The following is a 541,526-nucleotide window of genomic DNA, read 5'->3' on the forward strand; positions in this document are numbered from 1 at the left end:
CCTTTCCTTTCCTTTCCTTTCCTTTCCTTTCCTTTCCTTTCCTTTCCTTTCCTTTCCTTTCCTTTCCTTTCCTTTCCTTTCCTTTCCCTTCCCTTCTCTTCCTTTAACTTTCCTTTCCTTTCCTTTCCTTTCCTTTCCTTTCCTTTCCTTTCCTTTCCTTTCCTTTCCTTTCCTTTCCTTTCCTTTCCTTTCCTTTCCTTTCCTTTCCTTTCCTTTCCTTTCCCTTCCCTTCTCTTCCTTTAACTTTCCTTTCCTTTCCTTTCCTTTCCTTTCCTTTCCTTTCCTTTCCTTTACTTTCCTTTCCTTTCCTTTCCTTTCCTTTCCTTTCCTTTCCTTCCCTCCCTCCCTTCCTTCCTTCCACATATTTTATCATGAATTGTCTTCTCTTTTTAATCAAACTTGATTTAGTGGAATAGAAAGAATATGACAAACTCCTCTTTTCAGCTGTCATGGAAGGGAAAAAAAAACCCAAAGAATCAAATCCCTTTTCAGCAGTTTGGTTGCTGTTTACCTGCTCTTTCCAACAGCCATCCAGAAATGTCCAAGATATGAGACTGAAGGAAAAATAAAATCTGTCTCAACCACTTGAGCAACTAGATGACGCATAAATATGGCAAATGTTTCCCAGACTTATACTGCTAAGTAGACAGAATTTTTTATGAGCCAGCTTAGTCTTCTCACTTCATTGGAAAAGTCTATTTCCTCCCTTGTTGATAACAGCAATGGTTGGTTTTATACAATCCCATAAAACTGCCCTGAGACCCCTGTGTCTTATCTGTATGGGACTCAGATAATAATAGCAATCATAAATAATACTTTGGGCAGTTAGGCTCCCTTTTTCACCCCCAACAACATAACTTGGCCAATTTAAGTCAAAAGGAAAGAGACAGAAATGCATAGAATAATTTTCCCAAGAAATATGTGGCACAGCAGCAGTACAGACTGAACCAACATTTGCAAGTCTTCAAAATATAGTAATTTGAACAATTACTATATTTCTCGAATGCCGTAAAACAACAATCAGCAAACATACCATAATAGTCAAATCCCAAATGACGTTGCATTATCATGTTTCAAATCTTTATTGCATGTCAATGATTAAAAGATAAGATCAAACAATGAAACTCAGCTGTAGAGTCACAGAAGATGGAACAAAATCAGCCTTTAAATATTTCTCCTGAAAAATTGGGGTAAAATTTCAGCTAAGTTTAGATGCTTGTTTTCTGCATGCAGACGTTTTCTGTGTTAAGATTCAAATATGTACTGTGGGTCAGCAAAGGTTTTTTGCACTTTAAAAAAATTCACATTGGCATTCAATATCTTATAATACTATTCTACTACTCCTGATAACATGTTTAATTTCATGTTATCCATTGCATGGAATTTGTCTTTTGCAGTCTATAAAAGTTATTTAATGCTGTATATCACCTGGAGATGCTTCACGCATGCACGCACACACACATAAACCAAATCAACCAAAAGAGATTTCAATCAATTCCTATCCTGAGCCACAGATATTTCAAAGAAACTAAGGAAACGGGTATACCAGCAAACATCAAACACATTGAGTGACTGTTAAGTTGAGGCAAACAGCTTCTTGTTGAGTCACATTTTTGCACATCACTTAAAGCAAATATGAAACTGAGTCTGACAAAGCGCGGATGAGAATCTGAAGGAGGCAGCTGGATGAGAGCCAGAAATCTTAAGAGGAATCTAAGGCAAATTCTGAAAAATCTTCCGACTTGGTAGAATAAGAGTTGGAAGGGATCTCTGAGGGCTTTTAATCCAACCCTCTGCTCAAGAGGAGACCCTATATGATTTTAGACTAATGGTTGTCCAATCTCTTCTTAAAAACCTCCAATGATGGAGCACCCAAACCACTGAAGGCAAGCCTTTCCTCTGATCATTTGTTCTTCCAGTCAGGAAATTTCTCCTTACTTCTAGGTTGGCTCACTTCTTGATTAGTTTCTATCCATTGCTTCTTGGATATGACTATGTACTGTAAAGCAGTGGTCCCCAACCTTTTTGGCAGTAGGGATTGGTTTCGTAGAAGACAAGTTTTCCGTGGACTGGGAGGGGGGGAACACTCAACCTAGATCCTGCACATGTGCAATTTTTCTCGCCTGCTGCTCATCTCCAGTTGTGGTACCGGTCCACAGCCCCGGGTGTTTGGGACCCCTGCTGCAAAAGACCCAAGCCCCTAGATAGCAGTGTGTTAATATGAACTCCTTTACAGAAGCCCCCAAATAAAACCAGAAATGCCTTGGCATACTATACCAAAATGCCAAACTTTCACCAAGCCTTGCCTTTTGGTTCCAGAGGTTATTGTTTGTGTACCTAAAATCCTTCTTCTAAGGATCTTTCTCACAGACAAGAAAAAAATAGGCCATCATCTTCATCCCTCACCCACAAATGACCAGAAATAATCCTGTCCCAACTTGATCTTTTGGGGAGATTTATCAGATTGATACAAATGGAATTAGTGTGATCCTAACCTATGGAGTTCTTGGGATGTACACTTTTTAGACAGAGACCTGCCCTTTGGAAGAATTGAAAATGCTCCCTACATACCAATGAAAGGGAACAAGGGTTATCACGTCGCCTTTGCATACATACCAAGGCATCTATAAATCCCATGAAACATATGGGACATCCTTGTAAATGGTCTCTGATAAAGCTGATCTGTCAGTGTACAGGTAATCTTTGACTTACAACCATCTGTTTAGTGACCGTTCAACAGCAGTGAAAAAAAGTGACGACCAGTTTTTTACACTTATGACCATTGTAGCATCCCCATGGTGATGTGATCAAAATTCCAGCACTTGGCAACTAGCTTGTATTTATGATGGTTGCACTGTCCTAGGTCATGTGTAATCTTCCCAGGTGGCTTCTGACAAGCAAACCTCAATGGCGGAAGCCAGATTCACCTCACGACTGCATGATTCATTTAACAATTGCAGCAATTTGCTTAACAACTGTGGCAAAAATGATCATTAAAATGGGGCAAAACTCAATTAACAACTGCCTTGGTTAGCAATGGAAATTTGGGGTTCAGTTGTGGTTGAACATCAAGGAGTACCTACCGTATATTCCTAAGAGTCCGGTGGGAGAGGATGGCAAGTTCCAGATTTTATTTCAAAGAAAACAATGTGACATTACTTTTACAGGAATCTAAAATACCTCCTTGAGGGTCTGGCATTCAAGATTAAAAGCTTTGTTGTTAAGAGTTTGGGGAGGTTGTTTATGCTGTCTGTTGTCACGTACTGGGGTATGAATCATGGAGAATGGCCTGACATTTGCTTATTTTATCAAGTTCATTGTCAAGCTACAAGGGAATGAATCAGTAAAATGTGGGATATGGTAATCTCAGAAAATCCTGTTTAATGACATGTTTGATATTTGGCATCCCAGAAGCACAATGTACAATGCAAGTTTGGATGCTGTTTTTCCCCTCACTTTTTTTTCCATAGGGTAAACAACAGGGTTGGTCCGTCCATGCATGTATGAATCATGTATTTTTATTTTTATTAAAAAATTTGATTATGATAGTAAGAAAACTAATTCAAATTAGACTTAGAAAAAAAAGAGAATAGGAAAAAAAACAAAAGTGTAAGAAAAAAGAAAAGAAAGCATATAGTAATAAAGAAAAAGTAAAGAAATATATAAAGTGACTCTCGATCACAAATGAACCTCCCATGGCCTATCAGTTGTCTTTAAGGCCATAAGGACAAGCTGGTCATATTCCTCAGTTCATTGCTGTTATGCTAGCAATAGGAATACAGGCGCTATTGATTTGGACATTTTCTCATCCTCCTTGAATCTATCTAATCCTTTTTTAAAAAACCATCCAAGTGGGTGGCTATCACTACACTTTGTGGTAACAAACTTTGTCATTTGTGCGTGCTGTGAGAAGAAATACTCCTTTAGTCACTCACCATTCCACCACACTGGAAGTCTTTGGATTCTAGCATTATCATAGAGAGGTAAAATCCTAGGTAGGCCATACCTATTACTTTTATTACACATGGTTGCCCTCTTTGAGCGTCTTCTGCTAAATTTCCTAGGAGCTACTGAAAAACATTCTGCAGGTGACAGGACATGATTTAATTTGTCTGGATTCAGAAGCTAAGCTGAGTTGCCTCCCCCCCCCCCGATCTTGTTCATGTCAGAGGCACTGTTTAAGGCACTTCCGGGTTGAAAGGATTAGCTGGTGACATCCCCGTTGCCCAGGAGATGCCCAGGGGGGCTCCTTTCATGTCCCTGTCAAGGAGCTGGATTGAATGATGGGAACTCACCCTGCCATACAGGAGCACTCGGGTCTCAAATGTTAAGCTGGGTTGAGCCTTGGAAAAGAACCCCAGTGAATCCAGGGATGTAGGCTAGAGTGAGAACTTTAAAAAAAATCCTGAAAGAAAGAAAGCTATAGTATACCACTTCTGCACTGTTGCCAGGAAAAAATACATAAATTTCTAGGAGTCAAGCTTAAATTTAGGCATTTGAGTTTTCTCAGGTTAAATGACAATAGCTGCCCATGACTGTTCTAAAAAGCTAACCTGGGTCAGGCCATATTAATATGTGGATGGGAGTCCACCACAAAATATTGATGCTGTAGGCCAGTGCTTCCCAAACTTTTCCTTCATTACCCCAAACCTCTTATCAGAAGCTTTTTAGCTAATGTAGGTCAAACATAGAACATAGAATAATAGGGTTGAAAGGGATCTTGGAGATCTTCTAGTTCAACCCCCTACCCATGAAGATCCTATACTATTCTGGCCAAATGGCTCTCCAGTCTCTTCTTGCAAACCTCCAGTGATGGTGTACCCACAACTTCCCAAGACAAGCCATTCCACTGATTAATTGTTCTCACTGTCAAGAAAAGTTCTACTTAGATCTTGGTTGGATCATTCTTTAATGATCTTTTACCCATTACTTCCTGTCCTGCTTTGGAAAATAAGTTGATTCCTTCTTCTCTGTGATAGCCCCTCAAGTACTGGAAGACTGCTATCATATCACCCCTAGTCCTTCTCTTTGTTAGACTAGACATACCTAATTCCCTCAATTGTTCCACATATGGTTTAGCTTCCAGATCTCCTATCATCATTGTTGTTCTTCTCTTTCTAGAGTCTCCACATCCTATCATGGTGACCAGAATTGAATGCAGTATTCCAAGTGTGATCTCCCTGGTATACTATAAAATGGTACTATCACTTCATGTGATCTTGAAGCTATCCCTCTGTTGATGCCACCCAGGACTACATTAGCCTTTTTGGCAGCTGCAGCACATACTTAAGTGGTGGTCTACTAGGAAGCCAAATATCTCTCACAGTTGTTACTATTGAGCCAGGTACCACTTATTCTATATCTGTTCATTTGGTTTTTCTTACCTAAGTATAGGACCTTTCTTTTCTCACTAATGAACTGCATTTTGTTGGATGGGGCCCAATATTCAAGTCTGTCAAGGTTCTTCTGAATCTTGAGTCTATCAGCTATTGTGCTAGCTATTCTACCCAGCTTGGTGTCATCTGCAAATTTGAGGAGTTCCCCTTTTATCCCCCCCCATCTACATCATTTATGAAGAAGTTGAAAATTACTGGGCCTAAGATAGAAACTTAAGGTATCCCACTGCATACTTCCCTCCATTAGTTCCATTGAGGACTATGAGTACGGATGGTCAGCCAATTGCAAATCCATCAGATGGGGGTGCTATCTATCTCACATTGTTCTATCTTATCAAGAAGTAGACTATGGTCTATTTTGTCAAATGCCTTACTGAAGTCTAAGTAAACTATGTCCAAAGCATTTTTCTTATCCACTAATTTAGTCATTTTGTCAAAGAAGGAAATAAGGTTTGTCTGGCATGATCTGTTTTTAATAAACCCATGCTGGCTTCTATTAACTGTCTTGTTCATTTCTAGATGCTCACAAATGCGCTGCTTGATTATCTTTTCCAGGATCTTCCCAGGTATTGATATCAGGCTGATTGCTCAGTAGTTTCTTGGATCCACTCCCCCCCTCCTTTTTTTGCACTTTGGAATAATAACTGCTCTTTTCCAGTAGTTTCCCAGTGTTCCAGGATCTCTGAAAGATTATGTTCAGTGGTTGTCGTTATTTCTGTTTTCAGGTATACTTTACGTGAGCAATAATTTCATATAGACTTGGTGTGTTTTTTTAATTTAAAAAAATGGTTTCAAAACAATATTCAATTCCTAACAACTCCTTAAAGGCCTCTCTCCAATATGGTGGCTTTGAAGAGGCCTATTTGAAATTCTTTTCTGCCCCTCTGTGGTGGAATCCACAAAGTTCACCAGAAGTTGACCTAATTGACCAGAGAACTGTTTGGTTAAATAAACATTGACATTTCAACCAATTTACTTTAATTATACTCCAGTTCTTAGGAGAAAGACTAAGATGTGACTGCATAATGTTAAGAAGATAAAGAGGCTTTATTTTGTAGCCCTTTTTTTCCTTCAGAAGACTGAACACACGCTTGATTTGTCAGATCAGACTGAGGCACATCCTTGAGGGACAGTTTCTGCTTTAGCCCAAGGCGTTCTAAAATCTGGGCCTTGTTCAAGAAATAGATGTATTACAAATATTTTCAGGTTTGCATTGTAAAGATGGAAATGTTTTCATCCATTAGAGCTAGTTTCTGTGAGCCAAACTACAAGGGACACTTGGCAGTGTCTTTTATTATAATATTATTGGGGCACAGATAAGGAAAGGTTAAGTTTTTGCTGAGATTGTAATGTGCAGGAAAGCTTACTTTTTCTTTCCTAAAATACACTCCTCACCTACTGCCAGTAGAATCATTTTAAATTAAGGACTGTCTTTGTGGATTTTGAAAAAGTGAAACACAATTAGACTAGTTAGCACTTGGATAGGAGACCAACAGGAAATGCTGGAAGTATAGATTAGAGCAGGACATGATCAAGCATAGGTTCTCTATACCTACATTTCATTGTTTTAAAGTAATTCCTTAGAATTGACTGATGGGTTTCTAGCATTATATATGGCTTGCCCCTTTATTACAGTCAACATGTGCCAGCTACTTTAAGTGATCATAGTTGCTAATAATGGCCTGATCCATGCTGTAGATTGAAATGGAGACTGACTGGATTTCATAACCATGTGGATAGTAGAGACACAGCAAAATCATTCAGTCTGAGTACCAAAATGAATTGCCACATGCAAAGGGCCAGGAATAATATGGAATACTAGATGAAGGAATTAAAAAGTTGATGAAGACGTCTTAAGATGGCACCTTTCATTGAACATGATGACTGGGCCCTTGGAATTGTCCATTCTGATGGCCATCTTAGGGTCTCATCACGATGAAGGTCTTTGGGTTATTTTTTGAGCATCTGCAGCAAAGACTCTGCTGCAAAGCATGCGGCAGAAAAATAATCCCAAATGAGGGGATAGTGATCAAGACCCTTGCACGCTCACACTCAGCATACGCAAAACAGATGGGGATGTGCAGACATCTACTGCAGAGGTAAGTGCTGAATTTGGTCTGGGTATCCTATGGGCATCTTAGGAAGCTGCCATGAGAGATTTGATGGGAAACAATGGTAGTCTATGTGGGAGGGAAGGAAGTAAAGTAAAGCCCCCTTGTAGTAAAACAGAAACATACTGGTGCAAGGTTGGAAAAAACCAGGAGATGCACAGAAAGGCACTTGATGAAACAGCTCCTCATTCACTTACTGGTTTGGGGGAGCCGACTTTCATACATAGTGGATGTTTTTATTGCCAAAGAATGCTAGAACTGAAAAAAACCCTCTTCTTCTTCTCCTCTTCCTCCTGCTGTCTTCTCCTGCTGTCTTCTCCTCTTCCTCCCCCTCCTCCAGATATGGAAGAATCTTAAGGTGACACCCTGAGGAGGCTGAATCTGTGGAAGTGATGGGAAGCGATGGGAGGTTGACAATGGCAGCAGGTGGTCTCGCAAGTACCCCGGGCCTAAACCATGTAGGGCTTTAAAGGTTATTACCAGCACCTTGAATCGCACTCGGAGGGTAACCGGAAGCCAATGCAGCTCACGCAGGAGTGGTGTAACATGGGAGTACCGAGATACTCCCATAAGCACCTGCGTGGCTGCATTTTGCACCAGTTGAAGCCTCAATGTTCAGGGGTCCATTCTCAAAGGGGCAGAGTCAGGTATTGGTCAAAGTCCTAAAATAAGAAAAGTCCTAAAATAAGTTGATTCCTTAATAAGCCTTAATACTGAAGACAAGCGCCCAGTGTTTAGGTTTGGCTTATCCCATGGAGGATGTTGTGCCTGGGACCTCTCCCCAACCCACAAAAGTATCTGTGGTGCTGATGCTCAAAGGCATCTTGCTTTTCCTGCTTCTTTATCACTAAAACCAATGAGCAATTCAGACCATTCCCCTTTCCTTTTTTGTGCCTCATATCATCTGAGACTAAACCAGGATCACAGGAGGGCGTCTTTCTATAGCAGCAGATCCTATGTAACATTCTAAAAATAACTTTACTAGAAGAATGAGTCAGAATGAGGTCATGAGATAAACCTACAGCCCAACACCATTCACAACCAGACCACCTTCGCACGAGATTCCATAAATATCAGTGAGGCAGTTTGCACATACTCAGTGACTTCCAGGAATTGGATCTAATTCTACTTCAGGGCAGAAATAAATAAGTTTTTGCAATACTATGCAGACCTGAAAAGGTGTGAGTGAGTCCACAGCAATATTGTTTGAGAGAGGACAAATGAATCAATACTGCCTGCCTACATCAATACTTGCCTACATTCTTTTTATTTTATTTATTAATTTATCACGTTTTTGAATCACCCATCTCCTCCACAGAGGGATTCTGGACAGCATACAAAAAACATAAAAACAGTGTATGAAAGTGAAATGTAAAAACAGACAAGGATGATTAAAACCAAGCTTAACATTTAATTGATTAATTTAGCTAATTAAAAGATGAGAGGAGGGCTTTCAGGATGCTAATCAGCTCTACGACTGCCTTCTCTTCTGTGCTGCCCAAGTGAGGCCACCAAGCCTTGTTTTCACATTTTTCCGGAAGGTTCTTCTTTGCTTTAATTTCAGGCTGCCATTCCTTATTCCACAACACTCCCACAAAGAGCACTGAGGAATGAACATAAAGATGAAGTTCAGGCGGACATCTTATGCAAGGAGGCTTGGTATCCCTTTGATCCTTTTTGTCCCAGTGCAGATTTTGAAGGCTTGCAGGAAACTGGAGGGGGATATTAATTTTAATAAGAAATAACCCCACAAAAGGGCTTGATGAATCAAAAGTTGGAATTAAGATTGCCGAAGAAATATCAACAACCTAAGATATGCAGATGATACCACTCGAATGGCAGAAAGTGAAGAAGAACTAAAGAGCCTCTTGTTGCAGGTGAGTGCAAAACTTGGGTTGAAACTTAGCATTAAGAAAACCAAGATCATGGCATCCGGCCCTCTCAATTCCTGGCAAATAGATGGGGAAGAAGTGACAGATTTTATTTTCCTGGGCTCCAAAATCACTGCAGATGGGGACTGTAGCCAAGAAATTAAAAGATGCTTGCTCTTGGGGAGGAAAGCCATGGCAAATCTAGACAGCACACTAAAAAACAGAGACATCACCCTGCCAACAAACGTGTGTATAGTCAAGGCTATGGTCTTCCCAGTTGCAATGTATGGCAATCAAAGTTGGACCATAAAAAAGGCTGAGCGCCAAAGAATTGAGGCCTTTGAACTCTGGTGCTGGAGAAGACTCCTGCGAGTCCCTTGGACTGCAAGGCGATCAAACCGGTCAGTCCTAGAGGAGATCAACCCTGACTGCTCTTTAGAAGGCCAGATCCTGAAGCTAAAACTCAAATACTTTGGACACCTAATGAGAAGGAAGGACTCACTGGAGAAGAGCCTAATGCTGGGAAATATTGAGGGCAAGAGAAGAAGGGGACGACAGAGAATGAGGTGGCTGGATGGAGTCACTGAAGCAGTAGGCGTGAGTTTAAATGAACTCCAGAAGATGGTAGAGGACAGGAAGGCCTGGAGCAGTGGCGTAGCGTGGGGGGTGCAGGGGGGCCGGCCGCACCGGGCGCAACATCTGGGGGGGCGCGCTCGGCGATGAATTCCTAATTTGCATTTAGAGGTGCAGATTGGCACACGCAACTTTCCTTTTCAATCTGGATCCTAGTTTTTGGTCTTGGGGCTTTGCATGAAGGGTGACGGTCCTTTGCTGTTCCCGCTTGGAGCACTTTAGCATTGCTCGGCGGCGCCCCAGTCGCCCCCTCCCCGCAGCGCTTCAGCGGAGGAGTTAAGCGCAGAGTTTTTGCGCCTAGAGAGGAGAAAGGGGGGCTGGGAATGCAGCTTCCTGCCCCTCCATCTCCCCTTCCTGGTCTCTCGACGCCTCTTACGCCAGGGCTGCGGAGGTTCCCCTGGCGGAGGAGGGGCGCCAGGTGGGCAAGGAGGCTCCGAGAGGGGGAGGGCAATCAGGAGGGGGGAATCCCCGGGGGGAGGGGAGGAAGGATTCCTGTGGTGGGGGAGGGGCGCCAGGTGGGCAAGGACGCCGCGAGAGGGGGAGGGAATAGGAGGGGCGGGAAGGGGAGGAGGGATTCCTGGGAGAGCCAGGTGGGTTTCCCCCAGTTGCCCCCTCCCCTTCCGAGTCTCCGCCTTTCCTCGCGAGTTTTTCTGCTCCGTGGGAAGCGCTGCGCCTTCGCTTCTCCTCCTCCTGGGTTGCGGCTTCCACGAACGGCTCTCCGATCCCCTTCAGATCCTTCCCCCAATACCCCCTCCTGCCCCGCAGCCCCACCTCTTGGCGCAGCCCGGCTCCCCGCCTGGGAGATCCTGGTGTTTCCCGGAAGGTTGGGCACCCCCGTTCCTATGTTCAGAGGAAATAAAATAATTTTAGGTCAAGTGACAGGTCTGGGAGCTCTAATTGCCTCCACTTCTCTGAGATTGTTTTCAAAACAACTCAAATGCAACTGATTGATGTTGAAAGGACAGTGGGAGATCCAGGGAAGAAAGGAGGAATTTGTTTTATGACTTTTACAAGCAAAATGTTAGAACTGGATTTCCCACTTCTGTACCCACATGGCTTTTCAGTACCGTATTCTCTTGGAGGAAAAAATAAACCCAGGAGTTTCTCTTGTTGACTATCAGAGTGGGGCAGTTGACAGATACAGAAATGAGCAGGCACTGTGTAACTTACTGTAAATAAGAAGCTGTTTGAGGCTTTATAGAAGTAAAATAGAATATAGATTATTAACAAAGTGCTTTGACATTTTAACTTTGCTGTTGGTTCACCTGTTAACTACTTTGCCTCTCTATCTACCAAGTAGATTAAGGTCAAATTGGTTGTAAATAGAAGTAGAACTTCATAAATTTTGGGCCTACTTCGTAAGGGAAGGAAAGTAATATTGCTCCAATATATTTATGAATATTCAAGTGGAGGAGAATAATATATGTAAATCTGGTTTTGTCTTATTGATGCACATATTTTCCTTCTATTTGAATGTTCTGTATATCCTCCGCTGCGCCACCCGCCTCCTGGCACGGCCTCGGGTCCCGGCGCTTCTGCCGCACGTGAGGGAGGGGATGCCGGACCTTCCCCCTTTTCCCGGGGGAGGCGTGGGCGGGGGGTGCGGCGGACGCCCAGGATGCGGGGCTCCCTGCGGCAGACTCGAGTGCTAAAATCCACGGGTTAGGGGGCGCAAATTACTTGCCTTGGCCCGGGTGCTGACAACCCACGCTACGCCACTGGCCTGGAGGAACATTGTCCATAGGGTCGCAATGGGTCGGACATGACTTCGCAGCTAACAACAACAACAACCCCACAAAGTTGGGTTAAAATAGACTTAACCTGTGGACAATTCTTACTTAGAACTATTGTAGGGCAGTAAGACCATCCCAGCATTCCTTGTACTTTTGGTTAGCATTTTCCCTCTCTAATTTTAACATCACTTTAGCAAACAGAAAAATTAGCAGATAGATTAGTAGTTCAGACTTCTCTGATGTTGGCCACCTCCTGTTATCATGCACACACTGTGCTTGTTTTGTAATTCATGGTATGGGTTTAAAAGAAGTACAAATATTTGAGCAGGGACCTGTTTAATTAAGTCGTTGCATAGTTGCAATGTATTTTGATTATGGGGCAATTAAAACTTAATTGTTTTGGGGCAGGGGCCTATTTAAAAATTTAAATATGTGAGATTGGGGAAAAGATCAATGATCTAACTACATGTGATTGCCATTTGTGACCTTCCCAGCCAGCTTCCAACAAACCAAGTCAATGGGGGAAGCCTGATTCATTTAATAACCATGTGATTCATTTACCAACCTGCAATGGTTAGCTTAAAAACCATGGCAAAAAGGTCATAAAAATGGACATGTCTCACTTAACAATTACTTTGCTTAGCAATGGAAATTCTGGTCCCAGAATTTGTGGTCGTAAGTTTTGCATTCATAACCTCTCAAAATTCATTCATGCTTATAGACTTGCCAGAAAAAAAATTCTTGATGAAAAGCGTTCCATGGTGCCTTTTTTGTGAAAGCTTCCATCTGGAATTCGGCCATTGAGAGGAAGTGTTTTAGCTCCAAAATGGAAAGAAAACTTAGGAGTTTTCCCGCTATCCCAACCCCACACCCTATCCCTTCATTTTCCTCCCCACCCTTATAAAAATCAATAAAAGTTACATTAAAAAAGTTCAGATGTTCTGGTTCTGGATGCTTGAGCGTCATAAATTGTGCCCAGGTTGTTCACCTGAAATGTTGACATTATTACAGCAGCCTTTCCTAGCCTGCTTTCTTCTCCCTTGAAGGTGGTACTTAGATATCAACATACCATTTAGAGAATTAGCAAGTAATTTTCACCATCCAATGACTAAGCAAGACCTCCTTATATACATGGAGTCTGCTAGTCACCCAATAATGTATCTAATATTGTCCAATAAAGGTAATTAGGAATGTACAAATTATTTGGGACTGGGGGAGGAGGTGAAGGGAAGAGTCCTGGCTATATAAATCAGTTCTTTCATCAGGCACATTCCTGAGCATGTGCCAAGATATTCTTTGACAAGTCTCAAATGAAAGCTCGTGCTCACCAAAATAACAATGCAATCTTACACAGATATGCAGTGTAAATAGAAGTAATTCACAGGCTGTGTTCATATAATCCACTGAATTGCAAAACTTACTTTAACCCAGTGTGTTCTGCAAACATAGTTGGCATGTTCTGCAGACATAGCCGGCAAACATAGCAAGTGCAGAAAATTGAGTTAATTCATTAAAGATCCTCTGGGCTAATGTCTTGTGCCAACACACCCTCAGGGAGTTTTAATAAGCTTACACTCAGGTAATGTGGTTCAGTGGGTTAGGATGCTGAGCTTGTCGATCAGAAGGTCGGCAGTTTGGCGGGTCGAATCCCGAGTGCCGCATAACAGAGTGAGTGCCTGTTACTCGTCCCAGCTTCTGCCCACCTAGCAGTTCGAAAGCACGTAAAAAATGCAAGTAGAAAAATAGGGACCACTACGGTGGGAAGGTAACAGCGTTCCGTGCGCCTTTGGCGTCTAGTCATGCCGGCCACATGACCACGGAGACGTCCTCGGACAAGCGCTGGCTCTTCGGCTTTGAAACGGAGATGAGCACCGGCCCCTAGAGTCGGAAACGACTAGCACGCATGTGCGGGGGAACCTTTACCTTTACTTTACCTTAGGAAAGCCAATCTTCCAAGTGTTCTGGACTTTAATTCACAGTTTGCAAGGGATTATGGGAATTATAGCACAAAATACCTAGATGGCGCATGTTGGAGTTATTGGAAATAACGCATGTACAACAGTTTACAAAAGAAGTAAGGAGTGTTATCACAAATGCCAGAACTCCAAGTGATGATACAGTACTAGCAAGGCTTTCCTCTAAATCAGACATGTCAAACACAAGGCCCGGGGGCCAGATCCAGCCCGCGAAGTGGTTTCATGTGGCCCGCGAAGCCATCCTGGAAACAGTGAGGGAACGGCCCCCACTGCCTTGGCCCTGGCCCAGAGACCCTCCTTCTGCCAGAGACCCCCAGATCTGTCCCACTCCTGCCCAGGCCCCCATAGGCACCCTTGATGCCAATGATGTAGAGCTGGCCATGCCCACCCAAGTAGGCCATACGCACTCCAGCTGTGCCCACCCAGTAAGCCACGCCCACCCTGGCCATACCCACCCAGCCCCCCCCCCCCGAGGGCAACCACAATGCTGATGTGGCCCTCAATGAAATTGAGTTTGACACCCCTGCTCTAAATCATTGTTTCTCAAGCTTGGCAACTTTAAGACATGTGGATTTCAACTCTCAGAATTTTGCAGCAAGCCAATTTTGGGAGTCTTGATTTGGAACTGAAAGTTGAAGTGCACACGTCTTAAAGAGGTTGAGGTTGAGAAACAGTGCTCTAAATGTTTCATCGAAAAGGCACCAGGTGTGCAAACCTCTTATTGCAACAGCTGGCTTAGATGAGCTGCGTTATCCCAACTCACTGTAACTCCCCTTCTAAAGATCAGTGGATTTCATTGGGGTCAACTCTTTATGCTCAAGTCCTTAAACTACTGCTCCAGTTTCTGAGTAAAACCATAGCATACAGTGATGCTGCTTGGCATCTTCATCAATGAGAGAGAAATCTTCCCTAAGTGAAGTAATTCAAGCCTAAATCATCATTTGACGGCAATTTCCACTGAGTTAATCAGAATTTGCCAGTTGTGTCATGTTAAAATGGACAGGAGGAAAACAATCAGATGAAAACAGATGGAGCATGCTGGGTGTTTGCCATACAGTATTGGTTGGGTTTACAACTCAGTTTCTCAAAAGAAAGCCACAAGTTATCACTACGTTTTATGCTCTTTGACTGGATTACAGCAGATGCTTCCAACGCTGTGGTTTTGCCCTTCTAGATTTTTAATCCTTGTATCATTATAACTACTGAATTATTATAAATTTAAATGTATTGGTTTCCCAGTTCCTGCAGCCACCTAACGTTACAGCCAATAGTTTCACACTCTCTCTGGCCAAGTCATTTGATGCAATTGCTCTGAAATAGCCATGAAAATGTCAGTGTTCCAAATGTACTTCAAAATGTAAAAAAATAAAATAAAAAAATAAATAAAAAAGAGCTCACATATCCTCAGGCTCTTAGTTTTTAGTTCTTAACATGTTTTTGCTATACTTGTGTGAGGCTAGTCATTGCTAAAAAAAAGGGGGGAGAAAGTTCCCACAGGCCATTTTGTTAGCACCTTACAAGTGTGTGACTTCCTTTTCTCCCCTATTAAATTACAAAGCCAAAGTGAGGTTTTTTCCCCCCACTTCTAATCTCAGAAACTCAGCTCAGTTGGAATTACTTACAGATCTTTCAGAAGACCAGGTGGGTGGGGGAACCAGGTTCCCGTTTTGAGGAATGCCTTGCAAACGTCACCACTTGGACTTCCAAGTATTTTCGATGACACCCAGCCTTGTTCAGGGATTTGGTTTACAGCTGAGCAAAAGAAGCTGCTTTAGTTTGTTTCCTACTAAGCAAATGGTAATTCTGAGTCCCTGCGGCATAGCTGAACAATAACAGATCAGACTATCAAGACTTAAATGTTCTGTGTATTCCCCTGGATCACTTGCTGAGGGTGCTTCTTGCATGCAAGGAGGTCTTAAAACGAAGGTGACACAAATTCAGAGGAAAGGGCATTCACCTTCACCTGGCATGCACCTTCACCTTTCTCAATAACCTTTATTTTTGTTCTTGCCTTCTTCCCTAGTTCTGGCCAATCAGGAAGATACATTATTGCCTGCTTTTTTAATTCGTAAAGAAAAAGAAGAAAGTAAGATTTTTTTTCCTGTGCAAGAGGCTACTTAAATGCATGCACCATCCTGGAATATATTTAGGTTTTGGTGACCACTACATCTTCAGAATGGATGGTTTCATGGTGTTAGAATACCCTTATTCTGCCTACCTGCTTGTCTGTCATCTATCTATCTGTCTGTCTATATCTATCTATCTATCTATCTGTCTGTCTGTCTGTCTATCTATCTATCTATCATCTATCTATATCTCTATCATTTATTTATCTAATTTATACCTGCCACAATCAAACAAGAGTCTTGGTGCTGCACAGTAATTAAAAGTGTAAGTACAATTTCTGTTAAAACATGCACAGCAAGAACTAAAACAAATCCATAAAACCATAATAAAGCATCCATCAATCAGAATGTCCCATTACTCATCATAAAACAGTTCAGGCTTCCATCATTTCCACAAAGTGAACAATGGAGAAGCCAGCCTGATTGCTGAGGGCAGGCTACTCCATAATATAGGTGTGGCCACTATAAAACACTATGAATTTCAGCTCCTTGTACTTCTTGGAAATGAGGGATCACCAGCAGCTTCTTCCCTGAACACATGATTCAAGACAGGTCAGCACTAGTACAACTGACCCATAGTAAGATGACAATTATATTCCTCATCTAAAGTAAGAGCTTTTCATACATTAAAATAAATAGGATGTTTGTCAGGGTAAGAAAAAGTCTACATTTTTCTCCTGAAGTAAAAAAAAAATAGCAATGTGTGCTCATAGCTATGAACATTAATGTAAGCCCATGTAAGAATAGAAGCAGTACATAGACTTCTGTATTGACTAGCATGGCAAGAAGAGAAGAATATAAATGATCCCAATTAACCCCAATGAAAGAAGGACACCTTAAAGACGGGGTAGTCTTTGAGAAGTTGGGGGCTACAGCTCAAGCATTTGAACTTCTGGAAGCCATTATATCACTGGGAAGAAGTATAGTCCTCTGCCAGATGTTTAAAGATAAAAGTAGATGCAGAAAACTTTGGGGACACAAATCAATGTGACTAAAGATAAAAAGGCAAGAAATCTTGACACCAAAATTTGATAGCAAAATGGTTAAACTTCAGTGTCCCAGCTAGCATGCCCAGTTTAATGATAATTAATCTACCACCAAATTCTAGTTTACTTAATACCTTACATTTGCACTCCTAAGCTCATTTTAAAGTGTCAACTTTATTGAACTCAGTAAGTTTATCTCAGAAGATCTAAGGAGAAATTTCAGAGCAAACATTGTCTAACTTCTGCTTTACTGGGAAGACCAGTAAAAGTGACATCATTGTACTGTTCTGTACTCCCCACCTCAAATTATTGAATATCAAAGGCAGGGAAATTTCACAGTAGTAATGTCATTACATTTTGCATTTAAAAAGAAAAAGAAAAAAGGAAGCCACAACTGGAAAGAGAAAAAAGAATTTTTAGAATGGTGAATATTTCCTATCTCGATGTTATCTAATTACAGATCCGAAAAGGTTTCGATGATGCCCAGAGGCAATAACTAATCTTGGGCTGAGACCTATCTCAGATGATTAAACTGCAGTTGAGTAGTTTGCAACTAGAAACACTAGTAAATATGTGGCGCTTACTGTATGTAATTGTTCACAGAGGTCAAAGCAAGGGGATGTGATGCAAGCAGGCAAATAAATATTTTTTTTCTTTAGAACTGCAAAACAAATCAGGAAAACACATATGTTCTAACACAGACATGTCAAACACAAGGCCCGGGGGCCGGATCCGGCCCACGAAGTGGTTTCATGTGGCCCACGAAGCCATCCTGGAAACAGTGAGGGAACGGCCCCCACTGCCTTGGCCCTGGCCCAGAGACCCTCCTTCTGCCAGAGACCCCCAGATCTGTCCCACTCCTGCCCAGGCCCCCATAGGCACCCTTGATGCGAACGATGTAGAGCTGGCCACGCCCACCCAGTAGGCCATAGGCACTCTAGCCACGCCCACCCAGTAGGCCACGCCCACCCGGCCCCCTGAGGGCAACCGCAATGCTGATGCGGCCCTCAATGAAATTGAGTTTGACACCCCTGTTCTAACAGATAGGCCCCAGAGAAACCTGGTAGGGGAGACAGGCTTGAATAGAACACAGAACCGGAAAGGTGTTGCATGTTCAAAAGAAACAGAGCCAGCAAAATAGGATTATACTTAATGAAGTCATATTCCAGTGAAGACATCTGTGCTCCTGAATATGCAAATTCTATTGAAAGCATCTAGATAAGATTAAAATTAAATTTAGGTAAGATTAGAAACAACAGCAATAACACTGTGGGGGGTTTCCTATAGGTCCCTCATCTAAGGAGGTGAGGACAATGCCTATCTGCATTAACCCCCCAAATTCTCAAAAGAGCAAGTTGCAGTGGTAATGGGAGACCTGCCCTACCCTGATATCAGCTAGGAGTGTGGAGGTCCAACAGATTAATGACTTCTGTTTCTGAAGGTCGCGGTTTGTGGGGAAGTAAAGTAATAATCAATGGTGGCCACTATTCTGCATTTAATGCTGGCAGAGAGGGATTTGCTAATGAACCGAAGGTGTTAGGCAGATAGAGGAAAGTGATCATATCTTGGGGAGCAAAACTAGAGAGAAATCAGTCATGTATGAAGAGTTTGAGCTCAAAGTGGGCAGCATATTATGGGATTGAAATGCTGCAGATACATGAATTAAGAGGGATGGAAGAATCCAAAGCACAAACTGCTCAAATCACAGGTATAAACAACCCCGGCAAGAAGGAAAAAATGGAGACAGTTGTAAGAGTGGTGTATGAATTCATGGAAGCAGAGCTAAAAGAGAACTTCACACTAGCGCGTACTCAGCCCTCTTGGAACTGAGTTGGGAAAGCTAAACTCAGAACGAGGTGAGGAGTACAAATGCAATTAAGCAGGATCCCCACTAATGACTAATAGCATCTTCTCCAGCAGTTTATTTATGTTTTTATTTATTTTATTTTAATTCCATTTATATCCCGCCCTTCTCCGAAGACTCAGGGCGGCTTACAAGCTTAGCAGTAGCCTTCATTCTATGTATATGCCTGCTTATTAGGGATGATGTAACGTATATTGCTTTATATAAATGGTCACATGGCATTTCCTTCACCTCATCCCCAGCACATTACTGGAGTGGAAAGAGCTTAAGCCAACATTATCCCATCACAGTTTCCAAGGTGTATAGAATCTTTCAACACTTTATCACCCAATAATTTGGAAGGAAGTTTAGATGACAATATGGGTGTGATCAGGGTGTGTTTGGGGACTGAAGGCATGCTCCCTTCACTCTGGAGACTACCTCGGTGATTTCTTTCCCTGTGTTTCTGTTAATACTTTGTTTCCTATGTTTCTTTCATCTGTGACCAATGTTCTTCTCCTTCCTGTTTTTTACACCCACTTTCCCCCCCCCCCAAGCTTTTAACAAGAAAGGTAAAAGGGAAGTAAAGACTTTAGACTTCTGATTTTAGAATCAATTTATTGTCTAATAAATAATACTTATATGTTTAATCAGCATACATTAAAAAGAAATTTCATTGCATACAGCTCTCAAAGGGTTACCAACTCCAATATACACTACATAAATAGGACAGAAAAAAATTGCGTACATACCCACATCTATTCTATGACACAGAGAAACAACACAGTCTAGTTTGGATGTATGCATGTACTGTACATGGTGAGAAAAACTAATCTTGTGAGTTTACCAGACGGATGGCATAGGAAACAAAGCTGCTGCAGAACCTGGTAGTCCTGCTGGAAAGTATTTTTTGGGGGAAGGGAGATAAGTTATATTAGTGCTATTCCCCCTTAAAAGTATCCTGAAATGTATTTTCATCTTTAGATGCAGCAGCCCAGCTTTTACACTCTGCAGTTCCCAGGAATAATGAAGGGTTAGGATGGGCTAGAGTTTATTCCTGTTTTAATCAGTTTCTCTCTTTTCTCTTCGTGAAATTAGAAAGGTAGTTGCACAAGCTCGTTTTGCAGTCATGATAAAAGTTTCCTTCTCCCAGGAGGTATTTCTGCCCAGGAGTTTTTCCCTTTATTTCATGTTGCCTTAAGTTGGGAAGTGTCCATTATGGTACGGAATGAGGTCCATGCCTACCATTCTAGAGAAGGTCAGGCAGCATCCTGATGGGTGAATATTTTCACAGCTGGCTGGTAATATTCTGAAAAGGAAGGGAGCCAATTCAGAAGAGAAAGCCAATTTTCCTGCCTAAAATGAATGGCACCCATAAAAATCAGGACAACACTGGACAACAGAGGAAGGATAGGAATTAACAATGAAAACAGCACATTTTATGCTGGGCTTCTTTGTGCCCACACTAGGATGGATAGAGAACATTTGACAGGAGTAAAGAAAGTCCCAGAGAAGAAGTTTTAATTGTCCAAATTTAAGCTTACAGCATGAGGCTTTTCTTCTTTCTCACATTAATGAATGCCAGTGGGAAACTTGCCCTCCTGGGTTATCTTGTAATTGACATATTTGATTGCCTCTTATATTTTAGAAGCCATTACGGCTATTACTTTGAAAAAAATATAGGATTCCCAGTCCTTTTATATTAGCTGTCAGAGAGGTGTGTAAAAAGCATGCCAGGCTCTGGTTTCATTCTTACAAGCAGACCAAGTTAATATTCTGGGGGAATCCACACTTGAAAATAACAGGGCAATCCTTTTGTTGGAAAAATGTGGGTGGAGTACCATTAAATCAATTAAAAGGATTAGAGGATGAATTTATATTCTTAGAGAAGTTGCAACATGACTATCATCTGCAAAAAATGCTGAGTAATAGTCTTTGAGCCAGCAACTCAAAATGCTTCAGAATTCTGTAGAGTACCATACGATGTCATTTACAAAATAAATTAAACTTGTATTAATTCTTTATAACCAGAGTCCACTGAAGTTGGGCAGCCAACACATTTAAGTAAACAAATAAAAGTTAGCATGTACTAAATGTATTGCTTAAGAGTTACAGGGAATTACAGAAAAAGAAAATAAAGTGTTCAGTTCATGAATGCATTGATGGAAGGTATTTTGATCAGTTACATTTCTATCAACGTAATACTAAAATATATATTATTTTATATCTCCTGTACACTTATGAGCCTTTTCAGGAAAAGAAATGACGGGAAATTTGTGCTGATCTTTTTGTTCTTCTTTTTGTTTTGAGACTTATGAGTCAATGGAAATCATCATATTTCCTGTTGTTACAATATTGGGAGGACACCTGTCACTTGTACAACAGTCCAAAGAAACTTTCTTTCTTTTTATATTTGAACCAGCAGTGTACTGTTAGAAGACACAATTGAAGAACTGTTGAAAAATTTTGATTGCACAGGCTAATGTGTATGTAATCTTTTTTCTAATTTTTCCTGAATTGAAAATACCGAATTGAGGTTTGTTAGAAGGAGGGTTCCAAGCATTACCAATTTAAAAAAATTATGCCATTGTTCCACATTTTCTCTCTTAATGGAATGTCTCAGAAAAGTAAAATGAATAGGTGGAATTGGGGTGGGAAAATATAGGGAATAATAAGTTGGCAATTACCTCCATGCAATTGCTTAAACAAGGCAGGACATTATACTGTAGATTTTCTTTAGAAAATCTTTTGATGTTCTCCAGTACCTGGTTCTCTCTCTTGCCATGATTATGTAGCACTGCCATCTTGTGGCTATTTCACAGGTTAAAAAAATAGAAGAAATTTATTTTATTCATATTAAATAGGGGTGCTACATGGCAAGTGGTCACTTTAAATCTCAAGAAAAGGTGGCTTCAAAATCAGGAAATCAGCATGACTTTAAAAAAAATCAGGACCTCTCTTATACCAAAAATCACATCTGATGGCAGCAAATTCCATTTGCCCTTTTTAAAAAATTGAACATTAGAGAAAATATGTAAACAAATATAGAAAGAAGACAAGAAGGGAGGACAAACAGTAAATACAAATAAACAAGAAACATCATGAAGTTCATAATTTTCCATTAGAACATAGATATTGTAATTAACAGAATATATCCTATCACCAAAAACCATCATTAAATTCTAAAGTAAGAATTCATATTGAGAACTGTGTCAACAGAGTATACATCACCAAACAAGATTACAAGTTACAAAAAAATTCAATCCATATTAATAAACATCTATTCAGTTTTTCATACCCTGTCAAATTAAAATATAGAATCTATACATAGAGAAACCCAAATGTTGGGTGTGATATAAATCCATGTATTAAATTGCCATCTTGGAAAGTCTTCCAGTTTGAATTGTATTCTGTGTCAGATTTGCACTTAAGATATGAGGTTATTTTACACAGTGAAGCCCACTTCTACAATTTGGTTAACCATTCTTTTATTGAGAGGATCAAACAATATTTCCAGCAAAAAGCATGTAACGTTGGCTGCATATAATGTTGGCTGCAAATTCCATATTTTCATGAAGAATAACATCTAGATCAGGAGTCTCCAACCTTGGCAACTTGACAATTTGTGGACTTCAACTCCCAGAATTGCTGGCTGAGGAATTCTGGGAGTTGAAGTCCACAAGTCATCAAATTGCCAAGATTGGAGACCCCTGATCTAGATAGACAGCACTAGGTTGTCTATTACTCAAATGAAGATAGAGGATCAGATGGTTGTTTGTTCAGTTTTTTTTACTCAAATAACATTGGTATCTACAGAGAAAAATGAGGGTAGACATTGACACCTCGATCATAATGTCACAATACAACTTAGATTGATACAACATGATGATTTATGGATCTGAAGATTAAGAAAGATGTAGATTAAATGAGAGGCTGAAAGACTTATAAGGGGAAGTGTCAAGTCCCCAAACCCTTATTGTTTTCCTTGCATATGTGCTCTTGTTTGGGGCCTGCCATTCTGCTGGTGGGGGGAAATTTGCTTTCACTTGGGATAACTTTCGCTTTTCGCTTTTCCTCTCCTGCCTCTATCCACTTGAGAAAAGACTGTGTCTCCCTTATCAGGAAGACAGCTACAGAGACACAGAGATGACCTTGAGATGTGTGCCAACTGTGCCAGTTACCCAAACATCGTACCACCTATGGATTGGCTGGATTTGAAATGGACACTATTGTTATGTATTGGGCTCAATTGTAATACCATGTGGTTAGCTGGAGCAGCTAACGGCTCTCCAGCTACCCAGACTCCAGGTCTCCAGTGCTGCTATTGGCTGTCCCTAGGTGACAATGGTTACTTTAAACCTATTGGCTGCCACCTAGGGGCTAGGCTATAAATTGCTGTTAGTTGCAACCCAATACTCAGTTCAGATCCTGCAAGCAATAAACCATGAGCTTTGTTGAATTCACTTGCCTCGTCTCCTTTCCTGCGCGAAGAACCCACTACTTAACAACTATGACTTTGGTGGGAGGAGGAAGTTTGCTAGTTTAACTATACTGTTTAAGTGGACTTTTTGCCAGACCTCGCCTTGACTTCCCTACTGTCATTAAGCCCCTAATAAAAGTTCCTTTTTAGACAATGCTTGTTTCAAGAGTTCTGCTTTCTTGGGTGGTTAGCTGAGGTGGGTTCGTACAGGAAGAGGGACACTATAACTAAAATTTTTAGTTGAAGGGAAGGTCAGAAGTCTTATATATTTCTTAATCTTAGTTTCTTTTTTCCTTCTTGCATTATTTTCATTCTTTTATTTGATTTTTATTTGTTTTTCATTCTATGGGAAAAAATAATAGATTTTTTTTAAAAAAAGGTATATTGTGTCATTACATTATGGCGATACAAGTGACAGCCTTTACCTGATGAGGTCATAACAGATGAGTTGTCATTTTGACATCCTCATAGCTTGTTATGAATATGCCAGATAGATTTTGAAGAATCCAGCTAAGTTGAGTCAGTTCACTAGATTGTAAAGTGACAAGATTCTGCTTATGGGTCAATACTGTAGTTCATCACACAGCGTGGCTGCCTATAGTTCCAATAATTTTAGGAAAAACCTATCTGCTCCATTGGCATCATCTATATAAGTCCTGGGACTTTTGATCTTGCCCAAATTGAAATCGTAATGAAGGGCAGTAGAAAGGGAAAGTAAAAATTGGCTACCTAGGCAAATGAGCATTAGTTCTTGGAGCAAAGAGCTTGTCTATAGTTTCTGAAACAATGATATTTTGATTGCATACATTATTATATTTTATTAATAGTAGTGGCCAAGATTTATAACACTTATGCTCAGGGGACCTATATATAGTTTTTTTTAAAATTCACCAGCACATGCTTCTAGACTGAAATTTGTGCATTTTCTTGTGCATATTAATAGAAAACGAATGCTTCCATTTCCATAACATTTTAAATAATGATATTTTAATAAATTGAGCAGCAACATTATTCTTGAAATTAGCTTTTCTCCCAGCAACTTCCTATGAATGAAATAAAATGCTAAAGAATGTATCACAGTTTTTTTACCACATCAGTACTGCCATCTGTTAGTGACTTATAATATTGGAGGCCTTTGAACATTTGAAAAACATCAGAAAACTAGATGCAAGCCAAGACTTGTTAGGAAGCATGAACCTAAAGCAGGAATGAGGAAATTGCAACCTCCAGGCACTCGTAAGCTGCAAGTTTAGCATCCCCTCCTAAGGTACCAGGAAAAGTTTCATCTGCTAAATATCTGCTCTGTTTTCTTAAAATGATGCTCTGTTTCCTAATGGACAATTTTCATCCCAAGTTGCTATTTAGGTTTCTACCTGAACTTTTCATTTAAAACTCATTTTAGGATGTACCTTAAACAGTTATGTGTTAACTGGAACAATATATGTGTATATTATTTTTCTTTAAAAAATCTGGAACAATGTTGATTGTGTTAAACCTGATCCATTAGGAGGCAGCAGCCGCAGTGCCATTACATACTTGCATAGCAAGACTGTTTCTGTCAAAAAGAAAGTAACCTTTGGAAATCAAGGTAAGAAAGTGAATCCTTTGGCACATGCAGTCATTTCCAAAGCTCTTCTGAAGAGGCTACCCAGGAGCTCAGCTCATATGTTGCTAATTCATTGGGACAAAAATAACTCCTACATCTGGACAAAAGCAATCTTAGATTTCTGTAGAGCTCTAAGAGAGAGAGAAAGCATATGAAATGTTCCCCAGTACATGACATATATTCAGAGAAATGGGCTGTGACTGAATTTAGTTGTTAACATCTGGCTGACCTGGAAATGACCCTCTAGTTAGCACTGGGATTTCAGTGCTGCAAACCCACCTGGGAACTGGAAACAAGCTATTGAGGAAGCAGATTGCCACAAGACCATGCGGCAAGACAGAACAATCATGCCTAGAACAATTATAGGCTTGTTCTTCCATGTCCACCCTCTAGGTTACTTTAGGAAAAATAGGAAGTCCCCCTCTGTAGCCCATGTTGCTTAGTACTGTTGATTCAGAACTTCAACCTGGAACCTGAATTTTCTGCTCTGTTTGGAGATGTTGAATTTGGGACCTTCCACAGACAATTGAGCCATAAGACTCTGGTCTGCTCATCCCCATCCTCTCTCTATCAAGGGTGCAAGTCTCTCATTCCTTGACCAAAGAGGAAGTCATCTTTCCTGTTGGGGAAATCTGCAGCAGTTACTAATACAACAAATGAGCAAGAAATAGGAGAATCCTATGAAGTAAACACAAAAATGTATATTTGGGAAAGAACCGGCCTTTTCTTCCAGTAAACTCTTATTTACTCAAGGTTTTGTAGATGAAGAGTAAAATTGCTTTGAGTAAGTGGAAACCTTCTGGAAACCTTTTATTCCCTTTAAAGGATAGTGTAAATAATTGGAGTAATTTAACAGTGGTGTGTGCTCTTGCTTAGACTCTGTCAACTACATCTATCATGGCATTAATCAGAGAGAATAGGAACGGCACTCCAATAATCTCTTGAGTATCACTGACCTCCTAGCATTGTAACAAAAAATGCCTGGGGTAAGATGGATTCACTTTTCCACTTGTGTTTTCTTTTCTGACCTGACTTTGGGCAGAGATACACTGACAAAACAAAAAACATGTCGTGATGCAAGTTTCATATGTACTTTGATATTGGATATCACTGCACAAGTGTAATTTTTTTTTGTTATCCTGACTTAGAGAAGACACCTTTGCCTGGACACAACATATGAATACATTTGATTCTAAGGAATAGGTAGCACAAACTTTTCTAAGCATCTTGAAACTTCAGAACCTTTTGTGCAGGCAAATTAGGTGGATGTTCTGGGAATTTGTACTTGTTCTACACCCCTGCTCCTCCATGTTTCTGAAACAATGCGAGTGAACAATGCTTTCAGTTCTCTGACTTACCCACCGTATTTTTCTCAGAGGATTTATCTTGTTTAAATATACTACTTTGAGAAAGTTTGAATCTCTGAGATATCTATCATTGAGAGTCCCACGTTCAGCTTGGCATCTTCTATGGCCTTTAGTCAACTTGGCACTCTGCAACTGAATTTTATAACAATACCCTCATTCCCAGGCAGCATAACCATCAGATGAGGGATGTCATAATCTTATATATCTACAGAGCCCCAACATGAGGAAAGTCCCTCAAGTTTTTTGTTCTGTTAAGTTAGAATTGTTTTCTAATCTCTCCAACATTTCAGCAAACCTCTTGGCTTCCTGTCTATGGAGATTCTCAGTCATCCAAATCATTGTTATCCCAAAGTTGCTTTTTCAGCTGAAGAAGATTCTTGGATGAGAAACGAAACGTCTTCAAAGAAAAACAAGATAGTCCAGTTGCCTCATGAAAAAGAACCTTTGTGATTCTTGGCTACCTCTTTTTTTAAGCATAATATTGAAATACTTCGTCTTCCCCACTAGATGGCAGATTATGATAATAGCTCAATACTTAGATTTAGAAATGTGGGGATAGAATGAATAAAATAGTTCCATGAATATAGAGATTCAAGATGTTAAAAAGAAGTTTCAAGTACAAATAAGTAAACTATCCAGCTATAAATTAAAGGAAAATTTAATGGTTGAACCTAAGTATCCAACCTAACTGAAAAAGTATATTATTTTGAGGTTCAGCTAAGGCAATAGCAATGCTCTGGGATTTGCAGGGAAATGGCAAAAGGCTTGTTGTCTGTTATTGATTTAAAACTGAGCAAGGAATAGAGAAAAAGAAATAGGCTGAACAACAGTGAAGAACACTTTACTTTTTCTTAAATCCACACATTAGTAATGCTCACACAACAGCCTAGAAGAGCCTTGGCTGATCTGAAAATCTCAGCCCTGGGTAGCACTTGCATGATAGACCACCAGAACTGTCTAGAGCAGGGGTGTCAAACTCACAAAATCACGTGTCGTGATGTGTCGTGACTTTTTTGTCATTGCCGGCAATGGGATGGGCATGGTTTCGCTATGATGCATCCGGCCCACGGGCTGGCAGTTTGACACCCCTGATCTAGATTGAAAAAGAACCATTTAAAATGGTAGAAGGCAGTTTAAAAGTATCTCTTAAGATTGCAAAACCTGCTGATGTTGTGGTTAGTTCATAATTTGTTGTTATTTATTTATAATAAATAGGTAGTATTAAATAGAATAAATGTAGGAGCATGGTTAATCCAAGTCACTTGGAGTAGCCTAACTTTGAGCATAGCTTGGATTTGAAGACCTTGAAGAACCCCCTTCAAAGTCTGTTCATTCCATGGTTGACACCTCAAGTATCAGTTCAGACTAGCTAGGTTTTTTTAATGTTTTATTAATTTTTAAGAATTACAATCTTTAGTGCTTAGTAAACAACATGGTGCCTGAGTTCACATATTTAACATTAACTTCTTCGATATAAATCTATTCAGTACTGCACAATCCAGTATTTTTCCCCTGATTCTCCTTTCTTCCCCATATTTTTTTCCCTTTTCCCCTCATTACACAGTTACAATTCTTGGTAATGTTGATGTATACAAAGTTAGATATAAACATCTTCATCATATTTTACTAATATTATACAAATAACAATAATATCAATTCCTAGATCAATCTCCTGTTTTTCGTGCTCTTGTCAAAGTTTGATTTCACATCAGTATTTGAAATATTTGTCAGTTATGATTTTCTCAGTATTAATTACATTTATATTGCTAAAAGTTTTATTCATTCCAATCCTCCCCTTATTTTCATATTTCTCATATCAAAAAAAGAAAAAAATGCTATTTTAATTCTAAATCATATCTTTCATTATAAAAGTCTAATATCTAAGGATCATCCATTCTTTTAATCATATTCAAACAAGTAGTTAAACGTATAATGCCCCCTCTAATAGGTCAAATCTTGTATTTTTTAGATCTAACTCTCACTTTCTTTCTTTGCCAACTAGCTTTCCAAGCCAAGGCAATTGAAACCCAGGAATTTTCCTTCTATTTTTGTGAAAATTGCTTGGAATGAGGAAGACAATTTAGGTAGGGTATTTTTTTTGGGGGGGGGAATTCCATACATTTATATTCCTTAAGCAACTCCCATTTTCCTTCTTCCTCAGTTTCTCTTTTCATTTTTTGACTCCCAAGTTGTAACATTTCCCCTGACAACTCTATGTCGTCTTTTTAAAAATCTTCCTTGTCATCAGGTATATTTTGCAGACTTAAGGGGTAAAAGTTTTTTTTGCATTTTCATTGTTATGGGCAAGTCTTGCAGTATTTTATTTGTATATGGTAGTTTATATTTCCCTTCTTTTGTCTCTTCCATCTCTAGGTCCATTTCCTCTGCTTCATCTTCTGATTTCTGGTTTATTTGTTCATACTTTGTGTTTGTTGTCTGGGAACTTTCTAGTTGTAGATTTAATTTGGAGATTTGTCATTTATATTATCTAGATTATTTTTAATCTCATTATGATTTCTTTTTATGTCCTCTTTGTATGTAACAATTGTTTGATGAATTAGTTGTAGCATAGAATATATTTCCTTCTTAAAGGTGTTTGTTTTTTCTTGAGGCATCATTCCTGGAGATTCTCTAATATCACCAGTCTCAGTAAGAGTAGAACAAAATTTCCTCTAGTTTTCTGGTCTTTATATGTAGCCTTTGTAATCCAAACGGTTCCAGAATACAGGTCCGGTCCCAAAAGCAATATTTTATAGTAATCCTTTGTCTCAGGCATCCAAAAATTATCAGTCAGGCATGGTTGTAATCAATATTCTCACCCAGTTCCATTCTGTTCGGAGGGGAGAGCTTTTGTGATTGCTTGAACTGTCTGCAGGATGCCCTCCCCCCGGTGGCTGTACTGGAGTGGGCCCCTCCCCATACCAGAAAGCAATTACAAAGCTTTTTAGGCTTTGCGAACTTTTACTGGCAGTTCATTCCCTCATTTGCACAAATTGCACTCCCTATTACAAATCTATTAAAGGCTAAGGGTGGAAAGAAGCCAGAGCCCAGCCAGCCGCTGAAATGGACAGGAGAGTGTCAAGCCACATTTGAAAAACTAAAGAGGCCTTTCTCTGTGGAGCTGATTTTAAAGCACCCGGATCCAGAGAAAGCTTTTGTCATTCAAGCTGATGCTAGTGATGTGGCTATAGGAGCAGTCCTAGTCCAGAGGAACGAAGAGGGCCAATTGCAACCAGGTGCATATACTTCTAAAAACCTCTGAAACTGAACAGCAGTGGGTAGCCTGGGAGAAGGAAGCCTACGCTGTGTGATGGGTGCTCCTAACCTGGAGGCATTTCCTAGAGGGGAGCAAAATACTGTTCCAAGTATGGACCGATCATAAGAACCTTGAAGCAATGATAATACCTAGGAAGTTGTCTCCCAAACAACCATGGTGGTCCCAACATTCCCACCAATTTAACTTTACAATCCATTACCTCCCTGGGGGAGGAATTTTCTAGCAGATGCCCTATCTAGAATGCCACAATATAATAGAGCAAAATCTGAAGTAGTTAAACCGTTTATGACTCCTAAACAATTTGCAGCACCTGTCACTACCCGAGCACAAAGCAAAGCCTTGATGCCAATAGACAAGCTAGCATGCCAGGAGTTCAAAAAAGCACTGGAAACTGATGAGTGGTTCCAGAGAACCTAAGAATCTGTGTTTAATTAAAGATGACCTGGCTTGGGTTGGAGAGAAAATATACATTCCAGCAACTCTAAGACTGAGAATAATGCAAGCTGGACATGATTCAAAGATTGCTGGACATTTTGGATTCGTCAAACCCTACATCTTTTAAAAAGGCAATTTTAGTAGTCCTCTTTGAAAAAGGACATAGAAAGCTATGTAGTGAGCTGTCACACTTGTGCTGCAGGTAAGCGGAGGCAAGGGAAGACGCCAGGACTTTTACAGCCATTGGCGAGCCCTTCAGCACCCTGGAGAGAGATCTCTATGGACTTTATTGTGGAGCTTCCTGAAAGTGCTGGAAATACAGTTATTTGGGTGGTCACAGACTTGTTTTCTAGACAAGCCCACTTCATCCCGTGCCCAAAGATCCTGACCACTAAAACATTGGCTAAACTATTTGTGCAACACATCTACCAATTCCATGGGACCCCACAATGCATCATTTTGGACAGGGGGGTTCAATTCACTTCTATGTTCTGGAAGGCTTTTCTGGATCTCTTGGGTTCTAGTCAGGGACTACCATCTAGTTATCATCCTCAAATGAATGGGGGGGGGGGGCAGAGAGACTGAACTCAGTTCTAGAACAGTATCTTAGATGCTTTATCAACTACCAGCAAGATAATTGGACTGATCTATTGCCTTTTGCAGAATTTTCATATAATAATGCTGTACATTCAAGTACTGGTTATACCCCATTTCAGTTTGGCAATGGCCAGACATTTGTCCCCATTCTAAAATTGCCTATTAAAGAACCAGACATTCCGTCTTTGCAAGAATGGATCAAACAGTTACAAAATACCTACCAGTACTATGTAAACACTAGATGAAGCCAGAGACGCCTATAAGGCCCAAGCTGATAAAAAGAGGGTAGAGTAGAAACCTTTCAAGATTGGAGACAAAGTTTATCTCTCTACAAAATATTTGTAATCCTTGCAACCCTCTAAGAAGTTAGCTCCTAAGTTTGTAGGACCTTTTCCCATTAAATGCATTATTAACCCAGTAACTGTGGAACTAGAGCTTCCTAAAAGCCTATGACAGATCCATCTTGTCTTTCATTGTAGTTTGCTCAAACCTGAAATTACATCTACCTTTAGGCTCCTGGCCCCTCATGTGCCTATACCAGTATGGGTGGAAGGGGAGCAACACTTTGAAGTACGTGACATCCTCAATTCCCATAGACACCATGTTTCCATCCAATATTTAGTAGCTTGGAAAAACTTTCCCTCTGCTCATAATGAATGGGTATATAAGAAACAGGTTAGCGCTCCCAAGTTACAAAAGCGTTTTCTCTCTAAGTATCCTGATAAACCTAATTAATGTGGTTGCTTTCTCTGCTTTCATTCCATTCCTTTGTTATGTCTTCACAGGTGGATAACCAATTTTTCTGGTGGGGGGGTATATATGTCAGGTCCCCAAAGAAATGTATTTTAACCCTATGCCTATTTTCCCTTTTCTGAAGCTTTTCTTTATGGTCTGCCATTCTGTTGGGAGAGGGGAGCTTTGGGGATTGCTTGCACTGTCTGCAGGAGGCCCTTCCCCCAGGGGATGGAATGTCTCTCCCTTATCCAATAGACGGTTTGTGTTTGGAGCCAGGAGAAATCAAAAGTGAGAAAGACCTTGAGGAGCCCACCAAAATGACCAGTTACCAAAACATGATGCCACTTGTGGATTGGCTGGGAGACTCTGGGGGGAGGAGTATTGAATGTTGCTTTTAATATATTGCTTCGCCTTGATTCCCTACTGTCAATAGCCCCTAATAAAATTTCCTCTTGAGACAATGTCTGTTCCAAGAGTTCTGCTTTCTTGGGAGGCTTAGCTGAGATAGGTCCTTACAATTATTCTGCTTCAGGATCTGCAGTCAACATACCGAGAGAAGTCTAAAATGATGTGTTCCGTGTTAATGAATATTGAGACTCCAGTTGGTTTCCCAATTCCCTGTGGGACTGCATCCTCCCATATGGTCCCTGAGCTCTTTATCCCTAAATTTTCTTTTTGCTGCAAAGGCAACCAGACTCCCAGTAGCCACACCCACATTTCCTTTAATGAAAAAGGAACTTTTCTGGACTTTTATTCTAAATTATATGCTAAGGAGAAGATTAATGAAAAAGATATTGATGTATATTTGGAGAATGCTAGCATCCCGGTTCTTACGCAAGCACAAAAAGAGGAGATTAACCAATTGATAACAGAAGAAGAAATTCTTACAGCAATTAAGGAATTGAAGTTGGATAAAGCACCAGGTACGGATGGTTTGACTGCGGTTTATTACAAAAATTTACAAATGGAGTTGATAAAGCCGTTAAAGGAACTGTTCCAGATAATTCAGAGAGGGGGAAAGGTGCCTCCGTCTTGGAGAACTGCTTTTATCTCTTTGATTCAGAAGGAAGATCAAGATGCTACTCAAGTAAAAAATTATAGACCGATATCACTTTTAAATACAGATTATAAGATATTTGCTAAGGTGTTGGCTAATAGACAGATGAGGGTTCTGCAACAGGTGATTCATGGGGATCAAACGGGGTTTATTAGTGGTAGGCAAATGAAAAATAATGTGAGGCATATAGTTGATGTGTTAGAGTTTTTGGAAAGGAACAACCAGATCTCTGCGGCGCTAATCTTTTTAGATGCTGAAAAAGCTTTTGATCAATTGAATTGGCAATTTTTGATGAAAGTTTTAGATAAAATGAATTTTGGGGATAAATTTTTGCAACCAATTAGGGCATTATATCAAAAACAAACTGCCCGAATAATAGTTAACAATAGTTTGACTGAAGCTTGTAATATTGAGAAGGGCACAAGGCAAGGGTGTCCGTTATCGCCTTTGTTATTTGTCTTAACATTGGAGATATTATTGGTAAAAATACGGAATTCAGAAAGAATTAAGGGTATACAAATTAGAGATCAGGATTATAGATTGAGAGCGTTCGCAGATGATCTGGTTGTTACGGTGACCCAGCCGGAGAACTCTGTTGTGGACCTGATGGAGATAATAATGCAATATGGGAAGGTTTCTGGATTTAAAGTTAATGCACAAAAAACTAAAACTCTGGCCAAAAATATGACAGTATCACAAAGGGCTCTTTTAGAAGGATTAACTGGATTTGAGATTGTCAAGAGGGTCAAATACTTGGGGGTGTTTTTGTCACCCTCTAATACAAAGTTATATAAAAATAACTATGAAAGATTATGGGGAAAAATTCAAAAGGAGAGCTGGGAAAAATTGCAATTGTCTTTGTTGGGACGAATCGCAGCAGTGAAAATGAATGTCCTGTCTAAATTTTTATTCTTATTTCAAATGATACCGGTTCTTAAGAAAGATTCTAATCTGGAAGAATGGCAGCGAGGTATCAATAAATTTGTCTGGGCAGGGAAAAGGCGACGAGTTAAACTTAAGATTATGCAGGATACTCGTGAAAGAGGTGGTCTTAAAATGCCCAATCTTAAATTATATTATGAAACTGCTGCGTTAGCAGGAATAAGTGATTGGATTAATTTGACACAAGAGAGATTATTAAATCTTGAGGGCCATGACTTGTTATTTGGCTGGCATGCATATTTGTTGTATGATAAGAAGGTAGATAATGTGTTTAAAGTGCATATTTTAAGACAGGCATTGCTGAGAGTTTGGAAGAAGTATAGACATAAGTTAGACTGTAAGATACCATTGTGGGCAATCCCAAAACACGCAATAGAAAATATAAATGTTGGTTTTAAACATGATGTGACTACGTATAAGGAGATTTTAAGTCTGGAAAGAAATGTCTGGTGTCTGAAACCGTACAACCTCTTGCGAGATGAGAAGATTGTTCAAACTTGGTTTCAATATATTCAGCTACGGGCCAGGTGGAAAGAAGATCAGAAAACTGGTTTTACAATGACTGATGAAAACCTGATAAAGCAAATTAGAAATCAGGGTCCAGCACATATCAAACGGATATATCTTGCATTGATAGAAATTGACTCAGAAACAGAACTTGTTAAAGATTGTATGATAAAATGGGCCCAAAACATCCAAGAAGTTATTACAATGGACACGTGGGAAAAGATCTGGGTGAGGAACGTAAAATTTACACAAGCTCAAAATTTAAGAGAGAACTTTTATAAAATGTTTTATAGATGGCATTTAGATCCTAAAAAGCTTGCGAGTATGTATCCGAATTATCAGCCCAAATGCTGGAGGTGTGGTGACGAAGATGCAACATATTTTCACATATGGTGGACTTGTAAAAAGGTTAAGGCTTTTTGGATAAAAATTTGGTGGAATATGCAGAAGATTTTCAAGCAAAGGATAAAGTTTTGTCCGCAACTTTTTTTGTTGGGTATAATTACAGATGCTACGGTTGTGGACACTAAGTTGATGTTGAACTTAATTACAGCAGCAAGACTCTTAATAGGTCAATATTGGAAGAAGGAGAAACTGCCGACTATAGAAGAATGGACTTTAAAGGTTTCTGACCTGGCAGAGATGGCAAAGATCTCGGCTTATTTGAAAGATCACTCGCAAGAACGTTATATTATAGAGTGGAAAAATGGATTGATTATATCCAGAACAAATATAGGACTAAAAAGTTTCACTTAGCATTTGAATAAGTCTTCCTTTCTTTTTTCTTTTTTCTTTTTTTTATATTTAATATTAATAGTGCTTGTAGTTATCTTATATGAGCTAGAGAGTGATAGATTTAAGAGTTTATTGTTGTTAGCATATGGATGTTCATGATTGTTTTTTGTTTTTATACCCTGTACTTAGCTCTGGGAAGTGGGGGGGAGGGGGGGAGGGGTAGGGAGGGATGGGTAGGGGAGGGGGAGGGGGATTGTTAAAGATAAAATGTATGTTAAAACTTTTCAATAAAAAAAAGGTCATTGGTCAGTCAGATTACTACTCTCTTGAAAAACACTGGAGTTTGAAGGATACTGAGCCTGCAGCATGTGATCGATGGCTTCACGTGCACTGGTTTTCTTTGGCCATCAATCACAGCTCTTGGACTGGGGCACAACAAAGCTGAGTGGACAGCAGGACACAGAAGACCTGCTTAGCCTTCACCACAACAGCAGGCTCTGGAAGAAGGCTGATTTAAGGCATCAAGATTTCTCAGTAACAAAGACATGGGATGAAAGCGGGGCTAGCTAGCTGTGTAAATTTGCCACATATCAGGACTGGCAACAAGAATCTGCAACTTGAAACTTTCCAGAGATGCTGGCCTATAAAACTGTAATTAGTTATGGGTGATAAGAATTGCTTATTTAATAAAATATTTCTAATTGGCTATATAGTTGAGGATATATCCCGTAAGAAAAAATAAATAAGACAATAGAGAATAATGTATCTGAGGAGAACAGGTGGAGAAGACCAATTCATATTTGTGTTAGAACCTGTAGGAAGTATGTAATTCCTCTAGCAAGACCATATTTTCCCACGTCTGATGTTCACTATCATGTGCCTTTTAGCTCTGTAGTTAATTGGCAGTGATTTATCATCACTGCTGTGACAAGGTAGAATTCCTCTCCCCTTCTGACGTCTGTATAATGAATTTAACAGTTTGCAAGGATGCTAATTAGAACCTCTTTAGAACTTAATTGATCTCCGCTGCTATTAATATGCTATGGGAGCTGCAACAAACAAACTTCTTGAAAGATGCTTCATCACCGACGACCACCTTTGCCCAATGGAAACTCTTGTGTCTGATTTGGGAAGCTCAGAGATTCATGTCTGGTTCTGATGTGAATTGTCTGTGAAAGATGTACAATAAATGCAGATCTTTTTTCCTTAAATAAATAAAAATCTACTTCTTATCATGCCTTCTTTGTAAAAAAAAAGTGATTTGCAAAGAAGAGGACAGTTCCCTAAATAGTCACATAAGAAGAAAGTAGAGGAAAAAATGATTACTGTTTAGACTTAACTTCTTTTTTTTTTATTGAAAAGTTTTAACATACAATTTTCCTTTAAAAATCCCCCCTTCCCCCTCCCTCCTCCCCCCTCTACCTCCCCCCCTCCCCCCGACTTCCCAGAGCTAAATACAAGGTATATATATAAAAAGCAATCATAAACAATCATATACTAACAACTATAAACTCTAAAATCCATCACTCTCTAGCTTATATAGGATAAAACAAGCCTTAGTAATATTGAATATGTATAAAAAGAAACTAAAATAAGAAAAGAAAAAAAACGAAAGAAGACTTATTCAAATGCTACATAAAACTTCTTAACCCTATACTTGTTCTGGATAAACTCAATCCATTTTCTCCATTCCATAATATAGCGTTCTTGCGAATGATCTTTCAAATAGGCCGAAATCTTCGCCATCTCTGCCAGGTCGGAAACCTTTAAAGTCCACTCTTCTATGGTCGGCAGTTCCTCTTTCTTCCAATATTGGCCTATCAAAAGTCTTGCTGCCGTAATTAAGTTCAACATCAACTTGGTGTCCACAACTGTAGCGTCTGCAATTATTCCCAACAAAAAAAGTTGCGGACAAAACTTTATCCTCTGTTTAAAAATCTTTTGCATATTCCACCAGACTTTTATCCAAAAAGCCTTAACCTTCTTACATGTCCACCATATGTGAAAATATGTTGCATCTTCATCACCGCACCTCCAACATTTAGGCTGATAATTCGGATACATACTTGCAAGCTTTTTAGGATCTAAATGCCATCTATAAAACATTTTGTAAAAGTTCTCTCTTAGATTTTGAGCTTGAGTAAATTTTATGTTCCTCACCCAAATCTTTTCCCACGTGTCCATTGTGATAACTTCCTGGATGTTTTGGGCCCATTTTATCATACAATCCTTAACAAGCTCTGTTTCTGAGTCAATCTCTATCAATGCAAGATATATCCGTTTGATATGTGCTGGTCCCTGATTTCTAACTTGCTTTATCAAATTTTCATCAGTCATTGTAAAACCATTTTTCTGGTCTTCTTTCCACCTGGCCCGTAGCTGAGTATATTGAAACCAGTTTTGAACAACCTTCTCTTCTCGCAAGAGGCTATATGACTTCAAACACCAGACATTTCTTTCCAAACTTAGGATCTCCTTGTACGTAGTCACATCATGTTTGAAGCCAGCATGTATATTTTCTATTGCGTGTTTTGGAATTGCCCACAATGGTATCTTACAACTCAACTTATGTCTATACTTCTTCCAAACTTATGTCTATACTTCTTCTTCTCAGCAATGCCTGTCTTAAAATATGCACCCTAAACACATTGTCTACCTTCTTATCATACAACAAATATGCATGCCAGCCAAACAACAAATCATGGCCCTCAAGATTTAATAACCTCCCTTGCGTCAAATTAATCCAATCACTTATTCCTACTAATGCAGCAGCTTCATAATATAATTTAAAATTAGGCAATTTAAGGCCATCTCTCTCACGAGTATCCTGCATAATCTTAAGCTTAACTCGTGGCTTTTTCCCTGTCCACACAAATTTATTGATACCTCGCTGCCATTCCTCCAAATTAGAATCTTTCTTAAGAATCGGTATCATTTGAAATAAAAATAAAAATTTAGGCAGGACATTCATTTTTACTGCTGCAATCTGTCCCAACAAAGACAATTGCAATTTTTCCCAACTCTCCAATTCTTTTTGAATTTTCCCCCATAGTTTTTCATAATTATTTTTATATAGCTTTGTATTAGAGGGCGACAAAATCACCCCCAAATATTTAACCCTTTTAACAATCTCAAATCCAGTTAATCCTTCTAAGAGAGCCTTTTGAGAAACTGTCATATTTCTGGCCAAAATTTTGGTTTTCTGTGTATTAACTTTAAATCCAGAAACCTTCCCATATTGTGTTATTATCTCCATCAGGTCCACAACAGAGTTCTCTGGCTGGGTCACTGTAACAACCAGATCATCTGCGAATGCTCTCAATCTGTAATCCTGATCTCCAATTTGTATCCCCTTAATTTTTTCCGAATTCCGAATTTTAACCAATAATATCTCTAATGTTAACACAAATAACAAGGGCGATAACGGACACCCTTGCCTTGTGCCCTTCTCAATATTACATGCTTCTGTCAAGCTATTATTAACTATAATTCGGGCAGTTTGTTTTTGATATAATGCCCTAATCGGTTGTAAAAATTTTTCCCCAAAATCCATTTTGTCTAAAACTTTCAACAAAAATTTCCAATTCAATTGATCAAAAGCTTTTTCAGCATCTAAAAAAATTAGCACCGCAGCGATCTGGTTGTTCCTTTCCAAAAACTCTAACACATCAACTATATGCCTCACATTATTTTTCATTTGCCTACCACTAATAAACCCCGTTTGATCCCCATGAATCACCTGTTGCAGAACCCTCATCAGTCTATTAGCCAAAACCTTAGCAAATATCTTATAATCTGTATTTAAAAGCGATATCGGTCTATAATTTTTAACTTGAGTAGCATCTTGGTCTTCCTTCGGAATCAAAGAAATAAAAGCTGTTCTCCAAGACGGTGGCACCTTTCCCCCCCTCTGGATTGTCTGGAACAGTTCCTTTAACGGTTTTATCATCTCTAATTGTAAATTTTTGTAATAGGCCGCAGTCAAGCCATCCGTACCTGGTGCTTTATCCACCTTCAATTCCTTAATTGCTGTGAAAATTTCTTCTTCTGTAATCAGTTGATTAATCCCCTCTTTTTGTACTTGCGTAAGAACCGGGATGCTAGCATTCTCCAAATATATATCAATGTCTTTTTCATTAATTTCCTCTTTAGCATATAATTTCGAATAGAAATCCACAAAAGCATCCTTAAAAAGGTTCTGTTGAAACACAACCCTTCCTTTATACTCAATCTTATCTATATTAGAAGCCCTTTGTTTTTTCCTCAATCTATAAGCTAACCATCTGCCTGGTTTATTAGCGTTGCAAAAAGTATTATGCCTAGCAAACCACAGATTGGTTGCCACTTGATCAGCCATTAATTTATCAAATTGTCCTCTTAACAGTCTAATAGCCTCCTTGGTCTTCACATCCTCTGAGTTCAAAATCAAAGCCTTTTCTTTTTCCTTTATTTCATTCTCCAGTTCTTTCCTTCTAGTTTCCACTGCACGTCTATGTTTATTATTCATATATATCAACACCCCTCTCATATAGGCCTTGCTAGCATCCCAAACCATATCCATAGAGGTACCCTTATTCATATTAATCTCAAAAAAATCTTTCATCCGCTGTTTGCATTCTTCCACATTTCTCTGATTTCTAAACAAATTCTCATTTACGCGCCACGAGCGCCTGTCTCTTTTCTCCTTATCAATCTCTAACCAAACTGGACTGTGATCAGAGATAGTTCTTGCACAAATCTTCACATTTTTAGTCCTCAAAAAAAATCATTAGTCAACAAAATAAAATCAATCCTCGAAAAAGATTGATGTCTATCAGAATAAAAAGTATAATCCTTCTCCTGCAAATGTCTCTCACGCCAAATATCTCGCAATTCCAGGTCATCCTAACCAAATCAATCCTCGAAAAAGATTGATGTCTATCAGAATAAAAAGTATAATCCTTCTCCTGCAAATGTCTCTCACGCCAAATATCTCGCAATTCCAGGTCATCCTTCATTTCAAAAAAAGATTTAGGCAATCTAGCGTGACTTGGAATGCGCTTAAAAACTCCAGCCTTGTCCAACTGTACATCCAAAACACCATTCCAATCCCCCATAAAAATAAAAGATTTATAATCCAACTGGGTAAGCTTTGTGTGAAGTAAACTAAAAAAGTCAGCTTGTTGTTGATTAGGTGCATATAATCCAACTAAAAGCGTCTTTTTACCTTCTAACAGCAGCTCAATCATAACATATCTTCCATGCTTATCTGCTTCAATTAAGTCTGCTGTTAAGGCACTTTTAACATAAACAACCACTCCATTTTTCTTGTTCTCTGCAGAAGCAACAAATTGCGTACCCAACCTAGAGTTCGATAAATACTTTTGATCCAAAACTCTAATATGCGTTTCTTGCAAACATATAACATCTATCTTAAATTGTTTTAAATATTGAAAAACTTTCTTCCTCTTCTGTGGTGAATTTAGTCCATTAACGTTCCAGGTTAAGAATTTAATTGCCATGCATATCCTCCCAAAGCTCTTGGAGCACTGCTTTGATAGGACTATCTTCTTTAGGCCGTGCTCCTCCCACTCCTTGGCTGTAAGTACATTGTGAAAGTTCCGAAGACTTTTGCTGATCTTGTTCTTTTATTTTCTTTGCTCGTTTTAAAGCAGCACGCGTTACCCTTTGCTCTCTAGGATCATCCAAAGAAGTTATAGCTTGATCTCCTCCAGCACCATTTTCCTCTGTTTCATCCTCTTGATGTTCTCCTTCTCCAGATCCCTTTGCAGCTTCCAGAAGTGTTAATGGAGTTGCTTTTAAAACGTTATTGTAGAAATCACGCGCTTGCTTCACAGTAATCAGCCGATACCTTTTACCTTCATACATCACCATCAGCCCGTCTGGAATCTCCCATCTGAACCTTATATCTCGTTGCTTGAGCTCTTGCACAAGAAATGTAAAGTCCTTCCTTCTCCTTAAAATCTTTGGAGGGATTTCTTTTAAAACCAAGACTTCTTGATCAGCAATCACAACTTTAGCATCATAGGCAGCTTGTATAACTTCATCTCTAATTTCTCTTTTTGCAAAGTAAACCACCACATCTCTAGGCAACTTTCTCTGTCTGGCAATCCATGAATTCACACGGAACACTTTATCCATAGCTGCTCTTATTTCAGATGCTGGCTGGTTCAATACCACTTCGAGAGCCTCAGAAACCAGCTGCTTTAAATCTTCCTTAATATTCTCTTTTAAACCTCTGATTCTAACAGCAAACTGCATCTGGTAATATTGGGCAAGGCTTAACTCCCTTTCCATTTTGTCTCTTAAATTTTCATTCTCCCGTACTTTTGCTTCTAATATTGCATTCTTTTGAGTCAAATCATCCACTTTTTCATCCAAATCTTCCACACATTCCGCCACTTTATGCACTGAAGACAAAATGTCTACCTTCATCACGCTGAACTTCTGTTCCATCCTCTCTTCCATTCTCTCCTCCAGTTTCTCCAATTTCTCCTCCATCTGTGCAAATTTATCACCAATTGATTGATTAATTGATTCCAAAAGTACCTGGGCATGTTTATCCAGAGCATCTCATAAGTCCTTCGGTGTCAATACATCAGGAGGGTGCAACGCCTGTAATGATGATTGTTGCACCGGAGAAGATCCACCACTCCGAAGAGTTTTAGGGGGAGGTTTAGCTGCCATCTTTTACTTTCAATTGTGACGCACTTTCACTTAAAGTTTAAAAAGTCCATCAAGCTCGAGAGTATAATAAAATAATCCTCTTCACCTTTTCCTCTTGTACCGCTCTGCCTGCTCCTTTAATCCATAGTCCTTTCTTCAGGCAGGGGTGGTCGCAGACGCCTGGCTCTGCTCCAAGAAATCCGGAGCAGAGACGCTGGCCAGCTGGGAGCAACCCAGGCTTCGGGGGAGTTCAATCCTTCAGCCGCCCAAGCTCCAAGCTCAGGCGGCCCCGGAGAACTCGACCCCTACCTGGGTCCTCACCCCCTCCTCTTCTCCCGAGGAGGGGGCTTCAAATTCGCCCGAACAGCTGATCGGCGCTGTTTCGGGCGAAAAAACACACAGCTGAGCCGCGGGCAGCCCGGGAAGGCTGTCTCCGGCGCCGCGCAGCCACCGGAAGTCCTAGACTTAACTTCTATTTTGAAGATATAAGGACTCTGCCAAGGCTGAGGATGGGCCAAGGATGGGCCAAGAGATTTTGCTGAGACAGAGTAGCAAAGGGCATCCTCCCTATGCAATTCATTGTGTTTAATCTCTGAAACTAAGTGCCAAGCAATGGCATATTGAGGGCTGGGGGGAGCACTGTGCCCCAGTTACAGGTCCTTGCTGGTCCAAGGTCACCTAGCTGGCTTTGTGGCTAGGGCAGGACTAGAGCTAGTCTGATGCTGAAACCACTACACCAAATTGATTGTGATTGTGTGTTATAAACTGATCTGCTGCAGGTGTTAAATATGCTAGCTATGCCATTGTTGCTGGGTGTTGTGCACCCCGAGGCCAATTATCCCCAATGCATCTCTCATAACATTGATTCTATGACAGGAAATAATGCATTGGTAATATCTTTAAATAACTAAAAATGTATTACCTATTGACTACTGCTATAAATCTCCTGCCTGAGGTGGCCATTTTATTTAACTGAATAAAAGGGATTGGTTCCAGAGCCAAGAATATGTCAGGTCCAAAGCACAAATCAGAAGTTGGGATTTAAGAACAGGCCACGTCTATAGAGCAAGAGCAAAATAACAAAGTTTGGGTAGTCCTTGTTTAAGCAAAGTACCAGGGAGCCCAGAAGACATGTTATGCTCTTTCCTGACCAATAGCATTCATACAACCTGATCAGGCTTGACGCAGGAGAAGACCGGCTGAGCCTGAGGGAGGGGTCAAACATCCTCTGTTGGGAGTCCCTTCACACACAGAAGAGACCTAAGTCCAGCCCCCCTTGAATTCCATTGACTCTTCCCTACAGCCAAGTTGCCTTGATCATTAGTAGTTCAGATTCTTGTTTACGGATAGCCTCGAATAAACTTGAACTCCTTTGAACAATCCTAGTTCCTGAGTTCTTGCAGCTGCTACTTCTCAAACAAAGATTCATTGGGGCTCTGTGAAACTGCCCTTGAAGCTCAACTGATCCAGAATGTGATGGTGTGGACAGTGATGGTCTTGCTTTCACTCACCATTGTGACACCTCTGCTCCATGAGCTCCACTGGTTGCTTGGGTTCTTGCATCAGCCCAGCTAGTTTCAGGACCAGTTTTGGCACAGGTTCAATAAATAAAACTAGAGTCCACTATCTATGATTTCTTCACATTAATCAGGCAACCAACTGCACCTTATATTACATGATAATGTTTGATGCAGCCAATTGTTTATTTTTATTCTCTCTCTCTCTCTCTCCTGTATGTATGTGTGTGTGTTTGTGTGTATACACGTACACACAGAAATACACATACATATGTACATACCTACACATGACCTATCTCCTTCACAGAGTGACTCTAGTGAAAGCAACTCTGGACAATGCTTTTTTTAGTAAATAAAACTCCCCCCCCCACAAAAAAAACCATCCATGTCATCAAAGTGGGGCAAAGAGGAAAGTAAAGGTAACAAAAGAATTAAGACAAAAATAATCACCAAGTAATCCGGATTAAATTTATTATTATCAGTCAGTCAAAAGAAGAAAAAAACACAAGAATCCAAAGGGGTATGTGGGTGTAATAGCATCTCCCAATGATACTTTTGCTACAGACCTAAGAAATCCATTAAGCGCATTGCTCTTAAAAAGTTTGGGTAGTCCTTGGAGCAATGAATTGGGAGGAGTCCAGATTGAGGGGCTGGATTTTAATTGTGCCACAAGTTAATCATTTAGCTATCAAATTAAACCTTAACAAATAAACAAATATATCAATGGAATGAAAGTTTATATATATATATTTGGTCATTCGGGTTTTTTCCCATGTAGAATTGAAGGTATAAGAGCAACGTTTCGACGAAATCTCATCCGTCATCCTCAGGCTGGTGGCTTCAGCTGAATATATATATATATATATATATATATATATATATATATATATATATATATATATATATATGTATGTATGTATGTACATAATTTTTTTTGGCTTGCTAACAAAGAATAAAGGGAGACCGATATGATCATTTCAAATGATCATATCGGTCTCCCTTTATTCTTTGTTAGCAAGCAAAAAAAAAAAATACACAAATATGAGCTGCCACTGCTGTGGCTACTGCCTGTAGATGGCCTTGGGCTAGGCTGATACAGGAAATAAGATTTGTCCCGTGTCTGGGACCAAGCAAGTGTAGTCTGAATGCTTAACAAACATTTAAAACATATATGTGTGTGTGTGTGTATTCCATTATATATTTTCTCAATCTTTTTTTTTATTTTTTTTATTTTTTATTGAAAAATTTTAAAATACATTTTTAATAAAATAAACTCCCTCCCTCCCCCTCCCCTCTCCCTTGCCCTCCCTAACCCTTCCCCCCGACTTCCCAGAGCTGAATAGAGGGCATTAACTTTACAAACTTAAGCTAAAATATGCTACCTAACTAAAAAAAATATTAAATTCTATCGCGCTTTAACTCCCCTTAAACATAACTAAATTACTAACCAATAATGAATAACTGATAATACATCTTATAAAACTAATACTTATTCAAATGCTAAATGAAACTTTTTAGTATATTTTCTCAATCTTGTTGAATAATGTCACATAGTTCTATAGTGGCAGATGATCCACCCTACAGAGAAAGAAGATGATTTCCCAGAGGAGGTGAGATACACAGTCGAGATGCAATCCCATCATAAAGCAGTTACTGAACAGCATTCTTGTAACACCAAAAGCCATTTGCTGGGACCTCTTCCCTAAAATAGACGTAAGCATTTATTTAAAGCAGGGTTGTGGCCCCTGGGTCCCCTTTCTGCAGTGATTGGAGAGCACTTCTAAGCTCACCCTCCACAACTTGGAAAAGGGGGTTTTTGTCTCTCTGCCTGTATATATACAAATTCTGCCCATGTTTCCTATGGTCCCCAGCCATTAAGTAGATATCTACCCTGCTTTAGAGCTGGACCTCACCTCACAGTAATAGAGATCCCTGCATTTTCACAGAGCCTCCTATAAGCATACAGTCTCTTTGGCACTGATGAAATCCCATGCCATCATTAGAACTGGACATCAGACAATCCTGGCTTCCAAGTGCATAATTGGGAATGGAGGAAGGAAATATATTGGCCATTTGAAGTGAAGTCATTCAGATTACTATTGGAAATACAAAGAAGAGAGGGCAAATATACGTGTCCCTGGATAATGTTGCAGGATCCAATCTGGATCAGTCATCGAGACCAGAGGCTTAGTCATGAGGTTTGAGTGCAGTACTGCAGGCTACTTCTGCTGCCTGCTGGCTGCCCACAGTTTGGTGGTTCAATTCTGACTGGCTCAAGGTTGACTCAGCCTTCCATCCTTCCAAGGTTGGTAAAATAAAGACCCAGATTGTTGGGGAGCAATATGCTGACTCTGTAAACCGCTTAGTACTGTGAAATAGCATATAAGTCTAAGTGCTATTGGTATTGCTTCCAAGCTTTCGGACACGTGCTGGAGCCTATTTTCAGGGAACTTGTCTCTACCAGAATGTTTCAATAGAGAGAAGTTCTCCAAGGATGGGCATCAGCCTGAGTCCGAAAGCTTGGAAGACTGACCTCTGGTCCCAGTGACCGACCCAGATTGGATCCTGAAACAAAGAAGAGAGCCTAATAACACCATCAAATATAAAAATCAAAGCACAGCCCTAGCTATAAAGAAGCATGGATTTGTGAAATATTAGGTACACACATTCCAAACACTATCTTTCCATTTTTGGACAATAACCCCAAAGGTCACCTGCTGATGGAAAAATTGATACCCATAAAAGGAACTCCAGAAATTACCTGACATCTCAATTGCATCTTCCTAGGTCACACAGAAATGAGGGATGGCTTCTTTGCAACATAATAATTCATTAGATAATGACCTAGCTGTGTTCCACTGTGTATTGGTGCCGAAATCTATCTATCTATCTATCTATCTATTTTGTACAGAGTAACAAATAAGAACAATTGTGTATGAAGAGCAAAGGAACATAAATCCTGAAGTACACCAGAGAATTCCCAGGTAGTGACAGAATCAATCTATAAACAATATAACCAATCTGGAATATATTACATATGACTGAAAACATGATTTATCTCCTTGACAGAGGTAAGATGGTGAAGAGGGTGAGGTATATTCAGGGTTAAAACACCTAGAAGGCATGAGTCTTTTTTTTTAAAAAATTAAACTGGCATCAATATTTATTCATCCAAGGAGTATTGGGGGGGGAGGAATTCACAGTACTAGGGTTGGAAACAAGACCCATAAATTCAGAATGTACTCTTTTCTCTGTGTTAGCCTTTAGTGAAAACCAACTTAGAACCACAGTTCCTGGAGGCCTTAAGGACACTGCTATCTTTGTGTTGTGCATTTCCTTCACTGCCTACAAGACCACAGTAATATTTACAATTGTTGTGATAATATAAATGCTGCAAAGGTAATCATAATCATAATAGTAAAGTTGGAAAATTTATAGCCTAGCCCCTAGGTGGCAGCCAATAGGTTTGAGGCAACCCATTGCTGCCTAGGGGCAGCCAATAGCTGTACTGGAGACAGGGAGTCTGGGTTGCTGGAGAGCGGTTAGCTGCTCCAGCTTACCACATGGTGTTACAACTGAGCCCAATACATAACAACTCACAAGAGCAGCCCTGTGCCAATTGAACCCATGATGAATAGGAGAAGATCCCTAACTGCCATGTGTAGATTAAAGGTAGAGAATTTCAAAGTTAAGAAATGTTATCACAAACCTACTGATTTCTGCCAACTTGTAATAACTATCTCTGCTCCCTTCCCCCCCGCCCCCCCCAGGCTTTCCCTGTTCTATCATTTTTGTCTAAATTTCCACTACTAATATCCCTGCTGCAAATGTACTTTAAGTACATTAGAACCCGTCCCCTCTTAGAACAGACAACATCATAGCAACAATTGGCAAACAATACAAGTTACAAGACTTAACATCATAGCAACTATTAACAACAATACAAGATTTAACATCATCAGTTAGCATCATTTAGCCAAGTTACACAATTTTAAGACCAGAATGAATAGGCTTCCATTAACAGCACATTAGACAGTTAACATCATTATTGTTTCAGTACAGCAACAAGTCAACCGTACAGACAACATTATAGTTCTTTTATTTTACAACATAATCAGCTAGATAAATAGGAGGCTTGCGTGCTCTTGTGGAACGCCTCAGTGTTCCAGTCACTTTCTGTTCTACCAGCTTACCCATCGGGCCAGGCAGACCAGTGTCCCTTGATGTACTTGAGTCAAAGGAATTAGATGCTCTCTGACTGGCCTGTCCTGGTTGGCCCACCCCAGAGTCAGATTGATCAGCACAGCTAGCACAGCAGTTGTTAAAATCCAGTTGGCTTGCTCCGTCAGGGGATCCATGTTGCAATTCTGGACTCCCCTCCTCTACACCCAATTCCTCATTGCTTATGAAGGAAGAGTTTTGAGAGTCCATGTATGGGCTGGCTTGGCTGCAAGTTTGGGGACTTTGGGAGAGACTTATGATGCAGTCCTCGCTTAGTGGCCATTCTGGAAACCATTTTCTGAGTTGATCAATGTGGCGTCTGATGACTCGCCCTCCCTCCAGCCCCACTTCATAAGAAAGGGGACCAGATGATTTGGTAATTTTACCAGGAACCCACAGATTCCCATGTTCTGGCCCATACCCAATTGCCCACTTGTAGCCCCCTTGGGGGTTTTGGTCAAGAGGCTTCTGCTGCCACTCTATCTGGATGCAACCTGTCCAATTTAGTGATCAGTTGCCTCCCCCAACGAAGTTCTGCAGGACTTTTGCCTGTAGCAGTGCAGGGCATAGAATGCTGGCAAAGTAAAAAATCTGCCAGTCTGTGATGCCAGTCCCCTGTAACTATGTGTTTAAGTGATTCCTTCATGGTCCTCACCATACGTTCAGCTTCACCATTAGAGGACAGGTGAAAAGGGGCAGACCTTTCCATGTCTGATGAGGTTTGCTCTTAGGAAGGCAGAAATTTAGCAGCAGTGAATTGGGCCCCATTGTCTGAAACTAAGACATCTGGCAACCAATGTGTGGCAAAGAGTTTTCTCAGCACCTGGATGGTCTTAGCAGTAGTCATGTTTGCAACTGGGATTACTTCAAGCCATTTGGAGTGGCTGTCCACCACTATGACGAAGAGCTGTCCCTGAAAGGGCCCAGTGTAGTCTATGTGAATTCTAGACCAGGGAGTGTGCGTTTCCTCCCACCTGTGAACTGGAGCTTGTGGCATTTCAGGCCTTGATTGCTGGCATGTATAACATCCATGTACCATGTCCTTGTCTAGACCAGGCCACCAAAGGTAGCTTTTAGCTAAAGCTTTCATTCTGACAATGCCTGGATGGCCTTCATGTAGTGACTGTAAAACTCTATCTCTCAGTGAAGAGGGAATTATGACTCTGTTCCCGCATAGGATGCACCCCTTGTGAGGGGTGATAGCTCATGTCTTCTAACAAAATAACTCTGGAACTCAGAGCCTGGGCTTTTATCTAATCACCCCATGTGTACCCATGAAAGCACTCTACTAAGTGTTTTATCTGTAGCTGTTTCTACAGCTATGTCCCCAGTGTGGAGGGGAAATTCTGGCAGGTCCTGAATGGACAGAATTCTGGCTGCAGGGGCTGGGTCTGGTTCTGTTAGTGGCAGTGGGAGTCTGCACAGGCCATCAGCATGGCCCATTTCTTTGCCAGGTTTGTGAACCAGCTTAAATGTGTATGCAAAAAGGAAAATAGACCATCTCAACATTCTTGGGGAAAGTATGTGGGGAGTTTGTTTGTCTGTTGTGAAGAGTCCCAACAGTGGTTTGTGGTCTGTGAAGACCGTGAAGTCCCTGCCATATAAATAGTCATGGAATTTTTTTATTCCTGCTACAATGGCTATGGCCTCTTTGTCAATTTGAGCGTAGTTACGCTCAGCAGAGGACAGTGTCCTTGAATAAAATGCAATAGGGACTTGTATTCCATTCTTTTCTAAATGACTCAAGACTGCCCCCACCCCATAAGGAGATGCATCACGTGCTAAACAGACTGGTTTAGACTCCCTAAAATGAGTTACAGTAGATTTAACTGACAATAGTGCCTTTAGGTCCTGGAAACTTTTCTCATGAATGCTGGTCCATTTTCATGGAGCTTTCTTATCTAAGAGCCTGTGAAGAGGCTATGCCAATGGGGCCTTGTTAGGCAGAAACGCATGGTAGAAGTTGAGGAGGCCCAAGAATGCTTGTAGATTTAGGACTAGGAGCCAATTGAATGGCCTTCACTTTGGATTCAGCAGGGTGAATGCCGTTAGCATCAATTCAAAATCCCAGGAATTCAGTTGAAGAAACCCCAATACTACATTTACTTTTTTTTTTAATTTGAGGCCTGCTTTGCAAAGCCTCTGTAAGACAGCCCTGAGCCTGTTGGCTAACACCTCTGTAGATTCCCCAGCAATAAGTACATCGTCAAAATAAGGGCATACACCCTGAATGCCTTTAAGTGTGCGTTCCATGATTCGCTGAAAAATGCCTGGAGCAATGCTAACTCCAAATTGTAAACGCTTCACTTTGAAAGCCCCCCTGTGAGTCATGATCGTCTGATCTGTGGCTGTGGCCTCATTGACCGGCAATTGCTGATAGGCATGTGCCAAATCTAACTCTGCAAAAATAATGCCCCCTTGCAAAGAAGCTAAAATGTGGTTCACCACTGGGACAGGTATGCATGTTGCTTAAGGGCTTTGTTAATAGTACATTTATAGTCTGCACAAATTCTAATTTCTCCATTGGCCTTAAGTGGTGTGACTATAGGAGTTTCCCACTCCCCACCATCAACTAGTTGTAAAACGCCCTGTTCTACAAGCTTGTCTATTTCTTTGTCAATTTTATGTTTGAGTGCAAAGGGAACCCTTCGAGGCTTAATCCTAATGGGGACCACGTTGGGATCTAGCTTGAATGAGATAGGCAGGCCTGTGTATGTTCCTAGGGCTGAATCAAATACGTCTGCAAAGTCCTCGCAAACTGACGTTAGATTTGCAGCTTGTGTCCGGTTGATACCAGTTACTTGAATGCCTAAAGCATCAAACCAATTGAGTCCTATTAGACTCATTCTCTGGCCCCCTACTACTATGACATCCAGGTGCCCATAAAACCCTTTAAATTTTTCAGCCAAGGTGGCTTCCCCCTTAACTTTGACTTGAGCGTATTGAAAATCAGTTAAAATTATGTCGGAGGGCCTTAGCTTGGCCCATTTTCTACTGTGACTGCACACAAAATTAAACGTGTCCAGGGAAATAATGGAGACAGCAGAGCCTGTGTCCAACTCCATTTTACAGGGGATGCCTTGTAGCTCCACCTGCAGTTTAAATTTTGGTTTGAGGGGGCGCTGGGCACCAGTGTGGTATACACTTCTGCGGCTTGTACAAAAGCCCACACTAAATGGTCCCTGGGCCCTGGTACCTCTCCTGGTCAGATCTTCTGACTGGTGTTTTGGTGGCCGGTCCCTCTGGCGAGCTTTGCAAACTGCTGTGATATGGCCTGTTTTGCCGCAGGCCCTGCACATGGCTGACCGGAATCTGCAATCAGCGTGTTGGTGGCTGCCGCCACAACCTTTACATCTAGGTAAGAGAACTGCTTTGTAATGTGTCTATTGCTGTTTGCTGCTGCGGTGCTGTGTGTCGGGTTGCTTATGAAGCTTGTTGACTTCAGGGTCTTCTTCCTCTGAAGATTCCTCTGAGCGTTTGGCGTCCTTGTGGTGGACCGTTTCTTCGTGTTTCGTCATTTTGGTGGGCTGGACTGTTTGGACTGCACCCCTGGTGGCTTCGTCTGCCATGACTTCATCCTGGGCTTCAATGAAGGTTAAATTTGGTCTGGCAAAAAATCTTTGCTGGAGCGTTTGGTTCCATAGGCTGCAGATGAGCTGGTCTTGCAGTCGCTCTTCAACGTCTGAAAATTTACACAGGTGTGCGGCCTGCCTCAAGGCCGCAATGTATTCTGACGCTGTCTCACCAGGCTGCTGCAATTGCTGTTCGAATGCGTAATGCCAAGCAATCACCGACATCTTCGGCTGGAATTGTTCTCCTAGCTTCTTCTTAAGCTCAGCGTAGGAGACTGACTCCAGCAGCATTGGGGTGAAGAGATTTTTGGCCAGGTCGAATGTGGCTGGGCCGCACACACAGAGCAGTGTGGCGGCCTTCAGTCCGTCTTCTGTGACCTGGTTTGTCTGCAGGTAGTTTTCTACCTGGGACAAGTAGGATAGCCATCCCTCTGGATGCTTGACATCAAACTTGCGCAGCCTTCCGACCTTCGGCATTCTTCTGGTCTTCTCGGCTGGTTCCTGTGTCTTCTGATCCTGCTTCTCCAAGGCCCAGGGATTGATCCGCTGAGCACATGGTCACTAGCATGTCTGGCTAGCCGACCATAGGGAGGGGGAAATGCCTTTTCTCACCAGGTGTGCACTGCCTCTCCCCTAGTGAACTTCAGCTCTTCCGGAGAAGCAGGATCCCACCTTCGTCGCCAGTGTTGTGTAGTGAGTTCGTTGCACAGGAAAGGAGATGAGGCAAGTGAGTTCAGCAAAGCTCATGGTTTATTGCTTGCAGGATCTGAACTGAGAATTGGGCTGCAGCCTGCAGCAATTTATAGCCTGGCCCCTAGGTGGCAGCCAATAGGTTTGAAGCAACCCATTGCCGCCTAGGGGCAGCCAATAGCCGTACTGGAGACAGGGAGTCTGGGTTGCTGGAGAGCCGTTAGCTGCTTCAGCTTACTACGTGGTGTTACAACTGAGCCCAATACATAACAACTCACAAGAGCAGCCCTGTGCCAATTGAACCCATGATGAATAGGAGAAGATCCCTAACTGCCATGTGTAGATTAAAGGTAGAGAATTTCAAAGTTAAGAAATGTTATCACAAACCTACTGATTTCTGCCAACTTGTAATAACTATCTCTGCTCCCTTCCCCCCCCCCCGGCTTTCCCTGTTCTATCATTTTTGTCTAAACTTCCACTACTAATATCCCTGCTGCAAATGTACTTTAAGTCCTCTTTCCAAAATAAGATTATTTAGAACTTCTTGAAGCAGCCTTCTTTTCTTTCTTTTACATACTAGTAAAATATACAAGGACAAAAGAAAGAAAAAGAAGGTAAGTTTCCATCAAGCTGAACGTACGTAGCTGCTGATTTCATGGAAACAAGAAAGTGGTTTGACTCTAACTTCTTTCATGATGTTTTTTTTTTTACTTCCTAATCTAGTCTCTGGCCTCTGTATTTCCTAGTGATCTCCCAATGAAGAACCAAGGAGGGGAGGTCTTGCTTAGTCTTTCCTGATCTTTACTTGGCACTACCATGTGGCGGGGCAAAATGTAGTATTCTAGAAGTTTTCAAAAATTCTGTCCCATGCGACAGGGGATACCATCAAGCAGAATGGAAGGTCTGCAATCCATCAATCTCTCTGTTTCTCTCTCTTCCTAACTTAAGGAACAGAGTTTTACCATCTTAGCAATTGCGATATATTGTCTCATGCTGTTTCTAGTTTTTAGTATTATTTCAATGTGAACCCCAGAAGAGTGGCAATGTATAATTAACCATTGAGTGGGTAAAAAGACATATGCTAACTTTTAAACATTTCAGAATGATAAATAGTCACTTAGTAATTCTGGATAATGGGATACATTTTTTAAAGATGATTGCTTAACTGTAGGAAGGGCAGGTTTAAAGGTTTGAAAAAGGAAATTTAGGTGGGAAAACATTCTAGAAATTGCAGAGTTAAAAAAAAAGTATTTAAAAAGCTCGGAGATAAACAAGAAGACTAAAAGAGCTCCAAGAAACCATCCATCTATCAGGGATATTCAGAATATGAACTATGGTTTCTTCCGGGTAAGTTACAGTCTTTTTTTTTTTGTTTATTTTAACTCGTTTAAAAAGGAGCTTTGCTTCTTCCCTTTACTCCCTCAAGATCATGCTGCAAAAACAAACAAACACCAACCACTTTGAAAAAGCAAAACAATTTCCCACTGATGTTTAGCAGGAAAGAAAAATGGCCTGTTAGGTTTTGAATAGGTTTAACATACATAAAGCAAAACTAGCACTTACCCTAATTAATTAAAAACAAAACAAAATCCAAACCTGTACTGAAAATCTCTCACTCCCTTTCTCATTATGTCATGATGTCATTGCTCCTTCTCACTGCAACCTTTGGCCATGGGAAAAAGGCTAGAGTTTTGCAACACACACGCACGCGTGTGTGCACCCACACACACACACACACAGGTTTGTGTCTTGCAAGCAACTTTCCTATTCCTTTTTATAGCTCTTGTCTAATTGACATGTTTTTATCCTAGTAGACAAGGAGGCCTAGAGTGTTCATCTGTCTTGCAGAATCAGAATAATCAAATTTATTACTCTCATTAAATAAAATGAAACTGCATATATATTTCCATTTTGAGAAAGTCAAATCAGGATAGTACAAGATGGAGAAGTTCCCCATCTTTGTGACAAACATGAGTGAACTGTTGAAATTATTATATCAGATTTGCTTTCTTTCTTTTTGTAATTGTTTGAGGGATGAAATAATAGATCTTTGAGATCTTTCAGACAAAGACAACAGGATGAGAAGAGACCTACTCCAGCATATAATATGAGGGCAATTCGGAAATAAATCTCTGTTTGGTTATCAATGACAGACACTCGCATATACAGAACTTTTATTATACACGTTAGAAAACTACATTACATTATTTTTTGACATAATCGCCATTCAAATTGAGGCACTTGTCATAAGGCCTTACAAGGTTTGAAATTCTTTAGTAATTGTTGCTCAGCGCCAAATCTGGGCTATAAAGGGGGTGATCAAAAATATCCTAATGGAACTGCTTCAAAAGTTCTTGGGTGCATTAGCAGTGTGTGGGCAAGCATTATCGTGAACCAACACCACACCGGAAGTGGTACCATAGAAAATCCCACCAAATGTGAAGATGCCAAAGGATTATTGCTAGTGAAGTTCAGGGAGTGTGGTTTGACCATCAATTCAGAAATCAACTGTGAAACGTTACGAAAACTCAGACGAACCATCCATAACAAGCATGGGGGCATGCTGACTTCCGGTGTGGTGTTGGTTCACGATAATGCTTGCCCGCACACCGTTAGACACACCCAAGCATCCGTTCGGATGCTTTTGATCACCCCACCCCATAGCCCAGATTTGGTGCCGAGTGACTACTGCTAAGGAATTTCAAACCTTGTAAGGCCTTACGACAAGTGCCTCAATTTGAATGGCGATTATGTCAAAAAGTAATGTAATGTAGTTTTCTAACGTGTATAATAAAAGTTCTGTATCTGTGAGTGCCTGTCATTGATAACCAAAAGGAGGTTTATTTCTGAATCGCCCTCATATAACTGGGAGCTTGTAATTGCCAGCAACATTAATGTTACCCCATGGCAGTAATCCATGGACAAGAAAATGCCATTTGAAGGCAGAGAACACCACTATTGAAGAAGAAACACTGGTGGCCTGGCCTGAAGGGGCCTTCTGTGCTCCATTGGAGAAGACTCTTCAGCTCCTGGCATCCTGTCATACCTGCCTGTTGAATTCCTTAGGAAGCGAATGATCAGCACACAGTTTTAAGTGTTGCTAGCTTTCATGAGTGGGAAGAGTTTGCAGGGGTTAATTTATAGAGGGTATTTTTTATGTTTAGCATTTCAATTTTCTTCACATAGCTTTATCTCAAATAGCTTCCTGCATTTTATTGCAAATCAAATCTGTTCATCAAAGCAAGCATAAAAAAAGGGGGCAGCTTCTCCTGTTTGCAAAGTAAGGAAAGGATTCCTCTCCTCTTTCCTTCCCTTCCACTTAGACTTTAAAAGGCATTGGACAAGACAGCCAGGTTTGGGCCAGCTTAAGAAGACATAAAATAAACACTAATGGACTGGCAGGTAATACATTTAGCTGGCCATTAGGGGAGCCATACTCAGCTATTGACCAGATTGGCTTGTAGTTCTCTGTTAGCTGCAACATTATAAACATGACTCTGTTTACTGGATTATGAGATCAGAATAGATCTGCAAACAGTCAAGTTGGTTCAGATCAACTTGGAGGTGTGATCTAAATTAGATTGAAAAAGGTTGGAAGTTGGAAAGGGTGAATATAAAGAAGAGCTTCTCCCTTTCCTTCCGTTGTTATAATCCTTTCTTCCTTGCACACACTGTATGCAATATTTTCAGAATGCCATCCATTGAATCCCAAACATTGAATTTGGTGGTTTTTATGACTGGCTGTTCCATTTTCTTTCCATCTCTACAATGAAAGAAGAGAGCAGAGATAAAATGTTTTCTAGGAAATAAATATTTACCTCAGCACATTTATTTAACATTTATTTAAGATGATCAGGGAATTGGAGGCTAAAACATATGAAGAATGGTTGCTGGAATTGGGTATGTTTCGTTTAGAGAAGAAGAGAAGGGTGAGGGGTGACATGATAGCAGTGTTCCAATATCTCAGGGGTTGCCACAAAGGAGAGGGAGTCAAGCTATTCTCCAAAGCATCTGAAGGAAGGACAAGAAGCAATGGATGGAAACTAATCAAGGAGAGAAGCAACCTAGAAATAAGAAGAAATTTCCTGACAGTTAGAACAATTAACCAGTGGAACAACTTTCCTCCAGAAGTTGCAGAAGTTGTGAATGTTCCAACACTGAAAGTTTTTAAGAAGAGGCTGGGCAGCCATTTCTCTGAAATGGTATAGGGTTTCCTGCATGAGCAGGGGGTTGGATTAGAAGACCTCCAAAGTCCCTTCCAACTCCACTATTCTGTTCTGTTCCGTTCTACTCTACTCTACTCTACTCTACTCTACTCTACTCTACTCTACTCTACTCTACTCTACTCTACTCTATTCTATTCTATTCCATCAGTCTGCACAATAAATGAAGATAGAAACAATCTACATCATCCTTCCCCTTCTAAGGCTTCTTTCTCTTGTGGTCTACTAAAGTAAAGTCTTATTCTCCTTAAGTTAATATACTTTATTAACATCTCTATGTAGGGTTTTTCAGAAACAATACAAAATTGGTTTGGCCACTGCCCTCTTCCAGAGTATCTTCTTGGCTTTCCAGCTAGTCAATATACTGATAACGTCATACTGCTTGGATGAGGGCTGGACTGGAGAGTCAAAAAGACCTTCTGGGGATAATCTATCTAGGTGTGACTCTGTTTAAACTGTCTGAGATTGGTTAGGTGATTCTAGCCAAGAACTATTTGTTTTGATAAGTTCAAAGGAATCAGGAAGGAAAATGCATCTGCTCTAGCCTCTCTCTATAGCTGGAGCGAAAGACCAAATGCTAAAAGTGGTAGGAAAAAAAAAGAAAAATAGAATAGAAAGCAAAAAGATACAAAGAACTGGATTCCAATTTTCTTTATAGCAGTTATAAGTACAATTATATAAAGTTACTCTTTTTCTAAAGTTACAGCGTGACTCTCTTCTTTCTATAATCTATCCTGTGTCTAATCATCAAAACCACACATCATAAGTTCAGTTTTTCTGTTCTATGAAAAAGTTCAGGAGGGATTTTCAATCAGTAATAAATATAGATATTGTCCTGTGTCTGATCAAAGAAGTCAATTAATCCATCTCAGCAACTTCCATCATCTTCGCCACCCATTCCTCCAGTTTGGTCATCTTCACTTAACAACTGGTCACTTAATAATCATTAGTAGTTACGACAGATTTTTAAAAAAGTTACCTACAACCCATCCTCAAAGTTGTGACTGCCGCATATACCCCCACAGTCACATGATCACATTCCAGGCACTTGGCAATTGGCTCGCATTTATGACCAGTTGTGGCATCCTGCAGTCAACATTTGCCAGTTTCTGCTAAAAAAAATCCCCATTCAAGAGAATAGATTTGCTTAATGACCATGTGATTCACTTAATAACCATGTGATTCGCTTAATGACTTCAATACTTGTTTTATAACTGTCATAAAAATGGTCGTATAACTGATGCAGGTCACATGGTGACTCACTTAATGACTGCAATGACTTACAACCAAAATGCTGGGCCTCATTGTGGTCATGAAGTAAGAACTACCTGTAGGCTGAATCTTTCTATTTTTCTGCAGTTATATACAAAAACAAAGTTGCAATATTTTTTTCAAACTATTCATCCATCAATCTCAAAAGAAAGATCTCTGGTCTCAAATTTATATTAATCTTTAAAATTCTGTGAATTAGTGTATATCCTTGAATCCAACATTTTCCTTTTTTTTACATCCACCAAGCTTGATAAAATGTTTGCTCCGATTGCCACATTTCCAACGTAAGCCTTAAGGATCATTATACATTTCAGATAACTTCTCCGGTATCATATATCTGCAATCCATCATTTTATAAAAAATATTTTAAGATTATAACATTAATTTTAATCTTTTCAACCACATATTTCCCCATAGTTCCATCTAAATACTATAACCAAAATTTTTAGCCCACTGTATCATACATTCTTTCACTTTGTCTTTTTCTGTTTCAAATCTCAATAAAAGTGTATATGGCTTTAGCAATTACATGTTCATCATTTGTACATACTTCCATTTCACATTCAGCCTCACAGTGTTTAAAACCATGAACTTTTTTTATCTACTTTACATATTTCTAATAACTTTAAATAAGAAACTTATTAGCAGCTGGATCTCTCTGCCACCAGTTCTTCACTTGACTTTATGTTGTATTCTCCTTGACAATATCTCATGGTAAGTTAGCCATTTGTATTTTCCCATTAATTCTCATCTATAAAATGCTTCTTCTGCATGTCCCAAAACAACGGTGTTTTGGGACAAAACCAGGGTTTGCATCTATTCCATGTTCTCAACATGGCATATCTAATATAACGATTTCTAAAATCCATATTAACCTTGTCTTTATCATAGCATAGATACCCATACCATCTCAAGCCATGTCTTTCTAATTCCAAAAGCTTTCTCTTTCTCAGCATCTCCCTCTCTTTTATCCAAACCAAACTGGAAGCTTCAAAATACAATTTCAAATCAGGTAAACCCAATCCTTGTCTTTCCCTTGCATCTTGTAATACCTTTTATTTAACTTGTGTTTTTTCCCCTGCCACACAAACTTAGATATATCTTTTTAAATGGGGCTTCAGTTGTCAAAACAGGTATGTCTAAGGCAGTCTACTTTCCAGTCTGGGTTTAAGGAGTTTACTTTGGAGTATTAAACAGTTTTGGATACCCTGAAAAATGGATTCTAAAGGGGAATGGAAGGTTTAAATGGATGTCTTGTACAATGCAGAAGATTGAATGAGATGATTCTTGTGGTCACCTCCAACTTTACCACTGTCTGTTTTCATGAATCATAATATTTAGAACTTAATCAATCATAGATTCCTTTTATGAATCAACTGAATCAACCCTAAATTCCTTTTATATCTATGATCTCTGCAGCATTTTAGTAATGTTTTTCTGGAACATTTGTCTAGTTCAATGTTTGAAGGAGTAATTGGTTACGGTGTTTATGATGGTTCAGTTCTCCTTGGCAAAAGATGATGTTGAAGGATTATTGTTCAACCGTTTATCCCCAAACTTCTAAATAACTGTCAAGATATTCCTGAGACATGTTATCTAGAGTCCAGGGACCAACACCCATTAGTAGGTCAATTTCCCTATTAGAAATTGCCAGGAAAGGTCTAGAACAAAAGTCTATAAATGTAGTCTGAAAGACTTACGCAAACCTCCATTCCCCCAGACAAGCTTTGGTTGCAGCCTACCAAACCCCCAAAGTTCTTTCCAAATTCTAATTTTTATTGTAATAAAAGGGGGAAATTATTAAATTTATGACTGGAAATTAATCATACTCATTCTGTTTAAGTTTAATTAAATGTAAATTAAACTAAAATCAGTTCCACTACTTTGGAAAATGTGGCCTCAAGGGACAGTTACAGCACTTCACCTCCCAAAATATTAAGTGCTCTTCTGCAGGAAGACCTAACCACTCCCTGGATTTAGTAAATGACTGTTAGTTTCCAAGACAAGACAGAGTAATCCCTGACTGGTAGACAGATACGTTACCCATTGGAAGTAAAGCTTGTGCCATGAGGGCAAGAGAATGCAAATTGTACCACAATGGGAGGAGTAGACAAATCTGCAGGACCCTAAGTCTCCATTCACACATCCCTGATGATGTACAACCTTCGTGTTCTTGAGATAGGAGGAGACTCTGTTGAATAAGAGCCACCGCCATCACAGTAGTCCTCTTACTACATAACAACAAGGCTGGTAGATTTGCTGCCCTCCAACAGAGTGGTAATTAATCGGTCTTCCTTTATTGCTGTCTGCCTCTGTCTCCCAGCCAGGACAAGTGAAGCTCTTTTACTTTTCCTGATCTGTTCACTGTCCCTTCCCTTTCTGTATCTCCATGTTCTCTGGAGAGCACCACAGCTGGCTCCATAATCATCATCATCATCACCACCACCACCACAATCATCATCAGCAGCAGCAGCAGCAGCAGGTCATGGCTGCACCTGGGCCAAGCAGGGATCCTTCCAAGAACGGCAGTAAACTGCAGCTGTTGCTATTGGGATGGACAGTTGTGCTCTCCAGCAAGGGCAGAGAGAAAGAAAGGGCAATGACAGAGAGAGGAGCAGAGAAGAAAGGTCCCCCTTCTCTGATCTTCACTTGGTCCAGCTGCCTGATGATGGGGAGAGGGGACAGGCAGGCAGGAGATGAATGAGGTGGATAAGGAAAGAGAGGCTGAGACCACACTTAGAATACCTCATCCGGTGTTGCTCCCCATGTTATAAAAAAAGATGTTGATGCTCTGGGAAGAGTGCAGAAAAGAGCAAAAAAAAATGATTAGAAGGCTGGAGGCTAAAACACATGAAGAGTGGTGGCAGGAATTGGGTATGTCTAGTGAAAAGAAGGACTATGACATGATATCAGTGTTCCACAAAGAAGAGGGGGAGGGGGGTGTCAACCTATTTTCCAAAGCACTAGAAGGCAAGACCAAAAAAAAATGGATGGAAATTAATCAAGGAAAGAAATAACCTAGAATGAGAACTTTCCTAACAGTGAGAAGAATTAACCAATGGAACTACTTGTCTCCAGAGGTTGTGGGTGCTCCTTCACTGGAGGCTTTAAGAAGAGACTGGATAGCCACTTGTCTGAAATGGTATAGGATCTCCTGCCTGAGCATGGGGTTGGACCTTCCAAGTCGGTTATTCTGTTATTAGCATAGAGGAAGGTGACAGTAGGCTGCAAAGGGGTATTTCACAGGGTCAATGTTTTTCTGAGTGAAAGAGAAAAGAGAAAAAATTTGGTCACCAGGCAAAGTACAAACCTCTGGCACTAAAGCAGTAATAGCCATGCACTGGAGCTGGAGTAGAGAGGAAGGACCTGCAGTGACCCAATCAGAGCTCTTCAATTTGTCAATCTGCCTCAGGTTCCGTCTCCAGCAACTAAGAAAGTTTTCATAGCAGGCTTTCTTCTATTTTCCAATGGAAAGCATCACTCTCCTGGTGGATCACTTTAATTTGCCTCTAGTCTGCAATGGATTGGCATGTAGATGGAATCTGTGCTGTGAGGATGTGCCTTCCATAAAAATATAAGAAGGACATCCCAGAGCCAGGACAAAGTGGTTGTTGGGGTGAGCCTCAAGTATCTGAGGGCTACTTTAAAGAATCAGGTTTGTAGCATGGGAAAGGATGGTCAGGGAGCAGCTGTGATCATCACATAGAGCAATGAATCAGGTGTGTCTGAATCAGATCTGCCCAATTAGAGTACTCCAATGTTCCTAATAAGGATTTTGAGATCGTTCAGAAACTGCAACTGATGCAAAATACTGTACGTGGAACAAATCCTTTCCTAAGTGACAGTATTATTGTCATACTGATCCAATTTGTTTGTTTGTAGATCTAGTAGTGAAGAGTCAAGAAAGTCAAAAGATGGCTCATATGAGAAGGTTGCTCTTGTAAAATGCCTTCCTTTCTATCTCTTCAACTAATGGAGTTTATCTATGACAGCAGCCAGGAGATCAGATTAGTTTCATTCTGACCCTTTTTAAGGGATGAGTTAAAATTTCATTGGTTGTGCGGTCCTTAAACTGTTGAATTGAACTGAGCAAACCCCAAGTTTACCTGAATACAGGTTGACTACAAGATAAAGTCACTCAGATTTCTGGAATAAAATAAAGAGAAACCCTAATTTTACTTCCTACAACTCTCTCTCTCTCAAAAAGTTATATATGTACTATACATGCAATGAATGAATGAACAAATAATTAACATGATGCTGAAGCTTTAATTCTTCTTATTTTCATATTTATATTTAATTCATTTTCATTTTGTTTGTTCATATACTGAATGCAACTATTGTCTAGCCTTTCAAAGAGGCATAAAATGGCTTAAAAGCAATAAAGGTCTTGGATGTAACCACATATAAACGTACAAAAGCAGCATAATCAAAACTGAATTAATATGAGGTTGTTTAGGCTAGAAGGTACTTATCAATGTCCTAGGATGGCCAATTTAAACAAATACATTTTTACAGCTTTCAGCCACAAGCCAAAGGTCAATAATCTGAAATTATTGTCCGCTCATATAAATTCAGACATTCCATCTGTAGTTTCCTCCTCTCAAAACAAACTGTAAAGATGATACAGTGCAAGTCTAAATTACAGAATGTAATCCTTACTTTTTTTCATCTATTCCGATTTCCCTTTCTGTTGCTTCTTTGCTCACCTTATGTATGGATTGACTGAACGACACAGTATACAAGGTAGCCCTGATTTACAGCCAGTGACTATTTGAAGTTACAGTAGATCCACCCTGGAGTCTAGTTATGACCTGGATTCAATGTTAAGACAGTTGCCCCTTCCATTCACATGACTGAATTTCAGGCAGTTGGCAATATGGCCAAATTTACAGCCATTTGCAGCATCCTGCAATCACATGAACACATTTTACAATGGTATTGCCAAAAACCAGCACTTCTGTTTTTTGGCAAAACTATGCCCATAGCAAAATATTGGTTCACTTAACCACAGTGTCTCCATAATGACTGTAGTGGCTGCTTTATGACTGTCATTCTTGCTTAATGACCACCACAAAAGCGGTTGTAAAAATGGGTCATAAAATCAAGCATTATGTCTGTAAGTCAAAGACTACCTGTAAAACAAGGTTCCTAATGCTGCTTGTTCAAATAACCAATACTGAAAATTAGCTTTAATTTCAGAATAACAGAGTTAGAAGGACTTCTAGTCCAACCCCCTGCTCAGGCAGGAAACCCTATACCAGACATGTCAAACTTGCGATGTCACGTGACGTTGCACGACATATCGGAACTTTTTCCCCACTGCCGGCAATGGGGTGGGCGTGGTTACCTCGTGACACATGATGCGTGAAGCCCGTGGGCCGGCAGTTTGACACCCCTGCCCTATACCATTTCAGACAAATGTCTGTCCAGTCTCTTTTTAAAAGCTTCTAGTGTTGGACCACCTGGAGGCAGGTTGTTCACTGATTAATTGTTCTTAAGTGTCAGTAAATTTCTCCTTAGTTCTAGGTTGCTTCTCTCCTTGATTAGTTTCTATCCATTGCTTCTTGTCTTGCTTTCAGGTACTTTGGAGAATAGTTTGACTTCCTCTTCTTTGTGGCAGCCCCTGAGATATTGGAACACTGCTATCATGTCACCCCTTACCCTTCTCTTCATTAAACTAGACATACCCAATTCCTGCAACCCATCTTCTCCCAATAGTAATTTAAAATTACTATTTTCAACATGATAACAAAACATATTTAAACACTCCTCTGCTCATTCTCCCAGTTATAAATTACAATTTAACTTTATAGCTAGGTAAAAGTAATATCCCTGCCTCATTCACAGCAGCACAACAAACCATGGGAGGGAATGACTATCAACAGCCATTTTAAATGAAAAATGTATGCAACACTTATGTGGCCTGCAACTTGATGATTCATCAAAGCATCTAGAAGAACAAAACGTAATAGATATTTATTATGAAGTGGCTACAGCACTTACATTTAAAAGTAAGCAGAGCGCTGAATGTCATGTTTTCTGTGAGGCCTCTACTTAGTCATTGACCCAAGGAGCTCCTTGGATTACTATGTAGCTGAGGGAAATATTGTAATGGTAGCAAAACACCAGAAGTGGGCACGACTAAGCCCTGGCAAGAATACGTGATTAATCTCCATAGTGGTATTAAAAACAGCAAAGTATCAATTCTTTTCCATATTGTTCAAAATGGCCTGATCCTTTTAGGGAAACACACCACCTCTGGGTACAACAGATGAATCTGTGGGTTTCTTTGTCACTAAAGTGGCTGGGGTAGACACCAGTTGAGCATAGTCCACTGTGGTGAATGAGATATTTTGTTTTAATCTGAGGCTTTTCAGAGATTATGGAATTGAGGTAGGAGATGGACATCTTTGTAGGTTGGTTTCTGCTGTCTACGGGTTTGAGGTATTTTCTGGCTCCTTTGGATGTATAAGTGGGGCAAGAGTGAGTGGATCCAGGAGATAGTCAATATTTCTTTGTCAGAAGAGAGAAGGGTAAAATCCTGTTGGCGCAGTGGTTAAAGTGCAGTATTGCAGGCAAACTCTGCCCACAGCCTGGAAGCTGATCTGAGGACAGTAAAATGAGGATCCAGATTGTTGGGGAAAATATACTGACATTATAAACCACTCAGAGAGAGCTGTAAAGCATTATGTGATGGTGTATAAGTGTAAGTGCTGTTGCTACTACTATATTATTAATGTTGCCTATCTTGAAGAAGTCTTCTCTGGATCTAGCTGCTTTGATAACTTTTGCCCAGGGTCCAGCTTTTCCAGTCATGGGAGAGAAATGGCACTTTTGCTCCAATGGATTATCTTTGTTGGGACCTAGACAAGAGGCATGCGTTCTTCTTGGTCCTGTTACACCTCTCTAATATATAATCATTGTATCCTTCCGGATTACATGAGGCAGTTGGGACTTGGGACACCGTACATAGACAAATGCAGAGATAGCACTGAAGAAGGAATTCGACAGTCATTAGGTAAACATGAGATTAGCCCTGGAAGGCAGGAGGGATTGAGAAAGGAAAAATCAACCTTGATTTTCTTTGGTATAAGAGAGTGGAGAGAGAATCTTTGTCAGGTTTTATACAGTCTGATTCCTGATCTGGCCCAACCTGAAAAACTGATACTGTTCTATGGTGGTTCTTCTACTAATAATGATCCAGGAGGAAGTGCTCAAGACCATGGGTACTCCATTGTGGGGTGTCAAGAGCTCAGTGCTTTCTCCTGTGTTGTTCAATATCTGCATGAAATTGATGAAACAGAGTAGAGTAGAGTAGAATAAAATAACAGAGTTGGAAGGGACCTTGGAGGTCTTCTAGTCCCACCCTCTGCTTAGGCAGGAAACCCTACACCATTTCAGACAAACGGCTGTCCAGTCTCTTCTTAAAGACATCCAGTATTGGAGCATTCACAACTTCTGGAGGCAGGTTGTTCCACTGATTAATTGTACTTAACTGTCAGGAAATTTCTCCTTAGTTTTAGGTTGCTTCTCTCTTTGATTAGTTTCCATCTGTTGCTTCTTGTCTTGCCTTCAAGTGCTTCGGAGAATAGCTTGACTCCCTCCTCTTTGTGGCAACTACTGATATATTGGAACACTGCTATCATGTCACCCCTCATCCTTCTCTTTATTAAACTAGACAAGGGGTAGGGAACCTTGGCTTTTTCATGACTTGTGGACTTCAATACCCAGAATTCCTGAACCAGCCATGCTGACTCAGGAATTCTGAGTGTTGAAGTCCACAAATCATAAAAGAGCCAAGGTTGCCTACCCCTGAACTAGACATACCCAAAGGTGCTTTTTTCTGGCAATGAGAAGGCAATGAGAAGCAAAACATCTTCAAGAGAAACACAAGAAAGTCCAGTTGCCTCTGGAAGAAAGCACCTTTGGGACAACCATAACTGGATGACTGAGAATCACCATAGACATAAAACTAGACATACCCAGTTCCAGCAACCGCTCTTTATATGTTTTAGCCTCCAGTCTCCTGATCATCTTTGTTGCACTTCCCTGCACTCTTTCTAGAGTCTTACATCATTTTTTTAACTTGGTGCTCTGTAGTTCACTGCCCAGAATTCATAAGGATTGGGGCAGTCTTCAAATAATATTAAATAACTAAATAAAGTTCTAAAATAAGACATCTTGGGGTCTTTAACTTGCTTGAAAACAATAGCTCATGACCTTTCATTTAATCTCAGATATTTGGAGGCTGGTTTGATCACACAATGACTCTGTATTGCACCCCAATTCAAATGAGGTGACTAAGGGGTAGAGGAAATATGTTTGCCTAGTCATTCATCTTTGGATGGATTCAGATGAAGTCAGGCATGTGGCACTGATGAGGCACAATCATGTACTAGAATTTACAGTTTAGTTTTTTGATTCCCCATCATACTTCCAAATAATTCTATACATTCACATTATCTATTCGGAATATACTCTTCAAGATTTATAATGTCTTGGTCCACATTTGAATCTCAGCCTAGAACCCTACCTAAGTAAGCAGATACAGATGCATAAAATTTGACAGAGGTTTATGCTGGAACAATTGAACATGCTGGTAACAAATGCATGTGCACTGCTTGGCCATTTCTACATTGGTTAATCATATCTATATTTCCAAACAAGGTTAGCCTGTTTGGACATCCCTCAGAGCAGCCTTCTCCTTTCATACATTCTCCACAATTTTTCCAACTGTAGCATGGTTTTTATTATATATTCCAGGATTTCAGCAAGCTTATGGGAGATGTTGTCAAAGCCCATCCTTTTTGAGAAATGAGAAGTTGGAGGCCAATGGATCTAGAAGAAAAGGTTAATCTAATGTTTATGTCAGTTGCAGTAATTGTACTTTCTTACTGTTTCCCCTTTTCATCTAAGAGTGATGAATCAGCTTACGTGTTTGGCCACCACACGGCTTCGGTATTCTTAAATTGGCTGCCACATGAGCTGGTTTTTGGTTATATAAACAGTCAAGCCAGAACACTGTTTCAGGGGAAAGCAGTGATGACAGAAGAAAGCAATGCTCAATAGTTGGAAGGACACCCACCCTCCATCAGTTATGTAACAGTGTGAAGAACTTCCCTTACTTTTCTATCTTTGGGCAAGCACTGCACCATGGAAAGCCCCAATGAAGAATTATTGAGATACTTGGATAGCACATACTAACGGAGATGTTTAATTTCACATTGTTTCCTCTGTTTAGTAATGGTGAAGACTTGCTTTTGTTGAGAATGTTTCCTGGCAATCACAGAAAAGGGTTTTGCCATTGCCTTCTTTCAGGATGTGTTTCCAGCTTCCCAATCTAGCTGCAGCCTTAGGATTTCCTGATCTTCTTCCAACCAAATCCTAATGGGATCCAATCCTGCTTGGCATTATTTAATTATTTAAAACATTTATTTAGCTGCCTATTTTATATCAAACTCTGGGCAGTTCTGAATCAAGAACTGAAGGAATAGGGTAGGGTAGGATAGGATAGGATAGGATAGGAAAGGATAGGATAGGATAGGACAGGACAGGACAGGACAGCTTTATTTGGCCAAGCGTGATTAGACACACAAGGAATTTGTTTCCTGTACAGATGCTCTCAGTGTACATGCAAAGCAACAGAGTAATCATCACCATCACAATAATACTAACAAGAGGGGGCAGTAAAGAAGATAAGAAGGATAATAATGTTACAGGCATACAATATGGGTAAATGTACATAGACATTAGGCAGTACTGTGAACATTAGGTGTTCAGCAAAGTGATGGCTTGAGTGAAGAAACTGTCCCTGTGTCTAGTGGTGTCTCAAGGGGAGGAGTTGAAACAGTTTATGTCCAGGATGTGAGGGGTCTGTAGATTTTTTTTCATTTCTCCATATGACTCATGCAACACACAGGTCTTCTGTGGAAGGCAGGTTGGTTGCAATTGTTTTTTTCTGCAGTCCTAACTATCTGTTGGAGTCCATACCTGTCCTGTTCGGTTGCTATTCCAAACCAGACAGTTATAGAAGTACAAATGACAGACTCAGTAATTCCTCCTGTAAAAACTGTATTAACAGCAGTCTGAACTTCCTGAGATGACTCAAGAAGAACATACGTTGTTGTGCCTTTTTAATGATGATTCTGTTAGGTGTCCATTTCAAATCCTGGAAGATTAAAGAACCCCAAAACTTGAAGGATACTACTGCTGATGCTGTGCTGTCAAATATAGTAAGAGGTGATAAAATAGAAGGGCTCCTCCTAAAATCCACTCTCATCTCTACATTAAGCATGTTCAGCTCCAGATGATTCCGGCTACACTACAGGGTTTGTTGTTCAACCTCCTGTCTATATCAGACTCATCACCATCTCAAATGAGACCAATGACTGCAAACTTCAGTACTTTAACAAAGGGATCCCTAGAGATGTAGTCATGGAGAGAGCCCTTAGGGGCACCTGTGCTAATTGCCCATGTATTAGATATAATTTAAGTAAACTCAGGGATGCGGTGGCTCAGTGGGTTAGGACGCTGAGCTTGTCGATCAGAAGGTTGGCAGTTTGGCGGGTTGAATCCTGAGTGCTGTGTAACAGAGTGAGCGCCTTTTACTCGTCCCAGCTTCTGCCAACCTAGCAGTTCGAAAGCACGTAAAAATGCAAGTAGAAAAATAGGGACCACTATGGTGGGAAGGTAACAGTGTTCCGTGCGCCTTTGGTCATGCCGGCCACATGACCACGGAGACGTCCTCGGACAAGCGCTGGCTCTTCGGCTTTGAAATGGATATGAGCACTGGTCCCTAGAGTTGGAAACAACTAGCACGCATGTGCGGGGGAACCTTTACCTTTACCTTAAGTAAACTCAAGCATTATCAATAATAAAACAACATAAAAACCTTATTAAAACCAGAAACATTAAAAAGAAAAAAGCTCACACCAAGTTGTTGACATGCAGTCATCTTAGCCTATACTAGCTTGGGGGAAAAGCCAAATCTTCAGTGCTTTTCAGAAGAGGGTAGAGGCCTACTGATCTAGGGGCTGCTGGAATGCTTCCTAGCTCCCATAAGGTGGCAATGTGTAAGGGAAGGGACTAGGATCATGCCCATCCTATCTAATTTGGGAGGGATAGATGTTCTTAGAGAAAGATGATCCTATAGATAACCTGGCCCTGTGCCATATAAGGGTTTAAAGGTAATACCCAGCACCTTGAATTATACCCAGAAGGAAACTAGAAGGCAGTGCAGATAGAAGGTAAACCTAGGGGCACCTATCATGCACACTTGGCTGCACTCTGGATCAGTTGTGGCTTCTGAGTAGACTTTAAGAGCAGCCCCAGGTAGAGTTCACTGCAGTAATCCAAACAGGAGGAGACCAAGCCATAAGTGATATGAACAAGACCTCCTGGTCCAGGAGAGTTGCAACTGGCATGCCAGACAAACGTGTAGAAAGCCTCTCCCTTAGAGATGGTTGCCACCAGCTCCTTGAATAGCAACCTTAAGTCTAAGCTGGATCTCTAGATTATGTACCTTTAAGGGCGTCCCAAGGGGAGGAGTTGAAACAGTGTATGTCCAGAATGTGAGGGGTCTGTAGATATTTTCAGTCCTTCGTATGACTCATGCAACACACACACACACACACACACACACACACACACACAGAGAGAGAGAGAGAGAGAGAGAGAGAGAGAGAGAGAGAGAGAGAGGACTATTGCCCTGGCTGGCGGGGGTGCGGGGGGGGGGAGGCAAAAGCCCACAGCACTCCTCTTGCCAAGGTTGAGTCAAAGCAGGTTCCTGCCCATCTAGATTCTTACAGCTTCCAGGCACTTAGCCAGCACTGCCACCCCATCGTTTCTCTGGCTAGGGATGGAGAGATATCATTGGGTATCATAGGTTGATACCAGACCCCATACTGGATGGTTTCATGTTGTAGAAGTTAAAAGAGAGGCCTTGAGGTACCCCGCATTGCAATGGCCTAGGGTTCAACCAGTCCTCTTCTACCAACCAGCTTCAGAGAAGTCCAGGAGGGCCCAAATGGTTGCTTCACCTCCATCAAGAAACCCTCCAAAGGTCACTGACCAGTGCGACCAATGCTGCTTCACTGATGTGCCCTGGCTTGACCCTAGACTGACAAGGAACAGGATAATCTACTTATTGTTAAGTCAACTGATTTAAATATTAATAATTCAATTGTATAATGAGACAGAAATCTATATTGATTGATGTATTTGTACTTATTAACTTGACACATTGTCAACTGCATTTGGACCCATGGCAGTTGACAAGACTGAAACATCTGCTAGGGGGGGGGGGGTGGAGACAATTTTTTTGATCTGTAGGTGAAAGTTCTGAGTGTCAACTTTTCCTATTAATTCCTCCCATTAAATTCTTTCCCTCTTGCACGCCGGCCAAAATAAAAGGCACACCAGACTCTCTGAGGAGGGCATCAACCAAGGCAACTCTTTAAGAAAAGAAGCGGCCACCAAGATATCATATATCCCAACCACGGCCACTCTCTCCCCAGCCACGCAAGCAAAAAAAAAGGTGAGAATCGGGAGATGGGAACCTAAGCACGTCCCAAAGAACTTCTCGGGCGGCTTCCAACTCAGGAACATTATTTCGCTCGCCCGGCTGACCACGTGACCTGCGCTTTGGCCAAAGTTTGCGCGCGCCCGCGCGTACGAGAAAAAGAGAGAGAGAGAGAGAGAGAGAGAGCAGCTTCCGAGGAGAATCTTCTTGTTCTTCGAAGCGCAATTTGAGCTGCTTCATTCCCGCTGCGCCGGCTCCTTTTTCCGCCTCTCCCTCCCTCCCCCGCCGCCCCGCCACTGGCGGCACCTCCTTTCCCCTCCGGTATGCGAGGAAGGCCGGCCTCTCTGGAAGAGCTAATGGTGCAGTTGACTTCAGGGCGGGGAGGAGGAGGAGGAGGAGGAGAGGAGGAGGAGGAGCACCCGCCGCGGATTAGAATGAAAACAGATCAGTCAATGGATTTGGGTTCCGGAGATCATCTGACTTGAGTTAACCAAACCCCAACTGGGTTTCCAAAGTTGGGAGAGAGAGAGAGAGAGAGAGAGAGAGAGAGAGAAAGAGAGTTTCTTTTCTCCTCCCCTTCGGTTCGCCCGCCCCCCCCTTTTTTTTTCTTTTTTGAACTTTCCTCAATTGGCGGTGGGCGAGAGCAGAGCTCTCTCTCTCTCTCTCTCCTCCTCCTCCTCCTCCCCGTCTGCCTTAATTTCCCCCCCCCCCCCCCGAGCTGCGCGTATTGATGTCCTACGCGGAGATGATGGATGGCAGAAAGGCAGAAATACGCCAGCAGCAGGGGCGCTCGACACTTTTTTAAACTCTCCCGGCCCCCTTATCCTCTCCCCCCCCCCGGGCGATCATCAATGAGCCTCGGAGCGGGAGAGAGAGAAGGGGAAAGAATCCGCGCGAGGGTCGGGAAGGGCTGGCGGCGGCAGCGGCGGCAGCAGCAGCGGAGACTTGGCCTTTCTTTCAAAGGGGGGGCAGAGCGACGGAGCACGAAAAGGAAGCCCGGTCAGCGAAGCCCACTCGTTCTTCCGCGCCCCTGAAGCGGACGATGGGGAGCTGGGCTGGCCGCCCTGCTCTGGAGCCGGAACAGCCGCTGGCCGCGTGAAAACTTCTCCGAGGGTAAAGTCGCGGCTCCCGTGACTTTTTTTCCTCCCCCTCTCTCTCCCTCCCTCCCTCCCTCCCCATCGCGGCGTCTGGGAATTCTCCTGGGGAGGGGCTGGAGGGGACGCGGCTTCAAACGAGCGGCGATTTCTCCGCTCCCTCCAGAGAGATCAGGGACGGGGGAGAAACACGCATTTTTCCCGCCTCCTCCTCCTCCTCCTCTTCTTCCTCTCGGGTGGGTGTGACGGGCCATAGGAGAAAAGAAAAAAGAAAAAAAAAGTTGGGGCAAGGAGGTCGCCCCCCCCAGCAAGGAAAGGTTGCAGCGCGGTTGCCAGGACGGAGGAGAGGAGAGAAAGAAGCGGATCCAAAAACTTAGCGGCCGCGCCCCGGCTGCCCCGCTGCAACCGAAGAGAGCGACCTAGCCCGGGCCGAGTGGGACAGAAGGGTGGGTGGGTGGGTGGTTGGGTGGGTGGAATTGGCTAGGCCCGATCCGGCCGTAAGGTGAAGCCGAGCGAAGGGAGAAACCGACCTCCTGTCCCGCCGGCCTTCTGCAGTGGGGCGGGGGAGTGGGGAGAGGGCTTGGCGGGTAGGTCGCCTTGAAACCCCCCCCCCTCTCTCAGGTAGAGAGTCTGCTGGTCCGTTCGGCGACCAGCCGCTCGATTGGGCTCCGTCTGCTCCCCCTCTCCACGTTTGCCCAATTTTGCAAGGATTCAAAGCGGACGCTGCGTTGGTGGGGGTGTTGGTGGGGGGGGGGTGTCGTCCCGTACACTTGCGGACACTTTGGACCGAGTTGTAGGATGCGTGTGTGACTGTGCTGCTGCTGCTGCTGCTGCTGGGATGCTTCTCTGTGCGTGCGGCGATCTAAGGCGGCAACCTCGTGGCGCTGTGATGTAACAGCCTGACAGTCGCTCCTTTGCAACGCAAGGTTTATTTTTGTATCTTTCCAGAGACAGAACGTGGCCGAAGTTCCTGTAGGCTTATTTCCTGGGTGTGGGTTGGGAAGTGGGGGTTGGGGTGGGGAGAGACAGACAGACAGACAGACACCTCTGGATGCGAGTGAAGTTCGCGCATTCGCCTCCCAGCCACGATGTTTTCTCCCCCCTTCCCGCCACCCCATCCTTCCCCGGTCCCCGAAGCGATCTTTCAGCAAGCATATTTGCGAAGGAATTTCAACCATGCACCTCTGCAACTTGATCCGCGTGTGTCGGGGAGCGAACTGGGCGCCAATCCTATTAAAGGGTTTGAAGAGCAAAGGGGATTCTCTCTCTTCCACCTCAGGGCTGAAAACAATTGCAAAGAGAAGGAGCTCAGTTCGTCAGGGATGCTTTATTAACTCCAGTATCTTCGTCTCGCCGCAAAACTCACCCGCACTCGATTTCCATCGTTTGCTGGGGTTTCCCTGTTAGAAATGTCCCGGCAGAACTGCAGACTTTTTGCCTTCAAGAGTTGCTCGAGGCGCTGTTAGGCTTGGGCTTCATTTAACTAGAAGTCGGCCGAGATTGCAAACTCTTAGCGGTCAGCACTCCGTAAAAGAATATGGTGAATAATAGCCAGGGGCCTCTTGTACCTTTCTTTCTCTAGGGAGTTGAGGTTTGGAGGCAGCTGTGGGGTTGTAAAGTTGTGTGAGGAGATGCTGAGAAGTTTTGGATTGGTTTAAGCCAGGAACAACTGGCAACGTAAGAGTTTAGTTTCTCATTAAATTTATCTCATCTACACATAGGGCAGGCAATGAAAACAACTTTTTAACACCATTGGCCACCTTTCATCATAAAGGCCACAAAACTAATAAGCTACATAACAGAGGAAATAAAAAACAACCAGAGTTTAAGAAGTGGGAAGATCTTTATGCACTTGAATGGGAAGTCTAACTTTTTCTATGCATAGTATATGTGACCAACAATATTCTACCCGTCATCACTGATTGTATGTAAGTTTACTCATCAGTAAGTTCAGCATTTTTTCCCCCAAATGAGCGTTTCTTTCTAACAGCAACGTGGTAACAATTCAGAATGTGTTTAACATAATTAAACCAGCTGAGTTCAGGAAAATTTTGGGAGTACATTTATTAAAGGATGGAGAAATGAATCCCCAGCATAGATTGAAATCTTTTAAATTGAAGTCTTTTAAATTCTTAATACACTTAATTTATGTTGGTTTATTTTATTTTATACAGTTTCTAAAATACTGTGTCTGGGTACACTTTTGCAGCTCTGGGTTTTGAAGTTCATGTTCTATTGACTGCTACCATTAAAAAGAGCAGTTGTAAAAATCACTCTCTTATTTTTTGTGTGGAATTGGGTCTCAGGGGATGGCCAAGAATTCGAAAGTAAACGTGTCTCTTGCCTGCTGCATAAAATAGCATTTAAACAAATATTGTATTGGCATGTCCCTTGGACCTTGTGCCAAAAGGATAGAGTAAATAAACGATAAAATCCAAAATATACAGAAAGGGGAAAAACTGATTTCTTACAAAGCTGCATGGATCTCATCTGTTTGTTCTAGTTCCCTTAGATTTAAGTGAATCCCTTTTTTGTGATTTTCTGTGTACCAGGCTGAAGGTAAAGCAAATTTACTTACATTTGTGTGTGTGTGTGTGTGTGTGTGTGTAAAGCAAAGCAAGTTATTTTCCTTCACTTGGAAAATAAATTTTTACAGATATCAGAGGTTTTCCTAGCTGCAAATGTTTATTGCACATAGTTCACACACCAATGTCTACTCTATGTTTGTGTGTGTTCCTGTGGTTGTTAAAGTTCCATTTTACCCTGTGTGCTAGGAAGTGGTGACACCTGCCTTTGACTTGCCCTCAAAATAAATGACAGATACAGTATGATATCTCATCCAGTATGGTTTTTTCTCTCATGCTGTCTCTCAAGCAAATTACTCTCAGTGGAACTTTTTGTGGGACAATTAAATGTAAGGCAACTTTCCAAAAATCATGCCAAGAAAATTGCAGAAGTGTAATCTTTCTAAAGGCTGCCCATAATTTTTAGAAGATAGAACTGTTTCTTCTGTCTGATAATCGCTGTTTTCTCTGTAGTGGCTTTTTTCATTCTGTGGTGTGCTTTTCCAAAAGAGATAATCTTGAAAATGCGGGTGTGGTGAAAGAGTAATTTGATCCTGAATCCTCTTGTAGACTTAAATGTATCACTTTGAAATGCCCAGAAATGTTAACTGCTCTGCAAAAGAAAATATGTTTCCATGAATATGAGTTCTAGCTTCCTTTTAATATCCTTCTTTCTTAACATCAAGGAGGAGATATGGGTGGAGGTATCTCAGTACGTATAAGTGATGTTTGCAATGCAGTTACGTTCATTTAAGAAATAAGGCGAAATATTCAGGCCATTTCTTTTGGTTGTTTTTCTCTTTTCTCCTGTTAGGTTTTTTTTTAGGTTAGGGTGATTAATTGATGCATGATACATCTAACATTGCTAGTCTATATGCAGTTTTTTCCCCCTGAAGTATCATCTGTTGATCTTAACCTCTTATTGCATTCTGAGCAAGTGCGAATGAGTTGGCCACTTTAGCACTCATTCCTATTTACTTTCCCATAAGGTAAAAACTTTGTTGACTACATGGACAATCCTCATCACATTGCATCTAAAGAAATACATCTATGCAAAATGTAATGCACTTTTATTTTTAAATTACTTGATTGGGGTATAAGTTGCTATAGTGGCTCCTCTATAGGACAAGGGAGGAGTCTGGAGGTGACGGTTAATTACAAAACCTCCTTAATCAGATTAACATATCAAAGAGTTTTCAGTTTTATTTAGCGCATAATATCTTGGCTTTTGAGGAAAAGAGCCTGGAACATATACTTTTTAAGGGGCAACTCCTTCTACCAGAGCAGTCTTTTCTAGAGACCCCCAAACCATTTATAGAAGCTGAATAAATGTTGCTAAGCTTGCTCGCTCAACTTCTGGTGGCCTACTGTAAGCCAGTTGTTTGCACTGTGTCCTGAAAGATACACAAATCCTTCAAGCTTTTTGTATTCTCAGAAGTGCCTTGTTCACAACAGAGTTTCCAGGACAGATTAGCAAAGAAAGCAAATGCAAGCAAGCAGCTTTCCAAAACTCTCTCTGTGTATTTGTGTAGCAAATACCCAACCATTGCTTTCCTTAGAGTGAGCACACTTCACCATCTTACCAAAAGATTTTTGAAGTAGTAGGTTAAAAAAGAGCTTATTTTGAATGCCCCTTCTTTTAAAATGTGGTTATTATCTAATTATGGCTTCAAGCCTTCTCTGACACTTACTGGGGCTGTGAATGTTTGCTTGTAAGCTGCGGTTCGGCTATCTGAATTTTTGTGAATGAAGTAGATTGATTTGTGCTAATTTGCTTGAAAAGTGTTTGACATATACTCAACATTAGGGTGATTACGGAAAAGAATTGGACTTTATTTGTTAACATTTTGAAGGTAAACCCTGTAGGGTCAATTACTTCTTTAACACACAATGACAAAATGACGACAATATTCTTATTTAAAAATGGCTAAATTTTATCATAGTTGTATCTACTTACTGGATACTTACTATGTGATACTTGCACTTAAAAATAAAATGCAGAAGGAGATAAGTAATTTGGAATATTCCACAAAGTGAGTCACTCTAAGGATAGGGTAGCAACAGCAATGACTCTCAATATTGTACTTGAAGATTATATATTTTATCCAGGAGTTTTATGGAGGCACAACTGAGTAAAGCCATTTATTTAAACCCTGAAGAATGTTTATGAAATTTAGATTTTGGTTACCCTGGTTATCCAGAGTAACAGGGCCAGAACTCACAGAAGATTTATAGAAACACAGAGTAGAGTTTCCCTTTTAAACCAATTATAAAGTATTGTTGTTCTTGTTGTTATTATTATTACTGTTATTTAGTTCCCTTCAGTGTTGAATGAAATAAGACAGGCTAAAATTCTAGATGCTGATTTTCTGTTTCTTCCTTTTCATTTCTCTCATCTTGAAAGGCTTTTAAAAGAAACCTTACCCTGATTGAAGACTTTTTCTCCCTCTTTGCTGCTAAAAAGAGTAGGTGGGAACAGAACCCACATTAAATTTGTGCATGGGGGGGGAGGTTAAGCTTTAAGCAGGCTCTGAAGTTTTGGGTTAACTTGAATAGGTTAATGTATTTTTTTTTATAAAAAAAAGAGGAGAAAAAAAAGAACACACATTGGTGGGAAGTGTGTTTTAACTCTGAGTGCCCGATCCCATCCATTAGCATAAGAAAACCAGTTTTAGTGCATTTACTATTGTATTGACTGAAGAGTTCCAACAGTCAGGAGGAGAAAGAAAGTGAAAAGCTGTAAAGAAATGATGGCCTATTCAAATTCTTCAGCAGCCCCAAAGCTCTGGTCATCTGGCTCTGAAATCAGGATCTCCCTTTTATCTCCCCTTTGCCTTTCTCTAGCCTTTTTCACACGTTCGCTTTTGTCAGGGTTTATTGATCATGTTTTCTTCTCTGCAAATCTGTGGAAAATTTAATGAACCAAAAACAACAGTGAAATCAAAGGAACTTTTAGCACTAAGTTGAATTCTGCATTCCCCTTCGGTGCCCCTTCCCACCTTTTAGCCCCGGAGAAACCCCCTCTTGCATTGTGTCTCTACTGTAAGACATACAGTAGAAAGTGCAGGAAACAGCGGTGCCTTCTAACGGTTCAGAGGGAGAAAGTTTGTGTAATGTGTGCGACTGGACAGAAAGCCCAATTATAAATGCTTTTCTCTTCCTTTTCATACCTTTGTGAGGGTCAGATGCAAGGCTCTTGGCTGCTCACAGGGTAGCTTATGATAAAGTATTTCCTTTCAGTTGAACGAAGCCCATTAATTGCCTGGCATTTAAACCCGAGTTGCAATGATTGCTGATTACCCATTCTTATTTACAGCCCCAATTGTTTTAGTGCCCTGATCTTTGCACATTCCACATCTGCCTTGCCTGGCTGCTGCCTTGGCGTGTTTTATGATGCAAATGTTTTTGTCAACTTGCAAATAGTTTCAGTATCTGGATGATCTCAGGTGGTGCGGTTGAAATGCAGTTCCTTTCCTCCCGGTTGGACTCGAACCCTGTAATTAAATGGGGCTTCCAGACCAATTATGCTTCTAGGTTTTCTTTCAAGCAACTTATGTCAGGGGGGGCGGGCAGGGGGGGGAATCATTTGAACTGTTCCCTCTTTATGATTCAGTCATATTTGATTTCTAAGACACTGAACAGTAGTTATTCTTAAGTCTCCTGTTTTATTTCTTTTGTGTGCCTGTCTGGCAGGATAGTGGAAAACTGAATTTAGCACATGTAAGATGCTTATCTTCTATTAGCTTCAGATAATGTCTCTCAAATAACCACATTTTCTCATTGGTCTGTGGATATCTTTGTAGGACAAAGTATGTTACAAACAAAATCTTTTACTTGATCCCCAATAACTTGTGGCTGCTTGTTAAATTGTTATTATTCTCAGCCAAATTTGCTGACTATCCTAAAGAAAGCTGATGAATTATGAAAATGGATGCATGTTGTGTGTGTGTGTGTGCGTGCACGTGCGCGCGCGCGCGCGCACACACACACACGCTTATAGCAACCTGGTGGATGGTGATGGTCACGTTTGCTGCCTATTTCTTACACCCTATCCGCAGCATTTGTATGGGATTTTTACATTCACATGCCATCAAGTCTTTAACATGATTGTAACAATAGTTTTATTCTTTTTTTTAAATGGAAATGTAAGGCTGCCTATTAGCTGAAAATGCAATCAAGAAATAGCTTATCCTCAATTATCATTTTCTGGAGATACATGAAAGGATATGTCTAAGGCAGCATGAAGTTTGTTTGCTTGATATTTTAAAAAATTCTCTGAGGAAGTTAAGGAAAATTTTTGATGAGCGTGACTCGCCAGATACAGTACTCAGAAAAGAAAAAGATGTATGTGTTCTCTTTGCTGAAATTTCTGGATTAATCTCTTGCAGGTCCATTAAATGGAATTCTGAAAACAGATATCACAGATAACTGATATTAGTCAGAGAAGTTCCAGTGTATACAACATTCACCAAATCAGAAGTAAAAAAATTGTCCTTTTAGTTGTTGTCTGGTGACAATGCCGACAAGTCCGTGCAGCTGTACTGGGCATCATCTTCTTGAACATTTTTTGAAGCTTCTCAGACTAGTACACTATCTTAGTATTTTCTGGTTGTCTCACACCCAAAGATAGTAAACAAATAATCATCAGAATTACTTTGTCACAGTGGGTTTTGCGTACAGCATCAGAGATGCTTGTTGACTTTTTAATGTATTCCTAGACTACCATAAAATTCTGTCAAAGCTTCCCCCCCCCCCAGCTTTTTCATTTATGATGCATTAATACATGCCAGGTAGAAAGAAAAGAGAGTAGGCCATTATATGTCAGTAAAGGAATGTACATCCTTAGATTTTACAGGTAGGTATCAGAGTGCCCCTGTAGGTGCAACCTAACAGTCTTTGTATAAGACAGTTTTCCTCTGAATGCCAAGGCCCATTTTTATTTCTATCAGAATGAATATTTGAATAGTTCCCCCATCAAATAATTATCTACCTCCGTCATGTATCTGTTTGAAATGGGTCTTCATTCAGAGTTGTAGTCAGGAACTTTGGCTACCTTATGCATTTGTTTGACACACCACAAACCTGTAAGTCAGTCTTCTGCAGCTTGGGGTCCTCCAAACAGACTGGTCCCACAGCAGGCAGAAATCTCAAAAAAGCACAGCATATCTGCCCCCAAACCCCCAAAACAAAACAGAGTGCTCTTTCAGTCACCCGATTGGGGAAAGCTGACAGAATCTTCAGAGTGTGGTGCTTAGTTGTGGCACACCAAAATCATGGGACTTGGAGATCAGTTGCTTGGATGGTTTATTTCTAAAGTTCAAGGCTACTTAAGAAGGCTGGTCAGCCAGTCATCCGTCCAAGTGCTGGCCAATTTGAAACCCATTTTGCTTAACATTTAGATTGTTTCATGAAGTGACCTTCCCATGTTCCATCCATTACTTTACTTACTGAATACAGAGCAGGGAACAAGGCTTGGAGCCATTATCCAGTTGATGGTGGGCCTGCGTTTGGCCACATTATAGGGTGGTAACTATCTGGAATATTATAGGCATAGCTGGGTGGGGAACCTTGGTTCTTTTATGCTGGCTCAGGAATTCTGGGAGTTGAAGTCCACAAGTCATAAAAGAACCAAGGTTCCCCACCCCTGGATGCAGTTCCATTGCACATTCAGCCTTCATTGAAACCAAGAGGATTTGAAATGAGCAATAGCAACAGACCCAGCATCAGAACTGAGCTCTCTGTGCTGAAAAGGAATGAGGTATACAGGGAGTTGTCAAATTGCAACCATTTATTTATGCTGGAATTGAAAAAAGGGTTGACTGATTGTCGCACTTACAACTCTTGTAGCATCCCTGATCAAAATTCAGATGTTTGGCAACCGCCATGTATTTACAACTGTTCCAATGCCCTGTGTTCACATAATCATCATTTGTGACCTTCCCAGCTGGCTTCCATCAAGCAAGGTCATTGGGGAAAACCAGATTCATGTAATGGTTGTGTGATTCACTTTATAACTGGAGCAAAAAAGTTTGCAAAACTGGGCTCTACTGACTTAATGACTTTGTCACTTAGCAAGAAAAGTTTCGGTCCCAATTGCAGTCATAAGTTGAGGACTGCCTTTACCTTTTTTCCAAATTAAATATTCCTCACCTTCCTCCTGTCTCCAAGAGGTGAAAGGAAAACTTCTTCATTACGGTAATGTTCATATATATTTTTCTTGCTTCATACTGACTTGCTGAGGTTATAATAGAGCTCTCTCCCATTTTTTTATTCATTGGTAGAGAAAGGGTATGTGGGATCTGTTGATTAAGGAGAGATCTGTTAAAAGAACATCAGGTCCATAAGATTTAAGATTCTTTTTCAGAGGCATCCTTAGCAAGGGCCCTTTTGTGACTAGAGGACAATGCAATAAGTCAGGCAGGAGCTTCTGAGCTGCATGTGGAAAGGGCCCTGAAGTACACTTGTGTTAAGTTGAATTGATTGAGATTTAATAGCTGTTAGTGGCTCTGAATGGTAATGATTTTCTTGAGTATCTTCACTACAGTTTGACATTAATAACCATTGGACGTGTGAACGTGAATCAAACATGTGATTTACTTCCAGAGAAGCATTTGCCCACCCTCCTTTTTAATAATTTAGTTATTTTGATGCTTAAAAACAAGCAAGCAAACAAACAAAAAAAACCCTTTGGGTTTGAGAAGCACATATATCTTGCAAGTTTAATTTTGTTCTCCAGAGGTTGTGGGTTTTTTTTCTTTTCAGTATAAATCAAACCATTATATTGCTGGGTATGATGAATTTGTTTTAGATGCCATTATGAATTAGGGTTATGCTAATAGCAGTTATATAAGTATCATAATTTATTTAATAATAGATTTCAGTATTTGAGCCCGTTTCCTGTATTAATGATTGTGTACATGCATGATGATGATGATGATTGGCTATTTGCTATTTGATCACATCTTGATTGTTGTAAATTGAGACATTTCAGTGAATTTTCCAGTTTGGGGATGTAAGGAGTGAGAAAAAAAAATCCGGGATTATTTCAAGTAATATTATCAGCAAACTTGCCTTGTTTACCATTTCAAACTTCTTTTTTTATGTAAGCTATGTGGATATCAAATTCATATCATTTATACAGGTACATGTAGGCAAACAAAAATAAATTTTTCCAAACCAAGTTTTTTGGGAAAAATGGAAGAAGTAATAGATTAAGGAATGCATCATAGAAGAAAATATTTGTAGCCCAGGGTTAAAATGGTCCTTGGTGCTCTCTGAGCTTGGTAGTTTTCTTGCAGACGTTTCATTACCAAACTAGGCAACATCATCAGTGCACAAAGCAGATGAAAACCACCAAGTTCAGAAAGCACCAAAATCCCCACAATGCATCATAGAATGCATGATTTAAATGGACATTGCCATATTGGGGGTGGTGGTGGTGGCTCAAACTCTAATATAGATTGCTGCTAAATGCTTGTTTGTCATGTTGGGACTGTCAGGGAAATGGAAGGCAATGTTTACTCAGCAGAAAGATTAATGGTTTATAGGGAATTTGTTGGTTGTACTATGTGAAAAATTAATTCCTTTCCTTCATTTTGTATGATGTTCAGACTGTCACTTGCTAGGTGGAAAAAAAGAAGCACTATGCATGAGTGCAGAGGTTTTGGGGCTATTTTGTTTTGGGCTAATACAGAAAAAAGTGTAATAAATGTACACATAATTTGTGGATTCCTGCTCATTGGTGAATGTCTGTATTAATCATACCTATAGCTTTTTGCTTGTTTTTACTCAAAGGTTAAAGAAAGTGAAGGACAAATGACACATAAATATAGCCCAAATTGCTGAATATGAGGGTAGATTTTAGCTTTGCTTTCAGAAATGGAAGTTTGTGAATCAGATACTTGACAGCCCTTCAGTCTGTCATTTTTTTCTCCTCAAATATTGAAACAAAGCACCCTGGTTTGATATATTGGTTATGGTTGGGCTTATGATCATCAATTTTGCCTTTGATAGCTCAGTGACCTAAGGATCAAGGTTTGGAGTCTAGTTTTTATTACCCAAAATGCTGTGTCTCTTATGAAATACATTCTGACTATTAAAAAACTTGTGCTAAAGTTAAGAGTCTAAGGAAATCAAAGATAGACTTCAAGCAGGAGAAAAGCACAAACTCATCAAAAAAATAATCTGTGAAGTGAATCTTGTATATCATAGGATTGATATGTATGAAGAATTTGCACAGAAGTAACTCCTTTGATTCACACATGCTGTAAACAGACCAGAATATGGTATATGGGATTATGAATCATAAATATATCCACATTGTTGGATTTGGAAGAGGCAGCACTGATGGAATGTAGGTAATACAGGACTTATAGGGCAGAATAGGATTACCTCTCATGAGGTATGCAAGTTACACCAACATATCCTTAATACTAGATGCAAAAGATAAAAAAATACCATATACACATGAGGAAGTGGTATTACATTATTGGAAGTTGGCCATAGTGTGTGATTATGCACAATATTTGGAAAAACTGGCCAAGTATAAATAGGACAAATTTTGCTTATTTGACCATGATTGACCTGAATGCCTCTTTGCTTTTTATGATCATGCAGCACTATAAATCTCTGGTTCATGAAACCCGCTGTTTTACAGATTTTATTATAGCTGACAAATGTCATGTTCTCCCCACACCAATCATCCCTCAAGATATTGGGGCTTTTGACTTCTACCCTTCACCTGAAGAGACGACTTCATAGGATAGATATAAACTGTTATCTTGCAGAATTAAAAGGTGGGCCTCCTGTATCTTATCAGCACACTAAAATTGCCCATCGGTCAGAACATTTCCTGTATGTCACTTTTGCTCTATCCAGACCAGAGTTTCTCAGTTCTAGGTGCAAAAATTCAAACAACGTGCAGTGCTCAAGGTAGGGCTTTCATTGACCACTTTACTTTTTATGCTCTTTGTTCCCCTTTACCATTAGTAGCATAAAATATAACAGGATCTACAGAAGCTCAAATATTCTGTGCTATCTGGCAGATTTGCCTGGCAGTTATTCTCTTTTAGGATCCCAGTGCTGTTGATAGCTTGCACAGCATCCTCCATCTTTTTGTCAGCTATTCACATGACTATGGCCTTTATCCCCACTGAATTCCTTCTCTAAAATCCTGTTTTTGTTTTTTTCTGGTTGGGAAAAGAATCTTAAAAAGCTCCCACTCTAAGAAATGTAAATATGTTTCCTTGCCTAAAAGGAGATTGCAGTTTTCAGAACTGAAGTGTGCCATGGGTTCAGCTGAGGATAGCTTCTTCATAGATCCAGTGATCCCACTGAGACCTCTGTCCAAGTAAGGCACAATCCCATTGGTATGGCTTTTGACTTCTGGGGCAACTTGATGTCTGTCTGCCTATGAAATAACCATTTTCAGTCTTTGAGCCTTTTCTCCCTTGTGGACCCAAAATATAATATAAAATATCTCAATGAGTTTAATCATTATATACCGTTAATAATGTTTGAGTTTAATATGATATGTTAATATCATATTATTATTATTATTATTATTATTATTATTATTATTATTATTATTATTATTATTATTATTAATTAAATTTTTATACCGCCCTTCTCCCGAAGGACTCAGGACGGTGTACAGGGCAATAAATATCAAAATGTAAATACAAAAGTTAAAAAAGAGTGAAAAAGAATTAAATAATTATGCCCAATATAATACAATAATAAAAGTGTGTTAAAACTAAATCCAACCCCAAACCCATCAGACCAGGCCAGATTGTTCAAATAAATAGGTTTTTAAATCGCGCCAGAAGGAGCGAAGGTCGGGGGCCATCCGGAGCTCAACCGGCAAGCGGTTCCACAGGTCTGGCGCGCCCACAGAGAACGCCCTCCCCCTGGGGGCCACCAATCGACATTCTCTGATTCTCTGAGGCACCCTGAGGAGGCCCACTCTGTGGGAGCGCACTGGACGGAGGGAAGTTGATGCCGGCAGTAGGTGCTGCCGTAGGTAATCCGGACCCATGCCATGTAGGGCTTTGTAGGTCATAACCAGCACCTTGAATCTCACCCGGAGGGCAACTGGCAGCCAATGCAGTTCACGGAGCAGAGGTGTAACATGGGAGTATCAGGAGACCCCCAACACAACTCGTGCGGCTGCATTCTGCACCAGTTGAAGCCTCCGAGTGGTCCTCAAGGGCAGCCCCATGTAGAGAGCATTGCAGTAGTCCAAACGAGAGGTCACGAGTGCATGAGTGACTGTACACAAGGCATCCCGGTCTAGATAGGGCTGCAACTGGCGCACCAGGCGAACCTGGGCGAAGGCCCCCCTAGTCACAGCTCCTATATGATCTTCTAAGGAGAGCTGTGAATCTAGAAGGACCCCCAAGTTGCGAGCCCTATCTACAGGGGGTAATAGCTCACCCCCCATAGAAAGAGATGGAATATTCTGAATATCCTGAGATGCCGGCACGCACAGCCACTCAGTCTTGTCAGGGTTGAGTCGAAGCCTGTTCCTCCCCATCCAGACCCGAACCACCTCCAGGCAACAGGACATCACGTCGAGGGCATCACTGGGGTGGTTTGGGGTTGAAATAAAAAGCTGGGTATCATCAGCGTACTGATGATAACCAACTCCAAAACCACGAATGATCTCACCCAGAGGCTTCAAGTAGATGTTGAACAGGAGAGGCGAGAGGACCAATCCCTGAGGAACTCCACAAACAAGGGGCCTCAAGGTCGACCTCTGCCCTCCTGCCAACACCGACTGTGAACGCCCCAGAAGGTAGGAGGAGAACCACTGAAGAACTGTGCCTCCCACTCACAACCCCCTGAGGCGCCGCAGCAGGATACCATGGTCGATGGTATCGAAAGCCGCTGAGAGGTCTAATAGGACTAGGACAGAGGAACAGCCCCTGTCCCGAGCCCGCCAGAGATCATTCACCAGCGTGACCAATGCCGTCTCCGTGCTGTACCCGGTCCTGAAGCCCGATTGGTACGGGTCTAGATAATCAGCTTCCTCCAAGAACAGAGGGAGCTGATGCACCATCACGCTCTCAACAAGCTTCGCAAGAAAGCGAAGGTTGGAGACCGGACGAAAGTTATTTAATACAGCTGGGTCCAGGGCAGGCTTCTTGAGGAGGGGTCTCACCACCGCCTCCTTCAATATAATGTGGAACATGTGTGGTCATGCACATTGCACCTGCCAGGAACACCTTAACACAGTGTGTCTTTTCCAAGATCTGCCATAGGAACCCAAGGAAAAATGTGGCTGCTTTAAGGTGTTCTGAACAAGTGCTATGTACATCACTATATATGTTCTGAATCACAGTTGCTCTTTGAACTTAGCTTTGATAAATATAGTCCAGTGATTATCCCAAGACTTACCCAGTATAGGTATTAAAGAAATATATAAGACCATAGCTGGGCCAATAATGAGGAAGCAGCACTATTGTCTTTGGGCTGCAAAAAATCTGGACAACCACCAGATGGCATCAAAACAGGGTGGATAACAATCGATAATTTAAAAAAAATAAAATAAGAAAATCAGATTTTTTTTATTTAAATCATATTTTAATAAAATGCTTTTGGAGTAAAAATCTATCTAAAATAGTTTTCTATTTAAGATACATTAATAATTTAGTTTATTCAGCATGAAATGGAGCTTAGCTATGTAGCATGAGACTGTATGTTCTGAAGTATTTACATTTTTGGTAAACATTCAAAGAATCCAAGCTCTGCAAGCTGAGATAACATGCACTGCATTGATACATTCACACAATTTTACAGTAATCATGAGATAAATCATAAATCATAAAAGTTCAGGAATATTCCTTTATCCCATTGTTTTGCAAATCTATGTACACTACACGCTGTATGATTGTTTGAAGAGAAATGCATCTGTACCAGGCTCTAAGTGTTTTAATCAAATAAAAGAATTTGAGTAGTTTTCCAACTATGTGTGATTAACCTATTAACCTAAAATCGCTTCTGATATTGCTGTTTTACTAACTTGATAGCTTATTATTCTAAATAGGAAACTTTCATTTTGTTTGCAAATAATAATATTAAGGATTCTAACTACCAGCAAGAATGAGTCCTTACATTTAAAGAGCACCTGTCATTTCAGATCCATCATGGCAGCGTCTGTTAGCGGGTCTCCGCTCACCTTCTGCCCGCCATGTCCCTCATCTTGTTGTGTCACTGCTGCATCACCAGCCGTCCCATTAAAGTGAATTGGACTGTTGGTGAGTCAACAGCGGATCAGAGGAGAAGCTGCTGCAGGACAGACATGACAATTGCTCTTTAAAAATTATGATTTGAATTGAGTTGATTTAAATCAAGCCTTTTTACTAGTGATTTAAATCGTGATTTAAATCGACTTGATTTAAATCAAATCCACCCTGCATCAAAGAGATGTAAAAAACTACTTCTGTGCTGCTGTCTCATATTGGTACTCTAGATCTGGAAGTGCTAATGAGCTTTCAAAGTATAATTGAATAACTAATTTGCCTCAGTGTGCCTTTATTTTGTAGGAGAACCAGTAAGGTGATGCAGTTCCCTGTATTTTTCATGTGTGCTATTGGAAAAAAAGTCTTTATTTGGTGAAATACACATTAGTGCACCTCATATCAGAGGAGAAAGCAGATTAGAATATTCTAAGAGATAACTTCATGATTTGTAGTAGAATTCCACTCATAATTAGAGCATATGCTGCACAGACATTAGACTGCTGAAACTTAGATGTTTCAGAATGAAGAAAGAATGGGTTTTTGAGCGATAGAACTTAACAGTTTTGCTTCTGATATATACCTTACTGCCTCAATATGACTGTTATTTATGCATCTCATTCCTTTTTCCAACTGAGTGTTGTACCCCTGATTTGAGCCAGTCTTTTTTCTATTGGGTTTCAAGCTGATTAATATAGAAGTATCGTAGAGCCTATATAGTTGAAGTTGTTCCACTCTGGACCAGAGTCTTTCCTCTTTTTCCCCAACATTTTTCTTGACACACTGGTTGTGAGAACTTGGCTCTAAGGCCCAAAGCCGAACATAAGCACAATACAGTTCCTATATATGATGTCCCCTGGCAACTGATACATTTTTTCTTCTTCTGTTTAATTGATTCTTGGAGAGACCTGGACAAGTAGTTGCTATTTTGTTGGAAAGATTTCAGAAGTGGTTTGCCATTGCCTCCTTCCTAGGGCTGAGAGAAAGTGACTGGCCCAAGGTCACCCAGCTGCTTTTTGTGTCTAATGTGGAACTAGAACTCATTCTCCCAGTTTTTAGCCTGATGCCATAACCATGCACAAATCTTAACTCTCCAACTGATACATACAGCCAATTCATTAGAAGATCTGCATTCTTCTTTATCCTACTGGCAACTGATGAGACAGAAGTCATGCGTTTTCAGGATATTTTTGATTAACTGCTCAGAATAGTTTATTGAGGAATGCCAAAGTTTCCAATTCTTAGAGGTACTGTATGGTATTATATATATATTATATGTGAGACACTGAAAATGACTTGGGCTTCTACAGAAAGAGAAAACTGTGCTGAAGCTATATGTTATATAAGGTTGAAGTTTAAGGGACTACTGGAGAAGCTTTCAGCTACACAAAGGGATTATAGCATCCCTTTTTACCACTGGAGCCCAACTTACTTTGGAGCAATTTTAGGAATGACTTCCAAAATACTGCAAGAAGTTGGAAATGGGGAGATATCTTATTTATAGGTGGAAATACATGCAGATGTATTAGAATTCCATGGATTTGTGTCAAACAGGTATCACGAGGAGAGAACCAACCTGGATACATTTCCCATCATATACAGAGTAGTAGGATGTTGTTTCATTACAGTAGATCAGACATGTCAAACACAAGGCCCGGGGGCCAGATCCGGCCCGCAAAGTGGTTTCATGTGGCCCGCGAAGCCATCCTGGAAACAGTGAGGGAACGGCCCCCACTGCCTTGGCCCTGGACCAGAGACCCTCCTTCTGCCAGAGACCCTCAGATCTGTCCCACTCCTGCCCAGGCCCCCATAGGCACCCTTGATGCGAATGATGTAGAACTGGCCACGCCCACCCTGTAGGCCATATGCACTCTAGCCACGCCCACCCAGTAGGCCACGCCCACCCTGGCCATACCCACCTGGCCCCTTGAGGGCAACCGCAATGCTGATGTGGCCCTCAATGAAATTGAGTTTGACACCCCTGCAGTAGATGTTTGGTAACTCCCATCCTTGTTTGCACCAGGAGTTTGTTAAAGTAGGAGAGCAACTGTATCTTGCCTCAATCCAGCTTTCTTAGAGTGACAGATACTTTGTGATAAAGCCATTGGATTAACATGCCTTTGGAGATTCCAGGCAGAGTTCCATGTTGATACTTGCAGACTCCAGAAGTATCCAAGATTCTTTCTTTACTTGTCTTCTCAAATAAAGAATTAATCTCAGAGATTAAGCAGCTTTGTTGCCAAAAGATTCTTACAGCAAGATCTAACATAGTACCAATTTTTTTTCCTCCTCCTCCTTCAGGGATCCATTCAATATCTAATTATATAAAGAAAGAATTGGAACATAAGCTCCAAGAAGAACAATGTCTAGTTTCATGTATGGTATATAAACTAGGATTTTATAGCCCTTCCCTTCAAATGTTATTTAGAGCTTTTCAGCTTTAGTGTTTGTGATGATTTCTGAAATCAAAACCAGAAATCCAAACTTTTGCCAGACCACAGGCTCCTTAGTGCCAGACTTGGGAGACAAGCGCCACATGTTTTGGTATAATTTGAAAGCACAACATATGTTATTTTTAACCCTTTTCTTTCTCTACCCTTTGCAACTATCTAATCCCTTCCTTTACTAATCCAACAGATTACCTGTAGTAAAGGTTTGGGTGACTATTTCTTAACAGTCGCTCCAAAGCTGCAGTGGCAAAGCAGCCCAAGAACCTGGACATGGGCAGTTGTTTCTTTTATACAGATAGTCTTCGACTTATGACCGCAATTGAGCCCTAATTCTATGTTGCTAAGTGAGTCATTTGTTAAATGAGTTTTGCCCCATTTTACAATCTTTCTTGCCACAGTTGTTAAGTGAATCACTGCTGTAACTCGATTATTAAGTGAATCTGGCTTTCCCATTGACTTTGCTTGTCAGAATTTTGCAAAAGGGGATCGCTTGACCCTGGGACGTTGCAACCATCATAAATGTGAGTCAGTTGTCAACCATCCGAATGTAAATCATGTGACCATGGGGATTCTGCAATGGTCATAAGTGTGAAAAATGGTCATAAGTCACTATTCTCAGTGCCATTGTAACCTTGAGCAGTCGAGAACTACCTGTAGTGCCACCGTTTGATATTGTAACATCTTTATCAGGTAAAAAAAAAACCAACCCCGGGCATCCAGAGATGTGAATCTTTGCTTAGAAGAATTTGGCTCTTCTGCTTTTAATCAGAATGGCATCAGTTTCATGTGGGATCTCCTACTGTAAGTTAAGATCAAGAACTCCCAAGGATCTAAACAAACGCTCCAGTTTCTTTCTCATTGTGGAAAGTAATTTGTTTCAGTTTATCATTAGATCTGTTATAGCATTGTTTCCAATGCCCTAGAGAAACATTGCATTTGGACTGACTGTTTCAACTTTATAATCCCTTTGGTTTTAATCCTATATGTAATTACCAAGAAGCAGGCCCCATTGAACCTAAGGGGAATCATTTTGAGTAAACTTTGCATTGTGATTCCCACCCGATTTCAATGATGTTTATACAAGCATTACATTTCTTTATAAATATTGGTAATAAAATATATGTATAACTTTATTGAGCTCCCTCCCTCTCTTTCATTTATTTTATAATCGTTATAACTTGCCCCAATCTTACATGGGCTCTGAAGAGTATAAAAATATCCCAGATGTTTCTTGACTTATTCATCTTTTCTCTGTTTTGTTTTGCATTGTATCGTGTTATAATTTCAAAACTATACCAAAATACTAAAATGTCCTAATAATCTATTCATGAGAAGTGATATGGTTGCAAAATTGTATTTGCCAGGCATGTTATTGTATAACCTGCAAAAAGCTGAAAAATCTGTAGTTCATGCCAACTTTAAAACTGCTGGACATTATTCAATTTTAGTTTTAGGATATAAATGATCAACATGAATCTTTGGAAAGAAACAAAACTATCGGAGTATCCATTTTTCTCATAGCTCATTCTCCTTTGTTTTTGAAACTCTGCGAGAGTAATTTCACCCTGTTAGTCAGGATGACATCACAATGCTACCTAATCATTTAGGTTTAAATCTGCAAAGATGTTATGGTTACTAAATAAAGCCAACTCAAAACAGGGCCAAGTAAATGAGATTTATTTTATTTTATTTTATTTTTAGAAAAGAGTCCAAGGAAAATGTTTTGAGGCATTCTCATGAATGTCCCAAAACATTTGATCTTTCAGTCTCAGCTTTAACTTGTGATTTTGTTTAAATCCCATCTTTCTCTCAGCCTTAGAAAGTAGACAGTGGACAACCACTTGTGACTGTATTCAATTTTTTATTTTATTTTATTTAAAAAAATACAAAATACAAATACAAGACTTCAATTTTTTTCTCATGAATGTTCCAAAACATTTGATCTCCCAGTCTCAGCTTTGACTAGTGATTTGTTTCAATCTCATCTCATACGTATCAGACTATGAGCAGCAGTTCACATGATCTACCTACTTAGTATTATTAAACAGACAACGGGATTGTAGAAGCCAAGCATTCCTCAGAATATGTGGGTGATCCTAAATTTCAAAGGGATCAAGAGTGTCTAGGATGTATCATCTAAAGAAAATGTCAGTAAGATGAGAATAATCTGCCAGTGGGGAAAAATATTTTATAATTAAAATGGAGGATCTAACAGAAGATTCCAGTGGTGGATTCTGTTGGTAAAAACTTCATATTGTTCATCTGGGTGAACCTGCTATGGAGCAAGGACAACTGTTCTCATTCCCTAGCATTTTCAGTCTGGTATAACCACAGTTATACATTAGGGCAATTGTTTCAATTGTGGCTTCTCAACTCAAGCTATTTTAAGAACCATCTTGCAAATATATTTGCTCAAGTTACTTAATTAAAGTTAACATATTGTAGGACTTTCACATGATGGAAAGAACATCTAGAGATTTATGTAAGGCAGGTGTTGGATATATTCCATAATAGGTTATGGGCTCACATTTGGAAATGTTCTTTTTTGTTTTATATAGCTCTCAAAAATTACTTAATAAGCAAGTTAAGTAATGGACTGTGCATATAGCTAAACCTGCATTTGAGATTGTGTGATGCTCTTAAATCCAGGTTACATATTTATGATATTAGTCATGGAAATTTTCCTTGCAGGAAAATAGTACTGAAATGGCTCAGGAAGTTGTAGTCCTGAGGTAGAGTGAGTTAATTGACTCCGAAAGCCTTTAAACACAACAGAGAGCCAGTTTAGTCTAATTGTTAAGGCGCTAGACTAGAAACTGAGGAGTGGTGACTTCAAATCTCACCTTAAGACACAAAGCCAGCTGGGTGACCTTGGATCTCTCAAGAGGCTTTAGAAAGCATATAGATAGATTTCACCAATAGACTATGACGGTTCTTCTTCTTCTTCTTCTTCTTCTTCTTCTTCTTTTTTCCAGCATGATTCACTTTCTTGGGATCAGGCCAAAAAAATTATGAACGCGTGACAATGAAAAATAGACTCATTATAAAGTTAACAAGGCTAGTTTAAGGAACAAACTTAACTTTTTTTTTAAAAAAAGTAATTTTTTTATTTAAATTGCTGTTTCTGGAGGACTCTTGAAAGACCAAGTATCTGGTTACAGATAGTTTGGAGCCATTTCTTATTAATAACTGTAAAGACATCATCGCTGTAATTAATAAGATGAGACATGTAACATGACAACACCCTAGAATATGAAAAAAGTTCAAGAAACTGGATTAATTTACAAACATAAATAAGATTCTTCTTTTCTTTGTGCTTGCTGAAAACGAGATGGCACATGTATGATCAGAAATCCACTTTAACAGTATCATTTAACTTCAGGGACTTTGTTTACAATCCAAGATTATTTTTCCTGTCAGAAGTCTGTTCTTCAAGACTTCAGAGTTACGTTTTTGGCTAAAAATGAACACATTACCTGTACTAGCAAAGTATGAGATGTTGAAACTTATACCCCAATCACAACATGGTGTGACTTCTAGAAGAATGACAGGGTTTTTTGGTATGAAAACCATTGGAATTCAAACCCAACCTTTCCAACCTGTATAAATAATAGCCAACAACATCTGGAGACTAACCACTGGGAAATTATGACCTGGTTCATTACTTTGATCTCCACAGAAACCAATTAGGATTGTGCAGTCCTAGAGTTCTTAGAGAAATCCTGCCATGATCTAACGGAATTCTTGAGAAACTACTAGTAAGCTATTACTATGACAACATAAAGCTCCAGAGCTTTAAGATTTGATATAATCTCCAAATATTTAATCATTACTATTTAGGCATCTTACCCTTTGCTGAAAAACCTGCCCAATCACTTGGTTTCCAATCATTTGATTTGCTAGTAATTGCAATATTTTTTCTTCAATATCCAACCTGCCTCTCCTTTTTATATGAACTCATTGAACTGTACTCTTTATAGCTTAGTCTCAACATTTACTCTTTCCTCTTCTTTCTCTGTCCTATGGCTGTGATTTTTTCTCTCTCCCTGGTACTAGATTTTCCTTCCACTTTTGGGTCATTCCCTTCAACCCAGTTCTGGTTAGCTCTTAGCTTCTGTTGACTTGTGAGTGCGCCAAACATATTGGGGGTCAAAATGATCAGAAGGGTGTTTTATGGTCAACACATTTTAGGAGAATTGGATTGGGGAAAACTGCTTCAGACAATAGATATATGTATCTTTTTCTAGAAAGTGATAGAATAGCATTTGGAGTGACCTCCAAAGAATACATAATATGCAATTCAGGATCTGATGTGGCAGTATGTGTGGTAGCAAAGCATTGAAGTATGCAGCATATTTAAAACCAATTATGGAAGACAGTTTTAGCTTGGATCTAATTTGTGATCTAAGCCAACCAACACTTTCATGTTGCTGTTGTCCCCCTCTTTTTCATGGAAGAACTGAGTTACTGGTATAGATGTTAAGAGCTATGGCTGTATTTGTTTCTCTAATTACATGGATCTCCACCATCCAGCTCGTGCGGAAGATAAACTACCATTTTACTGGAGATGCTGCAGCTTGATTTAGAGGCCTGTTTTGCCTAATTTTCCAGTTGAGCTTTTCAAGATAAGGAAAAGGTGCAGCCTAAGAGACACATTTTAGGCTTGCAAGAATCAGAAAATCTGCTCTTCCCTTGGCTAGCAACAAAAAATATTTTTAAAATGTAGACAAGATAGGAATGTGGCTGGAATGTGATTGTTTAACTTTTGTTTAAATGTCAAATGGCAGTTTTGGGGATATAAGCCAGAATACAGTGTGATATATTAAAGCAAAATGCTTGTTTTCCTTTTTCCCTGAAAGAAATAAAAAGATTATTTGGTCCACATAAGAATCCAAAAGGCTTAGTATAATTTCTCTTGTTTCAAAGGTAGTCACAACATTCATAATGGTAGCAGTAACAAAAAGACATCATTTCCAAAAATGGGCCAGAAATATAAATTGTGCATTTGTGTGTTCATAAATGTAAAGAAGAGGAAGAGACAATTCTAATGTATGTGTCATTCCTTTCTTTACTCTTTTTGCTAATACTGCCAGCAGCATTCTCAAGGTAGGGTAAAAAAAAAACAAATCAAAAGAATAAAGCATGTGTGCATTACATGGACATATGTTCAATGGGGTAAGCTTATGGTAACCTATCATGACTGCCATATTGCCTTTGTTTGACCATTCCATGAAGGATGCCACCGAATACCATTATGGCATTGTATTTTTTTTCAAGAGTGAATTTGATTATGACTGGTCAGTTGCAGATTAAAAAAACACTAAATTTATACCAAGGATAGGCTTACAGACACACTTCCTTTGCAACCAGCATACTCCCTTCTTCACTGTAAGTTATTTACTTTTAGATTACTTGAATGAAAAATTGTAATAGAAGAAAACCCAGCATTTTCTTGATACATTTAAGGGTAGTTTGGGGCCCCATAACTATTCCAAGACAACAAAAATAACAAAGCAGTTACAGCTCAGTGCTTTTCCCCTAAGCTGACAAAGATGTGTTCCTAACCTGCTCAGAAATGAAAAGTAAAAAAGGGAAGATAAGGAAGTAAAGGATATGTTTGGTGTAGAAAATAAGGATAGCATCGTTGCCTCTCACACTGAGATTTGATGATCTGGTCATATCCATGACAGCCGCCATTTAGGAGAGGTGCATCTATACTGTAATGTATTTTCAACTTTCTAAACGAAAGAATACGCTGGTTTCCTCCTCTCCCTCCCCCCCGCAGCCACCCACCCCAGAATTGGCCAGCCCTAGTTTAAACAAAGACATATATTTTCTTTCTTTCCCCATCCTGGACATTGTAATACAGGATAACTTGAAAACTATAGGTAAACTATGAGGATGTTTGATCATTGGAATGATAGATACATAAAACAGTTGCCCCAGAACTGTTAGCTGGAGTGACCCAGTGGGACTACTGGGAGAAATAAATGAATGAAAAGTTCTTACTTTGTCTCCTTTCAGTCATTTTCCTCAAAAAGTAGGCAATACTATTGCATCCCTGCAGCAGAAATTATTGAACTGTCCAATCATATGGCTACAAAAACAGGTCAAATGTAACCTATTCTTAGGTGAGACTACCCACGGCCTCTGTCCTAAGTGTACACTTCGGCCATGCCTCTCTTTCCAATTTGAATTCAGAACAATAGCATAGCTCCTATGTTTAGGAAAGTGTGGGGTGGGTTTGAATCTCGTCTTCTGGGAGTTTCAGAGCAGCAGCTGGATAAGCATCTGACTCCTAGGGGTGGGGACATGTACAGCCTTCAGGCCAAATTCAATTGCCAGTGAAAGAGCTTTATCTGATTGGTACTGTCCATAGGTATTAATCAAGAAAGGAACTATAGAACTTGTGAGAGACTGCTCAAGGTTCCGTTGTATGACTTTTATATACAAGTCATGGGACTGTATTCAGAAAACTTTAAAAAATAAAAGTTGCCTTTCTTCTGAAGGGGTGCATTATGCTGCCAAGTTTACTTCAGACCCTGGATTGTTCTTTGGATAACAGGGTGATAATGTTATATAAATGAATAATTTCATTATCTCTCTGTGTTTTTTTTTGTATCTAGGATGAGCTATCCAATTCCTTTCTCATATAGATTGGGCTATAATAACCATTGGGTTAAAACAACTTTCTCAGTCAGTCAACTTACTTTGCAAAGCTTGTCATCAAAAAGGAAAGCTGATAGAAAGAGAGCTGAGAGTTTGCATGCAGAGTGTCCCAGGTTCAGTCCTTGGCATCAAAAGGTGGAGCTGAGAAACTTTTGTCAGTCATAATCAACAACAGTGATGAAAAATGATGTTTTGGGGACAGGATCCACACATTACTTTAAGTATACATGAGTGTGACACTAAGGACACACGACATTACATCCGTACACTACATTAAACAAGGACACACTGAGTAAACTCTAATGTGGTTAACATAGCATACTATGTGAACTGAGCCAGTGAGGCTTGTAAACCAAGGCTTTTAATATGTGTGAACTCAGCAGATTGTGATTTATTCTCTAAATCATAAACAAATAATGGCTTAGTGTATGTCATCCCAGCGTTTTATTTTCTTTAATCTGTTACAGCCTTGTCATGGCTATCCAAGATTTGAAACTTTAACTTTCTTTTCTTTTTTTATTTTTTTATTTATTTTATTATTGCTTTTATATATATATACCTTGTATTTAGCTCTGGGAAGTCCGGGGGGGGGAGGGGGGTGGGGGGGAGGTAGGGGAGGGAAGAGGGAGGGGGGAAGGGGAGAGGTAAGGGGGGAGGGAAGATGGAGGGGGGAGGTAGGGAGGTGAGGGTGGAGGGGGATGGGGTTTTTAATGGAAAATTGTATTATAAAACTTTTCAATAAAAAAAAAAAGAAACTTTAACTTTCTTTTAAGCATCTAATAAAATAGCCTCAATAAGCTACTTGAGCATAAAACATGCTCAAGTTACAACTGAGATGGCCACAAGGGTTTCTAGTTTTGTGCAGTAGCACAGCAGCTGAGAGATCGTGTGGCTCTGTACCCTATGGCCAATTTTTTTCTGTTTGGGGACCCTAAATGGGCCTAAACTCGCACCTGAGAGAAAGCAAAGAAGGAGCAGTGCCCCGCTGATTGTGGAGGACAGCGGTTGATCCAGTCATCCAGGGAAAGCCCTCCAGAAACCAGCAGAAGAAAGGCTAGCTTCACTCCAGAGTCTATCCCAAGCTACAAGCAGCCAAAGCCAAAAAGCACTAATTTAAGCTTGATCATAAACAATGTGTTTGGACCTGGGTAAGAATACCGATTCTCTCTCTTTTACTTGATAATTGATTTCCTGGGGAAAAAACCCCAAGAAGGAAAAATCCTCCAAAAGTGAGGAGGGGGACTCTTGCTCCACCCTTCCACAGATGGAAGTGGCAAATTAAACTTTTATGGGGGACAGAAATACATTGAAATGAAATGAATATAAGACTTAAATCTGGATAAGTTTGAAATTGGTGGAATTAGTTAAGATTTTCTTTTCAAAGGATTATTGATGAAAACAGAAGAGAGTAATTGCTTGTTCTGAAAACTGAAAAACGAACTGGTGCTGACATGTAGTGGTGGATGAAAATATACAACCATAATTGCTCTAATCCAGGTATTGGCAGAAAGATCAGAAAAAGATAACTTGTTTTTGTGACCTTCAATGTCTTAACTAAACTCAGAACAGGTGCAACAAAGAAAAGAAAACATTTTGGGCTACCTACAAAGTGAGAACTATATCCCTTAGGGAAAAAAATGACGTTCCTGAATTATAAATAGTTATTGAACTGTGACTCTAAAGCTGTTTGCAGAGAAAGGAAATCTTTGATTTTTGGTTATCACGGAACATCAGAGATCTGCAGAAAAAACATATCAAGAAACAACAAATATTTTCCAGGAGGAAATGTATGCTATGTTGCAACTAATTCAAACGACAATGATTTCAAACCACGAGGAAATTAAAAACAACTTTGAAGATATAAATGAACACATCTTCAATTTAACCTTAAAACAAAAAAACCTCTCAGAAAATAGAAATAGAGAATGATCAACTGAAAGAGATTTAAAGATCGAACCCAACAATGGAAGGAATTATGACTTAACTGAGGCGAAGAAAAACTTGCAGGAAATATTGGACATGTAAAAGATAACCTACACTTCAAGATTGCAAAATAAGTCTGAGGGCAAGAAAAAATATTCAACAAAATGGATTATACAGTAGAACTGTCAGGAGAACTACGAGAACTTGAGAGACAAAAAATGATAAGAGAAATTAAAAGAGAAAGAAAGAAAATTTTTTTTAATGCATACGAAGGGGCAAAACCCTCCCACAAAAATATCTTACTGGATTTGTCTCTTGTACTTACAACAACTTCTACAAGACTATGGGAAGACTTTTTGGTCCAGCAGGAGCACACAGATTAGGAAAGATGTTTGGCAAAAAAAAAAAAGAGGCTAAAATTAGAATTAAGAAATTAGATAATGGGGTTTATCAGATGGAATATCTAAAGATTAAACACCTGTTTGAATATGGTTAAAAAATAGAAAAATTCTATTTCATTTAAGAGGAATGGGCCCCTCAAGTAACATAGTATTTTTTTGAATGATATGAGAAATATAAACATGTTGGGATGGTTTATATGAGGGAAATGTTTTGGATATTTAAGTGTAATTGATCTTGAGAAAATCTCAATTGATAAGAATATTTTGAATAGATTTAAAAGATTAGATGATTGGATTTATTAGATGGAATATTTAAAGATTAAACATTTGTTTGAATATGGTTAAAAAGAATAGAAAAATTCTGGATATAAATGTATTTTAGTTTAAGAGGGACATATTTCTCAAGTAGTATACTATTTCCTTCTTTTTTCCTTCTCTTTTTTGTTTTTGTTTTAAGATATGAGAAATGTAAAATTGTTGGGATGGCTTGTATGAAGAAAAAAATGTAAATACTTAAGTGTAATTAACTTTGAGGAAATCTTAACTGGTAAGAATGTTTTGAACATTCCGGGGAAAACATCTAAATAAGAACTTTGAAAATAGGATTTATGACAAGGTAATTAAGATGATCAATTAGAAAAGCTTTATATTGATGTGGTTGTTACTTGTAGAAATACTAGAAAAATGTTTTTATTCAATTGTTATAAAAATACTAAGAAATGTACTAACTCAAGGTTGATAAAAGAGAATATTGGAAGAAGAGAAAATCAAGGAAAGCTGCTATGTGGATTATGGAATTATAGAAATTAATTGTTATTGATTATTTTTAAACAACAGACAACACTCTGTTTACCAAATATTAAGGTGATTATATTAAAAAATTAAAAAAATATATTAATAAAATAAAAATAAAATACCTTTAATAAGCTACTTGGGCATAAAACATGCTCAAGTTATAACTGCGATGGCCACAGTTTTGGAAGACTGTGTGTTTGTTGTAGGCAAACTAGCTCAAAACCCAGATAAGTTGTTCCCCAAAGTAACTTAGGTGTTTAGTTCAGGGGTGAGAAACAAACAAGCCTCCAAAGGTTAATGAATTTCCTGGCAATTGCAGTCACCTAAGGATGAGTGATGTGACCTTGGGGATGGTGCAAGAGCTGTTCATGTGAGTACAGGTTGGAAGTCAGTTTTTCCAACTTTGAACTGTCATTACATGAATGGTCATAAGTTGAGGATTATCTGTAATGAAGGGTCACAGAATCTCAAGCCTTGATATACAGTAGTCTTGACTTACAACAATTCATTTAGTGATAGTTAAAAAAAAACTAGCACTGAAAAAAGTGACTTAGGACCATTTTTCACACACATGTTGTAGCATTCCCATGGTCGTGTGATCAAAATTCAAATACTTGGCAAGTGACACATATTTATAAGAGTTGCAGTGTCCCAGGGTCTTGTGATACACCTTTTGCAACCTTCTGACAAGCAAAGTCAATGGGGAAGCCGGATTCATTTAACAATCTTGTTATTAACTTAACAGCTGCAGTGATTCACTTAACAACTGTGGCAAAAAAGGTTGTAAAATGGAGCAAAACTCACTTAAGAACTGTCTTGCTTAGCAACAGAAATTTTGGGCTCAGTTGTGATCATATGTCGAGGACTACCTGTGCAGGATAAGTTATTTTAAACCCACAACCCTTTCTCATTCTATAAGTAAAGAAAACCTGTATTTGAGTGTAACGTGAGGAAAAAAAATATCTCTAGGTGAAGTTTGCTAGTTGTAATGGATTCCTTTATCATATGCTGGAATACGGATATAAAATCAGTGCTGCAAATGAATACCAGTAATTGGTGGAAGATCAGAATAAAAATTCAGTAGCCATATCAGATGTTGCTGCTGGTGAACTGATTTAGGAAATCATGATCTTGCATTCAAAGTGGAGAGAAAGACTTACTTCCCTCTTCGTAACAGACTAGGTTGCTTATAATATTTATGAGAGATACAACATGCCAACTAGCTATTTAGTGATTAAGTAGCACAGAAATCTATTAAGGTTTCAGTTATTTATTGAATTGAGTGAGATGTAGTTCTAGCTACCCCTTTCAGCTAGGTCAAAGCTTGTATCAATAGTTCAAATAGCTTCATGCCAAAATGTTTCTTGAGATGTCTTGGGATGTACAATGCTGAAGAATTTAATATAGGTTCCAAATTGTGGTTCACATCAGATTTTTATCTCTCTTCTCCAGTCTTTATACCTTATTTGGCAGTGTTATTCCTATCAGTAAATACTGCCTGCCCCTGAGTCAGAACTTTGTGAAACTGTTCAGATGTCCAAGTATGATGTGTCCCCGAGCCTCCCTTGTAGTGATTTTTTTTCCTTTTCCTTTTCTTTTTTGGCTGTCTAAGGTTTAGAAGTCATTGTGGCCTAAAAGCAGTTTAAGCCAAACTTCTTGATGTGAAAATGAGGGAAGGGGAAGTTGCAAGCTGCAGTTTATCAAAACAAAAACTTGCCTTCCAAAACAGGGCTACAATTTGGCAGGATCTGAAAAAAAATTGTTTCTATCCTGTTGATAGCACCACAAAATGAAAACATGATTTCTTGACGTGATGGTGGGGAGAGGGAGGGTTTGGTCAGTTCTGACATGTTCCCTTTAACAGCTGGAATCAGCTTCTTGTCATTTCCTCTTTTGTAAGGGTGAATCACAGCTGTAGAAGCTAATCAGTTATCACACAGGATTCTTCAGCACTTTATAAAGCTTTTGTATCTTGGCAAAAAATGTTGGGTTCAGATAAAGGACTATATAGCTCTCCCAAATAGCTGTTTGATTAGGCTGTGATTGTCCTTTACATCATGGTGGCCAACCCTGAATGTTCCAGAGACACACGAATTAGCTATTCAAGATGATTCATCTGGGAAAGGGTTCAATGTTAAAAGCTCTATTCTTCATACTTTGGCTTTCTTTTCGAAAATAAAAAAGAATATATATACAAAGCTCTCATGATTTCAAGAATTTATCTATGGTCATGAAAACTGCAATCATACTTGATCTTACTTAATGTTTTATGTATCTTGAGCCAATCATCTGAGATTTAGAGCCAAAGAAGCTCAAGGAAATTCAACTCCTACAGTAAAAGTAAATCATTCCCATGAAAAAAACAATATTTTTTTTAAAAAAATAATATTTTGCTTCTGAGAATATTTGCTTTTTTGCAACAGCTATTGAATTGAAAAAGGAAGGATGTTTAGATACTGGAAAATGTAATAATAATAATAATAATAGTTATGAAAATAGGACACATTTTTGAGTATGGGAAACCAGACAGATGGGCAACATCAAATTTTTGAACAATAGTGAGATCTTTCCTAAATCTTCTCATCTTCTAAGACAGCTTCTTAAACCTGATGTCTATGGAGTTTTTCTGTCATCCTGGTCATGGTTGTCCCAAAGGTTCTTTCTTTCAAAAGGCAACTGGACTTTCTTGTTTTGCTTGAAGATACTTGGCTTCTCATCCAAGAGGCTTCTTCAGTTCATGAAGAACTGGGCTCAACTGAAGAAGATTCTTGAAGCAAAATGTCTTCAAAGAAAACAAGAAAGTTCAATTGTTTTTTTTGAAAGAAAGCATCTTTGGAACAGTCACAATCCCAAGGTTCTCCTTATACATTCTGCCAGAAGTTCCATAATTCCCAAAATGCAAAATACAAATGAATTCATTCTCACTGAGATACCGTAATTTCTTGTTAATTTCTAATTTACTTCTAAAGATAATAAGCCAGCAGTATAAATATGAGTCATCTGTATGATGTAGCTTCAAAAACAGGCACCATTTTAGGCTTCATTAAGAAAAGTTTCATTTCCAAATCATGGGAGTAATATTGCCATTTTTGCATTGATTCCAATTTGAATATATGTTCAATTCAGGGCACATTTTAAGGATTCCAACAAACGTGGACAGATTGAAAGAAAGTCAAAAAAGATCAGGGAATAAGACACAAAGCCCTATGAAGAAAGCTTGAAGAAATTGGATATGTTTAGATTGAAAAGTTTGAGGGATGATGTGAGATCAGTCTTCAAAATACCTGAGAGAGTATCAGATAGAAAATGATAAAGACCTCTGCTATTCCAAAGTGCAGGACTACAAAATAGTCAAGTGGAGTCACACAAAGGCAGATTGTCATAAAATAGTAGAGACTTTCTATAAATTAGAGCTTTTCACAATGGAAAAAATTACCAAATCACCCAGAGAGGTGCTGAGTCATGGCAATTAGACTTATTTTCTTGTTAGTTTGAGATGTTTTTCTGCTCATCCAAGCAGCTTCATAAGTCATAGCAAGTTAGTTATGCAGATAGTCATTGGAATGTACCAACTCCTCCTGCAACAACCTCAGGGTTGTCTTCCCCAAAGTGTATTGCAGTATATTGATGAAGATTCTCAGTCATCCAGGTGAAGTTGTCTGAAGCTTGAGTCATGATAACTGGGCTTACATTCTTAACTGACTAACTTGCTCTGACTGATGAAGCTGCTTGGATGAGCAGCAAAATATCTCAAGCTAGCAAGAAAATAAGTCTAGTTGCTATGACTCAACCTTCAGTCAACTTTACCTGGATGACTGAGAATCTATCCACATACCCAGAGAGGCATTGATCCATTCTCTGAATGTGTTCAAGCAAAAGCTGGATAGCTCAAATAATGCTTTGTGTAGAGTTGAATTCAGTGGCCTAAACAACCCATTTCACTACCTGAGGAACCTACATTCTAGGGTTATAACTGCTCCAACTGAAAATTAGACAATCACGATATGGTCAACTCTCTCTCGAATTTGTAATTAAGGGTAAAGGAAGCTGTTGGCTTCACCTATTGTGGCAGTTGAGGGACAGAATGTCAGCGATCATATGTGTGAGTTTTGTGAAATAATAACAATGGCACAAGGCTGGTAATGAAGAAATGGAAGGCTGCTGTGTAGGGGTAATGTTAAGATTTGTGGTTCACACTGTGCATGCTTTCTGACACATACTACCCCAGTTCCGACTAACTTTGCTTCTATATCACTAGTGCTAGTTTTACAAGAAATCAATACATTTCCACTTGTGCCCTTTTAGATATGTTTAAATATTTTACAGCCTAGCAGAAAAAGTCTATTGTGCATTTAGAGAAAGTAAAGGCAGATCAGCTGTCATCAGAGCCCTCTGTTATTAAACATTTCACTGGGATCCAAACAAAACATGCTATGTTGTGCATAGGGCTAGATTACAAAAAGTGTTTGTATGTGTGGGTGGGGTGGGGTGGGGAGACTGCTAGTGGATAACCTTCATAGGTAAAATTAGTTCTGTGGTTCTTTTTAACTTTTCCTACTACTGAGAGGATTCAGAAGGTCATTACGTTTGAGCAGTGGGGGGAAAGGGGACACGTCTGGTCTAACATGTTTATTTATCCTGCTAATGATAATGTCTGGAGCAGAATAACCTCCCATGAACTTGTATCCTGTAGCCCAGCTGCAGCTCTTCAAGAAAGACATCATTAAATCCAGAAAACAGAAGAGGGAGGTGCTTAACCATTATCTCTTTTCTACTAGATTTGAGGAGATGGGGCTTCTCCTTATAAAACACCTGCAAAGAAGTGGTGGCGATGTGCTTGGTAATGGTCACAGTTTGCCCACACAACTTCTAGAAACCAAATTTCTTCCATTTAGGCTATTTTGGACCCTCCCCAATTTCTTGCTGTTCCTGTGCTTAAAAGTGCATCCTTTCACCTTGGGAGCTTCTTTCGGTCTCCAATGCTCCTGGAGAATTTGCTATGCTCTGTCTTCCTCAGAGGTCTTATTGTGCTTATCTGATAAGAAAAGCTAATCAACAGTCCTTTCATATTTGCAAGGTGACTTGTTCTTTCCACCACTAAACTCCCTTGCAAACCTGTTTTACACCTGGTTTCTCTCCTTGCTTGATCTTGAGAAACATCTCTTCTGCTGCATTTATTTTAGCTTCTCATGGTGAGGCTTTCTCAGCTGGTGTCTTGAACAGGGAATAATAATATACAATAAAGATATATTTCCATTGCGTTTGTTTAAATGGATGCTGACCTAGTACAGGTTTATATTTTAAACAGAGGAAGCAGGGGAATCTGAGTCATTTTTACTTCTTCCTTTGCACGGTTCTTATTGTTTCTATGCTTTTGCCAAGAAAACAACATGGATGTATCCATATGGTCACCAGAAATTGAGCTCACTTTGAGGAAGAGTATACTTTTAATTTGTGTTATGTCTAGAGAATGCTGATTATATACATTTAAAATCTAATAATGGTACCACTGAATAGGAATAGGAAGAGGCATCATACAGTTCCAGCTGTCTAGTATTCCCTCAATCTTGCTTTAAAGCAAGATGCATCATAGAGCCAGACCATTTTTAGCATACAGTATATGTTAGGAGACAATCTCAGAGTCATCTGGATATGGAATGGCCATTGACCCATTCTTGTTTAATCCATGGCTTCTCTCACTTATGGTTCCTAAACATAAAATCCATTCTTCCCCTCTCAAAAGGAAGGAATGTCATTATTGGCCACTGTGGATCTCTTAGGGTATATTGCCCCTGAAAGTTATTCCTCAGTTTCCAGATCAGGCAATAGAGGCTTTGGTTCATGATGTCCATCTGCTAAATCAGATAAATGTGTTTGTGCTGGAAGATGAAAACTGGGTTACATTTCTCACTTGCTTCAGGTTAACCCTCTTATTGGGTTAACAAATCAGGAACCTGAATTAGTTTGGAAGCTGCTATTCCAGGATAACTGAACATGTAAATATTTTTCTTGCTTTTCTCTGTATCTATTGATGTTCTCCTGCTTGAAGGCATCTATAGAAGACAAAACATAATCAGTTTGCTTTGACCGATCATGTTGCAATTTATTTTTAATTGGGATACATACTCTTGAATGGATGCAAGACAGCTCAACTCAAACTAATGAATTGACTTCAAAAAGTGAATTTAATATCTTCCATGTCACTTACATTAGGAATACAAGGTTTAACTCTGGAAATTATTTTAATGAGGCATTAGCTGTGAAAGAGGTGTGCAGTAGTGATTAGCTAGGAGAGTAGCAGAATATTATAATTTATTTGGAATTACAGCAGTCAGAAGAAAATCTAGCATTCTACAAGCACAGATTTTTTTTCTTGAGATAGATGCAAAATTCCTTTTCTTAGCAAATAATAAACTTGCATTTCCCTGCTTTTTAATTTAATTGTTTAATTGTTTTTTTTGTTCCTTATCTGGCCAGCTATCCTAGAGATACCATTTGTAAGTTCAAAATCACAAACAGGTGGATGTCTGAGCAGCCTTACTCAATGCCAAGACATATCTTTGCTCTCACAAAGGTTCCCAGTTCAGGTCTTTAGTTTGTCCTACTAAGAATAGTGCAGGCTTCTGTCTAAAACTTGAGAAAAGGCCATTTAAATTGTTAGGACATTAAATCACGAGGAAAGCCAATTGTATAAGTATGTTTGCTTTTTTAGTTCAAAGACATATGATGGAACCAAGTAAAAAAATAAATGATGTGGGGGAAAAGTGAATAGAGCAGTTTATTCTCTTACTCTCTTAGAGTGCCTTGCCCTGAGCTCATCATCCATTGGACATAAATGCGTGGAGACCTGGAAGCAATGAAAAGAAACACTTCTTTACACAACACATAATCAAGCTATAGAATTCATTCTAATGGCATGTAGTGATGATCTACACTTTTAAGTGGAATTAAAAGGGTAGAGGACAAATGCATAGCGGACCAATCTTTTAGTGGCTACTGGTCTTGAGGATTATAGATTACCTCTTGAGAACCAGGCAGCATGTCTTCTGCAATTGGTACAAAAATACAACAATGGAAAAGCCATATCACTTTCCTGTCATAGCTTGTGAGCTTCTCAAGCATATAAAGCTGGTTAACAGTTGCCCAGACAGTTGAATGAACAAAGCTGTGGCCTCAGTTAATATTTATATTCTTCTGTGTTGAATAAACCATAGGTGTACTCAGTATGTACTCAAAATGATTTCCTACACCACTTCCTTTATGAGAGCTTGTTTTTCTTATTTACAGAGGCAACCATAAGACTGTTAGTGGCACACACACATGTGCTAAAGACCAGAACATCCATCATTTGTAAAATGATGGGACTATTTTCTGTCTTCACTTTGTGAGTTAATAATTTAAAGCAATGCTTCGAAACCGTTGAGCTTTCTCATTTATTCACTAAGTTCAAACAGTCACAACTGCAACACTTCTTGATAACAAAGAAGAGTCTAGGCCAGCCTTACACAATCTGAGTCTCCTCAGATGTGTTTGGAGGACAGTGTCTTAATGCCCAGCTGCTGTCAAGGAATTCTGGGAATTTTACAACTAGTCCTCATTTACCCACAGAAATTAGGATTGAGTACTCTGTTCCTAAGTGACACGGTCATAAGGCACAATGCCACATGATCATGTTGGCTTATTAGAGCAGTTCCGGAAGTCCCAGTTACCATCATTAGATGACTTCTATACAGTTGCAATCCATGATCACATGCTTACCATTTGCAGCCTCCTGCCAGCTTCCCCATGGACTTTGCTTTGTTAGAAGTTGTGAGTGAATGCCACAATTGGTGATCACATGATCACAGGATACTGTAATGTGACAGTGAGCTGGTTGCTACATGCCTAAATCATAATCGTAACCACAAGGACGCTGTAATGGCCACAACTACGAGGACCGAAATGATGGTCCAAAACCATAAGCAGTTTCAAAGCAGGTATCTTGCTTCCCAGTGAAAGCATATGCTAACCACATATGGTAATTCATTTGGTGCTTCTGTAAGCCTCTTTGTTTTGCTGGCTACTTAGGAGAACAGAGAAGAATATGTGTGAACGTTTCATCACATAATTAGAAGTCTGCATTTGGCTTAGTGGATCAGAGACAATATGCAAGATTTTATATCTGTCCAAATTAATTTCCTATTCAAAAACATGCAACCAGCAGTAAATGTGTGGTGCATCTGGATCCTTGCTCTGGCTAGAGGTTTGGACTAGATGATTCTCAAGACCTTTCCCAGCTCTTCCATTTTATTGTTCTAAGATCTCCACAGTGTGCTAAACTACAGTCTTTTGCCATTTGTATCTACTCACTGGTTATAAAATACAGGATGAAAAGTCTCACATGCCAAAGCTTCCTAGATATTTTGCAGTCTGAAGTAAACGGAGGGCTAAATGACAAAAACGCCTAGTTTGCAATATTATTATAATGACATAGAATCAAATGCCAAATGGCATCTAGCCAACTTTGCTTTAAGTTGGAAAAAAACGCCCTCCAGGTCTGTTATTCTGGATTTTTGTTTGAGCAAGGGTGCTAGGGGTGTAATGGAAATACTGACAGCATGCTTCACCTCAGAGCATAAAACAAGTGAAATGAACAGATCCAATTACACTGTGGGATGATGGAGATGATGGGGAGATGTATCGGGCCCAGAGTTCTTTCACAGGAGTAAATGAATCTTTCTTTCTTTCTTTCTTTCTTTCTTTCTTTCTTTCTTTCTTTCTTTCTTTCTTTCTTTCTTTCTTCTCTCTCTCTCTCTCTCTCTCTCTCTCTCTCTCTTTCTTTCTTTCTTTCTTTCTTTCTCTTTGTGTTGCTTTTTGAATATTTATGTGGAAAATAAGCTTTTTAAAAGGAAAACAATCGTGGCATGATCTACATCCCTATTTCTCCCATTGACTGGTAAATCCTACAATATCTTCTTCCTTTTCCCCTTTTCTTTAGGTTTTGAATGAGGGGTGTCCAACCTTGGCAACTTTAAAACTTGTGGACTTCAACTCCCAGAATTCCCCAACCAGCCATGTTGAAGGTCACAAGTGTTAAAGTTGCCAAGGTTGGACACCCCTCTTTTTAAAACTTATCTCCTAGCGAGAATCAATGTCCAGATTTCCATTCTGTCTGTGCTACTTCTGTTATTTTGGAATACTTTTTTCCAGTGCTTTTTTTGTAAAAGAAAAAGGTGCCGGAACTCACACATGTCATACAACCCGCCTTGCCTACCCTACAAGGTTTCATCCAAAAAAGGTGCCAGAACTCCATTCTGAGCATTCTATGACAAAAAAAGCCCTGCTTTTTTCCTAAGCAACTAGCAAGCAATCCATGCACATAAAGGCTTTCATCAATCTCTTCATCCAGTCCAGATTTCTTAAGTGCTTCAGAAATGCAGAACCCTGAGTGGGATGAAGGGTGGTGGTGTGCTAAATGTGTGAAAGTTATTTGCAAGAATATCCTTGGGGGGGGGGAAATGGCCTCATCTCATCATTTATCTAAATCCCAAGAGCAAGGAAATATTTTGGCTTTCTTTAGGCCAAGTAGAAATCTTGGGACTTCAGTACCTAGAATTCACCAGCATGACCAGCTGAGAATTCTAGGAGTAAAAGTCCACACCTCTGGAGATTGCCAAAGTTGGAAAACATTCTGGTAGGCATTCAGAAGGAGTGAAACTGCTGCTGATAACATGGTTAACAGCAACATGCCAGCATCTTTGATTTATCATTTCAGATGCCAGGGAGTGTTCTTGGACAACACTCTCTTGTATCTTTTCATGGCATCTTGACCTTGGTTCTGAGGAATGTACAGCTACCTTGACTGTATCTGCTCTGACAGTTCTTCTCATTAAAATTATGTTGTAGGAGAGGGAGAATTTTTGATGATAAAAGCATGACTTTGAAAGCATAAATATAACTTTCTTTGTTCAAATGCAAGATGCCTATATCCCATGACCTTTCCACCTATTTCTGAGGGGGGAGAGGAACTAGAAACAGAGAGAAAATGTGGTTCCCCACGCTCATTCCTCACCATTAATTGTTCATATTTTAGTGTGGACTTGTACATTCAGGCTTGCACGGTGTTATATGTAGAGGTTTAGAAGTTGAATTGCCATAAGTTAAATCACTATGACTATCACTTAGCAATCATTAGAAATTATGACCGACCCAAAAGTTAGAAGTTATGACCTGGATTCAAAGTTCCGACAGTTAGACCCCCCCCCCACATGGTCACATGACTGAACTTCAGGCACTCAGTAACATAGCCACATTTATGGCAGTTTGCAGTGTCACGTGATCACATTTTATGATGATTTTGCCAAACACTCACTTCTGGTTTTTGACAAAACTGTATCCATTGAAAACTATTGATTCTCTTAACAACCACAGTGTTTGCTTTACGATTGCCACATTCATTTAATAACTGCCACAAAAATATGTAAAGTTGGATTGGTCATGTGACTGACCCATTTTATCAACACAGCATATGGCTGCAATTGGCAGGCTCCATTACTATCTATATTTCTTGGAAAGATGCTGAGCGACTTGATTTAAAATCTTACGTTACTGATATATGCTTATTTTCTACCTATGAATCTGTTTCATATTGATGTAGACAAAATGAACTAAAATCTTTTGGAATGGTCATGGTTTAAATTGGTATGTAAAACTCTTCTTATTTATGTGATTTGTGTGTATGTGGGTGTGAATTCTTATAACTTTATTTTTTTTTGCTACATCTTAGTTGTACTTCTGACTTTTTATTTTATGTACGCTAAAGGCAGTAAAATTATTTCTAAAAATAATTTCAATTTTCCTCTTTAAATGAGCTTTTCAAAGCAGCTAACAATAAAACACAATTTAAAACTAAGAAAAATAGTAAAATAAAAATAATTACAGAAACTGGATAAAAGAAAAACAAAATCAGAGGAGCCCTGAAAGCAGTAAAAGACCCAGCAAAAGAGTGAAGTCATTATTCCCTATAGATCCTATATAGCCAACTGCCTATCTTTAAATTAAGCTCAATTCAGTTTGGTGACAGAGAGCCTTAGCTTAACCCTGGGGATCCGTGGTCTTGCATCTTTTCAACACTTCTCTGGAGTGACAGAAGATAAAGATTGCAAGCTTGAAGTTCTGGTTTAGATTAAGCATAATTTAGTTTGATATTTAAACCTTGTGTAACACTGAATTGTAAATATGTTTGATGAAAGCAAGCCAGATTCCTAAACTAAGGATTGAATCTGGTTTGCTTCAAATAACCATAGTTAAGACTAGCCAGATTAGGGCACAACAAAAAGCTGTGATAAATTTTCATGACCCACATAAAAGCACCTCTTCAAAATAAGAAAGAGTCCGATGTCAAATCTTGCTGTCATTAGGTCTTGCAATGCTATATAAAGTTTTAGTGTTTTGCACAAATGCAGCCAGGCTTCTATACTGGAGGACATTGATAGTAATGTGTAGAGAAAAAATACATTTCTTTAAAATTGGCACTTAGCAGAAGCTGGTAAGAGAAGTAAATTGGGAAAGGCCTGTTTTGGTGTAATGTGTCAAATCAGATTTGTGTTAAGTTTGCTAGGATAGTGTGCAGTACAGTAAGAGATGAAGATATGAGTTTGGCACCAGTACAAGATCTTAAGAGTTGCAAATATGTATATACAAAGTTACAAATATGTGTGTGTGTGTGTGTGTGTAATATATATATATATACAGATTTCACCCATATTTGGGCCGACGAGGTACTAAAAAACAAACAAACACTCAACACACACACACACATATACATACATACATATATATATATACACACACACACACATATATGTGTTTGTGTGTTTGTGTGTATGTGTGTGTGTATATGTGTATATATGTATATATGTATATGTATATGTACATGTATATATGTATACACACAAACAAACAAACAAACAAACAAATAAGCATGCCACTGTGTTGAGTCAGTAATAAAACATTTGGCTCAAACTTTGTTTTATACAAAGGAAGCCAGCCATAAATGATAGAATTAAAAAAATGAAAATAAAGAGTTTGCCTTCGCGGAAAGTGGTAACTTATCACTATTTACCCATATGCTAGCTTTTAAAAAAATCAAAATTGGATTAAATTATATTTTGAATCAAGAATATAGTTCTGTCTTGAAAAAGGGTAAGCTAACCTAAGATATTTAATCATTTCCATATTTCATATGAAAAGGTGAATATAATTCTCTCTACATTTTTTATCTTTGTGACTGTAACTTGATGAATTACTTCCTAATTTAAATTTAATCTATGTTTATTTTTAAATACTAAGCACTGCCAACTGCTTCCTACAGACCAAGACAAAAAACTTCCTTTTTCTTTAAAATAGAGCTGGATCAACTAAAGGATTATTTGGCCCAGTTAATTTTTTTTTCCATGGTGCCAAACAATTTGCCTGTGAGAAGCCTACAAACAGGAGGCAAACGCATTAGTATCATTCCAGTTATGTTCTTCAGTGCTCAAAATAACTATCTCTGTGTTGCTTGGTTGAGCCTGTAGGGTAAAAGATTTGGAAGTCTCCAACCTCCTCTTTCAGAACTGTTGATCTACACAATCTGGCTACACCTTTCTGCTTTGGTAGAGCTGCTTGGTATAGTTCCCTCACTTTTAGGGGGATGCCTTTATCTTCCATCCTGCCCTTAACTATGGCGGATGAGATGGATAAGCCATCAAATTGAATAAAATAAATAAATTCCACACTTTTGTGTGACAGGGAGGGGAGGGAAGAAGGGAGGAAGGAGGAAGATATTATACACTACTTCTTGGGTCTGTAGTATTGGCATGTGTGACTGGGAAAATGTGTCCTTCCTCCTTTGGGAAATAGAGTAATCTCACAAGATACAGACAAAATTGACTTTTTCTAAAAGGTAAAAATCCTTACAACTTTTTAACCGTCAATGGTGGAGAAAGTAAAATTAGAGAACTGTGAGAACCGCCAGTAGTATCTCAAGAGAATTTCCAGTGGAAAAAAAAATACACAAGAAAAGTTAAGACTCTCAGCAGACCATACAATAGTATTTGTCTGTTACTTATAACACACAATCACTGAGCTTACAGAGAGAAAATATACATCAGAGACAACGTATATCAAAGACCATAAAGCCTAAGTAACTCCACACATTTCAAGATAAAAGTAATCTTACTTGGTTTTTCTAGCGCAGACTTGTTACTTATTCCTTAGAGATGAATGGATCATTGGAACAAAGCTTCTTCCTTGCTCCTCAGATCTTCCATATTCTTATATATTTCAATCTTTAATCAGACGTTCAGGAGTGTGTACTGTATATTGGAGCCTTTTCCTAGCCTCATCTAATACTTCACACTAGGATTTTTTAAATGGCAAAAATCCTTTTCCTCTACAGAAGGGAAGAGGCTAGGGGACCTCCATTTGCTCCCTACTAAGATAAGCATCCTTCTTCAAGAAGATCATGTTTGAGACAGAGAAGATAGTGATAAAAATATCTGCGGTGTAGGTCACAGAGAGCTGACAGTTTGAAATCCTGTGAAGGTCGGTTGGTTTCACATCACTGATGCTGGAAGTAACACATAACTTTCCTGATTAATAGCCAATCATTCCATTCCATTCATTTCTTTTTCTTTATTTGATGCACCAATTTTATAGTAGCAACTTCCGTAGTTTACATGCGCTAGGCAAAGAATCACATCCTTTCCCCTGTCATGCATTTCCACTATTCAAGCCATCAAGTGACCCTGGGGTTATAGTACCATGAATGTCCACTTTCATTACTTACTGTTATATATTTTGTTCTTCCCCATTGTTTTGCTCACCTCTTGTCTATTGTAAAGTACTGGCATGTAGTATTTCTTCATAGGGATTAATTGTAGTCCTCTGATTATTTCACTTGCTCTTTTCAGGAAATGAGAAATGGGAAGGGAATGCTTCAACAAGGAGCTGATTCCCAATCCTCCTCTAGAGTCTAGAGTTTTCTTGGCTGATTCCCAATCCTCCACTAGGATCAAGAAGTTTGAGGAATGCAGCTTCCAGAATTCCCGATCAACATGTTACAAGCATAACACTGAGATCAATCTATAGGAGAAAGAGGTCTCAACTAAAGGCTTTAATAGGGCCAAAGTCAAGCAATGTGTTTTGTGTAACACTTCTGTTAAGTATTGTTGATGTCACCCAGCCTTGAAGATGTATTTAACCCACTGGAATCTGCAGGATGTGTTATTGTGAATTTGGTTTCTGATGTTCCATATGTGCAGTTATACGTATGGGTGGAAAATGGCATAGGGCTCAACAGAGTCTTTTCTTTTTTTCTTTCTCCCTTCCCTTTCTCCCTTCTGTAAATGTAATTATATAGGTTGGACCAGATAAATTATATTGCACATTTTTAGTTTCATGAAACAACTGGTTAAGGGGAAAAGAAGGAAATTTCAGGTTTGTTACTGGTAAAACTGTCACTCTAACATTGTCCAAATATACCTAGATTGAGTGTGTCTCATGTATGTTGAGTGTGTTAGACCAGAGCACATTCCAGCAACAAACATTTTTTTCAGACAAATGCATATACTGCTCACCTTTTAAAATAGTTTTGCCTCCTGAAATAGTCAATATGCTTCAGTCCTCAGACAGCCAATTTGATCATTACAGGCATACCAAGATTAAAGGTAAAGGTAAAGGTTCCCCCACACATGCATGCTAGTCGTTTCCAACTCTAGGGGCCGGTGCTCATCTCCATTTCAAAGCCAAAGAGCCAGTGCTTGTCCCAGGACTTCTCCGTGGTCATGTGGCCGGCATGACTAGACACCAAAGGCGCACGGAACGCTGTTACCTTCCCACCGTAGTGGTCCCTATTTTTCTACTTGCATTTTTAATGTGCTTTCAAACTGCTAGGTTGGCAGAAGCTGGGACGAGTAACAGGCACTCACTCACTCTGTTACGCAGCACTTGGGATTCAACCCGCCAAACTGCCGACCTTCTGATTGACAAGCTCAGCGTCCAAACCCACTGAGTCACCGTCTCCCTTCTATACCAAGATTACTACACTTTAAAAAGTGCTTTTCCACAGTTTGTTGGTTTATTTAGGTCCCATTGGGGTAGATTTCTTTCAGTATATGTAATGCAGCTGTTAAAATACCAGAATCATCCGGGGCAAAATCATACAGCAGTTTCCTTACTGAGATCCTGGGCATTTCTGAACATGTTAACATCACTGTGGAATATTTCAGTTCCAAAACACAATATTCGCACTTTCTGCCTGCAGAGAAAGTCATACAGATGAACAGGCTGGGTAATGGAACCAAGATTTCTTATTTTGAGTTATGACTGGAGGGAAAGTTCAGATGTTCATTTATTATATAATTATTGAATAGGTAAGATTTCCATTTGGATTTTTCAGTGCCAAATGTTTTTCTCCTACAATCAATCTGTTGCTGAGCTTATAAATTGCATTTGGCACAAGGCCATGGAAAAACTGTGCACATAAAAATCAGTGGACAGACTTGTATGTTAAAGAGATACTGTTGTCCATATGACAAAAAGTAGCTACTTAATAACAAGGCATTACAAACTTAAGGTTAGGATGTTAGACAAAGATGAATACCGTATTATGAAAAGTGAGAACTAAAAACTTCTTGACAAGTGTACTTTATGTTTACAAGCATGAAGCAAGCAAGATACAGATGTCTTATCACAGATTTTTATTTGCCAGCAGAGGGAGGAGAAGGGGATATTCTCATGGTCACTGTAGGGGGAAAACCTGGCCAGTCTTGACTGATCTTGAGAAAAGCTAACCATGGTAATTTCTTAGAAGGGAGATCTTCAGGAATACCAGGTTTTTAGACTAGATTGGAACATAGTTTAACTTTCCATGACATTAGAAAAAAGTCATGGAAAGTCCACTTCTACATTGTTTGCCAGGAGAATTACATATCCATGTCCACCATGTTGTCATTGGAAGTTAAGCTTGACTCAGTCGAGGCTGGCTTCACATAAGCATGTGAAAAATATCATTTTCTTCTCTTCTCTTTTTTTAAAAGTAAAGTAACAATTCAGTGTCCAGTTTTATAAGAATAAACCAAGTTTGTCAACCAGGCTGGCAAGGTGACTTTTTTATAGGTGTCTTATCTGTAGCATCAGGAAAGCCTCAAGCATGCAGTAAAGCTAGTATCATTGAGCAGCATTATATGCCTAGCTCAGGTCTGGAGTATCCAGTCATTCCTTCAGATGCCTGAAAGTCCTGGCAAGAATTGTTTAAATTGGCTTAACTACCACAGAGTTGTTTTTTTCCTGGTAGACATTTAGATTATGATAACTTCCTTGCTTAAGTTTATATGCTGGTTTTTTTCCTCATCTGTTGAAGAAGAGAGCATAGAGGCTTTGGACCATAGTGGCTATCATTCATAGCAGTAAAGCACATGCATTGCTTACCAGCACTTCTAATTTTTGTCCCCAATAAGATTGGAGAATTGAAACCCCAAACATAGAGGTATTTTAATCAGTGGGGCTATATGGAGGGATAATTTGGTTCAGTTTAAGGCTGCTACATACATTGAAAGAGTCTCCACAATCAACAAGAGCAGCAAAAATGCTTGATGCCAAAATGACACCCACATCAAGCAAATGGCACCTTTATATACTTGTGTCCGAATATTTAACACTGGTGAGTGTTTTAGCCCAGGGTTCAACTGTGGAGCTCTTGATAATCTCTGACTTTGCTTGCAGATGTTTCATTACCCAAGCAAGTAACTTCATCAGTGCCATAAAACTGAATTCATAGGTTGTATCCAGTCCTGCTACCCTAATGTATGGGAAGAATCCATTCAAATTCTTGACACTTCCCTGGATGCTGTTTTTATGTGCTGTTACTATGTTCCTGGTATCCCTAAGCTGGAAAGCATATCATATAGCTATATCTGCACAACAATCAAAACCACTTCCTCTATATCTAACTGCAGTCCACATCAAGCTCATTTCTTGGTTTTACCTGCATTCTTTATAGTTGTTCTACTTAGGAGTAGTTCTAAGTGCTGGAGGCCAAGACGTTTCTTTTTCCTTAATAAGCCAACTCTTGATGAATCAGCTGGTACAGACTTTATGCTTCACATCCAGGTTCCACCTTCAGAACTTGGGAAGGCTCCTGGGAAAAATGGTTACAAGGTCTTGCTAAACCAGTTCCTGTGTCATAGATGTGAAGACAGGCAAAAATAAAAAAAAGGTTCCTAAGACTATAACTAAACGCATTCAGTCAGTCCCACACACAAACACACACACAAACAAATATTTTGAGGTAGAAGAGTATTTCAAATCCAACCTGTAAATTAGTTGTTTTGGTATAGTACTATATTTGAAGGGGTTATGTCAAAACTATGGTTAAGAAGCCCCAACAGTCAAATCAAAGTTAATGTTTCTGAATGCAGGAAATGGCCATGTATGTTGTTTCTGGTGAGCTGCCTGCTGTCCATGTGTGTCTTCTTTATGAATTTTCTCCTGGGCTCAGCTGGTACTTGTTAGCTTTCAGCTGGTACTCATCTATTCTTGCCCAGGCTCAACACTCCTGCAATGCTCAGTAAACTGTGCCACCATATGGTAGCACTGAGGCTACTTAGAGTCAGTGGAACCTATTCAGAATCTGAAGACTAAGAAGGGATGGGATCCAATTTCAGCTCCAGAGCAGATGCTGAGCCTTGAGTCACTAGGGGGTTTTGTGAACTTTCAACCCCTCTTTCATACTACTACTACTACTACTACTACTACTACTACTACTACTACTAATAATAATAATAATAATAATAATAATATAATATAGTGGTGGTGGTGGAAAGGATCTTGGAGGTCATCTAGTCCAACCCTCTGCTCAGGTAGGAAATCCTGTACTATTTCAGACAAATGGCTGTCCAGTGTCTTCTTACAAACTTCCAGTGTTGGAGCATTTACAGCTTCTGGAGGCAGGCACTGATTAATTGTTCTAACTGTCAGGAAATTTCTCCTTAGTTCTAGGTTGCTTCTCTCTTTGACTAGTTTCCATCCATTGCTTCTTGTCCTGCCTTCAGGTGCTTTGGAGAATAGCTTGACTCCCTCTTCTTTGTGGCAGCTTCTGAGATATTGGAACACAACTTTCATGTCACCCCTAGTCTTTCTCTTCATTAAACTAGACATACCCAATTCCAGCAACCATTCCTTATATGTTTTAGCCTCCAGTCCCCTAATCATATTTGTTGCTCTTCTCTGTACTTTTTCTAGACTCTCAACATCTTTTTTTTACATCATGGTGACCAAAACTGGATGCAGTATTCCAAGTGTGGCCTTACCAAGGCATTGTAAAGTGGTATTAACAGTTCACATGATCTTGATTCTATCCTTCTGTTAATGCAGCCCAGCATTATGTTGGCTTTTTTGGCAGCTGCAGCACACTGCTGGCTCATATTTAAGTGATTGTCCACTAGGACTCCAAGATCCCTCTCACAGTTGCTACTATTGAGCAAGGTACCACGTATACTATACCTGTGCATTTGGTTTTCTTCTGGTTGGCATTTGAGCTAGAGATAGCATCACCTTTCTATTGAATTTTCTTTTGTATTAATTTTATTGAGGTATTATTTTTGAAACATAGGTAGCAGACATGGGCAGAATATTTTGGGGTGCAAATTACATTTTAAAGCAAATGATATATATTATAAAATGGAGGGGGGAGAGATACTTGAGGGTAACAAAATAACTTGGTTTGCCCTAGATTTGTATGTTCCTTTATCTAAGGTTGCGAGGTAACATTTATTGTTTTGCTCCTAGCAGCAAAATATTTTAGATATTTTGAAGGTGACATATGGCAATGAATATATATTAACAGAATATTTCTGTTGCCTATTCAAATGTGGGCTGGTGTTTGCTCAGACAGAATGTTTGGTCATAACTGAATGATTGCTGCCCCTTTAAGAACAAAAAAAAATGATGTCCACTTCATCAGACAATGTTATTAAACCCAATTATTATCCATTTATGCATTTTACCACTTAAATAGCAAGTATTATGAGACAATATTTTTAAAATAGATATTCCTACAATTGAGAATCCCCTATCAAATTCAACTATTTACATGGTCACTTTATTATTTAAGAGAATCACATAACTTTTAATACATACCAATAAATAATACATCTAGATTTACTTCTGAATAAACATGGTCAAGCCTAAAATGAAAAAAAATTAAGTCATCTGAAGAAATAGTATTATACATGGAAGGAAATGTCATTTGGATTTCATAAAAAAATATCTAGAAATCTTTTTGAAACATTTCCGTGAAATTCTTAAATCAAGGTTAATTTAATGACTTAATTTATCTGAATGTTTTGATATTAGTAAAATCTATTTTATTACACTCGTTTTTCATATCTTAATTAATTAACAAAAATTTGATTTAACTTTCCAAAAGTTTTGGTCTCAGAACTGTACTTCTAAGCTAAATCCACACTAGAGTTGATATGATAGAAAAATTAGAAGGTATAAAGACAAATAATTTATAGGTACCACTATAGATATTTGTGAATTAGAGAAGCTTTTCCCTTGTTAGTGTCAATTCAGGTACGATAAAAAAAATCTGATGCCCACCAATATAACTTAGGCTACAAAAGCCTGTTTAAAAAGAAAGGTTTTTATAGCACCTTCTAACATTTAAGAAGTCAGGACACCATCTGTATCTCTGGAGGCAAAAAGGTCTATAATACAGAGGCTGCACCAGAGCAGATCCATTTTCTAGATCATGCCCCTGTAACTGGCGTGCCACGATGATGTATTGATCAGACCCTTTCCAGATGACCTCACAAGAAATGCAGGCTCACTTTATATTAGGTGATGCCTTAAATAGCCTGATGTTGTGCCATGTAAGCTTTGAAAGAAAGAATTAAGAATTTGAATTGGGTCCAGAAGCTTACTGGTAACCTGTACAGCAATCACAAAACAGATGTCCTTTAGCAATCATGCTTTTCCCCTGCTGACAGTTGACCACTGCATTCTGTATTAGTCTTTCCTTCTGAATAACATTCAAAGTCAGTCCCATGTAAAGCTTGTGGTAATGATCCAGGGCAGTGATAAGAGCACGAGCCACTATAACCAGGGCTTTGTGGACTTGGTAAGGCTATAGGCAGTGCACCTACCAAATTTGGGGGAAGTCTCCTCAGTCACAGCTTCAACTAGTTTTTCAAGCAGATACCAGGAACACAGCAGGTCCACCAGTTATAGACCAGCTCCTTCTGAGATGTATGAACCTCATTAAACACAAATACCACTGCCAATGTTTCTTCTTCTATTTGGACACTGGAGCCAGCAAGATAGGTGTAATATTCTGAAGTGTGAGCAATTGGTTTGTCCTAAGTACAAAACAGACTTGTTGAAATGCTGCTTGGTACTGTGAAGACTACGCTCAGTATGTGCCTATGTGCATATGTGTGTTTCTTGCATGGGAAAAATGCATAGTCTATTTTAATAATAATGAAAAAGTAATGATTTTTTCCCCAGTGTCTTGTGAACCATTTGGGAACAGTTTAGAAAATGAGGACATGGAAACATATGGAATCCAATCAGTTTTGCAGGGATACAATTAAATTTTGACAAACATTTGGAATAGGATTACTTCATAAATTATGCTCACTACAGCCAGTCAAACCAACCCCCCTCAGCGAGTAACATCTCATCCGGAAGCTTGCCTTGCCTTGATCAGCTGGGAAGAAATGGCCCCAAAGGAAGTGACACCTGCCCAGGGCATCCATGGCTTCTTAGTGAATAAGCCTCAGGCCAGTGCCTCTGGGATTCCGCCTATCCATGAGACCGACTCATCTCAAGATAATTTCTGGAACTTGGAGGAGATACAGCTCTTTGACTCCTTTCGTGCACTCCCATAACCAGAAAAGGCCCAAATTATAAAGCCTCTGGCTGCAGTTAAATCCAAGCTTTGGAGTCTCTCACTACGTGATAAGGATCTCCTTGGATTTCAGGGAGTCCATACCGAATCATCAGTGGAAGTTCCCTTGGCCCTTTCTCCAGAATGTTTAATCCATAAATCTGATGATCTTGGGCTATCTCTGACTCTGTCTGCTGATGCCACTGAATGCTTGCCAGCTAAGCAACCAGCTAATGCTACAAGTACAAACTGGAGCTGCTTATAGCCCTACAGCCCCATGAAAAAGTCTCGCCTCCCTTCCCCACCTTCCCTGCCTTTGTCTCCCAAGAGGGTGACACTGCCATTTAACAACGGGTATATCTTTCTGGACCTGAAGGGCTCCCTGGAAAAAAATTAACTATACAGAATGACTATCAAACCTGGCAAACCCCCCCCCCCTGCACTCTCAAATGCCTTTTGTGGAACATAGCAGGTTGGGGGAGAAGGTGTGGCACCATAGAATTTACCAACTATATCCAGTCATTCGATGTGGTCTTGCTTCAGGATACCTGGGCATGTGATAAGATATGACTTACAGGGTTTACGGCCACTTACTTGGCCGCTACCGAAGAATCTACGACGGGAAGACCCAAGGGTGGCCTAGCTTGCTTGGTCTCTACCTTTTTAAAAGTGGAGTTAGTGGAGCTGCCCCCCTGTGGCTCCTTAGCCATGGCGCTCCTAATTAAGAGAGGATGCAGCAAACTGTTACTGTTTAACGTCTACCTCCCCCTGACGGTGAGGCAAGCTGATACTAAGGCTCAATGGGACGAACTGGAGAATTATATTACTTGTATTGAAACTAAATTCCCAGTGCTGTTCACCTTTATAGGGGGTGACTTTAATGCCCGTTTGGGAGTCCAAGTTCCTCCATCGATTGAGGCACTTTACTCCCAAGAAATCCTCCAGGCAATAGGTCACCAGATTTCAGCTAGGCACTCTAAGGATGAACTAACAAATTTTGCTGGTATTCAGTTAGCCCTTTTAGCATCCCAACACAATAAGATAATCCTTAATGGAGGTACCCCAGGCGATCTAGCCGGTGAGTTTACTTTTAGTTTCTCATGTGGGAGTAGTGTTATTGATTTTGTGCTGGTTTCCCAGTTACTAAGAAAGGCAGTCCATACTTTCCACGTGGACTGCCTTACGGAGAGCGACCATTATCCCCTGGTTACAATCATTGGGCTTTCCTCAAATATACATCTGTCTAAAGGCCCCCAGATACTAGATCCCTACGTGGCCTCGTATACAAGGAGGATCAAATGGTCTTCTAATACTGAAAGAAAGTTCCACTCCTTTTTATCATCTCGGAGTGTCTCAGCCTATACAATCAGGCCCTAACAAGTAGCGGCTCAGAGACAATTTTGACCTTTGAATCATTAATTAATAGTGTCCAAAGGGAGCTAGGAGCTGACCGTAGGCCAAGTGGTCCATATCATGTAAGAAGTAATCCCTGGTTTGACAAAGAATGTCTGATGCTTAGGAACCAGATTAACCGGGTGAAGTAGCCGAAGGACCACTCGGGACGACAGGCTAGTTCAACAACAGGTTTATTAAGAGCAAGACAAACATAGAATAACTTGTCCGGCTTTTATAGCCGGCAGCTGGTAGCGAGGACCAATCAGCGGTGTTCATTTTGGCGCCCTGTCAGGTAGGGACCAATCCGCGTCGTCTTTTGTTGACAGCTCCGGCTTCCGCGTGTCTTGGTGTTTTGACAGCCGCGAGCTGTCAGCGGTCGCGCCTGCGCTGTACGGTGGGTGCTTTGACAGCTCAGGCTTCTCCGTAGTCCGGCGTTTGACAGCCGCGAGCTGTCAGTGGTGGCGCCTGCGTGGTGCGAGGAACTTTGACAGCTGTCAAAGTTCCCGCGTGTATTTCTGTCAGGCGGTTTTACTTATATATACTAGGCGATGCCTTCTTATTTGCACTGTTAACATATATATACATTGAATAAGGGAATGTTTACATATATAATACACCCCTTACCCCTCCCCTGGTTCGTTTCTTCTTTCTTGGATGTTTGAACCTGCCCACTGATAGTCTTTTAGGTAGGTGGGTGGTCTTCGATTCCTGGTTGAGCGGCGAAGGGGTGGTGGGTGTTCTGGTTCTGGTTCTTCGTCTTGGTGTTCAGCTTCCTGGTTTGGGATAGGCCGCATTTCCGGTGGGGGTTGTAAGTCGGCACTGGTTGGTTGCTCAGAAGTGTGTGATGGTTGTCTGGGTCTGAGCTGGTCAATATGGCGGCGTATGTTGCCCTGTGCTTGCGTCGCTACAAGGTATGAGATGGGCCCTGTTTGTTTTATTACTGTCCCTTGGACCCACTTGTTTTTATCTGTGTATGAACGTGCCCATATTAATTGACCCGGGTTGAGTTTGCGGCCGGGGTGGGGGTGCTGTTTTTCTTCTGGGGCTGTGTCAGGGTGCAGTCTGTCGAGACGTGTTATTAGCCTCCTCCCCCATCTTAATTCTGCTGGTGATTTGCTAGTTGTAGAGCATGGTGTTGTGTGTTGTGATAAGAGGAACTGGCTGAGTCGCCTTTGCCAGTTTCCTTTAACGAATTTTTTCAAGGCTTCTTTTGTGTATCGTACCATAATTTCAGCCATTCCGTTCGACGATGGGTGGAACGGCGCAGACGTGACCAGCCTAATACAATTCCTCGTAGCGAAGATCTGAAATTCACGAGAGGTGAATTGAGGTCCATTGTCAGAAACTATGGTATCAGGTAGGCCGTGTGTTGCGAATATTTTTCGTAAGGCTTGAATAGTGGCTGTGGACGTTGTTTTCCTAAGGGGTGTGACTTCCAGCCATTTGGAATAGCTGTCCACTACAATTAAGAAACTTTGGCCCTGGATAGGTCCTGCAAAATCTATATGTATACGTGACCAAGGGTTCCTAGTAGTCTCCCATTTATGGATTGGTGCCTGGGGTGGTTCATTCCTGGTCTCCTGACAGGTGTAACACCCACCCACATACTGTTCAATTTGTTTATCTATGCCGGGCCACCACACATAACTTCTGGCCATCGCCTTCATTTTTACAATTCCAGGGTGCCCTTCATGTAAAATGTGCAATGTTTGGTCTATGTTTTTCTCTGGTATGATGACCCTATTTCCCCATAGCAGGCAACCTCTGTGTGTTGAAATCTCATTTTTTCTGTTATAATAAGGTTGGAATTGGGGTTGTGGGTTTTGAGTTGGCCACCCAGTTGTGGCCCATTTGAGGACTCTGGCAAGTATTTTATCTTTTGTTGAATTATTGGCTATAATGTTTGCAGTCAGGGGGCATTCTGGAAGTTGGGAGATTGCTAAAATCCCGCTGGCTGGGGCTGGGTCTGAGTCCCTGGTTTGTATGGGCAGTCTGCTGAGGCAGTCAGCATGGCCCAATTCTTTACCTGGTTTATGTATTAGCTGATAAGAATAGGCTGCTAAAAATGTTGACCATCTTAAAATTCTCGGGGAGAGGATTTGTGGAGTAGTTTTATTCCAAGTAAATATGCCTAGCAGGGGTTTGTGATCTGTAAATATAGTAAATGGTCTTCCATACAGATAATCGTGAAATTTTTTGACCCCTGCCACTATCGCTAGGGCTTCCCTGTCAATTTGTGCATAGTTTCTTTCAGCTTTGGTCAGAGTGCGTGAATAGAAAGCTATGGGTCTTTGTGTACCGTCCTTGAATATGTGACTTAATACCGCCCCGATTCCATAGGGAGAGGCATCGCAAGCGATGCATATTGGGGTGTCTTCCCTGAAAAGGGTGATAGTTGAGCTATGACAGATAAGCTTTTTTAACGATTGGAAACTGTTCTCATGTTCCTTGGTCCAGGACCAAGTTGTACCTTTGTCTAGGAGCCTATGGAGCGGCTCTGCAATAGTGGCTTTGTGGGGAATGAAGGCATGGTAAAAGTTTAACAGCCCCAAAAAGGATTGAAGCTCTTGCTTATTCCTAGGGCTGGGTGCAGTTTGAATAGCCATTAGTTTTTCAGCGGTGGGGTGGATGCCCTGGCTATCAATTTTATACCCTAGGAATTCTGTAGAAGTGACTCCAATAGAGCACTTCTCCCGCTTAAGTTTGAGACCGGCTTCTCTGAGCCGGCTCAGCACAGCTGACAACCTGTCAGCTAAACTAGCTTCGTTTTCCCCGGCGATGAGAACATCGTCGAAATAGGGGCAGACCCCGGGTATTCCCTTCAGGGTCTTTTCCATGATGCCCTGAAAAATACCCGGGGCTGCAGATATGCCGAATTGTAGCCTCTTTACTTTAAAAGCACCGCGGTGGGTGACAATAGTTTGAGCTTCCGCGGTGTCGTCTGTGACAGGCAGCTGTAAATATGCCTGTGTGAGATCAAGCTTGGCGAAAATGGTGCCAGAGCGGATGGAAGCAAATACGTCCCTTACCGCTGGCACCGGGTAAGCATGGGGGCTGAGGGCTAGGTTGACTGTCGCTTTATAGTCCGCGCACAGTCTCACTTCGCCATTAGGTTTGATTGGGGTGACAATAGGGGTCTCCCAGGTTCCCCCTTCTGTTGGCTCCAGTACCCCTAGTCCCACGAGTCGGTCAAGCTCGTTTTCAATTTTTTCTTTAAGGGCGAAAGGTACCCTCCTAGCTCTTATTTTAATTGGTTGAATTGCTGGATTTAGTTGCAGGGAAATGGGGGAACCTGTATATTTCCCTAAAGTGCCATCGAAAACGTCGGCGTACTTTTCGCAAACTGCTTCTAGGCTAGGTGTTTGAATGGTATTAACCCCCGTTAAGGCGATGCCTAGTGGAGTGAACCAGTTTAGCCCTATTAAATTGGTATGGTTCCCTGGCGTAACTAAAACCTCCAGGGGACCCTTGAACCCCTTATACTGCACCAGGACCTTGGCTTTCCCTTCCAACGGAATAGGGGTTTTCTGGAAGTCTGCAAGGTGTACCTGAGTTTGTTTCAGGGGGATTTGTCTTCGGCCTTTCTGACAGATTTCCTGATAGGTTGTCAGCGAAATTAATGAGACTGCTGACCCTGAATCTACCTCCATGTGGCAGGGCACCCCCTGAATTCTGACCCAGATCTTAACCTTGGAGCTTATGCTGTTTACCCTGTCAATTGTCTCTACCAGGGGGCCTGGTGGGGTTTCTCTGCTGGCCTGGGCAGCCGGCCTACCTGGGGGGTTTGCCTCCACCTCATTGATGTTGTCCCGGCCCTTGCTGCGGCACACCGGCTTGATGTGGCCAGTCTTCCCGCAGTTGTGGCATTTCGCGTTCCTAAAACGGCAGCTTCCTCGGGCATGGTTGCCCCCGCAGCTGGCACAGGCGGCCCGTTGTTCGTAACGCGGTGGTGGCGGAGGTGGGTTCCTGGATCCGCGGCGGTCCGACGTTTTTCCCCTCCTCGGCTGCCGGTGCTCCATCCTGCGCTGTAGGGCTTCTCCATCGGTGAAGTCTACTGACTCTCCGCTGTCGCTGAAGGTTGCGCTTTCCTGGTAGACGGTCGCGGGGGTCTCTGGGGTCGTGTTCGTCGGCTTCTTCTTGTGGCTGTGTTCATATGCCATGATCTCCCTGGTCAGCTCTGCCAGGTTCATGTCGGGTTTGGACGTCAGTTTCTTCTGTAGCTTCTCGTCCCTCAGACCGATCACCACCTGGTCTCTGATGCGGTCTTCCAGGTCGGGGAAGGAGCAGTTCCGCGCGGCGTGTCTGACCCCGGCAATGAATTCGTTGGCGGGCTCGTCCTGCCGTTGTTTCTTTTGTGCGAATTGCACCCGCCAGTACAGTTCTGAACGCGCTGGCATGTAGTACTTGTTCAGCTGGTCCACCAGGTCAGCGTAGGAGACTTCCGTGATGGGCACTGGGCTGAACAGCCCGACGGCTGCGTCGTACACCGGGGGCCCGCTGATGTACAGCAGAGCGGCGGCCTTTGCTCGGTCGTCAGTGATTTTACTGACGAGGAGAAATCCCTCGACTTGGCCGAGGTGTGATTGCCATCTCTCGGGATGGCGGGTATCAAACTCCCTCACACGGCCGAAGTTTGCCATGTCGTCCGGTCCTGGGTTGCTCCGATGGAAGTTAAAACTTCCGTGACAGCTCTTGCCGGGAACTCTCTTCCTCGGCCGTGACTTCAGCTCCGGAGCGATCCCACCTTCGTCGCCAGTGAAGTAGCCGAAGGACCACTCGGGACGACAGGCTAGTTCAACAACAGGTTTATTAAGAGCAAGACAAACATAGAATAACTTGTCCGGCTTTTATAGCCGGCAGCTGGTAGCGAGGACCAATCAGCGGTGTTCATTTTGGCGCCCTGTCAGGCAGGGACCAATCCGCGTCGTCTTTTGTTGACAGCTCCGGCTTCCGCGTGTCTTGGTGTTTTGACAGCCGCGAGCTGTCAGCGGTCGCGCCTGCGCTGTACGGTGGGTGCTTTGACAGCTCAGGCTTCTCCGTAGTCCGGCGTTTGACAGCCGCGAGCTGTCAGTGGTGGCGCCTGCGTGGTGCGAGGAACTTTGACAGCTGTCAAAGTTCCCGCGTGTATTTCTGTCAGGCGGTTTTACTTATATATACTAGGCGATGCCTTCTTATTTGCACTGTTAACATATATATACATTGAATAAGGGAATGTTTACATATATAATACACCGGGTTTACTTGTTCTATCGTAATCGAGGGGATAAACTCCCACCTGAGGACTACTATCGCCTGAAGCGGGAGTATAAAGGACTGATTGTTAAGAAAAAGAGGGCTAAACAGAGAGAGAAGTGGGATCTACTTCTCTTCTCCATCCAGCAGAAGAACACCCGACTATTTTGGCAAATTGTTGCCAGCTCTTTGCCTGGTCACCAAGAACTCCCTCTCTGTTGTATCTCCAACAGAGATTGGGAAAATCATTTCTTGTCAATCTTCCAGGCTTCAACACTTTCGACCGAGCTCAGACCACAACTGCCCCCTGCAATTCCTAACTGGCAACCCGTGACTTATGCTGAGATTTCTGAGCTTATCTCTGAACTCAAGTCAGGCAAAGCCCCTGGCCCTGATGCCATACCCTCCGATTTGCTAAAATCTAATCCCGAGTGGTGGATTCCTCTCTTAGCAACACTATTCACCCATATTAATACTTCTGGCAGGATTCCTACCTCCTGGAGCCTAGCAATTATTGTTCCAGTTTTTAAATGAGGAAATAGGAACAACCCGGCTGACTATCGCCCTATAAGTCTGCTTTCCATCATTGGAAAACTGTATGCTAAATACCTCCAACGTAGACTCCTCACCTGGGTCGAGGAGTCCAACATTATTGGTGCAGAACAGATCGGGTTTAAAGCGGGCTGTGCCACATTGGACCACTGCTTTGTCCTAGCGCACCTGGTTGACAAATACACTATCACACCAGGTGGCAAACTTTTTACTGCTTTCATTGATCTAAAGGCAGCGTTTGACTCAGTCCCTAGGGAACTGCTGTGGTCAAAATTGCTCAAAAGTTCCAATGACAGACGTCTCTTGTTCCTAATTAGATCCTTGTATAATCAGAACTCCAGCCAGGTCAGGTGCGGCTTGCAGGGAGAACTCTCAAATCCTATCCATATTAAGAGCGGAGTAAGGCAGGGTTGTGTCCTGGCGCCTCTTTTGTTTAATTTATTCTTATCTGACTTGGTCTCTTACATTGGACGTATTGAGTCCCATGCCCCAAAGCTGTCAATTACGAAGATCCCGCTTCTCCTATATGCTGATGATGCGGTCCTTCTATCACTAACAAGACTAGGACTGAAAAGATTACTTTCTGCATTTGGGTCCTACTGTGCCGAGAACCACTTGTCCATTAATTACGACAAATCTAAAGTATTGGTGTTCTCTAGAGCCCGGAAATCATACAACTGGGCTATTAATGGTAATGCTGTTAGGCAGGTCTTCCACTTCAAGTATTTAGGTATTCAATTTCAGAATACCGGCGCTTGGACCAGACATCGAACCCAGGTGCTGAATTCGGCCTCCTGTAGCCATCAGCAGATTCTAAGATTTTTCTTTACCCAAGGAGGCCAGTTCATCCCTTCTGCTCTGCATATATATAAAGCCGAAACCTTGGCCCAAACTCTTTACGGAATTCCCATATGGATATGGGGCTTCAAGGATTGTATTGAAAGAACCCAGGCTGTTTTTCTTAGGAAACCTCTGGGTCTCCCTCCCTGTGTTGGCTTTGCTCCGATGTATGTGGAACTGGGCATTTGTTCAATCGAATGCATGGCGTGGCTCAACACCTTTAAATGGTGGTTTTAAGTGCTCTTCTCGGCAGTCCCTGGTAGCTACCTCTCCCTGGTGTTTGCTGACCCTCATACTTCTCGTTGGGAGAGGGAGCTGACGAAGAAACTCCACTTGCTAGGTTTTACGGGGGATGCCTTGGGAGATTATGGCCTTAAGGACGCCCAATCTAGGGTAGTCCAACGACTTGTAGACATAGATTTGCAATATTTAAGAGCCAGAGCTAACAAAACCTGCTCCCCTCTGATCTTCAGCCAATCTAATAATTATGGACTGAGGATGGCTTCATACTTCTACACTCTAACCATCCCCAAGTATAGGAGAGTCTTCTCTCTAGCCTGTTTCAATGTCTTGCCCTCAGCACTACTCAACGGGTGATTTAAGAGGCTCCCGATTCGCGAGCAATTATGCCCCTGTGATAGGGCTGAGGTTGAAACTGTGGAGCATGTCTTTTTATACTGCCCTGTGTATAACACAGGCAGAACTAAATTACTGTCTCTCCTTAAAATAGACCCTTCTGGTCCCAATGCTAGTAATTTGGCCTTATAATGTTTAGGGGGTGGCTCCTCATATATTACTTCTCAGGTCTCTAAATTTTTTTTAAGAGCTGTAACTATTAGAGGAGAACGCTGTAATTCCCCTCAGCCAAGGCTTCTGGTGTCCAATTGTCTATGATTTTACTTTCTCTATGTTTTTCTTTTGTTGTACTTGTATTTTGGTCTGTATTTTGGTATTTTGGTATTTTGGTCTGTGACCGCAAACAAATAAATAAATAAATAAATAATAATAATAATAATAATAATAATAATAATAATAATAATAATAATAATAATTATTATTATTATTATTATTATTATTATTATTATTATTATTATTATTATGCTCACTCTCAATAATATGTAGCACGATATATGCTACGCACAACCACATGATCATCATTGGATGGATGCTTTTCCCCTTCAAACTCAAAAACACAGCAGGGATCAGCATCTCTGTCAGTTTAGAGTTCTGTTCTGTAATCTCGTGAGCCAGGAGCAGGTCAGGCTCAGAGTTACTGAAGCACAATGAAGCATATAGCAATTAACAGCCAAGTGGTGGCTCAACAGAAGTTATGGTGCATGGTGTTTTTTTAAAAAATTGGAATGTTGTTCCCTTTCACCTGTATTAAAGCATCTTTTTTCCAAGGAGGACCGGAGTTGGACCATAGCTCAGTGTTGAAGTCCATGCTTTGCAGGCAGTGCTGTGATAGAGGCCTGTTCAAAGGCAGAAAAAAAATGTTCCAATGGCTGGACAAACAACACTGAGGTGTATGAAGCGTGGCAGAATCCTAGTGGTATATAGTCCGTTGCCTCGGTGTCAGTGTTTCAGGAGGCATTGTACTGGTTGTTTTCCCTCTTTTCCTTGGAAAGCATATAGAAGGGGGTTCCCTGATCTTGCTTCAGGAATACAGGTAGCCCTTGACTTACGACCACAATTGAGCCCAAAATTTCTGCTGCTAAGTGAGACAATTGCTAAGTGAGTTTTGCCTCATTTTATGAACTGCAGTGGTTGTTAAGTGAACCACTGCAGTTGTTAAATTAGTAACATGGTTGTTAAGTGAATCTGCCCTCTCCATTGACTTTGCTTGACACAAGGTCACAAAAGGGGATCAGACGACCCCAGCACACTGCAACCAGCATATATATTTGTGTGTGTGTGTGTGTGTGTGTGTGTGTGTGTGTTGTGTGTGTGTCAGTTGCCAAGTGTCCCAATTTTGATCATGTGACCATGGGGATGCTGCAATGGTCATAAGTTTATAAGTCACTTTTTTTCACTGCCGTTGTAACTTCAGAGGGTCACTAAATGAACTGTTGTATGTCGAGGACTACCTGCAGCATTTAGATGTTCAGAGTAAAGGATCGTTTTCTTAGCTTAAGAAAATACTCCAGAAGAGTAGTGAATAAGTCTCCTTTCTGTTTTCCAGGAAAAGGGTACAAATATTCTTGAAGTTCCTAATTGTTCTACTTATCAAATTTTAATCAGCAGTTCACTGTAAAGTTGTACCTTTGGGGAGGGTATGGAAGATATTCTAATAGAATGAAAAACGAATGACTACATGCAGGGTGTATCCAACATCAGGCTCTGTAGACAGTTTATTATACAAATCACATTAAATTGTTTGCCATTTTCTTCTAAACACTTCCTTGTTTGACATGTGACTTTCAAACATTCCTAAGTACAATAGCATTTTTTCTGGGGGGAAAAAAGATAAAACATCGTGATTAGTCTACAGGTTCAATGTTTGGTACACCCTGTATGTGTGTATGTGTGTGTATGTATGTATATATCAATCTGAAGTCAACCATAGTTTAGAAAAAATGTGGCTTCAGATCCTTTCTGGATATAATTACCAAAGCTTGACAAAAACTTGATGAGCAATTAAACCAATATTTATTGTTATTGTTTTTAATTATCTTTTGGAATAGGTTGAAAAAATTTCCATCAAAGCAATTTTTGTGTCGTTAATGGAAAAAAGGAAAGAAAAGAAAGAAACGCTGAACTTTTTGTATTGTTTTTAAGGACCGGGAAGCTGGAATACGCATGACTAAGATGGAAACATCCACATCAATGGCTTCTGCGAAAAAAGAAGAGAAAAATGTTCTTCTGGAAGATGGGGGCTTTAATGAACCCACAAAGAAACCAGTTCCTTTAGCAACCGCAGCACCAACAGCCGTGGTGACTCAAGGAGGTAACTTTTGTAGTCCTTTCTCATATTTTGAAAGCAAGCCTGGGCTTCATTTTAAAACCTTAGGATTTCAAGTGTCAGAGGTATACAGGTACTCCTCGACTTAGGATTGCAATAAAGCCCAACATTTCTTGTTAGGTGAGTTTTGTCGCACTTTACAAACTTTCTCGCCTCATTTGTTAAGTGAATCGCTGCAGTTAGTAACATGGTTGGTAAGTGAATCTGGCTTCCCCATTGACCTTGCATGTTGCAAAAGGTGGTTGTGTGACCCCGTTGTGGGTGTATTGCAACCATCATAAATACAATGCCAGTTGCCAAGCTATGGGAATGCTGCAACAGTCCTAAATAAGAAAAAGGGTCATAAGTCTTCAGTGTTGTTGTAAGTTTGAATGGTCACTAAATGAATGGTTGGAAGTTGAGGACTACCTGTATAGCCTTCTGCTAAGATGCTGAGTTTATTGGCCTTAGTTTCAGGGAATGGAAAATTGAGTGTTTGCAGATCTCAGGTGTTCATAGAATGACACATTTGGCCAAACAACTGTGACTCAAAAGTGGACCTCAAATAAAGGCTACTTTGAGCCTGACATGATTTCTGCATTCATTTCCTCCAGAGATAGAGCAATGATGATCAGTTGTTCACTGACTGCCAAACTGAAGGGGAAAATTTTAGTCCCTCTTTGACAAAGAAACAAACACGCCATTTTAAAATACTGTAATCGACAGGTTATGCTGTATGCTTTGACTCCTGAATTTTGTTTTCAGAAGCAAACACTCTCTGAAAATAAGAGCAATATAAGACTTTAGGATAAAGACCGAAGCTAGATATCCAGCCTTCTGGCATATAGTGTGTCACCATTCTGGATATGTAAAAGGTTACTCATTTTGCATAATATGAATGTGTAACAGGAAAAAAAAAGGATGAATGCAGATCATGAGGGCTACATAATGAGTAATGTTAACCAGGAAATAACTTGAGGGGAGAAAAAAATCTGAAAAGACCAATGATGCTTCTTAAAACAAAACAGCTAATATTTCTTAAAAGAGGGCTTTGCAAACCTAACTTTCTGCAAGGAAGTGAGAAAAGTTGTTGCTGTTGGAAACCTATGCTGTATAAGACAGTGTGAATTTAGGCAGTAATATGATGACATATTTAGATTGCTTTCCTCTAGAGCTCCACACCAAGCAGAGGAGCAAACGGTTGGGGCATTTATACCATTGATATCAGGATGGATGAAAATCCCATCAGATGTTTCATATGTATGAAAGCAATGGAGTTTCATTCTGGGTAGATTTTTCTCTACAGAGACCATGGTTGGTATTTCTATATTTTATTTACTTATTTATCAAATTTTTAAAAATTGTCCATCTCCCTCACAGAGGGATCCTGAGTGGTAGACAGGTAAAATACTGCAAATATTATAAAAAAATCATATACTTTTTTTAAAAAAAAAAGCGGCAAGCTTAACAAAATACTATTTTAGTTATTTCAATTAGCATCTAATGAAGCTATAAAATGAGTACTGACATCAGCCTTCCTTGACTTGACATCCACTGTTGAAGTGCTGCTCAGAATCTGAAGCCAACATTAACTGCTGCTGTGATCTTTTGCAATTCTGTAAGTTACATTCTAACACAACTGAAGTCCACCAGTCTGGGGAAGGATGCTTTTCCTAAACTTTGCCTATTCATTTTAAATGTGCAGAGATGTGGCCCCTTGAACTCCACATCTATGGAAAGCTGACTGAGAAAGTGGTGGTATTTGTTGTTTTTGGGTGGAAACAACAAAAAATAATCATAGGATTTTTGCTTGTGTTGGTTCGATACCAACCCACTCCTTGTTTGTGTTATGTGGGATAAAATAACCTTTCACAGCAGGAACTGAAGGAACACATTAGCTGGGACTTGACCAGTGGAATGTGACAAGTGGCATCTTCAGCTGTCTAAAGTTTTTTCAGCTGCTTTGTGGTCTGTCAAAAATATTTCTCATTGCTGGGCCAGCTCTGCTTTAGTATACACACATTTCCTTATTTTTTTCTCACTTTATATTTACATCTAAACAAAACAATCTAGCAAAACAAATCATTCATCTTCATTTTGATAGATAACATTACTTGGGGGAGTGAGAAAGTTTTTCCCTGCAGGGCTGGATATACATGTTCAGAATGTGTAACCTTAGCTTTCCCTTTTTCAAAGGACAATTTTTGCTCTACAATTCAGTTATTTAAAAAAAATTGGAGGGAACAGGGAAGAAATAAAAATTACACTGCTCTGAGTTATGTCATCCTGAGTGGAAGAAAACTGTGGAATTTTGAAGGAAAATATTTCTTAAAAAGTATTTATGGACTGACATGTTTGGATTCTGGGTGCAAAAAAGATCCTTTTCAACATCTGGTAAATGTTAATTTTGTATGAAAATTGGGGGAGGGGAAAACAGACATACATAGATGAGTTTTACAGTGTTTTTAAATAGTGTCTCAGGAGAGGAAAACATATTTGTTTGTTCAGACCGCTGAGGGCCCATCCCTGGGAGAGAAGAGCTGAACTCTTAGGCCTAGTTTCCTTTTAACTCGTGTTTGAATTTGTTCATTAATTCCAGTCTTTCTTAAATTTCCTGCCAAGAAGGATTAAAAATTATGCAGTTATTTCATAACAGATTCTTTATGCTTTTCAGGTTTTGTTTTGTTTTGTTTTGCAGCCTCGTTATACTGAGGATCTTAACTGTATACATTTCTGACCTTAGGCAGGTTTTCTCTGTGGGAGAAATTCGGTCATTCTTTGGCCATCCTTCTGCTCATCAGCCTATGAAGAAAGACTAATGTAAACTATGAAGAAAGGCTAATAGGTTACCTTTTTGTAATTGAAGATTGCATTTCTTGCCCCCCCCCACGCACTATGGTAAAACAACAACGTCTCTGAGGTGAAGGAGTCACAATTTTACATCTTTATTTACATAAATAAATAAATTGGATGATGCAGATACCCCCAAGATTGTGCTAGATTTCAGCAGCAATGTTGGAAATTTTGGGGAGCTGCAGCAATATATTCTAGGGCCTTTGGTTGTCAGCCCTTGTCATACGTAGTTGAAGGAAGCTGTGACTTTACTAATGAATCAGAATCAGAACAGAGCTGGATATAAAACCTTACTAAGGCTTTATAAAGCGTTACTAATACTTCACATGATTTTGATTCTATGCCTCTGTTTATACAACCAAGGATTGTATTAACTTTTTTGGCTGCTACCTCATACTGCTGAAGTGATCATCCACTAGGACTCCAAGGTCCCTCTCACAGTTACTGTTTATGAGCCAGGTTTTGCCTAGTCTGTACTCATACCTTTGGTTTTTCCTGCCTAAGTGTAAAACCTTGCTTTTCTCCACATTAAATTTCATGTTGCTGTATAGGGCCTGTTGTTTAAGTCTGTCAAGATCTTTTTGGATCCTGAGCTTGTCTTCTGGGGTGTTGGCTAATCCTGCCAGTTTAGTGTCCTCTGTAAATTTGATGCGTTCCCTTTCTATTCCTTCATCTAAGTCATTTATGAAGATATTGAAGAGTACTGGGCCTAAGATGGAACTTTGTGGTACCCCACTGCTTACTTCCCTCCATGTAGATGTAATACCATTAAGAACGACTCATTGGGTATGGATTGTCATCCAGTTTTAAATCCATCTGGTGGTGATGTTGTCTATCCCACGTTTTTCTAGCTTACCAAGAAGTAGATTGTGGTCTACTTTTTCAAATGCCTTGCTGAAGTCTAAGTATGCTACGTCCACAGCATTTTGCTGGTCTACTGATTTAGTTACTTTGTCAAAGAATGAAATAAGATTTGTTTGGCATGTTCTATTTTTAACAAATCCAGGTTGGCTTTTAGTTATAACTATATTTGTTTCTAGATGTTCACAGGTCCATTTTTTGATTATCTTTTCCGGTATCTTGATGTTAGTCTGATTGGTCTATAGTTTCCTGGGTCTGTTTTTTTCTTCCCCTTTTTTGAAGATGGGAACCGCATCAGCTCTTTTCCAATCCTCAGGTAATTCCCTGGTGTTCCAGGATTTTTGAAAGATAAGGTACAATGGTTCTGAGATAACATCTGCCAGTTCCTTCAGAACCCTGGGATATAATCCGTCAAGTCCCAGTGATTTATATTCATCAAGATCAGATAGGCGTTCTCTAACCATTTTCTTGCTTATTGTAATTTTTATTTATAGTCTGTCTTTTACAGTTATGTTTTTGGTGGGTTGGGCTATAGTTACTTTTTGCGTGAAGACTGATGCTAAGAATGAGTTAAGCAGTTCTGCTTTCTCTCTGCTGCCTGCTGTTTCTTTGCCATCTTCTCTCTTAAGTGGACCTACTGTTTCTTACTGTTGAAAGAAACTTTTTAAATTATCTTTGAGTTTTGTTAAAAGTCTTTGTTGATTCTGAGCCTTTCTGTCCTGACTTCACCTTTGCAGATTTGGGCTATCTGCTGATACCCTGCCTTAGTTATGTGTCCCTCTTTCCATTTTTTGTACTTGTCCTTTTTGTCTTTCAGTTTATCAAAGAGATCTTTGTGCAGCCATGCTGGTTTCTTTTTGGCTTTCTTGTTTTTCTTTTTCAATGGTATTGTGCTGGAGTGGGCTTTTATGATCATATTTTTCAGAGTTTCCCACACTTCTTTCTTTCTTTCTTTCTTTCTTTCTTTCTTTCTTTCTTTCTTTCTTTCTTTCTTTCTTTCTTTTTTATTTATTTATTTATTTATTTATTTATTTATTTATTTATTTATTTATTTATTTATTTATTTATGGGACTTATATGCCGCCCTATCTCCTGAAGGACTCAGGGCGGCTAACAACAATAAAAACAGCAATACAGAAGTTAAAAGAAATTAAATAAACAGCCCCAAAATAAATTAACTAAACAATTAAAAATTAAAACATTGTAAAAACCTGTCGTCAGTCCAGGTCAGCCTGATGAAAAAGGAAAGTTTTGAGGTCGCGGCGAAAGGACCGGAGATCCGGGGCCATCCGAAGCTCAAGGGGGAGTTGGTTCCACAGTTCTTGAGCTGTTTTACCCTATTTCTCCATGGACTTTTTCTTAGACTCTCTCTAAGTTTGTTAAAAATCAGCTCTTTTGAAGTTTAAGACACTGGCGGGATTATGTTCTATTGCTTGTGTTTGCATTATATTGAATTCCAATATAACATGGTCACTGTCATCCAAAGTTCCAGCAACTTCAACTTCAATTCTTCTCCATTAGTAAGAATTAGGTATATCTTTTCCTCTAGTTCCCTCCTCTACCTTTTGGATAACAAAATTGTCAGGTAGGTTGGTTGGGAATCTGTTTGATCTTCCATTTGCTGCAGAGTTTATCTCCCAGTTATCAGGGTGGTTGAAGGTCTCCCTTTACTACTGTGGTATATTTCCTAAATAAATTTGTTAATTGTTTAGCAAAAAGTTCATCTATTTCTTCTGCTTGTTTGGGTGGGCTGTAATATACGCCTATAGCAATATCATTCTTTTTTCCTTTTATATTGACCTATATGGATTCTAGTAGGTTTTCATCCTTGATTTTGTGGATTTCTGTAGAGAGGTAGTGATCATTTATATATAATGCAACTCCACCTCCTCTTTTGTTAGGTCTGTTTCTTTTGAATAGTTAGTATCCTTCCATCAGTACATTCCCATCATGATTCATATTTTGGGCTCCACTGATTTTAGGATTCCAGGGAAACACAAGGTCTCACATGTGGTTAAACTGAAGCCATAAATCTACCTGCACCGAAGCAGACCAATTACAACTAAGACATTCCTCAATATAGTATTGCATTCAATATTACTGAAGGATGACAGGTACAGCAGCAGTCCCCTACTTTTCCTGCTCCCCAGACTTGCAGCGATGGTAGTGGCTGGCAATACTGGTGGGGAAGAGGGGATGGTTTCGCACACAATCTAATCCTGGCATGCACAAATGAAGCTTGGCACAATTGCCCACTGCTTGCATTGCCTGGTTCCCAATGGGCCACAGTCAAGTAGCAGGCCACAGATGGGGGTTGGGGGGATCCCTGAGGTTCAGCCCAGAATAGCTTTTTCTAAATATATAGTTTTATTTTATTTATCAAATCTGTAATGTCCCCCATTTTGCCAAAAGTGACTCTGGATGGTACACAACAATCAAATAAAATAACAAATGCAAAAACAAGAGGTATAAAATATAAAAATCCATACGGTATTAATATTATGAAAACCACAATATAAGATATCTTATTTCATTAGTAATTATTATTTATTAAAATATCTTTCTTTATCTGAATCACTGAACATGCAGCTAAATTTTGAAAATGTCAAATTACTTAGAATTTAGAACCTGTGGCTTCCCTTTTAAACCACCAGAATTTCAGATTATGTTTAGACATCTAGCAGCAATTAGGAAATCTTATTTGTGAGATTCCCACCCAAACAACTACAAACATTTGGTATTGTAGCCGGCTATTCTGCAGAATTTTTCAAGTTCAAGAATGTTACAAAAGACTGTTGTAAACTATGGTACTGTATCAGCCTAGGAGATTAAAGGATCCCAGAAGCAGGAGTTTTTGAAATGGAGAATCAAAATCTGCAAAATGATTAAAGCCCCCCTTTACATGGATGTTGGACACAGTGACTACAACACCACACCACCCATTTTACAGATATTGATCTCTTCTCCAAAAAAAGGCAGTATTAAACAACCTGGCTACTACCATCTAGGAAATCACATAGATATGTCCAGAAATCAAGTTTGGCATGAAGATAGCTTGAACTTTGTATTATATCAATCGTGCTCAGGCTAATTATGTCAGGCCTACTCAGGTAGAAATTATGTTACTGGTGCTGCTGTTTTGATTCCAGGTTTGAATATATCATGATAGGACCCCAAGTGCTCTATTCCTATTTTCTTAGAAATCTATTAAGTATTCCTATTCTCTTACTCCTTGGAAAATGGTTGAAAAACTAAAATTTTATAGTTGTTACTACCTAAAAGTTAGGATATTATATTTAGTATATGATAGAGCCCGGTAGTGGTTTTGTAATATTTGGATCCCTCAAGCTGCGCTGTTGCCTTATGGAGGCAGAAGGAATGCTGCTCCCGAGAGTGAAAGATGCCAGGAGCATATGCTAAGAGTATATACTCCCAACTGGGTCATCCAAGATGCCCACTGAAAGCAAGTAGGCATCTAAATCACTGGCAGTGACCCCAAAAGATGCTGGAGACGGACAAGCACTTCAGTGTCGACCATAAAGGAATCAGTTCATTCTATATGGGAGAAAGCAATGGCAAACCACTCATATATTTTACCAAGAAACCCACATGAATAGTTAAGATAAAGTGATTGATGATATAGAAGTTGATTTCCTCAGGACAGAGGGAACTCAGTTGGCTACTGAGCTTGGGATTTGTTGGAGTACTAATAGTGTTTATGCTATCATTAGATTAAAGCCTTTGTAATGTGTCATTGCCATGCAGGAAAAGAAAAATCTTAAGATGGAATTAACAATGGAAACATGAAACCCAGAAGAAATGGGCTCAACACAGTGAAAGAGGAAATAAATCAACTAGACATTGACATCTTAGGCATCAGAATTGAAATGAACTGGAATTGGACCCTTTCAGCCATATCATACTCTTTACTACTTGGGACATGAAAACAAGATGGAGTGGGGGTGTTTTCACATTGGAAAGGATGTAGCCAGCACAATAACTGAGTTCAACGCAATCAAAGTTTGAATTATGTTATATAATTAGACCTTGCAGACAATCTTTTAATATGACTTCTTTGTCTTATGTTCCAACTACTGATGCAGAAGATAACAAAGTTGATTTTATGATCAAGTTCAATTTGAAATCAACAGATCGTTTAAACAAGAGGTGCTTCTTGCAGTTAGAGAGTGGAATGTCAAAGTTGAAAATGGTAAGAAGGAAAATCTAGTTGGACTGTATGACCCAGGAAACAAATGAGGGATGACAGCAACTTAAAAGGGTGTGCTGATCTAGTGATATTTCTTCAGTGCTAATCCAGTCTTTAAACAACTGAACAATACACAGACGGTAGCAGATGGAATACACAACAATCACACTGACTATAGAATTGATACAAGGAGTTGAAAGACCTCAAGATGAAAGACAAAAGATGTGTGGAACGGGAAGCTTTGGACTTTGAAGAACCAGAATAGAAAGAGTATTGATGCTTTGAATTTGGGTGTTAGAGAAGATTTTTGAGAATACCATGGATAGCCAAAAAAAACCTGAACAGGTTTTATGAAATAAGTCAATCCAGCATGTTCACTGAAGGTACAAATGACCAGATTTAAATTATCATATTTTATACACATTGGCAAAGACCTAGCTCTTTTGAGTTGTCTACAGTGGTGGGAAAGGTGGAAGGAAAGAGAAGAAGAAATGGATCAGCAACAGATAGATGGGCTCAATTACAGCAGAAATGGGTACACCATTGGAAGGTCTAAAGGGCCTGATTAGGGGCAGATCATCCTTAAGAAGGTGTATACATGTGGTTGCTAAAAGCTGACAGTATCTTGATGGCACATGATCAATATTTAGGTAGGATTTCTTGATCTCATAGCATTTGATGGCTTCTATGTAATTATGTTTTATTAGATGTCTTATCTGAAGCTTGCCATGATTAATGCCAGTAAGAGATGCCATGGCTGAACTGCTCACATTTAAAAGAACAACTTCACATTCAAGACAGAATCTGAATTTGAAATCTCTTTAAATGTTCTGGCTGGTGGAACTGGAAATCATCATGAATTTATACATATTTGTACAATTTTTCACCACACCCCTGTTTCAGAGTGTCAAGTGCCTTGTTATCAAATCCAAAAAAACACCATCTTGCACCCCATAATGCTATGCACCCCGCATGACACAAATACCAAGTTGGTAAATTGATGGTGTTTATGTTGGCAGCACTTTTTTCCTGATGTCTGGCTCTGTCAAGACTAATTTTAGCATTTCTAAAGCTAGGTTAAAATATGGCCTCATTACTTTGATGTCAGAGCATGGTTTACTATTAGTATATTCTGGGGTTTATCATTTTAGTCATGTTTAACACGGCAACGGGAGGCATGCACTATTAAATCTGGCTTATTTTACATTCCTGTCCTGGATTATTTATTTGGAACAATTTCCTCTCTATCAAAAGCCACAGCTAATGCTGAGTTTTAATGTGTTATTTACACACAAAATAACCTATTTACAACTTGGTATCTGCCGGAGGGAGAATGAATGGGCTGGTGCTCCCTCTATTCTGTTCTATCGGAGTTTAACAATCTGGATTGCTAATAGAACCATTTATCATAGGGAGGTAATTTATTTTATGTTGGTTACATAGGTCTCACTGCCTCTGATCTATGGAAATACTTGGCGTATAATGAAGTCCAACCAGTCACTTGGTGTAAACATAGGAAAACCAAGCTTGGAGCCAGTGAAAAGTCAGGATGCAGTTTTTCCACTGGGTAGTATTTCTCGAAAATTAATGCCTTGTGTGAAGAAATAAAACCCATCACCTTCCACATGTGCTTTAACTGCGGAATGGGTGAAATGGCATATTGTACAGCCTTTTATATGTGTGTTGTAAAATTGATTTTTTTTCCCCAGTGTGCTAAAATAGGGAGATCCCTTTTCCATACCATGTTGTCATAGATAGGTAAGACGAAGACTATCTACTGTCAGATCGGTGAATAATTGTTACCATCATCATTATCATAATTTAAACTTGCAAGCTACCTGACTCTCAATGATTCTGAATGGCTTGCAATAGTCAAACAAAGAAATTGCACTAAAATCAATAAAAGGTAACAATAAAAGATTGCAAGTATGAGGAAGGCAGGGATCTCTCTCTGTCTCTCCCTTATCAACCCAAATGTGATCCTAGCTTTGCAGTTCAGCTGCAAATTCTCTGCCGAGCGGTAGATGTGGATTGGATTCACTCTTGGTGCATTTCGATGTAATGTCTCTTGCCATCAGGACCATCTGAGCTTACTATGCTGCCCAAGTTTTACCCTCATTATAACCCTTTACTATAGAACTGAAGAAGCTTCTTGGATGAGAAGTGAAACATCTTCAAGAAAAAAAACAAAGAAAGTCCAGTTGCCTCTGGAAAAAGCACCCTTGGGGCTTTTATTACATCCTCCTCTCCATTTCTCACCAAGCTCTTCCTTTTGTGCAAGTTACATGAGCGATGAATCTGTACCACTGGTGCAGCTGTGGCTTTTCTCGCCGGAGTGAGTTGAGAAAAGATCCTAGACCTGGTTAATAAAGTTCACTGGCTTTGCTTACTGACAAGAATGTTGTTTTTGAAGCAGTTTTTCCAGCACAATAGTAACTATAATACCTACCGAGGGTGAAATTATACAAAGATCCAAGAAGGAACCAAAGCATTGTTCCTTTGCTATAGGATGGAAAAACTATGGAAGCATTGCTCTAAAATACAAATAGTCCTTGACTTACAACAATTCATTTAGCAACCATTCAAAATGAAAAGAAAAAAAAATATTACTTATTACTACTGTGTTTCCCCCAAAATTTAAAATTTTTAAATTTTTAAATTCCAATTTCTTTTGATCTTCCATCTTTATGTTCTTGGTCGTTTTGATTTATTTATTCTTAAACCCACAATTTCTCCAAACATTTTGATATTCCTCATAACGTGTTCAATATTCTCTAGCAGGTCTTGTACAATTAATATGAAATCGTCGGCAAATGCACTTAGTTTGTAATTATAAGCTTTAATTTGTAGTCCTTTTGCTTCATCCAGTATGGTGCTCTGAACTTTGTTCTGTTAGACAATGTCTGGTTTGATAGCCATATAGCAGTTCTCTGTAGCTACTTCACTCCTGGATTAGAAAAGGAATGGCAAGGAATTGCCCTGAAGCTTCTTGGATGGCATTCTTTGGCCGTGTCTCTCTCTCTCTCTCTCTCTCTCTCTCTCTCTCTCTCTGTGTGTGTGTGTGTGTGTGTGTGTATTCAGCAAATTGTTTCTCCCTGGTAAATTTGCCAAAGAAGAGGAGTGACATCATGTCTGCCCAGTCATTGTCTTCAAAGACACCTGTTTTAACTTCACACTTTTGCATTTATTTATTTTTTTACTTTTTGCATGTTAATTGCTGGCTGTGTGCTTGAATTCAGATACCTTCCCTCCTCGTGGATTCTAATTGATTTTATAACATCGGAGGAGTGTCTTGAAGTAATTAATCATTCTGTATGGAAAAGACAAATGGCAACAAGTTTTTTTTAGATTACTGAGAAAATGAGTTACTGATTTCATTATACTGAACTTCTATCAAAAAGACTATATATATTTTCAACTTGAAAAGATTTTATATCTTTATTCTATTTCTTCTGCACCCTGCAGATAATAATAATAATAATAATAATAATAATAATAATAATAATAATAATAATAATAATAATAATAAAGTTGGAAGGAACCTTGGAGGTCATCTAGTCCAACCCCCTGCTCAGGCAGGAAACCTTATACCATTTCAGGCAAATGGCTGTCCAGTCTCTTCTTAAAAACCTCCAGTGTTGGAGCATTCACCACCTCTGGAGGCAGGTTGTTCCACTGGTTAATTGTTCTAACTGTCAGGAAGTTTCTCCTTAGTTCTAGGTTGCTTCTCTCCTTGACTAGTTTCCATCCATTGCTTCTTGTCCTGCTTTCAGGTGCCTTGGAGAATAGCTTGACTCCCTCTTCTTTGTGGCAGCCCCTGAGATATTGGAACACTGCTATCACGTCACCCCCCACCCTTCTCTTCATTAAACTACACATACCCAATTCCAGCAACCGTTCCCTATATGTTTTAGCCTCCAGCCCCCTAATCAACTTGGTTGCTCTTCTCTGTACCCTTTCTAGAGTCTTGACATCTTTTTTACATCGTGGTGACCAAAACTGGATGCAGTATTCCAGGTGTGGCCTTACCAAAGCATTGTAAAGTGGTATTAGTACTTCACTTGATCTTGATTCTATCCCTCTGTTAATGCAGCCTAGCACTGTGTTGGCTTTTTTGGCAGCTGCAGCACACTGCTGGCTCATATTGAAGTGATTGTCTACTAAGACTCCGAGATCCCTCTCACAGTTACTACTATTGAGCAAGGTACCACCTATACTATACCTATAATTCTCTTCTTTCTATGTTAAAAGCTTAGAAGCCTCTTTTTCCCCCCTCTACTCTGTGAATGTGTATATCAACAATATTTCTCCTGCCAGATGCTTAGTTTTGCTTTTGGAACTCTTTATCTGACCTTGAAAAGAGAACAGTGTATTTTTGCCTGCTTTTCTGCTGCCAGCAACTGGTTGTATGAGAGGATATTTGCTGAAATGCCTCCTAAGAAGGAATTGAAGGGGTTAAAATGTGATTTGGATTTGTCCAGCACCAAACTCCTCATGGAAGTATTTAAGAAAATATTTTCTATGCTACATGACACAATAAAAGAAATGAATTAAAAATCTGCTAACAAATTTGAATTATTAGTATCAAAACAAACTAAAGAAGGTGTTAAAAATATAAAGATGAGATGAGATGAGACAGACATAAGGTTAGATCTTCTTAACCAACATTTACTGTTATTGAATTTGAAACAGAAGGAAGTTTTTCTGCGCCTCAGAAGAATTCCTGAACAAATTCACAACTTAACTGATGTAATTGCAACAGAAATGACTAAATGGTTTAATAATGAAAAAGTAGACTTCTCTAAAGAAATAGACAAGATTTACAGAATAAAATCAGCATATGCGGTCAGAAGACAACTGCCAAGAGATGTTATCCAATTTATAGGAAAATCTATTAAAGAGCAAGTAATTCAGAAACATTACCATCAGAGATTTAACATTTCTGGAAAAGAGGTGCAAATATTCAGAGAAATTACAATATTAAGGAAATGCAAAGAATATTTTTCCCTCCTGAAAAAAAAGAATATTCCCTTTTAATGGGATAGGCTGGAAGGTGTTATCTTTACCTTTAGAAATTAATGATATAGACTAAATTTAGTCCTTAAAGCACAAGTCTTTCTGGAAAAAACGTGGATGGGAACTATACTATTTTTCAAAAGATAAAGAGCAGAAGGGAAAAGATAAAAAGAGATCTGATACTTACCAAGGACAGGCTTTTGTGAACTTCCTCTTCACAACAGATGGATTGCAAGATTTTAACATGGAATGTCAATGGGGTAATTCCTCACAAAAGAGGGGAAAAAAATTCATTATTTGAAAAAAGTGAACCATGATATAGTACGTTTGCAGGAAACTCATATTAGAGAGACTGACAAAAAGTATTTAACAAATAAGATCTTGGAATTTATTTCTGCTAATTCAAAGAAAAAAATTAATGAGGTAGTTTTGTATATAAAACCCCAACTACATCCACATTTATTGTTTGCTGATGAACAAGGCAGGAATGTAATTGTGCAAGTTGAATTACAGGGCATAAAATATTTTGTGGTGGGATTATACCCCATATCAATTAAAATCTCTGTCTGAACACTTACTCTCCTGTTTTTTTCCAGTAATGATGTGTAATTGGAGACTACAATGGGGTAGTAACCTCACAACTGGACAGATCAGCTGATAAAGGAATTAAAGAAACATAAGGAAAACTGCCCTCAACTTTTTCAAGTTGACATATTTTAGGTTTAATCGATGTTTGGAGGTGTAAAAATGGACTAAGGAAACATTTTACCTTTTCAGAGAGACACAAATCCTTTTCTAGAATTGATACGATTTGGATTACAAAAAATCTGCTTCACAAAGCAACTAAAGCTATTATTCTTCCAAAAACATTTTCTGACCATAATCCAGTGTCTTTACATCTTAAATTTGGTATTCAGTCTTTTAAATAGAGATTAAATGAGCCTGTTTTGCAGAGACCACAGATTGTTAAAGAATGTAAACAGGTACTTCAAGACTATTTTAATAATAATTTAGGTAAAGGAACCAATTTGATAACAGTTTGGGATGCTTGTAAGGCTGTGATATGAGGACATTTATACAATATAGCAGTTAAGAGGATGGGTGAAAAAATCTAAAATGTGTTACAAGAAATTAAACTGAAGGAGAAGGAACTCCAGAATTCTCCAGAAGATTCTAACGTAATCAATTAAAATTATTGCAACAACAAATTTCTTTGTTGACTGTTTCAGATATTGAAAAGAAACTTAAATATACGAAACAACACTTTTTGAACATGCAAATAAACCAGGGAGATGGTTGGCATGCAAACTAAGAAAATAGACAGAAGAGAAGATGATAACCAAGCTTCAAGAGGTGAATAAGACTTACATGGATGAGAAAAACATTCACAGACTTTTTTGGAATTATTACAGTAATTTATATAAAGAACAAGAAATCTCTTTAGGTACTATGGAGGAATATATAACAACTAAAAATCTTCCTAAACAATCTGAAGTTACAAGCATATTTTGAACAGTCCAGTAACAACTTTTGAAATAATAGAAGCGAGAGCAAAAACAGGCAAAGCCCTGAGACCTGATGGCCTACTGAGCAGATTCTATGAAATTTTCAAAGATCAACTACTTCTTCCGATGAAGGACCTAATGAATTCTATTTTACAGGGAAATCGTATTCCAGGCTCTTAGAAGGATGCCTGCATTTTTTAAGACCCAAAGATGAACTGGATTTAACGTCTGTGGAGAACTACAGGCCAAAGTCTCTCCTTAATAATGACTACAAACTCTTTACATCTATTTTAGCTGAAAGATTTAAAAATGTTTTACTGAACTATATACATGAAGACCAGTGTGACGTCTTACCTAAAAGACAACTAAAAGATAATGCAAGAGTAAATTTGAATATTATTGAATGTTTATGACAATGTAGCGACAAACAGTTGCATTAATCTTTCTGGATGCAGAAAAAGCTTTTGACAATTTGAAATGGGCCTTTATGTTTACATTGGTGGAAAAGATGGATTTTAGATTGGGCTTTATACAGAGTCTGAAGCCCATCTATACACTCCAGAAAGCACAAATCATCGTGAATGGAGACTTCACAAAACTGTGAAATCCAGAAGGGAACAAGACAGGGGTGTCCTTTATGCCCTTTATTATTTATTCTAGAGTTGGAACTGTTAAATAGAGATATTAGACAGGATAACAGAGCAAAAGGTCTTAATCTTTCTAAGGCTGCAGTACATGTGATGGTAAATTGCAGAGGATGTAGAACCAACTCTGCTTTTCTCTCCCAGAATAACTTTCCCCTTCTTGCTGTAACCATGATCAAGAAATTCGTAAACAGAAGCATGAACCATACTAAAGCTGGTTAAATATCTGGTTAACGTATAATCAAAATTCAAGTCCACTGGAGGAAAACAAGATAGTAAACGATGAACATTTGATGACATGACAGAAATTCTGCCCGCATATATCTTTGTGGTACATTGTATTGCAAATACAAAAGACAAAGCTTCATCATTTTGACATTATCATAGTTAGGAACCTACATCTATGAATCCAATAATATCTATCCAATGAATGATTGGTTCAGCATGAGAGGGTTTTTTTAACCTCTTGGAGGAAAATTGAGGAAAAAGATCATACCTCAGAGAGCGAGTAGATACCTTACTGACAAGGAATAAAGGCAATAATTCTGAGAGACACTTGATTTTATGGCTCGCTCCCAAATTCTTATCCATGGCTGATAAAATCTACACCAGGTCCTGCATATGCTTGCCTTCTAATCTGTAATCTTAACGGCTGCAAACATTCATAGGACACAATTGATGGCTAACAGACAAGATCTATCTCCTTAGCATAAACATTCATTGGATTAAAGTCAATTCATTGGAGACAAATACTTTGCAAGATATTGTAGGCAGGCATCTCTACGGAGTGTGCATGCTTTTTGGAAACAGTTCAGGTATGAAATAGTTCAGCAAGCTTAATAGTAGAGTACGTGCACTGTGAAGATAAGATTCTAGGTGCAATCCCTAGCGTTCCCAGGTAAAGAATTTGACTTTTTCCATTTGTGCCAATGAAAACTTTTTTCTAAGTCACCTATTGGTGCAGAAGACAAATTTTCTTTCATAGGGACTGAGTTTTGAAGCAGTACCATCCCTCTGTGCATGAAAATAATTAAATTAGAAAACAAGATGTATATCTTCATACTATCATCTTCGACATTGTAACATTTCTGTTCTAATGAGTTTATGCTTACTGGGACAATTAATATGCAATTCTCTACACAAAGAGCAAGATCACACATGGATATGAAGCCCAACTCTATCTAGATGTTTTGGTCTGTGCTCCCACAGTTCCATCTAATGGCCATATGACTAAGCATGAATTAAAATAAACTATAGGTATATAAATTATCTCATTACACTATAAGAATTTATCTATGAATAAGCATAATTGGACATAGAGGGTTTTATACCAGTTTAAACATGTAGAGGATCACACAGTAAACTTTATTTGATCAAAGATGCTTATTCTGCAAACTGTAATACTTGCCAAATATGAGCTCCTGGATCAAACAGAGCATCATATGGGACCACATCTTTTCTGCAAGATAAGCCAAATAAACCCCCTGAAACCACTGCTTCATGTTGGGATTTGCATAAGAAATCTGTCATGCCATTCAGTTGGGGACAATTTTGGTCTGCCATATTAGTATAGTCTCAATGACTGTTTCCTAGGATTTATTGTACCTGTGTGATGATGTTAGTAAGCCTCTTCCAGATGTTCAGAATTCCCATAGATGTTTGGTATAGAAAATAAAATAACAGATTAGTAGCTACTTTGGGAACTCACAGGGATGAAATATGGGAAAACAGAGATCAAGAAAATGGCATAGCTCAGGGATATTTTATTCTCATGTAAATTATAGGCATCTACCATGTGGGACTTATTTGCTGTTCTTTCGCTATGAGATCCAGATTTTGGGTGTGCATGGCATCCGTTTATCTGCAAAGAGAAGTATAGCTTGCAATGTTACAGTCAACACAGTGACTCAATATAGAACATGCAAGACAGATTGACATCATCGATCCTACTAACTAGATCAGGGGTAGGCAACCTTGGCTCTTTTATGACTCGTGGACTTCAACTCCCAGAATTCCTGAGAGAGACTGCTAAGCAAAAACAATCACATTATGAAAAAGGCCTGGAGAGACCAATTGTGTAAAGCACAATTGTTAAAGGAGAACAAGCGCCAGATAAAATACATTTCTTCATCACATAAGATTAAAACCTTTTCCTTTGACCCTAAATAATTGATAGACTTTGGCTGAACCTTCCAAAGCTTTCTCAATGGAGCTGTGGGGTTGCTCTCAAGGCTGGTGAGTGGCAAAAAAAAATGCTCTTAAAAATGCTACACATTCACCACTGACACCTAGTAATTGCCGTCCTCCCTAAAGAATGGCTAGGAGGCCTTGAAAAGAAAGCCCTGCACTCAAGGAGAGAGAAGGGGGAAAATTGCAACACTGCACTTCCTTTCTACCAAAGTGTGCAGCCGAAAGTGAATCTGGTTCACTTCTTTAAGCATATCATAAGTATATCATAGCAGACAAGCATAAGGTGAGGCATGGGCATTAGACTCAGTTTCACAATCTCTCTCTTTTCTCTCTCTCTTTCTCCCTCTCTTTAAAAGTATTCTTAGAGACAGCAGTAAGCTTGCAGGGGGCCTCAGGAAAAACTCTGGAATTAATCTCAAAGCAGAAACACTTGAGGGGATTTATTAGAGTGAACGTGAGGAAGGGTCTCTGGCCATTTGAAAAGTAGCCAGCATTAGTAATAATGCACACCTCACGTCTTCCATAGTGTAGCATGGATATTGGGGGTGGAGAAAAGGAGGAGGAGGAGAGGAAAGCAGTGCTACACACATCATGACATCATCACACAAATGATATGAATGATGTAGTCTGCCATCAGACATAATAGGAGGAGAGATGTGTAGGATATGTTTTCTGTCTTGAGTTTTTTGTAAAAATAATAAAGGCATGAGATGATAGATAGATAGATAGATAGATAGATAGATAGATAGATAGATAGATAGATAGATAGAGCCATTTGCATTATGGCATCAAGATGTGTGATGACACTAGATTTGGCAAGGCATCTGGCTTATTCAGAGTTGGCTCCTCTGAAAAGGAAGCTGATAGGACTGTAGGAAATATTAATAGTTATGCTGCAAAAGAAAAAAAAACAAATAACATTCATTCTGAAGATTCATGCATTTCACTATGCTTTACTCTGCAACCAAGACTTTACTGCAGAGAGATTTTCTTAAATTCAGGAAAGTGAAGTTCCAAACTTAATGGAAATATATTTTAAACTGCTTATTCTATCAGAGGGAAACTAAAATGAATGATGTTGCTAGACAAGTTACACAAAACACTAGTAAACAGAGAGCTAGGTGCTCTTCAACTCATAATACTAGTGCTCAGAAAGAAATGTCTGCCTGTTTTTTATTCTTGCATGTTATATTGTATCTGTCAAACTAAATGTATGTTCAATAGCCCTTATCTCCTTGGCACCAATAGTCCTTAACTTCTTGGCATCTTAGTAAGTAAGTAACTAATAGTTACTAAGAATGCTTGCTATCTGTGTGAGGTAGGTGGGACATTCTCTTGTATCCAGCAAGCATCTAGTTAATCGCCCTCCCATACACACAATGCCATGTGGTCTCTTTGCACCCTGCTGCTTAAGCTACTATTACTATAAATGACACAAGTTATTAAAGGCCCAAGTGAACTTTTGGGCAAGCTTCCCTTGATAATCTGGTGCCTTCCAGAAATATTGGGATTGTGATTTCCAGAATTCTTGTGGTTGACAAAATATTGTTATGCAAAGTTAGGAATAATTATGACCATATCAATAAAAACAAACATAGCTTGGACTGATCTTCAGCTGCTCCTGGCTTCCAGATCCTTTCTTAGACTTTTTTTGTTGAGAGGATGTGGACTAGGTAGTTCTTAAATCGCCTTGGTGGAGCAGTGGGCTAACGCCTCCTTAAGTTACACCAGCTGCCTGCAATTAGTGCAGGTTCTCATCCCACCAGGCTCAAGGTTGACTCAGCCTTCCATCCTTCCGAGGTAGGTAAAATGAGGACCCAGATTGTTGGGGGCAATAAGCTGACTTTGTAATAATGCCGCTTGGGGGGGGGGTGAAAGCCCTAATAAGCAGGCATATACATAGAATGAAGGCTATTGCTAAGCACATTGGTTTGTGCTTAAATTGTAAGCCGCCCTGAGTCTTCGGAGAAGGGCGGGATATAAATGGGATTAAAATATTTTTTTTAAAAAACATTCAGTGTATTTGATTTAAATATGCATTTCATTTTACCTAGTTTTTGATCTGACCCACTCACCTTTTGGGATTGCAAAATTTGACATGTTACCCAAAGGCCCAAGATAAAATGACCATGTCTTTCCATTCCATAGTAGCATTTCCCAGCAAATAGTTTTGACTATCAGAATGATTATAGGCAACACTATAACTAATCTGCTGATAGAAATAGCTGATGGCTCCATGAAGATTTGAGAAATGAGTTTCTTTTTGGATCAGAGTCATCCCCTGAACATTTATTGTTAGACCTGGACATGTAAGATACAACCAACGGACAACTACTTTGTACACATGTCTTTCTTACCTTCACAGTTATAACAGTGTTCTTACACATGAGAGGATATAAAGATAGACTTAAGGTCTAGGTTAGGAGAATTTGAGTTTTGCAAAGTATTCATTGTGGAATATATGAAAGAATTAATCAAGTGATAAAGTCTGTCCTCCATTTCTCTCTGATTTTCCCCCTATGAAATAAGCATCTATTTTTCTTTATTCTTAGGATACTTTTGAATTCCTTTAGGCTTTTTTTCAGTCATGTTTTTTAATCTTTTCTGTTTGAATTCTTCCTTGTTACTCTGCTGTCTCCCTTCTATTGCTTACACATCCTGATCTGAAAAATCCTCAAGGGGGGGGTATTCTTTCAAGCTGTCTTCTTTTGGGATCATCAACAAGGAAATTATAGATGATGGAAGAGACTATTGTAAAATGAAATGTAGAATATTCACTATATTGCTTGGCAAACCCTGCAATAAACAAAGTACAAGAATCCCACATTCAACCCAAGAGAATTTTGCTATTTCTTTCCTCATTTAGAAACAACAACAGTTATTATCCAGGTTGACTAATGAGGTACTTAACTAATAATAAATAAGTGGATTGGAATGAGGAGAGATAGGAATGGTGTATTTTTTAGTTCAGAATAAATTCTCAGGAGTGGTTGGGAGAGACATGATAGACCAGTTGGAGAAGGAGAAGACTGGATGGCATCCCAGAATAGTCCTATAATTGGGAATGTGCTAAAGAACTAGAAGTAAGTGATTGATGGTACTGAGGTGCAGGGGAGGCTCCCAGGTGCTTAGTGGCTGTTTGACCAGCATACTTTTTTCTTATGTAAACGTCTTTTTAGCATCACTCCATTTTTATAGGTTCCAAGGGAAACACAGGCAGACATTCTCTAAGTAATGTCCTGAGGAGATCAGAATGCTTGTAATAGAGCTTTGCAGCAGCTGGAGTATAGAATCCAAAATATTTATGCCAAAAAAGCTTTGCTGCTTTCTGCCACATGGATTTACTCTAGATTCTGAAATAGATCCAAAAAATGCTGCTCACAGCAGATGGATTTCTAAATAAACAGCTAAAGTCAAGGTTTTGATAACATTCATTGTATCAGTGTGGAACTCCAAATGCGTAATTTAGAAACAAAACATGCCATACTGGGGGACTAGTAAAGGGTTTTCCTCCCTCCCTTTTCTTATAACTTTCATCCAGCTGTGTTAAAGATGAAAATATCTAATTCAGCCTTTCCCAGCCTGGTACTTTCCAGATGGATTCAGATAAATTTCTGAATTCTTCAAGCCACTAAGACAATTCTGGGCTTTCTATTCTTAACACTTCTGGAGGGCACCAGGCTGGAGAAATTGATCTGATGCAAAGTTATGAAGGGACGCGGTGGCTCAGTGGGTTAGGACGCTGAGCTTGTCGATCAGAAGGCCGGCAGTTTGGCGGGTCGAATCCCGAGTGCCGCGTTACAGAGTGAGCGCCTGTTACTCGTCCCAGCTTCTGCCAACCTAGCAGTTCGAAAGCACGTAAAAATGCAAGTAGAAAAATAGGGACCACTACGGTGGGAAGGTAACAGCGTTCCGTGCGCCTTTGGCATCTAGTCATGCCGGCCACATGACCACGGAGACGTCCTCGGACAAGCGCTGGCTCTTCGGCTTTGAAACGGAGATGAGCACCGGCCCCTAGAGTCGGAAACGACTAGCACGCATGTGCGGGGGAACCTTTACCTTTACCTTAAAGTTATGAAGTTAACTTTGGGCATTTGTATGCATAATCAAATTAACCTAGAATAGAATGAATTTAGGAGACAAAATACTGCAAGCAACTCCACGAAATATCAAAACACAGAGATTGAATTAAGTCAAAAGTCATCTAATCCAAAACATACCATACACAGAATTCTTAATCACTGACAAACAAGTAAAAAAGATTTTCAGAGTTCTGAATCAGACTGCTTGGATAAGAAATGACACAAACATCCTGTATTTCAATATTCTCTTTGTTATAATTATAATTGAAAAATATCTTAAGTATTTGTTTTTTCTCAAGCATACATTTTTGAGGCAAAATGAAAACATATGAAAGATTCCTTAAATATTATCTCAGTCCATCACTGCCCGAAATTTATTTTGTCCTTTTGTTACAGCCACAACTGACCCTGAAATGTTTACAGTGAGTCATTGCGGTCATTAAGCGAGGTGCCCATGTGACCGCTTTGCTCAATGACCACAATCCAAGATCTCCCCATTGTGATAATTAAGTGACAGCACATGTCATTAAGTGATTGTGCAGTGGTGCCTCAGGGGGTGGGGGGAGGCCCTGGGAAGTGTTGGTTGAGAGGCCCACTGGGGTACAGACCCTCTGCCTGCCCCACCATTCCCAGGTCCACTTATCTTTCTGCCACCTTGTCCCATTCTACATGTGGGCACCATTCTTGTGAGGATTCAAAAGGCTCCTTCTCCAAATTGTGCAAGTTGGAGATGGGCCCTTCTGAACCACCACGAGAATAATGGCATTTGCTAGCATTTTCTCCTCCAGAGAAGAAAATGGCAACAAAGCCAACATTCTGAAATGCTCTGAGCCTCAGGATTATGGAACACCGAGGCTCAGGATCTTTCAGAATGCTGGCTTTGCTTGTGTTTTTGCCAGATTTGAGGTCTCTCCCACCAAGATATTCCCTCTCTGCATGGAGCAGAGGGGGTAATTCCTCAGAATGCTAAGGGAATGGATTTCAAATCTTCCATCCCCTCTGTTTGTAACCTTCCCTGCTATTGACTTTCTGGAGAAGCTGACATAGAAGGCTGGGCACTTGGCAGCCAACCATGAATGCAAACAATTTGCCGAGTGCCTAAAATCCAATCATGTGACTGGAAGAGGCTGGTGCAACATTTTACAATCTCTGTTCCATGGCCCTTGTGACTGCAAATAGTCGTTAAATGCCTGGTCATAAGTTGAGGACTACCTGTAAACAAAATTTGATGATTCTCCCCACCCCTCATTTTTATGCGTCCTTTTCTGGGTTGTTATAATGGAAACTCATTGTCTTGCTTTATTGGGATTTTTCTGCTGGACTTGATTTCTCCTCACCCCACAGACACTTTTGATCTGATAGCCCAGTAATCTATCTGGACTTCTTGAGATATTTACTACTCATTTTTTTTTCTTCCTTTCATACAAGAAGGGACGTGTCACGAATGCTTACTTTTTAGAACCACATTTGGCATCAGAGTGCTTCTCTCGCATGCTGGCCTGTAATTAGAATCACTGATGCTCTTTCATAAGTGCTAGAAGCTGAACAAAATATATTAAAAACCCCACAAAGATGAAGATTTTACTAAATATTTTCATGGGTTTTACTGGAAGAATTTTGATGTGCTGTAATAAAGTATCCTTCTTTCCTAGAATTTGCCTTGGGAAGGAATCAAAACTTTCGTTGGCTAAAGCATTAGTGATACTTACGTTATTTTTTGCAGATGCAGAATGACAGTTGGAGAATTTTTCTGGTGTCATCTGCACATGAAAATGGATGTGATCAAATAAAATGTGTTATTAGCTCTCTGACAGACATATGATTTATTTAGAGTGTCACAATTCAGCCAGTTGTGTGAAATCAAGCCTGGGTTCACAAAATCTGTTTTTAGTTCCTTGTCTATTCCCATATTTCCTGTCTGCCTTTTTGAACAAAATCATCCCATACTTCCTGTCTGATGTTTTGACACTAAGTCCCCTGTGATAGGCTTCCCAACTGATGTGCTCCAGATGTGTTGGACTTTGACTCCCATAATACTAAGCCAGCTTGAGTTTTGTGGTTCAATACATCTGGTGGGCACCAGATTGAGAAGCTTGACAATGGGTATAAGTTTTGGATACTCTTATATCAAATAAAAAAGGGATGCGGTGGCTCTGTGGGTTAGGACGCTGAGCTTGTCGATCAGAAGGTCGGCAGTTTAGCGGGTCGAATCCCGAGTGCCGCGTAGCAGAGTGAGCGCCTGTTACTCGTCCCAGCTTCTGCCCACCTAGCAGTTCGAAAGCACGTAAAAATGCAAGTAGAAAAATAGGGACCACTACGGTGGGAAGGTAACAGCGTTCCGTGCGCCTTCGGTGTCTAGTCATGCCGGCCACATGACCACGGAGACGTCCTCGGACAAGCGCTGGCTCTTCGGCTTTGAAATGGAGATGAGCACTGGCCCCTAGAGTCGGAAACAACTAGCATGCATGTGCGGGGGAACCTTTACCTTTTATATCAAATAAATGAATTTTGTTTCTTTAGAATAATCCCACTTGTTTATATTTAGTACTTGTAAAATAAGACATTTTATTCATTTTTCAGTGTAACGTTACAAACTATCATGAATCAATAGAAAGTATTGTACAAGATATGAAACTCTTCCCCCCTCTTTCCATTCTGATCAATGGTCAAGATTGACTACAGCCACAAAAAGAATCTTTCAGACTTTTCTTTTCAAGGAAACCTTAAGGTTTGGATTTTGCTTTCATACTGTGAGAATCTTAAATATGGCTAGACTGGTAATTTTAATTATATATTAGAAATTAAGATGAGGTTCACCAAATGATTTGCTGAGGTTCCTAAATGTAGGTAAACCTAGATGAATATATGGTTTGGGGTGAAAACCGCATATGAGTCCATGAATTCCACCCTTTAAATCAGGTAACATTTAGTGGTTCAACATATGAGTTTTTAGTGGTTAGACTCAGTAAGTGACTGTATTAAGGTGTGGATATTACTTCAAAGTTGAAAAGTTTAGAAAAAGTGTGAAAGGAGTAGAGGAAATAATAGTGAAGCCATACAAATATAATTTTTGTTGACAATATCTTCTACCATCTTTTATCTGAGTTGTATTGGCAATAGTACTTCTTGTGTTACCTTTCTATAAGAACAGGTTGACTCAAGTGTGCAGAAGCTGTGAAAAACATGAATTTTGTGTTAGGAATCATTATAAAAGCAATTGAAAACAAATCCAGCCACATTGTTAACGTCTTTTCAGAAATCTGTTATATATTCATATCTGGCATGCTATGTACTGTTCTGGTTATCACACTTGAAAAAGGATATAGTCGAGCTGGAAAAATGCAAATTTGACACAAAATGTGATGGCTGTTATCCTAGCTGGTTTTAAAAGGAGAGTGGATACATTGATGGAAAATGGGAGTTTTAGTTCTGAAGACTCCACATTGCCTCAGGATGGGGACACTATGGCTCCAAATGCCTGTTGCAGGAAAAAAAATGGGAGAATTATATTTTCATTCTATACTTGCAAGTACCCCAGAAGCATCTGGTTTGACACAAAGAGCAAAACAAAAAACACAAAAACAAAACTGAATTAAGATGGGTGTTGGCCTGATCCAGCAAGGATCCTCATTTATCAGTTCCTCACAGTGAAGACTTGTATTTTATTTCTATGTACACTGTAGTGTTTAATTTGCATGTGTACATATACATTGGTTTTGCAAATTTTATGCAAATCTGTGACTTCTGTTCTCTTTTTCAGTGATGAATATTCTCCCTTTCCCTCTCTTGGCACTAGGGAACTTCCTAGCCTTAGATCTATTTCAGAGTCCTAGAGTGCTTCTGTCATTGCTACAATTAGTATAAATTATTATATTCTTATTGTTAGTATGTTATAATAATTTATATTAAAAACAGTACATAAGTCATGTTAACTGAGTAAACAAGACGAGGAATTTCCAGGGAAGAATAGATGAGTTTTAAGTATTTCAGACTAATTTCCCCTCAAATTGCTTCTTTTCTACAATAAACATGGAATTTTTTTACGATAATTTAATGAATGCTAGAAAACCTGGAAGGAAAGAATTCTGTTCAAAACATCTATATCCAGACTGTGGTTGATAGACCATTGATGGTTTTAGAGATCTGCCAGACACCGCCTGCCAGAAGTAATTTCATTTTTAATGTGTGCCAATGTGCCCAGAGTAAAAAAAATAACAATAAAGGTTATCTAATCTATCTAATTCTCAGCCTCACCCACCTCCTTGTGAATGTTGATATTCACAGGTATTCAAGACTCTGCTGACTGTCTATGCCCCCATCTGTGCAAACAGACAGCTTTCAAGAGTCAAATGTCAGTCCCACCAGTAGACCAGACTAGGGATCAGCTTCACAAAAAGACTAAAATTACTTTTATTGAAAGTGGCTTTAATAAAAGAATCTGGGAAGTCTGATTGTGCTGTACCTCCTTCACCTTCTTATACTTCTGTGAATTGGGGAAGTGTCTGTCTTCTGAATATCTTCTGTTTGTTGGGGGCTTAAGATATATTTCACTTTGGTAACAAAGCTTGCATATCTCCATCAAGGTCATCTTCCTTATTCTCTACATCTGCTCAAATCTTATTTCCTGATGTTCTTTGGTAGCCAGCTAGTTCACAAGAAAGTATCAATGGCTGAAAATTGCTTCACTAAAATGTTCAAATGATAATACAAGTGGTAATCTCAGCACTGGCAGTAGTGAACAGAGCTCTAATGCAATAATTAACTGTGAGTCCATGTATGTTCTGCTAAACAGAACTATGATCTTGTACAAACAACCCAAAAGAAAGTATGAAGAAATGATATGTTGATCAGGGGCAACAGTTGGGGGATTGTTGCATGCTCATATGAAGGAATGGGGCTTCAATCATGCAGCTGAAACCTCCCTCTTGGCCTTTTTTACACTCCCTCCTAGATGCTGGTGAAGTTGGTGAACATTTATTTAAAAATCAAATTCTGTTGGATTAGAGATTCTGTGAGTTGAGGGGCCCCCGAAGGGAAGCTCAGCCAATCTCATTGTTTATATGTTGTATTTTGATAATAAAGGTTCATTCATTCATGCGTAACCTATTAGTATACAGATATTATACAGAATAACATTCTTGACCAACAGGTTTGTGTTAAGAGTTGTTATTATGGCATGGATTACATTAAATAATTCAAGTGGTAATTAAATACTTCTAATTAATTAAATTCTGCATTGCTGAAATGAACCCCCAGAGCTCATGTTGTCTGGGTCCCCTTGATTAAACAGTGTCACCTACCAGGATCCAAGAAATGTGCTTTTTCTCTCATGCCTGCCCTCTGGAATAGTCACCCAAAGATCCAGATGAGTCCTACCCTAATGGAATTCCAGAAAGCTTTAAAGATCTGCCTGTACACCCAGACCTTGAAGATAGGGTATTTTAGTGTTAGTTGCCTAGACTTGCCATCTTGTCTATTTATTCTCTTGTAAAAAATTTTTACCCTATTTTGTCTTGCTTGCTTTGGTAAAAATGAAGGACACAAAAATTGAATTAAATAAATGTTACTGAATTTTGGAAAAAAATATACAATCTAGTTTTAAAATGGCTTTGAAAATGGAGGGCATTAGAAGATATATATACAGATAAAACTGTCATGATTTATTTTTCAAAAATGTACACTCCCTTAAACATGCCAGGAATCATTTGGTAAATTGGATGACTCCTAAATGTTCTGAAATGTTAGTGGTCCATTATTGTGGAACGTATGAGGAAAAACAGAGTTAAAACACTCATTTTTGCTTTTAATGCATTAATTAGAACAATTAGAACCAGTTTGGTGTAGGTCAGGGGCCTTCAAACTTGGCCCTTTTATGACTTGTGGATTTCAACTCCCAAAATTCCTCAGCCAGGCACACTGGCTGAGGAATTCTGGGAGTTGAAGTCCACAAGTCATAAAAGGGCCAAGTTTGAAGACCCCTGGTGTAGGTTAAGGAGCTGATCTAGAAACCAGGAGATTGGTTCTAGTCCTGTCTTAGCCATGAAAGCCAGCTGGGTGACTTTGGGCCAGTTGCTCTCTCTCTCAGCCCAATTCACCTCACAGGGATGTTGTTGTGGAGAAAAAAGGAAGGGGAAGGAGTATGAGGTATGTTTACTACCTTGAATTACTTATAAAGTAATAAAAGCAGGATAAAAATCTTATTTATAGTGATTAACAGAATGATGGATATAGTTCTACAGGTAAATACTATTTATCATTAATTGTCTGAATGGACCAGTACAATATATGCTAAAGCTGATTTTATAGTTTATAGAACTGACTAGAACTGTTTTCCAGCAACATCTGGAAGTCACAAAGTGTCACAAAGTCCCCAGCCTCTGAATCAAAACAAATTTATTTCTGGTTGCTAAAAATATATAGAACTAAATCAACATTTCCAGCATTAATTATGTGCATTATAAAGATATGTAACAGCTGCTATAAGATCATTTTTAAAAAATCCCTCTGGGGACATGAAAGAGATCTTTTAAGGAGCAAGTTTTAATATAGAAATTTTGGGTTATAAAATATATTTCAATTGGAAGTAATAGAAAGAAGTATTTTTCTTATTAAAGTTGTGAACATATTTCTTTTTATGATCAGTTGAACCGTTCCTTAAGAAACCAACTTTTGGGTTGGGTGCAATACAAGCTATGTTGGTCATTAATTAAGTTCTATTGATGTCAACGCATGTTAATGTTTATGTGACTTGGTAGTGGTGTGGGAAAAGTAAGAACGTAGCAAAGAATTTGGCTCAATTATCTTAAAGTAGAACATATTTTTTTTATTTTAATTCCATTTGTATCCCGCCCTTCTCCGAAGACTCAGGGCGGCTTACAAGCTTAGCAGTAGCCTTCATTCTATGTATATGCCTGCTTATTAGGGCTTTCACACACACCCCAAGCGGCATTATTACAAAGTCAGCTTAATTGCCCCCAACAATCTGGGTCCTCATTTTACCTACCTCGGAAGGATGGAAGGCTGAGTCAACCTTGAGCCTGGTGGGACTCGAACCTGCACTAATTGCAGGCAGCTGGTGTTACTTAAGGAGGCATTAGCCCACTGCTCCACCAAGGCTCTTAACCAACTATTTTTCCCTATCATCATCAACACTCTTTCTCTCTCAACAGAGTCAGAGAAAACTGGAGAAAGTCTTGAGAGAGAAAAGTGACATACCGACAGGGATACTGGGTGGTGGTGATCTGCCTTAGACACAGGCAATGGGGGGAGGATACTGTGAAAGATAAGAGGACACTGTAGCAGGTGTGGAGTGGGATGTTGCCGTCTACTCATCAATCAGCTTTTTGATGGACATTGGTGACACAGCCTTGATGCTGGAAAATGCCGTGCTTCAAGTCAGTTTTGCCTCCTTGCAGATTTCTTTTCTTTTTTAAAAAAAAAAGAATTTTATTAGATTTTATAGGATTAGGAAAAAATAGAGTTGGGGTTGGGGTTTAGGGTGGGGTTGGGATTAGGACAGGGTTGGGGTCAACATTGGGGTTATCCCCCAGTAGCATTTTCAATATTTAGCAAACAGCGTATTGTCTGGGTACATATGTTGAGCTAACAATAATTAATATAGTAATAGATAATAGTAAGTATGATTAGCTGTCATAGACAGTATTAATTAATCAATGTATAGCGTTCTTCTTACTAGTACGTATTCAAAATAACATATCATATTCCTTTATCACTAGTTCGTTTTCCTAACCATCGATAAAAATTATCCCATCTTCTACAGTAAACAGAATCTTCTTTCTCTTTAATCTCTAAAGTCAATCTATCCATTTCTGCACATTCTAGAATTTTCTTGATAAGTACCTCTTCAGTTGGTAAGTTTTCATTTTTCCAATATTGGGCAAATACAATTCTTGCTGCTGTTAATAAATGTAATATTAAATATTTGCTCTCCTTCTCATAGTTAACTCCTAATATTCCTAACAAAAACAGTTCTGGTTTGAATTCTATATGTATTTTAGTCATCTTTTCCAACCATACATGTATCTTAACCCAAAACCTTTTTGCTTTTTAGGGCATGTCCACCAGATATGATAATAAGTACCTGGCCTTTGTTTACATTTCCAACAATTACTTGAAGAATTTTTAAACATTTTCGCTAATCTTACTGGTGTCATATGCCATCTATGAAACATTTTAGACACGTTTTCCTTACATGGCACTGCTTTAGTTAATTTAATATTTCTATCCCATAGTTTTTGCCAGTCTTCCAAATCTATAGAATATCCAAAGTTCTTTGCCCATGTTATCATTGTGTCTTTGACTTGTTCTTCTTCCATCTTTAAGTTTAGCAGAACTCAAGGCAGGACTAGAACTCAAAGCCTTCTAATTTCCAATCTGATGGAACCATTACATCAAACTGTCTTTCAAGAATGGAAAAGGGGGAAGTTCAAAAAAAAAAAGAATCTGCTTCAAGTGTCAAATATGCTAGGTGTGCCACTGGGAGAGACAAAAAGAAAATGTAGTGTGACTGTTTACTGCTACTGCTATCCTGTCCACAATCGGCAATATCCTCCCTATATTATTCCCGAGAAAATGGAAAGTAAACAAAAAAAAATAGTTTGACATTTCCCCAAATAAGCCACAATTAGGAAAATAAAATACATATGTCAAAGTTATCTTAAAGTTTATATGGGTGGCAGAATGGGAGTCTCTTCTCAAAGTGGCATCTTAGACTGGATTGTAGAAGTACTAATAAGGTGTTGGAATGAAACAGTTATCCAAGTGTATAAGAGAGGTTTATATAAGTGTTCCTGCAAGCAACTGGACATGTTCTTAAGATAAGAAGTTAAAGCCTAACCTTTCCTTGGGTTGCATTGTGTTTAATATAGTTGACCTTAAGGATGTTTTTGTGAGTGACACAATATATGTCTAGAATATTGTGAGAGTCTGATTTAATTATTTACTTTCAGCTGATTGCTTATATCCTTAGGTGTCTAAAGGGAAGGCAAGGGAAGGAAAATGACAATATGTGTATCATGATCTGATGCAAACCACCTTACTTACCTGTTTCTGTCTGCCCGTGGGATGCGACTTCAAAAGAATGATCTATGTGTTTTGACAATATTTCATTTTTTTTTCATTGTTGTGATTTCTACTGGATGTCTAGGTTTATTTTTTCTACCTTCCTGAATGTCTCTCAGGAGATCTTTTCTCCCAGATAGATTGCTCACCCATCTCATTCTTTGGCATGTTAGTTACTGTATAAGAATTAATCCTGGTCTGTATTCAGGTTGTAACACCATTACTTGTCCCTGAAGGGAAAATGACATAGATAGAAATCAATAGTACTTTTAGCTAATAATATAATTAACCTGTACATAGCAGTCATTTGTAATAAATGCTATGACAGGAAAGGGTCAGAAACACTTCAGTGAGCAAAGACTGATCATCAATTCTTGTTTTATCATCCTGATCTCCCATTGTCCAAAGAACAGCTGGCTTCTGCTTGCTGTCTCAGGAGTCAAGCTAGGGAATTGTTGCTTTGTGGGAAGCTGGAGACATAATACAACACCTTGAGAAAGGGAGTATAACATGAATTTTAGAGCAGGGGTAGGAAAGTTTCAAACATAAACAAAATGTCACTGGCTCCTGGCTCCACAAATCTGAGAAAGGATCCCATTTTTATAGATAACATAATTCTTCTCTAACCCATCCCCCAGGCACTTTAAATTTGCAGTGTAAAAATTATACTGAAAAAAATCTTTGTATCAGACTTTCAACTATGGCAATGCAACCTCTCTCTCTCTTTTTTTTTAAAACTCAGCCAGTACTTAGGAACTAGCAATGGTAAAGTCAAAGATAAAGCTCAGACAGACATGTTAGTTTTATTGCAGACCTATGAAGCCCTAATCACAAACAAGATCAGCTCCTGAAGTATCTCATAATACAGCCCACTATAAGTAACAGTGCCAGAATTTACTCTTAATATCTTTTTCTCCTCGGCTTATGTGAGAACAGACGTCTTACATTAGTCCCTGGGCGTTAGATGTGGAGGGCATCTGGACCATATTTTTACAACAGTTTTGCCTGGCATTAGATTTTTTTTTTACTTTCAGCCTTCTCATCTTTATCCCTTGCAATTAGTAAGAAGGAAGGGATTGATTTATTTGTTCATTGGTCTGATTTACTTATCTTGATCCCAAGACCTCAAGACAGCTTACATGAAGATCTCCATTTATTTCATTATGAGAATAGAATAGAACAGAACAGAACAGAACAGAACAGAACAGAACAGAATAGAATAGAATAGAATAGAATAGAATAGAATAGAATAAAGCTGGAATGGTCCTTGGAGGTCTTCTAGTCCAGTCCCCTGCTCAAGCAGGAGACCCTATACCATTTTAGACAAGTGGCTGTCCAGGGCCTATTGTTAAAGTCTGTCAAGATTTTTTTGGATCCTGAGCTTGTCTTCTGGGGTGTTGGCTAATCGTGCCAGCTTAGTGTCATCTGTAAATTTGATGAGTTTTTTTTATTTTTATTTTATTTTTAATCCCATTTATATCCCGCCCTTCTCCGAAGACTCAGGTCGGCTTACAATTTAAGCACAAACCAATGTGCTTAGCAATAGCCTTCATTCTATGTATATGCCTGCTTATTAGGGCTTTCACACACACACCCCAAGCGGCATTATTACAAAGTCAGCTTAATTGCCCCCAACAATCTGGGTCCTCATTTTACCTACCTCGGAAGGATGGAAGGCTGAGTCAACCTTGAGCCTGGTGGGACTCGAACCTGCACTAATTGCAGGCAGCTGGTGTTACTTAAGGAGGCATTAGCCCACTGCTCCACCAAGGCTCCTTCCCTTTCTATTCCCTCATCTAAGACATTTATGAAGATTTTGAAGAGTCCTGGGCCTAAGATGGAACTTTGTGGTACCCCACTGCTTACTTCCCTCTATGTAGATGCAGTAACATTAAGGACGACTCATTGAATATGGTTTGTCATCCAGTTACAAGTCCATTTGGTGGTGGTGTTGTTTATCCCACATTTTTCTAGCTTACCAAGAAGTAGGTTGTGGTCTACTTTGTCAAATGCCTTAGTGAAATCTAAGAATACCATATCCACAGCTTTTCACTGGTCTACTAATTTAGTCACTTTATCAAAGAATGAAATAAGATTGATTTGGCATGATCTGTTTTTAACAAACCTGTGCTGACTACTAGTTATAACTTTATTTGTTTCTAGATGTTCACAGATCTGGTTTTTTGATTATCTTTACCAGGATCTTCCCAGGTGTTGATGTTAGGCTGGTTGGTCTGTAGTTTCCTGGGTCTGGTACTTTTCCTGTTTGAGTAGATTAAGATGAAGTGATTGATTCAAAATTACTCAATGATTTTTCATGACTGAAAAAACTGGGACTTCCAATTCTAGTCAGCAACTTATCCATGGTTCCATAATTCCTTTTTATGTGACTGAATTCATGTTCCATTCTGTTTTCAGTTCAGTTGGGACTGGATAAGACTTTTCAAGAAGAAAGCCATATAAGAACCAGATCCTAATTGATTGATCAAAGAGTGTCACCTATGCAGCTAAGAATTATCCCAGACATGAAATGACCACATTTAAGTCAGAGGTGGGCAACTGTTCTTTAATGATCTCTAGTAACACCAGTGATTTTGATAAGGGCACTAGAATACTTTATCCATACTAGTTCTGTTTTTATTCCATCTGTATATCACACTGCAAATATTGGGAGAAGGACTTGATTGGAATAAAGACCAACTTTTATTTAGTTCTGCAGTTCACCTGAATTGCCAAGAAATTAATCCCAAGAAACAGTCTCTCTGACACCTTCGTTTTTTTTCTCAAGTCCTATTAGTGAGACAAGCTTATACCAACTGCAGCTGCTCCAATAATATTTTCCCTGTTAAACCAAGAGAATTCAGTAGCTGCAAGATATGTAAAATCTATGTTGGAGGGAAAATGAAGTGACCAGTAGTGGAGGGGATCAGAAGATGCTTATTGGCTATCTCAGGTTGATGTGACCATGACACTTCCCTCCCAGTTTCTCATCCAAAATTTTGCCACAGCAATACTATGAATGCTTTAAGTCTGTGTCTTTACAATTTAGCTGAGGGATGAAATAGTATAACATTGGAATGATAGAACCAAGTCTCTCCCATTGCCTCCTGAACAGAACACAAGAGAATGGGGAAGCTGGTATTTGTTACTCCGACAAGACTGAGTGGCTGTGCATACCGGCATCCCGGGATATTCAGAACATTCCATCTCTTTCCATGGGGGGTGAACTATTACCCCCGTAGATAGGGCTCGCAACTTGGGAGTCCTTCTAGATTCACGGCTCACTCTAGAAGACCATATAGTAGCTGTGACTAGGGGGGGCTTCGCCCAGGTTCGCCTGGTGCGCCAGTTGTGGCCCTATCTAGACCGGGATGCTTTATGTACGGTCACTCACGCGCTCGTGACCTCTCGTCTGGACTACTGCAACGCTCTCTACATGGGGCTGCCCTTGAGGACCACTCGGAGGCTCCAACTGGTACAGAATGCAGCCGCGAGAGTTGTGTTGGGAGTCTCCCGATACTCCCATGTTACACCTCTGCTCTGTGAGCTGCATTGGTTACCAGTTGTCTTCCGGGTGAGATTCAAGTTACTGGTAATGGTGTTTAAGGCCCTACATGGCAGGGGTCCGGAGTACCTTAGGGAGCACCTGCTGCCGGCATCAACTTCCCTCCGCCCTGTGCGCTCCCACAGAGAGGTTCTCCTCAGGGTGCCACCAATCAGAGAATGTCGATTGGTGGCCCCCAGGGGGAGATCCTTCTCTGTGGGCGCCCCAGAGCTATGGAATCGGTTGCCGGTTGAGCTCCGGATGGCGCCCGACCTTCGCTCCTTCCGTCGCGATCTGAAGACACTCTTATTTGAACAAGCCGGCCTGGCCTGATGGGGTATGGGTCATTTTTAATATCTGTATTTACTGTTTATGGTCATTTTTAATATCTGTACTTACTGTTTTTAGTCGGGCATATGTTTAATTTTCTTTTAACTTTTGTATTTTTGTATTTTTTATATATCTGCCCTGTTCACCGCCCTGAGTCCTTCGGGAGAAGGGCGGTATATAAATAAAATTATTATTTATTATTATTATTTACCTATAAAGAAGAAACAAACAAACACTAAATAAAAGGGTTGCTTATAACTCAGCTCACTTGGTAACATCAGACTGAATTTTTAAAAACAGTTTATTGAACATTTGTTTATTTACCAAATGTATGTGGCCACTCTTCTCAGAAGAAGTGACTCTGGGCGGCATGCAAAATCAAATAAAAAGATAGATGTACAGTATAAAGCATTATTACAAAAAACCCTTAAATATTAAAATATGATTAAAAATTAAAATATACAGACCATGAGGCACAGAGGGAATGAAAATACCTACCACAACGGTGGAGCCATTTTAGAATGCTTCCAATCCCCTGGGACTCCCAAGCCTATTGGCATAAGCAGGTCTTGAGGAGCATGGGTTGTGGCAGAACAGGGTTTAGAAGGGAAGGGCGTACAGGAACATGAGCAGAGATAATAGTCTGGCTGGCAAGCCAGTCTCACCCTTCTGTTTCAGTACTGCTTTCCCCACTTCTGGTAACATGCTAAAAAAAAGGAGAGTAGCAAAACTGGAGGAATCAACCAATCTTTTGTCCCTCAGGTGCTGCACTTAAGTAATCAAAACAGCCCTATTGAAAATACTGAACATGCATAATGGAGGAAGGGTGGGATTTTCAGTGGAACCAAATTTCACACCAGTATAGTTTTCTGGTGACCTTTGGATGAATAGCTAGCACCCAACTCAGCAATATGATTAGGGCAGTTGGCCCCATCAGGGCTGCTTGCAGTAAGAAAAAGATTTCTAGCATAAACAAAGCTGCTTTAATTGTCTCTGTGGGTACTAAAATAGGAGCAGTAGCCTCCTTTCCCAGCATCACGCCCTTCCCGTGAGTTGAATTTGTAACTCCCATATTCCAAATTCAACGTAGCCCTGCTGGATAAGAATTCTGAGAGTTGATCTCAGCACATTTAGAAGGTACCAAGTCAGAGAAGACTGACGTGGTGTTTTATCACACTGGACATTGTGACAACGGGTTTTTTTTCCTCCTTTGTCCAAAGCTAGCACCTACACAAGTGTTTTGGTGAAGCTGAGGCTTGCACAGTTGTTCTCCTAAGTCTCCTTTTCAGATCAGGGCTGTAAAACTGTCCCTGTGAGTCAGAATACTTAACTAGGTTCATCCCAACATCAGTGTCCTTGCTGATTAGAACCAGACATGTGCAGAGAGGGCAACCAAAGCAAAAAGGGAAAAGGCAGAGGTACCACTGGGTCTTTCTAACCACTGGTAGAAAAGTCTTCAGAATAATAATGAGCAAGAGCCAGTTTACTTACGTAGTTTCTAAGTATATGTTTCAAAATCTGTTTATGACTAAAAAGATTTCTAAAGAGGATGTCATCTGCTTACTCGTAACTTCTGTGTGGCCTACAAGTGGTTTCAGATGCTTAGCCAAAACCATATAATCTCTCTTCATGAATATGCTCATGCTGCATTCTTTCCTTTTGCCTCTGTTCTTTGGTGTGATCTTCACACCATGCCTATGTGTTCCCATGCCCAGGGCTTTTTTTCTCATAGAACGCTCAGAACGGTGTCCCGGCACCTTTTTTTTTTTTTTGAAGAAGAAAAAAAGCTTTTGCACAAGCTGTGCTGCTGTTGGCTTAAGCCTATTGCAGGCTTTGCTCTTTTATGACTCATGGACTTCAACTCCCAGAATTCCTGAGTAAACTATGCTATTGGCTTTTGGAAGCCAATAGGAATTGCTGCTGAGCTTGCCAAAAGACCCAGCAGGCAAATGTTGCACAGGCAAGTTGCAGCGAAGGCAGGAATTTTGCACTCCTCCCTGCTCCCCAACTACACCATCTCAACTAGGTAAGTAAGATATTATTTGCAAATAGGGTATCCAAGTATGACTCAAGGAAATTTTGCCTGCATGGAGGGAGTAGTGGTTTGTTTCACTTTGTTTTACTTTTCAAATTGCTGTAGGGAAGAAATGATGATTAGAAAAAGGCAGGAAGTTATTTTTATTAGGAAGAATTCATTTATCCCATGCTAGATCTTTGGGAACTTAGTACCACCAGCACGTAACATTTGATTTTCTGAAACTTCATTCAAATTCAATTCCTGATAGGGGCATTTGGAAAAAAAGGTTATTTATTAAATTTATATGCTAACTATCTCACCAGGATGACTCTGAAGTCAAGGAGAGGGCTTGCAACTTCTGTTTGTAGTTATCCATGTTTCTGCACACTGAGATAATCGGCCATTGTACAAATACAGAGCCTATCATGCTTTTATATTTATATGGAACAGATACAGTACCTGAAATTTTTGTAATGTGTAAAATATTTGAACCAGCCCAGAAACTCATTTCCCATTGTTTGTGTATATAGAAAGTAAACCCTGAAATAGATTTGGAAAGAGCAAGGACTTTGATTAAATGGAAATGTTGCTAAGCATAGAACTGTTGAGTTAATTTGCAGCTGTTTCTGCTGTTTTCTTTTTATGTGCTTATGATTTACATCACATTTTAAAATCAGCCAAATTGAATAGGAATAAGATTGTGACTGAAAGAATACTAATTCTGAAATATAGTAAATATCTTTAACAAGTAACGTTAAATTTAGCTTTAGTGTAATTTGCTTGTTTACTGCAGCTAAAACTGGAAATTATATTTTTAAAGCATTAGTTTGTATCATTGGAAAGAAAAAAGATTTAATATTTATGATTCAAAAATATAAATATGTGAGAAACATGTTTTTAAAGACCTTTGCAGCTTGTTCTCATATATACCCTGCCACAAAGGAATAACTAAAATTATGAAATTTAGAATCTATCAAGCTTCCCTTCCATGGACAGAAGACAGTCCATGGGAAATGTGAATCCGTAATCCATATCTTTAGCAGCAACAATAAATCTAATTATGCTATGCATATTTAAGTTAGCCAAACCCTGGAGCAGTGGTAACAATCTTCTACCGCAATGGCAAGCCCTTTAAGATTATATATTGTTAATCATATAAGTGAAGAAATGAGGAAAACTGTGGTTAAAGAAATTGTTTGATCTAATAATAAAATTTCATTGATAATTGATGAATCAACCACAATAAGCAAAAAAACTACCCTCATAGTATTTGTTCGATGCTGTATCGAAGGTATGGGAATGAATTCACCAGTAAATTTGTTTTTGGACTTGGTAGAACTTGAAAAAGTAACAGCAGAAGGAATATTTGATTCCTTACTCCAATGTCTTTACTCTTATGGGATGACAGAAGATTATTTGAAAAAAAATATTTGATTTCTCTGGCATGCGATGGCGCTGCTGTGATGATGGGATATAAAAATGGAGTGAAAAAATTGCTGTCAGAACGTTTTCCTTCTATTATAGTTTAGCACTGTGCTAATCACAGACTAGAATTATCAGTAGGTGATGCTGCCAAGGAAACTTAAAGAATAAATAGATTCCAATCATTTATTGATAAACTGTATGTCATATACCATGCTTCACCAAAGAATAGCAGAGAGTTGCATTCATGTGCAGAATTACTGGGGACTGAGCTGCTGAAAATTGGAAGAATTTTAAGTAGCCGATGGGTGTCATCTAGTTTGTGTACAGTTTTGGCTGTATGGAATAATTTTGAATCCCTTGTGTATCATTTTGAACAAGCAATGCATGATCCTACAAGAGATGAAAATGATAAATGCACTTATGATGGCTTGAAAAGAAAAATAACATCTACAGAATTTTTATTGGACTTAGGATTGATGTGTGACGCTCGCCAAGAATTGTCAGATTTAAGTTTGGATCTACAGAACCGCAACATCGACTTGTATAAGGCAAATAAGAAAATAAAAATACTGGTACAAGTTTTTGAAGAAGAAGACAGAACTTTGGGCCCTATTATAAATGTGCTGTTGTTGCTGTAAGTGATCTTCGCTTTCGTGGAGTTTTACTTCACAAAAGAGATTCAACAAAGGATCCTCCCATTGATCCAAGTATATTTAATACAAAATTGAAAGAGTCAATTGAAAAAAAGATTACTTGATAGCAAAGACGATGAGTTGGCGTATTGGTCTCGCGTACTTGATCAAAAACATTGGCCTGAAGATGTTAATACTCAACTGACATTTGGAGAAGTGGAAATTAGAAACTTATCAATCAGACTGCAACTAAATGAAAGAGAAATGATTCGTGGATTCCGTGAATACATTCTCGAAAAGACATATCCAGAAAAACTGTTGCATTTGATACAGACTCTGAATACCATTCCTATTTCTTCAAGAGAATGTGAATGTGGGTTTTCACAGATGAATCTAATTGCCACCCCAACCAGAGCTTCGTTAAAGACTAAGACAATTTCAGCACTTTTGTTCATCAAACTTGTCGGACCACCTCTGAGACTTTTCGATCCTTCAAAGTACGTTGATCTGTGGTTACTCAGAGGACGACATTTGGCCATAGATACTAAGAGCAAGGAAAGGAGTCAAGAAGATTTGCCAGACGAGAATTGGACAAAAGTGTGGAATTTTCTATGAACAGTTGCCTTAAATACAATAAATTAAGTGTATGTTAAGAATTGAATATATAATTGTTTAATTATATAAATAAATATATAAATAAAATTATACAAATAAAAGATTAACAAGATGAGAGTTCCGGCACCTTTTTTTTTTTTTTTTAGAAAAAAAGCCCTGCCCATGCCACTCAGAATTGAAGTTTGGGGATTTGGGAGACCCTTCTAGAATGCTAGTGTTATGATTAAACAACTCAGATAAAATAAAATATTTACCAATTGATGATTATTAATGTCACAAAATCCAAAGGAAAGAAAATGTCCAGAATTATGAAATTCAACACAATACCTTTATAAAATGAGAACATAAGAAATAATCGGCAGGTCTAGAATTCCTGGTCTCCTGATTTCTAGCCTAGTTCCTTAAGTACTTCACCAAACTGGCTTTCATCCTAATATCAATACTTCTTTAAAAGTGGCCCAGGATTTGCTAGCATCTTTACAAACTCATTTGGTGAAATGTTTACTATGTTTATTATTATTATTATTATTATTATTATTATTATTATTATTATTATTATTATTATTATTATTAATAGCCCAAGTATTGTGTAAGGTGTGATTGCTATTCAAAGACAGGAGCTTGCTGAGAGGCAACTTCACTAACTCAAGGCAACTCTGCTAATTTCAGCCAGTCTTTATTCTGAAAGCATAAGAGAAAAAGGGAAAATCATTAAGGATCTTCCTGTATGAGCAGTCTATTTCTGTTCTGTATGAATTTCACACTTTTCCTTACAGCTTTTGTATTTTAATCTGTGTTTTTGTTTGTTTGTTTTTAGTTAATACTCCTTGAAAATTTATATTTGCGTTTAAAACTGCCTGAAAGTTTTGATAAATGCAGTTAGATTTCTTATAGCTAACATCTGTCTTTGTTTTCCTTGTATGTGTATTTATATTTATATGTGTGTTGCAAAAAAAAAGCATCCTCAAACTCAGAAAAGTTTACAAATATAGGGATGGGGTTCTTATCTTTCATTATTCAAGAACGAACAAGTTGGGTCAGTTTATTTTTGTTTTGGATGTCATTTGAGTTGTTTTGTCTGGCTAGCCATGTCCTTTTGCATTACTATTTTTTTTTAAAAAAAGAAGTAAGCTGTTTAGTATCTTGCTGAAGACAAGTGACCTCAAAAGCAAGCAAGTAAGCAATCCAAAAAACTTCTGAGGATTTAATTTGGAAGGTGCGAATGTCTTCTTAACTGGTTGTTGATAGGTAAGAAAAATGCAGTGAAGAACAAATCAGAATGGTAGCCTTATTATTTATGTTCCAGTTGTATCATTTTCAAAAGCTCTACTGTAATGTTGACTGTGTAATCTTTTTGGTATGCCATGTAATCCCCAGAGTTAATGAGTTCTGCAGGGCTGCACCACGGTGGCAAAAGATCATTTACCTGAATTGCTTTTTAATATCTAGAAAGGGAAGTCACTTGTGTAGCAGTATAATTATAATATAATTTACAGCAATTCTGAGTCTATAAATTTAGTTAGGATGGGACCTAGGAGGTTAAAATAATCCCCTTTATTAAATCACATCACATTCTGATGTACCAAGAACTTAACAATAAAGTGAGAGGAGTTTTAGAGATGTCAAAGCATCTTTTAGAAATCCTGTGACATAAATTATTCGGTGTGGTCCAAGATTCCTGCGTTGAAGCTGACTTACTGAGGTGACAACTGCTGCAAAGAATTCAATCTTTTCTACCATATCTAGGTATCCATACCGAGGCATTGTTGTTAGTTGTGGTTGTACAAGTAAACAAAGCTCATCTGTATACTGCTTCTTAAAGCACTGATTCAGTTCACTTGTAACACTAAGCCAGGAATTATGTTTTTTAAGAATAATGCTGAAGAAGCCATTGTGGCCAGGTGTACACATAACATTATGCCACAATGAGTGGTTAGCAAAACTGACAGTTTAAAACCAAGTTATGTGGGAGCAAGGCCTCTTCTGAATCTTCTAATCTAGATGTATCCGTTTGAATGCCAGTGTTAGCTCCTGCTAAATTTGTCTCTGTGTGCATTTATTTAAAAATATGTATGTTGACCATTTTGCATTTATTTATTTATTAAATTTTGAAACCACCCATCTCCCTGCCAGAGGGACTCTGGGTGATGTACAAATAAAATATTTAAACATAAAAGCAGTATATAAAAAGAGGCAAGGATGGTGAAAAATCAATGTTAAAAGTTGATTACATGGCAAGGGGAGGACTTTCAAGGTGCTGACTAGTCCCATGGCTGTCTGCTCCCTTGTGAACTCCAAACAAGGCCACACAGCCTTGTTTTCATACCTTTCTGAAAGGCCAGAAGAGTGGGGGTGTCTGCCTCCCCACAAGTTATAATATCTAAAATTAAATTTGGAATTTAATGCAGCCATTAAAATAATTGCATCCAGCAGAATAGATATCTGTAAGCTAAATGTCCTCCATAAAAAGAAAGGCTTAAGCCTCTCTTAAATTGAGGGAGGTGGGGCCAACTCCAACTTTAATGATAAATTGTTTGATAAATATACTATCTCTTCATTGATGGAACAGAACTTGCTTGGCCTTTAATTAACAGAAAAGGGAAAATGAACACATAGGAATATGCACATTTATCGAGGTATGTATAATTTTTACGAAAAAAATTCAGAAAAGGATGGCTGTATTCATCATAATTATCTATACAGGTAGTCTTTGCTTAGCAACTTCCTCATTTCGTGAACATTTGAAGTTACAAAAGTGCTAAAAAAATAACGACCAGTCCTCCCATTTACAACCTTTGCAGCATCCTTCTGTTCTTATCTTCACTTGCTTATTTACCCTACACTGATTGTTCACAAAGAGAAAGAGAAAGAACTCAAGTTCAACTGAAGAAAGTAGCAAGAAGCAAAGACAAATAATAACCCCAGCCGTGGTCCTGTGATTTTCACTTAGCGACCGCTTTGTTTAATGATTGAGTTGCTAAATGAGGACTACTTGCACACAGTAATAAGCAACTTGTTCATAAGTCACAAATAATAATCAAATCTTTATTCCACTGAGCATGGAGAATCCATTTCCATTGTCCAGACACCAGTTTCCATCTAGAACTTCAATATTAAACACATCCATGATGAGACCTACAAATGTGCCCCATCGAAAACCTAAGGTAGATTGTACTGGAGAAGGTAGTAATTTGGATCTGAATTAGCACTGTACACTCACTGATTTTGTGATCTTTTAGGGGAATGGAGACTAAAACATATAAAGAACAGTCGCTGGAATTGGGTAGGTCTAGTTTAATAAAGAGAAGGACTAGGGGTGACATGATAGCAGTGTTCCAATATCTCAGGGGCTGCCACAAAGAAGAGAGAGTCAAGCTATTCTCCAAAGTGCCTGAAGGCAGGACAAGAAGCAATGGATGGAAACTCAAAGAGAGAAGCAACCGAGAACTAAGGAGAAATTTCCTGATAGTTAGAACACTTAATCAATGGAAGGACTTAAAAACATTGGAAGTTTTAAAGAAGAGAACAACTATTTGTCTGAAATGGTTTAGGGTTTTCCGCTTGAGCAGGGGTTTGGACTAGAAGACCTCCAAGGTCCCTCCCAACTCAGTTATTCTGTTAGCTGAGTATATTGTGCTCACTCCTGAGGCCCAAGGAATGTGATGGAACCTGTTTCTTGACAAGGGCTTTTTCCGATTCTCTGCTTGCTGCTTGTTTTATTTCTCATTTTATTTTGAGTTTGCATATACCGTACTTGTTTTAATATTGTGAGCTGCCCAGTGTTGTGTACTGAGATAGGTGGCTATATATTTATCAATTTAGTAATTAAGTAAAAATAAATGCTACCTTACCTTGCAGGGCTCACATGTTACTTTAAACCCCCCTTTTACCCCACCTGAGCTCGCATACTATTAATATACTATTGATCCAGTGGCAACTACTGAATTTATATTTGGGGTGAGGACCTTGCCTAAGAGATAGAAAATCTACAACTCCCCTAAATCTTTAGTTATACATCTGTGTACCGAATGCACGCATCTTTGCATATTAGGTAAAGGTAAAGGTTCCCCCGCTCATGCGTGCTAGTCGTTTCCGACTCTAGGGGCCGGTGCTCATCTCCGTTTCATAGCCGAAGAGCCAGCGCTTGTCGGAGGACGTCTCCGTGGTCATGTGGCCGGCATGACTAGACGCCAAAGGCGCACGGAACCTTCCCACCATAGTGGTCCCTATTTTTCTACTTGCATTTTTATGTGCTTTCGAACTGCTAGGTGGGCAGAAGCTGGGATGAGTAACAGGCGCTCACTCTGTTACACGGCACTCAGGATTCGACCCGCCAAACTGCCGACCTTCTGATCGACAAGCTCAGCGTCCTAACCCACTGAGCCACCACGTCCCTTTGCATATTAGGTCTATCCAAAATTCTCTGGTTTCTATTCGGTATCAGAAATAGCAACATTCTGGTAGGACCGAGCAACCTGTTATCATAACGGGTGGTATTTTATGGTATTTTGCTACAATTTATATTACTTTTCTAAATTTCTTTGAAATTTATTTGGAGACCTGTGAAAACTGCAGTAAGAAGAAAAGTCTTAATGAACGTATTGGATTCTACCCAGTTTTTGTGGATCTCAAAAGTGCAGGCACTGATCTGCTGGCAGACGAAAACTTTTCATGCAGCAACTTTAAATTCACCTGCAATTTATAACAAAGCCTGGATGCTTTTAGTGCATAGAAATTGAGGTCATTTTTATAGGTAACATTTAAACTAACTCTTAACATATCCATTTTTGCAAATCCTGTAAACGTACACATTTTGCTTGTAATTTTCAATGGAGAACTGCATCACAACATTTAGAAATATAAACATTGATGCATAGAGGTAGTCCCTGATTTGTAATCATTTGTTTAGTGACTGAAGTCACCATGGAACTGAAAAAAGTGACTCATGACCAGTTTTTACATTTATGACTGTTGCAGCATTTCCATGGTCATGTAATCAAAATTGGGCATTTGGCATGTATTTATGACAGTTGCACTGTCCCAGGAGTCATGGGCTCACCCTTTGTAACCTTCCTAGCCAGTTTCCCATAAGCAAAGTCGGTCGGGAAGGTCAGATTTGCTTAACAATTGCATGATTCATTTTAACAACTACAGTGATTTGCTTAACAACTATGGCAAAAAGGTCATAAAATGGGGTATAATTCACTTAACAACTGCTTTGCTGAGCAACAGAAATTTGTGGCTCAATTGTGGCCGTAAGCCAAGGATTGCCTATCTTTGCACATTGGCTCATATATAACTAGGGACAATATAAATTAAGTCGAGCAAGTACTGAACTGTGAATAATTAATTTCTCTCCTCTTCCTAACAGAATGATAAAAAAGATTATAAAGAATATCATACATTACAAGTTTCGCAAGGGAAATGTATCTTTCTAAATAACAAACACTACTGATGAGAAGTAATAGAAACTGATCCCATATACAAACAATAGCCCCATGATTACTGAATGATGTTGACTGTCAATGAGAATGAATGAATGAATGAATGAATAAAAATAATTAATTAATTAATTAATTTTTATTCATTCATTCATTCATTCATTCATTCATTCATCCATCCATCCATTCATTCATTCATTCATTCATTCATTCATTCATTAATGGAATGGACCAGGCACATCCACAGGGTAAGGAGTTGAGGCTTTCAACAGTGCAGTGAAAGCTCCACCCATGTTTATGGTATATTTTTATGGGCAGGACTCTAATAACACTATTGAGTTGGCCATCTTGAGTGTTGTTTTTTTTAACCATAACTGGTATACCACCTGTAGAGCGGACGATAAAGAATAAACCTTAAAGGGTAAAATCAAAATACTAGGAAGCTGAAGATATATTCCCACATTATTATGCCAATCCTACTTGAAGCAATCATGAAACAATTTGGATTGTTTCAGGATGTTGCCTTTTTGATTCACCATCTAAGTTTTGGCATTCTCAGGTGTGAAAGAACTATCACAAGTTCTAATCTAACGAGTCAAAGGAGCTAACCTTGCAGAGCTGCAGAGTTTCAGAGTATCACAATATCACAATAACACATTCTTTTCCAAAGCAGAACAGACAGTTGCCTAGAGCAGAAACCAAAAAGTCTTCATAAATTATAGCCAGGAAAGCTTGTATGTCTAGAGCAGCAAAACATCTAAGGTCAGCAGTTGAGTTTTGGCACCTGTTCCTTATTTCTAACTGGAGAACAGAAAGGGCCATCAGTACTAGGGATACCACAAACCTCACTCACTCCATAGTTATGGAAGGTTGGTTCTTGTTGAAAAAGGGAGATAGATTTTTGGTGAAGTAGGAAAGGTTAGAATCCTACAAACACCATCTGATTAGAGTTTGCATGCTATATATTTAGGGACTATTGGGGAAGTCAAGAAAATACTCAGAAAGGCTGATGGCAAACTATTTCTGTGTTTCTGTCAGGAAAGCAACATGGAACATATTTATGAAGTCACCAAAAGTTGAGCTTAACTTGAAGGAAGCTCTGCAAAACTTTCCTTTTGATACCTTCACATCTTCCATCTAAAGAGGAGCCATGTTTTGGGTGGTATCTTTACGGTTTGAGTATCAATGTAGCCTTTCAACAAAGAGCCAGCTGAAAGAAGTATTCTGTTCCAAGCTTTCTCAGTTCATAGCCAGACGTCTGTCAAAAATGAGCAAAGTCTAGTATTTACTTCCAAAAACACATTTTCTACAAAGATGCGGTGTGATGCTTTGGTTAAAAAGACACATTTAGATTGGCCAGATCTGGGTTCAATTTTTCTCCAGCCATAAATTTGCTGCATCGTTTAGATGGGTCATTCCCTCTCAGCCTAGGCTACATATCTGGGTTCATGTGAGGATAAAATGAGAGCAAGCCGTGCACATCACTTTCAGAGGAAAATAAACATACCGAAGTTAATGGTTTACCATTTTGTTATTTTTAATATTTTCATCTCACCATGTAGGACAGTTCTCCACAAGGTATTTTACATGCAAAAATAAAAAAAAATGTTTTCCATTCCAGAATCATTGAAAGAAACAATTTAAATCACTTTATAAATCAGCAATACGTTCTTCCAAAATTAATTATAAATAATTGAACACAACCTCTGGAAATTATATAGATCTTCAAACTGTGGTTCTTTTTTTAAAAGCAAAACAAAACCCTCATTTCAACATTTTAATTAAAAGCATCCCAAAACAGATGGGCTTCAAAAGCCTGGTTAGAAACTAGTCCTGTTAGAACCAAATATGTGTCTTCTTAAGAGGAAATTCAAAAATTAGGGTCCATCACAAGGAAAAAGACTTGCTTGTGAGAAGTATTAAGTTGACTCCCATAATTCAACGCAGCTGCCTGAACTGAATTTCACAGGATTCTCTGTGTAAAGTAGTTTAAATATGGATGACCACAGTAGGAGCTGGATTAATGGATTAGGCAGATCTTTGGTATGATCCAGCAGGGCTCTTTCTGCATTAACTTCAGTGAAAGCTTGGAGAGGCTGTGTTCACTGTGGATTATAGACCATAGCAAACTGAGAAAATGTTCATTCTTTGGGGAAATGGTTTAGTTTTGTTTTTAACACATGACTTGCTAGTGTTGAGGCAGTGATGTAAAATTTAACTACATGCGTAGGGAAGGAGAGAAATCAAGAAATGTATCGCTAAAAGTAAAGGTTCCCTCTTAAGGCAAGAAATACGCTGTAAATAGCATTCTGAATCAGTTGCTTCTTTAATGGTTTGCTTTCAGACAGTTATGAGAACCTTGACTTTATGCTTTATGGTAATTTCCTGTATTTCTTAGAATCAGCACAGTTTATTGAACCTGTTAGTAATTTTTTTCCACCCATTTTCCCCCCCAATAGATTTAGGGCTCCATGAAAAAAGAACGAAGAAATGTATGAATGTTGCACGTAGTTTTCAGAGCAAATGAAAAGCCAAACAATTTACAAATACTTCTTCTGTAGAGTAACAGTTTCTTGGTTTCTCGTCCTATATATTGATCTCACAGAAAGAGTTGTTATCTTAACTATCTTTTTTTTTAAAGAAAATGTTCTCATACATCTTAGGACTGAATAGGTTTTTTTCCCCCTTTCAGCTGCAAATACTCTTTTTGGAAGTAGCCATAAAGGGAAATATGTTGTTATATTTGGGAAGGATTATACTGATAAGTGCATTGCTAAAAATAGCACTTCTGTATTTATTTTCTTTCTTAAGTGCTTAAATAGCAACAGTAAGGCTTGTCAAGTGAGGAACTGCTACTGTATATTTTTTGAGAACAGTAGAATTTTTCACCATCAGCAGCAGCAGCAACAACAACATGAGAGAAGGTACTTGTAACTTTATTTGCTGGGTAGTTGTAGCTGAGCACAAATCCTTTCTGTGTGACTGGGCAGTAATCTGTATTAAGTGTGATGCTCCCCCTTTTAGTTTAGACTGTACCAACTAGATTCTTTTGTGGTGATGGGTGTTGGACCAGACTTGAGGTGCAATTCCTTCACATCCCTGGGACATATAAGGGAGGGGAGCCTGCACCATTGATGTGTGCCATTTTTTATTTTTCCTACTCCCTTTTCTTACATCATCTTGTTGGCATGGAGCATGACCTTTTTCCAAAAGGGAACTGGACCTTCTTGGCTGTTGTTGTTGTTTTTTCCTTTGAAAACATTTCACTTCTCATCCGAGAAGCTTTTTCAGTTCTAACTTAGTTCTGTCTTCAGTTAGAACTGAAGAAGCTTCCTGGATGGAGAAGCTAAACATTTAAAAAAACAACAACAACCCAACAACAACAACCAAAAAAGTCCAGTTGCCTTTTGTAAAAATCACCTTTGGGACAACCATGACCTGGATGATTGAGAATCTCCACAGACACCCCTTGATGTTTTTTCCCCTGCATAGGTACTACTTTTCTTTTTCTTCAGTCAGCACTTGGCTGTCTGAATCTGGATCCTTGCCCTACACCACGTCAACTTGGCGTAAACTGCGAGTAAAAGTCAAGGCCAGTTTCTCTGTATTTGTGCAATAGCTGCTTGGGTAAATCCGCCCATTTCCATTCTCTAACCGCATGAAATGAACATACAACTTATAACTTATATAACTCACCCTTGCAAGTACACAATTCAGTACTCTTGCTTCAACTCCTTTGCTTCAGGTTATTTTTTTTGTTTTTTGTTTTGGTTGAAATAGTTTACGTGTGGAATGAAACAGAACAAGCCTTAAAGCCAATCTACACATTACAGCAGCTCTGTTGGAAAAGAGCTAGAACTCGCACTCCTGGCCAGAAGCCAAGCCATACCTGATGACAGTTCCTGCTTTAAGTTCCTGCACTGTACCTCCTCGAGGTATAGTTAAGCTGTCAGAAATCAACAAGAAATAGTGGGTTTGAGAACATAAGCATGCAAAAGACTTATTATTTAGCATCGGAAACTCAAACATACGGCTCCAGCTGTTTAGCGGTTTGCAGAATCGACTTAATATAGATTAACCATGGGTCACTGTAATGAATCATGGCTTCAGGGCATCGATTTTTGTATGCGTCTGCTTTTTTATTTTGTGAGGTTTTTCTTTTCTTTTTTCCTTCTTTTATAATGTTGTGTATTCTTTTCCCCCCCTTCTTTTTCTTTTGCATTTAGTTAGATATTGTAATCACTTAACTGTAATCAGTAACAGCAGCACCATCGTTAAGCGATGCCCTTGTAAGGTGTGATGTCCTGTGACTGTGGTGACCTATGATGGAGTGGCAGGAGTCCAATCTGCTGTCATTAGGTGAACCTTGCATGGCCACAACATCCCACAATCGCATGCACAACATTTGCAACCTCCTGCCACTTTCCCCATTGACTTTGCTTATTGGAAGCCGGCAGTGAAAGTCACAAATGTGCTCATGTGGCCCCAGGAGGCTGCAACCATCACAATTGCAAGCCAATTGCCAAATGCCTGAATTGCAATCCTGTGACCACAGAATCACTGTGACGGTCACAACTGCAAGGACCTTTTCTTGTTCAACACCATTTTAACTTGGAATGATTGCTGAATAGGTATCATTCAATAAGGACTACCGGTATCTAAAAACAACAAAATAGAGACGAGTCCTCATTAATAAGGTAGAAACAAGAAAATATTAGAAAAGAAACAAAGAAAATTAGAATAGTCAATAAGTATGAAAAGAACTAGAAAAAGAAATAAAAATAATAATATTCATTCATTCATTCATTCATTCATTCAGTCAGTCAGTCAGTCAGTCAGTCAGTCAGTCATTCAACATACTGCCCATCTCACTATCCAGAGCGACAATATATCAAAATGTAGGCCTGCAGTAATTATCAAGAAGTATCATAAAACAACCTGTAGCTCACACAACTGTTCTTAATTGCAACTTAAACACATGCACTTATTTACAGGCTTTGGTTTTGGTGGTGTTTTTTTTTAAAGCAAATCTACTCTGTTTCAAAGACTGTCCAATTTAGTTGAAAGAAAAAGAGCCATAAAAAAGGAGATAAATTTGATGTTGCAGGTTAGGGATCAGCCAGGAATTAGCAACCAGACAGCAAACTGAGCAGAAAGCCAGCTAACAAGACCTGCATACATCAGTTTGATTAGATATTTTATATTCCTGTTTCAGTTGTAGACATCATTTCTAAATGCGTGCTTATGGATTTAAATTACATTCGCCCCTTGTTTTTCTTTTTTGTTGGTACATAGCCAGTCTAATTGATAACCCCAGAATGGTTTATTAAGAACACAGGGATTTTGTGTGTGTGTGTGTGTGTGTGTGTGTGTGTGTGTATAATATAGTATATCATATGGGGGGAGGGGTTATCCCTAAAAAATAAAAAATAAGGGCTTAAAGTCGTATGTTTCAGACTTTTTCAACCAGCTAATATTGAGGTACGGAGTCAATGTTGAAAAATGTGATTACAAGTGGGGATGGGGGGGGGGGGTCAGGAGAGAAACCTTCAAAAATATTTTAAAAAATGTGATTTACTGATTTTACAAAAATGAAAGTTCTGTTGCAGAATCAGGCAGAAAGTACCACATCCTGCTGGCCTTTGAAATGAAACTCCCCTCCCCTTCAGCTTCCTTAATGTCCAGATGGGGAATTCCTGGGGTTTAGGCTAATCCAGGCAAATCTGAAATCTAACCCTGTTGGGAGGAAACAATGTGGGAAGCAGACCGGTCCTGAAATCTGCTTTGTGCCTTGAAAAGTGATTACAATAAGTATTTCAATAGAGTATTTCAATAGAGTTGCCAAACACCCTGGTGCCTGCATAACACAAACTCCTTTTGGTCTCAGTCTATAAAACAACAGATGGAACTGTTCTGGTTTCGTACCAAAAGTAATGTTGCTCTCTCTCAAATTCAAATTTTGCAAAGGCTGCTAGTTGGAGTAAATTGGGAAATGAGTATTCCAATTGTAGATAGGTTACTGTTATCTTATCCTACCCCTCTCCAAATAAAACAGACATTCCTAACAGTTGCCCTCCATGTTTTCAAAAATAAGGCCTATAAGCCCCAAACACTATGATAGGGATAATGAGAGTTTCAGTCCAAGATGTCTTCTGATAGTAACGGAGCTCAGTAGGTTTCTTCGGCTACGTTAGAATAGCAAGAGTTGCTTCATTCCAATATGGTGGTTCTGCATGACTTATGTGCAACAGACCTATTATGCATTTGTTCCTGATTATCTCCTTTTTCCAATTTTCCCACATTGAAATTATTCTGATCGTTCTAATATGAATGTTGTATTTGATCTGGGTGAAATGTTTGGCTTTGTAAATTGTTTGCCATGTTTTTTGTGAGTTCTCTGAGGGCAACTGTAAGTTTTAAAGTGTTGTTGAGTAGTAATATAAAAATTGAAAATAATTCACTGTAACTTAGCTATATTTTGGAAATGATTTGTTTCCATAAGCAATACATATTTTAATGTCTAAAATTTGAAATACATGTATCATGTGTACCCATATACTCCTGTGTATTCATATACACATATGCAAATGGAGCTGCACGCGAGAATGTAAGCACGTTGGATAAAGAATTCTGGGAGTTCAAGTCCACAAGTCATAAAAGGGCCAAGTTTGAAGACCCCTCTCATAAACAGCTACAATGAAGAACATCTTCCAAACCCCACATAACTTTCTTAGAAACTTTTTACAGATTCTCCAGAGAGATTGACATATTTAATATGTAATATCTATGATATTCACTCACTTTTAAATGAACTAGCTTTTAGAAATGGTCTTTACCAATGAGATTTAGAAATGATATTTGTAACACTGTTTCTAGCATTGTTGTTCTGTTCTTCTCTACCCAAAAGTTAAAAAGGATTTACTCGTGGGTAAAGATGTATAGGATCATGCATTATATCTATTTAACTTCTCTCACCTGTTGTCATCCTCATTGTACACAAGAGTGCTCCCTGCTCTATGATATAAAATGTCATTTTCTGTATTTCCCCCCACCCAAAGTTAATGTTCCAAATGGAACTCAAACTGAAGGTGAAGACAGCTTTGAAAAGCCATATAACTGCTTGAAAAAGTATGAACAGTACATAGCTGCCAGTAATGCATCTTGTCATTCTTATACTGCTTATCATGGATAATTACTGTTGCCTGCAGGTGGCAAACCTGCCAGCCACTTTGTATAAAATAATGTTGACTTGAAAAAGCATTTATAGTAGTTATGTTCTGATATATAACCAATACATTCGGATTTAAACTAATGATAGTTCCACAGTTTTTGAGGGGGGATAAAACAACTTGAGCACTAGTGTTTGGTTACTAACCATATTAGGCAGAACATAACCTGTAGCAAGAGGAGGGACTATAAGTAATCTGAGATATTACATATGTGAAATAATCTGTCAATATCATCAGCACCTTCTAAGTGTTGCAGTCCAAGGACATCAGGTTTTTCATTTTTGGTCTGTAGGTTTCAGTAAATTCAACCTTTCCTCAACAGATCTGTTACTCCCAATATTTTAAGCCACCATGGTCAAATGTTGTCATCCCAATAATCTGAATAAAAGATATTTTGTTCATTTTCAAAATACAGTTATTGATTCTAAAGATATATAGATATTTTTTTTAAAAAAATAGCAGATTTCCCCTTGAGAGAAATTATAGGAAACTTTAGGTTCGATGTGAAATTTGTTCTTTGGTAGAAATTCACTGATTATATGCATGTTGTAAATAATTTCTCAGAATATACGGTGCAGGTATCCAGTGCAGGATATAACTGTTCGCACTTAAAACATTAATAACTAACTACAGTGTTTTCTGAAAATTAGGTGTGTCTTAACTATTCTACCCAATTTTAGCATATAAAGGCTATATCTTGGACTTTATGTCTTTTCATTTCCATTTAAAAAGAAATCTTTATGTTATGACTCAGTTGTGGATTGTGTTCTGATCGTATATATTACCTTGAGTCATGCTGAGTGGGTGACTATGTAAGTCCAATAACTAAATCAATAAATGGCTATCTTCAGCATACTGTATGTATGATGGGTAACCTATCACAGAGGCTTCCTGCACATGTTAAATAGAAGGATGGAGGATGAAAGATGGAAGAAGGGTTGAAGAAGGATATAGGACAGGGAGGACCAAACCCTGTAGCATCTTATAACAAAGTAATCAAGTGCTGAACTTGTTGCCACCCATGTATGGAACCAGGCAATCTGGAAGAAAAAGAAATATAAAAGATCAGCGCTTCCCTCTCCCACTCTCAACCTCTTGGTCAATTCAAGAGAATACCTTGGTCAATGGTATTGAATGCTGCTGAAAGATTCAGTAGAACTAAAGTTGCTGCCCTGCCTCCTTCTTGGCCTTGGCAAAGTTCATATACAAAAGTAATAAATGTAGTTTGAGTTTCACACCCTGTCTTAGTTTTTTTTTAAAAAAAAGATAGAGGTGAGCGGCTATAGAAATCAAATAAATAAATAAAACCAATTTTTATTTCAGGAATAGCCTCTCCCCAACTTCTACCATCCTATCAGGAGAGGCATGTTACAGTCCATAGGCATGGCATCTAATAGGCCCAGGAAGAGAGCCTTCTCTGCTATGGTGTCTGCCCTGAAGCTTAAACAGCTTAAAGCCCCAATTCTACTGACTTTTTGGAAGGGTCTAATTTGTGCCACTTTTGGGGGGAGCGGGGGATCTGCTTGCAGTAGAGAGCTTACTCAGTAATTTTACTGCATGTTATGAATGGCTGGTGCTCAGCTGCTGACTACATTTGTGTTTTTTAAAAGTTTTGACTACAGGTAATGGTTTTAGTATGGCTTTTATACTGTTCATTTTTTAAATTTGTATTTTTAGAGCAATAGCCCTTAGACTTATGTATCACTTAATAATAATAATAATAATAATAATAATAATAATAATAATAATAATAATAATAATAATAATAATAATGACAACAACAACAACAATAATAATAATAATAATAATAATAATAATAATAATAATAATAATAATAATGTCATCTAGTCCAACCCCCTGCTCAGGTAGGAAACCCTATACTAGACATGTCAAACCAGCAATGTCACGTGACGTCGCACAATGTATTGGGGCAGTTTTGCCATTGCCGGCAATGGGTTGGGGGTGGCTTCCGCATGACGCTTCTGGCTCACGGGCCGGCAGTTTGACACCCCTGCCCTATACCATTTCAGACAAATGGCTGTCCAGTCTCTTCTTAAAAACTTCCAGTGTTGGAGCATTCACAGTTTCTCGAGGCAGATTGTTCCACTGATTAATTGTTTTAACTGTCAGGAAATTTCTCCTCAGTTCTAAGTTGCTTCTCTCTTTGGTTAGTTTCCATCCGTTGGTTGTTGTGTTCTCTTCAGGTGCTTTCGAGAATAGCTTGACTCCCTCTTCTTTGTGGCAACCCCTGAGATATTGGAGCACTGCTATCATGTCACCCCTCACCCTTCTCTTCATTAAACTAGACATACCCAATTCCAGCAAACATTCCTTGTAAGTTTTAGTCTCCAGTCCCCTGATCTTCTTTGTTGCTCTTCTTTGTACTCTCTCTAGAGTCTCAAAATGTTTTTTACATTGCAGTGACCAAAACTGGATGCAGTATTCCAAGTGTGGCCTTACCAAGGCATTGTGAAGTTAATAAACACTTCAAGTGGTCTTCATTCTATCCCTCTGTTCATAATGCTTTGCAGCACTCTCTGAGCGGTTTACAAAGCCAGCATATTTCCCTTAACAATCTCGGTTCTCATTTTACTGACCTCAGAAGCCATGCCAGGATAAACTCCAGACTGTGGGCAGAGTTTGCCTGCAATATTGCATTCTAACTACTGCGCCACTGGAGTCTCAGGTGTGAGATGGGTGATTTCATAAATACTGTGCTCTGCATCTTAGTAATCGCTTCATGTATGCTGTTTGCAATGGATACAATGCAATACCTCATCATCCAAGTGAAAGATATTTTGGCATAGGCTGCCTTTTCACTTGTGGAAATTAAAAATCTTGCCAAGAGCAAAAGCTATTCTACACTTCCCTGGCTTGTATCACAGTCATAATGGGAATCACTAGTTTTTACCTTGCAGGATACTCACTGCCAAGAGCAACAGTCATGATCAAATTACCATAGAGATTTCTGGAGTTGCCTTGTCTCATTCTTTCCACTCCAGAAATGAATAAACCAATAACAAAAAAAAGTTATAAATGCAATAAAATGATCATCAAATAACAGCATTCAGAAAATCATGTACTGGCAATTCAGCAGTTCAGCATAGTATTCGGATTACCATTTGAAAGTTGCAGCTTTCTGACACGAATTCTCAAATGTACAATGAACTCACATCGTTCAAATGGGAATTAGGGTTAAGGTTTCAAATAAAAGGCATTTCCTGAAGAGCTAGTTTAGAAACTCTAGATCATGTCTTCAGATGAGGTGCATTCCAAACTTCACTTGACAGATTCTTGGCCAACTATCTTGTGGCAATAAAATCCCCCAAATTCTACCATGACAATTCATGTAAATGCTTTGTGTAGCCCACATAAGCAAGAGAATAACTCATCTGCAACTCTCAGGGTTGTTCCACCACTGGAAAATGCCCATTGAAAGATCTGAAGGTTTACATTTATAATCCCTGAATAATCTTCAAAATGGTTCTGCTGACATAAGTACCATGTGTTATAGGCAGACATATGCAAGCACTGTGCTTTGAAATTGGAGTAGCCTGCTGCTATGAAGCCTTTAAAAATGTTGCTTAAATATTTGAGTCTTTTGAGAAAATATACTCAGTACTGTTACTTTGTGTATGGACTATAAAAACATGTCATGGTTCTTTGAAGAGCCTCTGTGTGCTACATTGTTTGGATGCCTAAGTATTTTTATGATACCAAGATCTGGAATTCTAGGCGAGTCTGCAAAATAACTATTTGCATTTAATATGGTTTCACACCGTGTCTCTTATTCCCATAATAAATGGTTTTCATAGGCATTCTTGCATCTGGATCAGCTTAGAAAGCTTAGAAGGCCACTACTTTGTAAAAAGAAAAAAATGTTCATGCACACAACAGCATAGCTCTTTCCAGAACAACAGTTAGCTTCCAGTATTTTCAAATTGTTCTATCCAGTTCTTCTACAGGTAGTCCTTGCTTAACAATAGTAATTGGAATCAGAAACTCCACGGTCACGTGACCATGCTAACTTATCACAGCAATTGTGGCAGCACCCATTGCTGTTGTTAGGCGAGTCCTGCACAGTCGCTGAAGTGGCTCAAGAACCACTATCGTCTGATTGCCATTTGAGGCCTCCTTCTGGTTTCCCATTGACTTGCTGGTTGGAAGCTGGCAGTGAAGATTACAGATGGCAGTCATGTGACTATGGGATGGTTCAGCCATTGCAGTTGCGAGCCAATTGACAAATACCCAAATTGAAGTCATATAAGACAAGGATGCTGCAATCCCCAGCTATGGGGATCCGTCATAAGTCCCACTCATTCAGCACTGTGAATAACTTTGAATGCTGAATAAGTGGGTATTCAGGGAGGACTGCCAATAGCCACATGATTTCTGAGCACGATCATGATCACATAAGCAGATTTGAAAGAACCATGCACCATATTTACATTGTTTGATCAATGTAGAGCTTGGTGACTTGGAGAGGTCTCAACAAAATAAAGAGTCTGTAAGTGACGGGGGGGGGAATCACATGTAATGACTTGGTGAAGGTTTCAGCAACAGTGTAACCCAAAACCAAAAACTATTTTCCACTCCTCGTTCCCTCATCCTATCAGGTACAAGCAACCAGAACCACTCGTGGATTGGCCCAAGTAGATATTTTCTTGTTAATCACCTACATTAAAAGAATCTTGCCAGACTGTCTGCCTTCTCTTGGGACCTAAGGATTTGATCTCAGACATTTCTTTCCCCAAACAGATTCTTAAGTTAGAATGTCTCTTTATTCCCCTTAGAGGGGGGCCCTCCCCTTCAGTTGGTGGTTCCACCACATCACCTCAACTTTAAACCAGAAGGCCTCCTAGATCAGGGGTGTCAAACTCAATTTCATTGAGGGCCACATCAGCATTGCGGTTGCCCTCAGGGGGCTGGGTGGGTATGGCCAGGGTGGGCGTGGCCTACTTGGTGGGCGTGGCTAGAGTGCATATGGCCTACTGGGTGGGCTTGGCCAGCTCTACATCGTTCGCATCAAGGGTGCCTATGGGGGCCTGGGTAGGAGTGGGACAGATCTGAGGGTCTCTGGCAGAAGGGCCAAGGCAGTGGGGGCTGTTCCCTCACTGTTTCCAGGATGGCTTCACGGGCCACATGAAACCACTTTGCGGGCCGGATCCGGCCCCCGGGCCTTGTGTTTGACATTTCTGTCCTAGATGCACAGGTGTTGCTTGAGAACACCCAAATGATTTCTTCTTTTTAAATGATCCATGTGGTCCTTCCACAATATGCAAATTAAAGATTAAAAGCCCCAGAAAAAATGCAGTCTTGTTTCTTTTTTTTTTCTTTTGGTTATCCAGTATGATTTTTTTTGTGTGTATTGCACATTAATTCCAAAGTTATGTTTTCTATTACTACATCCAAATGTGACTTTTGGAAAGTTTTATCCTTTCTCAGGGCATACTTTTCAAGTAGATCTTTTTAAATCTTCTCCTGATAACGAAGCCAAATAATATTATGCTGATTAACAGTGACATTCTGAATTGTAATTAATACTTACAGAATATTTCTTTTTTCTCTTTGCCCTCATTTGTGAGATTTTTGGAATATCTGTTGTTTGTGCAGATTTTCTGGTGGCAACAGCTATCATTGTTTCAGAGTTAGCCAGTAGTGTTGAATAGCTTTTCTTCTAACATAAGCAGAACCACCAATTGTAATAGAACTTCATGATATATACTGACTTATGTTTCTCAGGTACTCTTTCTGCATCTTTTTTTTTACCAGCTTTCATCCTCCTGGGACACATCAGGCCCCACTTCAATAGCCTCTTGTTAATTGACATCTTTTTAAAATCTTTTTCTGTAGCTTTTCCTTATGTATCATTCATGTGCCTTGCCCTGCCTTAAGCAGCAATCCATGCAAGGGGGATAGAATGAGACCACGGTGCCTGGTGTCAAGGTTCTGACTAATGAAACCAAATAAATCAGAACTCTGAGGCTTGAAGTTTCCTCAAAGCACATGTTTATTGGATACATAATATCGGCACAGTCAAAAGTGAAACCAACTCTAAAATTTTCCCTAGAGATTCAGTGTAACTAAATGTAACATTCCCCTCCCCTCTACTATGCTACAGATCATTCTACCCAATGTAAGTAATTGGGGGGGCCCTCTGCAACTCGTCGTGGTTCCTCCTTTTAGCCCCTGTGGGAATGACCTTGGTTACCACGGGACCGCTCCGTGTTTTGTCTAGCATTACTTTCATTTTTCTTTTCCCCCTTCCCCTCAACCTATGTGGCAACTTAGAATGACAAAGATGGCTTCAGCCAGGGTCATTTCAGAAGTTGACACCTGGTTTGCAAAAAATTTAAAAGGCCGCTAGAATCTAACATTCGAGTTGACTTACAGCTGCATTGCCACGCAAGTAGCTTAAGTGTAAGTTCATGTGTGTATGCAAGACAGAATGTTAAAAAGTTCAAAGAAGGAGTTCCTTGATTACCTCATATGTTTTTTTAATAAAATGTATACAGAGCAAGTTCTTTTGCTTTCTCACAAGTTCTCTAGAGTAGTAAATTCTGCCAGCCAGTGGAAATATTTATTTATTCAATTTGTATTGCCACCCATCTCACACATGTGATTCTGGGCAGCTCACAACAATTAAAAAACAATAGCAGGAATGATGAAAAATGTAAATGAAAGCAACAACCATGCAATGTTATTAAAACTGTTTAAAAACTCAGATAAGTTTTTAAAATTCAGTTAAACCCAAAACATAATCAACATCAGAAGATAAATAGAATCAGTCTATTTTGTTCAGTATAACCATTGAAGGTTATCACTTTTACTGGTCCCCAAGCTCAGTGGCACAGCTGCATCTTCAGGTCCTTCCTAAAGAGCAGATATCACAGCAGAAAAGGCTCTCTTCCTGGGTCCTTAGTAGACGGGACCTGTAGCATTCTTTGACTGCTGAATCCGATAGGATGGGTAATTAGAACTGTTTGTGTTTGTGTGTAAATGATAGATAAGTAAAGGTAAAGGTTCCCCCGCACATGCGTGCTAGTCGTTTCCGTCACTAGGGGCCGGTGCTCATCTCCGTTACAAAGCCGAAGAGCCAGCGTTTGTCCGAGGACGTCTCCGTGGTCATGTGGCTGGCATGACTAGACGCCAAAGGCGCACAGAACGCTGTTACCTTCCCACCGTAGTGGTCCCTATTTTTCTACTTGCATTTTTACATGCTTTCAAACTGCTAGGTTGGCAGAAGCTGGGACGAGTAACAGGCACTCACTCTGTTATGCAGCACTCGGGATTTGACCCACCAAATTGCCAACCTTCTGATCGACAAGCTCAGCATCCTAACCCACTGAGCCACCGCGTCCCTATAAAATGATAGATAGATGATTGATAAATAGATGATAGATAGAAGATAGATAGATAGATAGATAGATAGATAGATAGATAGATAGATAGATAGATAGACAGATGTTAATATGGATAATATATAGTCAACCCTACATCCAATCCCCTATTTTCAAATCCACTGAAGAACAGAAGTGGCTTTGAATACTTCTTTGGAATGTTAATATTCAGATACCAGACAATTTCAAGATAACAGGCAGACGCTATGGAAGTTCCAGCCTTTTCTAAATACCTACATCTTGGCCTTGGGATTATCAACCTTATTTTATGGTCATATTCACCATCTTCTTGTTGGAATACCTACCCAATGTGTTATAACAATTCTAAATTGCAAAGTTTGATAGTTGTTGCAAGCTCATTGTTGGATATCTGACATGGAAAAGCAATGTTAAAAAGATACTTCAGGGGAGATTCATTTGATATAATGACAAAGGAGATCTGGGTTGAAATGTACTTGTAGCTGTAGAAAGTGGGTAGGCAATTTGGGTCAGTCATATTATTTCTCTGTCTCATCAGTTGATGTGAGGATAAAATGAAGGGAAGATGCACCGTGCATCTAAATCAAATTTACAATATAAATCATCATCATCTCATGACTTGCCAGGATAACAATCTGAATGGGAAAACTCTGAGGACTGACAGTGCCACGGGTGGTGGTGGTACAGAACTGCAAAATCATATATAAATAATGTTTCCTGATTTTGCCTGTTATTGAATCCATGTTATTGATAGCACCAAAGTCTTGGAATATGCTCATGTTAGTAGTCGCACTGCTTGTTGTTCTAGTATTTCAGCTATTTTAATTTAAAATCATATTTGTGCATTTAAATCTGCTTAGAATCCTGTTCCTTTTCCTCCTCCTGTTTATATTTTTCTCAATATTTATTAGATCTAAGTTTCTATCTACAGTTGTGTGTTCCCAAAATGTATATCTACAATTTGAAGAAAAAACCTCTGGGGGACATAGCTAAAAATATTAGAAATCACAACAGTATCAGTGAGAAAAACTATACAAGTAAACATCACCACAGATGCAATGCAAACATAAAAAAGCTATTAAGTATATAAAAATGATTAGGAAAGAGTGGATTTCCACATTCCAAATGTGGCTTGCTGCATGGTAGTATTTGGTTCCCTATTTGATGCAGAAATGAAAGGGATCGTGTAATAAATCTTTCTTTATCTTTATCTTTACTATATTTATATACCGCCCTTCTCCTGAGGGACTCAGGGCGGTGAACAGGGCACATAAAAATACAAAATACAAAAATTAAAAAAGAATTAAATAAGAGCCCGAGCTAAAAACAGTAGAATAATAAAAATCCCCAATATAAACCCCAGCACATCCCCCATCAGGCCAGGCCGGCTTCCTCAAATAGGTAGGTCTTCAGGCCGCGTCGGAAGGAGCGAAGGTCAGGTGCCATCCGGAGCTCAACCGGCAGCTGATTCCATAAAGCCGGGGTGCCCACAGAGAAGGCCCTCCCCCTGGGGGCCACCAGCCGACATTCTCTGACTGGTGGCACCCTGAGGAGGCCCTCTCTGTGGGAACGCACAGGGCGGAGGGAAGTTGACGCCGGCAGCAGGTGATCCCTGAGGTACTCCGGACCCATGCCATGTAGGGCCTTGAAAGCCATTACCAAAACCTTGAACCTCACCCAGAAGACAACTGGTAGCCAATGCAGCTCGCGGAGCAAAGGTGTAACATGGGAGTACCGGGAAACTCCCAAGACAACTCTCGCGGCTGCATTCTGTACCAGCTGGAGCCTCCGAGTGGTCTTCAAGGGAAGCCCCATGTAGAGAGCGTTGCAGTAGTCCAGACGAGAGGTCACGAGCGCGTGAGTGACCGTGCACAGGGCATCCCGGTCTAGATAGGGCCACAACTGGCGCACCAGGTGAACCTGGGCGAAAGCCCCCCTAGTCACAGCCACTATATGATCTTCCAAAGTAGGCCTGACTGACTCCGAAATCTTTTTTCAATTTTTTCATTTTTTTCATTTTGTCACTTGTCTCAAACTTTCATCTTTTGGATGTTCAATACGCATTTGGATTTCTAGTCAGAATATTTTCCTTTTACCATTCCTCTTTCTGCCCCCCTCCCTCATTCTTTATCTCTGTGTTATCCTTTATTCTCTAGTCATGTCAACCATTTATTCTTCAGCTTGCGCTGAGGATATGTTTGCCAAATAAAGTTTGTGTTGTATATTTGACATTGTGATCTGCAATTTGTATTTCCTTGGCCATAAAACTTCCAAGATTTATTCTGATAAGCAAGAGCATGTTGCCTAGCAGAATTATTAATACCAAGTAGATGCTGCAATTTGTTTTTTATGAGTTCCCCTTGCCAATCCTTCCTTTATTACTTCTTCATCTCCCCTGGTGATACAGGATGCTAAATAATTGCACTGCAAGTATTATAGAAATATCTGTCCAGCCTGTCATGCTAAAAAAACAGGTCAAGCTAGTCAAATTCTGAACGGTCTCTATCTAACTCCTAGAGAGGAATGTGTTTCTTCCTTGACTTCATCTGTTCCCCTTTCCCCCCTATTTTTTCCCCATATTTAATATTTTCTTGGTAGCCATGACAAGCTGGGAATGTGCTGACCCACTGAGCTCATGACTTACTGAAGCACTTTTCCTTGGACACTGTTATGACCTGGGGACCCTGACAGTAACCACACTTTAGCTTCTGACCACAGAACTTTGTTAATACTGTTAGAACAGTCATTAAAATTGAAGCCATATGACTGTATTATAAAGGTTATTAATTTCCTCATGCAAATTAAGCTTTCTTCACTCTTCCTTTTGCCTTGTCTTTGTAGGAACTTTATTTGTCTTATCTAGGGGAAAATATTGTGCCTTACTACAAAGGGATTAGGGAAGGGAAGGAAATGAGGAAGAGGGAGGGAGAGAAGTATGGATGGAATTGCCTTTGGGGGCAGTTGTTTTGGCATAGCCAGGATTATGTCTGTTTTTTAAACACTGATGTGCCCATATGAATAAAGCTTAGCCAGGGATCTTGCCTGCTCTTCTCTGTTTTGCTTTCCATCTTTTTTTTTAAATCATTCGATTTTCAAGAGATATTTTATGACATACAACAGGAGAGATAGAGATTCACATGGCAATAATAATTCCTCACTAGTTAGATCTGAACTTGCAGAATTGTTCACAAAAATCAAGAAATCAGTAATTTCATTCTTGCTGAGAATTCAGTGCTACCCCGGTTCTTTTAATAGCTTAAAAATTACTTTAATTTTTATGGTCCCTGTAAATAATTCAGGAATCACGCGCAGGTTTGGAATAAAATGTGGGAATGAGCATTAGGGAATCCTAAGATTTCACCTTGAGGTATGACTTTGGAAAGTCCAGATGCAAACTGGAAACACATTGTTAGACTACAAGAGGCTTCAATAGGGCTGTTTGATTTGATATTTGTACTGCATTCTCTATAAAAGAAAATTAATAAACATAGGAAACTGATGAAGAAGAGAAGCAACCTGGAATTAAGGAGAAACTTCCTGAGACTGAGGACAATTAACCAGTGGAACCGCTTGCCTTCAGAAATTGTGGGCGCTCCATCACTGGAGATTTTTAAAAAGAGGCTAGACAGTTACTTGTCTGCTTGAGCAGGGGGCTGGACTAGAAGACTTCCAAGGCCCCTTCCATCTCCTATCCTATCCTATCCTATCCTATCCTATCCTATCCTATCCTATCCCATCCCATCCCATCCCATCCCATCCCATCCCATCCCATCCCATCCCATCCTATCCTATCCTATCCTATCCTATCCTACCCTATCCCATTCCATTCCTATTCTGGAAACTGTCAGGAATAAGACTCATCCAGACCACTGGAAGGAGCTTACTCTCTATTTGCCTAGAGTCCATGTATCAAGATAGAAAACAGGATGATTTTATATCCTGGTTAGGTGGAAAGAAATGCAAACATAACCAAGGATGCTTTGGGCAACATTTCTTTCAGTGTTTTTGAGGAACAACTCAAACTATTTAAGGGTCACAGATAACCAAAATAATAATAATCATATTCTGAAATTCTTAGAAATAGATCTTGATGTTGATAAGAATTCATCAACATTAGATACACTCCTCACATAAAACAGAATTTGAATTTAGTATGGATGATCTAGCCATAATTGAAAGGAGTTCAACTGTAATTTTGGAATATTGACACCAATTTTTATTATGATGGTTTAAAATAGAAACCTCCCAACACAATTGAAGGAAGAGCTTCAAGAAAATTTGCAACTTTTAAAAGGACAAGTTTGGGACTTTTTCCTCATGGATTATTAACAAGGTTGAGAAATCCTTGAGAAAAAGAGAAGCTTATAATTTACTTGACAAACATTCCAGAGAAGAAAAATATATTTTATTCCATGAAGACAAGCTGGAAGGAGTGACTTAAACTTAATGAGTCAATTGGAATTAAGATGGATTTTCTTTGATTTGATATTTGTAACTGAAAGAATGTCTTAATCTAAAGTTTGAAATGTATTTTTTCCTTTATGTATAATGATTAAGTAATTCCTAAAGGTTGTAAAATATTGTTGAAAATGCATTTGAAAATATCTACATTAAAAGAAAGTTAAAGAATAAGATGTATTAGCTTACAGAAAAATCTAGAGTTTTAAAAAGGATGATTTGTCATTATAAAAATGGTTACTTATATAGTAATGTGTAAAAGTAAAAAGTTGGGGTTGTAATGTTGTTATCTTGTACTATGCTAAAAAAGAGTCCGAAGACAATTCCTTTTTCTTTCTTCCCTTGTACCTCATATTTTCTTTTCCCCTTTCTTTTTTCTCCACTTAATTTCCTATTTTTCTTTGTATTTTATACATTGATAAACAATAAAAGTTACATAAAAGGAAAGTAGTTCAACTTTTATATTTAAGATTTATTTTTAAAGGGAGCATGATTTTAAACAATAATTGAAGTCAATCTTTTCATTTGCTTGTCAAATATTTGTATAACCCAAGGCTACTGTTCATGTGTAGCTGGTAGCTTTGTTTGATTGCAATGTAACTAAATATTGGTATGTTGTTTATGACATATGGCAATCTCCATGCTATAAGGACCAAATCTTCAGTTTGTTTGAAAGTTTACTGTGGAAGTCTGGCACTGACTTACTGTAGGATGACAAAAGAGGGCCCCTGAAAAATGTATTCAGGTGGTAAAACAGTTTCTGTAAAATATACAGCCAGCACAACATAGTGCAGTGTTTCCAAAGTCAAGTTCCCCTTTGCATTAGTGAGGATTTGTTTTAAGCTGTAGCTTGGCTAATAAATGATTCATAATAACCACACCTTTGTACACGGTCGTCCACTTGAAGTTCAGCCCATACCAATACATCAAGAAGCCTCATGCGTAAGCTCAACATTGCATCTTCCAGTAACTGTGACAGGAGTGAAAGGCATATTGGTAACAAATGAGAAGGCAAAAGAAAAGGTTTCTCTCTTACTTCTTAAAAGTGCAAATTAGTAATGCTTTTTTTTTGTAGCCTGAGTTAAAAGCAAGCTCCTGAGAATCAAGATTTTTTTGGAGGAAAGTCTGATCCTAGGAGACTTCTAAATTTTGGGAAAGAAACTTTTACATTTTTATTCTATTGATTAAAACATCTTATGGGATAGTTCAACAGTATAGTTTTGCCAGATGCATCTAAAGCCAAAGCCTGCCTGTCTTTTTCCTCCTACTTTTATTTTATTCTGCTAGGATTGAACATTTATTACAAAAAGATGTGTCAGGTGCTGATAGAAACACACAAGGCGTATAGATCTTAGAATTTATTTCCAAACAAAACAAAAATATGATGGAGGGAATGTCAAGAAATCTGTAGAGACAGAATTTCGTATAGGGAAAAGGAGAGCAAGCTTATGAATTCCCCTTTCTAGAAGTAGCTGCAATGAATTCTATTAATACCCTGTTGCAGGATCTGATTTGTATTTGGATGAAAAATCACCAGAAAGACCCAAGGCTATAAACTAACTTAAACTGGGAATTTGAAAAAATCTCAGAAAACGATAGCAGATCATTTTGACATTGTTGCCAGGAAAACAACATGGGGTATTCAAGCTCAACTCAAGAAAATGTTAACCCTTATTAATAAGGAAAATACATATTGTTGACCACAGAAATGACTACTCCACTCTAGCATATTGAATAGAAAACTTTTAAGTTTAAAAACCCAAGTCAGTGAGGATGATGCATTGTGGCATGTCTTCCCATGGCATTTTGAAGGGCATGTAAATTAATTTCTACCACCACATCCAGGATAGTGAAATTGGAGGATTGGCTTCTCAAATGCTTCTCTGTTGGTATCTTTCATCTACCCATGCATTTATTCATGAATAATAAGCATAATGCAACTTTTCAAGGACAAACTTAGTATAATGGAAACTGCTACATAGAATGGGCATTTGTATTTGTTTTTGTTTCCAGTCTGAAACTTGATACCATTTTCACTTATAAAGAATATGTATGTAAGTACATGTGTTTCTCCCTCCCTCCCTCCCTCCCTCCCTTCCTTCCTTCCTTCCTTCCTTCCTTCCTTCCTTCCTTCCTTCCTTCCTTCCACCTTTGTAAATAGGATTGTGTCCCCCTAAGAGTGGCTTTTTCTGAAATGGCTATAATATTTTTCTGGTATTGCATGAAGCTGCAAACTGTCATCCCACCTAAAATTCTTCTCATGGACTGATGGTATATTGGCTAAAATGTAAACTAATTGACTTAGTGACATGTCAATATTGGATGATGTGTCTTAACTAGTGGGGAAAAATTAGAAAGAGAAAAAAGGGTGGAGTCAATTTTACCTCCTATCTCACACAGAAAAGATTCTATACTGTCTTTGTGAATTGTAATTATTAAAATATTGATCTCCTACCACCAATTAAATACATATTTAAATTTTCAGCATGTAATGCTAAGTTATGAAGCAGAAATAATGTTTTTGAATATTTGAGATCCTCAACTCACCAAAAGAGAAGAAATTTCAAGTTTGAAATTGTATAGCTAGTTTTATAAGTTAAACCTTTGGATATGAGCAGTCTAACAAATATATACAGTATGTATGTGTTTGCATGTATGTATGTGTGCGAGTGGAGTGGATGGAGTGGAATGGAATGGAATGGAATGGAATAGAATAGAATAGAATAGAATAGAATAGAATAGAATAGAATAGAATAGAATAGAATAGAATAGAATAGAATAGAATAGAATAGAATAGAATAGCAATGCAATGCAATGCAATGCAATGCAATGCAATATAATACAGTACAGTTTGGTGCCTTCAAATCAATGTTGACTGCCTGGACAAATCTCTGTAGTTTTCTTGGCAAGATTGCAGAAATAGTTTGTCATTGGCTCCTTCCTAGGCTGAAAGAGAGCGACTGACCTAAGGTAGAACTAGAACTCACAGTCTTCTGGTTTCTAGCCTGCTTTTTTAACCACTACACCAGCTCTCTTCTATTACATAACTATGTTAAAATACCATTGAAAACAACAGTATACCTAATGCTTTACAGAACACAAAAGGATACACTTTCCTTTCCATAATGTAAATCTGAGAAAATAAAATAGGACAGTTGAACTCAAATGCCCATCAGTTCCAACCAATGTGACCAGTATCTCATTAACAATATAAACCATTACTTAACATTTGGGGATGCTAAACAGATTCAAGTATTCAGGGCACTCAAGTGTTATTTGTCTAGTGTATTGGCATCACTTGTTTCAAATTATTTTTCATTTTGTAAAAGGAATTACTTTCCAGAAGACTAAGACCCCATATGAGATCAGGATCACTACTTGAATAGGTTGCTGGCCTTCTAAATCTGTCTAGAGCTGTGTACATGACATGTTATTTCATAGATCCTGATACAAGTGGCACCATCTATAATTTATTTATTCATTGTATTTATTCAGTTTATATAGCCACCCATCTCACTTTTATTTGACTTTAGGCAGCCTACAATGAAACAAAACATAAAATACATAAAAATAAACAAAAAATTAAAAATAATACTTTAAAGACCACTGTATTTTATTTATTTCTGTAGCCCAATGGGCCAATTGGCTTTAGAGTGTAAGAGATTGTAGGGTGATTCCCCAGGTGTTAACTGTTCCTTAAAGAATCACCATGGTAATATGATAACCCTCTGCTTACAATGCAGAGTAAGATTCTTTGGGCAAACCCTTTGTTGTTTTGTCTCATAATGAACCTTTTTCTTTCAGACTGGGATTTGGTGCTAATCTTCACACCGGCAAGGCAGCCCTGATTGGTGTGAGTTTGCAAAGAGTCCCTTTTGTTCTCATTGAGTATCTAACCTCTAAATCTATTTAATACTCTTTCCGTGGTTGTCCATCATTATGACACATGATTTTCCAAAGGATTTACTATTAGTTAGCAGCACAGGGCTTTCTCCCTGGGGTAGCCGCTCCATGCAGTGAAGAAAATGCATGTTCAATGTAGCAATTTGTCTTTTTTATATATTTATTATAAGAGTAAATGAGTTATCATGGGGGGACTTCAATATTATTGCAAATTAGGTGCTAGCTGCACACATTTGTTATTTCTCCAGACATACGCAGCTTGCATAGTAGCTCAAAAATCAGTAGTTGTGAGAACTGTAGGGCCTTTCCTAGGCAATTGATACAAGTATTTCTAGGATTAAATTGATTGCTTTACCCCAAACGCTAGTGGAACAAAGTTTGCATTAAGAGCAATCATACTGTAAGCTTAGTGTAAAAATTCTAGTGTTTTAGGAAAAACTACCTTTCCAGGAATCCATTGATACATAAGTTACTGATCGGAGCACCTGCTGAGCATCTTGCAGTAATCTTATTTTCATATTGATTTAGGAATTCAGTTTTGGTCTCTGCATTTTTCTCTTTGGCAGTATCCTCTCTCTGAGGCAATTGTCACAATAATAATTAACTTCTAAGAAGTGTTACCACTCAAGAAACTACTTTTGCGTGTTATCAGTATAAGAAGACTCCTGCCAGTTCTATATATTTTAAAGGGTAGCCTTATCTAACATTGGTAATGAGCACAAAAAATTCTCAGGTTAAGCACCTGGGCAAATTTGTCTGAACTAATGTGTTTAACAGGAATCCATGCATAAATACATCACTTAATGGTATCGGTGTTTGAATGAACTATCACAGTTAAAACAGTAGAGATGCTTTACAGAGGAACCAATAAATCATCATGTTGAGAAATGATGTGCATACTTATATAAACCAGCTCTACGCTCTATAGATTTCAGTGGGATATATATTTTAAGTACTTTCTGGATCTTTATAAATCTGTTACAGTGAACAGCATTTGGCTTGATGGCCTATTGAAAACATTACTTGAAACTGAACAATAATAGGAATTGCTGTCTAACATTTTAAAAACTCTTTTGCAAGTTTACAGGTAGATAAATCATTTTCCTCCACCTATTCAGGAACAATAACTCACAGCATCCTCAGCATTGGAGGGGTTGCCAGGAATTGTAGTTCAGAAACATCTAGAAAGCCACAGGTTTCTTACTAAATAGTAAGAATGTCCCCGATTTGAAATGGTAATCTCACCTTATTCATCCTGTGTATGTGTGTGTGCTCTTTACACCCTTCTTTACTGTAAAATGCAAAATATTTTAGTGTGTCTGTTGTGTAGCGGGTTCTTTGGTGCAGGAATGAAGACGAGGTAAATGAGTACAGGAAAACTCATGGTTTATTTCTTGCAGAATCTAAACTGGGAACATGGCTGCAACTAGCCGCAATATATAGTCTAGCCCCCGGGCGGCAGCCAATAGGTTTGAAGCAACCATTGCCACCTAGGGATAGCCAATAGCAGCACTGGAGACTTGTAGTCTGGGTTGCTGGAGAGCCGTTAGCTGCTCCAGCAACCCACGTGGTATTACTAATGAGCCCAGTACATAACAACCCTCCCCTCTTAGATCAGACAATATTAACACAAGTTAGTCTTAATGCAATTATCAAGACTCATTATCAAAACAAACTTAAATAATAGTAATAGGAAAAAAACCATATAGGTTACAATGTTATTAAACAATGTTTGAATGAATAGGCTTCATTGACAGCACACTAGACAGTTACATCATAGCACCTGAATGAATATGCCTTCATTGACAGTACGCCAGACAGTTAACATCATGACGCTAGTTTCTGCAGTACAGTGGCAAGCTGCAATGCAACAATTATTATAGCTCTTTATTTTACAACGTAATCAGCAAGATATGAAGGAGGCTTCTGTGCCCTAGTGGAACGTCTTGGAGTTTCAGTCACTTTGTGGTCTACCAGCTTACCCAGTGGGCTGGGTAGACCTGTGTCCCTTGGTGCTCCTGAGTCAAGGGGATTAGATGCTCTCTGGCTGGCCTCTCCATGTTGGCCCGCCCCAGAGTCAGACTGATCAGCAGAGTAGGCACAGCGGATGCTGAAGTTCGGATGGTTTGCTCCTTCAGGGGATCCATGTTGCATTCCAGGACTCCCCACTTCTCCCTCTGGTTCCACCTCAGTTATGAAGAAAAAGTCCTGAGAGTCCATGTGAAGACTGGCTTGGCCGCAGGTTTGAGGACCTTGGGAGGGACTTACGATGCAGTCCTCACTTAGTGGCCATTCTGGAAACCATTTTCTGAGTTGATCAATGTGGCGTCTGACAACTCACCCTCCCTCCAACCCCACTTCATAAGCCCGGATGCTTTGGTAATTTGACCAGGAACCCACAGATTCCCATGACCATAGTTCCTGGCCCAAACCCAATCGCCCATTTGCAGCTCCCTAGGGGGTTTTGGTCGAGAGGCTTCTGCTGCCACTATCTGGATGCAACCTGTCCAGTTTAGTGATCAATTGCCTCCTGCAACGTAGTTCTGCAGGACTTTTGGCTGTAGCAGTGCAGGGCGTAGAATGCTGGCAGAGTAGAAAATCTGTCAATCTGTGATACCAGTCACCTGTTACAGTGCACTTGAGTGATTCCTTCATTGTCCTCACCATGCGTTCAGCTTGACCATTAGAAGCCAGATGAAAAGGCACAGATGTTGCATGTCTGATGAGATTAGCTCTAAGGAAGGCCTGAAATTCAGCAGCAGTAAATTGGGCCCCATTGTCTGAAACTAACACATCTGGCAGCCCATGTGTGGCAAAAAGTTTTCTCAGCACCTGGATGGTCCTAGCAGTAGTCATGTTAGGAACTGGAATTACTTCCAGCCATTTGGAGTGGCTATCCACTACTATAAGGAAGAGCTGTCCCTGAAAGGGCCCAGTGTAGTCTATGTGAATCCTAGACCAGGGAGTGTGCGTTTCCTCCCACCTGTGAACTGGGGCCTATGGCATTTCAGGCCTCGATTGCTGGCATGTATAACAACCATGGACTTGTGCCTCAATGTCCCTATCAAGGCCAGTCCACCAAAGGTAGCTTCTAGCTAAAGCTTTCATTCTGACAATGCCTGGATGGCCTTCATGTAATGACTGTAAAACCCTGTCTCTTAGGGAAGTGGGAATTATGACTCTGTTTCCCCATAAAATGCACCCCTTGTGGGCGGATAACTCATGCCTTCTGACAAAATAGTTCTGAAATTCAGAGCCTGGGCTTTTATCCAACCAGCCCGTGTATACCCATGACAATACTCTACTAAGTGTTCTATCTGTGGCAGTTTCAGCAGCAATGTTCCCCACATGGAGGGGGAATTCAGGTATGTACTGTATGGACAGAATTCTACCAGCTGGATCTGGATCTGGTTCTATTAGTGGCAGTGGTAGTCTGCTGAGGCCATCAGCATGGCCCATTTCCTACCCAGTTTGTGAATCAATTTAAAAGTGTATGCAGATAGAAAAATAGACCATCTCAGCATTCTTGGTGAAAGGGTTTGTTTGTTTGTTGTGAAAAGTCCCAACAGAGGTTTGTGGTCTGTAAAGACCATGAAGTCCCTGCCATATAAATAGTCATGGAATTTTTTTATTCCAGCAACAATGGCTAGGGCCTCTTTGTCAATCTGAGCATAGTTGCGCTCGGCAGAGGACAATGTCCTTTAGTAAAATGCTATAGAAACCTGTGTTCCATTCCTTTCTATGTGACTTAAAACTGCCCCCACCCCCCATAGGGAGATGCATCACATGCAAGACATGCTGGTTTAGACTCTTTGTAGTGAGTTACAGTGGACTTTTCTGACAATAGTACTTTTAAATCCTGGAAACATTTTTCATGTAAGTTCATCCATTTCCATGGAGCTTTCTTATCTAGAAGCCTGTGGAGGGGCTCTGCTAGTGCAGCGTAATGAGGTAGAAATGTGTGATAGAAGTTTAGGAGACCCAAGAATGCTTGTAGCTCTCCTTTGGATCTGGGACTAGGAGCCACTTTAATGGCCTTCACTTTAGAATCAGCAGGGTGAATGCCATTAGCATCAATTCGGAAACCCAGGACTTCTGTTGAAGGAACCCCAATACTACACTTGTTCTTTTTTAATTTGAGGCCTGCTTTGTGAAGCCTCTGCAAAACAGCTCAGCCTACTGGCTAGCACTTCTAGTGATTCCCCGGCAATAAGAACATCATCAAAATAAGGGCAGACGCCCTGAATACCCTTAAGTGTACGCTCCGTGATCCCCTGGAAAATGCCAGGTGCAACACTGACTCCAAACTGTAAGCATTTAACTTTGAAGGCCCACCTGTGAGTCACAATCGTCTGAGCCGCAACTGTGGCCTCATCAACTGGCAATTGCTGATAGGCCTGTGCTAAATCAAGTTTAGCAAAGATAGTACCCCCTTGCCAGGAGGCTAAAATGTGGTTGACCACTGGGACCAGGTAAGCGTGTTGCTTGAGGGCTTTATTTAGAGAGTATTTATAGTCAGCGCAAATGTGAATTTCCTCGTTGGCTTTAAGTGGAGTGACTATAGGAGTTTCCCACTCCCCACCAACAGGCTGTAAAACGCCCTGTTCTACAAGCTTATCAATTTCTGAATCAAGTTTATGTTTTAAGGCAAAGGGGACCCTACGAGGCTTAACCCTGATTGGAACTACGTTGGGATCTAGCTTAAATGAGATAGGCGGGCCTGTGTATGTTCCTAGGGCTGAATCAAAAACATCTGCATAGTCCTCGCATACTGACACGAGGTCTGCAGTTTGTGTCCAGTTGATACCAGTAATATGAATACCTAAGGCATCAAACCAATCGAGTCCAATGAGACTTGTTCTCTGGCCCCTACTACTATGACATCCAGGTGCCCATAAAACCCCTTAAATTTTACCGTCAAAGTGGCTTCTCCCTTAACTTTAACTTGAGCATTTTGGAAGTCAGTTAGGATTATGTCTGAGGGCCTTAGTTTGGCCCAATTGTTACTGCGCCTACACACAAAGTTAAAAGTGTCTTGAGAAATAATTGAGACTGCAGAGCCAGAGTCCAATTCCATCTTACATGGAACTCCTTGTAGCTCTACCAAGAGTCTGAATTTAGGTTTGAGGGGGTGTTGGGCCCCGGTGCAGCACACGCTTTTACAGCTTCTGAAAAACCCCACACTAACTGGACCCTGGGCCCCAGTACCTCTCCTAGTCGTTTCTTCTGACTGGTGTTTGGGTGGCCGGTCTCTCTGGTGGGGTCTGCAAACCGCTGCAATGTGGCCTGTCCTTCCACAAGCTCTGCACGTGGCTGATCAGAATCTGCAATCGGCGCGAAAATGGTTGCTGCCGCACCCTTTACATCTAGGTAAGAGAACTGCCTTGTAAGTGTTCTCTTGCTGCTGGCTGTTGCGGTGTTGCGCGTTGGGTTGCTTTTGGAGTCTGTTGATTTCAGGCTCCTCTTCCTCAGAAGATTCTTCGGTGTGTTTGGCGTCCTCATGGTGGACCGTTTCTTCATGCTTTTGTCGTTTTGGCAGGCTGTACGGTTTGAACTGCACTCCCGGTGTCTTCGTCGGCCATTACTTTGTCTTGTGCTTCTGAAAACATTAAGTTTGGTCTGGCAAAGAGTCTCTGTTGAAGCGTTTGGTTCCATAGGCCGCAGATGAGCCGGTCTCGTAGTCTCTCTTCTAAGTATGAGAATTTGCATAGGCGAGTGGGCTGCCACAGGCCCGCGATGAATTCTGAAGCTGATTCACTGGGTTGCTGCACTCTGTGGTCGACCTTGAACCTCCAAGCCATTTCAGACATCTTGGGCTGGAAATGTTCGGTTAGCTTCTTTCTGAGATCTGAGTAGGAGACCGATTCTATCGGCATCGGAACGAAGAGGTTCTCAGCCAAATCAAAGGTTGCTGGGCCGCACAGGCAGAGTAGCATTGCGGCCTTCAGTCTTTCTTCCGCGATCTGATTTGCCCAGAGGTAGTTTTCTACCTGGGACAAATAGGATGGCCATTCCTCTGGGTGTTTCACGTCGAATTCTCGAAGTCTCCTGACCTTCGGCATTCTGTTTTTGCTGGTTCCTGCATTTTCTTCCGAATCCTGCTTCCCAGGCCAGGGAATGAGTCCACTGAGCACGAGGTCGCTAGCGTAGCTTGCTAGCTGACCTTGGGGGGGGGGAAATGCCTTTTCCTTCTGGCGTGCACTGTCTTTCCCTTGTAGACTTCAACTCTTTTTCAGGGAAGCAGGATCCCACCTTCGTTGCCAGTGTTGTGTAGCGGGTTCTTTGGCACAGGAATGAAGACGAGGTAAATGAGTACAGGAAAACTCATGGTCTATTTCTTGCAGAATCTAAACTGGGGAAATGGCTGCAACTAGCCGCAATATATAGTCTAGCTCCTAGGTGGCAGCCAATAGGTTTAAAGCAACCATTGCCGCCTAGGGATAGCCAATAGCAGCACTGGAGACTTGTAGTCTGGGTTGCTGGAGAGCCATTAGCTGCTCCAGCAACCCACGTGGTATTACTAATGAGCCCAGTACATAACAGTGTCTAAAGGTTGTTTGTCTCTCAAAGACATACGTATAAAGAAACAAACCAGTTGACTGCTGTTTTGCTCACTTCTTACCTTAGGAAAAAAACAAAAGACCTTGTATTTCATGTTTCGTATCAGTCTGCTTACCTTTTTCGAAGATAAACCAAATCATTTATAGTTGTTTGCTTTTATTAATATTTCTTGTTACTTCCTCTTGACATTTGTTGCTTTTCATAAATTATTAATTTTTTTAAAAGTAGAATATTGTTAGAACTAAGACCACCTTTAAAGCAAAACAATACCAAATATATCTCCAAATCCGTAACCAAAGAATAAATTATACAAAATGTTTGAAAATTTAGGCCGTAAACCCAAAGATGTATCGGGAAAGGTTTCATTTATCTCAAAGGTCCTTTGGAATACAACTATTAATAGTTCTCTCTGGCAGAGGCTCTAGTTGGGTGTCCTTGGAGAAGTGGGAGGGAATAAAATATTAGGATGGCAGCTGCAATCATTTGTTTTATTTATTCATTCATTGTATCTATATAGCCTCACATCTCAGAAAATGTGATTCTGGGTGGTAGGCAATAAAATGTTCAACAAAAATAATATAAAAAACAATGAAAACATTAATATTACAAATTTAAAAAGCCAAGGAGAGAGTGGCACATATTAACAACAATGGAGCCACTTCAACAACTCACCATTCCCTTGGAGGTCGCAAGCCTGATGACAGAGCCAAATCTTGAGGGACTTGCAAAAATTTCACAGCGATGGAGCCATTCAATTTGTATGGCCGCCCACCTGAACAAGGGACACTGGGTGGCAAGCATAATTAAAAATAAAATAAAAACAATTAAAATAATGAAACCCTACCCCTCTTTTATATGCATTGTGAAGATTGCAACCACATCTAAACTGCAGATGCCCTGACTAGTAACTCTAGTACGTGCAGTTAGATGCAAATCCTAGCAAACATTCAACAAACATTCAGTTAATGTGTGTGTGTATATAAAGTGTGTGTGTATATGTATGTGTGTGTGTATATATCTATATCTATATTTATATCTATCTATCTCTGTCTATCTATCTATCTATCTATCTATCTATCTATCTATCTATCTATCTATCTATCTATCTATCTATTCTAAATACCACAATATTACTGATTCAAACAACTCAAATTATTATGCTTAATTCCAATTAAAGAGCAAGAAATTATTAGGAAGAAATTTGATCTGATTCACTTAAAACTGTGTATTTCTGAGACCCACTAATATTAATGGGATAGACTCAAATTTAGACTTGTCTAAATGAAACCAGATGACTATGAATGAGAAAGAATGAAGCCTTTGGAAAAAAGAGCCTCTGTATTTTCAAGCAACATTGTTTGGGCTTCACTTGACTTGGACAATTTACTATTCTTTTTAATTTCCCCCCAAAGCTCAATTCTGTATCTGCGAAAAAGAAATAATCATGATGGAAACCTCAAAGAAACAGTGTGAATAAAAAAGGATGATCTCACCTCATAATATAATAATGTGAGTGTGATACAGAAGTACTGTTAGGAAGTCCCCTGTCCATAAGTCACTTTGTCTTGTGTTGCCATATGATATTTTTTTTAAAAAAAATAAAAAAATAAACCACTGCAACTCTGAGGGCAGGGGTGGGAGGAGAAAAGGTGAAGCCATGTGCGTCATATTCTTCTATTGACACAAGATGATGGATGTGGCAGATCTGAGTAAAGCAGTTGATGCCAAAGTGACAGGATTGATATGTTCAGTAAGAGGAGCTTCAAAGAGCAGCACTCAAGAAGAAAAATGAAAGGGCAGCAAACAGCCTTGAAAGCCACCTCTATAGTTTTGTTTCCATGAAAGCAGAAAGGCAATGGCTTGCAGGCCAAAAGTAAAAGGGGTTGGTTTGGACAGGTCTGTCAGCCTCTCCTTGCTAGTTTTTCTGCTATTTTATTTCCCATTGGAGAAGGACCTTTGAGCCAAAGCTAGAGTGGCAGGTGATGTTAGCTTGAAGAGTTTCACCTTCCCCACATAGCAGTTTCAGGAGAACATGATTTGTGACAGAGAAAGAATAAGACACTAGCAGACATGTCAAACTTGCGACGTCAAGTGACGTTGCGCAATGTATCTGAAATTTTTCCCCATTGCCGGCAATGGGGTGGGCGCAGTTTCCTTGTGACGCATCCGGCCCGTGGGCCGGCAGTTTGACACCCCTGCACTAGAGCCTTCTTGTGCCAGGTGTTTCCCCTTCCAGGTACTTTTATGCAGGCTTGTGCTTACTTTGCAGAGCAAAAAAAAATCAACTTGTGAAAGAAGTTTAGAGTAACAGTGTAATAGGTGGTGGTGGTGGTGAATATTCATTCCTTTCCTATCTCTACTTTCTCTGCTACAGAGGTTTTCCTATTGAGGACATTTTGCAAGTCAGTGGCCATTTATGAGTTTACAATTACATACACCTGAAGTATAATATATGTTTTGGCTCTAAGAGTTTTGCTTAACTCTCCTTTTCCACTGTGACATCTTTTCTTCCTAGTCAGTTTCCTTCGTCCATATCCTTCTGGATTGCCAAATGGTCATCAGTGCCATGTTATTTCACTTATTTGTTTTTGTTTGACTAAAAGTTTGGCTCAAGGTAGTCCCAACATACTGTATCTGTAGGCTCCAGAACTGTCTTGCTTTCTACCAAGCTTACAGCATGGAACAGTGCTTTGGGGGGGGGGGGAAACTATCTGGACCAAGTTTCAATGTTGTTCCAGATGGGCTTTCTCACTCCCCATCATTATTTGCTTCTTGTTGGATAATTAGAAAAGAGATATAGGAAAATGGTTACAACTGCTGAACTTAAAATATTTTGTACTGGTACTTGGAATAAGCTCCGAAAGAATCATTGTATTTAAACCCAGTAAGTACATCTGTTAAATACAAATTTGACACAAGTATAGTTCAGTCCTCACCAACCTGAATGCCTTCCAGATGTAATGATGGATTTTAGTTAAAACTAAGTTCTGGGTTGTAATGACTTTGAGAACCAGTTGCTGAATAAAAATAATGGGAAGAAACTACTGACATCATGACCTACTTATGACTTTCCCAGAGGCAAGTGATGAGCTACAGTGAAAAATAGGATGCTATCCATGATAGGTTTTTTTGGACAGTTTGAACAGAACTCCTGTTATGGTTTTCTGAAACCACAATTTTAAATCATTTCAAAAACCAATATTCAGCTATAATACAGTTCATTGTATGCAGTTACTTTATTATTGCATTATCTCCTTAACCACAAATTGAGGCTCATACTATGAAACGGGTCAAGCATTCCTTAAACCACATAGTTACCTTTTGGGCTTTTGACACTGGGGATCTTCCACAACACCGATATCTTCATCTTCCAGTCTTTCTGAATCCAATTCGAAATACACTCAAAAATGATCTGAGTTGTTTTGACTGATTTTAGATATATTGGGAGATCAGGATGCTAAGAGCACAAGCATGTTTACATATCTATAGAGCTCACATAGAATTACCAACCAATGAATATTTGTTATTTCCAAATAACACAGAGATGTGTCACCCAATCAGTGCCCACTTGCTGGCCAGTAATTGAGTGCCTCATGAATCCATTCAGGTCCATTCCTCAATACCTATCTTTCCCCTTTCTTTAAAAATGAAACAATACATTGCTAGCATTTCTCCATCTTTCCTTTTTTGCCACCTGTCCAATATTCATTGCCATCAGAACTTTTAATGTTGGTATGCTTACTGTTCTGCATTTTACCTAATTATGACAGAAGACTCCTTTGAGGATATGGAAGGGGGGATGAATCAAGAATTCCCCTCTAGAGCAGGGGTCTTCAAACTTGGCCCTTTTTATGACTTGTGGACTTTAACTCCCATAATTCCTCAGCCAGCCATGAAGACCCCTGCTCTAGAAAGAGCACCTTCAAGCACTAAGCAATAATAAGTCACTGTTTCTGAAATAGCTGCCCCTATCTTGAAGCAGGTTTCATATCCTACTCTTAAATACAGACAATGGATCACATTATTGATCTTTATTACAGATTACTCTATAGCAGTCTTCCCCATACCAGAGGTGGGGTGGGTGGGAGGTTGTAGTCCTATTTATCCAATGGTGCAGAATTTAGTGGGAAGGGGGAAATGCTATGTATCTGTATTAAAGATTTTAAACAATGTAATCCCATGTTGTTCTATTTTTCTAACCAATATGATTTATACAAATTCAGCAACTATTTAATTTATGTGGTTATTGCGGTAGCATTAAGCGTCTTCAGAACCTATCATTTCCTCCTTTGTAGAAAATCTGAGCTTTGTTTTTTGTAAACAATCAGCCCAACAAGTTGCTGAAAAGCACCTGAAATTATAAAGCAGTTCTTTAGTTATAAATGGCTCTTCATTTAGATTGCCTACTTTCCAAGGAAATCTGATACTCTTCTTATAATTAGCAGGAAGGAATATTGCTCTATAATCAGTTTGTCACTCTAAAGCAGCGTTTCCCAACCTTAGGAACTTGAAGATGCGTGGACTTCAACTCCCAGAATTCCCCAGCCAGCATAGCTGGCTGGGGAATTCTGGGAGTTGAAGTCCACGCATCTTCAAGTTCCTAAGGTTGGGAAACGCTGCTCTAAAGTCCACCTAGGTTTCCAAACAAAGACGCATCTCTGTGGAAACACTTTGCAATTCTATGTGAGTTGCTCAAAGCAAACATTATATGATAAAGGAACTTCCTCAATGATTGAAGTAAAAACATGCACAAATATGACTATGTGCATTGTAGTCTTCTGCGAGCAGCTTTGGAAATGATCAGGATATGACCAAAAGTACCTCATACTAAGACATTTGCATGCTATGATTTTGATTACTGTGGCATTTTATCATATGCCAAGGGGAATTTTTCCAGAGAACCTTTTCAAGCTTTGGTTACCTGTACAGCTTATGATTCTTTTTGTTCAACAATAATAATCCAATAGCTCAATATGTGGGAAGCTTCTCAGTGACTCTAATAGATAAAATCTGAACCCCTTTTAGGGGCTACTGCTCAATACTGAGCTTTGTCTTCTCATTTTAACTCAAATTTCTCATTCTGAGATTTCATTTGGGAATAGCACCTTAATTAATACTCTGCTACGACAACAATATTAAGCATGACGCAAATATACACTTATCAGACTATTCTCTTTCAATATTAGGGATGTTTGCAGAAGACACACTCAAAAAAAAAAAAACCAGTAAGAGAAAACCAAACGAAATCTTACAAACTTTAATTTACGCCAACATCATCCAATATACTTCTTCATACCTTTTTGTTGTACAAACAAAACTTACATTCTCCATATCCATGCACCAATCCTGTACTGATCTTATGTTCTTTACACTTTTCACCTCTTTACTTCTCAGATCTTTTCAACTCCATCAAACCACAAATGTCATAGTCTTTTATGTCAGTTGATTTATACAGTTGGACAGTGATTCAGTCCTCATTCAGTCTCTTTATAAAACCAAACCACATCAATGCCCTTTCTTCATATTGGTAATTAACTTTTATATTCAACATGCATAGATTCATCATCCATTCATTCTTGACTTTATGTCAAGAATCTTGTTTTACCAAATACATTTTTAAAGTCTCCGTCCTCATGGCATTCAACTTACTTTGATGATTCTTCTGGCATACTCAATTTCTGTTTCCATATAAAAAGCATGTCTTGTACATAACCATTCAAAAATATTTTTCACACTAGACCAGGGGTCCCCAATGCCCCCACCCCCATCCATGGACTAGTACCAGGCCGTGGCATGCCAGTAACCAGTCCGCACAAACAAGCAAAGCCCCATCTGCGAGATGCAGGCTGCACACAAAACCACACACCCTCCAGTCTGCGGAAAAATCTCTCTCCACAGAACCGGCCCCTGGTGCCCAAAAGGTTGAGGACCTCTCCACTAGACCACGTGGTATCCACTCCCTTCTCCTTTGTTTAAAACCTTGCCATCCATTTTCTCATTTGGCCGTAGTACACAAATTAATCTGATAAGTTTTTGCCAGATTTTTTTTGCAATTCTTTGTTCAATTTTCCCTATTAGGCTCCATTATTTAAACCTTCAACACATTAATTTTCAATCCACATTTTTCATTGCATCCTACAATCTATTTAACATCTGCTGCAATTAATTTTTGTTCTCGCCCAACACAGCATCATCTGCACACTGACGTACATATACATCCATGTCTTAAATTAACATTCTTGTAACATCATCCTAATCTATATATGTATTAAATATATTTAATAAGGAAAGGAACATCACATATTTTTTGCCTTACTCACTATCTACATTGAACTCTAAGCATTCTGTTTATTTTCCTACCTGCTTTATTTCCAACACTCATTGCTCTTACAGAATTCAGCGCCCATTCAATATTTCCACCAAATTCAAACTTTTTCATTTATTTCCTCTCAATTCACTATCTCACATCCATGCATTTCTTGATGATCTGCTGAAGAGCAAAAATTGGATCTGTACAATCCAGGCTCAACATACTGAAGTCACACTGGACTTCCCAAAATTTGGTTCATTGATTTTCCACATACCTTTTCAATAAGAAGTAAAGCACCACCTCAGGCAGACCTAACAAACTTAATTGTATAACTAATTTATGGGATTACTATTACTCTTATAATAATTAATGGCATTACTTTTGCAAAATTCAAAGTCCTTTATAAAAAAATGGCCCATTTTTTAAATAAATTTTACTTTATTCCTTTTTTAGAAATGTGTGAGGTTTCGGCTGTGTTTGTAAAAAAATCACTGACAAAGTTTCAGTCAGCTTACAGGTCCCATTTCGCTTGTTTATTCTGGATAAGGTCCAAGTTGTCTAGTGCGTTTACAGTAAGGGTTAGTAAGGTCCCTGGGCAGGAATTGTTCTGGCTGGCATGTGCATTCCTTGCTTCTAATCATAACCTTTTTTCACTACCTGCAGCATTATGCAATTGTACCCCAAGGCTTGATACTATTTTTCTAAAATGTTTCCTAGACTGCCTTAATAAAAAAATTCTCTTGTTGTGGCAAATTTGCTAGAACAGAAAGAAACAGGTCATTTCTCTACTGACTTTTTAAAGCTTCCTCAAGAACCCTTTCTCTAGATTTCAGAAGGCACTTCATTTGGATGAATAGACTGCTAAACTCCAGGAAGGGAACCAGTTCTGGTCCCGAATCACTGTTCCTCTCCAGGGTGAAATAACATGTCGCAAACATTTTGGGAAGCAAAGAGTTCAGTTATTCATTTTTATGGCACTGAGTCATAGTGAAAGGCTGTCTAAAGAGATGTTTTTAAAGCCTGTGCAGTCCACTAAGCCAAATGAAGCCCAAACCAGCCAAACATGGCAATCCACAAAGGGCTACATTGTTCTCTTAGAATTATAAAACAAAAGAAAGGGCTTTCTGTATATTGATTAGCTGCTTTTCACTTGTTGAATCATAAAGCTGTATATACAGAACCAATGAATTCTTTTTCAGCTCCCTCAATGATGTACCCATCTCTTTGAGTACTTCTTTGTGTACACAAAATGAGGACCTAAAGAGAGTTCCTAGATGTAAGTACAGAAACAGCAGTGGGGAGGGGGGGAATAATCTGCCCTGTGACAGGTGCATTGTTGCTATTGAAGCTCTAACCCTTTTCTACAACTTGATGTGCAACATCAGCACTGCCACATCTGCCATCTTACACATTTGCATACAGATACACACACCCTTGGATGCCTATGTATCTAAAGATATGTGCAAGTCCATAGTTTACATCAGCTTTCTCCAACATTGTGTTTTTTTAAATGTACTCTGGGCTGTGAAGTATCTATGCTATAATCCAAGCAAATTTGGAGGACACCAGATTAGGGATGGTTTCAAGATGTGTTTGCTGCACGAACAGTAATATTATAGCTGTCACGTTGAGCTGGTTAGGAGCTTGGCCTAACCATATAGTGGCGGTGACTAGGGGGGCCTTCGCCCAGGTTCGCCTGGTGCGCCAGTTGCGGCCCTATCTAGACCGGGATGCCCTGTGTACGGTCACTCATGCGCTCGTGACCTCTCGTCTGGACTACTGCAACGCTCTCTACATGGGGCTTCCCTTGAAGACCACTCGGAGGCTCCAACTGGTACAGAATGCAGCCGCGAGAGTTGTCTTGGGAGTCTCCCGATACTCCCATGTTACACCTCTGCTCCGCGAGCTGCATTGGCTACCAGTTGTCTTCCGAGTGAGATTCAAGGTTTTGGTAATGGTTTTCAAGGCCCTACATGGCATGGGTCCGGAGTACCTCGGGGATCACCTGCTGCCGGTGTCAACTTCCCTCCGACCTGTGCGTTCCCACAGAGAGGGCCGCCTCAGGGTGCCACCGGTCAGAGAATGTCGTCTGGTGGCCCCCAGGGGGAGGGCCTTCTCTGTGGGCACCCCAGACTTATGGAATCAGTTGCCGGTTGAGCTCCAGACGGCGCCTGACCTTCGCTCCTTCTGACGCGATCTGAAGACCTATTTATTTGAACAAGCCGGCCTGGCCTGATGGGGGATGTGTTGGGGTTTTTATTGCGGTTTTTTATACTATTATTTATTGTTTTAGCTCGGGCTTATATTTAATTCTCTTTTAACTTTTGTACTTGGTATTTTATATGTGCCCTGTTCACCGCCCTGAGTCCTTCGGGAGAAGGGCGGTATACAAATATAATAAAATTAAACTTAAACTTAAAGATCAGAGCCTTACTCTATTTTTATTAGATAGGTGTTGTATTCAAGTTCATTAGGGGTGTGTGTGTGTGATGGTCAGAACAATACCACCACTACCCATGTGAAAAGTTCCTTAGAAGGAAGATGATTTTTGTCCAAAATGTCTGAAAGCAGTACAGGTAGTCTTCAACTTAACAACAGTTCATTTAGTGAGTGTTCCAAGTTTCAACGGCACTGGAAAAAGTGACTTATGACCATTTTTCACAGGTACGACCTTTGCAGCATGTGATCAAAATTCAGACACTTGGCAACTGGTTCACATTTATGACCATTGCTGTGTCCCACGGTCATGTGATCCCCTTTTGCAACCTTCTGACAAAGCAAAACCCATGGGGAAGCCAGATTCACTTAACAGCCGTGTTACTAACTTACCAACTGCAGCGATCCGCTTAACCACTGCGGAAAGAAAGGTCGTAAAATGGGATAAAACTGACCTAACAAATGTCTCACTTAACAACAGAAATTTTGGGTTCAGTTGCGGTCGTAGGTCAAGGAGTACTGTCCATGCAAACAAAATAAAATTCCTTGCCCTCAGTCCTTTGGAGAATTGTAAAAAAACAGAAGAAGAAAGAAATCATGGTTGTGCTGAGGTTTGGGGGGGGGGGAGTGGGACTGGCTAATTGCCCCATCTTCTTTGACTTTGAAAGCTCCCTTCCACTTTGTTCAGATCCTGATGGCATTCACCCAGAGACTTAGGTCTCATTCCAAAAGCATCCTTTTAATTAAGATCTTTCTCCCACATAAACAAGAACCCAGCACCCCTCCCATCCTTTTCTTTCCCTTGAAGCCCAGTTTAACATAAAGCTTAATTTAGTACCATCTCCTTCTTCCCACCCAACCCCCTGCTGAACTCAGTTTATGACTTTGGTTTCCTGATTTACGTCTTGGAAAAAAATTGTGGTGATGCTTCTCATATTTCTAAGAGAATTATTTGCTGGAAGGCAACGCAAAGCAAAAGACAGGAGAGGGAGAGCAGGAAAACCATGTGCAGTTCCATCCTCTCATACACACGCTCCCAAGAACAGCGTTTAATGACAGCACATTATCGCACTGGGGACACTGAAGATATTTTAAGGGAACCCAAAGTTAAAATACATCAAAAGCCATTTCAGCTCTGATGATAGGAGGAGCCAAATTAGTGCAAGTGTAATATTTATGTGTTTAAACTGCTTCCCATCCTGTTGGATGCTAAGGCTGTGTGGAACCCTCTGAAAGATGTGCTTTGCCATGTATACAACACTCCGCTCTTGAAAACATTAAACCGGTCCCTATTTTTCCAGGTTGGAGAAATGGTGTCAGAAGCTGCTTTCAATTATGTCTAACTGTTTATGCTTGCACAGCCACTCTGCCGGAAGATGGGAAGTGGCTCTGCTTGCCCATGATGTGAAGCCCATCTTCTGAAACATTTGCAAAGCCCTATATAAATCAAACCAGTTTGCAAGTACACAGCAGTCATTGTCACACTGTTCCCAAGGGCTGCAACTCAGTACTAGAGAATATCCTTTGTCGGATCGGCTGTGGCCTCTCCAGGTCAGGAGAGGGAAAGACTCCTGCATGAAGCTCTGGAGAAGCACAGCTAATCATTTCAAACTGTTCTACAGGTAGTCCTCAACTTACGACCACAATTGAACCCAACATTTCCTGTTCCTAAGTGAGAACATTTAAGTGAATTTTGCCCCATTTCGCAACCTTTCTTGCCACGGTGGTTAAGTGAATCGCTCCAGTGGTTAAGTTAGTAACAACGCAGTTAAACGAATCTAGCTTCCCCCATTGACTTTGCTTGTCAGAAGGTCACAAAAGAGGATCACATGACCCCGGGACACTGCAGCAGTTGTAAATACAAGTCAGTGGCCAAGTGTCTCGATTTTGATCACGTGACCCTGGGGATGCTACAAGGGTTGTAAGTGTGAAAAATGGCCATGACTCACTTTTGCAGTGCTATTGTGACTTTGAATGATCAATAAATGAACTGTGGACTATCTGTACATTAAACACATTAAACATATCATGCTGCTGTAGCAGCAGTTTCCTATATTCTTAACAGTTTTCTAAAGTTGGTCACTCTTTGCACCATTTTTTAAAAATACATGTCCTGCCTTTCCAATAAAAGTGGCTTAAGGGAGCCATTATTAATGCTTATGTGCCATTAAGTCATTTTTGACTGCTAGCAACCACATAGATGGATTTTCTTTATCTATCCCTAACCTGTTCTTTCATGTCTCCCAATGGATCACAAATTGCCTCTGTAAATGACTCCATCCACCTTGCTGCTGGTCATCCTCTTCTTCTCTTTCCTTCCACCTTTCTCAGCATTAGAGCCTTTTCAAGGGAGCTGAGTCTTCACATAATGTAGGATAATTTGAGCCTGGTCGTTTCTGCCTTAAGTGAGAACTCTGGATTAATTTGCTTAATGATACATCACTTTGTTTTCTTGGCTGTCTGCAATATTCTCAGGAATCTTCTCCAACACCAAAGTTCAAAGGATCAATATTTTCCTATCCTGCTTCTTTAAAGTCCAACTTTAGTGTGTCCCAGTGAGTAACATGATTTGCATGGTTCTAATCTTAGTAGGTATAAACACATCATTGCATTTAAATATCTTGTCCTGTTCTGTCTGAATATCATAGTTCTAACAACTGTAAGTCTGCAGCATATTTCTTGACTGCTTGTTCCTTTACGTTGATCGCTCATCCTAAAGGCAAAAGCTACCTACTACTTGGATATCTTCATTGTCATTTCAAAGGCTGGCTGTTCTATTTGTTGTCATTAATTTTGTGTCTTCCCTATTTAACAATGTATTTGAAAAAAACAAAAACACCAAAATCTTAAAACTCAGCCAGGTTCTCAAGAAAGAATGTTAGTTTTCAAAATAGTTATGATTAGAAGTTGAAAGTATCCTCTACCAGCATAGTTGCTAAAATCCAGAGTTTACAAGATGAATTTGCCACATCCCAGATTCTCCCCTCTCTTGCCCTTACAGAGATCCCAAAGCGTGAGGTCATGAATTGCAAATTGATAAACGTTATTTGAAAAGGGTTAGCAAGTATAATGCTGCTATTTTTGAAGATACTATGCATTTCATGATAACTTGTTCCAAGTGATATGTCTGTTAAAATAAACAATGGAGGAAAGGGTATTTTTTTAAAAAAATATAACTTAAAGATTACAATTAGTGTCTTTTTCTAATCAGCTTCTATCTTATAGCTATAATTAGCTGTAATAAAAGTAAGAGTTCTCTTTTTGCTATTACTTAATGGGTTTTAGTGCACACTTCAACTGGTAATTTCTTGACAATGTTTTCATTTTTCCAAAGGTCCATCACCATAAAGTAAGATATCAGTAGAAGTGTTATAAAAATAACAGTTGTCATTTATAAATTAATTTATAAAAATAATTATTGTAAAAATAAAATGTAAATATATCAATCTACATATTCACCTAATCAAAACCTACACATTCAGCATCAATGAAGAAATACTGCACAGAAAATAGTAGGATGATCTGTCTCTTTCAAAGAGGAATATTAGCAGTGGAGAAAGTTAGAAAGTATCTACAAGCAGCAGAAATATTTTCTGTAGATTCCTGTGTGCACAAATGGCCTCAGATTGGGCAAAGCAGCAAGGACTGTAGGCAATTAGCTGGGGAAGCTTTCTCTCTGGAAATCTGCAATAAAAATCTGATTCCCTTACCTGTTGTTCCAGGTGAATATGTATTTCTCTTTTTCAATTTTGGCCCTGTTACATACACATTGAGGAAGAGATTTTATGATTTTGTAGTTGGGTGGAGCAATAGTTCTTTTAGTGTTTTTAGCAATTCACATTCAAAATTCACAGCATGACCATGTCATTTACAGAACATCATTTTAAAATAACACATTATAGATTAATTCATTGTTTCTGTGATTAAGATGCAGAATTAGGGAGAACGCTAAGGCTGCATTGGAAACAGCAGTAGCATCCAGGAACAAGTTTGTCAGAACAGCCAACCAACAAAAGTTAGAGATTTCAATAAACCTTAGTTGCCCAGCTTTGTCTTGCAACTATATAAAAATTTATCAGAAGTCATTCAAGTTCAGGAGTGTTTACTCCCAGATATGAGGTTTAAAACTGCAGTGTATGAGGATCAAAATTTAACTAGTGGCTTTCATATCCACGACTGACTTCTGTTTGTGATTGGAATTTGCATACTCCAGCTTATGTTGACCTGCTGTTAAAAGAGCTTTCTTCATCAGTGTTGATCTTCCAAAAGAATCTTTTGTAGTAAGTGTGTGCATGTGTGTCTGTGTGTGTGTTTACTATATATGTGTGTGTGCGCGCATATGTACACACACACAGAAAGTCTAATGTTTGAGATCAGCCTTGAGTCAACTTTTATCATTTACTTAGGGGAATTTCAAAAAGGTACACACACACACACACACACACACACACACACACACACACACAAGATCTAGTCTAGAGGAAACATCCAGGCTTTTAGTTAGAATGAATACACTACCACCATCATTACTGAGGAGGTCCTTCTGCTGGCAGTACATTATTTCTGAGCAGAACGTCTGTTTGCCTTGTTTTGTCTAGTCCACAATTTGCATTCACTTGATGGATTGCCAGGGTCGGAGGTGCACTGCTTGGAAATGCTGAAGTGCCATCTCAGCAAACTCTTAAGAGGAAGGCAAACACAAATAGGAGACTTTGCCCAAACTCCTTGAGTCTTCTTAGGCTGTGTTAGATCAATATGACAGTTTGCTAAGAAGCCTGGACGCATATCCATAAGCACTCTCTCTTAGGATTACCGGATGTGTTTCTTCAGAAGGCCGCTGTCTTTGGCTCTTGAAGGGTTCATTGTCAAGAGCTCATTCACCTGCAATCCATTAAGCCACATATACAATCACGTGCCACTTTGAGAGATTTACAATGGCTGGGACTCCCTAAGAAAGGGTGCAAAAGGGATACTGAGCCTTCTGTAAAACAGGAATGCATTTGCATTCCATATGGAAATGAAAGGGGATAATTTCCATGAAGCTAGAAAGCTCTCTATTGAGCCTTATAGCCACTATACCTAAATATAATAGTTTAAAAGGGTTATTACAATGCAGGCAGTGCTATTTGTATTCCACATGGATATACTGCATAATTAAAGCATTGCCTTTTTTCTCTCTTAGGATGTGATTTAGGGACATGGCTGAGAGTCTTCTATTCAGTTGTGGGCTGCATAATATTCACCTTATTTTTAGAGCTTCACTGAACAGAGGTTACATTTTAGCATGAAGGAGAATCTTATTGCAATCAGTGAGCGGTCCATTAAATACCTTATGTACATAAAACTGATATTGATTAACCAATTAGGTAAACAGATCAATCAAATTGCTGCACATCTTACATATTACATGACAAAATTTGGACCCACTTAAGGAAATGGAATTGTTTGAATCTGAAAATATTCAGCGTGTTTCTTCTCCTTGTCAACATCATTTAGGTTTTTAGCTTTCCTTTCCTTTAGGAGGTCAAACTTTCATTTTATCCCCACTACTGTGCTGTAGTTGGGTTGAGGGAGAGTGACCTACCCAAAATCTCCCCATGAATTTTGATGGCTGAGAATGGCCTCAAACCTGATTGTTCATATGCTAGTCTATGAGAAACCAAATGAGAAAAGACAGGCCTGCCATCTTTTCAGTTTCTGCAGCAATCTCATATAAGTCTGCCAGATCTCAGTTAAAAAACAATCTGGATAACCATTGATTGGCAGCAAGGAGTTTCTTTCCTCCTCTACCACCACCTCCTCCTCCTCCTCCTCCTCCTCCTCCTCCTCCTCCTCCTCCTCCTCCTCCTCCTCTGTATTCTTTCAGCCGAGATCTGCTAGCCCTAATCTGATATAGACTTTTTCAATCTAAAGAAGTTCTACCATAACATAGACAATTTACTGCATAGGCTAGTAAGATACAACATAGAAATAACTAACATATATTACCACATACCAAATAAATTCTGCTCTGCAATTTGATGGATTTTAAAATAGCCGCCAAATAAAATTGCATCATTGCTCTGGAATTTAAAACTTACATTACTTTAAAAAGCTTAAGAAGATGGAGAAGAGGGCATGAATATAGTTGCTTCACATATCAGAATGGAGGAGTGTAAATAGCACCAGGAGAACAAAACTGTAGCCAATGCCCTGGCTAGATCCTCAACGAATTAATCGTTTTTAAAGCTGTCTAAGAAGATGAGTGATAAAACATTTTCTCTAATCTGTCCTGAATGTCTAACAGTTTCTCAGTTATACTGAATCATCTATCTATGGTCACGTAGCTACAGCTAGTTATTTTCTTTGAGGAAACACTGTGGGTATTTGATATGAAATACTTCCATAATTTTCATGAATTTTGCCAGGGTTGGAGTATTGGAGAAAATGTATTTCTCACTGACACATTGTTCACCGTGTTGTTTTTATAACGAAGGCCAGATTAAAGGACTGAGGATATATTTAAGTTAAGCCACATCCTGAATTCTTTCCTTTCTGGACTCCAGACATTCTTCCTTAAATGGCTGTATTCATAAATATGGATTAGACATTGGAACTTTGTCTCCTTGAGATTCTGTGCTGTTTTATCTTGAAATGGTTGAACCCCTTAATTTGTTAGGAAAACACAGTTAGTTAAATTGATTGACCAGGTCTACTTAAAATCTGCAAAGTGATTTCCCACCTGTGGGTAGTAAAAGCCAAAACCAATCTAATTCCGGGTGATTTTTAAAGAGCTTATTTTTGAAATTTATAAGTGGTTTGTAGTACCATATAGAGAGTTAAAAGGCAAAAAGAAAAGAAAAGCAACTGCTTAAAAAGCCTTTCATTACCCTCTACCTGTAGGAATACAGAGAGATTCTTCGTTCTGGACAGCATGGCTTCCATTAAACATAATGTCTACAATTTCTGTTGAGGTTTTTTTTTCAGGAACTGAATTCACTTTTGCAAAAGTCAGCAATGAATAAACATGTTATTTGAGTACAGGTATTTTACTATTAAATTTATACAGATGTTCAGTAAGTTTAGATTTTATTTTAGCTACTTAGATTTGCATTTAGAAGGGGTTTTTATGTCTGCTCTTCAAAATTCCCTTTACTGTAGTTCCGTATTTTAGCAAGACTTTGTTTTATATATAACATTAACTTGCATGGTAGATAAGAAAAATGATAAAGATTTTACATTTAATTCTAACAGTCCACTATAGAAAGTAGATTTGAGAACTGTGAAAGGATATTAGCATGCTTGACTGTTTTTCTACCCACTAATTCTGCATCCCAAATTACTCCCCATCAGCAGGATTAAGTATTGTACAAGTAAACTTCAGCCATATACAGTTTTCCCTAACCTTGCTGTTATCTTACTTAGTGTTCTTAATAATGAAAGTTCTTTTTTGGGTGTGTGGATTATAACTCCCGGTATCTCTAACCAGCCTGATCGTTGCTGGGAAATACATCCTGGAGACACCCAAATTGAGAAAGATAGATCTAAATGGATTACCACCACTGTTTAAATTAGAATATTTAGAAGAATACCAGAGGTATTTACACTCCTTGCTTCCTTCATGGCATTCTGATACTCTGTAGTGTAATTATCTTCATTTCTGCTAGCCTTAGAATGTTGAGAATAAGTGTGTAACACAATAAGAAAATGCTCCCTCAAGCCCATCAACAGAAAATTTGGTGAGTAACCCTCTCCGGTGTGAGATCAGCTTCTAGTCTGACACAACTCTCCTCAATGTACCTGCTGTGGTTTTCAGTACATGCTGTGGGCACTTGCTGAGGGGTTTTTCAAAACATCTGAGCTTGGTACAAGGATAAAATATAGGGACGTGGTGGCTCAGTGGGTTAGGACGCTGAGCTTGTCGATCAGAAGGTTGGTAGTTTGGCGGGTCGAATCCCAAGTGCCGCGTAACAGAGTGAACGCCTCTTACACGTCCCAGCTTCTGCCAAACTAGCAGTTTGAAAGCACGTAAAAAAAAATGCAAGTAGAAAAATAGGGACCACTACGGTGGGAAGGTAACAGCGTGCCGTGCGCCTTTGGCGTCTAGTCATGCCGGCCTCATGACCACGGAGACGTCCTCAGACAAACGCTGGCTCTTCGGCTTTGAAACGGAGATGAGCACCAGCCCCTAGAGTTGGAAACGACTAGCATGCATGTGCGGGGGAACCTTTACCTTTTACCTTACAAGGAGAAAAAGCTGTCTGACTATCAGGATGTCATTCTTCCTACATAATAAAGTCCTACTGAAAGCTGTGATTATTGCAGCCAAGTGCTTTCTCTTTTCACAACAGCTGCCACCATAGTTGTAGATTCAATATTACCATGTTACAAAGGAATTATAGCCCATTAGAGAAGTGCGTATAGTCAAGGCTATGGTCTTTCCTGTTGCAATGTATGGTAGTGAAAGTTGGACCATAAGAAAGGCTGAGCGCCAAAGAATTGAGGCCTTTGAACTGTGGTGCTGGAGAAGACTCCTGCGAGTCCCTTGGACTGCAAGGCGATCAAACCGGTCAGTCCTAGAGGAGATCAATCCTGACTGCTCTTTAGAAGGCCAGATCCTGAAGCTAAAACTCAAGTACTTTGGCCACCTAATGAGAAGGAAGGACTCACTGGAGAAGAGCCTAATGCTGGGGAAGATCGAGGGCAATAGAAGAAGGGGACGACAGAGAATGAGGTGGCTGGATGGAGTCACTGAAGCAGTAGGCGTGAGCTTAAATGGACTCCAGAAGATGGTAGAGGACAGGAAGGCCTGGAGGAATGTTGTCCATAGGGTCGCGATGGGTCGGACACGACTTCGCAGCTAACAACAACAACAAGAGAATATCAGTGATCATTCATAGAATACATACAAATGCATATTTCTACTTTTTATTTTGACAGATATCTTCTTTTTTTCCCCTTAGATATCTGCTTTTGTCAAGGATCATTTAGGCAAATTATAGCTGAAACATCAGTTAGACGTTTTGATATACCTATTTTATTTATGAAACCAAGAGAGGGTGCATACTACTTGTAAAAGCTTGGAGAACCAAGCTTGGTTTGTTGGTTTGTTTGGCCATCTATCTTGCCATGGGGCTACTCTAGGCAGCTGAGAATAATAAAAAGGAAGAAAATAAAAGGAGTGTAAACAGAACAGAAGTAAAATAATAAAATAAGTGATGAAAAAGGAACCGAATGAAAATACATCAGTATGATACCCGTTTTCTGTTGGCACTGGGAAACTAGAAAAGAGATTATGAAGCTGAATAAATCTGTTTTTCTGATACGATTGTGTTTGAAACTGTAAGCCACCAGGAAGTAATGGAAAAGAGGAGGCATCTTGATTCTTGAAGAGGCTAGTAAGAAGAGAATGAATGATTTAAAAACTACATTAAATACAAAAGACTTATACTTCGTCTCAGTATGTGTCTTCAAAAAGAAACTTGGATTAGAAATTGGCAGGATAGCAACAGAGTACTCCTATGTTATTAGTCACCAAGGTTCACATTATCAACATAAGAAATACTTATAATTTCTCATGTACAATAATGTGTAGCAACTACATGCTGGAACGTGGCTTAACCAGTGTCTTACATACAGAAACATCTACAGAGACACTGTAGATGTTTCCCTAACTATTTCTCAATTACCTTTGCTTCATGCTGTTGATGTGATAGTCTTCCCCAGTGAGGTGCCTCCCATGTATTAGATTACACCTCCCATCTTGCAAGTTAGCTTGATCATTATAATGGTGCTGGGTTGAAGGAAGTGGGCATGAAGAGACTTCAACATTCAACAGCAAACATAGAAAATTCCTATTATTAAGTGATACATTTCTGGCAAAGTAAACTTTGCACTCAAGAGTTTTTGACACCTGCACTACTCAAACTCTACCTGTTGCAGCAGGAGTAAAGATCTTCCAAATGTCCTGAGGCTAATCCCCAAATATCCTGCAATTAACATACCCTCCTTTTTTGCTAATAGGCCTTGGCTCCCTCCCCTTCTCCCCAAAACTACACACAAGTGCCTAGAAGGAGGTAGCGATTAGATTACTTATGCCTCAATTCACCTATTGAAAATGAAGTGTACTAGCTGATGTAGTTTGAGAAGGTAATTACAAATCGCCAAGCGCAGCCAGAAAAATAGTACTTTGCAGTAGCTATTGAAGAAGCAAGTACAGTACTTGCTAAAAGGGATGAGAAATGAGGGGAGGGGATGCAATCAGGGCTTTCAAGTTCAAACAAAGCACAAAAAAGCAATATGAGCAAGCTGAATCATTGCAAATCAGTAAATTCAGAAGTGCTGCTGGCCTGAAGGCTAGAGATTTCTGGCAGCTGATGGTTTGCTCCTATTCTCCTCTCTTCTGTTGATGTCTCCCATCCCCATCTTCTTGCCGTTGGAATCTGTCTCATCTACTTGCTTGTCTCACATAAACCCAAGTTATAGCCCCAGACATGGGCAAAAGAAAGCAGAAGAATGAAGGGACAGCAATTTGATTTAATGATTAGCCACCTGACCTGCTGGCACCTTTTGGAAGACTTAAGTGAGAGTAAATTCCCATTCTTCCGGACATGGGCTGCATGTTAATCACATGGAGAAAAGCAGGAGAAAGAGGAGGGGAGGGGATTGCAATGGAGACATTGTTCACAAGGCAGAAAGGGGGGAAATGGCCCTGTCCTTGCTGTGCTTTGTGGCAGTTTTATGCTGAGTTTTGATCACACTTTTTTTTTAGGGAGGGGGTGTCTCTTGATAAAGTGTTTTGCATTAGGCATAAATGTCTTTAGTTTCTTCATGTCTACTCAAGTATAGATTTCAATAAGCACGCTTCAAGATACTGCTAAAGAATTAAGAGGCTGCTATATCAGCAGATGTCTATGAAGGAGAATACCAGCTAGGAGAAATGCCTGCTGTTTTGCCCTCTAAAATGTGGTATTCTATCAGCTTATACTTTTACAACTATTTTTTTTCAAAATATTCCATTTTCATTTTACATCCCACTGAGGTCTAGGGAACCACAGGTATTTTTCACATTATTTCAAGCTGGTTTAAAAAGAACTGCAAAGCCATATAAAGAAGTTGTAGATCAGTGGAAGCAGCTTTATAATTTGTCCATGTAACTATGAAACTCGTGTTTCTACATGGAGAAAGCTCAAAGTTGCTGAGAGAAGTTGTCTAGCGTTGTACATCTTCAATTTGGAGATGGCAAAGACCAGCGTAATCCAAATATTAATTTTTACCCGATCACAATCAAAGACTTACATAGTATATTCTGCATATTCTGTATGAAATAAATATAATTGCAATTTTTCTTGAAAACTTACTGTTTCTTTCCTGCATCTATAGACTATTAAACTCTCATTCTCATGATCTTTAACTAGGTGAAATGGTTATCCTATTCCTTCTAAACATTTTGGATTCATACTGGATTAATTTCTTGAATCCATAGATCAGAGTCAGGTATTAGATAGTTCTTAGATCAAAAAGTTTCAAAATCCAGGTAGAACATAACCCTGCTTTTTATTTTTACAAGCACCTTTTTTTTAGCCACAATCTTTAATATAGATTTTTACCAGAAGTTTGGCAGCAGGTTGAAGATCAGGAGAGGGTCCAATCACATGGTTAAAGGGTGGCTAAACAGTGATAGTTCAACTGTCTTCCTTGTGTATGTCACCTGGAGGCTTAACACGGTTTATTACTGCTAATGATGCTCCTGCCTAGAGAGTTGGGTAAGGAGGTCTACACTTTCTGTGTGTTAGTGTTGCCATTCTGAGTACTGTACATCTGGCATTACATTAAAATAACTGACTGCAAAGCATGTTTGATCCATGGATTATCGAAGATCAGACACTATTTATGACTCAGCAGAGTTGGATGTGTTCACTCACAACACTAGGAGGCTACCTGTCTCAACTGTATTTCAAGGAACTGTTGCTTATTTAGGAATAACAACTAACATTTATTTTGAAGCACTTTCTAATCACAGAGAGCTTGGTGCAGTACTCACCCTATGTGTTTCATTCCTTCTTGGGGAATAAGGAACAATATATTACAATATATTCCTTACTGGGGAAGTCTTTGGGTGAATAGTCTAAAGGGAAAAAAAATGTGTGCAAGAACCCAGATCCTAACTTTAGGATAAACAGGTTACCCAGAAGGACATGATGGAATTCTTGCTTTCTCTTTAATCAAATGCAGCTTCTCTTCCAAAGTGACTTTTACTAATGTATCAACTGGAAAGGACAGTTCATTCTTATGACTATTACGTCTATCCTGTTGGATCATTATGGGAGCCACAGAAACTGAGGCCTGATCCAGAAGAGAACAAAGAGTGTCCTGTGAGTGTGAACAGAGGGGGTGGATGTTGCTTGATATTTTAAGTGATTAGCACCTAGAGGATTAGATTGGGGGTGGGGAATGGTTTAGTTATATGATTCTCTATACTGGGGCAAATGAGTTCTGCTTGGGAATGTTTGGGTTGTTTGCTTAGAAGGATATGTTTATATTATGTATGTGAGGAGGGATGTATGTCAGAGGAAGTGAGAGGCAACTTGTAACTCCTGGTGAAGGAGAAGGTAGCATGATAAGAATGGTGCAGACCATTTTAGGAGACAGACCAATAGTGCCCTCTGTCAGCCCAAGCTTTGTGAAACTCTCTGTCCCTGGAGATTTAAGTTGCTCCCATTCCGATTGTTTTCAGAAGTTAAAACTGGGCTCGTCTTTGGATGAATTAGTGATTTCAAGACTGTTACAATGTTTCACGGTCTGTATATTTCTGCTTTTGATAGATAATATACATTATAAAATTTTAGTATATGTATGGTTTACTGGGTATTGTAGTTTTATTGATCTTGCTCAGTTTCTTATTATTAGCCATCACAGGATAGTTTGTTTGGGAATGAATGGGATAGAAACACGATAGATAGATAGATAGATAGATAGATAGATAGATAGATAGATAGATAGATAGATAGATAGGTGTGTATGTATTTATGTATGTATGTATGTGTGTATGTGTGTATGTATGTATTGGTTGATTTATACATAGTACTAAGCCAAAACTGAGAGCCAGTTTGATGTAGTGCTTAAGGCACCAGGCTAGAAATCTATCTAATCTAAATTTGCATAGATACCTTAAACAAATATGCTACCAGAAGATGTTGTGTTATGCTAAGATTTTGAAGAAAACCATATTAGGATAACTGGGAGACTCTTGAGTTCTAGTTCCACTTTAAGTACAGAGCTACCTGACTACCTTAAGCCAGTCACCTTCTCTCAGATGTAGGGAGAAGGTAGTGGCAAACCACTTCTGAAAACCTTGCCAGGAAAACTGAAGGGACTTGTCCAGAAAGTTTCTGACAATGTGAATCAGGAGCCCTGGTGACACAGCAGTTAAATGCAGTGTTGCAGGCAAACTGCCCACAGCCTGGAGTTTGATCCTGACAGTGTTCAAGATTGACTCAGCCTTCCATTCTTCTGAGGTTGGTAAAATGAGGAGCCAGATTGTTGGGGGCAATCTGTAAATAAAGCTAAAACTACCCAGAGAGTGCTGTAAAGCACTATGAGGCAGCATATACGCCTAAAAGCTATTTCTATTGCATTAGGGGGGGGGGAGCCAAAATGGTGAACAGTCTAAGACATATGGTTAACTATAGTTTGTTGAATAAATCACAATTGTCTGAATGAACACTACTCATTAAGCTATAATCCAGGAGTGGAGAAAGTAAGATTTGTCCGTTTTTCACACAAAAAAGAGTTTTTTTTAAAGGATCATAGTGACTATCCCTTGCAGACACCTAGTTTAGTTGCATTTCTTTTCCCTTAAGCATCTAAAACCTCTTCTCAGAATTGGTCATGACTCTATCCACTACTGGACTGTGGCTCTTGCCAGAAACTTCACACTCCATTACTGCATATTATTCATTAGTACAAAATCACCAAATTTTGCTGAGTATCACAGATGATAAAAACAGAGGTTGCTGAGTATCTGAAGGCCATAGAAAATAACCATGGTGCTTCAATGGCTGGGGGAGTTACAAGTCCTGCATAACACAATTGGCTATGGATGAGTATTCAGTGAACACATGATTTTTCTTTTAATGACTCTGTAATCTTTTGCATCGGGGTGGAGTCGGGGCAAATGAATGGAGCTGAGTGTTTACTTACTAGATGCCCTTCTGAAACCTACACGGAGTTCACAGCAGATATTTTCTCTTCATGCCCAAAGAGAGAAATATCTACCGCTACCCAGGATTGAAATCACCTGACTGTTAGGCGAGAACTTCACCTCTAGGCTATCACGTCATTCAGTGAACACATGACTGGCCACTTATTTATTATTGAATAGAAAACTGAATCTGATAGATTCTAAAATTGTTTTAAGAGTACCAGGACATGTAGAGCTATATACTATGCTACAAAAAAAACTTTAAAAAAAACCTGGTAGAATGCAATGGCAAGTCACTGCTGAATTGCTACTAGGAAAAGCATCAAATCAGCAGGAGCTGAGCTGAACTTTAAGGAGACCTGACTTGATATAAATCAAAATTTGCTGCAGCTCTACAAAAGACATGTTATCTGAGATATAATCTCCCACACAGCCAGGCTACCTATCTTTCATAAAGTGCTTATGTGAACTCAGGCAAGAAACACAGGTATTTTGGAGCACACACACACACACATTCTGATAATAAAAAGAAGTCCTTAAGCTGTCTATTCCAGCTTATGTTTACATTATACTACGTCTCACCTGCTCAACTGGGCATCTGGTAACGCAGGATGTACGTGAGCAATCTCAAACTTGGTTAATGCTGCTGTTCAAATCTCCTTTTTCCATTCTCCTTCAGATGTCCAATTTCACTTCAAAAGAGACTATCCCATGAACATTTCATTAAGATTAACCTTCATAAAATGTTTAAACATAATTTAAAATCTATGATATGGTACAATTATGTCTACATCTCCCAGAAGGCAAGTTCCGTTCATTTCAATGGCCTATCCCTCCAGAACCATGATTGTACAAATAAAGTATTATACACATGAAACTCCCCCCCCATTAATTACCTCTTTGTATTTTCTGCCACAAGATCATCCAGCAGACAAATCGTTTTTATGTTCTAGTCATTTTGAAATGAAGATTGGATGGAAGGGAAATAGTTCCTAGAGTTCTTTTGGAACCAAAATGATAACATCAACTCTATGCCCAATATATAAGCATCACAATATCTGAAACTCTCCCTGAGTTTCACTGACTGATGTTATAATAAGGCTTTCAAGTTAGTTACTGTTCATATCAGCTTTCTTACAGTAACTCAGAGAATAAGAAAAATAACCAAATAGAGAATCTATATTTCTTTTCATTCACATCTGAAATTTTAAATCGCAAAAACCTAAATCTTAGCTTTGATATGATTGTTACCAAATTAAAAACTAAAGGTTGCATTTTTACCTGTCTGGTCAAAATTCAGTATATTTTACATACCCAATCAATGCAATTAGTAACAGGCAGTTGTGCCTAATAAATATAATTGTAGGGATGTATTAATGAATCTTTTGTTATATATGCATGCTTGTCTATCTACACACACATATATATTGCCTAGGGCACTGTTTCTCAACCTTAGTAACTTTAAGATGTATGGACTTCAGCTCCCAGAATTCCCCAGCTAGCATGACTGGCTGGGGAATTCTGGGAGTTGAAGTCTAAACATCTTAAACACTGGCCTAGGGGCATAACAATGGATTTTTCTTGAAAGTGTTATTATTGGAGCAGTCATGAAAGGCTGCTGAACATATTTACTACTGCTTCTCATATGAGGATGAATGTTTCGCATTCAGAGCATTTAGTAAAGAACAGAGTTCCCCCATTTCTGGGGTAATGTGCAGAATACTTGAAATTTTAAAAGCATAAAGTAGCTGAGTTTGGTGTCACAATATCTACTTACTACAATAGACTGATAAAGATACTCCACTTGAGTCCCTCCAGCTCAATAGGATGCTACTTCACTATTTTCTGAGCATGTGGACCTTCCTCCAAGTTAAATGTCTTTCCAACTGCTGCATTTCTGGCCCGCGTGATCTATGTTGGGACCAACTACCAAGCATTTTGGGAATAAACAAGATGCTGGTGCTGGGCTTGACACCATGCCAATTTCCCCCCTATTTAAAATAAATAAATAAATAAACCTGGAAAGCATTGAAGAAGTCACAGGAGAAAGGGAACCAGGTAAATATCAAGGCTGGAGTACTTAGGCATCTAGCTGTGTGAAAGGAGAAGAACTGTATTCTTTCACCCTCTTGTAGAGATCATCCCTGTTTTTCTCTCCTGTTAGAGCTGCACACTGGTGTTTTTTTGAGGCTCCTGGGAAATGAGTACTAAGCAGATGTTCCAAATCTCTTGAAAAGGCTGCCAAAACCTGACCTCATAAGAAGACCATTTTCTGTCTAGGGATGGTGTCTTCATGGATTAGCTTAAGTTCTTCTCAGGTGGTCTCTTTATGCAGGCACAGATGCAGTTGGAGTGCTACACAGAGCATCATGGGCCAATTTCTGGAATTTCAATTCTGGCATGACAGTAAACTTGCTCTGTGTGTTTTCTTTCTGGTCTTCATTCCATTCACGGCTGCAGCCGCACATATGTTATGGTGGCTGTGTCCATTTTGTTAGTGGTATATATGAAAACTATTAGATTATTTGCCTCCAATATTAAATATTAAATATTTGCCTTCGTTCATAATAGTATGCCAGGGGTCTTCAAACTTGGCCCTTTTATGACTTGTGGACTTCAGCTCCCAGAATTCCTCAGCCAGCATGCCTGGCTGAGGAATTCTGGGAGTGAAGTGCACAAGTCATAAAGGGGCCAAGTTTGAAGACCCCTGTATTAGACTAATATTGTGGCTGAGAGTGAAGGTTCATTCTCCGAGCTTGGGGTTTGGTTTCCGAATGTTTTATTACCGGGCTAGGTAAATCTTCAACGGTGTTTAGTATTGTGGCACAGTTGTCAGAATGCAGTATTGCAGGCTAATTCTGCTGACTGCCGACTGCTAGCATGTAGACTTACATACCACTTCATAGTGCTTTACAGCCCTCTTTAAGTGGTTTACTTAGTCAGCATATTGCCCTCAACAATCTGGGTCCTCAGTTTACTGAACTCAGAAGGATGGAAGGCTGAGTCAACCCTGAGCCTGCTGACTGCCAGCCGTTCGGCAGTTCAAATTTCACCAGGCTCAAGGTTCACTCAGCCTTCCATCTTTCTGAGGTTGATAAAATGAGGACCCAGATTTTGGGGGGCAGTATGCTGACTCTGTAAACTGCTTAAAGAGGGCTGTAAAACACCATGAAGTGATATATAAGTCTAAGTGCTATTGCTAATTGCTAATTGGATGTTATGGTTCTTTTTGTTTTAAATTGAAAAGTTTTACAATACATTTTTTAAATAAAAAAGAAAACTCCCTCCCCCCTCCCCACCCCCAACCCTCCCCTACCCTACCCTTCCCCCTCCCCAACTTCCCAGAGCTGAATACAGGGTATAAACTCACAAACTTAAGCTAAAATATACTAACAACAAAAATAAAACATTAAGTTCTATCGCACTTTAACTCTCCATAGTCATAACTATATTACGAACAAATAACTAATAACTAATAATATGTCATATAAAACCACTACTTATTCAAATGCTAAATGAAACTTTTTAGTCCCATATTTTTTCTGAATATATTCAATCCATCTTCTCCATTCCACAATATATCTCTGTTGCGATTGTTCTTTCAAATATGCTGAAATCTTTGCCATTTCCGCCAAATTAGAAGCTTTCAAAGTCCACTCTTCTATAGTCGGCAGTTCCTCTTTCTTCCAATATTGCGCTACTAAAAGTCTTGCTGCCGTAATTAAATTCAACATCAGTTTAATATCTATAACAGTAAAGTCTGTAATAATACCCAACAAAAACAACTGCAGAGAAAACCTTATTTTTTTCTTAAATATCTTTTGCATATTCCACCAAATTTTAATCCAAAAAGCTTTGACTTTTTTACAAGTCCACCATATGTGAAAATACGTTGCATCCTCACAACCACACCTCCAACATTTGGGTTGGCAGTTCGGATACATACTTGCTAATTTTTTAGGGTCTAAGTGCCACCTATAAAACATTTTATAAAAATTCTCTCCTAAATTTTGGGCCTGTGTAAATTTTACATTTCTAACCCAGATCTTTTCCCAAGTATCCATTGTTATAACCTCCTGAAAATTTTGGGCCCACTTTATCATACAATCTTTGACAAGTTCCGTTTCTGAATCAATTTCTATCAATGCATTATATATCCTTCTTATATGTGCTTGACCTTGAGCTCAACACACAAGATGGCGGACGTGTTGGGCTGAGCTCCGCGAGCTCCAGTTGTTGGGCGTCCCTTGGGAGCCCCTCAGGGGTCCTTTTGGGCCCCTGGGTAGGGGATTTGGACTATCAATTCTAGAGGCAAAGAATGAGGTAGCTTGCTGTTGGTTTTCTCCCGTCTATGAGTGGCTGTTTCCATCTGCTCCGTCTGCTGCTTCGCCCGCTGTTTCCATCTGCTTCGTTTGTGCTGCCGCTGTGTTTGCTGTGTTTGGTTTCGGCCTGCCGGTTTCTACAGCCTCGGCGTCTCCGGGCTGCTTCGCCTCGACGTCTCCGGGCTGCCTCGGGCTGTTCCTGATGGGTTGTAGCTGGTGGTGACGGCGTTTTCTGCTGTTTCGGGCAACGCTGTGGCTTCTGGCCGGCTCTCGGTGGTTTTCGGCGGTGTCTCTGAGGCTCCAGCTGATCGGCGGCGGCCTCAGAGTTCCAGCTGATCGGTGGTGGCCTCGGAGCTCCAGCTGATCAGCGCCTCCATTTTGGCGCTTCCGTGTTGGTGGCGATGTCAGCGGCGGCGGGGATCTCTCTGTTGGACCTGCCTCGGGCCGCTTTCGGCGGCTGCGGCGTCTTCGGGCCGTTTCGACGGCGGAGGGGACGACCGCTGGTCAGCTTGGTGGCAGGGATGTCCCTGGTATTGTTTTTCGGGCCGCTGCCGGCGGCGGAGGTGGCGACGGTGACGGCGTCCTCGGGCTGCCTTGGGCAGTGGAGAGGACGACCGCGGCGACGGCGGCGGTGCTGCTGCTTCGTTTGCCTTGTTCCGGCCTCCGACGGTGATGGCGATGACGCCGTTTTCGGGGCTTGCTGGCCCGTTCCATCGGCAGCGATATGGCGGTGGACGGTGCTTTTTCATCTGGTCTGCGATGGCCGTAGCAGCTCCGGTGGACTGCCAATTACTAACTCTCCATCTGCCTCCCTATTCCCCTTTGGACTGGGACGGACCTGGGTGCAAGCCGCAGTGGGAGAGCGGCTTGTTTTCACATCGGGACTCCCATAGAGGTGGGAGCTCTATGGGTTATGCCCCACCCAGGGTGTACATTCTGGACCATCCCCTGGATCAGACTCACGACCTGTCGTGGGAGGACGGGTTGGGGTCTGCCCCCGTGAGCATCCAACCGGGTGGCAGTAGGTTGGTCGATGGCCCGAATGTTTCACTCCCTTCCTTTAGAACCTCCTACTGGACTTTTCCATTATGGGACTGCCTTATCTGGACTTGTTGGACTTATGTATAGATACTCCAGCACGGACTTGCTCGCCCTCAGGGGTGCCCCCCTCTCCTGGGTGCGTCCCGCCTTTTTTGCTACTCCCAGTCTAAATGAAGGGCCCAATTATTGGGACCCTGAGAGATGGCCGGGTAAGGTCAGGGGCTCTCGATCCAAATTTAATAGGAGGCCCCTGGTTAATTTTTTAGTTAAATTTTTTAGGGGGTTAGGGAGAGGGGTGGGGGGTAATGGTTGTTTGACTATGGGGGGTGGCCATACAACCATGGTGCAGGCCAGGCCTGGGTCCGACTGCGTTCGGGGGGAGCAGGGTGTGGTTACATCTGGGGCTCAGGAGCGGGTCGTGGGATTACCGATTCCCACGACACTGGGGTATGGCAGCAGGCGCATGGACAGAGGGCCGTATCGTTACCTGGAGGGCCGTCCCCGCTGTTTACAAGCGGTGAGGCGCTCCGACCCTCTGTTTCTTCCCCGAGGTGCCGGGAGCGAGGATGCGCAGCCACCTGAGCTCCGGCTGGTTTACCTGAATGCCAGGTCCGTGGTTAATAAGGCTCCCCTTGTGCGGGATTTGGTGGAGGGTGAGCATGCGGACCTGGCTTGTGTCACCGAAACCTGGTTGGGCCCAGAGGGTGGGGTCCCTTTGGTTGATCTTTGCCCACCAGGTTTCTGAGCGTTACACCGGCCTCGGGCTCAAGGTAGGGGCGGGGGAGTGGCGGTAGTTATCAGGGAGACCTTATGTCCGCGGGAGACCACCGTCCCTCAGATAGTCGGGTGTGAGTCTCTCTTTTTGAGGTTTGGTTCGGGGGCGCAGTTGGGCTTGCTGCTGGTGTACGTTTCGCCTAGTCACATAGCGGCAGCCCTGCCTGAGCTACTCGATGTCCTCTCCGGTTTGGTGATTGAGTTCCCCAAACTTTTAGTTTTGGGTGACTTCAATCTACCATCCCTGGGAGGGTCATCTGAGTTAGCTCGGGAGTTCATGGCTTCCATGACGGCCATGGACCTGACGCAGGTAATTTCTGAACCAACTCATGAGGGAGGCCACACCCTGGACCTAGTTTTTTTATCTGGATGATGGTTGGATGATCTTGGTGGGGGCTCTCCATTTATCATGCCCCTGTCATGGACCGATCATCACCTCCTGCGGCTGGTCTTCCGTTTTACCACCCCCCGCCGTGGGGATACGGAACCAATTAGATGGTACCGCCCCAGGCGCTTAATGGACCCTGATGGGTTCCAGGCAGCACTGGGATCCCCACCTGCCTCCGTCGCTCACAACTCGGCGGATGCCTTAGTGGAAGCCTGGGAAAGGGCAGCCACTGAGGCACTGGACCGAGTTGTACCCTTGCGGCCCCTGACCCGGTGCAGATCCCAACGAGCTCCATGGTTCTCCGCAGAGCTCCGGGAGATGAAGCGTCGGAAACGGGGCCTAGAGAGCTGCTGGAGGTCCAGCCGATCCGAATCCGACCAGTTGCGGTTAAGAACCTATATTAGGTCTTATCTCGCTGCGATGAGGGTGGCGAGGTGTAATTACTTCTCCACCCTCATCGCGTCCGCAGATAATCGCCCGGCCGCCCTGTTTAGGGTGACTCGCTCACTTCTTAATCAGGAGGTGAGGGGGGATCCCTTGCAGGGTCGTGCCGAGGAGTTTGGTCAGCATCTGACGGATAAAATCGCTTGGATTCGGACCGGTTTGGACTCCAGCTGGGCAGAGTCTGACGATCAGGACACGGGCGGTCTTGTCAATGTTATCTGGGAGGAGTTTGATTCTGTGACCCCTGATGAAGTGGACAGGATTATGGGGAGGCTGAGCTCCACCACATGTTTATTGGACCCGTGCCCTTCCTGGCTGGTTTATGCAGCTAGGGAGAGGACACGAGGCTGGTTCCAGGCGGTGATATCTGCTTCTTTGAGTGAGGGTAATTTCCCCACCGTCTTGAAGGAGGCGGTGGTGAGACCCCTCCTCAAGAAGCCAGCCTTGGACCCAGCTGTGTTGAACAACTTTCGTCCAGTCTCCAACCTTCGCTTTCTTGCGAAGGTTGTTGAGAGTGTGGTGGCGCATCAGCTCCCTCTGGTCCTGGATGAAGCGGATTATCTGGATCCGTACCAATCGGGTTTCAGGCCCGGGTACAGACGGAGACGCCCGATCTTCGCTCCTTTCGCCGCGATCTCAAGACATTTTTGTTTGTACAAGCCGGCCTAGCCTGAGGGGGAGTGTTGGGGTTGTTTTATTTTTTGTTTTTTAATTGTTCCGGGGGTTTTTAGCGTTGTATTATATTGTTTTTAACTAGGGCAATTGTTTAATCTGTTTTTAATGTTTGTATTGGTTATTTTATTCTGCCCTGTGAACCGCCCTGAGTCCTCAGGGAGAAGGGCGGTATATAAATGTTATTAAATTAAAAAAAAAAAAAAATTGGTCGCTCTGGTGAATGATCTCTGGAGGGCTCGGGATAGGGGATGTTCCTCTGTCCTAGTCCTATTAGACCTCTCAGCGGCTTTCGATACCATCGACCATGGTATCCTGCTGTGGTGTCTCAGGGGATTGGGAGTGGGAGGCACGGTTCTTCGGTGGTTCTCCTCCTATCTCCTGGGACGTTCGCAGTCGGTGTTGGCAGGGGGGCAGAGATCGGCCCCTAGGTCTCTCGTTTGTGGAGTTCCTCAGGGGTCGGTTCTCTCGCCTCTCCTGTTCAACATCTACATGAAATCGCTGGGTGAGATCATTCGTGGTTTTGGAGTTGGGTATCATCAATATGCTGATGGTACCCAACTTTTTATTTCGACCCCAAACCACCCCAGTGATGCCCTCGCTGTGATGTCCCGTTGCCTGGAGGCGGTTCGGGTCTGGATGGGGAGGAACAGACTTCAACTCAACCCTGACAAGACTGAGTGGCTGTACATTCTGGCATCCCGGGACATTCAAAATGTTCCATCCCTTTCTATGGGGGGTGAGCTGTTACCCCCCGTGGATAGGGCTCGCAACTTGGGAGTCCTCCTAGATTCACGACTTACCCTGGAAGATCATGTAGCAGCTGTGACTAGGGGGGCTTTCAGAAGTGGTTTGCCATTGCCTCCTTCCCAGAGCTGAGAAGTGACTGGCCCAAAGTCACCCAGCTGGCTTTGTGCCTAAGGTGGGACTAGAATTCACAATCTCCCAGTTTCAAGCCTGATGCCTTAACTGCTACATCAAACTGGTTTTGTAGTTTCTGTCTCAATCCAGCTAGTTTAAAGGCAGTGGAATACATGTCATAGCCAGGATCCATGAAATGCTGGGTGACATGCACTCCAAGAAGTAGGTGGGGCAGAACAAAAAAGTGGCAAAAAGGAATTAGATTAGACTTGGATTGAAATTAAATGCAGTTAATATGATTATTCCCCCTCTTATTGCATTTAAAATCTGGTGGCAATTTTGGGAGGGACATACCTCAGGCATGTGGAGGCACAGGTAATCCTTGGGGCCTTAAGTTAAACTCTTGGTTTAAGATGATTTTATAGGCAAAACAGCCACAACCGGCTTCTTAGTGAAACATAAACTCCTGAACCAGCTGTTGAATCCAGAGTTCAGATTAAATTTTATTGATGTTAGCCTATTTTATTATTAGATAACATCAATATATCTAAGGATATTCTAGAGATTGAAACACATTCCACCAAAAGCAAAAGCTAAAATGCTCAACGTGAGCAACAGAAAACAAATCCCTTCGAAATCTTGCTATTGCTTTAGAACTACAGTAGCATGCCAGATTGAGAATAGTTGGACATAGTGAAGTACAAAATCCTCTCCATGCATGGAGCAAAGAGGTTCCACACAGGCTGAACAAACAACAGTTGTTTGTTTTGAGACTTAAGATTTCAGTAGCATTGTGTATGTATTTTGACCTCCGCGATCTGATAGCAGATTAGTTTGTTTAGCCAGCTTGTTCTAGACTACCCCAGGGGCTGAAGCCATGGGCCCGTCTAATATCCACAATCCAACAAAAATAACACCTTTGCCATTAGAAAAAAATGTTGTTGTTGTTGTTGTTGTTGTTATTAACAATGACAATAAAATGACATTACTTTTACAACTGAAGTTTTCCTTTTAAAACTGAAGTTTTGTTCCACTAGGATTTTATGAAGGAGAACGATACGTTCAGCACTGGTCAATTTTTTTAGCAAAGGGCATTAAGCTGGCAAAGTTTTTCCTGTCTTTACAAGAAAAAAAAATGTCTTCCTGTTGTTCTGTGGGGTGGAGACCCATGGGGTTCCCATTGTTGAAGGAGGCATTCTTTCAACTTGGAGATATCATTTATTATGAAAGATCATGGGGCAAGGGGATCAAAGGTACCTTAACCCAGATCAAGTGACCTCCCAAAGCTCTTCCTGATTACTCATCATAGAGAGCCTATTATATGGAACCCTGTGGATGTTTAATTCAAATGGCAGCTAAGGCTGCTGCATGCACGTGAGCATCTGTCTGTTCATGGTAAATGTTTGAAAAGAGGCTGGGGCAATGCAGTCCATAGCCATTATATTTATTTTTAAAATGTTTAACCACTGTGTTCCTTTTCAATAGAGACAAATGGACAAAAACAAAACAAATCCACACCCACACAAAAGCCAAGTAACTCATGTGAAGAGTAACAACAAAAACAGAAATGAAATCACAGTTTAGGAATCATCTCTTGAATGACCTTGCCACCTCCAATAATCTTGGATTATATCTCCCTGTATTTCTTTACCAATGGCTCTGCTGGCAGAGGTTAATGAGAGTTCAAAACATTTGGAGAAAATTTTGATCTGACTTGCTAATGCTGAAGTCAGGAGTTTCTGAAGGCAAGATCGAAGGAGAATCCTGATGGGCATTTGTGTATAATTTCAACTTTGATAGCTATCCAGTTGTATATGAATGATGTCATTCATTCTGCAACTGCATCACAATTCTCACAGACCTTTCCTGTGGCCATTTTTGTTCCTATCAATTGGCAGTTGCCTTACCTAATGCTTGGAACCAAATGATATATAACAGGGGTCTCAAACTCGCAATGCCACATGACGTGTCCTGACGTATCGGAACTTTTTTCCCATTGCTGGCAATGAGGTGGCAATGTTTCAGCATGACGCACCCAGCCCATGGGCCGGCAGTTTGACACCCCTTATATATAATATACCTAAGCAGGGTCAGAATCATTTTTATCTGAAAGGCCTGTAATTGTGGGGAAAATAGGAGAAGGAAGGAATATTAGGTATGTTTGACATCTTGAGTTATTTATAAAAATAAATAAATCCAGGACTAAAATAAAATCTAAAAACAAAAGAAAAAAGAAAATTAAAAACTTCCCAGAAGTAGCAAAAATATATATATACTGTTGCCATATATCCAAATAATCATCGATAATAAAGCTTATTTTAAGGTCATCTTGGCCTTTTCTTACCAATACCTTATCTGCTAAATGTATACAGAAATGGAACAGGGCCACTCCAAGGGAGTACATGGAAAAAGGTGGCTACCTTGCTGAAACTAAGTTGATCTAAGAATGGTTTGTGACTGGTTGGGAAGGGGATTAGAAACCCTGTTTATGCTGCTTTGAAAAACAAAATGGGTGGAGAAGGATATCCATGGGAATATATGGAATGGTTGTGACAATTAGAAAATCATTTTGAATCTGCTTTCTTGGCCATTTTGAAATGTCTAAAAATGGCTAGAAAGCCGATTCCATCCATATAACAAAAGTAGTAAAAGAAGACACATATAATTCCTGTTAAGACCATCGTAATTTAGGAATAGGCAGAGGATAATAGTTCCTTAATGCCAGAAGATGCCTTGCCAGACAAGCCACTGATTCAGCTCACACCTTACAGTGGTGCTTATTAAAAAGGCAGAGTTTAAAAGCTTACCATGTCTGGCTTTTCCTGGTATGTCATGGACCATACTTCTAAAGTGGGTTAGATTTGATTTGTCAAGTAGGGGAATGTTAAACAATTTTAATGGGGTAGAATAACACTTTAAGTGCTCGCAACGGGGAAGGGACCCGTTTGTCTATTTCAAACTCTTCCCAATTTTCAAAAATGCTAAAAACGAATTTTAAAAAGTTGGTCCGTGTTGGTAAGATTCTTTAAATAAAGGTTTGCTTTATTTTGCATATATAACAAAACCAAGTGACTTATTATGAGTCTGATCTAAAAAACTAATTCAAAACAGCTAAGGATTGAATAGCAAAGATGTGCTCCAATCATGCTGCACTTGTTCTTTTTAAGGACTGCCTCTATTTTCACGCAAGAATCCAGTCTAGGGAAAGAGTGCCATAAAGCTGATTAAAACAGCTGCTATCTGTATCTACCCTTGGTACCAATCTGTGCTAGAATAGGAAACTTTATCAGTTCTAGCTAAATATAGTGGTTGGGCGAAAGATGTTGTCTGACCTCAAACTGGGAGGGGGAAAAAATCCTTTGCGTAACTTAACACATAGAACTCTCCCTTGGTGTAAAAAAAAAAAAATCTGGCAAAACGAGTGGTGGTGTTTGCAACAGCCTCCAAACCAACCAGACAATTTTCAGGTTTTTTTGTTCGTTCTATGTTCACAAAGGCACTCCAGAATCCTAAGGAAACCAATAATCACATACTTTTCCAAGCCTATTATTAAATCACTTAATAAACTCCTTGTGCTGAGAAACAGCCAATCTTTTCTGACCCCCTGTTTTTCTCAGAGGTAGGGGTGCTACAAATAATGGGAGGGGGTTCACTGGGCCAATGACAGAGCACATAAGTGGAAGGATGGGCTTTGGATTAAGAGCGCATTACTGTAGTCCTTAGTGCTAATTGCGTAGTATCTATCTAAACATCACAACGGGTGATCTTTAACAATTGCTCAGGAAACTTCACAAGTGTTTCTTGTAGAAAAAAATATACCCCTCTACTTTAAGCAGCCTAATTATTTACTTTCCACTCCTCTCTTCAAAGGCACAATTTTCTCTTTCAGAAGCACCAGTATGGACACTTTTCTGCCAACAGAACTACCACAAGTCAATGCTAGGCTTGATTTTGGAACACATATCAAAGGGACTGCAAAAAGTTATTCTTTGGCTGAACTGTCGCTGAGCTTGTCGATCAGAAGGTCGGCAGTTTGGCGGGTTGAATCCCGAGTGCCGCGTAACAGAGTGAGCGCCTGTTACTCGTCCCAGCTTCTGCCCACCTAGCAGTTCGAAAGCACGTAAAAATGCAAGTAGAAAAATAGGGACCACTACGGTGGGAAGGTAACAGCGTTCCGTGCGCCTTTGGCGTCTAGTCATGCCGGCCACATGACCACGGAGACGTCCCCGGACAAGCGCTGGCTCTTCGGCTTTGAAACGGAGATGAGCACCGGCCCCTAGAGTCGGAAACGACTAGCATGCATGTGCGGGGGAACCTTTACCTTTACCTTTTATGTGTGTGTACATACAGTACATACACACTGAAACCATGCCTATCAGGTCCTATGCCGGATATAGGTAGGGCAAGTGCTTATATCTTTAAGTGCCTGACAGTAAGAGTCTCCTTCTCTGGCCTGCTGTGGCACTTGGGCAGAAATCTCATTTTGGGAAGGACAGCAGCAACACAAATAGTCTGGCTGAGATAAAAAGAAGGTTATTCTAGAAGATGCAGCCTAAACTGACCTCTCAGATAGTTTCTATCAGGAGGGGGAAAATACATGGAGTACTGAGTTTTACCTGATGAGAGATGGCGACAGGGTAAGCAGTCATTTCCATCGTTCAGCTTATTTTTCAGCTTTCCTTACATCACTGGCATAGACTTTAGGGTTCTGGTAGGATAAACCCCAGTTTATGAAAATGCCAGTCACATAATGTAAAAGAGAATGGTTGTATGACTGGTTACATCCAAGTGACAGGAAAAGCAAGACACATCTTTACAAGAACCAACTTGCCTTCTTCCTTTAAAATATGCTTCAAAGTACCTCGGCTCTTAGCATCAAATAAGGATTATAGCCACCTCAAAAAAGAATAAAAAATGAGTCACAGGCCATTGCTTATGTAAGTTTCTCATGGGAATAAATATAACCCTATCAATTCAAGCTGTGCTGAAAACAGGTTAAATCCTCACCCCACCCAGCAGTCTATGTAAATAATGCAAAGGCCTATGACATCTTGCTAATGATAGCCAACAGACTAGATCAGTTAGTGGTTGGGTGGGAGATCTCCTCTGAATCAATATATGCTGCTATGACAAAAAAACAGGGTTCAACTGCAATGCCAGCCTTCTTTAGTCTCATGCCCTCCAGACCTCATGTTAGTCTACAGCTCTCAGGATCCAGCATTAGCCCCAAACTACAATAAAGTCCTCAATTGTGATTTATAGAATCTTATAGCATCACCCTTCAACGGTAATAAAGACAGGGTTTAGACAACCACACAATAGCTTGAGGTTGCTCTACTGTAAATCCGTGTTATTCAACCTTAGCAACATTAAGATGTCTGGACTTCAGGTCTCCAAATTCCACAGCCATCATAGCAGTTCTCTTGCTTACATGTGCAAGAAGCATATTTGTCTCCAGTGAGTGAGTTAGATGAACTCCATGGCAGTGTTTTCTTTTGCAGTTATAGATTGATTAAAGAGAGAGACTCAACTATACCGGGTTTCCCCGAAAATAAGACCTACCCTAAAAACCAATACCTTGATTTTTGCACATGCATCTAATATAAACCCTACCCCCAAAATAAGCCCTAGTTTTGGGGCGAGACACACAGGTAAAAATCAAGCTGGGGGTGGTGGTAGAGCTGCCCCATGTGCCCTGCACCTCCTTACCTTGGGACCGCCACAGCCAGGTCTCCCAAGCTACATGGCGCATTGTGCCAGTGCCACCACTCATGGCAGGAGTCCACATAGCTCATCACACCAGTGCTGCCACTCACATGTGCCATGGCCATAACACAACAAGCCATGCAGCCTCCTGCCACAGCAGCACCGGCACAGTGCGCCACATGGCATCCGACCACAAGTGGCCGCATGTGGCTACAGAACTCGGGCAGCGCCATGACAGGTGTTGGGATGTGGGAGGCCTGGCTGCAGCAGTCCTAAAGTAAGACATCCCCCCAAAATAAGACCTGGTGCCTCTTTTGGAGGAAAAAAAATGAAACCGGGTCTTATTTTCGGGGAAACACGGTATCAGACAGCTGTAATCCCAGTCAACCTGTAATTGAAGACATCAATAAACCAAGGGGAAGCCTCTGTGAAATTTGTTTAGGGCCCAACGATTGACATCTTCAGCAGACTATAAAACAAAAGTTAAATAGACGTTGTGCATGGGATTTAACCAAAGTTGCCCCATGTCTCTGAAATTTTATTGAACTTACTCGGTTACTCAGATTCTAAATCTGTTGCAGAGCTTTTGGCTGCTTTCTGTTTTTCACTTTGCACTTTCTTCTATGGGGAAGTTCAACATGTATGCTCCTCTGTCACTTAACACACTGTGAAGAGGAATATGATCATGTGTTACAACAGCATAAGCACAGAAAGCAATAATCTTACTGGAATAAAAGCTTGGCATAATTCATTACTAGCTGGTGACTTTGACCTTTAATATCCAGTATCTGAAGCTGATTGGACAGTAAGGTACTTAAGTTGTCTCTACATAAAATTATCTTTGAGGAATAGCATTGCTTTGCCTATGAAAATGGAGGATGTATCTTTAGAAGATGCATACCTGGTGCGCGCACGCGCGCGCGCACACACACACACACAACCACAGAAGGCAGAATGCAATCTTTAGAAGATCAGTTCCTGATAATTATTAGCACTTTATGTTTCGTGCATGCTTTCTGGGTTAGAATAGCAAAACATCTGCACACCTGCAAAGTCAGTAGGTTTTGCTCTTTATATATGTACTTTTTATTAGATCCTTCAGAGAAAGCCTTGCTCATGAGGGTTTTTTTGCATATGAATTTAGAACTTGGCAAAATAAATAAACCAGCAGGGAGCCACAAACCTCTACATTGACCCACGTAATGTGATCTCTTCTCAGTCTGTTGTATGTGGATTCCAGGATAGTTCCCAGGCGTCTCTGTTAGGAAGTGTCCTTCGAGTTTCCATTTAGGAAAAAACAAATGAAAGCCTGTGAAAAATTGTAGATGAGGTTCCTTGTATGAGTGCTCAGTGGAAAAAATGGAAGAGTTACTAATGAAAAAACAAAATGAGTCAAGATATCTGATATGCAAGCAAACATTTAAATATTTTCATTCGGAATCACAAAAAAACTAAAGGTGATAACACCATAAAGTTAATATGTACATTTTCTGTCCCTGTTCAAATTATCTTGTATCATCCAGACATATTTTCATACATTTATTCCAGATCAATATAGCGAACAAGTTATAAAAGACTACACTTCCTTGAGGCTACAGAGTGTAAACTTATTTTTTAGTGATCCTTAATATTCAAGGAGGCTTTTTGCACATAGAAAATTATCAGTTCAAGAAAAAAATACCTCTTTCTCTCATGTGTATAATGTAGAAGAACATTCCAAATTATGCAATCTAATTTTGTATCCCTTAGATATAGTAATTTGATGATACAATTCCTGGGGATGTAGAGTTCACAACTGAGTGATTATATACATGTGTAAATCATGAATTAAATGTGTAATTGCAACTTGTTTATTCCCAAAATACTGTAAATGGCATGTTACAACAATAGAAGCAACAGCGTATACTACTATTAACGTTCAATAGAGTTATACCACTCTGATATTAACTCTTGACAGTTAAAAAAAGTTAATTTCAACCATTTTATAACGTTTTCATTTAAAAGCTAGGAGGGAAATCTCAGATGATCTATTACATGATTTCTTCAGTGCCCATTCATTCATCAGTAAAAGACTTAAAGATAATAAACTTTTTTTGTTTGTTTAAGGCAATTACTTAATCTCAGCAAACTCCTGTGTTAAGCACGGCTATTAACAGAGCAGGCCATAAATCACTGCCCAACCAGGTGGGTGATTATTCTGAACTGCAATCACTCTTAGGACCTTCTGAAGACCCCTCACAATCTTATGCACCTTAATTGCACAGGCAGCAAGCTAACAACCAGCAGTTTGCATGAACAGCAAGGAGGATGTGCTGTAAAATGCACTAGGCCCATTTTTAATACCAGTCAGAACATTTACTTACCAAGGCAGGATGATACATGGGGGTTATTAGCTAGCACCAGAACCACAGCTGGGTACAGCTGATAACTCACTCATTCTCCTCTACTCCAAACCAGGCCTGACTGTCTTGTACTCATTATAGAATGGCCACATCTACTGTTCCTGTTATTTGCATATGCTTCCAGTCTAGGACAAGGAAGGAAGAAACAATATCATTATTGCGGGTTCCTTCCAGCCAATGAAATTCTTCTCTAAGTGGGACGGTACCAGGGATAATTCCATGTTTAGTCAGTACAGAATGATGGAAGAGAACCAAAGTAAAAATAAAGATATCAACCTGAGCTCTGTCAGTATTTGGTATCTTCAACATTTGCCCATCAGCCACCTAACTCAGTCTTCATCCTGGAACTTTCCAGATGGCTTGGGTCACAAGAGGAAGATTTGATTATTAGAGGGAAGTTTTTTTTAAAAAAGGGCTATTGCATGGGTGTCAAACTTGCCACGTCACGTGATGTGTCACCAAGAGCCTTGGTGGAGCAGTGGGCTAATGCCTCCTTAAGTAACACCAGCTGCCTGCAATTAGTGCAGGTTCGAGTCCCACCAGGCTCAAGGTTGACTCAGCCTTCCATCCTTCCGAGGTAGGTAAAATGAGGACCCAGATTGTTGGGGGCAATAAGCTGACTTTGTAATAATGCCGCTTGGGGCCCCCCCGAAAGCCCTAATAAGCAGGCATATACATAGAATGAAGGCTATTGCTAAGCACATTGATTTGTGCTTCTTAGATTGTAAGCCGCCCTGAGTCTTTGAAGAAGGGCGGGATATAAATGGGATTAAAATAAAATAAAAAAATAAAGTATCACAACTTTTTTCACATTGCCGGAGCTGAGGTGGGCACGGCCTCAGCATGATGCAACCAGCCCCCGGGCCAGCAGTTTGACACCCCTGGACTATTGCCTTCAAGTCATACTTTGAACCTTATAAAATTATCAGATTATCGGTCTGCTCAGCAGTGTTTTCCTTAAGATTTTTTTTTTAAAAAAAAAAGATTAAAACTAGGCTGAATATCAGAAAAAATTGGTGGGCATATTGAAAACTTTTTTGGGAAAAAGAAATTGAACATTTGGGGGATTCTTTTAGGTTGGCATAAAGATGAAGTGCCAAGGGGTGGAGGAGTTCCCTGATCAAAAGCAGTGTTTTGTGTTTTACCATTTCTTTGGGTGGTGGCTTGATAGCCTTCAGCAGCCCCATCATGTTCACTCAGTAAATTAGTTACTGTGACTCTGACAGCTGATAGTACATAACAGCATAAACTCATTCCCAGAGGCATTCTTGTAGAGAACGGATGGGTACTCAACAGCTACGATATTAACTAAGTTATTTTTCCCTGGATTCAAAGATTCAAGAAACAAAATAAATGGAATTTATGATTTCATCCTTTCTTACCAAATCAATAGAGGCACACATATCAGAACCTGTTTCACACTAAACCTATATCAGAGCAGATCTGGATAATTCTGTTTCTTCTATGAAAGTGAGCTTCTACTCTCAGAGAAGTGAATAGAAGAACCCTGTAGTTACCACTAGTCAATGTTGCATAGAATGCTGGGGGGGGGGGAACCCTGCTTATATGCTTATAAACCACAGTCGATCTCAGATCTTCATTCATGTTTCTCTTGCATCTTTGTAATCCATTGCTTGAAGAATGAGGGATAAGTTGCAAATGTTGTTGTGTTAATGCAGCTGCTGTTCTGTATTTTGTGGGATTCTTTAGCAATAGCTCTGATGACAAAACTAAACTCTACCATTTGCCCAAGAATTGAACAATTAGTATTTTCTTAAGTTTGACCAGCAGCCCTGCAAGGATATGCTGAATTATTTCTCTACCAGTTGCATTGACAAATGGCCCTACTTTAGCAAAAACTGGAATTTGCAGGAAATGTTTGAAATGGTGCCCTCAAAGTGGGTGAGCCAGTCGTGGTAATGAGTAAAATTTCTACACTCCTCTATTCATGAAGTTATGCTTGGCTCTGGAGCATCTCTGCAAGAATGTGTTCCTTGGCGGCTTGTGCTTGTCCACTGTAAAAGTCATGCTAAATCCTTTATAAGCAGGTCATTGATTTCAATGTTAGTCACTCCACAGCATGAATAGAAGGGAATTGTGGCTTCGACTGTCTAAAGAGGCCCATCATTGCAGGAAATACACCAGTACAATTCTTGCTTTGATCCCTACATGCATCCCATTTTGCAAATGGGTTCTAGGAATGCAGTTTCTACCATGAAAAGAACTTGGATATGAAGCTCAGGAGCTTCTCGCAGTGAAAGTCTTGCTATTGACTTTAGTATCCACCTCATCTAGGAACATTTGTTCCAGATAAAAGCAACTAAAACCCTATAGAAAAAATGTATAATCCTGGGACCCCTGGAATCATGCTTTAGGTATTTCATGAAAAGATCGCCATAGGCCAATGTATTTCATATATTGGACTGATCCAATGAAACAAGGTTTGCAGCAGGAAGACATTCCTGCAACATGCCTTATACACTTCTCTACTAGGAGACAGAAACCTTAGGAAATTTTCTGAAAGCAGTTAGGAGAATTGGCTTTAAAGCTTACAAGAAGTTAAACTAATTCTTGGTCCATGAAAAAAATGTGACAAGAAGTGGTATCATTACAAGCATGGATATTAAACTCATGGAAGTAAGCTTATACAAAATTAGAATCTAAATGAATTTTGTCTTGCAGTAACACTTGCCTGCTATTATATTCTTTTAAAAGAAACTGTACAGGCTGAACTACAGTATAAACCTGCAGCAGGAAAAATTTCTGCTCTTCCAGGAAGATACATCCATGTCCCCAAAATGAGATAACCCACCAACAACAGGAGAAAACTACTGGGACACATCACCATGCTAATACTTTCCCTGTCCCAAACACCTCTTGTAGAAAACAGATATATCTTTTCTGCTATTGAAGCAGTTTTTAGCTAACAGCAAATATTTAGTAATAGATGTTGAATGGTTTTTCAAAACCTGTTAGGAAAAGCGTTTCCTCCCCTCTCTTAAAGAAAGTCAGCCTCTGTGGTTTTTTTTTCACCTGTTAAAGAATTCTACCCATGTTCCTCATTATCTGCTCCACTGCTAAATCTCCAGTCCTCCAATTAACGTGCTCCCATGCTTCGGACAACTACCTGCTTTTTCTTTTAATCTGATCTTATTTCTCTATAGGAATTCTGCTAGCCAATTGAAATCTCTCCCTCATTTTGCTGGCAAAAGGAGCTTAAGCTCCCATCTGGCTTTTTAAAACTCTCCTATTCTGGGTGCACTCATTTTTTCCACTACAATTGCAGCCACTGCCCTCTAAATACAAGGATGACATTATATACACAACAATTAATACTTTCTTTTTTTTATGATTGTGCCTTCTCTCTTCAGAATTACCACAGTATGTTTTCAGATCTGAGTTTGTCTTAGACACCCCCCCCCCAGGTTTTCTGGTGAAATTGGCAAAGGCCTGTATTATTAGGACAGAAGCCAACTTGTTTAGTGGAATTTCCTGTCTGATTTTAATCCCTTCTCTCCCCCCCACCCCGTATTTTACCCCTCCTTTAAAGTGAGACGAAGGAAAGCTTTTTTAATTACCCTGCCATGGGTTTCCCCTTTCAGGATATTATTATTCTTATTAAGTACTTCCTCTTGGGAAGAAGCGGAGAGCGGAACCTGGGAAGGATGGTGGAACAGTCAAGACTTGTGTCCTTATTGTATTTTAATAACTTTCAGATTGGAGGAATGCTTAGGCATACGTTTTGGCATGACGACCAAGCAACTAAGCAGTTCCAAGGCTGTTAGTTCTTTGCAGCTTTGGACCTGTAGAATTAATGAGTTGCTGATTTAAAAACCCTCTGGCTTGAATTTTCTGCTTCACTGGATTTGCTGTTTGTTAGCTTGGATACAGCATCCACAGTGGTAAACTTAGACATTTCTGTATACATTTGCCAGATGATCACCTGAAGGCTGGGCTGTCTCTTCAGTAATTACACAGCCCCCAAAAGGAAGATCCTCCCAAGAGCTGCTCTGCATGTTGCCTGGTACCCCAGACTTATTTTCTTTTTTTCCCCCTCCTCACAATAGGGAAAAATTGGAAAGCAGCCAATAGATAGAGAAAGATATATCCTAAGTGATGAAGTGGCAGAGAAGCACTATCGCTTATGCTCTTGAGAGCTCCCACAGCTACTGGCTTAATGCACGCCACAGGTTTCTATGCAGTCTTCCCCACACCCCACACCCCTCCAATTATTTGGCACAAGAAAAAAATAGCCTCTGGATAGGGTGAGATTCCATATGCAGGAAAAGATCCAATCAGCCAGGAAAGCAACCTTATTCTTGCTGATGCCTTGTCAGTTTTTACCACCGAGCCCTGCCTAGCTTCCTCCGAATGGAAACACCATTTTGATAGGGTAGTTGAGCAAAAGCCAGGCATTCCAGCATCCCAATTATCCACAATGGGGGAGGGGACAAGTGATAAAAAACACATTGCCCTGCAAATTCTACCCATCCTGGTGATGCAGTAATGAAAAATAAAAAATAAAACTTGGGTTCTGAAGCCACAACTCAACTTTCCTCATCGTGGCTGGCTGCAGGTGCCTCTGCCAAGGATTCTTGTACTCAGTTGAAGGAGATTACTTACCAAATCCAAAAAGATGGGCAGATTATAATTTTAAGTAAGAAAAGAAACTCTACAAGGAAAGGTCATATGAAATTCAATACAAAGCTTAAAACTGCCTAACAGGACCAGTAACTCCAAATAAGAATTTGAGATGGGGAGATCATACTGGACAGCCACACATGCAAAAATAATGTAGGTGTCCAGGTGGATTACAAGTTGAACCTTAGCCAACACAGCCAAATATTTCATTTGTTGTTGTTGTAGTTGTTGTTGTTTGTAAGAGGACCAAGAGAACAAGGTCATTCCTCTCTGTTTAGCATTGGTCAGTCCACACTTGGGATATTGTATCTGAGCACTGCATTTTAGGAAATCCATGAACAAACTGGGATATGTCCAAAGGAAAGCAACCAATGTGATAAGGGGTCTTGGGGGACTCGGGTGCCTAAGAACCACTAAGAAGAAGTCAGAATGGCGTTGTTCAGCATTGCATAAGCCAGGATAAGAAACAATGGATTTAAGAGTATGCAGAACTGAATTGGCATCATAATGGTAAATGCTGTCCAACAACAGAGCAGATGACCTCAAGATGCAATGGACTTTCCTTCACTAAAAGTATTTAAATAGAGAATGGTTGGCCATCTGCTGGGGATGTTGTAATAGTAGATTCCTGCACTGAGGAGGACTAGATAATCATCAAGAGACCTTCCAGTCTTTTCGTTTTATTCTTTTGAAATAGCAGATGGACTAGCATTTTTTGATGGTGTTAATAACATTGATGATGGCTTCTGGAGTTTACTTATACATGCACATTCTGTGAGGTTGCTGCCTGTCCTTTTCATTGTATAGCTGACAGAAGACCCACTCACTATATAACTATCAAGAATCTCAACAGCAACCAGCAACCTGCACAAACTATACATTGCTGTAAGGTTCTCAGGCCAATCAAAATAGAGCATCTCTGTATTTTTAAAACCACTCTGAAATCTGCATAAACACAAGGACACAAGAGAATGCAAACGCACAGAGTGCAAGAGGACGAATGAATAGTGATGCCAGAGTTTCAAAACTCCCGAGAGCCAGCCAATCAAGCAGACTTCTCAGTGTCAAACCAAATCAAAGCCTGTTAACTTTTGGAGGAAGATGTAATAGCTACACAACATTGATAATGGGCTGCTGAATCTAGCTGTGCATTCTGTGTCTTATTTTTATTTATTTATTTGGCCTATTAATTTTGGAGCTTTTAGAGTGCTTTTGAAGATGAAGACACTCGCTGCATATGTAAAGATATCCTGAATCTCAACATTAATGAGAATCAAAAACATGCACATAAGCACATGGATGTTTCAGATCAGCAGACCAACTGAGCCAAGATATTCTAGTATTTTATGCACATACATCACTTGTGTGCATCCATATGATGTATAAATGTAAGAACAGAAGTGCATGTGCCTGTACAAAATAGATCCTTGATCTTATCTCTAGCATTCCTCCCCATTTTGGGGGCAGGGGAGGGCTTGAAAGCCATGAGTGTTAATCTACAGCAAGTCCAGGCTATCTATGTACCAAAAAAATGGTGATAACTTACCTTCCAGGTAATCAGACAAATGACAATTAGATTTGTCTCTGGTCTTCTTTTGTATCCTGCTGGCCTGAGCATCATCTCCATGCTACATAAGTGTATGCCATGACTATGTGTAGCCTTGGAGCCAGTAGTCTTGTGTTTGACCCAACTGAAGCTATCAACAATTTACTTGCTCATGTCTGAAGATGTGGACCATGATGCTTGGGAAGTGGAGAGCCATGGCAATAGTGGTGGATGAATCCACTGTAGGATAGCACAAGTGGGGCTCCTCTGGTGAGAAGTGACATACAAAGGAAATTGTAAGATGTTTCTGTCTTTTCTCCATTCCTTGTAATAACTTATTTCTCTCTGTGCACAAACCAACTCTTCTAATGCTTCAGAGATAACCAATGCCTCACTATATTTCTATTTCTCAAAGTTCTCAAAGTCTGAACTTTGGCCTGCTTGACTAAATCCCTAGGGGCTTGAGCTATCAGATTGTTATTAGTTATTAGTCCCTGCTTCTATTTCCTTTAAATCTTCTTGCATGTGAGCTTCTCAGTGAGCTCACTATTCATCCATTCTTAAACCTTTCCCCATTCTTCTTTCTCACAGGGATCATTTGGACCTGTATTTTCCCCCTTGTAGTTTTAAGGAGCTTCCATTCCCCTGAGGCTTGCTTGTCGTTTAGTATTTTAGTATGCTGCTTAACTTTTGTTTGAGTTCATTCCTGATCCTCATTCCTGAAATCCAAGCTATGTCTTGAACTCTGGTATGGCATGGTCCCTTTCTCCCAAAATGCCCTAGATCTCAGAAACACAGTATTCTGAGTTCAATAACTACATGACTAAGTAGTTTTTATAAACTACTTAGTTTATTTAAAAAAAAAACACCTGGGGAAATGGTGTACTGATAGCCCTAAAAAAGTTCATCCAAAGCTTTAAATACCACTACGTATAATATTATGCCATAGCTTTCTTACTTATTAGGTTCCAGTCTCCATTCGTGGACACCTTATATTCCCTTCCTTAAATAACTAAAAACATCCAGAATTTTTGAAGGCTTTCTTAATCATTGCTCCCCCTACCCCAGCATCTATTGGGATGTGTTTTAGCAGCTTGTGGGCCTGAATTGATTTTTTGCAGGATCTCCAAAAGGTGTTATTTACTTCCTTTTGTTCCTTTTTTTTTTTTTGGTCATAGGATTCAGTGACACAATTGGGGAATGAAATCTGGAAGTTCCAAATAGAAGACCCAAGTTTTTTAAGTGTAGTAACCATTTAGTAAACAAAAAATGGGCCTGAATAAAGGTGTGTTACAGATCTCCAGCCAATGGGAGCATTACAAAGCTATTTAAGGAGTACATTGTTCCATGGTTTCCTGTGTCTTTTTCAGAAGCAGCTGACATCGGTTCACAGACATAACAACTGAACAAAAACTGCTTATAATGCAGTAATATGAATATACCTTGGCATGACTTTCTGACATGCCAGGTTACATGGCTTCACCACACTTTCCAGACAAATGTTTTGTGGTACAAGCCTCAACTAGAAAAGGAGCAGCTAAAAGGCAACACAGACACATTATGTCTGAGTGATTTCAGCATTAATATCTATAATGTATAGCCCCATATAAGGCAACGCCTTGGGGGAGCTCCACACGTTGAAGTTGTGGGGAAATCCCATTATTAGATTCATATTTCCTGCAGCACCTATCTGGAATGTGGATTTCTCACTCAGAGACTCGCACGTACCTGCTCATCTTGGCTTTTGGTACTATTCACTAAGACAGAGTTGTAGAATCTACAGCTTTCCAGATACTGCTGCATTATAGTTTTTGGCGGCTACCTCAGTTGTCAGAGATGATAAGATTTGGAGTTCAGCAACACTTTGAGCTCAGCTTCCTTCTAGATCATTATATTCTTTGGAACTAAACCTACAGTATGTCTTTGTCTCTTTATGTAAGTCAGTGATGCTGGGAAAGAGCTCTGGAACATGAGAATCCTGTGATATTTGTAAGGATTGATAGGATCTCCTATTCTGTAAGATTCTCCATGGCATTGGTGGATGAAGTTGTCCACTGATAGTGAATGTACAGTTTTCACTGTGAGGATGGCACTCCTTCACCCCACATCATAATGAATACTTAAAAGCTGTGATAGTTTTGATTAGGATGAATTAAATAAGACACTGTCAAACAAAGCAAACATGACCATGGCTGATGGCTTGATTAGCCAGAAGAAAATGCCTATTCTTTTATTATTATTATTATTATTATTATTAAAGAGTTTTACAAGAAAATTTTTACAATACATATCCCCAAAGCCCACTTTATCATACAATCTTTAACTAATTCTGTTTCCGAGTCCAATTCAATTAAAACATTATATATTCTCTTTATATGTGCACGATTTAAATCTCTAATTTGTTTTACTAATTTTTCATCTGTAATTGTGATGCCAACCTTCTGATCCAGCTTCCACCTAGCTTTCAGTTGGGTGTATTGGAACCAAGAGTAACTTATGTTTTCTTGTTTTAACTCATCTAATGATTTAAGTTGCCAATTATTCCCTTCCAATCTAAGTAATTCCTTATAGGAAAACATATCCAAACTCACTCCCATAGATACACCTTCTATCGCGTGTCCGGGAATTCCCCAAATCGGTATTTTATAATTTAACTTATAATGATACTTTTTCCAGACACACAGCAAGGCACTTCTAAGAATATGAGATTTAAAAGCCCTGTCCACCTTTTTATCATAAAGCAAATATGCATGCCATCCATATACCAAATCCCAACCCTCAAGGTGAAGTATTCTTTGGTTAAGCCAATCGCTAACCCATGTCAAGACCACCGCATCATAATACAATTTCAAGTTAGGCGCCTTGAGTCCCCCTCTTTCCCTAGCATCTTGCAGAATCTTAAATTTAACTCCTGGTTTTGAAAATGCCTATTCTTATTCCCCATTTAAATCTTTATTCTTATTACCCCATTTGTAATTGGCTTGAATTCTGGTCCAAGCACGTTCATAGATGTGTAAATAGATACGACCAAGAGATCTGTTTCTCTCTTGAGGGTGGTATAATAGTTAGGGGAATTGCTTAGTATCAGTTTGAGACATGTTCTCTCTTTATGTCCTCTCTTGGTCAATGGGTAAAGATAAGAAAACTATCAGGTGGTAACTGACTGTGCTGTTCATATGCATGGTCAGTAAAGGGTTGTCTGTAATATCCTGCTGGGTGGCAAGATAATGTTATCGTTGCCCCCTTTTTTTTACTTGAACAAGTTCTTTCCTCTTAGCAGGACTTTATTCATTCATTCATTCATTCATTCAACATATATTTTTGAGACTGCTAATTCCAAAAGGAAAGTGGTGTCTCACAATATTTAAAATACACATTTTTTTTTAAAAAAAAAGGCAGACAAAACAATATCAATAACATTCAGAAAATGTTTGACAGGGTCCTACAAACATCCTAACTCCAGATCTGGTAGCAGAGCCAGATGGAACACTCAAGAGAGTAAATGTAGAGTAACTCTGGAGGATGTTCCTGACAGTAGGGGCTATGTCAGAGAAGACATGCTTCCTTGGTCTTACAAGATGACAACTTTTAATTGAGGGGACCTGGCGTATGCTCACTCTGACTAAGAAGCCTGAACAGGTAGAAACCACTGTGAAGGCAAGTGGTCCCTTGGATAATCCAGCTCCATGCTATAAAAAGCTTTATAGCTAATGTTCAACACCTTGAATTCCACCTGGAAGCTGACTGGCAACCAATGCAGCACATGCACAGTGACGTCACATCAGAATAGCTGGGACAACATTATGGCCTGTGCTGCTGCATTTTGCATCAGCTGTATCTTCTGGATGGTCTTCAAAACCATCCTAATGTAGAGTGCATTGAAGTAGTCCAATTGTGAGATGCTTGGGGCAAGAGTGACCATCTGAAGATATCCCAGTTGAGGAAAGGACACAATTGACATATCAGGTGAACCTATGCAAGGACCTTCAATGCACTCTACTTTAGGATGCAGTTTGATAGAAGAACCCCTTCTGTCATTGAGAGAAGAATTGACCAGAAAATAATTATAGTCTTGATTTTGTTTAAACTCTCTTTTTACATATCGGCTAAATATCTGGTCCTACATTGTACTGAAGATAAAAATGAATACATTTGGAATCTCTTGTTTCTTTATGAGTTTATGATCTTGAATATATGCACCCATTAAAATCAGAAATACAGGTAAAAAGACTACAGCAAAACTTCAAGGCCCAAACTATGCTTATTGCCAAATCATTCCTATTGAAAAAGATAGTGCGTCTGGACTCCTCTTAGTTTTGGGATAAGTAGATGATTCTTGGATGCTAATATTACAATTAAGTTAACTTCAACATATAAGAAATGTCCTTGATGCTCTCTTGATCACCCCTGCTCATTTTACTCCTTAGGCCTGTCCTGATGGCACTATTAATTCATAACTTATACAGTTAATATATTTTCTCAATTCTTTGTTTCTTCAGACTAGGATGAATCCTAAATCCTGCTCTTTAGCTGCTTAGTGAACAAAAGTGAGAAAGATCCCTTGAGTTCCTCCTGAAGGTCACCCTACTACCAAGCTGCTGAGAAAAGAAGAAAAAGATTAGAAAAGTCAGAATGAGACGAATGAAATTACCACCCCTGTAATTAAAATGATTCAGTTTCATTGCAGGATTCCATTAAGAGGCTTATCAGACTCCTAGTTGTGTACTTGATTGTCCTATTGCTGCAATTTTTTTGCAACATGTCCAGTGTCAATACACAGTGGAATAACTGTTAAACCTCCAAAGAAAAGGGAAAAAATACATTAATATAGATGTATTATGGATTTACAGACACATATACACACTCTGGTTTCTCTCTACACATTAATCTGATATTACTCAAAGGACTTGTGTAGTAGGAATCTTTTAAATAAAGATGCAGCCAAAATCTTCCCAAACCAAAAATGCAGAATGACCCTGTTTGATGTCAAATAAAAACAAAATCTTATTTACAGTCCAGTTTTACAAGAGCTAAACATTTTGATGCCAATCTCAATACTAAACCAAATCCTGCTTATGGTTTTTAGCATCAAGAGTGGAGAACTAGTGCAGAATGCCCTTCTTTACCAGTTAAAAAAACTGATAGAGGAGGTCTTGAAAATGTACTTGTGTTGTAGCAAAACCAATAGGTGCTACCCCTTCCCAAAGGACAAAAGATTATTCTCTCTTCAAAAGGAAGATTAGACTGAAAACATCTTATAAATCCAAAACTGGGCATGCCCAGTTTTCCGATCCTGTCAGCTGCAATTGCTGACTCTCACTGAAAACAATCCTGGACAAATTTATGTATATGATGCACATACGTGTTAATTGCACACATGTGTAATGTGTGTAATTGCACACTAACAATTACACGTTGCCGCACTGAACATCAGCTCCTTGACTGGATGCCTCCATGAATTTGCAGAAATGCTAAAGCGAGGCGAGGTGCAGATTGTGATGGCAAGGGCAAAAGACTTGTGGCATTGGTAAAGTATACAAACTAATCTACCACAGCTTGTCCAACAACAAAGGCATGGCTATTATAATAGACACTGATCTGCACAGCCATGTTGCTGAGGTCCATCAACACTATGACCACCTTGTGTTAACTGTTGTATGTTGCTGCCCATTGATTACATGTTTTCTTGTCCTATGCTGCACAAATAGGATGTGCCAAAGAAATTTTTGCAAAGGCCTAAAGCTTTTTTAGAAAGAGGTCAACTACAAGCACGTTTGAATTGTCTTCTTCCACATCCACAATATTGCATAAGTAATTTCCAGACAACGAAGTGTCACATGAAATATCCAATTCAACTACAAAAAGTTACGGCAAGTTGTTTAAGGAGTTGCACAAATGCTCTTTTTATAACTCTATGCATTTGTACAAATGAATCTGAAGCAGTGAATAGCACCTTCTAGTAGGTTTGTTTTTAGAAACAGAGTTCAAATGCCCACTTTTAGAACAACATGAAGGACACTCTATTTCTCACAGCATTTTTAAAAATTTCTGCTTGGTGCAGTGATGCACAGCATGCAACTTTCTAATTTCTGCTACATTTCCAATTTCTGCCTAGCCAATAGTGGGAGATGCTGGGTGATGAAGAATGACATGTTATGTATTCGGGTGGCTAAGTATTTGCCTTTTTATTGTAAATTGCTTTGATATGTTTTATAAGAAGTAGAACTCTATTTATATAAGGAAATTAAACTAAGAAATACTGTTTCTATCTCATCTGAACCTTATTGTCTACTGGAAATGTATTTATTTTATTTCTCTGATATTCTGCCTTTCCTCCAGGAACTCAGGGGGGTGTACATAAACAAGAGAGAGAGACAGAGAGAGTGAGTGAGTGGGAGAGAGACAGACAGAGACAGAGACAAGAGAGAGAGAGAGAGAGACTAGCGCAAAGGTACTCAATATATTTCTTGAAGGTGGATATGAAGCTGGGTTTCCCAAGTCTACACCTTAACAAAATGTGATACTGGCTCTCAAAACTGTCTTGGATCCTGCACTTGTTTTTTGCCAGTTCTGAAACAATTCTGGCTAAAATCAGATAACACTACATAGTATCTTAACATAGTTAATTCCCTCCTCAGTTCAGGAGTCTTCAAAGCAGAATGAAAAGCTTTAGTTCAGATCCAACCATTAATGGACTTAGTAGGCATTGAGCCCAGTGATTGGGATATTCACAAGGAAGCACTACTGTAGCTGTTGAGACTGGGTAGTTCTCTCACTACCAACGACTACAGGTGTTTGCAAGACATGAGTGTGTATTTGACAGGTTCACCTATGGCAGGGGTATCAAACTGGCAGCCCATGGGCCAGATGTGTCATGCACAGGCCACGCCCATCCCAGCTCCAGAAAGGCAAAAAAACATCACAATACATCATGTGACGTGATCACGTTTGACACACCATTTAGTAATGAAACAAACAGCTTAAGAGAAGGACAAAGCCCAGTCAGTGACTTGATATTTCATGATACTGGGTAATACATGGTCTATTGTGAAAAAATGAATATTTATCAGAATTAAAAAAGAATAGTGTACTTCTACTCACTGTGTTATATGGAAATAAGTATTGAATATATGTGATGAAACATAAACTGAAGGGGACGGTAAAACTGAAAAAAAGGCAAAGAATGGATTGGTGCTGAATGCATGTAGACTGAGTACAATGCAAGTGAACAGAATAAAAGAAATATATTTAGATTTTTTGGTCATAAAAAAAAGAATGAAAATTAAATCCCAAAATGTATCTACAAAGGAACAGTGAATGAACTGAGAGGAATGGAACAACCAGAGAAGTTATGGTTAGAAGGGGTTGATGACATCCTTAAAAAAAAGAGAGGCAAAAAAGTTTAAAGAAGAAAAGGTAATATAGAATATGAAACCCCAAAGATGCTTTTTCATGCGGCAACTGGATTTTCTTGTTTTTCTTTGAAGACATTTCACTTTTCATCCAAGAAGCTTCTTCAGCTCTTTTTATACTCCTTGCAGACAGCTGGTCATTTGCATTCTTATAGAGAGTCGTTGAGGCCACCTGGAGATTTATCTGTATTGTCAGAGTCACCTGAGTAGTGCAAATGGGTGTGGAGCCGCCTTGGAACTGTTGAAAAGACTGTGTTGTAGACTGACCAAAAAGTGGACTTCGCTGTCTTCGAAAGAGTGGCCTTTTTCTTTTTTCTTTTTCTGCATTTCATCTTGCCTTTAGATTAAGGGTGGGGGGGAGATATTACTTTCAAGGAGGTTAAATAGAGAAATGAAACCTCTTCGATTCAGCTGAAGACCATGGGAGCCTGAATCCTTGTCAAGGACACCAGAACAGGTGTGGATTTGAAGCAGGCAGTTCCTATAACAAAGTGAACTTGTTGATATGAATTACATAAGACATTGGGGGTTTGGCTCGGAAAATTATTGTTTAATTGGTATTGGAACCTCAGAGCTAGTTTTGCTTCAACAAAACCATGCAGTGTATTCAATAAGCAGTAAGATTTTCAGAAATGGAATGAACCTGGAGTTTTATTTGGATTCTCAAGCTGGATGTTGACAGATGGATTGTAAGAAAGAAATGGAGAGGTCTAGTGAAGAATATTACTGTAAATTAGTTTTAGATTATTCCTTATCTTTTCCTTTCTTTTAATCTTTATCACTGATGTCTGATGCTATGGCATTCATGTAGTTTTCCTTGAGAGGCTACAAGCATATAGGCATCCCAGTTACCCTCCTAGATGGTAACGTATCCTAGATGCACAAATTCCACTATGTGCATTTATGATGCTGTTTGCATAATCTGCTATTTTCAAATGAGTGGAATCAGATGCCACCCAAAAAAAACCGTCTCTCACTTCTGAAAGGGAAATCCAACTTAATGCACTGTCATTAAAGACCTGAGGTATATTATCAGAGAAGAGAATAGAGAAGGGGTCAGAGAAGGTCTCAGACAAAGTGGGAGTGAGCTGGGTCACAGCCGCATGACAGAGCATATCGTCTTGGTCTGCCTGTGGGATTCTCCTCAGATGAAGTCACAATTACCACACTGAATATTAACATGCTGGGAAAGCCTTCTTGTAGAACCTTCATCTGACTAAGAATGAGAACACAGGGAGGAAAGACAACTAATTTACAGTTACTCTGACTTAACCTGTGATCAAAACTCCATTAGAGGCTTACATTTAATAACATTTAAAGTAAAAATTACTTATTTGAAGTAGTTTACAAAATATGCCCAGTGAGTAATGTATGTAGTTTACTCCAACAAAGATAATAATGTGGTTGCTAATTATACTCTGTCTGCATACTGAAAGCCAGAGGTAACTGTGCAGCTTAATACACATACATACACACTTATTCTTAGATGCCAGGGTTTTGTTTTGTTTTTAAGAAAAATATTCCCCTCCTTCATCATCCCACATTGCCTTTCTACGGGTAAAACAACAGTCCTCTGTGAAAACATATATTCTATGCTCTTCTCAAGATCATCGATAGTTCGTGGCAATTATTATTGGAGAAACTTCTACTTTATCATAAGAAATGGTATTGGCATTTCATTTACCTCCTGATGTGTAATACTTAAGCTTCATATTTGGACAGAGCTAAGTCAAATAAGGGGAATTAAAATTATTTTAGGTAGATAGGCCTGTTCAATTAGCCTGCCACAGACACATGCTGGTGGTGCAGTGGTTAAATGCAGTATTGCAGGCAAACTCTGCCTGCAGCCTGGAGTTCGATCTTGGTGGAGCTCAAGGTTGACTCGGCTTTCCATCTTTCCGAAGTCGATAAAATGATCAAAATTGTTGGGGGCAATATGCTGACATCATAAACCATCCAGAGAGTGCTGTAAAGCACTATGGAGAGGTATGTAAGTCTACGTGCTATTGCTACTGCTAAATGCTGGACTGTCTCCAGTTCCAGAAAAAGCTTGTATCTGGTGGGCAGCTTGGCCCTGGTTGAATCCTGGAATGGATGCATGTCTGAGATCTTGGACTGGATTACTCCTATGCGGCCTCTCTGTGCCAATCCTGGGTTCACAATGGTTTTCTGGCTCCAAGAAAAAGGCAAAAAGGTGAACTCAACCAGAGTAAGAGCCCATTTTCAGGCCTCATTGTAGTTACAAGGTTGGTGAAACATTGCTATTTCTCCACCTCAGTGCAAATTCTGATGGCTACCCTGAGACCCTGTTTAGAGTGATCCATTTGCTACTGTTTAACGTGACCACAAGACCACTTATAGAGCCACAGTGAGAAATGTTCACACTATCCGGCAGAAAGTCACTTACATTCACTTGGAGATGGACTCTGGCAGACAATCAAATTAATTTGATTAATAAAATGATTAAGCCCAATTGTATAAATGAATGTTATTTGGAAATATATAAATTATATCTAATTGGGACCTTACTCAGTGGGTAGTTGGATGTGTAGATATGCAGCGGGAAGCTTGACCTACTGAAATTCTCAGTTGTTGGGCAGCTCTCATCTGCGCTCATGGCTGTACTTTAGGGAGCACTAATACACATTGCAATATTTCTTATAAATCAGAGTGTTTTCAGGCCACTTTCTTTGGATGCAATTTATGAATGAAAACAATATGGCCAATTCAGGCTGCTTTTTCAGAACTGGAGCTCAGGTCATCTCTAGCCTGTGCTTCTGATACACAGACTTCGCATTTCACTGCTAGTTTTTTTCCATATCTAGGTAAATATTTCCAGGTTTCTCACTATGTTCATGTGTGTATTTTTGTGTGCAAGTGTGTGTGTGTGTGTGTGCGCGCAGTGCGTGCACACACAGTCACCTTTTAGGGAAAGGTGCTTCCTGGCAGTTGAAATGATGTGGCTTCTGCCAAGCTCTGTCAACTCTGATTTGTGTTAGGAGTCTAGCATTCCTTGGTGCTTCCTATCATCTCCCTGAGTTCAAAGAGCCCTTAGTTGCTTGTCTTTGTCAAAAACCCTGTAGGAGATCTTTTATGTCGAAGATGTAGGATTTCTCCCCATGACTTTGATTATTTATTCATTCCACTTCTCTGGTGTACTCTAGGGCTGCTATCACTAAGACCCCTTGTCTGCCTCGCACTTGCTCTAAAATGCATGGAGCTTTACTGCCTTTGAAACTATGGGTTTAAAAAAATAAAATAAGATACGGTGAAGAAGTGTGCTCTTTTTTTTGAACTTCTTTTTCTTTTCTTTTTTTTTCCATCCACAGTTCCACAGCACATTTTTCCAGCCTTCCATTCTCCTTTGCCAATTGACATGCGTCACCAAGAAGGAAGATACCATTATGAGCCTCACTCCCTTCATGCAATTCATGGGTAAGTCTTGCAAGTTCACTTTCATAGCATAGCCTTTCTTGCATTTTATGATGTAGAGAAGAAATACATCTGTTACGGCTGCCTTTCCCTTTAGGAAGGCTAAAGGGGTTTCTCAAAAGCCTTTGGCTGAACTTCTGTAGCACATGGGAGCTATACTGTGATCTCTAATGGGCAAATAAGGGGAAGGCTGTGCTAGTGTAGCAAGTAAGGCATTTTTATTCAGTGACCAACTCATTGTATTCCTGGCTTCGCCAAAAGCTGTCATTCCACTCTAAATAATTCTATTGCTGGTCATCTGTGTGATCGTTAGATGGGAGATCACATCATTGTGTCTGAATGCATTGATTCAGAATCCAGCATTCTAATGATATACAGTCTTCTTTTCAAAAAGCAAGTTTCTAGTCCTTTCTGTTGGAGATGTGAATATAGATAATACTGGGTTGACTCAGTGTCTGGGGCTAAGCTATTGTTACAGGAATGCCAGGTTTTTTTATCTTCTTGTTCTTTCTATTAACGAGTGTAAATTGAATAAATTACACGAATACTCAAATCTCTGCAAATAAACCCATGTGCTCTAGTGAATTTAAGAGTTCAGTGTTGATGACTGCATCAGTGCCATTCAGTGCAATCAATAACATAAAACTGGAAGCAAGAAGCAATGGAATTTGTGGAATAATAATCTAAAACATGGGTTATTAGGTGCTATTTTGAGTAGAAACAATTGTTCCCTCTGCTAATACATCAACATGCTGCAATTACATATTATTACATATATATTATGCTTCTGGAAAAATGAATTCTGTGGCTTTCAGAATTGTGCACAAAAAGTAAGTTGCATATTTAATTTTCCCGTGAATGGTCTATGCTGTGGGTATAGAAGTATTGATAATTTAAACACTATTTTGCATATTTCATTCTGTATTGCCAAGGCAAGTAGAGTGATAAGGAAGTACATAGGCAATAAGGGCTCAGGCACTGGAAATATTTATCTTTCTGTCTGAGATTTTAGCCAATTTTGCTTTCAAGATTGCTTTTGAAACCATGCAGTCTACAAAACTTAACAACAGCAACCAAGAATTGAGGTTCTCAATTATCTGAGCATGTACCTAGCATCGTATTATAGCCCCTTTTTCTGTACGGCACAATATGTTTGCCATGTAGATGAACTGGTTTGTTCCTTCTACTCCAGTCAACTCTGGATTAGAACCCACCATTCATCAATATTGCAAACCTTCGGTGTCTCACAGGCACACCGACTTTCCAATGAATTTGTATTTCTGAGTCTTTCTCACCGGCAAGTGATAGAGAAGGATTTGCTGTAAAGCAACACAAGACTTCGGGGAGAGAGGGGGAAAAAGTCTCTTGAGACAGGCATCAAGGGGCTTCTTAGCTGTTTCCAAATCTTGTAGCAATGGAGTGGGGGGGGGAAATAACCCTCTTTTCATCACAGCATAATGAAGAGCTGCGCAGCTGAGGGGGTTTTCCTCCCCCTTCTGGAATGTTGTTTCCGGATATTCCCCTTTTTTTGAGAAGAGGAACTGCTGTGAGGATGAAGGCAGTCTGAAGGCCTGACAGCTGGGCAATTTCATGCAATGAGGAGCTGCGGAGGTCTTTGAAAAGGGTACTAACTGCTTCATTGTTGCACAGAAATACCAGGCACAGAGCCTGGGACAGAATGTGCTTCTCTAGCTGTTCAGAGTATCCCTTGGTGGGTTTATCACAGCCTTAGCAAGCTTGTTGATTGCTGCAGCAAAACATCCCACCATTCTGAGGGAGATCATTAATAAAACCTAAGCAGTATTATTGCATGTGAGACAGCCTTTATTTTTGTGAAGGAAAGGGGGTACCCAGTAATGGAGAGTGTTTATTTCTTTACAAATAAAGCATCTAGCAGTTTCTAGTTTTGAGGCTCATTGAGATGTAATTTAAAGTGCTTCTAGACTAAAAACTGCTAGATGCTTTCTTTGTATAGAAACAAACATTTCTCCAATATTGGGTCACGAAACCTCTATAGAGTTCATTGGGATTTTACCTGAAAGCAGACTTGCCTCTGAATCCTTATTCTCTGAAAATTCTTCTGGATGTGAAGAATGGAGCCATCCAGAGCATCGAGGTAAATTCTGCAAATCCCATGCACGTGAAAACCTCTAGAAAAAAAGATACCATTCATTAAACAATTACAAATTGTTTACAATTACCAAGAATTACAAATCAGAAATTAGTAAGAAGCATCAACTGCAACAGAGGCAGGTTTTTGCCGTTTTTAATGTTTTAATGTGCTTAGTTTTATAGTTTTAATATGGTTTTGTAAGTTGCTTTAGCTTTTGATTGGGAGCCGCCCAGAGTTAGTTATAAAATGGGCAGCTTTATAAATGTTTTAAATAAATAAACTAACATTGTTGGTATTGCTCTTACACTGAAATAAATGCTGGAGATACCTAATAACCTTGTTGCTGGTATTGTTGTTGTTCCTTCTTTACTACTCATTTATCCCAGCAATTCAGAGGGTTCACTGATTAATTTTATTAGATGGGAATTAGTTAGTCCATGAACCACTGCGACCAGTTGTCCTCAAATACACCATAAATCACCCAGTGGTCTATTACATATTATCTTATTAAGCAGAGACTCTCTTTAGAGATCTATTTAATTAGTAATATATGTGCTACTAATTTCCAGCCTCTAAATACTCAATGCCCCACAAGAGTAGTTGCACCCGTTGCTAATAACTGGTTTGATTAAAAAGATGAAGGCACCAACATAGGCCAGCTCACCTAGTAGAATTCCTCTCCCTGATTGAAATGCATATTTTAACCAGATTTATTATTTAGACATGAAGTTGCAGCCAAATACACTAAAATGTTGTTTTTAACTGTTTAAAAAAGTGACATCAACATTTTCAGTTTACTTTGGTACTAGAAGGCCCATAGCAAGAAGCTGTTGGAAATTAGAGGCCTTTTCTGTCTCCTTGGCAGAAAATGTAGTGTGGAAATCAGAGAGGATGGCTTTCATTGATTCCAGACTGAAAACAACTTAAGAACAGGCTTGTATGTGTGCTAATAGAAGAACCTGGCCAAGAATGAGCCAGAATGCACCCTGTAGATGCAAACTGATAGGACATCAGGTCAGGAATAGAAATAGGAACCTGGAAGAATTCCATCATGGGTCTTCTGGCTAGTCTGGAGAAAAGAAGAAATAGGGGAGACATGATAGCAGTTTTCCAGTATTTGAGAGGCTGGCACAAAGAAGAGGGGGCCAGGCCAGGTTGTTCACCAAAGTACCAGAGGGAAGGATGGGAAACAATGGTTGGAAACTGATCAAACAGAGAAGCAACCTGGAATTAAGGAGAAACTTCCTGACAGTGAGGACAATTAACCAGTGGAACAGCTTGCCTTCAGAAATCGTGAGCGCTCCATCACTGAAGATTTTTAAGAAGAGGCTATAGACAGTTACTTGTCTGAGATGGTATAGGTTCTCCTGCTTGAGCAGGGGGCTGGACTAGAAGACCTCCAAGGTCTATTCTATTCTATTCTATTCTATTCTATTCTATTCTATTCTATTCTATTCTATTCTATTCTATTCTATTCTATTCTATTCTATTCTGCTCCAGATGAATCCACAGTAAGAGGAGCACCAGCAAAACAAATTTGATTGGCTTTCTTCTTCTCCTAAAAAAATTCTGTGGAGAGAGAGCTCTGGGCAGATGGATTTGTTTCATTAAGTGAATTAGATGTCTGGGACCTCTTTTGTCTTTTAAAATAACATGCATTTTCAGTAGTTTGAAGTTCATTACCTAGACTTTTCACATTCTGCCAGTATGACTATGCAAGCCTATCTTGTTCACAAGATACAAGTTGTGAAGTTTAACCCCTAAATGGGGTTAAAATCTATGGATTATTTATTTATTTTTTTAAAAAAAAACATTTTTATTGATTTTATTTTTATTTTAAGATAATCAAATCTTTTATTTATTTTATTATTTTATAATGTATAATTTTAAAAAATAAAAATAATTTGTTTTTGAATATTTTATTTAAATAAATAAATAAATTTAATAAATAAATAAATAAAGATATTTCAGTTCAGAACAACTACTTTGATATTCTGCTCCACAAAGGAGGCTGTAAATTACTTAAGAGAATAGTTCTTTCCATTGAAGTTTCTCTCCCTTTATTTTATTATATTTTATCATTTTATTTTTTTAAAAAAGCAAAACATTTAAGTTTGCTACATGGCAGTTGTATTTATTTTGACATTGGAACTGTTGCCCAATCATATTAGGCAATTAAAGGCCATTCTGGGTATTAAATTAGATGTTTGGCAGAACATTTTCAGATGAACATATATTATTTAATGGCACAAGCCTTTGTGAGTTGAAACTCACTTCATGAGTTATTTATTCTGTTTAATGGAAAGCTGGTACCAGGTTGTTTCTGGTTTTTGGCTACCATAAACTAACATGACTCTTCTGTTATCTGGCCATAAAAGTGACTACAGCTTGTTGTTATGCTGCTGATACAGCACCATCCTGGAATAATTCTTGTTAAAAAAAAGTCTTTATTTGTAAACATTTGAAATTAATATTGATATTAATGATGATTAATCTCAGTGAGTTTAGGAGTATAGATAATGGTTGGAAAAACAAATTTCAGTTCAAGTAATACATGTACCTAGAGGGATTCCTTTGTATAAGAAAGACCTTTCAGGTTATTTTAACTTCACACTCTGTGGCAGGGGTGTCAAACTCCCGGCCCGTGGGCCGGATGCATCATCCGGAAGCCACGTCCGCCCCATTGCCATCACATGACGTTGCGAGTTTGACATGTCTGCTCTATGGAATGAAAATTGGACTGGCCTAGAATTCTTATTCCCCTATGGCTGAAAGCCATGCTCATGGGAAGCCCCAAGATAGATTGGCTATTCATTGATTGATTTTATTTTATTTATATTCCCACTTTCCTTCAGGAGCTCAAGATAGGATATATATTGCTTTTTCATCCCATTTTCCCCCTCAATGTCAATCCTGTGGAATAGGTTGGGCTGAGAGGGAGGGAGAGGGGAGGGGGGGAGACAGACTAGCTCAACACAGGAAGCTTTTATTGATGAGAATGGGTTTGAACCTTGATCTCCCAGGTATGAGTCCAACACCTTCACTATTATATCATGCTGGCTCAAAACATCACTGAAGTTGAAATCAGGATCATCAAGATATGGGAAGAATAGACTATCTTTCTAATTTTGGTTTATTTCATAAATTTAACTTGTATACTGTTGCTGGACTGATTGTATATCATTTCAGTATATACTTTCTTACTATAAAAAGGTCTGCAGAAGACATTGTCATTAGCTGATGGAAAATGGAAAACTGAGTCCTGTTTCAGAATTCTGAAGGTCATTTCTGAAATGATAGGCGTATAGACGCAATTACCACTATACTTGTTGGCAATCCTGTGTTAAATCTGTGAAGCCTTCAAAGTATACCAAAGGTCATAAAAAGAAGTTCCATCATAAGCAAAGGATTAATAGAAAACCTGGGTTTTAAGTATAAAGCTGACATTTCATCAAATGTATTTGGCTAAATTCTCAGTAGGAAATTTGGTCTCTGGTTGTATGTGCAATATTCATAAGTGTTGGATTAGGAATAATCATGCAAAAAAGCTAGTATTCAGTGGTGCTATATATTAGGAAATATTTCTGAGCGAATCATTTCAGTATTTATATTATGTCATTGCAACCATAATAATTAAAACTTACATATAAAAAAGGAATTTTGTTTCCAAACTGCTTCATACTTTCCCTGTGGGAAACCAAGATAGTCTTATACTCTAAAGAAAAATGAAGTCACGAAGCTTGGGCTTTATGATTAATATGATCAGAGCTTGAAATAGGCTTTCCCAATTCATCATGACCATATTCTAGCTGTCGACTTTCTTGCCTGTTCCAAATGTATCTAATTACACGAACAGTGCACCGCAAATTAAGTGTAGTCTCATTTGTTGTCAACCACAGAGTCTTATTATCTGCCTGCTGCTTTGTGTCAAAGGTTTGTTTTTTAGCTGCTCAACATAACTGGACTCTATATTCCCTTTTATCACGGTTTGCATATAGCCTAATGAGTGGGAGTTATTTCATCCCAGCTGTTGAGAGGACGGGTTCAGCTGGAGTTCCACTACAGTTTGGAGGTACACAAGGAAAGTTGATTTCCTGTATTGAGAATGTGACCCGGAATTAGAGCAGTGCTCTAAGAGCATGTTAACATCCAGTTAATAAATGGACAGCAGGTAAATAGATTTGCATTACGATTTCTTTCATTGGATACTTTTTTCTGTTTGTTTGTTTGTTATGTTTCAAGAATGTTCCATTATCTAGACCAGGGGTAGGCAACCTCGGCTCTTTTATGACTCATGGACTTCAACTCCCAGAATTCCTGAGCTGGCTCAGGAATTCTGGGAGTTGAAGTCCGTGAGTCATAAAAGAGCTGAGGTTGCCTACCCCTGGTCTAGACAAAGCTGAAAAATCCTACAAGTTCCTCTCAGGGACACTATTTTTAAAGTCTGGAGACCCTCCAAAATCCCTGCTCTTTGTTTCTCACCACCACATTGCAAAACTGTTCATTGGCAAGGACCCAAAAATCAGGAGCAAAATGGCTTGAAAGGCCAGAGAAATTGAATCTTCCCTCTAGAAATCATGCCCCAAATTGATTAACGGAACCAGGGATGACTGAAGGTGAAGAGAAGGCTTCTCTTCCTTATCACCTGATTCCAAAGCTAATGCTGTATGCACTGAATTGTATTGTAATCTGATTTGAATATTTTTTTATGGGAAGCAGGATACAAATGTTTTAAATAGATAATGTGGCATATTGCCCTGCTCACAAACAGTGCTAGATGCACTCATTTTTGAATCTTCAAAAGGATGAAATGATTTCCACACTGGGTATTGCAAATAAAGTTTAGATCTATAATCTAAATAACAGAAAAACAGAAGAACAGAGTTGGAAGGGACCTTGGAGGTCATCTAGCCCAACCGCCTGCTCAAGCAGGAGACCCGCTGTCCAGTCTCTTCTTAAAAACCTCCAGTGTTGGAGTATCCACAGTTTCTGGAGGCAGATTGTTCCACTGGTTAATTGTTCTAACTGTACTTAAATACAATTGCAGAGGGTCTGTTGTTCCATAGTTATTCTCAGAAATGTTAGGGAAAATAAAGTATGTAAGGATTGATAGACAAAAACAATATGGAATTGCATATCAGAAAGCAAGGAGATTAATGGAATGATTGAGTGGTGAAGCTTAACCAAATAGATCATGTTGCACTGTTTTTATTGACATTTATTATATTGATGTTCTTAATCACTAATTCCATTGAAATGATTTAGCATCTGCTATGGTTTCTCCTTTCTTAGGATTACTTAATAATACATTGTGTGGACTTATTCTAAAATAATAAATGAATAAATAAATAAATAAATAATCAAACAATGGTAGGTTGGTTAAAATAAGCAATACTATAACTAACATTTCCCTAGGAAAAGAGACAGCCACTTTATTATTATTATTATTATTATTATTATTATTATTATTATTATTATTATTATTATTTATTGAATTTATATACCGCCCTTCTCCCGTAGGACCCAGGGCGGTTCACAAGGCAATTAAAACAACATTACAATACAAAAAGTTAATAACAATTAAAATAGATTAAATTATCCTTGATTAAAAATCTAAAACCCCTATAACTCTGATTTAAAACCCAATTACAATAAGTTAAAAATTAAAAATTAAAAATTCTCAGTCCTGGCCGGAAAGCTCAAAGAGCCAGGTCTTCAGGTCCCGGCGGAACGAACGAAAATCAATTAAATGCTTGTCAGACATTCACACAACACCCAAATTCTGAAGCACCTTTTGGGAATCAGTTCCGGAGCGCAGCACAGCCTTAATTTTCAAATGTGCATATGCACACATAAACATACAGAAAGAAAACACTAGTGACTCATTTTCAGAGTTGCCAGTGCTTATGTGGCCAAAATAACAACAACAACCATTCACAAGAGGCATTGGCACACTTAGGGAACCCACCAGGTTTACAGTAAGATGCAGAAGTAGGAAGAAAAAGGGCTTGTGAAGGTCATGCCTATTCCAGAGTCCACCAAGCACATTTTTATTCACATTTTGCTGCATATATCCCCCAACCCAACGAATATCATGTGGCCCCAAAGAGGAATTTGCCTCAGTTGTATTCCTTTTCTTGGATACACCTTGTTTCAGTTCTCAATTCTCAATTATCTTTAATAGTAAGCTGCCTAGGGGACGCGGTGGCTCAGTGGGTTAGGACGCTGAGCTTGTCGATCAGAAGGTCAGCAGTTTGGCGGGTCAAATCCCGAGTGCCGCGTAACAGAGTGAGTGCCTGTTACTCATCCCAGCTTCTGCCAACCTAGCAGTTCGAAAGCATGTAAAAATGCAAGTAGAAAAATAGGGACCACTCCGGTGGGAAGGTAACAGCGTTCCGTGCGCCTTTGGCGTCTAGTCATGCCAGCCACATGACCACGGAGACGTCCTCGGACAAGCGCTGGCTCTTTGGCTTTGAAACGGAGATGAGCACCGGCCCCTAGAGTCGGAAACGACTAGCACGCAAGTGCGGGGGAACCTTTACCTTTACCTTTAAGCTGCCTAGAGTCATTGTGAACTTGGGCAGCCCTGAAAGTGAACTTAATTTGTACATCTATAAAGGAAAGGATGGAGGGGAGGGAATGGAAGAAGTAGCTAAAATGAAAATTTTATTCAAATTTTGAAATATTTCTTCTTGGATCCTGCAGCCTGAAATCAATTGGATCAGAGTCTTTTTTTAAAAGAACGATATAGAATTCAACTCAACCAAACACTAATAATAATTTCCAAGTTTGTGAAGTTTGTTTAAATCATTGCTGTTATCTTCCCCAATTTAAACTTACCTACTCATCCCTCACCCACCCAGTCTTGCACATGCGTGCGTGTGCACACACATGCACATGCACACACAGACACAGACACACAGAGAAACACACAAGATTTTGACCAAAAACCCTAATTCAGCTTCTTTGGAGAGAAAAAAAAAGAGCCCAAAGGCTAATGCATTATAAGCTCCCTGCTATATTTTGACTTAGCAAACGATTCTTCAAAGCAGCTGATTTCCTGTGGTTGAAAGTTATCAGACACCATGAAATATAAGAAGAAAGGTAGCATTGTTTTTAGGTTGATGTCCTGGCACGTTTTAGGATGCAGCTTCAGCACTGTTGTTTTTATTCGGACAGCACTATAAAGCTGCAGGGCTACATGACTGGTGAAGTCCTTAATACAGGAAAAGATCAAGTGTTGCCGCTATATATTTTTTTCCCCTCCATCAAGCAAAAACTGAAAAACAAAAATTTGAAGGGCTTCACAAAGAAAGAAAAACAGACTGTTTTTGAAGAGAAGTTGGGGGAGGGAGGTTACTGTTGTACTTGTTAGATGCTATAATCTTCATAACTCAGGTAAAATGAGTGGGAAAACAAATAGAAAAGCCATTGAACTGAAACAGTACCTCTAACACCAGTTCTGTGCTTCAAGACTGCTGAGGAATATTTGTAGATTAAGGATTTTGATTCTATCATTCACTGTCCGGGTTTCTGTATGGTAAAGGTAAAGGAGTCCCTGTGGATTTTATTCTGCTAGTCGTTAATATTAGTAATTATCTCCAAGTGATCATTAGGGATTGTTCAACAGCAGAACTTACTGCTTAGTGACAGACCACAACTATGAGTAACTGCTGGGCTAGGCTGTCTGAAAATAATAGAAAAGTGGTTGTCCCATTCTGTATAAGCTTCAAAAATCACAGTATATGTTAAGTTCATACATGGCCAATTCTAGTCCTCATATGCTGAAATGTATTGTCCCAAGTAGAATCTTAATGTTTGGTCAGAAAGAAGATGGAAATGCAGTCCTTAGCATACTTAATTGGACAGCCTTCCACAAGTAGTCACTCCTTAGATTTATTAGATGACAGCCGTCATAATTTCCAGCTTAGGATGGCCAAAGAAAGTTTTAAGTGCTGCTGACTGAAAGATTTGGGAAATTCCATACAGCATCAGGAAAGGATGCAATAAGGAAGAAATTATACAGAGGTCCTGGCTTCTGAGAAACTATGCATAGGAATGCAACAACAGTTTCACACAAATGAATCATTAATGGAGCAATGACAACTGATTCAGAGGTTGCTTTTATTGTTATGTGAGTGATGTATACCTGTAAAAATTATCTTTAATTTTTCAGCTTAAAATACACATCTTCTTTACAGGGTGTCTTTCTGGACAGATTAGTTTCAGCTGGTTTCCAGAATTGTTGGGAAAATGCTTAAAAAAATAAGGAAATGGCATCAATCAGATATATATAGCTACTAAGACATTCACATTGATGAAGGGGTTAGAATATCTGGTTGATGATTTGATCAACATAACTAAAATCAGGGACTCCTCCCCAAAATGGCTGCTGCCCAGTAGGAAAAATTCTCTCTTCTGCTGACAATTTGCTGCCAAAGTTGGTTCTTTGGCAGAGTTTGTTGCTCCCTAGATTTGAATGGGGTCATTTAGAAATGACCCAAGACAACTTCTGGAAGGCTGTGGATCTGCCCAAAATCTTGAATATTGCAGTTCCCTTTGGGAGTAACCAGAAAGTCATTAGTCTTTTATCCACCTTTTCCTCTCAGCAAACCATTCTTGTAAACTGGCCTGGGTTTTAACTTCACTTTTTGCAATTTTTGCTTTGCTTTATTTTTTTAATCTTTAAAAGTTAACTGGCTGGTTGAATGCTGATTTATTTCATCCCCCTGCTGGATTTTATCTCTTCTTCTTGCTTTTTTTCCTTTGATTTACTTGGCTGTTTTTATTAACTTCTGCTTTTCCATATGGAAAATCACATGTCTTTCCGAATAGTGAAAGTGCTTTTACTTAATTTAGATTTTATTGGGCATTCACTACATGAATTTTATATTCTAACAATTTGCAAAACGTTTGGAGCCTACTTTTCTCAATTATCTTTTTAAAATTTTGGATCAAAATATCCAGAAAATACCTCTCCTGCTCCTTTGTTGTGTTTTTTTAAATTCTGCTTTGAAGAACTCTTTTCTCTACTACGAGCATCAACATATCAGATTACAAACAGGGAATGAGGCTGACAATTCAAGAAAGACTGGTAACATGCAATTCAAGTTTGATGAATTCATAAAGGCTGTGGAAAACATTCAGAGACAAGCAACAGGAGATAAATTAAACCTGCAAAAGGAATGTGATTAGAAAGCACTAGATTTGCCAGGAGATAAATTAAACCTGCAAAAGGAATGTGATTAGAAAGCACTAGATTTGCTGGTAAGAAGTATAGACTCAGACTTCGAATTAAGTGTGTTGACTCTGTAAGCTTCCCTGAAGTTCAAGCCTGCTTTCTTATACAACAGCAGAAACCTGTCTGAGTGGATGAATGACAGATTGGTCTTTTTTAGGTGGATTGAAGGGAATGGCACGTAACTGGGAAACAATTTCATCTGGACTTTTTTGGGAAGATAGACTGGCTTTGGAGATTGGACTTATTATATTTAATCTGACGACAATTGATAAGTGATGCTATTAAGAAACAAACATGGATATTGATCCATGATGAATCAGTGTTGATTCTTGAGGTGATTTTGGATAGTTAAGAAGCCATGGTAATTTTTTTTTTATTGAAAAGTTTTAAAATACATTTTATCTTTAACAATCCCCCCTCCCCCCACCCCTACCTATCCCTCCCTACCCCTCCCCCCCTTTCCCCCTCCCCCCCCGACTTCCCAGAGCTAAGTACAAGGTATAAAAACAAAGAACAATCATAAACATCCATATGCTACCAACAATAAATTCTTAAATCTATCACTCTCTAGCTCATATAAGATAACTACAAGCAATACTAATATTACATATAAAAAAAAAGAAAATAGAAAGGAAGACTTATTCAAATGCTAAATGAAACTTTTTAGTCCCATATTTGTTCTGGATATATTCAATCCATTTTTTCCACTCCATAATATAACGTTCTTGCGAATGATCTTTCAAATAAGCCGAGATCTTTGCCATTTCCGCCAGGTCAGAAACCTTTAAAGTCCATTCTTCTATAGTCGGCAGTTCCTCCTTCTTCCAATATTGACCTATTAAAAGTCTTGCTGCTGTAATTAAATTCAACATCAACTTAGTGTCCACAACAGTAGCATCTGTAATTATACCCAACAAAAACAATTGCGGACAAAACTTTATCCTTTGCTTGAAGATCTTCTGCATATTCCACCAAATTTTTATCCAAAAAGCCTTAACCTTTTTGCAGGTCCACCATATGTGAAAATATGTTGCATCTTCGCCACCACACCTCCAGCATTTTGGCTGATAATTCGGATACATACTCGCAAGCTTTTTAGGATCTAAATGCCATCTATAAAACATTTTATAAAAGTTCTCTCTTAAATTTTGAGCTTGTGTAAATTTTACGTTCCTCACCCAGATCTTTTCCCACATGTCCATTGTAATAACTTCTTGGATATTCTGGGCCCATTTTATCATACAATCTTTAACAAGTTCTGTTTCTGAGTCAATTTCTATCAATGCAAGATATATTCGTTTGATATGTGCTGGACCCTGATTTCTAATTTGCTTTATCAAATTTTCGTCAGTCATTGCAAAACCAGTTTAAATCCAGAAACCTTCCCATATTGCATTATTATCTCCATCAGGTCCACAACAGAGTTCTCCGGCTGGGTCACCGTAACAACCAGATCATCTGCGAACGCTCTCAATCTATAATCCTGATCTCTAATTTGTATACCCTTAATTCTTTCCGAATTCCGTATTTTTACCAGTAATATCTCCAATGTTAACACAAATAATAAAGGCGATAACGGACACCCTTGCCTTGTGCCCTTCTCAATATTACATGCTTCAGTCAAACTATTGTTAACTATTATTCGGGCAGTTTGTTTTTGATATAATGCCCTAATTGGTTGCAAAAATTTATCCCCAAAATTCATTTTATCTAAAACTTTCATCAAAAATTGCCAATTCAATTGATCAAAAGCTTTTTCAGCATCTAGAAAAATTAGCGCCGCAGGGATCTGGTTGTTCCTTTCCAAAAACTCTATCACATCAGCTATATGCCTCACATTATTTTTCATTTGCCTACCACTAATAAACCCAGTTTGATCCCCATGAATCACCTGTTGCAGAAGCCTCATCAATCTGTTAGCCAACACCTTAGCAAATATCTTGTAATCTGTATTTAAAAGTGATATCGGTCTATAGTTTTTTACTTGAGTAGCATCTTGATCTTCCTTCGGAATCAAAGAGATAAAAGCAGTTCTCCAAGACGGAGGCACCTTTCCCCCTCTCTGAATTGTCTGGAACAGTTCCTTTAACGGCTTTATCAACTCCAATTGTAAATTTTTGTAATAAGCCGCAGTCAGACCATCCGTACCTGGCGCTTTATCCACCTTCAATTTCTTAATTGCTATAAGAATTTCTTCTTCTGTTATCAATTGATTAATCTCCTCCTTTTGTGCTTGCGTAAGAACCGGGATGCTAGCATTCTCCAAATATACATCAATGTCTTTTTCATTAATCTTCTCCTTAGCATATAATTTAGAATAAAAATCCACAAAAGCTTTCTTAATAAGATCCTGTTGAAACACAACCTTTCCCTTATATTCAATTTTATCTATATTAGAAGCCCTTTGCTTTTTCCTTAGTCTGTAAGCTAGCCATCTACCTGGCTTATTAGCATTGCAAAAAGTATTATGCCTAGCAAGCCGTAAATTGGTTGCCACTTGATCAGCCATCAACTTATCAAATTGTCCTCTTAATAGGTTAATAACCTCCTTAGTCTTCACATCCAATGGGTTCACGATTAGGGCCTTTTCTTTTTCCCTAATTTCATTCTCCAGTTCTTTCCTTCTAACTTCCAAAGTACGTCTGCATTTATTATTCATATATATCAACACCCCTCTCATGTAGGCCTTGCTAGCATCCCAAACCATGTCCATAGAGGTATCCTTATTCATATTAATTTCAAAGAAATCCTTCATCTGCTGTTTACATTCTTCCACATTTCTCTGATTTCTAAACAAATTCTCATTTACGCGCCACGAGCGCCTATCCCTATTGTCCTTATTGATCTCTAACCAAACTGGACTATGGTCAGAAATAGTTCTTGCACAGATCTTTACCTTCTTAATCCTAGAAAAAAAATCATTAGTCAGCAAAATAAAATCAATCCTGGAAAAAGATTGATGTCTGTCAGAAAAAAAAGTATAATCCTTTTCATGTAGATGTGTGTCACGCCAAATATCTCGCAGTTCCAAATCGTCCTTCATTTCGAAAAAAGATTTAGGCAATCTGGCATGACTCGGAACACGCTTAAAAGAACCAGCCTTATCCATCTGTACGTCCAAAACACCATTCCAGTCCCTCATAAAAATAAACGATTTGTAATCCAATTGGGTAACCTTTGTGTGAAGTAAACTAAAAAAATCAGCTTGTTGTTGATTAGGAGCATACAGTCCAACTAGAAGCGTTTTTTTACCTTCTAACAGCAAATCTATCATAATATATCTTCCTTGCTTATCTACTTCAATTAGTTCCGCTGTTAGAGTACTTTTAACGTAGACAACCACTCCATTTTTCTTATTCATCGCGGAGGCAACAAATTGCGTGCCCAACCTTGAGTTCGATAAATACTTTTGGTCCATAACCCTAATATGCGTTTCTTGCAAACATATAACATCAATCTTAAATTGTTTTAAATATTGAAAAACTTTCTTTCTCTTCTGTGGTGAGTTTAATCCATTGACATTCCAGGTTAGAAATTTAGTCGCCATGCTTGGCGCCCCGAAGCTTTTGGAGCACATCTTCAATGGCCCCTGTAACTTCTTTGGGCCGCACTCCTCCCACAGCTTCACTGTAAGTACGCTTTGAAAGTTCCATAAACTTCTGCTGGTCTTGCTCTTGTACTTGTCTTGCTCGTCTTAAAGCGGCACGTGTCAACCTCTGCTCTCCAGCAGCAGCCAATGAAGCTGTAATTTGATCCCCTCCAGCACCGTTCTCCTCTGTCTGTCCCCCTTCAGCATCTTGAAATTTTCCCTCTCCAGATCCCTTTGCAGCTTCCAAGAGTGATAGAGGGGTTGCTTTTAAAACATTGCTGTAGAAATCACGCGCCTGAGTCACGGTAACCAGACGATATCTTTTACCTTCGTGCATCACCACCAATCCGACTGGAATCTCCCATCTAAACTTGATATCACGTTGCTTAAGTTCCTGTGCAAGAAATGCAAAATCTTTCCTTCTCCTTAAAATCTTTGGAGGAATCTCTTTTAGAACCAGGACTTCTTGCTCAGCAACCACAACTTTAGTATCATAAGCAGCTTGAATAACTTCATCTCTAGTTGCTCTCTTTGTAAAATAGACCACCACATCTCTAGGTAGCTTCCTCTGCCTTGCAATCCATGAATTTACATGAAAAATTTTATCCATGCTTCCCTCTATTTCAGATGCTGGCTGGCCCAATACTGCTTCCAAAGCCTCAGAAATCAGCTGCTTTAAGTCTTCTTTAGGATTCTCTTTTAAGCCCCTGATTCTAATAGCATACTGCATCTGATGGTACTGGACAAGGCTCAATTCTCTGTCCATTTTATCCCTTAAATTTTCATTCTCCAGTACCTTTACTTCTAATATAGAGTTCTTTTGACTAAGATCCTCCACTTTTTCATCCAAACGTTGCACACATTCAGCCACGCTTTCAATTGTAGACAAAATGTCTACCCTCATTGCACTAAACTTCTCTTCCATCCTCTCCTCCATTGCACTAAACTTCTCTTCCATCCTCTCCTCCAATTTCTCCAGTTTCTCCTCCAGCTTTACCATCTTATCATCCATCATTTCTGACATTACCTGGGATTGCTTTGCAAAGGCATCTTGTAAGTCCTTAAGCGTCAATGCCACAGGAGGTGCAGGAGGAAGCAAAGCTTGCAACGATGTCTGTTGCACCGGGGAAGTTCCCGCACTCCGAAGAACTTTAGAGGAAGATTTAGCCGCCATCTTTCCCCACTTTCACTTGTTGCGTACTTTCACTTTAAAGCTATAAAGTCCATTGAGCTAGGGAGTAAAAATAAAAATGCACTTCACCTTGACCTCCTGTACCGCTCTGCCTGCTCCTTATTACTCAAAAGTCTTTCCTTCTGGCAGGGGTGGTCGCTAACGCCTGGCTCTGCTCCAAAAATCCCGGAGCAGAGACGCTGAGCAGCTCGGAGCAACCCAGGCTTTGGGGGGGCTCAATCCTTCAGCCGCCCAAACTTTCAGCTCAGGCGGCCCCGGAGAGCTCAACCCCTACCTGGGGCCTCACCCCCTCCTCTTCTCCCGAGGAGGGGGCTTCAAATCCACCTAAACAGCTGATCGGCGCTGTTTTCGGTGGATAAACACAGCTGCGGAGCGGACAGCCCGAAAACGGCTGTCTTCGGCGCCGCGCCGCCACCGGAAGTCCCGCCATGGTAAATTTTCAATGAATGATTATAATAACGGTTTATTAACAGAGGGTTTTGAAATTTTAATCTTATCTTTATTATTGCTCATCCTGTTAATTATTTTGTCATTAGTATATAGAAGACAGGTTAATAAGTTACAAATAGAATTAGTAGTTTAGTAGTTTAAAATTTTGGGGGCTGTTTTGCAAGGGGTGGGAAACTAATATTGCTGTAATATATTAATCAGTATTCAACAGGGGGATAATATATGTATATGTGTTAATTTTAATGCACTTTTAAATGTCTTGTTTATTTTATGTTTTTCTTTGCCTCTTTAAATTTTTTTTGATGTTTTGTATTTTAACTTTTTTTGAATAAAATAAAAATAAAAAATAAAATCAATATTAAGTAACAGCCCTCATTAGAGACAAATTTGCCTAGTGTTTCTTCAGAATAGTTTGTGCTGTTTTACCAGCAAGATTAATCTCATGCATTACTCTTTCCAGTTAAAATGTATTGTTACAACAAGAATATTATAATTTTGCATTACCTCTTCCTGTATGTTAACATGCCAAAATAGATATGTATTTTAAATTATAGCACTGTAAAATTTTACATGGGCACTACTTAATCATTTTCTGCATCACATTCTGCCTGTTGTATGAAATTTATATTATCCCAATATCTGTTCTGTCATGCTGGCATTTTCCAGTCTTTGTATGTTGTCATTCTAATTTGACGCTCTCTTACTTGCTAGGCTTCCCCAATCTAGTTTTCTACCAAGTCCTAAGACAATAGCTATCAGAACTCTACAGCTATAATGCCTATTAGCCATTCTAGCTAAGAAGCTCTGTCAGTCTCACTTTTTTTTTGCCCACTACTTTTGCCCACTAATGATTGTAGGAGCACGGCAATGTTTTAATATTGTCACTGACAGGGTAAGATCATACTTTCAGCCCTTGGTATGAGAATTAGAATTGTTACTCAAAATAGGTGGATAAACTCTCACAGGAGCTAAAATGTACTAAAATTATACTTTTGCTATTGAATATTTTGTATGGTAATGATTTCCCAAAGTTTGGGGTAAATTAATGGACACCTTGCTATAACAAATTCAAAATAAATTATCATGTAGCCTGTCCTCTTATGTTTTCTTTAAATATTTTGCATTGGGGTTTCCCAAGTTTAAGGAGGGGAAAAAACAATTACCATTTCTTATCTCTGAGCATAGATTAAAAGGGGTACACCTGTTGCTTTAAGGTCACTTTTTATAGAAGGAAACTCATAAAACAGTTTAATTTCACAACAATATCCCAGCAAAGTTCCATTGTACATTGTTACACATTCTTCTACAGCATTTTTGTTTTTTTAAAAAATCTTTGTTTTCTTTTGATTGATGGTTCTTCATTTTTTCAGAACTGGAGTTCCTTCAAGACTCAGTGTTAACACTGAATAAGCTAAGCGTTGGGTGGGGTGTTTTGTGTTTTTTTGTACATATGTGCTGAAAGTTAATAACTCGTTAAATCCTGGGATGTTTGTATACATCATTTTTTGAATTTTAGCTTTGCCCAGGAATAGCTACAGATCTTCTGATATGGATTGGAATGGTACTGAAAGGAATAGACTGCCCTAGGTAAAATTATAATGGTTTTCATGATAATAATACAAAACAACAACAAAAAGGCCCATTTTCTTAAAAAGCTGTGTCTCGTTCGAAGCCAAAGCCTAAAGTCAGAAATGTTTATTTTTGTGATGACAGTTCAAACCCGTCAAAATTGTGTGATATTAATCCCTAATATTTTCTTCAAATATGGCATTCAAAAATACAGCCTCTGTTTTCTAACTACGTATGCAAGTCACTAGTTTATATGAAAATTATGCTCATAAGTAAACTTCACATGCTTTTTATTGTGTTACTATGGAACAATAGTTGAAACTGAATTGAAATTCATAAATTCAGCATACTGAATCATGTTGACATTCTTTTTAAAAGCCTTGGTGTATTCTGGAACTAATAATAATAATAATAATAATAATAATAATAATAATAATAATAATAATAATAATAATAATAATAATAAGAAGAAGAAGAAGAAGAAGAAGAAGAAGAAGAAGAAGAAGAAGAAGAAGAAGAAGAAGAAGAAGTTGGAAGGGACCTTGGAGGTCATCTAGTGCAACCCCCTGCCTATACTGTACAGGAAACCCTATACCATTTCAAACAAATGGCTGTCCAGTCTCTTCTTAAAAACTTCCAGTGTTGGAGCATTCACCACCTCTGGAGGCAGGTTGTTCCACTGGTTAATTGTTCTAACTGTCAGGAAGTTTCTCCTTAGTTCTAGGTTGCTTCTCTCCTTGACTAGTTTCCATCCGTTGCTTCTTGTCCTGCCTTCAGGTGCTTTGGAGAATAGCTTGACTCCCTCTTCTTTGTGGCAGCCCCTGAGATATTGGAACACTGCTATCATGTCACCCCTCACCCTTCTCTTCATTAAACTACACATACCCAATTCCAGCAACCGTTCCCTATATGTTTTAGCCTCCAGTCCCCCAATCATCTTTGTTGCTCTTCTCTGTACTCTTTCTAGAGTCTCGGCATCTTTTTTACATCGTGGTGACCAAAACTGGATGCAGTATTCCAGGTGTGGCCTTACCAAGGCATTGTAAAGTGGTATTAGTACTTCACGTGATCTTGATTCTATCCCTCTGTTAATGCAGCCTAGCACTGTGTTGGCTTTTTTGGCAGCTGCACCACACTGCTGGCTCATATTTAAGTGATTGTCCACTAGGACTCTGAGATCTCTCTCACTGTTACTACTATTGAGCAAGGTACCACCTAAACTATACCTGTGCATTTGATTTTTCCTGCCTAAATGTAGAACCTTACTTTTTTCACAATTGAATTTCATTTTGTTAGATAGTGCCCAGTGTTCGAGTCTGTCCAGATCCTCCTGTATCTTAAGCCTGTCTTCTGGAGTATTGGCTATTCCTGCCAGCTTGGTGTCATCTGCAAATTTGATGAGTTCCCCATCTATCCCCTCATCCAAATCGTTGATGAAGATGTTGAACAGCACTGGGCCCAGAACAGAGCCCTGGGGCACCCCACTACACACTTCCTTACATGTAGATGCAGTTCCATTAAGAACCACATGCTAAGTATGGCCTGTCAGCCAGCTACAAATCCATCTGGTGGTGATGCTATCTAACCCACATTTTTCTATCTTAACAAGTAGTAGGTTGTGATCTACTTTATCAAATGCCTTACTGAAGTCCAAGTAAATTATATCTACACCTTTCCTCTGGTCCACTAGTTTTGTCACTTGGTCAAAGAATGCAATAAAGTTTGTCTGGCATGATCTGTTTTTGACAAACCCATGTTGGCTTTTAGTGATAACTTTGTTCGCATCAAGGTGTTTGCTGATTTGTTGTTTGATTATCTTTTCCAGAATCTTCCCAGGTATTGAGTTCAGGCTGATAGGTCTGTAGTTTCCTGGATCTATTTTTCCCCTTTTTTCAAACTATTATATTGTTTGACACTAAAAGTAATCCATTGGCCAATGACAATGGGAAATAAGCTTTAGCTTGCTCTTTAGGAATATTTTAGAGATCTTAGAATTGGCCACATTACTATTTTTCATTGTTGTTGATTCCATGGGATTAACCATCACTGAGGAACATAGTCTTCTCTAGAAGATCCTCTATGGTTTCATGATGAAAACATTTGAAATTAGGAAGAGATGAGTCAACCCAATTAGACTGCTAGACCATGTGGTTTGAAAGACTGTATACACTTCAGTCTAGTGTAAGACCACCCAAGTGGTCTGTGGTTACAGCAAGTCTGATTTGGCAGAGGTCTGGATCTGGATGCTTTGCCAGAATTTCACTCAACAAAATAGGCTCTTGGGGGAAAAATCAAGAGGAAGGTTTGGGTGCTGATCAGACTAATCTTCACATCTGTACTGTGTTTTGGCTGTTCAAAATTCTTTTGAATGGATGTCTGGAGACCTTTAATTTGATGCTAAGTCTGAGATGCATACTTATATTTTCCATGTGTCAGAGTCACTGATTTTGCACCATGCTGTTATTTTAACTGTTGATAATGGAATGAATTAATAACAAAGCATAATATTTGATACACTTAATCTGCATTCTTAAGTATAAATACTTGGTAACAATTTTCACTGAAATCAGCTGAGCTTATCTTTTGAGCAAGTATGGAGAAGATTGGATCCTTATTCTATTTCTTGTGGTATGGTGCTATAACACCAGTTATGTCATTTTAAACAACTTCCCTTAGCATGTTTTTTGGAAATTCTTTAGATTTGCTTGTCTGTATGAGCCAGATGCGGAATAGGAAGTGGCTAAAAAAATTTAATAAGATCCCACAATATGACCACATGGTCAAAATTATTGCTGCTAGAGCAAAGGATGCAAACTTGTGGTTAATACATAAATAACATGAAAAGGACCAGTTTTCTACTTTGTTTTTACTTTGTGGCCAACCTTTTAAATCTGCTTCTGCTTAATGGTCATTGTGCCTGCCTCTTCTTATACTTCCACACACATGACCTAACTATGCAAAGTCTGAATTTATCTCCTTGTTACCTTGCAAATACCTAAAAAATAAAAACAACATGGAAACAGTTACAACAGCTTTTCACTTTAGCAAGGCCATAAGAAGAGCCTCATGATCAGACCAATCTTTACTTTGGGATGTTGTTTTTGGTCTCTGCCAATAGAAGAGACTATTTGTAGCTCAGGGTTGAAATGAGGAGTCCTTGGTGCTCTCTGAGCATGGTTGTTGTTTGAGTAATAAAACGTCTGGAAGGAAAACACCAAACTTTCTAGAATGGTAAATCACTGGAGCAATCTCCAGCCTCATTCTTTTCAGATATATTGGGATTATTCTGGGAATTACAGCTTTTATATATTTGTAGACTGCTATAAAAGTTGGTGATCAATTACAAGAAATGGGAAGGAGTTAGGTGTGGATCTGTCTATTTATCCATTAGGAGAAGATGGCAGTGAAATAAATGTAGCTAGCCAGAAAAGGAGACCCAACAGGCAGATCCTGAATTGCATTTCTGCTTATTCACAGGTTAAGGAAGAATGTATGAAAAGTTAATTCTAAGTATCTACCTGCTGTTAATTATTTATTTCAAACTTAAAGATATAAATTTAGGAACGTCGGTCACTATTCATCTCCTGCATACATGGTAGGCTGTGCAAAAATGTTCATGAACAGACTTCCGGTGGCGACGCGACGTCGAAAGACAGCTGTTTTCGGGCTGCCCGCTCCGCAGCTGTGTTTTTCCATCGTAAACAGCGCCGATCAGCTGTTTAGATGGATTTGAAGCCCCCTCCTTGGGAGAAGAGGAGGGGGTGAGGCCCCAGGTAGGGGTTGAGCTCTCCGGGGCCGCCTGAGCTGAGAGCTTGGGCGGCTGAAGGATGAGCCCCCCCGAAGCCTGGGTTGCTCCGAGCTGCGCAGCGCCTCTGCTGTGGGATTTTTGGAGCAGAGCCAGGCGTTAGCAACCACCCCTGCCAAAAGGAAATACTTTTGATTATCAAGATGCAGGCAGAGCGGTACAGGAGGTCAAGGTGAAGTGGACTCTTTATTTTTACTCTCTAGCTCAATGGATTTTATAGCTTTAAAGTGAAAGTGGGGGAAGATGGCGGCTAAAACTTCTAAAGCTCTTCGGAATGCGGGGTCTTCCCTGGTGCAAGAGACCTTACTGCAAGCTTTGCTTCCTCCTGCATCTCCCCCGGTATTGACGCTTAAGGATTTACAAGACGCTCTTGGAAAGCATGCACAATTGATGTCTGATATGATGGATGAAAAGTTGAAAAAGCTGGAGGAGAAATTGGAGGAGAAATTGGAGAAATTGGAGAAGAAGATGGAAGAGAAGCTGAGAGCAATGAGGGTGGACATCTTGTCTAAGGTTGAATCCGTAGCTGAATGTGTGCTACAGCTGGATATAAAAGTGGAGGATCTCAGTCAAAAGAACTCTATATTAGAAGCAAAGGTATTAGAAAATGAAAATATAAGGGATAAAATGGACGAAGAATTGAGCCTTGTTCAGTATAATCAGATGCAGTATGCTATTAGAATCAGGGGTTTAAAGGAGAATTGTAAAGAAGATTTAAAGCAGCTGATTTCTGAGGCTCTGGAAGGGGTACTGGGCCAGTCAGCATCTGAAATTGAGGGAAATATGGACAAAGTTTTTTGTGTAAATTCATGGATTGCAAGACAGAGGAAGTTACCCAGAGATGTGGTGGTCTATTTTACAAAGAGAATAATTAGAGATGAAGTCATTCAAGCTGCTTATGATACTAATTTGGTAGTGGCTGAGCAAGAAGTTTTGGTTTTAAAAGAGATCCCTCCGAAGATCCTAAGGAGAAGGAAAGATTTTGCATTTCTAGTACAGGAACTTAAGAAACGTGATATTAAGTTTAGATGGGAGATTCCAGTTGGGTTGGTGGCGACGCACGAAGGTAAAAGACATCATTTGGTTACTGTGGCTCAGGCACATGATTTTTATAGTAATGTGTTAAAAGCAACCCCCCTATCATTTTTGGAAGCTGCAAAAGGATACGGTGTGGGAAAGCTTCAAGATGTTGCAGATAGACAGACAGAGGACAATGGTGTTGGAGGGGATCAAGCCACAGTCTCATCGGTTGCTGCAGGAGGCCAGAAGATGACGCGTGCCGCCCTAAGAAGAGCGAGACGAGAGCAAGAGCAAGACCAGCAGAAAGTTATGGAATCTTCAAAGTGTGCTTACAGTGAAGATGTGGGAGGAGAGCGGTCTAAAGAAGTTTTGGGGGTCATGACAGAGGTGCTCCAAAAGTTTTGGGGCGTTAAGATTGCTGATTAAATTTTTTTGATTAGAATGTCAATGGAGTAAAATTATTATAAAGGAGAAAGAAAGTTTTTTTTTCCTTTTTTAATATTTTACACAATTTAAGATTGATGTTATTTGCTTGCTAGAAAAGTATATTAGGGTTATGGACTTAAAGTATGTGTTGAACTAAGAATGGGTATGTAAGCTCCTAATTAACAACAAGTTGTCTTAGAGATTGCCTAAATTTTTTTTTATATACTCTTTTTATTTGAACTTTTATTTGAACTTAAGGATGATTTGGAACTGCGAGACATTTGGCGTGATATATGCAAGAACTATTTTTGATTATAGTTTAGTTTGGTCGGAGATTATTAAGATTAACAGAGATAGGCGCTTTTGGCGCGTAACTGAGAATTTGTTTGGAAATTAGAGAAAGGTGGGAGAATGCAAATAGCAGGTGAAAGTTTTTTTTTTCTTTTTCTTTTTTTTTGAAATTAATATGAATAAGGACTGGGATTAAGAAAATTTATTTTGAGTAAAGCTCTTTTTCTGTTTTCCTCTTTTTCTTTTCTACTTTATTTGTAATATTAATATTGTTTGTACTCATTTTATATGAGCTAGAGAGAGATAGAATTTATAGTTTATTGTTGATAACATAGGGGTGTTTATGTTTGTTTTTTGATTTTATGCCCTGTATTTAGCTTTGGGAAGTCGGGGGTGGGGGAGGAGGGAGTGGGGGAGAGGGATAGGGGTGGGGGAGGGGGGGTTAAAGTCAAAATGTATTGTAAAACTTTTTAAATAAAAAAAATGTTCATGAACAGGGAGCAGGAACTCGGAAGAAGAAAAGAATGAGAAACAAAGTAGAAGGAACACTTACTTCTAAGAGCCTTTCCTCTTGCTACTCAATGGTGTTGGGAAGCTCGTAGTACCCTAGATCAGCCTACTTCTTTCCTACTGACCCATGGCGCATTTGTTCCTTTTTCTCTTTATGCCCAAACTGCTACTCTTTCTTGCTTTTGCCTCTGTTCATAAGCATGTCAAGAGCAGGTTAAAATTAAACATTGTGAAGGAAAAAAGAGATATGGTGATGTTGGACTCTGAGCCTGAAGCCTTTGCAGGAGTGTCAGATGTCCTACAATACCAACTTCTTATGCTGGCATACTTCGATAGGCATGGTATTTTGGGACATATTGCCTCCTTCAGCATCCAGTGTTTACAACCTTTCTTAAATCACTCACATCAAGATGCACCAATAACAGGAAGTATAAAAGGAAGAAAAATGGTCTTGGCCAGCCAATCTTATGTCTTGTTTTTCACCCATTACCTTGTAAGTTTCTTGTCCTTTGAATTCAGATACTTTATCTTTCGGCACTCAGGAGATGGGTCATAAGATTATTTTATTATTACACTCATTCATTGGGCAAAATCTAGACAAAATGAGATCTTGAAAGTGGTGGTTAATTTAGTAAGGAACATGTGGCCCTCCAGGACTTCAATTCCTATTAGCATATTGGCTGGAACCTGTACTTCAGTAACATCTGGAGGGTCACAAACATCTGGAGAGTCACAGGATCACCAACCTCAGTGTAAATGATAACTGAAGAAGCTTCCCCAGATATTAGAAAAAATATACTGCTCAAAAAAAAATAAAGGGAACACAAGATAAGACATCCTACTATTAAATACAGTACATTGTGTTGTTTAAGTGTTCCCTTTATTTTTTTGAGCAGTATATATATACATTCCCTTGGTGGTTTTAGTTTTTCTTGTCTGGGGAATGGGGGGAGCAAAAACTCCTTTTGTAATTCAGACATTCTCTATATATATGACTCTTTTCAGATTCCTCAAATCCTCATTAGAATTTCATAGTTTGGATTATTCTATAAGGATGCTTAGAACTTTCCTTTTTTACATGTAAAATATGGTACCTCACTGGAAACTCTGAAATACTGAACTTTGTGGACATTTTAATAGCCATGGTTGCAGATTATCTGCTGACACTAAATGGTTTAGTGTTTTCTTTCAAAACAGGCAAAAATTAAGTTCAGCATTTTTTAGAACTAATCAAAAGATGATTGCAGATAATTGCTGTGTAGTAAGACAAAACAAGTTAATTAATCCACCAAAATGTTCAGTTTGCTTGGCTAATTTTCCCCAAAGCAAAACCTGATATTCATCATTTATATTTCTCATAATATCCCCTAATATGTGGTTTTCTTAATCATCAAAGCACACAGATTGTTTCTGCTCTCCTAGTTAAGTATAGATTTGCATACCTGTATACCGAGTCCTTCTCTTATGAATTTTGTGGATCTCTGTCTTAATTTCTATCGTCCTTTATTATTAGGGCAAAACTACATTGAAAAGTAATCTTAAAATTCATCGAGGGCTCCTTGACTTTATTATTAGGTTTCTAATAAAGCAGTGCTTTGCACCCATTTATATCAAAATGCAAACCTTGGGTCAGCCACTCTCTCTCAGCTCAACCCAACAGCGCACCAGGGTAGTTGTTGTGGGGAAAATAAAAGGAGGAGGAACCATTTTGCATGTTTGCCACCTTAAGTTATTTATGAAAAATAATAAAGGCAGAATAAAAATCATCTTTAAAAATGGCTGATGGGAAGAAAGCAAGGTTCCTTTTTGCCAGAACTACTAGACTCACAGTCTTCATCCCCAAGCAGCAGCTAATCACCTGCATTTGATTAGGTGCAACACAATGGGATCTGTATTCCTTTCAAGGATAAATTCATGTCCAGGTGACCTAGGTTGTGGGGCAGGTAGTCATATCTTTGATGCAATTGGAATTGTATTTTGGACTACAAGGCTTCCCTCTCAGCACCAGTGGACAATTAAAAGCATTGCTGCAAGACAGCCAACATGGGATCAGTCGGGTCCCAGCAGAAATGCATGCAATCTAAATATCAGCCAGCCATGCAGTATAATTGCTCACCAGGCTAATCCCACTCTAATCACACTAACACTAAATTGCACTATAAGATTCAAATTACAGGAAATAATAGTGACACTCTGTTTGCCTACAGCCAGTGGCAGCAGCTGATTGACTTTGTCTAATACCCCACAAACTAAGAAAGTGGTTAGTCTTCAGATGAGAGTACATTGGGAAATTCCAAGCTGTAGGCTAGATTGAGAAATTGTATATTAAAAAGTTTCCTGAAAGAAGGCATGGCAACTCACTTTATATTGCTGCCAAGAAAACTGCACATGGGCATGTTCATAAAGGTAGCAGCAGCTAAGCTTACTTCAAGGCAGTCTTTAGTTTTTGCTCTACTTTGAGTAGCCTTCACCTGAAATATGTTCAATTCTAGGTACCAGATTCCCCAAAAATATGGGCAAGCAAATTTTTTTCCATACCAGGGTAATTAAAAGGATGAAAAGCCAGGAATATCAGCAATTGTAGTGTGAGATGAATCCAACTAGACACAATATAGATGTCATAACAAAGATATGCTCTTTTGTTTAGGGCAGGCATGTCCAAAGTCCGGCCCGCGGGCCATTTGCGGCCCGCGGGGCGGTTTAATCCGGCCCTCTAACAGCCCTCCCTGCTCTGTGCAAATGCGGCCCTCCCTTCTGATTGAGGGTGGCAAGCAGAAGACTGTCTGCCGCAGGAGGGCGGTGAGAGGGCCGCATCCTGACGTCACTGCCCAAACTTGGAAGACGAGCGGCGCAGGCGCGGGGCGGGCCTGGCGGGACTCACTGCCCTACTACAAGTGCATCAAGTTCACGCTCTCGCCGTCCTCCATCTCCTCCTTTCCCGGAGGTAAAGCTAACAACTGCGGCTGCTTGCTGCTGCTGCTGCTGCTCCTCCTCCTGCCGTATTGACTCTCTGCTACCCATTCCGAGAGGTGCGTGCGCACCTCCCCAAACCTGCCGACATTTGGGGAGGTTTGGGGAGGTGCGCGCTGGGAAAAAGGCCGGGAGAGAAGGGGGCCCGGGCTGGGGGGGAGGGATGGGGTGGGGGAGAAGGAGGCTTCCCGGGCTGGGGGGGGAAAGGAGAAGCGAGGGATCAGGACTCCTCCCGCTTGGCTGCTGCCGCCGCCGCCACCACTCCTACGGCCGCCGCCTGCTCTCTTGGCTGGTTGCTTTCCGCTTCTCTCCCCCCGCCTGCCCTCCTTCCTGCCTTCCTCCCCTCCGCCTCGCCTTCCCCGCTCCCGCGTTTTCCCTCTCCCCGCCTCGGATTCGGGGTGATTCCCCGGGAGAGGGCGATGGGATTCCGGTGAGCTTTCAAGCCTTCTCGGCGGTCTCCGGCACGGCTCAGGAAGCGTTTCTGCGCCGCCCGGCCGGAGCCTTTGCCTCCTTCCCTCCCCCCAGCAAGGCGTCCTTTTTCAAGTTGCAAAACCAAGCGGGGTGAAGCGGGCTGTCGGGAAAGACATTCAGGAGGGTCCCCCTGGAGAGGAGCGGGAGCGGGAGAAGGAGGAGGAGGAGGAGGGAAAGGAGGAGGAGGAGGTGATCGACTCGCCCAACCCAGTCCGGGCCGGCCAGCCCCATAACGTCCGAACTCGCACCGCGGGCGGAGAGGCAGGAAGCCGAGAGGAAGAAGACTCGCGGCGGGGACGAGCGCGATCCAGCAGCAACACCCCGTGTCAGGCCCTGGTGGCAGAGGAGGCAGTGGCGGCGGCGGAGGCGGCCGCAGCACCGGCAGCCTTCCTAGCAGCGGCGGCGACAGAGGCGGCGGCGGTGGAGGAGGAGGCGGCGGCGGCGGCTGCAGAGGCAGCTTCCTGGCGGTCTTCTTCCTCTCGGCTTCCTGCCTCTCCGCCCGCGGTGCGAGCTCGGACGTTACGGGGCTGGCCGGCCCGGACTGGGTTGGGCGAGTCGATCACCTCCTCCTCCTCCTTTCCCTCCTCCTCCTTCTCCCGCTCCTCTCCAGGGGGACCCTCCTGAATGTCTTTCCCGACAGCCCGCTTCACCCCGCTTGGTTTTGCAACTTGAAAAAGGATGCCTTGCTTGGGGGAGGGAAGGAGGCAAAGGCTCCGACCGGGCAGCGCAGAAACGCTTCCTGAGCCGTGCCGGAGACCACCGAGAAGGCTTTAAAGCTCACCGGAATTCCATCGCCCTCTCCCGGGGAATCACCCCGAATCCGAGGCGGGGAGAGGGAAAACGCGGGAGCGGGGAAGGCGAGGCGGAGGGGAGGAAGGCAGGAAGGAGGGCAGGCGGGGGGAGAGAAGCGGAAAGCAACCAGCCAAGAGAGCAGGCGGCGGCGGCCGTAGGAGTGGCGGCGGTGGCAGCAGCCAAGCGGGAGGAGTCCTGATCCCTCGCTTCTGCTTTTCCCCCCCAGCCAGGGAAGCCTCCTTCTCCCCCACCCCATCCTTCCTCCCCCCTCGTCTCGCGGCCTTTTCCCCGGCGCGCACCTCCCCAAACCTCCCCAAACGTCGGCAGGTCTCCGGACGGCGGCGGCTTGGAGAGGTGCGCGTGCACCTCCGCCCTTCAGAAAGGTGCGCGCGCACCTCTCGGAACGGGTGGTGCCACTCTCCATTTGGAGAGGTGCGCACGCACCACTGCCCGTTCGAAGAGGTGCGCGCGCACCGGGCGGTTGGGAGCCGCAGGAGACGGCTCAAAGAGCCGCATGTGGCTCCGGAGCCGCGGGTTGCCGACATAGTGAAAACTCAGCTGCCAGTTGATCTTAATGTTATAAAATGAAAAGTATGCCATTTGCAATTAACTTGGCATAAAATAATTCATTTGCATTTAATTGCAATTGTTCAAAGAATGTTCGGAAAAATGTTCGGCCCTCCAGCATGTTCACTTCATCCAATCTGGCCCTCTTTGAAAAAAGTTTGGACACCCCTGGTTTAGGGAGCCAAAGATGTGATTAGTTAATCTTTTGTGGAGAACTAGTTAATAGATGTCTTTGTGGCTATCATACAAATGACACAGAGATTCATGGCCCCAGCCAGTCCCCTAGTATTCTCTGAAGAAGTTTGCATAAATTCATTTGCTTGGATTTATGCCAGATTGGATGCTACTCAGTATGCTTAAATCTTCTGTTATTTTATCTGATAACATCTTTTTGGTAGTCTTACTGTTTATCTTCTGAGGAAGTAGATAAGCTTGTTGGATCTGTTTACACGAACACTTGCCTGTTATTTTTTTTTTCTAGCTTGTTTTATAAGGGACTGTAATGTCTGTAGCCTGCTAATGATTACTCAGATCATAAATGCCTCTCCTTGTAGCCAGGTTCCTGCCACTTTAAAGGAAGTAATGATTAGAACCTTGTTTAAGAAGCTATTTTTCCATTTGATTAATTTTAACTACAATAGGGCAATCACAGATTGATTGAAAAGGTAGGAATGCTCTAGTTCTAAAAACTGAAGGAAAAATAAACTATTTAGAGCCTTTCAGACCCAGATTTGACACAGGCGCAGCTTTAAGCATCACGTAATATATCATATAGGGACGCGGTGGCTCAGTGGGTTAGGACGCTGAGCTTGTCAATCAGAAGGTCGGCAGTTTGGCAGGTCAGATCCCAAGTGCCACGTAACAGTGAGTGCCTGTTACTCGTCTCAGCTTCTGCCAACCTAGCAGTTCAAAAGCACGTAAAAATGCAAGTAGAAAAATAGGGACCACTACGGTGGGAAGGTAACAGCGTTCCATGCACCTTTGGCGTCTAATCATGCCGGCCACATGACCACGAAGACGCCCTCGGACAAGCGCTGGCTCTTCAGCTTTGAAACGGAGATGAGCACTGGCCCCTAGAGTCAGAAACGACTGGCATGCATGTGTGGGGGAACCTTTACCTTTAATATATCATATATTTGAGTAGAATTAAATTTGGGTTGGAACCAGTTCCAATCACAATGCTGATCATATTCAGCTGAATTTTTCTGTAAGCTCTATATAGAGTTGTTGCTAATTCAGGGGTGGGATTCAAGTACAAATTTATAGTCTTGAGTGTTCTCTTGGATCCAGTCTTGACACTAGAGAATATATAGTGTCTATAGCAAAATAAATTTTGTTGATAAACTTATTGCATCTCTACCTGAACAAGCAAGAGATTGCATCATTGATGCAAGCATCAATGTTTATTTGTTTACATATTTATGTAATTTATTTAGTAAACACATTTTTATCTTATTGCAATCAAAAAGACTCTCAGTGGTAGTGAAACAATTTAAAATATCCCTGGTAAAATCCAACATTAGGCAAAAGCGTCATAAATAACAGCAATAAAAGCCATACCAACTAAAAATAATTACAATAGACATGTGATAAACAAACATAAAAGTTACAGATGGCAGCTTCAAGTAAGGGGACGTGAAATAGTTCTTCAAAAGATGGAGCAAATTTGTTTGAAACCCAAATCTTTGATTTCAAATTTCAGGAATGGATATGTTTAAATAAAGGATGAATGGCAATCTATAGAATGCTACAATAATCAGAGTTGGACTAGGTGATTTATCCAACTCTGTAGCCCCATAACTTTCATCTTTCGGCAACATCTGGACAGGCTTGGGTTTTTATCCTCTTTTACGCTCTCTAGAACTTTCTGAAATAAGTTATCATATTTTTGATTAGGGGAAGAATGGAAGTAATGCTCCTGGTTGTTGGATGAAATCCACATTTGACTTGGGTTTTTTTTACAGAGAGCAGAATCTCAGTCAAATTGGGATCACTTTATTCAAATAGTGAAAATTTACATTTCATATTTCCCCTCTTTTCCCATACTGGTTGTTTGATCATGTGCCATCAAGTTGGTGTCAATTCTTAGTGACCATATGGGTAGATTTTCTCTAGGATTTTCAGTGCTGATGCTGTTTGATTCTTAAAGTATATTTATGTAGCTGTATTAAGCATTATGCTGAGCAATACATTTTGTATTTTCCTCATTTATAGATTCCAAACATAAATGCATAAAAAAAAATCTTTTTGCCAGGTTCCAAAATATACTAATTAAGAAGTTCTTATTTATGTTGGAATTGCTCAGTTTTTCATCTCGTTTTTTTTTCCTCTCTCTGATGTGGCTGCTAATCAATCAATCTGGCTGTTATGTTTTGGGAAGTTCACAAGATTTTCATGGTGCAATTCCTTACATACAGTCTTGGAAGTAAAACCATTGAGCTAAATAGGATTTACCTCCTAGAGAAGGATGGTAATTCAAATATAATCTATAATTAATTAGCAGGGAGTTTCAGGAACTTGCAAACAGCAAAGATTCATGAAGGACTATATTCAAAATTATTTTAAAATAAGTCATATTCCACTTTAAATGAGTTTAATGGTGTGCTTTTTTTTACTCTAGACTAAGCATGGTTTTTTTAAAAAAACTTGTTAAATGTTTTATGTAAAGAACATAGCCTATAATAGCTATTTGGCTAAGATAGTGGCTGACATCATGCTACTTGCTGACAGCCTACCATAAACATTATGCTGTGCAAAAATAAGCGCTCTGTCCACTGCTAAATGGTAAAATTCATATACATCCATTGCAGAAATTTCAGAATATAAAGAAAGTTTGAATTGTGTTCATTTCAATTTCTCTTTGAAACAGCTATAATCTTAAATGTGTGGGTTCAGGAATATACACATGTGTACTATATTTGGATGGTTTTCTGCAGAGGGCCCCCCAGATTTGCTCCCTTACTCCCCACTGTCCTCTTCATCCATTTTTCCATTTATGTATTCTTTCCTTTCCTCTCTTCTCATATTGCAGGCCTAAGGAATAATTACTTAATAATTATACTTTTAACTAATACATAATAATTAAATAAACATACTTTGCTCAGAAGAAATGTTGATCAAGGTTACTAGCACATAGGTTGAGTTTAATAAGGCAATCTTACTGTGGGAACGTGGGGCTCAGTGGGTTAGGACGCTGAGCTTGTCGATCAGAAGGTCGGCAGTTTAGCGGGTTGAATCCCGAGTGCCACGTAACAGAGTGAGCGCCTGTTACTCGTCCCAGCTTCTGCCAACCTAGCAGTTCAAAAGCACGTAAAAATGCAAGTAGAAAAATAGGGACCACTACGGTGGGAAGGTAACAGCATTCCGTGCGCCTTTGGCATCTAGTCATGCTGGCCACATGACCACGGAGAAGTCCTCGGAGAAGCGCTGGCTCTTCGGCTTTGAAACGGAGATGAGCACTGGCCCCTAGAGTCAGAAATGACTAGCACGCATGTGTGGGGGAACCTTTACCTTTACTGTTACTTTTAGACATAAAGGTCATTTTTAACAGTTTTTTCTTCAAACTCAAAAGGAATAGAATATCCCTTACAGCAAATTGATTCATAAAGAAACACACAGGTATCTTAAGTAATAACTGATCAAGTTGAGGAGCAGGAAAAACAAAGACAGCTGAGAACTTATCTTCTCCTATTTGTTTATTGTCCAATAATTTAATCAAAGTCCGGAAGATAATATCTCAAAAGAAGAAAAATATTGGAAAATGTAGTTTAAAAATAAACTAAATGAAGATTGGGCATATATTTGTACGTTTGCTGTGTTTACTCTGTTTACAAACAGAACATAATATAGTTTTAGTTACACTTAATTGTAAATAAACTAAGTATGATCTCAATTTATGGTAGTACATGACAAGGTGAGACTTGGATAATATTTGGATAAGAAAACTCCAGGGAATATCAAGGCTATGCACTAGAACAGAAAGTAAACAACAATACCACTGAAGACAGCAGTAGCAAACCATTTCCCTGTTATTCCCAAGAAAAGCAGATGGACATAATCTACAAAGTTGTCAGGAGATGAGTTTTACTCAAAGGACACTTGGTTTTATTGGGACTAAGAGACTGATCCAAGGTGTAATGAAAGGAAAAGTGAATTTTGAGGAGGGCTATGAATAAAAAAAAATGTTGGCATCATGGAAGCATTCTGGAATATGGTTTTCAGATTACGGCTCGTAAGGAAGAAACATGTTTTAGTAAGCAGAGTACCTTCAGAAGTCTGAGAAAAAGAAGCAAATGCTTGGCACCCTTCAGATGTGTTGAGACTACAATGAACACAGTTCCAAGCCAGCATTACTGGTAGCCATCTAGAAATTTCAGATGGAAGTTGTAGTTCCAGTGAGTCCAGAAGACATCAGTGTAAGGGAAGATGCATAAGGCCATAGATTCCTTCCTATGTTATAATAGTCTAGAACAGGGGTTCCCAATCCCTGGTCCATGGACCAGTAGCGGGCCACAGCATGCCAGCAACTGGTCCGCACAAACAAGCAAAATGGAATGCAGGCAGCACACAAAACCACACACCCTATGGTCTGCGGAAAAACCTCCCTCCATGGTACCAGACCCTGGTACCCAAAAGATTGGGGACCTCTGGTCTAGAAGGATGTCAATTGTGATTTCTTGCTGAGGCTCCATTAGAGCAGCACCCCTCTCAATTATTCCTTAGATCAGCCTTGCCTTTCTGATAGCTGTGATGAAACTAGTATAGAAATCCAAAGAGCTCCTCCAAACAATAGGGGAATTAATTCCCATGCTCCACTTGTAAGATTGCACATATATATAGAATCTGCATTATATATAGTAATTGATCCAAAATAGTAAAAGTGTTGATTACTTTTCTGCCTCTTATAGTTAATCGATTGATACAAGCAATGCTCTTGCTTTTTCAGCTAAAACACACACACAAACCCACACAATTAAAAAAAACCACACAAACTAAACTCCAATAACTGGAGTTTGCCTGAGGTGATATTGTACTGCAGCAGTGACTTCACAAAGTACATCTCAGTGAGTTGATATCTCTTTCTAGAAACAATTTTATAACTGAACTTCATTACCAAACGACTGGGGTTTACTCAGTAAAGAAATCTGCTTTTCGTCAGTTTCAAACAGTGATTTCTTTATTACCACTCTGCAAAAGGAATGACGGTTTGGGGCTGGCGCTAAGGCAAGTCTGGTTGAGCTTACCACAATGCTGTAATGGAAACAGGGTGATCTTGGGGTCAGGCAGAATGGTATTTGTATACAGATATATGTCTGCCTAAGAAACTAAGGTATGCGTGTCAAGAGAATGAGAGATGGGGCCTGGCTGAGACCTTTGCTTCAGCTAGAGGAGGCTGTTTCCATTATAACACAAAATTGCTACTTGTCAGTAGGTGGGTGGATAAACTGACTACAGGTAGTCCTCGACTTATGACCACAATTGAGCCTGAAATTTCTGTTGCTAAGTGGGACATTTGTTAAGTGAGTTTGCCCCATTTTATGACTTTTCTTGCCACAGCTGTTAAGTGAATCATTGCATTTGCTAAGTTAGTAATGCGGTTGTTAAGTAAATCTGGATTCCCCACTGACTTTGCATGTCAGAAGGCCAGCATTAAACACATTGATTTCAATGGTCATGTTAAACTACTTTCTTTCTGAGGTCAGTGAGCTATTTAAGTGTGGATGCTTCATGTCTGCTATTTATTTCTGTATTACTGTGTTAAGTTTACTTGGCATTTACTGAAGAATTGCAGTTGCATATTGAGGGATTCTAATTAAAGAGCTTAGCCACCATAGCTCATTCTTTGCCTTTAAGAGATCTTGCCACAACAGGTAGTTCTTAACATACGACCACAATTGAGCCCAAAATTTATGTTGTTAAGTGAGAAATTTGTTAAGTGAGTTTTGCCCCATTGTGCCCCCTCGGCTTTGCTTGTCAGAAGGTTACAAAAGGGGACCACATGACTCTGGGACCCTGCAACCATCATAAATATGAGTCAGGTATCCAGCATCTGAATGTAAATCACATGACTATGGGGAATGCTACAACCGTCGTAAGTGTGAAAAATGATCATAAGTCATTTTTTTCAGTGCTGCTGCAACTGCGAACAGTCACTAAATGAACTGTTGTAGAGGATTACCTATACCAGAGATAGGCAACCTCGACTCTTTTATGACTCGTGGACTTCAACTCCCAGAAATCCTGAGCCAGCAACACTGAGGGAAAAGGGAGAGGTTTCCAAGCTGAGCCATGCTGGCTCAGGAATTCTGGGAGTTGAAGTCCACACGTCATAAAAGAGCCAAGGTTTCCTACCCCTGACCTATACTAAGTTGGTGTACCTTGGGCCTCTTCAATCAAACAATGCCATCTTTCAGGATCCAGGAAGCAAGCCTTCACTACTGAGACATCTGCTCCTGGAAATAATATTATCCCCAAGATCCATGTGGCTCCCACCCTGATGGCATTCCAGAAGTCTTTAAAAACATAATTCTTCTCCCAGATGTTTCAGTAGGTTGTTTGTGAAGTCTTGTCAATTGTGTCTTGTGTTTGAGAGATTTTGTTTGTCTGGACACATTGGATCTTCTTTCTCTTCATTCTTTTTTTTCTTTTTCTTATTTTTAATGCAAGCTCCCCAGAGATGTTGGAGTCAGGCAACCTCCAATTTTTTAATTAATTATTAAAGAATACTTAAGGAAATTATTTCTTGACCTAGCCTTGTTCTTCACGTAAAAAAGCGAACTCTGTTCCTTAAATTGATGATGTCCTAAAGTTTTCATATTTCTGAACAACCTGGTTTTCCCCCAAATTCTGGGGTAGGTTGGTGGTATGCTCATTTGATGGGAACTGTATGGTTTGATTGTGAGAGCCACCCAGGGTCACCTGACAGTGAAATGGACAACATATAAATTAAACAAAATAAATGTTTTTCTTTCTGTTATATGAAGATTCCTCTTTGTACATTTTTCTGCTTTTTTAACTACTGTGTTAATTTTTATTGTACATCACAGAGTTGGTTTTGAGTTCAGGTGGCTTTCTAAATTGAAATTATAACTATAAAATATAATAAGAGCTACACATAATATTTCCCAGCTAGACTGAAACTCGTGAACAGACTGGGGTCCCATCACACATGTGAATCAGACTGGACTGGGGGAGATGTAATTGAAACATCTTCATTTTTTGTTTTTTACTTGTTAGGACATAACTTGCAGTATTCATGTGTTTCCATTTCAAAATGGCAGGATACCAGTTTTCAGTCCTGGATGCCTCTGGGTGATATGCAGGGTTGGGGCTTAAGAGTCATTCACTCATGTCCTAAACCCACAAAATATAATTTACTGTTTTGACAGTTGAGATCAATGGGAAGTTCCTCCCTTTCAATGTTAGAATCTTGCTTAACATCAATATTTGTTCTTTATGTTGGCTAAGATAGGTAGGAATTGAAGCCCTGAATACCTGAGGACTACCAAAGTTGCCTATCTCAGCAATAGGCTGAACTAACCTTTATATATACAGATATCTTTCATGCTTTCTTTTTTAAACTAAAAATCACTAACAAGAACATTTAAATAGTCAGGCTCTGGCCCCATTGCTGAAGGTTTGTGCAAAAAGGTAGAGCTTGTAGAATTCCAAATGAAAAGATCATGTAAGAAAGATAATTAGATAAAAAAGGATATTAGGCTGAAGCAGATTGTTTACTTCCTTTGATGTAGCATAGAAACATATGCCTGTAGAGTGGGCTGTGAGACATATTAAACAACAACAAAAATTACCATTATTAAGTTTGAATCAAAGTTCTATCATTACCACATTAATTTAATTAGGTTTCAGAGATTTCAGTTCTAATTCTTGTCTTTGAAGTTTTCTTTCTTTTTTCTTTCTTTTCTTTCTTTCTCTCTCTTTCTTTCTTTCTTTCTCTCCCCCTCCCTCTCTCCCTTCCTTCCTTCCATTTCCCATTCTGAATCAAATGATTCATGCTACTAAAGAAATGCATGCTGAAATAATGTTGCTGATCTGAAAGATTTTAGAAGTACAATATAGGCAACCAAATCAGGTCTATACAAATTGCAACACTCAAATGAACAGAAACCCAACTTAACAACAAATAACAATATATCCAGCTTTTTGGTTTGGTGGTAGAATATGGTCAAGAGCTGGATCCAGTTTATTCCCCAGGAACTTTGTATCATATGAATAAGGTCCCTGAAATTTGGTTCATACCTGCTTCAAGAGAATGGCAACAAGGTAATAGAGATTTGAGGTAAAGGAATGATTGCCAGCCACCTTGGCTTCCAGGAAGAGAGACGTCTGCTGCTCTGGAAGTTGGTGCTTTGTTTTTTTTTCTTCCTCCTCCCAAGAGGTTGCCAGGTTTGCCTGTCTGCTATACTTCAGTTCTGTGGCATTGACTAAAACATCATACATTTGCTCCAATTTCATTTTGCTGCATCAAAGGAAACACAGATGTTAAGAAAATTATGCTGCTTTTCTTAGACCTCAAAGACATAGGGAGCTGATGGTACTTCTGGAAATAAATGACATTCCTGATCTCCTACTGATTATATGTGTCAGGTGTCAGTTCCTAATATATCTTACTGCCAGTGCATTATTCCTGCACCCCATTGCACGCCAACTGCTGAGCATTTCTGTGTCTGTGGAGGAATGTACTTTAGGCCCAACTCAGCAGGGGGGCTTTCAACATTGACAGGTAGGTGAGAACATGGCAGCAGCAGGGAAGACTTTTGACAGCTGGCGAAATAATCTGAGACCTTCTTCTCATGGCTGCAAATTAGGCTCCAAGTGAGACTCATCCTTTAGCCTGTGATCTCATCCTCTCTTTTGTTCCCAGGCTCTTCACCAAAAAACCCCAACAACATAGATGCTCCATACACAGGCTAAAACAACTATAAAAATAGGCAGCTAGGTGATTTAGGGGGAGTCTATTTTTCTGAGCTCAGCAAACCTCATAGAATTGTTGCGAAGAGGAATATATATGTGTGTGTGTGTGTGTGTGTGTGTGTGTGTGTGTGTGTGTGTGTATCTATGTATGTAGCTATGTATGTAGCTATGTATGTAGCTATGTATATATGTTACACCAAATAAAAGTGGAATATAAATCATATAAATAAATGAATTCCCTTTTGTATTGTCTAGTTTATACTTGCAAGTTGGGATGACCGTACATCCAATACCATACAAAGTACATGAATAATGGACTGTGGTCAATGGTAGCCTTGCATTAGCAGAATCCAATTCTGTTTATGTCAAGTTGGCTATTGGGATCTCACTGAACCTTCATTGTAGTTATTTTAGTTATTTTAAAAGGTTGGGATTCTGTAGAAACTTGTAGGATATGGCAGGAAGAACTGGGATTAATGGGCAGGCAAACTGGGTACCTCACATTGTGAAAGCAGGTGCACCACTATTACTGTAGGATAATAACCATTTCTGTATGGGTGTTTCTGTATACACACACATACACTTATGTATGCACACACACAAATTTCATTTTTAATGTGTGCCAGTGCGTACACAGAAAAAGTGATAATAATGCTTATCTTATCTATCTTATCTTTTTTAATCTAATGTTTATTCCATGCACTATAAATTGTCAATAATAAACCATCCCGTAGGATACAACATTGAATCTGGAATGTGAAAAGGTGGATAATTCTATTTCCTCTGCTAGTTTCCCAAAATAAACTGCCCCAAATTATAGTTTATCCCAAATGATTCCTGTACTTTTCTTCCCAAAGAATAGATAGAAACTCTAGTCTGATTTTAATAAAGAAGAGAAAAGGATAAAAGATGTTAACAGTGGTTTCACAGCTTTGCAGCCTCAATCCCTACTAATCTCCATCCCAAAGCTCCCCCCCCAACACACACACACTTTTCCCAGGATTTGGAGACTATATGGGGATAGGACACTACCAGCTCAAAACACTTCTTTCATGACATTTATCCGCTGTCACTTCTCAGAATTCAAACTGAGTTGACTAATCTACAATCAGTGCTCATATGAACGTTCTGCACAAGAATTGCATAGGCTGTTGGTAAAGAATCAGGTTCCAAAATGAACTTTTCAATGTAGTCAATAAAACCATTTCTTCTAATTATTAAAGACCCTGTTCCTGATGAAATTCCTTTTATTCACTAGAAACAACTGACCAGGCATTTAAAATTTTTAAAAAGATGGCATGTATCATGGAGTGAGCTTATCACATAGTTTTACCCCATATTATTTATTTAAAGGAAGCTCTGTTCTTTAAATCCATTTTGAATCTAATTCTGGATTGACTCAGTTAAAAGATAGGCATTGAGAAGAACTTGCTAAGGGCTAGGTATAACTATTGTACATCATATATTTTTCTAGTTAATAAATAGTTTGTTCTTTACTGTTTTCATTATGTAAGAAGCACCAGGAGGTCTAGGTGGATGACTCATGGCGGGAGGGGGTCAGACAGCAAAGAACTTTAAAGTAGCAGCCCCAAACTCAGAAGAGATGTAAGTAAATGATCCAAGGAAAAGTGTAATTGTATGTGAGTGTCAGGCAGTGAGAGAGAATTAATAATAGAGAAATATATTCTGTAATGATGAAAGAGAAAGTATTGAAACATGCATCCAATTAGTGGAAAGACACTGGCTTCAGCTCTGATGGGGAAAAATAAGGGATTAATAATAGAAAAGTTTGAACTTAAAAATGTTACTATCTTTCATTAAGCAGTTTTGTAAATTTTGTATAAAAATCCAATGTTTAGCAATACAATGATTTAAAAGTGCTTAAACAATTCCTGAGGCAAAATAATCTTGATACTAGAAGTGTTGATTTACGTACACTTAATGGTATAAGTAGGGGGAAAAACATGCATTTTGTTGAATAACATAATTGTAAAACAATCTTTCTACACCTAAGTCACTCTAGCTTTATTATCAATAAATTAACTCTGTAGACTACATGATACAGCTCACAGTTATTCATGAACATTGTTCATTTTTAGGGATTGTTTCACTAATGCTCATTATCAGATAAAATAGTCTGTTCTGAGAAGAAGTTGTTTATAATAATCTTCTTTTGTAATGAATTACCCTAATTTTTAAAATGATTTTATATTCTTTAGCATTGCTTTTTTTCAGGTATAGTTTTTGTTTTAATGACTATGAAATACAACAGTGGTGAACTCAACCCACTTCTTGGTAGAGTTGGCATCCCTGGTGAAACCAGGATCTTACCACCCTTTATCCTCATTTTTGACCAATGTAGACATCATCTTTTTCTGTGGGGCAGAAAGGACTCACTTTTTCCAAGATAAGCCATAGGTAAAATTGATATGCAAATCCTGGATCTTGTTAATGGGCTTTAGATGTTGGTCTCCTAGTTTGATCTGAATTGATTCAAAAAGCTCATGAACTACATAATACATAGATTCAAGCAGCTATCAAAGACATTCACAACCCTGCTGGGAGAAACCGAGTATTGATGAAAGAGAGAATTTATTGTGTATGTAAGAGAATTTCTTTCAAGGCTTATGTATTAAGGCAGGTTTCATGGCTCAGGGAAGTCTGGGGCTGCTTTCAGTTTACCCCCACTTCATTTCCCCCACTGCAGTCACACACTTCAATTTAGCCTTCATCACCATTAAATTGTCAGATGTTTTGTTAATGACATCACTCTTTTTTAAAAAAAATCCTGTTTCATTTTTTCCAGATGGAACTAAAATTATTTGTAATGATCTCTAGCTGAGTCTGAAATGCAGGCTTTTATTTGCTTTCTCATTTCTCTCTCTCTCTCTCTCTCTCTCTCTCTCTCTCTCTCTCTCTCTCTCTCTCTCTCTCTCTCTCTCTCTCTCTCCTCTATTAGTTCTTTTCTACCAGCATGAATTAAACTACTAGATTTTGCACAGTCCTTTTATTATCTGTAGCCTTTCCAGAAGCAGGAAAGGTCCTTTCCTGGACCTTTGCACACGTAGAGATATCACAGATAAAACGCTGTTCTGTTTATAGGTCCCATTCTGTGAAACTGGGCATTTGGAGTGCTATATTTCCGATGGAATATTAATAACAATGTTCTTCAGATGACCTTGCAAATTATTTTAAATTGCATACTTGCATCCCTAAACATTTATCTTTAAATTACAGCTTCAGTTTTCCCATTGCCCTTGGTAGAAGGGTAGAAAAATTGTGGCCCTGCGGATGTTACTAAACTATGATTTCCAGCTGTGCTAGCCAGCCTGACCAATACACAATACACACTCCACAATTTGGCTTGCGACAAGCAGAGTTAATGGAGAAGGCATAAGTCACAGTCATGTGATGTTTGACTAAACTGCCACAGTTAGTTGCTTAATGACTGAAGGGGAAATGTTGCAGTGATGTGATTTTCCACTCAGCCACTGCAGCACATAGTGATAGAGTTTCTGTCCCAGTCACTAAACAAGGACTATCAGTATTTGGTCTTTCTTACCTTCTGGTTTTGTGGTATATTCATGATCCAGCAGTTAAAGAGGTTGACCTTGATAAGAGTTTTTTTTTCTGCCTCTTTTACAGACCTTCCACTCTAAGCGGCAGCCCTGTTATCTCTGATATCTCCCTCATCCGTCTGTCACCACATCCTGCAGGACCTGTGGACTCACCTTTCAACCACCCTCACCCATACATGAACCCCCATGTGGAACATTACTTTCGGTCCATGCACAGCAGCCCTACTTTGTCTATGATCTCAGCTGCTAGAGGTCTCAGTCCAGCTGACGGTAAGTGGGGCACAGAGGAATGACAAAATGGCAGAGTGAAAGCTGATGGCAATAGGGTGTGTCTGTACAATGACGCTTTCTAGGTCAGGACTGAAGAAGCTTCTTGGATGAGAAGCGAAAACAAAGCCTAGTTGCCTTTGGGCAAGAACCTTTGGGATTTTCTAGGTTAATTACCATTAATGTAAATATCCATGAACCATAGTCCTTTGGGACAATAATAGCAATATACAAATCAGTCTACATCGGGTCCACGCCAATGTTAGAGACTTTCAAATATTATTCTGTTCCATTAATATTTTTTACATGGGAGGTATTGTTCACAATTTTATATGCAGTGCACAACTTTTCCTAATAGACAAGATTTTATATGTGATTATTTCTAACACAGACTTGTATACGCAGTTATTCCTAATAGGTAAAGGTAAAGGTTCCCCCGCACATGCGTGCTAGTCGTTTCCGACTCTAGGGGCTGGTGCTCATCTCCGTTTCAAAGCCAAAGAGCCAGCGCTTATCCAAGGACGTCTCCGTGGTCATGTGGCCGGCATGACTAGATGCCAAAGACGCACGGAATGCTGTTACCTTCCCACCGTAGTGGTCCCTATTTTTCTACTTGCATTTTTACGTGCTTTCGAACTGCTAGGTTGGCAGAAGCTGGGATGAGTAACAGGCGCTCACTCTGTTATGTGGCACTCGGGATTTGACCCGCCAAACCGCCGACCATCTGATCGACAAGCTCAGCGTCCTAACCCACTGAGCCACCGCATCCCTAATACAGGCCTTTAAAAAAACTGTCTTGTGCATGCTCTTTGCATGCAAGGTATATGTTCTGTTATGAATATTTTTTCCCAAAAGTACATTTTGCATGAATTTTTGTATAAGGAATGACAAACATTAGGGGTTTTCAGTCATTGTTGTTCAGCTCCGACAATAGTTGTGAACTGTACCCTTTTACTCCCAATGCAACTGTCATGGGTTTCTTTTATACACCTACCAAATCCCACATGCTAATATTGCTAATAGTAATATTTCCAAAGCAGGACTTTACATTTATGAATTAGTTATGTTCAAGAACAAAGAGATGAATCATCCTACCAACAGCTTGGCCTTTTGTTAATTGTGTATGGGTGTATGTAATCACTGACCATAAAGACTGGGAGGGATCTTGAAAATCATCTAGTCCAACCCACCGCCCTTTTTAAACACCTCCAATGTCCACTACCTCCCAAGGCACTCTATCCATAAAGATATTTTTTCCTGATGTCTAATATTGAAATCTGCTTCTTTATAATTAACATCTATTTTGATTACACCATCTCCCTGCCTATATATACAGACACAGGAATTCTTGGATCACACAACTTGAACCTTGCTGGATCATACAGGAGACCTTTTGGAACCAAAGCTGCTCTGCAGTTTCTTCCTATATATGATCCTAGAACTCCCCATATTCTCCAATAAATTGGAGGATGAGTGGATTGGTCTTTGACTCTTTCATTTCTCCAACAGAATGGAAATCAGACTGAACTTACATCATGGGTAGTTTTGCTCATCATATCTTATAATATACTAGTATAAAAGGGTGGGAAAACTTCCCTTTTATACTTTCTTTTCACCACTGATATTCTTCATTTTATTTTCACTACTAATATTCTTCTATATGATATCTTGTTTGTATATTTCCCAGTTCTACAATAACTTTCTTGGATTATACTGACCAGAAACATGCACACTTAAGAGTATTTCATAGATTTCCATGGATTTTTCATTGATTTCCTTGTGATTCATTTCATGATGATATCCGATAAGACAAAAAAAGCAGCCAGACAAATTCCTTATTTATTTCTTAAAGGAAGTTAAAATATTGACAAAACATGGTTCAACAGGATTGGGTCATGAAAGAATGGATGTAGCCCTCACATTCATACATGCCTACCCTTGAATTGTATGCATTCAAAGAAAAGGGGTAATCACAGCAGAGAGCAATGGGTCTAGTACAACTCATTGCAGCCAACTTGTCATAGCCATCTCACCGTGGAACAACTCATCATGGACAATTCCACGCGGGCTAACTCAATGCTATAAATGTTAACCACCACTGTTCCTTTGACATTATTTCCATTGACAAAAGTGGAAATAATGTCAAAGAAACAGTGACGGACAACATTTATTGCATTAAGTTATCCCGCGTGGAATTGTCTATGACGAGTTGTCCCAAGGCAGGTTGGCTGCAGCAAAAGGGCTGTGGCAAGTTGGACACAACAAGATGGCCACAGCAAATTGCCCCATTCTGGAATGCAATGGTTCAGTTTAAGGCCTTCTTCAGCTGGCCAGCAGCAGGCTGATGAAGAAGAGGGAAAGGATATTGGGTGAGATTCTCAAACCAAGTGACCAGCCTTGCAGGTCAAATGTTCTCCAGGACTGGGTGTAAAGGCTGGCAGGGCAAAGGTTTTCACGTTGCTCGACATCTGGTTATCTGTCTTCATGAAGGGAAGCAAAGGTCAAGTCTTCTAATCAAGCTTGACTCTTGCTGATTTCCTGTCATGCCCATCCAGTTTTCTTGGTAATAATATGGAAGCATGTTGCCCTTACCTTCTTTCTGAACAGATTTGTTTGTTTTACTTTCCAGTCTAACCTCTAGATTACCAAGGAATCCGAAGGGAAGAGTGAGGTGGGGAGAGGGGGGCTACATGAAAATTAGACCAGAAATCACATGTCACCATTTGCCATCTATTACCAGACACACCTTGAGTATTTACTATAGCTAGTGTCAAGAGGAGGAGAAAAAGAGGAGGCAGATCTGTTTAATGGAGGGAAAGGTGGAAGATTTAAAATAATAATCGGGAATACTGTTAGGTATACTATTCATGTTCATTCATTTATTCTTGCAAACCGTCTTTAAAAAATCAAAAGTAAGTGGCATCAAAATGGATTTCAATAAAAAAAAGCAGCCTCCTAACGAGCTTCTCCTATATGGAAGATTCTATAGATTGGTGATATATATATATATATATATATATATATATATATATATATAGAGAGAGAGAGAGAGAGAGAGAGAGAGAGAGAGAGAGAGAGAGAGAGAGAAGAGAGATTGAGAGAGAGAGATTGGTGATCTCTCTCTCTCTCTCTCTCTCTCTCTATATATATATATATATATATATATATATATATATATATATACAGTATATATATATATATATATATATATATATATATATATATATATATATATATATATATATATATAGAGAGAGAGAGAGAGAGAGAGAGAGAGAGAGAGAGAGAGATTGGTGATCTATATATATATAGATTGGTGATCTATATATATAGATTGGTGATCTATATATATAGATTGGTGATCTATATAGATTGATCGAAGGGACGCGGTGGCTCAGTGGGTTAAGACGCTGAGCTTGTCGATCAGAAGGTCGGCAGTTTGGCGGGTCGAATCCCGAGTGCCGCGTAGCAGAGTGAGCGCCTGCTACTCGTCCCAGCTTCTGCCAACCTAGCAGTTCGAAAGCATGTAAAAATGCAAGTAGAAAAATAGGGACCACTACGGTGGGAAGGTAACAGCGTTCCGTGCGCCTTTGGCGTCCAGTCATGCTGGCCACATGACCACGGAGACGTCCTCGGACAAGCGCTGGCTCTTCGGCTTTGAAACGGAGATGAGCACCGGCCCCTAGAGTCGGAAACGACTAGCACGCATGTGCGGGGGAACCTTTACCTTTTACCTTTTTATAGATTGGTGCTTATCTGCTACTTAGTAGTAAAGTCAAAAGAAAATGTCTAATCTTCACTTCCTGTATATCTGGGATGAAGCTAGAACTTCACCTGTGCAGAATAAGAACTGGATGATACCAGACTTGTCCTCAGCTAAACAGATGTAATGCATCTAGTAAAACCTAGTTTCTCTCTCATTGCTGACTTGGTTTTGTTGATCCCAGGGGTCTTTCCCTTTAGCAAGTGTTAAGCTTCCCAGCTTCTGCATTAAGTAAGCTACAGATGTGTTTTATTGCTCTTAATAGTCTTTCTTCCTCTCAGTATGACCCTTGAATCTTCTTTCTTCCTGCAAAAGAAATGTTATGATTATTTGGCATTAGAAATGGGTCTTGATCTTGGCTTTCAAATTTCTCTCTCTCTCTCTCTCTCTCTCTCTCTCTCTTCTCTCTCCCTCTCCCTCTCTCCCCTCCTCCTCCTCCTCCCTTTGTAAATAAGTTCAGTGTAAAATGGACATAGAGGCAAGCAAGTTTGAAAATTCACAAATGGGCAAAAGTGAGGATAATTGGTTCTGGCAAGCTAAATGGTTTTCCACTGCCAGGCACACTAAAAAAAACTCATTCTTCCCCCCCCCCCATACACACAGAGAGAGTGTATTAGATCCCTGCTTTAATTTTCTTATGCTGCTTCTCATTAACTAGGCTTTGTCTGTCTTTTTCTTTTGTAAAAGGCAGGATGTTAATTTCGACAACATTACTGCATCCAGCAGCCTCCCCTCCTTTGCTCCATTCCCTTCCTCCCCCTCTTTCTCTCTTTCTCCTTCTCCCTTGTGAACTCTGTGTTCATACAGCAGGATTATTTTGGGGGGGGCGGTAGAAATGAGAGATTGTTTATAAATTTGCGGAAATAGAGGAATGTAGAGGGCCCCAGTCTGGTGACTTTTGTCCAGAGCAAGCACACGTCAGAGTTACAACTACACAGTTTTGGCAGGGAACAGGGAGATTCTAACAACTTCGTGGATATTTTGCGGTCTGGAAACATTTTACCCTTCTTCTCTCCTCTGCCCCCGTCCTGTTCCCTGTGCAGTAGCTCATGAGCATCTGAAAGAGAGGAGTCTCTTTGGCCTTCCCCATCCTCCGCCAGGAGCCAGCCCTGCAGACTATTATCACCAGATGACATTCATGGCCAGCCACCCGAATCCTTATGGGGACCTCCTCATGCAAAGTGGAGCAGCAGCCGGGGCCACGCATCTTCATGATTACCTCAGCCCTGTAGATGGTGAGTAAAAGAGCCTTCTCTGGCTAGATCCATGTCCAAGAATGTTCTTGCTGGAATGACCACTTCTAGAGTGGGTGAATGACACTGTACCATAAAAACATCCCTGTGTGCACGCACCTAGGTGTCTTAAGAAAGACAAGATTGTTGAAAGCACTGGGTTACTTGACATCCTCTTACTTCCTGCATGTGGCTGAAGGCCCTGTTTTGTAACATGGCAGAAATAATAGGACCAACCTCTGCCCCGCTTGCTTTTGCAAACTCTCTTCTTAAAGAATGTACAGCTTGTCTTGCTAAATCTCCAGTTCTGCTGGATAACAAAGACCCTCATTAAACTTGGCAGACACTGGGAAGCTAAGATGTGGAAATTGAAAGGGTCTGCCATGCTAAATGAGAGTGGGCACGATCGCTTTACAGTACAAAAACAAATGCTGGACCACCTCTTCAGAAACTAGGAGGGACAGAGGGAAAAAGTTCTCTTCTAGAGTTTTGCTTGCTGGTTAAACTTCACAACTCAAACAGCTCCAGCCTTTTAGACCAGTTAAGAAAGGGAGGAATTAGTTTTGCGGAATTTGTACAAGTTTTTTGAGGAGGATCCCCTCAAATTGTTGAGAGGCTACAGACAAGTCAGCTTAGCTGAAGCACTTTTAACAGTTTTCAGTAGAAAAAATGCTAAGAACTCTTCCATTAAATAAATGTGGCTAATATGTGCTTAATGTGCCTGGATCGTATGCCCCTTTCACAAATATATTTAAGGTGGGAACAACTGGAAATAAGGCAACAGTTGAGTGAGTTCTAACTGATGGGAAAAACCACTGTGAAACACATGTGTCTGACGTCGTATGTGTTACTATAACCAAGTTGGAAGTTTAAGGTATCTTTTGAGTATAGTTTTGCAGGTTAAAACATGTGAGGGTTTTATAACCCAAAGCAGAATCTAGTAGCATATTAGAGATCAATTATTTTATTGTGATATGAGCTTTGATAAGTAACTGAATTTTAGCCATGTAGGTTATGGGAAAGTTGATGAGTATATATGCTCATATACCTCTTGCTTATAGGGTTTAATGAAATAAAATAGCACACAAATTTATTTTCTGTGGTTCAGATTCCCTCATTTGTTCTCTTATCAAATTGGCCTCTCTCAGAGAGAGTATGTCTCCTTACCTTCAGCTCATGGCTTCTCTGCTGATGTGAAGGCCACAGTAAACTACTCAACCTTTAATGTGCCATGGAAGAATTCACAGCAGGCCTCTGTGGAGTAAAACTTCAGTTCCGCCCTGTTGCATTTATGTTAATTTCACGCAGGAGGATAAAACCTTAGCAACCTCCAAAGAAATGAGGTCAGCTTTTAAATCTGAGGAGGTTCATCTGTAACTTTAAAAGGCTGCTAGTACGGAAGGCTGATTTCTTTTCCCTCAGGCTGCCCTCTCCAAACAGTTCTTTGTGGCTCTGCTTTTCAATCCTTGGGATGATTCCCCCCTCCCCACATACACAAGAAAGTTGTCCACAAATGAATAACAATGGCCACCACTGTAGTATTTCCACTTTCTGTATGTCACACTTTCTGAAGATAGGCAATACTGGCAAAATCCAGTTGCATATGATTTACTGACATGAATTCAAGATCCTTGTGTTTCACTGCCTTTTAGTCATCACAAAAGAAGGAGGTATCAGAGTTAAATGAATAGCAATTTTAAAAATAAGTTAATACATGTTGCTGGTCATGGATGTAGCATCACAATAGCGTTTGTATTGTTGAAATTTAATTTTGCTGCACTCAACAGAAAGTACAATGCAAGGTATCTCTCAAAGTTCTTTCCTCTGATCTTTTGGCTAAAACTTTGCTGAGTTTTGGATTCCTCAAAAATCCCATTTACTTACGCTGGCTTAAGGAGCCTTAATGGTTTTTAAAGGTTGTCAGACAGCTTTTGTGTTGCTCAAGAAGGGTCTTGGAATACTTTGAACTGCAAAACTAATGGACTTTAAGAAATTTGTTTCTTAGGACATCACCTGTGCCAGAACATTGCATTTGCAGTGGGGTAAACAAGTAGTGTGACACTTTGTTGTTAGCTGCGAAGTCGTGTCTGACCCATCGCGACCCTATGGACAACGTTCCTCCAGGCCTTCCTGTCCTCTACCATCTTCTGCAGTCCATTTAAGCTCAGGCCTACTGCTTCAGTGACTCCATCCAGCCACCTCATTCTCTATCATCCCTTTCTTCCATTGCCCTCAATCTTTCCCAGCATTAGGCTATTCTCCAGTGAGTCATTCCTTCTCATTAGGTGGCCAAAGTATTTGAGTTTTAGCTTCAGGATCTGGCCTTCTAAAGAGCAGTCAGGGTTGATCTCCTCTAGGACTCACCTGTTTGATCGCCTTGCAGTCCAAGGGACTCACAGGAGTCTTCTCCAGCACCATAGTTCAAAGGCCTCAATTCTTTGGCGCTCAGCCTTTTTTATGGTCCAACTTTCACTACCATACATTGCAACTGGGAAGACCATAGCCTTGACTATACACACTTTTGTTGACAGGGTGATGTCTCTGCTTTTTAGTGTGCTGTCTACATTTGTCATGGCTTTCCTCCCGAGGAGCAAGCGTCTTTTAATTTCTTGGCTACAGTCCCCATCTGCAGTGATCTTGGAGCCCAGGAAAATAAAATCTGTCACTACCTCCATTTCTTCCCCATCTATTTGCCAGGAATTGAGGGCCGGATGCCATGATCTTGGTTTTCTTAATGTTAAGTTTCAACCCAACTTTTGCACTCGCCTTCTTCACTCGCAACAAGAGGGCTCTTTAGTTCTTCTTCACTTTCTGCCATTAGAGTGGTATCATCTGCATATCTTAGGTTGTTGATATTTCTTCCGGCAATCTTGATTCCAGGTATTGATTCATCTAGCCCTGCCTTTCTCATGATGTGCTCTGCATATAGGTTAAATAGGCAGAGCGACAGTATACAGCCTTGCCGGACTCTTTCCCAATTTTGAACCAATCAGTGGTTCCATGTCCAGTTCTCACTGTTGCTTCTTGGCCCACATATAGGTTTCTCAAGAGACAAATAAGATGGTTTGGTACACCCATCTCTTTAAGAACTTGCCACAGTTTGTTATGATCCACACAATCAAAGGCTTTAGCATAGTCAATGAAGCAGAAGTAGATGTTTTTCTGGAACTCTCTAGCTTTCTCCATGATCCACCGTATGTTGGCAATTTGATCTCTAGTTCCTCTGCCTCTTCGAAATCCTGCCTGTACTTCTGGTAATTCTCGATCCACATACTGCTGGAGTCTAGCTTGTAGGATTTTAAGCATAACTTTACTAGCATGAGATATGAGTGCAATGGTGCGATAGTTTGAACATTCTTTGGCACTGCCTTTCTTTGGAATTGGAATGTAAACTGATCTTTTCCAATCCTGTGGCCACTGTTGAGATTTCCAAATTTGCTGGCAAATTGAGTGTAGCACTTTTACTGCATCGTCTTTTAAGATTTTGAATAGCTCAGCTGGAATACTGTCGCCTCCACTAGCTTTGTTGTTGCTCACCTTTTCTAAGGCCCATTTTACTTCACATTCTAGGATGTCTGGCTCGAGGTCAGTGACCACCTCATTGTGATTATCAGGGATGTTAAGCTCATTCTTGTATAGTTCTTCTGTGTAATTTTGCCACCTCTTCTTAATCTCTTCTGCCTCTGTTAGATCCCTGCCGTTTTGGTCCTTTATCATGCCCATTTTTGCATGAAACGTTCCCTTCATCTCTCCAATTTTCTTGAAAAGATCTCTGGTCCTCCCTATTCTATTGTTTTCTTCTATTTCTTTGCACTGTTCATTTAAGAAGGCATTCTTATCTCTTCTAGCTATTCTCTGGGATTCTACATTCAATTGGGTGTATCTTTCTTTTTCTCCCTTGCCTTTTGCTTCCCTCCTTTCTTCAGCTATTTGCAAAGCTTCCTCAGACAGCCATTTTGCTTTCTTGCATTTCTTTTTTTGGGGGATGGTTTTGGTTGCTACCTGTTGTACAATGTTGCGAACCTCTGTCCATAGTTGTTCATGCACTCTGTCTATCAGATCTAATTCCTTAAATCTATTTGTCACCTCTACTGTATATTCAACAGGGATATGATTTAATTCATACCTGAGTGGCCTAGTGCTTTTCCCTACTTTCTTCAGTTTAAGCCTTAACTTTGCAATGAGAAGCTCCTGGTCTGAGCCACAGTCAGCTCCTGGTCTTGTTTTTACTGACTGTATAGAGCTTCTCCATCTTTGGCTGCAGAGCACATAGTCAATCTGATTTCTGTGTTGATTGTCTGGTGATGTCCATGTGTAGAGCCGTCTCTTGGGTTGTTGGAAAAGAGTGTTTGCTATGACCATCATATTCTCTTGACAAAATTCTATCAGCCTGTGCCCTGCTTCATTTTGTACTCCAAGGCCAAACCTGCCTGTTATTCTGGTTATCTTTTGGCTTCCTACTTTAGCATTCCAATCCCCCATGATGATAAGGACATCATTTTTGGTGTTAGTTCTATAAGGTGCTGTAGGGCTTCATAGAACTGGTCAATTTCATCCTCTTCAGCACCGGTGGTTGGGGCATAGACTTGGACTACTGTGATATTGAATGGTTTGCCTTAGATTCGAAGTTAGATCATTCTGTCATTTTGAGGATTGTATCCCAGTATTGCTTTTCCTACTCTTTTATTGACTATGAAGGCTACTCCATTTCTTCTGAGGGATTCTTGCCCGCTGTAGTATACCTGATGGTTATCTGAATTAAATTCACCCATTCCTGTCCATTTTAGTTCACTGATTCCTAAGATGTCGATGTTCAGTCTTGTCATCTCTTGTTTGACCACGTCCAGCTTTCCTTGATTCATGGATCTTACATTCCAGGTTCCTATGGAGAAAAAATCTTTACAGCATCGGAGTTTCCTTTCACCACCAGACACATCCTCAGCTGAGCGTCCTTTCGACTTAGGCCCAGTCACTTCATTCTTACGGGCGCTACCAGTACTAGCCCTCTGCTCTTCCCCAGTAGCATATTGGATGCCTTCCGACCTGAGGGGCTCATCTTCCAGCGTCATATCGTTTTGCCTTTTGGTACTGTCCATAGGGTTTTCATGGCAAAGATACTGGAGTGGGTTGCCATTTCCTTCTCCAGTGGATCACGTTTTGTCAGAACTCTCTGCTATGACCTTTCCGTCTTGGGTGGCCCTGCACGGCATAGCTCATAGCTTCATTGAATTATGCAAGCCCCTTCACCACGACAAGGCAGTAATCCATGAAGGGGAGTGTGACACTACAGAACAGAAAAAAAATCAAAAGAAAATTACACATGGCAGCCACATGCTGTTTAGCAATAAAGGAGTTGCCTGATACAGAACTGTGATGATTTATTTATTTCCCATGCTTCAGCTTAAGTTAATATTGCTTCTGATTTGGTGTCCTATGAATAGGATTTTACTTCATTTTCAAAAGCAGGAGCACAGAAGGGATATCCAACCATTTAGGAGTGAGTCCTGTTTCCTTTCCGATCAAGCACCAAAGAAGGTGAAGTGAAGCCCTGTAGGATAGCCTTTCACTTGCCCTTTCTGAACTTTCAGCTCTTTTCCAAAAGATTCAGAGTATTAAGAAAAGGCATAACTTTGGAGGTAGAAAAGTGTGTATGCATATAAACAGGGCAGGAAATATCAGTCAGTATGAAACAAATATAAACCTAAATAAAAAGTAGTTGTAATTGCTTAAAGCTGCTTGATAATGCCATCAACTAAACAGATTGCTTTAAAGAACAGAAATAAGTTATGTTTAAATCTGATGTTTCATATTGATGCATGATTGTCCTTCCACTTATAAGAGTCTCCACTAAACTCTGGGATAAGCTGTACTCCAACTCACAGTGAACCTGAAGCTGGCTTGAAGTGGAAGGGGTGATTTTTGGGATGGATGGATGGGACATTTGTTCCCTGATGGGAATACAGGGAAAATGTCATGATTGCTTTATTTCATTTTCATTTATTATATTTGTATACCGCCCTTCTCCCGAAGGACTCAGGGCGGTGAACAGGGCACATAAAAAATACAGAATACAAAAATTAAAAAAAGAATTAAATAAGAGCCCGAGCTAAAAACAGTAGAATAATATTAAAAATCCCCAATAAAAACCCCAGCACATCCCCCATCAGGCCAGGCCGGCTTGCTCAAATAGGTAGGTCTTCAGACCGCGTCGGAAGGAGCGAAGGTCAGGTGCCATCCGGAGCTCAACCGGCAGCTGATTCCATAAAGCCGGGGCACCCACAGAGAAGGACCTCCCCCTGGGGGCCACCAGCCGACATTCTCTGACTGGTGGCACCCTGAGGAGGCCCTCTCTGTGGGAACGCACAGGGCGGAGGGAAGTTGACGCCGGCAGCAGGTGATCTCCACTAAACTCTGACAAATTATATACACTGACAAATACATCTTGATTACCAGGATCTATTCTTATGTAGCTATGTGGAGGAAGAACCACAGTCTTTCTTGTGAACAACCAACTGATTTTTTTCCATTCTAATGTATGTTACCTCCATATTAGTCAGTTAATTGGTTTTTACAGGTTTCCATTTCTTTCATCTCCAAACCGTTCCTTTCATGTTTTGCTTCCCCACAATAATTTGCTAGCTATAAGAGCTGTTCTAATCAAACCTCCCTCCCTCATTTATTTCTCCTACCAGTTCTTCATTACTTTCAGTAATATTTTGGTTGTTAATTGTTTTGATTTTTTGTAAATAATTGTAAATATTATATTGTAGTGTGAACATCCTTCCATGCTCCTCATACCCCTGAGTCCATTTTGATATAACTGGTAGGAGTGTGTGTTAGTATATTAGATAGAATCATCAAAGAGATTGAGCCTAGGTGGAAGAAAGGCAAAGCATTATTGGGGATGTTGTAAAACAACAAACAGAGGAGGGCAACGGGTAATGAGAAAAACCTATTCAGCAATGATCACTGGATCTGTCTTGCAGGAGTAAAATCAACTTTGGGGTGGTTATAGTACTTTAAACATGCATACCACAATGTGTCCATTTTTCATTGGTTTAATGTATGCCCTTGCCTTATATATGATTAAAAAAATATTTTATATATATACAAAAGTACTCTCATTCCTGTATGATCTTTTAAAATGCTGGCAGGTCACTTTCCTGTCCAAGAACGTCCTGACATGTGTACTCATTCATTACCTTGTTTCCTTGTACTTAATCTGTCCATTTTAGAGATAATGAAGGATTGTTTGTCTCCAAACTCTCCCCTGTCTACTTCCTTAGAAGTGAAACTAAAATATCAGAATGGTTTGATAAGATATGATGATAGTCACGGCCATACTTACAGCAGATGTTGGCTTCACAGAATCTTTCACTGAGGCATCAGTGATAAAACCAAGATAATTGTTCAGTAAAAGAAATAAAACACAAAGACAAATTACTGCAACTAATGCAACAATCATTCCTGGAATAAATGTTTCTTTCCCTTGCTCTTGGGTCATGGATACAAGAGATCATTTATATTTATTTCAATGATTTATATGACTGCCCATGTCAAAATAACGACTCTGGGTAGCTAACAATGCATAAAAACATAATATAATGTAAAATAAAAAATAAGCTTAAAACCTAATAAAATAACAAAGTAAAAAAGACTAAAAACCTAATAAACTCACATGGACAATACAATGGTAGTCTTTTTACACTAACTAAAAAGAAAGTAGCTAACCCTACATGTAAGGCTCAACAGATATCCTGGCCTTATTCCTAAGACCTCTCCAGTTTCCTTGGGCAATATTTCTACCACTACCAGGATATAGATCATGGCTTTACAAAAGATCTAACAGGCCTCCCATTCTTTGCATTAATGGTCCTTATCTCTCATCAGTTTTTTGGGCTAGAGAAGGTCCTCTTTATAACTAATGGGTGTAGAAAGCTTTTGGAGCAGTCGGTTGTGTGGCTCAAGGGCAGCAATGTAACAGTGACAAGATCTACCAGAAGGAAGAGCCTTATATCTTCAAATCCCAAATAGTTTCTACTAAGGCCACAACTCCCTTTAGGGTAGGCACAATTTGGTGCACATGGGTTATCCTATGAGGTATAATATCCATTCAGAGGGAAAGACTAATGGATACAAGGTCCAGGAAAAACAAAAATGACCATCCATGTTCTCAGATAATTGGAGGAGGAGGAGGATATTTTTGACTTCTGGCATCCACATACTGTGTTTCCCTGAAAATAAGACCCAACTGGAAAATTAGCCCTAGCATGATTTTTCACAATGCTCGTAATATAAGCCCTACTCCAAAAATAAGCCCCAATTAAGATTGTCAGCCAGATGGACATATTTAGTACCGTATTTCCCTGAAAATAATATCTAACCAGAAAATAAACCTAATGCATCTTTTGGAGCAAAAATTAATATAAGATCTAGACTTATTTTCAGGGAAACATGGTAGATTTTTTTCCATGATGATCCATCCCTAACTTGGGTCTTTTAGTGGTTCACACATCATCAGTATAACTGAGTCTATCAACCTTGCTGTTGGTCATCCTCTTCCCTTTCACTTTTACTGGCTATAGAGCCTTCCTGAAAGAGCTAGGTCTTCAAATATGTCTGAAGTTGGATAATGTGAGCCTGCTCATTTATGGCTCAAGTAGACAACTGGGTTGATTTGTTTGATGGTCCACTGGCTTGTTTTCTTACTTGTCCACGATATTCTAAGGAGTTATCTCTGACACCAATGCTTAAAAGCATCAATACTCTTCTTATCCTGCTTGTTTGAAGTCTAATGTTTGCTTCCATAGAATGTCAGAAGGAGGGAGACTTCATAGAAGAGCCAAACACTTTGATCCATCACATAAATCTTAGTCCAATTGCCATTAGACCATTCCTACTGCCATTGTGTCCATTTGTGAATGCTGGTACCTGTGCCTTTATTAGTGAGACAGTATTTCCCTCTTCTATTAAGCATTATTAGATAAGTAGAATGACTACATGCAGATGTGCAAATAGTATTGTAATGATTAAGGAACTAGAGCCACAACCCTAGACTAAAATAAAAGTATTTAAGGAATGTGACCTTGGGAGTCCTCCATAGTTGTTAACACACATATGATGATATATTCTTGTGCTGATCTATGAGCATAATAAATATTTGATTTAATTTGATTTATTTATATGCCCAACTATTTTTGGTTTGTTTTGCAAATGGAGTATTTTTTTCCAGAAAGCAATATCAAGATGTTGTCTTTATGCTGATATCCAATCATACCCCCACACTATTAGCAAGATCATCATGTATACAACATGGTGATCCATGTTTTTACAGATTAATCGCTATTATGGCACATCATAAAAACACTATAAGGAAAGGTAAGGTTTGTAGCTCTTTGCCAAAGTCTAAGCAGGGAGCAAGGCACACAAGTGAAAATTACTATTCTCAGTCAATTTATGCAAAATAGCTGGAAAACTCACCCATAGTTGAAAGCCTCTCATCCATTATCAGCTGGGGGTGGGGGTGGGCAGAATGGTATTTGTTAACTTGCAGGGTGTCTGATAAATTGAGGAATCTAGGTCAATAACCTTTACCACTGAGGCCATAGTTAAAGGAACTTGAAAGGGTCCTTTCCACCAAGCAGAGGGATGTTTTCCACTGGTAAAACATCATGAACACTTACTGTTGCCTGGTTGAACAATACTGGACTAAGGTTGGATTCAGGACCAGTGGACAGGATAGTGGTGCTTGCAGACTTCAAGACTCTACAAAAAAAGGTAAAGGTTCCTCCGCACATGCGTGCTAGTCATTTCCAACTCTAGGGGCCGGTGCTCATCTCCATTTCAAAGCCGAAGAGCCAGCGCTTGTCCAAGGACGCCTCCGTGGTCATGTGGCCAGCATGACTGGACACCAAAGGCGCACGGAACGCTGTTACCTTCCCACCGTAGTGGTCCCTATTTTCCTATTTGCATTTTTTACGTGCTGTCAAACTGCTAGGTTGGCAGAAGCTGGGATGAGTAACAGGCACTCACTCTGTTATGCGGCACTCGGGATTCGACCCGCCAAGCTGCAGATCATTTGATCGACAAGCTCAGTGTCCTAACCCACTGAGCCACCGCGTCCCTACCCAACTGCAAACAGTAAGAGAGAAATTCATCATAAGTCAAAGGTAACTGGTTGATTCTTGGCAATGGAATATAGGTTCACAGAGGGTGGCCCATAAGAATATCCTGCAGACTCAATCCATTGTGTGTGTGTGTGTGTGTGTGTGTGTGTGTGTGTGTGTGTGTGTAGTGGGGGGTGATGCTTTTCCCTTGCTAGATAATGACAGCATGGACCTCTGGTTTTTTTTTTAATAATATCCCAGAATGAGAATAAAGGGGACAAACTAAGGATTTAGCCACAAAGCAGGTAATGTGGTCTTTGATTAGTTATTTAGCACTGAAAAATGTCTATATCCCTGCCACGTCTGTACGCTTTTTAGTATATGTAAACAGACATTGCTTGACGTCAAATTGTAACAAAATCTAACAATTCAAAGAGCAGAGCTGATAATACCTGTCCTACATCCATATTTTCCCTATTCATATTCCGACCCCCTTCTTCATTCTCTGTCCACGCATGATGTACCATAGAAGCAGCATTTCTACAGGTTAATGCAATCTTAATCTTGATCCAATGGGGAAATAAAGTGGGGGAGCCAGGGCAGGATAGTGGGCAAGCCCCAACACTACTCGTGCTCCTCTCAGCACTCCTGGTTGTGCCATAGAAGTTCCAGTAGTATGGCGGAGGAGGTAGGGGCAGTTTCAGATTTGTTTATGTATTTTTGATTTTGAGAGGGACTTATGTGAATAAACACAGCTGGGGACAACTGGGAGGTAAACTTTCAATTTCATTAGTCCATCTGACTTTGGGAAATTACAGAGATTATATATATATATATATATATATATATATATATATATATATATATATATATATATATATATATATTTCATAATTAGGATGTTAAAGTATATTTGAAACTGAAATCAGTGAATGCAAACTGAAGATTGGCATACAAGTGTGTGATTGCCTTGGATTACTAGGTAGCAGAGATGTTAAATCGTGGAAGTCTAATAAAAAAACCCTCCCTGTGTGTTTAATTTACATTTTGGCAATTATACAAGGATGATATAGATTGATTTATTTGTCACCTTTATTTTGTATAACTCAAGGTGCTGTGCATAATGGCCCTTCCTCCTGTATTCCCCACAATGACAATCTTGCAAGGTAGGCTGGTCTGAAAGAGAGGGACTGGCCCAAAGTAACCCATCCAGCTTCTATGTCTAAAAGAGGACTAGTATTTGCAGTCTCCCAGTTTCTCCCAGCAAATTTAGACAAATGATAAATATTTGTAATGTAACCCTGTTTTTATATATGCATTACAAATGTGATCGACAAAGTCTGTATTTGAATAAATATTTTAGCTTCTTATATTTTTCTTTGTGCAGCCTTTCAGTGAGGGAAAACAAACTTTTGATTTGCTTGCATCTTTCTTAGAAACTTGTACTAGGAGGGGGGGGGAATGAAATTTGCCAGTAGAATTGTCTGAGATCAACCCTTTGACTTTAACATATATGTGAATGCATCATGTAGCTGATTCTAGTGGAAACTTAAGCCCACAATGTTCAATTCTGGATATAAAAACCAACTACACCAAAGAAATTTCACTACATCTTGCAATATCTGGAGGATCTAGACTAGAGCAGACAGTAATGAAATGCAGATGCCTTAATTTGTGATTTAAAAAAACAAACAAAAAAACCTCCAAGTTATCTTACAGAAACTGACAGCTTCCAGCAGAGTTTTATACCCTGAAAAAAAAAGATTAGGGGTCTCTAAATGGTTGCACCAATAAAACCTGGGCTGCTCTTGGACATCAAGATTTCTACAGTGGTCAAATTAATGGGAACCAGTGCCAGAGCTGACATGGCAAGCATAAATCATGGGAAGGAGCAGCGAGGACTGAGTACAAGGCTTTTCTTTCTATTTAGTAATTTATCAAGGGAAGTGGCACATTAATAAACAGATCTCCCTTGAGGGGTGGGAGTAACAGAGATAAATATGATTGTGAAAGCCAGCTTGCTCACTCCTTTTGGTAAAGTAGGAGAATGGACACACACAAAAAGTCCTGCGTGGATGTATCAATTTGGGCAAATGAGAGAGTATGTTTGCTTCTTCTCTTGGCAAAATTCTGTCTTGTAGGAATAATCAAAGTAAGGACCTTTAGTATAACATACTGCATCATTCCTCATTAGCTGGACTACTATTGCTCAAGAAGACACATTCACACAGAGGTTTTGAAAGGAGGTTAGGTATATGTTAGATGCTGTCCAACCTTGGCAGTATGTCCTCAGGGAGTTGCGTGTCTTGCTGAGTCCCGAGGGCTCTACCACAGAGGGAAGCAGCTGCCGGATTAAGTGTGCAGTATTGACAGCCAGTTATGCTGCCCGTATGAACACATCTGCAACATCAGCATGGGAATTTGCAGGCCAATGGGTGGGTCTGTTTCATCAAGAAGGCTTATTGAAGGTCTCAATTAAGTTCTCAGGTGCTCAGTAGTATTAGTGTTCCTCGTGAAACCTTTGTCCATGAGTAAAGGTAAAGGTTCCCCCGCACATGTGTGCTAGTTGTTTCTGACTCTAGGGGCCGGTGCTCATCTCCATTTCAAAGCCAAAGAGCCAGCGCTTGTCTGAGGACGTCTCCGTGGTCATGTGGCCGGCATGACTAGACGCCAGAGGCGCACGGAACACTGTTACCTTCCCACCTATTTTTCTACTTGCATTTTTATGTGCTTTCAAACTGCTAGGTTGGCAGAAGCTGGGACGAGTAACAGGCTCTCACTCTGTTACGTGGCACTCAGGATTCGACCTGCCAAACTGCTGACCTTCTGATCAACAAGCTCAGCATCCTAACCCACTGAGCCACCGCGTCCCTGACATGTCCATGAGTATCATTGTATAAATGTCCTTAGATCCCCCAGTGCAAAACAATAAACCACAAGGTATTTCTGATAGCAAGATTGTTGAATGTGTTCTCTTTTCATTTATTTTATTTTTATACCATACACGCTATTATAATAATACATGTGACTGTAAGGTAGGTAAGAGGGCACAATGGCTCAGCAGTTAAAGATGCTGAGTTTGTCAGCTGCAAAGCTGACAGTCCAGGTTTGAAACCCAAGTGCCACGCAACAGAGTGAGCTCCTGTAACTTGCCCCAGCTCCCGCAGTTCGAAAGCATGCAGATGCGAGGAGATAAATAGGCAGCACTTCAGTGGGAAGGTAACAGTACATCATGGGCCTCAGGGTATAGTCATGCTGGTCACATGACCATGGAAATGTCTTTGGACACTGGTGGCTCTCTTGGCAAAAGGAGATGAGTCGGACGTGACTGGGAAACCTTTACATTTTATTTATTTATTTATTTATTTATTTATTTATTTATTTATTTATTATTTATTTATTAAATTTGTATACCGCCCTTCTCCCGAAGGACTCAGGGCAGTGAACAGGGCAATACATATCAAAAACAAGATACAAAAATTAAAAACAATTAAACAAAATGCCCACGAATAAGTTAAAACACATTAAAAGTAGGTTAAAACACATTAATAAAACCCAACCCCATCCCATCAGGCCAGGCCAGCTTGTTCGAAAAGGTAGGTTTTGAGATCGCGCCGGAAGGAGCGGAGGTCAGGCGCCATCCGGAGCTCGACCGGAAGATGGTTCCATAAATCCGGCGCGCCCACATTTACCTTTATGGTAGGCAAACATTTAAAAATATAAAAAGTAGAAAGCTACATTGTATTCAACATTCAGTAGTGTAAGCTCTGTTAAAGAAATTAAAAGCAATTTTAAAGATAGAGCTTGAGTATAAAATTAAGTCTGATAGTACAATAGTGAGTTGAAAAAAAACTCCAGAGCTACATGGGAAGTGGATAAGAGTTCAATTAGTCAATAAAACTGATGTTTTGGAGGCCTAGGCCAAGGGTGGGGAACCTTGGCTCTTTATGACTTATGGACTTCAACTCCCAGAATTCCTGAGCCATCCATGCTGGCTCAGGAATTCTGGGAGTTGAAGTCCACAAGACATAAAAAAGCCAAGGTTCCCCACCCCTGGCCTAGGGAATCCTCCAGCTCATGTCTAAAAAGACTAGAATAAATTGTATTAAATAAATACAATTTCTTAAATGCTGAAACAGTAAAATTTAGGGGTCATTGTATATATGATGCTAGCTGAAGAGTGTATGTGAAAAGTAGCAGCTGTTAACAACTGCTTGGCAAAGTTTCACTGAGTTGTCTTTGGGGATAAACTCATGTTGTTTCCTGCAGAGGTGCTTAGTGCTATCTCCTGCCTGTCAATTCAGCTCCTTCAAATGGTTTACCTGACTGATAATTGCTTTTACTGAATGAAGCCTTTAGATTAGCTGGTCTTGACTGAATCGTATGTAAGCCTACCAGCCATCAGAAAAGTCTGGATTGGTTGGGATTTTGAACTCCCCAAGTATATGCTGAGTTTGTTGGGGCCAATAACTAAAAATATGCAAAGTAATTTGCTCTGTTTTTTGGATCTTGAGATTTGGTAATCTTAGTCTGATGAGGCTGATGGCAAATTATGGGAAGTTAAACTATAATAATAATTCATTGTTGAGATATCTATAAAATCTGTTGCATTATCATGTCTAATGAACCTTTGCTAATGAATCATGCTTTGCCTATTATGAAATCAAGCTTAGTAGATTCTGTGAGCATGTTCATAAATAACATGTTCATAATTACTAAAAATAATTGATACGTAGGGAAGGGTCTTGTGGGGACAAATCCTCTAGTAACTGTTCGCTAAGCATTCCTCTCTGTCTTATTATATTAAACCAGTGCTTCTAGCAGTGGTACAGACCTAAGTAAAGTGGAGATTACTTGATTGAATGGTTGAGAATTGCTAAATTAATGGTAAACATGCTCAAACCAGGGCTGGCCTCTATGAGGTTGCTTGGTCAACTAATTTCTAACCTCTCTCTATTCAAAACCTTTGATTTGTTTGTAGAAATGATGAAAGTCATTGACTGACAAATAAGGAGGCCCTTATTTACTCTTTAAAACCACTATCGTCTTCCTCCTCAAGCCATAAATGAACCAACCTAATGTTTTGGCCTCTCCCAACTAAATTAATTTTCCCAGTTCAAAGAGGATCCTATTCCAAGCCTCATATTTGGAGCCCAACTTCTCATCCTCAAAAAAACCAGACAAATATACAGACCAATTCAGCTAAACTCAATGTTTTTAAAGAAGGAAAGCAAACAACCCAACTATTAATTAAATACCAAACTCTTATGAAGTCAACTGAGAGGGAAGATCTAAAATGAAGGGCTTACACTACTTACATCCATTTACTTTGCTTATTCTCCAAATAGGAGAATTTCTTGAAGAATGTTTAATAGCTCCATTGAGAATTGTACTTGCTCATACAGTACCCATCTGAAAGCAATGAATCTTGCCTGCTAGACAAATAGACCATGGCTGCTTTTGAACTCTTGAGTTCCTCCCTCATAAGTAGGCATTAGGTCCATTTTCCTTTTGTGCCTTCACTGGGAATTCCCCTAAGGCAGTGGGCCCCAAGCTTCCTAGCTTGACGGCCCGGAGCGGGGAAGGGGATGGCAAGCATACACAGCTCCGTTCGCACACATAAATAGAGCTTTAAGCATGAGCGTGCATGCGCACCACTCAAGTGGCGCCTACATGCTCACCCGCCATTTGTGCAGCTCAGTTCCAAATGGGCTGTGGCCCACTAGTGGGCCATGGCCTGGGGGGGGGTTGGGGACCCCCACACTATAGTACCCAGCCTTGACTTTGGAAATACTGTATTAACTTTCTTGTGCAACAAACAGAATACTCTCCTTCCTATGTGCATTGATGTCAGGCACACGAAATTTGGACAGAGAACGATCGTTACTGTATGATGTCTAACCAAAGTACTTGCTAAAAGAGGAGTGGATGTACATTTATACATAAATACATGCATGTAAATGAGCCACACTACTTGTTATATTTCCAACCATTTTTAGAAAATAAATTATCCATTTTAGCAATCAGTACTGGGTTAATATATCAGCAGTAAATCATCTCACACTGAATTTTCTAAATAAAATATTCTGTGTGGATTGAATAATTCCCATTACAACATATCAATCTTTTTATCTACACTTTGCCTCCCTTTACAGGATCTTTAGCTTATAGATGCTAATGTCTGAGTCATATTTCAGCAACAGTTCATTGGATGAATACGTTCTGTAAATTAGTTTGGGATATGCAAGTCAGGTTAGTGGAAGGCTTTTTTGCTTTTGTATTGACAAACCAAGCAAAATTGTTCAGGACATCTGCTACGTACTTATCTGACTTTTCTACCTTTTAGTTCTGTGTAAAATATTTATATCAACTGCTTTGATTTTGTTGCTTGCTAGTATTACTTTTAATTTTGAGCAGCTCCCAAGTTCAGCTAATACATAAGAGGAGAATGGCAGCACAGGTTTGCCCAGAGCAAAGGAACTTTCAGTGTAACTATATTGATACTACTCTACATATCTTTTTATTTGATTGTGGCCATTTATTATGGTAAATCTTCATTTTTCACTGGGGGGGGATGAGAAGATGTTTGTATCACATGCAACTTTAGTGTGCCTTTTTTCTTAATTTATGCAAGACAATTTACATGCCACCCTAACTCTTTGGGGTGTTTAAAAGCAAATTAACAGGTTCATTGCATACAACAAATCAGTCAACAATAAATCTAATAATGTTAAATAAAACCAAAGAGAGCAGAGATAAATCCAATTAGATCACAGAGTCAAGAGGCCTGGGTTTTTTTTCTCTTTAAGTTTGTGCTGACATCAAAATTGTATCAAAGGAAATACCATCTAAACCTCTCTGGGAAATGCATTTCAGGACCTATGAAGATCATACTGTAAACATTATTAATCTCATATTAATCTCATATTAGAGAGGATTATATTCTCTATAAGAGAGTACAGGACAGTTGCAGGGGGGTTGTCCAAAAAATCAAGAGGGCAACTGTGATGAAAGCCCTACTCCTTTGGACATGTATTGCACCTGCATCACCAGTGAAAGGGGAGGCACAATCGTATGGTTGTAGTCACAGTCTTAGGTTTTTTGAAACTTCACTGTTTGACCATACCCTATATAATAGGATGGCATGAATATAGATCACTGGGACCTAATAGTTCTGAAGGAGCTGACAGATGTTATTTCAGAACCATTGTATCATAATTTTTTTAAAATCCTGGAACACCAAGGAACTACCTAAAGACTGGAAAAGAGCTGATGTGGTTCCCATCTTCAAGAAACAGACCGGGGAAACTACAAACCAATCAGCCTAACATCAATATCTTGGAAGATACTGGGGAAAAATAATCAAACAGATCTGTGTAAATTTAGAAACAAATAAAGTTCTAACTAGTAGCCAGCATAGGTTTATTAAAAACAGATCATATCAAACCAATCTTATTTCATTCTTTGATAAAATGACTAAATTAGACCAGCAAAATGCTGTGGACATAGTATTCTTAGATTTCACTAAGGCATTCAACAAAATAGACCACAACCTACTTCTTGGTAAGCTATAAAAATGTGGGATAGACAGCATCACCACCAGATGGATTTGTAACTGGCTGACAAACTATACTGAATGAATTGTCCTTAATGGTACTACATCTATATGGAGGGAAGTAAGTAGTGGGGTACTACAAGGTTCCATCTTAGACTCAGTACTCTTCAATATCTTCATAAATTACTTAGATGAGGGAATAGAAGGGGAACTCATCAAGTTTACAGATGATACTAAACTGGCAGGAATAGCCAACACCCCAGAAGACAAGCTCAGGATCCAAAAAGATCTTGACAGACTTAAACAACAGGCCCTATCCAGCAACATGAAATTTAATGGAGAAAAGCAGGAAATGCAGGAAAAAATCAAAGGTGCAAGTACAGATTAGGTAAAACCTGGCTCATAAACAGTAACTGTGAGAGGGACCTTGACGTTCTAGTGGACGATCAGTTAAATATGAGCCAGCAATGTGTGGCACCAGCCAAAAAGCTAATACCATGCACACCACTCAAGTGGTGCCTACAAGCTCGCCCGCCATTTGCGCAGCTCAGTTCCAAATGGGCTGTATAAAGAGAGGTATCGAATCAAAATCACATGAAGTATTAGTGCTGCTTTATAAATTCTTAGGAAAACCACACCTGGAATACTGCATCCAGTTTTGGTCACCACATTACAAAAAAGATGTTGAGACTTTGGAAAAAGTGCAAAGAAGAGCAACTAAGATGATCAAGGGCCTGGAGACAAAAACATATAAAGAATGGTTGCAGGAATTGGGAGTGGCCAGTCTAGAGAAAAGAAGGACTAGGGGGGCGCATGATAGCAATATTCCAGTATTTATGATGCTGCCACAAGGAGGAGGGGGTCAATTTATTTTCCAAAGCACCAGAAAGCAAGACAAGAAACAATGGGTGAAAACTAACCAAGGAGAGAAGCAACCTGGAATTAAGGAGAAACTTCCTAACAGTAAGGACAATTAATCAGTGGAAAAGCTTGCCTTCAGAAGTTGTAGGTGCTTCATCACTGGAGGTTTTTAAGAAGAGACTGGACAGTCACTTGTATGAAATGGTATAGGGTCTCCTACTTGAGCAGGGGGTTGGAATAGAAGATCTCCAAGGTCCCTTCCAGATCTGTTCTGATTGATTGCAGACCACCCTACTTGGAAATGTTCCCATTTCATAGCATGGAGAGCATTGATAGTAGCATTCTATTCTTCTCTTTCGGTCATTCAAGATCACTATTGTACATAACAACTGAGGTTATCATCCTGAATGCCCAAAGGCACTTATGCTTGCTGACCATATATAAACATCACTCAAACTGTAAATTTCAAATTACTTTGTGTTGTGTTGAAGTATTTGTTTTTAAAAAGGTTTAAAACCAACTTCTTTTACTCTGGAACCATGCTATCTCTCCTTATTTTCATTTCACACAGTGTCAAGATTCTCCAGCCCAAGAGTAACCCCCAGACTCAGCAGGAAGCGAGCGCTTTCTATATCCCCCTTGTCTGATGCCAGCATTGATCTCCAGACCATGATCCGGACTTCACCCAATTCCCTGGTTGCTTATATCAATAATTCCAGAAGTAGTTCTGCCGCTAGTGGCTCTTATGGCCATCTATCAGCAGGGGCAATAAGGTAAGGGAAGATGAAATACCTCAGGCAATGAAATTCTCTACTTTTCAGTTTCCAGCACAATCCTTATCTACAGCAGACATGGGACTCTCGTGGAGAGCTGAACCAGTAGGTGCATAGGCATGTACAGTAGTGGCCAAAATTGTGAGAACCTTTTGGGAAAAGTGTACAGTAGAAACGCCACCTTTGGTTAAGTTTCCACCCATTTTTCTTCTAATTTCTTTATAGCTGTAGCCTTGTTCACTTAATAATACTATTTTACATCGCTTTCTGGGCTACCAGTCAACTCTTTGCACTATTACTTTAATTTTATTACATTTTACAAGCTCACTAAATGAAAGAACACACACACACACAAAACCCCAACCAACTTGATAGCGATCACATAACACACTGACAAATGTCCTCCTCTCAGCTTCAATACATGACATCAGTAACTGAATCCTACTGTGATCTGATTGGCTCATTGCCAAAACAAGATGACACCTGATTGGCTCTCTAAACGCTCATGCTCATTGGCTACAATCAGAGGAAGGAAAGCTACCTGATATCAACCTAAGCAAGTTGTGCTTCCTTTTTCTGGTTATATGGATATACCTTTTCATAGAATACAGTACAAATAATTGAACAAACTTTGTTGCATTACATTCTTGATTAAATAATCTTTCCAGTGATATATAATTTTATGGTGCTACTCCAAAAAAAGTGGTGTTATTAGCCATCAAACCTCAAAAATACACTTTTCCCAAAATGTTTCCACAATTTTGGCCACTACTGTATTGGGGGAGGGGAATAAGAATTGCTTTCAAATAAAAGCAATGCAATTGTATTGTATGCATGACCTAGGAGGGACCAGTCTACCAGGCCTTTGATGTCCTTAAGAGAGTTCAGTCTACTGCAGAGGTCCCCAACTTTTGTGGCACCAGGTACTGGTTTTGTGGAGAGATATTTTTCCGCAGACCGGAGGATGTGTGGTTTTGTGTGGTGCCTGCATCCTGCGGATGAGGCTTTGCTTGTTTGTGCAGACCAGTTGCTGGCATTCCACAGCCCGGGGGTTGGGAACCCCTGGTCTACTGCACCACTAGCAGCCCAAGTTGGGACCTAGCTACCTGCCTTCCAAAGTGCAAGAGGGGCTGGCCTGCCAGGCTTGCAAAAGCACTTAATTTCCCCCTCAGTGGTACTTCTAGCAGAAAAGCCCTATTTAATTTTGGATCAGGACAACCAAGGGACCAGGCATGGCCAAGGAGCTATGAAATGCCCATGTCTTCTCTACAATTAAAGCAACAGGCCCAGAATAAACATTTTCATTCTCTCACATTGAGTGGACCATATTTGTCTGGTTATTAAAACCAACATTTTAAAAATGGAACTTGTGCAGATGTCATGTTTGCACACTGATTCCAAAGGCTTTTACTAGTAAACGGCAACAGCCCACAAGATTTTGGGCACAAGGGACTGATTCTATGGAGGGAGGTTTTTCCACGGACTGGAGGGGGTGTAGTTTTACATGCTGCCTTCATCCCACGGATGGGGCTTCACTTGTTTGCGTGGCCCAATTTCTGGTGTGCCACGGCCCAGTGCTGGTCCACAGACTGGAGGTTGGAGACCCCTGCTATACAGAGATGAAGCTATTACCTGATTTCAGAAACATAGAGAGGTATGGTTTTTTTCCATTAATTTTTTTTTAATTTTTAATCCCATTTATATCCCGCCCTTCTCCGAAGACTCAGGGCAGCTTACAATCTAAGAAGCACAAATCAATGTGCTTAGCAATAGCCTTCATTCTATGTATATGCCTGCTTATTAGGGCTTTTGCCCCCCCCCAAGCGGCATTATTACAAAGTCAGCTTATTGCCCCCAACAATCTGGGTCCTCATTTTACCTACCTCGGAAGGATGGAAGGCTGAGTCAACCTTGAGTCTGGTGGGACTCGAACCTGCACTAATTGCAGGCAGCTGGTGTTACTTAAGGAGGCATTAGCCCACTGCTCCACCAAGGCTCAATTGAAATTGAGTACGTCTCAAGTGGATTATTTTATATTCTTCAGAAACTGCATCTCTGACAATTATAAACAAATATTTAAAGTTTGTATCTGTTTACCCAATTTATCAACAACTGAGCAATGTTATTTAAATTATTTTCTCTGATTATTTATAAATGTGCCGATCCTTAGATGAACCACTAATAAAAAAATAATTAAAATGAGACCCTTCCTGGTGGTATGAGTAAATATTCTTTTTAAGCACCAGCACATTCTTGTACTTCGTTTGGTAGATTTAAGGGTTTTACATGTCCATTAATCCAATTTATAATTTATGGTAAGCAGTAATTTCCACGTGTATAATTCGTCCCTTGAAGGATCCAAATAGCAGAAGCAGCAGGCCACTGAATACCAGGAAACTGTAGTAAACAGTACACATTATCTCAATAGAAACACTGACCTTGAATGATACATGGCTGCAGAAAATCTCTAGTGCCCATCAACAGTGATCTTCTGATAATCTTGGACTGACTGTGTGTAACTCATGGTCAACAAAGAGATAATATGCAACTGACAAAGGCTAGGTCCAGTGAGCTTTATAAGTCTCAGAACACAAAACAAAAGAAGCACAAAGTCAAGGGAAATTGCCTTAAAGGGATTCCTCGGAAAAAACAGAATGCACCAAAAAAAAAAGTAATAATCAAAAGTTATTGTTCATTAGGGCTCCAACTCATCTGGGTTAGTTCTTCCCTTTTTTTGCAAACAAAGATTTTAAGACTCAGAAGCAAGACAGATGCGCGGGACAACCTGCTGCCTTGAGGAGAAAGAAGTAGCCCAGCCAGGCTGACTTCAGCTCAGCAAATGCCCTTACCAAACTTCAGTACTTTGTTGTAATGGTTAAAGGCTCCGCCGACCCAGTTTTGTCTTTCTTCCTTCTCTCCAGTCCTGCCTTTACCTTCCCTCATCCGATCAACCCAGTGACATACCAACAAATTCTGAACCAGCAAAGAGGCCTGAGCTCAGCATTTGGACATACCCCTCCTTTTCTACAGCCATCTCCAACTTTCCCTGCCCGGCAGCATGTGGCTGTCATCTCGGTCAACTCTTCTCCTGCTCAGATCAGCAACAGCAGCAACTGCATCTCTGAGTCCAACCAGGTAGGATTCCCAACAGCTTCTGGGAGGGTTTCAGGTGGCTTTGTTGAGAGCACTGTCACATAGCCCAGGTGAGTCTCTTAGCATTAATCTTACCAATTGTCCTATCACTTTCAGTCATCACAACCCTGGCTTTTCATGTTAAATTGTCGGCATCCCAAATCTTCCCAGTTCTGGTCCCCTTCATACCGTGCTCTGTCTTACCCTTGGCCAACTATGCCTTGGTGCTCGTACTTCTCCAGCAGTGAATGCTGATGAACTGCAGTGATCTGCCATGAACATGAACTGATACGCAGATTACCAAGCAGCTGCACTGCTAGAAGATTAACTTAATATGTGGATTTGCCCTTCATCAGATAGCATTCTGATGACACGAGTGCCTTTTAGTTGGCAAGTGAGGGCTAAAGGTATCTATTTGGAATGAATACAGCTATTTGTCTCCAACGTGCAGATGAATCAGTTAAAGTAAACTGAAGTTCTCAGCTTGAGTGAAATCCATACGGTTAGTCCAATTTTTATATTGAGGCAACTAGTTCAAGTAATTGTGTTTCTGTGTGGTTGTTCATCGGAGGTAGGATGTGAAAAATAACACTGCAAATTGCTTGCTTGGAAGTTTTTAAGAAGAGACTGGACAGCCATTTGTCTGAAATGATCAGTGGCGTAGCGTGGGTTGTCAGCACCCGGGGCAAGGCAAGTAATTTGCGCCCCCTAACCCGTGGATTTTAGCACTCGAGTCTCTTCCACTAGCTCAGGAATTCTGGGAGTTGAAGTCCATGAGTCATAAAAGAGCCAAGGTTGCCTACCCTTGAGTTAGGTTCAAGGCAAAAAAGGGTCTCTGGAGAAGAGGGAAAATGCTAGTTTAAAACTGAAACAAGGCAACTTTAAGGTGCCTCAGCTGTGATTTAGGATGAGACAAAGAGAGGACATGGCGTTGAAAATGGTTAATGGGGCATGTTTGTTCCACTCTTAGTGGATGTCAAGATAAACCCCACGAGAGAATGACCTTACAACAGATGTGAATAGGCTTGGACTACGTTTGTAGATTGAGTGCATACATCACATGGAGCGATGATGGGCTTCATCAAGATTTATGATCCCACAATTGGCTAGTTTTCTCCATCTTGTCCTAAACCCTGGACACCAACCACGGTTGATGGCTTAGCATGTGGTGTGGGGTGACCCAACATGTTAGGCAACAAACAATGACTTCCAACTTACAATGCCTCAGCTTCCCAAGGTTATTCCAAAGTCGGAAAAGCCAACCAACCCTCCCTGCAGCTTTGCCTGCTTAGGCTGAACCCCAGGAGTTCATACTTGCTGTGGCGCCTGACCTATTTTCTGCCCAGACGCTGCTTATCCAAGCCAAGTCGCCTCCTTCTCTTTGGCACCTCGCCCCAAAGATTCGCCGGACTGGCTGGAAACTCTCGCTGCTGGCGACGTGTGTCGGGGGGGCGTCCTGATCGCCTCCTGCAGGGGGAACCGAGTGGCCACAGAGAGTCAATACGGCAGGAGGAGGAGGAGAAGGAGGAGGAGGAGCAGCAAGCAGCCGCAGGTGCGGCGGCTGCAGTTGTTACCTTTACCTCCGGGAAAGGAGGAGACGGGGCGGGAGCTGGGTCGGGGGGGCCGGGCTTGCAGGTTGAGAGCCAAGCGGAGGAGAGCCGCGGCGGGAGAAAGAGAGGGAGGCGAGACGCCGCCAAGCCTCCCCACCCCCACCCGAGAAAGGAGGCGATCCGCAGCCGCGAGAGGACGGGATCCCGCTCTGGCTGGGCGCAGCGAATGCGGTTGCTTTCTATGCTCCGCCCACTCGCTCGCTCCTCCGACCCTCGGCGAAGCAGAATCGTCCCCCTCCGGCGAGCTTAATGGGCGCCTCCCCAGATGTTGCGCCCGGTGCGGCCGGCCCCCCCTGCACCCCCCACGCTACGCCACTGGAAATGTTATAGGATTTCCTGCCTGATCAGAGGGTTGGACTAGATGACTTCCAAGGTCCCTTCCAACTTTACTATTATAAAGGACTTCTTTTTAATGGAGATGAAGATTTATTCCTCTGTAGAAGGTCTATCCTGAACCATAAACTAGGGGAAAACAACATACCTTGGCCAAATTTGGCATTTGATTATGATGTTTTGTGCTGAAACTCCAAAATGGGTGGACCTAGATAATATTTTATTTGATTTCATACACAATTCACAGGATGGTTATCGACATGAATAATAATTTTCCTTTACTGGTGTGTTAAAATGTAAAACTTTTTCAGCAGCGTTGGGGAACTCTGAGGGCCAGACCCAAGATCTTAAGCGACCCCTTCTGATCCTGGGGCTGCAAGCTGTTCCTGCTCCCTTAGAAAACAATGACATGGCTTGTCCATCATAGACCAACAATAATATTGTACATTTCCGGGTGAAATACATTACAAGGGATATTTCACTGAGCATAGCGGCATTTGAAAAATGCAGGCAGGCTTTAAAAGAGGAAAACCCCTCCCCATTTTTTTCTTTTCCTGGATTCATTTTCACCTTGATTAAAAACAGCTGCTTATCTGAAAATGACTGATTTCAGTCAATTTCAACGCTGCAATGCTGCATTTACTTAAGCACGTTGATCATGACCATTTAACTCATCCCCATTTTATTTTTGCCTTACTAGAACAAGCAAAGCAGTGAATCGGCCGTTAGCAGCACAGTCAATCCGGTAATTAATAAACGCAGTAAAGTCAAGACTGAAACAGAGATTCTACCACCAGCTTCTCCACCGACTCAGGTAACTCTTAAAGGACAGAGTACATCCAGTGCTTGGACTGATTGGCTAGAATTTTGTAACCCTCAACTATTTGGGAAAATTGTGAATTTGCAGTAAGGAAGAAGGTAGCAACTTCAAACGTGTGATGTTCGTTGTCTTTGAGTTATGGAGCCATAATGGAATTGGGAAATAGTTCTTGCTGGCTGACAGGCAATATGTCTTCCCTTTGCTGTTTCACCTAAAATTATTCAAAATTGTTTACTGCAAAGATCGATGTCATATATAAGTACATTCTTTTTCTGTGTTAAATGGGCTCTAGTCAGTGAGTGTTCAGGGTTGCAGTCTCAAGAACTTCAGGAACAGTTTCATTCCGAGTATGGGAATCAGTGAACTGAATTAAACACATTGGCAAGTCACATCCTGAATAGAAAGCACTTCAAAATTTGCATAGGCTGGAATGACAAAATGTATCAGTGGGAATGTTTCGGGATCGGTGATCTCCTTCTGCGCATCTCAATGTGATTTCCACGAGCGATTGGGAAGGAACACTTTGGGAGTCCTTGGATCGTGGCATTTTTTTTTCAACAGACATGTCACACTGCTGCCTCTGAGCAACTGGAAGAAAGATGTTTGACACTTCAGACTCGCCAAGCAAGTGATAACGGTATCAAGAGAGCAAAGATAAGATGACAAGAAGAACTTGTGTCACAATAGGAAGCTCCCAATAAAAGACTTGCTCCTCTTCAGGAAGCAATTGCTGAGAGCAGCATCCTTTACCTCAGTGACACGGTATTTGACACCCAGAAAGGCCCACCAGTTTCTATGTCCTTATCGGAACTGCTGAGTTCCAGGCTGCTTAATGGCTGACACGCACTCCGACCGTTCTTTATCACAATTGTAAACTATTGGGAGTGCTCTAGGCACTTCATTTTCATGAAATATGAGGCTTTGCTATTGTCAAGCCAACAGAAGAGTTTATGACAAATTTCTCTTTCGGTTCCAGTTCAGAAGCGGGCTTTGGCATGATGCATGGGGACAGCAACATGTGCAATCATCAGGGGGCTGGTAAAATTGATGAAGATAGCATATCTAGGAAAGATAAACATGCTGTAGTCAGCACGATTAGGGCAAAAAGACATCTCTCTAGAGCTTTTGGTTTGGGAACAGCTCGGCATACAAAGACAACAAACAACACAGGAACGCAAACAACAATCCCGCTTTACTCCCAGCTTAATCAAATCGGATAGTTGCTTTATGCCAAGAGATGGGAAAAGAGGATTTCCTCTCTCCCGGGGAAAAGAGTTTGTAAAGGAATGCAAGGGGCTTCTAAGTGGCAGTAATTCCATCTGCCAGTGGAGATCCTGATTGTGATATTTGGCATCTGTAGCCAAGCAGGGATTTCTTCACACATTTTACATTTAGAAGTCTGCTTGAAAATATTTCCATGTGACAAATACATATTTGCACACACACACACACACACACACACACACACACACAGAGAGAGAGAGAGAGATGTTTCATAAAAGCCCATTTGGCCAATTTGGTTAAATTTCTTTTGTGTGTGCCTTTGGCCATAAACTGAGTGTGGCATTCATTATGTAACGTAGGCCTAAGTTGATTTCAGGTGAATTCAACTTTTAAGAAGTGTAGAATCACAGCCTCAGATGGTTGCCTGCCTTGCAAACAGCAACACAAAAACATAACCCAGGGAATGTGTGCCTTCTGTCAACTCCAAAGGTCACAGTAGGATTTCTGCAGCATGTCGGGCATTGTTTCAAAATATTAGTATAGTTGTACTCCTGGTAATCTTGTTCCTTAGAAGCTACTATGCCCTTAGAACAGAAAGCTAGGTGTAAAAAGATGGCAAGCCTTGCAACAGTGCATTCTCATCAATAGCCCAACTACGCTCTAAAACTATTGACCCTTTTGAATAATACACAATTGAAACACTCTTTAGTGGGAGAAAGGGGGTGACACATGTTAAAAAAATAATGACAGGGCCTCCATCACAGCCACTATCTTGATGCTTTTGACATGTCCTCCTACAGGCATTCTTGGTCCATTAATACTGGACAATTTTGACCAGCACCCTTCCAAATACATTACAATGTGTACTTGCTAGTCCTTGGCTAACTGTTTATCTCTATGCTATCCTAACTTGTCAAAATGTAGGGTGGTTTATAAAAATGATTTATAGAAGTAGTCTGGGTTTTCCCCAGCATTTTATAATAAGCAATCAACAGTGGGTGGTTTTGACTCATTACACCAATCTCACTACCTCACAGCCTTTAAAGAATTATATAAAATTCAGAGTTGTAACTAGAAATCACCACGAGGCCTAAAGAATAAAATAATAAAGCAAGTCTTTTATTGATTCAGTTTGACTGTTAATGAACAAAGTGTTGCACCTAGAGGCAATCCTCAGCAAGTCCTGAAAACCAATGGATACTGAAAGAATCGGATGCCAAGTAGAGCTATGGATGCTTTTGTATCAATGTACTTGAAGCTCTGTACGGGCATAATAAAAATAAAAGCAGCATTGTAAGGACACTGGAAAATTTAGGATTAAAGACTGCATTATGCTTAACTTTTTCATCAGAATTGGAAAACAGCCTAGTCTGGAAGAGTCATCTTTTTATTGCATCTTTGATAAAACTGATCTTTCTGAGGAGAATTTTTTTAAAAAAAAAAAGCAGTTTGAATTATCAGTTGTTTTAAATTCAGGCTTGAGAAATGAAGACTAAAAGACTGTTATGAATCCTCCACAGTTCTATAGTTTTAGTGTAGACTTTATGTTATTTTTACTTTTGATTGGGAGCTGCCCTGAAATGGTTATAAGATGGCCATGGTTACATAAATGTTTTAAATAAATAAATTATAATTAACCGCAAAGCTGGACAAACCTCTGTCAGATTTCTTTTAAACATAGGTGGGCAAGCCTGCAGTTGGGAGCTGAAACACACTCACATGCCCGCCCAGCTGTGACACCCATTCTTTTCTCCCTCCCCCCTCTGTTCTCTCTTTCATCCCACTGCTTTCAATTTTGCAACATTGTAACCCAGACATGTCAAACACAAGGCCTGGGGGCCGGATGCGGCCCACGAAGTGGTTTCATGCGGCCCGCGAAGCCATCCTGGAAACAGTGAGGGAACGGCCCCCACTGCCTTGGCCCTGGCACAGAGACCCTCCTTCTGCCAGAGACCCCCAGATCTGTCCCACTCCTGCCCAGGCCCCCATAGGCACCCTTGATGCAAACGATGTAGAGCTGGCCACGCCCACCCAGTAGGCCATACACACTCTAGCCACGCCCACCCTGGCCACGCCCACCCGGCCCCCTGAGGGCAACCGCAATGCTGATGCGGCCCTCAATGAAATTGAGTTTGACACCCCTGTTGTAACCTTTGGGAGGGAAGTCTTGGTTTCACTTTTTATAGTGCTGATACTTTGTAGCCAATAAACATGTTCTTTAAGGAAACTTTCTGCCTTGGAGTTCTGTTTTTACTGATCTCATCTATTGGAACCATGCCGTTGGGTTTTTAAGAGGAAGCCAAGCCCTGGCTAGACTTGACTTGATTTTTGCATTTGGATTCTGTTGGGAGCAAAATATCCATGATTTGCCCCCAGTAGAAGCAGAGGCAGAATTCTTATACATCCTGCATTCCTCACTGTTTGCTTGAGTGCCTTTTTAAAAAGTGTCACCGCTTGCCTTTTAAAGCAGTAAATGGCTTATGAATTAAATCTTTAAAGGAGCCTCTTCCTGCATGCCTGCTAAATGTCTTTCGCCAGTGGTTGTCACTTTCCCTTCCCTGTTAAGAAATACCACTCCAGGGAATGTCCTGATTCCAAGTTTGCACACAAAGCAACCCGTTGTTGTTGTTTTTAAAAAAGAAACAAAACAAAAAACAACTTACCTGTGCTATTTTAAATCATTTCTATTAGCTTGGATCCTTTACAATTTCTGACTTTGCAGCACCTAGCTCTTGTTTTGTACTTAATATTTGTTCCTTACGTTTTGTTAACAAAAATGCATGATAAAAAGCCGTATCAATTTTCGAGAGCAAAATGAGTTTTGAGAAAATCAAATAGAAAAATGAAATGGCTGTTGAACACCCAGGCTGAAGATGTGTCTTTAATACACAGCAGAATATCTGTTCACATTTTCAGCCAACTGGCCAGCGTATGGCGCTCGCCTCTTCATGCAAGTATATTTCAGTGCAGGTCTTCTTAAGTGGATCAGGAATGCTCTCTTCCTTCACACAATAGCACCTGCTAGCTAATCTATGGGTGACTGAGGATTCCAGGCAAAGCCAGTCCATCTTACTTAAAAGGTTTTATGTCTTACAGGAACTTCTGACAGACTTGAAAGAAGAACTTGATAAGGACGAATGCAAGCAGGAGCCTGATGTTATTTATGAGACCAACTGTCACTGGGAAGGTTGTACAAAGGAGTATGATACGCAGGAGCAGCTGGTCCACGTAAGTGTTCTTAGCCAAGAGACAGCCCTTGGACTGAGGATTTAGTCTCCCATCATATCCTGAGTTGCATAGTCAAAATTCGAATGACAAAGCTTTAAAAATGATCCAGCTGAGCATAGGTAAACCTTGCCAAATGAAGTCAAGTGTTCAGAAGAATATAGCTGCAGGAAAGAAAGTCTCTGATAGTTTTCCATTTTTCCCAGCAACCAGCAGGTAAGAATAACTGTTGCCACACACAGCCTTCTTGGATCAATACGGATCTGTTGTTGGACTTTATTGCAATCTGCAAACCTTTGTGGACTAATTATTGAGTGATCCAGTCTTGTGCTGATTGTGCAATGAAGAGATGCAATGAAGAGGCAAGCAGGACTACTTCTGCTTGACACTCTGCTCTCCTGGCACTCACAGTCTCATGTTCACTTCCTTGTCCTACCTAACAGGTGAGCATGTCCCAAGAGTCGTTATGATAGAACAGGTGATAATACCTTCCCATTGAAACTGGGCTTCTGCTAGGTCCTATTATCCCTGCTCATGCTGTCTTATATTTTTCTAGAAGGAAAACATTAGGTAATTCTGAGTGATGACTGCCTTAGTATGAGGCGCCCATCTGAATTAATCACCAAGTAGCTTTCTTTGTTAGACTGGTATCTCACCTTTTTTTCTGGAACCTCAAAATGTTGTTCATTGTAATGGTATTCTTACGATATTTTGTGAAGTAAAAAATAATGTATTTTTCCCAATAGCAGTTTATAAGACATTCTAGAATCATCCAAAGAGCCCGTTTGGTGTAGTGGCTGCAACTTAGGAGACAATGAGTTCTGGTTCCACCTTAGGTACGAAGCCAGCCGGGTGACTTTAGGCCAGCCACTCTCTTTCAGCCCTAAGAAGCAGACAAGAGCAATCTGCTTCTGAAACTTTGCCAAGAAAACTACAGAATGAATGTTCAGCAGTCACCAAGAGTCAAAACAGTCTCGAAGATACACACAAAAAAGTCAACCAGTGTTGTCCAAAATTGAAATAGTGAGGATAGGCTTTTAAAAATTTCTTTATTGGTCTGGGACCATAAAACCATTTTTTAAAAAATGAAATCATTTCAACAATGACTAGGCGATGATATGAACACGGTAAGGCACTAGTGAGGAAATGACTGTTAGCCCTTAAGAAATCAAAATCCTGCATGCTAAAACTACTTTTACAATAAGATTACAGTAACATAATCTTGCAAGTCTGAATGGACCCTGCCCCATGCAGACACCCACCTACCTTCATGAGAAGCAGGGAAGGTTTTGTTTGCAATATTTACTCAGCTTACAATTTTGTCTCAAACTCAGATTTCTTTTATCTGAATGTTGTCTTGGTTGTGGGTCTTCCTCCTGTTCCTCAGTGAGCATTCCTTCTGCTCATTACAATGGTCTGTGAACTCTTCCTCATGATCACATTAAGGTGTATCCCTCCAATTACTGCAAAGACAAAATATTACGTGGAGATTGCATTACTTCACTGGCTGATGCCACTGTAGTGATGCTATGTGATCCACTTCGACTCAGATGCCATTGATTCAGCACATTGCTTGGCCATAGCATTTGTCAGATGCCTTTGGGCTTCAGACATAATACAAAACCCATGAGCCTCATGCATAGCCTCTATAACCAGCTATAATGAAGCCTTAGAGGTGACTTGAGTCATGATATCCTGACCCACACAAAGTAATTATATATTACAACATGACACCTGAGGCAGATATGTACGTTGCATTACTTATATCATGATGCCATGATGCTTGTGTTGTCATTTGCCCCCACCTTGTAGGTACCCCTCTCCATTCATTCCTCCTCCTTCCTTCAATACAATAAATAGAATTACTTAAGAATTACTTTTGCTTTTAATTCTCAACAAACCAATTCATCATTCTTTGTGCAAATGGGTTTTTCCTATTCGAATGCAATAGTAAATGCATTTGCCCAAAACAGTTAATATAAACAACTTCTGATAGGCAAAAAAAGTCATACTGTGGCTTGCCATTACATCAAAAATGGCTCATTATTTTCCATCAAACAAATTATGAGGACGTAATAAGATAATCCAACTCTAAAAGAATGTTGTTCTAAATTCTACAGATAAAAGGAAAGGGGTTTTCTTTTTGTTAGCCAGTCTAAAATAGGAGGGGTCTTGCAAAACTCTGAAGAGCAAAAATCAATTGAAGAATAATAAGGAGAGCCCTGAGCCAGGGAAGACATGCTGCTGCAAAGTATGAGACAGAAATGCATATGAAGAATTTAAAAAAGATAACATGAGATTGTGTGCTGTATGCCGTTTATTAAAGGAAATTTTGCTTTCACATGAATGCTTCTCCTCAAAAGTATGCAGGCTCGTCTCAGTTGAGTGCCCCTAGGGATGCAGTGCACATGTTAAATCTCAGTGTTAAATGGAAAAGAAATCCAGATTCTAAGAAGCCCTTCAGGTATTGCATTTTAACACTTTGTGTCTAGAAACAATTATATGGTGGTGAAATGGTTTGTTTCATATTCTTTGAGATATGGATAATTATATGTAATTACATTTTTCCTAAAGTGTCATAATAAAATCAACCTTAAAACAAAGAGTTAATACTTTAGTTTAAACTCTTTAGCAATTTAACATTTGAGTAAAAATAGAGTTATCAGGTTTGGGCTACAAGCACCTAGAAAATTACTAGATGCCAGAAAAGTTATATGAGTCTCTTGGCTGTCATCTCCTATACTCTTGCAACCATAGAACTGGGGTCCCCTGAAATCTTAAAGATCTGAGGATTCTTTGTGTTTAAAAATACATAACATAGGACCTGTCCTTCTGCCATCCACTTATCTTGTTACAAGTGATTTAGGAATTTTTCAATAATTAGTTAACCCGGGGTCATTTTCAACAACACATCACTAGTGTCGAGCCCCGCAGGCCTGACATTCGGCATGGGGGGTGGCTCCAGGTCCCCTCAGCCCGGCTGTGGCCGCTCTGACAGGCCCGCCTGGAACACCTGCAGACTCCTGGCTGTCTCTGGCAGCCGTGTCTGCATTGAACTGCCTCCGGTTGCCTCCAGCCACCGCACCTGCGCAAAAGAGACATGCAGGCACCAGGGCAGGACCCCAACCAGCTCTGGACACTGCGCCTGCGCAGGAAAGACCCACGGGTGACAGGGCAGGCTCCCGGCCGTTTCCAGCGACCGTGCCGGCACGGGGGTGCCTTGCTGGCGGAGACACCAACACACGGCTGCTGTTCCGGGCTTCCCTCGTTGTTCAGCGGACGGGAACCATGCCGGCCGAAAGGACTGATATTCTGACTGCGGGGGGTTTGATCTTGGGAATGCCTGGCCTGGGAGCTGGGGTGGCTCCAACGGGCGGAGGGGTCCCAGAGCCTGGGGGCCATGAAGGGAACGGTCCCGGGTGGGAAGGGACCAGTGGTGGTGGGGCTTGGGGGTTTTGTGGGGGAGTTTCCGGGACTACATACCTGCCGGGGATGAGCATGTGGGGCACAGAAGAAAGGCGGAAGCCAAAAGGCCCTGGAGGGGAGGAGTAGCACTTATATGGGGAGCTGGGCAGATGCCGGTTTGTAGGGGTGTGTGGTGTTTTGTGCCGGATGGCTTTAAACAGCGTTGGATGCAGAGAGCACCCAACGCTGACTTTGTTCCCACTTCAGATTGCATTTGCACAAGAATAAACGCGTTTCCTTCGTGGGTTGTCTTCCGTTCCTGCTGTGGTTTTTCCTGCCGTTCGCGGACGGATTATTGACAACTAAGAGGAGGCTGTGGACAAGCAGAAGTAATGTCAATTCATGAACTGGAGCTGGTCTTATTGTCTAGTCCCATATTTCCACACTCTGTGCTAGCAGATACCTTTGTGGTTCTAAGGTCAATTTCACTGTGTGACTATCACCACAGAAGACCAACCCTTTCTACGGCAGAATTACATTATCTAGACCCGTGCCAATCGGGTTTCAGGCCCGGGTACAGCACGGAGATGGCATTGGTCGCTCTGGTGAATGATCTCTGGAGGGCCCGGGATAGGGGATATTCCTCTGTCGTAGTCCTATTAGACCTCTCGGCGGCTTTCGATACCATCGACCATGGTATCCTGCTGCGGCGTCTCAGGGGATTGGGAGTGGGAGGCACAGTTCTTTGGTGGTTCTCCTCCTATCTCCTGGGACGTTCGCAGTCGGTGTTGGCAGGAGGGCAGAGGTCGACCCCAAGGTCTCTCGTTTGTGGAGTTCCTCAGGGGTCGGTCCTCTCGCCTCTCCTGTTCAACATCTACATGAAACCGCTGGGTGAGATCATTCGTGGTTTTGGAGTTGGGTAATATCAGTACGCTGATGATACCCAGCTTTTCATTTCGACCCCAAACCACCCCAGTGATGCCCTCGACGTGATGTCCCATTGCCTGGAGGCAGTTCGGGTCTGGATGGAGAGGAACAGACTTCAGCTCAACCCTGACAAGACTGAGTGGCTGTGCATTCCGGCATCCCGGGATATTCAGAATATTCCACCTCTCTCTATGGGGGGGTGAGCTTTTGCCCCCTGTAGATAGGGCTCACAACTTGGGAGTCCTCCTAGATTCGCGGCTCACTCTGGAAGATCATATAGTAGCTGTGACTAGGGGGGCTTTCGCCCAGGTTCGCCTGGTGCGCCAGTTGCGGCCCTATCTAGACCGGGATGCCCTGTGTACGGTCACTCATGCGCTCGTGACCTCTCGTCTGGACTACTGCAATGCTCTCTACATGTGGCTTCCCTTGAAGACCACTCAGAGGCTTCAGCTGGTACAGAATGCAGCCGCGAGAGTTGTCTTGGGAGTTTCCCCGTACTCCCATGTTACACCTTTGCTCCGCGAGCTGCATTGGTTGCCAGTTGTCTTCCGGGTGAAATTCAAGGTTTTGGTAATGGTTTTTAAGGCCCTACATGGCATGGGTCCGGAGTACCTCGGGGACCACCTGCTGCCGGCGTCAACTTCCCTCCGCCCTGTGCGTTCCCACAGAGAGGGCCTCCTCAGGGTGCCTCCGGTCAGAGAATGTCGGCTGGTGGCCCCCAGGGGGAGGGCCTTCTCTGTGGGCGCTCCGGCTTTATGGAATCAGCTGCCGGTCGAGCTCCGGATGGCACCTGACCTTCGCTCCTTCAGACGTGGTCTGAAGACCCATCTATTTGTACAAGCCGGCCTGGCCTGATGGGGATATATTGGGGTTTTAATGGGGATTTTTATATTGTATATTGTTACCGACTGTTTTAACTGGGCTATTATTTAATTCTTTTTTAATTTTTGTATCTCGTATTTTTATGTATGCCCTGTTCACCGCCCTGAGTCCTTCGGGAGAAGGGCGGTATACAAATACAATAAAACTAAACTAAACTAAGCATGGTGCCCAAATATGATTCTGCAGTACTCTCTTCATTTTTCTTAATAGCTGTATGTACATTAGCATTTTCCACTTTGATACTTCTTTATTTGTCATGAATTTTTCTGAAGCAACATTAGAATTCTGTTTGATGGGAATGCAAGAAATCTCAGTACCCCATCAAAAACCTACAGATCTCTTCAAGCAATGAAACGCCTATTAACCCAGCATATGTTGGCCTGAGGTTTTCTGTGGGCAATAGCTAGAAGCCCAAAGAAGATGTTCTTATAGATCTAAGGGAATGAGCAAGCAAGGGACAACAAATAAGAACTGCCATATTATCACAATAAGGAAGAATCACAGTAAGGAGCAAAATGGAAAAGGCCAGCGTATAGCAGAATTTAATATGTGGCTAAAGGAGTGGTGTAAAGGAGAAGGCTTTGGTTATATTAGTCACGATGTCTGTAGCTGGTCCAATGAAAAAATGTATAAAAGAGATGGTCTGCATCCATCCAAGAAAGGGACTGAGTTACTTGGCAATAAAATCACAGCTTTTTTGGAGGAACATTTAAACTAAATAATGGGGATAGTGAGTTAATTGATACAGAACATCACTGTCCCTGGCAATCTAAGAAAATAGGGGAAGCCAGGCACCACACAAGTTATGCAGCAAGTAAACACAGGATCAGTCATAAAGGACTCAAATGTCTATACACTAATGCACAGAGTATGAACAGTAAGCAGGGTGAACTAGAAATTCAGGTAAATGAGGGCAGATATGATATTGTTGCCATTACGGAAACATGGTGGGACGAAACCTACAAATGGAACACACAGCTAGAGGGATTTAAACTATTTAAAAGAAACAGACTAAACAAAAGAGGAGGAGGAGTTGCTCTATATATAAGAAATAACTTTATCTCTACAGAAATAGAGCACAACAATGACGAAAACTGTAAACTTGAAAGCATTTGGGTCAATAGAAAAGGGGGGGGAAATGACATTGCCATAGGTGTATACTATAGGCCACCCAACCAAGCAGAGGAAATAGATGAACTTTTTGCTAGTCAGCTAACTAAGGTATGTAAGAAGCACATCACAATAGTAATGGGGGACTTTAATTACCCTGATATCAACTGGGAGACAAACTCTGCACCAAGTGGAAGATCAAACAGATTCTTGTCAAACCTAGCAGACAACTTTCTCTCCCAAAAAGTAGAGAAGGGAACTAGGGGATTAGCCATATTGGATTTAATTCTCACAAACAGAGAGGAAATGATAGAAGGTGTCGAAGCCACAGGAACCTTGGGGGAAAGTGATCATGCAATATTGGAATTCAACATTCTGGAGGCACAAGCAATAGAACACAGCCAAACTAGAGTCTTGGACTTTAAAAGAGCTAATTTCAATAAACTTAGAGAGACCATGGGAAGAATTCCATGGATGAGAATCCTAAAGGGGAAAATAACTCAAGAAGCTTGGGAAATTTTGAAAAGTGAGATAATAAAGGCCCAGTCTAGTACAATACCAACAAAGAAGAAAAATAACAGCTCTCAAAAGAAACCAGCATGGCTGCATAAAGAACTCTCTGATAAATTGAAAGATAAAAAGGACAAGTATAAGAATTGGAAAAAGGGGCAAATAACTAAGTCAGAATATCAGTAGATAGCCCGTGCCTGCAAAGATGAAGTGAGGAAAGCTAAGGCTCAAAATGAACTAAGGCTTGCGACCAAAGTCAAAAATAACCAAAAAAAAAGCTTCTTTCAACATATAAAAAACAAGAAAAAAGTGAAGGAAATGATTGGTCCATCAGTGGGGGGAAAGTGGCAAGAAGGTGACAAGCAATAGGGAGAAAGCAGAACTATTTAATTCGTTTTTTGCATCTGTCTTTACACAAAGGGAAAAAACAGTCCAACCTACCCAAACCAGTGCCATAAAAAACAGAATAGAAACACAAGTTAAGATAGGCAAGAAAATGGTAGGTGAGCACCTGTCCAGCCTAGACGAGTTCAAATCACCAGGCCCAGATGGATTACACCCCAAGGTTCTCAAGGAACTGGCAGACGTGATCTCAGAACCATTGAACTATATTTTTTAAAGATCCTGGAGCACTGGGGAACTACCAGAGGACTGGAAGAGAGCTGATGTAGTTCCCATCTTCAAAAAAGGGAAAAAAATAGATCCAGGAAACTACAGACCTATCAGCCTGACCTCAATACCTGGGAAGATTCTGGAAAAGATAATCAAACAACAAATCAGCGAACACCTTGATGCAAACAAAGTCATCACTAAAAGTCAACATGGGTTTGTCAAAAACAGATCATGCCAGACAAATCTTATTACATTCTTTGACCAAGTGACAAAACTAGTGGACCAGAGGAATGCTATGGATATAATTTACCTGGACTTCAGTAAGGCATTTGATAAAGTAGATCACAACCTACTACTTGATAAGATAGAAAAATGTGGGTTAGATAGCATTACCACCAGATGGATTCGTAGCTGGCTGACAGGCCGTACTCAGCATGTGGTCCTCAATGGAACCGCATCTACATGGAAGGAAGTGTGTAGTGGGGTGCCCCAGGGCTCTGTTCTGGGCCCAGTGCTCTTCAATATCTTCATTAATGATTTGGATGAGGGGATAGATGGGGAACTCATCAAATTTGCAGATGACACCGAGCTGGCAGGAATAGCCAATACTCCAGAAGATAGGCTTAAGATACAGAAGGATCTGGACAGACTCGAACACTGGGCACTATCTAACAAAATGAAATTCAATGGTGAAAAAAGTAAGGTTCTACATTTAGGCAGGAAAAATCAAATGCATAGGTATAATATAGGTGGTACCTTGCTCAATAGTAGTAACTGTGAGAGGGATCTCGGAGTCTTAGTAGACAATCACTTCAATATGAGCCAGCAGTGTACTGCAGCTGCCAAAAAAGCCAACACAGTGCTAGGCTGCATTAACAGAGGGATAGAATCAAGATCAAGTGAAGTACTAATACCACTTTACAATGCTTTGGTAAGGCCACACCTGGAATACTGCATCCAGTTTTGGTCACCACGATGTAAAAAAGATGTCGAGACTCTAGAAAGGGTACAGAGAAGAGCAACAAAGATGATTAGGGGGCTGGAGGCTAAAACATATAGGGAACGATTGCTGGAATTGGGTATGTATAGTTTAATGAAGAGAAGGGTGAAGGGTGACATGATAGCAGTGTTCCAATATCTCAGGGGCTACCACAAAGAAGAGGGAGTCAAGCTATTCTCCAAAGCACCTGAAGGCAGGACAAGAAGCAACGGATGGAAACTAGTCAAGGAGAGAAGCAACCTAGAACTAAGGAGAAACTTCCTGACAGTTAGAACAATTAACCAGTGGAACAACCTGCCTCCAGAGGTGGTGAATGCTCCAACACTGGAGGTTTTTAAGAAGAGACTGGACAGCCATTTGCCTGAAATGGTATAAGGTTTCCTGCCTGAGCAGGGGGTTGGACTAGATGACCTCCAAGGTCCCTTCCAACTTTATTATTATTATTATTTTATGCTGTGGATTTAAATTGTTACTTATAGGCTTTCTTATTAGCAGTGCACTGTTTAGACCACATTTTGGGAATAAGTTAACTCTTACTTTCTTTATGTTGATGCAAAATGAACTTGTAATAGAGCTGAAGTTTACTCAGAGCAGTCTGCAATCTGAGAATGTCCTTAAATTGCACTCTACAAATACATAGAGCAAAAGAAGCTTGTTCCTGCACGTTGCCTGAATGACAAGTCCTGAAAAACAACCAACTGCTTCAAGGCTCTTGTTGGAGCAGTAGGCTATAAATGTGACAAACTGACCTAAATAATTGGGGATTGTATATTTCATTTGAAAAGAGTTCTACCACAACAGGATTAGAATTAAGAAATGCTCAATGCCTAATGTTCCTCTGACCAGGTTTTGTTGTTGCTGTGGATCTTGACGACAACAGGTAACACAAAGCATAACACAAAGCATCTGTTGGGCCGAAGGATTTCCCCAACTAAATGTCTATATTGATATATTCTGAAATAGCTGGCACTGCCTTTTGAAGCAAATCCTCTGAGCAGATTGCAGAACATAGAACTTTTTTTTTTGTATTAGCCTTCAAGTCAGTGTTCACTCCCGGCAATTGCCTGGACTAATCTGTCCCTGACATTTTCTTGTCAAGGTTTTTCAGAAGTGAAAAAAGGAAGTACTGGGTTTCTGCCTAAGGTCGGACTAGAACTCATGGCCTCCCAGTTTCTAGCCTGATGCCTTAAGCACTGCAACACACTGGTTCTCGAAAGAGAAATACTGCAGGTATTTGTCCAGGCAGTCACCAGGAGTCAACATTGACTGAAGGCACCAAAAAGAAAAAGACACAAATTACACATAACTAAGCCCGTTTATCAGAACAGCTGCATCCATAATACAGTGGCAGGATTCTGTTCATCTAAGAGCAATCCAGAACTTCCAGGAAACCTGTCAAGGAGAGACTCGAGCGCAATAAGATTTTCTTCCGTCTTCCTGGCAGAAGTGACACGGGGTGGGTGGGTTGCCGAGCCACTCATGTCACAGCCCAGCTTCTTTTTCTTGCCTTTCAGCACATCAACAATGATCATATTCATGGGGAGAAGAAGGAGTTTGTTTGTCGCTGGCAGGAATGTACCCGGGAACAGAAGCCTTTCAAAGCACAGTACATGCTAGTGGTGCACATGCGAAGGCATACTGGAGAGAAACCCCACAAGTGCACGGTAAGACAGTGTCACTGCGGAAGTGTGCTCAGCCTGAGGCATCAGCAAACAAGCTACTGCAGGCATGTGGCTTCCCTGCCCAACACAGGCAGAAGCAGCAGCAGGTTGCAGTCTGGAGCAGATTAAACGTAGTAAACTCTTTCCTCTGCCATAGCACTGAGAGAATGAGATGAAGACTCTTTCAGTGGCGGGGAAGGAAAAAAAAGGAGATCTCTGATCTGCGTCTGACTGGAGGGAAACTCTTTTTATTACCTCAAGGTAGAAAAAAACTCAGGGTTTCTTTGCAGAAGGAGGAGAAGGGAAGATGTTTGGCAGGCTATTGAGATAACCCCACATGGCCCCAAGTGTCTCCAATACTATAATCCTCCACATAAGCACAGAGCAGGTTTCAATATGTGAAGAATATCCCTGCATTTCTTACCCTCTCTATACTTGTGCTTATTAAGTATATAATATCCAGCAAATATCCACTGCATTATCCAGCAAAAGAGCAAAGACTGATCCAGATCACAGGGAGACCTTATGCTGTATGCCACTATCTCCTGCAGACTAGCATTCACAGGGCAGAACAGAGATTTCACAAAGAAAGCAATTGAATTGTTTGAATTACAAAAGGAGCTTGCTGCACAAACACATCCAGTGAGCAAGGCTCCTATTCTCCTCTTTCTACTGGTCTCCTGGTAAAGCAAGTTAATTATGTCTGATTCATATCGCCCCTTTAGATGTGTTCTTTATTTGGAACCCCACAAAGTAATTGGAGAATTCTAAGGGTTAAAGCAATGTCTCCTGCATCTGGGAATGGTAGCATTTAGCCAGCTGTGACCCTATTAGCACTTCTAACTTCAGAGCAAGAGACCCGTTCCACACATTGCCATAATCTATATTAAAAGCTCGCTTAGTGGGAAAATGTTCAGGTTTATTATCCAAGATTTCTCAGCCTGCACTTGTTCTTTAACGATCAAACGGAGATAAGGAATAGGACATCGAACAGAAGGCCAGGCTACAGCATTCGACTTGCATCCTTATACAAGATAAAGAATTGGATGGAAGATGATCCCATCTAATACCGAGATCAGGGCATAGAAATAGGAAACTGGATTGGCCAGCTGTCCTGCTCAAATGTGGATGTTTTTATTCAAAATTGCTACGTGCTGGTTAAGGTTTTTGGTGTATTCTGCTGCAATTTAGTGACTCTCCAGATCTCTGCAGTTCTAAACATAGACTCTGACAGGAATTCTCCCTGCATGAAAATTGTGCATGAAAAGAGCCCCAACGAGTGGGATGGTCTTAAAAGTAAAAGCACCTGCTTTCCATCAGTTGCCCAGATTACAAATTGTATTAAAAAGGGGGTGGGGGGAAGGCGGGGGAGACCTTTTCTGTCTCCGACTGCTCATGAAAGCTAAGATCTGCCTGGGATTTATTCTCTTCAAGAGAGATTAAAACCAGATGAGATGGAAAAATGCCTCCAGCTGATTAACACTCCAGTTTTCTTTTGTTTTTAGTTTGAAGGTTGCTCCAAAGCCTATTCACGGCTAGAGAACTTAAAGACGCACCTGAGGTCACATACAGGAGAAAAACCTTATGTCTGTGAACACGAGGGCTGCAATAAGGCCTTTTCCAATGCTTCTGATCGAGCAAAACATCAGAACAGGACACATTCCAATGAGGTAGGGAATGTCCTTTAGCAAACTTTTTTTTAATGTTAATAACATATAGTGATTTGTATTATAATCATAGCGTAGTGACTTTTTCACATTTATTGTGCTGTAAGGGGAGACGATGCTAGTTTAATACCTGCACATTTTCTCGCATAAACTGGGCCAGATTGAGTGTTCCTCCTGCTCAATTTTATCTTGTATATTTGAGAAATAAATTCACCAAGCTAGCCACTGAGTACCTAAAACTAAATGAAATGGCCGGCCTTGTGGGTGCGTAAGGCTGGCGCACAAGACAAATGTTGTATCATCCTCTTTGCTAATTAAGTTCCATTATTAGTAACTGGGGAAGGTCAGGAAGTTGCCTTTATTGTACAACATGTGATGGTCTACTGCAAATGGCTAATGCTGAGGTTGAAATTTATATTACCACTAATTAAGCAAAGGACAATAAAGGGAAATGCTCCAGAGTTCTGAAAAACCGCTGGGACTGGGTAAAGTTAATTTATAATCAAATCATGAATATACTTTATAATGAAGAAGCACAAGGTTTTAAAAGTGATACCTGGTTCAAAAACCTGGGGGTCACTTCAGTGATGTACCTTGAAATGTTTCCCTGGTGCTTTTGAAGGTCTTTTGCCACCTCACAAGCTTCCTTTTGAACAAATATTTTTCTTAACAAACACCATCACATATTTGTTATGTAAGGCTTGAGGGCAAAAGACCATGTTGGTGGCAGAAGGCTACCAATGGTAAGAAGTGGAGCCATCAAAACCCTTGATCAAGCAGGGGGATTTTTGCTCCCCAAGAAGGGGGGGAGCAGAAAATTAAGATAACCCAAAGTTGTATCTGCTCCCCAAAGTAGAGCAATGAGTTGAAGTGCTCTAGTCTGCCCGTAGACAGCTCACACCAAGCTAGATAGATTTACTAAGAGGCAACACATGCTCCAGATGGGATTGTTATAAAACTCTCAACTCTCTCTCTCTTTTTTTTTCTCTCTTTCTCTTTTTCTATTTCTCTCTCTTCTGGGGTTGTTTACATGTTTCTCTTCCCTCAAAGACAAGGCTGGCGGAAGCTTCAAATGGACCCCCCCCCTTTTTTTTTTTTGAGCAGATCCAAATTATTGTATAGTTTCCTCCCTGGAGAAAAAAAATGCTTGGCTTCTCATTATTTTTTCTTCAGGCAAGATTGTTTTGTCAAATGTTTAAGAATGTTGCTAGTTTGGGGTTAATCTCTACTTTTTGTGTCTGGAAACGTCGAAACTGTTATATGATTGGGTTTATTTGCACATCCCTTTGCATGTCCATCCAACGAGATGGAAGAAATGTAAACATCGGAATCAATCATGGGGTTTTTGTGAGAGGAGTAAGATAAAACTTTCTGAGTGGATTTCAGAGGACTGATCGCAATAAAATAGGAACATGCTTAATAAAGGAGCTTCTAATCCATTTTGGAATAGTCTCAGTCAGCTATCTTTTATGTTGATAATTGGGATCTGCTACCAGAACTCGGTCTTAAACATTTTTGCTTGAAGTACCCTTTCTATTTTCAGTTTATTTAATTATTTAAAAATTATCACATTTTTAAACTACCCATCTCCCTCACGGAGAGACTAGCTTCCCTATGAAGGACTACAGAAGGGCCATTGAATGAATGTAAGTCACTCTTCTTACCTGGGAAACTAGTTTCCTTCTAGTCTTACCCATACATGTTAGAAATCAGCTAGTGGAATTTTACATTTTTTATTTATAGATAGATAGATAGATAGATAGATAGATAGATAGATAGATAGATAGATAGATAGATAGATAGATAGATAGATATGGAAAACAATATCTAAATCAGAATTAGGGAAAGTAGAAAGGCATTTTGCACTAAAGCTGAGCAGTAAACTAGCATTCTTTGGATGGTCTCCTCCTAGGATCTAATGGAAAAAGTCTTTAAGCAGCCTGAAGCAGAATGTTACATGAATCCAGCCTTTCACAAGGAGCTACCAGAACTATCTTGCTGAAAGCAGATCGGAAGAAATGCATTTGGATTTGGGGGAGGGTTGTGTGTGTCTTCCCTGCTTGTTTGCTTGCTTCTCTCTCCAACTGTAGAGCCTAACGCTGTTTGTTTGTGCTGTGTTTATCAGTGGCTCAAACTTTCAAAGTTCTCATATCATCTTCAAAAATCACTGTGGGGCTTTGGATTTCACTCCACAGCATAAACAGCTACCAGGTTGACAGCTGGTGGAGATGTGGGGAAGATCTGATGGGCTACAAATCCAGTTCAGATTAACTCCTGGTTTTCTGTAGAATAGGGTGTCTCTTTCCCTCCCATCAATCACCCAAGCCAATTATATTTCAAAAGAAAAGTTGCCCTAAAGAGATTTCTTGCACGTCCCAGCCACATCCCATGGTAATCTTACTAATGCAGTAATTTTAACAAATGGAAATCAGTCCAATGCAGTTATTGGGTAAGGTGTTAAAATGCTTTGATAGGGACCCTGTGACAATTCACAATTTCTCACTTTCAGCTTGGAGTTTGCATTTGCAGGATTCTTACACGCTTTCATTCATTATGAATACCTAAGAAGAATGAGTAGATCCAAAGGAAGGCCATATCCATATCAAGATAGTTTGCAAACCAAGCAGATCTGACAAAGCAAGCTATCTACTCCTAAGGTGTTCCTCCTTCATCAACATTAAGGAGATCCCAAACTGTAAAATTACTGTCTGAGTAGTGATAGCATCTATGATATGTACACAAGTTGCCATATATTTAAAATGTTTCAGCCCCATGTCACAAAATAACAGAATAACAAAGTTGGGAGGGACCTTGGAGGTCTTCTAGTCTAACTGCTGCTCAGGCAGAAAATCTTATACCATTTCAGACAAATGTTGTCCAATTTCTTTTTTAAAACCTCCAGGGCTGCAGTACCCACAACTTCTGGAGGCAGGTTGTTCCACCGATTAATTGCTCTGTCAGGAAATTTCTTCTTAGTTCCAGGTTGCTTCTCTCCTTGATTAGTTTCCATCCATTGCTTCTTGTCCTCCCTTCAGGTGCTTTCGAGAAAAGGTTCACACACACACACATGTTTCTTTGTGTTACATATGCATTTGATTTTTCTTCCCTAAATGTTGAACCTTACTGTTTCTCATATACTTTTCTCACATTCTCACCATTTTCTCTCCACAAAACTGCCACTAAAATACATATCTTGACTGTTTTATTCTCATTTTGGTGGATCACTTCATCTTTGTTACTTTTGGCAGAAACCCTATGTTTGCAAGATCCCAGGCTGCACCAAGAGATATACAGACCCCAGTTCTCTCAGGAAACACGTGAAGACAGTGCATGGACCCGAAGCCCACGTCACCAAGAAGCAACGCAATGACATTCATCTGAGGCCACCTGTCCTTAAGGAGAATAATGACAATGAAGCAAGTGCCAAGCAGAGCAGCAGGTCTGCTGAACAGCGGGCTGAGGCAAACAGCACCATCACAGGCACAGAGGACAGTTTACAAGTCAAAACAATAAAGACAGAGAAGTCTGTGGTAAGAGAAGCTTTAGTTGACTTGTTGACAATACTGTATGATTTGGAGCAAAGAAATATTAACTCTTTCTCCACCCCCACCCCCCAACACACAGTTACAATCTTTTCAGATCTCCTAGTTTAGATTTCGCCTTAGCCCACCTCCAACTTTTTCAGCATCCTTTTGCATATCAAATTTAAGACTTCATACATCCACAGACATGGTTATTAGATATCCTCAGAGAGATAATATTTTGAATTTTAATAACATATAAAGCTACAATTTCCAGAGGGGTAAACTGTATTAGTCTTTTGTACAGAGACATTATTTTTCCGATACCTGTATATTCTAAGCAAGATCATAATTATGCTCTATCCTACTATTGTCCATCTGGTTCTCCAAATTATTATGAAAAAATGATTTGAAGGCTCAGTGTGAGAAACTCCAAACCATGATTCAGCTCTATGCCCCACTCTTGACATATTCCCCCAAATTACACCTTCTTTAAACATCCTACCAAAGATGTGATGGCACTTTACTACTCCTGTGACAATCCCCACCTCAGCATCTGCTCTACTTTTCTTGCTTTCCTCAATTGTTCCTCTTTAGTTGCAGTATTAAGTGACACAGGCAGGCATGGTAACTTGGGAATCTCACCCTGAGGATAAGAGCATTTTGCATTGAATTGAGAACATGAGCTGAACAGAAGCTTGTGTATTGTGCTCTTTGTCTGAATTTTGACTAAAAGTCGGTGGAGCTTCTCTCCTCTAGAAAGAAAGATGGAGAAGAAGACATATTACTTAAAATACTAAATAAACACTTCTTCCTGACAGAACCTACGGAAGGAGTACATATTTATGTGTGGCCTGGTCTGGTTTTATTCATCTGACTAAAATATGGGCCATAGCATATTCTCTCCAAAGTAATGCAGATCTCAAAAGAAATGAAAACTTGACCGTTCCTTTTTTAAAAAAAATAATATTAACAGTTATTTAAAACCTGAGACTAATAATATTGACAATTATTTAAACCATTTGATGCTGTTACTATAGTAATTATCAATTCTGCAGAATACATTGGTTCTATATGTCCAGATGACAGGTGAGGCTGAGAAATACATACCTTAAATTCATTGCAGATAATCATTTAGCAGATAGGTCAGCGATATGATATACCAGAAACTGCATTTGAATTAAATATAAAACCGGGATACACTGAACAGGTATCCCTAAGAAAATGTCAACACCAAAATGAAGTGCATTACTGATGTTTAAATAAGGTATACATTTTTAATGGTAGTGACAATATAGAGAGCTATATTTCACATTCTATATATTTGAGTGGTAAATATATATTTCAACTTACTTCAGGACATCTGGGTGAAGGAGTGAAATTATTTCTAGAATTGGATACTCTGATACTTATGATGAGACATCAGTACTGATTGTGTACCAAGACATATTGTCACGTTTGGATTCTGCAAAAGAACTGTATACAGTGATGGTAGTTTTAAAACAGATTATAAATGTGATGTTACAGACATTCAAGCAGTGTTTTTTCTGTGCCGTGGCTGTTGCTAACCTGCCATTATTTTATTTTTTTTGCCTCATGTCTTGTTCCATCAATAACCTCAACCCCTTCCCCTTTGTGTTGTCTGCGTTCTAACAACCTGTTCTTTCTCCTCTCTTAACTTTTTCTACTCAACTTCACAAGGACAGTCGGTACTAAGGTGAGCAAATACCCTGTCTTTGTCAAAGTCTCTTACAAAAGACATTATGTGCTTTGTCCTGTGTATGTGGCTAAGCAAACCGGCTGTGTGGTCTCTGTAGAGCTAGATGGCCTGTTTGGAAAAGCAGCTATAGTTAAGTATCTGTTACAGTGGTCTGCAATTCTTTCTCTCTCATCCTTTTTATGTTGGCATTCCACAAGTAAACTAACTATCCTATTGAGAACCCACACCTATCAAATTCATTAGACAAATCCTCCCTGGTCCAAAATTTATGAGGGAGTGGTAATTCCTCAGTTCAAGACATAGTTTGGAACAGACAACTGACTCTCTCTAAACTATGGTGTGAAATATGTGCTCACAGCAAAACTAAGTACAGCTAGTCCTCAACATATGACTGCAATTGAGCCCAAACTTTCTGTTGCTAAGTAAGACAGTTGTTAAGTGAGTTTTGCCCCATTTTCCAACTTTTCTTGCCACCGTTGTTAAGTGAATCACAGCAGTTGTTCAATTAGTAACACTGTTGTTAAGTGAATTCAGCTTCCCCATTGACTTTGCTGGTCAGAAAGTGGCAAAACGTGATCACATGAGCCTGGGACTCTGCAGCCGTCATAAATGTGAACCACTTGCCAAGCATCTGAATGTTCATCACATGACCATGGGGATGCTGCTATGTCATAAGTGTGAAAAACGGTCATAACTCACTTTTTTCAGTACATTGTAACTTTGAACGATCATGTTGCAAGTTCAGGACTGGCTGTAGTGCCACCTGCCATTTATATACAATGTTTTAAGAAGTGGCAGAAATATTATATTCCATTTCTGTGTTCATGTTAGCCAAGTCCCTGCTATTATAATAACATTGTAGTGTTGGGCCTCTTTGGTTATGAACTGCATCGCCAGCATCCTCTTGTTAGCACTTTTCACCTTTTGAGAAAAGGCTTCTTTTTCCTGTCCATTTACAAGTAATCTTAAAATATATTTTGTCCATAAGAAAATCCACTTTGGTAACTGTTTAGTCCTCTGGAACAATACTGTGCTAGAAAAAGAGAAAAGTCATTTCAACTCAGGGTTCCCAGTCTATAGCCACAGAGGGCCAGCAATCATAAATCACGATGCCATGGGCCAGACAGCAAACAAAAAAAATGAAAAAGCCTTCCTTTGAGGGAGCCAATGCAGGACATTTAACTTTTATTGCAGATAAATTACTTAATGTGAAACGTAATTCCTAATAAAAAACATTTACCAAACCAAGTCTGCAAATCATGCCCTTATCTGCTTATAAAGACTGTCAGCCAAGCATGCTGCTCGCCTTTGAAGCAAAGGGCATATACGGTGCCTAAAGCATTTCAGGTTTGATTCTGCTGCAGATAAACAGGCATATTGTAGAAGGGGAAATGTACTCAGGTTCCAGGTTTATCTGACAGAAGCATCAAGAGCTTAGCTTTTCTTGAGAGAGAGCACATATAATTCTGTGCTAACAAAAAAAAAGAAAAGAAAATACGCCCCCTTGGCTTTTAGCTCCCTGCTGTTTACATACCACTGCTTTAAAAAGTCATAAAAATTAAGTAAATCATTTCAATGGCTTATCTGATGGAAAAGCCTGTGCCCACACTACAGTGCCATCACACTTGTCGGCAATAATAGGCACATTGGTTTATCAGGTAATGAGGATTTGTTTACCTAAAGAACAAATCTGGCTTAAATGAAAGTTGCAATGCACTTGAATGCTCTTAATGCAGGACTGAATTTCAGTACTGAAGGCGGACTTAAATTGTTCTTCAGTTCTCCCTCTCATGCTGATTTAAATCTGAGAATATTTAATATGAAGCCTAAGCTTAAGTCCATAAAATATTTTTGTTTATTTAAATTTGTTGAAGCCACTCAACTCCAGTGGAATTTGGGCAGCATACAGGAACAAAAAATGCATAAAAACAAAATATAAAACCACACGGATAGCCCACACTAAAACGGTCTTGAACTCAGATCAGTACAAAGCACACATACATACACACACAGAGAGACATAAACGAATACACTGATCCCAGGCCTGAGACCAAACAAGGTTTGAAGAACACAATCTGAGTTTTCAGAAAGAAAAATTACAACATTCTAGGATAAACTATACAACTCTCAAGATGCCTCAATAAGCATTCCAAAGCTTTGTGATTTTTTTCTCTCTTTGTCTGCAGGGGAATTCTTTAATCGGTTAAATCACTTAAAAAAAAACTTACAGGGTTTAGTTAAGAAAGTCCTCCCCACCCATCCCTGGTAAGATTTATTTTCTTGGGCCCTGAAAGCATCTATAATTTATAGCTAATTTCTGACATGTTCAAATAGACACCAGAAATATTTCAATCTTCTCAATGCTATTTTTTTTCCTAATTTTCATTTATCCACACTGCACTTTAAGTTAAGGGGGTATAAACTCATGGGATTTTTGTTAACCCACCCCAGTCCAATATATTTTGTGATGATGTCATGGACCAGTCACCAACTCAATCATCGCAGCTAATCAGATTAAATATAATATGGGAAAATGAGGCAGAGGAGAAGGCAAAGAAATAAGAAAAAGAAATGAAAAACAAAGATGTGCCAAGATATGAAGTAATCAAAGGATGTCAGAACATTCCAAATGTTTAGCAGAATGGTATATTTCCTAGTAATTCATTTGGTTGTCTCGTTCATGTTAATTTTGCAGTGAATTTTAAACTAAACCACTCTTGAGTGCAGCCTTAACTTATAGAGCTAACTAAGAACACGAGGGGAAAACCTGGAATGTCTTCAATTGGTGGTCTTGTCTTTGCTTCTTTAAGATGTATCAGTCCAGTCCTGGTGGCCAATCATCATGCAGCAGTGAACCATCACCCCTTGGGAGCATCAACAACAATGACAGTGGAGTGGAAATGAACATGCACAGTGGGGGAAGTCTGGGGGACCTGACTGTGTTGGAGGATAATACTCCTGTTGTGGACTCGACAGTCTCATCTGGTAACTCAACTGTCGGTCTTCAACTAAGGAAAAACATGTCAGCAATGCAACGCCTTGAGCAGCTCAAGAAAGAGAAACTCAGGACAGTGAAGGATTCTTGCTCATGGGCAAATCCAGCACCACAAGTCAAAAACAGCAAGCTGCCTCCCATCCCAGGCAATGGTAAGCCAGCCTACTATTTCATATCTATCCAAACAGTGTTTCTAAATATCTTTCCTATACTTAAAACAGTGTTGGAGACTCAGCCGGGATCCAAACCTATAGGATGAGCCAAATAGGCACACAAAAATCCCTTCCCTTGTCTCTACTCCAATATCACATTGTATTGTAATATTGCTTTTCTGTGTTTCTTAACTATTATGAGAACTACTCATCACATTGTAGTATTGCTTTTGTGTGTTTCTTGACTGTTATGAGAACCAGTGCATGAGATATAAACTTAAGAGTATATGCCAACTTAAAAGAGAATGTGACTAAATTTTACCTAGACAAAATATGTTTTATTCCAATTTTCAATATTCCAGTCTTTTCTGCCTTCTTGAAAAATAATGTGCAAGTTCATACTTGAAGCAGAAAATGGGGATGTGCACACCAGCATCTCTTGTGATGTCTGTCTTGAAAGAGATAACATCTTGCATTATACTTGAAGGTTTCTTGACTTAACAGAAAATGAACAGGGGTATTGGGATGGTAGCCAGTTTTGAAATATAGAATTATGACTTGAACAGATGTACATTTTGTTTTGCTGTTTCAGTAGTGTACAACAAAATTAAGGTTTTCTTTGCCCAATTTTGTTTGAAATAATTTGGAAGACAGCAGTGGTCCTTCCAGACCACTTTCCACTTTCCAACCTACTTTATCCATATGTGTGAGCTGGATAAGTATTCAACCTGCAGTGATGATATTGTTTGTATCCAAGTGCAATAATGGGATGCCTTTCTTTTTAATCACTGACCCATAATCTTACTCTCTCTTTCTCATTTTCTTTCAGGTTGTCTGCTGGACAATATGCGTGGCACCTCAACAATGCTGCCTAACCCAAGAATAAGTGAGCTGTCCATCAATGAAGTTACCATGCTAAACCAACTAGCTGAACGCCGTGACAGCTCAACCAGTACCATCAGTTCTGCCTACACAGTCAGCCGCAGATCATCAGGAATATCCCCTTACTTCTCCAGCCGCCGTTCCAGTGAAGCTTCTCAATTTGGAAATCGCCCTAACAACACAAGCTCTGCTGGCTCCTATGATCCTATTTCCACAGATGCCTCTCGCAGGTCAAGTGATGCCAGTCAATGTAATGGGGTCTCTGGTCTCCTGAATCTCACACCAGCTCAGCAGTACAGGCTGAAAGCTAAGTATGCTGCTGCCACAGGTGGCCCACCACCTACACCATTACCTAACATGGAAAGAATGACCCTGAGGAATAAAATCTCTCTCCTTGATGGTTCAGAGCCTCCTTTGCCTTCATTTCATCTCCCTCCAGGGCCAAGGCGCTGCAGTGACAGCAATGCTTATGTGTATGGGTCATCGCCTGCATTCTCTCATGAAGTGCCTGGGAATAGTGCAAGACGGGCAAGCGATCCAGTGAGGAGACCTGCTGGAGACCCAAGCTCCTTTCCTAGAATCCATACTTTCAATAGCACCAACAGCATGAATCTTCTTCACCCTCATGCAGACAGAAGACAATTCAATCTTCCAGTCTTTCCACATTCAGACAGGAGCCTTGCTAGGCATGTGTATTCTCCACGACCCCCAAGTATTAACGAAAATATTGCCATGGAAGCCATGCCCGGTGAGACAGATAGTTCTGTGGGAGATGATGATATTGTCCTACCTGATGATGTGGTACAATACATCAAATCCCAAAACAATGGGATTGCCACAGAGAACTCTTCTACAGGGTATGGCGGTGAAATGCAAAACTTCCAAGTAAATGCAAAAGTGCAAAATAACAACACATTAAACCAGCGCAGAATGGCTGTTCCAGATCTGAGTATGAACCATTCAACCTCTGTTGGTGGTGGATGCCAAATAAACTATGGGGCTAACTCTAATTTGCATAAAAATAACATGCCAGTCCAGTGGAACGAAGTTAGTTCAGGAACTGTTGATGTACCTTCCTCTCAAGCAAAACAGCAGTTCCCTCAACGGAACCTAGCTGTATTCCATCAGAAGCAAAATTTTGGTCAGTATCAGAACTTCAACCAACCGCAGTTGCAGGTAGGCCAAAACAACACAAATGGAAATCTGCAGCAATTTGTGCAGAAGAATGCAACCATGGATGGACAAAGGCTCAACTGCATGCACTTAAAGCAGCAACAGGTGAATCCAGGTTCTGGTAACAACCTAGACCTGAACTCCCATGAGGTGTTCAACCAAGTTCATCAAATGCTAAGTCCAAATACGATGGGCAGTGATGTCACCCAACTTTCTCCTTCCTGTAATAACATGACCATGAAGCCTGCATTCCATGTTCGTTCTCAGCAATTAGATAATGGGGCTAATCCCATTTCAATAGTTAGCAATGGTAGGGAATATGTCATGCATAGTCAAGACATGCAGGAACCAGGGTATCAGCAGAGCTTTTCATCTCAGTCAAGCCACATGAACTTCTCCATGACCCAAGATGATTTCCACCAAGCTTCTACATTAATAACCTCAAATCAGCCAAACTTTGAGCCACAACAGAGTACAATTGGCACCATTGGACAGAGCTTCACTTCCTCAATGATACAGCCTCAACCTCCACCTAATCCTAATCCAGGAAACAAGCACCAAGGAGTTCGTGCTGGGCAGCAGTTGGGATACGTGAGAATATCTCACCCAACAAATGATGTGAGCTCAGGGCAGCAAAGGGCACACTCTTCCCCCAAGAGAACAACTGGTATAGGATCGTTGCAACCACAGTTTAACAGTAGTACAAGGGAAGGCCATTTGATGCACTATTACGGTCAAATACATATGTATGAACAAAATGGGAATGTCAACAATCAAACTGATTACAGTGTCAGACAACAATGTGTGCTGAACACCAAACCGGCCACCATGCCTTCCCCTGGTGCTAATCAAGTTTCTAGCACAGTGGATTCTCAGGGTCTGGAGTCTCCTCAGATAGATTTTGATGCTATCATGGATGATGGCGACCACTCAAGTCTGATGTCAGGAACCTTGAGCCCCAGTATCCTGCAGAATCTCTCTCAGAATTCTTCTCGCCTTACAACTCCCCGAAATTCTCTGACACTGCCAGCTATACCAACTGGAATTAGTAATATGGCAATAGGGGACATGAATTCTATGCTGACCACCCTGGCAGAAGAGAGCAAATTTCTTAACATGATGTCCTAATGCACGGGTGTCAAACTCGCCATGTCACGTGATGTGTCATGACGTATCACGACTTTTTTTGCATTGCCGGAGCAGGGTGGGTGCAGCATCCGTATGATGCCACCAGCCCACAGGTCGGCAGTTTGACACCTGACCTAATGCATAAAGCACAAATGTACCTCTAGGCATATCCAGAGATTATGTGCTGGGCAATGTTATGAATGTGCTTTTCTTTAAAAAAAAAAGAGAGAGAGAGAGAGAGAAAAGGAAAAAAAGTTGCCATAGAGTAGACTTTTACGAGTATTAAAACATATTAAGGGAATTCCAAGTAAGAAAAAAATATCTTTGTACAAACATGCATAAACTGTGTAAAAAAAAGCACTGAAAAGATGCACTTCTAGTATTATTTTGGTGCTTGTTTTGGGGAGTGCTGAAAGATGCCACCATCCTTCTTAAAGTGCTTCTAAAGTGTGTCACCGTTTATAAAAGGTAGACACATTGAGAATCCTTTCAAAAACCTGACTCTCGTTGCCACCATCCCTTCCCTTGTTAGCTTGCAAAGGGTTAACATTTCTCAAACCATCAACCTCAAAATTAGATGGCACTTTGCCAGCTGTGGGACACTCAAAAGCCATGCGTTAAAACAGGGGTCTTCAAACTTGGCCCTTTTATGACTTGTGGACTTCAACTCCCAGAATTCCTCAGCCAGCCACGCTGGCTGAGGAATTCTGGGAGCTGAAGTCCACAAGTCATAAAAGGGCCAAGTTTGAAGACACCATGTGTTAAAATAATGAGAATCAATGTTTCAAAGGAAGCTTTACTTTTTGCAATCTCCTTTTACCTATAGCTGCAAATATGCCTTGTCTTCCCTAGCAAGAATTATAAATTTAACCATACGCAAAGCCATACTATAAATGCTTCATGCTTTGCTTATGACCAGATGCATGTATGCGCGCGCGCACACACACACACACACACACAACTTCATTATTACAGCCAGTATCGCTCTTTGTATCTTGTAGCTTAGCTGAGAATTAGCTTTGCAGCGAAGTGCCTTACTGTGCATTAACAGTTGAGTCATCAAGGCATCTGTTGTCCAGTAATGTCAAATAAAGTGAATTGCCAGAAGCCTATATAAAATAAAGGTGCATTTATATCAGGCAACACAACATTGCTAAAAAGAGATTTGAGAGAGACACACTGATGGGGAAATGTGAAAAACTGAATGGCCTAATGGGTTTTGGTTTTTTTTTTTTTTCTAATCAGAGGCTATCGTGAAGAATGTAGTGGAGGTTTGAAAATCAAACTAATTTCAAAATATTGTAGGGAAAAAAAAACCTACCATGCATGGTGTGACACAGAGATCACTCTGTATGATCTGTGTGACTTCACTTTGGAATTGCTCATACAAAAAGAACAGTGTTAGAGTTTGTTAAATATGACATAAAAATGATGCTGCAGAAATGTGTACATTTTTATGTCATAAAATTTGTTCATCCCTCCCAGTTATGTTTAATTACAGACTGCATGAGACAGCTCTGACTGATATGTCACTTTGGAGGTGGCCATCTAGCTTTGGTAAAAATGATCTTCTGTTTGCTTGGCCAGTCGTGATGTCTCAGTCTCACCTTGCAGCATTATTGTGAGATTATAAAACTGCTCAGAGTTCCTTGGGAAAGAAGGGTAGCACAGAAAAAAAATAATTTAAGCATGAAATTAATAAATAGTGCCAAGCGCCTCTCCAAACCCATGGTTGGAACTCTACAGTGGCATGATCTCTTGAAGGATAGTGTAGTTGCTTTGAAGACCTTCCCATATTACCTAAGCATGGAGAAAACAAGGAGTTCAACAGCAGTCCTTCAGAAGGGTCTTCTGTGTCTTTGCCATTGTGCTCAGATGAAATGGGAAGGCCCTTGAAAAGCCAAACCTTCAAGATAGCATGAGTAGTAGAATGGTTTGTCCAACCCTAATCTGTTCAGTGCTACATGCTCATCAACTTTGGCTCATAAAAATGGAACAGTGCCATTATGGCAAATTTGTGGTCAGTTATGCATATTATGGCATCTACGTTGCCATCCATTTGCTGCATGTTTAGCTAATCTATACTGTTTATATACCTAACCCTCCAGTAAGAAGAGACAATACTTCCAAGCCCCCCCCTCTCTCTCTCCCTCTCCCTCTCCCCCCCCCCTCTCTCTCTTAAGATAATTTTTGGTGTCAGTAAGCAGCTCCTGCCAAAACTGCATGTCATCCAGAAGTACTTACACTGCATAATTGCATTAATTAATTCATGCAAACCATTGGGGCTGTTTATGCCTCTATCTAATAGAATTTTGGAAAGCATTACTTGGAAAGAGGAAATTATGAGATCAGACAATCATTAAGCCAGGAAAAGCTTGTGAAAAAGTAGAACATGAAATCAGGCAGCTGCCAATTGCCAACACAGGGTAGGATGAACACCAAATGTAAAAACTTTGGTGTACCAAGGTTTGCATTTTTATAAAGGGGCTCACTATATTTGGGTTAGGGTATTCAAGCCCAAATCACAGGCACTGTATATCAACATACATCAGTATCTGTCTAGCCAACATTTCTGGGTAACTGCTGATAAGACAAATTTCACTCTCCTATACAGCTTCTGCGTTTCTAAATCTGCTTCAGATGGTTGAAGTTTAGCTAAAACAGGTTTGAGAGCACGCCAAAAAGAGGAGCAGAGGAGACCAAAAAATAAAAGGAAAGTCCAATTGTCTTCTTTTGTGACATTAGAGTTAGCTCTATGGTTTCATGGTTCAGCAGAATTACAAAAGCATAGGTGTAAAAGGATGGTGTATTATAAATTCCCCACTTCATATATATTTATACATTTGATTAGAGTGATTTGTTTCATTATTTATTTTTGAACTTAAAAAAAATGAGATGTAAACCCAGTTCTTTAAGGAAACAGAGGCCCCCCAAGAGTGTCTTTGCTCATTTTTTCTATCATTATTCTGTATCAGAATCTGATCCCTTTACAGTGCCATTTATCCACCTCGTAGCCTCTACCTTGGAAATACAGAGTCAGGCAAACATTGCCAAGAGTCTGATTAGAATGACTTGAATGTGGACCATTCTGATTGTGTCCAAGCATATGGCCATAAAGCCAAGCCAGTGACACTTCTTCCTGCCTCTTTCCATACAAAAAGGTATGGGAGTTTTGAATAACCATGATTACATCAGGAAATGCCAATATAGAAACTGGTTCTCACCTTAGCATGGGAATGTAGGTCCCATTTAATCATATAAGAAGGATGAGTTGCCATAGCTGATTATAAGCAGGAGATGGATGACTGTCTCACAGCTTTCCCTGTGTGTCTAATGTTTAATGCCTTTTCTCATAACAGAGTTTGTGGTGGCAAAATTTTCTGGATAGTACATTTCCATATCCATTTCTTATTAGTTATCCTTTCCTTTGCCTGTATATTTTTCAGTGTCAGCAAGAAAAATCACTTTGATTATGTCTTTCACCGTGTTAAAGGTTAACCTGCAGAATATGTTTACTTAGGTGTCCCAAGAAAACCAATTCAGTATTCCAAAAATGTATTATTCCTGTTTTTTCATTCATAATGGACAATGGAAGACTTAAAAGAAAGTGAATGGCAGAGATGGCTACAGTAGTTCTTCTCAATACATCTGAATATTGCACATCTTAAGGCAGGACAGGAAAGTGAAATTTTAAAAAATTGAATTCAATTCTTTCAGTAGGATGACAGTGTTGCTATTGGCCTACTAACGTGCGCCTTTCAGATCTATTCATAGGACCATGCTCAAGTGATAATTGTGTAGCATTACACACATGATTTGGTTGTGTGACACCCCCCCATCCCCAACACTGAAAATTGTCTTGATATAGAATAAAAATAGCACAAAGTTTCAAGGAGCTAAGAAGATATTGGACATTCCACAAACCAACAGGATGCCTAGTTGCAGGAATGTATACTGACATGAACGCTGATAAGCATTAGTAAATGCAAACACAGACAATTTGCCCATTATTTTCTTCAATTTGTCAATGGTGGTCTCCCTTTATTTACTGTAATAGTATTATAACAAGAAAACTGGCTCTGTATATATTCTGTATAGAAGGCACTCATTATGAATAAGAGTACTGTAGCTGAATTGTTCTGCCTTTATATCTCCAGGAGCTTTTTATCTGTTTTCTACATCGTACGGATGGCAGTCATATGCTAAAACTGTATATAAATGTTTTGTACATTAAAAAAGTAATTTTTTCATAATTTCTGTTTTTATTCATTATTTTTCAGGCTGTCATAAGAGAAAGGCACAAAACTATATCATTACACATTACATCATTATATGTATTACATTTATTTCTTTATTTTAAACATTTATATAGCCGCTCATTTTATATCAAACACTGGGTGGCCCCCAAACAGCAATTAAAACAATATCAATAAAGAAACAACATAGTATTTTAATATATCAAAGCCATAAACATTAAACGATAAACTTTTGACATATCTTAGTATCAGAGGGGGCAAAAATTCTGCCTGGTGACTGATACATTTTGCCCATCCTTGCAAGTCCTCTCTCCCAGCCCATACATAAACCTTTACAGACCTACTGGGGATTTGATATGCACTTGAAAAAATTCCAGATTTATTCCTCCATAATGTGTGAGAAATCCTTCACTATTCTAGAGTAAATCCTGTTAGAACACAGGTGTCAAAACACCACGACAAGTGACGTGTCACGATGTATCCCAACTTTTTTCACATTGCCAGAGCTGGAGTGGGTGCGGCCTCCGTATGATGTAACTGGCCCGTGGGCTGCCAGTTTGACACCCCCTGTGTTAGAATTAAAGTCTACGCAAACAAACGATATTTTACTCCCTCTTGAATGAATAGCTATCCTGATCAGGAAGAGCAACAACATTGTTCCATGCTTAAAAGTTGCTAACGTAACTGCAACTTCTACTCATGAGGTCATTGTAAAAATACAACCTTATTTTGCATCAGACATACTGGAAACAATCTTGTTTATGGATGGGTTTAAAATAGTCTCTTCTTTGCATCTGCTTTACATTCACTTCTCTGTCAGCATCATACAACTAGAGACAAGGAGCACTGCAGTGATCCCCTGATGACACAAAAATAGTTTTGGGAGTAGACCCTGGTGATATGCTTGGTCTGAAGCTGAAGGTAGCATGGGCCTGACTATGTTAAAGCAAACAGGATCTTTTAAATTATACTATTGCCCTTTTCTCAGCTTAAGACATCATTGAGGGGGAAAAACCTTCCCAAGGGATGGGAAAGGAGCTGCTTATAAAAAACTCTTGGAAAATTTAACCATGGTATTGCCTATTCTAGTTATTAGGGAGGCAAGATTTTGGCCGTAATATGTGATTTGATCCTTTCAGTTCCTTGGAGCAGATATTATACCTGTGGAATTTTCATGAAGAGGGCCACTAAAGCATATTTTAAATTTGACTTGTGGAAAGAAGTAATGACTTTTAATAAACATTGGTGTTAAGGAGGTAATAATCAAAGGATAACTCCAAAAAGTAACTGATTCAGCTTCAGTACTGATTCTGTCTGTTCTCATCCATTTAATTCTAAACCACAAATTTGGTGACGTGGTCATAGAAGAGAAAGATCATCCTGCTTTGCAGTGTCACTTGTGACCTCTGATCTTAATGGTCTCTCTTTCTGCTTCAAGGAATCTTGTTCCTGAGAAACAGAGAATTGCACCTGGAGGATAGGCTACACATTATAAAACCACAAAACGTTCTACAGTAAATTGTATGGATGACAATTTATGGCCAAGCAGATCCTCTTGCTGACAGCTATTTAACGTGTAAATAAAACAGCTGAAGAAAACAAACTTGTCTTCTCTAAGTATAATTTCTTCCGGCAGAATTTATGTTTCAAGTAAAATCTGCAAACTACTGATTTAAATATGTTGCTGTAAAAGTAACCAAACAAACAAGACCAAAGTGAAGTTCATAAATAGAGGGCTGATCCTGACTTGTTAGATTATACTTGCATGTGGAATTCCAACAAGAGTTACTTACTTAATTTACTGGTAAAACATCATGTTTGGCTTTTTAGCAGTGGAAGAGTTTTCAGAGCTATTCTGAGGATGGCACCTTCTCCTCTCAAACTGAGGTATGGGTTATAGTATACGTATATATCTTCCCATATCCACAAATATGGGAAGAACCCTACTAGATTAGACACAGGTCAATCTACAAAGTGCCTCTCACAAGTTCAGAAACTGAGCATGAAGATGTTAGTGTTCTGTACCAGCCTGCTACCGGCCCTGCAGAAAAGGCAGGGACAACCCCTCCACAAACGGCAAGAGGCTGGAACTACGCCTGCCAAATTTATAGCTACAAAAACAAACAAGACACGAACCAAGAAACCGGAGCTTTAAGAAGCATGAACCATCCCAGTGGTTGCCTTCAGCAAACCAGCCCTCCCAGACATTCCCCTTATATAGAGTTCAGGGCGTGGCTTCTCTCTGCCTCCTTCCGAGAAGCCCCATTGCCTTCCTCTGTTTACTCCTAATTGACTGCCTCCTGCATCGGGCATCCTTGAACAGGGCCAGCTGTGGATCATCTTCATCCACACTGTCAGGCTCACACAGTTGAGTCTCCATGGTGACCAAGTGGGAGGGGCCTGGCTGAGGGCTATCATCAGCAAAATCTTCAACCCCCTCAGCAAGGTCTTCAACACCCCCCTCCTCCTCTGAGTCGTCCGACCCAACTGCCGAACCCATAGGCTGACCCTGAATCACAACAGCTAGTCCTCCTTGGCTGTTACTTCCAGCAGCTGGCTTTAAAGCATTCTATGGTTTAAGAGACACAATATGGCAACAAAGGCCAATAACAGCAATGTGTTGGTGTCAAGATGGTGGCCACAAAGACACCATCAAATCCCCTTTGCATGTGTATGCAATGTGAAGGCATGTATAAAAGTGGGGCTTCTGTTGAATGGTTGCAATTTCCATCTTGACTTTTCTTGCCTTTTTATGTAGATTTTTTTTATCCTGTCTTTATTATTTTTATTAATAACTCAAGGTGGCAAACATACCTAATACTCCTTCCTCCTTAATAGTTCTTCTCAAGCTCCCATTGCAAGAAAACTAGGCCTTTTGTATTTTACTCTGAGATGCTGCAAGGTGAAAAGCTGGGCAGCCACATACTCTAAGGCAGGGGGTGTCAAAGCCGCACCCACCCCATTGCCGGCAATGCAAAAAGAGTCATGATATGTCATGACACGTCATGTGACGTGGTGAGTTTGACACCCGTGCTCTAAGGTGTCATTGCACACCAAGAAACCCTGCCAAAGAGCATAGCTGCTGTATGTAAATGTAAATAGATCTATTTTGCGATCTCAAGAAAAAAACAGATGCAAAGTCACACACAAATGCAATTTATAGGACATGATCCTGTCTCAACTGAAGGGACAGGATATTGATTAAATCAGGTATAACAGGCAGGAGTCAGACACAATCCTTTGTCATGAATAGGTCAGAAAAGTTTCCCTTAAATGCTGCCAAGATTCAGTGTCTCATTTCCTAACCCACATATTTTTTACTGTTGAAATATCTTAGGGTTTTCAAATGTTTTATAAAAGGCAAACATTTTGAGACCTTTTTAAGTGTAACTACCAGACATGGAAAAATTTATGCTTTTTTTTTTCCAACTGGTTTTTCTCTTCACCCACCCACAATTTTTAACTGTTTTCAGATCTGGCCCTTCTTTCTTCAGCAAATGTATCCTCTAGAGCACCACTCAAAGGTTAGTACTGTTGCCTGTTCTTGAAATAAATTAAATCAATAAATGGAACGTTTCTGTCTTTTCCATATAAATAGGAAAGAAAAGCTGTGTAGACCCCCATATGTAGCTTGGCTGAATTGCACCCTGGAACTTTTCCAAATTTTATTCCTCAATCAGTTCAAATGTGACTGTTGTACCTTCCTATTCTCACCAATAAGCAGTTCTCAAGAACAACGGAATCACCAAATATCTAGCAAATAATATAAACACAAATTGGCCTTAGCACAAAAGCAATGTTCACGTGGCAGAGAGAAGACCTGCAGCATCGCATTCAAAGACTATTTTGCAGAGGTTGAAAAAATAATGCTCCAAATTTGCACTGAACAAGAAGCAACTGGTAAAAGAAAGTCCGTGCTTTTGATCAGTCAAATGCAGCTTTCAGAAGTGAACCCTTTTTCATTTGGTAATTCTAAATTGAGCTACCCTACATTAACCCCTCTTAAGATATGGTAAAAGGAGTTGCTAGCCAGCATAACTGTATGTTTGATGATAGCAAGGGATGGCTCGCTATGGTACAGAGGCGATAAGAAAGATACACCTTTTACTCTCTGGTTAGGTAGGAGATGGATGGGAGAGAGAGAGAGAGAGAGAGAGGTGTAGCAGAAACTGATTTTGTTGATGTCTAGAGATTCCAGAATGAAAGCCTATAGCAGGGATCTTCAAACGTGGACCTTTTATGACTTGTGGACTTCAACTCCCAGAATTCCTCAGTCAGCATTTGAAGATCCCTGGCCTATAGCAAGCAGAGAGCAGGAATTTAAGTGCTAATGCTCTAAATTTTCTGGAAAGCTCAATTTGTATCTATGCATAAGTAATTCTTAAATCTCAGAGAACTTTATATTTTTTTATAAATCCCCTCTAAGGTTTGCCAACCTGGTACTCTCCAGATAGTTGAAATTACAATTCCCACAATGCATTTTGAGAAATGCCACTTGGGGTTATGAGAGTTATAATCCAACACATCAGGAAGGCTGCAGGTTGGCTATGGAAGACTTTGTGGGGTAATTATTTTAAATGTTATCTATGTATGTCATCTATCTATCATCTATCTAAAGCTCCCTTTTTGTGACCGTATAATCCAGGGGTGTCAAACTCAATTTCATTGAGGGCCGCATCAGCATTGAGGTTGCCCTCAAGGGGCCGGGTGGGTATGGCCAGGGTGGGCGTGGACTACTGGGTGGGCGTGGCTAGAGTGCGTATGGCCTACTGGGTGGGCATGGCCAGCTCTACATCGTTCGCATCAAGGGTGCCTATGGGGGCCTGGGCAGGAGTGGGACAGATCTGAGGGTCTCTGGCAGAAGGAGGGTCTCTGGGCCAAGGCAGTGGGGGCCATTCCCTCACTTTTTCCAGGATGGCTTTGCGAGCCACATGAAACCACTTCACGGGCCAGATCCGTCCCCCGGGCCTTGTGTTTGACATGTCTGGTATAATCCCTTAATTAGGGGGACAGTTGGGGTGACTGTATGGAGCTGAACATTTACTGGCCAGATGCCCTTCCTGATGTTACACAGAGTTGGCAGCAGATACTTTAGATAGATAGATATAGATAGAATTCTCTCTCTCTCTCTCTCTCTCTCTCTCTCTCTCTCTCTCTCTCTCTCTCTCTCTCTCTCTCTCTCTCTCTCTCTCTCTCTCTCTCTCTCTCTAATATACTAATATGCTAACACCCCATTACAGAGTTTGACTTAGTATTCCCCTCACTGAGGATCAACGAATGTTGAATATTGTAGCCAGGCCTTTTAATGGCTTTGTATAAATACCAATAATTTATCGGAGACTTGGTCAAATAAGATGGAAGTATTTAAATGGTTTAGAAATAAATTCAGTATAATTTGTGAGGTGGAGAATGGTTGTGTGGTGAATTTTGTTCCTATTTAATAGTCTAATCAAAAGTCAACTTCAGGTCAGAGAGATTTTATTGGTGAGCCAAAGTGTCAAAACTATAATTCCAGAAAAGAAGGAATCAAATTGAGTATAGTAAATATCCTTCTTTCTATTCCCAAGAGGAATTAGGTTGCACTGTAGTTCTAGCTCGTTGTGCATCTGTTTTAGGGAGAAGCCAAGAAGCCATGGCAATGGAGGATCTGTGCCTCATTCTTTTGAAGTACTGTATAAATCTTAGAAAATAAAGGCTTCAAGGTGTTTCTGAATACCAATGTTTCTGAAAGTTCTGAGCTTTCTGACCATTATCTTATTATCTTAAGAATCTTAGATATTCCTAAACAAGTTTCCATTCAGACACTAACCAGATAGAAATTTATTTTGTTTTAGCAGTTTGTGAGCATTCCACATTTCAATCCATTGTCAGACTCATAAAAATTATGAGGTCATGAAAAACATCCAATACAGAAAAGCTTCATATCCTTTTAAACCTGCTTCTAGAATGTAGGATCAGAGATACTCAATAGTGGAGATCTATGTAGAATAGAGCACAAATTCGGAGAAAACTGAACCAATGAAATATGTCAAAGCAGAAGGCTGCTACAAACACACACACACACACACACACACACACACACACAAACAAACAAAACAAAGCCTACTTCTGCAGAAGCAATTTACTTTTAGTTAGAAATTAAGCTGTGATTTGAAAATTAAGGCATTGTAATTTAATATTAACCCATATGTCATAAAATAATGAGAAAAACAGCAAGGGAAATTGCATTCCGTATAGCCAAAGTTCTTTGTTATTTATAATAACCAAGATTACAAGTTAGGCCAATACCAATGGATCATACTTTAAAAATCCTGATAGCTCATTCATTTCTCTAATTACATTTATTATAAATTAAGTAAGTTGTGCCCACCCTCAATATACAAGAAGACAAAATTAATTTGCAAATCATTCTAAATCTGCATCAAACTAAGTAAAATAGAAGCAGGAGCAGAGTATGGTATGCAAATAATTTAGTAATTTAGCGGGCCAAGAAATAACCTCTAAATATTTTTAGTTGGTGATAGATTTGGCACAGAATGATAGTTATTTTACTACTTCAGTCATTGAAAGGGATGCTCTTATTTTTCTTTGTTTTCACAGCTGAGCTATTTCTTTTCCCAGATTCATTACAATAACTGTATTTTGCATTATTTGTCTAATTACATTATTCTATAATCAGTATAAATTGCGTTATTAAATCACTTTGTATAAATGCTGTAGAGAGCTTTGATTGTTGCAAAATTCACAGCAACTGAACTGCCTTGCCTGTTTCAGATCCAGCAGACTTCTCTGTTATTTGAGATGGTTAACCAAACAGACATTTGCTCTGAAGCATTTATAACAATGTAATATTATACTATAACATACCATTATTGAATTATTATAATATAATACAACATCCAAAGTTGGAGAACAGTTAAATCAGTGTTTCACTGTACTAGGTCTGAATGAAGGTGAACTGATCATGTAAATGAAACTGATGAATATGTGCATAGAAATGAAAGTGTAGGTTTTATTACGAATGAAAGGGCTCACACTAGATCAGAAGATATGAATTTCTGTCATCTCAGACTGCTGTGGATATGTGTGAAATTAGAAATTCATAAGTATGTTAGTTACGCATTACAATACAGTGAATTATGATAATGGGAGAACCAGGCCTTACGGTGCAACATTCAGAATGAATGTGATCTGGCAGAAAAACTTATTCTGCTAAGACATCATAAATGGAGAGCTGCAAAGAAGGTGGTGGGAGGCAGTTTACAAAGAATAGTACAAACTATTAAGATGTTTTTGAAGATTGTGTTCATTGTAATGTTTCTGAAGTTTAATGAAAAGAAAAAGACAAAGACTGCAACACAATCTCCGTGTGACACTTTCTCCTAATTGGTTCTTTCACTCTAATTCTCCAGCTATGGCAAAACAAAAAACAAAACAAAAAAAACCCCACCACTTAATGACCCGTTTTGCTGACCTTTCATCTCTCTAAACCCATGACAGGTTAAGGTTTCAAATCTGCGAGTCCCTTAAAAAGGTTCCTATGCGTCATGGTTCTTAGAGTTTCTTTCCATTTGATTATGCGTGGTTAGCCAGGAATCCCTGGAATCTGGGGTTCAGGCTGCATTACTGCATTATTGTGATCTGCAGTATATGATAAGGCATGAAACAAGGAGGAGGGGAGGGAGGCAATCTGAGACAACAGGAACCTTTGAAAAACTATGCTGAAGTGAAATGGAGGTTCAAGCTTTAGTTCTACTTCAACATGGAGTTTCTGGCAAAAGCAGGCTTCTTGGCTTATCAGTATGAGACGGAGAGTTGCCCATGTTAGGAGAAACCTGTTGTTATGTACTGGGCTCATTAGTAAGACCACGTGGGTTGCTGGAGCAGCTAATGGCTCTCCAGCAACCCAGACTACAAGTCTCCAGCACTATAATTGGCTATCCCTAGGCGGCAATGGTTGTTTCAAACCTATTGGCTGCTGCCTAGGGGCTAAACTATATATTGCAGCTAGTTGCAGCCATTTGCTCAGTACAGATACTGCACGAAATAAACTATGAGTTTCCTGTACTCAGTTACCTCGTCTTCATTCCTGCGCCAAAGAACCCGCTATTTAACACTGGCGACGAGGGTGGGAACCTACTTCACTGAATAAAAGAGTTGAAGTCTACGAGGGGAAGGCAGCGCACACCAGAGGGAAGAGGCATTTTCCCCCCCTCTCTCAAGGTCGGCTAGCAGCTACACTAGCGACCTCGTTCTCAGTGGACTCATTCCCTGAGCCTGGAAATCAGGATTCGGAAGGAAATGCAGGAACTAGCAAGAAAGAATGCCAAAGGTTGGGAAACTTTGAGAATTCAATGTGAAATACCCAGAGGAATAGCCATCATATTTATCCCAGGTAGAAAACTACCTCAGGGTGAATCAGATCGTGGAAGAAGGACTGAAGGCCGCAACGCTACTCTGTGTGTGCGGCCCAGCAACCTTTGATTTGGCCAAGAACCTTTTCATGCCAACTCCGATTGAAGCGGTCTCCTACGCAGACCTCAAAAAGAAGCTAACCGGACATTTCCAGCCCAAGATGCCTGAAATGGCTTGGCGGTTCAAGTTTGACCAAAGAGTGCAGCAACCCAGTGAATCAGCTTCTGAGTTCATAGCAGGCCTGAGGCAGGCTGCACGCCTTTGCAAATTTTCAAATTTGGAAGAGCGACTACGAGACCGGCTCATCTGTGGCCTACGGGACCGAACGCTTCAGCAGAGACTCTTTGCTAGACCAAACGTAACATTTTCTGAAGCACAAGACAAAGTGATGGTCGACGAAGCTGCCAGGGGCGCAGTTCAAACAGTACAGCCTGCCAAAACAACAAAGTTTGAAGAAACGGTCCACCTTGAGGACGCCAAACACACCGTGGAATCTTCCGAGGAAAAAAAGCCCGAAATCAACAGACTCCAAAAGCAACCCAACGCACAACACCACAACAGCCTGCAGCGAGAGAACAATTACAAGGCAGTAATCTTACCAAGATGTAAGGGGTGCGGCGGCAACCATGTTTGTGCCGATTGCAGATTCTGATCAGCCACGTGCAGAGCTTGCGGAAGGACAGGCCACATCACAGTGGTTTGCAGAGCCCGCCTGAGAGACTGGCCACCCAAATATCAGTCGGAAGAACTGACTAGGAGAGGTACTAGGGCCCAGGGTCCAGTTAGTGTGAGGTTTTTAAGAAGCCGTAGAAGCGTGTGGCTCACCGGGGCTCAACGCCCCCTCAAACCTAAACTCAGACTCTTGGTAGAGCTACAAGGAGTTCCATGTAAGATGGAATTGGACTCTGGCTCTGCAGTCTCAATTATTTCTCAAAACACTTTTAACTTCATGTGTAGGTGCAGTAACAATTGGGCCAAACTAAGGCCCTCCGATATAATCCTAACTGACTTTCAAAATGCTCAAGTTAGTTAAGGGAGAAGCCACTTTGACGGTAAAATTTAAGGGGTTTTTTAGGCATCTAGATGTTATTGTAGTAGGGGGGCAGAGAATGAGTCTCATTGGACTCAATTGGTTTGATGCCTTAGGTATTCAGATTACTGGCATAAACTGGACACAAACTGCAAACCTCGCATCAGTATGTGAGGACTATGCAGATATTTTTGATTCAGCCCTAGGAACATACACAGGCCTGCCTATCTCATTTAAGCTAGATCCCAACGTAGTTCCAATCAGGGTTAATCCTCGCAGGGTCCCCTTTGCCTTAAAACATAAAATTGATTCTGAAATCGATATGCTTGTTGAACAGGGCGTGTTACAGCTTCTTGATGGTGGGGAGTGGGAAACTCCTATAGTCACTCCACTTAAAGCCAACAGGGAAATTCGCATTTGTGCTGACTATACATGCACACTAAATAAGGCCCTCAAGCAACACGCTTACCCGGTCCCAGTGGTCAACCACATTTTAGCCTCCTTGCAAGGGGGTACTATTTTTGCTAAACTTGATTTAGCACAGGCCTATCAGCAATTGCCGGCTGATGAGGCCACAGTTGCGGCTCAGACAATCGTGACTCACAGGGGGGCCTTCAAAGTTAAACGCTTACAGTTTGGAGTCAGTGTTGCACCAGGCATTTTCCAGGGAATCATGGAGCACACACTTAAGGGTATTCAGGGTGTCTGCCCTTATTTTGATGATGTTCTTATTGCAGGGGAATCCCCAGAAGTGTTAGCCAGTAGGCTCAGGGCTGTTTTGCAGAGGCTTCGCAAAGCAGGCCTCAAATTTAAAAAGAGAAAATGTAGTATTGGGGTTTCTTCAACAGAATTCCTGGGTTTCTGAATTGATGCTAACGGCATTCACCCTGCTGATTCTAAAGTGAAGGCCATTAAAATGTCTCCTAGGCCCAAATCCAAAGGAGAGCTACAAGCATTCTTGGTCCTCCTAAACTTCTATCACACATTTCTACCTCATAAGGCCGCACTAGCAGAGCCCCTCCACCGGCTTCTAGTTAAGAAAGCTCCATGAAAATGGACTAACTTACATGAAAAAAGTTTCCAGGATTTAAAAGCACTATTGTCAGAAAAGTCCACTGTAACTCACTACAAAGAGTCTAAACCAGTATGTCTTGCACAAACCTCTGTTGGGACTTTTCACAAACCCCCCACATACTTTCTCCAAGAATGCTGAGATGGTCTATTTTTCTATCTGCATACACTTTTAAATTGATTCACAAACCTGGCAAAGAAATGGGCCATGCTGATGGCCTCAGCAGACTACCACTGCCACTAATGGAACCAGATCCAGCTCCAGCTGCTAGAATACTGTCCATACAGGACATATCTAAATTTCTCCTCCATGCAGGGGACATTGCTGCTGAAACTGCCACAAATAAAATACTTAATAGAGTATTGTCATGGGTATACATGGGCTGGTTGGATAAAAGCCCAAGTTCTGAATTTCAGAACTATTTTGTCAGAAGGCATGAGTTATCTGCCCACAAGGGGTGCATTTTATGGGGAAACAGAGTCATAATTCCCACTTCCCTAAGAGTTAGGGTTTTACAGTCACTACATGAAGGCCATCCAGGCATTGTCAAAATGAAAGTTTTAGCTAGAAGCTACCTTTGGTGGCCTGGCCTTGATAAGGACATTGAGGCACAAGTCCATGGTTGTTATACATGCCAGCAATCTAGGCCTGAAATGCCACAGTCTCCAATTCACAGGTGGGAGGAAACACACACTCCCTGGTCTAGGATTCACATAGACTACACTGGACCCTTTCAGGAACAGCTCTTCCTTATAGTAGTGGATAGCCACTCCAAATGGCTGGAAGTAATTCCAGTTCCTAACATGACTACTGCTAGGACCATCCAGGTGCTGAGAAAACTCTTTGCCACACATGGGTTGCCAGACGTCTTAGTTTCAGACAATGGAGCCCAATTCACTGCTACTGAATTTCAGGCCTTCCTTAGAGCTAATCTCATCAGACATGCAACGTCTGCGCCTTTTCATCCATCTTCTAATGGTCAAGCTGAATGCATGGTGAGGACAATGAAGGAATCACTCAAGCGCACTGTAACAGCTGACTGGCATCACAGATTGGCAGATTTTCTACTCTGCCAGCATTCTACGCCCTGCACTGCTACAGGCAAAAGTCCTGCAGAACTACGTTGGGGGAGGCGTTTGATCACTAAACTGGACAGGTTGCATCCAGATAGAGTGGCTGCAGTAGCCTCTCGACCAAAACCCCCGAGGGGGCTGCACATGGGTGATTGGGTTTGTGCCAGGAACTATGGTCATGGGAATCTGTGGGTTCCTGGTCAAATTACCAAATATTGTCCGATATAAGAGGGGAGGGGTGTTATGTACTGGGCTCATTAGTGAGACCATGTGGGTTGCTGGAGCAGCTAACGGCTCTCCAGCAACCCAGACTACAAGTCTCCAGCGCTATAATTGGCTATCCGTAGGTGGCAATGGTTGTTTCAAACTTATTGGCTGCCGCCTAGCGGCTACACTATATATTGCAACTAGTTGCAGCCATTTGCTCAGTACAGATACTGCACAAAATAAACTATGAGTTTCCTGAACTCAGCTCGTCTTCATTCCTGCGCCAAAGAACCCGCTATTTAACACTTGTGGTTACATTATGAGAGGGGAAAAGCATAAAAACAAAAGTGTCTCTTATTTGTGCAGGGGAGAGAACTGCCGGGTTTTAAGCCTGCAGATCTAAACATCTGTATAAAGAAATGTAAAATCTCCTTCAGGCTGAGATTTTCATCCTTTTGTAGTTTTCTTTGTAACAGAATGGATGCAGTTTGTCACTGAGCTGATGGGAAAGGAAGATCTGGGATGATTTTTGATTTCTCAATATAACTTACAGTCTTGGGAACCCCTCATGGTCTCCTATCTGAGTATTAATCCACTCTGACTTCATGTCGCTTCTAAATCCGAGAAGGTACCAAGCAATGAAACAAAAAAGCTGGGTTTCCAGATCAAGGTTGCAATAATACAGACAGCACTAGATGTCAGAGTAAAATGTATACAATTAATTGTTTGCGGACAGCTAGTGGTCATTTGGTTTTCTCCAGGCCAGACCAGGTAGTATTGGCAATAAAGCCAGCTCCACCAGTGCAAGGTATACGGTGTTGGCAAACTCTTAGTAACTCTCTTCCTTGCAAGAATACCAGGAACTTTTGTTAAATCGAGTCACAGCCTGTCTCAATAAGCACCATTTTCTGTTCTTCAAAGACAAAGCAGTCTCAAGGCTTCAACTGAAAATGGCCTGTCATTGATTACAAAGTTATTTAGTTATGGGTATGTAACTCTAAACTGAAGAGCTACATATTGCAGTTTATTAGTAAATGCTGGCTGTTAAAGGATATGGGAAGATCAATAAGACATGACAGGGTGGCTGGGCTGATTTTGCCTGGATTTTGGTTCAACATGTTGCAGAATTTTGGATTTAAAAATGGATCCCAGATGTTATTAAGATTTGCATCTGCTCTAAGAGAGGCAGAAAATCTCACGGAAGAATCCTATTCGATTTTTCTTATGCTGTGATGAAAGAGAACAAAGAAGGCCCAAATACTGGTCCTTTTTTTAATTAAAAAGTGTTCCAATGTCATCATGGGCTAATAAGAAAATTGTACTGTATTTTAAATTCATTCCTTTGATGGTATCGTCGCTTTATAAGTGACATTTTACTTATTTGTTTATTTATTTGTTTGTTCATTGGATTTCTATGCTGCTAATCTCACTAATACATCTTACAATCTAATAAAAGTTGAAAAGTGCAAAAAACAATTAAAATAGAATAAAAAATTTAAAGTTAAAACCAAGATGATGGACAGCCTGGAGAAGAGAATCTTCTCCATCCTGTCAGCCACCCAATGTAACCCATCCCTGTCGGGTCCCCAGGCCAAGCAGCAGAGCCATGTGTTTAGGCTCTTCTGGAAGGCCGGGCGGGGGTCTCACCTTTAACAGGAGGATATTCCAGAGAGTGGGGGCCACAGCAGAAAAGGCTCTTCTGTTGGACCCCACCAACTAAAATTCTTTGGCTCATAGGATCCGAAAGAGGCCATTTCCACTGGAAAGAATGGGACAGATTAATCCCAACAGGATAAGGCGGTCCCTAGATTTCTGAAGAACAAAATAGAATGGTTGAGCTTCCATAATTCAGTGGTGAAATCTGTTTGAAAATAGTGCAAAGTAATAATGGGGGCAGGCAACAGCACAAATCCTTTTTATAGACCTGTGAAAATTACTCCTTCGAGTAAGTGAAAGTAGTTTCAAGAGGGTGAGGTTTGAAGGAATATAAAAAGCCAATTTTTAAAAGTGAAAGTGGGATCCCAGGTAAATATGAATATTGTGATTTTTAAAACTAAATATCTAAACAAACAAAAAAATAAAGAGTGAGAAAGAAAAAGAGACATGAATGGGGGGATGTATATGGAAATATCTCTTGTCAGGAAATCAGGGGAAATGATCTCATGCTGTTTCAAGAAAGAATGGTATCAGATAGATGATAGATAGATAGATAGATAGATAGATAGATAGATAGATAGATAGATAGATAGATAGATAGATAGATAGATAGATAGATAGATAGATAGATAGATATAGATAGATAATAGATAGATAGATAGATAGATAGATAGATAGATAGATAGATAGATAGATAGATAGATAGACAGATAGATAATAGATAGATAGATAGATAGATAGATAGTAGATAGATGATAGATAGATAGATAGATAGATAGATAGATAGATAGATAGATAATAGATAGATAGATAGATAGATAGATAGATAGATAGATAGATAGATAGATAGATAGATAGATAGATAGATATAACGTTTATTGTCATTTTTTACTGTGGGCACAACGGCACACATTAAAAATGAATTTTAATTGCTTGCTCTCAACATGTACACACACATAACAAACATTTAAACATACTATATACAACATATGTATAGACCTACACCCTTACATATAAGTAACATAAATATTAATCACTCTCCATCTTGAATACATAATGGAAAGAGGAAGCTTGAGAGTTCACAAGGTTAACACTGTATGGAACAAAACTGTGACTGAATCTGGATGTTCTGCTGCGGATACGACGAAGCCTCCTCCCAGAAGGTAACAAGGAAAACAGGTTGTGAAGAGGATGTGTAGTGTCCCAGACAATCTTGTGGACCCTGCTCAAGCAACGCTTCTGTGCTATCTCCTGGGTGGGAGGGAGGGAACTGCCAATGATCTTTTCAGCCATCCTCACCACTCTCTGCACCGCCTTCCTGTCTGAAGCAGTGATGATTCTAAACCTGACTGTGATGCTGTATGACAGGATGCTCTTGATCATCCCTCTGTAGAAAGTGATAAAGATAGGGGAAAGAAGATCTGGAGTTGGCATACAGTAGATGTAAGGCTGTTGTTTTGTTTTTTATTTTTGATACTTTCAATTCAGTGTTGACTCCTAGCAACTGCCTGGAAAGGTCCCTACAGTTTTTGTGTTTTTCCCTTGTCTGCTTCCTAGGAATAGGAGAGAGGGACTGGCCCAAGGTCACTCAACTGGCTTTGTGACTAAGGCAGGACTAGAACTCACCATTTAAACGCCATTGGCATTGACAAATTCTCCATCAATCCATTGCAAAAGGTGGCTTTGCTGGGGAGAGTTTCCATCCTGCGACAATATCTGTAACAACTCGATGGTTAGGCAAAAATAAAAAAATCCAGTCTGAACATCTGGCTGTGTGATTAATAACAATAACAATAATAAACAACTGGCCTACAAGAAAGACCAAATGAAGAACAGAATGGAGGCAAAGAAAGACAAAGCACTACATGGCCAGTACATTAAAAAAAATAGCTGGGAAAGGAGATAATAACAAGACCTGGCAATGGCTAAGAGCAGGAAAATTGAAGAAAGAGACCAAGGGACTAATTCTGGCTGCATAAAACCAAGCCTTAAGGACAAATGCATACAAAGTCAGAATTAAGAAGACAGCAACATACAGTAAGTGCCACCTATGCAAAGAAGCTGAAGAAACAGTGGATCACCTGGTAAGGTGCTACAAGAAGATTGCACAGACTGACTACACGCAGCAGCATGACGAAGTAGCAACAATGGTGCATTGGAAGATCTGCAAGAAATATCATTTGCTTACAAGTAAGAACTGGTGGACCATAAAATAGAGAAAGTCATAGAAAATGAAAAAGTTAAATTGCTCTGGGACTTTAGAATTCAAACAGACAAGCACCTGCCACATAACACCCGGATTTAACAAGTGTCAATAAGAAAGATAAAAAGTCTGGATAGTAAACATGGCAGTGCCTGAAGACAGCAGAATAGAAGAGAAAGAACTGGAGAAGATAACAAAATACAAAGACTTACAAACAGAAATAGAATGACTGTGGCAAAGGCAAGCAAGGGTAGTACCAATAGTAATAGGCGCCTTGGGTGCAATCCCAGAACAACTACAGCACCACTTGAACACAATTGGCATTGACAAATTCGCCATCAGTCAATTGCAAATTCACCATCAGTCAACTGGAAACAGCTTCCATCTTGCGACGATATCGGTAACACCATCAAACATCCACATCTGCTTATCCCAAGTCCTTGGTAAAGACTCGATAGGTCGACAAAAATGCCAAATCCAGTCTGAACTTCTGGCTGACTGGGTGATGATCAATAACAATTGAACTGAAGGTTAAATCTTAAATAATAATGAAATCCTCATACAAACCTGATCTATTCCCTTTCCAGTAACATTTATGAACATATTGCAGTCCACACTGGAGCCATCTCCATGGCATATGAAGGGCTCTTGTCTGGCAGCCCAGCAGTGGCTTTAGTCTATGGCTATGATCACTTGGGATCATTTGCAAGTCTCTGCGCCTGGGTAAAAACACAAGACCCATATACTCACTGCCACTGCACCTTGCTACTAAACCTCCTCACTGTTTCTGCAGTTTCTGACTAGTTCTCAAACTCAAGTATCCAAATTGCTGCAGATGCAATCCTGAAGTTAATGTAAAAACTGAGATTTTAGTTAGCCACCTGTTATGCCAATTTTGTTTACTACAGCACTGGGGATTTTGTAATTGCCTTCTGTTCCAAGCTTTGGTGGCAATAATTGTTCTAAATAACACTAGCCAACAATGATTCGTTTAAGAAAGGAAAGTTCCCTACATTTACCCATGGCTGGAAAGTCATGGGAGAAAAGAAGGATCAGCTTGCTGCAAACAGAAGAGACATCTGAAACTCCACAAGTGCTTGCCAACCCACTCTTGAAATATTTTTCTGTAATAAAATATGGAGTGACGACAGGAGGAAACCCAAGACAGATTTTCTTAGGCTCTGATTGCTCAGAACTATTTCTCTGCTTTGGGAAAATAAGTGACAACAAAACGATGAACTTGGGATGAGGACATCTCCCACCCTCAGGTGAAAGAGGTATGCAGAGCTCAAACTCACATATTTAACAGACCACAAGGAATAGCAGAAGGGAGTAGAAATATTAGCACAAACTACGCCTAATGATCTAGAGAGAGGCTGGTTTTATTCACCTGATCTGGAGAATTTCCACTTAATAAAGTTAAATACATACATTGCTATTTAAGCCAACTAATTCAGCCCAGACAATAATCCCTTATAAATATTCATGATTTTGTTTTAACATTAAGATAACATCTGTTTGAAAACATCTGCAATCTGTTTTCAATGCTTCAGTAACATTTAAATTAACTGTAACTAATACAATAAAGCACTATTAGGGATAATGATAATGCAAGATGCCCATTAGAAAACAGGAATAACATGGACTATGGGGCACAGAGCGGATGAAACAGATGTGGGCAAATGCCAGTTTGGACATTTTCTGGATCCTTCTCTCTGTTTGGAGGAGTACATAAGTTGGGACTATCTTATGCTGCCTCTCTAAGTTGCCGGATTTAGAAAGTCAACAGTGTTTATTAGCTCCCCCTCTTGGGTTCCAGTATAGAGACCAATTGGAACAGATCTGTCATCTAATGTCTTTAATATTCCTTTAGAATCATTGTTTGCTTCAAGAAAGCAGTTCCAAATAAGGACACTTAGGTCAGGCATCCAGAACGTGAAAGCTGCCAAGCTGCACACAATCCACCATCTATATATGGAAACTCACAGTGGCTCATTAATCAGCTCCCACTTTGCCTCCCGCCATGGGAATGGAAAACAAAAAGCAGAAGGGTTGGCAGTTCAAAACACATGGCTGGTTAAAGATGTGCTCAGTTTGATACACAGACTTAGTTTAAATGGTTCCCTTGCTTGAATTTAGCTCCAGATCAACTTTAATCATATAATGGCTTCCAGAGGATGAGGGGCAGGGGGACAGAAAGGAATGCTTTTTAATCATATCATTTAATCACTCATATAATTTAAGTTTCACCCGTCTCACAACAATTTCACACTTAACAATATTGTTGCTGCTCCCTCTAGGGGTTGGTCATAATAGCATTGATCTTTCATGAGTGATCTCTTTTAATCATTGCCTTTTCTGCCTGGATCTCGATAGGTACTTAATTCTTTGCAAAGGGAGGAACACTTGCTGAGGAATAAGAAAGGAAATTGTACTCCAACAGTACAATTTCTTAGGGATTGTGAATACACATTTCTCTGTAGTCTTTGTTTCCATAAGTCTTGCTTGTAAGAACAACCATTTTAAAATCCATTTTTATTTGCATTTCTTTAATGCATATGTTGCTTTTTACACACTCCTAAGTTCTTAAGGTCAAAAGAGGAAATTGGAAATTAGGAATAGAGATCTGCACAACCATGGATACCAGTTTAATTTTATAATTCCAAAATGAATGAAAGTCTGAGGTTTTCATTCGATCAACATAGTCTTCTCCAGATGTTCTAGATTTCAGTGTCAAAGGGCATTTTGAGAAGTGGGTCCATCGTATCTGAGAGAAGCAGAGATATGGCAAAGGTAGACTTCCTGAGGCAATAGTGTCATTCTATGTGTGATTAGCAAAATAAAACAAAACACAAATATTAGGATATACTCTCATGTCTATCTGCACATGTCAAAAGTTTCTTTTCCAATATTATAGTGAATGCTATATGAAAAGTCCCCCCTGATAATGCAGACATCAAGGGGAAAAATATTTTTGTGACACCTGTTAAGAGATGTTGATATTTTGAGATCTGCCTCAAAGGAATCCTAGCACCATACTGAATCTACCTGAGTCCAAGAATAGAACAGCATGGCGTGGAATGGCATGGCATGGCATGGCATGGAATGGAATGGAATGGAATGGAATGGAACAGAATACAATATCTTATTGGCCAAGTGTGATTGGACACACAAAGAATGTGTCTCTGGTGCATAAGCTCTCAGTATAGTCACAAGCAACAAAATGATAAATCATACATTATAAGATACAACCAACAAAGTGATAGTCGTAAGAAGGTACTAATAGGAGTAAGTAATAGGAAATAATAGTTGCATTCTGAAAAGATAAGAATTGGCAGATTCTAAGACAGAAGGATATTACCAGGGCTTTTTGTCTCATAGAACGCTCAGAACGGAGTTCCGGCACGTGCGCACCATGCATTGTGTGTGTAGTTTCAGTTTGATTATCAGTCATGAAAAGACATTACTTAAAGCAGCAGTGACATTGTCTAATCATTCTTGTGAAATATAGACTTCTCTCTCTTCTTCAGACAGAGCCGGCATTAATACACATTTATGCAAAGCAGAGACGGATCTGTCACTGGCTAATCTTTGCAAGTATGATAGATGATGTTTATTTTCAGTGATGGAACGAAACACCCCGACTGACAATAATTGTAATAAAAAGGACAGATCAACTTCTATAAAATGATTGAATTACCAGTCTATTGCATTAATGCCTGCTCTCAGCTGTGTCATAAACCTGCTTGAGGTTCGCTCCAAATTAGAGCGTGCCGGGAAGCAACCACCTTCAGGGAGACATCCTACCCTTGACTTTGGCTAATGAAAGGGCAGCCATGTTGGGATGCACTTTCTGGCCTCTGCTATTTTTATTCATCTGGAGCATAAAGCAATGTTTCCAAGTCTCTTACCGAATGCCAGGGAACCAGAGAGGGAGGGAAGGAGGGAGAAAGGAGATGAACCCAAACTTTCCCACCTTAGTTCAACAAGCCTGGAGGGAAATGGTTTGGTGCCCAGACTTGGCATTGTTGTTTGTTAGCTGTGAAGTCGTGTCCGACCCATTGCGACCCTATGGACAACGTTCCTCCAGGCCTTCCTGTCCTCTACCATCTTCTGGGGTCCATTTAAGCTCACGCCTACTGCTTCAGTGACTCCATCCAGCCACCTCATCCTCTGTTGTCCCCTTCTTCTCTTGCCCTCAATCTTTCCCAGCATTAGGCTCTTCTCCAGTGAGTCCTTTCTTCTCATTAGGTGGCCAAAGTATTTGAGTTTCAACTTCAGGATCTGGCCTTCTAAAGAGCAGTCAGGGTTGATCTCCTCTAGGACTGACCGGTTTGATCGCCTTGCAGTCCAAGGGACTTGCAGGAGTCTTCTCCAGCACCATAGTTCAAAGGCCTCAATTCTTTGGCGCTCAGCCTTTCTTATGGTCCAGCTTTCACTGCCATACATTGCAACTGGGAAGACCATGGCCTTGACTATACCCACTTTTGTTAGCAGGGTGATGTCTCTGCTTTTTAGTGTGCTGTCTAGATTTGCCATGGCTTTCCTCCCCAGGAGCAAGCATCTTTTAATTTCTTGGCTACAGTCCCCATCTGTGGTGATCTTGGAGCCCAGGAAAATAAAATCTGTTACTACCTCCATTTCTTCCCCATCTATTTGCCAGGAATTGAGAGAGCTGGATGCCATGATCTTGGTTTTCTTAATGTTAAGTTTCAACCCAACTTTTGCACTCTCCTTCTTCACCTGCAACAAGAGGCTCTTTAGTTCTTCTTCACTTTCTGCCATTAGAGTAGTATCATCTGCATATCTTAGGTTGTTGATATTTCTCCTGGCAATCTTAATTCCAACTTTTGATTCATCAAGCCCTGCCTTTCTCATGATGTGCTCTGCATATAAGTTAAATAGGCAGGGTGACAGTATACAGCCTTGCCGGACTCCTTTCCCAATTTTGAACCAATCAGTGGTTCCATGTCCAGTTGTCACTGTTGCTTCTTGACCCGCATATAGGTTTCTCAAGAGACAAATAAGATGGTCTGGTACTCCCATCTCTTTAAGAACTTGCCACAGTTTATTGTGATCCACACAATCAAAGGCTTTAGCATAGTCAATGAAGCAAAAGTAGATGTTTTTCTGGAACTCTCTAGCTTTCTCCATGATCCAGCGTATGTTGGCAATTTGATCTCTAGTTCTTCTGCCTCTTCGAAATCCTGCCTGTACTTCTGGTAGTTCTCGATCCACATACTGCTGAAGTCTAGCTTGTAGAATTTTAAGCATAACTTTACTAGCATGTGAAATGAGTGCAATGGTGCAATAGTTTGAACATTCTTTGGCACTGCCTTTCTTTGGAATTGGAATATAAACTGACCTTTTCTAATCCTGTGGCCACTGTTGAGTTTTCCAAATTTGCTTGCAAATTGAGTGTAGCACTTTTACTGCATTGTCTTTTAAGATTTTGAATAGCTCAGCTGGAATACTGTCACCTCCACTAGCTTTGTTGTTGCTCAGCTTTTCTAAGACCCACTTCACTTCACATTCTAGGATGTCTGGCTCGAGGTCAGTGACCACCTCATTGTGATTATCAGAGACGTTAAGCTCCTTCTTGTATAGTTCTTCTGTGTAATTTTGCCACCTCTTCTTAATCTCTTCTGCCTCTGTTAGGTCCCTGCCATTTTGGTCCTTTATCATGCCCATTTTTGCATGAAATGTTCCCTTCATCTCTCCAATTTTCTTGAAGATATCTCTAGTCCTCCCTATTCTATTGTTTTCTTCTATTTCTTTGCACTGTTCATTTAAGAAGGCATTCTTATCTCTTCTAGATATTCTCTGGAATTCTGCATTCAATTGGGCGTATCTTTCTTTTTCTCCCTTGCCTTTCGCTTCCCTCCTTTCTTCAGCTATTTGCAAAGCTTCCTCAGACAGCCATTTTGCTTTCTTGCATTTCTTTTTCTTTGGGATGGTTTTGGTTGCTACCTGTTGTACAATGTTGCGAACCTCCATCCATAGTTCTTCAGGCACTCTATCAGATCTAATTCCTTAAATCTATTTGTCACCTCTTCTGTATATTCAACAGGGATATGATTTAATTCATACCTGAGTAGCCTAGTGCTTTTCCCTACTTTCTTCAGTTTAAGCCTAAACTTTGCAATGAGAAGCTCATGGTCTGAGCCACAGTCAGCTTCTGGTCTTGTTTTTACTGACTGTATAGAGCTTCTCCATCTTTGGCTGCAGAGCACATAGTCAATCTTATTTCTGTGTTGACCGTCTGGTGATGTCCATGTGTAGAGCCATCTGTTTGTTTGTTGGAAAAGAGTGTTTGCTATCACCATCGTATTCTCGTGACAAAATTCTATCAGCCTGTGCCCTGCTTCCTTTTGTACTCCAAGGCCAAACCTGCCTGTTATTCTGGTTATCTTTTGGCTTCCTACTTTAGCATTCAAATCCCCCATGATGACAAGCACATCATTTTTTGGTGTTAGTTTTATAAGGTGTTGTAGGGATTCATAGAATTGGTCAATTTCATCCTCTTCAGCACTGGTGGTTGGGGCATAGACTGATATTGAATGGTTTGCCTTGGATTCAAACTGAGATCATTGTGTCATTTTGGGGATTGTATCCCAGTATTGCTTTTCCTACTCTTTTATTGACTATGAAGGCTACTCCATTTCTTCTGAGGGTTTCTTGCCCGCAGTAGTATATCTGATGGTCATCTGAATTAAATTCACCCATTCCTGTCCATTTTAATTCGCTGATACCTAAGATGTCGATGTTCAGTCTTGTCATCTCTTGTTTGACCATGTCCAGCTTTCCTTGATTCATGGATCTTACATTCCAGGTTCCTATGGAGAAAAAATCTTTACAGCATCGGACTTTCCTTTCATCACCAGACACATCCACAGCTGAGCGTCCTTTCGGCTTTGGCCCAGTCGCTTCATTCTTTCTGGCGCTACTAGTACTAGCCCTCTGCTCTTCCCCAGTAGCATATTGGATGCCTTCTGACCTGAGGGGCTCATCTTCCAGCGTCATATCATTTTGCCTTTTGGTACTGTCCATAGGGTTTTCATGGCAAAGATACTGGAGTGGTTTGCCATTTCCTTCTCCAGTGGATCACGTTTTATCAGAACTGTCTGCTATGACTTGTCCGTCTTGGGTGGCCCTGCAGGGCATAGCTCATAGCTTCATTGAATTACGCAAGCCCCTTCAGCACAACAAGGCAGTAATCCATGAAGGGGAGACTTGGCGTATAAGTATATTAAAAGGCCTAGGCAGACGTTCTAATTAGGAGCCTCTGGTAGAACAAATCTTTACTACATTCAGCATTGTTTCTTGCTAGAGAACCAAGAATGCTATTGGATGGAACTTTGAACTCTGGACTAAGTAGCTATGAATGAAGCCCTATCTGAACTCTTAATTAGAGCAACAGTAGAGGAGAAATTGGTAGCTTTGAGACAGAAGGACATGTCCCAGTTGTCAGATCTTCTGCTTGATTCCGGTTAAATCATCAGTTGCCAGCAACAGTGAGTGGATATTCTAGGAATCTCTGCTCAGCATATAGATATACCTTGTGTCCACTATGGTTTAGCTACCCTAGGTTTCCTGGGTACAAAGCCATATCTTAGTATGGGAAAACTTCATCAAAGAAGAGCAGATGCAAATAAAGGAAATGGATGCCTCTTCCACAAATAAGTCAACCTGGGATCCTGAGACACAGTTTGACACAAAACATATATAAATGTAAAAGCTCAGATATGATTTTGCCTATAGAATATAATTAAACCAAGTTTCCGCTCTGGATTATCTCCAAATATACCAGACATTTTCTAAGGAGTCTTAAAATAAATATTTTATGAATCTTTATGAATCATTGGGAATCTTAATGCAGATGTCATGCAATTTGAAAGCTGAAAGGCTCAGCAAAATACTGATAACTACTTATTTATTACATCTCCACATGTTGAAGAATAGTGGCATAAAGTGGAGAAAACAATGGTTTTTTCCAGAGTATTTTATTGAAAATTATGCTATCATAGGTAGTAGATTAACTCTTTTTGTTCTACTGAAATGATAAACTTTCATATTTTACCAATTGTTAACAGTTTAAATGAAGTTTGAGAATTACGATAATATCCAAGTGGGTACTTCTCTCTTTGCAATTTTTTTCCAATAAGTAATCCATAAATTACTGAAAATAATATATAAAATAAGGCAAAAACATGCAAATAGATTGTTATCTTAGAGCCAAAATGTAGGTAGACCTAGTTTATTAGGAGATGTCATTAAAAATGAGATCCAACATGAATAAAGCAATCATAAATTTCCAAAAATGAAATGCTAGCAATCCAATCAATTTTCCAGTTTTTATTTTTAGTTTTTAATGCCTTCTAGTCAGTCTTAAGTCCAGGAGACTGCAGTCACAGCAGTTTTCTTGGCAATATTTGCCAAAGTGAAGACTGACCCTAAATCACTGCATTGACTTTGCGCTTAAGCCAGGACTAGAACAGGTCTCCCAGTTGGTAATCCAGTGTCTTTAACCATCATTGTCTCCTGAAAAACCTGGAACCAAATTGTGTAATAAAATGGATATTGCCACCAGAGATACTAGCATGTGACACTTGGATTAAGTATCTTCCAATCTAGAAAAACTTCAAATAATGAAATGCCATTTTAAGGAAGAATAGTGTGTAATCTATTAATTATTTCCATAGTCACCTCTTGCTGACTTTCCAAAATAGATTTCAAATGAATCTTATTGTAAGTAGTTTTTCAAAACTTTAGCTGTGCACCCAGGTCTTGGGCTCAGAATGTGTTAAGGGACCCATTTATTGGCTTTACTTTATTTGGTTAATTATCTTGGCTGTTGTGTCTTTATGATTTATTTATGATTCTTTGGATATTTTTACTGTTCTTATTTTTAACTGCTCTATAATTTTAGAATTGTAATCCACCCAGAGTCACTTGGCTGCAATGTGTGGCTATAGAAATTAAACAAACACACACACACACACACACACACACATACATACGTCACACATGCACACATATGCACATTTGATTCATAATTTCTTCTTCCCATTCTTTTTTTCTTTTTCATCACTGAGGTTTCTACTTCACATAATATTACTTACATTTTAGAATCTGAACCGTCCATTTATTAGGTTGAGTATTGCCTGTTGAAGATCAATATATTTACAAACTTAACCTCCATAGTCAGAACTTGAGTTCAGTGGACCTAGATAACCATGTACAGAACTAAACCTGCCTGTTGGAAACTAGGTTTTAAAACTGTAATAGTTGCTTGAGGATGGATTCTTGAAGTTCACCATTTACTATCAGAAGCATCTGCAGCTAGAGTGTATGTGAGTCAAATACATATGCAGAGAGAGAGAGAAATCTGAGAGCTTCAACTGGTCTGCATATGGTAACCTAGATTTCTCCAGGGTGATTTGCTTCCTATCCTCTCCCAGACACATCTTTGCTTTTGAAAAAGAAAAACCATCAAGTGCCTTGAAGTGCAGTGAGAGGCTCAGGCATCTGTGAGACATTTTGATGCATTCCCCCAGCACTATGACACTTTTGGTTTGTTACTTGTTGCCAGATTCATTAAAGTTGTATTAGATTTGAAAACACAGTGGAACCTGGTATTTTTAGAACTATGTTATTATACTTTCCCTGGGCTCTTCATGAGAAGGAACTAGAGTTCTATCTATCAAAATCCCTCTGGAGGCATTCAGAAGTGGCAAGAGTAGCAGACCTCTATCAGATTGCCTTTTATGATCCAATCCATTGTGCTATCAATAAAGTGCATGTGTGTGTGTGTGTCTGTGTCTGTGTGTGTGTGTGTGTGTGTGTGTGATTCTTCTGAAGTATGATATTGGCAACCAGCTTTGGGCCACAATCATGGGGAACTTGTAGAGTTGCAACCCCAATACATTTTGATGGGCACCACCTTGAAGAAGGCTAAAAAAATTGTTATAAAAATTAAACATATAGGTTATGACTAAGTGGGGAAAGGAAAATAGTTAGGTCTAGGAAACCATGCAGTTGGTTCCATAAAAGATTCCTCTGAACCTGAAGTGGAAAGCAGAATAAGAATGTTATCAGAAAACTCCAGTAGGATATCTTGAGATTCATTTGACTGCTCAGTCGATTTAGTTCTTCGGTCTGAAAGCAGCCTAGTCATCTTTTTGCACTAATACTGTCAACTTTAGAATGAGCATGGCTGCAGCCATTTTTTCCTTCTCATTTCTAGTTGACACATAGCACAAAGGGAGGGGGTTCTGCTTTATTTGTCTCTGTCTGTCAGAACATAGACAAATGTTTTTAATCAATTCTTCCATTTCATCAATCAGAGTAGACTACGAAATGCACCTCCATGTTTAGTTTAGTCAGTAGCTTTGGTTTATAGTTTATATAAACTATGCATGTGTTAGTTTATACCCAGTGATATCTTTTCACATCATCTTACAATAGTTTATTAGACCCATTCAAGATCAGCTATGACGGTTATTCCAATTCCCGATCTGAACTGAGATCATGGAACCATGAAGATCTTCAGAAGAATCAATAGATTTGCTGAAAGAAAAGGTAGAATTTAAGAAGCATATTATGAAAAATTTTGGAATTATTTCTATAGGTTAATAACAGAAATCTGTATTGTTACCACCACCACATATGTTATATTAAAGAAATACATACATCTTGGTTTGAACCTAAATTAGCTGAATTTCACTGAAATCATTAAAACCTCAGTCATGGCAAACACAATGATCAGAGAAACTAATAAAAGCAATACTGCCATTGATATTTATTACCTCCTGCTGAACCGCGATGCTTTCCAAAAGCAAACTGCAAAGTTTTCCAAGAGACATGAAGTATAGATGCATTAATAGTTGAGAGATGGATTTTTAAAAACATTGTTTAATAAGCTCAGAGAAATCGTAAGTGGGGCTGCATGGTAGATTAGTATAGACCTAAAACTGAACACTGTGGACTCATTTTAAACGATTCAAAAAATTTGGAGGCTAATACTGTACACAATCCTGAGGTGGTTAAAGAGGTTTGGGAAGAGGCACATTGAACATTGCTTCAAAGTCATGAAAGAGCCGCAGGCACTGTACTATTGTTCTGTCACAGATTCAGAAATTTAATGTAGCCATACTGAAAAATAGACTGGAATCCTTCCAAATCTACAGGCCACAGGACATTGGTACCTCTGCAAACATCTGGATCAGGTGCCAGGGAACACCAGACTTTTCCAGATGATGAGAAATAAATCTCATGCTGAATGTCAAAAACATTGAAGTAGCAGATACTTTGCCTAATATCCACCAAACCCTTCTAATTGAGACATAATTCTACTTTACAAGATGTTCTCTTAGATGACCACAGCTAAGATAAAATCATAAAATATTTATAGAAGCCCTTAAGTAGGTTTGGCCAGCAGAATAAACCCTTCAAGCAAAAAGAATCACTGTTTGTTTTATTCTGGGGAGCAGCGTCTTTTTATTTATGTGTTTGTTTGCCTTTGTGCCTTTAAGTCAGTCTTGTCTCCTGGCAATTGCCTGGACAAGAGACAGTGATTGGCCCAAGGTCACCCAACTGGCTTTGTATCTGAAGCAGGACCAGAACTCACTGTCTCCTGGTTTCTAACTTGGTGCCTTCATCACTACACCAGACTGGCTCTTTTATGTATTTGTTATTTCCCTGTATTTGACTGGTCATCTCAAATGACCAATCAAGTACAAAATACAAATGCAAAAGAAACAAGCAGGCAAATGTTATATTCTCTCAATAGTCCATTTGCAGAGTCTTACTTGGGCTCTGCAAAGTGGTTGTGGTGGCAATCTTTCCATAAACATTTTTTTTGGTAGAAAATTGCCTTACTTCAATTAGAAATAAAAACTGATTTTGTTATTGTGTTCCATGAAAGTTCTTTTTCACACTCCTGGTCTTGATATTCTGAGAAGGGAAAACCTTCCTGTAAGATGTTTCTCAGTTAGCCACTTTTCTAGGGCCCCAAGTCTGGGACTATAGGTTTTACAAACTCTACCCAGGCCATCCAATATTACAAGTAATATTTTACACATATTATTTATGATTCAAAGGCAGTGGCGTAGCGTGGGTTGTCAGCACCCGGGGCAAGGCAAGTAATTTGCGCCCCCTAACCGCACCGCACACCTGGCACACCCCCCTCCACAGTGGGCGGCGACCCGGTGGCTCGGATCGGATTCGCACAGCCAGCACTGCAGTGAGAGAGAGTGAGTGAGCCAGGACGGGGCAGAGAGCTGCGAGTGTGAGCGCGCCCCCCCAGATGTTGCACCCAGTGCGGCCGGGGCTCCCCTGCACCCCCCACGCTACGCCACTGCTCAAAGGATCAGCAGCTTGCAGGGGTCTTCAAACTTGGCCCTTTTATGACTTGTGGACTTCAACTCCCAGAATTCCTCAGCCAGCATGCCTGGCTGAGGAATTCTGGGAGTTGAAGTCCATAGTCATGAAAGGGCCAAGTTTGAAGACCCCCTGAGCTAGAGATACTGTAGGGGGCAGCAGTGGCAATGCAATTGGCAAAGCTGGTTATTGGACATTTACCAGCACACCACTGCTTATCCCTCACGTTCAAAGTCGATATAGGTAGTCCTTGACGTATGATTGCAATTAAGCCCAAACTTTCTGTTGCTAAGTGAGACATTTGTGAAGTGAGTTTTGCCCTATATTTACAATCTTTCTTGACACAGTTGTTAAGTGAATCGCTGCTGTTGATAAGTTAGTCACACAGTTGTTAAGTGAATCTGGCTCCCCCATTGGCTTTGCTTGACAGAAGGTCACAAAAGGTGGATCGCATGCAACCGTCCTGAATATGAGCCAGTTGCCAAGTGCCTGAATTTTGATCATGTGACCATGAGGATGCCGCAAGAGTTGTAAGTGTGCAAAACTTTTTTAACTGCAGTTGTAACTTTGAGCAGTCTCTAAATGACTACCTGCATTGCAGATCATTAAACTGGAAAAGCATAAAGGGGTTGAGGCGGTTACCCTGGTTTTTGCTTTATGCAGAACATCCTCTTGCTTGCTTGCTTTCTCTCTTTCTCTCCATAACTTTAACATTACCAAGACTCACAGAGTCAAGCCTTTGGGGACATGTAACAATAGCTAAAGAGTGGAGTTTTGTTTTGTTTGCGGTTGGGGAGACAGATGCAGCTCTGCTACGTTCACTGGAAGTTGCTGCTTGTCCAACAGAGTGTGTGGTGGGAAAGAATGCTGTCCAACAACAGCAGCGGATTAATTCCTCCATTGCCTCAGCTGATTTGGGTTGGTCTAGGTCAGCCAAAAGTCTGCATGGTGGAGATTTTTCTTCTGCTTGATCTCAAAAGCCAGCCAAGCAGACATGTGAGGAAACATCAAGTAGCTTTGTGCTGAATCAGTCTTTTGGCATGCTTCTTTTCATTGGGAGGTGCCCCCTCCCCCCCCAAAAAAGAGGACAATGAGATGGGGAGGAATTGTGCCAAACCTCTTTCCCATGAACAGAAGCACTTGAGGTACACTCATGGAAGAGTCAGGACCCTGCCATTAAGTAGAGCAAAGCCAATATTTTAGGAACATGGTTTGGGTTGCTACAAGAAGGCAGCTGGTGTTTCGTTGTTTGATTCATAACTGTTGTACTTGCAATGCTAGGGAGATATGCCTGAAGGCTCTTGCCTCAGGTGCCAAAATGCTGCATAACATGATGTGATGGGAGGAAACAATCCTGCCTCTGGCATCAAAAATGGCTTGGGCAATCACTGACTAGGGACTTCCCTTCTCTGTGACCCAAGAGATCCATATTTCCTTATGTTTATTCCCAAAGTTAGAACAGGGAGGCAGGAATTCCATTAGCTCCTTTTAATTTTAACTATTTTGCTTAAGTTACATATATATACAGTGTATATATACAAAAGACATACCAGTGGCTCCTTCCTTCACATCTTCTCTTTCTTCAGTCCCTTACCTCAGACAGAGTGGCACTATAAAGTCAAGAAAGCTATGCCTTCAAAGATATCTCTTGTGGAAAAACCAACAGGAAGTCAGTGTCAAAGTATTAACTACTAAGTAATAAATTATAATTTACAACAATTCATCTTTTAAAAATCAAGCCACAACAGATGTGCAGAAAACATTTGGTTCTGGAGATAGAATGTTCTTTCTTTGGACCATACTGTTTCAGGGCCAGACCATATCTGGAGCATTACAACCCCCTTTTTTTCTTGAAGATTTGCTTCCAGGAACAATTACCAGGCTATTCCTGGAATGCTGCAGTTCAAAGGAAGAATAAAACATTCCATCTCTGGAATGAAACTTTTTGCATATATTTTAAGTCCCAATCACAAGAGTTGTATAGCTTTAAAGCATCATATTGCCATATGAAAACTGAGATTGTTCTGAGCCCACTATTTAGCCATCTGATTGGCTTGTAGAAATAGCTACAGTTCTTCTTAATTCTTTTCCAGTTCTTAGCAACGTTATGGGACAGAAAACCCATGGGTACATCTCTTTTTTAAAAATCTTATATTCCTTCTATTCAGCAAATCTCATTCCTGATATAGTGAAAAATGATGTCTCTTTACGTAGATCAACAGGATTTTTAAAATGTCAATAATAAAGCAATAAGTAGTAAAATTGTTATTTATAATTCATTAGTCTCAACCAATAACCCACAGCCAGCTCACTCTCCTAGCAAAATATGCCAAGTTCTTAAAGGAACTGTAGTGCAAATATAGTTACTACATTCACTGCCATCATAAAATCATCATTCCCTGGGCCAATGGTAATTTTGTTTTTGATAAGAATTCATTTACATTCATTCCTTTACATACCAGTTCCATAAATAGCAAAGATAATGCTAATGAAGGGGGGGGGGAAATCATATGATGGGCTGCTTCCAAGAAACTGAAGTTATAGACAAAACTATAGGCTACAGGACAAATGTTGAAATGTGCCATGTGGCATTTCATATCAAAAGAATATAAAGTTATATTAGTGGATACACTGGAATTCTGTTATCCAGGATTTTCTCAAAAGCAATATTTTCATGATATTCTCTACTGTATTGTTCCTGAGTGTGTAATACCTCAACCTGTATGGCCAATTTTATGCTTCATTGTGTTGATTCAGCTGCCACAGCCATCAGGATTACAATCCTGGAACAGCTTCCTAGAGTAGCATGCAAGTTGCATGTAAGGCAGAAGTGAGCCAAAATTGTTATTGTAGAGCAATCACACAGGTGGTGTGATTTCTCTAAAATAGCTTCCTATTGGCCATTATGAAGAGAGCATGAGAACACTCTAGATTATCCTGGTCTGGTCTTAACAATTATGATTATTATGGTTGGTCATGCATCCAGCCAGATGTTTAGACTGAATTTGGAACTTTTATCCATCTGTCAAGTCCTTTCCAAGGACCTGAGACAGGCAGATGTTATTGTTTAATAATATTAAAAGTATTGTGGCAGGATGTAAGCTGTTCCAAATAAAGCTGCCTTTTGCAATTGAGTGATGGTGATTTTGTCACTGCTGACAGTGTTCAAGTGGTGTTCTAGTTGTTTACTATTGTTTACTAAAGGAACTAAAGAGCCTCTTGTTGTGGGTGAAGAAGGAGAGTGCAAAAGTTGGGTTGAAACTAAACATTAAGAAAACCAAGATCATGGCATCCGGCCCTCTCAATTCCTGGCATATAGATGGGGAAGAAATGGAGGTAGTGACAGATTTTATTTTCCTGGGCTCCAAGATCACCGCAGATGGGGACTGCAGCCAAGAAATTAAAAGACGCTTGCTCCTGGGGAGGAAAGCCATGGCAAATCTAGACAGCACACTAAAAAGCAGAGACATCACCCTATCAACAAAAGTGCATATAGTCAAGACTATGGTCTTCCCAGTTGCAATGTATGGCTGTGAAAGTTGGACCATAAGAAAGGCTGAGCGCCAAAGAATTGAAGCCTTTGAACTATGGTGCTGGAGAAGACTCCTGCAAGTCTCTTGGACTGCAGGGCGATCAAACCGGTCAGTCCTAGAGGAGATCAACCCTGACTGCTCTTTAGAAGGTCAGATCCTATCCTCAGATACTTTGGCCACCTAATGAGAAGGAAGGACTCACTGGAGAAGAGCCTAATGCTGGGAAAGGTTGAGGGCAAGAGAAGAAGGGGACGACAGAGAATGAGGTGGCTGGATGGAGTCACTGAAGCAGTAGGCGTGAGCTTAAATGGACTCCAGAAGATGGTAGAGGACAGGAAGGCCTGGAGGAACGTTGTCCATGGGGTCACGATGGGTCAGACATTACTTCACAACTAACAACAACAAATTTTTTACTATTTACTATTGATACTATCTTTACTTACTTTTACCACAGTTGTTGTCTTTGCATTTTGTGATTTTCTGCAGTTCTTTCTCTTATATTCTGTTGTCTCCAGGTACTGCCATGTCCACTATCCAAACTTTTTTGTCATTTTTATCAACAATTGTCAAGTTTGCGATGTTATGTGGCAGGTGTTTGTTTAATTCTAAAGCCCAAGATCACTTTAGCATCTTCATTTTCTATTACATTGTCTATTTTATGGCCCCACCTATTCTGGTTTGCAGGCAAATGGCATTTCTTGCAGATATTCCAATGCACCATTGTTGCTACTTTGTCATACTGTGGTTTGTGTGATCTTCTTGCAGCAACTAACTAGGTGGCCCACTATTTCTTCAGCTTCTTTGCAGAGGTGGCATTTGATGGTGTATTGCTGCCGTGGGGATGGGCTAGGGCTGCCGCTTTCGGCAGCTTCCTCAAAGAGCGGCGCCGCTGCCCCTTCGCACGGAGGTACGCACGCACCTCCCCAAAGGTTTGGGGAGGTGCGCGCGCAACTCCGGTCGTTCGGAGAGGTGCGCGCGCACCTCTCGGAATGGGCAGGGGCGCCGCTCTTTGCGGAAGCTGCCGCGGCCCGTCTGCTAAGCTGCCGCTTTCGGCAGCTTCACAGACGGGCCGCGGCGGGCTTCCTGAAAGAGCGGCACCGCTGCCCATTCGCGCGGAGGTACGCGTGCACCTCCGGTCGTTCGGAGAGGTGCGCGCGCACCTCTCAGAATGGGCAGGGGCGCCACTCTTTGCGGAAGCTGCCGCGGCCCGTCTGCTAAGCTGCCGCTTTCGGCAGCTTCACAGACGGGCCGTGGCGGGCTTCCTGAAAGAGCGGCACCGCTGCCCATTCGCGCGGAGGTACGCGCGCACCTCCGGTCGTTCGGAGAGGTGCGCGCGCACCTCTCGGAATGGGCAGGGGCGCCGCTCTTTGAGGAAGCTGCCACGGCCCGTCTGCAAAGCTGCCGAAAGCGGCAGGTTTGCAGAAGGGCCATCGCCATCGGGCAACCGGGAACCGGTTCCATCTCATTTTTTAAAAAATGGCAGCCGCGTGCGTCCGCGCATGCGCAAAAAACCTTTTTGCGCATGCGCGTGCATGGACACACGCACGCGGCTCCCTCTTTTTTTAATTTGTGATGGAACCGGTTCCCAGTGGCTCTTTTTCTTTTTTAGGTTGCCGACCCCTGGGCTAGGGGTTTCCTATGGGTTTTTATTCTGTTTGATTTTTAAATGTTGTAAGCCACCTGGAGTCACCTATATGTGAGTTGGGCAGCTATATAAATTTGTTTAGTAAATAATAAAATAAAATTTGCTATCTGATGCTGTATTCTTGATTCTGGCTTTGTATGCATTTACTCTTAAGCTTGTGCAGTCAGAATTAGATGGTGGTGGTGATGATGATGATGATGATGATGATTGTATTTTTTATTATAGGTAAATCTAGATTTCTCTACTTCACTTTCAGCTTCTGCATTTAAAGTCAAACTTACAGGGCAAATGAGCTTCATTTTAGGAAATTTAGAATGATATCAGAAATTCTTTATCTTGATACATTCCATTTTAATTCAGAACCATGGAACTCACCAAACTATTTCCCTTTCATTAGGTTCGGAGTAACTGGGAGTTAATAGTGCATTTCCATGTATTTTGGAGAGTCATTTCTTTAATTGTAAACAAACAAACATAATAATACTAACAATTCCCAATCAAAACCTAGCCCACTTCCCACCCACCTCTTGCAGTAACGTATGGCCAACTGGCTTTGAACCAGAAGTGGTTTTCCTCTATAGAGAATTTCAAACATTTATGCATAACGTGGATCACCAGCAAATGCCTCCAATCCTCCAGTTGCTTTTGCATTAATGAACATCTGCTAATGTTTCTTGCAAGTTCAAGGACTTTGTGGGGAGGCTGGAAATGAGGGTCTTAATTTCTCATTATGTTACAAGAAGAAAAACTGGGGAGAGGCAACTTTTGAACAGTGCAACCTTGATTTCATCCACTTCCTCGTGGGTCAATGTCTCTTATATTTCCTACCATAGGAAGAGTGTTTTTAATGCTATCCCCATGGAAGAAAATAAAGCCATGTAGAGGTTTAATTCCTTTGTAAAAAGGTATGTGAAAGTTAATATATGTGTGGCTCACAGCTGTGAGTTTCTAGCCCAACACTCACCTTGCTGCGAACCTTCTGAATAACCATAAGTCAGAAACATCAGGAAGTTGCCATCTTTGTCTCAGGATGTTTGTTTATTTATAAAGACATCCCTTCTGTGTTGGTTCCTGCTGTACTAACTAATGGCATCCTATTCAAATTCACTCAAGAGAACTTCCTAGTCCTGCCAAAAGAGGACCAAAATTGAAACTGAAATTTTCTTCATGCAGAGCCTTTTCTCAATCACAGAACTAGCACTCTACCTCTTAGTTACTAAGTTCAAGCATTTCCTGTGTGGACCAAACAACTGGGATGCCCAGTTTGGGGGGTGTGCCTTTCATGTCGCCAACAGGAGCTGGAACAAAGGACAGGAGCTCACCCCATCCCAGGGCAGCACTCAGATCTCAGACGCTTGCTGTTTGTTAACCCAGTGTTCTTAACCACACCAGCCACCATGGTCCTAATAGCAAAATACAAAATATTAACCCAAACAAGAAAAAAAAACAACTACAAAATGACGACAAGAGGGCAACCCAATGACAAAGCAAATCTAAAACATCACAAATAGGAGAGGTGGATAGCTGCTAATATTTCCTGTATACTTAGGAGCAGAATCAATCCAAGGACATTCCAGGAAATGTCCTCACAAAAGCAGTGTATTTGTACAGCTAAATTAAATAACAACAACAACAACAACAACAACAACAACAACAACAACAATAATAATAATAATAATAATAATAATAATAATAATAATAATAATAATAATAATAATAGGTAATAAACTCAGGAAATCACATTCTGGCTCAGGGAAGGATACACCCAAGGATCATTTTGCACAAAAGGATCTGTTTCTATGTATATAAAGTTTTTGAGATGGCAATCAATATGAAGTGATGATAGAAGCCAAGTCATAGCTATTAAACTTCTCAGTCATTATTTAACTGTATTATGATATGGGAATTAACAGTTGACAGATGTTTGAAATTCCATTACCAGTAGATCCTGAACTTTTACATTCAGTGATCTATTGCTAAACTTCACTGGGTCATAGTGACAAACTTTCTTATTCTCATACTCTCTCTTTGCAGCTGGGATGATTCTGCAAATAAACTATCCCATTCTTGTGGTATTTCTGGCTAGGAGGGAAGCAAAGGATGAATTTCCTTCCAAATTTTCAATAGGAAGCCCAGGAGGACTGAATAGTTCAGAAATGAGTCCAAATGTGTACAAATGTGCCCCAACTGAACTGCTGCTGCCTGAAATATCCAAGGCTGGAAGCAAATATGATCCTTTTCTTATCAACATGCTCTGCTGTTGCGTCCAAGTTTTGCAGCTCAGGAGGGGAAGTTGAAGATGAGAAAAGCCATATATCAGCTTTCCCAGCCAGCTACATTGGTGCTGAACTGATGGTTAGCTCTGGTTAGTATTTAGCATTGTAACACAAGCCACGATAGAGATGCTGCAGAGTAAACTTTAGTTAGTAATTTCCAGCTGGGCTACAACAACTCCTATCAGCCCAGTGTAAGCACTAGTCATAAGGGCTGGGGGTGGTAATCCAACAGGTATATAGATACTAAATTGGGGAAGACCAATATACATTTTCCTACTGTCCCTCAGATTGAGAGATATATTCATAGGCTTGGCTTTATTGATATTGTAACCAATGATTCATAAGATGTGACATAAAAATGGACAGATGCAGAGACTACATTAAGCATTTAATTATTAGCAGTCATTATAGCCCATAGAACTGAAAATATACCTCAGTAATGTAAAAGCCACTTTAAGCTATGAAATTGGTCTATCAATTATGTAACCTAAACATATGTTGACTGAGTCTTATAAGTTCATTCATTGTTGTCTCCCTCCCTCCTTCCCTCTCTCTCTCTCTCACACACATACACACAAACACAAACACACAGAGACACACCTATCACTTATCTATTAACTTACATAGTCCAAGTCATTTCAATTTGAATCAGAGTTCATAACTAAACAATCCTAAGACTCTTTCCCAAGAAAGAATCAGGTTTGACTTAGAGTAATTCAACTTTTCTGAATTCCAACTTGATTGCATAACCTTCTTTGTCGATTGTGGCAGCAGCAGTGCAGATGACTTTTGTCTTGTGGATCAAGAATTCATCTGCTGCAAACACATTACAGTACATGTTTTGGGGAAAATTATAAATCTGATGCATCTTATAATTGTAGGCCCCCCCAGTGACTGCTTTGTAAAACAAAAGAGCCCCAATTGTGTTGAAATAGTAAATTGGTTTTATAAAGTGGAAATGGAAGGGAGGCAATGGAGGGAGAGGACTTAATATAGAGGGAACTATTATTAATACAACGAGGAACACTTAATCAGTGGGTTGGGCGAAATGCTTTCGTGCATTACAAGTGAAGCCATAGGTGGTATGACTTCAGGAACCAAGAAAAAGTTTATGTCACAAGCCCTGTTAATGTGTAATTAAGAGGCAGAAATTATTTCTACAACATTTACTGGTACCAATCAGGAAAGGCATAAAGTATTTGTAGGTGACAAGATAAATAAATAGCCTGCCTTTTTTAATGGCTGCAGAAGGAATTGATGTTGCAGTTAGATCCCATGGTTTGCATTACCATTTAGCAAACTTGGAAGAGTAGCACTAGGGGATAGCTAGATGCTTACCCTCTGTCCTTGCAATCATTTTCTCCATGTGGTAGGCATAAAGCATTTGCAGAACAGTTGCTGGCTGCAGGATCTCCTGAAGAATTTGCTTTATAGGAAAGCAAGAGAAAACATATTGTTCTATTTATATTGTTCTATAAAGTCCACAAATATTCCTGCTTAAGGAAATCTGTCTGGCCCAACTGGCAGAACTCACTGCTAGAAGGAAAAGATGTTTTGTAGGTAGAATTGGGCACAAAAGTAGCTGTCAACTTTTGAAGCCTATAACAAATGCAGAATTTTATTATCATTTTTCAAATATAACAATCTGTTCAGTTAGCATTAAAAAAAATGCAGATCCAAGAGAGAAACTGTTGGGATGCACTCAGTATTAAATATTAACATTCAGCCTTTCATTTAAATGTGGTATTCCAAATCTGGCCACTTCCAATGAAGTTGTACTGGTTGGCAGTTTGGCGGGTCGAATCCTGAGTGCCGCATAACAGAGTGAGTGCCTGTTACTCATCCCAGCTTCTGCCAACCTAGCAGTTCGAAAGCACGTAAAAATGCAAGTAGAAAAATAGGGACCACTACGGTGGGAAGGTAACAGTGTTCCATGCACCTTTGGCATCTAGTCATGCCGGCCACATGACCACGGAGATGTCCTCAGACAAGTGCTGGCTCTTCGGCTTTGAAACGGAGATGAGCACCGGCCCCTAGAGTTGGAAACGACTAGCACGCATGTGCGGGGGAACCTTTACCTTTTACCTAAAGGAGATAAAGATTGACATGAATTATATATCACTTTAGCCTGCTGCCTAGTCAGCGGGCAATATCCTTTTTTATTTTTTTCAACAATCTAAACCATCTTTCCATTAGACTATTTATACAAAATTATAAAAAGGCAAGTAGACATTAAAGAAAATGGGCTTATTGGAAGATGAAATGGTATGTTGTCCTAAAAATGGTTTGTGATTTGTCAGTCTTTTAAACTGAAGGTGTCTCTAGATAAAAGTCTAAATAAAAAAATTGGAAAACATGGTGAAATTCTTTTGCATTCTATAATATTTCCAATTTTAAACCTGATTTTTCTCATGTATCCTCCAAAGTTCAAAATGGTTATCAAAATAATATTAATGCTGGTTTAACTCTTAGTTTTGCATCTGTTAATTTTTAATGTTTTATTTAATCCTGTTTAGGCATTTTGAATAGTCAAAAAAGATGGACTATAAATAAAATACATTTTAAAAAATCTATTTTAAAATCAGCATGAAAATTGTTTTGTACAATAATTTACATTCATATCATGAATTATTTACTTTGGTTTTACAAGTAATGTTGTTTTACCTTTTCAATAGTATTTTCTGTAACGTTTTGTTTTTGTGTGAAATTTCTCCATCTCTATGCAGTTTTATTTACATTTTTTAAATTGCAGAAGTCAAAACTTCTTGCAATGTGAAATAATTGTAGAAACAATAGATCACTGCTTTCCGAACTCAGATATTTGGGGAACTGTGTGCATTGGGTAGGTTCATATTAAAAATAAGCACATAAAACTCCCCCAGTTCTCATCCTCTGTAAAATTGGACACAGGACTGCATTGCAGCATTCTACCTTGAGTTTATCATATGATGCATTTTTAGGGATGGGATTTTATTAATTTATTAATTAATAGTATGAATAAATTTATATTTAACATCTTTTGAAATTTAGTAAATGTAGTAAAATTAAAATAATTTTATTATATAATAAAATTAAATAAATATTATTTAATTTCCCTCATTATTTTTATAAATCACTAAAGGCGGAGAATATACCTAATATTCATTTCTCCTCCTATTTTTCCCACAACAACCTTGTAAGGTGGCTTGCGCTGAGAGAGAGGGAGTGGCCCACAGTGAGCCAGCTGGCTTTCATGCATAAAATGAAACTAGAACACACGGTCTCCTATTTTCGAGCCTGGTGCCTTAACTACTAGACCAAAGTAAAACTAACTATCTAGTCATTTTCAACCCATTATGTAGGTATTCTTTGAACACTAATGACTTGTAAGTAATGAAATACTTCAACTGGTTGATCCCCTAAGTCAGAGGTCCCCAACCTTTTGGGCGCCAGGGACCGATTCCGTGGAGAGAGGTTTTTCTGCGGACCGTAGGGGGCATGGTTTTGTGTGCTGCCTGCATCCCGCGGATGCAGCTTTCTTTGTTTGTGTGGCCCAGTTGCTGGCATGCCACGGCCCGTCCATGAACCGGGGGTTGGGGACCCCTGCCCTAAGTGTATTGCTAGCACTGGATTTGAAGACTTTGAGGCATAAATTCCCTAGTTCTTTGCCAGTTTTTTACTCACCTACTTGAAAGTAAGCCCATCTGAAATTTGTGAGAATAATGTACACGTGTGTTAATATACTGGGTGGATAAGACAAAACTGGCAAATCCAGGGCACTTCAAATAGAGTTGAACTAAAACTTCCCAAAGCTCCACTAACATGACTGTTAGCAAAGGAAGCCAGGATTTGTACCCCAGCAACATCTGAAGGTCCCACAAGTTTTCATTCCTGCATTAATGGAACAACAATTCTGTGTCAAGAAAGCAATATTTTAAATATGCATTTTTTTCCCTTTCAGCTTCCAGGAAAGCAATTATCTCCTTTCCTCTTCTTGCTGTCAAACTGTGAGTTGCTTGCTTGCTTAATTTATTGTAACAACTGGCACCACCTGTATGAACCCATGGAAGGACAGTGATGGAAGAGACTGTGCGATATTGTCTTGGTCTTCTTAGTTTAAATATGTGGAGAAAAATGATCTTCAGGCAAGCATCTTCAAGCAAGCTATTCAGTGCCACCTTGTGGAGTGATCTCACTTAACCTTTCTAGAAGCCACATAATAGATTGTTACACCTCTGATATTGCCAAACTAATACAGTTCTCAGTTCTGCTAACCCAAGAGCATTTCAACAATTGCATTACCCAGTTCCAGTTCTTCACCTAGCCACTAAGTATTCAGGCAATAATAAGCAAGATTGACTTTCTTAAGTAATTGCTGGCTATTAGATTATGTTAGGACGCTGAGCTTGTCGATCAGAAGGTCGGCAGTTTGGCGGGTCGAATCCCGAGTGCCGCATAACAGAGTGAGCACCTGTTACTCGTCCCAGCTTCTGCCAACTTAGCAGTTCAAAAGCACGTAAAAATGCAAGTAGAAAAATAGGGAACACTATGGTGGGAAGGTAACAGCATTCCGTGCACCTTTGGCGTCTAGTCATGCCGGCCACATGACCACAGAGACGTCCTCGGACAAGCACTGGCTCTTTGGCTTTGAAACGGAGATGAGCACTGGCCCCTAGAGCTGGAAATGACTAGCACACATGTGCGGGGGAACCTTTACCTTTACCTATCTGTAGTTTAATATTAAATGAATAACTTGAGGTGCTTTCTGAAAAAAAGACACTCTGAATTAACTTGCAGTTTATTCTTTAAAGACTCACTAGTGTGGAATACTGCTCCATCTGACTAAGATTTGACATATGGATGCCTGAAATAGAGAATCCATGCAGTGATTAAATATTTTTAAATGACAATTTATTGTCTTAGTGGTCTGCCATAATTACTTTTCAAGAAAATCTCTGGGTTGATGCTATGGACTGTCCAGTCTAGCAAAAAGTACTTAGCATAGCAGGAGTTAGGAGCAATACAACAACAATAATGAAACTGAAATCTATTTGTTTCAGATAAATGACCCAGTAGTACACAGGTGTCAAACTCGCCATGTCACGTGACATGTTGTGACTCTTTTTGCATTGCCAGCAGTGGGGTGGGCGAGGCTTCAATATGATGAAACCGGACCATGGGCCGGCAGTTTGACACCCCTGCATAGCAGAAGAAAGAAGGGTGGGGAGGAGGGAGGGAGACACAGAAAGACAGAGAGACAAAGAGAGAGGTAGAATAAAACACAACACAAACATGACTAACAAACATTTACCTTAAAAAATATTTAACTGATTATGGGGAGGAAATCCACGTAGGGCTAGAACTGGCTTCATTTCATGATACAATTTTTAATTTGCAAATTCTGAAATGAGAGAACATAGTAAAACAGCAAGTGGCTCTAATGTTGTCATAAGCACTCAAACTTGACTACTATTTCTGAACTGTAAAAATATGGAAGGCCACTTATTAGTAAGATTGTCTAGTGATATCCAGTTCTTTAGTCCAGTATAGTAGGACTAATTCAAACAAGAGTGCTTGTAAAATGAAAACTAAACATCTTCCTCACCACCCAAAGCAAAATAGGGCAGACACAGTAATATCCCCAATTGTGGCTAGTAGATACATTCCACCAAGGAAATACTAAGCATTAGAACGTTTTCAAGAGTACAAAACTGTCAGGCTTATACCTCCTTCAACCTTAGCCAGGATATCAACAAAAGAAATTCAGAGGAGATAAGCAGCAGATCAGAATCAAGGCTTGTGGTGAACCTTTCCCCACATTCACAATTGTGGTAAAGTGTTTTGGTTTTTTTAATGTATTGGTACAAGTTTTTGAACATCCTAGCCCAGATTGCATCTAATGAGCTTTTCCACTTGTTAATCACCCTTGAAAACTATAGCAGATTTATTTTTTAGATCTGGTTTGAATTGAGCTTTAGAATAGCAGTCTATTTCCTCTCTGTAAATCAACTGATGGGCACCTTGGGCCATTTTCTTTGCAGAAGCAGGACAGTATTCATGTTTGTTGTTAGAAGTGAAGAGATTAAACATGCAGTATAGATTATTTTGTCCTATTTGCTTTATACTATTGCTTAAGATTCCTGGTAAGCTGCCCACCACCTCTTCTGCAAGCAGTTATAGCCTGTTGCTAACAATAAACTTTCTCAGATGACAAAACCAGAGAAGGAGACTGCAGGCTCCGGTATTCAGCTTCAAAACACAAACCTAAATTACCACCCAATTTTCCCAAGTTTTCCCATTCTTTCTGATCTTTTCCCTTCCTAGCATTCTCACTTCCCCAACATGAAGCTCAGAAGATTCACACAAAACAAGTCGTGGATGTTGAAGGAAATATCAAGCCAACTGCTAACTGATTGCGACCAACATGCATCATACTTTCAGTCTCAGGAACCATAATCAGACGGGGGAATATTTTCCTCCTGAGGCACACATTGGCTAAGTCTCTCCTTGTATGGAGTAGCCCACAGCACCAATGACAGGTCAACTTGTGGGCAATGAACAAACATTGAGAAGCATTTCCATCCCTAATGCAGATAGATGGAGCTCTATTGTCTTAGTGCACGTCAGTCAGCCCCACAATATCCTCAAATGCATAGGTGAAGTTTGTAAAAAGAAATATCCTTTTCCATCAAGAAGAGTAGCAAGAAGTCCACTAGGACTTTTCTTAATAGAAAGTGACACTCTCTGCCTCACATTTTCTGCCAGGAATCATAGAACCCATATCTGATTTAAAAATGTAGCAACCCTTCTTCTGCTTTGAGTTACATAGATGTGCATTCGATCCTATGGCATTTCATTTCAACTAAAGAGAAAATTGCTTGAGAAGTCATAGTTGTGAACATCTATTTTCATACACAACATAGCCAAAAGTGGGCAATCAAAAATATAACTTCCAACTGGCATGTCTATGGAGATTCTCCGTCATCCAGGTCATGGTTCTCCCAAAGGTGTTTTTTCAAAAGGCAACTGAATGCATTTTGCTTCTCATCCAAGAAGCTTCTTCATTTCAGACTGAATGGTGGAGGATGGAAGGATTTATGTTCCTTGCAGTCATCTGTCATCTAGCATTCTTTCAAGTTACTCTGAGGCCACAGATAAACTCCACGTGGCCTCAACAACTCTCAGAAAGAGTGCTAACAACCAGATGACTGCAAGGAATATAAATGCTTCCATTTTCCACCATTCAGTCTGAAATGAAGAAGCTTCTTCGTTGAAAAGTGAAACTTCTTCAAGGAAAAAACAAGTAAGTCCAGTTGGCTTTTGAAAAAGCACCTTTGGGACATTGCAATTAGCATATTAATCTGGAAAGGGCAGACTAGATTGGTTCACTTTTTAAAAAAATGAATCTTCTCCACCCCTATGGTTAGTGCTGCCAGTATGTGCCCCACCTCCCAGTTTGCAAGACCCTTCCCAAATGTTACAAAAGTTGGTTGAAAATACAATTCATCTCTGTCCATTATGGTGTGGACATTTCTTTATCTCATTAGAACTCAGGATCCTCCCTCAGTCAGCCATGCAGAGGAGGCTGTCCTGAAAAGTCAAGAGAAAGGAATGAGGTTTTTAACTTTTCTAAAATGTTATTTTCATTTATATAAGGAAAGTGGGTTATGCAGAGTCTGCTGGTTATATAATGTGGAACTTCTTTGATGAAAGAGGAAGGAAGGAAGGAAGGAAGGAAGGAAGGAAGGAAGGAAGGAAGGAAGGAAGGAAGGAAGGAAGGAAGGAAGGAAGGAAGGAAGGAATAAATTTAGGCAATCAGGGGATTTGTTTTTTATATTTATTTATTAAATTTAAGTGCCACCCACCTCACTATCAAGCCGCTCTGGGCAGTTTACAGTGTTTAACCACATGATTAACCACAGGAATCTGGACTGGCAGCAAGTAAAGGAGAAAACCAGGTTGTTAATGCTTCAAGCAATAAGAACAATGAGCTATCTAAAGAGGACCTTTTATAATTTTAGGCACAAGCACCTAATTATGAGTTGGATAAATTATCATCATCTATACATGTCACCTCTTAGAGTTAAATACAGGCAGCTTGTTGCTGAAAACCACCTGTTAGAATTCTGGTTAAGAAGCTTATGTTTTTAACTATACCACTACATCTAAAGAGATATATATCTGTGAACAGGTCAAGGCAGGCCTTGCCAATGATGTGCAGGATTGGCAGGAAAATAGGTTCCAGAAGAATTGGGCACGTGTGGTCTGAACCTTGAAGCTCTACACGCTTCCTAACTCCAGACCAGCTCTGCCTAGACAAGATGGAGGAGCTGAGATAACAATTGGCAGCACTTTTAACTAAGTTTGTTAAACTGTTCTCGAAATAACATCCTGGCTGGCTGGTGTCTTTTGTGTGTGACTCAGTGAGAAACAAAAGCAAGGGATAGAACGAGGGGAATTTTCTTCCATTCCTGAATCTTGCTAAGGAGCCACTTTTGTGGAAAACGCTGTCATGCTGAGGTGAAGCGCAGGTGTGAAACACCAGCACTGCTCCACAGCCCTTGGCAGGTGTGCAAGAGTGACCTCTTCCCTTGCTGGTGTCTGCGAAAACCCACAGTTCCCATCATCCACATGGTGTGTCATTTCCCATGAGTTCCTGCCATCTGCTGTGATTTATTGAAAATGGGCAATGATTAATAGCTTAGTCAATGCCGAATGAAGCCATTTTCTTTCATTTACCTGCTCTCTGACCTCCCCCTGCAGCCCCAGACAGAAGCTGGGGAAGTGTATTAATCATGCACTTAAAAATATTTAGGAAAGGAGATTGGCTTGCAGCCCAATCCTTTTTTTTCCTAATGGACTCATTTTTTAACAGAGGGTATGTGTTCAATTTGCCAGGTACAACAAATAGCCTTTTTAGAATGCAAACAAGTCACTGGAGCTAATTCTTCCTTGCCAGCCTAAACCCAACTCACTCCAGGGCCTTTTTCTGCCATAGACTGTACAGCAACAAACCAGGAGGAATCAGTGAAATAACAGAAGGGAAGACAGAGTTACTGAGAGAGTCGCTTGACAGTGAGATGGGCAGCATATAAATTTAATAAATAAATAAAATAAATACTGAGAGTATTAAGGGTGGAAGGGTAATTATTAAGGCCCGAGGCATGGGATGGCTTAAAACAAGGATTTAAGCTGAGATTAATTGTAGCAAAGAATAGTTGAGGTTGCAATGAATACTTCAGTACACAATGCAGTATACAAAATGGGGGATCCAAAATAGTATTATTGTTCTACCTGCCAAGTAGAAATCAGAATTTATGGCTGAGATCCAGGATCCAATAATGTAAGAATGACCAAAATGAATGCTAGAAAGCACCAGATAGTGGAAACAGGGCCATACCATTTTGTTGGCAGCTTTTGTAATTGGACCATAATTTCTTTTCTTTTTTTCCCCACCTATTCCTCTTTTTTAAGAATATCCACTTCTTAAATTACAATAACAATCATGATTGTGAATCATGATGAAGGTATAAAGTATCTTAGGCAGCAATACTACTGTATGCATGCTTCTCTGGGGATAAATATTCTTGAATTCCAAGCAAACACATCAAGGAGTGAGTATCAATCTTGATCAATCATCATCAATCCTGGCGGAATTGGGAGGTGGGAGAAATTTCTTTTGAGTACAGAAGTATGTATTTTCCCAGCTTCAGCATTTATATTTTTCTCATTCCCTCATTAATTTATTTTATACCACCTTTTCTAGAAAATAAATCTTTCCTTCCTGTCCTGGGAATCAACATTTGGAAATCAAGTTGTCATATTACCCAGCAATCTTCCCCAATCTGATTATGAGAGTTGTAGTCTAACACTGCTCAAAGATAATAGATTGAAAAATCAACAGCCAGTAATAGTATATTAAGTTATCTTGAGCCCTTGTGGAAACTCGGTCAAAAATCGAACAAAACCAATGGATATCACTGAGGGGAGTATATAATTTTCTCTCATTTTGTTACATAAAATCTTCCAACATCAACAGGAAATTCATCACATGACTCAGTATGGTTTAATGTAATCATTAGTTGTTGTTTTTTAAGATGTATGCCCTGAGGAGTATTCCACACTTCATGAGGTTGTTTGCACCCTGTACTATTTAAATGGCAGCTTCCTATCTCTAATTGTTGGAATGTGTTGTTCTTGACAGCATAATTAACTGTGTTCATAATGAATTTTTAACCACACATGACTAAATAATTATCAAAGCAAGGCCTAATCTTTCACCCAACAAATTGAAGTAGTGAGTATTCAAAAAGCTGGTTATACCTATCATAGATAACATTCTTTTGCACACTAATTGGAGTATAATTAAAAATATGTCAGGGCCAAGGTAATTATGCAGCATAGCACAGCAACATGAGAATTTTCAAGATGAAATGATTACTATCTTAATCCAGAAGGTTTCTAAACACTTTCAGATGGGTTTCAAGCAATTGCAGCAACACGGTGATGGATTGTTCAGTGGAGGCCAATATCCTTCAGCCACTGATTCCCCCAATTTGTCACTTATCTGATTACATAAAATGCAGAAAAAGAGTACAGACAAGCTTTTTTGGTGATTTTTCTTGATTTCTTTTTTGGCCATTATTGGTGGTGGGGAGTTTAGTGAGAGTCAGGTGAATATGGTCGTACTTCTCTCCTGGGTGAGAACTGGGGGGAGGGTGTCCCCCTGTTTGATGCATGACAGAGGCCAAGTAAGTGGTATGTGTGAGTTGAGAGGGCGAGTGTGGAAGGGAATGAGGGAGTGTTTTATGTGAATCAAAATGATGCAGCATCCATAATGTAAACCCACATTATTCATATTTTTTTAAAAAAATCCAGTGTTAAAATCTTTTGATTACATTAAATGAACATTCTTAAATCAACAAGCAATTGTCCTTATTTCCTTCAATATAATTAGACAGGTCCCAATTATATTTAAAAAATGAATAAATTACTAGCCATATTTAAAACCTTGCTGCTTTTTAGCAGGTACATTTTTTTTTCACTGAAATCAATGGGGTTTATCTGGGCTTAAATTTCTGCCCCGTCTGATAATGATTTCCCCACTTTGGTCCTTTATTTCTGCAAGATACAGTTTGGTGGAAACAGCCACTATGTAATACATTATTCCAGTGTAATTTAGGGGCTGAGGGGGGCAGGGAAGACTGTCGAGAGACTAAGATGTATTTGTGTCAGAAACATGGAATGACTGACAGCATAACCGAAAGGTAACTTTACCAATATATTTTACTTTCTGGTTTAAACATGGTAAAACTGTTCATCAATTATGTATATGCATTCTGTCTTTATTATTTTGATTGATATCCCATCTTTCTGCTCCAGGGCACTCCCCAGCTCCTTCAAATGGCCATACATAATCCTGCCATTTCAGTTATTGCCATCTGTGATATTTCAAAAAAAGCTGGAGGTTGATGCGTGAATATCTGACTCTAGCTCCTCTTGAAACATCCCAGATAAAGTGATATAGCAGGAGAATGTTTAAGCAAATATAATAATTAAATACAACATATATATATATATATATATATATATATATATATATATATATATATATATATATATATATATATATATATATATATATATATATATATATAAAACTTATTTGTTCTCATCAGTCAGCCAGCCATACCCTTCTGAGATTCGAACCTGGGCCGACTGTGTCTTAAGCAGTTGTTTTAACCCCTAGGCCACAGGCTCGCTCTCTCTCTTTGTTAGCTGAGAAGCAAGGGAGATATGGGACAAAAGCTGCTGTGGCTACTGCCTGTAGATGGCCTTGGGTTAGGCTGAAACAGGAAATAAGATTTGTCCCGTGTCTGGGACCAAGCAAGTGTATTCTGAATGCTTAACAAACATTTAACACATATCTCCCTTGCTTCTCAGCTAACAAAGAGAGAGAGAGAGAGCCTGTGGCCTAGGGGTTAAAACAACTGCTTAAGATGCAGTCAACCCAGGTTCGAATCTCAGAAGAGTATGGCTGACTGATGAGAACAAATAAGTTTGAAATGATCATATTGGTCTCCTTATATTCTTTGTTAGCAAGCCAAAAAAAAATAATTACACAAATATGAGCTGCCACTGCTGTGGCTACTGCCTGTAGATGGCCTTGGGTAAGGCTGAAACAGGAAGTAAGATTTGTCCCATGTCTGGGACCAAGCAAGTGTATTCTGAATGCTTAACAAACATTTAAAACACACACACACACACACACACACACACATAGTATTTAATTATTATATTAAATAATCATAATTCCATGATTTCACTGGATATGCTGAGTTGATGTCCCTCTCTACAAGTAGGTCTCGACTTACAACAGTTCATTTAGCAACCGTTCAAAGTTACAATGGCACTGAAAAATGTGACCTATGACCATTTTTCACACTTACGACCGTTGCAGCATCCCCCATGGTCACATGATCAAAATTCAGAAGCTTGGCAACTGGTTCATATTTGTGAGGGTTGCAGTCTCTCGGGGTCATGTGACCACTTTTTTTGCAGCCTTCTGACAAGCAAATTCAACAGGGAAACCAGATTCACTTAACAACCGTGTTACTAAATTAACAACTGCTGTGGGTTCACTTAACAATCATGGCAAGAACGGTGGCAAATTGGGGGCAAAACTCACTTATGTCTCACTTATCGACAGAAATTTTGGGTTCAGTTGCGATCCTAAGTCAAGGACTACCTGTATTTTATAGTAAGGATCGTGTGACATTTTTTGAGATGGGACAAGAAAACTTCCCAGGCTGCTCTTTGTGGTTTTCTTAGGAAAATGTGCCCTGCTCTGACAATCCTTCTCTTGTGCTACAGGCTTTGAAAGGCTTCCATAAATAGGCATGATGGAAGCTGATGAATCAGGAAAACACTTAAGTCAGCAGAGTACAATAAACAGCATGGATACTTCTCAGGGTTTATTTTGTATAACGTAGCAGATGATCTAGTTTTCCCATTGCCATATGCTACACGAAGAAGGACACCAACCCAAAAAGGAAACACTGCTGTGCCAAACAGCAAGAAACACACCTGCTCCGATGTTGCACTTGGACACCCTGCAAGGTTAAGGATGACCTAGAAAACCGAACAGAACCAAGTCAGTTTCCCATGGGTAAAATCCCATGTGGTCCCATGACAAATTGTTTGCTGGGAACTGTGTTGAGGCTGAAAATGGAAGATTCAGTTGAAAATCCCTATTCACTTATGTATTTCTTCCTCTATATCTTTTCCCTCACCCAAAAACCTAGAAACAGAGAAATGTGCAGTAGAAAGCACAAAAAGGTAAAATAACAGTAAAGAGAAGCAATTGCCTAAGAGGTTACTTTCTTACACTATTTCATTTATTTTGCAATATTTTGCATATTCTCTATCAACCCTCCTGGCTTCCAGAACCATAAAATGCAGAGAAAAGAAAACGGATGGTATTTGTTTTTTAAGTTAAGTAACGTCAACTTCTGTTGATACATACTGCTAAGCTTGTAAGCCGCCCTGAGTCTTCGGAGAAGGGCGGGATATAAATGGAATTAAAATAAAAAAATAAAATAAAAATAAATATTAAATTAATTATTTGTTCTGTCTTCTCCAGTTTGAGAGAAGACCGAGCAAATGGAGGTCGTCCTCAACTTGCAACAGTTCATTTGATGACCGTTCAAAGTTACAATGGCACTGGGAAAAGTGACTTATGACCGTTTTTCAGACTTACGACCATTGTAGTATCCCCGTGGTCACGTGATCAAAATTCAGATGCCGGGTAACTGACTAGTATTTATGACGGTTGCAATGTCCCAGGGTCATGTGATCAGATTTTTTTTGCATCCTTCTGACAAGCAAAGCCAATGGGGAAGCCAGATTCACTTAACAACTGTGTTACTAACTTAACAAGTGCAGTGATTCACTTAACAATTGTGGCCCGACAGGTCATAAAATAGAGCAAAACTCACTTAACAAATGTCTCACATAGCAACAGAAATGTTGGCTCAATTGTGGTCATAAACCGAGGACTACCTGTAATATGCTGAAATACTATTCACATAATTCTACTACCTCAAGAAGTGCCAAGTCTGTGGAAGCTGCATTCGTATGTATGTAACACAACTGGCAAATAACGTTTGCTGTTTGGAGTAAGTACGTGACTAATAAAAGGTTCCTTTTCAAAAAAAAAACTTTACCACAGACCAGGGTTCTGCAACTTTGACAACTTTAAGACTTGTGGACTTCAGCATAGCTGGCTGAGGAATTCTGGGAGCTGAAGTCCACAAGTCTTAAAGTTGTCAAGGTTGCAGACTCCTGCCATATATGAATGCTTTGTTTTCAATTAACTTACCCAACTTCCTGCAGCACGCAACTGGTTCACATCCAGAATAAAGAGGAATTGCCCTCTTTATTTATTATTGGAAGAAATCGGTTCACTTTTTCTGCCGAACAACGTCAAACCCTTCCAGAAAGTATAAGGTTTTAATTGCAGTCCTATTTCACATCATACCTACATTATTGCTGCTGCTTATTCTGAGACTTCATCAATGTGTCTTTGGGGGAGGGGGGTGTCAAATTCTGCAGATGGACAAAAACCACAACTAGGAAGAAAAAATAATAAAACGCTTCTCTTGGTTTCCCAACAGGTGGAGCTCTTTGGGTAGAGAGATGCAAATGGTTTAAGTGCAGTCCAAATACCTGAAAATAGGTGGGGGGTTTTCAGCACAGAGGTGTAAAATATCTATCTGGAAGTTCACAACTGGAAATAGGCTGTTTAGTATTTTAATCTTACAACATCTATTTAGTGAAGCCATGCATGGACGTTTATGGAGATTCTCAGTCATCCAAGTCATGGTTTGTCCCAAAGATGCTTTTCCAAAAGGCAACTGGTCTTACTTGTTGTTTTTTTTCCTTGAAAATATTTTACTTCTCACCCAAGAAACTTTTTCAGTTCTGACTTCAGTGCTGACTTCAGTTCTGACTGAAGAAACTTCTTGGATGAGAAGCGAAACATTTTCAAGGAAGAAAACCAAGAATGTTCAGTTGCCTTTTGGAAAAGCACCTTTGGGACATGCATGGAAAAAAAGTGAAGAACCATGGATTTTGTACAATAGTTAGATTTTCAGGTGAAAATTATTCAAAGTAAGATGCAACAATTCAACTGGACTTTGATTTCCTAAAAGAGTAGGACATTTTTTTTTTCCTTTCTGCTGCTTAAAGAGGCTTAAGCCAGACATTTTGAGAAGGCAAGAGTTAACCCATGTCAGAATGGGGGCATTTCTGTCCCTTATCAAGTCTTCCACAGATGCCAGGACATATGTTCCTTTTTCCCCCAGCTGTTGGAACTCCACTTTTTTCTGTGGTGTTTGGAGCCATTTGCCAACAGAGAAGCTGCATCTGAACAGATTTCTGCTTTAACTTGACTTCATTAATCAAATCAGCCCCTGACATCAAGCCGTTCAGGAATTGCTGGAGGTGTGAGGCCAGTGAGTGTACTGAATGGCTCTGTGGGATGTGTCAAAAGTGACATTGTATATCAATTGCTGTGAGTGAATGGGACTGCTGCACTCTCTCCTAAATGCCTTGCAGAGCAAACTGGCAAAGATTAAATATAAGGGCAATGATCTAGTGATAACCTTAAACTCTTTTTTTCCCCTTAAAAATATATTTTAGCATGATGTAGTGTATAGGTAAAAGTCAAGGTTTCTCCTGTCCATTTGCATCCAACTCTAAGGGGTGGTGTCCATCTCCATTTCTTAGCTGAGGGAGCCAACGTTGTCCGAAGATGCTTCCATGGTCATATGGCCAACATGGCTATATGCTGATGTGCATGGAACGCTGTTATCTTCCCACCAAAATGGTACCTATTTGTTTGATGCTTTCAAACTGCTAGGTGGGCAGGAGCTGAGACAAGTAATGGGAGCTCACCTTGTCATGCAGTGCTCGGGACTCAAACCCCGGCTGTCAGCTTTCCAGTGTCTTTAACCGCTGAGCCATCATGCTTCTTTTGATGCAGTGTATACTGATATACAAATATAGATAGATAGAGATATAGGTTCATGATTCATTTCCTTATTTTTAAAAAATACATTAATAGTGCTTATCTAAAGAACTTACCCAGCACCTCTATATAAGTGGGACAGCTGCTCCAGTAACAATCTGCACATGCTCTACAGTTATCCGATGAGATAACTCTAAAGCAGACATTAGTGGAACTGGCACAGGCAAGGGAAAGACATTTTGGTTTGTAATCTGCTACACAATTTTTCCCAGCCAATTCATGGCTCTGTTCTTGACTATGTGGCGTTAAGCATCATTTTTTAAAAAAAAAAAATCCCATAAGACTTTCAATGTGGTTTCTTCCCCCCCCCCCCAAAAAAAAAGCTGGTCCATCTGGTGGCTTAACTGATGTTTTACTATTGTTTCACACTGAAGTTTTGCCACACTTTACAATTTGAGATTTTTCTTTTTTTTCCAATTTTGTAAAATGTCCTGGAATCATACGATGAAGGGAAGTACATCAATTGCTAATTAATACTCCTTAGCACAACCGGCTCAAAATGATGCTAAAAAGAGCCCATGATCTCAACAGCACTGAAATGTTCATCTCCCATGGAAAGTTATTCAGTGAATTAGTCTGTTTCAGCAATTCTTCCCATTAAGTTGATTTCTTGCCTAAGAACTACCATAGTCCTGTGGATAGGAAGCAATAATAATGCACTTTTGGGGCATAGTTCTCAAAAGAAAAAGTAGAGATTGCATATATTTAAAAATAAAACACAGACTGCTCAGTAAACAGGGAAATCAGACAGATGGTGAGAACGGATAAAGGAAAATAGTGTAAAAATGGCAGAGTTCATTGAAATCTTGAAAAAAAAGCACTCTGCTGCAACACTATTGCATGGCTGTGCTTAGGTTCATGTTTAATATTTTAGAGAAAACTATATTGTTATTCATCTATTTAGAGGGTGCATTAGGCAATATACTCTCTAAATGAGTTGGGCTATGTTTCTTTGACTGCTATCCATTCTGGCTAGGGTAAAGGGCAGAAGTGGAGAACTTTGGCTCTTTTATGACTTGTGGACTTCAACTCCCAGAATTCCTGAGCCAGTCATGTTGACTCAGGAATTCTGGGAGTTGAAGTTCACAAGTCATAAAGGAGCCAGGGTTCCCCACCCCTGGTATAGGGGAATCTTTGACCAAAAGATTACAAGTTTGAGAAGTCTCATCCTTGATTCAACACTTACCATAAAGTTAGCGTAGTATAATGACCAAGGTCGGCAGGCTTGCATGTAGGCTGGCAGGCTGGCAGGCTGGGTAGTAGGTAAAATGGCTGGGAAGGCAGAGAGTCACCACAGCAAAGGTGGTGGAACTTGGAATGACTGCAGCTGGGTGGGAAAGTGTGTGCAAGTGTGCACAAGTGACTGGAGAGACATGGTGCAAACATAGGCTTGGGGATAGTGTGCAAGAGTACACAGGTGGTGGGGGAGGTGCAGTGCAAGTACAGAGGGAGTAGGAGACAGTGTGCTGACTTTGCTTGTAGGAAGCCTGTAGGGAAGCTCACAAATCATGATCATGTAACCATGAGATGCTGAAATTGTCATAAGTATAAACCAGTTTCCAAGCATCCAGATTGTTGCAAAGTGCTGCACCCGCCAAAAAAACCCCAATGCAATCCTAGGCTGCATTAACAGAGGGATAGAATCAAGAATACATGGTTAGTACTGCTTTACTAGTGCCTTGGTAAGACCACACTTGGAATATTGCATCCAATTTTGGTCACCCCAATATAAAAAAGATGTTAAGATTCTGGAAAGAGCACAGAGAAGAGCAACAAAGATTATTATGGGGCTGGAGGCTAAAACATATGAAGAACTGTTGCAGGAATTGGGTATATCTAGTTTAATGAAAAGAAAGAGTAGGAATAACATGATAGCAATGTTGCAATATCTAAGGGGCTGCCATAAAGAAGAGGGGGTCAACCTATTCTCCAAAGCACCTGAAGGCAGGACAAGAAGAAATGGGTGGAAACTAATCAAGGAAAGAAGCAACCTAGAACTAAGGAGAAATTTGTTGGCAGTGAGAACGATTAACTAGTGCAATGGGTTGTCTTCAGAACTTGTGGTTGCTCTATCACTGGAGGTTTTTAAGAAGAAATTGAACAGCCATTTGTCAGGAATGGTATAGGGTCTCCTGCTTGAGCAGGAGGTTGGACAAGAAGACCTCCAGTGTCCCTTCCAGCTCTGTTATTCTGATTGCAATCACATGACTGTGAGAATGCTGGGACAGGCAGATCTTTGAGGACTGGTCATAACCCAACTCATTAAGTGCCATTGCAACAGTCATTGAATGAGTGGTCATTAATCAAAGACTGTATATACAGTTTCATGAAGAATGCTCAGTTTGGTGAAATAAAGATTGGATTCAGGCTTACTAATTCTCTAGAATCAGCAGGACATCTTTAAGCATTGATAACTGAAGCATAAGTGATTTCAGTAGTTTTCATTATGATTGCTTGATCTTTCTTATCCACAGTTTCTTTGCTCAAAATCAGCATCAGCTCTAGATCAGCTCTAGATCAATGAAAAACAATCCTTCTGTGAATATGTCTTAAGAGAGGGGACAGAATCAATCTTGCTATTCTTTGCAGTTAACAAAGGAAAGCTGCAGAATTATTATCTTACCCTGTGTCTGTTAGCATGTCAAGCATCACAGCCATATGAGGACTTTGTCTATGCACCAAAGGTTTAAATGTTCGTAAAGTAGAATACAAAACAGAAAACTAAGGAAGAGCAAAATATATGAAACTCCAGTCAATCGGGAACAAAGAGGCAGACTAGTAAAGATATCCACAGCATATATCCCGAACAATATTTAATGGGGATTTAATGAAATTCTAGATTATTAAAATAAGACCAAAACTTTGAATATAATTTGTTGGGGGGAAAAATCTTTTTCTTCTTTGTCTTTTCTTTCTTCCTTCTGTATATGTAACCTATTTATTCTTTCTATATATCAGTGTTTCTCAGAAGTGAGGTCCAGAGACCACGAGGATCCTGCAAGATTTTTTTAATTAAAATGTAGGATTTTTTTTCTTGAAAGAATGTTTTATTTATATCTAATGAGTTTAATATTGTTATTTTCACATGATTCAATAAACATGTATCAATTTTATTTTTAATACAGTAAATATTAATTTACACAATCAAGTTATTTTGCAGTCCTCCATACCTTAAAAGTAGAAGGCAAAACTTACATTGAGAGCATCACCTTACATTGAGTTACCATTCTCAATTAGTGGCATATCCAGGGAAGAACAGCAGGTGGTGCTACAGGCTAAACAATATGTGCCCCACCCCCTCCAAAAAAAGAAGAACCCTAAATTTAGCCATTAAGCTAAATCTAGATTGAGAAGAAGAGGATCAATAACTCAAAGGGTTCCAGGATCAATTCTTTGCTGGTGTAGATAAGAAAAACATATTCCTCATTTTTTTTACTTTGGCTCTCTGTGGGATTTTAAATGGCTGGATATTAGAGTATAAACACGAATTGTGTATTTCTTTCTTTGAGGGGGAACTTTTTTCAACTTCCGTTTTCATGATGGTTAAATATGGGATTATACATCTGGTAAATAATAATAATAATAATAATCCCCTTCATGGATTACTGCCTCCCCTTCATGGATTACTGCCTTGTCGTGGCGAAGGGGCTTGCGTAATTCAATGAAGCTATGAGCTATGCCGTGCAGGGCCACCCAAGACGGACAGGTCATAGCAGAGAGTTCTGACAAAACGTGATCCACTGGAGAAGGAAATGGCAAACCACTCCAGTATCTTTGCCATGAAAACCCCATGGACAGTACCAAAAGGCAAAACGATATGATGCTGGAAGATGAGCCCCTCAGGTCGGAAGGTGTCCAATATGCTACTGGGGAAGAGCAGAGGGCTAGTACTAGTAGCGCCAGAAAGAATGAAGCGACTGGGCCAAAGCCGAAAGGACGCTCAGCTGTGGATATGTCTGGTGGTGAAAGGAAAGTCCGATGCTGTAAGGATTTTTTCTCCATAGGAACCTGGAATGTAAGATCCATGAATCAAGGAAAACTGGACGTGGTCAAACAAGAGATGACAAGACTGAACATCGACATCTTAGGTATCAGCGAACTAAAATGGACAGGAATGGGTGAATTTAATTCAGATGACCATCAGGTATACTACTGTGGGCAAGAATCCTTCAGAAGAAATGGAGTAGCCTTCATAGTCAATAAAAGAGTAGGAAAAGCAATACTGGGATACAATCCTCAAAATGACAGAATGATCTCAGTTCGAATCCAAGGCAAACCATTCAATATCACAGTAGTCCAGGTCTATGCCCCAACCACCAGTGCTGAAGAGGATGAAATTGACCAGTTCTATGAAGCACTACAGCACCTTATAGAACTAACACCAAAAAATGATGTTCTTATCATCATGGGGGATTGGAATGCTAAAGTAGGAAGCCAAAAGATAACTGGAATAACAGGCAAGTTTGGCCTTGGAGTGCAAAATGAAGCAGGGCACAGGCTGATAGAATTCTGTCAAGAGAATACGATGGTCATAGCAAACACTCTTTTCCAACAACCCAAGAGACGGCTCTACACATGGACATCACCAGATGGTCAACACAGAAATCAGATTGACTATATGCTCTGCAGCCAAAGATGGAGAAGCTCTATACAGTCAGTAAAAACAAGACCAGGAGCTGACTGTGGCTCAGACCATGAGCTTCTCCTTGCAAAGTTTAGGCTTAAACTGAAGAAAGTAGGGAAAAGCACTAGGCCACTCAGGTATGAATTAAATCATATCCCTGTTGAATATACAGTAGAGGTGACAAATAGATTTAAGGAATTAGATCTGATAGACAGAGTGCCTGAAGAACTATGGACAGAGGTTCGCGACATTGTACAACAGGTAGCAACCAAAACCATCCCAAAGAAAAAGAAATGCAAGAAAGCAAAATGGCTGTCTGAGGAAGCTTTGCAAATAGCTGAGGAAAGGAGGGAAGCGAAAGGCAAGGGAGAAAAAGAAAGATACACCCAATTGAATGCAGAATTCCAGAGAATAGCTAGAAGAGATAAGAATGCCTTCTTAAATGAACAGTGCAAAGAAATAGAAGAAAATAATAGAATAGGGAGGACCAGAGATCTTTTCAAGAAAATTGGAGAAATGAAGGGAACGTTTAATGCAAAAATGGGCATGATAAAGGACCAAAATGGCAGGGACCTAACAGAGGCAGAAGAGATTAAGAAGAGGTGGCAAAATTACACAGAAGAACTATACAAGAATGAGCTTAACGTCCCTGATAATCACAATGAAGTGGTCACTGACCTAGAGCCAGACATCCTAGAATGTGAAGTGAAGTGGGCCTTAGAAAAGCTGAGCAACAACAAAGCTAGTGGAGGTGACAGTATTCCAGCTGAGCTATTCAAAATCTTAAAAGACAATGCAGTAAAAGTGCTACACTCAATTTGCCAGCAAATTTGGAAAACTCAACAATGGCCACAGGATTGGAAAAGATCAGTTTACATTCCAATTCCAAAGAAAGGCAGTGCCAAAGAATGTTCAAACTATCGCACCATTGCACTCATTTCTCATGCTAGTAAAGTCATGCTTAAAATCCTACAAGCTAGACTTCAGCAGTATGTGGATCGAGAACTACCAGAAGTGCAGGCAGGATTTCGAAGAGGCAGAGGAACTAGAGATCAAATTGCCAACATACGCTGGATCATGGAGAAAGCTAGGGAGTTCCAGAAAAACATCTACTTCTGCTTCATTGACTATGCTAAAGCCTTTGATTGTGTGGATCATAACAAACTGTGGCAAGTTCTTAAAGAGATGGGAGTACCAGACCATCTTATTTGTCTCTTGAGAAACCTATATGCGGGTCAAGAAGCAACAGTGAGAACTGGACACGGAACCACTGATTGGTTCAAAATTGGGAAAGGAGTCCGGCAAGGCTGTATACTGTCGCCCTGCCTATTTAACTTATATGCAGAGCACATCATGAGAAAGGCAGGGCTAGATGAATCAAAAGTTGGAATTAAGATTGCCGGAAGAAATATCAACAACCTAAGATACGCAGATGATACCACTCTAATGGCAGAAAGTGAAGAAGAACTAAAGAGCCTCTTGTTGCAGGTGAAGAAGGAGAGTGCAAAACTTGGGTTGAAACTTAACATTAAGAAAACCAAGATCATGGCATCTGGCCCTCTCAATTGCTGGCAAATAGATGGGGAAGAAATGGAGGTAGTGACAGATTTTATTTTCCTGGGCTCCAAGATCACTGTAGATGGGGACTGTAGCCAAGAAATTAAAAGACGCTTGCTCCTGGGGAGGAAAGCCATGGCAAATCTAGACAGCACACTAAAAAGCAGAGACATCACCCTGTCAACAAAAGTGCGTATAGTCAAGGCTATGGTCTTCCCAGTTGCAACGTATGGCAGTGAAAGTTGGACCATAAGAAAGGCTGAGCGCCAAAGAATTGAGGCCTTTGAACTGTGGTGCTGGAGAAGACTCCTGCGAGTCCCTTGGACTGCAAGGCGATCAAACCGGTCAGTCCTAGAGGAGATCAATCCTGACTGCTCTTTAGAAGGCCAGATCCTGAAGCTAAAACTCAAGTACTTTGGCCACCTAATGAGAAGGAAGGACTCACTGGAGAAGAGCCTAATGCTGGGAAAGATCGAGGGCAATAGAAGAAGGGGACGACAGAGAATGAGGTGGCTGGATGGAGTCACTGAAGCAGTAGGCGTGAGCTTAAATGGACTCCAGAAGATGGTAGAGGACAGGAAGGCCTGGAGGAATGTTGTCCATAGGGTCGCGATGGGTCGGACACGACTTCGCAGCTAACAACAACAAAATAATAATACAGAAGTAATATTAATGGAGAAGAAAAGAAGCACAAAATCAGTTTAAGTAACTATAAGGACAATCTGTACTATAGAGTTTACCCCACAAAACCCATGCCCAATATCTATTAGATATTAATGCAGTTTGATGGACCTTTCAAAGTCTGGCAGTGGATTTTTGGTGGGTCCGTCTCTTGCTCTTGACCTTGAAGCTGAGTGGAAGTGGATGATTGCAACAGCAGCAGATCGATCATCTCGTGGCTGGGTTTTTGATGATTTGAAAAAGGGTCACCTGATTTGTTGCAGAAATGCAATTTCTAATGTGCATAGCTAATAGATGGCTTTGCTGAAGTCACCAATGGAAAGAACAAATTAATGAGGCAGAGAAGTAAAAATATTCATTCCTGATCCACTATGTGACTAAGGTAAGTGAAGAAAAGAAAAGCCATTGATGTTTTATGTGGCCTTCTCAGTTTCTTCAAAAGGCAACTGAACTGAGATTTATTTACCCCTCCTGGGGTTCTAAATCATGTGAGAATCTGACCCAAGTGAAAATAATCCCTAACACAGAAGTACAGTGTATGATGGAATGACAACGTTGTAATATGGAAAAGCATGGGAAGAAGGCCTCCATCCCACTCTTGGGTTCATAATTACAGGGCAGGAAAGTGAATTACTAAGTGGCTTCTCCTTGGTCTTCCCAAATAGAGAATTAGACCTTCGTACTTTATCACACCGATTGGATTCACAGAATAGCCTTAGCGTTACGAAGTCTGTAAACCTTGATTAATTTGATCATCTATTTTTAATATATTTATAATATTCCTAAACTGTCCTAATCACACAATGTACTGTTTTATGAAGTAATAATGAGCATTTGACATTTATTATTTTAAAAAATCAGATGGCCCCATTAGGGAACAAGAACATTCAGAAGCTTCCTAGAAGCCATACATTAAAGAGTCAAATCTATGTCTGGTGACTGCAGGTTCCATAGGTTGGGTGAAGAGTTGAAAAGCCCTGTCCCCCTCCCTCCACATACACAACACAGAATGAGCATATTGCTGTTGATAACCCAACGGAACCAATGGTGGTTTTGATTAACAAACTATAGTTACACAAACTGTCTCTGAGGGTGATGGGTAACATAATCATTGTCTGTCTGGGTTGAGCACTAAATTACTCATGAAATGATGCTGTGCAAAGAAAGGCCAAATCAGAGTGAAAGGAGGAACCAGATTTGTGCTGCAAAAATCTGGATGATGGAAACTCTTTCTTTCCATCTTCCTCTTTGATGTTGCCCTAGTAACCTGAGGTCAATCCTTGTCCTTCTCTAGTCCTAATGGGAGCTGTTCTAGCTTGCCACATGCCTATCAACCACTGTACCTCAGTATTATACTGGTGCCACTGATTACAGCTTAATTATTGCTAAGGTGCTCAGTTTTGTTCTGAGCTCACATGATTGAAAGCTCCTCCATAAGCAACTCCATTTCCTACAGTTCCACACAGTAAACTAAAACCCAAAGGGAGGGGGGGAAATAAAATTAATTTGCTTTATTTGACTGATTGAATGTTGCTTGGATTAACACCCAGAGCAGCATGTTATCTAGGGCCTTCTGTATCCATAAATCTCTTTAAACTGTTTTCCATTTCATGGCATTGTTTATGATGCTTCATAATGATCCATTACTTGGGTTTCACACCCTCAGGCAGCTCACAGTGGGGGTTCCTGGTGATACTTCTCAGAGCCAACTTGAAGGCCACAAACAGCATCTCCACACACTATAAATGCCTTATCCCTCATTTATCAATGAGAGCTGGGGAATAGCAACCTTGCCAAGCCATTCAAATTAGCTGTCAAAAACATTATGAGGAAATGATGACTACTTACCCTAACTAACCTTGGCACAATGACTACCATCTAACTTTTTTATTGTGGCATTCCAAATGTGACACCCCTTCCTATCCTTACCAAGTTAACAGAAGTCTGCCATCTCAGAGGCCAACTGTGAAGGCATCCCTGTCACTAAGGATTCTCCTGAAGCAACACTACTCAACAAAGTTCTCACTGAGGGAAAGTGTAGGGTCCTGTTAAACTGAGAGCTAATCCAGAGGACCTGGGCTGCTACAACTATAAATCTTCAGAGATTGAAGAAGATAAAGCAACAGTCAAGGGTCTGAGGCAAAAAAAATGTTCTAGAAAAAATAAGAGATTCAAGTTCAACCATGACCCACAGTGCTTTTTCAAAAGGCAACTGGACTTTGTTTTTTTCCTTGAAGACATATCAAGAAGCTTCATGAAAGAGTGCTAATGAGCAGATGACTGAAAGGAATATAAATCCTTCCATCCTCCACTATTTGGCCAGAGCTGAAGGAGCTTCTTGGATGAGAAACGAAATGTCCTCAAGGAAAAAGCAAAGTCCAGTTGCCTTTTGAAAAAGCACTTTTTGGACAACCATGATCTGGATGACTGAGAATCTCCACAGACATTCAACCATGCCATTTTCCTTGTACCAGCTTGACCTAGACTTTTAGTTCTTAGTTTAAACTGAGGAAAGCCTGAAGACAGCCTTGGGCCTCATTTATACTAAACTCTTTGCAATATTTAAGTTACAGTTTAACTTTCACCAGTGAGGAAGGGCCAACAGGCAAATCATGCAGACTTGGGAGCCATAGTCTCACTAGATGGAATCTCATTAGTTGGTGCGTTACATAAAGTGGCATTCTTTTCGGAGAAAAAGCTTACGACCTGCGATGCATAGAAATGGTGGGTGGTCAGTTAAAAACCCCTGAGCTGATCCTCTGACAGTCCCAAAGCAAGAGAAGTTTAACCTGGCCTTTCAAAATGTGCTGTGGGAAAGACTGGATCCAAAAAAATATAAAGGATAACTGATAGACCAACCTAAACTAACAAGCACCTCTGATCCAGAAATCAATCTTCAAATAGGTTAGAGCCAGCAGATACCATCTGATTGCAGTTCTATTTATACTAGCTTGGAAACAAGTTTTGCTGCTGAGAAAATGGAACAGATGTTAACCAAGGTGTCTTTAGGATCAGGCAGAACAACTATTTATTAACTAGGTTACCGAATTAGAAGATCTTTGCTCTTTTCCTTGTGATTTTCCAGTGCCATTCCCACCTGCGATGTTGGCAAACTCTGAAGGAGAAACTGTGGATACTAAAGAAGAATGGTTCTCGTGCCGACTAACAAAATTTTGATCAAGCATTTTTCTCCATAACTGCGAGGAGATCTGAGTTGTTCAGAATGGAATGGGATAGGACAGGGGTGTCAAACTCAATTGCATTGAGGGCCGCATCAGCATTGCGGTTGCCCTCAAGGGGCCGGGTGGGTATGGCCAGGGTGGGTGTGGCCTACTGGATGGGCATGGCTAGAGTGCGTATGACCTACTGGGTGGGCATGGCCAGCTCTACATTGTTTGCATCAAGGGTGCCTATGGGGGCCTGGGCAGGAGTGGGACAGATCTGAGGGTCTCTGGCAGAAGGAGGGTCTCTGGGCCAGGGCCAAGGCAGTGGGGGCCGTTCCCTCACTGTTTCCAGGATGGCTTCGCGGGCCACTTCGCAGGCCGGATCTGGCCCCCAGGCCTTGTGTTTGACATGTCTGGGATAGGATGTAAAAAAGGAAAACAGGTTCAATTCTGTGTCCAGGTAAATTTTAGAGTCGACTGGCTCTTAAATGTTATATAGTCCAACTCTAGCAAATGCAGTAATCCCATTACTACAAAACTTCCTCTCAGCAGGTAATCCAGCAGAAACTTTCTTCCACTTGAAATTGTTAGTCTGTTAGTGTTAGTGTTGTTAGTGAACAATGGAGAGAATTATTTCAGAATGAACCCACTTGGCAAGCCTCTTAAAAATCCCAGCTCCTAAAGTAAGTCATCCTACCAGCAATTTCTTCATGTATTTCCAAGTGTATTTCTGTATTAGGATCTAAGGCAAGAGAATAATATAATAATGCACAAGGCTCTCGTCACTTTTCAAATATTGCCACAGGTTACAATCAGATTGGGATGTTGGTTCTTCTGTCCCAGCCATGTTACAAATGTGGGTTTCTAGAAATATACTGATCAACACTATGTACTGTATATATGGGCAGGTTTCAAAACAATATTTCATTTGATCATGTTCTTCCAAAATGGAGACTACTTTTCAAGATAGTGCATAAAAAAATCCATATGCTGGCTTTCTCAGAAAAGTCAAACATTAAAGAGTGCTAGTAAGAAAAGAAAAAAAACCAAGCATAGTATTGGACAGCAGAAGTTAGGAAATTCTGTTTTATTTTGAAATATCAACTTAAGAATGGATGGCCAAATAGCATTAGGGTGAGACCATGGAAAAGTAAATACACCATCTCCTACAGATACATGGTCTTTCTGGAGTTTTCATACAACTCATTGCTAAGGAGACAATAAATAAAACTGGGACCTACCCAGCAGCATCAGGATGGGCGGATGGACAAAAGAATGACAGCAGCATTGTAGCATTGTGGATCAAGATTTGTGTTGTGAGTGTCACATGCGTGCACACGTGGATTGAATTTTGCAATGTCATGCCATGCATTTCATTTTAACAATCCTATAAAATCCAGAGAAGCTGTCCTCATGACTGCTATGAAATGCTACAAAAGTTGCTGGATTTCAGACTGAAGATGCTTCTTTGTGGGTTTTTTTACATGAAATAGGTTTTCTTAAAATGGGCTATCTTAGCATTTGAGAGGTAGCATGCCCTTTGTTAAGAAGGTGACTCTCAAATGCACGATGATCTCACCAGAGTATTTGAACTCTAACCATGATCAAAAATATCTTGATGACCTCTAAAACTTTAAGGAACATTATCTTCATATTAGTACTGGCATGTGTTAATTATATCAACTTTCCCTTCTCTTGCCTACAGCTGCTAAAAAAAAATTGGCTGGTTGCTGAAAAGGAGAGAAGATAGCAATTTTGCGCTGCAGGGTTTCTTTTCTTAAAATAGTTCAGCATTTCAGGAAGTCATGTTCTATCATTGTCCCCTTTAGTAATAATGGTTGCCCTAAGATATCTTATCTACCATTTCATTTCTTACTTGAGTAAAGAGATTTTTCAGAGTTCAAATCTCAATCTGTCCACCTATTTTCCTCAAGCGTGCAACATTGATACGAGGCATCCGAATTCTATTCAGGGGCATCTTCCCAGGGTTTGGGCTATCAAAAAAAATATATCAACATGGCAGTCATGATTGTGCAATCCAGCCCTACCTCATGTTATGCCTATTGCAGTTAATGGTCAGGGTTGCAGCCGCTATCTTGACTTTGTTGCCCCCACCATGGATACCCCTGAAATAATAATATCAACTCTTTAACAAATCTTTGTATCAAAACTGCTAGTAGTTTCAGTTAGTGGAGGTTAAAGGTCTATTGCACAATTTCCAATTGGATACCTTCCAGCTGCGTTAATGTCGAGTCTGGACAGGAGGGAAAGCACCGGGATAGACCATGAGTAAATTTAATAACTTCTTCAATGAAGAGGGCAGTGTCCAGAAGTTCTGGAGTCACAGGATGGCCCCATAGTAGCATCTTCTATTTATTAACTCCATGGACTTTGGGAACCCAAGGATTCACCATTCCAAAAGGCTGAAATAGGTAAGACCAAAGAACAGTAATCCTAAAGTCAGAATAAAAGAAGGGGGGGGGCTTTCAGCAACTGAAAGTGTAAAATTTCCGTTAAGTAAACGTTCTAGTGGGGCTTGATTAAGAGTGCAGGCTGTAAAGAAATATGTCCAGTGAATGATGAACACAGTCCAAAAAATAATCATTGTGAATCTTCCTCATTATGCAACGGGATACAGTTTTTCATAGGCCATGGCAGCAGGGTTAGTTTTGTTGGCGAGCCCATTCTCTCTCTCTTGCTCTCTATCTAATTTAATGCACATTTTAAACACAAGAATTAATACAAACTAAAAGAGACCAAAAACCAAAAGAGAAAAAAATGAAAAATGAAAAGAAAACTAAAGGTGGAAAAAAGAAAAAGGACTATCCGAAAAATAAGAGAGAAAGAAGAAAGATATAATGAAGTAGCTTCCAACCTTCTTTACAGCAGTTACAAGTACAATTATAAATTGATCCTTCTCTCTCTAAAGTTACAGCGTGACTCTCTTCTTTCTATCATCTGCCTTATCTAATCATCAAAACCGTAAATCATAAGTTCTTTCTTTTTCCTGTTTTATGCAAAACGTCCATAAAGGGTTTACAGTCACCAATAAACCTAGATATTTTCAAACACGTCACTTTGGGCATTTTAGTGATTTCTGTCATCCTCACCAACAATTCATCTTTTGTGGAACATAGAACATAGAATAATAGGGTTGTAAAGGAACTTGCAGGTCTTCTGATCTAACCCCCTGTTCAAGCAGGAGACCCTTCTTTCATTTGGGACAAATGGCTGTCCAACTCCTTCTTAGAAACATCCAGTGAAGGAGCACCCACAACTCCTGAAGGCAAGGAGCTCCACTGTAAAGGTAAAGGTAAAGGTTCCCCCGCACATGCGTGCTAGTCGTTTCCGACTCTACAGGCCAGTGCTCACCTCCGTTTCAAAGCCGAAGAGCCAGCGCTTGTCCGAGGACATCTCCGTGGTCGTGTGGCTGGCATGACTAGATGCCAAAGACGCATGGAACGCAGTTACCTTCCCACCGTAGTGGTCCCTATTTTTCTACTTGCATTTTTTATGTGCTTTCGAACTGCTAGGTTGGCAGAAGCTGGGATGAGTAACAGGCGCTCACTCTGCTATGCGGCACTCAGGATTCGACCTGCCAAACTGCCGACCTTCTGATCGACAAGCTCAGTGTCCTAACCCACTGAGCCACTGCGTCCCAGCTCCACTGTAGGTATTGCCAAATCTTTCCATCTTTATGTGTACAATAATCTTGCTGCAGTTAGAAATAAAAACAAGGTTCCATGCCTATTTTTTCCCAGCTCCTGGTCCATCAGTCCCAAGAGGAAGAGTTCTGGTTTCAGCTGGAAGTTAATCTTTCAGATCCTTTGAATCACTGCATGTGTTTGAACGAGGAATTGCATTTCTCTCATACACAATGTTGGGATAGTGAAAACTGAAAGATTCCCCATTTCTACATATATTTTTTTATTAAAGAGTTTTACAAAAACAAAATTTTACAATACATCCCCAAATCCCTCCCACCCCAAACCCCCCCACTTCCCCCCCCCACTTCCCAGAGCTAAATACAGGATTATAGTTACAATAATCATATTCTAAATAAAAATTATGCATAATATACAATTAACCAAATTCATAATGTGCTTTAACTCCCCTTTAATATAACTACAAACAACGTGCCAATAACAATATCCCACTAAAATCTACTCATAAGCTAAATGGAACTTTTTAGTGCCATATTTGTTCTGAATATAATTTATCCATCTCCTCCAAACTGAAATATATCTTTCCTGTGAATGATCTTTCAAATAAGCAGAAATCTTAGACATTTCTGCAAGATTCAAAACTTCACCAGTAACCGTGCTGCTGTTATCATGTTCAACATCAAGTTAGTTTCTTTAACATCACAATCTACAACAATACCCAATAGAAACAATTGTGGAGAAAACTTTATAAAAATCTGATTGATGTGGAAACTCCATAATGAAGAGGTTACAACCTTACTAAGATTCTCTATCAGCCTGCAATGCTAGAGTTCACTTGGAACTGGAATGCAAAAGAACCAGTTACAAGCAGGGACCTGGGGGAATATGTTGGTTCCCTGAACCAAAAAATTTATTTATTTATTTATTTTATTTATTTTATTGGATTTGTATACCGCCCTATTCCCGTAGGACTCAGGGCGGTTTACAGGGCAATTAAAACCATGAAATACAAAAAATTAAAAACAATTAAAACAATTAAATTAAATTCAAGCCCCGAGAGTAAATCTAAAACCCAGTTAAATTAACAACCCCACAGTCTGGACCAAACAGATCGAAGAGCTAAGTTTTCAGGTCCCGGCGAAATGAGCGAAGGTCAGGGGCAGTCCTAAGTTCTGTGGGTAGTTGGTTCCATAGGGCAGGCGCACCCACAGAGAACGCCTTTCCCCTGGGAATAACCCGCCGGCATTCATTAACCGGCAGTACCCTGAGAAGGCCCTCCCTGTGGGGGCGCACAGGACGATGGGAAGATGATGCCGGCAGCAGGTGTTCCCTTAGATAGTCCGGACCCAAGCCATTTAGGGCTTTATAGGTCATTACCAGCACCTTGAATCTCACCCAGAGGGCAACCGGAAGCCAATGCAGCTCACGGAGAAGAGGTGTTACACGGGAGTATCAGGAAGCTCCCATCAAAACCCGCGCGGCTGAAATGGTGCACACACAAAAAAATGCCATCCCTGGATAGAGATCTCCAAATAGGAGAGTTGAGAGGTTTATTTAAAATATAAAATTCCAACGTTTTAGGAAGCATCTTGTTAAAATCATGCCCTAAAAATAACTACCTTAAGGTTTGCATTACCCATAATTGCTGATTTAAAACCATATATCACTTACACATGTTTGTTATGGTAGCCAAAACATAACATTCATCTAAGTACAGATGGGTGAAAAGATATTATCCCATACCTAGGATATGTATGCTTACATATATGTTGTAGATGACAACATATAGATAGATGTCTTCCATGTACAGTGGGAATATATTCAGGAAACTAATTTCTCCAGTAGAGTCCACAACTAAACCCAACTTTTGCTCTTCATCCTCATTAAACTTTTTCTAATGCTCAGGCTGGAGGAAACACAGTCTGTCAGTTTAATTATTCACAATGGCCTTAAAAGCACCACACCTGGAGCACGTGGCCTTTCCAAGACCAGATCTTTCCAGTAACAAAAAGTGAGACAATCTGTAAGATTCATCCTGTTGCTGAATTCTGTCGAAATGAAAGATTTTTTTAAGGTATTGTCCCATCTGCAAATATGATTGAATGAAACAATTATTGTGCATGCCCTTTAGAAAGACATATATATATTATGATCAGACATTTGTCTTTTTTCTGTGCAATCCAAAAGTCTTATACTTACTTCTCTCTTTTATATCCTTCTGCCCCTTATGGAACTTTTATCAAATCATAATTTAGACCTCTGCTTAAAAAGCAGAGACCTCTCTAACATCAAGAGTTATAAGGAATCAAATAGTGATCATTCATGCTTGCAAGGGTCAAGGGCAGCTACACACCAAGGTGGCTGGTACAATGGGACATAACTTACTTTTTTATAGAAGAATTTGCTAAAGTGTAGACATAGGTTACGCAGGTGCAAATTTAAATCACCTGCCTCAGTGTACTTAAATAAAAATGGTTAAAGCTGCTTTAAATTCTCAGAAAAGGCAGTCACTCTCAAGTAAACATTTGCATGTTCCCTAAACAGATTAAGAATAACTGATAATTGTTTTTATGGGTTTGGATTTAGAAGAGAATGTTCAAGAAAAGTTTTTCACAAGGCAATAGACCACACAAACCTTGGCAATCAAAATCCAATAGAAATAAAGTTTCAAACAAATCCTTTGGATGATAATTTTCATAGTATTTGTTCTGTGCCTAGAAACACTGATCTGTAAACATTTATGGAAACATTTATTTCCTGGAACGTGGCCTGTTTCACTACAAGACACATGGACACTCTTCTTTCAGCTAAGTTAACACTTTGGGACTAAGAAGGAAATAGCATATCTGATATGAACAAAATGAGATTAACTGAAGGATATGCCATTGCACAGATTTTTCCATCATTTGTGTCATTTGGCATGATGATGTCATTGTGCAAAATAAATAATGTAAATAACAAACTTTACATCAGGGTCCTCAACCCCAGACCACTGCCAGGCCATGGCCTGTTCAAAACCAGGTCACGGGATAAATGGGCAAGTGTGCAAAGCTCCAGTCGCATGAGTGGCGGGCAAGTGCACACACACACACACACACACACACACACACACACACAAAGCTCCACTCGCATGAGTGGAAGGGCTTGCACTCGGACGCGAAGCTCCTTTCTTGCAAATGAAGCTACATGCACAAGCATCCTCCACTCACGCAAGTGGAGCTTTGTGCGCAAACACAAGCGCCGTCCACTGAACCTCCCTCCCCTCACGCAAGTGGAACTTTGCACATGAACACAAGTGCCTGTCACTTGAGCAAACTGAGCTTCTTGCCCAAGTGCAAACACCCTCCGTTCACACACAAAGCTTCATTCGCGCAAGTAGAGAGTACATGCGTGTGTACCTGCCGCTCACATGCCCCCCCCCTGCGCTGGGCTGGGCCACCAAGCTGCAAAGGTTGTGGATCACTGCTTTACATCATTTGGTTCAAGACGTCACCACACACAAGATGTACATTGCAGCTTCAGTAGTATAAATAAACAGCCCCTGTTAGAGAGATGAGTGGTTAAACAGTTTGATGTATAAATAAATAAATAAATAAATCCATATAAGAACAGAACCAATGCCTTGCTGGATCAGATTCCTAGCTGATCTAGTTCAGCACTGTGTTCTGAGACTGGCCAACCAACTGCACAAGGAAATCTCCCAGAAAACAGCCTTCAGAGGCCATCACACTGCCATCAAAGGTAATCTCCATTGATCCCCATGACTTCCATGAATTGGAAGGTAGTCAAGATGGCAGCCCATACCACATCTCATAGTAGTGAATTCCAGAGGTGAATTACATGTCCTTGCCAGCATGAATGGTCACTATTTGATTCCTTAATATCTGTCCTGATTCTTACAGGACTCAAATTCACTTGCTGACATCTGATTCTGGAGTAAGGGAAAATAACTTCTCCTCATCCATTATATCCACACACTGCATACTTTTGTATACCTCAATCATATCCCCTCTCATCTGACTCCTTTTTTAGAGTAAAAAACCCCAAACTTTCCTCCTAGAAAAGCTGTTCCAGCCCCTTGATCATCTTAGGTGCCCTTTTCTAAACCTTCCACAGCTCTACTGTATCCTTTTTGATGCGTTGCTTCCAGAACTGCACACAATTTTCCTGATGTGGTCACACTACTGATTTACATAAGGGCACAATGATATTGGCATCTGTGACAAATAAAGGCAAATATACATGTCCCAGGATAATGTTGCAGGATCCAATCTGGGTCGGTCACCAGGACCCAAGATTTTATCTTCTGAGCTTTCAGATTTGTGCTGGAGCCCCCATCCCTCAGGGAACTTTTCCCTAGCAGAGTGTGTCACACTGTGTCACACATTCGGCTAACACACATCTCTCTAGCAGAGTGTATCACACTCTATCACAAACTGAGGATGAGCCCCAGCATGAATCCTAAAACTTGGAAGACTAAACCTCTGGTCCTCATGATGGTATTGTGAGTCCTCGCCTACCAGCAGATCCAGCAGCCGAGTCAGATGAATCGGATGAGGGGAAGGGTTGCCTGGGGTCACATCGGAGTCTGTGGAAAGCTCTGAGGAGCATGAAGATTCAGAGCTAGGTGAGACCCCGGGACCATCTACTCACACTCAGGCAGAGAGACAGTTGGGTTGGGGGCCTGAACAGAGTGAAGATGAGGAGCAGCTGGGCCTGTTCCAGATGCACAGATGCTCAGAGAGGAAAAGTGTGCAGGACAGCGGAGGGCGGTGGGGCGGCTCTCCAGGAAAAGTAAAAGACTCTAAGAAGCCACGCCCATATTTAACCAGGTTTGTCGGATTTCTCTGTGTTTGAGTAACTTAAACCTTGAGCATTCCAGCTGAGAACTCAGAGACTGAATCTTGTTCGTTTCAACAGCTAAAGGACTGGTTGGAGTTTTGTTCCATAAAAGCTGTGTCAAAATAAAAGGGGTTTATTTTCTTACCAAGTCCTGCCTTGTTCCATGCAAAGGGGTTTTTCCTCGTGAGTAAGCAGTTGAGCAGTACTGGTGGAGGCTGGGACAGAACAGATGGACCCAGATTGGATCCTGCTTTGGCATCACTATTTCCCTGTATTCAATCATTCAGATAGAGAGATTTTAATTAAACAATAAATATGAAAGTGGTGCCGGTGGTGGCGGTATACCTTGCTTTTCCACGATGTAGCACTGCTTCACTCCATCATGGACAGTTGAGGTGGTTGTGGTTCACAAAGGAAAGTGGCACAGTCTCACACAGCCCCAATTTCTCTGTCTGTTTAAAATTTATTTCACTGCATCTGGGGAGGATTTTGTTTTGAAGTGCAGCATATAAACATTGGAACAAATAAATAGGTATTATGACTGATTTCTGGAGACCTGTGAATAATTTTTTACCAAATCATAAATGCAAAGCAATTCATATTAGGTGCTCTAAATATTTATGCCTGCCAATGTCACCAAATGAAGCAATATTTTCTTATTTGTTAGGTTGGTTTAAATCTAACCAAACCAGAAAGATAAGATTCAGGATCTAAAAAAAATTAAATAAATCTATGCACAGCCTCTCATTTCCACATGTTTTGGAAAATGGTGATTGAAGGGGGATCTGGTCTATGTTGTTCTCAAAAGCTCCTGCAATGTATCCATCGGGACTTGTCTCTGTGTGCACCCATAAATCTACTTTTTACATTCCCCCTTGGAAACATTTACTCTGTTGAACTTTTATTTCACGGTGTTCACTGAGAGTTTGTAAAACAGCTTTATGACAGGACATTTGCAAGGTGATGCCCTCAAACAGATGACCTTAAAATTCTTAACAGGAACTATTTAATGAGCTAACCTTTTGGTAAAGGCAAACTGGGCAAGTGACTCTCTTTGTCAAGAGGAAAGAAAGAGAACAGACCTGCAATACCTTAGGGCATTTTCCCAGGTAGAATATGTTCACATTCATATTTTTGTGGCAGGCAAAACATATGTGTGCTTCTTGTTTGGACTACATGAGTCTGACAGGTCCCTACCTTCTTTATGGTCTGGTTCATGCCCTGCTTCTATGTCTACCTGGTGTCTGCCCTGCTGTTTAACCGAACCAACCCAGACTCCCCTGTTGTAATCAGTCTTGACTTTTTTTAGATATCAGAGTTTTGTTGTTTTTAAAATTAAAATGCAGTCCAAAACTCTGATATCTAAAAAATGTCAGGACTGATTACAACAGGGGAGTCTGGGTTGGTTCGGTTACACAGCAGGGCAGACACCAGGTAGACATAGAAGCAGGGCATGAACCAGACCATAAAGAAGGTAGGGACCTGTCAGACTCATGTAGTCCAAACAAGAAGCACACCCAGAAGTACCAGCTCTAACTTTATTGTAAAGTGACAATAATATAAACTTGCAGATCTGAAAGTGCATCACTCCCCCACCCCACCTTTGTCTTTCCAGTCCAAGAAACTAGAGAGAGTTCCTTCTGAAACATTTGCCACAACCGTCTTTCTTCTGTGGACTCAACAGGTAACTAAGGCCGATTATCAACAGGCAGCCAGAACTTCCAAAGATGAAGTCAGGAAAGCAAAGGCTGAGAACAAACAAAGAGTTGCAACAGAAATCATGGATAATAAAAAAAAAGTTTCTTCCAACATATTAACAACAAGAAAAAAAGTCAAGGAAACTGTAGGTCCTGGATCATGGACTGCATTTTCTGTGCAAAGGACTCTTGGCAAAGGATGGGCTGCACCTCACGAAAACAAGGGAAAATGTACTCAGAGAAAGACTGGCCCAACTCATCGGGTGGGCTTTAAAACAAAATCAAGGGGGAAAGGGTGACCAATCTCTAGAATCTCTAGAACCCCAAACCAATCACAAATCCCAAGAAAACAAATCAAACAATGAGATGGGCAGTGATGAGAAAAAAGAAAAACTCAAACAAGAATCAGGAGATCCAGGAAACATACCCCTGGACAGGCATAACAGTCTTAAATGCTTATATACAAATGCTCAAAGCTTGGCGAACAAACAGGGCGAGCTAAAAGCAATAGTACACGAGGGAGGGTATAACATAGTTGGCATTACAGAAACCTGGTGGGATGAAACCCATGAATGGAATGGACTGATAGATGGATACAAATTGTTCAAAAGAAACAGGTCTACAAAAAGAGGAGGGGGAGTTGCACTATATGGAAGAGAACACTACATATCTACAGAAATACACACGATCAAAGATCAAATCTCTCCAGAATGTATATGGGTCAATATAAAAAAGAAAAAAAGTGACGTTGCCATAGGTGTATATTACAGGCCACCCAACCAATCTGAAGAAACAGACGAACTCCTTGCCAACCAGTTAACAAATATATGTAGGAAGCACCCAAAAGATGGAGTTGGAACCTAGATGTAAAGCTATACTGGACTCAATCCTTACTAATAGAGAAGAAGTGATAGAGGGAATTGAAATTGCCCGAACCTTGGGTGAAAGTGACCACGTCGTACTGGAATTTAACAAAATGCAAACACTAGCAATAGAAAACAATCCAACCAGTGTCTCAAACTTCAAAGAGCTGACTTTAACAAATTCAGAGAGAACCTAGGAAAGATCCCATAGACAAAAATCCTAAAGGGAAAACAACCCAAGAAGTTTGGGAAACTCTGAAAAATGCAATCATAAAAGCCCAGTCCAGCACAATACCACTGAAAAAGAAAAGCAAGAAATTCAAGAAGAAACCAGAATGGCTGCACAAAGATCTCTCTGACAAAATGAAAGACAAAAAAGAAAAAAAATAGAAAGAGGGGCACATAACTAAGGCTGATTATCAGCAGACAGCCAGAACATGCAAAGATGAAGTCAGGAAAGGAAAGGCTCAGAAAGAACAAAGACTTGCAACAGAAATCAAGGATAATAAAAAAAGGTTTTTCCAACACATTAACAACAAGAAAAAAGTCCAGTTCCAAACTTTTGGTGCTCCCAGATGCACGAGGGAATTGCTCCTCATGTTGCCTGGATTTTTTCATCGGGGGGGCCCCTGTAAAGGGGTCAAAAGTCGCCCTGGAGGGGCAATGAGCGGGGGAGAGGTCTCTCCAGTCAGTGGTAGAATGCAGTGGCCGTCCCGTTGGCTTAGAGCTACTCTCCGAACTGAAGAAGAAAGGATCGGCCAATCCCATGGGCCGTCATTTAGCCATTTCCTGCCAAAACCAAAAGCACAACAAAGCACCTGAAAGCACCTGAAAACTGGGTGAGAATTGCTTTCTTGTTTTCTTAATTGTCTACTTTCCCTGTCAAAAGCTTCTTGAATTTGCTTCCCCCTGCGAGAAGAGAAGGAAGGGATTTTTTCCCCACCCTCCTTAAGAGCAGCCTTTGTCTACATTGGGAGAGAAAAGAAACAGCCTTCTACTAAATTATACTGATTTATTGGACTTACTGCCTTTCTACTTTTGGCCCAAAGTTCCTCTATTTATGAAATGGACTATTCTACCTATTAGTCTAAAAAAGGGGACAAAAAAGAAATAAATAAAAAGATACTGTCTGAAAAGGATTTGAAGTATTCTGAGGACATCTAGTGAATACTATTGGCAAACAAGCTTGCTTACATTTTGGACTGACCTTGGCATTAAGATAAAAACCTGAAACAGCTGGAGATGAATTTGGCTTAGACTTGTGGAGGTGGACTCTTACTGATTTTTGTTTGAAACATAGCCTCCACCAAGGACTATTTATAATTATTACAAAATGGAGAAGGATCAGCCACAAAACTTGCTTGATTATAACCTCATACTTGAAACAATCTACAGAGTCACTGAGATGTCTATCTCCAGATTTAATAATTTACAGGCCAACCTTAAGTCACAAATTGAAACCCAGACTGCAACTAAAGAATTTATACTTCAGAATATAACAAAATTGGAAGATATTACTATTGAGACAGAGGAAAATAAGCAACAACTATCCAAAGAACTGACAACTCTAAAAGTACAAGGAACTATCACTATGGGAAATAACCTTAAGGACCAACAACAAACTATGGGAAAACTTAATACTCAACTTTTGACTCCATCAAAAGTGCCTATAACTTTAGAAGTATACTATGTACAAGATAGGGATGCAGTGGCTCAGTGGGTTAGGACGCTGAGCTTGTCAATCAGAAGGTCAGCAGTTTGGCAGGTCAAATCCCGAGTGCCGCGTAACAGAGTGAGCGCCTGTTACTCGTCCCAGCTTCTGCCAACCTAGCAGTTCGAAAGCACGTAAAAATGCAAGTAGAAAAATAGGGACCGCTACGGTGGGAAGGTAACAGCATTCCGTGCGCCTCTGGCATCTAGTCATGCCAGCCACACGACCACGGAGACGTCCTTGGACAAACGCTGGCTCTTCGGCTTTGAAACGGAGATGAGCACTGGCCCCTAGAGTCGGAAACAACTAGCACGCATGTGCGGGGGAACCTTTACCTTTTTTATGTACAAGATAGTGATGCTAACATGGAGGACATGGAAGATCAACAAAGACAGTTTTCTGAAAGCCTGGATAGCCAAGCATTAATTACAAAATTGGATAAGACTCTTTACTTAAAGCAGATGAACCCAGGCAGAAGGGGAATCCAGACTGAACTGAAGATAAAGTTTTTAGAGCAAATACAGAGACTAGAACAAACAGGGCAACAACATAATGATTACAAATGGTTTAGTTTTTGTGGATCACTGATGGCTACATGGCCTCCTTCAATTAAAATAATATGTATTGGAGCAAAGGGAGACCTATCTGACAATTCAAAGGCCTTGGGTTTGGAAACCTGACTGGCAAAAAAAGAAACAAAAAAAGTTAGATTTTAAAAGTGAGTTCTTAGAGAACCATTAAAGGTTATCCTTTTATTAATCAGTGATCTATTAGAATCTAAAATAGAAAATGTTTATGAGATAGAACTAGAATGTGTTTATGTATCTATTAGGCTTATTTTAGACATTATAATTTGTGCACTGACATAATGGAAATTTGGTTTATAGATCCCACTTTTGATGTTAAAAGACATTTGATTTTTCTATTTAAGAATTAAGAATTTGCTAAAATTTAAAACAGATTCTGGTTGTGTATAAATAGTTGTAGATTGATAAACATAGGCTGTGGCCCTGTCAGTAATGTATGATGTATTAGGATGTGAAACAGACAATGTTTATTAGGTAGAACATAGCTACTCAGCCACTGAGTACATGTTAGATGCTTATAGTTTTTGCTGTAATGAAATAAGGGAAATTTGGGTTGTGAATATTATTTGGGATGTTAAAGGTTAAATTTGAATAATATAATAAAAATTAAAATTAGGTAAACTTTAATAACAGGACAATATTTCAATGAAATTGAATTGACAAATTTTTCAACTGATCATGCTATTTCTAGGAATTTATTAGTTTAAACTGGTTGTATGAAATGTTAAGGGCAATTGAGAAGGATGTTTTGATAATGTAACCTGAATTATATACTGAAAACTCTGTTACTGAATCTCTGATTACCCAGTCATCATGATGCTTTCTAAATATGTAGATTTTAACTGAGAAACCAATAAAACTTGTTTAAAAAAAAAGAAAAAAGTCAAGGAAACTGTACGTCCACTAAAGAGAGAAGATGGCAAGGAAATAACAGACAACAGGGAGAAAGCAGAAATGCTTAACTCATACTTTGCATCAGTCTTCACACAAAAAGAAACTATAGCCCAACATACCAAAAAAAAATCACTGCAAAAGGCAAACTAGAAACAAAACCTAAAATAGGCAAGAAAATGGTAAGAGAACGCTTATCCATCCTTGAGGAGTGTAAATCACCAGGACCCGACAGATTACATCCCAGAGTTCTGAAGGAGCCGACAGATGTTACCTCAGAACCATTGCACCACATCTTTCAAAAATCCTGGAGTACTGGGTAAGTACCTGAGGATTAGGAAAGGGCTGATGTGGTTCCCATCTTCAAGAAAGGAGAAAAAATGGACCCAGGAAACTACAGACCAATCAGTTTAACATCAATACCTGGGAAGATCCTAGAAAAGTTAAACAAAAAACAGATCTGTGAACAACTAGAAGCAAACAAATTTATAACTAGTAGCCAGCACAGGTTCAATTAAAACAGATCTTGCCAAAACAATCTTATTTAATTCCTCAATAAAGTGACTAAACTATTAGACCAACGAAATTCTGTGGACATAGTATACTTAGATTTCAGTAAGGCATTTGATAAAGTAGACCACAACCTACTCCTTAGTAAGCTAGAAAAAAGTGGAATAGACAACATCACCACCAGATGGATCTGTAGCTGGCTGGCAAATCGTACTCAATGAGTAGTCCTCAAGGGCACTACATCCACATAGATGGAAGTAAGCAGTGGGGTACCACAAGGCCCAGTACTCTTCAATATCTTCTTAGGCCCAGTACTCTTCAATATCTTCATAACTGACTTAGATGAAGGAATTGAAGGGGAACTCATCAAATTTGCAGATGACACCAAACTGACAGAAGTAGCCAACATCCCAGAAGACAAACTAAGGATCCAAAAAGAACTTGACAAACAAGATGAGTTTCAGTGTGGAGAAAAGCAAATTTTTACATTTAGGCAGGAAAAATCAAAGGTATAAGTACAGATTGGGTGAGACCTGGCTCAAAAACAGTAACTGTGAGAGGGACCTTGGAGTCCTAGTGGACGATCACTTGACTATGAGCCAGCAGTGTGCAGCAGCAACCAAAAAAGCTAATACAATCCTGGGTTGTATAAACAGAGGCATAGAATCAAGATCACGTGAAGTATTACTACCGCTTTATAAAACCCTAGTAAGACCACACCTGGAATACTGCAAGTAATTTTGGTCACTGTTTCACAAAAAAGATGTCGAGAGTTTGGAAAAAAATTCAGAGAAGAGCAACTAAGATGATCAAAGGCCTGGAGACTAAAACATACGAAGAATGGCTGCAGGACTTGGGTTCGGCTAGTCTAAAGAAAAGAAGAAATAGGGGAGACATGATAGCAGTATTCCAGTATTTGAGGGGCTGCCACAAAGAAGAGGGGTCACGTTATTCACGAAAGCACCAGATGGAAGGATGAAAAACAATAGTTGGAAACTGATCAAACAGAGAAGCAACCTGGAATTAAGGAGAAACTTCCTGACAGTGAGGACAATTAACCAGTGGATCAGCTTGCCTCCAGAAATAATGGGGGATCCATCACTAGACATTTTTAAGAAGAGAGTAGACAGTCATTTGTCTGAAATGGTATAGGTTCTCCTGCTTGAGCAGGGGGATGGACAAGAAGACCTCCAAGGTCCCTTCCAGCTCTATTCTATTCTAAAAAGATGTTGAGAGTTTGGAAAAAAAATTCAGAGAAGAGCAACTAAGATGATCAAAGGCCTGGAGACTAAAACTTACAAAGAACGGCTGCAGGACTTGGATTTGGCTAGTCCAGGGGTAGGCAACCTTGGCTCTTTTATGACTCGTGGACCTCAACTCCCACAGTTCCTGAGCCAGCATGGCTGGCTCAGGAATTCTGGGAGTTGAAGTCCACGAGTCATAAAAGAGCCAAGGTTGCCTACCCCTGGGCTAGTCTAAAGAAAAGAAGAAATCCCCACTGGAGATTTTTAAGAAGAGGCTATAGACAGTCACTTGTCTGAGATGGTATAGGTTCTCCTGCTTGAACAGGGGGTTGTACTAAAAGGCCTCCAAAGTCTCTTCCAGCTCTATTCTATTCAACTGACACTTGTCTGCCTATTGCCTAGTATGAGGCTGCTCTTCCCGTCTCCCAAGGTCATTCTCACATACCACTACAGGATGAATGGCTGAATGGCGTAGCAAAAGCATTGACTCTAGAGATAAAAGGATGGTCTTCCATTTCTTTCCAGGCAAAATATGAAGTGTTGGTTACTTCTTTTAACACCTCTAACATACTACTATGTCATGCTACTGGGGACAGTAGCTTCTTCCATCATATTCTTACTCACCACATCCTCCTCAGGAGCTTGTCTAGAAGCCTAATGGAAGCTTAGGAACAAGACATTTCTGAAGCACCCTGAGCATCTGGAAGAGGTGAGGAACTGGAGATCATTATTGATATTTAATTTTTTTTATTTTTTTTTATTTTAATTCCATTTATATCCCGCCCTTCTCCGAAGACTCAGGGCGGCTTACAAGCTTAGCAGTAGCCTTCATTCTATGTATACGCCTGCTTGTTAGGGCTTTCAGCCCCCCCCCAAGCGGCATTATTACAAAGTCAGCTTAATTGCCCCCAACAATCTGGGTCCTCATTTTACCTACCTGGGAAGGATGGAAGGCTGAGTCAACCTTGAGCCTGGTGGGATGCGAACCTGCACTAATTGCAGGCAGCTGGTGTTACTTAAGGAGGCATCAGCCCTCTGCTCCACCAAGGCTCTGTAGAAGGCTGTGAAGAATATTTTTTAAATTAAGGTTTTATTATTATGTTAACATTAATTTGAATGGTTGCCCTGCACTAATAAATTCTGGTCAGAGGTATTTTGTTGATATTTTAAATAACCTTTTGAAATGAAACATTTGCATTCCCATTTTCCAGGTAAGAAAGTGAACAAACTAGCTGGTGAATATCCAAATTCCACCCCTACCCAATTTCTTGCAACTGAGTTTGAATCTGAATCCTACAGGCACACATTGGCTCTCTTCCCATGATCATCAAACTTGCATGAAAAGGAACGTGCTATGCTGTTCTACACTGCCTTCATGCCTGAATGGACCAATAGCATCTACAGAGGCAGATACCAAAGGAAAGATGGCAGAAGTGAAAGCCTCTCTCCTTTTGCACATGCCTACAATACAAATTAAATAATATCCCTGTTGAATATACAGTAGAGGTGACAAATAGATTTAAGGAATTAGATCTGATAGATAGAGTGCCTGAAGAACTATGGACAGAGGTTCGCGACATTGTACAACAGGTAGCAACCAAAACCATCCCAAAGAAAAAGAAATGCAAGAAAGCAAAATGGCTGTCTGATAAAGCTTTGCAAATAGCTGAGGAAAGGAGGGAAGCGAAAGGCAAGGGAGAAAAAGAAAGATACGCCCAATTGAATGCAGAATTCCAGAGAATAGCTAGAAGAGATAAGAATGCCTTCTTAAATGAACAGTGCAAAGAAATAGAAGAAAACAATAGAATAGGGAGGACCAGAGATCTTTTCAAGAAAATTGGAGAAATGAAGGGAACGTTTAATGCAAAAATGGGCATGATAAAGGACCAAAATGGCAGGGACCTAACAGAGGCAGAAGAGATTAAGAAGAGATGGCAAAATTACACAGAAGAACTATACAAGAATGAGCTTAACGTCCCTGATAATCACAATGAGGTGGTCACTGACCTCGAGCCAGACATCCTAGAATGTGAAGTGAAGTGGGCCTTAGAAACGCTGAGCAACAACAAAGCTAGTGGAGGTGACAGTATTCCAGCTGAGCTATTCAAAATCTTAAAAGACAGTGCAGTAAAAGTGCTACACTCAATTTGCCAGCAAATTTGGAAAACTCAACAGTGGCCACAGGATTGGAAAAGATCAGTTTACATTCCAATTCCAAAGAAAGGCAGTGCCAAAGAATGTTCAAACTATCGCACCATTGCACTCATTTCTCATGCTAGTAAAGTCATGCTTAAAATCCTACAAGCTAGACTTCAGCAGTATGTGGATCGAGAACTACCAGAAGTACAGGCAGGATTTTGAAGAGGCAGAGGAACTAGAGATCAAATTGCCAACATACGCTGGATCATGGAGAAAGCTAGGGAGTTCCAGAAAAACATCTACTTCTGCTTCATTGACTATGCTAAAGCCTTTGATTGTGTGGATCATAACAAACTGTGGCAAGTTCTTAAAGAGATGGGAGTACCAGACCATCTTATTTGTCTCTTGAGAAATCTATATGCGGGTCAAGAAGCAACAGTGAGAACTGGACACGGAACCACTGATTGGTTCAAAATTGGGAAAGGAGTCCGGCAAGGCTGTATACTGTCGCCCTGCCTATTTAACTTATATGCAGAGCACATCATGAGAAAGGCAGGGCTAGATGAATCAAAAGTTGGAATTAAGATTGCCGGAAGAAATATCAACAACCTAAGATACGCAGATGATACCACTCTAATGGCAGAAAGTGAAGAAGAACTAAAGAGCCTCTTGTTGCAGGTGAAGAAGGAGAGTGCAAAAGTTGGGTTGAAACTTAACATTAAGAAAACCAAGATCATGGCATCTGGCCCTCTCAATTGCTGGCAAATAGATGGGGAAGAAATGGAGGTAGTGACAGATTTTATTTTCCTGGGCTCCAAGATCACTGCAGATGGGGACTGTAGCCAAGAAATTAAAAGACGCTTGCTCCTGTGGAGGAAAGCCATGGCAAATCTAGACAGCACACTAAAAAGCAGAGACATCACCCTGTCAACAAAAGTTCGTATAGTCAAGGCTATGGTCTTCCCAGTTGCAATGTATGGCAGTGAAAGCTGGACCATAAGAAAGGCTGAGCGCCAAAGAATTGAGGCCTTTGAACTGTGGTGCTGGAGAAGACTCCTGCGAGTCCCTTGGACTGCAAGGCGATCAAACCGGTCAGTCCTACAGGAGATCAATCCTGACTGCTCTTTAGAAAGCCAGATCCTGAAGCTAAAACTCAAGTACTTTGGCCACCTAATGAGAAGGAAGGACTCACTGGAGAAGAGCCTAATGCTGGGAAAGATTGAGGGCAATAGAAGAAGGGGACGACAGAGAATGAGGTGGCTGGATGGAGTCACTGAAGCAGTAGGAGTGAGCTTAAATGGACTCCAGAAGATGGTAGAGGACAGGAAGGCTTGGAGGAATGTTGTCCATAGGGTCGCGATGGGTCGGACACGACTTTGCAGCTAACAACAACAACACAATACAGGTACAAAAGTAATGTGGCTTGCATCACAAGACTGCTCCTGGCTTCTTGCCTTTTTGGATCCCCATTGCTTCCCCCATGGCCATAATAGCTCCTCCCCATTTGAGATCCCTGAAAACAACCCAAGGCAGGGAAAATCTCTTTCCTCCAAACAGCTGTTCATGAACACAACCCGCTTTCCCTCCCACCTGAGGAAGAACTGAAATACCATCCAGAGAACATGTTGCTTCTAAGTCATAATTGGCCCACAGATTATAGTTTCTCCATGCCTGCCTTACCATATAGTTTTAAAGTAGTTGGAACAAAGTCTAAGGAAATTTCCCAATAAACAGTTAAGGCTTTTCTCCTTTCTATAATTTCATCTTGGCAAATATTTGCTGGAAATTGTATTTGGCATCTTATATGTTTCTTGTGAAACTTGCTTTGAAATACTCTAGCAGTAGTTACAGTCTAGAAAGAAACTCGTAGCCATGGTCGTTAACACGCTCATACCACATCTGAACAGATGTGAACATGACACATCTGTAATTTGTTGCTGGCTTGTAGGTAACATTTAAATGAGAGGTCTTCAAACTTGGCCCTTTTATGACTTGTGGACTTCAACTCCCAGAATTCCTCAGCTGAGGAGTTGAAGTCCACAAGTCATAAAAGGGCCAAGTTTGAAGACCTCTCATTTAAACCCTGATTTGTTAATTTTATATATGCATCAGCCTGTGAAGGGAGACCATCAAATGTTTAATCAAATGTCTGCAATCTGAAATAGAGCACTTCACCAGAAAGATCACATCAGTCTTTGCTGGTTTAATTCAAGTTATGTCTTCTTACAAATGATACTCTTTAAGAGAATAACAGAACAACAGAGTTGTTCTGGAAGGGGACTTAGAGGTCTTCTAGTCCAACCCCTGCTCAGGCAAGAAACCCTATACTATTCCAGACAAATGGTTGTCCAATCAATTCTTTAAAAACCTCCAGCGTTGGAGCAGCCACAACTTCTGGAAGCAGATGGTTCCACTGATTAATTATTCTAACTGTCCGGAAATTTCTCCTTAGTTCTAGGTTGCCTCTCTTCTTGATTAGTTTCTATCTATTGCTTCTTGTCCTGCCTTCAGGTGCTTTGGAGAATAGGTTCACACACACACACACACACACACACACACACACACACACGCCTCTTCTTTGTGGCAGCCCCTTAGATATTGCAGCACTGCTATATTTCTCCCATATCCCTACCTTTCTCCTTCTCTGTTTTCCCTTCCCCCAGCCTAGTTTCTTCCAAGAACATACCATGTTTTCAAATTAGTCATTATATTTGTAAAGGAACAGGTTCCATCCAGCTGAAGCTGGTTAAAGAACAACTTTTCAATCAGAGCCATCAGATTTTTGCAGGTTAAGCTGGAAGGAAATGATCCTTGAAAAAAATCATTCTGGGTAAGCTATGAAAACTATGTAGTGCTTTCCAGTTCTCTAAAGAGTGACAATAAGTAGAAATTACTTCTAAATAACCTTGTTCTCCATCTTCAAATGTTCCTACAGAGTGAATTGTTTGCTATGTTTGGACCATACCTATCTCCACATGCTAAAGTAACATGAGCCCTTCCATGAAATACCTGTCAATGTGTTAAAATAGAATAATTGTTAAGGTTCATTTACTTTTATGACAAGAAATAAAAATTAATTGCTGGGGCTTCCACAGCTGCTGAAATAAAAAGGTGAGTGGAACCATTTTAAATTGAAGAAGTTACAGGTTGATGTAATTTACATGGCAGGTAAATAAAAAAACTCAGAATACAGTGAATTTTAGTCCTGCCTTAGACACAATGCCAACTGAGTGACCTCGGGTCAGTCACTTCCTCTCAGCCCCAGGAAGGAGGTAATGGCAAACCACGTCTGGAAAACCTTGCGAAGAAAAGTGCAGGAATTTGTCCAAGCAGTCTCAAAGAATTGGACACAACTGAACAGAAGAAGAAAAAATATCCATATAAAACCAACAGTGTCAGAGGACTGTGTGGAGAGAGTTTCCTCCTTTAAATTTCTGGGAGTCTACCTCTGTGAAGATCTGACCTGGGAAGTTAATACAACCCAGGTGGCTAGAAAGGCCCAACACAGGCTTCACTTTCTCAGGGTCTTGCGGAAGAACAGGGTAGAACAACGGCTAATGACCCTCTTTTACTGGTCTACTATAGAGAGCGTCCTCTCGTATGGTATTGTGGTTTGGTATGCTGGTATGATAGTCGCGGACAGGAAAGCATTACAGAGGGTAGTGAGCACAAGACATTGTGGGCTGTCCCCTGACACCACTGGATGACATCGCCAGGGCTCGGTGCCTTGGAAGAGTGAGGAAGATTCTCAGGGATGACTCACACCCTGGATGGCATCTCTTTACTCTCCTACCATCAGGTAGGAGATACAGGAGTATAGCCAGCTGCACCAACAGGCTGAAAAACAGCTTTTATCCGAGGGCTGTTAGGCTTTTGAATGAGAAATAACTTTTGTGAACTTTTGTGAATTTTATGCAGAATTGACTTGGGAGGCCGGTGTGTGGTGTAGTTGGTTCACATGGTTTAGTAAGATGGAGGGTTTGTTGTCGCTGTGTGTTGGGGGGTGGAAGCACAAAGGGAGGCTCAGCTAATCTCAATGTACACATAGTTGTACTTTGACAATAAAGGTTCATTTCATTTCATTCTGTGACTTTCAGATTCAGCTCCAAAATTGTGGTTTTAGTCCACAGAGGTGCAAAGTTAACACTTGGTAGCCTCATGCTCCCTAAATGCCCTTTTTATAATCATATACAAAGCCTTAAAAAGTAAAGGTAAAGGTTCCCCCGCACATGCGTGCTAGTCGTTTCTGACTCTAGGGGCCGGTGCTCATCTCCGTTTCAAAGCCGAAGAGCCAGCGCTTGTCCGAGGACGTCTCCATGGTCATGTGGCCAACATGACTAGACGCCAAAGGCGCACGGAACGCTGTTACCTTCCCACCGGAGTGGTCCCTATTTTTATGAAGCCCTTATACACAAAGGTAAGAGGGCTACATACAAAGGAGAAGGATCCTGCATCTTCAAATATTGAATAGGGTGATATAGTGTTACTCTATTAGGAATGAAGGTAGGCTTTGTTTTGCTATGAGGATGGTTGGGTAACAAGACCATATATTAAGCAGTGAAGGAAATGCATCTATGTCACCCTTGCAACATTCCCTTGAGAAGCTGGTTGGTATTTGAGATAACAACAGGTCAACGTTATGCATTGAGTTTCTGTGGCTAGGTATCACTTAAGGCCCAGCTGCACCAAAACAAGAAAAATTAGCAGCTCCAAGTTGTATTTCACACTACGCCTGCTGACATTCCCTTTTTTTACATATTGTTTTACGAGACATACAATTCCTTTGCATCTGCCCACTCTGTATAAAAATAATAGGAATGAACCAATCTCTGCTCAAATAACCTTTTCAAAAGGTGCATTTAATACTCCCTGTCATGAGTCCCTCTTGGGATTTTTAATTCAGCCCATGTGTGATGAAAAACAACAAGAACAAAAGGGATAGCTGCAGCACATCTCATTCCTCTGCTCAGTTCCAGTATTTATTTATTTTTTTTATGTCAACACATAAATTTTATTTTGGTTTCTAATTGTTTACACGCATGAGGTTCGGTTATAAAGTCTGTGTTTAATACTTTTGAAAATCTATCAAATGGGTGCTAGAGCAGGGGTAGGCAACCTTGGCTCTTTTATGACTCATGGACTTCAACTCCCAGAATTCCTGAGCCAGCTGACTCAGGAATTCTGGGAGTTAAAGTCCATGAGTCATAAAAGAACCAAGGTTGCCTACCCCTGTGCTAGAGCATGTGACAACACTAAAGTAAAAGTGCTTCGTCATTATCACTGCCCCAGAATTGGGCCCAGGGGTGCATTCTCACTTGTAACCAACCATTGTGGCTAAGAGGATGGTGCTAGGCTCTAACTGGTACTCTGCTTGTTCCATCTGCTGTGTCTTCCTAATAGCTGTGCCATGTTCTTCACAGGTAACTAGGAATTTCCCCTGCAAATACCTCCATCATTTCTATTGGTGCAAAAAAAAAGAATGTAATTGTGGGAGATGGGAGGAAGAGCCTAGGGGTAGGCAACCTTGGCTCTTTTATGACTCGTGGACTTCAACTCCCAAATTCCTGAGCCAGCCATGCTGAGGGAAAAGGGAGAGGTTTCCAAGCTGAGCCATGCTGGCTAAGGAATTCTGGGAGTTGAAGTCCACAAGTCATAAAAGAGCCAAGGTTGCTTACCCCTGGCCTAGATAAACAAACAAGCAAACAAACAAACAAAAGGATGACAAACAAAATCTGAGTATGAAAGGGAGGGGGAGAAAGCATCTCAGAAGGGTCCCTCCCAAGTTTTCAGGAGAGTAAAAGTAAGGGATAGGAGGGGTGCTTTCAAACTTGCAAGATTCTTCTAGTAGGGCAATCTTACAATAAAGTTATTACTTGTGGTTGTTCCTCTTGTCTGTGGTACCTTGAAGGGCTAGCATCAATGATGTAATGCAAGGGGTTTTCAAACTTGCCCCTTTTATAATGTGGACTTCAACTCCCAGAATTCCTCAGCCAGTGTGCCTGGCTGAGGAATTGTGGGAGTTGAAGTCCACAAGTCATAAAAGGGTGGAGTTGGAAGACCCCTGATCTAATGGAACAATGTCTAATTGAATAAGGATTAGATCGGAAAGCCTTGGTATGAAATAAGCTGAAGAGGAATAGGGAGAGAAGTACCAATGGTATATGGAGGAAAAGAGTGAGCGGCAAGAAGCTATTTTCAAGCAGGAAAAGATTATTTCAGAGTGTGCACAGGCAAGCCTATCACATCTGCCAGCATCTCTTTAAACCAAAAACCTCTTTTCCCGGATTGTGCAAATCAGCCATGCAAACCCAAGAAAAAAAATACTTCTGATTTGCTCCTGGCCACAAAATGAATATCCCCAGGCTTTTGGGGTCATAGTTTCCACTTCAAATCCAGATTGAATAGGGTATAACCCTATTATAATTGCCGGTGATGGAGGGGGGGATATGTTTCTCTTTTGTTTCTTGTTATGACTATAATAAAAATATATGAATAACAGTAATACAAACAGAAGAGTATCCATGAACCTGCTTCACGTGAGGAGACTTAAATGCAGCAACTATAATAGGATATGGGGAAGTATTAAAAAAGTGAATCCTGAGAAGAAGAATTTAAGAGTAGGATTAAAAATAGCCCAGGAAAAGCAGTGTTAGAGAGGGAGGTATACAAAGAAAAAAAATATAGCACCAACAGTAGACAGGTACAAAGTGAAACTGTGACGAGCAAAATGTGCAAAGTCTCAGTGCAAATGTACGGCTTTTATCAAGCATGGTGTTCCAATATAGCATGGCAAGAAGAAAAGTCAACCTAAAAAAAATCACCCTCTAACCAAGATATGTCAAAGAGCTAGGCAACAAGATGAAAAGTAGCAGCAGTTAGATGTTTCAGTGCCATGGTGAAACACCATAAGCCTAAATCTGAGTTCCTGGCCAAAGAAACGGAACACTTCCCTAACAAGAGTTCTGTAAACCTGTCCCTGAGCCAAGAAAGCACATGTTGCCCCAATTAATTTAATTTCTTCTAAAAAAAATATTTGTGGTACATAATCTGAAGGCTCAGAGCATCCTTCCTACCAAGAATGATGTCTGGATCTATGCCTGTCTATGAAGTTCAGAACTGAAAGCTCTGAGGACCATATTGATCCCTAACAGCTCAATCACTTTAGTATTCATACATGACTTCTCTTTGACAATGAACAAATGATCACCAGGAATGCAAAGAAACTGAACTAATACTATATTCTTTGCAGTACAGAAAATCCTGCACATTTGGTGTGTGTGTGTGTGTGTGTGTGTGCAGTTAAGCTTCAAATTTGCCATTTGCATTTTGGAGAAAGACCACTCGCTTTTCAAGACTGTCAAGTCTCTTTATCTTGCCCATAAGCTTGATTCCATCACATGCCTAAAATTGGCATGTAGCTCATGGATGATTAGTGATGCAAGGAATGCAAGCCTAAAGGCTGAAAAAGGATCCCACCCCCTGCTTCATAACCTTCACAAGCCAGAAGGAGTTTCTAAGGCCTCCTTTACAGTCCTCATACTGCATTGTTGCTAGAAAAACCTGGCTTCTTGTGCACTTTCCAACAACTGACCAACAATTCAACTCAAGCTCAACCCTCTTGTCTTCTCTCATCTTTGCCTACCCTTCCCAGCTCATAGAGCAAGAGTCATCCTAGCGCTGGGCTACCATCTCAAGTGTCCACAGTATCTGGACACCTCTCATTGTGTTATTGAAGTAAGATTCATCTGCCAGGCTAAAAAAGCTTCTGTCCATTACATTGTGGGGAGTCCTTCATTTCAGTTCCCAAAATACGTTGGGTCTCCCCAGCTTATCCTTCTGATATGTACTATGGCAGCAGCACATCATGTCCGCTAATTCCAGGTAAATTGCTTTCCCATTATCTTGTCCTGGTTTCAGTATCTCAGTACCTGGCTGGACCTGACTAAATAGAATCCAAGCAGGGTAGAATCTGGCTAGTTTTTATTTATTTATTTTTATTTGGGGGGGGGGGACTTAGCTGTTAGCCAGAGTGGGAAATTTAAAAAAAATCCCAAAATGTGGTCATTGTAAATCACTTTGTAACTCTGCCAAGAAATTGGCATGAGTAGTCAACAGGAGTTTGGAAAAACATGAGGGTGCCTTTTACCTACTGAGACCTTGTCCTGAAGAGACCTGTTGAAGGACTACTATATAGTAAGATTCCAATACAGCTATGAAACAATTCTCCACATGTTGACCTTCCTAAATGAAAGTTCTTGCTAAACCCATTGTCAGTGATCATGAAGGAACTATGGTAATAAATTATTTGTCTGGCCCCGGCTGGCGGCTAGCACTTTTTTGTAGACAAGCGTGCTTGCTTTTGGATGTTCTTCAGCATCTGATAAGCTGGCATTGCAAGTTGCCAAAATATAGTAAAGGGAACACACTTGGAGCCTGGCGTCTAGACAAGCCACTCATTTCATAACCAGGAAATTATTTTAGTTGTAGCAGAAAGATAAAACTATTCCTTCTGACTAGCTTGCCTTTCTTGGTTTAGCTGGGACCTGATTTTCTTTATTCAACCAGTGGGCAGACTTATCAAGCACCAGGGGGGGGGGACAGTTTATCAATGAAACATTTTAGCCTAGCTGGAATTTTCATATAGCAGGAGCCTGCTTTCACCTTTTTTCCCAAATGCATTATGCTCTGCATGGAGTGAGAATAACTGTATACTGAAACCAACTATAAAGAAAATCAATTTAGCTGAACAACAAAAATGCCAGGCTTCGTATCAGAGACTTAAAAGTATCAATAACTATATCTCTCTAAAAAGTTGAATTATAAATATCCACAATTTCCTATCTAGTGTAAACATTCTATTAATCAAACTTCCTCCTTGTCGTTACCTTCCTTCCTTCCTTCCTTCCTTCCTTCCTTCCTTCCTTCCTTCCTTCCTTCCTTCCTTCCTTCCTCTCTCCCTCCCCAGAAATCCTGCCAGCTTCCCCATTTACTTTTCTTCTGGGAAGCTTTCAGGGAGAAAGTCAATGGGAAAGCCAGCAGGAAGCTGCAAACCAAGGCCAGCACTCAGATAAGTACGTAGTTCCTGCTGGATAGGGAAGGGGTGTACTACAGGGGTGTGGGTCAGAAGGGTATGTGGAAATGTGTCAGAGGTGCATCAGAAGTGAGGAAGGGGGAGTGGGTGTGCACAAGAGATGCCATGTAGGCCAGGGAAGGCATGTGAGTGGGTGGCATTGGTTAGGAAGGGTGCATGGAGTGAGAAGTGATGTGAGGGTTGGGTCGGGCCGACAGGAAGGTAGCATAGGTTGTGAGGGCCAGTGAGGTCATGTGGATATGCAAGAGGTGCCACATGGGTCAGGGGGAACGTGCAGGGGGTGGCATGGGTTGGGAAGGGTGCTTGGGTGTGCTTGGGAGTGTGTGAGAGGCCAGGAATTTCATTCCCTTGAGAGTCGTGGACCCTGGATTTTGGGTGTACTCTATAAGTTAGCCCATCTGAGGTACCTTGGTTCAAAATTTCTTGCCCTATGACCCACCAGTTCATCCAGTTAAAAGGTCATGACAACAAGAGTTTTAGCAGCATATATTATGACTATGGAGAGTTAAAGTGCGATAGAATTTAATGTTTTATTTTTGCTTGTTAGCATATTTTAGCTTATGTTTGTATCACTATACCAGGGGCCAGCAACCTGAAACAGTGAAAGAGCCACTCGGAACCGGTTCCCTCACAAAAGGAAAAACTGGGAGCCGCAAAAAATATGTGCGCATGCGTGTACATGTGCGCATGTGCAGAACAGGGTTTGACTGAAGAGTGGAGCCAAGGCGAGATATGCACCTACCCTGCATATTTGAATTGATTGGTTGAACTTTTTAGTCCCCTTTTTTTTGGACTGCACATGGCAGAGGACCGGGAGTCGCAGGAGACGGCTGAAAGAGCCGCAAGCGGCTCCGGAGCCACAGGTTGCGGACCTGTGCACTATACCCTGTATTCAGCTCTGGGAAGTCGGGGAGGGGGGAGGGGAGGGGAGGGGAGGGTTGGGGAGAGGGGAGGGGGAGGAGGGAGTTTTTTGTATTTTAAAATGTATTGTAAAACTTTTTAATAAAAAAAAAGTGTTTTAGCAGCATATAGATTAAGAAGGATTACAAAACACAATATTTTCTAAAGCCAAGCACAGTATATCCATGTAGCAGAAAGCCACTCTCTTGGTTATGTATGTCAACACAAGATAGGCTTTTGGTTGGTCTGGGGATCAAATAGGGCAGTTCCATGCTGGAAGTGGCCGCTGGATTGATTGCAGACTCCACCTTCTCCCCCCCCCTTTGTTCTCTGCTCTCAACCCATCCATCTTTTAGGTTATCCTATTGATGTATTCTCATTGTGTTCTTTTTCTTTTATTTATTGTTCTATTATTTTACTTCTGTTCTGCGTACTCCCTTTTCATTTCTTCCTTTTTATTGTTGTAAGCCACCTAAAGTAGCCCTATGGCGAGATAGGTGGCTAATAAGTTAAGCAAACAAACAAACAAACAAACAAACAAATCCTTTAAGCACATTTTGGGATATGACTGAGTTACCGATTTAATTCACCAACTGTATCTTTTAACAAGGTTGGCTATTCCAGTGCCCCTATATATCAAAAAACAGATTTAGTTTTTACATAACTAGCACCTATAACATGACTGTTAATTTTTTTTTCCACACTGACAATATTTCCAATTTTTTGATGAAGTTAATATTTGGCTTAATTCAATACAAAATTTGAGTATTTGTTTTGACTGTTTTATTTTTTGTATCTTTTTTAAAAAAAATATTGGATTACGAATACTTGGATAAAGATTTAAAACAATCTAAAGATTGGAAAAAAAGAACTGAACTGGAGATAACATATCACTTGTGAATACACAGCTCCGAATGTTATAGGCAAGTATAAGGTTGCTTCCCTGAAACACAGTGCTGGAAGTAAAACCTTTCACAAAGATTGCAACTTTGCTTTTCTTCCATGCCCCCAATCTTGCTCTGGTGATTCAAGAAAGTTGAGTTTCATGTGACTAAGCATATGACCACCTTGCATCAGAAGGTAGACAATAAAGTTTCCATTAACAGACTTACCTCATCTAATCATGATTTATCATAGACTAACTCTGAAATTGGGTTACTTCCTTTCTAATTTAGTCCAAGACTTGTTCACCTGGCACAATTTACTTTATTTTTTAATACAGTGATGACAGGATTTTGTCACCTTTCTCATCGGGATGGGGGAAGGCAATCCAGCTGTGTTTTTCCAATGTTAGCCATCTCTAAATCCTGACATGTTTAAACAAGAGTCTAAGCCTATCAAAGAATTCTAAGAAAAAGCTAGAACAGTTTGGATATTATTTTATTTATGTGATATATTTTATAACTTAGCATGTATGCCACTTTCTCCACCTATTTTTCCCCTCAACGAAGACTGAGGGAATGGCTGGCCCAAAATGCACCCAGTGCATTTTTGTGGTTGACAATGGACTAGGAACCTGGATATCCCTGGTGCCAGTCCAACATCTTAACCTGTACATGTTTTTCCTACATAGAAAGAGACACATAGAATCATCTCTGAACCACCGTTATGTACATATTGTACATACTGCATTAGTAGTTGCAAAATCCATCATAGTTGATATCATTTCCTTTTAGCATTTTCATTAAATACTGTAACTTTTTTTTAAAAAAGGTGCAATTTTTTTCTTCCATTCAATCGTGTCAGATTTTCAAATACTTTTGGGACAAGTCCCTGTAGTCTTCTTGGCATGATCTTTCCAGAAGTGGTTTTCCATTGCCTTCTTCCTAGGGCTGAGAAGAAGTGACTGGCCCAAGGTGACCTAGCTGGTTTCCTGCCCAATGCAGGACTGGAAGTCACAGTCTCCTAATTTTTAACCCAATGCCTTAACCACTACACCAAACTGGCTCTTCTAACTGCATTAAATTTAGTTATTTGCCAATGCAGCATGAGTAAATGGTTGTGAAGGTAGTCAGATTGACAGCAGGACATGAATGTTCAAGCCTCAGTAAACAAATGGCTAAGTTCATCCAACCATAGAGTTGACTGAGCATGTCTACTATACAATAAAACAGTCATCTGTTCTTTTCCGTGGCTTTTGTGCCATTAATGGCATTTCTGATCAAAGAATTAAACAATTACAGTTTTCCTTATGTAGGATAAATAATGGTTAAACTATCACCTTCCGAATTTAGGCAAGTCAAGCTATTATCAAAACTACAAATATAGAATCAGTAAAAAGCGCTCTGCCCCACTTCACACAAAAAAGTCATGCATTAGATTTTTTTTAAAAAAAATGTATGTAACTTCATATGTTTATCAACAAAGCAGCTAGCAAGCAAATGGAAATAATTTCATGAATAGCAATGGTACTTCCTACAAAGGGCTATGCAAAACTTCCTAAAGTCAGCACAAATTATGTGGTGGGTTTGCTATGTTTCAGGAATCCCTAGGGGTTTATGTCACAAAAAAATGTCTTCATTGCCATGTCCAAAAATATCCCTTTTCAAACATGAGCTCGTAAAACTTGTAGAGCCTTGGTGGAGCAGTGGGCTGATGCCTCCTTAAGTAACACCAGCTGCCTGCAATTAGTGCAGGTTCGAGTCCCACCAGGCTCAAGGTTGACTCAGCCTTCCGTCCTTCCGAGGTAGGTAAAATGAGGACCCAGATTGTTGGGGGCAATTAAGCTGACTTTGTACTAATGCCGCTTGGGGTGTGTGTGAAAGCCCTAATAAGCAGGCATATACATAGAATGAAGGCTACTGCTAAGCTTGTAAGCCACCCTGAGTCTTCGGAGAAGGGCGGGATATAAATGGAATTAAAATAAAAAAAACTAGTAAAAAGAATATGCCAGACACTCACCAGGTCAAGACTTGAGGTCAGCTGCATTTAAGGAAGACAGAGAAACAGCTGACATTTTGAGAGCTGTGGGAACGAAATGTACAGATTAAATAACTTAGTAAGCCAAAAAAAATGTACCTTAGGCAACTTGTGTTCTGTCCTGCTCCACTATCTCAGGTGAACAGTGAATTAAATCAGGCCTTGCTTGCCAAGAAAACAAATGTCTAGTACTGTACACTGTAATTTCCCACTAAGGAGCAGGGCAGAAAGAAGAATGGGAAATTCATTATATTTAAAGTGGGAACAATTAAAGGGAAAACTTAAAGGAAACTCTTTCAGTGGTCTTTCAAATTAGAAGCTACAGAAGATTTGTTTTCTGAAAACATATATGATATCATTTAAAATAAGGTTATTCGTTATTTTACAATTAAAGCATTATGGTCACTGTGCAGAGATAAGAAGTTTTCCATCTGCCTCAATCTATAATAATTGATGCAAATCATTTGTAGAATTTTACTTTTCCCTATCTCTTTCATTCTTTTGGGAATGGAGACAGTATAAAGATATATGTGGATCTGACAAAAGTAAATCAAACGTGGAAAATGCAAGTGAGTATACAGTATATCTCAACTATTAAAACTATGGTCCCAAGGATATCTAGCAAGATAGAAAATTATTGTACCAGTTGACCTTAAGAAATGTCAATACAGTTTTCAATTACAGGCCTATTGAAATCACTAATTCTTATGATTCTGGATTTTGTTTCTAGCAGTTAATTTGTTTAGGGCAGAGACCAATTGTGGCTTTGCAGACACAGGTAAGTCCTCAATTTTACAACCACAATTGAGCCCAAAATTTCTGTTGCTAAGTGAGACATTTTTAAGTGAGTTTTGCCCCATTCTAAGACCTTTCTTGCCATAGTTGTTAAGTGAATCACTGCTGTTGATAAATTAGTAACCCGGTTGTTAAGTGAAACTGGCTTCCCCATTGACTTGGCTTGACAGAAAGTCACAAAAAGTGATTGTTATGTATTGGGCTTAACTGTAACACCACGTGGTAAGCTGGAGCTAGCTAACGGCTCCCAGCAACTCCGTCTCCGGTGCTGCTATTGGCTGCCCCTAGGTGGCAATGGGTTGCTTTAAACCTATAGGCTGCTGCCTAGGGGCCAGGCTATAAATTGCTGCAGGCTGCAGCTCAGTTCCTCAGTTCAGATCCTGCAAGCAAATAAACAGGACCATTGCTGAACTCACTCGCCTCGTCTTCATTCCTGCGCAACAAACTCACTACACAACAGTGATTACATGACCTCGGGACATTGCAACCGTCATAAGTATGCACCAGTTGCCAAGCATTTGAATTTTGATCACCTGACTATGGGGATGTTGCAATGGTCATAAGTGTGAAAAATGGTCATAAGTCACTTTTTTCAGTGCTGTTGTTATGGTCACTAAATGAACTGTGGTAAGTCGAGGACTATCTGCATTGATGAATTACCATTTCCAACATCCTGGAAATATGGCCTGTGGTGAGGCAGGCTTAGAATATAGTCCAGAAATAACTAAGATGTGCTCATTAGCCTATTTCTGACCTAGTGACTACAGATGGCAGAAAACCCGAACATTCTGTAATCAAGGTGAACCTTGTAAGTGTTCAATTAGCATTTTTCAACTTTGATCCCTTCCAAATGTGTGGACTGGAATTACCATAATTCTTAGCTATGGCCATACTGAGTGTGGAATTCCAGAATTTGAAATCCACACACCGATTGCCAATTGCCAAGACTGGAAAATTTGGACTTAGAAAACTGAATTCACCAAATTCTAGGAGTACCATAGTAAATAATAGAGTTTTTCTCAGTTTATCTAATCACTTTCTCTTAAAAGATAGTAGGTCAGGCAGCATTTGGGATGGCATTCTTTTTCCAATTATTGTTGCAGTATCACTTTCTTGTTAAGCTACCAAAGGAGACTGAAAGTTCACCAATGATGTATTTTCTATAAGATCAAGCAGTTGCAATCATATATAACTTTCAGCACAGATATTCTATTTTGCTAAAAGTTTTGTGCTACTTGGTCAATGGTTTCTTGCAAATAAGGACAGCAACATTTTTCTAGAAGGCCACAATTACTATTAGTAACTTTAAATTCCCTTTCTTTTTTCAGTCTAATGCATCTGTTGTTCATTACACTCTTCTTAAAAGATCCGCAGAGAATTCATGAAACAAAAGCAAATATTTTTGGTATAATTTCTAAGCATGTTTATTTCAAAAATATTTGTAATTCAAGATCTTGTTTCATTCATTTTAGAGCATCCCTGTTCTTTAAAGAGCTTCCAATGGTGTTTTGTTCTTGTCTTTATTGAACTTCATCTTAACTCAGGAAGAACCATCACAGCCTCAAGCCATACCATTCATTGTGCTGACATGCAGAAGTTCAGCAGCTGAAATCTATCCACTGTAATTTTGTCAAGAAAAGTTTTGCAATCAAATTTATGTTTCTCAGGCTGTTTTGAAAGCACAGGATTAAATAAATTATGAACCTGGTAGATTGAGACATCTTTTCATTCCACTTTTGGTTTTCTAACCTATAAATATAATCCACGAATCCATGAGATTAAATTTGAGATTTTTAATACTATGTCCCATCAATTTACATGAAAACGGAATGTAGGTAAGATGTGTACATCAGAAGAATAAAATTCAATCACCCCTAAGTAAGGTATTCTCATCATGCTGGTATATATTTGTCCTCAGGCCTCCTGTTTTCTCAGACTGTAGTCGTTGCTTAATATTTAGCTGGAATTTCTTTAGCCTGACCTGAATTTGACTCTTCTGTGAAACTGAAGAGAGCCAGGAAAAGGGTGCAGTGTTGTGCAAACTCCATCAGACGCTCCACTTCAGGATATTTCATCAGTCCTACTTATTTATTTCCAAAGCATAATTTAAGAGGTTCTGCCATCTATACCTAACCATCCTCTTGTTTTGCATCAGAACTTATTTTTACCCAGTTGTTTTTCTTAAATGGAGATTGTATGAACTTTTGCCCTTGGTATTGTGAATTATACTGATGTTGCTTGGGTAATACTGAAGAGTAGACAGTGCCTCACACAGACACACCTTAGCTATGAATAGAAAAGTGTAAGGGAGTAAGTTAGAAAACAACTAGAAGGTGAAGCTTATGGTAGACATTTATTTATTCATAAAATTTATTGGCCACCTCAACCTTGAGTGACCATGATAAGTATTCAGGGGAAACTAGCTAAAAATTGCTTATCTTGTGAACTTTAACCTCAAAAACATGAAATATTTTTTGTGGTCATTGATGATAAGGTTAAAAGAGCAGTAGTGGTAAATAAGCTGTCTTTGCTATCAAGGTTTTCCCCCATTCAAGAATCTTCCTACATTTCTGAAACACCTCAATATTTTCAAAACACTATTTTGGTAAACAAAATACAATGTTTTGAGAGGCAGTATAAAGGCATGCAGGTTGTTATGCTGCAGGGGGGGGGAGGAAGAGGACAAGGTATAGCATGGGTCTTCAAACTTGGCCCTTTTATGACTTGTGGACTTCAGCTCCCAGAATTCCTCAGCCAGTGTGCCTGACTGAGGAGTTCTGGGAGTTGAAGTCCACAAGTCATAAAAGGGCCACGTTTGAAGACTCCTGAGGTATAGGAAGCAGAGTTGTGATAAACACTTTATATTGTGCTTCAACTGGTGATTTTCTCTCCATATTGAACTCCAAAGAAGTCAGTTACACAGTCTACAGAAAAACCCAGCTGTGATTTCCCTCTTCTCCCCCCAAATAAGCCCCACTGAATTTAACAGGAATTCCTAGGTAACCCAGGAGGAGGGTGACTTGGGTAACAGCATACATGTGGCAAGAACAAATGTATTGTAATATGCCTTGTCAAATGTTGGACTTGTCTAGACAGCAGGAGTGGGAAATGGATAATCTTAAATGTTTGAAACTAGAAACAAGGTCCTGTCTCCGTCAAGCGCGCTGACGTCTGTTTGAGTTCAGGTGCTCTGCCTCTCTCCACTCGCCCCTCCCGTCGGGAGCTTTCCTCCTGTGGCGAGCAATCCTCTCGCTGTTCGTTTAACCCAGGGCTCTTCAAACTTGGCCCTTTTATGACTTGTGGACTTCAACTCCCAGAATTCCTCAGCCAGCCTGCCTGGCTGAGGAATTCTGGGAATTGAAGTCCACAAGTCATAAAAAGGCCAAGTTTGAAGACCCCTGGTTTAACCCTTTCACACTCGCTGTTGCTGTCATAGTCCGCCGCTCGCCCCTGGTGCCAGCCTCGCCATTTACACCAGTCAGGTGCCCTCTCCCTCGGGGGCGAGTGGTGGACTATGACAGAAAACAGCGAGTGTGAAAGGGTTAAATGAGGATTGCCTGCCGCAGGATGAACGTTCCTGACGGGAGTGGAGAGAGGCAGAGCGCCTGAAATCAAACAGACGTCAGCGCGCTTGACGGAGACAGGACCCATGCAATTGATTGCAGGAGGGCGGGAGCGGAATAGATCTGTTACACGCTCATTAGCCAAACTACTGGCCTCACAGAGACTATAAGAACATGCTTCCCAATCCTAGTTTATACTCTGACAATGTCAGCAGGCGCTGACGAAAGCTCAGTTTTAATAAAAAAATTTAAGTCTTGGTGATCCTTGTTTCTAGTTTTAAACATGTATAAACCCGAGACTCATATTTTTAGGACTATTTTAGATAATCTTAAATGCAAATGCTGCCTGCAATTAGTGCAGGTTCGCATCCCACCAGGCTCAAGGTTGACTCGGCCTTCCATCCTTCCGAGGTAGGTAAAATGAGGACCCAGATTGTTGGGGGCAATTAAGCTGACTTTGTAATAATGCCGCTTGGGGTGTGTGTGAAAGCCCTAATAAGCAGGCATATACATAGAATGAAGGCTACTGCTAAGCTTGTAAGCCGCCCTGAGTCTTCGGAGAAGGGCGGGATATAAATGGAATTAAAATAAAATAAAAATGAGTTCAGCCACTGATGCAAAATAAAGGAATGATTGCAATCATTCAAGTGGCCCACAAGCCAATATAATAATATAAACCTTCTTGATAAGATACATTTGAAATTTTATACTGCTAACTGCAGTATTGAAATATCTTTGTTCAAATGTTGAAAAACAACTAACAGGTTCTGGACTTCTTTGGTCTTTTCTATCCTTTGATTAGACCCACTACCACATGCCAGCAATTACTTTTGCTTCTTAAAACATTGTTGCATTGTTCATTCTATGTTAAAAGCTTTGTTGATTTTATGAAGAAGCAGAAAATCAGCTTTCTTTTTAAACATTTTACTTCCTGCAAAGCTTAAAGGCTGATTAACAGAAAATGTTGACCAAGTTGTTATAATTAATTTTTTTAAAGGAGGAAGAGAAGTACTAGTATTAGTAGTAATTCCATCAGCTAGTGGTAATTTAGTGGTAGTTTCTGGCTTCTGGTAGTTCTGCAATTTACAAACATGGATATCAAACTTACCTGCTACATCTGACTAAAAATAGAAGAAAAAATATATATTATTTTTTCTGCAAAACACTGGGTTTCAGAACCTATTAGACTGCAGCCATTTCTACCCACTGCTCAATAAACAGTTGAGACTATTAACAATTAGGGTTTAGCCTTCTTTTCTATTAGAGTAAGAAAATACATTATATACATAGTTTTCTTAATGTAGTTCTTTGTCTCAAGAATTAGTTTTCTCCCTTTATCTTTCTTAGAGTGCTCGGATAGGAGACCACCTCACAGCCCATCCAAATATTGCTCAACATTGGACCCTGACATCCAACAATTAAACTTCCTCATGCATCTTCATATCACATACACAATATTCTCAGCAACCAGCATCATGAGAATCATGCCCAAGCCTAGAACTGAAAATGGGTTCCTAATTATAGAAGAATTTCAGAAATGGGGCAATTCACAATTTGTAAATGACAAAACAATTCAACGGGGGAGACGTGAGGCATCTCAATTCACCAGTAGTTGCTGGATCACAATTTCAAGAGATGCAGGGAAGGAACATTTTCCTAATATCTCATAAATCTTAGAGCATTGCCCTTGCTTCTTGGAAAAATATTAAGGGAGGCATATAATCATTGACAGCCAGTTTGTTGTGTAGTGCTTAAGATATCAGGGTTGAAACCAGGAGACCGTGAATTTTAGTCCTGCCTTTTGAACGGAGTCAGCTAGGTGACCTTGGGCTAGTTACTTTCTCTAAAGCCCTAGGAAGGAAGCAATGGCAAACCATTTCTGAAAACCTTTGCCAAGAAAATTGCATGGAGTCTGAATAATTTTGGATCCACACTCCAACTTCCTCAGTTTAGTTAACTCTCCCTGTAAGACTAGGTCAAGTACAATATGATTGCACTTATGCTGGATATCAAAATCTTCTGTTCACAATAGAATGCAGTATCAATTTTACTAAAAGTCATGAGTGCCATTTAGCCGCTCTGCTGTCATGATCACATAAAATAATTTCATTTTGCTTTGCTGTTTTTACATTTTTCTTCAGTTGTTCCACAGCAGCAGAATCTGGGAAGACAACAAATTAAGGCACCTCAACAGAATTGTCAATAGAAATCTATTTATAATTTGTTTTCTCTAGAGTCTTGACTGGGAAAGTAATATTTAAGTGGCAAAAAGTCAGTCTTAAGACACTGAATGAAATGAAATTAAGCAGAAGGAATTAAAATGATAAAAAATACTCGAAGTAGATAATATATAAACTTCAAAACCAGAATTGTTTTTTTTACAAACAAGTTTATTTATAGTTTTACCAGAGCACAAAGTTGAATGACAGCAAATATTTATTTCTATACAACTTTAGAATGGCCAGTGCAAAATATGTATTTTTAAAAATCTATAAACAAACATTCTGACACTTTCACTCAGAAATGTTATTCTGGGCCTCCATTCTCCCTTCATTTATATCGCAATTAAAATTGTTCTTGTGTTACACAGTAAAAACAAGAAAACTCCCACACCCATTCTGAAAGACACAAATACCTAATCCAATCATTTGAAAATATCAAATATTTAGCGAGATTAAGATCAACCAGGCTTCACAATAAGACAGAAAATAGGGATAAAACAAAACGCATAAGCGCAAATATTCAGCATACATTTTTAAAAGTCAGGCATTGATTTAAAGCTGCTTTTCCTGAGAGACTAGCACTATTAAAAGGTATCATGACCATTAACATCCTTTTGGTCACCAAATATTTTCATTACCCAAACATTTTCTCTCAAATCTCAGGGTCAGTACAAGAGAAAAAGGACAAATAAGGTTTCATAGCTGTAGATACAGCAAAATAATATAATTTTCTGGCAGTAACTTCTCATAATCCTATCCCTTGGTCGCTATCATCCCAAAATTTGCTTACAGATTTAAATTTTAAATGGAAAGTTGACATGCTGCTTACCATTTCCAGCAATTTCTTTATTTCCACAATAAAGTGTATCCAGACCACACAAAAGTAGACATACTGATCACAACAGGAATATATTTGTGAATGGGAGCCCTAACATGTTTATTTGGTGAAGGGCTCTCAATCTTCCAAATAGGTCCTCATCTCAGAAAGACATGACCCCTCTGTTGTGGAGCAGGGTTCCCCAGCCCCCGGTGCATGGATCGGTACCAGGCCGCGGCATGCCAGCAACCAGTCTCCACAAACAAGTAAAGTCCCATCCGTGGGATGCAGGCAGCACGCAAAACCATGCACTCTGCAGTCCGTGGAAAAACCTTTCTCCACAGAAACTGTCCCTGGCGTCTAAAAGACTGGGGCCTCTGTTGTAGAGGTATTTTGAAGAAGTCAGGAATCAGCACTATTTTATAAATCTCAATCAGCTTCCTTTTTGGCTTACAAGAATTAACACGCAGCACTTAAGGCAGAAAATCACGTTGCTACTGACTCAAATGGTTTACACTTTTTAACCTAAAATAACAAGCTTCCTCCAGTCTTAAAAAAAAACAACAACAGACATTTAGCTATAACCTGTTATGAAGGCTGTTCATTTCAGGAACTAAAAAAGACAATTATCAAGAGCACAGAATTTATAGTACTTCTGTGAAGTGCAACATGCAGTTATGAATGTGCTAAAGGCAATTTTGAACCAAAATGTATTGTGTCATGATATGTTTCCATCAAAACTGTATGAGGAGTATAAAAAGGTAAAGGTTCCCCCGCACATGCGTGCTAGTCGTTTCCAACTCTAGGGGCCGGTGCTCATCTCCGTTTCAAAGCCGAAGAGCCAGCGCTTGTCCGAGGACGTCTCCGTGGTCATGTGGCCGGCATGACTAGACGCCAAAGGCGCACGGAACGCTGTTACCTTCCCACCGTAGTGGTCCCTATTTTTCTACTTGCATTTTTACGTGCTTTCGAACTGCTAGGTTGGCAGAAGCTGGGACGAGTAACAGGCGCTCACTCTGTTATAATAGTTCAATATTTTGCTTTATTTCAAGAGCTTAATGAAGGTAAAACATATATAAATCAAAATTCTGGCCTAAGCAGTTATCTCTACATATGAGGATTCTGGTCATGAGCACTTACTCAACAGATGCCAATCAAATGTTGCATGATGCAGCTGCATATAATCTGCCATCTCAACCAATGTTGTCTATCTTTGTGTACACAATTCTAATCTGGGGCCTATCATACAATCATGGGAGATAGACGTACATTAGCTTTCTTTATGTATGTTTCTAATCCAATGGGGATTTTTTTTACAGAAGCTACTTCTGCACACCCACCATTCAATTTATCAGGGTGCAAGGGTCTGTCTTAAATGCATATAAAATATATAATATTAGACATGTGTCCATCTGATTTAATGTGATTTCTATGCAACTCTGCAATGTCTAAGAGAAATGGGAGCAATGTAAGATTTGCCTCTCCCCACTCTAAAGGTTAGAGATGTGAAAGTCCATACTACTTGTGGAAGGAACTTTAACATATAAAGCATGTACATTCCTGCAGGTTACATTTTCAGATTAGAAAGCATGAGAAAACAGAAGTGGCATATCCACCCATTTTCCTTCCATAGGAGCAACACTCTCTTTAAAGCTTTGAGACGAAGGCATGGAATTACCATCAGAGCTATGGAATAACCACAGAAATAAGAGGGTTTTTTCACATGTATTATAAGTCCAAGGCACAAAAGCCAGATATTCCTAATTATGCCTATAGCTTTCTACCTATGTAGTGAATTGAGCCATTTTACTTCATTTGCAAAAACCATGCTTTATTCTTGAACATATCATTGGCTTAACAGTAAAGCTTAATGTCCAGCCTTGAGTGCAGCTAGGTTTGTTTAACAACAGGCTATGTACACATGCAACCATTTTTATTGTCTTTCAAAGTCAAATCTCACCCAGTTCCATGAGGGGTGTTTAGTTCTTTTAGCTATAATGGTGGGAAAGCCAAACTTGCAATCTCCTATTTTCCCACTCAAAAATCAGCCCCTTTTCATCTATGCAATAAACCCGAAGGAAAGTCAAGTTGTATGATGTAACATAAGCCACCTACTAGGGGCATCATTCAGTTGTAAGTAAGATCTGACCCTATTTGTCCTGGTTTTAGTTTGAATTCTGAAGCTCGTAAAAAGAAATGAATTAAAAGTTTAAAAATGGAAACTGGAGGTATAAAAGATCAGGAAATAAAGGAAAAAGAAAACCCTCATGTTTTTGCTTGACACCTCATTAATATGAATAGAGCGCATAAACTTTTTCTCATGATGAGTTTAGAAGATAGTTTCTTCGCTCTGAAGTTATCAAAGTTATCAACTTTGGCAATTTGAAGGCATGGGAAATTCTGACAGCTGACGTCCACAGATCTTCAAGTTGCCAAAGCAGTATTTAAAAATACTGCCTTAAGGGGAAAAGCAGTACAAATCAGTTATAAAAGCCTGCAATTGACTTCCTATAACTGTCTGGAAAGAGAGGAGACAGTAGAATAAGCCCAGTTAATTTCAAATTCACATCCAAGATGAATTCCAAAAGGTAGTGGTTTATTGCATCAGCTTATTTCATCTGCTCATTTCAAGACTTTCTTAACAAGGCACTTGAATCAAACTATCACTAGGTAACAAAGCGCTCCTTAAGTCTCCAAACACCACACACTTTACTCTTCTTGTTAGGGCATTTGGTTAATAACAGTGTTTTATCCAATGGATTTTCTATCTGTATAGACTGAGATGCAGGAAGGAGAACGAGACATCGAACTGTAAAGCTGTTCCAAGTCCAAATATACAGAGGAGTGGGTCATTTCAGAATAATATGGTAGCCATCGTTACTTTCAGCTGTAAGAAAAGGGTGAAAAGAAATCTGTCAGGAATTCATTGCAATATTTATATTTTCAGTCCTATAAATTTCTACAATTCTGTGGTCTGTACTTTCCTCAGATTCTGATTGTACAACAGGAGACTATAAAAATGCCATTCTGAAAAAATCATTTTGAAGATATTGGGAAGGCATATCAGTGTTAAATTATGGAACATTTTTCTGCTAGAAAATATAAACTTTTTCAGTGGGAGGCAAGATACATACAGGTAGAAGGTGATCTATCTTTTCTCCCATCCAAAGTATCAGTCATAAAAAAATAAAAGAAAGATTGGTCTAATTTCAAAGCAGACTTCTTCAGTTTCCCTCCCAAAACACCTACCCAATCGTAAGCAGACTTTTTATTGATTTGAGTCCTAGGGCTGCATTTTATCAGATTCCCATTCAAAATCTTCTAACAATTGCCAAGAGGACCTTGAACCAAAGAACTTTTGAAAAATGCTTATAGGTTGCTTCTTGCATCTCTCAGTGTGAGACCCAGAAAAACTATTACATTATGGCAGGAAATGCATGCAGATATACCTTTCAATGTAGAGATGATGAAGCAAGATTCATCTTGAAAGTTTTGTACCATCTAGATAATGGGAAAAATGGAAGATGTTTTTATTTCTTTCATGATACATTTTTCTATTAAGCTTTATTCAATAAGAAAACACTGATCAGGCCTGAGCTACAAACTCCCAATGACCTCTGGATGGCAAAAAGGAGTATATTTTTTATACTACCCAACGTTTTTCCAGATGTCGGTAGCTCTAAATAAGATGCAGTTATTTTAAAAAGAAAATCATGTAGTTACTGTCTATTAGTATTAGCAAACCCAACTGTTAAAGAAGGAGGATTCCCATTCTAATTTGAGGAATCTTTGGGCTCTAAAAAGTACTTAATGTAACTACTACTATTACTACTACTAATTCTGCTACTACCACTATACATCTATACACCCAAGCACTATTTTGGAGATACAAAAGGAAGCATATCTGTTTTAGTTCTTGAAAACAAGTGAGGGAAAAAGCTTTCCAATTCAATACGCTAACATTGTTTAATGACTGGTGCTCAAGTACTGAAATGCACAACTTGATTGTGAATGTTTAGACATCAGTACATTTAGCACTTAACCTTTCTAAACATTTGTTCAGATTGCTATAATGACTGACACTAGGATCCATCTCCCTGTTATAATTCGTACACACATTTAAGGTTTCTTCTTTCCCACTCACTGTCCAAATGTAGAAATATTCACCAAAACTAAAGTCAAGGCTACTAGCAACATGCATAAATCAAGCATGAGGTAGGTACAGCCAACTGCTGCCTTTCCTTTACATCCCTGCTACTGCCCTACCATTGGAACACAAAAATAAGGCAATAGCAGTTGTTAATCAGTAACCTAAATATTTAATGAAAGTCTTTTTGCACCAAACTCCAAATGCTGCCTTAAAGCATTTCATGACTATTCAAACGTTACAAGTTTCTGAATCATTGGGGTGAAACAGTCGAGCAACTTTCAGAACAAACATTACAGGCTTGATCCATAACCACATGGGAATTTTGTGCTTTGCTATAACTCCAGTCCAGAGGTCAAATACAATGAAACTTCTTAAGTGATTCTGAAGCATGCAAAAGGCTACTCAGAAAAAGCTGTAATATTTGGCAGGTAAATACAGGGTATAATTAAGTGAGATATATTTAGAAGTAGTTAGAAGAAAGAAGGTAAATTTCCTCCCCATTTGCCCCAAAGCAAGAAACTTCATAGTTATTAGGGCTGATATCAGTTACTTTTACCAAAATATCTTGCATTTTTAATGTATTTCAGTCTTCATATAGTGCTATCTAGGAACATCTGTATCTTTTTCCTTACCCTCTGCCTGTCAGAAGACTAATTAAAATGACACAAAGCCATAGATTTTGCAGTTGAAATCACTTTCTAAAATGTAAATTGAGATTGTCTGGCTTCCTTTATTTTTACTCAAAACTAACTATATTTAAACCTATTTATGTAATCCACTCCTGTTTATCTCAAACTTTCATCAGTTAAATGGAGATGGAGTAGGGGTGACCTTCTGCTATTACTCTTAAACAATTGAAACTCAAAATTTCTTACTGGATAACTACAAATCTTCCCAACTGTTGCTGTATTTCTCCATCCACACCTTTATTATCTTTCAATACTAGCCTTTTGTAGACAAGAGAAAAATTAGGCAATGTTTCAGAATATTGTTTTGTCTATTTGCAGGGCTTATAGCCTACTCTGATCTACCATCTCTGAGTACTGTACTCTTCTACAAGCCTGTAATCAGGTAATATGATAAAAAAACAGATTGGGAAATAAAAACTAAAATATTAAATAAAGCAAATTACAAAATTATAAAGAAAAAACTAACTGATCTTTCATCTGTTGATTCTACTCCCTTTAGTACCATATAAATTCTACCAGAAATTTCTGATTTTAAATATTTCAAGGATCAAGTCACCTTAAGTTGATGAACATTTTAAAAAGTAGTAAAGAGTGATTAAGACATTTTAATGTTTTGAAGCTAAGTAATTTGAAAGGAACCTAATTCAGAACGAACAAATATGTTAATGTTATGCCTTGAGCATCAAAATCTAGTATCGGGTGCAAAATATTCTAGTGAAAGCTCTTACCTCGTTGCTCACTAACACGTGGATCCCTGTAGGTCCCTGTCGATAGATCCGGTTTATCTGCTGTGGGGAAATACTGTACAAGTTTGCAATCTTCTCCATCAACTCCAGTGTTGTTAACTCTTCTAAGAAGATAGCATGGTATACTGCAACAGTGTTGGAGAAAGAGCAACTTTCAGGAGTGAACATACTGGCAAGTTGCAGGTGACATGTGATTACGTGAGACCCTCTTTTGTGTTAGTCACTCTCTTTCAGCCCAACCCACCTCACAAGGCTGTTGTTATAAGGAAAATAAGAGAAGTACTAGGTATGTTCCCCACCTTGAGTTATTTATAAAAAATAATATAGGATAAAAATAAAAAAAATAAAAAATAATCCTAGCTAATGCAGTTAACTGCTACAAGCCAACATATTAGTTGCACAAGATCAGCCTATAAATTATTTGTTGTGTCTTCAGGGATATGCTTTTTGCCTTCCATATGATTCAAAGTACCTCTCCTACATTTCATCCATCCAAAACGTGACGAAGAGTGTTGAAAATCAGACATCGTGCTGGTTGACACACAACTTTTCAAAGGTTTTGCAGGAGGCAGGCAAGAACTCATGTGATGTTGTATGTCTTCCAGGGACAGCCAAAATCCTCTTTTAAAAGTAAGTTTTCCAAGACCACTATATGATTCAAAAGGTAATTTCAGGGCTACAAACCCATGTCTGGCCCTCGGAAAGAAATCATGTAGATATGGTCAATTACTGATTCTTTTTTCAATTTTGCACCTAAACCATTAGATGCAATAATTGCTTGCCCTTTGGTTGAATGTTTAAACCTTCAAACCAACTCATCTACTTTGCAAGGGGACTGGGCCATGAGAAGAATCCTTCTTTTATCAGGAGAAGGAGGGGACACTGTGGAGACTTATTTCCTTGCAAGATGCTAAGGAAAATGGAGGCTTTGGCCTACCCGAGTGGTCTTTGTATTGTCAAGCATCTGTATTAACATGAGTGAAAGAATGGATAATGCTTAGGAAGGAATAGCGGCAAAATCAACCACAATACTTAGTTCAGATCTCATTTTGGTGATTAGCCATATATCGCTTTGGACGCCATTTAATTCATTTCAGAACTGAATTAACATTATAGACAGAGTTCTCCTAATGAAGACATGAAGCCTACCTGACAAATTTCACATTACTAGGGACCAGTTAGATGTGCTTAGAATTTTTCAGATGCTATGGGAACAATGGATCAAAGATGGGGGGGAAAAAACCTTTAATTTCTTTTTTTTTTCTTTACAGAATTTGGTCATGGAAAGTGCAAAAGGGCAGAATGAAGATAATAAAAGTGAAGCGAATAGTGGCAAGGACAAACACTGAATAGCAAAAAAAATATTTTATTATATTGTTTTAACATCCTTCTATGTTAAACATTTTAACTGGAAAATTGTGATAAAACTACTCACTATGTTAGAACCTGAAGCAATCACTTAAAAATTATGATTCCCATCATTCCATCTTAAAATTTTCCTTATTCAAGAGCTTCTAGGTTATAATTTTTTATAAAAAGATTGTATCTGTGCTATGGAATCACTATACATGATTTCAGGAGGGTTCCAGTTCTACATTCGATCCATTCTGGAGAAACACCACACACGTCCTGAATCTTCTAGTATGCATCCAACAGGATTTCTCTGAATCTAATCCATATTCTAGATTTACATGTCTAATAAAACCATTTTAATGATTTCTTAAATTTTGTGAAATGAATAATAAAAGTTCTCAAACATCTCAGATTCTGCCCAAGTGACACTTACTACAAAGATTACCATTTCCATTCTCTCGTTTTTGATGAAGATGGGACCGATTTTGCTCAGGTTCTTGACAGACATAAATGGTCATCTTAGGCCTTACATTCCTAAAGACAAAACAAAATTTGCTTTTCAGTGTTGGCATTGTAAGGAAACGTACAGTTTTCTAACAATCAACAACTTTAACATGACTGTCCAAGGATATGATCAGTATGACTTCTGCTTAAGTAAGGGGTTGGACTAGAAAATCTCCAAGGTCCCTTCCAACTCTGTTATTCTGTATTCTGTATCAATAAATCTGTTTCTGTATGCTGTAAGGTGCTAGCAGAGTCACAAATGAGGGCGAATCTACACGTCCCAGGATGATGTTGCAGGATCTAATCTGGGTGTTCTGTACCAGCCTACTACCGGCCCTGCAGAAAAGGCAGGGACAACCCCTTTTACAAAACGGCAAGAGGCTGGAACTAAGCCTGCCAAATTTATTAACATAAAACAGAGCAAACAGAGCAAAGAGAGCAAACACGAACCATGAAACAGGAGCTATTCAAACGGTTGCCTTCAGCAAACCAGCCCTCCCACACATTCCCCTTTTAAACAGTTCAGGGCATGGCTTCTCTCTGCCTCCTTCCGAGGTGCCCCATTGCCTTCCTCTGTTTACTCCTGATTGATGGCCTCCTGCATCGGGCGTCCTTGAACAGGGCCAGCTGTGGGTCATCTTCATCCACGCTGTCAGGCTCACACAGCTGGGTCTGCGTCATGACCAGATGGGAGGGGCCTGGCTGAGGGCTCTGCGGAGCCTCAATACTATCCTCAGCAAGGTCTCCAACACCCCCCTCCTCCTCCTCTGAATCATCCGACCCAACTGCCGAACCCACAAGCTGACTCTGAATCACAACACTGGGTCAGTCACTGGAAGACCAGCGTTTCTGTCTTCTGAGCTTTCAGATTCATGTTGGAGCCCATCTTCAGGGAACTGGGCTAGAGAGAAGTTCCCTGAAGATGGGCTCCAACAGAAGTCCAAAAGCGTGGAAGACAAAATCTCTGGTCCCGGTGACCAACCCAGATTGAATCTGAGGACATCTGCAATTTTTACAAGCAACAGTAATAATGACTGATGATGCAGAGTTACAGTATTAAATTTGGGCCTCTATCTTCCACAATATTCACATAACTCAACTCACAATGATTGGTATAAGAACAAGGACTATAACAAACCTTCCTTTAATGGCATTAAAAAGTCGAATGCCATCAGCTGGGCCACAAATCTGCACAAAGTCTTCTTTGGACATCTTCAGTAAGTCGGCACCTACACATTTCAAGCACAGGTGATTTTCTTTTTCCTTCCAAGAACATATATCCAAGAATACAGACCCACCTTTCACAGATGTTTTATGACAGACGCTTGCTGACCATACATGCTAATTAGAAAACGGGGAGGGCGCGGATAGAAAAGGCAGTGTTTTGCACGTAGTCATCAGAAAGCCGTTGTATACAAATATGCCTAGTTAAACTATTCTGTAGAAATGTCAACACACGGCCTATGCAAAGTAGAGGTGTACCCCTTTTAAGCGTACATTAAATACACATACCTGAGAAACTTGAAAATAGTCTACAGAACTGAGAAAACCTATTTCGATGAAGCCACTGCTGAGCATCTTGAATAGAAGCAGAGGGAAGGAGATGCTACATTGCAAAAAGAATAAGAGGGTCTTGAAATGAACTGTTCATCAGTGTCCTAAAAAAGAAAAGCACCACATTAACACGATCCCAGATACTTACATCATTGCTGGAAGGCAGGAGCTCCACCTGATGAGTTGGAGAACTGTTGCTAAAAAAATGTATAGAGTTGAGAAAAAAGAAAGCATTTTTTAAATCTCTCATTTAATAAAGCTGGCCATTCCCCCACCACCCCCTCCACCATACAGTCTGGTTGATACATTAAAACATTTAAAATGAATCTTTTTTTTTAAATGCAAAGACACCTGCTCCTGGTTTGAACAAGAGCTGCTTGAGTCTGGTTAATGACTACAGTACAGTTTTAAAATAAAATGTCAAGCATCATCTAAACTGTGTCTTGATTTTTAAAAAGAAATCGGCATTACTTGGAGCTAAATCTCATTCAAGCGGTAGAAAAAACTTTGGTGTGAGCTAAGTCTCTTCCCTCAAAGTTTGTCATCTGGCTGGTCCTACAAAGCATAGAACCTTTTTCATAGCAGCCCCTGCTCTGTGGAACACCTTTCCCTTGTGATCTGGCAGACCTTCACTTTTTCTTTCTTTTTCTTTCTTTCCACAAAGCTGTAAACAGCTGGTTTTTCTACAAGCAAGGAGATAGGAGGAGATTGGCGCTCACGGTCCATATTTGGTGGTATGTCAGAGAATGTCAAGTCCTGCTACTGTTTCTGGGGTTTTAGTATTGCTGAGAGCTATGGCTCATAAGATGGGTGGTCGTGTTTTAAAAATAAATATATAAATAAAATCATTATCATTGTAGATCACTATTCTAGCAAGGTTTGAAGTGACTCATATTTATTTATGATGACAAGATCTTGAGATCCAGAGGTGGTTTATAGATCAGACTGAGGGAAATCATGTCCAGTTCTTCACTTAGCCTTAAAAATTGCTACAGAACTAAGCAAACCAACATTCCTTTGCCCAGAGGTCTCCAACCTTTTGGGCACCAGGGACTGGTTAGGTGGAGAGAGGTTTTTCCATGGACCAGAGAGAGCATGCCTGCACCCCACAGATGGGGCTTTACTTGTTTGTGCAGCCTGGTTGCTGGCATGCTGCAGCCCGGTACTGGTCCACAGACTGAGCGTTGGGGACCCCTGCCTTAGCCCAACACACTTTTTTTGTTACCAAGCTAAAATGGAGGGAATAGGTTGCATATTGTATCTTAAGGTCCTTGAAGAAGGAATAGACATAACAGACAATTAAGACATTACCTTATCTCCTAGCTAATAGTGGGGGGGAAATTGTCTAAAAACTCTCTTGCGTATATTCTCTTATGTAAATAGCTTTCAAATAAAACAAAGTTGTGCAAGAGTTCAGCTGCAGAGGAATGGATCTTACAATCTCAGTTCATCAACATTAAGCTGGGCCTGAAAGCCAGGTTAAGCTTCCTAATCTTTTACATTCGGAAGTGTTTAGAACACACGACCATAAACTCTCAAAATTGGGGTGCCTCTGTCAGCAGAAAAGACAAAAATATTTATCACGTACCCATCTCCAAGGTTGAAACTGTTTGGAGAGCTGTTGTAATTTGGAGATGGAGCGTTGTTCACTTGATAAGGCACATCTGGCCATGGGGAACACTGTGCAAACAAAACCAATGTGTTGAGAAAGAGAATCCAGAACTACAATCTCATTCTATTTTAAAACTAGCTTTTGTTGGATCAATAGCAAAAATATATTTATTATCACCAACATGCATATTCCCAACATCATATATGATCATATATGCACTAGAATTCAAATAGCTACTCAAATGTTAAGAATAAGCAGGGAATTAACCTACAGTTAGTTTCCTAGCACTGTAGATTTGTACGTGGTGAAACAAATTAAAAGCCCTACTTCAATTGTATATTCAGTTGGAAAAAGGGCTGCCAATTTATAAATATAGAATGTAATGCATTTCAAGCCCTCTTTAATACATATAACCATGTTATACTAAATATATGCAGAATGGATGTTACAAGAAAGCTATTACAAGTCTATCCCCTCCCTTTTTACACAGAAATAATTCTAAACCTATGCTAAATTATTATATGTACTGTTGTATAATTAAATTCTTAGCAGAATCTAGTGTTCTAAGCGTAGATGTTTGTGCAGCTGGATGTTCTCTGTTTCTCCTCCAACCCCACTTCCCTAGAGCTGTGCTTCTGAAATATGCTTAAGAAATTCCCATATTATCCCTTATCCATACTGTGGACTTGCTAGTAGCTGTAAGGGGTGCCACAGCTGGGACAGCTAAAAGGATTTCACCATTCATTTTCAGTGATACAACAGGCAACCTATGCATTACCTTAAGATTTCTCTTCACAGTAAATACCAACATTAGTAAATATTTAACTTTTTTTTGGAACAAGGACTATATGACTTCCTGCTTTAAGATGCTAAAGGTTATCCTCATCAACAGCAGGCCACCTTTATCTGATAGTCCTTTAAAACTAGGTCACTTTCCATGCAAAGGTCTCATTGCCCTCAACTATTAGGACACATAATGTGCTGGCTAAATGACACAGACAGATATAAAAGGTTCTATGAATGAAACAGCAAATTTGTTTCAGCTCTTTTTTAAACATTAACTTTACCCTACTTTCTCAATATTTGTTTAATCTGGGTCTTGCAGCAATGTGAACTTTAAGCCTAAAATGTCAACATCCAATTAATTCTCAAAAGAAGAATGAGACCAAAGCTTCCCTGCAGACCAAGAACATATCTGCATATTGATCTGATTGTTATTTGTTTTAAATTGCCCAGCAATGAAATAAAATGACCTGCACAAATAAAACACAAAATCTAAAATGAATTAGAAGAACTGAAGGAAAAAATATCACGAAGGTAGAAGTAAGCAGAGGGTAACATAATAAGATAAAAAAAATTATTTTTTAAAGATTTAAAAAACTGAGATCATCAGAAGACCTTCAACTCTGTGCTGAAAGAAAATATACAACAGTAAACCTCTCTAGGGAACTCAGCCTATAATCTGGATGCCCCATTGTTAAAGCTGTGTTTCTACAAGCAACCCCTCTCATTCAGTGGAGGTACTCATGAAGAGGATTGTGGTTCTTTCTCACATGTTATTTCCCCAGCACAACAGCACAACCATTCTCCTTCTGTACACCCAGCCTGGCACATTGTGAGTATCATTCTGAGGAGGTCTGCAGAATTATACATGTTGAGATTACAATATAATTGTACATGCAGCCTGAGATGCAAAAGAAGTGCTTATTATTTATTATTCCGGTGGCAGGTTTGGAAGGCAAATGGGGGTGGGAGTTTGACCTCAATTCATTGCCAAAAGTGGCTTCTTCACCAAGTGGGGACACTTTAAGTAACCTCATTCCAATTGACCTAGAAAGTTATTATTGGCCACCCTGATATTTTGGAATCACACAGAACATCCTTTTCAGCTCTTTGGAACTTTAGAAAGCATCAATTTTAGGATATATTAGTTTTGAGTACAGGTCAAGCAGGTCATACTGAGCACCACCAAATCTAAAAATGCAACAGCGTCCTGTTTTAGACTTTACCCAATGTATCATTTTACTTCAAAATTGAACACTCCACAATATTGCCTTCTATACATATAAAATATGCAGTCTTTTGCAAGTAATAACCATAAAACACTGCAACTCTAGGACAGTGGTACCTCAGTGAGAATGGTTGTATCATAGGAAGGCTGATATTTCTCCCTTTCTTGAGTGGTTTTCTTCTCCATTTTTTCTCTGTCTGTTTTCTGTTTCCTATCTGCTCCTTTAGGCTATAAAAGCACATACAAATTTAGTTTGTCTTAAGCAAATGATTGCTAAACAGAAAGTGCAGAAGTTTTTATTGATAGATGAACAAAGTGACATTGAGGCATAACTTAATGGACATTCTTCCCATGTATATATGTGCCGTGGGGTATAGGATAGAAAATTATTTTTGTAAAACTGGCTTGGGGAATCTGTTCCAGATGTTGTTGAACTCTAAATCTTGCCCAATATGGCTCTGGAGAGAAATTCTGGTAATACAACAATATAGAGAGAGTGCTGCAGCTTCTCCAGCCTTCCTGAAGGATAGTTTGCATTAGCAACGGCATCAGTGGATATGACCATGGTGAGCAGGACAAATCCTGCTTTTCTTCTGCAAACCTTAGAGTTTAGCTACTCAGTCAACTTAGAAGGCTCACAGATAATAGAATTATTAAAGTGATTATTCAAGTGAATTTCATGGCAGAGAGGATTTTTATTGGAGAACTTCCTTTTATAATTTTAACTTTATTGCATATAAAACAATATCCCAATAAAGTATCAGTATCACACTCTCCATTCCAAAAGTCAAACATACATACGTGTATATAGAGACATACCCGCCCTCATTCATAGGGATATAATCTATTATATTAATCATCATTGGCTAATATTCCAATTTGCTTGGTGATAGCTAGATTCAATTTTGTTTCTAGTTTTTATTTATTTGTTTTTTTATCACACCTTTATTTTAGCATGTGTTATTCCGGAAATTGATCCAAAGTAGAATGCAGGAAGGAATAGGCCAAGTCACATGAGTCAAGAATCTTTATTTAAATGCACAAATTATAGTAAAAGAACAGAAAGAACTAGGAGTCTAAATGCAAAAATGATATAGTCAACATTACAAAATCCGGTAGGATGAAACTCATGAGTGGAATGTAGGGATTCAGTGATATAACTTACTCAAAAGTAATATGCCAGACAAAAGGGGAGGAAGAGTAGTCTCATATGTGGGAAGCGCACACATGTACTGACAGACAGAAATTTTAGCATCAGTCTATTTGGAAGTACTTTGTAAGAATACAAGGAAGGGAAAATAATGAAAATAGTATTATGATGGTGTGCTATAGACTACCAAGCCAGACAGAAGTGGATAATCATTCTTAGATATCTTACAGAAATTGCAGAGAAAAGAAACATGGTAATAATAGAAGACTTTAACCATCTGGAACATCATTGGAAACAAAGTCAGCATTGCAAGATCTTCAGAGCTGGGCTTGCTGACTTCCATTTTTCCAGACAAGAAAAAAAGGAGACGGACTTTTCTAGATCTCATCCTAAACATTTGAGAGTGCTTACTGAAAAAGTAAAAGAAATAAGAAAGTGTCCATGCTCAAGTTATATAAAAATAGAAACTGAAGCAGTCATTCATTCACCCTAGAGTTCAGGAGAGCCAATTTTCCCAGAATTTGGATCCCATGAATACAGATCCTTACATCAAATGAAGTGCAGGTTGGGAATAAGATATTGGAAGTACAAATGTACCCCATTCTAATGAAAAAAAATGGAAAGAGATTAGGAATCAGTTCTGGATGCACAGGGAGTTTTTCAGTGAACTAAGACCTGAAGGGGCCATATAGAGGAAACTGAATAACTGACAAAAGCGGGGTAATGATCACCAAGAGGAAGTAAAGAGATGTTAAAAATTAATGAAAAATCCAAAATATATGTGGTTATCTGTAATTTTCACAGAACAATCTCTCCCCACCCACAATTGTGCCAATTTAAACTTCATACACCCTCCTTTTTCTGAGAGCCTACAGATCCCCTCATATCTGTCCAACCATTCTCTTTTCAAGAATAATGAAGAGGGGGTGAGGAATGTCATTTGTAGCATCTCCTTATGGCACCAAATTAATAGAAGAAATTAGCCACGTACCTTAAATACTTTGATCTGGCAGCTTGCAGAATGCAAGTGTTCTGTATACTCCCCGTTTTCATTCTGTTTAAACGTATCCATTTGTACTCGGAACGGTACCCCTTTCTCCCCTCCATGTTTCCTTGGAGTAAATTCCGTACTAATACAGTGTACCTAGCCAAAAGAGATGTGCTTAGCGCTCAAGTCCACGCTGTTTGAGATTTGGAGTGTTGTTTTTTTTTAATAGAGGTATTTGACAGGCCCCCTTTGGGGAAGCTGAACTAATAATGTAACTTACTGGGAAAGAAATCAGTATTCCCTAAATGGAGGTACCCATTGAATCCTCGTGGCACAGTGGTTAGAATGCAGTATTGCAGGCAAACTTTGCCCACAACCTGGAGTTTGATCCTGATGGGGCTCAAGGTTGGCTCAGCCTTCCATCCTTCCAATGTTAGTAAAATGAGACCCAGATGGGAGCAATATGCAAATAATGGTTTGACATTGTAAACCACCCATTGAGGTGTAAAGCTCAATGGGCAGTATAGAGATGCTAATGCTATTACCCAAATTGCATTCTCCTTTTAATCAGCTCTTCCCTAAAGCAGCTATTTTCTTCTACCAAACATTAAATAATGGAAAGTATAACATTTATCCTATGGTTAGCTACCTTTTAATGATTAAAAGTTCACTGGTAATTTGGACCATACTTCATTACGGTTAACTGAAGCAGATACCGTTGTGCTCAGATGTTAAGGCTGCTTTTAATATTCAGAGATACCTTTAACCCTCAATGTTTTTGGTTAAAAAATATTTTACTCCTCTTCTTGGAGAAAAATGAAAATTATGTAATCTTCAATAATTGGAATATAAAGTGCATAATATTGCCTATTTGTATCTTCCATTAGTTGAGCTGACATATATATATATATATATATATATATATATATATATATATATATATATTGCATAAAGTTAGTGTTATATATAAACTATGACTGAAAGTTGAGATATATTGTTCCAGCCTGCTCTCTTGTAGTCTTGTTTCTTTCTTGCCTTATAAAACATTAAAAGTGAAAACACAATTCAGTTGACTTAATTATAGCATATATGTAGCACATGCTCCTGAGGTTAGGAAGACAGTACATGTAGTCCTCAACTTACAACAGTTCATGTAGTGACCGTTCAAAGTTACAGCGGCACTGAAAAAACTGACATGACCATTTTTCACACTTTCAACCTTTGAAATATCCCCATGGTCATGTGATCAAAATCTGAACAGTTGACAAGTGGCATGTATTTATGATGGTTGCAGTGTCCCAGGGTCGTGTGATCACCTTTTGAGAATTAATTTTTAAACATAAGTTAAGGTGATCTGTCCTGCCCATTTAGTAAACATTCTTGTCCTTAGAAGTGTTATTTTATGATCAATTTCATTTTTATAGCAGCCATTCTTCAAATTCCAAAATGTGCATACCCTAGAGGTTGAATGTCATTGTTAAATGCACTGTATAATCCTATTTTTACGGTCTTCCCACAATTCATTATGAACGTAAAGATTCCAATCTCATTTTAAATTACATTATTTATTTTCCTTTGGTGTGATTTCTGGGCAATATAGAAAGGAATACCAATTAAAGTTAAAGGGAGGCTGAAATAAAATTCTCAGATTCTTAATCCCATATATTCTCAACCAAATATATCCCAGAGAACATGAAAGAATAGTACCCCCTAATGATCTGAGACAAAACATATTCCATTTAGGGGTTATTTTCTCTCCTTACCTGAATAAATGCAGATGCTCTCTTAGATGGATCCCACAGAAATTCAACTGTATTCAACTGGGTGGGACTTGCTCTGGGATCTAAGATACCAACTGACAGTGGGATATCTGTAGAAGAAAACCCCTAAAATATTAAAAAAATTAAAAATTGAAGAGAAGAAACATTGCAGTGTAAACACCAGATGCATTTGAAAGACCAGCCTGACACAACTAGCTGCAGAATAAGAAACCTTAGCTTTTCCATCTAAAAGGGATTCTTGGGACTTGTATTTCACAATACTGGGAAACTAAAGTTATCCTACCCTATTTAATACATCTTCTGGCTTTCACAGCACAGGTAAAGAGTTTGTTTATATTATCAGCAAAAATGGATATGGTTATGTAAAAGCCACTTTTCTAACAGCTTTTACCTAAAAGGTGAGAAATAAATATATTAATACAAAAAACCACACACACATATTTCATTGATGTTGGAATGAAATCTAACAAAAGCAAAACCTTGTTGTTTATTCCAAGACACCAACTATTTTCCAGTTTGTAAATATTGGAACAGGTATAAAGAACCAACTATTTTCCAAATTCATAAATATTACAACAGGTATATTTGTAATATTTGTTGTGTTTTACAGGAAAGTCATACATTCAAGAAAGAAGCAATGGATACCGTCCATGCTTTTTTTGTAAAAAAAAAAAAAAAGTGCCGGAACTCACACACGTCATACAACCTGCCTTGCCTATCCTACAAGGTTCCATCCAAAAACGGTGCCGGAACTCCGTTCTGGGCATTCTATGACAAAAAAAGCTCTGGATACCGTAATGAAAAGTTCTCACCTATGTCAAGAATGCGATCTCCAGGGCGACTCCATCTCCAGCCTTCTAGCTGCTGGTGCTCGGTATATTGCAAACGCCGATCATGAAAAACTACCCGAATAATGCTCTATGGGGAGAAAAGTGGATGAAATAATACAAGATGGTAGATGTATGTATTTTTTTAAAAATTACACTTTCCACTTCTAGGACAAAGCTGATAGAAGACTTGCAGTGTGTGTTTTATTTAAGTGGATATGCAGAAATCACCCATCATCATAAAGAATATTTTAATAAAATAAAATAAAATTGCTATTCAGAATATATACTGACCAGACACCTGCAATCTGGAAAACTGTATTGTTTAGTACTATAGTATCTTGTTATGTGATATCCATTGCAAATAGCTAGATATATCCCACTTTGCAAATCATATCTACTGTCACTACTTGTATTTAACAAATCCTTGAAAGAAGTAAACATCAAGAAATTGAAATATTTGGAGAAAGACTGAGTAATAGAAAGGAGAACAATATTCTGAAATCCCCAGGAACTGACAAAAGACAAAAGTGAGTAGCTTTTATAATATAGGATATTAATTATTTGTCTTTATGTAATCAGACCATTTTTTAAGGAAGAAAATCTTAGCAGTTTTATATCCAAATGAAAAGTTCGAGAGAGATCCAAAATGATCTGTGTTTATGAACATTTGTTTGGCCAGGATAGAAATATGCAGTCATTTTATTACACGATGTTTTGTTTTTTTATTCTAAAACACAATATATAAACAAACATTGAATTCTTAAGTGATAGCAAAACTCCAAATTATAGTCATACATTCTCAAGTCATTTACTGATCTGCTATGCTGACCAAGTAGTCGACAAATTTCTGTTATCATACACTGGGGCGAATGTGAAAAACTCTGGATGCTGTCAAAAACTACCCTTTATAGATCAATATTATGAATGACAGCAGCAGTGTAAAGGCAGTCTTACCTAGTCATACCTGCAATTTAAAAAAAATCAGTACCCCTTGATTTGATCTTTAATAGATGTTGCACTATTGCAAATAAGGATGCAGTCAAGAAATGTAAATGCTATTTCAGTCCAAAATATGTCTAACTTTGTGACCAGAAAACCAAAGGTCTACATCAGTAGTTCTCAAACAGTATTCATTTTTTGAGAGTCCTCAAACATTGGGGATTTCTTAAAAAGGACTATGGGTATTCAAGTTTCCTTAAAAATGAGTTATGCATCATGAATAATAATATAAAATACAAAAGAATCCTGGATTCATTCAGGTTCCACACTTGGGAGACAATGTACAATGTACAAAAACTGCATTCTAGAATTGAATATGGAATATTCTAACACGCAAAGTGAATCTGAAAGAAAGGCACAGATTAAATACAGATAATTTGTGAAGAAAATGTTCATAGTAGTCAAGGAATTTAGAAAATCTCTAATGTATACAAAACGCTGCAACTCCAGTTATTTCTATGTAAATCAGGAAGCAACCACTATGGCTCATGTACCATTAAAGTGTTTTCCAGCAGCATAATCTATATCCAGTAGCTTTTGTGTGTGGCAGCAGGAAAAAAATATCCTTACCTTTATATATTTTGTGTTTAAATCTTGGAACTCTCCCAATTTCCTATTCTCAAGTAGACGGATTTCATATGACTGACCTAGGAGTTCAAGGAAACATTTCCAAGTTGTTTAAGCATGTTGCAGCAAGAATAGCAAGAGACAGTTGCACCAGCATCAATCATGTTTGGGAGAGATGCTTTGGGGCTGTTGTTGTTTTTGACAATTTTCTCCTAATAAATGGCGACATTATTGCAACTTATGCTTAATTTAAATATTGTATTTTTGTTATATCAATGATGTGGATATTCCAAGAATTTAGAACCTTCTAATTCCTTCCAAGACGACTTGAAACATATTACGTCAGACATGTCAAACACAAGGCCCGGGGGCCAGATCTGGCCCGCGAAGTGGTTTCATGCGGCCCGTGAAGCCATCCTGGAAACAGTGAGGGAACGGCCCCTACTGCCTTGGCCCTGGCCCAGAGACCCTCCTTCTGCCAGAGACCCTCAGATCTGTCCCACTCCTGCCCAGGCCCCCACAGGCACCGTTGATGCGAACAATGTAGAGCTGGCCATGCCCACCCAGTAGGCCATATGCACTCTAACCACGCCCACCCAGTAGGCCACGCCCACCCAGGCCACACCCACCCGGCCCCCTGAGGGCAACCGCAATGCTGATGCGGCCCTCAATGAAATTGAGTTTGACACCCCTGTATTACGTGGTCTAATTGTATGTAATCATCTGAAAGATGCCTTCTTAAACAGCTACATCTTTCAAACCAGCTGCAGCTCCAAGAATACACAAGTATTCTTGAATATTTTTTATAATTATTTCAGCAATATGTGTGTTTTTTATTGTATTGTACCATCAGAGTGAGATATTCTGCCATTTAAATCCACAGAATTTGACTAATGGATGTTTGCTTTAGGAATTATCAGGAGAGGTTACTACTATAGCCACTGAGTCTAATCCTAAAATAAGGGAATAAGTCCCACTGGGCACTTTTGAGTAGTCATGCATAAATTTGCACTATTAACATTTTTCAAAAGCTAACTGCAAATAGATGAATGGTAAATACTAAAGCACTCCAGAGAATTCAATTACTTTAATTCAAGAGCAGATATAATGAAGGAATTAGTCTGTTTCTTCCCTTTTTGGGCTCTTTACTAGCTTCCGGAGGATCACATGGATGAGAACCCAGTGACAAGATGGCTCCTACTAATGTAACTGTGCATCACACAGAAACCCTCAGCATGAAATGAGCAGGTGTGTTTTTAGTAAATAGCAATGACTTTTCATTTATTTTAGAAATAGCTTTGAACATTTGTTTTGTATTAAGCTTGTCACATGTTGCTATTAGAAACACAGTTGAATCTGATCAATAATCTTTCAAAATGGTACAAAAATATACAATTAACTGTAAGAGTTTGGTGCAATACAGGACCTCATGGGAATTAAACCTGTCCTTCTATTAGGTAAGAATTTGGCATGTATTTCCATGTACATAAGCCTAATCAGGAATATAAACGTATTTATTTTGGATATAATACTGTTTGTTTGGTAAGCAAATGTTGAGAACAAGATCAAAATTATAAATACGATAAAACAAGAAGCAGACATAGAGAAACAAGCTTTTCAAGTTCTTCTAATCACTTCCCCTCCTTGTACAAGAATGTAGTTCAGGGTATAACAAGGCAATCTAAAATGATAATCAGTATGACTTCTGGTTTGACCAGTGAAATTTATTTATTTTTTTTAAAAAAATAATTATCTTTTCCTTATGCAGAGAAAAGAAAAATGTTACATTTCTGGAATATTGTCTAGAAATAATAGTGGTGTTTTGTTTTTTTTTGTTACCCAAATATTTTAAATGCTTTACACCGAAATTCTATTGATATGGACTCTGAGAATTATGGAATTAGCTATTGTTGAATAAGAGCTCAAGAATAAGACAAAACTCTCGGGAAAAAAGGCTAAACAAAGGCTACCTGTATGTGTAGTCCATCTTTTCTTACTACAATTTTCCACAAGCTGAACCAATCAAAAGTAAAACAGCCTGCTATTAGGCCATTTCCAAAACAAAGTACAAATGGATATTGCATCACCGGTTCACAAGAGAATCGCTTTATGTAGAATGGGTGGGGAAAAGGCACAAGGAACTGAATATTGACTGTAGTATAAATAGAACTTGCGTTTGATGCACTGCAATCACTAGACTTCTTTTGTAATGGGTCAAAGGCTTGCCACAATAAATCTGCTTTATCTGTGCCTTTGTGCGCTGGGAAATATATTCTTGCAATATTTTGTCTTGTCAGCTGAGAAAGGCCTGACAGCAGATCAAGACATACCAGAGCCAAAGAGGTTTGTTTATATGGTTCTACTAAGCAGGCTATAGTACATATATATTCAGTGTGGTTCCACAATAATAAAAAAGTAGTAAAATCGACTGGGTTCACAATGTTCCTGAATTGTATTATATGCAGCAATTCCATCTGTCTTCAAAAGAATTTTTATGAGCTTTCTGCATCAACTAACACCATTTTTGCCTGCAATTAAAAACATCATAAATAAAAGAGCGGTATGCTTGGGCACTTAGGGCAAAAGATCTGCCTACTATCAATATAAAATAAAAATAAAACATTAGAAGGTGATGTTCTGACAGCAACAACAACAAAAAAAAACACCCGGGGGCTTTTTTCTTTCTTGTTTGGCAAATTCACTGCCAAGTATGACAGAACTTTAAGTTCCCTCGTAAACTTGGAATTATGGGACTGGGGGGGAATGGCTTAATGAATGAGAGTCCAATCCTTCCTTACTTCCAATTTCCAAGGCTCAGAGGAAAGCTAATGACTGTTTTGCTAATGAGAGCATCTTGGATGCAGAAAGGCAGAAAAGGATATTTATTTTTTGCCTCTTCCGGATAAAATTTCCTCCCAAAACAATTCCTTGAAAATAATATGAATTAGAAATAAAAGCAAGAAACAAGCAAAAAAGAAAAAGACATGTTTTTCCATTCATGATTTGTTTGTTGACTTTTTTTAACCACTCTGATCTTACAGTAGACTATTTGGAGGCTTAGACAGGTCCTAGAATGCTAGAAAACCACAAACCATACATCTTTGTATAAACATCCTATTGGTCCACAGTTACAGTCAATAAACAAGTAAGCAATTATGGTTTAAATGAGGAATGACCCCATCAGCTAAACAAATTGCATCAAGTCTTAATATAAAGTGTAAACCAAATGTTCTGGTACGGCTTCAATAGTCAATAAATTATCAGTAGGTATCAGATTGCATTTATGCTTTCCTATATTCTACAACTATGTTTATGTCTTATGTGATTAGGAGTGCTCAGTTCTGTGGGACTGCTCTTGATAATTAACATACATATGCTAAAATTGCTCCAGTGGCATCTTTCTCCCAGAATTCAGCCAGTTCGCACCAGTTCGGCAGAACCGGTAGCTAGTTTTTTGTTGCCCAGGCCCAGAGTGGACTTCCGGCAGTGGCATCCACACAGAGAACCGGTTGCTCATATATTTCAATCCCACCACTAAGTGGTTTATATGCTGACTTGCATGCCTACAAGGCAAAAGCCAACCAATGTAGAAATGTGTGCATGTTGACTTTCGTATAAGTCTTATAATGGAACCATACTTGTGGAAGCTCCTCTCCTTCAAAATGTCTGAAAATTGCAGTGGAGAAATGTTAGCGAAGGGATGTGGGTTATTTAAATTTTGTAACAGATGAACAGGGCTAAAGCCCTCAAGCCAGGGAATATTTTTAAATTCTTATATCACAAATGGATTGTTGATTAAAGGGCCTAATTAGTTAACTTTGATAACAATTTGTGTGAACCTTTGGTTATTTCAGAATAGGAAACTAATCAGAATATTTCATGTGATAATTGAAAGCTAACAACTGGTTAATCACCCCACTCTTTTTCCAGTTGAAACTCTGGATACTTCCATGAACAGAACAACTGGAATCAGCTTCCTGTTGAGCTCCGGATGGCTCCCGACCTTCGCTCTTTTCGCCGTGACCTGAAGACTTGGCTATTTGAACTTGCCGGCCTGGACTGAGGGACTGGGATTTTAGATCTTAAATTTTAAAAATTTTAAATTTTAGAATGTGTTTTATTGTTTAGGGCTATTTGGTTTAATTTCATTTTAATTTTTGTATATTATGTGTTGTTCATAGTGTTTTAATTGCCCTGTACACCGCCCCGAGTCCCTTGGGAGAGGGGCAGTATATAAATCCAAAAAATAAATAAATAAATAAATAAATAAATAAATAAATAAATAAATAAACAAACTTTCCCATCCTGGTGGTCTCCAGATCTGATGGATGTCATGTCCCTTAACCAGACTGGCTGAAAATTTTGGAAGCAGCCTGTACTATATTAGCATAATCTCACATGCTGCACTGGCATATTATGCTTCAGTTGTATGTTATGTTCTTTGATCAGAATTTCTATCAGCAGGTCGTGTAATGATAGCACAAGCAAAATAACAGAATAATAGAATTAGAAGAGACCTTAGAGGTCTTCAAGTCCAACCCGCTGCTCAAGCAAGAGATCTTATACCATTTCAGGCAAATCGTTGTCCAATCTCTTTTTAAGAACCTCCAGTCATGGAACACCCACAACTTCTGAAGGCAAGCCATTCCACTGATTAATTGTTCTAACTCTCAGGAAATTTCTCCTTATTTTCAGGTTGGTTCTCACCTTAGTTTCCTTCTGTTGCTTCTTGTCCTGCCTTCAAGTGCTCTGGATATAGGTTCACACACACCCTCTTCTTTGAGACAGTCCCTTAAATATTGGAACACTGCTATCATGTCAACCCTAGTCATACCCAATAGGTCTGTTGAGATCATTTTATGTCTTGAGCCTATATTCTAGAGTGTTGGCTATTCCCACCAGCTTGGTGTAATCTGCAAATTTGTGATTTGATCCTGCAAATTATGTGACATATACCATCGTGGTATGGTCTTCAAATCCAACATTCTCAGATCCCAGTTATTCCTGGCAGGTGCTAACCTATAGTTTTATTATGCACATAATTTTAATCAAATTATGGTTCCTTTTATTTACTATACATTCTTAAATACTATTGGTAAAGACTGTATCCATAACAAACAGACACTTAAACTTTTTGTACTTGAACTCATGTAAGTAACTGTAAGTCATTTTATGTTTGCATGAATCTATATTAAAAATCAAAATTTCCTCCTTTTAAAACCTTTTTCTCTACATATTTCCTATACCTTTTTTAAAATATGAATTTCATTTTTCCTTCTCACAATTTGAATTGGTGTTTTTTTGGGGGGGAGGGGAAATCATTCATTTGGTTCACACTGGTTCCCTTATCTATTTATATAGCCTACAGTATAGAAGAGAATTTTTCCAAGAATCTACAAATACCAAGAACTAGCAGAACTGCTCATCTTCACAGAAGCAAAGTAAAGAAAAACCAGTTCCAGGAGATTAAGTTGACATATCTAAGCCATATCTATTTAATAAGGTCTGGTTAATAATCAGCTGGACTCTCACATAACACTAAGGGGGAAAAAGCATATTTCTCAGTTCATGAAAGTTCAGTCCCTACATTCCATCCATGAGAAAGAAGAAAACACGGTCCAGCGTGAAATATAGTACAATGGAAATCAGTCAAAATATATTGTGTTCCTGATGCTCACCCGACTAACGAACTAACAACTCCCGAATTTTTAAGGTTTTTTTTCACTAAACTTCTCTGAATAACACATATAGCAAGAATACCATCAGAGGGATATTAGAAACTCTTTACTTTTTTCTGAAAATCCCACTAATATTTTATCCTTGGTATTCAATGCAAAAATGGAGGCTATAGTTACACAACTACTCAGAAACAGGACAAATGGTTTTTCTTCAGATTATATAAACCTTTTTGCCTTATAGAAATAGATTTTTTTACAGCCAGAAGATACATGACTATAACTATAGCCTCCATGTTTCTGCATAAATATTGGGAAAAGCTTAAATGTTTTAAGAAAACTTCTCCTTGTAGAACACTTTTTTTATCTACGGAGCTCCCCTAACGTTGTATGAAATGTTATATTATTTAATGATAATAATCTTCCTGCAATTTCTTTGAAATGCTCGTTTTAAGACAATCTGTTTCTTTTGAAAAATGTCTAAATTATGCTGTGTGCATCAACCATGTCAAAGAAATAACTGTTTGAGAGTTCCTAGAACAAATGATCCTTTGAATTGAATGAAAAGGTCTTCAGCTTCAAATAGCACATATGTTGGTTAACATATCTAGTACAATATGCCAAAGACTTCCTTCTGTAAGGATGACTTTTGATTATAACATCTGCCTCCTTTTGATCACAATGCAGGAGTTCATACAGACAGTACACTGAACAGCATAAAGTTATTATGAAGCCTACAATTTTCTTGGAACTGTATAGATGTTACAAAGACAAATTGCTGTCCAGAGGCGCAGTTAAATTGGCATGATACAGAAAGGGAAGGCAGAGAAAGAAAAAAGCCAAGAATTGTAGCAGCAGCAGTTCTGCCAGTGATCTATGTAATATTAACTTGACTTTTTATTTGCCATGCCAATTTTGGAAATATAGGTTCTTTCTGGTAGGAAAAGAAAGTGGCTTCAATCTTGGGTAATGGAAGAGAGCCAGGCTATGCCTTCTCTTATTATGGAAGTCCCTATTCCCTTTATTGGGATTAATTTTTATTCTTCTGGCACTCCGAATTTAAATGTCTATGGAGATTCTCAATCATCCAGGTCATGATTGCTCCAAAGGTGCTTTTCCAGAAGGCAACTCGGCTTTCTTGGTGTTTTTTTTCTTTGAAAACGTTTTGCTTCTTATCCAAGGGGCTTCTTCAGTTCTGAACTGATGAGAAGCAAAACGTTTTCAAAGAAAAAACCCCCATAAAGTCCAGTTGGCTTTTGGAAAAAGCACCTTTGGGACTCAACTTCCCACTCTTTCCTTTCCTTGAATTCAGAAAGAGTATTTCAGAGAGAAGGGGAACAAAATTAAGAAATGGTGAATAAAATGATAATGCCATATTAATATCTGGCTAAATATAACTGAACTTTGATGCTGATATGGATGGGTACAAAGTTACCAGATTATTAATGCTGTGGAGACAACGGACAATTTCTTCTCCAATTTTAGTGTTAGGTTTTTAAAAAGGCAGTGACATCTAGTCAGCAGTACGTTTAGGGGAATTGAAAATAATAAATGTGATTTACTACTACAAAATGCATCCAGTATGATTCTTTAGCTTTTATGTCTTTTAAAAAGTGTAAAAAAAAGATAATAGATCTTTGTAAAATAGTTCAACAGAACTGGGAGTTATGAGGTGGACTTTTTCCTCCGGAGCTTAATTTTCAATAACATTGGGGGTGGGGGACACAAGGAAACAGAATGACAGACCTTAATCCAGTAAAACATAGATTAAATTAATTTTTTAAATTTTTATAATGCCTACTTATCGTTATATCTAAAGTATTATTCTAGCACTACTAATGTTGTTGGTAAATCCTTATGGAATTAAGAGTGAAGTTTCGTTCTCCGAGCTTGTGGGTTGGTCTCCGGATGTTTCGTTACCAGGCTAGGTAATGTCTTCTGCAGAGTTTAGGAGATGTCAGCATCAGTGTTCCTCTGTTTATAAGGGCTTCAGGCGTGGGTGTGTCAAGTGAGGGTCTGTGATGGGTCTTGCGATGGGTCAAGTGTGAGTCATCAGTGAGTCTTGTGATGGGTCTTGTGATGGGGAGATTACCTCTGGTCAGGGTCATTGGGAGGTGAAGTGCTGGTGGGGCTGCTTGCATGGGTTGGTTGAGGGTTTGTGTGCGGTTGATTTGGATTATGAGGGGTTCGTAGCCCAAGTGTAGGTTGATGTATCTGTTGATGGAATTGCTCATGAGTGCCAAGCTTCGATGAACTCACGAGCGTGGCGGGTGGTAGCATGGCCAATGATTTTTGTGTTGCTCCAATCAAACTGGTGCTGTTTGGTGTCGGTGTGGGTAGAGATTAAAGATTTGGGATCGTGGCATTTGACTGCCAGCCAGTGTTTGTGGATCCTGGTTTTTAATTGATGTGATGTTTGTCCCAGGTAGAATTGGTTGCAATGGTTACAGTTGATTTTGTAGATTACTTTGTTTCTTTCATCCTTCTGCATCTTGTCTTTGGTTCTGTATAATTCCTGGGGAAGTGTGGCTGTGGGTTTGTGGGCTACTGCTATTCCTAGGGGTTGGAGAATTCTGGTTGTCATTTCTGACACCCTTTTGTGCATGGTAGGGTTAGTTTTGGCATGGCGGTTGGCTGTGTGGTGTGTTGTGCTTTGGATGCTGTATGTGGGAATATGAAGTTTTTTAGACTATCTCTGTCATAAACTAACCCTATCATATACAAAAGGGGTGTGGGAAATGATAGCCAGAATTCTCCAACCCCTAGGAATAGCAATAGCCCACAAAATAGAAGAACACTGACACTTGACATCTCCTAAACTCTGCTGAAGATGTCACAGAGCCTGGTAATGAAGCATTCAGAATCCAGCCCACAAGCTCAGAGAACAAACCTTCACCCTCATCTTACACCCGAGCTACAGATACTTACCACTACTGCAAACCCTATGGAACTGTTAGTTACTATTTGTTGTTGTTGTTAGCTGCGAAGCTGTGTCTGACCCATCGCGACCCCATGGACAACGTTCCTCCATGCCTTCCTGTCCTCTACCATCTTCTGGAATCCATTTAGGCTCACGCCTACTGCTTCAGTGACTCCATCCAGCCACCTCATTCTCTGTCATCCCCTTCTTCTCTTGCCCTCAACCTTTCCCAGCATTAGGCTCTTCTCTAGTGAGTCCTTCCTTCTCATTAGGTGGCCAAAGTATTTGAGTTTCAACTTCAGGTTCTGGACTTCTAAAGAGCAGTTACTATAGTGCATGCCTATGGTGCTGTCAGTTTTCATTACACAAGAGCTTTGTAAATATGTAGTAATATTGGGAGGGTTTTGGACATATAGTTATCTCTAGTTATATATTTCCAAAAACAATTCCAGCTGCTGTTGTTAAATAACTGATTCCTGTTAAATAGAATATATTTCATCACACTAAATAGTAATTATAGGATTGACCCTTAGGTGAACAATCTGAGTGCTTGTCCCCAGTATCAAATCAGACCCGATTTTGGCATTTGTGCATTGCTAGATGAGCTAGGATAAAAATGCTATTTGAAAGGTTATAGCCCTTAACTGGATTTAAGACCTACTGAATTCAACAGACTTAATTTTGAAAAAGCCATGTAGAGCATTAAACTCTAAGTGTCTCTGAGGTTCTGCTTGGATATTACTACTAAAATTAATTTATTTTCAGTAATAAAAAGTAATGTATTTCACTATCCAATTGAAGTTTATTCTACAGTTGACATGGTTTTATCCTGAATTGATATTACCAAGATTACAAGAGCAAATATAACTAATATTCAATATTTTAAAAGCGATAACAGATCATCTTGAAAACAGAATATTTTTATTTACAAATAATTTTTTTGCCCCCAAGCAAGCTTACTGAAGTATTACCATCAATATTAATAAAAGAGTATTGGAAATAATATTTTCATTCTATTAATTAATAAAACTGTTCCTGTTTCACAAGAAAGGTTGTAATTTCAACAAGGTGAATGTGAACAAATACAATTCATCAGTTGTTCCTGATTCAGGAAAATTGTGTAAAGGATTAAAGAATATACTTGTCTGCACTAAATGTCTTAGGCTTAGGCCAACTACACCAATGAAGAATCACTTGCTGATTTTACTGGAAGAAGCATGGAGACCATTACTTGGGAACGGCTGCTTCACCAAGGAATAGAATTCTTTCTGTAACCCACTCGCCAATTTTGTAAACCTAAGGAGAGCTGGGCCTGAATAGTTCTTGGACAAGAGGACACCATAGAAGACAAAACGTTCAGGTTTAATTGGGTAGTAGAAAAATCTTTCCAGAAAAAAAGAAATGGCAACTGTTTCCATACCTTTGGTAAGAAAACTATATGAACATTTCCAGGAATCAAGATTTCTTTGGAAATGTCTTCTTTATTCCTGTAACACCAAAACAAGATTCCTTCCCTGACCAATTACTTCTCTCCTCTTCTCATCCCCATCCAGCTATGTTCTTTCCTTTCTTTTTCCTTCCCTTCCCAATGCAGTGATCCTTCCACCCATCTCTAATCTGTTTTTCTTCCTTTCCTTTTGCTATTTGTAGTAGAAGAAGGAAGGGGGGAATATATTTCTGTGTTCACTACAGAGTAAATTATTGGTATTGATTTTAGAAATAGCCATAGCACTTAGACTTATATACTGCTTCACAGTGCTTTATAGCCCTCTCTGAGTTAGCATATTGCCCCCCAAAATCTGGGTCCTCATTTTACCTACCTTGGAAGGATGGGAGACTGAGTCAATCTTGAGCCGGTCAGGACTGAACTCCTGGCAGTGAGCAATGAGCTAGCCTGCAGTGCTGCATTCTAACCACTGAGCCATCATGGCTCGTTGCAAAATGAGGTATCTTATTTTAAATTTTGTCAACCTTAGTTTTTGTGAAGCATGGCTTCTAGCAAATATAAAATGCAGATACACATATACAAATATATGAGAAATGTCCCCACATTTATTAAGGAAAAAGAAACCTCTAGAAATAGTTTAAAGCACAATTAACTGGGTTCATGCAATAAACTATCAACAACATGCAAGTTCAATCTAATAACTGTGGGTTGTACAGTACAAACACACTTTTTCCACAAACCAATCACTATTCAATCCTCAATGTTCATTGCTATGTTCCATCTTTTATCTAAGAAGCCCAGAATCATACACAATATTCTCCAACTCGTACAATGCACACCCAGCACAAATGTCTTCCGGATGTATTGGCTGACAACTCTCAGAATTCCTGGCCAATGGTGGCTGTGCTGTATGGGAATTCTAAAGATATACATTTTAAACATCTAGAGGGAACTAGCTGGGAAAAACTGGTATATATAGTCTTCAACAATTTGTAGCAGAATCTTCATACTACATCGTGTACATTTTGCATTTTTCTATTGCACCTTGATTCCTAGATTCAGTAACCAGATAGTATTGTCTTAAGCAAAGCAAAATCTACAATCTCTCACCATTCAGTAAAGTTCTGTTTTTCTACCTCAATAGAATTAATGTAAAATGAGTACAACATTGCAACTGGCAATCACAGTATTTTTCATTTGTCAAATATGTCTCTAACACAAAATCAGTGAAAATATAATCTTCCTAAATATACATAATTCTACTCCACTGTGACATATTTCAGACACAGTACCTTAAATGATGTCCTCCAGACATGCACAGTCTTCAGACCAAATTAGGGTCTGCTATGTTTAGTTTTCAGACCTCCAAAGATCAATTCAAACAACCAGAATTCATTCAATTTTGCTTTGGTCCTACCTTGGTTGAGATAAGTCAGAGTCTCTTCATGAAGTTTTATGGCAGGAGATGTCGCCGCACACAGCACATATTGAAACGGAGGGAGTTTTGCATCATTCTCAGGGGAAAGTTGAGGCTCTTCTTGTTTAAAGAATGGCAGTGCAAGCACATCACTGAAAAAATAAAACGAAAACTTTAACTATACAACTACAATGGAGTTAAAGGCAGAATCCTCTGAATCCATACTACATGAGTATTTTTTTCTGTGAACACATTACTTTAATAGGTTAACCTGTCAAAAAATAAAGATATCAATTTTGATACATTTCAATGTGACCAAATTTATATGATGAAAACTGGCATAATAAGCTCAATATTATACACAAAGAAAAAGATACAAAAATATGTGCTGTGGTGATACTGTTTTTCAAGTAATCTGATTTAATGCAGTATCATATATTCTGTCACATTCATAGATGCAGATTGAATTACTTTTAAAGAATCATGCTAGTCTCTAGGACCAGGAACAGCAAGGGAGCTGTGTGTCATGTTAAAATTTAAGAGGTTTGCTATTCCATAAGTTTTTATGGATTCTAATCCACTTCATTGGATGTATTGAATCTAGTGCTGAAAAAAAGGGTGGGGAAAAACAGAAAGATAATGTAGGTAATGTAGGTACTACTGATGTGGATAAGGGGAGGTAGTCCCAAAGGCTCTTTTTTCAAAAGTTAATGGACTTTGTTTTTCTTTGAAGACATTTTGCATCTCATCCAAGAATCTTCTTCAGTTCTTCTTCAGAACTGAAGAAGCTTCTTGGATAAAAAGCAAAAGAACTTCCAGGAAAAACAAAGTCCAGTTGCCTTTTTGAAAAAAGCTCCTTTGGGACAACCATGACCTGGATGGCTGAGAATCTCCACAGACAAAATGGGAGGTAGCAATGTGAAAGGAAATATGAAATACATAATTTTTTTTTGCCATAAACAAAATACCATTGAAATATTCCATGAGGAAAGAGAATTAAAGCATTCAAGCCACATTTTACTTTAAAGCTATCTTTACAATAAAGATATGCGGATCATGTTAGAAAATAGTTCTTTTTTAAAATAAAAATAAAGGACTTGCTAAATAGGAGGCAGATTTTTCCAAATATATTTCAATCTATGCACTTGTTCTTGATAAGACAAGACACTCCAATACACTCCAACACTTCAGCACTGCAACCTCCTCATACCTAGCCCCTCCCATCAAGAACAAGAAAACATCTTCTCTCAGTCTATCCTCCCAGAAACTACCATTCCTAGAAACTATTTCCCAGGCTCAAAAGTGATTCAGTCACCCCGCTTTATAAAAAAAACAAATTACAAAGACATGTGTGCATGTGTAATAGATTCCAGACACAAATCTCATACTCAGTCAATGTTACCTGAAAATATATGCACATATATCCTGGTAACTGCAGGAGAAATCTATCACCTGTCCATACTCTTGTGTACTCCAGAAAAGTTAGAACTAGAGTTTTGCTCAACTTCTGGTGACTTCCCTGACCATTCATGTAGGTTTTTTTCAATAGTGGTATGGAAACGGTTGCCGTGAAAGCATTCCGTGCTTTGTTCCACTGAATGTTTTTTTCACCCTATGTTTACCTATGGGTATTTCTCAGTGTCTGCCATCCAAATCATATCTGCCCAGACTTAGCATTTCTAAGATAAAGTAAGGTATACTTAGATGTGCGTCCATGTGGGGTATGTTGGGATTCTAGCTCCAAATTTTCAGTCATGTGTCTTTTAAAGACCACTCTTCTTGATTATAGATAAGTTTATGTTTAGTATTTCCAAACAAGTTGGGCCACATTCTAAAACTGTTTAACTAGTCATAAGATTAGGAACGTATATGCCAAAAGTTTAAAAAGACTCAGTATATATAATAGAAAGTCCAGTTATATTTCAGTAATATAAATGTAACATGAGGTTTCAGGAAACTAATGTTTTACCGTATTAAAACTAATTATGCTGCATTCATAGATGGTTCTAGTCTATAAAATGAATGAACAAAGCATAAATTGTGACTTTTTCTAAGCAGAAGCAATCAAAATATTTATTTATTTTCTAATGAAACAAATTCATTTAACTTAATAGGCTTAGTTTTTGCTTTTGATTCTAAATATTCAAGAAATGAAACATTAGGTCAACTGTCTTCCACAAATATTTGTGTGCATGTGAATAAACCTACTTTTTCTAAATGCCACCACATCTATAATTATCAAGGCAATCCATCCACATCAACTGAAAATTAGGGCAAGAAGGTGTTTGTCTTGTACTTACACAGATTAATAATTCACTTTTTCACCAGCAGGAAGATTTTTTAAAAAATGGTGAATCCATTAATCAAACTGTCTGATAATAAACATGATAAAAGTTCTTAACTGAAAGAGAATGTGATTTCATTTTATGGAGAAGTAAAGTTAAAAAGCATGTGAACTGCAAAGTTAGATATGAACATTTAGACAGATTTTCTGGTAACTGACAATAGCTTGACCATATTATTTCTTTATTTTATAGTTTGCAGAAATAATTGTTTCAAAGTTAGCAAAGTAATACATTTGAAATGCAATACAGAATTTAGGTTAGCAAGAATCTAAACCAGCAAAATACATTCTGTACGTTTCCTCTCAGGTCCACTATATAAGAGGTCCCCAACCTTTGGGAGACCAGGGGCCGGTTCCTTGGAGAGAGGTTTTACCGTGTGTAGTTTTGTGTGCTGCCTGCATCTCGTGGATGGGGCTCTGCTTGTTTGTGTGGACCGGTTTCTGGCATGCTGCAGGCCAGTACTGGTCCATGGACTGGGGGTTGGGGACCCTGTACTATATAAAGACTTTACATCATCTCAACATAGAGAGCTACTATAATGATAAGTGGAAATGTATAAAAGGACTGGATATTAATAATCTTGTAAAAAGAGTGGTTGTTATAAGCACACAATCTCCTTCTTTTGCTAAATCAAAAAACCAGGGTAAAGTAGTGGCTAAATGAGTATTCACCAATCTAGTGCTCTCCAAATATGTTGAGTCTTGTGATCTGGATGTTGTTTGTTTTAAAAGAATAACAAAACACAATTTCGAATAGATTTATAGCCTATGTACAGTTAGTCCTTGACTTACAGCCATTTATTTAGTAACTGTTCAAAGTTACAGCAGCACTGAAAAAAGTACCTTATGATCAGTTTTCACACTTATGACCATTGCACCATCCCTATGGTCATGTGATCAAAATTCAGGTGTTTGGCAACTGGCATGTATTTATGACTGTTGCACTGTCCCAGGGTCATGTGATTACCACTTGTAGCCTTCCCAGCTGGCTTATGACAAGCAAAGTCAATGGGGGAAGCCAGATTCATTTAACAACTTCAATGATTCACTTAAGAACTGTGGCAAAAAAAGGTCATAAAACGGGGCACAAGTCACTTAACAACTATCTTGCTTAACCACAGAAAATTTGGGCTCAGTTGTGGTCATAAGTCAAGGACTACCTGCATGTATTCTCACAAGAAATTCTACATTCAGTTCAGAACAGATTGAAGGAGAAAGCGGATTGGAGATATGCTTAAATTAGAAAAATGTCATATTTTGGCATTCCAAGTTGCCCAAAACCATGTTCTCTCCTTCGTAAAAAAAACAAGCAAGGATTAGTTTATGAACTCTCCCAAAAAAATTTTTTAAGGAAAATAGTAGAGGATATTTCCCTATTATCTGCTGACATGCACATTGGAAAATCATCACCATGTCTTTAATACATTCCTCAGTGAAACACTCATTCGTTATATACCTCAGTGCTAAATTGAGATGGCTGTTCCAGGGCTGGTGTGACCTGCCCCACCCCCAGCCATATTATACAGCCTATTTGCATTTCTTTTATGAAAAATCCCTTGCAGTAAACTATATCCAATGTTTTTGAAAGGTTTAGATTTATAGGCTTGACCCATCCCAAGGGCTGGGCTGGTAGCAGAATTGCACAAGGTGAAATCACATAGTTCTCTCTCCCAGAAGTCTTGCTGTTTTCAGTATTACAAAACCAGGTGGAAAAAAGAAGACAAGAAAAGGTAAAAGAATACAAGCCCTACTACCCCTTTCCAGAACCATCCCATACTCCAGTTCTTACACTTACTTACACTTCAGTTCTTCCCAGAAACCTAAATCTAGATGGAGGTCTCCACAGACTCAGGTTCTCTCCCTCACACTCCAATTCCCACACATCCATCTATTTTACCTGATTCCCATGAGAATATGCTTAGTTCAATGCCAGTGGGAAAAGGCTAATTTTAAAACATCCAGTGAAGTTAAGGAAGTAGATGAACAATGGGGTAATAAATGTCCCTTGAATTGAATGTTCAGTTTCACATTCAAGAATCCATTTAAAATTATGCCATCTTCTTGATCACAAAAGTTAATATCCAAGGATTAGGAAGAAAAAGGTTTAATTTTATCACCGGCAATATTATTGAGGTGGTAGAAATACAGGAAATAAATGTCATAAGGCTGCATTTAATTTTAGTCTGCTACTGATTTCAACAAGGGCTAGAGAGCATTATTAGCCTTAGACCAGAGAATCCAGGCTAGAGAACATTTCTTTGGGGAAAGAAAATAACATGCCCTATATGTACATGGATAACCAAATGAAGAATGCTAACTCTTCAGGTTCATTGCTTCCATAACTAACACACAAGATATAGTACAGCTAGTCCTCAACTTACGACAACAATTGAGTCCACAATTTCTCTTGCTAATTTTGCCCCATTTTACAACTTTTCCTAATATAGGTTACCAAAGTTTGTTAAATGAATCACTGCAGTTGTTAAGTTAGTAATGCGGTTGTTGTTAAGTGAATCTGGCTTCCCCATTGATTTTGCTGGTCAGAAGGTAGCAAAAGGGGATCATGGGACCTGGGACACTATAACCATCATAAATATGAGTCAGTTGCCAAGCGTCTAAATTTTTATCATGTGACCATGGGGATGCTGCTAAGGGTCGTAAGTGTGAAAAACGGTCATAAGTCACTTTTTTCAGTGCCGTTGTAACTTTGGTCATTAAACGAATTGTTGTAAATCGAGGACTACCTATATTTCAGATATTAGAATCAGAGGAAAAAAATACAGCATTTCTTTATATATAATCATGTTTATCACTGAACTGTATTCCATATAATCCTGTATATCCTTGCCTACTTTATTTAGCAAGAACTTTTCTATTTATTTAAACATTAATTTTAAAACATCTAAGAAATCCAGTCACCCTCTCCCATTTCTTGCGGTTTCTTTTTAGAGTCAACATTTGAAAAAAATTAGGAATTTTCTCTCCCTACTTTCCTTCTTTTTTTCTGCAGAATGTTAAAATTGGGTAATAAGAATATAATTCTGTGTACAATTAAAAGTACAATCAGAAGTAAGCACTTGGGATTGGGTTCACACATTCTGGAAAGCCATTATGTAGTCTGTTTGGTTTGATTCAGTGCTGTGTAAACTCTGTCATTGTGGCTTATGCAACAATGCAGGGCTGTGAAGTTACTTAAAGACATTTAATCTGTACTGGGATTTTCTGTAAACCAAGGAAGCATCAGATTCCTGTGAATTTCAGCTCCAAATTAAAAGAAACTATATTGTCTTTTTCAAAGAAATCTATCTTAGACAGAAATAATACAGCTAAACCTTCTCTATACCAATGGTCACTTTACAAACTTATAATAACAGAAGGCTGGATGACATGAAAATAGTAGAGACAAAAATGCAAAATATTGTTACAACATCATTAAAAAGACTGACTCACCATTAGCCTCAAAGGACTCTGTCCTTCACACAAAGAGATTTAAAAACAACATAAGCTGTACCGGGGAAATCACACGTGGATGGAACTTGACTGTACAATGAATATAGGCTTCCACCCACCCTGCTATCAATTCACCTTAGTGGCAAGACAACTGTTTTACACAACTTGCTCATCCATGCTTAAATAAATGAATTTACAATTTCTGGATTTATACAATATACCGGTACTACATCATAAATCTAGACAGCACACTAAAAAGCAGAGACATCACCCTGTCAACAAAAGTGCGTATAGTCAAGGCTATGGTCTTCCCAGTTGCAATGTATGGCAGTGAAAGTTGGACCATAAAAAAGGCTGAGCGCCAAAGAATTGAGGCCTTTGAACTGTGGTGCTGGAGAAGACTTCTAGGAGTCCCTTGGACTGCAAGGCGATCAAACCGGTCAGTCCTAGAGGAGATCAACCCTGACTGCTCTTTAGAAGGCCAGATCCTGAAGCTGAAACTCAAATACTTTGGCCACCTGATGAGAAGGAAGGACTCACTGGAGAAGAGCCTAATGCTGGGAAAGATTGAGGGCAAGAGAAGAAAGGGACGACAGAGAATGAGGTGGCTGGATGGAGTCACTGAAGCAGTAGGCGTGAGCTTAAATGGACTCCAGAAGATGGTAGAGGACAGGAAGGCCTAGAGGAACGTTGTCCATAGGGTCGCGATGGGTCGGACACGACTTCGCAACTAACAACAACAACAACATCATAAACATTATGTGGCTGGGCTCCATACAACATGCTGGCTAAACATGATTAGCCTGAGTGGGCACTGGATCCAACTAGTAAGCATAATTTTATTACATTAACTGAAACATAAGACTGAAACAATGAAAGTTTTCTACTTTAGTCCAGCAGAGGTGTCTCAGATGATTCCTGCGCCTTTCAGAATTATACAGAACAGAAAAGTGTACTACGGTAAGTGTGGCTAACAAAGATCAGCAGTGATGAGAGAAACTAAAGACAGTTGTGTTCTCTCCCAATACATGGAAATAACTACTTTAGCAGGGCAGGCCTAGCAAGCTCATAAAATGACAATGATCACAGCAGGGTTCTTTATTTTACAACTATATCAGCAAAATCAGAAGTTCTTGTGTTTGCCTCTGGGAAGTTAAGCTTCCCAAAATGGCATTATCCCCATTATGCTTCACTGGGAAAGAGGCACATTTGTGCGTCAATTATTTACTTACTGCAGACTAACAGATTTATGTAATGAATGTAGGTAAGTAAGTGAGAATGACAACTCCCAGCCTTTTTAATCAACAGGATGTGCCGCTGGCTGGGGAAATCTGTAAATTGAAATGTGCAGTTGATAAGATTTAAGAAGACTGGCTCCTTACCTAGGCAAATTCTCACATGCTTTTAACTAGATTAGAGTCAGCAAAGTGCTATGCAACAGGTCTCAGGCTTAGTCTTCTGTAAAATTTCCTTCAAGTCATGTTCAGCTCCTGGTGACTTCATAGACAGAAACATGAGGTTTCATTGGTGCATCACTACTTTTCTCCGGGATGTTTTCTAATTAGCATTACCTATTGGTATTCCTTGTAATTTTTTTATCCAAATAGTAAGCTAAGCTCTAAGTTTAGAACAGATTGAGTAGGTGCTGCCACCTTCTGAGACACGCTCTAATCCTTAGATTAAGGATTAAAATTTATAAGCAAGACTTTAGTGAGTGGCTTCTCAGACACAATGACAAAATTAACAGGGAAACAAAAGCAAGCCAAACAATATGATTTGTGAATCTGATTTTACTCAACCAATTCCGCTTTTCTTACACTCAGTCCTATCCAATCTGATGAAGGCTTCTGTAAAATTATTTATTATGGCAATTTAGGTTTAAAAAGATGTTGCCAAACAATGTATTTTTAAGCAACATAAACAATTATGCATTTAAAAAAAATTCCCCAACCACACACATAAAATCATATTAAAATAAAGGAGTCCTCCATTTATGGCTTGCTGCTTAGGGGGCTCAATGAAGCCCTTCCATTTGTTCTTTCCCTGTTCACTGCCCTTTTTTGCTTAAGTAAAACACGATTAACACAGAAATAAAGCAGGAAAAAACTGGATTCATCAAGTCCAGTAAGTAAAATAAATTAAAGGAACTACTCATCATGTATAGATGGGTGGGGGCAGAGCGGGCAGGGTTGAGGCCACAGATTTAAAGAACCGTTAGTCTTTTAAATCTACAAGTGCTTGATACTTCTGAAAGAACACTGTGTCTTCCAAATGCGTTCATTAAAGGGATTTACTTCAGGCAACCTCATCTGAGCATCTTTGCTCAATATAATCAATAGACTTTTTTTTTCTTTTAAAAAAACCCCATCTACATCTAGTTAAGAAGGACTGATCTGGGGAACATGTTTGGTTGTTTTTTTTTCTGCAACAAACTAAGCATCTTTTATTATATAAAAGTTTTGTTGATCACAGTCTGCTTAACAAAGAGTTTCCAATGGTGCGGACCATATCCCCCAAACATTTATGCTATAATAAATTAGTTATTTTTCTTTGCTTTGAAATGTCACAAGATCTTTTGTTCCTTAAACAGCAGCGTGTCTATAAATACTCCAGAGAGATGGCTGAAGCAAAGATGACTTGCCGGGATAGAATGGATAGTTTTGTGGAATGTTGATCCAGTTACATTTCTTTTTCTTTTCTCTTATCTCTTGCTTTCCTTTTCTTTTACTTCTTTGGGGGGGGGGGGTTTCCTGTGCTTTGCATTAGCATTGCATATTGTCTGAGAAGGATTTGCATAAGGAACTGAAGCAAAAACAAAGGTTTAGAACCTTAGAAACTAAGACAAGCAGAGATAAACTATATAACCACAACTCTTGCCATATTTTTAAATGTTTCTGCTCTTATCCCCCACTTTTTGGTACTACATCTTTCAAGAAATTGAAAATTCCTTTGGGTTCATTGATCATTGTGTTCTAATAAAGATATGATGGGCTAAAATCCATACATTTGTAAGTACGAATATATAAAGTTGTAGAGATCTATATGGAGAGCTAGTTTGGTGTATGTAGTGCTTAAGGCATCAGGTTACAAAAAAAGGAGATGGCAAGTTTTAGTCCTACCTTAGGCAGGACACCACCTGGGTGATCTGGGACCAATCACTATCTCAGCCCTATAAAGAAGACAATGGCAAATCATTTTGGAAAATCATTGCCAAGAAAACTGCGGGGACTTGTCTACGTAATTGTCAGGAGTCAAACACTGTAGCATATACACAAAAAAGAGACTCAAAGGGTATATCTGCCAATTTAGGATTATGGTAGTAAATGTATTAAGTGTAGCATGGTGGTAAATGTATTCATCCTTTAACAAGATAGCATATTACAACATTTCAACATTGACTACCATACTGCTTACATTTTAAAAACCCTAATTGACAGACTCAAATGGGGGATCTACACAATGCCAGACTGCTGGCTATTTAGTCCAAATTATATTGTTTACCATCTTCCCATCTTCAGACCCCACCATAAATCAGTTTCCCTGAGTCACACATTTTCAACTAATCTGGTTAGCCTGATCTGAAATACCGTACTTAACCCATACACTGATGTGAAACAGGAGTTGTAAAATCGGCAGAGGTTTTCTGTAATTTTTACTTCTTTAAATATACCTCAGTTATCCACTATGGGGGTGATCATTAGGTACCCCAATATGTTCCACTACACAGAGAACAACCAACAGCAGTTCAGAGAGCGCGTAACAGTCTAGATCAGCGTTTCCCAACCTTAGGAACTTGAAGATGCGTGGACTTCAACTCCCAGAATTCCCCAGCCAGCTATGCTGGCTGGGGAATTCTGGGAGTTGAAGTCCACGCATCTTCAAGTTCCTAAGGTTGGGAAACACTGGTCTAGATACATCCCTCTCTCCCGGTTCGTAGAGTAACCGCGATGCAAACGGGCTCCCAGGATGGAATCAACCCCTTCAGCCATTCTAACTTCCAGGAAGTCATCCCCAAATAAAGACGCTTAAGCAGAGTTCGTCTGCATAGTATCACTTGGATCTTACACTCATACTGCTCTGGGGAAAGGGGCGAGATGCTTGTTAGCAAACCTTATCTATTGAACAGAACCGGTCCTCCGAGATATTTTCTCTTCCCGTTCTTTTGGACTTTCCTTCCCACCGTATGTATGTATGATGTAAAATCTTTGAGAAGAGTTTACGCCATTAATGCAGCCAATGCCCCGAAAACGCCTTTCTGGACCTCTTAAGAGTCTGATACATACAGTATACAAACCACTCAAGTTGGGTGGTTTGGTCCCCGAGACTCCGGGCAGGTTGGCTCTTCCTAAAGCTGCGTTACCCGCTTCTCCCGCCTCAGGACGCCGGCGGCTTCGCACCCCACGCCTCTAACCAGCAGCTCAGGGTCCCTCGTGAAGATGACGCCGGAATGAATACACGCGCTGGCTCGCTCTGTTGGATGCCCTCAGATCGCCCCGTGCCCCTCGCTTCAGAAACCTTCCCGAAAGACCGCCCGCCCACCCCCAAATTCAAACCGAAGCAATCCCCCCCAAAGCAATGCCGCCTGGCCAAAGGAGCGGGTGAGGGGGTTTCTCCTCAGCGGTCACTTTCGCTTCTATTCGCCAGCACGCGCGCTTTTTTTTCCCCTTCCCTTTCCCCTTGGCTCTTGGGCATCCCGCGCCCTTTTCGCCACCCGCCCGCGGTTGCTCGCCTTTGCCTCAGCTCACCGCAAGTAGCTGCCCGTCGAGTGCTGGTTGTAATGCTCCGGCTGCGTGTGCCAAAACAGCATCTTGCCCTTCGCTCGCCAGCCAACCCCGACCCCAAGTCAAATCCCTCCGGCCAAGGCGGGCTGCGGCACCTCGAGGCGCTCAGTCAAGTCAGTCAGTCAGTCAGTCAGTCAGGAGCGCGGCAGCGACGGCAAGCAAGCACTCGACGGCCGGCGCCGCTCGGCGCGCTTTTTATTGGTCAGCCGCGTGAGCCCGCTGGGCGGCCGCTCCCAGCGCTGAGGTCAGGCGCGAGTTTCTTGGCTTTCCCGGGTTTTTTTTTTTTCTTTTTCTTCCCTCCGCCCCGTCGCGACTGGGCGCCGGTGCTTGGGTTGTCGCCCGCGGCATCGGTGGCAAAGCTGAGGAGCCACCGAAGCAAATTGGAGCGGGGAGACGAGCGCCGCGCAGAAATAGAGAGAGCGGGAGGCGGGCGCCTCTTCCCCCTGAACGCCTCCCCCTCGGTTGGCGCCCCCGTTGCCGGGCTTGACATTCGGTGGCCGACGAGAGGGCGCTGAGAAGCGGTACGGCTTCGTCTCCCTTTGGTGGCACTTTGCAGCCTCCCGGGAGTTGAGCCGAGGGAAGGGGGGGGCAGCTCCTCTGTGGGTTCTGGAGGGGTGGTGAGGATTAGCTGTGACCCCTGCGGGAGAGGGTCTCCGTGCGAATACGTAATATGGAGTAGGATGACCCTGCCCTGAAAAACGCTCTCTGTGGGCTTTAATTATTCCGGGAAAGGACCTCTTTTTAGTCAGGCGGCGGAGGGGGGGAGGGCTAATTTATGTTCTATGAATTCGGCTTTGAGGGGAGCTAAAGGGGCTAAAGCTGTGCCTCTGTTTACCCAATTAACTCAATTTGAAGGGCTGCGTACTGCATACCCATTTCCATCTGTCCTGTTTGCCATCGTTTCACTCCCTAGAGACTAAAATGGACAATGTGAAATTTGAGCGGCCCCGAACAAGGAGTATATATCGGAGGTGGTGACCTTTTGAGAGCTGTATGCGACGGAATTTCATTTTGATGTATGCTGATTGGTGTACATTCAAAGTGACAATAAAGTTATCATCATACGCGGCCCCGAACCACAGGAATACCTTCAGTGGCCTGGTTAGCTTTCCTGAAGTAAATACAGCTTAAATCAAGGCTTTTCAACCAGTGGTATGGGTACCACCTGTGGTACATTGGCACCTGGCAGGTGGTATGCAACCATCTTAGAAAAGTGGTAGCTGGGGAGGGGAATGAGCTGCAACCAGTGGTATGGGTACCACCTGTGGTACATTGGCACCTGGCAGGTGGTATGCATCCATCTTAGAAAAGTGGTAGCTGGGGAGGGGAATGAGCTGAGCCGATGGCAGCACCGCACAAGCTTGAGCGAGAGATGGCTGGAGCTGCAGGGCTGTCAGGGCTCAGCGGATGCACCAAGATCTGCGCTTCTTCGGGGCTGTCAGGGCTCAGCGGAAGCGACAAGATCAGTGCCAGTTTCCAGCAGGAGCTTGGCGCTGATCCTGGCAGTTCTGAGCCCAGAAGAAGCGCCTATCAGCTGGAATGTTGCAGCATCTCCAGGGTCTTGTGATTTACATTCAATGCTTGGCAACTGATTCATATTTATGATGGTCACAGTGTCCCAGGGTCATTTGAAGTGACCAAAACCTGCTGCAACCACCCAGCAGACAGGGACTACCTGTATGTCATCACTTTTGGGGGGGGTCATCACGTTTTTGACACCTTGCTAGGCGACTGGTGGTACTCGGATATTGCCATATGCTAAAAGTGGTACAATGGGTGAAAAGGTTGAAAAGCTCTGGCTTAAATGACCAAAAGGGGCTACTTTCTTTGCACATTGCATGCCTATGTGAGACATTGAAAACTGATTTCTGAGATTGGGGTTTTATGGTTAATTTTTAAGAGCTTCAATCTGCCTTCAAGTCTCCCAAACAGGAAGCCAAAGATAAGATAACCTACTCCCATGCAACTCCCCAAAGGCAGACGTTATAGATAGATCTACTGAACCCATAAACTAGCCAGCCACATTTTAATCTAGTCTGTTGTGTGAAATCTCTCTATGTGGCTGGTGTATGGTTCGGAGTGCTTTGAAAACAGCCTGGCTTGAATTGGAAAAACCATGGTTAAGGTAATCAGATAAGAGAGTCAAACAGGCTAAATTAGGAGGGAAGATGTAGAGCCCATAGTAACCCTGAGGAAAAACAGAATGTCTTAGAACATACATCTTTTAGAGATCATTTGAATAAGTGATTTAGCATTAGTTAAGCATAAATAAATTTGGGCAGAATGGTTTGAAGTAAGACTGCTGGGGGCTGGGGTGGGGGGAGTTATCTAGTTCTTTCCTGCTCTTTATGCTCCTTTTCCATAGCAGTGGAAGATTGCCATGAATTAATTGATACTTTTCATTTCAAACAATTATTTCGTATTATTATTATTATTTTTTAAGCCCATTTATATCCCGCCCTTCTCCGAAGACTCAGGACGGCTTACAATCTAAGAAGCACAAATCAATGTGCTTAGCAGTAGCCTTCATTCTATGTATATGCCTGCTTATTAGGGCTTTCACACCCCTCCCAAGCGGCATTATTACAAAGTCAGCTTAATTGCCCCCAACAATCTGGGTCCTCATTTTACCTACCTCGGAAGGATGGAAGGCTGAGTCAACCTTGAGCCTGGTGGGACTCAAACCTGCACTAATTGCAGGCAGCTGGTGTTACTTAAGGAGGCATTAGCCCACTGCTCCACCAAGGATGTCTTCAAAGAATGTTCAGTGGCTATAAATTGAGTTGACATTGGATTCTCAGTCTGTTACCATTCCAATACTCAGAGTAGATATGTATTATCGCAATATATTTAAAACTCCCTTAAAATCTTTTTAGCAGGAGCATTAAAATTGCATTATATCAATCAACATCTTTCTAGTCTACATTGTAGTTACTACGTTTGGTGACCTAATTGTCCATTTTTCATAAGAAGTATGTTTTTATTGTTGATTGTCAAACCTATTAAAGGAAAACACTGCAAAAATGAAAATCTTTTTTTTTTGGTGAGATCAACATATTTAAAAGGAGGGAAATAAGCATTGACTGAAAAATATTACACAGCAGCAAAGACTTTGAAGTATCCTTTAGTTATACTTATCCTATAGTTTTACTCACATTTAATCTATATTTTCTTCTTAAATTAACAAAATTACATTTCTTACCAATATGTACATAATCTACATTGGAATATGGCATCCCATGGTAGACTCTGTTGGGCACAATGAGAGATGAAAATGAACCAAGCAACACAGTTTCAGTAGGAGTATTACTTTAAGTCAGTTGACTGATTAAACCTCATAATGGACAGAACAATAATTATTCAGGGTAGTATAAATTAATAAATAATTGCATAATATTGTCCCTACTTCCTTTTCTTATGAATAGTAGTTTTTCATGGATTCCTTTTGGCTTTGTCAATACGGTTATATCTTAAATGAATTTTATGAATGGTTATTTGTTCTGAACTGAGAGGGCACTTCAGGTTTTCTCTGCTTTGTTCATCTGAATCAAAGGTAAAAGGGGAAAAAAAACAGTATAAAAACAGAAGGAGCAAGTTGTGTTCCCGTTAGCATTTTCTTGAATAGGACAATTAAGCAGTAACGGAAGTTCTCTATACAATATCAAGAGTAGAGATATTAAGAAAAGGGGCTACTTGTATTTCACATCACATGTTCAGTTTTTTTTCATATGGCATTATAATTGTGGACCTCAAATATTACAGTATGCTTTCTCTTTAAAACCATATTGTAAAAAAGAAAATGTTTTTTTTTAATTTTGGAGTGCCACTAAAGACAGTCTTTCATAGAAGATATAATGATAACTATCATTTGTTGCATGCAAACAAGCTATTACTTTGATTTCCAACATTAATGCCATATATTTGCTTTTACGGTACTTAACCAATAGTTGGCAGAACTTACAAGATAAAAAAATCATTACTTTAAAGAATTTTTTTTCTGAAGAATTCTCTAAAGTCATGGCTGGAATAAATGTAGAACAGACCTGGAAAATTGTAGATTAGTGTATCACATATATGAAGGTCAAAATTGTTGCTAAGATGTTTGTTTTTAATATGCACTGTTAACTCTTTTTATACCTATTTAGAACAGATGAAGATAATATCTATTATCAGATCAAAAATCCAATTGAGGAGGACTTGATAAAAAAAATAGACTGAAATATTAGTGAAGCTACATTTAGGGTGTTTTTTTCCAAAATATATAAAACAGTACAATTCTATATACAATGATATAGAAGAAAGCCTAAGGCCAGATATTTGTAAGGAATAGACATTATACATTTAAATAATGCCTTCTTTATAGCAAATTGCGATGGATGAGATTTAAGGGGCAGATGCCTTCCAATTTGGTACCATTTCTTTTATTTATTGTGCCATTTATTGAGGAGCTCCAAGAAATGAAACAAGTGAAGAGATAATTGGATTAATGCAACCAGAATGCAACCAGACAGAAATAAAATCCCACATCTCAACATATTTAGGGGAGAAACATAATTACTTCACTCATACTGCATGTGGCTCCCCCTTTTACAATTTGTGAATTTGGGTGCACAAAAAAAAATCAAGAAAGCAATATAGTATGAAAACCAGAAAAGCCTAACAAAAACAGCATCCGTACATAATTAAGGCTGGTGAAAAGAAAAATGCACATCATACAATAGGTTCCTCTGCCATCCTGCAGCAGTACATGGTAGAGAAGTCAGGTCTTCATAGCTCTATGGAAGACCAATAGGGTGGTACCATTTGAACCTCAAGGAACTTTGGGATTGCTTGTTTCAAAGAGTAGGCAGCGTAAGAAAGAAGGCATCTTCCTAGGTCCCATTAGATGGCATTGTTTCATAGAGGAAGCCTGTAGCATGACCACCCTATGCAATCTTGTGGGACAGGTAGAGATAACAAGGGCCCTATTATATTTCACAAATAATGCAACAAGAATAGAGCAAATACTGTTTTATTATTATCTTCCTATTTTGATGTAGCTGCTTGGTAATTACTGCCACCATCAACAATATTCCATGGGGTGACTTTATCTGGCATCCTTCCCTTTAACATTTTGGCAAAATCTTGGCAATTGGATACCTTTAATTTATCACAATATATCAATGTATCTCTGTCTCTTTGAGTGGAAGTTTCTTGATCATCTTACTAAGAACCAATTAATGTTGTATGGAGGTAGCTACCCATTAACCTGGCAAAGAAAGAATGTGCAGATACTCTGTGCTTGTAAGATTGTGCAACCCTTCCTCTTTCCCAACATGTTACAAAAGTAGTCCAGCAGTTCTATTTCCACCAATCAAGCTAGGAAATAATAAAGTTACAGTGTTGCTATAATTACAGACATCATCTTACAATAAAATGCTCTAAAGGAGAAGAAAGAATTAGTTGCAGATAACAGGATGTAATGGATCTGCTTATAATATAGGAGATACTACTGCACAGAGATTCCAAGATGCATCAAACGTATAATAACTAAACTTACATAAACAAAGCATCAAAAACAATAAATATCTTCACCTGCATAAAAAAAAACTTTAACATAGTACTAATAAATATGTATCATATAGGATCTATGTAACAATTGTTTTCAGTCAGAAGTTCCTTTTCTAATTTAATTTTGCCTAATTTCTTGATTTTGTAGAAATGTCAAGCTTAAATCTGATGCTGAATTAAGATAGACTTCAATTGCCCCTTCCCTCCATTCCAACACAACTTCTTGATTGTCTCCCTTCATTTGAGATGTCCCTCAGAATAAAACCTTTTTTTTTTACCTAACAAGGAGGATTTGAAGAAATCCTGCTTTCATGAACTGTAGCATGTCATGCTCCCTGCTTTGGAACAGAGGCCATTTATTGTGATTGTGGGATAAGAGGCTGAGAGAGGCTACACTTGCAACACTGGTGGAGCAGTGGGCTAATGCCTCCTTAAGTAACACCAGCTGCCTGCAATTAGTGCAGGTTCGAGTCCCACCAGGCTCAAGGTTGACTCAGCCTTCCATCCATCCGAGGTAGGTAAAATGAGGACCCAGATTGTTGGGGGCAATAAGCTGACTTTGTAATAATGCCACTTGGGGTGTGTGTGAAAGCCCTAATAAGCAGGCATATACATAGAATGAAGGCTGCTGCTAAGCTTGTAAGCCGCCCTGAGTCTTCGGAGAAGGGCGGGATATAAATGGAATTAAAATAATAAATACCCATCTCTAGAAAACACCGGGATTACTTCCTTAGCAGTAATACCCAAAATAAATGCCTTCAGTGTCCTGACATTAGGAACTACTGAAGAGAGCAGAGGCCTCTTTGACCTTGCTTTGGTGTTTTTATCATGTACCCCTGCCTATATATATTTAATAAAAATGATGGTCATGGCAAAACATTGATTCTTAGATTGCCTAAGGCCTGTCATGGCAGAAAACGTTCTTGTTGCATCTTCTCACTGCTTTTATATGATAAGCCAAATACAAGGTTTTTCAAGCGTGCATTTATACTCCTCTGTTCTATTCTATATATTGGATATATATATATCTCCAATTTCCTATATTGAATGTTGTGTATTTCGTATCACTATTTCCCTATTAGTATTTGTTTTTGCTTTTAGGGTTTATATAAAAGCAAAGCGTGGATATGGTGTACAGCATTTAAATGACAACTGTTCACTGAGTACAAATTACAGATTACATCTAGGAGCATTTATTCACCTGCCTTCCATACTGTGTATTTAGTATTATATAAACAACCACACACACACACACACACACACGCACACACACACGCACACACAAAGAAGAACAGAGACTACATAGTTTTGTAAAAATGTTTTCTGGTGCAACCCATGTGGGTGCCTGTGTGCTGGTGCAGAGCAAATGATACTAATACTACTCTGTGTGACTTAGCATTCCTGCATGTCTTATGAGTCTGATAAGAATTTAATCTTAAGACTCCTTAATTTCTCAATTGAAAAGCATTTCATGATGTAGAGTATAAACTTTTAAGTTAATGTTTAGCATGGGGACAAATATGAAATAGCAAACCTACAACACTTTGTACTGATCTCATTGTAGAAAAACTTGACAAAAGTCTTTATTTCGTCTAAAGATTAAGTAAAAGTAATATTGTACGTTAAAGTAACAAATTCCCCAATGTTCCTGAGTGGCTCACATTTTAAGGTAGAATCCAACAGAGAGGAAAAGCATCAATATACTGTATAACATAATCACCTCCTTATTTTTCCTCCTCTCTCATATTCTGCGTATTTGTTGAAGGAACCATTATGTCTTAATCTAATTTAAAGGTTTTGAATTCTGCACATATACACACAGAAACACACACACAGAGACACACACTTGTCCTCTTTCAGGTTTTCCTAACCAAAAAACCCACTGAATATGTAAAAGCCCTGGAATCTCATTTGCAATTGGATGGGTATTCCTTGTTAACAATAGTTTCGTTTAGCAACCCTTTGCAGTTACCACAATGATGAAGTAACTTTATAACCAATTCTTTCATTTACAGCCTTTGCAGGTCTCTAAAGCAAAGCTGAAATAAGATCATAAGCACAGCTGCGGGTTCAGTTTTTAACCGTTTCATTTAATGACTGAGTTGCTGGTCCCAACTATGGTTGCTAAACAAGTAGTGTCCATATCTATGCTGTCAGCTGCTATTCATAAGTAGTTGTATGTTTTAGACAACAGAAGCATAAACATTATTTAAGTGTTATTTTTTCTTCTTCTTGTCATTTCATTTATGCAACGTCCAATCAAGGAAATGCACAGTGAAAAAGTTTGGCTGGAACTGATGTGGATGGTGGGAAAAACTTTCAATAAGCAACATCAGGACAGAAGGTGAGAAAGAAGAGGCAGAGTATGTGGCTAGATAGATTATTGGAAATCCTGATGATGAGAAGGAAATAATGGGATCTCTGTCTAGCACAGGGGTAGGCAACCTAAAACACTCAAAAGAGTCACTTGGACCCGTTTCCCACCGAAAAGAAAACACTGGGAGCCGCAAAACCCTTTTGACATCTAAAATGAAGATAAAACTGCATATATTGTTTTTTACTTTTATGCTACGTATAAAAAAACTATAGTGTGCTGCATTTATGAAATCAATGAACTGCTACAAAGAAAACAAATTTTTATTTCTGCATGCATCAAAAGCATTTTGAACTCCAAAAAAAAGATGCTGGGTCGAAGGTTACCTTCAAATAAAATACTCAAATGTCTATTTGAGGAGTCCTTGTATTTATGAAATAAAAAAGCCAGTGCAAACTATAAAAACTACAAACAGAAAAATAGAAAATAAAAAAATTGCGGGGGGGAAGGACAGGAGAAAGGGGGAAAAAACCTTTCTCCTTCATCCCAACAGGTAAAAACAATTTTATTAGTTTATCTACCATTTTTAAACACAGCTTAATTATCCCCATACCTCACCTCTTAATTTAAAAAAATCAAAATATTTCATTAAATGTACTTTACTAAATGTCCAGTAAGGACAACCACATATATTCATATTTTTTTCTCTCCCTCTCTCTCTCTCTCCCTCCCTCCCTCCCTTCCTTTCTCCCTCCCTCCCTCTCTCTTTCTGCCCTTGGTCCTGCCAGTCCTCTTCCCCCACTCAGTGTGTTTGTGTGTTGTGTGTGAGTGAGAGACAGAGAGAGGCACTTGCACTTCCTTTCTCTCTTTCCCCCTCCTCCTTCTCGGATCTTTAGCTCACCTGGCAAGCTGGCTTCAGGCTGTTCTTGGACAACCTGATGCACATTCTTATTGGGCTGCTTTCTGCTTCCTTTGGAGCAGGAGCCCCGCCCAATAAGCTTGTCAGCTGCTCAGACGACAGCATGAGTTACACAGAGAGAGAGAGAGACAGACAGACAGACAGACAGAGAAGGGAAGCGCAAGTGCCTCTCTGTCTCTCTCTGCAAACTGGGAGCCGCAGGAGAAGGCTGAAAGAGCCACATGCGGCTTCAGAGCCATGGGTTGCAGACCCATGGTCTAGCAGCTCTAAGCATACCAGGAAATTGATCCCCTCCTTCTTCTAACACATTTTCACTGTTAGGTTGCAATTCTATGACTTCAAGAATAGCAGTCAGGCATCATAGAATAGTTTGAAGCTTCCTCTTCAAGTTTATCTATTTAGCTATCTAGCTATCATCTATTTATCTAATCTTATGGATGTACCATATGTTATTGCTGCTATTGCTGAATTGAAGTGCTAATAGTTAATTGAATTTATATCCATTAATAGTCTCTTCTATACTGCAGTAATTTTAACATTCATCATTACTGGTTACTAATAAAGTCCTTCCAAAATGCAGAATGATTTTTGATTTCTAGTAAGATTTTTTTGATAAGCTACTTCCAACAAATGTTGATTTATTCCTATTGTAAATATTTCAGATGGGAGCTTCTGCTTGCAAGTACAATTTCTTTTATGGTTAAAGTTATTCTGTTAAGAAAGAAACTGTCTAAGAACAAACTTCATAATAAACAGCTTAGAACCTGGGTAATAAATAAACAGTATCTAATACTGTATATCACATTGTTTAGGAAGAAATATGTTGTGTGACTCAAGGATTTTCAGACTCTAAACTTTATTAATGGTGAACTACAGCCAGATAAATGATCTAGCCAAAAAAAACTTGTTTACCAAATTAAATGTCAATGGAGATTTTCAGTCATCCAGGTCATAGTTATCCCAAAGATGCTTTTTCATGAGGCAACTGGACTTGTTTTTCTTTGAAGATGTTTCACTTCTCATCGAAGAAGCTTCTTCAGTTCTGACTGGGGGGTGGGGTATTGAAGGATTTATACTCCTTGTAGACAGCTGATCATTTGCATTCTTTTAGAGAGTCGTTGAGAAAACCGGTAGGTTGATCTGTGTCATCAGGATCACCTTAGTAGTGCAAATGGGTGTGAGGCCTTCTTGAAACTTTTGAAAGGACTGTGTTGTAAACTGGAGATAGATGATGCTATATCCCTCCCCCTCTGTTGAGAGAGGGCTGTTCAGTTTTGACATAGGTGGCCTCTTTGACCCCTCCTTCAAACTAGCAGTCCTCTCTGTCCAAAATGTGGACTTTGCTGTCTTTGAAAGAGGGGCCTTTGTCTTTTAAATGCAAATGTACTGCTGAATCTTGTCCTGATGGGTTTGTTTTCCTATGTTGTGCCATGTGTTTATGAAGTGGTTGCTTTGTTTCCCCAATGTACAGATTTGCACATGGCTCACTGCATTGTACTGCATATACAGAGTAACTGAAATTGAGAAACTGAGCAAACTGAGCAATGTGATATATGAGGTACAATGCAGTGAGCCATGTACAGATCTGTACATTGGGGAAACAAAACAACCACCTCATAAATGCATGGCACAGCATAGGAGAACAAACCCAAGAGGTCAACTATGTCAAAACTGAACAGCCCTCTCTCAATAGACATCATCTATCTCCAATCTACAACACAGTCCTTTCAGAATTTCTAAGAAGGCTCCACATCCATTTGCACTATTGAGGTGATCTTGAGGACACAGATAAACCTGCAGGTGGCCTCAATGACTCTCTAAAAGAATGCAAATGACCAGCTGTCTGCAAGGAGTATAAATCCTTCCATTCCCCACTGTAATGTATTGGCCATAACTGTTTTAATCACTTGCTTAATGTCTGACCTAGATTGCTGTATTGCTTAACAGTTGCTGTTACTGAAAGTCAGACTAGCTGTCTCCAAGCTGATAATTAGGCTTGGGGCGGGAAACTGTTACTTTAAACCTATTGGTTGCCGCCTAGAGGCCAATAGTATAAATAGCTGTGCAGCAGCCATTAGGGCTGCTTCTGTTCTGAGTTAATAAACTTACTTGGTGTTTCAACACCTCTGCCTCGTTCAATGCCTAACGAACTGAAGATATAACAGTGGCGATGAAGGTGAGATGTGCTGCTTCATCGTAAGAGTCTGAAGTCACTAGGGGTTGAGGCCAGCACAGAACCTGGCAGGAACTATGTTTTCCCCCCACTCGGTCTGCCAGCAAGCCATGCTGGAGACCACCATGCCCTAAGGATCCATTCTAGGGCCTACACAGAAGCCAGCAGCACAAGGCATCATGAGCAAGGAACACAAGCAACTCGCCATGGCGAAAGTGAGAAAACTTGAAGAATTTGACGTGACACACCCGGAGAGATGGGCATCCTACATTTCCCACATTGATAATTATCTCCACGCCAACCAGGTCAGCGAAGATGGACTGAAGTCTGCGACACTCCTTTGTGTGTGCGGTCCTGCCACTTTCGACTTTGCCGAAAACCTGGTCGCCCCTGCACTGCTTGAGTCAGTCACTTACACAGACTTGAAGAAAAAGCTCTGAGACCACTTCAAGCCCAAATTATCCATCATAGCATAGAGGCACTGCTTTGAGCGGTGGGAGCAACAGCCCGGCGAGTCTGCTACAGGATTCATTGCAACCCTTCATCAAGTGTCTCGACTCTGCAACTTTGCAGACTTGGAGGAGACACTAAGAGACCAACTCATCTGTGGACTCAGAAATTGAGACCTCCAACAGAAACTCTTTGCCAAGGAGACTCTCTCTACAGGAGGCCGTGAAGGACGCCATGGTGGACAAAGCCACTGGAGGGGCCATCAAAGCACTACGGCCCTCCAAAAGCACGCCAAGTGCCAAGACCATCCACCATGAGGACACTGAGCGGATGGAAGACACCGACTCAGACTACGAAGTCAACCAGCTGTGGAAGCAACCGGAGAAGGGACTGCGGCCAGCTGAGAAGGCAGCTCCTTTCCTTAGATGCATGGGCTGCAGAGGCCACCATCAATGCGTGGAATGCCTATTTTGAACAGCAACGTGCTGGGCATGTGGCAAACCAGGCCACATTGCCGCCATCTGCCGAGGTCGCCAGAGGGACCGTCCACAAGAAGACTCATGCAGGAGAGGTACCTGAGCCCCGGGTCAACACCGGGTAGGGTTTTGCTCCAGCCGGAGGAGCGTGTTCTACACTGGTGCCCATCGCCCCCTTAAACTGAAGCTTCAACTCCAGGTCAAGCTTCAGGGTGTTCCATGCAAAATGGAACTGGACACAGGCTCAGCCATGTCCATCATCTCCCAAGGAAGATTCAGGCACATATGCAATTGCAGCAACAGATGGGCCAAACTCCGACCATCTAATCTACTGCTCACAGACTTCAAAAACTCCCAAGTGGCAGTCAAAGGAGAAGCCACACTCATTGTGCAATTTAAGGGGTTTGAAGGCCCACTAGATGTCATTGTGGTGGAAGGCCAACGCACGAGCCTCATAGGTCTTGATTAGTTTGATGCACTGGGCTTTCAAGTAACCAGCATTCACCAGACACAAGCAGCAGACTTGTCTTCAATCTACCAAAAATTCGCAGATGTTTTCAGTTGAAGCCTAAGGAAGTAAAAGGGTCCTCCGATTGCCCTCAACCGTGATCCTATGGTAACTCCAATACAGATCAAGCCTCGTAGAGTGCCTTTCACCCTAAAACCAAAAATAGACACAGAGCTGGACAAGCTGGTCAGATAAGGGGTATTGCAGCCCGTGGACAGTGGGGTGTGGGAGACCCCCATAGTAACGCCACTTAAGGCCAACAGAGAAGTACACATATGTGCTGACTATAAGTGTACCGTCAACAGAACACTTCAACAGCACATGTACCCAGTGCCAGTTGTCAGCCACATTTTGGCGTCATTTCAAATTAGATTTGGTGCAGGCCTACGAACAGCTGCCTGTGGATGAGGCCACGGCAGCAGCCCAAACCATTGTCACCCATAGGGGGGCCTTCAACATTAAGCGCCTACATTTGGGGTGAGTGTAGCCCCAGGGCTTTTCCAGGGAGTGATGGAGTGCACCCTCAAGGGCATCCCTGGGGTCTGCCCCTACTTTGATGATGTCCTCATTGCCAGGGAATAAGCAGAGATTCTGGCTGAATGGCTTAAAGTTGTCCTTCAGCGGTTCCATGCAGCGGGACTTAAATTAAAAGAAGAAAAGTGCAAGATTGGGGTAGAGTCAACTGAGTTCCTTGGGTTCTGTATCAATGCCGACAGCATTCATCCGGCGGACTCCAAGTTAAAGGCAATTCAGTATGCCCCAAGTTCGAAGTTCAAGGGAGAGCTTCAGGCCTTTCTGGGCCTCCTGAATTTTTACCATGCATTCCTCCCACATAAGGCCGCAGTGGCAGAGCTGTTACACTGGCTCTTAGACAAAAAGGCTCAGTGGCAATGGACAAGCGTCCACGAGAGGAGTTTCAAAGCAGTCAAAGCACTGCTGTCCTCGAACTCAGTCCTCACACATTTTAACGAGAGGCTGCCTGTATGCATCGCGTGTGATGCATCTCCCTATGGGGTTGGGGCTGTGTTGAGCCATTTGTCAGCTGATGGGAAACAGTCTCCCATCGCCTACTATTCTAGGACCCTGTCATCTGCAGAGGCTTTGGCAATCGTGGCTGGAGTTTAAAGGTTCCATGACTACTTGTATGGCCACCAGTTCATGGTATTTACAGACCACAAGCCACTTCTAGGGTTGTTCACTATGAACAAGCAGACATCTCAGATTTTGTCTCCTCGAATGCTGAGGTGGTCAATCTTCCTTTCAGCCTACAGGTACAGGCTGATTCACAAATCGGGCAAAGAAATGGGCCATGCAGATGGCCTTGGCAGATTGCCCCTGCCACATGTAGAGCTAGATCCAGCTCTGGCTGCACGCATCCTGGCCATCCAGGATTTGCCAGAGTCTCCCCTTCATGCTGGGGACGTGGCTGCAGAGACAGCTGCTGACAAAACACTTAGCTGCATGCTAAATTGGGTACACACAGGATGGCTGGACAAATGCCAGAATTTCAGAGTTTCTTCATGAGAAAAGATGAGCTCTCAGCTCATAAAGGGTGCATCCTTTGGGGAAGCAGGGTCATAGTTCTGAGCTCTTTAAGGCCCATAGTTCTTGAGTGTCTACACAAGGGCCATCCGGGAATAGTCCGGATGAAGGCACTTGCAAGGAGCTACCTTTGGTGGCCAGGGCTAGATAAAGCTATAGAGGCCCAAGTACATGGTTGCTACATGTGCCAGCAATCCAGACCGGAGATGCTGCAAGCCCCTGTCCACTGATGGGGGGACACTCACACACTGCGGTCAAGAATCCACATCGATTTTGCCGGGCCCTTTCAGGGACAGCTGTTTTTAATAGTAGTCAATAGCCACTCTAAATGGTTAGAGGTTGCACCAGTTTCCACTATGACTACTGCCAGGACCATCATGGAGCTGCACAGAATCTTTGCAATGCACGGGCTACCAGACATGTTAGTCTCAGACAATGGGGCTCAGTTTACCGCCAAGGAATTCCAGTTCTTCCTCAGGGCTAATCTAATTAGGCACACCACTTCGGCTCCCTTTTACCCAGCCTCGAACGGCCAAACAGAATGCATGGTCTGTACAACCAAGGAATCCCTGAAATGGATCATCACAGGAGATTGGCACCACAGTCTGGCAGATTTCCTACTCTGCCAATTCACAGCTCCCTGCACCGCCACGGGCAGAAGCCCAGTCAAACTCTGATGGGGCCGAAGATTGATAACCAAGCTGGACAGGACACACCCCGACCAAGTTGCCTCAGACACTGCACAGCCAAAAGCACCAAGAGGCTTGCAAGTTGGTCACCGGGTTTGGACCTGGAATTACGGGTAAGGGGCTTTGTGGGTGGCAGCAGTGGTTGTTAAGGTGTCAGGACCACTCTCTTACAAGGTGGTCCTGGAAGATAGCCAAGTCATTCGCCGGCACATTGACCAGCTGCGTCAGAGGCTAGCAAATCAGTCACTGGCTCAGGACTCTCAACAGGGCCACACACAGGGCCCATGCAACAGCAGTCCAACAGAGGAGCTTGCATGCTCTGACAGAACTCTCAGTCAAGGAGATGGGGAAATGGCCATAGGAGAGTTCACCCCGGACAAACAAACTGTATCCACTGTGCAGAACCAGCAAACTGCGCTGAGTGCCAGCCTGGTAGATTTTGCTGCACAATTGGACTTTGGTTTTGGCCTACCAGGACAGGCCAGCCAAAAGGACTCGAGTCAGCCTGACTCCACTGGACTTCAGAGTCCTGATCTACCCAGCCTGGCAGATGAGCGGGTAGACCAGGAGAGCCCTGAAACCCCTAGACGTTCAGAATGGTCAAGAAGGCCACCTAAATATTTGCAGGATTATGTCAAACAATTGAAGGTTTGAGCCATCTAGGGGGAAGGGTTGTAAAGTATTGGCCATAACTGTTTTAATCACTTGCTTAATGTCTAACCTAGATTGCTGTATTGCTTAACGGTTGCTGTTACTGAAAGCCAGACTGGCTGTCTCCAAGCTGATAATTAGGCTTGGGGAGGGAAACTGTTACTTTAAACCTATTGGTTGCCGCCTAGAGGCCAACAGTATAAATAGCTGTGCAGCATCCATTAGGGCTGCTTCTGTTCTGAGTTAATAAACTTACTTGGTGTTTCAACACCTCTGCCTCGTTCAATGCCTAACGAACTGAAGATATAACACCCCACCATCCAGTCAGAGCTGAAGAAGCTTTTTTGATGAGAAATGAAACATCTTCAAAGATAAGAAAGTCCAGTTGCCTCGTAAAAAAGCTTGTTTGACTATAAATATGTTAAAAGAATCAGAAGTAGCTTTAGTTAACCTTATCTCCCAATAAAACTGGACAATGTAGAAAAGGTCTGTGTCCACATGATTCGCTTCCTTCACTTCAGTAATCCAGTAAATCCTTAAACCAAGCTCCTACAATAATAAACAAAACAACCTAAAATCAGCTGTTTCTGACAAACAACTGACAGGTTTCCTTCCAAAGACATTGTGTGAAAATACAGGCAAACCACCAAGACATCCAGTTGATGGTTGGGCTCTTCTGAAACCCCATTTTGTTTGCCTCAGTGAGGCCCTTAAAATCTCTTGAAGGTACACTTGTAATCAGTGTCAGTAGTTACTATATTTTTAAAAAGGCAAACTGGTATATTTACTTATAAATAGACCTAAATTATTTAGTTCCTTGGGTGTATTCCAAATCATGTTGGATTCGAAAGCAATATCGCTGACTCTTTCAGCCCTGGTTCCAGTGCTATATCAGCAAAGAAACAACAAAATAATAATTGCACGCTACAACTTCATTTGGAAGCTTCAGTTTTGTCCAGATTGCACCAATGCATACAGTGATGGCTATGCCCTTGTATACCAGCAAGCTACGCTGGTTGCCAGTTTGTTTCAACTTGCTGGTTATGACCTATAAAGCCCTATATAGGATAGGGACTGATTCATTAAGGGACCTGTGGTGTTGGCCTGATTACAGGGTTGGCGTGCACTGGGTTCCTTCAATTAAGCAGTGCCATCTGTTGTGATCCCTGAATTGTGCCTTCTCTGTCATGGTGCTGCCTTTTGGAATGAGATTCCCTCAGAGATCTAGCTTACTCCCATCCTGATGAAGTTCCAGATGGCAAATACTTGCCTCTACTCCCAGGCTTTGGCCTAGGATAGATGGAGTGGCTTATAAGCTTGATGTTAACTAGATATCCCATTTCATCTTTTGCTCCATGTTTTATTGTCTGATAGTATTTGATGTTTTGTTTTTATTTTCTGAATTACTCAGAAATGAGTGGAATCTAGCAGTGATAAAGTTAAATTGATTAATTAATTAATTATGAGTGTAACTCCTCCTACACAAATGTCACCAAATTTACATTGTACACAAGATAGTGGTATCTAATTGAGTATTTGGTGGCTTACCTGATACTTGATGTACAATATATAGAAGCATGTAATGAGTGTAGTAATGCTCTTTTTATCTTCCCAGGAAGTTTTCCAAAAATATACAATAAAGGTCTCTCTCTTCCCCTCCCCTCCTCTCTCTCTCTCTCTCTCTCTCTCTCTCTTTCTCTCTCTCTCTCTCTCACACACACACACACACACTTACTGACTGTACTTACTCAGGTTTACTCAGAGATAAAATGCCTGTGATGCAATAATGTATAACAATTACAACTAACAGCCAATCAATCTTTAGTAGGATTGAGATGTGAAGGTCATTATCAGTTCAGTTTATCATTATCATCATTTATCAGTTTATCATTATTTCTATAATGTCATGCAAAAGGTGGAGTTGACTGAAGCACTGGGCAAATACAATTAATTTGTCTGCATACAAAATTTCATAAATAGGAAAAACAACATAGAAGATAATACAACTGAATTAATTCAACCAAATCCTTTTAGAGACAAGAATTTCACTAATTGTTGTTAGTCTGGTTGATAGGATCTAGTAGTACCTCTGGAGTTTCTCCAGTCAAAGGTGCTCAATTATTAGTCCAACAATTCTGGTGTTGAAATGAGTCTTCCTAAATAATTCATGCTTCTCTCTATAAAAGAAAATATATGTATCTAATTTTGTTGCCAATTTTTAGGCATCACACTTAGCTTTTGTGGTGCCTGTCAGCCTGGTTAGCCCTGTCAAACCAATGTGCTGACTTCCACTATCATAACTTTCCATTTTGATGGAATGGGATCCAGCATTGCATAGTGGTGAACTAGGGTGGGAATATTGGATTCAGTTGGACATTCAGTCATGTAGTTAACTTGTAGACCTTGTAAGAGAAGAATCATATTAGTTTATGGTAGCAAAAAAATCAGGATTTCCTTTTCCAACCGATAAGGTATTTTTATAACCCTGTAATCCTTTAATTCAGGGTAAATTTCATTTAAAAAATAAACTTACATAGTCCTTTTGGAGGGTTTGAAGTAATAAGCAAGCCTATGTCTCAACAGAAGGATGATAATTCTGTTCTGATAAAGTTAAACCCATGTCCTTTCTGAATCAAGCATAATATATATATGGAGAAATCTGTGTTCACCCAGTTTTAGTTTTTGCCAAGTTAACTTTCCTGGATTCCTTTTCTAAGACTCACTGTTGTTCCTGGGAAAACTTATGTGACCGATTTTCATCCTGGCTTAACCATGCAAACCTTTGATTTACATGGTAACAAGGAGGGTTAGCTTTCTGGTTTCTGCTTCTATTACAGTTGCCTTAAAAAAAAATAGACCTACCAAATCATTTACAAAAAAAACACCTTTCTGTAACTTGGTTGTAAAGCCCACTGACAGGTTAAGGATTCTAAATTGTTCAGCTGAATAAGCCCTGGTAATCATTCTAAACTTAGGTCATAGACAGTTCTGGGTTGCAGATGCCTCTTTGCAAGAAAGATCAGGGAAAAACTGGCAGGGAGTGGAATTGACTGGCAAGGAGATTAGAAACCTTGCCTCCTATTTTTAGAAGAGCGACAAAATCATCAAGAGTATTAGCCCTTCAGGCATGTCAGTGGTAGCTTAACTCTTTGAAGCTTCAGATGACTTAGAAAATAAGGGGGGGGGAGACTGCGGTGAACAAACGTCTATTGAAAATACTTATACTGAAATGCCCCATTTTCCCCGCACTGTTTTAATTCAGAATATGGACATTTAGGACACAGAACTGTTAATGTGTACAGAACCCTTTACATGTATAAAAATACTTTAAAATAAAAATGTAGGTTAAGGTGTTGTAAATGGGTTAATAATCACAATCAAATTTTGACTGGCACCAACAGATAGCAATAGCCATAGAACTTAGACTTATATACCGCTTCACAGTGCTTTACAGCCCTCTTTAAGCAGTTTAGACAGTCAGCATATGGCCCCCAACAATCTGGGTCCTCATTTTACCGACCTGGGAAAGAGTCAATCTTGAGGCGTTCACAATTGAACTCCTGGAATGAGCAGTGAGTTAGTCTGCTGTACTAACAACTACACCTCCACGGCTCCCCACTGAGATGCAGCCATAGTGGCAGATTTGTACATAAACACAGCTATATTTGCATATCTTTACGGAGAGGAAGTAAACTTAAGAACTGGAAAATGAGTCATGGCAACTGTACTTCTCTCCTTTTTGGCTTGAAATATTTTGTTGACCCAACTTCCAGACAACTCTACTTGGATGACTGAGAATCTTCATTGACTTAAGACAGATTGAGAATGCAATTGTATTGGAAAATGAAGACCTGCTAATGAACCTGCATCAGATTCTCTAAATAACTTATTGCAACCAGTCTCTTTTCAGACCAGATAAATTCCTTTTCAAAACCTCTCAAAACTCTGTATTCAAGTGTGGCACCAGCCAAGATCTCAGAGTAAGGGATCAGAGATATTTGGGAGGCATGTGGGAGTCCTGCCCATCAAATTGTTGAGTGAAAGTTCCTATTTGTTCAGTTGGGCACAAAGAGGGTTCAGTGGGGACTGTTGCTGTTGTACCAGTCTCTCTGGTGTGCAGCAGCCTCACTGACTGAGCAACTTGACTTTATGGCTTGGTTGGTGGTGGATTTCCCCAGGCTTATGGTCTTGGGGAATCTTAATTTGCCTTCCCTAGGCATAAGGTCTGAGGCAGCTTGGAAGTTCACGACCACTATGGACCTGTCCCAAGTCATCCAGGGCCAGATTCATAATAGTTCTCACATGCTTGACCTGGTTTTTCTGTTACAGAAGTAACACAATGCTATGGATTTGGGGGAGATATTGATTTCTCCCCTGTCTTGGTCAGAACACTCCATGATGAGTCTCCAATTCACTAGAACCACCTACCCCTGGAAGACTGGGTCTGTTAGATCAGCTTACTCCAGGTGACAGATGGATCCAACTGGATTCCAGAGAAAGCTTGGCATTGTTCTGGAAGGTCTACACAATCTGGAGAAGCCTTGGTGGTCACTTGGAATGGAAGAATGATCACAGCTTTGGACAAGATTGCATAAGAATGGCCTCCCCGTGCCCACAGTTCCCATAACTCCCTATAGTAGAAGGAAGGAGGGAACTAAAGAGGGCTAAGAGATGCCTAGAACACCACTAGCAAACAATCAGGATTGAAGACAATCAGGCATGAGCTAGAGCTGCTGTTATAGACTACCTTGTGATGATTATAGCTGCAAATCATATCTATTTCTCTGTCGTTACTATGTCTGCAGATATTCTCCCTGCAGCCGTTTTGGGTGACTCAGTCTCTCTTTGGAGGAGATAATACTGAGAGTCACTTACAGGATCACTGTGAGAAATATGCTGTACATCTAGAAGAGAAAGCTGTTTTTATTCACTCTATATTGGACTCCAGCAGAATCAATGGAAGTCTGCATGGTTATCTGAGGGGAGTTTGATCCTGTTGAACCTGAGGAGTGGATCATGCAACTGCTAATTCAGCCACTTCTGTGTTAGATTTGTGCTCTTCCTGACTGGTTAAGACTGCTCAGAGAGGATATATGATTGGGTCTGGGGAGTAGTTAATTCTTCCTTGAGGGAGGGATGCTTCCACCGGTTCTTAAGGAGGCAGTGGTAAATCCTCTCCTCAAGGATCCATCACTCAACGAAACAAGTTTGAACACTTAGCATCCAACGGTATTTCCTTACCTCAATAGAGAAACAGAATGACCAAGGATGAGGCAATGGAAGTATTCATTCACTCTAACTTGGTTAAATTTGAGAAAATTCTAACATATAAGGATGGAAAATTAAAATCAGATGGAAAATTAAAATCTAAACAAGAGTTAAAAGTTCAGGGTATTGACTTATCATGGTGGCCTCAACTGCAAATGCAATCGAGGTATGATACAGACGTTAAAATTTATGGTCTTTATAAAGACCAGACAATGTTTGATCAGGTGTTGTTGACGTCTGATGAAAAACCGATTAAGAAATTGTATAACTTCTTATTGAATCTGAAAATGGAAGATGAACAAGTGAAAGAAAAAATGATAATATGGGCAATTTTGGGGGGGTATAATATAGAATTAGAGAAATGACAAAATGTTTGGGAAAGAAACTATAAATTGAGAATGACTGTATAAAGAAAACTTATACAAAATGTTCTATAGATGGCATCTTCCACCTGTTAGATTAGCAAAAATGTTTAAAAATATGTCTAGTAAATGCTGGAAATGTAATCAGAATCTTGGTACATATTATCACCAGTGGTGGACATGTGTTAAAGCAAAAAGATTTTGGACAAAAATACATACTTTGTTAGAAAAGATGTTAGGAAAACACATAGATTTTAAACCTGAACTTTTTTTAATTAGGTATAATTCCAGAAAAATTTGATAAACAAAATGTATATTTAACATTACATGTATTAACAGCAGCGGGGATTGTATTTGCTCAGCACTGGAAAAATGAGGTAACACCATTGGATGAAGCGATAATCAAGAAAATACTGGTGTCAACACTGCTAACATTGGATGTTCCCACTTTGACAACTGATGAAAATGCAGCCATTTTGTCTGTTCCTTTACAATGCTTTTCTTGCTTTAGAAATTAGGTGCAACAAGGGGGAGGGGTTGAAATGTAATCTTAGCTAGCCATAACATATCGTTGTGGTGGGAACCCAAGCTGATAACAGTTTGGCGGGCTGTGGAGTTAAGGAGAAAGCCTGCACTTTAAGCTAATTGGGGAATGTGATTTATGACAGTTTATTGGGGGTGGGAACTGCACTTTGTTACTTTGTATCAGGGGGAAGGGAATTTAGTTTTTGGGTTCAACTATGTAGTGCCAATACTTTGTTTCCTGAATAAAAAGATTCTTTAAGGAAAACAATGCCTCGAAGTTCTTTTGAAGGGTTTCATCTATCGGAACCATGACATTAGCCCCAAAACTACCATTTTCTAGCTTAGCCACATTGGGGTCCTGAGCTCCAGTCACCATCCCTAATTTGAGGGACAGGCTGACAAAGACTCAGGGAAGATCTCAACATAGAGAAGGAAGAAATGCCTGGATCCAGCACCCCAGACATGGCTGCCGCCTCAGTGGAGGGAGCACAAGCCAGCGCACCAGTGGAGAAAGAAACTTCCCAGGCCTTACAGCTAGGGGCAAGACCCAAAATGCAAGAGCTGATCTGGTCTTCGGAGTGGATCCTGCCCAGGGGAGACTCCAAACACCTCGAGATGACCCTGCCAAAAAAAAGTTATTCAAAAGTGTCCGAAGTTGAATTGCAAGAAGGAATCTCCTGGGAATCGAATTCCATGAGCCACTAGAGGATCAGGAAATTGAAACTGAGGACTTTGGAGAATGGAACTACCTGCCCGCGGCCCATAGCCAATCGGTGGAAAATTTGGTGGAAAGGTTTGAGGGGCTAGAGATGAAGAGTGGGGATCAGCCCTCTCACTCTTCCCATGCAAGCGATCATGACGATAAGCAGAGCAGATGTCAATCTGCACCTAAAAGAAGCCCCAGCCTTGCCTATGGAGCACAAGTGGCTTCCCCATCTTAGAAGCCGCCAACATTAACCTCCAGCCCTGCAAGGAGGGACAGTCCCAGCCATTACTCTGAACATGGCGGACTGAGATGTTGTCATTCCTGCAGAAGCCCAGACCGCCATAGGTACCATGAAAGGCCTGACCATCACTGCCATCGGTCACATGGCCCAGAGCTTCTCCATTGACACCCCATGAGCCGGAAGCCTATGCAGGTGGAAGACTCAGATGGGAGTGTTCAACATGATATAATGCAACAGCTACATGATCTGTTGGCTGGGCAGAAACAGGTGAGAGCACCGCAGCCATTGGGGGCCCTGCAGCCATTGGGGATCCCGCAGCCACCACTGCTGGGTGGTCAGCAGCAGGTGGGGGTACCACAGCAGTGGGGCTGGTACCAGCCCCTGAATGTGCAGCAACCATTGGCAGACCTGCATCAACTGGGGATGCCACAGCCACCAATGGGAGCGCAGCAATAGTGGGGATGGCAGCAACTGCCACCAGGACCAATGGGAGGCCTGCAGCAGCTGGGGATGCCACAGCCGCTGCCACCAGGAGGTCAGCAGCCATTGAGAGTACACCACCAGTGGGTTGGCAACAGCCCCTGAATGTGCAGCAACCGCTGGGGGGCCTGCAGCAACTGGAGATGCAGCAGTCACCATTGGAAGGTCAGCTTCCTCTGGGGATGCAACAGCCACAACAGGGAAGCTAGAAACTGCTGGGAATGCAACCACACTGGGGGGGACAGTAACCCATGATGGTGCCGCCCCTCAGAGAGACATTTGATGGTGACCTGGAAAAGCTAATCTTTTTTCCTAAATCACATGAATAGCAATGCCAATTTCTACCCCAATCCAGCTTCTATGGTCAATGCAGTCGTGGCCAATTTAGAAGGGGAAGCATCTGAATGGCTAAACAATCTGTACAATGAGCTGGCGCCTGAGTTGGGGAACCTACACCTCTTTCTCCTTGGACTAAGAACCAGGTTCGAGGACCCACCCACAGCCCTCAAAGCAGAGACACAAAAACATAAGATAAAACAAGATGGCAGACCTGCTCTGGAATACATACAAGAATTTCATAAGATAGCAGGCCAAATAGAAAGTGGCCTGAACAATTCCTAGTACACCACTTCAAGGAGGGACTAGACGATCACCTTTCTCAAGCTTGTGTCTATCAGGCTGTCCCTAACCTATTGCAAGAGTGGTACCAGGCAACAATAAGATTGGATGTTGAGCTGCTAGTTCTTTATAAGAAGCCACTGCCTCAGGAAGCCTGGCAGAAGCCAGAACAGACCAGATGACCACCCCCACGTAAGCCTCCAGCCATCATGGCTGCGAAAAACCTCAGACTATCTGCTGGTCCACTAATCAAATGTTTCAGATGTGGGAAACAAGGACAGTGAGCAGCGAGCTGTCCAGTCCCATACCTGCAAAGCAGAGCAGACCAGAACCACAGGCAAGGAAAAAGCCAGTCCAGCAACAAGCAAAAGAGAAGTCAAACTGGACCAAGCAGGAACCCATCGCCCAGGTTACGTCATCCATGCAGGAGAGCACCGAGGCCCCAGCTGGACCTGCCACCACTCTGCCCTCCTATGACAGTGACAAGTGGGAGAATGAGCCAATGGTGAGTCAACCCGTTTCATCTTTTTCTTTTGCAGCCAAATTCATATTCCCCAAGACAGGTGCACGAGTAGATTTGAAAGTGCTAGTGGACTCAGGGTGCTCCCAGTGCATTATTAGCTTGCCACTTGCCCTCAAACTGGGCATATGAACAAGGCTGTTGTCCAAACGCATGAGATTTGAGCAAGCTGATTGCTCTTTAATGGGAGGAACTTAGTCACACAATTGACTGAACCAATACACTTAGAAATAGGTGAACATTGGGAGTTCATTCACTTCATGGTGGCTCCAAAGATGACTGAGGCTATGATTCTAGGGCTAGCCTGGCTGGATAAATGGAGACCGTTTATTTGGTGAGAGAGGAGATGAGGACTGTGAGACTACCTATAGGGCCCGAGTCCCCCCCTCTTAATTTGGACGACGTTACTGGAGAATTTAGGCCGTCCACTGAGCTAGCAAAGATAGCCACCCTGCCTCAACCAGGTGAGCCACTCATTCCCAGTAGATACTGGGATCTAGTGGAGGTGTTTAGTGAGAAATAATGCGACACCCTGCCACCCCACTGGCCCAATTATTGCTCCATTGAACTGTTACCGGGAGCTAAACTTCCACAACCAAGGATGTACTCCATGACCCCCCTTGAAATGGAGGAAATGCAGCAGTATGTGAACAAGAACCTAGTGAGGGGATTTATTTATTTTTTTATTGAAAAGTTTTATCATACATTTTATCTTTAACAATCCCCCCTAACCCTCCCCTATCCCTCCCTCCCTACCCCTCCCCCCCTCCCCCCCGACTTCCCAGAGCTAAGTACAAGGTATAAAGAACAAAAAAAACCCAATCGTAAACATTCATATGCTAACAACCATAAACTCTAAAATCCATCTCTCTCTAGCTCATATAAGGTAATTACAAACACTATTAATATAAGATATATAAAAAAGGAAAAGAGAAAAAAAGAGGAGAAAAAAAAAGGAAGACTTATTCAAATGCTACATGAAACTTCTTAGTCCCATATTTGTTCTGGATATACTCAATCCATTTTCTCCACTCCATAACATAACGTTCTTGCGAGTGATCTTTCAAATAGGCCGAAATCTTTGCCATCTCTGCCAGGTCAGAAACCTTTAAAGTCCATTCTTCTACAGTCGGCAGTTCCTCCTTCTTCTAATATTGGCCTATTAAGAGTCTTGCTGCTGTAATTAAATTCAACATCAGCTTAGTGTCCACAACCGTAGCATCTGTAATTATACCCAACAAAAAAAGTTGCGGACAAAACTTTATCCTTTGCTTGAAAATCTTCTGCATGTTCCACCAAATTTTTATCCAAAGGGCCTTAACCTTTTTACAAGTCCACCATATATGAAAATATGTTGCATCTTCTTCACCACACCTCCAACATTTAGGCTGATAGTTCGGATACATACTTGTCAGCTTTTTAGGATCTAAATGCCATCTGTAAAACATTTTATAAAAATTTTCTCTTAAATTTTGAGCTTGTGTGAATTTTACGTTCCTCACCCAAATCCTTTCCCATGTGTCCATTGTAATAACTTCTTGGATATTTTGGGCCCATTTAATCATACAATCCTTAACGAGTTCTGTTTCTGAGTCAATTTCTATCAAGGCAAGATATATCCGTTTAATATGTGCTGGACCCTGATTTCTGATTTGCTTTATCAGATTTTCATCAGTCATTGTAAAACCATTTTTCTGATCTTCTTTCCACCTGGCCCGTAGCTGAGTATATTGAAACCAAGTCTGAACAATCTTCTCATCTCGCAAGAGACTATATGGTTTCAAACACCAGACATTTCTTTCCAAGCTTAGAATCTCCTTGTACGTAGTCACATCATGTTTGAAACCAGCATGTATATTTTCTATTGCATGTTTTGGGATTGCCCACAATGGTATCTTACAATCTAATTTATGTCTGTACTTCTTCCAAACCCTCAACAATGCCTGTCTTAAAATATGCACTCTAAAAACATTATCTACCTTCTTATCATACAATAAATATGCATGCCAGCCAAACAACAAGTCATGGCCCTCAAGATTTAATAATCTCTCTTGTGTCAAATTGATCCAATCACTTATTCCTGCTAAAGCAGCAGCTTCATAATATAATTTAAGATTAGGCATTTTAAGACCACCTCTTTCACGAGTATCCTGTATTATCTTTAGTTTAACTCGTGGCCTTTTCCCTGCCCATACAAATTTATTGATACCTCGCTGCCATTCCTCCAAATCTTTCTTAAGAACCGGTATCATTTGAAATAAAAATAAGAATTTAGGCAGGACATTCATTTTCACTGCTGCGATTCGCCCCAACAAAGACAATTGCAATTTTTCCCAACTCTCCATTTCTTTTTGAATTTTCCCCCATAATTTTTCATAGTTATTTTTATATAACTTTGTATTAGAGGGCGACAAAAACACCCCCAAATATTTAACCCTTTTAACAATCTCAAATCCAGTTAATCCTTCTAAGAGAGCCTTTTGCGAAACTGTCATATTTTTGGCCAGAATTTTAGTTTTTTGTGTATTAACTTTAAATCCAGAAACCTTCCTATATTGTATTATTATCTCCATCAGGTCCACAACAGAGTTCTCCGGCTGGGTCACTGTAACAACCAGATTGTCTGCGAACGCTCTCAATCTATAATCCTGATCTCTAATTTGTATACCCTTAATTTTTTCTGAATTCCGTATTTTAACCAACAATATCTCCAATGTTAGTACAAATAACAAGGGCGACAACGGACACCCTTGCCTTGTGCCCTTCTCAATATTACATGCTTCTGTCAGGCTATTATTAACTATTATTCGGGCAGTTTGTTTTTGATATAATGCCCTAATTGGTTGCAGAAAATTATCCCCAAAATTCATTTTATCCAAGACTTTCATCAAAAATTGCCAATTCAATTGATCAAAAGCTTTTTCAGCATCTAAAAAAATTAGCGCCGCAGGGATCTGGTTATTCCTTTCCAAAAACTCTAACACATCAACTATATGCCTCACATTATTTTTCATTTGCCTACCACTAATAAACCCCGTTTGGTCCCCATGAATCGTCTGTTGCAGAACCCTCATCAATCTATTAGCCAACACCTTAGCAAATATCTTATAGTCTGTATTTAAAAGCGATATCGGGATTTATTGAACAAGCCAAGTCTCAGGTGGAAGCTCCGGTGTTATTTAAAGGAAAAAAAAGATGGGTCACTTCATCTCTGTGTAGACTATAAAGGATTAAACACTGTGAGTGTAGAAAACAAATACCCCCTCCCTCTCCTGAAGGACTTACCAACGCACCTGGTGAAGGAAAGTGTCTTAGACCTGAGAGAGGCATATTACCAAGTAAGAATAAAAGAAGGAGATGAATGGAATACTTTTAACTGTCCCATGGGGAGCTACCAATTTAAAGTCATGCCGTTTGGACTACAGAGGGCTCCGGCTGTCTTCATGCAGCTGATCAATCAGGTACTACATGACCATTTCTATAAAAGAGTTTTGGTGCATCTTGATGATATCCTGATATACAGCACAAATATGACCGACCACGTAACACTAGTGAGAGAGGTGCTAAAGAAACCGTTGAATGCCAAACTTTATGTTAAACTATCAAAGTGTGTGCTTCACCAGACCCAACTAGATTATTTTGGCTACAGAATTTCCAGTGAGGGCATTGAAATAGACCCGGCTAAAGTGAAAACCATAATCGAATGGCAACACCCAAAGACTTGCAAACAGCTTCAGAGCTTTCTAGGATTTGCCAACCTTTACCAACAGTTCATCCCCTCCTTTGCTGAAATTGCTTTACCCCTTATGGACTTACTGAACACAGGCAAAGAAGTGGGGGGAAGCCGCGATCGGGCCAACTGCTAACATGGACTGTGAACTGTCAAACTGCTTTTGAGAATTTGAAAAGACTGTTTGCGGTCAAACCAGTCCTAAAGCATCCTTGTCTGGGGAAACCCTTTGTAATTCAAGCCGATGCCAGTGACATGGCTGTCGGATCTGTACTATTACAAAAAAACCATGACGGAGTACTACAACCCTGTGCCTACACCTCAAAAAAGTTTACCAAGTGCAAGAAAAGGTGGGCAGTGTGGGAGAAGGAAGCCTTCACAATACACTGGGCTCTATTAAACTGGTGACACTACCTAGAGGGGAGCAAGATGCCTTTCGAGGTATGTATGGATTGATCCAGTGGCGTAGCGTGGGGGGTGCAGGGGGGGCCGGCCGCACCGGGCGCAACATCTGGGGGGGGCGCGCTCGCACTCGCAGCTCTCTGCCCCTGCCTGGCTCACTCACTCTCTCTCACTGCAGTGCTGGCTGTGCGAATCCGATCCGAGCCGCCAGGTCACCGCCCACTGTGGAGGGGGGTGCCAGGCGTGCGGTGCGGTTAGGGGGCGCAAATTACTTGCCTTGCCCCGGGTGCTGACAACCCACGCTACGCCACTGGATTGATCACAAAAACCTAGAAGCACTAAAAACTCCCCGTAAGCTGTCCCAGAAACAAGTACGGTGGGCGCAATACTTCAACTGTTTTAACTTCAGCCTGAAACACATACCGGGGGAAAAAAACTTTTTAGCGGATGCTTTATCCAGATTACTTCAATAAAAGAGCCAGCGTGAAGAGGTTAATGAAGCAATTATATCTACACCACAAGCTACTTCTCAACTAATACCTTGGAGAGCCCCATCTTCGAAGGTTCCAAACCCTGATGACCCTGGGGTGAAGAAAATAAAACAGGGACTCCTCAAAGATCAATGGTTCAAGGAAAATCAGACCTCTTTGACGTGCAGGGATAGTTTGGCTTACAAAGGGGGGAAGTAGTATTTGCCTGAAACCCCCCACCTTAATGCTCTGCGGCATGGTCATGATGTGAAACAAGCCAGACACTTTGGATATTTAAAAACACTACATCTGGTTCGTCAGCAATTTTGATGGCTGGGTCTGAAATGGGACATAGAGAACTATGTCAAGAGCTGTATTGTATGTGCTACCATGAAAAGAATTCCAGGAAAATCCCCTGGACTATTACAACTGGTTGCAGACCCTTCTCAACCATGGGAAGAAATTGCTATGGCTTTTATAGTGGAATGGCCTGAAAATCGGGGGAATATGGTGATTTGGACTGTGATAGATCTATTTTTTAAACAGGCTCATTTCATTGCCTGCAAAGGACTCCCATCAACCCAAAGATTAACCAAGATGTTTTTAAAGCATATCTACAAACTGCACGGTGCACCAAAGCGAATAATCTCAGACTGAGGGGTTTCCTAAAGTTAATCGGCTTGTCACAAGGACTGTTGTCAGCTTTTCACCCATCTACAAATGGGGTGGCTGAGTCAGCGAACTCAATGGTGGAGCAGTACCTCAGATGCTATGTGGACTAGCAAACAAACTGGACTGACCTCCTCCCTTTCACAGAGGTGGCTTCCAATAACTGTGTTCACAGCAGCACTGGTTTTATGCCTTTTAAAGTCACCACAGGAAAAGAGTTTAACCCAATACCCGAATATCCTCAGGAACCCTTTACTTCCCAAATGCTTGACCAGTGGGTGAGCAGGGGGGGGGAGGAGGTATGGAAAAACATGAAAATTGCTCTGAAAAAGGCTTCTGAAACATATAAAAAGCAAGCAAATAAAAAGAGGGCTCCCCAAAATCATTCCAAGTTGGGGGAAAAGTTTATCCACAAAATATTTATGACTTAAGTTGCCTAGTAAGAAGTTAGGAACAAAGTACTGGGTCCCTTCCCTTTAGTAAGAATCATTAACCCTGTCACTGTAGAGTTGAAGCTTCCCAGACTCCTAGGGACAGTCCACCCTGTGTTCCATTGTAGCCTACTGAAACCTCTCCGGGGTTCCACCTTATGACCTCCCCCTAAGAAGGCATCTGGACCTCTCATGGTAGCTGGACAGATTCATTATGAAGTGAAATGTATTCTTGATTCTAGAATTTTTAAAGGAAAGTTACAGTACTTAGTGTAATGGAAAGGATATCCATTGTCTGAAGCCACATGGGTAAAATATAGTGATGTAAAAGCCAACAGACTCATTAATAGATTTTATGAGAAACACCCTAATAAACCAAGGGGCAACCCCTAACCTATAATTTTGTTTGAATTACAGGATTTGCCCTTTTTGTAAGGGGGGCTGGATGTCAATGCTGCTAACACTGGATGTTCCCGCTTTGACAACTGATGAAAATGCCGATACTTTTGAAGAATTTCATCTATTGGAACCATGACAACTGGACTGTGCTGAAATGGATAGACTTATATTGAGAATGCAAAGAAAAAGAAGACACAGAATACTTTCAAACATGGAACTTATTTTATCAATGGCTAGAAAAACGAGATAGAGAGTAAGAACTTAATTTTTATTACTAAGCAAAAATTAACCCAGACAACACATTCATTGAGCACTAACGAATTGTAATAATAGAAAATTAATAAAATACTTTTTAAAAAGGATGAGCAAGGATGAGCAAAAAAAGCAGTGACAGTGACAGTGACTTCCAACTTCCTGCTGGCTTCCCCACTGAGTTTCCTTGTATGAAACTGGCAGGGAGCATTGGAAATGACAATCTTGTGTCTCAACCACAGCATTGCTAAATTTCAAACTTATGGGGGTAATGGGTTTTGCAGTGTTGATGCCTTCTTTAAATTAGCCAATTTGATGAAAGTCCTTATCCACAAAGTCCAATAAAACAAGAGTTTGAAAACAGGCTAACCAAGAGAGAGATGAGAGACATGCATTCAGTCAACATCCCAAATTGGAAGATAGGAGAGTTTTAGTAGTATATAGATTAGAAAAGCAGGATCTGCACATTTTTATAAACTATAAACCATTCTGAGATTCCTTTTAATGAGCTTTGCAGAAAGAGGTCTTTTGAAGGAATCAGCTTCAGGTCTTTCACATGGTCCCCTTTCTAAGCTAAACTTCCAGCAGATCATTCTATTGTTGTAGTAATGAAAAAATATATTCTAGTACAGAGTTTTTCAAACATTGGTATGGGTACCACCTGTGGTACATTGGCACCTGGCAGGTGGTACATGACCATCCTAGAAAAGTGGTAGTGGGGGAGGGGAATGAGCTGAACCGGTGGCAGCACCGCACAAGCCTGAGCGAGAGATGGCTGGAGCTGCAGGGCTATCAGGGCTCAACGAAAGTGCCAGGATCAGCACTTCTTCGGGGCTGTTAGGGCTCAGCAGAAGTGCCAGGATCAGCACCAGGCTCCAGCTGGAGCTCAGTGCTGATCCCGGCGCTTCTACTGAGCCCAGAAGAAGTGGCAATCAGCTGGAATGTTGCAGCATCTCCAGGGTCTTGTGATTTACATTCAGATGCTTGGCAACTAATTCATATATATGACAATCACAGTGTCCCAGGGTCATGTGAAGTGACCAAAACCTGCTGCAACCACCCAGCAGACGGAGGGGGGAAGAATAAAAACCAAACAACCCCCACCCCCACCCCATCCCCACTGCCAATCCTGAACAGAAATGCTCACAACAATGAAAACCTCAGACAGGAGGAAGAGGCAGGTGTCTTACTCGGCTGTGGCTTGGGGGGCACTTTTTTCAGTGCCATTGTAACTTTGAACAGTCACTAAGCGAACTGTTGTAAGTCGAGGACTACCTGTACTTCATCACTTTTTTCCTTTTGGGGGGGGTCATCAAGTTTTTGACACCTTGCTAGGTGACTGGTGGTACTCAGATGTTGCCATATGCTAAAAGTGGTATAATGGGTGAAAAGGTTGAAAAGCCTTGTTCTAGTAGAACTATATTTCCTTGAATTCCTTCTTTGTTACCATCACAAAGCCATAAACTGTAAGATCAGGGTCCCATACAACTACAAGGCTGATTTACATTTTTTAAAATCAAGCAATTATGTACCCTGCCTGATAAAAGAAATGCTACCGATATCAGTATTTTATAATAGGTCCATGATTGTATAATGAAATTACTTTTGAAATACACATTGCCATGAAGGTAGGATTTTCTTGTTTCTTACTTTTAAGTAAACATGCAAAAATCTACTAGTTACTTTTAGAGTAACTTATAGACATTTTATGTTCTCTATTTTTGCAGTATTTTGTTACTTCTTAATTGATCCAAATCCTGTTCTCTTTCAAATTTTCTTGTTAAAACTGGATAGGGGAGTTCATTATCTCAGGTGCTTGTAAGTCAACCTTTCCTCACTAATTACTCATTACTACTTTCTCTTTAGCGTTCTTTTGCCTGCAGATATATTTGTAAACAGCCTGTTTCCCAACCGCTAATCCTTCTGACCATCCTTAAGTCATTCTGGTTTGCACTGCTTTTAATGTTTTCCATTTGCAAGTTTAATTGACTTTTCACATTCCCAGTGTTTAATTTACCACTTCACCAATAAAAGTAATACTGGGAATATTAATATGTGGTGCTTTCGTTATTGGGATGCTTCAGAAAAATGTAATTTGTTAGCAACCAGAGGTGATTAGAATGAAACTAGATAGGAGAAAGGAAGGAGAGAAGTGAAATCTTATAGCCATGAAATAGTTAAGCAAGGTCTTCCGTACAAAAGAATGTTCATGGCCCAAATGTCTAGAAAGGTCATATATGTTTATCATCACCTCCCGCACCATTTCTTTTTACCTAAATCCCCATAATAGAGCATAGTTTTAGTTCCTATTGGAGAAAGTCTCATATTTATATTTCATCTTTTATGCACATTTTAAAGGACCACGGAGACGTCCTCGGACAAGCGCTGGCTCTTTGGCTTTGAAACGGAGATGAGCACCGGCCCCTAGAGTTGTAAACGACTAGCACGCATGTGCGGGGGAACCTTTACCTTTACCTTTAAGGATATGTTAACTTTTGATACACAAGGCATTGATTTAAAATGTGGCACGTGCTCAGGGACTGCAGTGGTTAGAATAGTCGTATAAAATGGCCAGGGCCACATTATGCATTTCCACATCATCAGGATATTTTGTGGCAGTTGTGACTTTTGTTTAAAATCAAGCTTATTTTAGAACATATGTTATAATTTTCAGATGTTTCTTTATGTCACCACAGAACAGCAATCAGGGTTGGGGGGGGGCTCTACTGGCTGCAAAAAAAGAAAGAAAAAAGAAAAGAAAAGAGCCTTGGGACCATAAAATTACCCATTCTTGGTATATGTTTGGAAAGAAGATGAAGTATTGCATAAAATTTGTATACGGCCTTTGTCAGCTGGAAAATCAGAATACAGAAGTATTTAGAGAAGTCTGGCCTCATGAGTCTTTCACCCTTACCTAACTGTATAAATAGCAAACTTTCACTAAATGTAGATTTCACCATTACAGTGCTGGAAGAGATCATACCTGATAACTATTTTAAATGTTTCTTTTTTCTTTTTAATAAATCTTTTACAGAGCAAAAATAATACAAATTTAAAAGAAAGAAAAGAAAAAGAAAGTAAAAAAAAGTGATAAGTAAATAAGAATTAAAACACAGAAAAGGAAGAAAAATAAAGATATAAAAAGATATAAAGATATAGATCGGTTATAAATGCATTTATATTTTATGCTTTCTGTCTAAGATTACAGTTGGCTGCCTTCTTTCCATAGCCTAGCATATTTTATCGCCAAACCCATAAATTCCAAGTTCATTTTTTCCCCATTTTCAACAAAAAGCCCACAAAGGGTTTCCAGTCACTAGGCAATGTTGCTATTATCTTCTCCCTAATCCAGGTACAGGCAACCTTGGTTCTTTTATGACAGAGTTAAAGTCCACGAGTCATAAAAGAACCAAGGTTGCCTACCCCTGCCCTAATGAAACAAGTCAATTTTGCCATCTATGCATATTCTGTCATCTTTACCAATCATTCCTCCTTTGTGGGCATTTCACAGTCTTTCTATCTTTGCATATGTGATAATCTCACTGCAGTCTTCCATAAATCTTTTCTGCCTGTCTGTCCATTAGTCCCAGCAAGAAAAGTTGTGGTTTCAGTTGAATCTTTAAAGTTCTTTGTATTATTATATGTATTTGAACCAAAAATTGCCTAGCTTTTTTAAAAGTCCAGTAAGCATGATAAAACAACCTTTCATGTTTACCATATTTTCAACAAAAATTTGAATAGTTTTTCTGGTGTCATATACTAATGCTACATCCTTTTATAAAATTGTCTTTTACAAGAGGAAAGACAATATTGTATATGAAAATGTTGGTGTCTTTTTAAGACACTCTCCCTCGGTATCTAGTACTATTCATGTGAGGTTTATTTAAGGCAGTGATATGTGAATTCACATCATCAGAAAAACTAAGCTGATGACATTAGCTGAAGTCCCTAGTCTGTCTTGATCTTTATACTAGATTTAAGTAAAGGTTAGCTTTTGAAAATTATTAGTGGCCCTCATGAACTACATGCAAAGTTCCAAGAGGGAAGACCTTTTGAGGAAGATGGAAATTCCCCTTTACACACACACACACACACACACACAGAGAGAGAGAGAGAGAGAGAGAGAGAGAGAGAGAGAGAGAGAGAGAGAGAGAGAGAGACAGAGTGTTACACAGATACACAAGGTAACATTGCTGTTGCTGTAACTTCAAAAGTAAAGATGAGATAAGGAATAACATAGTTTCAGGAAGCATGCAGCCATCACCTCTTCTGTGGGCTAGAAATTTCCCAGTGCAGAAGGAAGACCTTTAATCTGCATACATGTTAGTAAGCTGTCTAAAAACATTCCATTTGTTCTCTTGAAAATTGGGGATGAGGAGTGCTACCCAAATCTCAATGAATCTTCTGTTGCTCTAACCAGCTTTTCTCAATTCTACTCTAAATTAATATTTGCCCGAATTTCTTCATAATCTGTTGATAGTTGAAGGACAGGTTTCTTGTACAATTTTTCCCCCAACAGATTCTTTGCCCCCTGGAATCAAACTTCTGGAACCCAAACAAATCGCTCACTTTTGTTCATTTGGATTCCAAGGATTTCTGTAATTTATTAACACTGAATTTGTCAATGAGAATGTTAATGAATTGTTGAAACACCTAAAAGATATCAATTGATGGAGCCAAGCGCTAAATTGAAACCCTAATAAAACTCAGTGTTTTATATATAGTCAAATGTGTTCTTCCCTATCGGTTCTGTTATGGGAACCAAAACCTAGGCAGCATATTAAGAGAGAAAAGTTGCTGGAGAAAAAGAAGCAAGTTTCTCTATTACAAACAATGTGAAATGAAATGTGAATATGAAATATACCTCAAAACTCTGGTAGCAACTGTTGCCTACCGAGATAAAGGGGAGGGAAGCTAATGTCATAAAGTCTTGGGAGATACTAATCATTTCATGAGAGAACTGAATAGGATTCTGTATTTCCAAAATGATGGGGTTTAATCCAGTTTTGCTTGCATGGTATTTTGTTTTCTATGGTGCTTGGAGCACGGGTAGAGCGATTTCATTGAGATAGTCAGTGCCTAAAGGTTTATCCATACTATCCAATTTCCCTGTCATTAGAGCAGGCAGGGAATCTTTTCCAGAGGGCAAAAATGGACAACATTAATTAATTTAACATTAATTAATTAATTAATTTCAGCAATCTCAGGGTACACTTCTGTGATCCACTTCCAAAATACTATTTGGACTGGAGTGTTTTTGTTGCAAGCTACCTTCAGCAGTTATGTGTGGAGGAAGGATCTTCCTTTCAAGTAGGTCAAAGCTGGTCAAGCACTCTAATCTATATATATATTACTGAAGCTCTCATCATGACTTTTAACTGGATGAAACAGTGTATCATAGGCCAATCATTTTTTTAACCAAGATATTGATTTTGGAACCTGAGCTCTTCTTTCAGACACGGGTCTGGGCATACTAATTTTTTACACAGGAATTTAAAGACCCTTCAAACAAGCATTCCACCATCTCCAGTTGGACATGTCCCTGTCAAATAGTCATTTGAAGAGTGCCATCCTTTGTTTATTTTCACCAGCCTGATTAATCAGTGTTATAAGGCTGAGCTTAGCAACCAACTGCAAGTAGGTATTTGTGTGTAACCAAGTAAAGACAGATGTCGAAGGCAAGGCAGTATAATAATAAGGGAACAGTGTCTCCAATCCTGTTCTTTCCAGATGCCATAGGAGTGTTTTTCTTTAAATTCATGACTTATGCAGTGTAACTCATAGGTTAATAGAGCTTTTTTTTGTAACTTTTATGGTTTTTTAAAAAAATAGCTTCTAAAAATGTTATTTATATTTATTTTATACTGGTACTCCTACCATAATAAGCAAACCTTTCCCAGCCAAGATCCACACTTAATATTTTTGGAGGCTGAGGTCAAAGTATCATCACATCACAGATAGACAGAGCTCAGTTTAGTTCAATTTATTAGTCATGCCGCAGTTCAAATAAAATTCAAAATTAAAACATACAATTCCCATTACTGAGTAGTGTGCGTGAACAATATAAAAATCTGTAAAACCTATTTATTAGTTAACTAATTAAAAGCTGCTTATTGATACATTATGGCAAGTAGTACAGACAAGTGTAGTATTCCATTCATTGAAACAGAATTCAATTGGTCAGACAGTAAATGAATCTGAGCCAAAGAACACTTACCTAAAAGTTCCTCGTATGAAATAGCATAATAAGAACAGTACAACGTGACTCAGTGTCTTGATTGTTTCTGTGCCACAGGGCACAGTTTTTGTTCAAATGGAATATGAACAGGGCTTACTTGGAAATTCTCTTGTCTTTTTTTAAGTGAAATGTCTGCTTTAAAGCTCACACTGTAGTTTTCAACTATCTCCCACGATGGGAGTAAATTGAGTAATTTTCAAAGTAATGATGCATGTGGACTTTGAGATCAACAAAAAAGACCCCCAGTTGCCCATCTGTGTGTTTT

The 541,526-nt window shown here is 40.0% G+C and overlaps 2 protein-coding genes across 3 annotated transcripts; one reads left to right on the forward strand and one right to left on the reverse strand.

The window, feature by feature from the left end:
- Positions 1-69,841: 69,841 nt before the first annotated feature.
- Positions 69,842-359,412, forward strand: GLI2 (GLI family zinc finger 2; the record flags this gene model as incomplete). Its single annotated transcript, XM_083349844.1, has 14 exons — positions 69,842-70,210; positions 128,944-129,112; positions 259,546-259,651; positions 301,234-301,436; positions 306,240-306,431; positions 325,522-325,723; positions 328,645-328,858; positions 331,499-331,612; positions 335,939-336,070; positions 346,028-346,177; positions 347,680-347,844; positions 351,090-351,371; positions 355,893-356,229; positions 357,059-359,412. The coding sequence occupies exons 2-14, from the start codon at positions 128,965-128,967 to the stop codon at positions 359,410-359,412; spliced, it is 4,599 nt and encodes a 1,532-aa protein (XP_083205970.1). The 5' UTR covers positions 69,842-70,210; positions 128,944-128,964.
- A 103,730-nt stretch (positions 359,413-463,142) lies between these two features.
- On the reverse strand, positions 463,143-504,915 carry TFCP2L1 (transcription factor CP2 like 1). 2 transcript variants are annotated; one of them, XM_083348296.1, is made up of 15 exons: positions 504,643-504,915; positions 494,104-494,255; positions 482,648-482,724; positions 481,061-481,166; positions 480,231-480,337; positions 478,471-478,623; positions 476,447-476,557; positions 474,295-474,386; positions 472,855-472,903; positions 472,665-472,758; positions 472,291-472,381; positions 471,094-471,182; positions 469,278-469,420; positions 467,160-467,211; positions 463,143-466,597 (listed from the first exon to the last, which is right to left on the reverse strand). In XM_083348296.1, the coding sequence occupies exons 1-15, from the start codon at positions 504,702-504,704 to the stop codon at positions 466,560-466,562; spliced, it is 1,416 nt and encodes a 471-aa protein (XP_083204422.1). In that variant the 5' UTR covers positions 504,705-504,915; the 3' UTR covers positions 463,143-466,559. The 2 variants fall into 2 exon arrangements, with proteins under 2 accessions (XP_083204422.1, XP_083204421.1); XM_083348295.1 differs by having other exon boundaries at positions 471,082-471,182.
- Between the last annotated feature and the right edge of the window lie 36,611 nt (positions 504,916-541,526).

This window comes from Vipera ursinii, assembly GCF_947247035.1.
Source record: "Vipera ursinii genome assembly, chromosome: 1".
Taxonomy (NCBI): Eukaryota; Metazoa; Chordata; class Lepidosauria; order Squamata; family Viperidae; genus Vipera; species Vipera ursinii.

What these genes read in the sequence shown, in the direction of transcription:
- TFCP2L1 (XM_083348295.1), bottom strand. Translation starts at nt 504,704, where the DNA reads ATGCTGTTTTGGCACACGCAGCCGGAGCATTACAACCAGCACTCGACG. An exon ending in TCTGACTTATCTCAACCAAG is followed by an intron (nt 482,725 to 494,103) that starts GTAGGACCAAAG and finishes TTGAACTCCTAG; the next exon opens with GTCAGTCATATGAAATCCGT. An exon ending in ACTATTTTCAAGTTTCTCAG is followed by an intron (nt 472,382 to 472,664) that starts GTATGTGTATTT and finishes TGAAATGTGTAG; the next exon opens with GTGCCGACTTACTGAAGATG.